At 41.8% G+C, this 576,716-nt stretch overlaps 1 protein-coding gene across 5 annotated transcripts; it reads right to left on the bottom strand.

The window, feature by feature from the left end:
* Window positions 1-94,866: 94,866 nt before the first annotated feature.
* On the bottom strand, window positions 94,867-468,616 carry TAFA5 (TAFA chemokine like family member 5). 5 transcript variants are annotated; one of them, XM_077338251.1, is made up of 5 exons: window positions 467,215-468,616; window positions 272,226-272,375; window positions 182,278-182,405; window positions 124,618-124,715; window positions 94,867-97,125 (listed from the first exon to the last, which is right to left on the bottom strand). In XM_077338251.1, the coding sequence occupies exons 1-5, from the start codon at window positions 467,462-467,464 to the stop codon at window positions 97,089-97,091; spliced, it is 663 nt and encodes a 220-aa protein (XP_077194366.1). In that variant the 5' UTR covers window positions 467,465-468,616; the 3' UTR covers window positions 94,867-97,088. The 5 variants fall into 5 exon arrangements, with proteins under 5 accessions (XP_077194366.1, XP_077194368.1, XP_077194370.1 ...); XM_077338253.1 differs by having other exon boundaries at window positions 124,618-124,719; window positions 467,215-468,615; XM_077338255.1 differs by lacking the exon at window positions 467,215-468,616 and adding an exon at window positions 357,103-358,969.
* Between the last annotated feature and the right edge of the window lie 108,100 nt (window positions 468,617-576,716).

Genomic DNA, 576,716 nt, shown 5'->3' with positions numbered 1-576,716 from the left:
ATAAGTATTAAATGGATTAGCTGGTTAGATCCCAAAGCTCTGATATGTTTCCTCACTTGGACAGAATGTAAAACGGCTTCAAAATCTAGGACATAATCAGTATGATATCTTATTTCTGCCAAGGGCAGCATTGATTGGTGTATCCATGTATTATTTTTCAAATATACCCCTTATCTGCAGACACTAAAAACCTCAGGTAGAGGGCACACTTACCCCAAACAAGGTGTGTGTGCATGCACACGCATTTGCAAACTTAGCTTACGTTCTCAAAAAACAGACACCCTGTGAGGTAGGTGAGGCTGAGAGAGCCCTGATATCACTGCTTCATAATATCAGTGCTGTGGTGAGCCCAAGGTCACCCAGCTGGTTGCACATGAGGGAGCGCGGAATCAAACCCAGCTCACCAGATTAGAAGTCCGCGCTCCTAACCACTACACCAAGCTGGTGAAAGTAAATTATCAAATTATTAAATAAGTAAACCAGCAGAAAGTAAATTAATAAATTATTAAATAAAATCATAATTCCAAATATGCAGTATGATAATTCTTTGCTAGAAAAGCCAATCAGTCCTTTGTGTTTAATTGTCATTCACAAAAACACTGAGCAATAAAAATGTAAAACTGGTTATTAATGGCAGACATTTTCCCAGTTGTGAAAAGAAGTAATTAAAAGTGACTTCTTGTTAGCCCCATCCATTTCCACTCAACTAGCAACAACAAGTAGCTTTTAATTACTTCCTTTCACAGCTGGGAAAGTGTCTCCTTGTACTGGGGCAGGGGGGGGGATGACACTAGTTGTGCTGTTTCCAAGAAAACCGAAATCTTCTTGTTTCTGGGTTTATGTAGCAAGTCCTCCAGAATATTACAATTTACATTCATTATTTGTTCTTGGAAATACAGACTTAATAACCTAGCTGCTTGCTTTGATAATATTTCTATTTTTTCCAGAACAAAGCTAGATTCAAAAGTATAAATAACTTTTATTTATAAACATAAATAAGAAACAACCTGCCTGTCCTATTTTTGTCCTGACATTAATCCAAAGAGCTCAGGGTCATGTACATTTTTCTTCCATTTCATCCTCACAAACCTGTGCAGTCATTTAGGATCAGTTGGGCTGATAGAGAGTGACCAACCTAAGGTCTCCTAGTGAATTTCATGTCTGAATGGGGATTTGAATCCAGGTCTTTCAAATCCTAGCCTGGCTAACTGCTAGCTCCAAATATTGCAAGCCTCCTTCCATTCATATTTATTTATCATATGGCATAGCCAGGAGATCCAAAAATTGTTTGGCATCCAGGCAAGGAGCATTTGGAGGTGGTTTGACATTGCCTGCCTCTCTTTCATGGCCCCTGGTGTTTCTTTGAGGAATTACCACTCAAAGTTTTGGAGGTTTCCCATCCAAATACTAACCAAGGTTTGCCCTGCTTAGCTTTTGAGATCTGATGGGATCGGATTTATCTAGGCTCTCCAGATCAGGGAATCTTTCCATTCTAATTGTTGGGTATGAATTTAGAGCAGTAAGGTCCCTTCTAAATTTTATATAATGAATGATACCAGTTAAAATTACTGTTTTATCTTATTGTATTTTTTTGGAACCAATGCAGTTTCTAAGGACCAAGTAAGGAATCCAAGCATTATATTACACTGGCTCTCTGACTTCCTTTGTGTACTCAAATGATGAATTCGATTTATACACACACACTTTGCGCTTCTCATGAATGGAAGTCCAAAGTGACTTATAACTTCATTCTTCCCCTCTTCTATGTTATCCTTATGAAAGAGGGGAGGGACTGAGGCTTAGTGGAAGAATCTCTGCTTTGCATATAGAAGGTCCCTCAAACCCCAGAATCTCCAGTAGTAAGTGATATGAAAGACTTCTGCCCGAGCCTCTGCTGCTGTCAGTCTGAACTGACTGATGAACCAAGGATCTCCTTCTTCATAAGGCAGATTCATGTGTGTTCATTTATGTTCAACATTTTGGCTGAGAAAGAGAGAGTAGCTGGCCCAAGGTGACCAAGTGAACTTCCGTGGGAGGTTGTGAACTTGCACCTGGGTTTCCAGATCCTAGTTCAACACACTAACCAGTAGACCATGCTGGATAAATCAAAATATCTCTGAAAGTCACCGATCTACTACATTCATCACCATTTTTTCTTTTTGTCAGAAATACTTATTTGGCTTTCCATGAGACACTTGCTGATGATAACAACTAACTGTGCCACACTGTGAGTAAGGAATGCCTTTGTCTCTTGGTCTTTTCTTTAGCATTAACAAATTTACAACATTAAATGTAAAAGTTTAAAGAAAGATCATGAATCCTGACAGCTTTGCCTTTGGCTACACACAATAATCACTCATCCTCAAATTGGTAGGAGAAGCCTATCAACTTCCCTTATTCTTTTGTAATATAAATGCTTTAATGGATCTAGTTGCACTTCAAAACCTGAACCACATGCAATTTGCCAGTCATGCGTTATCTGCAGCCACATTGCATATGCAAACACACAGCAATATATCAAACTTCTTGAGAGCATAAGCTGAGGGGGAAATCACACATTTGTATCCATGATCAGGGATAATTTGAGCAAGGGCCATGGTGTAGCTGCAATCCATGACCTTCTTTACAATCCTCTGGATTTTGTCACTTCCTGTTGTTTGTAACATTGCTTTCACTGTATAAATTTCCATGTATTTGGGGAGATTGGTCCTTTCTTCTGTGTTAACAACAAAAAAAGAGCTGTGTGTGAACAGTATTGAAATAAAGGGAAACTGCTAGAGCAGAATGCCTTACAAACCCCGCAAAACACTTTGAAGAAGGGGAAAAAAGAAGAAATAACTTTAATAAATTGGTCTTGTAACAGATTACACCAACGAGTAGATAAATTGATCCCAAAGCTGCCATGTTCTGAAACATTGGTTTACACTCTGCCATATTGTAATGTGTCATTTTTGGCAAGTTTCATACTTTATTTCCTCAGCATTTCAGATATGACGTGACATGGAATATGACTGATCTAACCTCCTAGGACCAAAAACGAGCTTGACGTTTCAGAAGAGCAATTGTTTCCCCAAAGAACTGTTGCTGTGACTTGCTTCAGAAATGTGGTTTGTGAGCTGACATTGCCTTCATCTTAATTCAAAACTGAGCCAAGCACAGGAAAAATTAAAAACACAACACCTACAAAAGGGGCCTCTCCTGAAGTAATGTATATAAAGCTATATATTACACAGAAATGAGTCAGTATGGTATAATATAGTCTCTGATTCAAATCCTTGTTTTGCTTTTTTTAAAAACCCTATCAAGGTGACCTAAGGCTGACTATCGCTTTTCACCTCCACCCTTTTAACCCATCTTCCCTCAGAGGAGCTCAAGGAGGCATCCCTGCATCTCCAGCCCTATGTGGTAAGCTTAAATGAGAATTATTGTCCCCAAATCACCGAGTCGGTTTCATAGCAAGAAGGGATTTGAACTTGGATTTGCCCAGTTCTAGTCAGCCATTCTGACAATAACACTGCGATGGCTGGCTGCCTAGGTTCCCTCTAAGGGCTTTCTGTGAGGATAAAATGGAGGAAAGAGAATCATGGATGCTGTTTTGAACTTCTTGAAGGAATGGTGGGCTGAAAGTATAGCACAGTAAATGAAAAGTATGCTGATTCTTGCTGCCTAGCTTTGTACCCATATGTTGAGATACATTCAGTAAGCATATAATACCCCAGGGTTTTTTTTTTTGGGGGGGGGGGTAAACTTATACATATTCCTCACCCATTTGTTTCAAGAGAGCAAATGCAGACTTGTCTTATACTGACTCAGGACATTGGTCTATCCATGTCTATCCATGTCTCCTGAGACTGGTAAAAGTTCTTCAGGATCTCAGTCTTTCATATCATTAATACTTGATCCCATTATTAAAAATCCCTGAAGATGAAAATGATTGAACCTGGGACCTATCACATGGAAAGCAGACATTCTAGCAACGTGCCATGTCCCCTCCCTGAAAGCTCTTTTATGCAAGGATATTCCATTTATTGCAATGAATGGATATGTTAATGAGAACAGGCACATATTTGGAACTCTGTGGGGGAGACAGCAACTTAAAGGAAACCCGGGGGAAGTAGAAGGCCAAGTGACCGTTCCTCTCCAAATTTCTCTTCTCCAAATTCTCCCCTCCTGACACTGCTTTTCTTTGAGCACAGGCATGGCATCAAGTGCTTGATTACATGCCTTTTAATGCATCATGCAGTTGGCCCTTTAGCAAAATTTACTGTGGTTGGAGGGCAGCTTTGCAGAACCATTGGGTCAAAGTTCCAGTTCCATTTTGTTTCATCCAAAAGGTAATAACATTTGGAAATAAAGAGTAGGGCATGCCATCCTGTCATATTGCATGATTGCCTTGGAGTCCCTGTGCAACAACAGTTGTAAATTGTAAATCTGAGAAACAGCTCAGCGGCTGGTACTCCTGAAAAAAGAAGGGGGAAAGCTGGAAATAGAGGGATTTGTGATATAAATTGCCTGTAAACCTGCCAGGTTTCTTTCCTTAAATTATACAACATGTGCAGCCCTCATATGGGTCAGAGGAACTCAAAATGAATTTTAAAAAGGAAGCATTCTTTGTCAATGCCACATCCTTGCTTTCAATACCTGACTTGGGATTTTTATATCCAAGCAGATATATTTTTAACTCCTTTACTGTAGACTGTCTAGTTAGATTATACTTATGTTGCTGAAACAGAAACATTTCTATCTGAAAGCAACCTTGTGCAAAGTAATATAAAGCAGCCACTTTATTTTCACCCTCCGTGGGTTCACATTGTCCCCAAGTCATTGTTTTGCATGCTGCATCCTGTGCTGGAATACTGAAAATTCAATCAGAGCTTTAATAGCAAAATACATGACTGAGGAATGCCAAGATAGTCTCCACTTAGTACATAACTTAATACACTCTTTTGGGTTGAGATGGGGGAAGAGATCTATTAATTAAAAACTAGGAATGGGCATGAATCGGCTCCTGAGCCTTCATGACAAACTTTGGCCAGTTCATGGTCCATGAAGCAATGCACAGGGAATTTCTACTGTCATGAATTTTCATGAAGTTTTAGTGTTGTTCATGGTGGTATGTGAACACAGACAGACTGGCACCAATCCCAAACTCTAAGACAACAGTGGGGGTGGAATTCTCCAGCTTCAGAAATACCAATAGGAGACTTCCAATGCTTAACAGGCATTGCTGGCTACCAACAACAGAGTTTCCGTTGTTGTCTATGGGCTCAGAAGGCTTCTCTCTAGGATGGTGAAGTGAGAGGCATGGAGCCAGAAGGGCTGATTCATTGCTTTGATTTTGGCTTCCTTGATCTGATATCTGTTGCTGAGATTTGGGATGAGGGTGCAGGGGGATCTGACTTTCAGCACAGGTGTTTAGCTCTTATGCCTTCCATCCATCACACCCCTCCTGCTAGTGATCTGCTCTGCTCTCTGCTTTGGGTGGTTGGGGAGTTTTCTGAGCACAAGGACTTAGCTACTGGATTCCTCCCCCCCCCCTCTCCTGCTAGTGAACTCATCTGCTGTCTGCTATTGGGATTTAGGTTGTTTCTGAAATCAGAGATCAGAATGGCATCAACACAGGCAAAATACAACCCCCCCCCCCGGAGTCCTGCCTCAGCAGGACATCAACAGGGGTGACAGTCTTCTTCCCCTGATCTGTCCATGAGGTTATACCAAGAGGGAACAGAGGTGTTAACAACATCCAGACACCAGTAGTTGCTAGAACTCTTTGAAGAGAAGTCCTCTGACAGCAGTGATTCAGAGACTTGGGTGGGGGCATCTTCCCCTCCCCGGTCTCAATTTCCTCCTGCTCCTGCTATCCCAAGAACACCCCTCATTGGCACCTCCCATGCTAGTGCAAGAAAGCAGCTGTGTCTATTTTTTCTTTCTTTTTTCTTTGTCAGTGGGAAGGCTGTCACCAATTCAAGGCATGGCTTTAATAGTCATAACAGCATATGAAGCAACAACTGTAAGACTCATAGGCAAACCGACATCAGAGACTCGAACTCCCTTCCAGGCTTTATGTGTAAAGGTACATTAGAATAAAAGAGAGGGACTGGTCCAAGGTCTCTTCCTGGGGATGTGAACCCAGCTCGGGCCCAAATCTTTAACTGCTATGCACTAATGGTTCTCTTCCTGGTGAGTCTTTGCTGCCAAAATTGCCCCAATCTGCCAAGCAGAGAGCCTATCAGAAGAACTCCGTGGGGACAGAGCAGCTACTTTCAGGGATTTGGAAGTGCTTTATCAGCACACAAGGACTTGCCTTAAGATACATAGATGAGCTGTCATTGAAATAAATGGGGCTACAGCCGCTTAAATCCATATACTTCAGCTGAACTGAAGTGGGTTATTAGTCTAGCAAAACAGTGCAAAGGAGACGATGGGAAGAGAAGCCGGTCTTTCAATGACTTTCTAACTTGGGCCCTAACAAATGAAATGATGCCAACTCAGAAAAAGCAACGCTGAGTGTGGAATAACAATTTCAAATCAGCATGTGAACAGAGAGCAGAGGCAATGCACCAAGAAAAGCATTTTGGGGACAATGTGATCAATAAATTGTCGCTTGTGTCAGGAGCCTGATTACCATATCCTAGATCCACTGAAAAGGACATATGTCGCATCATCAGAAAGGTCGCCGCGCAGGGTCGGTCTGTAATCAAGGCAAACGGCTGCCCTTGTAAGACACGCATATGGGATTTTGCATTAGTTTCAGAGGGAACATGATAATCACGGCTATCTTTCAAACCCTAAACAAGGATTTGAGCCAGGAAGCCTGGAATAATCCTGTCATGAGGAGAGATTACAAGTGAAACTACTAAAAGAAATACAAGTGATTCCGGGGTTTAGCTGGATTTGCTTCTCTTCATGACCTGACCTTGTCATTTGTTCAATAATGGACCTAATTCAGTCCTCTCCTACAAAAATGCCAGGCTCACACTTTACAGATTTTTGCATTCCCATTCAGAATAGTTCCTCAGTCTGAGATGGTGGGTATACTGCTCTCTGTGGATGGGACCTTACCCCAAAGGACCTGCAAAATATTTAGTACAAATCTTTGCAGGTGCTGGACATGTTCTTACCTAGAGTCCAGCTCTAGCAGGTGCTTCCCACTGTGGCTTGGCTGGCCAGAGGAGTCAGTGGGGGGCTGCAAATGGAGGAGGAATGTTGGCAGCATCCTGATGAACTGAGTGTCCAGTGGTGATGTCAGCCTGTCACTGGGGGCTGCTGGGGATGCTCTGTCATTTAGGTAATCAATAAAACTTTGCCCAAGTATCAGAATGCCCCCGTCAATGGGCTGACATCACGTCCAGCTGCTACTTCCAGTGAGGGGGAGCACACCACCACCTTAGGTAGTCGATTCCCTTGCTGAACTACTCTGTGAATTTTTTCCCTGATATCTAGCCGATATCATTCTCCACGTAGTTTAAACCCATTATTGCAGGTCCTATCCTCTGCTGCCAAGAACCTTTCTCTTCCCTCCACAAATGACACCTTTCAGATACTTAAAGATAGTGATCATGTCCCCTTTCAACCTCCTCTTCTCCAGGCTCAACATTCCCATGTCCTTCAGCCTTTCCTCATAGGGCTTGGTCCCCAGGCCCCAGACCATTCTCTTCCCTTTCTTCTGAACTCTCTCAATTTTGTCCATGTCCTTTTTGAAGTGAGGCCTCCAGAACTTCACACGTTACTCCAGATGGGTTCTGATCAAAGTGGCATACAGTGGATCTATGACAAGACTGCATTTGCCTTCTTTACCGCCGCACCGTACTGCCTGCTCATATTTAGCTTACAGTGCATAAGTACCCCAAGATCATGCTCACACACATTGCTACCCACAAATGTATCTCCCACCCTTCTAATTTTTGTGACCCAAATGTAGAACTCTACGTTTCGCCTTATCAAATTGCATCTTTTTTTCGCTTGCCAGTTTTTCCATCATATTCAGATCTCGTTGAACACTATCTCTGTCCTCTGGGGTGTTCACTACTCCTATTTTAAAATGCCCCTTGAGCTCAGTTTTAGTTGAGATCCACCCAGACTCAGAAAACAACATTACTTAAAACGCTAATTCTAAATTTAAGAAAATTGAAGGATGGATGTTTTGAGTTTTCTTTTTGTATTTTGGGGATCAGAACTAAAAAAAATGGGGAAGAAGAAATGTATTTGCAAATTTCCACTGGTCACACTACGTTAAATGAGGACACAGCACAGCTCTATTTCAAGGAACAAGGGACTCAATCAGAATTTCTTTTGTCCTCATCTCTTCACAATTAGAGCAAATTGTCCCTTTGTACAAGGAAAAGTGACAGTTTAGTGGACTGATGAGCTGAAATACATGCCTGGTTACAATAAGGGAAGCATTAATCAGCTTTCTAGAATGAGTTGCTCAATTTGCCGGTGTGCACCTTTTGCTAATTGTTGCAATAATATCAACATATCTTGTTACTGAAATAATGTAAAAATCATTCTTCTTTTGAATTCTGAAACACACTACTAGCTTAATAGCTAAGGTGATGCAAGCACCTGCTGGGGTTACTTTAAAGCAGTCTCAATATATGGGGAACTGAGTGAGTGAGGAAATAGATGGGGAAATAACTCAGTAACACAGAACAAGTGAGGGAGTAAGGGAACAGCCACAGAAAGTGACTCAGCCGAGAGCTAATCTGGGAGACAGAGACCAAGAGTTTCTAGTAGATCTGTTAATGAAAAACTTCATATTAATCCTTCCTGACTCTTAATTCATTACTACCTCCATTTGAAACAAAAGTCAGAGGGAAAGAAAATCTTACTACAAATTGATTGGTGAACCGAGTATGACTCTATCTACGTCAAGTGATACTGACAGAGTATAGGCAATGAGAATCTTTGAATGTAGAAAAACAAAGTCCACCTTTCAAAACATTTGACTTTTTATTTAAGAGAGCCAGTTTGGTGTAGTGGTTAGGAGTGTGGACTTATAATCTGGCCAGCTAGGTGGATTTGCAATAGGTTCCAATGAAGCATAACTTTCAACCAGGCCTGGATTTCGGTGTGCTGAGGCCCTAAACTATATCAAGTCTGAGACCATATAGCATTACTACAAATATTATCAATATTTGGGTAATGAGGTCTTTCACTTTCTGTACATTTACAATATACTGAAGTTCAATAGGGACAAATGTAAAGTTCTGCATTTAGGTAGGAAAAACCAAATACACCAATATAAGATGGGGGAGACTTGTCTTGGCAGTAGCATGTGCAAAAAGGATCTAGGAGTCTTAGTAGACCATACATTGAACATGAGTCAGCAGTGTGACTCAATGGCTTAAAAGGTAAATGGGATTTTGGGGTATATCAAACGGAGTATCGTGTCCAGATCATGGGGAGATGATGCTACCGCTTTACTTTGTTCTGGTTTGGCCTCACTTGGAGTACTGTGTTCAGTTTTGGGCACCCCAGTTGAAGAGGGATGTAGACAAACTGGAGCATGTCCAGAGGAGGGCAATAAAGATGGTGAGGGGTTTGGAGACCAAGACGTATGAAGAAAGGTTGGGGGAGCTTGGTCTGCTTAGCCTAGAGAGGAGATAACTGAGAAGGGATCTGATAACCATCTTCAAGTATTTAAAAAGGTGCCATATGGAGGATGGAGCAGAATTGTTCTCTCTTGCCCCAGAGGGACAGACCAGAGGCTGATTCTGTGAAGGCAAAGGGGTGGCAGGTGACAGTAGATGAGCGATTGGGATGTGAGTGTTCTGCATAGTGCAGGGGGTTGGACTAGATGACCCATGTGGTCCCTTCCAACTCTATTATTCTATGATTCTATTAGTCTAACTGCTGGATTTTAAAAAAATCTTTATTCTTGTCTCTCACCCTTCTTGGCAGCTCAGGGTAGGTGACAACATAGGCTAAACCTGGGGTAGTCAAACTGCGTCCCTCCAGATGTCCATGGACTACAATTCCCATGAGCCCCTGCCAGCATTTGCTGACAGGGTCTCATGGGAATTGTAGTCCATAGACATCTGGAGGGACGCAGTTTGACTATCCCTTGGCTAAACAATCAAATTATTTAAAACCAACAAATCCATAAAAACCTTGGATACATTATATCATCTCCATTCAGAAAAAAATGGGGGGGGGTTTGGAGATTCCAGTGCAACGGCAAGTAGTCAGTCAGTTAGGACTACCTGCGCTTCTCTCTTGCTCCGTTATAAACTGTTTCTTTCTACATCCCAAAGTTCTCTCATGTTTGGGTACTGCTTCTTCTCTTATTTCCTGCTAGTCACATAGCTGGAATTCTGAACCTTCTCTCTGCCCTTCCAGCAGCAACACTTCCCAAATATATAAATAATAATAAAGAGGTCCTCATGTGCTCTTCAACTGCAAAAACACTCCCAGAACATTTATTTATGAAACCATCTCAAATTTTGCCAGCATTAACAATCCGTCATTACCCATGAGGAACGTCAATTGATAATCAACTAATATTTCATCTGCTGCCATAGCTCCAGAATTACCCATGCAGCCATCAATGCAAGGCCATATTCATAGTATATATCCCAGAACAGTATCATTAGCAATGATTGAGGTTTGTTTTAAAAAACCCTGCAGTTGAAATGCTTCTGGACATACAAACGAGTCCAGCAGTAGACAAAATGTTTGAGGCCACCAACCTTCAATTAATTTTGTAAATACCGGAGAGTCTCCACAGTAGACAAAGAGACACAATTACCAGTCCTTAAAAAGAGTTTTGGAAGGACTTCATCCTAATAAAGGACAAGGTTGTATAATGAGCTCATTACTTCTAGTTAAAGAAACCATGGGATTTCTCAACTTAATCACAATCAAATTTTTAAAAATGAGCTATATATATTGTATTCATACAACGTCCAATATGTTTTCCCCTTAAATGCACCATGTTCATTTTTAGAAATCTCTCTTCCAATTAGTTGTTTGGATTTTGAAAAATTAAAATTATGTCCTTTGCACAATTTCAGTGGGCAATTTATATTTAACAGCATATTTACGTAGCTCATCTATGTTAAAGGAACTCTAATGAACCAATTTCAAGATGTGCTTGCCTAAACTGTACCCATAATTACATCCTAATATTTGCAATTGTTTTTTGCAGTTGGAGTAAGACTTAGCAGAACATTTAGGTAAATATAATATAGAAGTCCATATTTAGAAAGTGAGCAATGCAGATCTGCATTAAATATTGGCAGTCTTAAAACCAACAGATTATGTTAGACAATTTTACTTGTCAGTGAAATTGATCTACATGAATTTCTTCTGAAAAGAGTTTATTGCCACTTTATTTATGCATTTATCTATCCATTTAAACCCTGCTCTTTCCCCAGCAATCTTGGGTTAGAATACATAGATGTCCCCATAGCATTTCTCCAGTAATCTCAGGGCAGAATTCATGGATCTCTCCATGGCATTTCCACCTGCAGTAAAGGAGTTGTTCCTCTTTTTTTGTTGTTGTTGTTAGACTTTATGCTCTTTTGAAATGCAGAACACTACCACCTATTACACCCTTTGTGTAATACTCACGACTACTACTGAGGAAACTTCAAAATGCCAGTGGTGGAGCACATAGGCCTCCAATCACCTTAATTCATGGGCAATAGGATGAACTTTCAATGATATCCATTAGTAAACTATTCAGATCTCCTTACGATCATAGTCTCTCCACAATGACTGCTCATTAACAACTGTCTGCTACATCTTGGATCAATTATTTGACCGGGTCCGCACTTGCTGACATTCCATGGGCTTGTGGTTGAATGACTGGAAAACATATGGTGAAGAGGCTCTAGGGTCTCATATCCTTGACCAGCAAATCTGAGTCAGTTACTTAATTATTCATGGACTAGATATTAAGCCCGCTGTGGGCAAAATACAGCGGGCCCTAGCATGATGGGTGGGTGGAGGGATGGGGCGAAGGAAGGAGGAAAAGGAGAGAGACAGAAAGACAGAAAGAAAGGGAGGAAGATAGAGACAGAAGAAGAGGGAGAGAAACAGGTAGCCAGAAAGAGGCAGATGGAAGAGAGGGAGGAAGGGAAAAAGGGAAAAACAAAGTGAATGCTGGGAGGAAGGGAAGGAAAGGGCAAAGGGAATGCTGGGAGGAAGGGAGGAACAGAGGAAGGTAGGTGGCCTTGGAACCTTCTGCCGGGCCGAGGAGCAGTCTCGGCTGCCCCAGGGCCCGGCAGGAGGCTTGGGACGGGGGCGGCAGGCTTTGAGGCCTACTGCCGGGCCGAGGAGCAGTCTCGGCTGCTCCAGGGCCTGGCAGAAGGCTCGGGACGGGGGCAGTGGGTTCCGCGGCCTACTGCCAGGCCTAGGAGCAGGCTCGGCTGCTCCAGGGCCTGGCAGAAGGCTCGGGACAGGGGCGGTGGGCTCCGTGGCCTACTGCCAGGCCTAGGAGCAGCCGAGCCTGCTCCAGGGCCTGGCAGAAGGCGCGGGACTTCGGGAGTGGGCTTTATGGCCTTCTGGCGGGCCCACGGGCAGGCGAGCCTGCCCCAGGGCCCGGCAGAAGGCTCCCTGGGCGAGGGGAAGCCGGCCGGAGGACTTACCGCTGGGGAAGGCTTCTTCCTCTGAGCGGCAACTCCCCGGCCGGCCCAGGCAAGGCTGGGCCAACCAGCCAATGGGGAGCCGCGCTTTGCGCGGCTGCCCATTGGCTGCTTGGCCGTCGAGTGACACTTGGAGGGCCCAATCAAGAGCCGCGAAGCGGCTCCTGATTGGGCTTTTTGGGTTTTTATCCCGGACAGGGCCCGCCCTAACTCCTCCCCACTTGCCCTTACTCCTTTATTCCTCCCGCTCCTCCGAAGCGGGGGGAGGGTTAAAGATGTGTGAGAACTGTGGAAGCTTTAAACAAAAGGCCTTTAATCGGTGTGCTCCCTGGATCATGCCAGCTGTTGGGCCGCTCCCACATGAGAGTGTGATTCTTGTTAGCTTCTTGGCAGTTCCAGGGGTTCCTGCTCAAGTACCCAACTGGATGTTTTACACAGGCCTCTGTCAGCTAGGTCAGAGGATCTTTTGCAGTAAGCAAATGCTGGGATCCCTGTGGAGGCTGCCTCACAAGTAACAATAGTAAAGTTCTCTTTCATCTTAAGGGGACATTTTATAGGATTACTACATGAATCTTTAAAAATGCTGAACTTTGCTCTGTGAGAGGGGGAAAAAATGGTAACCCCCATTTCTCACATGAATAATTCACTCACTGTGTGGCTTTATGGGGAAAGCAATGCACTAAAATATTGAAGCTACTGCTGAAGTTCTTGACTGATCCATGTGCATTCATTGGAATGCAGATTCACTTGCAAAACAAGGCTTTCTTTTTTTCATCCTCATTCCTGTTGGATATGCCTGTTCTCAGCCTCCCACCTCCCACAAAATAATCAATCATTTGGATGTGGCAGTCCCCAGAAATGGGGGACCAATTAGGGATGAGCACAAGCCATGTGACAAGCCAAAATGTGGGCCAAATTATGGCTGAATCAGGGCTTGGGAGATGACATTTGTGTGCATGAGATCTCCAAAGAAATCTCTGAGCTTGGGGTGTGACTTGAGATGGTTCAGGGAATTAAACCTACCCAGAAACTCTGGTGTCCTAGACAATGGACATTGTGAGTGAGTGGGTGGGGTATGGGTTTCCAGCCCTAGAATCACAAAAACATACTCTGCAAAGCTTGATAATCACTGCTGCTTACCAAGAAAAGAGCTCCCAGTTCATTGCAACTGGACCCAGAGATGGATATAACTGTAGGACGTGCACATGTTCCCTTTGATTGCAGTGTGGTTTTGGATGTACTTGCAAAAGAGTTATGCTGCTGGATGTGGAGAGGGGGTTCCTTATCTAGCATAATCAGAGGCCAGGAAGCTTTGCTTTGCCCTGGGTTCTTCTGTGTTGTGATTCATTTTTTTGTTTGTTTGATGCAAAGAATGGAAAAATCAGGATTGAAGTCCTCTTTCACACAGCAAAATTTTTGTTTAGCTAGACTTTCCAGCTGTCTGCTTCCTTGATGGTTTTCTTTTCTTCTCGTTTCATTTCAATACCACCCCTCCACTTCAGATTGCAGTAACACAAGGGGCCATTTCGCACAAGGATCTGAACTATTGCAGGGTCCAGGCAGGATAGAAGGGTTGGTTGTGCCTTTCAAGACAGTCATGGTTAAATGGTGGGCCCAGGAAGACAAAACCATCTGCAACTCTCTCGCCACAGTCAGGGCAGGAGTGTTGGATTTGCTCAGTAATCACTGTGTCCATATGATGAGGGAGGGAGGGAGGGCCTGGTGAGACACAACCACCCACAACCACCCACAACCAAGAACCAAGCCTTGGGCAAGGTGGGAGGGTTGGCCCTGTCCAGCAATTGTCTTGATGACAGTGGGAGGCTCCTGAACCCAATGCAGAACAGTCACCTTTATGCCAGTGGGAGGATGGGAATGGGGAAACACTGCCACCCCATCTGCAGGTGGCTCTCCAGGTCCCAGCAAGGCAGAAGTACTGATACCACTTCCACCACCAGTCCAGGCAGGTAGAGAAGGACTAGCTGGAGATGCCCTGTGATTCTGGAGACTCTTGGGATCCAGGTGGCCTCTCCCTGGCATCCTAAACTTCCTAAACCCGCTCAGTTTGGCACAAGGTCTGGGTTAGGATCCATGAAATTTCCCAAACCTGAACCAGATTTTCCCATCCCTAATGGGGATATTTCTGTAAACTATGGAGACTCACCTACATTATCAAAAGTCACTTCATGTAAAATTTCCCTGGGTCCAACCTCAGTAAGCTCAACATTTTCTTTTTGACTCTCAAGTGGTGCTGTGTTGACATTCAGATAAAAAAAGAATCAGAAACTGAAAGCTTGCCTTGGATTGTTAAACAAACTGTGTACAATTAGCTCTCAACAGTGCTACTGCAAATGAGTCACCCATTTCTATATAAATGAATCATAGCAGTAATAGATACGGTTCACTCTATTCAATTACACCATTCTACCTCCTTGTTGGTAAAGCACCATTCAAAAGGCAGGCGGGGTCTTTTTCCTAGTGCTTCTCTTGGGCTTGAAACATTCACAGATATGATTCATTTCACGCAGAATGCTGAGTCCCACCAATCAATTGTGAAGCAGTAATTACTTGAAGCTGAAGGTTCTGCATTTTTGGGATAATTTATTTCAAAGAAAAGGCATTTTAAAAAAAACTTTAATCAGAAGTAGTCTGGCTTCCACTGCTTTTACACAGACTGAGAAGCAATAGGGCTTCTATTTAATTAAAGGTTTTTGGGTTTTTCTAAAGTCTATGAACTGACTTGCTTTTAGCTGATTAATAATTACTAATTTGTAAAACACACACACATCACACAATTACAATGTGGGCTGCATTCGAACATTGTTGAAGGTGAGTTTCTTTCAACTGAATAACATATAAGAATTTTGTTAAATGCATCACTAACAAATTGCCTTTTAACTGTGGTTAAAAGTTGAGGCTGATTATCTGATTTCAGATGTTCTGCAACTTAACAATCTTGCAGATAAAAAAGGAAGATCTTTTTCAGCATAAAACAAGCAGGAATACAAATTCAAAGAAATCCCTTCCATATGTCCATGAAGATAAACTGGTAGTGGAAAGGAGCATCATCACAGCTGATTTACAGTGACTCTGTAGGGTTTTTAAGGCAAGAGGCAAGCAGAGACAGTGTGAAATTTGTTGCTTCTGCATATTTACCCTGAATTTCCCTTGTGGTCCAAGTATCAGCCAGGCCCAACCCTGCTTAAATTCTGAGATCTGACAAGATTAGATTAGCTTGAGCCTTCCAGGTCAGGGCAAGATATACGGATATCATGGGAAAGGAGGGTGCTTGGCAAATACCACAGTGAAATTAGTATAAACTAGTAACACATCTCTACTAATAACACTTCCTTTCTTAAGCCCAATGTGTGTATTCATTCAGCTGGAGTATATAGTGGAGATCATGGCCTCAGGGATGAAACATACAGGCTCAGTTCAGATATCAGGTGAAATTTCCCCTTTCTTAACTACAGATTCAGGTGGGTAGCCATGTTGGCCTGAGTTTGTGTCCAGTAGCACCTTTAAAACCAACCAAGTTTCATTCTTTTTGAAATGAAAGTTATTAGCCCATACATATAGGTAGATGGTGAGCAGTAAACTAGCATACATCATAATAAAGCATAAATTAGCATATAGCATAATAAAGGTGTTTAACAGATGCAAGAACAAAATAGGAAGAACAAGTTTAGGTTATATGACCATCATTTTATGGGGGTTAATTCCAGGGGAAATATCAAAATCAGAGATGAATGGACAAATATGCCCTACTTAACTTGGGAAAACTGAGAGTAACTAACTGAAATCTTGCTACCATATCCTCTCAAGAATGGAGGCAACACTGCAGCATCCTCTTCTTTGAGGTGGTAAAATTAGCTCTGTGGTGCATTATTTTGTCCCCAGACCAGAGAGATACATTCCAGTCTACTATTATACATTATATTACATCTGATTTATTATTATTATTATCATCATCATCATCATCATCATTATCAGATTTATATTGTACCCAGTCTTTGGAAACTCATTACATTACAATATACTTTTCCAGTCTTCTGTTGTAAAAAAAAAAAGGGGGGGGGTAAGAAGAGGCTATATAGCCCTTCTGTGGGACTGGTGAAAATGCATGTAAAGAACAAAATGATATTTATTTATTTATTTATTTATTGACTTGTATACCACCACTCTTGGCCCAGCTGGGAAGTAGTGGTTTACACATAAAAATACATTTAAAAATCAATACCCCATTGAACCAACAGCAACTCTACAATAGATGGCAGCTACAAAAAATCTTATCTAGCATGATAAGAAACCAATATTTCTATTAAGTCCTGGAGGTTCCATTGTTCTGAGTGTTGTAACTCAGCAATTTTCCTTTCTAGTCTGTTCCTGAAGTCCCTTTGTAATAAAGAAGCTAGTCTGAGATCACCCATTGAATGTTCTGGAAGGCTGAAGTGTTCTATAAATTTCTCAGACTTGTGATTTTTGACATTATATTTGTGTCAATTTATTCTTTGCTCTTTTGCATTTTGGTACTGTCCATAGAGTTTTCATAGCAAAGATTCTGGAGTGGTTTGCCATTTCCTTCTCCAGTGGATCACCTTTTGTCAGAGCTCTCTGATTTGATCTGTCCATTTTGGGTGGCCCTGCACAGCATAGTTCATAGCTTCACTGAGCTACACAAACCCTTTCACCATGACAAGGTAACAATATGTGGACCAAGAACTTCCAGAAGTACAGGCAGGATTTTGAAGAGGCAGAGGAACTAGAGATCAAATTGCCAACATATGCTGGATCATGAAGAAAGCCAGGGAGTTCCAAAAAAACATCTACTTCTGCTTTATTGACTATGCTAAAGCCTTTGATTGTGTGGAGCACAACAAATTGTGGCAAGTTCTTAAAGAGATGGGAATACTAGAGCATCGTATCTGTTTCTTGAGAAATCTATATGCAGGTCAAGAAGCGACAGTAAGAACCAGGCATGGAATCACTAATTGGTTCAAAATTGAGAAAGGAGTTCGGCAAAACTGTATACTGTTGCCTTGTCTATTTAACTTGTATGTGAAGCACATCATAAAAAATGTGGGGTTAGATGAGTCATAAATTGGGATTAACAACCTCAGATATGCAGATAATACCACTCTAATGGCAGAAAGCAAAGAGGAACTAAAGAGCCTCTTGGTGCGGGTGAAGGAGGAGAGTGCAAATGTTGGCTTGAAACTCAACATCAAGAAAACAAAGATCATGGCATCCAGCCCTCTAAATTCCTGGCAAATAGATGGGGAAGAAATGGAGGTAGTGACAGATTTTATTTTCCTGGGCTCCAAGCTCACTGCAGATGGGGACTGCAGCAAAGAAATTAAAAGACGCTTGCTCCTGGGGAGGAAAGCTACGGCAAATCTAGACAGCACTCTACAATGCAGAGACATCACCCTGCCAACAAAAGTGCGTCTAGTCAAGGCTATGGTCTTCCAGTTGCAATGTATGGCTGTGAAAGTTGGACCATAAGGAAGGCTGAGCATCAAAGAATTGAGGCTTTTGAACTCTGCTGGTGGAGAAGACTCTTGCAAGTCCCTTGGACTGCAAGGCAAACAAACCGGTCAATCCTAGAGGAGATCAGCCCTGACTGCTCCTTAGAAGGCCAGATCCTGAAGATGAAACTCAAATACTTTAGCCACCTCATGAGAAGGAAGGACTCCCTGGAGAAGAGCCTAATGCTGGGAGCAATTGAGGGCAAAAGAAGAAGGGGACAACAGACAATGTGGTGGCTGGATGTAGTCACTGAAGCAGCCGGTGCGAGCTTAAATGGACTCCAGGGAATGACAGAGGATAGGAAGGCCTGGAGGATCATTGTCCATGGGGTTGTGATGGGTCAGACATGACTTCACAATTAACAACAACAATTATTTGCTGTATAGTTTGACCTGTTTGACCTATGTAGGGAACTGAAGGGCATTGTTGGTGTTTAATGGAATGTACAGTGTTAGAAGATAAGCAAATGAATGAATCTGAGATGATATAATTTATATTCTTAGGTCCATGACTGTATTGTCTGGGTATATGTGGCAACAAAATTGGTACCTGGGTATATTGCAAGTTTGGATTTCAGTGTCCATGTTCAAATTAAATGTTGTATCATTGTGGATGAGAAGTTGTTTAAGATTTGGGGGCTGTCTGTGTGCAAGAAAAGGTCTTCCCTCCAGTACTAGTAAAAGAGAACTGCCATCATTCAGTAGAGATCGCAAGCCAATGATGATGTTTTGAACTGTTTTGAGTTGGGAGCTGTATGTGACTGCTAGTGGTGTTCTATTGGTGACCTTTTGAGGCCTGTCATGTTGCAGGCTTTCTCTGGGTATTGTTCTAGCTTTGTTAATCTGCTTCTTGACTTCATCAGGTGGATATTTTATTTCCAAAATGATTTGTTGTAGATAAACCATGGATTCATATTAGTCTAAAAAAAGCCATTTGTTTCATGCATGTAGCTAGTTCTCTTCTAATTTTCTGGTATAATTCTGATTTTAGTTCTGTTGTAGCTGCTCAAACTACTCAGGCTTAGCAAATCTTATTACTAAAGAGGCATAGACCATTTATTGACTGGAGGTTTCATGCTATGCTGTAGGCTGAAGTTTTAGTCGTGGCAGGTTGCCCCACCTCTTCCTGCACCCACATGGGGGAGCATGTGGCCCCATGCACCTCATCCGCTCCTGATTTGTGCTCCTGCATGGGAGCCTAGACAGTGAAGTTCCCAGTGTATAAATGGTCATAGAGGGTTTTGGCTAGTTTTATTGCAGTAAGGGAACGGATAAACAGCATTCAAGCAATGGACAAAGATTAACACTGAGGTCACAGGACTCTAATACCATTTTTAATCTTTATTATTTATACCCATAGATTAAAGTTCTAATACCAGAGGCTAGCGATAATGAGTTCACAGATAAGGCTAAACCTTAGGCAGGTTATTGTAATAGGTAAAAAAAAGGGGGGAAACCGATAAACAAACAAAAGACATAACAAACTGCAGCTAGGGTTTTAAAAATAGGGGGGTCCAATTTTAAGATAAATTTTCAAAATTAAGCAAATGTAAAAGAAGGGGTTCCCCTATAAAAAACAAACAAATACCTCCTGAAACTGCTGAGGCTACTCAGCTAAAGTCTCCTTTAAGCCAAGCTAAACTAGCATGTGAAATTAAATTAGCATTTAAAGTAGGCAGCATGGAAGTAGGGTTGTGTGCTTCGGCTGCCAAAGCGGCTGTCAGAAGCAGCCAATGCTGGCTGGCCCATCAGCACTGATGGAGGATAGTCCTTCTGAAGGTACCCTTTCTACAGTTGCTATCCATTCACACTAAGGAACCATTCATGGGAAGGGAAGAAGGGGGTTTGGTAATTTGGTAGTTGGTGATTTGATCTTTAGCCATGTAGATAGATGGGTTATAAACCCATGTACAGACCACATGGTGACTTACTGGCCGGGTGCACAGGTAGTGAGCATTACACGTGGTCTGCATAGTCACCAATGATGTAAGGAACTATAGTCATGTGGTGATGGAGGAAAAATTTAGGCTGCTAATCCGAAGACTCAAGGCTGGGACCTCCAAGGTACCATTCTCAGAAGTGCTGCCTTTTCTATGCTCAGGGCACAAATTAAAAGTCTCAGTGTGTGTATGAGATGATAATGTAGGGAGGGTTTGTTAGGCACTGAAGTGCTTTTTTGAGACAAGCAGGACCAGTACAAAAGAGATGGTCTCCACCTGTCAGGCTGCTGGCACTAAAAATCAAAAAGGTAGCAGAGCAGTTTTAAAACTAGATCCTGGGGAAAACTTGACAGGAGATTAAATATTTCTCGCTCAGGATGTCTAATTTCTAAGAAAGATGAAGAGGTAGCTGCTACTGCTCTAGAGGTAAAGGGACTAGAACTGGCCGCTGAGAGGGTGTCAAATAATATTGACGGCCTGACAAGGTCTAGAGGCCACAGGAGGAAGGTTGTATGGCTAACATGTCTGTGAAATTATAGATGCTTATATGCAAATACTTGAAGTCTCAGAGGTAAAATAGGGAAGCTGGAATAGTAAGTGTCAAATGACAACACAGACAAGTTGAGCATCTCAAAAACAAGGTGGGATGAAGATCATTAGTGGGATACGTGTTGCCTGGATATCAATTATAATTGAATGATAGGGAAGATAAGAGGTATAGTGGCTCTGTATGTCAGAAGGCAATTCTGCACCAGCTGCACTGCTCTGGGCTGCTGCCAATGCACTGAGGTAGAGCTGCTTGCTCTGTCACTTTTTGTGCCCCCATGGGGGACACGTTTTGGTGGTGGACCCAGTCCGCTCCAGATTTGTGCATCCCACAGAGCTGACTGGGGCATATTTTTGATCCTATTGGCACAGTGAAGATGGGGAGGCCCCATTGAACCCCAGAGTGCCTAAGGGAACTTAGAAAATATCCACATTCCCTTAAAGCAGGGCAACAGGAGCCTAATGTGCATCAGGCCTGGGAGAGGCCTACCCTGGCAGTGACATCATGTGGAAGTGGGGACTAGCCCCACTGGCATGTGACCGCCCTTCCAGTCTTTTCCAACCATACTAAACCAGCGAGAGAGGGTATACAGTAAAATTGAGAATCCAAGAAAAATAGATTCACTTACAGAAATACTATGGGGAGGGAGTAGTGGGCCAAAAAGGAAACTTAATTCTTGGAAGCTGTTATCTCCCACCAAATCAAAGATTACAGATTGATTTAGAAACATAAAAAGAATTAAGGAAAACAGCTTGATGAAATAACCGTGTCATAACTGGTGATTTTAACTACCCACACATTGATTGGTCAATATGCATTCAAGTTAGGAGAAAGATATCAGATTTCTAGACATTCTCAATGACTGTAACATGGAGCAGATGGTCACAGAATCTACCAGGGGGAAGATGATCCTGGACTTGGTCCTAAGTAATGTTCAAGACTTAGTGAGAAATGTAAAGATGGTAACACCAGATGGGAACAGTCACCATAATGCTACTTACTTTAGCATTTATGTAAATAGGGAGTTGCCCCAAAAGATAAACACAACCATATTTCACTTTATAAGGGGTAACTTCTTTCAAATGAGGGGATCCGTGAAGAAGAAACTGAAAGGAAAGTTAAGAAGGGTCCCTTTGAGAAACTTGGAGGCTGTTTAAAACAAAAATACTGGAAGATAAAAATGTATACCACAGGCTCAGAAAGGTATTTTTAAAGGCCTACATAGTTAACAAAGTCATGGAAGCAATAAAAGGTAAGAAAGATTCCTTTAAGAATGGGAAGGTTATTCTGAGAGGGGTAAATAAAAAAGGAGCACAATCATTGATGAGCTCCAAACTGGTGGTAACTGACCAGAAGAAAGATCTGAGAGTCATGGTAGATAACTCACTGAAGATGTCGATTCAGTGTGCAATTAAAAAAGGCAAAAGCTGCTTTGAGACTCCTTTGGGTAGAGAAAAGCAGCATATAAGAACCAACTCTTCTTCGTCAATCAGGCTTGTGAGCTTTGCCATTCGGGCCAACTCTCCCAATTTCTCAAGCCAATCTGCAACTTTGGGTGTATCCTTTTAAGAAAATTTAAACAGGTTAGGGCTTTGTAGCTTGGACAAATGACAGCTGAAGGATGACATAATAGAGGTTTGCAAAATTATGTGTTGGATAGAGAAGGTAAAGAAAGAGGTACTTTTCTCCTTTTCTGACAATATAGGAACTCATGAGTACTCAATGAAATTAAATAGCAATATTCTTAGAACAATTAAAAAGAAATGCTTCTCCCAGAGAATAATTAATATGTGGATTTTAATGCTGCAGGTGGCAGCTACAAGAATAGACAGCTTTAAGAGGGGATTGGCTAAATATATGGAACAGAGATCCATCAGTGGCTGTTAGCCACAAGGTAACATTGGAAAGCTATGTGATGCTCTGTATTCTTGGTGCTTTGGGGGGGAGCAATAATGGGAGAGCTACATGGAGGTCCTCTGATGGCACCTGGGTTTTGGCCAGTGTTGGACCGAAAGTCCCATTGGCCTGATCCAACATGATGTCTCTTATGTTCTCTTATATTTTTATGTTCTTAAAGAACTCCATTTCAGTCTTTACCCTCTCTAACGAAAATGGAGCATATATTGCTTGTTTTAAAATATGACATTGGCTGCTGGTCTGTTTCCAATTTCAATTTATGATGTTTGTTTTGATTTTTAAAGTTCCTCATAACCTAGGACTCATATATTTGAAGGATAGTCTCCTTCTCTAAATCCCTGTGTACAAACTATGGTAATCAGACAGCCATCTTTCAGCTATATCACCATTTAGGATGGGTTATCTGGCATCAACCAAAGTTCAGGCCTTTTCCATTATGGCTCTATCTCTGTGAAATGGGCTCCTTGAAGAGGTGGAGAGTCTTCTTTGGAGGGTTCCCTGAGGTGCTGCAAGTCCTGTTGGTTTCTAGGATGGTTTGAATGGCAGACATCTTGGGAGCGGGAGGGGATTAAGGGCTTGTTATTTTCTGTTTTTTTCACTTAAGAGGTTTTAACTCAAATTGTAAACTTTCTTGTATGAAGAGAAAAGTTAGGATATAAATGTTTTAATAAACAAACCATGCTTCTGTCTTCCACATATATGAACCTAAAAGCCCTGTTCATTATTTTGGGGGGGATTTAAATGCTGAAACTTCAAACATTTTGAAGGAATTTATTCAAATCATAATAGAACAAATTCTATTGAAGATGGCAATGTGTCAGGATCAGAATGTATTCTACACGTTTTCCCTCTAAAATCAAATGTGTATGTGTGCATGTGTGTGAGAGAGAGAAAGTTGTAAAAGAATGGGACATGAATGACAATGACATAAATTACAACATGAATGCTGATGTGATTTAAAGTGAGAAGTAAAAATGGGTCTCCAAGATAAAAATGATTGAAAAGTTGATGTAAAACCAATGTGATTTACACCAGAAATTGAAGCAGAAAAGGAAAATAAAAGCAATTCAAACAAGTGATGCAGCCCTAAGTGAGCAATGGAAATGGTGAGCTCAAAGAAGATCGATGTAAAACTTGAATAGATTTAAAATAAGGATTGGAGACTGGGAGCTCAAATAAGTGCATCTAAAAATGTGATTTAAAAAAAGAATGACTGGAAACAAAGGTCCAAAGTTGAATTAACTCCAAAGTTCATATAGTTTCAACTGAAATATGGACGTTTTTAGAAGATGAAAGGCTTTCTCAGCCTAGCTTGCCATAAATATGAAAGCAGAGGGCAGGGTAATTTCAGAAGACTCAAGAATCTTTTCATGCTCTCCTCAATGGGTGATTTGGAGCAAGTTCTTATTTTTAAGAGTAGCCTACTTGGAATTAAAAAATGTGCTGGAACGTTCTATGCAGCCTGGAATTTCTTGGACAAAGGAATAAATAAATACATTTTTAAAATATCAAAGTAAGTTAAAAATCCTACCCCCATCCTTGTACTCTAATGTGTGAAGTTGGAAGGAAGGTTCCTTAGGCTAGAGAAAGTTTTCTTGTAGGATGGTTGGATCCATCCTTACTTTGTGTAATGGAACTGCTACTGAAATTATCTTATGCTAATAGTGCAGAGTGCATTCTGTAGTTATGGATACTCTCTTGACACTCCAACATTCCATCAATCCAAGAATTATTTAAGTTTGGGATGGCGGAAGGTCTATGAATGTGTGACATTCTGTTTTCAGTTCAAAATTCATGACTAGACATGCTGCGAACTTTACAGAGAAGTTGTTCCACAGGTAAACACATTGTGTTTGACATCTGTGATCACTCTTGAGCCAAGCCTTGCATCTCTTCACCTCACTGCCATTGGACTGGAACAGCAGATGAACAGCTGTGCAGTAGCTATGGGGGTGGAATTTCATTACCTTTTGCCTTGCAGCCATCTTTGCATCTGTGCAGTGGTTGAAATTGATTCTCCTCCTAGACAGCTGAGGCAGGTAACTAAATTATGTGTGGGAGCTATAACTTCCATAAGGCCAGGCAAAAAAATGTGCAAATGCAAAATCACATCAGCAGAATAGACTTAGACAAACCTCAAATGGCAAGATATGTTTAAAAACAATAACTGTAAACTCTACTAAAGAAACCATCATTGGATCAACGGGACACAGGCAGGTACAACCCAGTCTTGCATCTTGTGCTTTTGGCTAAGGTGGCTGAAAAGGCTGTTGCAGAACAACTCTTGGCATTCTTGGAGGAAACTTCAGCACTTGACCCATACCAGTTGTGGGCTTCCATTCTGGCCATGAGGTGTAGATGGTGTTGGTTGCCCTGGTGGATGATCTCCAATGCCAGCTGAATTGGGGTGGTTTGGCTATCCTCGTGATGTTAGATCTGTCAGCTGCATTTGATGTGGTTAACTATGAGTTGTTGGCCCACCACCTCACCATGTCAGGAATACAGGGGGACAACCCTTCAATGGCTGATCTCCTTACTACAGAACCAGACATAAAGCGTGTCAGTGGGGGATGAATTGTCGCACCCCTTTCGACTCCCTTGTGGGATCCCACAGGGAGCAGTGCTCTCCCTTACTCTATTCAACATCTTTATGCATCCTCTGGCTCAGCTGGTTCATAGCTTTGGGATGGGTTGTCATCAATATGCAGATGACACCCAGCTCTATCTCTTCATGGATGGCTACCCGAAGTCCGCCCCAAAACCATTCATCAGATGGTTGAAAGCTGTAGCTGGGTGACTAGGATGGAAGAGGGCACATCAGGAAGTGTGTTTACCCATTCTGACTGAGACACAACTAAACATCATGCCTTGGGCCAGAAATTTGGGGGTGATCCTGGATACCTCATTATCCATGGAGGCACAGGTCATGAGGGTAGCCTGCCAGGCATTTTACCGTCTTCACCAAGCAAGGTTACTAGCGCCCTACCATGTGATGGTCACCTCCATAATTGTCTTCTGTAACTTGCTCTACATGGCCCTGCCCTTGGATCTGACCTGGAAATTGCAGCTGGTCCAAAATGCAGCAGCTAGGGTCCTGACAGGAACATCTTGAAGGGCCCATATCCAGCCTGTGCTGAGGCAGCTGCATTGGTTACTGGTTGTGATCTGGATCAGGTTCAAGGTTCTGTTTTTAACCTTTAAGGCCCTTAGTGGTCTGGGTCCCACATATCTGAGGGACTGCCTTAGGGAAGCTTGCCTGACTTTGACCAGGACCAGTGCCTTCTTGATCCTGGTCCCAACCTGGTGGAATGAGCTTCCAGAAGACCTGAGAGCCCTGCAGGAACTCTTGGCATTCCACAGGCTTATAAATTAGAGCTCTTCTACTGGGTCTCTGGTTGAGGCCAGGGCATGGAAGATCAAGATGGGCCCAATCCAGGAGAAACTGTATCACTTTGTGAATCCCCCCCCCCATGGTGCACCGAGAGGGGGCTAGTTATTGTGGGGATGATAGGGGTTTTTTTGCCACCAGAGTTTGTATTTAAATTGGTTTTATTAACTGTGAGGTTTTATTGTGTAATGCACCACGAGATGGCTTGCTGATATATAATAATAATAATAATAATAATAATAATAATAATAATAATAATAATAATAATAATAATAATAATAATAATATGCTGTCAAGTTGTAAGTGACTCATTGTAACATCAAGTCAATCAAAGGTGACTTGGCTTCCAAGATTCCAAGATAGCTACCAAGATTTTCCATGGTGGCTTCCCTTCCAAGTACTAACCATGGCCAATCCTGCTTAGCTTCCATGCTTTGCCAAGCTTAAGCTAAAATGAACTAATCAGGTAGCTATATTTTTAATACAGAATTTCTTTTTAAAAAATCACTGATCGTGTTTCTATTCTGCATTTTTCCCCTTTGCTTCTGAACATAGCCTCGATTACTGAGGGCACAGCAAGACAGTCAAAGAGAAGAATGGTCCTCTTTGTGGTGAGGTCATTCTGGCCACATGTGAATATGAAATAAATTGCAATATCCAATTGTCTCTACAAACTGAGGCTTCTTGGGGATTCTGACAGATAATTAATTAACCAGAATTTAAATTCCACCCACCTTCTAGACACATCTGTATTCCTGCTTTGATTAAATGCTCTGGGTGGTCAAATGATGAGTGGCCTTTGATATATGTCCAAACATGACTTACGACTCATGAGTGACACAGGAGAAAAATTCAATTAGCATCCAACGTGCTGACTTACAGACCTAGTTCTAGTGGTGGTGCATTTTAATGGTACTTCAGGCTCATTTTTTATTGTTAATTAAACCCAAGTCATGATGCACCCTAACTGCTAAGCCTATCCAAACTCTCTGAAAATGCCATTTCTTATGGGAGTACAGGATTGGCTCCAGACCTGTGAGGGCAGTTAACAGGTTGATCTTCCAACTGGAAATGGACATGAACTGAAAAACAAACAAAAAAGTCATTATGAATTTTGCTCTGTTTGTGGTTTGTGAACACTGGTCATGAACTTCCATGGACTTTAAAACATTTCTTGGTGATTCATGAATGAAGCAGAGAGCACAGGGTTAAAAGGACTGCTTCCTGTTAAAGCTGCAAAAACAGCCGAATAGTGGGAAGGTACTTCCCACTGTTCAGAAGTTTCAGGACTGTCTTGTGCAGTCCTTTTAAACTTTAAAGGGACTGACAGCCTGAAAAACAGCTTGCGATGGTGCAGCACTTCCTGACATGCAGATGTTCTGCACTCCCTTTGAAGTTAAAAGAGAATGCACAAAACATCCTGAAACACCTGAATGGCGAGGAGCAAGCTGCTCCCTGCTGCTCAACTATTTTTTTCAGATTGGTTCCAGAACCTGCTTCAGCCAAACCATATTGTCCTGATTCACACCTATCCCTACTTCCAACTGTTCCTTTCACTAAATATACTTCCTCTCATGTGCATGGGTGCACATATATTTGATCTGTCTCCCCTGGAGGAAACAACAGAGAGAGCTGGATCCTTTGGAGTCTTTATCTGGGACCTGAAGTAAACATCATCAGGACCTCCTCTCCACCCGCCAGTAGTGGGAGGGGGGGAAGTTGAGTTGCCGATCTTCGCCATGGTGGCAATGTTGGTAATGTTATTGTTGTCTTTTAATGGGGTTTTAATGGGGATTTTAGGATGCTGTAACCCGCCACAAGCCGTAAGGGAGTGGCGGGAAATTATATAAATATAAATATAAATATAAATATAAATATAAATATAAATATAAATATAAATATAAATATAAATATAAATATAAATATAAATATAAATATAAATATAAATATAAATATAAATATAAATATAAATATAAATATAAATATAAATATAAATATAAATATAAATATAAATATCTGCTACCATTACTCATCCAGAAACAAAGGAGAGTAGCAATGTCTGCAGGCTGCTGCTCCACAGCAGCAGGTCTCTGAGGTCAGCCAGGAGCCTTCTTAGTTACCCCTGAACTCAGGCAGTTGCCCAGATGTGGTTACCCGTGAATGAAAAAGAGCTCGTTTTTATACCCTACTTTGCATTTCCATCAAGAGTCTCAAAGTGACTTATAAACACTTTTACCTTCCTCTCTCCACATCAGACACCCTCTGAGGTAGATGGTGCTGAGAGAGCTCTAATAGAACTGCTGTGCATGAAAAGCTCTAAGAAAACGGTTACTCACCCAATATCACCTAGCTTATTACCTGTGGAGGAGTGGGGAATGAAACCCAGTTCTCCAGATAAGAGTCTGCAGCTCCTTAACCACTACAACATGCTGACTCTCACATTCAAATGAGTAATTCTAATAGACATAATTGACCAGTTTATTACTAGGGAGAACATTAGAGATCAAAGAAGAGGAGTTAAAGTCTGCAAACTGTCACTCAGTTATACACAGTGGCTTAACATTTTTTAGAGTGGTGTAAGTAAATGCAGGAGAATTTGAATGCAAAATAGAACTCTGAAGGTTGCCTAGCACAATATTTCCAGAAAAACTGTTAAGTTGCATGTTGCCAGAGAAAGACCCAATCTCATACTTCAGGTGGAGCATAACTTCAGGCTTGTCTGATATTGTCATATATCAGAAGCTAAGCAGGCTTGGCCCTGGTTAGTGCTTAGATGGGAAAATATAAAGGAAGTCTAGGAATTTAACACTGAGGGAGGCAAAGGAAAACTACCTCTGAACATCTCTTGCCTTGAATCGCCTATGGGGTTGCCAGAAGTTGGCTGTAACTTGATGGCAAGAAAAAGCAAGCCGGCACAAACTATGGAAGTATAGAGCTCCATTTCTTTATCTACTCCTTGAGTTCTTTGAATAATAATGAAGCAATTTACGAAATTTAATGTCTGTCTTGTTCTGTCCTTCATGCTCATTGCTATAAAAGAAAAACAAAATCAGAAATAACACAACTGTCGGTGAAATGACTGATCACACAAATAAGTAAAGCAGAAGGTCTAGACCTCTATGGCTGTTCCTACCTTGCATTTACTCTCCAGCCATACATCAGTATCTTCAAGATCAGTTCAGTAGTATTAAGAACAAAATGTGCAGTCTAGTTTCCATTTTTATTTCACTCCTTCTAGAGGCAGAAACCTTGGTGGAACTCACTATCAATATGAATTCTAACTGCAGACAGTATTAGCTGTTTGACCAACATAATTTATTTTATTTATTCATTTGGTTTCTTAACCTCCACTCTCAGATCAGCCGGCTCACAGTGGTTTACAAGTTTAAACAATAAAATAAACGAAAATAATAAAACACCTCTGTTTCATCTCAGGTTAATCCCCATACAATTCCCAGCCTGAATCCACAGAGTGAAGGTGATAGGGGCAAAAAATCATCAGATTTTCTTGGCCTTTCAACTGAGGGGATTTCCACACCCTTTAAAAATAGTGAAATACCTTTCATTGTAGTTATATTCTGGCCCCTTCACCAACATGCAACGTCTGGGCAGTAACCGGCCAGCTACATCCTCTTATTTTAAAATGCTAGTTAGTGAATCCCAAAAAGTGGATTCACCAAAATATGTAGTGCTAGCTACAGGAGAGCAACCAGCAGGGCACCAGCAAAAACATTTATGGAGGCGAAGAAGTGTTACCTCTGCCTCTAATTTCCTACCCTTGCACATGCCTCCCTCTCCCTTCTTCCAGAAACAGGAGGGTAGGCAAAGTCAAAAACATTTTCCCCAAAAGTTGTAGCACAAAGCATGTCTCTCTAAGCTCCCCCCACCAATCAGGAACAAGATTCATGATTCCATAAGGAGTGGCAATACAGGAGCACTATGCATCTATCATTAGATGCATAGGCATTTCAACAGAGAAGTATTGAATTAAAAAAATTAGTGGGCATCATGGGCCCTTTAAAGCATGGAGAAAGAGGATTGGCTGCCTCGTTTGATTGACAGCCATGCTGCTCTCTTATTCCATTTCCAGCAGCAGTTGTGGAGGGGAAGAAGCGTGAAATGGCGGCAGAGAAGAGCGAGACATCAAAAAGGTGAGGAGGAGCTGGGAGACACAATTGTATTTAATGTTACACCATTCAGCTGGTAGTGTTAAGGAAGCTTTCATGGGGAGAAAACCATGTACCTCCACAAACTGTCTTAAAAGATCTTGGAGGTTCATGACCAGGCTGCAGTTTGCAAATCATGAATCAGTCAAACTTTGTCACAAACAAAGGTTGGTAAACCAGTTCATGCCCATCCCAAGTTCTGTATAAACAAACAGTTTAAGCCATGGAAAATAACATTCTGTGTTAGAAACATGACAAAATAGAACAGTCTATTAAGACAAGTGCAAGACAGAGACTTGTTGGAAGAATGCAGATAATTACATTTAAAAGGATGATAGCCCTAATGAACAAAGAAATTAGAATGAATGAGGAAGGGAGGAGGAGAATGGTTGCTGTGTAGCCAGTACAAACAGCAATATAAAAATTAGCTGGAAGCCGTAAGAGAGAAATTGCCTTTTAAACAGAGGAGGGAAGAGTACAAAATGGAACCAAGCTGAGGAAAGGCTGCAAATTCTAAGTGCTTTTTAAAGGCTTTCCTGGCGTCCTCATTATTGTTTCATCATTGGCACTCTCCTACCTAATATTTTGTTGCTCTTATCTGACAAATTGGTCCTTTTCACAAGACCACCTCGGCCTTCAGTTACAATTCTATTGAGCTCTCTGGTTTCCAGGAAAAGAAAAGTGATGTTTGACAAGTCTACTAATCATAAATTGCAACAGTTGGACCTTGCTCCAAGGAGATGTTTTCAGAAGGGACTTTGCATAATGGGGGGGGGGCAGTCCTAAAGGACTATTTTACACAGACCAAAGAAAGAGAGAAAGCCCTATTGATCCCACTAGTAAGTCATTTTTTATAAATTGAAATAGGTGGACACAGGGCATACAGGTGAGAGTATACTTTTTTCCCAGAGCATACAGGTGAGAGTATATTGTCCTTATTACCATGGTGATTCACAAAGCTTTACAAATACATTCCCCCCTTCACCTGAATTTCAACATGGAACAGGGACAAATCATTGGTATAGTTTTGCATATCTTGGAATGTGTGACATTAGACCTTCCAATCCTAATTTGTCCTCCACCATTTAAATCTAACAACTGACAGGTGGACATGCCAAGCTGCTAGGTTTGAATGGCTGGTAGCTATTTCAGTTCCAAAGGGAGGGAAGCAAAATGTAGAAAAATGCCTCCCAGCCATTTCAGCTTTACAGCAAGGTAAGTGCATCTTTGCAGCCATTTTGGTGCTCAATTTTGCTTCCTTCCTTTTGGAAGGGGTGGAAGCAAACTGAAGGTCTACGTGGCTTCTAAACAGGGGGAAGCAAAATGGACTGGCCAAGTGCGTTGGGTTAGTTTCGGGTTCTGGGTTGTTTGAGTTTGGGTTTTCCATTTGGGAACAACTCAAACCCTGAATCAAACTGGAATTTTCCAGTTCGTGCCCATCCCTAGCCATTACATTCCAGTTAAAACCTTGGCAACTGTATTTTGGAGATTCTAGCTCAGTTAACTAATGTTAATGCAACCAAGGCTTTCTCCCCAACATCAGTCCCATCCCACCCCACTCAAAAGAGCTTACTTATTTACCTGCTTCATTTATAGTCTGCCTTTCTCACTTAAAATATTGCTTCTAGTAAGCCATCTATAGCCTCTTGTGGCGCAGAGTGGTAAGGCAGCTGTCTGAAAGCTTTGCCCATGAGGCTGGGAGTTCAATCCCAGCAGCCGGCTCAAGGTTGACTCAGCCTTCCATCCTTCCGAGGTCGGTAAAATGAGTACCCAGCTTGCTGGGGGGGTAAACGGTAATGACTGGGGAAGGCACTGGCAAACCACCCCGTATTGAGTCTGCCATGAAAACGCTAGAGGGCGTCACCCCAAGGGTCAGACATGACTCGGTGCTTGCACAGGGGATACCTTTACCTTTACCTAAGCCATCTAATTTGGTTAAAAGCACCCAGGCCCAACTAACTTCTTAGGAAGGCAGAAGTACTGGGTAGTCAACATTTGGATGCCAATGTACTCCAAATGCTCTGCTGACTTCCCCCAGTAGTTTCATGTAGTTGGGGAGGGGGGGAAGCATGGAAGACCAAATGGATTTAATAGGCTCAGTCAGAGCAAGTACTGTTCTTAATCCATCTCTGTGCCCTTATTTTTGAGCCATCTGCCAGTTTGCCTGCATGACTGATAAGGACAATAGAAAGCCCAGAACAAAAGAAGCTATCTTATCCTTCTAAATCTACACAATCACTGTTGTCCACTCTGACTTGGAGAAGCTCTCCAAGACCTCAGATGCAGTTATGTAATAGTATCATCTATTATGTTATCCATTAACAGGAAGCACTATGGACCAAACCTGGGACCTTCTGGGTGCTCTCTCTCTAGGCTGTGGGCCTTTCTTGCAAATCAGAGATGCCCTTGCTTCAGGTAAGGGATGCACTATCTACCACTTGTACTATTTATACTTCCAGGGGAATTCGAAATAAATTTCCTTTTCTACGATGCTCCCAAAAGAGCATTAAGGTCATCTGAATAAAACCTACTCAGGAAAGGAAATTAAATTGGCCTTGGCTCTGATTGTGGTGAAATGTTCTGCCAAAAGAGATCAGGGCCCTGTGGGATCTTAAGCAGTTCTGCAGGGCCTATAAGACACATCTATTCCACAAGGCCTATCATTGAAGCCCAAATAGATCATCAGGACATGCTGGCCTCACTGCTAAACGTGAGGAATATCTGCCTGCTAAAGATCTCACCCTCCCCCCCCCCCAGCCCAATAGGGAGGAGCTGCTGTAATTTATTTAAAAAATGTTTTAAATGTTAATTTATTTATTATGAGATGAGTTGTTTTAGACCATGTTGTTACTTACCCTAAACAACCTAAGAAAGGCAGGATACAAAAATAAAGTTAGTATTATTAGTTAGTTCCTGCATTGTGCAGGGGGTTGGACTAGATGACCTAGGAGGTACCTGCCAACTCTATGATTCTATGATTAATCAAATATTTCTGAAGAAGAATCCAGATGAGATTATGAGTAAACTCCAATGAATTCAAAGAACAAATCACGGCTAACAAATTCGACTGCTGCCAATGGGATTCAGTCATGACAAGCTTTAACTGAATAGCAGAGTTTACACCTCTTCTAAATCCATTTACTTTTATGTATATTAAAAGGGTGTAACTGTGGTTAGGATTGCAAGGTTTGGACTGAATCCTAAAATATGACTGGTTGATGCACACTTGAAGTTACAATCATGCCCTTCACAAAAGATAATACTATCCAATCTAGAGCATGAAATTTATGATATTCAGTTGGCCTTTGATCATCTTGTACTTTATTATGCTACAAAATTTCTTTATATTCCAATCATCCTTGGGTTGGTGACTAATTTCATTATTGCAAATGATTGGATAATAGCACTGCTATAGTGGTATGCTATTATATATCTGTCTGTCTTTTTTGATTTAGAAGCAAGAGGGTGACCTCCCAATGCAGCTAATTTAATCGGCAAAAATAACCTTGCAAATTGACTTGCCAGACACTAATATTAGATGAAATCTTTCTTCTATTGAATTTGACTGTCATTAGCAAATCTCAGTGAAAGCCTTAATCTATGATAGTAAGAGAAAAAAAATCTCTACTAATGTTGTCAAATTTCATAATATATATATTTTATTAAAGAATTAGGGGTGCAGATTTGAACAGATTAAAAATATTCGTGACATAGCTGGATCCCAATTCAGATTTCAGCAACTTTTTGCATTAAATTTGGTAATATTCAGGAATGTTGTTTTAGCAAATGCAGCAAGATAGTGAGAGTGGACAATGAAGCAAATCATATACATTAATTCAGGTCAAAAGTGAAACAAATCATACATTAATATTTTGATGCTTTGAGGTCAAATAATAAATGGCAAGCAACAATCCCTTGGCATCTACTTATACATTCTTCTCAGGGTAGGAGACTTTTTGTCTTAGCAGGTTATTCTAACTTCCCAAAACTGTCCCCAAAGTAATTCTCAGAAGTATCATTTTTATTAATAATTCCTTTGAACAACACGCCCCTCCACATCCAGTGCCAGAATGGAAAAAAACAAGGTTAACAGCATATGATACAAACATATTCCTCCTTGTTCCATTTTATCCTTACAATAACAAAAAAAAAAATCTGTATGGTAGGTTAGTCTGAGAGAGGATGATTGGCTGGATCCAGGTTACCCAGTAAGTATGCTAGCTCAATACAATTTAACTTCTCTACCACATGGGTTTCCAAGTAGGAAAATAACATTCAAAGCAGTTTTTAGCATTGTCTAGAATCAATATTACTTTGTCAGTTGAAATATGCTCCCCCTTGATAACCACTGATCATGTGAATTGACCCTGAATCTGGGTGCAATATTCTCTTATTTTCCAGGTAAATATCCTAGGACACTTATCAAGCAGAAATCAGTATACAGCATAATAGTAGAGAATTAAAAGGCAATTTGAATAACAGACAACCTAAGACAAGGTATACTATAAACAGTACAGTAAGTAGAATTGCAATGGTAAAAGACAATGCATAGAAGTAGCATAATACCTATCATAACCACTGCGGTAGGCCACAAACAATTGTATTACATGGCCCTCCTGGACTGTTCTATTCTGTTACAGTTCTAATCCCTTCATTAAAAATTCCATCCTAAACATTATTATTTTGCCTAGTCTGATGAATGGCAGAAATGTGGCTGTTCCACAAGGTGGGAGCCACCACAGAAATTGTGCATGAATAGGCAGTTGTCCATCTTACTCATTTGTATGGTGGCTCTTTTAGAAGACTTTGCTGTAATAAGCAAACCAGTTGTGATAGAAGGTAGCAGGAAAGGCATTCCTGGAGGTGTGTGGGTCCAAGGCCATTGAGGGCTTCGTAGATGATAAGCCACACTTTGAAACAAACCCAGTAAATGAAAATGGAGTAACCAATGGAGTGACTGCAGAATAAGTATAATATGCACACTGCAGGATGTCACTGATAGTAACTGAGGTGCAATGTTCTGTCATTGTTTCTTGCTTGATTTTAAGGGCAGACTCATGTTGAGTGTACATTTAATATAACCTTGAGGTGACACTGGTCAAACAAGTCAAAGTAGGGAGCCATCTTCTGGGCTATATGAGGCTAGAAGAATGCTTTCTTTGGAGTTACATGGGGGCTTTACGCACCGGGATCTTTGTAGCAAATTGGTCACTGAATGAAAAATCGCCATTTAAAATAGTGGAATTCATCGTTATGCATGCCTGCCTTTGTAGTGGAATCCAGTTGCGTTTTGTAGCGTTTCCCACAGGCTTCCGGTCTCGGCAGAAATCGCTAGAAAGGAAGCGCTATTGCCGAGCTCGTCCCGCCCCTGGCCGTCAAGCAGCCAATGGGCAGCCGTTAGCATGCTCCCAAACAGCCCCTTTCCCTTTAAAAAAAACAGACCCATTGCAACGAATCTGTGTTAATTTGTTGCAACGGAGAGACCCATCCAGCTGCCTGGTGTGTTTGAGCTGTCGTTTGATCGTTGCCACGCTCCCTCCGAGTGAAAAAAAAATCCCCCCCCCCTCTCACGGGCCCGATTTTCGGCTGAATGAATGTGTAAAAAATAAAGGGAAAATACATCAGCAAACGGGCTTCTCTGTTCTTTGTGCTTAGTGACTGAAGGGGAGGGACTGAAGCCGGGGAAGCCTCTAAACTGAAAGAGGCTCGCTGGTGCGTTTATCCCCGCTCGCTCGGAGAAAAAAAAAATGGCGATCACTTCGCCGGAAGATCAGAGAAGAGAGCCAGGGGGAGAGACTTTGTAGAAACCGCAACAATGTTAACGCACAGGTCTTTTTCGCTAGTGTTGCAGATTGGTTGCAGGAGTGTATCGCTTTCCGGAGGGTGAATCCACTTTTGGGGATTTCCATGAAAGCGCTACAAGGAAGCGCTTTTTGCAGATTGGTTTCAGGTGTGTGGCAGATTGTCGACGATGTTGTGCAAAACAGCAAATCAGTAGCGTTTTCAATTGGCAACCATTGTGCTATTTTGAAGGCGTGCAAAAAGCCCCATGGAATTGTTTCTCCAGCAATAAAGCAGGAACCAGTATAACCCATAGGCTTTTACTTGAGTCAGTAACCATCAGCTAGACCCCATCAAAAGTAAGTATAATGTCCTTCAAGACTTCAGCCCACCCAACTGGCATTGCCTCTGTCTTATTCAGTTTTAGTTTATTCAGTTTTAATTTATTCACCTTTAGCCATTCAACCACAGCAGTAAGCACTATTTCTGCAGTGTTACCAGAGGATGTGGGAAAAAATATAGAGAGCAGAATGTCATCAGCATATTGATAACAGCTTACTCCAAAACTACAAATTATTATTTTTAAAATTTTACATAGAGCTTGAATAGCATAAAGGAGATGGCCAAACCTTGTGGAACCCAAAAGGCAGTTCCTACAACCAGTCTTTCTCTTATGTCCTCCATGGAAATCAGGACACCACAATAAGCCCATCTACTATTTTATCCCCTCAGTAACCTTATGTGGTGTGTTTAGTGGACAGAAAGAGTGGCTGTCCTCAGGTCTGACTGGGAATCTCAGCAAAGGTCATGCTGGTCATAGTGCTACACTGCAGCCTCTACACCCTTTTGGCAGTCTTCAGTGAGAAAAAATAAGGGGGGTATGCACATTGTGCCCTGAATTCATTGGCAGATAGGCAGGTCTAAAATCTATTAAATAATAAAGAGATTTTTACACAATAAGAATGTGTGGCTTTTTTGTACCAGAAAACATCATTTTAAAATTACCTTGGCTTTCCCACAGCTAGGGAAGAGACAGTGCAGTTCATGAACTGAAACAAGGCCTCTTGATACTTGCTTCTTATTTTGCTATCAAGTTGCTACCTTTAAAGAATGGTAAGACAGAAGTGTGGAGACAGTTGGGTTTTAGGAAAGAATAGGTTTCTACCATCAAAAACAAGGTTACCAGTTTGCCTGTTAATAATATGTGGCAACTTATTTCAAGGGGACATTCCAAGGATCCAGTTTCTCTTAGGTGAACAAATGGTCTCACACCATTTATATCACTTCAGCAGGTGAGATATCACTTGAGAATATCCAGGGAGGAGAAACTGCAGCAGAAAAAAGAGAGAAGCCAACCTAATTGCTGCTTCAGCTCTCATTGTACGACTGCCATTCCCTTTGCAGATAATGCTGAGAAATGAATACTGTATTTGAGATGAAAGAGAATCCAACAACAATTCAATAAATAGTTACAGGTATTCTGGTGAGCTGATATCTTTTGAACTAAAAAAAAACAGACTACAAGCCTTTCTATTTGTGGATGAGGAGGGATTCACAAACACTTTTACTGGGTCATGCTTGTAGCTGGATGGAAGGGTTGAAAAGTATTTTATGTTCCTCTCAACTACCACAGCACAAATCTGGAGAGAAAACCTCAGTTGAAACCACAGAAGGAAAAGACCACTCTTCACTCAAGTGCTCTGGTAAATAGCACTGACAAACTGTATCATTTCTGCTTCTATCTGCAACAAACAAAAAATAAAGGTTGAGTCCAGAGGCACCTTTATGAACAACACCATTTTATTCAAGGTTTAAGCTTTCATTTGCAGGTACCCTATGACTGCAGTGAAGTAGTTATTATTACTTCTCATTCCTTGCTGCATTATGCTGGCTTAGACAGCCAATACATTTATAATGGCCCTTCTTGTTGACCTGTATGCTGCTACACTAACGATGCCCTTGAAGTGTCTACACATCTCCATGGAAGATACATACTTTTTCTTACCATACCACATTTTTCAGACTTCCTGTCTCCTAAGGAAGCCTTCCCAAAGCCATATAGTTCTGGGTTTATGATGGCCTGACATGGTACAACAGGGAGTTAATCAGTGTCCTTATTTTAAGGTGACCAGATTGTCACACTTTTGGACAATTGTACTTATTGTCCAAATTGTACTTAGGTTGCAAGTAAATATCTTTAAATAGGACAGGGTCCTATTAAATAAAAGAGTAAGGCCACCTGGGGAGGAGTTAGGGCAGGCCCTGTCCAGGATAAAAACTCAGAGGGCCCAATCAGGAGCCGCGAAGCGGCTCCTGATTGGGCCCTCCGAGTGTCCATCCAGGGCCAAGCAGCCAATGGGGAGGCGCGCAAAGTGCCTTCCTATTGGCCCCTCACCAGGACAGACCAAAATTCCATTCACCCAGCCCAGTCTGGCTGCCAGTCTGCTCCTGACCACCGCAGGGAGAGGAGGTCAGCAGGGCTGCCAAGGGGGGTGAGAACAAAGGCTGTGCCAGCCCTTTTTGCCCCAAGGCTGTCCTAACTGCCATGTCCAACTGCAAATTGCCTCAGAACCCTGACAGAGCTGGCAGGAGGCTGCAGAGTGCTCCCCCTCCCCCCTTCAGGCCAGCTGCGAAGGAGCCTCTGACAGGCCCTGACTGAAGGGAGGGAGGCCTTTCCAAGAGCAACGCAGGGGAGCCTGAGGGCCTTCCTTTTGAGGGGGAGGGGGACTTTCCCCTTCTGCCAAACAGTTGCCTGACAGGGAGGCCACAGAAAAGCCCCTTCTCACTTAAAATACTGCTCTGGCCGGGGGTTAGACACAGCCAAGCCATGTGTATTTTTTCTTGCAACTCTCTGCAGATTTGAGGCCACTGCACAGCGTTATTCTGCAGAGGAAGCTGGCTCTTTTGTCTCCTGTTTCATCTGCACAACAACCCTGTGCAGTAGGCCTCAAGTCTTTCAATTCAACAACAACCTGTGTGGGAAGCCTTAAATGTTTCTTCTCTACCACAACCCTGTCCAAAGTAGCCCTTTCTGCCTGGGGAGCTGATCTTTATACTCTGCAGGTGAGCTGTAATTCCAGGAGCTCTCTAGGCCACACCTGTAGGTTGGCTACCCCTGGGTTGGAAATATTCCTGGAGGTTTGGAGGTGGGACTTCAAAATCGTACAATGCCTCAGAGTCCAGCCTTCAAATGAGCCATTTTTGCCTGCAGTTGGTAGGGAGTGATGCAGGAGTGTCCCTCCTGGCCTATGGGTTATGGCCAGCCCTTATCAGCAACTGTTTGTATTCTGGGGTGCAGACAGGCAGACCAGCATCAGTCCTGTGAGTCTGGAAAGTGCAGAAAGATCTAAATAAATATTTACAGCCTGAAACTAAATAGAGAACAAGTAAATGTCTGGAGACACATCGTCACTGAAATAGTAACTGGCAAATAACCTTGGCCTGGCAAATAAAAAAAACAGTATTAAAAACCTTACTAAGGTCAAGACTGCTGTGCACAGACAGTCTTCCTCTTAGGGTTCCCAGCTTCCCTGTGAGGCTCGCTACCCCACCTCCCTCATGGGGACTCTGCTATGGGGAGAGAAGGGGAAGACGATTGGAAAATGCTTTGAGACACCTGAGGCCTTCTGGGTCACTGCGGCCCATTCCCAGTTCTCTCAGATCTCTCACAACCCCGCATACCTCACAGGTTGACTATTGTGGAGAGACGAATGGAAAAGGTATTTGTAAACCACTTTGAGACTCCTTTGGGTAGTAAGCAATAGGGTACAAAAATCCGTTCTTCTAAGGAGCAACCATGAAAGAAGCATGTGGGCACATAACATTTTACCAACAGTGAAAACATGGGAGACAGAAGGAACAGGGTGGACACCTGTGTACTGTGACTACCCCATGTGTATTAGGGCAGAGGGGCATTTTGGTGAATGTGGCCTAATTCACACAAGAAGGGAAATGACGCAGAACTGGGGGGAATTGGTTGCCATGTAATCTTCCCCTAAGAAGAGTCTCCAGTCTGATTTTCCCTTCACATATCTGAGGACATGGCTCTGGAAAGCTCATCTGTAACCACTATGCCACAATTCCCAAAGGCCAGTCCTCTCCCACAATCAACAAACATTCCACACCACAGGTTCTTGACACCCATATTTCCACACCCATGCCCTCATTTGCCACCATGCCACCACAACCTCCCACACAACACACATGACAACCCCATGCCCTTACAGACTGGACAACTCCTCCCCTTCCTCTTCCCACTGCCATGCTCTAGCGCCCGTTGTATTCTTGGAGACAACGGGCTTTGCCCCTAGTATATATATACATGACAATACTATTTTTGCATTCTATGCGTTCTATGAAAATTTTTGTTGCTCCATATAGACCAAATTTTTAATCAAGAACCCCCCCGGTCAATGGTGTCCTGCTTTACCAATGTTAAAATCTGGTCACCTTACCTTATTTCACAGTTACCTTAATTTAACAGTCAGTGAAATCCAGCTGCTTCATGGAATTTGGAGTCATATATTGGCAAGGTTGCCTATGGTAAATTGTACACTTCCATGTGATCTGTGATTTTTAAAAGGTAGTTGATACACAGTTTATAATCTATGAATTAAAGCAAGTCACAGTGCATCCTGAAATCTGATGTGCAGTATCATGGCATATATGTCTGTAGGAAGTAGCTGATCATTCTCCAGAGAAAATCCTTTCAATGACCTCAAGCTTTATTTACTTGTATAGCATCAAATACCTCTGTCCTGATATCTAGCTATACATTTAATGTTCCATAAGGAAATAATCTAGCACTGGATTGGACAGCTCAATCAAATGATTCCCCCACATAAGAATATTTGGAGGAGATAACAAGTTGTATGGCCATATACGGTCATGTTGACCCATACCCCTCCCAAAATGGCCCATGTGAGCATGTACTTCCTATGCTTCTTAACCATATTCTGCATAGTTGTGCCACTACTGGTAAAAAAAAAGTTGAGACAGGCTGATTTAAGAAATGGTGCTAAAGGCATGTAAAATAAATTCACACACAATCAAAAGGAAGATTTTCAAACTGAGAGAATAGCTATGAGAAATCTGAAATACTTCTAATGTACCTGATGGCTCTCCTAACAGCTCAAACCGCACTACCCATCAACAACTCTTACAGTTATCTTGAAAGGCTGCATAGTTCTGGTTTTGGGGGGGTCTGAGCAGAAAGTTCCCAGGGCCTTCCTCCCGTGCCCTGCCCACTAGGCTCTACTAGCCCACCTCAGAAAGTATGCACACACGAAAACTCACACCTTGAATAAATCTTTGTTTTCTTAAAGGTTCTATTGGATTAAAAAATGTTGTCCTACTTACCTGTTTGTGTTCTTCCCCATCAGTTCACAAGCACTCTCACTGCTCTTGGTCATATTTGTCCGCAAACCTTCCCCCATTGGCACCAGCCAGTGTGAGTGGCTAGCAAGTAAGTGGGCCCTGCCAGAAACCTTGGCCCCAGCAGCTGCCCCATCTCATGACATGCTGATGCCAGCCCATATTATCCTTAAATTGAAGAGGGGATAGTGGGTCTAATCTGAGCAGGAATTCACTGTCCCATGAATTCAGGTGAGAATTGATACTTATTTCATGAACTTCATTCCTAGCTAGCTAATTCTCTTAACCAGTTCTTATTTATAGCTCATTTAAAATTTACCACGTTCCCCTTGTCCTTGGTCCATGTCCAAGTACCCTAACCTGTATACATACATTACACTCAAGAAAGTCAATATTAACTGAGTAACCACGTTAAGCCTTTTCCAATTCGTTCCTTCCTTTCTTATCAGAGGTCCTTTATCAGTATTTTTCAGTTAAAACCTCAACTCAGAATTCCTAATTACGAAGCTGTGAGAGCCATATCTCAGTTCTCAGAAAACCCACTGAGAATCTAATTAAAGACAGAATGATACAATACCTGGATACCTATAATCCCAGGGAGTACAACAGAGAAAAGGGGAATGATGTTTCTCTCTGACCATACTAATGATGTCCATCACGATAATGTGTGTATCATTCTGTTCAAGAACTGGTATCTCTCTGCTCTAATCAAAAATACTGACATCCTGTAAAAAAAATTTAAAGTAGTTTATCTGAAATGTAGGGCTTTCCATTCCAGAGACTGAAGCTGGCAGCAATAGTTTCAGACAAATATATGGAAAATAAATATATGCAGCAAAAGGGATAATTGGAAAATGTCAGCCATCAACTGACCTGCTATGCAGTTTAGGTGGATCCAGCTAACTTCTTCATTCAGTCTCACCTAATTTCCCTACATATTGTCATGCCAAACCCACATCCCTATTGTCACATTTCTAAACACAGATTTTTGGAAAGATCCAATAGGAAGTCTCCTTTCTTTCACATAGGCAGAAAGGCTGGTTTTAATCCAGTACAATTAATGCATGGAGCTTTCATTTATTTATTTGGGGGAGGGGGGAGAATTAACAATAGGGTTGTGCAGTTGGTTACTGTCACATAACATGTCACATGGTTACTGTCAATAACATATCACATTTTTCCATTAGGAGATAAGGTCCCATTATCCAGCACAGCACAGGTCTTCCTGTGTTGATAATATCCATCTGATAATTATCAACAAATCTGGAATTATGAGATTTATTTTGAGATTCCTATCTGCAGTTTGGCTTTGTGAGAGATATTGTGACAACATATTGAAGTGGGAAACATACACCGTGCATCTTATATAGACAGCTTGTCCATTCTCATATTACCAACTATCAATACATACATAGGTGCCCTATGCAAGGGGAAGCCTGCCTCACCAGCTTTTCAGAGTTCTTTGGGAAAGTGAACAAGTGTGTAGACAACTGACCCAGTAGATGCTGAAAAAAGGTGGCTGTGATATTAAATTTGGGGAGTGGATCAGCTAGAGGGCCCTTAAAGCCAGCCTCATGCTGTATCCATGCTGTATCCAAATGTTTTCCATTTATTTCAGTGCTGTTCTGGCTGCAACCACTAGGGGGCAAGGAAGTCTGAGCATAGTAAAAGGCATTCTAATATCAGTTAGATTTCCCTTTCTCCAAAACTGAAGCAAACTGGCCTAATAGATCATGCTAAACCTATAATCCAGCAATGTAGCATGGGAAGCAAACCCAGCCAATGGCTGCTTTAAATAACTTCCACCTTGCAACCTGCTAAACAAGATCATCATCATTTTCTATAATAGTCCAACCTTTCTCTATTCCTTTCTTGTATCCATATCAGCCATATCTTGTGAAGTAATAGATTTGGGGGGGGGGGCAGCTGGGTGTTGCAGCAAGACTACTGCAACTCTGATATGGTAACTTCAACTGGTCCAGAATGCAGCTGCCCAGGTTCTTACAAGAACCACATGAGGAGAGCACATTAGACCACTGCTCTCCTAGCTGCACCAGCTCCAGATTGAGGACCAAATCAGGTTCAAGTGGCTGGTAATTAGCTTAAGGCCCTAAACAGTCTTGGCTCTTCATATCTGTGAGACCACCTTCTCCTTATGCCCCCCCCCCCAATTGGCCTCAACCAGAGCCAGGGCTGATGTCAGCTTGGTGGAATGCTCTTCCAAGTGATGTTAGGAACCTGAGGGACCTAAAACAGTTCCCTATGGCCTGTAAGACAAAGCTGTTCCATTAGGCCTATAGTTGAGACCTACAGAATATCAGCAATCTGGCCTCCCTTCATAGGCCATAAAATCAGCATGACATTGTTAATGTGGAACACATCTTCTGGTGTTCCCCTAGGATGGAAATGGGTATGGACATGAGGTCCATAGTTCCACCCCTGGAAACATGCTAGAAGATGTGGGGAGGCTGGGAGCAGAGGAGGCAGAGGAGGCCAAGGCTGTGGCCAAGGCATTGGTGAAGCCAGCAGAGGTGGAAGCAAGGCCCCTCTGGAGGACACCCCACAACCTGTAGGACTGTTGTGGGGTGAGGTGCCACCCTGAAGCTGGCTGGGGCCACTGCAGGATCACAGTGGGGCAGGGTGCCACCCCTGAAGCCTGCTGGAGTGTCTGTGTGTCTTTGTCTGAGAGGAAGAGAGGAGGGACCAAGTTGGAGGTTGAGGAAACTAGAGGGTAGGAGGGAATAGGGAGGTGGAGATGGGGGGAGAAGTCTGTGTACATGTGTGTGTGCATGTGATGGTGGGAGTGTTGGGGGAGGGACCCAGAGCAGGTATGTGTTCCACATACCTGTGAGAGGCAGACTGTCACAACTATTTATTAATGACATCACAGCACTCTACTCCCCACACACACTGGAGAGAAGGGGGGAGCTTTTTGACTGAAAATGTATATTGGATTATAACATAAGGTTTATATTTTGTTTTGTGATTTTAATATGTTGTAAGCTTCCCTGAGCCCTCAGGCAGGGCTGGCGTAAAAAACATGAAAAAATATAAAACAACCATTCCTTCTCTTTCCCTAAAGTCCTCTTCCTCTTCTCCACAGATTTCTTATTAATTTCCCTCTCCTCCTAAATTTTGTGTTCCCCTGCCCTTTACGTTCACTTCTTCATCTCAAGACCTTCTCATCCTGTTGTACTTGGTAACAGAATCTGCTTAATAGTATAGTAGTGAACCTTTGTCCATATTATAAAAAGAAGGGGGAGAAGAATTAATATTTCCCTGTGATCTAACAAAGTAGTAAAAGGATGCTTTGCCCCCTCCTCCACCCTTTATGTGCATGGTAATAGAACATTAAACTGTTTTAATGGTTATACATGTGGAACAGAAGTTACAACTCCCAGTACAGGCACTGGATTGTTAATCATTATTGTCCTGGTGGAAAATCAAATAGCTCTTTGTAAAGGTTACTTTGCTATTTGACAAATGATTTTTAAAAAATCATTAAAATTAGATTCGTAACAAATATGATACTCAGTCTTTCTCTCCAATGGAGACCCAAAACTGCATTGTTCTCCTGTCTTCCGTTTTATCCTCACAACAACCTTGTGAGATAGGTCTGGCTGAGAGTGTCACCCAGCAGCCTTCAATGTTGTGAGGATACTGTAGAGGGCAGCAGTCATTGGGGATCTGACTATTAGAGACACCTGACAGATTGCTTAAAACTTCTCTTAATAATGTTGTCTGTCATGAAGATCACCTGGTTCAGGGTGTTCCAGTTCCCTCTGTTTTTGGCATGGTAACTCCCATCATCATCCTGGAGTTAGTGACCAGTTTTCAAACATGTAGCATTATGTTCTGTATTATGCTTGCCACAGAGACCAGTTGCAAATAGCGGTGTGTGTGTGTGTGTGGGGGGGGGGGGTCTCTCCTGGGCCAGGATTTCCTCATACCTTTCAGTCATGGAACTAGCCATTCAACCTGGAGATGGTGGCCAATTCTGAGTATCCTAGCTTTATTCTCTGAGGAGTTAAGCCTGCCAGTGTGGTGCAGTGGTTAAAGTACCAGACCAGGATCTGGGAAATCCAGGTACAAATTCCCATTCTTTCCGGAAACTCCGGCCACCCATTCTGTCCTGGAAGCTCCGGCTACCCAACAACAGGGTTGTTGTGTAGATAAAATGGAGGAGAGAATGATGTAAGGCATCATTGGGAGAAAGATAGTTAAATAAAGTTAATAAATAAACAAACATGGACAGAGAGGCCAGTTCTTTTATTACTATAGTTTCATAGTAATAGAAAGCCAAGTAATTTGTTCATTTTGTTATATTTGATTTGGATCAGGGTCATATCTGCCATATCAGGGGAGGGTATGGAATATAAATCCCTGTATAAATTAAACAAATACCAATATTTGGGGGGGTATTATTTAAGCCAATTAAGATTTATTTATCTTGACTGGCTACCAATATAGCTGACCCGAATAAAAGCTGGATTTTTCTGTTTTTATTTGGGCATATTCATCCATACTGATCAGTTGGGATGGTGGGAGCTCTCCTGGGGACAACTTTTGCTGTGTGGAGGTTTAAACCTGGCAGTAGAAGCAGTCCCAGCTGGTCCACGCGTGACAGGGAAATCTCTCCCAGCTTCATGCATATCCTGCAGACAGGTTCTGTCTCCAGGTATTTCAAACTGCCCAGCAACAGAAGCCCTTCTTGTCGGGTCTGCATGTGGCAGGGAGAAAATTCCCTGCAGCAATTAGGGACAACTTCTCCCGGAGTTTGGCTTCAACCTCCCCGCAGGAGAAGCCAAGCCAAACCATGGCTCAGGCTTCCTTTTAAAATCAGTTTTTTTCTTGGGTCTGTTGTACTTAGAAATATTTAGTATTTCTGGGAGGGGGGGGGGAATAACCAGATCAGAATACCATACTGGTATTTAAACCCAGAATTTTTTCGAAATACTGAATTTTTTTCCAGGTCCAATGGACCCAAACTGGGAAAACATGATACATTTTTGTGTACACCACTACATTACCATCTCGTGCCTTTCTGTTTTGGCCCAGCACTTCACATGCTTTGATCCCAATTTATAGGAAGGAATATTTTGACAAAAGACTGTTCATCTGAGCTCCCAGCCGCAACAGCATCATTTGGAGAGCTTGCCTAAGCAAGCATCTTGTTTTATTGATGCCTCCAAAAGTCAACACAACTCTCTGGTGTGAAGCATAAATAAACTGGTATTTCTTTCCCATTCTTAATCTTCCTTTGCTTCAAAGTTTATAAATGTTTGTTTTTGTCTCAATGGGTCAAAACAGCCTATCATCATTCCAAGCAAATTATGCATTGACATGCTAGGAACAGTTGAGAAAACTTCAGGAATGAACTCTTTCAAATTTCTCAGTAATCACACATCTGTCCTGCTGGTACTTTTTTCATCACATGATCCACTCTTGTAAGGCAAATATGTGAGGAGAAACACAAGCATAATACTCAGGCCTAATTGCCTTTCAAACTCTTTATTCATTTTTCAACATGCTTTTCCTTCACTCAACTATTCATTAAGTGATAGTTTGCTGCGCAGAGATAATATTTCTAATATGTAATGCACTTTATCAAGTATAAAAGTGCTTACAGGACAAAGCGCTTATATAGTTCAGTGACCTATATGGAAATTTATGAAGAAAGCTTCATCTTGTCAGCTTGCCAGAGACGAAGACGTGCAAACACTGCAGATTGGTCATGTTGATCAACACAAGTGTCCTTTAATTTTCAAAGTTCCCTGCAAAGACTGATGTTCTTAGATTGCCCTGTACTCAATAGGACATATACCTTTAAAATGAGTCAAATGTAACATTGTTTTTTCATTTGATATCTATCTTCTAACATGAAGATCTGAGAACCGCAACATTCATTTCTCTGACTACTACCCATAACACCATTTCAGATTCTAGCCTGCAAGGTATAATAGTTACTAAGATAGGGTTGGTCAAACTGTGGCTCTCCAGATGTCCACTGACTACAGTTACCATGAGCCTCTGCCAGCGTGGTAATTGTAGTTCATGGACACCACAGTTTGGTCAGCCCTGAACTAGGATGTGGAAGATACAGGCATTTCCCAGACTGCTTTAAAGTTCGATTTTCTTTCTTCAGTGCTGCTGCATTTCTTTTTTCTGTCCAGACCATTTAGTAGACATTCCAATGCTGTTCCTGTTCTTCCCCATTTCCCCCCATTCCTTTAAAAATTGGTTTATCCCATTAAAGCAATTAATTGTAAAAGGAATTCACAAGAAAACCTCTTCCTCTGAACACTTCCACCCGCCTTGAGGATTGCCACTCAAACCTGCCCACAAAGGACAGATTTATGCATCTTTAAAAAATGTGCATGCCAGTGGCAAAGTGTTTCTGCGCTGAAAGGTGCCTGCACTGAAACAAGCAGTCATCCCAGTTAGGGGTGCCAACACCAGCAGACAATCATTTGCTCAATCTCCCGAGCAAATTATTGCATATTCCTGGGCACCATTTTCAAGCATATTTTAGTATCACTCTTTAGTCTTTCTCAGCAAGACTGGGCAAATCTGACAGCGGATACATAGCACAGATGGCTTGGAGGTATAGGGTCACATTAAAAGTATGCCTGGCAAGGCCACTCAGTTCATTCTCACTGAAAACCTTGATATTCACAGATCATGCAAGGCTTACTCTAGTCCAGCCTTTCTTATCCTTTTTACTACTGAGAAAACCCTGAAACATTATTCAGGTTTTGAGAAACCACAGAAGTGATGTGAGCAGGCCACACTTCTCTGCCATCCCCCCCCCCCCAGAAGTCACATATCACCAGAAGTGACATCACCTAGTCTATCCGACTGGATGTGACATCATCCTCTGTTGCCCGACATCCCAACACCAGAAATGGCACAGCAAAGGGAACAGGACTGGGCAGGCATCTGCCACTCCATTGTCCCATGCCGCCCCCACCCTCCAACACAGGTAAGTTAAAATTAGAGTACTTACCTCTCTGGACTCTACTACCACATGTGACAAGCCTTGGCCAGCAAGAATTTTTATTACTGGTCCATCACTGGCGATTTTGGGAGGGGGGGATAGGTTGACATAACCATATATGGTCTTGTTCCCCAATCATTAAAAAAAATTAAAATATAATTTAAAATTAACTCCCACTCATTCGGAGAAAGCCTTCTGCAGCCACTGAGACACCTCAGGGTTTCACAAAACCCCTGTTGAGAAAGCCTGCTTTAGTCAATTACTGAACAGCCACCTGCTCATTCATTCTGCAGACATTCTTCTGCGAGCTGAGAGGGAAGGAGGAGGCAAGGCAGAGTGAAGGGCTTTTCCAAGTTCATAGCAGGGCAAAGCTGGTGCAGGTGGACACCACCCCTGGGGGTCAACTTTTAGTCTGTTTGTTCATATTAATGCCACCAGGAAGAAACAATAGCCCCATGTTACATCCTCCTCACCTGCCCATATCCACAAAACTCTTACGCTGATGGATTTTACCCACATCTCTGTCTATAGTAAGCACACTGATCAGGAAGTGATATATGACATACTTTAAAGCTATCTACCCAGAAAGGAATATATCTTGCCATGGTGATTACATCACAAACATGGTTTTTAGTGGCTGTCTTTGAATTAGAAAGAGGTGTTTTGTCACATTACAATATGTTTCACAAGCATTTAAATGATAGTCAGTTGAGACAACTCTGTTCCTTCAGATGGCTTGTAATGAGCACAGTAAACTACATCAGCCACAAAAAACAGTGACCACTCACACACTTATAAACCTCAGCATGTCAAATGCTCTATGCAGACATGAAAAAAAAATGCTCAATTGATAGCTGGAGTTTAAATACTCTGCTCTCTTTTACAACTCTGTTATTCTTTGCTGTGTGTAAAATTCAAAATGTTATGTACAATTTCAGGCAAATAAGTTATCACCTACTGTCTCCAGAAGGGATAACACCATTAAATCTTTTGGCAGCTCTGTAAGCAAGGAGGAACTGATTCGGATTGGACGACTGACTTCGGAATTCATGAATATTTCCTTCAATATTTGCTATTCCCATTCCTAATGGAAGCTGACAGAATGTAAATGAGTTTCTAAAGGAACCAGCAAAAGTGGCAATTTTTCTCATTTAATCTTCAGATGAGCTGTCTGTCTCCCAGATGCTGAGCTTCATTAGAATTCTGAAACTAATTTCACCTATCAACACATGATTATTGGTTTGAGTGAGAGTTTTTTTGGAATCCTCCAAATAACAATCACTCTAAAATGCAGGTTGGCTCAATAAAAGAAAAGAAGACCCCCCCCCTTTCAAAGAAAAAGGATGAACGAAAACAGACTGCAGAGCAATCTGCTTGCATACTTAAGAATATCTAAACATCTCCTTGAGCTTTGAGCCAGAAATATCCACAATAAGATATGGGGCTGCCAACTTCCAGGTGGGACCTGAAGCTTTCCTAGAATTACAACTGATCTCCAGATTACAGAAATCCTGTTCACGAGTCACACCAAATGGCCATTAGTTCCATGTACGCTGTACACTTACTTTTCTTTATATGTGCATTCAGTCAGTTTCATGTTATAATCAATGCAACATTTGATTTAAGCCACATATTTAGCCAGGTATTGGACCCCAGGTGGGTTGTATTGGACCCCAGGTGAATACACTTCTCTCCAACATGCAGGATGTATGTGCATTCACTGTAAAGTGAGAACAGCACTGGGGAATATGTGTTGGTAAATATATTAGTCAATATAGCAACATTGCAGAGTCATAGAAGTGTAGTGTCACATGCAGCAAATAAACTTCAAAGTGCTATATAGCAGAAAACGAAAACCTATATTTATTGAGGTGGATTCAGTTCTTGCAGCAGAAAGGAGGTAGAAGCCTAATCAAAAGAATGTAATTCCCTATACAAGTGGCCAGTTCATCCAGTATTCTTCTACACAAGAGACCTGCAAATGTATCATGAGCCTTGCAGATCCATAAGGAGACTGAGGGCCATTCTACACATTGAAGCACACAATGTTAAGCCAACACAATTACTTAACAGTATTAAAAATTGTCCACCACCATTTCTCACCTCCTCGCTCTCAGTTTCTTCTCCCGCTTTCTCCCGCTTCCTGGCACTCCACACAGCTGATTAAAACAGTGGAGAAGAGGGACTCCCTATACCCACGAGTCTCCCCCCTCCTTTTAATTATGGCAGGCAGCCAATCACTTTTCTCCCAGTTTTAAAGGGAAAGTGAGGCAAGCGGTCTCCCCCCCCCCAAAAAAAAGGAGAAATTCTCCATTGCTATGCTTTTGCATCTAATCATAGATGTATACTGTATATTTTAATGCCACTCCATTTTGGAATTGAGGCTTGAAGATCCACAAAGGTAATTTTTCCCAATTTGGGGGGGGGGGGTTGAGAGGCATGCTTTGTACGCCAACTAGTGGATGGAAAGTTGTTGTTGTTGTTTTTGCCTGGCTTCAGCAATGCGTATTTGTTGCTCGAGGCAGCTTGCTACAAAAAAAAGCCCTGTTCCAGGACAAAGGGAAAGGGAGGCAGGCACAAGGGCGGGTGCTGGAGACAGAGATCACACTACTTCTGGCCACTTTGGTTATGCACAGCTATTTTGCTAGTTTCTGGTTGCTCTCCACCCACTTGCGCAATATTGTTGGGGGAATCCAGTTTTGTGGATTCCCCTACTAACAATTTAAAATGGAGGAAGTAGCTGCTGGTTTGTTGCTGGTTTGTTGCTGGATGCTGACGACTGTTTAAAGCACTAAAAATGTGGTGTCTGCAGAAGGTAAGTATCTCGCTATATTTACTGGGTGCGGAACGGCCACAAAGATACATCAGTAACACAGTTAAAACAGCTCTACCTTTTCTAAGTGTTTTATTACAACTCATTTTTTTCACCAAATAATCTCATCCAGCTTCCTGATTGGCTTACTTGGAGACTTCCTGCTCATTTGATCATACTTCCTCCCTGTTTGCCTCCAGTGCAGATAGAATGAACAAAGAAGAACAGTTAAACAGTTTGGATTACTAGGACTCTCTCTCTTTCCCCTCTCTTTCTTTACAAATAAGACACTATAATAGCACACATTACATGAATTAGTAAACAAGCAATATGGAAATTGTTACATGGTAAGGAGTATTTTAGGGATCTGATGCAGAAATCCTAAAATAGCCCACTAATAACAATTGGGTTTTTGAGGGGTGCCATTTTATTCATCATGTTAGTTGTTGCTAGCTTTACAGTGAGATCTTAAATAGATTTACTCCAGAATAAGCCTACTGACTTCAATCGATTTAGACTGCAGGCAAGAGACACCCTGGGCTGCTTCTTAAGCTTTTCCTATCAGGTGTTTGCAGAATTATTACAGTGATCTAGTAAACAAACAGTTACACCTGCAATGCAAATGCTCATGAGAATCTCTTTGTATTCACAGCTGCCTTCCTGACTCAGCTGTTGCATTTGTAACATTGTCCTGTAGAACTGTATTCTCTGTGGATATCCTGGAGACTATGTTGATGAGTCCAATCATGACTCATCTCCAAATCCCATATAATGAAATTTGACATAATCAACACTGAATAAGTAAGGAAAATTAGAATATATAGTGATAGCCAATTGACTCTAATTTTGTGACCGAGGTTGAATTCCAAAAGGAATAGTCAATCATGCCCATTAAGTATACCTCTGTGATAAACATGGCCAACAAGATTATCCAGAAGCTTCACTCACTAGAGTAACAATAAAACAAAATCAAAGTCCAGTGGCACTTTTAAGATCAACAAAGATTTATTCAAGGCATGAGCTTTTGAGTGCAAGCACTCTCCCTCAGTCTGAGGAAGAGTTTTACTCATCTCAATCAGGCCTTCTGCTAGTGTCACCAATCAAACAGTATGGCCTGCCTGATAATGTCAAGGACTCCATCCCCTAGTTTCCCACCAACTATGCAAATCTTAATGATTCAGGAAGGGCATTTTACACACAGGTAATAATACTATACTATCATAATAACATCTTCAGAATGATGTTTTAGTAAATGACTAGGATTGTGATCTGTAGTAGAGTGTCTTGTATATACGACCTGTTGCTAGGAGAATGATCCTTCTATGTAACTCTTGCACCAATTCATGTGTTGTTTTAATGGTTGTGCTTTGTTTCAGTTTGGTTTCAGCTCTGTTTTCAGATGTCTGCTCATTTTCAGATTTCTGAAGTTTAACCCCCTACTGTTTATTCGATCTTCCATTCCTGTTGATTAAAATAATTCACCTTGAGTCACACCCAAATGACGTAATGGTCTCCAAATGACGTAATAAATCAGCACCGCTTTCCAGGCATTCCTTGCTGACATAAGACCACAGTGAGTATGTGGAGAATATGTGTCAGGTCCAAACCAGGAATCTTGTGTACCATGTGAAACAGGCTAATGGTGTGATTTTTGTCAGGAACCTCTCAGTGCTAAATTTGACTTGAGAAGTACCCATAAATCACCTGTGTCTAGTAAAACCAATTGAATTCAACAGCACTGTGGACATATAAGTTAGAGAAGAAATAGAAAAGAAGGAAAGTGACACTGAAGCAGCTAGAACAGCAAAAGAGCACCAAATGTAAACAAAAGGACAGGAATGTAAAATAAGAGGGTTTTAAAAATAATTCATTTAGATTGTACACTGCTTTTATCCCCAAGGAAGACCAAAATGACTTACATCACTCCCTCCTCCTTCATATTATTCTTCTCTTAATAGCTGTGTGAAGTAGGTTAGCCTGAGTGAGTGTGGCTGGCCCAAAGTTCTACAGATGAAGGAAGCTTTGAACTCAGTCTTCTAGTTCCTAATCAATATACAATATGAAATCTTTGTGTGATCAACTATGCAAACTTCTAAACAAATATTAAAATTAGAATTATTATTACTTTTGCACACCCATTCTTGAGCAACCAGGAGGCTGGAGTTCTCAAATGAGTTTTGAAGGTCAGGTTGCCAGAGATAAATCTAAAGCTGGTCTCATTGATGAGAATTCCCTTTGTCATACCAAACACAGGAGTAATCTGTTGCTTCTGATCAGCAGGTCCTCAGATATTTTTTCACTTCTACAGAACTTTGGCAAGACAGAGGTGGAAAGTAATAACAGTTTCTTACTAGTAGCGTTTTTCAAGAAGGGTTCAAAGTAGAAGATGAGAGTCATCAAGTGAACCATTTCATTATCAGTGCTCTGTACTGCCTATAACAGTTTAGTTCACACCTGGTTGTTGACAAGATCTCTCACTCCTCTCTCTTGCTCTGGCATGCTTTATTAGATGTCAGCCATAGTGCCACTTCTTCTCCTTTCATTTGTGATTGGCTGTTAAGGCCACAATGACACAGGTCAAAAATGAAACCGTGGCTACCCTGCCAGATTAGCAAAGCAAACAAAAGCATCAGTAGATCAGTCACATTTCAGAAGGATTCATAGACCTGAAACTGGCCAGAGTTCTTCAGACATGCTTGAGCAATTCATTTTAAGGGTGGTTATTTTGAAGCTTTCCACACAACAAATTTAAATTATCATTAAAAAAAATCATGAATGCCTTTTAGGTTAGCACATCCATAGAATGTAACAGGCATTCCCCCCCCCCCGAAACTGCCACTACACAAAAACTGACCCTTATTTCCAGTATTTTGAACTTAAAACCTCACTGTTACAGCATACAGCTCAATCACAATTGCCTCGTTTTCTGGGCTTAGTAAAGAGGCTGACCTCTGTCACCACTTCCCCTCTTCTCTATTACATCCTTCACTTTCTCAGATGCAAATGTGGACAATAGTCCAAGTCATCATGCAACACCTCCATGAATCAGAAGGAGGAACAAGGAAACATTCTTATGTCAACCATAATTCCTGGGACCCAAATCCAGTACTAGCAATATTTGCTACTTTTGCTTTAAACTTTGTTCTTTGAATATGAAAGCAGGAAAACTTTTTTCTTTAGGCATCTTAGCACACACACACAAAATCAAACCAGACAGGTTGCCTCCAGGAGTGAGCTTGTGAACAAGGCAAAAACATCAGTGAAAAGAAAGAACTTTGCTTCCGCCCAAGGATGGTGATTTGATTATATTAGACATCAGAGTCAGCAGCAAATCTTTTGGTTCTGCAAGTAAGAATTCTGAAACAAAAATATTTATTAGAAATACCATCGGTAACAGCGGGCTCGCTGTTATGTAATAACTTGCTAAGGGCTAAGTGGGTGGAGAGTGGGCATGACCTGTCAGAGGCAGGGCCCACCCACTCAGGACTTCGGCCCAATCACTGGGCCAAAGTTCTGATAGGGCCCGCCCACCCAGGGGCAATCTGGAGACATCACTGCCAGTCTGCCCCTGACCACCACAGGGAGAGGAGTTCAGTAGGGCTGCCGAAGGGGAAGAGAACAGAGGCTTGGACAGGCTGTGCCAGCCCTATCCGCACCAAAGCTGTCCTAACTGTTGCATCCAAATGTAACTTCCCTCACTTTGAACACTGACAGAGCTGGCAGGAGGCTGGTGAGTGCTCTCCCTTCTCCCTTCCCTTTAGGCCTGCTGCAAAGGAGCGTCTGACAACCCCTGACTGAGGGGGGGAGGCATTTCTGAGAGCAACACGGGGGAGTCTGAGGGCATAGGTGTGGGTATTCCTTTTGAGGGGGGCAGGCCCTCGTCCCTTGAAAAAGCTGGTTATTTTGGCTGTTGGCTGTCAGGGAGGTCACAGAAAAGCTCCTTTTCACTTAAAATACTGCTCTGGCCAGCCTAGCTGCTAGAGGGGAGACACAGCCAAGCCATGTGTATTTCTTCTTCACATTTCCTCTGCAGATTTGTGGCCTACTGCACACTGTTATTCTGCAGACAAAACTGGATGCTGTTGCGGAGGTTCTTTTGTCTCCTGTTTCATCTGCACAATAATCCTGTGCAGTAGGCCGCAATTCTTCCAATTCAACAACAACCTGTGTGGGAGGCCTTAAATGTTTCTTCTCAATCATAACCCTGTCCAAAGTAGCCCTTTCTACCTGGGGAACTGATCTTTATACTCTGCAGATGAGCTGTAATTCCAGGAGGATCTCCAGGCCCCACCTGGAGGTTGGCTACCCCTGGGTTGAAAATATTCGTGGCGGTTTGGAGGTGGGACTTCAAAATCGTACAATGCCTCAGAATCCAGCCTTCAAAGGCCATTTTTGCATGCAGAGCTGATCATTATAATCTAGAGATGACCAGCGATCTAGATACTCTGGTAGAGGCTTGCAGACTGCAGTTGGGAGAGAGTAGTGTGGGTGTGTCTCTCCTGGGCTATGGCCAGGGCTTACCAGCAACTGTTTGTATTCTGGGGTGCAGACAGACAGACCAGCATCAGTCTTGTGAGTCTGGAAAGTGCAGGAAGATCTAAATAAAGAATATTTACAGCCTGAAACTGTAAATAGTGAACAAGTAAATGGCTGGAGTCGAAGGGAAATGGTGTTTGTAAACTGCTTTGAGACTCCTTTGGGTAGTAAACAGCAGGATACAAAAAATCAGTTCTTCTTCTTCTAAGGAGGAACCATGAAAGACACATGTGGGCACATAACATTTTATCAACAGTGAAACAATGGAGAAGAAGGAACAGGGTGGGCACCTGTGTACTGTGACTACCCCATGTGTATTAGGGCAGGGGGGCATTTCGATGTCTGTGGCCTAATTCACACAAGAAGGGAAATGATGCAGAACTGGGAGGAATTGGTTGCCCTGTAATCTTCCCCTAAGAAGAGTCTCCAGTTTGATTCTCCCTTCACATATCTGAAGACATGGCTCTGGAAAGCTAGTCTGTAACCACTATGCCACAATTCCCAAAGGTCAGTCCTCTCCCACACTCAACGAACATTCCAAACCACAGGTTCTTGACACCCATATCTCCACACCCATGCCTTAATTTGTCACCACACCACCACAGCCTCCCACACAACACACACATTCAGCCCCATGCCCTTACAGACTGAACAATACCTCTCCTTTCTCTACCCACCGCCAAGCTCTAGCGCCCGTTGTATTCCTGGATACAATGGGCTTTGCCCCTAGTTTATGAAATAAAAAGCATCTGAGGCAAATGAAGTCCCATCTACACACCATCACAATGAAAAACAAATGCAGTGAAGGTTGGCTCAGCAAGGAACTGTTCCCCCACTCTTAACAAATATATGTATATATTCTTTAGAAATATTCTCCTCCCAAGCCACTTTGGGACTCTTATTAATATTGAACAGAGCTGAGATTTGCATTGCGGAAATATATATCCCTGAATTTACATGCAGACTTTTGTAAATTTTCTCTATTTCATATCCAGAAGGAGTTCAGGTTTATAAATGTGTAAACAAATCAGCATGAATGGTGTTTGCTGTGAAGTGCGGTTAGGATGCAAACGATACCATATAACTTACATTGATTCAGATGAGAAGGAAAGGACAAAAATGTGCACTCACATTACCCAGTATAATGAGCTATAAATAAACCATTTGGGCATATATATTCTAATTATTTTAAAGGGCATTAATTATACAGTTCAGATCTAATTAACAGGAGCTTTCACAGATCTGCTAACAGAGCTTGTCTACGTGGCCAATTAGAAACCGTGGTTTTACAATGAAGGAATCCAAATCAATTCAGACATAGTGGCTCCTCGGTGGAGGGCACGAAGCTGGAAATAACCAGCTTTTTCAAGGGAGGAGGGCCTGCCCTTTGACCCTCCCCCCCCCAAAAAAAAAAACTAGGCTATGGATCATGGAATCTGAATAGGCAAAGGGCCATGAAAGACAGAGTTTGCAGTAAGGAGGAGAATTAAGTGGGGTGGAGTGAAAAAGCTGGCTGGATCCAAACCATGGTTTGCACACAAAAAGTTTCAAGTTCGGGGCCAGACACCTGCAGGTAAAAGATCTCTGCCTGGGCACTCAGAGATCTCTGCCTGGGCAGTCAATCGTTGTCAGTGCAGAACTAGGTGGATTAATGATCTCACTTGGTATAGGACAGTTTTCTGTATTCATATTGTATGGTGTAAAAGCATACTGATTTCAGAAACACACTCTGTTCAGCTAGGGACCCTTATGAACAAACAAACGTTTCCATGTTCACAGGCTGCAGCAAAGAGGGGGAATCAAGTGAAATTGTCCCCTCTTGAAAGATTCTATCCATTTCTTCTGCAGAGGTGCTGGTCCTCCATTACTCCATTCTAGGAGAAACTTGGCAGCAACAACAACTCCCATGTCAACTTTAAGGGCCCAGCTCAGGCACAATATGCAAATAGATTCTTAACCTGCAAATGCTAGCAGTAGACGTCTGCCAAAGGATGATAACATCGGGCAGTTGATATAGAGGGAAAGCATCTCAGTCATGCAGTTGAACTAAGACCTGGGAGACAGCACTTCAAATCCCTACTTACTTATGTAGCTCACTGGGCAAGCCAGGTGTATTTCCATACCCTAAGACACTAACCATGAATGCTGCTTTAAGCTCCTTGGAGAATGGGTAGGATCAAAACCAGATAGGGTGAATCCTATTGTTTCTTCTATGTCTCTGGGAAATACAAAAGATGACACAGGCTTGAGGAGAACACACTGTGATAGATCTACCTCCAGAGCAATCCTCTCCCTGTTGAAACTATATTTCAGACTCCCTGAACTCTCTTCTACAGTCTGTGTTCTCTTCCCTAGCCTTCTCCCCAGTTCTTTCCTGACATAATGAACAGTCTTTGACCTTACAATGATATCACTCTGAAATAGTGGCTATTAGAGGTGCACCAGATGGAGGGTAGCAGAAACACAGGTTTCATACATCTATATAATCAGACTATTAAATTGTTCCAAATTAATTCCTAGCAACCCCTTGGTATGTTTGGCTTACACACAGTTAATGAACATCTCAAGTCTGGTTTAAAATGCAAGCCAACAAATCTCAACAAGCTGCCTAATATCATTGTGCACACCTTCTCACAAAACAAAAGTCCTGTGCTTGAAAGGATGTTTCTCTCTATGCCATGTCAGTCAGGAATACGGAGGTGTTTTTTTTTTTAATCTACAGTTTCAGACATTTATCTTTTCACATAATTCAGCTGAGAGACAGCCACAATGGTAGCTTCCACCTGAAAATTGTATGGGCAAACAGAGATTAGCTCTTTTGTGTGTGCATTCTCTATTGTGCTGACTTTGTATCAAAGAATTATTTGGGTTACTTGTATGGGTTTCTCTCCAAAGAGGGAGCCAAAGCCTAAGTAACAACAGTTAACCCATCCCCACCTCCAGTTTTCTATCACATGAGAAAGACAAAATGTTTTGCATGTGCTTCAAGATTTCATGGAAGAGAATGAGAGCCCTTGTAGCATGTCTTGTGCATGAAGGATCACTACCATAACTTCTTGTCCCAACCCCATTACACATTTCTTTTGTGTTCATCAAACATCTCTGATTTACTAACCAACATCAAATCCATTAATCCATTACCATACTAGAGCTCAAAATGCCTAAAGCAGCAGTACACAGCAATAGCTTGGCATGACCAAGTCATAGCATCCATCAACAGCTGCCCCCACCAACCACTTTGTTTTGTTGGACAGCCCACCTAGCCAGCAGATAAAGCACAGAGCAACGGTTTTAGCCAAGTCAGTAAACACAGACACCAAAACCTACACATGACAAAGTCCTTGTGTTTGTGGGAAGGACTTTGTATCACATGCAAGGTGAGAGCCTCGCAGGTGCACACCAGCTCTTTTCTGTTTGTGACCAGAGCACACAGCTTTTGTCTCCCACCTCAAGTCCTCAAACTCACTCTGAAGAGCTGAAATTAGTGTTGTGAGGCCACAAAACATGATTTTTGCCACAGAGTGACCAGTGGCTCTGGGGAGTGGTTTGAAGTTGTAAAAATAGCATGGAAGGGGGGGGGGGACAATCAACAACATTGTGTACTATGGTTGCAAAGAGAAAAGAGCTAGTATGCATTTTGTAATGTGTAGATGGACATTAAGGATGGAGCCCAAGTCCCATTCTTGGGAGTTGAGGGTTGAACCATAAAGCAGCAGAAAACACATTGGCCCCTCTCTAATTCAAGCAGTGAGTCACCCTCTGCACATGGCAACCTATGAAATTCTGACATAGGGCAAAACTACATGTTGATGGTTTAACCCCTATGGTAAAAGGTTGCTGAGAATGAGTGAGAGACAAGAAGAAAGGCAAGGTTTCTTTGCTTAGGAAACCTCTGTATTGTTTTCAAGGGCTCCTAACGCTGTGTCTAGCATAAGACTAATTGCTGATGGAGACTAAGAGGGAAAGGAGGCATGTAGTCAAAATCTTAAATGTTTAGGATTTATTCTTTACAGGGCTAAGAGGAGCTGATGACCAAGCCAAGTTAAGCTGATGGTAGAGCGGATTGCCAAGCTGATGGCTGAGCTGACTGATGAAAGAGTTCTACGGGAACGGATTCATCTGGGAGACTAGAGGCCAACGTGTCCAGTTGATGAATTCTTCTTCGAGCAACTAGCAAAAGGGAAAGATGTAGGCTTCATAATTTGTGTGCTGTGAGGGAAGGAAGTCTAACCATTAGACTTCAAGATAACATTGTTTGCTATACTGTTACATTTTGTGCTTGATTTTTACAAGAAAAGGAATTTTAAAAGTGTTTAATTGCTTTCTTGCAATTTCCAAGTTTTATCCCAAGCCTGCCCCACAGAAACCTCATGAGCTAGAGGTTATAATGGCACCCCTGGGACTGATCCATGGATTCTCCTGCCAATTTATGTTGGAATATGCAAGACCTGTAGTGTGCATGATTCAAAACAATATGAAGAACTTCCTCCAGGGGGCATTGGAGGAGATAATTAGCATATTTTGATAGGAACTTCCTAGTATTTTTCAGATAATCTCCTCTTGTACCCTCTCTCTCTGTTTTCAAAATTGTTCACAGAACAGCTGATAATGACAATCCCCTTTAGGGATTTAATGAGAACTGGTGGGCACCTGTCATTATCAGCTACTGCTCAGTGCCCTGGTCACTCCTTTTAAATGTTCACCCACCTTCCCAATCCAAGCTGCCTATGAACATGGGGTGAACATTTGGAGCCATTCCGCACGACTTAAATGTTGCCAAAGTTGCTATTAATGTTGCTATTAATTTAACATTCCACATGATATCATAAGCAAACCGCAAAACTCCCGCCGAACTCCTGCAATAATCGGAATTTTATAGCACTTAGGGGGAAATCCAGAAAAGTGGATTCCCTCTGAAAAAAACGCTACACTTCTGAGCACAAGCTGCAACACATCAGCAAAAGATATGTGTGTTCTCAAAATAGTGGTAGAAAGAAAGTCCTTCCCTCACTCTCGCCCCTGAGCTTCCAGAGACGCAATCGCCATTTTTTCCTCCTTAGACTGGTGAAAGCAATGAATGAGCGAGGCTTCTCCGGCTAAAGTCCCTCCACAGAAGTGCTTAACAGTAAAATAAAGCTCCCTACTGCAAGTGTCTTTAAAGTTTCCATGCACAATATGGCCCCCTGTTTGACACTGACCGTAATTTCAGCCACAAATCTTGCCATCAGAGGGGGGGGGGGATTTTATTTACTTGAAGAGCGTGTAAACGATTAAGCGCCAGCTCCTACACCAGCAAAAAAATGTCTTTCTGAGACAACGATTGAACAAATATTCATTGCGACATGTGTTTGGGTTTTTAAAAAACAGTTTTTAAAGGGAAAGGGGCTTTTCTGGAGCATGAACACAACAGTTCATTGGCTGTTCTGTTGGATTGATGGCCATGGGTGGGAAGGAGCGTGGAAAAATATAGCTTCCTTTGTTGCGATTCCAGCGAGACTGGAAATCTGTGGGGAATGAATAGATCGCTATTGGGACTTCAATATTCCACTTGAATTAAAGGTATGCAGAATGATGAAACTCCACTATTAAATATAGCGTTTCTACATACTGAAAACATTTAGCAACATTGGTCCTTGTGCGGAAAGGCCCTGGAAGTGAGCAGTCAGAGTGCCTAACAGCTGGTAATAACAGCTGAATGGCCACTCCTGTTAAATTCCTTACCAAGCTGGGGAGGAATTTAAGTTGTCATAAGTTGTTAGGCAGTCATCAGTTGTTAGGAAGCTCCTTTTAAGTGCTTTTAATATGCATGTGCAACCCCCTCAAAACTTTTCAGATTTGGTTAAATTGATTCAGCTGAATCCAAAATGGTACAAATTGAAGTTGTGTGTGTGTTCACATGCCTACTCTTTTCCCTTGCTTATTTAAATTCTGTCAAATAATTGTAAACCTAATAAAGCAACTTAAAAATTCTTCAAGGTATTGTTCCCCTCCCCTTCATGTTTATCAAGCACTGAAATGGCTTTATCATCCCATAACCCTTTCAGCACTTGAAAAGGCTTATGGGGAAGGGGGAGGCAATGCTTTATCTAGCCATACTGCAGGACCAATAAAGATCAGGTCCATGTGGAATTTTAAATTGCAACATAAAATGATCATGGCATCCCCAGGTAAGACCTTGGGATACATTCAAATCTCCATTGGCCCTTAGAATAAATATGCCTCCAATAAATATGCATTGCAATCCTAAGCATCATTTTACATTTTAAAGTCCACTGACGTTAATGGGCATACAGGAGAATCATTCTACTTTGGAATTAATGGTTAGCTTGTAGGGAGCCAAAGTATGTAGATAGTACATTAAGTCAAACAACACAAGTGTACAAGTCAGCACACCAGTAATATTAAATAGGGCATCTCCAAATCTATCCTTCTAATGCCAAATGAGTATACATTTGAAATAGTGTTTTACCAGGGTGAGGTACCAAAAAAAAGGTTTTCTCCACAGTAAATAAGGGCATGTCATATGATATTCACACACCCACACACCCTACATCTCTGTGCAGCTGTTCTTTCACTCTGCCGAAATATCTGATAACATGAATTGAGCTGACAGCCTTTGTCGGCTCAGCTATGAGCAAAGCACTGTCCTGGGTGTCTTTAAAAAGAAGCATTTAGGAAAAGATACAACTCAATAAAGGAGCTTCATAGGTCAATTTCTTACAAAGGTTTCACAAAGCTTCTTGAAGTGTTTTTTTTTTATTAGTTGAGAAATGTATTAAACACCTTTACTGCAGAGCTCTATGAATAATCCTTTGTTGTGTGAATAATCCCTTTGCAATTATATGGCCACTTATTAATAGACCGTATCGAATTCTTAATCCGGGTATTGTTAAATGAATACTGTGGGCACCTCATTGAAAATGAATGGCAATCAACAGGCCTGAATAGCTCCAGAAACCCTGAACTTTCATTGAATTCCAGGAGCTTAAAAGAAAATTTATACTGCTTAGAAAGTAAATCAGAGGCTCAGAGGTCTTTGTCGTGACACCAATGGCCTTCTTAAAGCAGTGCAAATTCTCCAAAAGCCAGTTAAAGCCTACGAGTCTTCCAAACAACCATTTTATTGTTTTTAATTTAGTCTTCAAAGAACAGTGTAACAAATTTTCAAGACTCTACTGTGCATCAATAAAAAGACTGCTTTTTGTGCGGTGATTTCAAAGACATAGATGATATTCTGAAGGGTATGCTTTCTAAGTCCAGTCAAATCCACATTAGGGGTTAACGAAAGTTAAAGACGTTGTTTGGGACTGGAGCTCCTAATGGATTGTAATGAGAGACTAGCATTGCAAAACAACCAGGTCAGTCCACAAGGGCATGTCACAGCTTACGTAGACCTAGTAGCTGACATCAATATGAAGACTTTTGAAAAGTCGAAGGGCAGGTTGAACCCTGAGATCTACATAGATCTGTCAGAATCAAGCAAAGATGGCCAGTTTAAGGGATGAGATGTGTCTGTAGTCTGGAAGCCAAGCCATAGTCAATGTTAGGAAAGTAGAAGCCATGGAAGAATAATGAGAAACAATTTTAAGCAAGCAGTGAAGAAAATCATCCACCTAAGTAGCCCTATATTTGGTTTTTTAAAATGCTGCTTCTGCCCATTTCTTCCCTATAACACACTGTTATTACATAAGAGTGTTATCTAAAAGGATATTAAGTCTGGTACCTACATTTTATGAAAGAGTGTCAGACTATCTCAATTGCTTGGTAACAGTTTTAAGACAGTGTGTGCAGAGTTGCCTGTCTGCCTGATACAAGATAAGCTGGTAGAAGCCATTGAGAAAAATCCTTCCAAACTGATTAAATTGTCAGAAAGGCTTGAGCTGAATGTCTGATTCTGATGGGAGAGCACCAGGGAGTTTAAAGACAGTAATAAAGGTGGTAAAACCTATTATGGGAACCAGGCCAAAGATCAGTCCAAGGCACATCCAGGCCTGAGGGGGCTTTTCAGGCCAAACCCGAGTCCAGCAACCTCCATGTATGCCTGTACCACTAAGGCTCTGTCCAAAATACAAATAAGTTTTGAAATACTCCTGTTTGAAATACACCAGAGGACCACATGTGTGCCAGCTGCTGTTACTGTCTAGACCCACCAAACTTGGCACGTGAACTGTGCTGTTCCATTCATAATCAACAAACAAGAAAAAAAAATTGTCTATTTTAAAAGGTAATATTTAATGAGTTGTAAAGTTATACAGTTAATATCAGGTGATTTTACTTCTGTGATGAAAGGCAGTGGTCCCCAACCTTTTTATCACCGGGGACCACTCAACGCCGGGGACCACTCACCGAGGACCACTCAACGCCTTTTACTGAGGCCGGGGGGGGGTAGTTTACTCCTCTGCTCTCAACCACTGCCCTAGCGCTCTCTGATCGCTATGGTAATGTTTAAACATCCCTTCAAAATAAGATACAGACATGCCACAACAATGAAGATAAGGAACATTTTATTTTCATGCAAATTTTAACTCATGACAATGACAAATCAATGGGACCCCTGAGCTTGTTTCTCTGCAACGAGATAGTCCCATCTGGGAGTGATGGGAGACAATGACATCCGAAGTGTGTTGTAAAGGGCCGGGGGGGGGGGAGAAGGCATCCTGACCTCCAATTAGTCGAAGGACCACATGTGGTCTGCGGCCCACAGGTTGGGGATTGCTAACAAAAGGAATACTACAATTATGCAGGACTCTGGAAACATGTAAAAAAAAAAAAAAAAGGATCCAGTGCCTAGTTTGTCTTCCAAATGAGAGGTTTCTCTCTCAAGATTTCAATGAGTCTCTCACATTTAGATGAGAAAGAAGATTTATGATTTGGTTAGTTTATGATTGGTTAGTTAGCTATAATCTATTTCATTGTTATACTAGCCATAAATCCCGTTGCACACAGGGATGCAACGGGCACTAGAGGGCCCCACCCCAAGGGCTGCTGCTATCCCTGTGGGCACCTGCACTGCCCCACCTGCTGTCTGCCATCACAAGCTAGGCTCCCTCTTGAAGTGTTTTTTTAATTAGTTGAGAAATGTATTAAACGCCGGAAAGGGCCAAGGGCTACGTCCTCCAGTGGCAGCAGCTTGGGCACACAGTGTGTCACGTGGGCAAGGCACAGAAGACGTGGCAGGCTGGTCCCAGTTGTAGCCTCTGTTGGCGGCAGCAGCTCCGCTGTCATGGGGCTGCTGCCTCCGGTACCACCACCTCAGCAGCACAGCTGCCACGCAGAGGACCAAGCAAGCAAGCAAAGGTCTATTGCCCTCCTGCATGTGGGCACGAGGGCAGGTGAGCAGTATGCGGCTGAGTGGTGGGAGCTGGCACGCTAGGCCTGGACAGACCCGGGCACGCTCCACCCTGGAGCCTGTTTCTCTTTTATTTATAGAACCAATGGTTAAAATTAATATGGAGTTATGAATTCTTGTGATATAAGAATTCCTGTATATTATACAAAGTATTATCCTGTAAACTGCTTGCAGTCCAGGCACATTCATACTAGGGTCCTCAGTTCCATACCTGAGTTGTGTCCTGTACTTTCAAAAACAAATCATCTTGGGTTCCTCAATCTTGACAGGTTTCACTGTAGCCACACAGAAGCTATAAGCAACATTGTTTTTGAAATCTATGGAACCCCCAATTTGTCTCAGGGCCATTCCGCACAAGGACCAATGTTGCCAATTGCTTTCACAAAGCGGAAGCACTATTTTAAATAGTGGGATCTTTATGTTCTACATACATTCATTTGTAGTGGAATCCAGTAGCGTTTCATTCGTTCCCCACAGGTTTCCGGTCTTGCAGGAATCGCTAGAAAGGAAGCATTTTTTTTCTGTGCTTGTTCCCGCCCCTGGCCGTCAATCAAATGGAACAGCCAATGGGCGGTTGTTATCATGCTCCCAAAAAGCCCCTTTCCCTCTAAGCGCAGGGTTTAAAAAAAAAACATGTTGCAACGAATATGCGTTGATTCGTTGCAACGGAGAGACCCATCTAGCTGGCATGTGAGCTGGTGATTCATTGTTACCACGCTCCCCTGAGTGGGAAACCCCCCCCCCCGCATAGGTGTGATTTTTGGCCGAAATTAAAGGGAAGTGGCGAACAGGGAGCTGTGTTGTGCTTGGGGACTTAGGGGAGCTTTAAAGCACTTCTGTGGAGAGACTGTAGCCGGAGAAGCCTCGCTGGGTGAATGAAGCCTCGCTGGTTCATTGCTTTCCCTCTCCGAGGAAAAAAATGGTGATCGCTTCGCCGGAAGTTTGGAGAAGAGAGCCAGGGGGAGGGACTTTGTTGCAACCGCTACATTGAGAATGCACATGTCTTTTTCGCAAGTGTTGCAGGTTGTTGGCAAGAGTGTAGCGATTTTCTGAGGGTGAATCCACTTTCCTCGATTCCCCGAAAATCGCTACAATGAAGCGATTTTGGCGCTAGTATTGCAGGAGTGTTGCAGATTGCTCACGACGTCATGCGGAACGTAGTTTTAGTGGCGAAAACAAAATGTAAGACTAGTGCTATATTAAAGTAATGCGGAATGGCCCTCAGTACCACAGAGTGGGGAGAAGAAGAGCTTCTGTCTTCTCTGTACTTCCTCCCACATTGTTTTCCTGAGCCCCTGACTCATTTTAAAACATTTTACACCATTTGTTCATAATGTGAAAGTTTTCAGCCAGTAACTGCCTGGTTCACAGAACAAACCCCAAGAGAGATCAGGAGATGCCGCCAGCTTTCCTTTCCAGTGGGCTTTCATTCTATAAGTGTATCCAATAAAAATCTAGTTAAAAGGTATAAGAAAGGGCACACTTTAACCATGCATTTCACTATCTGCTGATCAGACACAGTCACAATACTGAGTTTTATTACTTAGGTACTAAGAAAAGTTACTAAAACTTTCCCAAGTCCTCTGCTGGTCAGAAAAACAACCCTTTGATGTGGAGAGGGTGCATAATGATGAAACGCAGCTAATTTATACAGTCTATTTTAGATGTTAAATGAACCGTAAAGGCCAGATGACAGAGACAAATAAGCCTTTTCCCTGAAAGTGCAGTGATTTGGGGTTTGGGTCTCCTATTCATGTTGATGCATTGCCTGGTACTCCATAGGGGTTTGGCTATTGCTTTCTATAAATGGTTTAACCTTCAGCTCTATGTGGTCTGTCTACTACTGTATGCTGTCAATTAAGGAAAATCAATCTCTGGCACTTTTATGCCGAAAATGTGGAGTCCCCCCCTTGGGGAGTAAATAATTAGTTCAGAACGGCTTTGGGCAATAATTAACCAAACCAGACTTATTAAGAAACCTGCCTACAGCATTTTTCCTTCTCAGAGGTGTTTAATATGTATCAGGTTACTTCTAAGTGATTTTGATATAAGCATTTCAGGATTTTCTTTTTTAACAATTAAGGGATTCTATAAGTAATGTAAGCATTACCAAATCCCTTCCTATACAATAAATTATCTGAAGAAGTGTGAAGTGACTCACAAAAGCTCATGCCTTGTCACAGACTTGTTTGTCCTTAAGGCACTACTGGACTCTTGCTCTTTTCTAGTAACTTATGCTTCATTACAAGAGTTCTCCACTCATTTTGTATCTCTCCTTTACTTACCTGAGCATAGATATGAGTATGAATGAATCAGCTCAGAATTTATGAATGCGTATTCAATAATATGATGTTAGGTAGCTATTATTGTGTACTCCAGTGAGGAGAACAGTTCTGTAAGGATTTTCTGAGCAGCTCATACCGCTGAGTGACCTCAAGATGACATGCTCCCTTCTTTCATTAAGAGTCCTGAAAACTGTGACCACTTTGTGGTGAGAATAAGAAATAAATAATTTTGGCAGATAGGGTAAGGTTGATGATTCAGCAACTTAAGATGAAGAACAGCTGGGTTTTTGTACCTCACTTTTTACTACCAGAAGTAGTCTCAAAGTGGTCTAGAATTCCTCTCCCAACAACAGACACCCTGTGAGGTAGGTGAGGCTGAGAGAGCTCAGAGAACTGTGACTGGCCCAAGGTCACCCAGCTGCCTGCTTGTGGAGGAGTAGGCAATCAAACCCAGTTCTCCAGATTAGAGGCCACCGCTCTAACCACGAGTGGGTCTTGATGATAAGCCAGTAGAAATCTCAGCAGCAGTTGAATGGGAGACTACCATGAGTCCAATGATGAATGGAAGATGAGATACAAATGTAATATCTGAATACATAAAGCGGCCTTATACTGAGTCATTCCCTTTCAATGTAATGGGGGAGGGGGATCAGCTCAGGGAGCCAACTGACTTTGACACTGGTGCAACTTCAAGTTATGCTGGGATAAGTGCCAGTTAAATTGGCAGAAGACAGTAGTGGTGCTATGCCACTGTGCTTCACCAGTGTGGCTATACACCATCTGCGTGGCAGCACAGCTGAAACATAATCCTTTGCAGCAGTGTCCATATGAGTATTTCAGTGGGTGTTAGCTGCATTTAGCCACCTCTCTAGGTGCTTTCAGCATGGAAACACCCCCCAGAAACAAGCACAACATTGTTCCCGCAAAAATGGTATAGCACATAAATGGTTATTTTGTATTGAAAACCAATCACAAATTCTTAAAGCAGATTGATTCACAACCTGCAAGGTAGGGAGCGCAGCATGGGATGTTGTCTGACAATTCCCTGCTGTGCAGAATTAGAGGGAGTGCCAGCAGAAGATGTACAGGGAGAGCACTGAGCACTGCTGGGCAAGCACTTGGGGCAAACACCCAACAGGTAGACCAAAGTCTACATTTCGTGGCTGACCTCATTTACTCCAAACAGGCACCTCATCTCTGCTACCAGAAATCAATGGGGCAGCTGTACACTGTCAGGTAAACAAAGAATCCACCTCACTTTCCCTCCATGGCCACTACCATTGGCAACAAGCCACTCTGTCAAGGTCACTGTCAGGAGTCTGCTGACCCAACTATTGGAAAGGATCTCCCACTTGGAAGTCAGAGATTCCCAGTGACACCCTCCGCCCCTCACCCATCCTCAAGAGGCCTCAGTGGCAGCCTGGGGAACTGACAGAAGAGAGGACATGGCAGCCCATGTGAACATCATCCAGCAGGAACCCTACCAGAGAGCCTGAGGAAGGCAGTGAGGGGCCTTGACAGTCACCTCCCACTCTTGATCCTGACAGCCCAGGGGCTGGGGATTGAAGCTGCATACTGAACTGGCTGCCTTAACCTGGACAAAGTGCAGGGAGGGGGAAGCCCCATCATCCTGAGGGCAATGCTATTCCTTATGCTGCTGCCAGGGTGCTCCCTACATTTGCTGGTGGTTTGGACATGAGGGAGGGAGTTTCTGATAGCAAAAGTCAATGAGGGGGCATGGTTGCACCAATGATGTGCCTCAGAGGTTATACATTTTTTCACTGCTAGTAGCGCCCACCCCACCTCTTTTGTGCTGTTGCACACATTATAGACTCTCCAGCAGGGGCCTGTGAAAGTCATTTCCCCAATGTCAGGTTATGCTTATTTAAGTATAATTCAGGGATACAGACACAACACAACCTTTCTGAAAAGGGCCTTGGTGGAAAGGCAGGACAAACCACAGCAGATACTGTGACATCCCAGGGAGTTACAGAAGATGACACTGTGATTTGCTTATTCCATGTATTTTTATCATCACTAACATCATTGTCACATAAAAGTAATTAAAATCCAGATGCAAGTTAGCCAAGAGTTATTTGTAAGGGAAGATCCCCATAGCTGGAATGATTCCAGTGTACTGAGCCCTTGTGCGGCTGCCCTCTGCAAAGCTAGCTGCTCTACAGCAATAATCAGAATCTATTGTTTTCTATGTATGGGGAATGGTCTGTCAACAAGTTAATTACTCACAAAAATGAACCTGAGACAAGACCGTAGCATTCTATTTTATCTTGGCATATAAGGAGCCTTTTCACATTTAGCAGTGTCTAGTGAAGCATTAATTCATGTTTTCACTGTGGGAGCTGATTTGCACCAGCAATTAATCTGAATTGTGCACTTGGAAACATTTGGATCTTTCTCCCTTCCAAATCTGATGACCTGCAAACCACCCTTGGGAAGTGACATATATGTACTTGACCATGAACTCTTTATAAAGTGATATGGAAGAAATATCTATGTTTCATTTTATATGTTACTCAGGATCATGATGTCAAAAGAGTTGATAGGCAGGTCTTTAGCATCCAAATAGATCAACATGTCTTGAAATGGATGGACCCAAACCGTAATTGGATTGATGACTGGGAAATGGGAGAGCAATCCAAATGTTCAGTGCCTCAGTTCCACATTTTTTGTGTGACTACTGAATATACAAAACTATAGAACATTGCTGATTTCTGCCAACCTGAGAATGCTATATGAAGAGCTGGGTTTAAATGGTAAAGCTATGGGTTTAAATCCCACTTCTAATACAAACTTAGTGCTGTCTTGGGAAAGTTATTACTTTTCTTCCTCTTTCTTGTTGTGTATAGGAAGGAGTTTAACCTAATTCACAGGGTAGCTATAACTGCAGGCATGGCTTATATGTCTCCTCAAGTGCATCAGACATATTATACATTAGCATATTAAATATATGTCAGGACTTGTACAGTACAAAAGTTAGTGGTGGTCTAAGAGCTGGAAATAAAAGTATAACTCCCAGACAAGGCATGAAGCTCGCTTAGGGCAGTGATACTCTCTCAGACGTATCTCCCTCACAATGTTGTGAGGGGGAAAAATGGGTGAATAGAGAACCATATATACTACCCATAGAGTTGGATGAAAGAGTAGGATAACATGAGCAAAATAGATGATATGAAAATAATTTAATATGCATCAAAATATAAAGGATGAAAATATTTTTAAAATACCTCATATGATTGTTTTAAAGATCTCCTAAGCTTGCAAATGTTTGCAAATTAAAGGTGTGCTTTTAAGGAAATGGCCCCACTCCCAACAGTTCTGACCTTCATGATGGCACTTGTTAACAGCTGAAGAAGGAATGCATCTGGGAAAAGGTACAACACCCAGAGATTAAGTAAAAGTGGCTGTTCTAAAACTTTGCTGACAGCCACACAAGCTTCCATATAAGCTGCTTAAAGAGTTTTTTTTTATTGAAACTCAAGGTCAAAAGAAAATAAAGTCAAATGGTCCATTTTATTATTTCACATCAGTAACAATCTTGTGGGTTAATGGTAACCTTAACACAAAAGTATACCGATTAATTTCCCATCCAGTTGCAGCCTATTATACCCTTCCCATTGATCTTCACCTGAATTTTCTCCTTTGTCTTTCATGGACTGTTTACCACAGAAGCCTAAAGTAACAATTACTGGACATTTAACAATGGGACTGCTAGATGCCTTTGGGGAAAACCTGATAAGTTCTATCAATGAGTGACAACTGTCCACTATTAGTTGCACCCTCCACAATCAGAACAGAAATTTGCAGTGGGGTTTACTAGATGGAAAACTTAGGAACCCAGTGAAAGCTGTAATATTCAGTCAGTCACAGCCTTATCTGCATACACCACAGCTAGGCCCACTGTAAAACATTTTATGACATTTTTAATGTCTGCTCAGACCTGAGATCTGATATGCCACCAAGAGGCCCACAATGGTAGGACACTCACTGTTAATGTATAAAGGTAAAGGTAAAGGTATCCCCTGTGCAAGCACCGAGTCATGTCTGACCCTTGGGGTGACGCCCTCTAGCGTTTTCATGGCAGACTCAATACGGGGTGGTTTGCCAGTGCCTTCCCCAGTAATTACCGTTTACCCCCCAGCAAGCTGGGTACTCATTTTACCGACCTCGGAAGGATGGAAGGCTGAGTCAACCTTGAGCCGGCTGCTGGGATTGAACTCCCAGCCTTATGGGCAGAGCTTTCAGATGGCTGCCTTACCACTCTGCGCCACAAGAGGCTCTTAATGTATGGAATGCCATAAAACAGGGGTAGTCAACCTGTGGTCCTCCAGATGTCCATGGACTACAATTCCCATGAGCCCCTGCCAGCATTTCCCAATTCATAGGAATTGTAGTCCATGAACATCTGGAGGACCACAGGTTGACTACCCATGCCGTAAAATATTATTATTGGTAGCAGTCAGAATAGTCTAACAAGGATGGAGCATACATGTTTTCTTCTAAGAGTCACAGAATAGAAGGGCAGTTGAAAATCATCAGAAGGAAATAAAGAAAAGCTCCTGCTTGAGCCCCTAACAGTGCAGAACTCCTAGGCAGAATTACACTCTTCTAAAACTATTGACTTCAGAAGACTTAGAAGGGTATAACTCTATTTAGGACGACACTGTAAGACTTCATGGAGGGAAGTGATCCTAATTCCACAGCACCTAGTCTTGGATGTCACTTTTAATGGATATAATATATTTGATGCTGAAAAAGAGTCCTGAGACGTAGGGGGGAGACAATTAGGGCAAGTAAGTTTCTGCCTAATGATAGCCATTCCCAGAATTCTCTTTGCTTCAAATAGATCAGTCCTTGTAAAGTTTCCTCCAATACTTATTAATGACCTCTTTCCAAATGTAACAAAATTAAAATGTAATTGAATGAATGAATGAATGAATGAATGAATGAATGAATGAATGAATGAATGAATGAATGAATAGGAAATTCCCTTCCTCAAATTCTTCAAATGACATGGAATAAGGTAAAAGGTAAAGGTATCCCCTGTGCAAGTACTGGGTCATGTCTGACCCTTGGGGTGGCGCCCTCTAGCGTTTTCATGGCAGACTCAATACGGGATGGTTTGCCAGTGCCTTCCCCAGTAATTACCGTTTACCCCCCAGCAAGCTGGGTACTCATTTTATCAACCTCGGAAGGATGGAAGGCTGAGTCAACCTTGAGCCGGCTGCTGGGATTGAACTCCCAGCTTCATGGGCAGAGCTTTCAGACTGCATGTCTGCTGCCTTACCACTCTGCACCACAAGAGGCTCTTAACATGGAATAGTACACAGAAAAAAACAGAATTATGTATGTGTTTTAGGATGAAGGTCATACCCATCTAACCCTAATTCCCCCAAATTTGCAAATTCATTATAGAAAGAGGGAGTAATAATTCAAGGCACACTGTAGTGCTCTCAGCTGGAATTAGATGAGTCGTTTCCTTCTCATTTTGCTCTGATCCAGCAATTAGTACTTTAGCTACAGCACTGGAATGAAGACCTTCAGCAATAGGTTAACTGTAAAGAAACTTGCTCAAGGCCTGAAGCAAAGCAGTCTCATGAGATTATATTATTTTCTCCATGTTTCTTTCCAAGCCCTACTTGATTTTTATAGCAATTATAAACAATGGTAATATGGCCTGTCAAGTATTCAATGAACCCAGCAGCCCTTGATAATCATCTTATTAATTATTTTACATATCCTAATATTATTCCAAGTGCTTACCTCTCATGGTTTGAACTGGTGATACATGCATGACTCAACTTGGGGCAAAATGATAAAGTGTACTGCAAAGGCAATTCTCACAATGTCCCCTCTCAACCTCCTTTTCTCCAGGCTGAACATTCCCAAGTCCCTCAACCTATCTTCATAGGGCTTGGTCCCTTGGCCCCAGATCATCCTCGTCGCTCTCCTCTGTACCCTTTCAATTTTATCTACGTCGTTCTTGAAGTGAGGCCTCCAGAAATGCACACAGTACTCCAGGTGTGGTCTGACCAGTGCCGTATACAATGGGACTATGACATCTTGTGATTTTGATGTGATGCCCCTGTTGATACAGCCCCAAATGGCATTCGCTTTTTTTACCGCTGCATCACACTGCCTGTTCATGTTTAGCTTACAATCCAAAAGTACCCCAAGGTCTTGTTCACACACAGTGTTACCTAGAAGCATATCCCCCATCCAGTAGGCATGCACATTCTGATGCACTTGATTGACTGTGCTGACCTCAGTTGTAGGTAAATTCGAAGAAAGGCAGGCATACCCCATTGTAAGGGTATGATTTTATGGGGATTTTTTGATTTGCAACGAATGTTGAAATGTTGGAAATTTTATGGGATGTTTTTATATGATGTGTGAACCACCATGAACCAGATAGATAGACAGACAGACAGACGATGAAAGAAAGAAAGAAAGAAAGAAAGAAAGAAAGAAAGAAAGAAAGAAAGAAAGAAAGAAAGAAAGAAAGAAAGAAAGAAAGAAAGAAAGAAAGAAAGAAAGAAAGAAAGAAAGAAAGAAAGAAAGAATCTAAATGTGATGGAAATTGAAGCACATGTTCGTCTCCGTAAATACCTTGGAATTAAAATATGGCATGTTCAGAGCACTTCCACCACATTTTAGCATATTTATGTCTTCTCCTCCAGGAAAGCAGATATTTTTCCTAGGTTGTGTGATCTCTCTCAAAAAGAAACAAGGCCTTCTCATTTCACAAACTCAGTTTACCACAGATCTTCACAGGTCTCTCTAGGGTTGCAGAGAGGTAACTTGAGGTCAGGTGCAGCCAGTCATTTTGGGTTCCTGCTCCTGATCCCACCAAGTCCAAAGTTATCAGTAGAAAACATAGCACATTTAAGTGGAAAACATAGAACATGGAATATCGATGTAACAAATGTTTGATTTAATATATAGTGTTTAAAAAGTGACAAATTAATAATGGCTCATGCACTACATAGCCAAACGTGGCATGTCACTGCTCTAAAATAAATAATCAAATGAGTGAAACTCTGCCTGCCTGCTATGCTATATAAACCAATTCACTTCATTAGCTCAGATATATGGTTCTCCAGGGTAGTTCCCCTCCCCCTCTTCTGCTCACCTGATAAGTCATTCATTCATGACTCATGTTAAGCTAAGCATGAAAGACAATGTAACCAGAAAAGAAAACCATAATGCAGTACATGCTCATGAGGAAACAGGTAAAGAACATTATGGGATTCCCTATATTCCAGCTATAGGGCATCTGAAATGGTAATGTGACTTAGCCAAGGGAACTGAAGACACACACACACCCCTGCCACTGCCTCCAAGACCATGAAGAACAGCAGAGCCAGTTGTGATTCCTGTTCCTGTCTCCTGGGATTGATGAAAAATTTCACTTGATTTATTACAAGTTCAAATTAACAGAGAATTGTTTGGAAAAGCTACAGCTTTGAGATAGCTCTAGACTTGGAGGGGTGGGGAACACCACCCAACAATTATTTAGCCTGTGAACTGTTAAGGATCTTACAATAATCAGGTGATGGCCCCCTGGAAAAATCAAAGGTGGTGTTTCTGTTCAGAGACCCCTGTCGTTATCATTTGCTGTTCATTGATGTTCGCATTCAGGCTTCAATCCCACCGTCTGATAACCAGCTATTAATTGTAAAACATCTCAGGGATTTGCTGCTTCTTTTGTCACGACTGACCTTGTCTGAAAATGCAACAAAGCAAAAGGTATGAGTTCAAAATATTGGCATTTTCTTTGCCATGCTAGCAATGATGAGGAAAGCATCAGGGGGAGAAAAATATTAGATATTGATTTCCTTCTCATTCCTGAATACAACATAATTAGATTTAGACTGTAAACAATGCTAGAACTGTCTATGGTAACCATGGGTCAAAGGAGATGTAACAAGATGCATGGGTGTATTTTTTTTAAAAAAGATTTGAAATGAATTGTAATATGGATGGATGATGTATACCAGCAATTACCCTATGAAATTGCTTGATGTTCCCAGTCTATGCTTAAACTCCATAGCACTTATCATCTGAGCACACCGGCAAGAGAGATGCATCCTGCTGCTTTCTGTTCAACCTTAGGGATTTGGTGAAAGCTCTGTACCCAAGGGGAAACAGCAGTGAAGAACTCACTTGAGCAACTCCCTGTTATCATAAAAAGCACCTGAGACTGTGCCCAACTCCTTGATGTTTTGACACTAGAGACTTCCAGCTGTTTCATACAAAATTGGGAGAGAGAGCTCTGAATTTAACACCTCAGATTACACATGGGTGTTTTTATCTTCACTGCACTGTTGTAAAAATATCTCTTGGTATATAGGACAATAAAATATGAGGGGAGTGCTACATACAAACAGTGCAGTACTTAGGGAATCAAACTAAGATCAAGGAGACACAGGTTTAAATTTTCATTCTTCCACAGAAGCTTGCTGGGTGACCTTGGACCATCTCACTCTCTCAGGCTAACCTACCACATACTTTTGCTGTAAAGATGAAATGGAGGAGAGGGCAACTATGTAAGCTGCTTTGGGTCCCCAATGGGGAGAAAGGTGAAGTTGGCGCACAACATCTGTGGCCCTCCCCTACAAAACACTCCCATTGAGTAACATCCAGCCTGGAGATCTATGGGCGGTGAAGTGTCTGGATGCTTGTATTGTTAGTGCTGCCAATGTGTTACTTATGCTTGGTTTTGTCGTATTTAATATTAATGTATTGTGTGTTTTCCATTCACTGTTAATTTTAACCCATTTTGTACACCACCCTGAGCCATGTTGCGAGGATGGTATAAAATTTAAATTAATAATAATAATAATAAAGTAAATAAAATAATACTTTTAATTGGTACGCTAATATTGTTTGTACAGGACACTGTTAAAGACACGATTCCAACTGCAGCCAGTTGCAGAAGAATGCAGAAGTCTTCTTCTTTAGGCTAAAACAGATGTGACAGCAGAAGATCACTAGCTAGATCCATGCAGCATTTTTTTTAAAAAAGCTAACAGTTGCCATATGAAGCCCAAATTGTATTGGTGCTGCAGTGCAAGAGACAAGTAGAGAAACCATCCTATGTTCTTTTGTCAATGAAATCCAATACCTCCCTCCCAATGTTGTCCTTAGCTCTGAAAGAAGAGGAAAAGTCACACAGACTCTGGCTTTTTTATGCACTGTTGTTTTTTTTGCTATTACCATCCATTCCATCAGATATATTTTCCCCTCCTGTATGCCAACTCACTTTCACTTTGCAAATGCATTGTGCTTTCTTTTTTCTTCTGCATGGATATTGTTCCCTTCCGCACTCAATTAGTATTCTGTTCACTGTATCTCTGTTTTCTTAAGTGTGCTATTGCAATAGTTTTTCCCCCTTACGTCACTTCCATGGTGAAGGTGATTCAAAAGCATAATGATTCTGTCAGATCCCCACCCCCCTTTCCCACCTCTTGGAGGACACTCCTCCACTGCCCACATTATGCAATGTGGTAGAGCTTTCCTTATAGGTCAGTTTGAGGCAGACTATGTTTTTTGAAATTATAAGGGTTCTTCCAGCTGCGTGCTCTCGGGTAGCCATCTTGCTGAACATTTAGTGTATTTTCCCATCTTCAATACTGCAAGGCATTTAAAGTCACCATAGCAAATGGAGCTGGAAGAATCCTTACAATTACCCAAGAAGTGGTAACTCAGAGGGACCCAGGCTTCAGTTCTTGACAAAGAGATAAGGAAGTGTTGACTTTGAGAGAACCTCAGAAGAGTTGGTTCTTATATGCTGCTTTTCTCTACCCAAAGGAGTCTCAAAGCGGCTAACAATCGCCTTCCCTTTCCTCTCCCCACACCAGACACCCTGTGAGTTGGGTGAGGCTGAGAGAGCCCTGATATTCCTGCTCAGTCAGAGCAGTTTTCTCGGTGTTGTGGCGAGCCCAAGGTCATATATATATGATTAGATGTCAGAATGTCAGATATGATTAGATATCAGAAACCACACCCAGGTTTGGACCAACATTGGACCAAAAATAAACCACACCAACATTGGACCAAAAATAAACATACTACAGAGGATTTTGCCTTTTTGGGGATTTAATTGATTAAACCAGGACATTTGGTTCAAAATGGTACTCAAACACTCTTGAGTGTTTTTACATTTTTAATTTTGATACTTTGATTCCAAATGGTCTCAATTACATTTGGGACCTAAGCTGTCTTTTGTAAATGATTATAGTTGCAAAGCTATATATGTTCACTCACCATTTCCTTGGAGATATTATAAATGATACATATTTCATTATATTGCATGGATCTATATGTTTATAATGGGTTCTAATACTTAGGAGCTATAGCCAAGGTGATACCAATTACTGTGTTCTATACTAATTTGTAATGAATTGCACCTGTTACTTGGTGTCAATGTCATGTGGATTGAATTCATTTTGGGCAAGCTTGAGAGTGACTCCATCACTCAGGAGCAGTTGCCAAGGTGATAACTATTACTGTAAAAAAGAATCTCCATACTGAGGTATGCTTTAAATTGTTTACTGCTGATTATAATATTTTTATGCCTCAGAAAATTTTATAACATAAAACATATATATAATATCTTTGTATTCCAGAATAGCAAGCAATCACTGAAGATAATTCAGAAAAATGGGATTATTGAATACCTGGGATCCCGTTCCAATTGTTTAAGTATTTCAAAGTGACTTTAATTTTTAAAAAATTGAATTATATGTTTGACAGATTATTCGATATTTGGCCAGTTTTTTCCTTAATGTTCAAATTGGCTATTAATAAGGAAACGATGATTCTACTATTGAAGAATATTCCATCTGCCAAAGGGTTGTCCAAGGTTTCTGTATCATAAACTTCTCCATTCTTTTTAAAACTACGAACATACAATAGAACAGGGAGAACGCACAACAAAATAGGGAGCTGCTATAGAAACCATTCAATTGTATTTTTCACAAACTTCAGGATGATATTCAATTAAGGATAACTATTTTTATAGAAATTATTGAGTTTGCAGGTTGAGCCCTATTTAGTATCAACACTGGACCAAACATACACATCATAAATAATGTCAAATTTGCTGGACCCAGCCAAATATATAGAATTCCCACTAGGATTTCACTAGACAAAATAATCTAAATTTTACATTGATGCAAGATGCCTCCATAACGCCAAGAAAGATGAAGTTTGGTATACACGTTATACAAATGGATAGAGAAAATTGGACAAAATGGGGAAATTCACCTTACAACAGAGCAAAGATTCCTTGTACAGAGCAAAGTAAACCATATGGGTGATAGACTAAGGGGCTTTCCGCACCGGGATCCTTATAGCAAATTGTTTGCTGAACGAAAAATCGCCATTTAAAATAGTGGAATTCGTCATTATGCATACCTGACTTTGTAGTGGAATCCAGTTGCGTTTCTATCGTTTCCCAAAGGCTTCCGGTCTCAGCAAAAATCGCTAGAAAGGAAGCACTATTGCCAAGCTCGTCCCACCCCTGGCCGTCAAGCAGCCAATGGGCAGCCGTTAGCATGCTCCCAAACAGCCCCTTTCCCTTTAAGAAAGGTTTTTTTTTTTAAACACACCCATTGCAACGAATCTGTGTTGATTCGTTGCAACGGAGAGACCCATCCAGCTGGCAGGTGTGTTTGAGCTGTCATTTCATCGTTGCCACGCTCCTCCCGAGTAAACCCCCCCCCTCACGGGCCCGATTTTCGGCCGAAAACAGTGTAAAAAATAAAGGGAAAATACATCAGCAAATGGGCTTCTCTGTGCTTAGTGACTAAACAGCTCTGGGGAGGGACTGAAGCCGGGGAAGCCTCTAAACAGAGGCTCGCTGGTGGGTTGAGCCCCGCTCGCTCGGAGAAAAGAAAAATGGCTATCGCTTTGCCGGAAGATCAGAGGAGAGAGCCAGGGGGAGGGACTTTGTAGAAACCACAACAATGGTAACGGACAGAACTTTCCCGCTAGTGTTGTAGATTGGTTGCAGGAGTGTAGCGCTTTCTGGAGGGTGAATCCACTTTTGGGGATTTCCCTGAAAGCACTACAAGGAAAGCGGTTTCAGGTGTGTGGCAGATTGTCAACGACGTTGTGCATAATGGCAAATCAGTAGCGTTTTCAATTGGCAACCATTGTGCGATTTTGAAGGCGTGCGAAAAGCCCCTAAGATTCCACACCCTCTTTATGCATTTGATTAAAATATGGTTTGGTGGACAGGAGACTTTGGGTAGTAATCAGGAACATGTTTCTACATCTGAAGAATGCATCCTTTCTATACACTTTTCCAATTCAAATATCACACAAAACTAGGCTTGCCAGCTCTGGATAGGAATATACTTGGAGATTTGGGGGTTAAATTTAGGGAGGGGCCTCAGAAGACTATAATGCCATAAAATCCACTCACCAAAGCTGCCTGAAGAATTGATCTGTGTGGTCTGGAAATGAGCTGTGATTCCAGGAGCTCTCCAGGCCTCACCTGGAAGTTGGTAACCAAACCTCAAGCTATATTTTTTTGTGTGAGCATTCTAGTGTGGCTGTTCCATTAGCTATAGTTAGTTGGAAGCCATCAAACTGGGAGTATGAAACCATACTTTGAAGATGGTTTATTAAGCACAGTTAGTCTTAGCTTAAGACTTAGCTTAAGACACAATAACATCTTAGCTTAATCTTTATTTGTGGCCTGGCACTGCCCACTCCAGATACAGAGAAAAGTCAATGATACCAGCATTTGTCAAGGCAAATCAGGATCTGAGTAATCATCTACAAGTTAAATGCTGGTTTCAGAAGGTGACCACAATTAAAATAAACTATCGTTTTGTGTTCTGTCTGAACTGAGACAACTCCGATAAACATTTTGTTGTTGTCTAGAATGTTTTGCTTTGCATACCTACCCTATCTGGTGTTTGGGGCAGTGGGTATGTGGCTTGGTGACATGGGGCTTGGTGATGGGGAGGCCTCAAGACTCCCCCCCCCTCCTTTGCTGCTCTGCACCCCTACTTTCCTGCAGGAGACATCAATTTGTTTCCTGCTTCTTTCCTTCCCCACTCTATGCTGCTCAGGACAGTGAGAGGAGGAAGAGGGAAAGAGGAGGCCTGGACAGACTAATGGCTGGGCGAGCCTGCCTTTGCCTGCCAGATGAGGCATTCCCATCATGCTTATCCTCCTCTGCCTTTTCTGCTGGGGGACACAGGCCTGCCCTATAGGATTCAGCCACCCCAGAAAGTCAGGTACGCTCCTTGGGTGGATGGAGGATGTGGAAATGGGTAGTCCTGGCTGGGGAGAGAGGTGGTTGCCCCCACAACCAGGGATGGTGCCAGTAGAGCCCCCCACACACTACCCAGGGCACTGCCTTCTGCTCTCTCTCTCTCACTCTCTCCTTCCCCATCCCTGGGCCTGCTGCAACTGCCTCTGTGCCTGGCTCTGACCCAGGGGCTGGAATAGGAACAGTCGCACCCCCCTAATGTGGCACGAGCTCTGCTCACCACACACTCGATATGCTAACAATGTGTTTTCACTAGATCTGCTGTGCTGGTTGGTTGTCATCCCCTCCGCCCCCCATTCTCAGTTACCTCTGCTTGTAAACCTACCAACCTCCAAGTGATCTCCAAGTAAACTGCAGAGTTCAGTTTCCTCAAAGGAAATGGCAGGTTTAAGGACAGGGCCATAGAGTCTAGGAGAAACTCAAGTCCAGTACAGGGATAAGGGGTACAGCGTTGCGCTAGATACGCTCCTTCCTCCAAAACCGGACACAGAGGGTAGCTGTGGGAGAGGAATTATCGGGCCCTTACTGGCTCCCTTGTGGGGTCCCACAGGGCTCAGTGCTCTCTCCCACATTATTCAACATCTTTATGCGCCCTCTGGCTCAACTGGTGCGGAGTTATGGGCTGGGTTGCCATCAGTATGCTGATGACACTCAGCTCTTTCTCCTCATGGATGGCCGCCCAGACTCTCCCCCAGAAACATTAGCCAGCTGCCTGGAAGCAATGGCTGGATGGATCAAGCAGAGTCGCCTGAAACTCAACCCCTCCAAGACGGAGGTCCTGTGGTTGGGCCGTAGGGAAGCAGACCAGGAAGCGCACTTGCCCTCTCTGGCCGGGACGCAACTTAAGATCATGTCTCAGGCCAGAAACCTAGTGGGGGGACCATGGATGCCTCACTAACACTTGAGGCACAGGTAGATGGCCAGGCATTTTTCCATCTCCGCCAGGCTCGGCTCCTAGCGCCCTTTCTGTCCTCTGAACACTTGGCCCCAGTGATCCATGTGACGGTCACCTCCAGATTAGATTTCTGTAACTCGCTGTACACTGGCCTGCCTTTGGGCTTGATCAGGAAACTGCAACTGGTCCAAAATGCGGCTGCTAGAGTCCTCACGGCTACACCTTGGAGGGCACATATCCAGCCAGTGCTGAGGCAGCTGCATTGGCTACCAGTTATTCCAGATCAGGTTCAAAGTTTTGGTTTTGACCTTCAAGGCCATCCGTGGTCTGGGCCCAGTGTATATGAGGGACCACCTATTGCCCTATGCCCCCCGCAGGGCCTTACACTCTGAGGGGGCTTATTGGTCATTCCGGGTCCCAAGGAAGCTCGCCTGGCCTCGACCAGAGCCAGGGCCTTTTCGGTCCTGGTCCAACCTGGTGGAATGAGCTCCCGGAAGAGCTACGGGCCCTGCAGGAATTGTCATCATTCCGCAGGGCCTGCAAGACGGAACTCTTCCGCCAGGTTTTCGGTTGAGGCCAGGCAGCAAGAAGATCTAGCCCCCCTCACAAATGTGATGGTTGTGTCTGTCATCTGCCCCCTCCCTTTCCCTTCTTAGTGGGAGTGGAATTGGGTTAGTTATATTGAATTTTGCCACCATTCTTGTCTTAACTTTTGTATTAATTGTATTATGTTTTTTTTTGTATAATAACCTTAATAATGCTGTGAACACTCTAATATTTTTGTAGGGGAAGAAATATTGTGCTTGTGTTGATCTCTGGTTTTTAATGACTAATGTGTATTCTCATTGTCTTTATTTTATTTTCGGAAGCCATCTAACCAAACTGGAAGGACAGTTCAGAATCCACCTGCTGTTTTGTATTAGATCATTTAGTTGGTTCTGGTAGCTGCTTATTGCATTACTTGCCCTCTTTTAATTCTTACTCATTTATGCCTTGCTAATCAGATGATTCATGATAGGCAAACAGATTCTCCTTTTGATACTGGTGAAATCTCCATTAGTGTTAAAAAAAGTTAGGGAGTAGCAACAAGAGGACACTAAGATCCAAAGTCTATTAAGTAGCAATAGCAGCTTCTACAAAAACTGTTCTAAACAGCAATTTGGATGTCCTAAACCTCTTAAGTCATTCAGCATCAACACTCGATTCATCCATTCTCCCCCTAAGCGCCCACCAGAGACTTTTAGGCAAGGCTCTTTCTTTGTTCTAGTTAGTGAAAATGTCTTCAACTCTCAGACCTATTAACTTGTAACAATAGAAATGACGACAGCCAGGACAGGTACAAAAAGTTTAATTCTTTTCTTCTGAGCTTAGAAGTTGAAAAGGGGCTTTTCAAGGGAAAGATGTCAAGATAAAACAGGGGGAGGGTATTAAAATTTATGAATTCCTCTATAATATAATTATGATCTGAACAGTTTTTCAAAGACTATTATCAGCTTCTGTTCCACTCTTAGCCATCTTTAACGGCATATATGACATATACACTCACGAAATAGATTTACATAGGTTGCAAATACATATAGGTTAAATACCATCTGTCAGTGGAAATAAGAATTTATGCCGGACTTAGTTGCAATTAAAGAAAAATCAACTGACAAGGATTCTTGTCACTTATGTGGAACATCTACATAAGGGACGAGAATCCTTGTCCCCTGCCCACTCCCGCCTCCCCTCCACCCCCACTCCCTTTCCTTACTTGTGTGCGTGGCTCCTGGGTGTGGCAGCTGGCGCAACCTTGGTGGCTGGGGCCCGCACTGAGGTGCGCTTGCGGCCACGGCCCCTGCCAGTCTCCCGAGGCTTCTCCCACTCTCAGGAATGCGGAAGTAGCCTTGAAAACCTAGCAGAGGTGGCTCTAGCCCAGCAAGCCACAGTGCTGAGGCACACTTGCCACCGCTGCCAGGCTCCCAAGGCTTCTCCCAGTCTCTGGAACGCAGGAGTGGCCTCAAAAGCCTAGTGGAAGCAGCACCAGCCCAGCGAGCCACAGCGCTGAGGTGCACTTGCTGCTGCCACCATTGCCAATCTCCCACGGCTACTCCTGCTTCTCGTATGGTGGGAGTGGCCTTGGAAGACTGACAGCAGCAATAGCTCCAGAGCAACGAGTGCACCTCAGTACTAGGCCTCAGTGCTCTGGCACCACCACTGCTGCTGCTGGCCATCCACTGGCATGCTACCCTAAGGCGGGATAATAGATGTCATGTCTATCTACATTTCCATTTGAAGGAGCATGCCAGTAGATGTTCCACATCAATAAGAACCATAGAGTGCCCTCTCTCCCAAGCATACAGAATGAGGATTCAATTCCCTGCTTTGCCATGAAGGTCCCTGGCTTGTCTTGGTTCAGCCATGGCTTCTCAGCATAAAGTACCTCACAGGATTCTCTTCAGGAAGAAATGGAGAAGAGGAAAGAAAGAAAGAAAGAAAGAAAGAAAGAAAGAAAGAAAGAAAGAAAGAAAGAAAGAAAGAAAGAAAGAAAGAAAGAAAGAAATAATTCAGTTGATCTCTAATTTGCTTTGATCTCTGATTAACCCAAGGATCAAGAGTGCCAGTTTCAAAAAAAAACACTTACTTTAATTTTAAAAATATCATCTAGAGAGCTAGCAGCTCACCAAAAATCAACACCACTGTTGGTATTCATTTGACAAGCCAGAATCTGAGACCATAGTCTCAAGGCCAGAATCATACATCAGATATACTAGAGAAAGGCCATACAGAGGTGAACTCTCCCCCCCCCCCCCCATGTTTGATATCCATTCCTTGTGGTTATGGACAACTCTTCTCAACTTAGACTTCTACCACGGCATTATAACAACCTCTTATAATCAACTTTCCATTTAATTCTCTGTGACAATGGTATTCCATTTCTCCATCCCAGTCACTTCCTTCCAACTTTATCATTACATCCATGTTCCTTTCACTTAACTTGTTAGTGTATTGTTATTCTCATATATACAGTGATCTTCAAAATTCTGAAAAGGTTTTAAAAGTCTCAAAATCCAAATTTAATCTGCACAGAGGGATTAAATCAGGCCTGTGTCCTAGCAACTCCTCCTAGCATTGATAGTGTTGGAAGTGTTCTGGAAGTGGATAATTGTGGGGTTTTAAGCAGTGTAAACTTCACCTAGCTGTTATAATCTAGCACAGAAGACTTCTAATTTTCTATATCTGTGATCACAAACACTACGTAATCTATTATCTTAGATAACTTTAGGCTGATAAGAAGGAACTGGCTCATATAGAAAACAGTGCTGTGTTAGGGACAAATGCATACTAACAGAAATAAGCAGCAATAGCAATATATTATTATTCTGCAGTGTCATAATAAGTGCAGGTGACTCAAGGATAAAAAGAGGGATTGAAAACTCACAAACCTGAGATTCAATTAGCAGTCTAAGACTTTAATACCATAGCATTTCTCCTATAACTGGAGTTAAGGGCTGATTCCCTGCAGTTCTTCAAGCACTCTGTGATAATATACTAATGTCCATGTATGCAATTGGATGGCTTCCCTATAACCCATAATAGCTACAGGATTCCGTACGATCCACTGATAATGGATGGACAAGGGAAGCCATTTGAACACAGTAAAGATTAAAACTATTACATTGCAATGGGAAGCCAGGAAACAGCAATTCCATGGCTGGAATCTATTTTGTGTATCAGTTTAGCCTTCATCCTTGGATGAAAATATGTGGATGAACTCCTTTCACAGTCTCTACAGAAAACATCACAAAACACACTTATCTGATCACAGAATGGCAGTTCATTGCCTCTGCTTTGGAGGACATATGGCAGTCACTGGGATCTGGAACTGTCCTCTGATCAGTGATGGGCTGCGACCAGAACAAAGCTCTATATTGTCCATAATAGAATCCATTTAATTTCCCTATATTATGTAAGAAACATTTCTTATTGCTGGAATTTTAATCGAAAAAAAACAACAACATCACAGGTACAACCAGATGGACTGGATAGTAACAAAGCAGATGGTGTGGTGTTGATGGTGTGGTGTTATTTCTGGCATGAACCCAAAGTGTTGTCACATTATTCTGGGACACAGCAGAATCTCTAGTCTTACTGTATGACATACTATAGTAAGAGACCTGGAAGCCCTAAATTTAGTGAACAAAATTTCTAGCACACAGTGCCACAAATGACCTATATTCATCACTGTGTACCACAAAAGAAAAGGAAGGTGGACCCTCCTGGCAGGTGACAGGAGGCAGCAGCTGAGCTTCTAGAAACATGGTTGAAGCACTGGGCAGTTATACAGCTTCTGACTGGCTAGAGGAATTAGGTATGATTACAGAATGATGGCATCACTTGTGGGTACACACTCAAAAGCTGTGTACCCACATGGTACTGCACTAGTGGCTCCTGCAGCTCCATCACCACTAGGTGATGCACAAGATCCTAGATTCAATCCCAGCAATCCCAGTTAAAAGGAACAGGCAGTAGGTGATGTATAAGACCTCATCCTGAGACTCTGGAGACTTGCTTCCAGTCTGAGAAGACAATATTGACCTTGATGGAACAATGGTCTGATTCAATATAAAGCAACTTTGTGTGCCCCATTGTATATTGATAAGGCTGCTGCTTTCCTGTCACTTCTCAGCAGGACATGCTACTGAAGTATGAGATATTCCCTGTACCCTGCCTCAGGAACTTCTTCTGTACCCAGTTCCAACTACAAGTTCAGTGCAAGGAGTTTCCACACAGGCCACTTCGCTGAACTGAAATGGCCCAATGGACCTAATGTTTGGACCAAACATACAGGTAATCACATAAGAGCTCCTTGCCTTTGCCCACCCTTTATAGTAACCCCTCTTTTCATGCTATCCCCTTGTTAACTGCCTCCTCTTTTTCCTTCTCTCTTCATCCCATTCCTGTTATATACTCTTTGGAATATCTATGGAGCTTGCTTTCTGCTCATTCATTAAGAGCTGTCACCAATGGGCTTACTTCCAAGTTAATACCCAGTTAACTATCGTGTTAAAACTAATATTTAAAGCCAGCATTCCTCCTGTGCACATTTACCTTGGAGTATGATAATATTGTGAAATTTTCTCCTAATTTACCATGGACATGGGTTCCATTATCAACAGCTTTCTGGAATGAACAGGTGGTAAAAAGTAGCCAAAAGGTGCTGTGAGTTTGTGGGATGCCACACACCAATTAAGTGGGGTCAGTAGGCTGAGTTGCTGTCAGAACATCTAGTCAAATAAGGAATGCTGGGAAATTAAAAGAGCTGAAGAAGCCTCAGAGCTGCTTACAATTGCTTTCCCTACATCTCTGTATAACAGACACGCTGTGAGGTAGGTGAGGCTTAGAGAGCTCTGACAGGGCTGCTCTATGAGAACAGTTCTGACAGGACTGTGACCAGCCCAAGGTCACCCAAATGGCTCCATGTGGAGGAGTGGGGAATCAAACCCGGCTCCCCAGATCATTCTTACCCACTACCAAACAAGGATTTCTCCCTTTGAAGCTTGCTGAGTTTCCCTGGCAAACATGGCGAATTTACATGCCAAATCTTAAGAGTTTATTAAACGTGAAAGAGTCCTGAACAGAGTGAGAGGACCTTAGTAGGAGTTTCAAAATCTAAGCTGAGCAATCAATCGTTCCAATCAATCTTGTTCAAAGTTAGCCAAGTTCTTTCCCCCCCTGAGCGCAGGTAGTTCTTTGCTTAATTCAACAATATAACCTCACTTGGGAGAGAAGAAAAGGTTAATTCAGTACCAGAACATTAAAAAAACAATTGTTTTTTGTATATTACCCTGATGTTGACAAAGATGCAAAGAGAGAGAAGGAAAAGGTGCTAGTAAATAGGCTATTAAATGCTCAACATTCAAAGTAATGGGTTTGGCCTTGGGTGTCCCAGCTGGTGTTCCACTGGGGCAGCTGGGTTACAGATCTACATCCTTAGCCTGGAATTCTGGCTTTTTGGGTGCTAGTTCCTCTTAAACTAAGAAAATTGTCGCTCATAGAGTTAAAAGAGAGACAATATGCTGCATTCAGACTACATCAGCAAATTCCACAGATCCCCAAATTCCACTGCAGGCCACCCTCATGTCAATCCTGAGGTTCCCCTGTCCCCTAGAAGCAACATTTTATGAAGCTCAGTGAGCTGCACTGAGAGGGAGGGGGAAGACACCCAAGCTCTATAAGAAACATTTACATGACTATCCGATATAGAGCTACTCCAATCTAAACGTTTTAGACAAGAGTAACTCTATATAGGATTGCATTCTTAGTCTGGAGCCAATAGATTATAAGGAGAAAAGGTATTGCAGACACAGAAAAAGAACCATCAGTCACCTCCCTTCTGAACTGGGCTTCTGTATATGATCAACTGCTCTTCGTATTTGCTGCTGTTTCATGCCTGCCTTTACAAAACAGGAAAAAGGAACACAACAAGGGGGTTGATTGGCAATGGCAACCAATCATCTTTGAGTTAATTTCTTGCTGAGACAGGGTTTGGAAAAAAAGGCTCATCTGTCAGAGAAGAGAGAGAAATGCTATTTTGGAAGGGAAGACAAACATATGTATATTGTATATAGGGTAGGTCACATAATGTTTATTCTGGAGCACATGGCCTTGCTCTTTTGGTTGCAATGTATCGGTGATGCATGTTGAGCATTAAAGTGTGCATTCAGCATTAAAGTGAAGGCATTGGTTCTACTTACTTAATCTAGCATCAACGGGTACTCACTTTTTAATACAGACTGCCACAAATCTTATAAAGTGTTTCTGTGACAAGAAGTCTCTTTGCCATTGGCAATCTATTTCAAACTTTCTCATCCCCCGGCTAGAGCACCATCCTGTGGGACTTAAAATAACTGCAAGTGTTGAAGTTACAAAAAAGAATGTGTCAATTTCTTTTTAAAGAACATGCTCCTAAAACACAAAGTAAGAGCGTTACCAACTGGGTATTTGAAAGTAGGCAGTTATACTGGCTAATTTAGAAAGGGAACTAGATCTGAATCCAGCTCCTTGCTAAAAACAGACTTTCTTGCAAATCTGGGCTTTCCGCAGCCTCATATCTGATGTGTTACATGGAACTTTGACTCCTTGGTTGAAGAATGGCAAAGAGAATGAACTTTCCCATTGTTGCAAGAGACTAATTCACACTTTTTGCAAATGTGAATGGGAACTATCAGGTATGACGCAAAAGCACTATAGTGATTTTCCACACATATTCATCACTAAGCTTTGAATACCAGAAACAGTGTGCCAGTTCTCAGAAATACAACCACCAGAACGCTAAGGGGTGACATGAGAAAGGCTGACTGCTGGCCTATTAGTGCAAGATCATCACTAACATCACTAGACTTCTCCTACAGAAGATATAATGAGACTCATTCACAACTGGGGGAGGAAACCAAGACAACAAAGTGGACTGTTTCTGAGCCAGGGCTTATAGAATCCCAAAACAGACCAGAGGACTGGCTTGAAAGGCATAGCAGCAAACCAGGCAGCTGTTTGTTCTTTATTGTTTCTTACTCTTGCCTGGAAATAATATATCTAGGAGGGTACTAGGCAGACAACTGATATGGTGTACATAATTCTGAATCACACAAATCACAGTTAATATGAATAAATCATATGCTGGCATGAGTCTGGTGTAACACTGGTCCTAGTATTACCTTCAATAGCTGTTTAGATTCAGGGAAAGGATCCCTGTAGAAAAGGCTGTTTAGATCAGAAAGATATAGATGGGACGAATATCTCTCAATACACAAAGTTGCCTTCTTCTAAGCCGGACCATTGGTCTGTCATCTGCTTTGTCCTGATGGGTAGCTGTTCTCTGGAATCTCAGCTGGAGGACTTTCACATCATCTACTACCTTATTTTTTTTAAGTGTAGATACCAGGGACTGAGCCTGGGATCTTCTGCATGATCAGCCACTGAGCCATCACTTCTCCCCTTATTAACTTGGGTGAGAGCTTTGATGAGGATTTGATGGTCCATTACCCTTGTTTTTGGTAGACCAGGCAATTGTTAGAATTATTTTGAAGTGCCTCCTAAGCCTTTGAAGCTAAAATGCATTGATTAGGAGAGAAATAAAGTAAAAGCCTATTTGAAACTCTACTGGCTTGTTCTGTATTTTGTGGCACAATCTGCCCAAGTTTCTGAATCCATCATTGTAGCAACCATCAACTCATTTGCATGTATATATAGGCTAGCCATTTTTTGGTACTCACTGTGAGAATTGTCACAATCCCAGCCATTTGGACAAAGGATACTTTTGCATTTATATTCATCATTCTGTCACTAAGCATAAAACTAAGAATGGTCACTCACAACGGAGGTTCCTATAGGCAACAAAAATAACAACAGTGTGATGTGGAAGTGATCCATAAATTGCTGTTAAATGTAATCTCTATGTTGTAGAAGAGGTTAGAGTCAGTGAGGCAGCAACTGGAGAAGAGGGAAGCAACAGAATTCTACCTGCTTCCATCTGGCTTATAAAAAGTCTGCCGATATCTTTCAACATAGAATGAAAATATAAACACATTCCGTTATTTTATTTTAGTTTCTCACACAGAACGTAAGGAATACTTACCCGTGTACAGATGAAAATCTTGTGTTGATTATAAGTCAAGCCACAAATGAAGGCACATTCAAAGCATTTTGTATACATGCAACTCATATATATGTGTTTACATTTAAAATAGGCTGTGATATTGCAATATTAGCTTTTATCTTAAAGCCCTATTCTCATAACAGAAGAAGTCCTATTCTGATAACAATTCCACCATTTCCAATTCCTCCCGCCCAGTATAGATCCCCCGTTAGTCCCTTATGCTGTTGACCCCTAAGAACAGAATCTAAAGGGTCTCATTGGGCTGCAGCAGGTGGTGGTAAAACCCTGCTCTGTGAGCTCCACCAGTCTGGTAATATGAGAACAATTATTTTAAATAACATATCAACATTTACCAAAAGTAATCCAGACTATGACTTTCCAGAGGCATCTTGTTACTTGCTGATAGAACAACTAACTGACCTTCTCTCTGTTCCAGCAAGGTAAGCTTTGTGTTAAAGTTACAGGAACCAAGTGATAGGTTGGCTTCATTTTTAATTATAACTGCAGCATGATTTCATCTCTGCCTGTTGTTTGTAGCATAAAACCATTTCAAAACTACGATAGTGAGGTAGACAACCAAGTTGCCAGACAATAAAAGAATTAATGTCTTGTGGTCCATCTTTTAAATGTCTGTCATGTTTGAAAATAAAATCAGTAAACTTGATATCTTTTTGAATTTGCCCCTTGCAAGTTCAGAATACTAGAAGATGATAGATGGTAATACAAATACAGATATTTTAGCATCTGAAGCCAAAGTGAGTCAGTATAAAGGAAATAAATATTGTTTGCCCTGTTAATCTACTTCAGCGACTGCAGAGACACACATTTTAGTTTCTAAGGCCAAGCAAATCCTGGCTCTTCAGTCTGTATTGCATATGTTGGAAAGAGAGTTTGGAAGGAGCTGCTTTTGGGACTTGCCTGGGGCTGCTGTCATATAAACTAGGCTGAAATTCATCTCTAATTAAAGCATGTTGGAGTGCTTCTTAGGGCCAAAACAGATGTGACACTGGAAATACCATGATCAATATACTTCCAAACATTTTTCTTTTTAAATAGCAACCAAGCAAAGCCCTGATTTGGACTGGGTTTGTACAGCAAAAAAGTGAGACATAATACTTTCCCTTATGCTGTTTTTCTTGATCTAAAATGGTTCATTGGAACAGCTATTTTTGTACTTGGAGCAAACACAAGATATGCTGCATATTTTCTCTGCATATTTACAAGGTTGTTTCAGGAGGGGGTGGGAAAGAGTTATAGGCCCATCACACAAACATTTTACTGCAGATTTGTAGGGCAGTAGGCCTTTAATCTTGACTTCAGATTTTGTGCCTGCCTTATGCACCATTCTTTTTCCTCCGGTGTATTTATTCAACAGCTATAATTTTAAAAGCACTTTTTAAAAATCAGAGTGGATCATCACTTGCGATGTGGGGGGTGGTGACCAATGTTTTTAAAGAATTGCCCTATCAGAGATGTGCAATAGTGTTCAGCAATTGCCTTCCATTAAAATCATCGTGGTCCAGGTTATGCATATGCATTTTAGTTCTCTGAATGAAGGGAATAGAAAGGAATGCAAGCAAGGGGGCGGGGGGGGGGATCCAATATTGAAACTGACCAGTCTTTTCTTGAAACTGACAAGCCTCTGTGAAGCCCCATTTTCCATATTGTTGCACACTAGGGGGTTCTTTGCTGTGTTATCAGACACTGTGGTAAATGGGAAATAATTACACAATCACACATAATACAGGAAAATGTTGAATTTACAGAATGTATGGTAGAACCACTGGAAATGCAAGCTGTGATTACTGGCATCATGTATGTGTGTGTGTGTGTGTGTGCATGCATGCCTGTGCAAAGTTAGCTAGAACTCCACCACACTTTGCATAGGGTTACAATTTGTATGGGGGGGAGTTTTTGGGGCAGAAGCTCTAGAGAGCTTTTATTAGTCTTGTATCACTAAATTGAAAAAAAAGGAAATATTTCTGCTGATGCCTGAGTACATCTGCACAGTGATGCTAATTTCCTGCCCATACTTGCAAACTTGCATGGCTGTGTCTTTGTGATTCTCTAATTTGTTCTTGAACACTGGTCATGATCTTGGCAGTTCTTAAAAACCTATCCTATGTTGATTGCACTCTGTCCTCCAAATGGATCAATCCCAGGCAGTTCAACAGCTTGCAGAAGGTCCCTGTGGCTCAACCATCATTTTAATGTTAGGCTTCTAGACCACCAAAATTGCTCCCCCCAAACTTGGTTCACTAAAGCATTTAAGGGAAAATGTTTTCAAAGCTTTAGGCTTCCGACACTAGTGTATGTCTGTATGTCTTTACATCTCATTCCAAATTTATTCCACATTGATGATCCTCTCCCCTTAGTTTGTTGACATGCAGCACTAAACTGCTTAAAAAAATTGTACTGGGGATGCTGCCATTTGCTTCCTCTCCAATCTCCCGTTCAAGACCATAGCAGGGAATTAAACCTTGCACAGCTCCCTTTAAACATCCCCATCATTTACATTTTTTTTAAATTCAAAATTGGTCATAGAGGAGGAAATAAACCTCCCTTCCCCTGTGTTCCGAATCTCAAGTACCATTGTAAACATTTATTAAAAACAAACAAATGGGAGCTCCAATTAATTCCCAAAGTGATATCTGTTTGGACCCTTGACCTTGCTTGTTCTCACAATCTTTATATTATTATTAATCTTTATTGGGTCTCTTCTTAAGGTGCCAAATAACTACTGACTTACAGAGCAGGAAGAAACATAGAGTTGAAAGAGGCCTCAAAGGTTATATAGTCCAATGTTCACACAATGCAAGAAATTCACAACTACTTCCCCTGCTCGTCCAGTGACCTTTGCTCTATACCCAGAAGAAAGCAAAGCCCCTACATTATCCCTGGCCAATCTGGCCCAGAGGAAAATTCCTTCCTGAATGCAAAGAGATTATCAGTATTAACCTGGGCATGCAAGAAAGAGCTGAGCACTTGAATCATCTCTTCCTGCCCTCATTCTCATGATCTGCCTAAATTCCCAGGATCGGCACTTCTGTGAGACGGTCATTTAAGCTAATTAAAAACCTCCAAAGAAGACCACCAACTCCTTAGAGGAAGTCTGTTCCAGTGAGGAACTGCTCTAACTGGCAGAAAATTCATTCCAATGCTTAGCTGATATAATTTCAACCCTCTGGCTCCAATTTTCTGGGGCAACAGAAACTGTTCTGTCCACTATAGCGCAGCACTTCAGATACTTAAAGATGCATATCATATCAGTTCTCAGTCATCTTCCCTCCAAGCTAAACATACTCAGCTCCTTGTTTCCAGACCACCATCTTTTCATCCTCTGGGCATTTTCCAGCTTGTCAACATCCTTCTTACACTTGGTACCCCAAAGTGAACATAGTACTCCAAATGAGGTCTAGTCAGAGTAGAGTCTGAAGCTATTTAGGTCCATTCTTGGGATTGAAGATTCTCTATGCTTTCGTATCTCTGAGGAATGTGAACATCGCTCAGCTTAGAAAGTAATGTGAGAAAAAAATATTGGTTGCACACAAAAGCAGAGTTGCATGAGGAATTCAGTAATGCAAAACATGTAGTAGGAAACAGTAACCTTACTTTTAATAGGTTGTAATCAAAGGAACTATGAGGATTTAAGATGATTAAAGTCTTGATTCTTTGCTAATTTTGTGGATAGGGCCAGATCAATCACAGAAAAATTATGTTATCTTGTTTATTCTCAGAACAAACCACTTTTTACAAGTTAGGCCCAGAAAGCACCTTGACAATCCTTTTCTTTTAGGTGCAATATCCAAATGGTAATGACTGGGGAAGGCACTGGCAAACCACCCCGTATTGAGTCTGCCAAGAAAATGCTAGAGGGTGTCACCCCAAGAGTCAGACATGACCCAGTGCTTGCACAGGGGATACCTTTACCTATCCAAAGTCTGAAAACCTGATCGCTTCTTGGCCTTTTGGCTAAGATCAAGTATAGTCTGAAAACTTGAAATAGTGAAAGAACCAGTATGTTCAGTTAGATATTACTCATAGGATGGTGAATATTTATGTCCTGCAGTCATCTTTCAGAAGGAAACCCTGAACTATAATAACACAAGGGAAACAATTTATCATCACAGCTAATTTTGGAAACCTGCACACTCATCCCCTTGAAATTGTGGATATCAGTTTCAGTCCAGTTCATGGTGATTTAAATTTTTATTTCCTTTTCAATCAAAGGGATTTAAATACCCATAATTTCAATTAGAACTGATCCAATTAGCCAATCACTTTAATCTTTCAGAAATCAGATATCAACCTCATTTCCCAAACATCTTTGTGTGTTGAAAGGTATTTGGAGAAAGCTGTAGTCTCAAATTTAGACTCAACATAGAAAAAAAATCAGAAGCACATTTTCATTTTCATATATAAAATATAATTTGTTAACGTTGCAGAACCCTTTACCTTTCAATCTTTCCCAACCTTGTAAGAAATTCTGTTATGAGCAGTTAACAAAGGTCTCACTTATAAAATGATTTTCTTTATTTTTTCATAATTTAGCTGAATCAACACAAAACTGAATACTGTAAAGCAACAAAAAATGTTGAAACATTTTAATTTTGTTCAGTATTTACTAAATAAGGCTACTATACTCCCTTCCAAAATAAAACAAAACAAAATTCAGTGGTATGAGGGATCTGGCTCTCCAATTCTTGTAATACAGGTGAAGCATTTACCACAATTTATTGCATGACACTTTAAATCAGACATTGGTCATTTATAGTGCAGTCAGTTCATAACACTTTTCAAGTGGCTGGACTTTAATTGCTACTTGGACACTGATCAAAACCCTCACGATGAAATAAGACCATTTACGCACATGTTTTATTCATAGACACTGTCACCTATAATTCATGGTTTCTTCAATCTGTGCCTTAAAATAATCCTGAAAATCGGAAGAGGTCTTAAACAAATGTTTTTTTCTTCATACCTCTTATCTATGGTTTCTTGAACTGTCCCTATATATTTTTTTTCTTTAGTAGCATAGAACTAGCATAATACTAAAAGTTAATTAGAATATTTAGGTAGTATACTACAGTGGGCATTGGGAGAAAGTTTCATGGTGGCAAATAGTTGTGGGGAAGGAGGAAAGACCATTTGTTGACCTTATCATATAACTATGAGCCAGACTTATAGATAAAAAGTTACCACATTTGGATTTTTTTCCTGTTTCTATCTTTTAAGCTTTTTTGTTTCTTAAATAGCAATCTAAATTTTCTCTAGTCTAAAGTGTTGAAGAAGGGGGCTTTCTAAAAGATGAGGTAAAAAAAGAAAGAAACTATGTCTAGATCAGGGGTCCTCAACTTTTTTGAGCCTGCAGCCACCTTTTGAATTTTGATACAGCATGGTGGGTGCAACCACAAAATTGTCACAAACGTCAAATCAGCAACAGCCAATCAAATACCCAATGGCCAATCAGCCCCACCAGGCCATGCCCACTTTCTAAAATCACTTGATAGGTGCTGAAAAAGCTGCCTGCATGTGCTGTGGTGCCTGGGAACTGCTGATCTAGATAAAGGAAAAAAGCTGCACACTGGTTTTTAAAAGCAAACAAACCCAAGTTGGAAAAGGAGGGGAAGAACACAGAGAAAGAAAAATGTAACTCAATATAGAAAGCAACTGATTAAAGTATTTTTACACTGTTTTACTAGTATATAAAGACCCTTCTCAAAAAAAAGGGGGGGGAAGAAGAGAAAGAGAGAGAAAGCCTTCCAACAGTGCAATGGTTGAATGCATTTATGTAATATAAACAACATTATTCTTTGCTTTTTCTACAGAGTCCTCTCTGGTCATGCTTCACATCCGGAATGCCCCAATGGAAGAAAGCAAACTACACCAGTCACTTCAGAGACAACTGAAGTAATAAAACAACAACTTAACTCTGAACTGTTCTTTTTTTTTTCATGACTGTCAGAGTTGCCACGTTAATTGTTAAATAGGATTTTCTACAAATATACAACATATAAAAACTGTTAAATATATAACTTTAGGCTTTTCAAAATACATTTAAATGATCTCTTTCAAACAAGTGTTACTTCCCCCGCCCCTTGGATTTGCTTTCTGGTGCTAAATGGTGTATCAGATGAGACATAGGCCACAAATGACCAAACATGCTCTTTGCAAATACTGTATTATCCAACTTTTAACGATCAAAAAATGGAACCATAGAAGAGGCATGTTGAACTGGTTAAACTCAAAATGATTTTAGTACGAGAAGTCAATCTAAGCACAGAGGAGTAAAGGTGGTGCGTAGACAGTTTGTGTCATTTCTGATCAAAGTTCTGTTTCCTTGTTGAAGAATTATCATTTTCTCTCCATGTTCCATTGTGGGCTTTAGTGTAGTTTTCTCTGAGAGCAGTTCCAGCATTTTCTGCAGTGTTCCACAGAGATGGCTGCTGGGTAGTAACACTGCAGCACAGGGTGAGCTGTATTCGGGCAGGGCTGTCCCCATGCTGCTGAACCCAAATAACTCTGTCAACAGTACCATTTGTCCACTTTAAAATAGATTTTTGCTCTTTGGTCTATTGTATATACTGAAACATAAGAAAATAAAAGCAATTCAGGCAGTCTAGGGTGTAGGAAGAAGCTCTACACCTTAGTGTCCTCCTGTAGACAAAAGCAGTCTTCTCTAAGGCTGATTGGGATGAGTATTCTCCACCGTGGCTGACTCTTCAGATTAAAACTTGACAACACATCAAGTCCAGAAGTGGTGCAGAACGCAGATGAGACGTTAACCATGAACTGTTTTTGTGATTTTTTTGTTTTGTTTTTGTATTGCTAATGCCCAAGCATTTCTCTTATATCTCTATTCCTTAGTCCAGTGCTCTTTAGTATAGTAGAACAGACTTTAGCTCATAATGTAGAATTATGCTGTCTTTTATGAAATACAGAGAAACAGACAGTTGGACTGATGACAAAGAATGCATGATGATCCACAGCAGTGAAACTTGACTAGGGAATATAGCCCACATAGAGCCTAAAAACTCCTACAAGGCTTCTCTGTTGTTGCATTTGTCAGGAGACCTGTAAGTCAATAAGAACAAATGAGTCAACACCTTCATATTTTTCAAAATTGATGCAAAATAACTGTTTACTGATTACACTGCCATCATTTCCAAGTATACAAAAATGTTTCTTCCATCTGGCCTTATCTTTGCAAATGTTTCCATTTGCAATGTAAAAAAACACACACCAAAATTATAAAGGCAGACAGCATAAAATGCAAAATTGTTTGAGTAGATGGTTGGTACTCAAGGTTCTTACACTTTTTAAAGATGCAAGGTCATGCTCCTATTATTTAGCTCACTAATTTAATCAATGCTGCCCTCTAGTGATATCACCACTATAAGTATATTTATGAAGAATATAAAGATTGATTTTAATTACAGAAACACAATAGGCATCTTGCTGGAGAGATACAAACTGCAGAAACACTGGCAAAAGGAAACAGAAAGAGAAAAAGGAGTATATCTGAGGAAAGCAAAACAAAAAAACAAAAAAAACAACTGCTACTGATATTGGCAGAACAAATAAAACAAAAATATTAATAGGAACCAAAGAAAGCAATCTAGAAATGACAGAATAACACCTTAAATGTCAATTCATCAAATATACTTTGGTATTGGCAAAGATTACACATGTGTCATGCAAATGGGGTAACCCAAAACTAATTTTCTTTCTGATATTTTCACTTTTCCTAAATGCTCAGAATATTGCACATTGATGATTCTAAGATGTGGAATGGCAAGTACAATAAAGCTATACAGAGAATAGGAAACATGTCACATAGTTTAAATAGAGGACAAAAATTAAAATTAGATTTAAAAAATCTATTTGAGAGGTAAATGAAAAGAACATCTGCTCACAAATAACTCAATACAAATTTTCATATAAGGCACATGGTTTACTGGGCCGCATCCTTTGAGCCTCTCACCTTTTCCAGGAAAACACCCCCCAAGACTCTAGCAAACAGCTTTTCCTGCTTAAATTAGTGGTCAGAATCCAACCCTCATAGCCTCAGGCTCAAGGCAAAAAACCTGGTTACAGTAGTATTTCTCTACTTGATATATATTCATTTATCAAGAAGTTTGAAGTTTTCTCTCCAATAATCTTCCTTCTGTTTCATTCATTCTTTGCATACATTTTATTTCCAGTATGAGATTAAAACAACATTACCACACAGTCCCTGTAGCCTACAATCAAAGGCTTGTTAGCTTTGAAATCAATACCACTGTGTGAAAAATTTAGCCAACATATCTGTTTTGTGAATGGTCCACTGAGAATTGTGAATTCAGTTTTCTGTATAAAAATTAAAAGCTACACTCACAAGTACATACAAATATGAAGTTAACAGTCTTGAAAATGTTCCTTGTGTACTTAAATATGTTCTATTAGAAATGACTATTAAAGGCAACTTTCTATTCAGTACTCCTTGAATAGCACTCTCTTTAATCACAAACTGTGAACTTCTCACCCTTATCATTAATAAGGTAATATTTGAATCTGGACAATGGTCTTATCCTCTAGGCACTATTGATTATCAATATCAGCGTCCCCCATTATATCTTCCAGAATTTGATAAAATCCATACATTGTGATTCCTGTAAGACAGATAACTTTCAGCTAAATGATCTAAATTTCCCAGTTTCGTTTTTAAGACAATTTAAATATAACTAAAAGAACAAAACACAGATGTCTCAGAAGCTTCTCATCTAGTTCATCAAACTGATCTGAGATAAAACAGAGACATTCATCATTCCATCATCATTGTTTGAAAGATAGCCACTTTTTTTACAAAAGAAAATCCTTAACACTAACTTATTTACATTTGGAGGGGGGGGGGGTTCATTCCATTCTCAGAATATGAGCAAGTGTGGAACTCACACTATCTGTACGAGTTATTTCTTTTTCTCTGAAATCCCCTTCTCCACACTTTCTCTTCTTTCTCTGTTTTCCACCCAGCACTATTAATATTTATTTACTTAATTTACAACATACTGTTATCCCCAATGGGAACCCAAAACAACTTATGTCATTGTTCTCTTCTCCACTTTATCCTCACAGAGACCTTGGGAGGTAGACTAGGCTGAGAGATAGTTACTAGTCCAAGATTGCCCAACACACTTTCATGGAACAGTGGAGATTTGAACTCAGGTCTCACAGACTGCAGTCTGACACTCAAACCACACTATATTGGCTCTCAGCTTTCCTTTCTCGCCTCCCCTGGCAGCCATTCACTAGGAAAAGTCTGGACAAGTTGCAAAAGTCATCTGGTAGAAAGTCACTCAGGTGAGTTATGTGGTAGCTGCTGCTGGGCCTGGCCAAGTTGTGTGGAGGTTATCATTGAGTCCAGGTATTTATGTGGCATCAAGTCATAGCCTTTGCCATATACCAGGGTGAAATGTGCAAACTGCCAGGCAATTAAATAGTATGGTGATTGTTATTAGGCCTGAACCCATTATGCCCTCTCTCCAGAACAGAAGGGAGGGGAGCAGGAACAAACTTTCCTTTCTAGCTAAATCCCTTCATATCATATTGAACCATTCTCAGATTTTCAGGAGTAGGGAAGAGTTGCTGTGGTGGAGAAGGTTTGCCAGAAATTTATGTGCACATTATTAGACTCCCAGCCTTCGGATCCCGGAAGAGAGGAGCAGCTTCACACAGGACTTCACACAGGTCCTTCACACAGGACACAGAGGTCTCCTTTTCATAAATATGTACAGAATCACTTTATTTTACATGAGGATCACTATAGGTATGTGTGTGTGTGTGTGTGTGTATACATGAAAGCTGGGATGCAAACTTCCAGCAACACATGGCTTCCCTTTAGCATGGCTTGTCTGCTTGCATTACATCTGCTGCTCAGATAAAAGAGAGGACAATTTCCTTTTGGGAACAGTTAGCTGGCATACTAACAACAGGGCTTTTTGTAAACAGAGTTTTTCCTAATTATTTTCTTTAAAATCAATATTTTCTGCACAACCTAATTAATAAGGATTTTCTCTGACACTCTTTTTTTGCTGTATAAGAAAACAACTGGGTTTTTGTTTGTTTTAAATCTTTCCCTCGGGTTTTGTTTTGGCTCTGTTGAGACCATTTTTACACCAGTGTTTTTTCTGGGAGCTGAATATGAGTTGGCTTTTCTGTGTAATGTTTCTATTGTTTGTTTGTTTTTTGTCTCAGCCACCTCCAGCCCTCTTTCAATGAATGGATCATTTTCACTGTTAAACCACTCCCTCTCTCCTGCTCCCAAGACAGGTGGTTTCAATATATATTTTAAAAATGGTCCTAAAATTTCAATATAGCACTGTAGTGTTGTGCTGACAGTTCAAGCAGGTTCTCGAAATTTCCAATTTGCATTTTTTAAAGTAAAGCTCTGTTGACTTTCTTCCTGGAGATATAAGGAAAAGGGCACATCTCCTCAAGGGAAAGAGCTGGGAAGTCAACTCCTTTAATACTACAGCATTATACTGATATTTTAGGACTTTTTAAAATGAAGGGGGGCTTTAAAAACATAACATTTTAGGAGTGTTATTAACCTCTGGTGAGTGCCATACTGTCACAAAAGTAAACTGCGCCACTGATAACAGAAAATGCAACCTCAGATATTTCACAAAGTACTGAAATCTCACAGAAATTAAAGAAGCACATTTCTGCTGTTCACTTGCAGGAGGACATTCAGGCTGGAATAAGATGTGACACAACAATGTTGGGTATAAGCATGGACACAGTTTTATTACCTCCCCATGGGTGGTTTGGCAGAACATGGGAAAGGGAGCCTGACCTAGCAGTCAGCAGATTGCACAAAAAACATGCAGAGTCCAGAGGTGCCCTGGGGATCTACACCATTCCCAGCTGGGATAGCAGATCCCCTTGCCTTCTGAAATCTGCCCTATGGGAAGTGACCTATGTGGGGGAGCCAACGGATGCCCACCTCATTTGGCTATCCCCTGGCCACCTGGCAAATGAGCCCCTGGCTGCCCAGCAGGGTCATGCCGCCTCGCAGGGTGTCCGATCACTCACGGGACTCCCTGCCAACAGGCTCCATCCCATGCAAACCTGCAGCTGTGACAAATTATTGACCGTGAAACAACCCCTCAAGACACAGAACAAGGCTGTATTCACATTAACAGAGGGTGGGGGGGGGGAGCTGCTCTCCATGGCATCCTGGGCAAAAGACCCAGGACCTGCAGAATTTTTGCACCCCTGATTGGCTGGGATAAGGGATCGGTTTTTTTTCATCCCCTTCCCATTTGTTGTGGTGATGTTGGATTACATAAACCGGCCCGATCCTGAGGAGTTATTGAGGCCTTAAGTGGGGCTTGTTAGGTGCGAAGTCGTGTCCGACCCATCACGACACCATGGACAATGGTCCTCCAGGCCTTCCTGTCCTCTATCATTCCCCAGAGTCCATTTAAGTTCGCACCGACTGCTTCAGTGACTCCATCCAGCCACCTGGGACTAGCAAGATTTGTATGTTTATTTGTTGTTTCATTAGACTGGAAAGCACCCTGAGACATCCAAGGTTGGGGGGTACCACCCAAACCACCCACTGATGTCTGCATGGTCCCAGAGTGCTAAATCGGGTTAATCCTTCAGTGCTCTGTATTAAAGTTTGAACTTTTACACTGTAGTGTTTGGGAGGATGGAGTTGATGTGAATCTCTGCAGATGTTTAGTATAAGCAAGGAAAAGCAAAGTCGTGGCTTGTGAGCCATGTCAAGGCAGGGTAGCTTGCCCAGTGATAGCACCAATTGGGCAGCCACTCAGGGGAAACATAATAACATTGAACACCTCATATGAAAGTAAGACCTTCCAAAATCCAGGATAATTCTTCCCAAGTAATGGGTTTAGACTTAAGAGGGTAGGACATTTCAGTCCAGTATACATGCAGTGGCAAATAAATGTATATCACTGCACAGAACCACCATGGGAAAATGGATGAGTCTGAACACTGATGTTTCATTGCTTTGATTTTCTGTGTACCATGGGAATTCTGTGTTCACTGTTTTTCTGGAAAACATGAATTCTCTGGAAAACATGCTGAATAAGGACTATAGATACACAGTTCCCTGAAGCTACATGATTGTGTGCTTATACAATTTAGGCTCATTTTAATTAAATGCAATCAAAATTTAGCACCTCAGTGTGCTATTGCATAGATCATTGCTGGCAGCAGTTGATTAATAGACTGCCATATATCTCTCCTGAGAAGAACTAAAAGCTCATGTCACATGTGTGTCCAAACCAAAATACAGATTGTGTAGAGCACATATACTGATGTGTGTGTGTGTGTGTGTGTGTGTGTGTGTGACAGAGAGAGAGATAGAGAGAAGAAGAAGAAGAAGAAGAAGAAGAAGAAGAAGAAGAAGAAGAAGAAGAAGGTGTTTGAGGTGGTGTATAATGGGAGGAAGGATGTATTTGTGTTCATCAATGCAAATATTACTGCATTGTATAAATGGCAGTGAAACATAAAAAAGCTGCCATTTTGGCCTTACTTCTAGGAACAGACTACAATTCTCTAGCCACTAAAATAAGAACCAAAATGAAGAATGGAGAAAAGGCACAATTGTGCCTTTCTGCAGTGTTGTGACAGTGAGTGAACAGATCAATCTGGCAATAAGAATTTCATGAGGAACTCAAAACAGACATCTGCAAACAATCCCCTTTGCTGGTATGTGTACCAGGGTCCATGTTGAATATATACATCATAATTTTATATGTAAAAGATATAACTAAAACCTAGTTGTATTCTGCTGATGAAAGAGAAATGAGTGCATAGGATACCAACCCACACAACTCTTTGCCCCCCAACCCCAGCAGGGTCTTGTAGGCTCTGGGGAAAAGAAAAGACAGGAAAAGATCACCTTCTGCCAGTGGCATATCAAAACGTTCAAACCCAATGTGTGAAGCAGTCTTAATTCAAAGAGAAGTAGCATAGAGCAAGGGCAGTAACTCAGCTATACAGATGGGAAAAATGAGGGTCAGAGCCATATTGTCTAAAATGCTACATTTATTTCCATTAAGAAATCTGTATCACTGATGTTACTCATAGAAAAAAATAAAACACTGATTTCTTGACTAGATCAATATTGTTTAAAACCACATATACACTCTCAAAAGACAAATAACAAAATCCTCTTCCCATTTCTAAAGATCTTCACTAGAACAGCCTGTACCTCCCCCTCCCCATGCTGCTAATATGACATTTACCAGAGATCCCAATCCTAAAGTCTTCCTAGCTCTTGGAGTACTTTAACACAATGTTAAAAAGCAACAATGTTAATGCAAATTCTTGCGTACAGAAGCATCCATATCCATTATTATTTCTCTTGCATGAGAGAACAATAATGTCAAGCAGGTATTATCAGTTTCTCTTAAATAGATGTTACATACCCCACATATAATTTTTTTAAATTACAATTGCTAAAAAAATATTGTAAGGAGATTTCTTCCAAAGCTTATATTCACCCATGGACAGAGAACTTGTAGTTTTCCCCTGTTTTCAATGTGTATTACAAAACTATCACCTCTATGTCCCCATCCTACAAAAGAGAGGTTTCAAAATCACATTTCTTTTCAAAATCAGCCATATACAAATTGATGGCTTTCAAGCCTCTATGGTCCTCATATTCTTTTAATAAACTTGAAATAAAATATTTATTAAAATCGAAATCAATATTCTTACTTGATGTAATTTCCACAGGGGTTGCTAGATCATGTGTGGGAGGTTTTAAAGTATCTCTCTTATATATAAGTATTTCCTATTATGTGAAGTGAATCATGTTGCATATAAGTGATCTCATATGAAAGGTGACTAATATAACATTCAACTTCATTCTTGGAGCTGTTGAATACATCCTAGATAATCTATATATAGAAGCTTATTTGGGCACAAATGAGAAGAAGACAAATTTAGATAACTGTTCTAATATGGTCTCATTGGGGTGGACTATGGATCTCACTGATGGTGGTGAAAAGCCTATACATTTTCACTTAAATATATACTAGGCAACAGAACAAATCACATACATCTGAAGAAACAGAGGCTGAAGAAACATTAGATGCCTTGTGTTTATTGGGATATCAAAATCACAAGATGTCATATATCTCATGGGTCAGACCATACCTGGAGTTCTATATGCAGTTCTTGAGAATTCACTTCAAAAAGAATGTGGACAAAATTGAGAGGGTAAGAGGAGAGCAATAAAAATGATGTGGGGCCTCAGGACCAAACCCTATAAAGAAAAGCTGAGGGACCTGGGAATGGCTAGCCTGGAGAAGAAAAGGTTGAGAGGAGACATGATTGCTCTCTTGGAGGAGGGCAGGGAGCAGTTTCTGTTGGCAGTAGAAGATAGGACTTGCAATCATGAGCCGAAGCTACGTGTAAAACAGTACTGACTAGATATCAGGAACTTTTTTTCACAGTTGGAGTAGTTCTGCAGTGGAATTGGCTGCCTAAGCAAGTAGTGAGTTTCCCCTCACTGGCGGTCTTTAAGCAAGTGCTGGACAGGTACTTGTCATGGATAAGTTCTCTGCAGGGGGTTGGACTAGGTGAGAACCACAAAGGTTAGGGACATGTGCCCAATAGATAAGATATTTTTTTTATTATTTTTAAACATTTTTGAGCTCTAATCATAAATTATTTATATTTTTTCTATATATAGTTTTATCCCTAACATTTGTGGTTATCACCTGTTTTCCAGGTTGCATTTTTGTTTCCATTTATGTTACTGGATGGATGGACTAGAGGAACAGTATGGCCGCTTTCAACTCTATGATTCTATGCAGAAGTAGAGGTGATGAGTAGTGTCTAGCCATTACACCAGCTGATGTAATGAAATTTTAAGTGTGTGTGCATGTACACACTCAGCAACTAGAAAAGAAATTGGGTTAGCTGAGCCAAAGCAGCCTGAAGAATGAGGAAAGGTGAAATAAAACTGAATTACCTAAGGTGGTAATCCATTTCTTTTGCATAATCTTACTCACCCTTTGATTCTTCCCTTGGATTCAGTTTCCACGGCGCATAAAATCCCTGTCCATACAAGGAAATAATCCACAGACAGCTGCTATGGCCATTACATGAACTAAGATCCTTGGTCTGGAGCCTTAAGCAGGCCTGGGGTAAATTTTCCTGCTAAACTAAGCGAGGGTCCAGATCCTACAATTGGATTTCATATGGAATAGTAAAGACAAGAAGAGAAGGACTAACATAAAGAAGTGCCCTGATTCTTCTTAGCGGATGAGATATGTCTTCCTGCTAAGTGGTACCCTCCCTGCAGTTGGACTTTACTTGGAATGGTAAAGGCAGGAAGGGGAGTACTAACACTTCCCACAAGGCAGAATAATCTAGATTTTACTTGGGATGGTAAAGGCAGAAAGAGGAGAACTAACACTTACTACAAAAGAGAATAATCTGTATTAGCTACATATCACCAAGACAAAAGAGAGAGAAGCAAGGTGGCGGGTTCTCCTGCTTTGGAAGTTTTTAAGCAGAGGCTAGATAGCTATAGAATCATAGAGTTGGAAGGGGCCATACAGGCCATCTAGTCCAACCTCCTGCTCAATGCAGGATCAGCCCAGAGCATCCTAAAGCATCCAAGAAGAGTGTGTATCCAACCTTTGCTTGACGACTGCCAGTGAGGGGGAGCTCACCACCTTCTTAGGCAGCCTATCTGACAGAAATGCTGATTCTGTGAATTTAGGCAGATTGTGAGTGGGTGGGCAGAAGATATTGGGTCAGCGCTTGGCTCTTGTGGCCATTTCTTGCATGCTCAGGGAAATGCCGATAATCACTTTGGGGTTGGAAGGTGAATTTCCTTCAGGAAATTTTGGCCAGGGATTCTGTTTTTTTAATTTTTATTTTTTATTTTTTTTAGGGGAGCATGATCTGGGCATGGAATTGGGGTCACTGTGGGTGGGCAGGTAGTTGTGCATTTTGCAAGGGTTGAACTAGATGACCCTGGGGATCCCTTCCAACTCTATGATTCTATGCCTTAGGTTTCTGTGGAGTTTGCTCATTTAATGAAAAAGTACAGGAAGTGAGGAAAGGGGGGGGGGGGAAGAAAACATCACCATGAATTCACAGGATCCATGAGATTTCATATAACTTGTTCTCTCAAGCAGCTGCCTCCCCTACTGCATAATAAACTATTTTTGATACAGACCCATAAAACTTATTTGTTGTGGTATGACGTAGAACAAGGGTAGCCCAACTGTGGCTCTCCAAATGTCTATGGACTACAATTCCCATGGGAATTGTAGTCTATGGATATCTGGAAAACTACACTTGGACCATCCTTGGTATAGAAGTTTGCTGTTTTTAAAGGGGGGGGGGATTTCGCTCTCCTTCTCAATTAGTTTAAAAAGTTCTTTGCAGATATGGTAAATTATTATTGAATAAACAATACCCTTTACTGGTTATTGAGGGTCCACATTCAATCAGTGCTGAGGCAGATACATTGGTTACTGGCGGTGTTCTGGATCAAGTTTAAGGTTTTTATATTGACCTTCAAGGACCTTTGTGGTCTAGGCCCTACATACTTGAGGGACCACCTTATCTCCTTATGCTCCCCACAGATCACTCTGCTCTGCAGGTACTAATAGGCTGGTGGTTCCCAGCCCATGTGAAGTATATCTACCCTCAACCAGGGCCAGGGCCTTTTAAGTCCTGGCCCCTACTTTGTGGAATGATCTCTTAGATAAGTTGAGGGCCTGTAAAATGGAGCTCTTCCACCAGGTGCTTGATCAGGGCTAGGACTGGGAAGATCTTGGCTCCCCTTTCCCCCCTTTTCTTTATTTATGATTGTACATAGACTAGGACAATGGTCCCCAACCTTTTTATCACCAGGGACCGGTCAATATTTGACAATTTTACTGAGACCTGGGGGGGGGTAGTTTTTTTGCCAAGGAACGTTGCCACCTGAGCCCCTGCTCCACTTGCTTTCCCGCCAGAGCCCCTGACTTCCCGCCACCCGAGCCGCAGCCCAGTACCGGCTGATCCATGGACTGGTCCCAGTCCCGGGACCGGGGGTTGGGTACCACTGGGGACATCCTCAACTGCCTAACACAGGGGGTCTGATGGAGGATTGGATAGAAGAATGAAGAATGATGTCTGCCATTGTAGTTTATGGTTTTAAAACTGGGACTTTTAATATATTTTACTGTAGTTCTATCTTGAATTGTAAGTTGCCACCATAAAAGCCTGGCCTGAGAGTGGCACCGAATAAATCAAAGAATAAACAAAAGAAAATTAACTACTCAACTTGTTCTGGCTGATATATGTATACATTGGTGGCGGTAGAAAATGCTGTGAAATTACAGCTGATTTGTGGCAACTCCACAGAGTTTTCAAGGCAAGAGACATTCAGAGGTGGTTTGCCATTTTCTGCCTCTACATCATGACCCTAGTATTCCATGGAAATCTCTGATCCATATATGCACTAGCCATTGTCAACCATACTCAGCTTCTGAGATCTAATGAGATTGCACTCACCTGGACTATCCAGACCATGGCATATATATACATTACAAAACATGAAATAGAGAAATACCACTTATTCAAAAAATCTGACTGGTAATTTATAACATAACTAGCTTTAAGGGTCCTCCCCACGAGCTTCCCGGCTGCTTTCCAGGCCACCGGGAAACGCTGAGGGCGAGGGAGGAGAGGGGGTGCTTCCCGGGGGCCTGGCAAGCATACCCAGTGCCTCTGCAAAGCCCCGGGTGTGCTTGCCAGGCCCCCAGGAAGTGCTCCCTCTCCCCCACAGCCCCTGTGGCTGGATGACTTTCTGGGGGCCTGGCAAGCACACCCAGGGTCTCACAGAGGCACTGAGTGTACTTTCTAGACCTTTGGGAAGCACTCCCTCTGCTTCCCCCCCACCCCGCAACTGGATGGCTTCCCAGGGGCCTGGAAAATTTCTCACTGTGGGGGGGGGAGAGGCAGGCGCGGCCTTCACAGCCCGATACCGGGCGGCGGACCAGGGGTTGACGATCCCCACTGTTAAAGATCATGTAGGTGGGATGGCAAACAGCAACAATGGGGTGAACTGAACAAATTTCAACTTGTATGTAAATTACAAATCAAGGCACAATCCTCCACGGATCACAGCTGCTGCAAAGTTTTTATGTTTGAAATAATAGTTCCTGGTGTCCATTTTAATTGTTTCTATGGATGCTAAATAATTTATTTATTTTTATGCTACCACTCTCAACAACGACCTATTAAAACCCCCATTAAAGCTACATAACCCACAAAAGACAAGCAGCAGTATTCTTACGCACACCTCAGCCAACCTATCCAGGCAACCGTCCACCTTCGGGTAGGGCGTTTACTGATGTTATGGTGCTACCATACAGGCCATCTAGACCAACCCCCTGCTCAATGCCGGATCAGCCCAATGCATCCTAAAGCATCCAAGAAAAGTGTGTATCCAACCTTTGCTTGAAGACTGCCAGTGAGGCTCACCACCTCCTTAGGCAGCCTCTTCCACTGCTGAACTACTCTGACTGTGAACATTTTTTCCTGATATTTAGCCTATATCGTTGTACTCGTAGTTTAAATCCATTACTGCGCATTTCAGATACAACACCGACATTAAATCTCTATTCAGTGCTGCCTCCACTGCTGTCCTAATTTATTAGGCTGCACATACTGTTTCTTAGAGCCTCTTGTGGCGCAGAGTGGTAAGGCAGCCGTCTGAAAGCTTTGCCCATGAGGCTGGGAGTTCAATCCCAGCAGCTGGCTCAAGGTTGACTCAGCCTTCCATCCTTCCGAGGTCGGTAAAATGAGTACCCAGCTTACTGGGGGGTAAACGGTCATGACTGGGGAAGGCACTGGCAAACCACCCCGTATTGAGTCTGCCATGAAAACGCTGGAGGGCGTCACCCCAAGGGTCAGACATGACTCGGTGCTTGCACAGGGGATACCTTTACCTTTACCTTACTGTTTCTTGCTTGTACCTGTTGCTTTTGATTTCAAACTATATCGAATGTTTGATTCTCTTCCACAAATTGCAGCAATTCTCCAAAAGAGTGAATCAAGTTATTTGGTATACATAGTTATATATTGTTATATATTGTGCATCTCCTTGCACTACTTCTTGGCTTGTTTTTCTGAGAACTGTTTCCTGCTCTCTTAGCTTCTTCCTGGTGTGAATGTATTTTTTTCAATCAGCATCTCAATGATAAAGCATTTCAGTGATCGAAAAGTGCCAGAGTGAGCAAGGAGGCAGACTCTTTTAGTCTGGTGTGGTCACCTCTCTTTCCTATTGAAGGTGCCTGCATTGGGGCAGCTTCCTCTTTGCTCTGCTTTGCAAGTGAACATGGACATCTCTCTCTGCCTCTCTCTTAGTCTGGTCACTAGAGTTAGTTAGGATACTATCATGTAAAGAAGGTGGAGCGAATGAGGCTGCTGAAATGTTCCAACTCTACAGTGTATGTGTAAAAACAAAACAAAAGCAGCCCATAGCCCAGAACAGATGGAACTCTTGAGGGAAGTATAAACAGATCACACTTTTGACTCAAACATCTGGAATGGCACAATACATACAAAAATGTGAAAGGCGGCTGCAGTTTATGGGGGGGGGGCATGCATGCATTTCTGAGGTCTTGGATTGCAGTTTATGGTATCTAGTGCCAAACCGTTTGCCCTCTTATGAGCCTCTCAGCTGCCTTAATCTACAAACCGTTTGTGCAACATTTACAGATCTGGAAAATAAATTTACACTTGGGCAATGATGTTTTCCAGGAACAAAAAAGGTTGCATTTTTTTTTCTGTCAAGAAAGCTTTCAGCTATACATATACATGTATATACATGGCTTAAAGAAAAACAGGCCCATCCTGAAATATAGAATGTGGCCACATAATCTAGTAAACAGGAATGCTTGTACCAGGTTGTGCTCTGATAAAATGAAATGAAGAATTCCTTGGTTTGTAAAAGGTTCTGAGATATTTTGAAGGATTAAAACTGGCTTTTTCACTTCTTTCTTCTTCATTGGCTGCAAAAAGGGGGGGGGGCTTGTGGACCTCCTGGAAAAAACAGGACGTAACAAATGCAGAACAAAGAAATATAACTCACTCATTTCTCTATCAACCTAGAGAAAATGTTTTAGATTTAGGAAAGTTTAGGAAAAAGTGTTTATTCCCCGTATTACTTTCTCAAAAATTATTAATCAGTACTTGCCTACTAAAAGACATTGGCCAGCTGGTATATGTCCCTTCCCCCACTTAAAATCAAAGGATCTGTGAGGGCTGATTTATCATGCTGTCTCTAGTTAGAGCTTCAAGTCACCAATATAGTTAAAACTCTTCATATACTTTGCATTCCCTCTATGTTCTAATGTAAAACTTTTCTCTGTGTCATTCTCTCTCTTGTTTAATTTTATGTTTGACAAGCAAAAGCTGCATAAGTTTTTCATACCTTGTTTTGTCACCATACTTCTAGTTGGTATTATTAAAAGCATTAACTGCTTCAGATCCCTAAATACTCAGGAATACAGTTCTTTTTGTTTGCCTTCTTTTTCACAATAGTATGCTAGTTTCACGAAGATAACAAAACATTAGGATTGTATGCATTAGAAGTCTGTAGTGTCAAGGTATGTAAAGTAGCGATCCCCAACCTGTGGGCAGCGGACCACATGTGGTCTGTCGACTAACTGGAGGTGGGCCCTGAGGACGCCTTCTCCCCCCCCCCCCCCGACCCTTTACTTCATCCACGATCCGGCAGGTGCACGTGGGACTATCTCGTTGCAGAGAAACAAGCTCAGGGTTCCCATTGATTTGTCATTGTCATGAGTTAAAATTTCCATGAAAATAAAATGTTCCTTATGTTCATTGTTGTGGCATGTCTGTATCTTATTTTGAAGGGATGTTTAAACATTACCATAGCAACCAGAGTCAGAGAGCGTTAGGGCAGTGGGCCTCAGTAAAATTGTCAAGTGTTGAGTGGTCCCCGGTGATAAAAAGGTTGGGGACCACTGATGTAGAGCACCATAGAGATGTGCACTTCTTTATTTACTGGTATATTTTGGTTTGGGTCTACTGGGTCTGATTTTTTTTAAAGATTTCCAAAAACTCTTGGATCCTAATATCAATATTGTATTCATAGAATCATAGACTTGGAAATGACTTCATGGGTCATCTAGTCCAACCCCCTGCACTGTGAATGGCACTCACATCCCAATCGCTCATCCACTGTAACCTGCTACCCCCTTAAGCCTTCACAGAATCAGTCTCTCCGTCAGATGGCTATCTAGCCTCTGTTTAAACATTTCCAAAGATGGATAACCCACCACCTTCCGAGGAAGCCTGTTCCACTGAGAAACAGCTCTGTCAAGAATTTCTTCCTGATGTTTAGATGGAATTTCTTTTGAATTAATTTCATCCCATTGGTTCTGGTCCGTCCCTCTGGGGCAAGAAAGAACAACTCTGCTCCATCCTCTATGTGGCACCCTTTTAAATACTTGAAGATGGTTATGAAATCCCCTCTCAGTCATCTCCTCTCCAGGCTAAACAGGCCAAGCTCCCCCAACCTTTCTTCATACGTCTTGGTCTCCAAACCCCTCACCATCTTTGTTGCCCTCCTCTGGACACGCTCCAGTTTGTCTACATCCCTCTTCAACTGAACACAAAACTGAACACAGTACTCCAAGTGAGGCCAAACCAGAGCAGAGTACAGCTGTACCGTCACCTCCTGTGATCTGGACACAATACTCCGTTTGATACACCCCAAAATCCCATTTGCCTTTTTAGCCACTGAGTCACACTGCTGACTCATGTTCAATGTATGGTCTACTAAGATTCCTAGATCCTTTTCGCACATGCTACTGCCAAGACAAGTCTCCCACATCTTATATTGTTGTATTTCGTTTTTCCTACCTAAATGCAGAACTTTACATTTGTCCCTATTGAACTTCATTTTATTCAGTTTAGCCCACTTCTTGAGCCTATCAAGACCATCCTGTATTCTGTTGCTGTCTTCAGTTGTGTTTGCTACCCCTCCCAGTTTAGTATCATCTGCAAATTTAAAAAGTATCCCCTCTAATCCCTCATCAAAATCATTTATAAATATGTTGAACAACACAGGCCCCAGGACAGATCCTTGGGGTACCCCACTTGTCACTCTTTTCCAAGAAGATGCTGAACCATTAACAAGTACCCTCTGGGTACGATTTGTCAACCAGTTGTTGAGCCACTTGACAGAATTAGGATCCATACCGCATTTTACCAACTTTATTCAGATTCATATTTTTGAGAAATCCTGAATTTTTGACTGCAATGTGTTCCCACCGCTCCATCTTTACCATAAAGGTTTTGCCCATCCTATTTCACTACAATGACATCAGTTCTCTATGCCAGAAGTGATGTGGTTGCATTGTCAGCAACCAACAAAAGCAACCACCATTGACTTTAATGGGATTTTTGAGGTTTCCGCCTTTTCTGTGGCTTGGGGGAGGTTTAGGTTACAGCCTCCAGACTTTCAGGGAAGTTCCAGGAGGCTCTTCCCTGCCTTCCTATTGGCTAACTTCCCCCCAGCCTCTTCCCCCACCTATCTTTGTTGTTGTTGCAGCAAGCAAGCTTTTGCAAGTTCCAAGACATCAGCATTGTAATGCATTTACATTTGGGAGCCATTTGGGAATGGATGGAAATAAATCCAAATAACAATAACAATAACAATAACAATAATAATTTACAGAAGCAAATGCATTGCAATGATTGGCTGGTCTCCTGCAGGAAGGCCAGCCATTGGTCTCCCTCCCTCTCCTGCCCCTTTGCCCTGGATGGAAATGGAGCAATCTGTCTCTGAAGCGGGTCTACTTTGGAGCAATTCAGAGTGAATTGCACAACTCTATTCTTTACTGGTGTATAAACAATGACTACCTGCTAAAAAAAGAGCCTGCCAATTATTGTTATTATATAAGCTGAATATATGTTGGAGGGAGATGTTTATAAAAGGAATATTAGGGTGTTTTAAAAATCTAGAAACCTATAGTCAGATTCGATTGAAATTAGTAGGAAATCAACCCTACCTGCATTCTCAACTTTCTAATATACAACCCTATTGTCTTCTGACAACAGAAATTGCTAGTTATTCTGACAACACAAGAAATAGTAGTCTCTGAAAATACCAAATTATAAACACAAACAGCATGGAGACTGCAATTCACATAATTCCATATCGCTAGATCATTTTCTCCCCATGAAAAGTGAAATTTACATTAAAGAAAATTGGGATGTACTAATTTTGAAAGTCTGCTAAGAGAAATGTGTGGAAAAGAGGCTGGAATTAACTGATGCATCATTGTAAATCACTTTACCATATACCGTATCCCCGTGTGTGTAGGCGTGTGTAGTCTTTATATATTTCCTTGTCCATAATGCAAAATATAAATTGAAATCTCTCTGCTGTTTGCTTGTTCTTATAATTTGCTTGTTATTTGGAGCCAATATGCAAAACTCACTCCTTCCCCGCAAGTAAAATCGTACTGTCAAGTTACACACATAAACAATAGAAAAAATTAAAATATGGACAGTACAGGGCTAGAATGGATTTTTATGTTTGCTTTTAATCTGTCAAACGGATTGGTATGCTGTTGTTGATTTGTTGTTTGTATGATATTAAGGGATATGTGTGCAATCTTAAAACTGTTATTTTATACAATGTTGTCAGTATAAAGCAAGACTATTAGAGCAACCACTACTTAGCTCCTCTCCCCTTTAGGATGCTTCTGCTTCTCTTTGGCGGTTGGCAATGGCTAATTAACATTCCTGAAGAACTCCAGAGAACAGAGACCTTTTTGCCAACTAGCCTTATTTCTCAGTGACATTGGGTACTTTGATACAATATTGTCATATGTCTTATGGACTCCATGGAGCTATGTTGGTCAGGTTACAAGTTTTAGAATTTGGACACTTATTCAATTTGGGTGTGGCCAGTGCCATACCCAAATATTAGTGAGTATCTTTAAATAGGACAGGGTCCTATTAAATAAAAGAGTAAGGCCACCTGGGGAGGAGTTAGGGCGGGCCCTGTCCAGGATAAAAACTCAGAGGACCCAATTAGGAGCCGCGAAGCGGCTCCTGATTGGGCCCTCCGAGTGTCCATCCAGGGCCAAGCAGCCAATGGGGAGGCGCGAAAAGTGCCTTCCTATTGACCCCTCACCAGGACAGACCAAAATTCCATTCACCCAGCCAAGTATGGCTGCCAGTCTGCTCCTGACCACCAAAGGGAGAGGAGGTCAGCAGGGCTGCCAAGGGGGATGAGAACAGAGGCTTGGACAGGCTGCGTCAGCCCTTTTTGCCCCAAGTCTGTCCTAACTGTCATGTCCAACTGCAAATTGCCTCAGAACCCTGACAGAGCTGGCAGGAGGCTGCTGAGTGCTCCCCCTCCCCCCCTTCAGGCCTGCTGCGAAGGAGCCTCTGACAGGCCCTGAGGGGAGGAGGCCTTTCCAAGAGCAACGCAGGGGAGCCTGAGGGCCTTCCTTTTGAGGGGGGGAGGAATTTCCCCTTCTGCCAAACAGTTGCCTGACAGGGAGGTCACAGAAAAGCCCTTCTCACTTAAAATACTGCTCTGGCCGGGGGTTAGACACAGCCAAGCCGTGTGTCTTTCTTCTTTGCAACTCTCTGCAGATTTGAGGCCACTGCACAGCGCTATTCTGCAGATGAAACTGTTTTTTTGGCTCCTGTTTCATCTGTACAGCAACCCTGTGCAGTAGGCCTCAAGTCTTTCAATTCAACAACAACCTGTGTGGGACGCCTTAAATGTTTCTTCTCTACCACAACCCTGTCCAAAGTAGCCCTTTCTGCCTGGGGAGATGATCTTTATACTCTGCAGGTGAGCTGTAATTCCAGGAGCTCTCCAGGCCACACCTGTAAATTGGCTACCCCTGGGTTGGAAATCGTACAATGCCTCAGAGTCCAGCCTTCAAATGAGCCATTTTTGCCTGCAGTTGGTAGGGAGTGGTGCAGGAGTGTCCCTCCTGGCCTATGGGTTATGGCCAGCCCTTATCAGCAACTGTTTGTATTCTGGGGCACAGACAGGCATCAGTCCTGTGAGTCTGGAAAGTGCAGGAAGATCTAAATAAATATTTACAGCCTGAAACTAAATAGAGAACAAGTAAATGTCTGGAGACACATAGTAACTGAAATAGTAATTGGCAAATAACCTTGGCCTGGCAAATAAAAAAACAGTATTAAAAACCTTACTAAGGTCAAGACTGCTGTGCACAGACAGTCTTCCTCTTAGGGTTGCCAACTTCCCTGTGAGGCTCGCTACCCCACCTCCCTCATGGGGAGTCTGCTATGGGGAGAGAAGGGGAAGACGATTGGAAAATGCTTTGAGACACCTGAGGCCTGCTGGGTCACTGCGGCCCATTCCCAGTTCTCTCAGATCTCTCACAACCCTACATACCTCACAGGTTGACTATTGTGGAGAGACAAATGGAAAAGGTGTTTGTAAACCGCTTTGAGACTTCTTTGGGTAGTAAGCAATAGGGTACAAAAATCCGTTCTTCTAAGGAGCAACCATGAAAGAAGCATGTGGGCACATAACATTTTACCAACAGTGAAAATATGGGAGACAGAAGGAACAGGGTGGACACCTGTGTACTGTGACTACCCCATGTGTATTAGGGCAGAGGGGCATTTTGGTGAATGTGGCCTAATTCACACAAGAAGGGAAATGATGCAGAACTGGGGGGAATTGGTTGCCATGTAATCTTCCCCTAAGAAGAGTCTCCAGTCTGATTTTCCCTTCACATATCTGAGGACATGGCTCTGGAAAGCTCATCTGTAACCACTATGCCACAATTCCCAAAGGTCAGTCCTCTCCCACATTCAACGAACATTCCACACCACAGGTTCTTGACACCCATATCTCCACACCCATGGCCTCATTTGCCGCCACGCCACCACAACCTCCCACACAACACACATGACAACCCCATGCCCTTACAGACTGGACAACTCCTCCCCTTCCTCTTCCCACTGCCAAGCTCTAGCGCCCGTTGTATTCTTGGAGACAACGGGCTTTGCCCCTAGTTCAATTATAATTTAGAATGGAGGACAATTTTACTCCTTGCCTGGTGAAGAGGAATACATGAGCCAAGCAAAGAACTCCGGTGGATTGGAAACAAGGAGAAATTATGAAGGATTGCATTTATAAATTATCTACTTTATCTACATGTTCTATCAATGCAAAGAGGAGACTAGGACTCTTTCCAGATACTGACAGTTTATTTTATGATGGTTCAAGAATCTACTAATAGAGGTAAAGAGCCTGCACTTGAGGTCAAAAGTTATTTAGAATGTGAGAAATGTTCTGTGTGTGTGTGAGAGAGAGAATTGTTCTGAAGATTCCATTATTATTATTATTATTATTACTAGTTTCAAAGCCCATTTCTAAAAATGGGCCTTGAAAGGCGATAAGGGGGAAGGAGAAAGGAGAGAGGAGGGCCGCGGCAGCTTACCTGTTCGTCCGGCGGGCCGTTGGCCAGGTGCGCAGGCCGCTCCGTCAGGCAGTCGGGCAGGCTTGTAGCGGGGAAGCCCCTGCAGCCGCGCTCTGCGCGACTGCCAGGGGCTCGTTGGGGCGGCGGCCTGTTGCGGCTCCAACGCACCAGGCCAGCGCCTCCAACGCGCCAGGCCAGCGGCTAAGGGAGCAACTGCGCTGCGCGCGGCACACAGTTGCTGGAGCTGGGAATCAGAGGGACCAATCTGGTCCCTCCGATTGTCTGTTCGGAGGAAGGGTCTTGTGAGGACCATAGCAGCTGCATTTTGTACCAGCTGGAGTCTCTGGGTCAAGGACAAGTGTAGGCCCGACTAGAGTGAGTTACAGAACTCTATTCTGGAGGTGACTTTGCATGGAACACTGTGGCCAGGGGATAGGTAGGACACTAGTAGCTGAGCTTGGCAAAGATGGAAAAATGCCTGGCCAGCTACCTTCCTGATCTGTGCCTCCATGGTTAGTGAGGCATCAATGGTCACGCCCAAATTCCTGGCCTGGGGGACAGTTGTAAGTTGTGTTCCTGCTAGGATGGGTAAGTGTGCTTCCTAGCTTGACCCCTTACCTTCCAGACACAGGACCTTTGTCTTGGAGGAGTTGAGGTCATCCAACATGTTGACCAGCACTGTCTCCACCCTATGGCCAGGATAGAAGCCTGACAGATATGGATCAAGAGCCGAAGTTTCCTCGAGTCCTCCAGCAGGCCTCCATTTACTGTATTACCCGTGGTGGTAGGGTTGGGCGCTTTGGTGTCTGAAGTGGCTGTTCCTGCCTGAAGCAGCCAGTGCCATGGCATGGGGGGGGGGGGAGACATTGGTGATGGCTTGCCGGATGGCACACACTCCCTGAAGCACCCAACCCTATTTGGCGGAAAGGTTGTGGTGGAGCAACAAGACTTTATCCACATGTAGCTTGCTAATGCATCACAACCAAGTTCCAACTGACTAAAATTTTGATGCTCCTCCTCGAGGGTGCTAGGAGACTGAACTACCCTAAACAACTGGGATGAGTGAGAGCTTGCGGACGTGATTTCTGTGGCAAAAAGCTCACATTTTGCCACTTTCACTGCCATCTCATGTGACCTCATAAATGTGCAATAAGATGTTCTTGCTGCTTTGTCACAAGTTTTCTGTCACACCCGCTCTAGTCATCTCCCTTCCCTTTTCTTCTCCTGGAGCATGCCCATATACCAAGGGGATTGTTTGAGACATGGGAGGAGAGGACGTCAAGGGGCAATCTTGTCTATAGCGGCTGACAGGTGAGACTGCCAGTCCTCCATCAAGGCCATCAGTGAGACACCAGGAGGCATCGGGTCCTACAGAGCTTTCCAGAAACCAACTGGATCCATAAGTCTCTACAGGCGGACAAAAATCTGCCTGCCATCCAATAGGCGTTTCTCAATGTTCTCAGTGAAATGTTCTCAAGATCTTGGCTTAGATCTCTTAATTGGAATTTGAGTTTTGACACTTTCCTCACTACTACATGTCAGCACTGATCAGTCAGAGAAACCTTACTTGGTGAAAGCTGGCATGCTACAGAGCAGGTTTATAAGCTTACTCTTCTCTCATGTGGCAATATTTAAAAGGCAGTTAGGGTCAAGCAGTGCAAATTGCCCTCTTAAGGTTAGAGTCTGCTACTCTTTAACCACTTCACTACACTGTATCTCAAAATTGAGCATGGAGCAGGGGAAGGAAAGCCAGAATCCAGGAAAGTCACAGTGCAGGTGTATGTGCAAATACCTATTGTATTTCTGGGTGCAACAGGCTTTGCCCCTAATGTGTGTGTGTGTGTGTGTGTATGTAGTATGTATGTATGCATGCATATATGTGTTTCATGATGCTGATGAAGGTTTATTGAAACTGGCTGTTAACTGGAGGCCTGTCTGTATAGCAGAACTATGGTTGGATCACGGATGTTTCATGTTAGAATTCTTATGGACAGTAATAAAATAGGGTGTTTGTACGAATAATTATGGGTTATTGTTAACATGATGAATTTTGTATTTTCTTTCTCTTTTTTTGCTCATAATTTTGTGTGCTCCATACTGATCCCCTATTCCCTGCTGGCAGTGCCAATGGACTTAGCAATCCTAGATGAATGGCTTAGTAAAACACTGCAAAGAAAACATTCTTCATGTGCTTCTATGCATTGAATGCATGAAGATTTTGTTTTATTTTCTATCAATGCACACAAATTCAAATACCACACATGTACAGCCATATGAATTATATTGTCAAGATTCTTTCACTGTGTTGTCAACATAAATGTCTCTGTTATTAATGAAACAAATTTACAGTACAGTGACGCCTTTAAGACTACAAAGTTTTATTCAAAGTATATGAGCTTTTGTGTGTATGCATGCTTCCTCAGATACAATATCATGAGAATCTGTCATTAATGCACACGGAGGATAAAAAACATAAATGAACTGAAATCTGTAGCAAAATCATGCTAAACATAACATTTAGTAAATTCCTTGTTGTCTTTCCTCCAGCTGAATGATTTGGGATATTACTTTTATTCAGCATAGCATCACAGGTGGAGTGCAAAGGTCTACCCTTGAAGAAATTTTATCTGCTACATATCAATTCTATATCCATCATGGAATTCAATGTTGTTGTTTTTAAAATTTCTCAACACACATGCTCCTTAACTGTGAAGCTATGAATGATAGAGAGTGTCAATTTTTATTACAGAGCAAGAGAAGTCTAGCAAGGATATCAGTTGTCCAGACAAAACATGCTTGCTGTCTGGAAAATGGAATGGTTCCTGGGCATACAAATATTTGTTATCCATACTTCATTACTAATATTTCAAAATACTGACTTCCTACATTCTTCAAAACAAGAATTTTCGAAAGCTACTGAGACAGTCAGCATGCATTAATTAAGAATATGGTTTTCATTCTATTCATTGCTTGTTCTAATGGCAGGTATCTCACTGACCTTAGCAGGTCATAGAATAGCTACTCAGGTGAAATGTAATGAATTGGGAAGGCAAAAAAGCCTGAGGGGGAAGACAGAAACCAGGATACTGAAGTGGCACTATCATTAGTCAAATCCAGTGAGATTCACTGTCTGCTGTTTATCATGGCACATTTCTGAACTGATAATCAAATGCAACCAATCAATTGCAAGAACTTATTAGCATTTAGACTTGTTCTCTGTTTTATAACATTGTTTGCATAAAGCATTGAGAAGTAAAAGCTTGTTCCTTGTTCAGGCATTCAGAACTGCAGTCACTAGCTTGCTACTGGTGAATGAAGAGGAACATAATAAATCCTACATGGTTCTTAAAAAAAACTGAACAGAGCATGATCCTGCAGCTTTCAGTGTTCCCTTCTTCTGACACTGCTTTACCACAAGTCTTTCTTTGCAATTAAGACAGTCACATCAAATATCAGGCCTTACTATCCAACTGCATGGCTTTTTCATTGCATGGTAACTTTCACACACATAACATTCACACAAACAGATCATGAAGTGAAAAATACTTCTTGCCCAGCTGCATCTAGATAAGACATGGCTTACAAGCTGAACCCCTATTTGAAGATGACTGATATGGCCATGATGATCCATGCTTCAACAAAATTGAGACAACATTACAGTAACACACTGCAGTGTCCACTGAAGATGATGTAGAAACTACATTTGATGCAAAATATGACAGCTCATCATCCATTATCTGAGGCTAGATGAAGTTATTGTGTTATTCCCACATAGTTGAAGGACCTCCTCTCCTTGTGCATGTCTGTGAAAAAGAACACGAATTCCAGAAAGGGGGGGGGGATGCTGTATCGTTCTGGCATTTCTCCACAGCTGTGTGGCAATGTTGATTTCTATTAAAAAATACATAGCAATGTGGAAGTGCCTTTAAAAAAAAAAATTCAGGCCGGGGGGGGGGAGTTTTAGTGCATGAGACTATTACTGTGTTGTGATTGGTGGCTTGCTGTGATTGACAAGCCAAAAAGTGGAGGAAGAAGTTGCTTTCCCTTGCAGCCTCATCAGGAGGCAAAAAGTCACAATGGGGCAGAGGAAAAATGTGCGAGGAGTTGCCCCATGAGGAGACCTGCAAACGCGAGATTTATGATCCCACATTTGTAAGCAGGAAACCACTCTAATGTCTCATGTCTCTCTTGTAAAGTAACACAATTTGTGTTGGAGGACAAGAAAATCTGGATTAAAGTTGCACTTAATAACTGAGACATCTTCACAAAGAAGCTGCTAATTTGTTTTAATAAACCTTGATGTGTTTTTAACATTACAGCTTTGTTATTTGCTGTTCTTTGTCCATGTTTTATTTGTGTGTTTTATCTGCTCAGCTGTGATGGCCAAAACCAATAACATTTTGACTGACTGATATTTTTGCTGACTGATAACCTCAGTTATCACTAAGGTTGCCAGTTCCCCCCTCCCCCAATCACCAGTAGGGGGATGAAAGGTATGGTTGCCAGATCCAGGTTGGTAAATCTCTGGAGAATTGGAGATAAACTATAATTCCAAAGGAACTCTGGTCCCATCTAGGGGCTGGCATCCCTAGTTACTACAGGAAGGGGATGGACAGACATTCTTGAACTTGCAGAACCATCTAGTCTTGAACCTGCAGAACCATCTAGTCTGGCTCTAACCTATATATTTTCCCTACAACCCATTTTATAGTTTCTGGACAGAAACATATATGGTGGAGCACCTGGGTTGTAATTCACTGGTTGAAACTCTTTTGCTTTCAGGCCATCAAAGCTACCATGCGTTTGGTACTATTATCAATAATAGGGTTTTTGTTTGTATATAAAGCAATATATCATGCTAGCCAAAAAGTTGTGTATGTAAATGACGTACCTTTTTTCTCAAATGGATGCTAACCAAGAGAGTTTATATCTATTTTGTGTTCAAGCTGAGGGTGCCGTGCATAGAGATCCAGGAAGAAAGAAAGCTCCAGTATATTTATGAGTCTAACTGGCAGCACAGCAGGAACAAGAAAACACCACTCTTGGTGACACAGGGTGATATGTTAACAGCAGGGCACAAATAATGGGATTTGTTTGCAAAACTCCAGCACATAAAATGACCTAGGTAGGATATGATTGGAATCTCATTCATAAATTCAAATGGTGGTATTCTATCATGTTCTCATGCTGCAGAGCTGCTCCTCTATTAATGCTCTATTAATCTCTCTTGTATAACAACACACAAATATATGCTGAATCTGACAATATTAGGTTCTGACACACACGCACACACACAAACAAGCATACCTCAAAGTCTCCTGCAAAAGAAAAGACAGGACTGGATCAAGCTAGGCATCGTTGAATCTGACAGCCAGGACTACAGTCAGGCAAGAATATTCAACTACTTCAAACTTAATATTTCAAAAACTGTAATAATTAACAACACTATCAGCATTTGTGAGCCTCTTGTGGCACAGAGTGATAAGGCAGCAGTCATGAAAGCTTTGCCCATGAGGCTAAAACAAACAAATAGCACCCCCCCCAAAAAAAAAACCCAAATCCACTTGTCTTGTGTGGGGTTAATTAAAAAGTGGACTGGAGGTGGCTAGGGGTGGGTGGGGAAAAGAAATTTAACAGGCACATTATGCATGACGGGACTGTAAAAGTTATTTAAAAAGAAATGTCCCCATCCAGGAGGTGGAAGGAGGGGAGAAAGGTAAAGACACAAAAATGTGCGCAGAAATAAAATGGGGATAAAATGAAACTGTATGGGGCCAGAGAGAGCCTCTTGTGACGCAGAGTGGTAAGGCAGCAGACATGCAGTTTGAAAGCTCTGCCCATGAGGCTGGGAGTTTGATCCCAGCAGCTGGCTCAAGGTTGACTCAGCCTTCCATCCTTCCGAGGTTGGTAAAATGAGGACCCAGCTTGCTGGGGGGGGGGGGGGTTTAAAACGGTAATGACTGGGGAAGGCACTGGCAAACCAGTCCGTATTGAGTCTGCCATGAAAAAGCTGGAGGGCGTCACCCCAAGGGTCAGACATGACCCGGTGCTTGCACAGGGGATACCTTTACCTTTAACAGCATACATACTGTACGTTCAACCCTATTCTGTTCGGGAAGGATAATCAGTGAGCCCTTGCAACTACGATGAACTCCCCTGCACCTCAAATCATTACCCTTTTGATTACAATTTTTTTTCATAACACTTGGGGTTGGGGGGCTCTTACCTCCCATACCAGGAGAATGCAGTATGCAGGACCCTATCAAAGCATGTATTTGCTTGCCATGTTGAATGGGTACAGCAATTTGCCTGTTTTTTACATTTTCAGCCCACTTTCATTCATCACAGCAATTTGACTATATAAAATTATACTAAAATTATAAGGGTATGTGAGTGGTTAGGAATCAGTTTCTTTACAGCACCCCTCTAGTTTCAAACAAGATCTTCAACAAGAAATGCTAGGACAAACTTATCCTTCATTACTGTACCTGTCGGGCAGATTCACTCTCCATTAGGAAGAACACAGAAAAAAATTCTAAAGAGGAAATTTGTAGAACAGTCCCATGCAGAGTTAATGGTGGTCTAAACCAATTGAGATCAATGGGCTGTAGGCTCTGCACAGGACTGCGCTGTTGTTTGCTTCTTTTCTCAAGATTCAAGGGTACTTGGGCACTTTCCCCGCTCCCAGCATCTAGGCTGGCTGAAGCCTTGCTTCAAAAGATACCCATTCTAGTCAAAGAAAGCAATTTCCATTTCAATTTTGAACTTACTCTGCCGGAGGAGCTGTGCCTCTGGGGCAGAGCTGGGCAAAATGCCCACTGCAGTTATCTGTAAAGCCTCTCTCAGGGCTCCTTGTAGCTCTTTTAAACGTTATTAAAGAACAGCTCTATCAGGATCTCTATGCTCCATTATTAATTGAAGTGCCCTGCCTTCTCCCTTGCTGTTATTGTGCTAAACCTCATGTCATACTTATTTATTGAGCTTCCCCCAGTCTGTTGTGCTGCATATTGACACATGCTCGGGAAGAAAAGAGTGTGATCCAGTAGGAATTGGGGGGTGGGGTGGCAGTGCAGCATTCTCTGCTATAGCACAATGGCACATAGTATCCTCCCCCCTCTCCTGTACTTCAAATGAGATGCTCAGGGCCAAAGAAAATGTAATTGGAACAGATCCGACGTGCTTCAGTATGGAACTGCCTGGATCACGTACAGAGTGAGTGTTTGGAGGGGGGGGGGGATTCAGTTTTAAAAGCAAAGGGAAATTTGATTGAGAACAGCTGTACCCAGGTGACCAACTGTAATGTAGTGGTATGAGCCTCACTCTGCCACCAAACTCATTCAGTGACCTTAGCCAACATCACAGGGGGGTTGGTTCTGAATGGGGGAAGGACAGGAGAAAATAACTAATACATTTTTAAAAAATTAAACAAACAACTTCCTCCCTTTTCTGCTTTATAATCCAGAAGAAGAAGAAGAAGAAGAAGAAGAAGAAGAAGAAGAAGAGGAAGAAGAAGAAGAAGAGTTGGTTCTTATATGCCACTTTTCTCTACTCGAAGGAGTCTCAAAGCGGCTTACAGTCGCCTTCCCATTCCTCTCCCCACAACAGACACCCTGTGAGGTGGGTGAGGCTGAGAGAGCCCTGATATCACTGCCCGGTCAGAACAGTTTTATCAGTGCTGTGGCAAGCCCAAGGTCACCCAGCTGGCTGCATGTGGGGGAGCGCAGAATCGAACCTGGCATGCCAGATTAGAAGTCTGTACTCCTAACCACTACAGCAAGTTGGCTCTCTTCCCTAAGAATTTCTGAATGACAAAGAGGCTGGGGGAATGTACTGGGAGATAGGGATTGCAGGGTGGCGGATGGTATGGAGAGCTCTACACTGCCTGTTTGCACCAATCTACATAAGCAGGGAATTACAACTAGTACAGCCTCATCTTATCATATTGCATCTCATGCATTTGCCTCCTGAGATATTTGTTTTTAAAAGTTATATAGATTTCCTAGACAGATGCAACTTTGAGACCCAGAAAATAACCATTAAAGCAAATCCTCCAATCCACTTCAGGGCTTACCTCTGAGTAGCTTCTGTTGTATCATGTGTCAGTAAAGCTGACTGGATGTTGAATGAGACTAGGAACAATGTTGATGTCAACTGATTTCTTTCTGACATCTACCTGAGTGGAAACAAGTTCTTTGAATTGCTTCTAATGAACGACAATTCATGCATCAGAAAAGAAGTGAGAATTTCAGGAAAGGTTCAATTTGTGATATAAGGCCCCTAATGAGACACCCTACTTTTGATATTTAAAAAATATTGGATTTTTTATTCTTCTTACATGCACACAAAATACTTTTAGTCCATCCATGAACATACATGCAATCTATGTATATTGTATAGTGTACATTTGATTTTTATTTATGTTTGCTTTGAGTAATGAACATTGTGTTCAACACAGGTAAAGGTGAGCATGTGATTATATCCACTTAAACTGATTCTGCGCAGGTGAAAAGGGCCAGGCTGGCTCTTGTATGGCAGCGGGGCTTATCCCTGTTTCCACACAATGTCAGCGCCAACCCATCCTGGGCCTGGCACGCTTTAGGCCCATTGCCCTGTGGGAAGGGAACACAGCCCCTCCCCTTCCTATGGTGTCCCAGCAGGGACAAAAAAAAATGCCCTACTCAGTATTCTGGCACTTTTTGGCAGCACAGGGCCAAATGGAGAATTTAAAAAAATTTGTATGAAGGTGGGATTGTATTGTTTGTGCAAATAACATCCTCTCCCCTGCCTGCCTATGCAGTGGAACCATACCACCCTGGCTGCATTGTAGGGATGCAGAAATCTGGAGTGGATGGTGTGCACAGCTGTAAAAGGTCCCCCATAGGGACACAGGAAGCAGCAGATGGGATGGGGGTCTGCAGACCAAAGAGAATGGGAAGGCTGCATGGATGTAGGATTATGCTGTTTGACATGGCTGGGGGAGGGGGAGAATCTGCCACTGTTGCTAGGCATTGAATGGAGGGAGGAGGGCAGGGGCAGAGCATAGGCTAAAGTGTGTTTCCCCCTCCAAAACATCTTTCCTGCGGTTTGTGGCTGGGTTGTTTGCTGGGGGATCATGTTTTTCTGGGGAGTGAATCCACTTTTTGGGATTCCCCCTGTCATGGGTTAAAAATGGCGGGTATCGCGAGTTGACCACCGGAGGTAGGCGACGTCATCTGGAGGTGGCTGGCATGCTACATTCTCCATGTGCAAAAATGTTCAGAGTAAACAATCTAACAGACCTAGGGCCTTTTCGCACGGGGATCTTTGTTGCAAATTGTTTGCGGAATGAAAAATCGCCATTTAAAATAGTAGAATTCGTTGTTATGCATACCTGCCTTTGTAGTGGAATCAGTTGCGTTTTTTAGCGTTTCCCACAGGCTTCCGGTCTCGGCAGAAATCGCTAGAAAGGAAGCGCTATTGCCAAGCTCGTCCCGCCCCTGGCCGTCAAGCAGCCAATGGGCAGCCGTTAGCATGCTCCCAAACAGCCCCTTTCCCTTTAAGAAAGGTTTAAAAAAAAAAAACAGACCCATAGCAACGAATCTAGGTAGATTCGTTGCAACGGAGAGACCCATCCAGCTGCCTAATGTGAGCTGTCGTTTGATTGTATGATCGTTGGCACGCTGCCTCGAGTGATAAAAAAAAAATCCCCCCCCCTCTCACGGGCCCGATTTTCGGCTGAATTAATGTGTAAAAAATAAAGGGACTTTATTTCAGCAAACGGGCTTTTATGTGGTTTGTGCTTAGTGACTAAAGGTGAAGGACTGAAGCCAGGGAAGCCTCTAAACAGAAAGAGGCTCGCTGGTGCGTTTATCCCCGCTCGCTCGGAGAAAAAAAAATGGCGATCGCTTCGCCGGAAGTTTGGAGGACAGGCTCAGGAGGAGGGACTTTGAAGAACCCGCAACAATGGTAACGCACAGGTCTTTAGCGCTAGTGTTGCAGATTGGTTGCAGGAGTGTATCGCTATCCGGAGGGTGAATCCACTTTTCTGGATTCCCCTGAAAGCGCTACAACGAAGCGCTTTTTGCTGATTGGTTTCAGGAGTGTTGCAGATTGTCTGCGACGTCGTGCATTAAGGCAAATTAGTAGCGTTTTCAATTAGCAACCATTGTGCTATTTTGAAGCCGTGCGAAATGGCCCCTATGATTGGTCAAATCTGTCATATGGGTTCAAGGAAGGGAGGCTCGGTGGCCCAGTAGATGCTGTTTAATTTTGGTTGACCACAATAAAATGCCTGGTGGAGGAGCTCCCTTTTGCAGGCCCTGTGGAACTGTTTTCATTCCATTAGGGCTCTGATTTCCTCTGGGAGCTTGTTCCACCAGGTGGGGGCCAGGACAGAGAAGGCTCTGGCCCTGGTTGAGGTCAGGGATCACTAGCTGGTTGGAGGTGGTGGAGCGCAGAGTCCTTTGAGGGGCATAGGCAGAGAGGCAGTCTCTCAAATACACTGGGCCCAGATCATGTATGGCCTTGAAGGTAATTATCAAAACCTTAAGCCTGATTTGGAATTCGAATGGTAACCAATGCAGGTGTTGGAGAACAAGCCGGATATGGGATCTCCATGTTAATGCTGAGAGCTCAGCTGTTTTCTTTGTTCTCTCCCTTGCCAAGGAGATGAAAAAGCAAATACAGAAATAATCTCTGAGCCTTGCTCCTATTGATCGCCAGCAGGGCACAAGGTCAGTTTTTCAACAGAGTCTGTGGGGCCACAAATCACCAACTAGTACAGTTCGTGAACAAACTTATTGGGTTGATCCAGTTAATTCTTCAGCCACAAACCCAGTTAATGCTTCATGTCCATCCTTATCCTTAGCATAGATATAATCTCTGAGAAACTTGCATAACTCAATGCACAACTACTCATCATTTCCCATAACTCTAGAACTTGGGGCACACAATGAAGTTAATGGGCAACATATTGAGGTGAGACAAAAGGAAATACTTTCTCCAGTTCTTTGTATTGTGGCATTTACTGCAAGTGGACACAGCGATGGTCTTTAGCAGACTGCTGAATGTTGGTATTAGGAGGCAACATCAGAGAAAGCCTTGACCACCATCTTCTGGATGTTGGCCCTCCAATGCACCTGATTGGTTGCTGTCTACTAATCAGACTCAGAAGGACCTTTTTCTCATGCTATTATGAGCTAGAGCAATGACTTGTAGAAAAAAATATGAATATCTTCTATGCAATGGCTCTGGATGATCACACAGTTCATCCCATCAACTCCCTTTATATCCACATACTTTTGTCAAGGGTGAGAGTGAGCCTGGGCTTAGTGTCACCTTATAAAACTAGTTGTGGGGTTTCTATAGTTCAAAGCTGCAGGAGTCATTCTTCTAAAGACATACCTGAATGTGCTGCATTAAAGGGTGAATTAAGTAAATTAATGAGTGAAGCACTTAAAAAGTGTTAATATGTTATAATCCTTAGGTGTGATAATTTCACATTTTCTTAAATGGAAACAGTTCACCAGAGGGATGCTGGCATCAAGCCATCCTGAACTGGCATGTGTTTGCAGGGTACTTACAGATTTTTGTTTGCTACAAATGCCAGTCTCAGTAGCAATGATTTACAGCCGCTGCCAGTATCAGATCTAATCTTCCCTAAGCACAGGCAGGCTATAGCTGCAATAATATTATGAACACTAAATTACCTCAGTCTGGGCTGCAAAACGGACATAAATGCAAACTGACTGTTCCTAAACCTATCACTGTCCCACTTCATAGTAATGATATCCAGAAGCCTTCTAAATGATCTTCTTTTAAAAGTTTTTAAAGTTTGGCATGTTTACCATTTTGTTCACATAATTAACTGTGGCAACTCCCCTATGAATGTACTGTTGGTGTTTCATTTGCATTTGATGGAGGAGTAGAGATTTAACCTATTCAATTCTGTAGTGGAGAAAATAAATGGCATGGATGTTGGGGTGTGGAGAGGTGGTGGGATGGGAGCAACACACAACAATTAATGATGTTGGGGAAATATAAAAGGGATGGACCATTATGGACTGCCTATACCTAATATGGTCAAAAACACACTACACTACAATCAGACAAGGAAGAAGGAACAGTACACTCTCCTTCCATATACCACTGCTGTTACTGAAGTTCATCTAGCTCAAAATTTGGCTCTCTGTCCCTATATAAAGGGACCACAACTTCAATGACAGCCAACCTACTTCCCTTTTGGTTCTTGGGAGGGAAATTCTATTAAGATGACCTGAGTGGATAGAAGCATGTCATTAACTTCTCTGCTCCCTAATAATATATTTTCCTCAGTACAGTTATATAGTGCTTTTCATCTTTCAAGAGATTGCTCTTGAATCTTTGCTGGAAATGTTTCCCTCCTTTTTTGAAATCTGAAGTGGAATAGGTTTCACTAATCTTCAGATACAGAAACACAGGTTAAGAAGGAACAATGGTACAATTTTATTTTCTCAGTTTTGTCTTATTCACGCTGGGATAAGAGATCGCTATCATGTTTAGGACAGGACTCCTTGTTGACCTACTTAAAAATACTTCTTTTTAGCTTAGTTACATTGGTACGGGGTAATGGGAATGATCATCCACTGGAGATTTCTGTGTTTAATCTCTAAGGCATTAACACCCCCCCCCCCATTTTGCTTCAATTAAATTCACAGGACCATTACTTAAGAGATATTCAGAAATGGCATAATGAATGCTGGGGCCCAAGAGCCATTTACCTTGTTGCTTTATGGTCTGTGGTGTCTGTAAATGAGATCAAAGCACTGATTTTGTCAATCCCGTCTATTAAATCCCCTGGAGAAGATTGGATTCTGCCCAAATACTGTTAAGCTTTCTCTGAGTGGTGGGCCCCTGTGCTTTCCAGACTGTTCTCTCAAATCAGTGATACTGGCAACATTTCTCAGGGGTGGATGAGTGTTATTGTTCCCATCCAAAAAAACGGTGATAAAAATAACCCCGGTTAACTATATAATCAGCCTCTTGCCCAAATGTTATGGGTAATTCCTGAAACTTAAACTTGAGAAATGGGTGGAGGCAAACAACACATTATAGCTGTGTCAAATAGGCTTTTAAAGAGGGTACTCAACAACTGAACATTGCTAGACCCTGTACTGTCTCGCCTCATTGGCCATGGAAGGCCCCATGAGGGTGCTATATACAGAATTTCTTGATTTCACCACAACATTTGACTCCCTGGACAAGCAAAGTCTTTGTCAGAAACTCCTGAACATGGGGGCTAATCCTGTTTAGTATCCATCTAAAGATCATGGTAAGAGTCAAGGTAGGGAATTCCAGCTCAATGAAATAGCTGTCCAAAGGGACATGAAACAAGGTTGTGTGCTGGCCTCCTTATTGTTCAATCTGTATATAAATGAATTAGCATCCAAACTAGATAGTCCAGATTTCATGTCTCCATCTGTAGGCCACTCAAAGGTGTCTATATTGCTCTATGCAGTTGAAATGGTTGGACAAGCTGGGATTATTCTGCAAAGAGGAAAAATTAAATATAAATTATCCAAAAATCAAAGTGATGGTGTTCAGGATGTGCCAAAAAATCTGTATGGAATATTCTGGGTGCACCAATTGAATCTAGCTCTTACAAATACCTTGGAATAACTTTCACCAAAACACTTTTCTGGAAAGAAATTTATTTGCTATGCAAGCATCAACACTGAGAAGTTTGGGGGCCAAAGTTAAATTCTTTTTATCAAAGGAGGTCACTTGGTAGAGCCAGCCATCAAACTCTTTAATAGTAAGGTGATTTCCTGCCTGCTATATAGAGCAGAAATATGGGACTGGGGGGGGGGAGATATATTGGCCATCTAAGAATGGTTCCAAAACCTATTCCTGAAAGAATTTTGGCATTATCAGTGGGTCACCAGCAGCTCTTATGAGAGCTGAGTTAGGGCTACTTTCTCTGAGTGTTGGGTAAAAGTAATTACTGGATGAAACAACAATATAGATTCTTTCAGTAGATTTTCTGATTTTCTTGGAATGTGATAAAGCTTGCTCTACATTTTTATATCAAACTTGACCACAATATTTTATTCCTGATGATCTTTTGGGATCAAGAAATGATCAACATGATTGGATTTTTATATGGATGCAATAATTAACTGTGTTGCAATAGCTTAATCTAAAACAGCACCATTCAAATAATTTAAAAGTGACTAACACAGATCCCTATACCTAGCGACCATAACATTGTTAACGCTAAGAATGGTATTTGCTCATTTGAGGTTTCATGTCATATTAACTGCAGTTCACAGTGGTCGATTCCTCCATATCCCAATGTCTGATCAACTTTGTATTTGTGGAATAGAATGAACTGAGGACCTTATTCATTACATTCTTGACTGTCCTCCTCATGATGACCTGAGAACTAAATACATTAAGAAACTTTAGCCCACTGCTTGGGGGCAAAGCAAAATCTGAGCATTTAATCCTGTTGTTATCAGATACCGAGTCATTTATTTCCAACAAAGTTGCCTTATTTGCTCTTGCCAACAAGTATTAGGTCTAACTATGGAAACAAATTGTGCTGTCCTAAGAATTTTAATCCTGACTCTGTATGTATTAGTCAGTTTTAGTCTTGCTGTTTTCAGAATTTAAGTTTTATTTGATCTTATTTTTTATAGTCTGTAGATTTGACAGTATTGTGAGGGCCAGTGGCTAATACAATAAAACTTCTAAAATTCACAGTAGATTTAAAGTGGAATGTTACCTTCCACAAATGAAAAGATCATTCCCCAATCAAACTTAATAGACAAAAATATTCAGTGGTGATTAGAGATGTAGTAAAATATTTTTTACTACAATTCTTACCTGGATATAACCACACAGTCCTTTGAAGAAATTCTAGGACGGTGTTTACAGATCAATTACGGGCAAACTCATTTGTATTTAGCTTAGTTTATATTCACTACTTAAGTTGGTACTAGATTTAAAGCAACAACTTAAAAGCTTTGACTTTTGATAACTAACAGACACAGACTAGCTGCCAGTAGCCATAACTGTAAGTCTTAAATAAAAGCTCTACTGCCATAGAAACATGACTTACATGTCAACTAAATTTTGCCATGCTCTGGCAACCATGCCATGATATTTGCTCCATTTTGTAAGGGGCACACCTTCATACAGTTCTTGCTGTATTAAGAATATAAGAAGAGCCCTACTGGATCAAATTCAAATTTATTTGCAAGACAGCTCCAAGCCAGCTATAAAACCTACACAACTTAAGAACTTGTAATTCAGCTCTAAGAAAAATAGACTCTATGACCATTTATGCACTGGGAACTTCACTGCCCCAGCTCACGTGCAGGAGCAAAAATTGGGTTTGGATGAGGTGCACAGGGCCAAATGCTCCCCTGTGTTGGTGCAGGAAAAGGTGGGGCAACCTGCCATGACTAAATGACTAAACCCTCCAGTGCGTAAACAGTCTATGTGCTCAAACAAGGAAATGTCGCAAGCATAGGAAACAAGAAAGGTTCCATACAAAATCTGTGCAATTGTTTTTGCCTGGAATAGTCTGAGAGCAGCTGGGAAAAAATGGTCTCTTTGTTTGAATTTTTTTTTTACTATATAGTGGGAGGATCTCTTCCCCAGGAAAACAACTTGTCTACAATGTTCTAGACTGGATTACCCTACAGGATCAGATTGATGACTCATCTAGGACAGCATGATGACTGACACAATGCCAACAACAGGGCATTTCACCAGGCCAGACCAGCGTTCCATCCACCCAGCCCAGCTAGGGGCAATCTGGAGACATGGCTGCCAGTCTGCCCCTGACCACCGCAGAGAGAGGAGGTCAGTAGGGCTGCCAAGGGGGATGAGAACAGAGGCTTGGACAGGCTGTGCCAGCCCATTTCACCCCAAGGCTGTTATGTCCAACTGTAAATTGCCTCAGAACCCTGACAGAGCTGGCAGGAGGCTGGTGAGTGTGCTCCCTCCTCCCTCCCTTCAGGCCTGCTGTGAAGGAGCCTTTAACAGCCACTGACTGAGGGGAGGGAGGCATTTCCGAGAGCAATGCAGGGGAGCCCGAGGCCATTCCTTTTTTGGGGGGGGAACTTTCCCGTTTTGCCAAACAGTTGGCTGGCAAGGAGGCCACAGAAAAGCCCCTTCTCACTTAAAATACTGCTCTGCCCGGGGGTTAGACACAGCCAAGCCATGTGTATTTCTTCTTTGCAACTCTGCAGATTTGAGGCCACTGCACAGCGTTATTCTGCAGACAGAACTGGATGCTGTTGCAGAGGTTCTTTTGTCTCCTGTTTCATCCGTACAACAACCCTGTGCAGTAGGCCTCAAGTCTTTCAATTAAATAACAACCTGTGTGGGAGGCCTTAAATGCTTCTCCTGTAGCACAACCATGTACAAAGTAGCCCTATGCCTGGGGAGTTGATCTTTATACTCTGCAGGTGAGCTGTAATTCCAGGAGCTCTCTAGGCTCCATGTGGAGGTTGGCTACCCCTGGGTTGGAAATATTCCTAGAGGTTTGGTGGTAGGACTTCAGAATTGTACAATGCCTCAGAGTCCAGCCTTCAAAGGAGCCATTTTTGCTTGCAGTTGGGAGGGAGTGGTGCAGGTGTGTCCCTCCTGGGCTATGGGCGATGGCCAGCCCTTACCAGCAACTGTTTGTATTCTGACGCGCAGACAGGCAGACCAGCATCAGTCCTGTGAGTCTGGAAAGTGCATGAAGATCTAAATAAATATTTACAGCCTGAAACTGTAAATAGTAAACAAGTAAATGGCTGGAGAGACATGGGAACTGGAATGACTTTTTTCAGCCTTGGCCTGCCCCCCCCAAAAAAAACAGTATAAAAAACCTTACTAAGATCAAGACTACTGTGCACAGAGAGTCTTCCTGTTAGGGTTACCAGCTCCCATGTGAAGCTCTCTACCTCACCTCTCTCATGGAGAGTCTGCTATGGGGAGAGGAAGGGAAGATGATTGGAAAATGCTTTGAGACACCTGAGGCCTGCTGGGTCACTGCAGCCCATTCCCAGTTCTCTCAGATGTCTCACAGCCCCACATCCCTCACAGGTTGACTATTGTGGGGAGACAAAGGGAAAAGATGTTTGTAAACAGCTTTGGGACCCCTTTGGGTAGTAAACAACAGCGTACAAAAATCTGTTCTTCTTCTAAGGAGCAACCATGAAAGAAGCATGTGGGTACATAACAGTGAAAAAATGGAGAAGAAGGAACAACTGTGTACTGTGGCTATCCCATGTGTAATAGGGCAACAGGGCATTTCGGTGTCTGTGGCTAATTCACACAGGAAGGGAAATGACGCAGAACTGGGAGGAATTGGTTGCCATGTAATCTTCCCTTAAGAAGAGTCTCCAGTCTGATTTTCCCTTCACATATCTGAAGACATGGCTCTGGAAAGCTCATCTGTAGCCACTATACCACAATTCCCAAAGGTCAGTCCTCCCCCATACTCAACAAACATTCCAAACCACACGTTCTTGACACCCATATCTCCACACCCATGCCCTCCTTTGCCACCATGCCACCACAACCTCCCACACACATTCAACCCCATGCCCTTAGAGACTGGACAACTCCTCCCCTTCCTCTTCCCACTGCCAAGCTCTAGCGGCAGTTGTATTCTTGGATATAATGGGCTTTGCACCTAGTAAATATATAAATAAATAAAGATATGCAAACTGTTAAAAAAGACTTATATGGATTGGTAAATTTAGTCATGATCTATAAGATTACTGATAAAGTTTGCCCATAGTTATCAATTAATGGTGATTTCATGTATGCATTCTGTCTGCATAATAGGTGGCTCATATAGTTCTCTCATCCATTTTATGTAAGAGCTGGGTTAGGCTGAGAAATAATGACAGGCCCAAGGCTACTCACTAAATTTCAGACCATTTGAATGCAGGTCTCAGAGCTCCTGGGCTGATGCTTTGTAATGATTGCAGCATTTTGATTCGATTCTTTCACCTAAAGCAGGGGTAGTCAACCTGGGGTTCTCCAGATGTTCACAGACTACAATTCCCATGAGTCCCTGACAGCAAACGCTGGCAGGGGGTCATGGGAATTGTAGTCCATGGACATCTGGAGGACCACAGGTTGACTACCCCTGACCTAAAGCTCTAGTTTTCAATGTGCATGATAAGTCTAATATAGGGTAATTGCCAGAGGAAGTGATGACTTTTCAGTGGACCATAGGGATGGGCAATAGTTGTCTGAAACAGACTTTTCCTCCTTACTTTGTGAAGTTTTCCATGCTGTCCTGTTCTTAATGCCAATTTTATGGGAGAACATACTTTAGTAACCATTAGCGTTTTATGGCAAAAAGTCAAGAGAAGAAATCAGGCTTTCAGACTTTTTATGTGAAAATAATGAGCCATGCTAACCAATTAATGTTTTTGTACTGATTTCATGGCATCATCATTTTTGTCATTGTGATGCTTGCTAACTATATATATTTGCGGTTTGCATCAACATAACTGAGAGCAGACCATGGTCTTCCTTAATGTTTAAGACTGAGGAAAGAAAGTTGCACAAAACTGACCTTATTTGCTCCCCTTGTGAAATTGCTCACTTTGGTTCTGGGAGCCTGCAACAATGTACATTTTAATTACACTGTGTATTACATTTAATAGTTTTATTTCCCTTTCAGCCAGCAATAATTTATCAAATGCTTTAAAATGCATTTGTTTTGTTTTCCATTTGGCAAGCATTTTGTTTTCATTGGAGTCTGTTTCTAATGATGCTGGACATTACTGTTGCTTATATATATTTATTCTCTTGTTTTTGCACCTGCATACATCCTTATGTCAGCACAGCTCTGGAACTGTGCTTGCTTAGCTAAATAAATTCCCTGTGCTTGCTATGTAACTGTAGAATGTAGAATAGAGTTTTGCCCACACTCTGCAAAGACATCAGCTATCACTTGTTTAAATTATTTTCAAGAGACGGCACCACATGCAAGCCTAATGTAATCTTACTGACTTGCCATACAGATTACATTGCCTTCCATGCACAAATGGAAAACAAAATGACAACACAATTCTAAACTCACAGAGAACATGAAGCTAGGCAGATACAGGCAGAAAAGTTCCAAAAGGTTTAAAATTTTACCCTCATGGCAAAGAATAATTTTTAAAACAAGGATTCTGTTCTTACTGGAGGTCTGGCACTGTCATTTTAAAAAGGAACATGCCAATATCTGGGCAGCCTTGGTGTCAGACTGCTAAGCAGCCAATCAGAGCTGGTCTGGGGAAGACTTTAAAGCACCCTCCCACACTTTGGAGCCAGCCACTGCCTAGAACTAACCTTCCTTCCCTCCCTGTATAAAGCCAGGTGGGATTAGCTGGTTTCCTTGAGTCAGGTCATTTTGTTTGTTTGTTTGTTTCTTCCTCCTCAAACTAGCTTTGTTTCATTCTCAATGTACATGGCTGAACCACAAACCAAATTACAAATTGAACCGAATTAGGGGATTGATTTGTGAACCATACTGGTTCATAGCCCTGCAAAAACCATTGAAAGGTCTGGAGTTCCTTTAAACAGGGTTTACAGAAAGCATGTAAAACAGCTGAGCAGAGAGGAGCAGGATCCTCCCCACCACTCAGCTATTTTTGTGGCTTTCATAGGGAATAAAATACAGGGGTTTAAGCCCCTGCTTTCTGCTCTGTCTATGAATCACTTTGAACTGCTTTAAAAGTTCATGGAAATTCATACCTGTCATGAATCTTAGTTCATGAACCACAAAAAGGACAAAATCTGTCATTAATTTTGCTTTGTGGTTCAGTTTCTGCCCAACCCTACATACTCTACATTTCTAGGGCATGTGGTAGTTTTTGGTGAGGACCAACTAAAAAAAAAATTTGGTCCATCTCTGGCCTATATTCACTAGCCATTCTGAAATACATAAATCTAGGGGAAATTATTGATAAACATAAGATTACATGGAGTACATGCCTCTAAATTTAGTGTTGTCTTTCAGCACTAAATCAACTCTCCAGCATTTACAGTAATCTAAATCTTAACATTGCTTAACATTCCTTTCCTCCCCAAACCAACATCTTTGATTCTTCACAAGGTCTGCTTCATACTGACTGCATGTACATTTTAATATCATTTCAGTACATCCTATTCAGTTTTTGTATCTTTGCAAGTAATACAAATTAAATTTCCAATGTAAGAAAGACTCTCGACATTTACTACTGAGAGACTCCTTTGACGAGGGAAAAAGCCAAAGTGCACCACTTTTCCTTAGATCAAAATGGACTGTTATGACCCCCCTTTCCAGAAAAGCATCAGACTTGCTTTCACACTTTTGCTGTGGATCAATATCCTGAGGGTACAACTGCCACTTTGCATGCTAAAGTGATTCAGCTGACACCAACAAAATGACACAAGGAAGCAGCTGGGGGGACACAGTCCCGCTTGACATAATGATGCTTTCACTCTCTCGTTCTCTCTCAGCCTCTGCTGTTTTATTTGGTGTCAGATGTATATTGGTTTACAGGACATTTTAAGAACCCATGTCTTGCAGGTATAACTCAAGTTGGATTATTTTTTCTCACATATGCAAGTGGAACAAATACTGATGAAATTGATATGACTTGATGAGAGAACTAGTGTGGTATAGTGTACTAATCTCTAACTCTTTCAGGCCCAAGATACACGTTTCACACACAACAGACCCAGAACATGCAGTTCAGCCTCAACCCAGGACTCACATTTCAACCTGCAACTGTACCCACACAATTTTTTCATGTATATCATCTTTCTTTTATCTACCTCTGCATTCTATATTTTCTGACTGTTTCCATTTTCATGCCAGTTGTTTGCTCCTCTTAAAAAATTCATAATACAAGAAAAATTGAAGTGACACCAGACCCAGACAAAACTTTGTCACTCACCATCATTTTATATTCTCAGTGGTATGAGGGAGCAGTCTGTATTTTGGAGATTGCCCCATCCCTACCACTGGAGAGCTGGTTGTGTTACTTACCAGCATAACTTACCAGGTGGTTTACCTGACAAAATTTTGGATTAAGATTAGGCAGATCTTGAAGAATCTCTTCATTGCCAAAAAGGAGACTAGTTGGTCCTAGTGTGTCATTCATTTTCAGTCAAACAACTTCACAGGTATATTGTAAGTATAGAATGGAATATCCCTATGAATGCTCCCAAAGATCCTTGGTGGATAAATACATATATAATACAAAAAAGTAATCTATGTGATTATCTTATTCAGTCAAGTTTTTTTAAACTGATGAACTATCACATACAAAGAAAATGAAAACTGTATAATGCTGAACACAGCAACAAGAATGACATTTGGATTTGATGAGTTGACTACTCAGCTTCTATATTTCAGATTTGTTACAAAACAAACAAGAATTATTTGCTTCACTTCCTGGCTCAAAACAAGCCCTTCTTGGAGCTACTCTGAGAAGGAACGGGTCAGGCAATAAGCACTTGAGTAAAACCAATATGTCATTAGACACTACATAAAGAGAAAAGGAATTATAAGTAGGTGAGGAGGGCACAGTGTTCTCACTCCCCACATCCCCCAACCTTCCTCAACAGAGGGCTTTTGGATTTATGCATTATTCTTTTCAGGATTTTAACATATTTTAGCACTTCAGAATTAAAGAGAAGGCTGCCAACGCAACTCCCAACCAAAAATAATAGCTACTATAAAATGTACTTATAAACTAACCTAGAGTTGCCTTTGCCTACTCCTTGCTTATGAGTAAGCATGAGGGGGAAGGTAGGACCAGTAAAGAAACATAATCTTAACTTGACAACCTCAAAGAAGATTATAATGTGTGAATAATACACAAGTTCTCAAGAATAAAGCAAAGAAAGAATCTTAAGTTCTCTATGGAGTCAAGTGCCTTCAACATCTCATAAACAGCTTATGTTGGTGGAGTGGAAGTGTCAGTGACAGGAAGTGAACACAAATATTTTTTTACTATGAGGAAACTTTCAGAAAATATATGTCAGTATAAAGCCAAATTCAAGTGGGTAAGTCATGTAGACTTGAAACAGCAGAACAAAGCTTGAGTCCAATGGCACCTTTAAGACCAGGAAAGTTGTAACCTGAGTATAAGCTTTTGTGTGCACAAATACTTCTTCAGCATAAGATCAGGGAAAAATAACTACACAGAAAAAACAATGAGGCATTATATGTTTTTAAGAGAAAAGACTGCACAGCTGCCAGCCATGGTGGAAAAGAAGAGGTAAATTCAGCTGAGACACAAACCGAGAGTGGGTTGCAGAGACCCAGGAGGGTTGGAAAGTGCGCAGCCAGAAGCAGGGAGTGTAAAGGACATGGCAGGGAAGAAGAGGACTGCCAGAGGGAGGGGGGCAATGGAAAGATGAGGCACAAAAAAGAAATGCAGCACCCACAGAGAAGGTGCAGCGGGAAACTGAGGCTATAAAGGAAAAAAGTAGGGGAGTATGGATCTGATAAAGTGTCCCAAGAGGGTCCAGAAATCAGAGAGAAAAGTGGCAAGGCAAGGTAGGTAAAAAAGATAAACAAAATAGGTGAAAATGCAAGATGTGAGCTGCAAAGCATGCAGGGGAAGGGCCTTGATCAAGCAGGAGGGCCAGCTGAAGGCAGTGCAAGGCTGGAATGACTGCAAGCAACTTCAGCGGGCTCTTTTGCTCGCCTACTTTTGGAAGGGGGGAGGAAAGTGAAACAGAGGGATTAAAGGGATGCCAGCCATTTAAACCTAACAGCTGACATGTGTGCCCATCTACTGCCAGCCTGAAATGGCCGGCAGCCATTTTAGAGGTCAATTTAGCTTCCCCTGCTCATGCCCCACTGACACACTTTGAAGCCAGTCATAAATCCTTGCTTTTGCCGCATCAGAGTGCAATAAGTTTGGGATCCCCCCTTTTGATTCCCCCCCGACCAGGTTGGGTCTTCCTGAGTAGTCACCATTTTTTAAAAAAATTGTGGCTGTGGTCCTGCCTTTGGAGGGTATACATTCCACAGTGCTTCTTCCTTTCTACCTGCATGCTCGTTGCCCCTTATGACATTCTATAGTCTGACATCAAGTTTGGTCATAGGTGTCAAGGGGTAATTTGGGAGGGAAAAGATCTTGTTTGCCACTTTCCCCTCCGTTCCAGGATCATTTGTCTGAGCATTTGCACTTTTTGGTTTTCCCTTGCCTTGGAGCTTTCCCTTGTTTTACATCCAATGACAACTGAGGCATTGCAAGGATTGGTTGTGACTTGTAATAGGCACCCCACAGTTATTCCTCCCCCCCCCAAAAAAAAAGGTTTATAGGTCTCACACCAACTTCGACTTATCTGCCAGTTCTGAATTGAGAGCTCCACCCCATCCAGCCCCCTCCAAGCTTGTGAACGCTCATGGTCATATGTGTGGGCATCACTTGGCCCCCATGGGGGCTACTAATGCCCATTTCAGTCATCATCCATTAAGCTGCCCTGAGTGGGTGTTAAGCACTGAGTGTCACTTAAGGCATGAGACACGCTCCTCCTCAAAGGCCTTACCAGAAATATTAAGTGGAACAGAAAGTTCTAATAGCAGATTCAAGCAAGATTTCCTTTCTTGCAGAATATCATCCTTCTTCATTTACTGCATTAAGTTTGTTATCTGCACTGCTTTGTCCAGAAGCTTAATTTTCTTTTTAAAATGTCTATTGGTGAATTAACAGTCATGTAAAGTCTTCATTTGTTTCAATTATTTACTATTTATGCATTTAAAACAGTCCTATGAAATAGTGCTTTAAGGAAAATTGAGACTAATGCTGTGCAATTACAGCAAATAGCCTTTGGAATTGAAATGGCAATGTTCTTCTAGGACAGCATTATCCTCAATTGCTGCCAGAAATAATGTGAATTGGGTCCATCCAATTTTTGGTTTTCATTCGCGACTGAGAGGTAAACACATTATTTTCATACCGCTGAAATGTGCAATACATATGTTTTTATTGAAATATAGATGCAATTAACAGACACTGAGTTTGGAAAAGCGATTTTCCTCAATTTTCTTGCCGCTTCTGTCTGGCTGTTCACTTTTCAAAAATCAAGGATAAAGTCATCCAACAAGATTGATCAGCAGATCTTAATTATCAAAATACAAGTATGATTGAAAGGTACTACAGCAATATGTAATGGAAAATGCTGTCAAGTTTCAGCTGACTAATGTAGAGTTTTCAAGGCAAGAGACATTCAGAGGTGGTTATAGAGTTGCTAACCTCCAGGCTACAAATGATTTCCAGGTGACTGAGATCAGCTCCCCTGGAGAAAATGGCTCCTTTGGAGGATGGATTCAAAGGCATTATATCCTACTAAGGACCCTCCCTCGCAAGCCATACCCTTCCCAGGCATCAATCCCAAAATTTCCAAACCCAGAGCTGACAACCTTAGGTTGCCATTGTCTGCCTCTGCGTCATGGTCCAGGACTTCCTTGGTGGTCTCCCATCAAAATACTAACCAGGGTTGACCCTGCTTAGCTTTTAGTATCTGACAAAATCAGACTACCCTGGGCTATCCAGGCCAGTTACTACTGATTTAGTCGGTTTGTTGTTTCTTATGTATCTTAGTTTGACAATCAAACTGACATCTTGATGAAAACAACAAAAATATTTACTGTCTCAGCTAGTTTGGAAAACTAAAGGGATATTACTACATATGTAATTGTGAAATTTATTCAAAAATGTTTTTATAATACAGCAACAATGAGAACATCTTATTGCACCTATTTTTGATCAACAAAATATTCAGTCTTCATGAAGGGAAAGTGGGGGGGGGGGAGTGAAAACATTAGGCCCATCCATTAATGTCTAAACAAAGAATTTCAATTAGCCTAAGCAACAGTCTTAAAATAACACACCATAATAAAGATGGTTTGGGTTCATTAATTTTAATTCATTTTATATGCTGAAAAACAAAAAGCAAGGAGCCTTTCTTGCCTGCTTTCCTTAATCATACCATGGTAATACTGCATGTTCTAGAAGAATGCTTTTAGTCATGATAGCTATGTCCTTAAGTTACAATCAAATGAATAAGGGTATTTTCTGAAGAGAAGAATAGGCCAGATTAAAAAATAAACTCACCAAAATTTGGAATAATACAACTCCCCCAATACTGCCGTTGTTAATAGAAGAACATCTGGCAATAGTAGACGAATTCTGATAGAGTCCCACAGCACTAGTTTAATTAAACAGCTACTCGTTTCTTCTCACATTCCCTCTGAAAAGACTAGGAATGGGTAAAGGTAAAGGTATCCCCTGTGCAAGCACCGAGTCATGTCTGACCCTTGGGGTGACGCCCTCCAGCGTTTTCATGGCAGACTCAGTATGGGGTGGTTTGCCAGTGCCTTCCCCAGTCATTACCGTTTACCCCCCAGCAAGCTGGGTACTCATTTTACCTACCTCGGAAGGATGGAAGGCTGAGTCAACCTTGAGCCGGCTGCTGGGATCGAAATCCCAGCCTCATGGGCAAAGCTTTCAGACGGCTGCCTTACCACTCTGCGCCACAAGAGGCTCATCAGGAATGGGTACAATCTGGAAAAATGTGGTTTGTTTTGGTTCAAGGTTCATGGTTTCTCCAATCCATGATTCATGATCCCAGAACCATTACAAATGATTGACTGTCAAATGAACCAATTTAATTCATGAAGTTTGTGATGAAGTAGAATGCCCTCCCCAGCATGCAAGAGATGCCAAACTCACAGAGAATTTCTGGTTGACTGTCCTCTACCTGCCCTCCAGGTTTGATGAGTATTAGATTTACAGGGTCTGAATTATGGCATCTCTAAGAAGGTCCCCTAGGAAATTGCTGGGCACAGAAACAGGCTCAGGAGTATATAGAATGGATCTTGTGCAAGCTAGAATAATCAAACTTGCAGGGGATCTCCCTCTGTTACTCCTCTACATGCCTCCCAAATTCTATGCAAATTGAACTTAGGGGGTCCAGGTTATCATCCTCAAAAGATGACCCAGGAAGGTACTTTTGGGGAAAGTGCAGGTTCAAGAGTATATGGAATGCACCCCCTGCAAGCTACACACAGGGAACCTCATCCTGCTAACAGCTCCTCTACACTCTCTCCAAGGTGGGAGCAGATCGCTTTAATGTTTGGTAAACATTATGATTGACAGGAGACAGTCTGTCCAGAAATGTTTCCATTCACAAACTGTCACAAACCAGTATGAACCTCCTGAAAGTTCATTCAATGAATAAATCCTTTAATGGCATAAATCAGATTAAAATATACATCAAGTAAAATCTAAAAAAAGAGACATATGACTGAGGCAAATGACAGTTAATAGAATAATTTGGGAATAATAATATTTAAAAAATTCATGCCATAATCTTTGGTTAGCACAGCCTTATGGCACATTGCAAAAAAACACAAACAAACCTAAAAACTACAATGTTATCAACAGTGTCAGGAATACAGCTTGCACTGGCTTTTCCTGCTCCCACCAAGGGGAGCGTTTAGGCCAGTGAATCTTGTCCGTCCCAGATTTGTGGCACCAATTGAGGCAGCTGGAGCAGTGAGGTTCTGCCATTCAGGTGGGTGGTGAGGAACATTTTTCTTGCTTAGGAATGTGGTAGCAATACCATGTTCCTAACCTCCCCCCCAAAAAATGTGCCAGCTGGCTCTGCAGTGCTGTGCAGAACCATGGAGCTGCCTGGGACATATATTTTCCTTTCCAGGATGCCTGGACATCCCACCTCTTCCATGTCAGATGGGCCTGGCCTGACATAGGCTTCAATGGCATCTGCAGCAAGGAAGAGAATGTGGAAGAATCTGCATACCCTTGCTGTGGGGGCAATCAAGGGCCTAAGTTGGGCCCTGGGCTAGCACCGACATCATCTGGAAGCGGGCATTAGTCCTGCAAACAGACAAGTGCTGGTCTCAGCCTCACCTTCCTCACTGGATGTCTGTTGTGGGGAGAGGAAGGGAAGGTGATTGTAAGCTGCTTTGAGACTCCTTTGGGCAGTGAAAAGCAAGGTATAAAAACCAACTCTTCTCCTCACTGAGACCTTCTCCAAACTGAGAACATCAAAGTTACCTAGCAAAACCATGGGAACAACAATCCTACTTTGTTGTTTCAAGACAGTTCCCAAACCCAGAGAAAATTGGACTTATGGCCATGGGAGTTTAGGTTGCAATAATATAGAGAACAAGATATTCTGTAATTTACCTCTTAAAATATTGGACGGAAGTATTAGATTTAGTTGTAAACTGAAGATGAAAGATTTATGTTCAGTTGTTGCTATCCAGTGGCCCAGTTAGTCATTGTTGGGGAATATCATTGGGCATATTTGAGCTGATGGATGAAGTAGGCTGTTCCTTTTTCTAAGATGTAGCCTGGCTGAGGCCTTATGATGCACATCAGCAATAAATACAGTTATGCCCACTTTGCTTGGCTGTTTTGGACAGCTATATTACAGAGCCTGGGGGAGGGTGAAGTTTGGGGAGGGGACAACCTTCATGGAGCATAATGGCCTACAAAGCAGCCATTTTCTTCACAGGAATTGATCTCTAGAGCTGAACTGATCACAGGAGATTTCCAGGCCACACTTGGGAGATTAGCAACCCTCAGGGCCATTTCGTACGGCTTCAAAATAGCACAATGGTTGCTAATTGAAAACGCTACTAATTTGGAATAACCCACGACGTCGTAGACAATCTGCAACACTCCTGAAACCGACCCGCAAAAAGCGCTTCGTTGTAGCGCTTTCAGGGGAATCCCAAAAAGTGGATTCACCCTCCGGAAAGCGATACACTCCTGCAACCAATCTGCAACAATAGCGATAAAGACCTGTGCGTTAACATTGTTGCGGTTTCTTCAAAGTCCCTCCTCCTGAGCCTGTCCTCCAAACTTCCGGCGAAGCGATCGCCATTTTTTTTTCCCCCGAGCGAGTGGAGATCAACGCACCGGCGAGCCTCCGTTTAGCCAGTGAGGCTTCCCAGGCTGCAGTCCCTCCTCAGAGCTGTTTACAGCAAAAGAAGCCCGCAGAAGCCCGTTTGCTGATGTATTTTCCCTTTATTTTTCACACTGTTTCGGCTGAAAATCGCGCCCGTGGGGGGGGGAGAGGGGGGATTTTTTTTTTCCACTCGGAGGCAGCGTGGCCACGATCAAATGACAGCTCAAACAGAGGCTTCCCCGGCTTCAGTCCCTCCCCTTCAGTCACTAAGCACACACATTTCACACATTCCATTCAGCCGAAAATCGGGCCCGTGAGAGGGGGGGGGGATTTTTTTTTTTCACTCGGAGATAGCGTGTTAACGATCAAACGATCAAACGACAGCTCAAACACCCCAGGCAGCTGGATGGGTCTCTCCATTGCAACGAATCTACCCAGATTCGTTACAATGGGGGTGTTTTTTTTTTTTAAAAACCTTCCTTAAAGGGAAAGGGGCTGTTTGGGAGCATGCTAACGGCTGCCCATTGGCTGCTTGACGGCCAGGGGCGGGACGAGCTTGGCAATAGCGCTTCCTTTCTAGCGATTTCTGCCGAGACCGGAAGCCTGTGGGAAACGCTAAAAAACGCAACTGATTCCACTACAAAGCCAGGTATGCAAAACGACGAATTCCACTATTTTAAATGGCGATTTTTCATTCAGTGACCAATTTGCAACAAAGATCCCCGTGCGAAAAGTCATTCAGTCTTCCTGAACCCAGAAAGAACTTTGACGCTAGAAAAGGCTGATGTCTGGAAAGGCAGCTTTTGAGGGCTTCTGTTGGTGGAGGAAGAGGGAAGTCTTTCTCAATAATGTACTTTGATCCTCATTTCTTTCAGACCAAGAATTATGAACTGCACTTGCCATTTTTGTCAAGAAACAGTGCCATATTCCTCCTATAACTGATTTTACAAGGCTCATCAATGCCTTTTTTACATACATTTTTTCATCAGGCATGTTCATAGATTATTTTCTTAATCATTTTTTGTGATACTGGCATGACCAGGATTGTTTTCATGCATTCAAAAAAGAAGCAGCAGAGAGAGATTTGGATGGTATCCCACTCAGTTTGAGTGCTATTTCACAGCTCAAACACATTGCCTTTTAATGTTCCTTGCAAGGAAGACACATTTGACAGGGTTTGAAGCTTATGAACAGGGTACTTTATTACGTTGTCCTTTTCCTTTGCTTTTCTCCCTTTGTTCCCTTCTGCTCTTTTCTATACTGCACAGCCTTGTGGGAAATAAGTCTTGAGGGTCAAACTACAAAACCTCTCAGTGCAGAAACTTCTGAAGGCAATTAGGCAAAAAGATACAGCACCCTCCCTCACCACTGTCTAGTAAACATAAAGGATTACATTTTCCCATACAATGGGCCAGGCAATCCACATACAGCCTTTAATTGCTGACAAACTGCAGAATCTGCATAATGAATTTTGCCTTCATCCCAAGAAAGACACTTTTCTATGGATGGTAAAAAGAACCCTTGATATTTGCCTCGTGTAATGAAGGATGAGTTCCTTAATTTTATTGCTAAATAACTATATGCCTGTAATAAGAACAGGGGAAAATATACATTTTCTTCATAAAAATATAGTTCATTATATGTTGACTTTTTCCTTGATAATGAAATACATAAAGTTGTAATCCAAAAGCTGGATCTTTGATAGGTTATTTCACCTACTCTGAGCTGATAAGAAATCATCATTAACTATGGCTAGCTACCTTTTCTGCTGCTCCAGTGAAATGAGTTAATTGAAAAATGCTGAGAAAATAGTAACAAAAGGCAGTTATAGTGGCAACTAAATGTTAACATACAGTAGGAATATCTAGAGCATGAACCTTTTGGCAATGCGCAAGTCTATGATTTAGAATCATAGTTTGCAAAAGCCCATGGCAAACAATCTCTTTTCTGCTTAGCAGGCAGCTTCTTATGTTCTTGTTACTTATTTATATGCATAATTCCTTTCTCAATTGGGATTCTATGAATCTCTGTGTTTTCTTGATGGCCCTGAAAGGGTTTCCAGAATGGATGGGAGTTAATTAATTTTTAATATATTTTTAAATGTGTTCAACATTTATCCAGTGATATGACCTGCCCCCCCCCCAAAGGCCAATGATGGGCCTAAAGGGCATGGGAAGGGGAGCGGCCCCATGTGGCTGTGTCCACAGCTATGCTTCCCAACCATATTCTGCATAATTACATCACTTCAGGGGTTTCTCGAAGCCTGAAGGATGTTTCAGGAGTTTCTCAATGGTAAAAAAGTTGAGAAAGGCTGGTTTAAAGAAACTGATACCATATTATCTTCCAGGAAAAACAACATTTTGGGGATTCTGAGATATCACACAAGATAAAACTCCACTGCTGTCTTGGTTGGCATGCATCATTGTTGGATAAGAGAGAGGATGGGGAGGGGGGCTTTAGACAGCATAACCTTAGGAACAGCATTTTCTCCCTTTTCTATACAAGCAGAAGACTTTCTTCTTCACACTCTGTCCTGCTTCCATGTTCTTGGCTTCCTCACAAGATCACAAAATCAGTTTTCCCTTACGTCTTTAACACTTTTTCCTCCTTAATAATTTTGGAACTGTCCCCTGACAGGAAACTGTCCTGGCTATCAAAAACCTATCAGAAAGAGGCTGCAGAAAGGATGCAGGCTCCTGATTGGCCACCCAGACTAAGGCCTGCCCTACAGAGGCCTGTGGAGCCTGCTGGCTGCCATTTGGCCGCTAAACTTTGCCGAACACAGGTCCTAACTGTCATGTCCAACTGTAAATTGCCTCAGAGAGTGTGCTCCCTCCCCCTCCCTTCAGGCCACGATCAACACCGGCCCGGCGGACACCACCAACAGTAGGCCACGCCACGCCCATTGAACACGCAGCCGAGCCGCTCAGGGAGGCTCCCAGGCTGCCACATGCCCGGCCTCGCCTGCGGGAGGGCCGGCGGGAAGGCTGCCAGCCAGCCCGGGAAGGGTCTCACAGCCGCTAGCGCCCGCTGTACTTAGGAGACAGCGGGCTTATTTACTAGTATAATATAAAAGATAAAAACAAAATCACACAGGATTAAAAAAAAAAACTTCTACAGGAAGTCTTACTTCAGCGTGAAAATGCTGCAACTCCAAACTATGCTTAACAAGCAACTGCTTTTTCCATGTGGCAAGAGATCGATCAAACCCACTATGCAGCAAGCATAGCTGCCAACAGCTAGTTCGCAAGGGGAAAGAGATGAAAATGATAAATTCCCTACATGCCACACTCTGCAATAATAAAATGATGATAAGCTAAACACAAATACTGATATGCTAAGAAAATCCCAGAGAAGTCCAGTGTCCACTGGATTAAAAGAAAAAAGTTCCCATGCATGCATACTGGAGCGCCAAATATTCCTAAAATACACAGACATAACGCATGTATAATATTATAATAGGAAAAGGTATTTCTTTGACCCCTCATCAAACTCTGGGGGTTTTATTTCTGTCAATTTAATTTCACTTTTAATTTAGTCTATCGACTGCTATTGAAGATATGTCATCAACAGTGAATGAATGAACAAATGGTTTATTCCAGTCACATCAAAGTGCAATATAATACATTTGTAAAATATTACATCTATATCTGATCCCAGTAACAGGACAAAGGAACAACATAAAGACAAAACACAGGCAAAACATTTCCTCTCTAATCATTGGGGAGATGAGATTTGTAACAATGTGCTGAAAGAGTTTCATTTGGCACTTCTTGGCTCTCCTCTCCTATTTTCTTCTATTTTTAGAAGCCAGGAGAAAAATGAAAACAAATCCTTTACTAGTCCTTGAGTGACTGAAAGTTTTATCCAAGTAACATTTAAGGAGGACCTGGGGGACTGAAGCAAACCAGCAGTAGAAAGGAAAATGCATGTAACAGGAGGATTGGATTTTTCTTGATTTGGTCTCAAAGTACAGCTCAAGTCAAACAGGAAACTTACGTGCCTCTCTCTCTCTCTCTCTCTCTCAAAAAAAAAAAAACAAAAAACAAAAAACCAGTATCTAATTAACTGAAGAAATGTTTCACTAATATATGAACATTCTAAGGAGCACTACGAGCATGGATAGTCAGTTGAATCTTTTGTATTATTTCTTTAAAGTCTTACATTTTGGCATCAAACATATATAAGGGGATGTAGAGGTTTTGCCATCATGATTTTAGACAAATCTTGCTAGCTTTCAGTTATCCTGTTTGCTTGATTTCCAGTTATAATGACATTTATCCTAGAACAGGGATTCCAAACCAGGGGTCCCAGGCAGCTCCAGAGGGGGTCCATGGCCTTTCCCCTCCTACATTAATGGACTTGGCCACAAGCTACGGAATTGGCTGCCTCCACCTAGAGGGCTCAGTGGGTGGTCAGTGGGTGTACAAATCAAAGGGGGGAGAGTTGGTTGTGTTGTGGTGTGGGGAGTCTGGGCTGTCTTCTCAGCACCTGCCATTATTTCAAGAAAACATTAGACAGTGCCACCATAGTAGTTGTAAATATGTGTGTGTGTGGTGGGGGGGGGAGAATGAAAGGAGGGGAAAAGTGTGGATGGTGATGTCACTTCTGGTGGCATGTCATTTCCAGGGGGCATGACAGGAAGGCATGGCCAACTGACATCACTTCTGGGGGTCCTTGAAACTTGAACATTTATTTCAGGGGCTCCCCCACAGTCAAAAGTTTGAAAAACACTGCCTTAGAGATTTGTAGCTGAACAAATACTACTTTCTCCTGTCTAGTGTATGAAAGGAAAAAAGCGAGTGAAGTTATATTTATTACAAGCTACAAATGTCCAGAAAAGGGAATACACACAGATAGTATACCAACCAATGGATGTTTATCATGCATACAGCATGTTCCCATTAGGGTTCACTGTCTAACAATTTTGATATTAAAATAAGAGAGTGCTCAGAAGATCAGTTATTGCACATAATGTGAGTATTGATCATTCCCAGAAAAAATTATGAAATAATTATATCTGAAATTTTGTTTAAATAAAACAACAATCTGAAATCTGATTAATTTTAATCAAGACCAGTTAACCTGGAAATGGAACTTGGAAGATTTGGGGACAATCAGAATGTTAGTAGAACAGTAAAAAAAATTAGTCCAACTTGACCCAGCATCTATATTTCTTCAGGATCTGCTAATACTTCTCATACAGAACGAGGTTTTATTGATCAGAGCTTGAATAGATCACTTGGGATTGGGATTTTTCTGGAGATTTGGAGATAGAACTGGGGAGGGGGAATGTGTGGAACATGACAACACAGAGTTCAAAATCCAAAGCAGTCATTTTCGTCCAGGGAAACTCATCTCTGTAGGCTGCAGATCAGTTGTAATTCTGGGCAGACTCAAGACCCCAACTAGAGGTTGGGAACAGCAAGATGATTAAATATATACAAAGCTAAGAATAGCTGTCTCATGCCTAATGTGAATCCATCATGTATTTGGGGTCTTGCTGATTTAAAGAGTCTACAATGAAATATAAGTAATGGCAGTGGGAAAAGGTTATTAAAGAGAATGGACATGGGATACAGTTATGCCTGGACCCTTCTTAACCTTCATCCCATCCCAAGAGATGCAGGGGGAGGGGCTAAGGATTCTAACCTGACTGACACTGATGTTGTGTAATACCAGGTCTATAAGCAATAGCAACACTGTTCTCCACTCTTATTTTGCAGAGCACAAAGTAGACCTGGTGTGTGTGACTAGACCCAGATGTCCAAGGGGTCTGGAGTATATTATCCAGAAGGCTTTCTATTTCAGGACACTCCCTGCACCAACAATCTCAGGAGTTGAATGTGTGGGCCTAGTGTGGGGCTATCTGGCTAGTATACCATCTGCCTAACACTCTAGCTGATACTGTGTCAGGTCTCCTAGATGTGGCAGCAACCTAAGTGTTGCAGTACCCCAGGATGTGGGCTTAAGGGACCTTAGCATCCACACAGATGCACCTGCCTCTAGTCAGAACCCAGACTTGGTGTCAGCCATGGTGACACTAGGGCTCTTGCAATTTATTGCTCGCCCCACCCATAAAGCAGGCTACACCCTGGGCTTGATCTTTTGTGTTGGGTTGGATGCTGAACTACTAGCAGCTAACCCTTTTCCATGGTCATAGAATCATAGAATCATAGAATCATAGAGTTGGAAGGGGCCATACAGGCCATCTAGTCCAACCCCCTGCTCAACGCAGGATTAGCCCTAAGCATCCTAAAGCATCCAAGAAAAGTGTGTATCCAACCTTTGCTTGAAGACTTCCAGTGAGGGGGCGCTCACCACCTCCTTAGGCAGCCTATTCCACTGCTGAACGACTCTGACTGAGAAAAACCTTTTCCTGATATCTAGCCTATATCGTTGTACTTGAAGTTTAAACCCATTACTGCGTGTCCTTTCCTCTGCATCCAGCAGAAACAGCATCCTGCCCTCCTCCAAGTGACAACCTTTCAAATACTTAAATAGGGCTATCATGTCCCCTCTCAACCTCCTTTTCTCCAGGCAGATTAATGGTCAGATTAATGTGCCTTGAATGTCCATCTGGGTACCCCCACCCCTATTTAGGCAGAAGGCCTGCCCACGGAGACTGATGGATACAACTGGATTCCTGAATGCTCTGTGGGATCCAATGCCCCCCAGTGGTTCACTAGATAATGTAGTCAACAACTGGGACAACCAGTTGTCAGCAGCCATTGATGCAATCGTGCCCCAATGCCCTTTCTCCCCCCATCTCAAATTGGCCCCTTGGTACACTGGGGAGCTGAGAGATAAGAAAAGGGAGCTGAGATGGCTAGAGCGAGTTTGGAGGAAATCTTGCAATAAGGGTGAAAAACATCTTATAGGACATTTATGAGGGAATATGAGATGTAAGTGAAAGCTGCAAAGGGAGATGTCTATGCAGCTTCCATTGTGTCAAAGAGCTCTCGCCCAGCTCAATTGTTTAGGGTGATACAGTCTCTTTCTGCCTTCACAGAGGGGCCTCAAAACAATAGTCAATTGACATTAAGCTGTGAGGCCTTCGTGAGCTTTTTCACAGATAAAATCCTGTCACTTTGCTGCAATCTTCCCCCAACAATTAATACAGTAAGTGAACTGGAGACCCCTTGGCCATCTTTAGGTCAGCTTTTTATGAGTTTCAGAGAACTTTTGCAAACTGAGCTGGACACACTGCTGACTTCAATGAGGCTGTCCACCTGCCCCCTAGATCCCTGTCCCTTGTGGCTCTTTAAAATGGGTGGCAAGCAGATAGGGATCTCTCATATCTGGGATATTTCTGGGCAGGTTGCAAGAGGATGTAGTTCAGCCCCTATTGAAAAATATCATCTCTGGACTTGCAAGACCATGCCAACTACTGCCTCATCTTGCATCTTGCGTTTCTGGGGGAAATAGTTGAGCACGTCACTTTGGACCAACTGAAGGCACACCTGGATGATGCTTCAGTATTGGACCTTTTACAATCCAACTTCTGACCAGATCACAGGTTGGAGACAGAGCTGTTCACTCTGACAGTTAACCTCCATAGACAGCTGGACTGAGGCAGACTGCTGCTGTTGGTATTATTAGTTCTTACCACAGTGTTCAATGTGACCAATCATGAGCTGCCAGATTACTGCATCACCAACTTGGGGTTATGGGGATCAATCCTTCAGTGGCTGGTCTCTGTTCTCCAAGGTCAGATAAAGAGGGTTGCTATTGGGGAGGATCTATCACACCATTATGAACTCCAATGTGGGGTCCCACAAGATGTGATCCTCTCTCCAATATTCCTTAATATCTTTGTGCACCTTCTAGGCCAACTTCCCTGGAGGTTTGGGCTGGGTTGCCACCAGTACGCCACCAGTTTGAGCTTGGTTGCCATGAGCTCTATCTGCTAATGAGTGACTGACCAATCGCTCCCCCCAAATTGTTGGCCAGATGCATTGGAGCCATGATGGAGTAGCTCTAGCAAAGCCATCTGAAGCTGAATCCCCTGAAGATTGGCTGGGTAGGAAGGGATAAGATGAGGAAGTGCACCTCATGTGTCTTGTTGGGGTGCAGTTTCAGGCTGCACAGTTAGGAATTTGGGAGTGGTTCTGGATGCCTCCCAGAATATGGAGGCCCAGGTCACAAAGTTAGCTCACCTGGTATTTTTCCATCTTTGCCAGGCAAAGTTGCTACCATTCTATCTGGACCCAGAAGACCTAGCCACGGTGATTCATGCAACATTAACCTCCAAGTTCAACTTCTGTAACTCACTCTATGCAGGCCTGCCCTTATCCCTGACCTGCAGATTGCAATTGGTACAAAATGTAGCTGCCCAGGTCCTCATGAAGACCTCTTGGAGAACCCATATTTGAGAACCCATATTTTCCAGCAGCTGACTGAGTTCTGGATCAAGTTTATGGTGTTGGTCCTAACCTTCAAGGCCTTAAACAGTCTATGACCTGCTTACCTAAGAGACCACCTCTCCATATATGCCCCTTTGTTCAGGTGGCTCCAATCTGCTGATGATCTCCAGCCCTATGCACCTGGTCTAGACCAGAACCAGTGCCTTTTTTGCCCTGGCCTCAGCCTGGTGGAATGAGCTGCTGGAGGAGATACGAGCCCTCATGGAGTTATCAAAGTTTTGGAAGGCATACAAAATGGAGCTCTTTCACCAGGTAGTTGAGTCCAGGGTTGCACCTCTAATATCGATATTAAACGCCTGCCTACCCCATATCTGGGATTTCACCCAGATCACATGCTACCATCTTGAGCCAGGCTATACGATGTGTCATTATCATTGGTATTCCTGGCTTGGTAGGTAGCATTTAGATGGTGTTTGGGATGAAGCAACTATAGAAACACTAAAATGTTGTTTTGTATTAGCCTACTTTATATCTTGATGTAAGCCACCCCAAGACCATCTTGGAGAGATGGTCAGTCTAAAATCTCATAAATGAATAAGTAAATAAATATTTTTTTTCCACAAGAACATTTCTGCAAATAAACACTGAAATCCAGGGCAAAGAAAACTGAGGCCTTTAGCTACTTTATCTGTATGAAAAAAAATAATGGCTTTCTCTTTGTCAAAGATATAAAAAATCCTAACTAGCAGTATCCAGGGTATATTTTTTTACCAAATATTCCAGAGCAAAGTTATCATGCAGCTTTTGTATGGGGCTGAAATATGGGGATAGAAGGGGAAAAAACATTTGACCAGTTTGAAATCATTCAGAATAACTATTTTAAGGAAACTCCAGCTGCACATTTAAGGTTAGAAGTTGGACTGCCTTCTATTATAACAATAGACCCCTAGAATCTACTAAAATATTACAAGTAGTTTGACCATATTTCTAAAGACGATTTGGTTAAATATAGGTTTTGGTACTACAAGGAAGGGAATTGGCGATCCAATTTGCTGTTCCTTATTGTGCCGTGATACTTCTTGCCCTTGCTAGAGGCTGTAATTGGCATTTTGAAAAAAAGATGCCCTTCATGATATCAGTATGGCTGGCAAACTAAATTATTTCCATGGTATCCTCACATTAAAAAACAAACAATTTTTCCCCTCCCCATCAATTTTTTCCTCTTAGTTGACATTTATATTGCTACACAGTGACCAATTATGAAGGAGGTGGGAAGTCTGGGCAGGCAGTGGCAGGGCAGCAGGGCAAATCCCTGATTGTGCCCAATTCCAACGCCATCCTGGCCCCCTCCCAAACCTGGCCCAACTCAGGCCCATGGATTCTTCTGCATTCCCCGTGTTGTCACGGTCACCATCGGAGGCTAAGCCAGGCCAGCCGTGTGTATAATGGAAGAGTTCCTCCCCCAGCCTATGATGTCCCTGCTGGGATACCAAACGCCCCAGTCAGCTCTGTGGAGGCGTGGAGCTTAACAGGACATTGCCCCACTCCAACAATGGTAGGACTGCGGCATTCCACTCTCCTGACATTGTGTGGTGGGGCCTGCACAATGCTCCCCCCCTCTGCTACTGCTTCCTCTGCACAGTGCGGTGGGCTCTTCCAGCCCGTGTTGTGCATGTGTAGTCTGCGTGTGCCGGGGGATTTCTTCCCCCATGCATTTTCGGAAGTGGCTGGGCAATACTACCTCTCTGCAAGGAACCAGCCACAGCACAGCACAGCTGTTGCCATGCATAATCGGTCTAAGAAAGGCATTTACTAGTGCAGATTTTCAAATCATGCCATCTTACAGGGCAGATTTCAAAAAACAACTGTGGAACAATGCCTTTGTCTTTGTGGTCTTAATCAGGTGGAAGACACTGTATATTACATTCTACATTGCTCCTTCTATGGGTCCATTCAAACAAATTGCTAAATCAACTTTTAAATTTTTCCAGTTCAGATGAGGAATGTATTAATTTTTATTGGTTGAAGCTATCACTTCTGTTACCCTCAGCATAATTACTTTTATCAGTAAGTATATATTTATTTATTATTATATTTATATACTGCCCTCCCCGAAGGCTCAGGACGAAATCAGTATCTGCCAATTATGCAAGTATTCTAGCTAAATTATAATTCCATGTTATTTTATGGAATTACTTTTTGCCTTGCATTTAAGTCTTACCATTTTACTTTTAAATTGTTATAGTTTTATCTTGTTATGCAAAAATATTTTAACTCTTCTGTTATGGCATCACTGCTATATGTTGGTCTTTATGTAGTGATGTTATAGCCTATGGTTACAACAAACTAAACTAAACTATCCAGGATGTGGCTTCTTCTAAGCAGTACCAATACAGGACACATAAATCTGTTTTCAAGTTAGCGGTTTAGTGCTTCCATGGCTTTGGATGTCTTTTCTCATGATGACTGAAATAATAAGAGACATAAAAAATTGCATAGCCAAGATTGGCGAAGAGTACCTCCAGCCAGCGAATCTTGGCTCACCCTCAGATTTATGGCAGAATATGCTTCTGTTGCGACTTTAATATGAAACTCTTTAACACATGGCCTCTTGCCCTTGCAGGGATTTTATCTCGATTTTTCAATCTATAGGCATTTGTTCATGTATTTTTATCTGTCTAGTTTATTACAGTTTTAGAGATTCTGCATCTAGCTTTCATACCTCTTCAAACACAAACAAAAATAAAATGTGACAGAATAAAAACTGATTAGAATATTTTGGAATATCATTACCATATGCAATTTGCATGCCATAAATCTGCTAACATCTGCAGTAGCAAAAAAAAAACATTCTTCATGCTCAAAATGAAACAACTTGTTCCTTTCTGTGGAGCAACAAACACAAGAGTGGTTTGTCTTCTATTTTCCATCCAACAAGAATTCAATGAATGCCATTATAATTTGTTAATACAAAGTTAATAGAAAACATTAAAAGGGAGAAATTGTGGGGAATATGAAATTGGAAAGTTAAAGGTAGGTTTTAGCCAAGTGCTTAGGAGATCAAATTGATTCCAGTCAGGAGAGAATCTTTGATCTGATAAGCTTCAAGATAAATATCTCATGAATGGAAGCATGTATGCTTTGACTATCAGATGCAGAGGATAAATAATAAGGGGTTATTACTGACTTGTCTTCTTGCCTTTCTGGAGAGTTTTTCAGGTAATCTGGGTGGCCATTGTCGGAGATTATCCTGGGAAAGATGGATCTTTCCTATGCTCTGACAAGGCAATTCTTATGACCATGTAATGATAGAAAAACATCTTTTTTAAAAAAAATAGACACTCAAGACCAAACTAGATGTATTGCTGGCAGTTCTGTAAATGCCCCCCCCCCACTTAATAGCAGACTCATGTGATCTGATCAACATTGGGATATGGTACAAGAAGAAGAGGTGTTTTGTTAAGGCCTCCCATGTCATTTCCCTGGGCAGAAATGGTCCATCAAGCTGCTACCTGCCCCACTAGGGAAATATCCAGGTATTGACAGGGGCAGCTAGCTTGCCCTGCAAGGCTAACAGTGAGCTATATCAGGGCTTTTCTGCACATTTGACTCCTGACTTTCTTGTCAGTCAATCCACAAGCATTACAATTGATTTGGGCGCAGTTTCTGAACATCTGCCCTCTCTCTGGATTTTCTCAGTTGTGGAGACAAATGTATATGCCACTATAGCTCATACCCAGGGAAGCATCCCTTGGAATGCCAGAAGGGGCACACATCACCCCTGGGCCTATTGCAGAGCCACCCAAGCCTGCAAGCACCCTTGCCTTCCCGGCCAGGTCAGCACCATCTTGCAGACCACAGCCTCTTTATGGAGGCCCCTTTGCTGAGGAGTCGGCCACACAAGACGGACTGTCTTCCAAACCAGCTCTGTCCCCTGCCAACCCATAAGCTGTGACAATTCACCAAATACAACTTCACCATTAACCACCCCTTGTGGCCTTTGCAACTTCCGACTCATCCTTCCTTAGCCTAGAGGGTGGGAGGGTGAGTACTTCTTGGTGGTGTCACTTGACAAAAGAGGCTGACATGAGCACATGGCTCCGTCTAAAGGATGGCACCTGCTCCGTCACTCTCCGTAGTGGCCAGATGCACACTGTGCTTCACGCCTGTGCCCCAGCTTGCTCTCCGTGTGCCTTCTCCCACCTGCTCACTCACCACATCAATGGTGGTCCCAGGAAAGTCCGGGCTGCTCTATATTGAATATACTATTGAATTGATAGTTTAAGCTGGTTCTCTGCATGCCCAGCTTTCATGGATCTTTCATGTTTATTAATGTAAAATGTTGGAAACCAACCCAAACCGGCATGCTAGGAGGGGCAGTGTATAAACTGGAGGAAAAAATAATTAATTAAAAAAACAGGACAGCTTAAAACAAACAAATAGCACCCCCCCAAAAAAAAACACACACACACAACCAAATCCACTTGTCTTGTGTGGGGTTAATTAAAAAGTGGACTGGAGGTGCCTAGGGGTGGGTGGGGAAAAGAAATTTAACAGGCACATTATGCATGACTGGACTGTAAAAGTTATTTCAAAAGAATTGTCCCCATCCAGGAGGTGGAAGGAGGGGAGAAAAGTAAAGACACAAAAATATGCGCGGAAATAAAATGGGGATAAAATGAAGCTGTATAGGGCCAGAGAGAGCCTCTTGTGGCGCAGAGTGGTAAGGCAACAGACATGCAGTTTGAAAGCTCTGCCCATAAGGATGGGAGTTCAATCCCCGCAGCCGGCTCAAGGTTAACTCCCTTCCATCCTTCCGAGGTTGGTAAAATGAGTACCCAGCTTCCCGGGGGGTAAACGGTAATGACTGGGGAAGGCACTGGCAAACCACCCCGTATTGAGTCTGCCATGAAAATGCTAGAGATCGTCACTCCAATGGTCAGACATGACTCGGTCCTTTATGGGGCCAGACTGGGAAAATGGAGTATATGAAAAGGCTTTTTAATTGCTGCTAGGGGTAAGTAGAAAAGAGAAGCAGAAATGTGAGGGTTCACATGCAGCTCAGAAATATCTTTACAGACCTTTCCTGTTCCTCTGGAAGCAATTGGAGACATCTCTTCCTCCTAATCTAACCCTTCCTGAGGCAGTCACAACATTCTATGACAGCGAACTATAAACAAGTTTACAACTATAAATCATTTTTCAATGGAAGTTCATTTTGAATTCTATCCAGAGGTTTTTAAAAATGGGCTCCTCCTTTATCTTTGTTGAGTAAGCACTAAATAACAGTTGTAAAAGCCTCTGTCTTCAGGGAGATGCTTGTTAATATTAAGCTCTTCCTTCTGGACACAGATTTATGAGGCTGTTTATTAACTACTGCATAACAGAACCTGCAATGCAGCTTTGTTAATGTTAGGTGTCAGCTATTTGGAAACATGTCTGTATTATTCATATCCTGGATGTTGTTCACTAGATTATAATATTAATCTCTATCTTATTTACATATTGTAAATCTCTATCTTATTTACATATTCGGAAGAAATTAAAGTTAGCCACCAAATTATGAGTATTTAAACCAATTTATATGTCTCTGAGATTGCTTTGTTGCCCACTAATCACCAGATCTTATACATCAGTCCAGTTCACAACACTTATATTTTGCATTGGAGCACCATAGCCACTAGCAGAACTCTGTCCAACTAACCTGAATAAACCAGACTAACCTGAGGTGACCCCAACTCAGAATGTAAGCAGGGTCAGATCTGGCTAGTATCTGGATGGGATATCATCAAGGAAGACCAGGGATGTTATGCAGAGAAAGTCAATGACATGCCATCTCTGCTTTTCTCTTGCCTTGAAAATACCTTATGTGAGAGGTCATTATAAGTCAGTTGCAACTGAACAGCTCTTAATTATTATTAATCATGGTTAAGGGACTGGGAGAGGGATTGTGCACATCCCTCTTCCAGTGTTTTCCTTCTTGCACATGCATATTGGCGAATTCAATGCATGTGGACTAAGAATGAAATTCTATTTGATAATATGCAAAGGATTGCAGCTTTACTATTTAAAGGATGTAAAGCTGAATAGAACACTGACTGATTACCACGCATAACCCATAGATGATCTAGTTGGAAATGAATACTTCAGTTCTAGATAGAAATTACTACCGACTACATAACTATCTCATGGACAGGGAGTTAAACAGAAGCAGTTTGATCATGAAAGGGGACAGGAGATACAGCTATATAATATATTGACCATTCTTTAACCTCTTAAAATTTAGCAAGTTAAAACCTGTCCTGGGCCTCAGTGAGGTATTGTTCATACTAATGTATCCTACAGCCATTTGTAATCGTTTGTTGTTGCAGCTACCTGGGACAGTCAAGAACAGTATTTTATTATTATACTGGGGGTGAAGCCCACTTTAAAAGCAGGCGGGAGGCAGTGGCAGGCCCACCCCTCTGCCAGCTCTTGCCTCTTGCCTCTTCTCCACATCCCCATGGAGTAAGGAGCACTGCCAACCTCTGCCATGGGTGCCTGCTGTTCTGTCTGGCTTCCCCACCTCCATGTGGTGTGAGGAGGGCTGGCAGCATCCACTGCAGTCACCCATCATTCTGGCCAGCCTCCCCAAGGAGCACTACCAGGCTCCTTCATGGATGTCTGCCACTAGGGCCAGCTTGGTGTAGTGGTTAGGAGTGCGGACTTCTAATCTGGCTCCCCCACATGTAGCCAGCTGGGTGGCCTTGGGCTCGTCACGGCACTGATAAAACTGTTCTGACCGAGCAGTGATATCAGGGCTCTCTCAGCCTCTCTCACCCACCTTACAGGGTGTCTGTTGTGGGGAGAGGAAAGGGAAGGCGACTGTAAGCCGCTTTGAGCCTCCTTTGGGTAGAGAAAAGCGGCATATAAGAACCAACTCTTCTTCTTCTAGAGGTGGGAGATAACGGCAGCACCCCCCTTCCAACAGCTCTCGCTATGTGGGGCTGGGAGCCAACAGCAGCAGCTTGCCAGCAGCTCCATTGGTGGACATCCATGAAGGAGGCTGGTAGTGCTCCTTGGGGAGGCTGGCCAGAATGATGTGTGCCCGCAGTGGATGCTGCCAGCCCTCCTCACACCACATGGAGGTGGAGAAGCCAGACAGAACAGCAGGCACCCACGGCAGAGGTTGGCAGTGCTCCTTACTCCATGGGGATGTGGAAAAGAGCCTCAGTGAAGGCGAATCAGAGCCCCACCAGTGCTTCCTGATGGCACACCAGTCTCCGAGGGCCAATCAGAGGGCAGCATATTGTCGGAAGCACAGTCATGATTTTATACATTATGATTGTTGTAATTCTAGTCAGCTCTTCCCTGGAGGCCCAGGGCACATTACAACATTTAAAAGCATCATCACAAAAAACTTATTAAAAGCAGAAAGCAATATACAATGTTATAGTGCTATCATAACAACATTTATGAGCATTTATAGTTTCATTCATTATATCTTAACAAGTTAAATCTGAACATATTGGTTTGTGAAGAGTTTAAGTTTACATTTAAAAAACAGCTTCAATGTGGAACTATGGAACTATGATTTTCAAGGTTGTTGAACTGGTACCTACTTCTACATTTGTACTTTTCAGCAACCATTTGCAAAATGACTCTTTGTTGCTTTTCTCCTTCCAAACACATTGATCCCTCAACTGTTAACATTTCGATTTTCAGGTTTAATATTTATAAATAGGAGGGCATTGCTGAGCAACAGGTTGCAGCCCCATGGTCACTTTCCCCATGATGCAGGGACAAACCCTAAGCTGTCCTTAAGCTTTCTCAGCCAGCTCATTCTGTTTCTCCTCTTCCCTCCTGCCTTTTTGACCCACCTGTGAGAGACCTGTGATCCTTTGTTGGCTTGAGAACTGCTGTTTGAGGAGGAGGATATTCTTAACCAGTCTAGGGAACACATGGCTACTGTCAAACCATGACTTAGCATTTTGGGAACAATCTTCGAACTTGTGTGTTCCTTTTTCCCCTCTGCACATTGAAATTGGCTTTCTGTTTGAAAGGCAAATATGGCTTTGCTATTACACCCAGATCACAGATTCTGGTATGCTCCTTCAAAGAAAAACTGGAAACTACTTCTGTACCATGATTTCAAATTCTGGTTTGGAAGGCAACGGCAAGCCATAGTTTGGCTGTGACAATATGGCCCAAGACCTATTTCTGTAAATGTCAAATATGATTTGGCACTACATGTGAACTGAGGCAGTTAATTTGTATTGGTTACTGAACAAGACATGAATTCTTCTTACCCAGTTTTTGCTTCATTCCATATTTACTTGACATTACTATAAGTAATTAAAAGATGATGTACCACATCCTGAAATGTTTTGAAAGACAGTGTGATACAACAATCAATTTCACTAGGTTGATCAATTTCACACATGACTACTCAACACGTACTTTCCCTCTACATGGTACATATTTACATTTCGGAAAAGATAACATGAATGCAGTAGGTATAGTATATAGCACACACAGTGGGAAATAAATTATTCAAAGGCTTTCTGACTTTAGCTTTAATTTGACTGAAATGGCAAAGCATAAGAACAAGTTAAAATGCAAGACTAGGAGAATATAAATGACCAAAGGTTGGGGGATATGCTGAACTCACAAGGGGTGTCAGAGGAAGATTTATTGGTTGAAATACATCATTTAATGTATTCAGGAAAATATCATTAATGGGTCAATGGCGAGTATTAATAAATCAAGAACAAAATCAGTATACAAACAAAACCATTGTTTGAAACAGAACAGTTATAAAAACCCATAACACTACACCGTGGATAAAACAGCATCAATATATTATTCAGCATGCCTTTATAGCTGGAATCTCAGAATAACTTCTAAGGTAAAGGTACTTGGAGATTTGTTATACAATACATCATTATATTCACACAAAATGCAATATTGCCCGCTCATGTAAAACTAATATGATAGCAGACTAAGATCCAGAGAAGAGGCTGTTTGGAGATGGCTTTTTCTTCCCAGTTTGAAGTAAACACAAACACCAGTTTATACAAATTCAAGCCATGAGTTCTCCAGATCCACAAAAGAATATACTTCAGAATTTTCCTTCTGACAAGCAAGACTCCTAGGTTTTTATTTTATTTTAAATATTTTATTTAAAACATTTCCTGCCACTTTTCTACTTAATCAGGATCCACAATGCAGTGAATATAAAATTCTTAAAACAGTTAAGCAATTAATGACACAGTGAAAATTATAAAACTCAGTTAAAAATACATAAACAACACTAAAAGGAGGTCCAAATGAAGCAAAAAAAGTCTTCAGCAACTGGCAAGAAACAGAGGGAAAAAGAGAGATCTCAAACAGGCGGGAGTTCCATGATGGAGAAGCACCTTTATCAGGTTGTTATCTATCTAGCCTCAGATGACAGAGACAATCAAAGCAGGGCGTGAGGAGTAGGTTTGTATGGAAAAAGGTGGTCTTTAAGGTATGTTGGTCTCAGACTATAAAGAGGCTTTTAAAGATAAATTCCAGCACCCTGAGCCCAGAAGCCAATTAGAAGCTAGTGTAAATGGATCAAGACTGAAGTGACATGGGCCCTACAACCAACTCTACTCAACAGTCTGGCTGCAGCATTCTTTACCAAGTGTAACTTCCAGTCTTCAAGGGCAGTCCCACATTAAAAGCCTTGCAGTAACGTAGTCTAGATGTTACATTGATAGCAAGATCTTTTCTACAAAGGAAGGCCTGTAGCTGGCTCACCAGCTGAAGGACTACTATTCCATATCATAAAAGAGCTCCCTTTCCGTCAAGACACATATCCACACAAACACCACCACTCACATCTTGTCTCCTCACTGAAGCACACACAGCATCATCCATTCCTCCTTTAATGTAGTAATTATAATACGTATGTATATATAAAAACAACAGGATTGAGGAAGAAGTGTGGTGAAGTTTTAAAATGATGGGGGGGGGGGAGTGTGGGAATTCAAAGTGGATGGAAAGTGAAAACACTGACTGCTTCACACAGTTCAGTTTTATGTAATCCAAGCCCAACATGGGAAGAAGAGCAGGCAGGAGACTTCCCATACCTTTGAATTTTTTATACAAAATGTTAATAGCTCAAATTAATCAATCACTTCAATTAAGATTTAAAAGTGATAACAATGCTAAAATTACATTCTCTCCTTGCAGACCAATTCCATCATGTGACATATGCATATAATATAATTTTTAAAATGGGGGTTTCATGGGTGTTTTTGTATGAATACTATCTAAGAAATGTAAATGGCAGAAACTTTTAGATACCTGGCAGCTGTCTTCATTATCTCAGCCCATGCTAAGATGATCTGGCACAAATGTTTTTGTTTTTAGTAAAGAAAATATTTCTCAACATATTCCGTTATGATATACAGATTAAAAACAATAACAAAATTGCTTAAATACACCAGTGACAGCTTTTCAACAACTGTTAACACATATTATTTATCATATGGCAGGAATATAATAATATTAAATATATATGTAGCAAGCAGTGGCTGCACAGATACTTATCCTGGATGCTTTAAGATAATCCTGCATTGAGCAGGGGGTTGGACAAAATGGCGTGTATGGCCCCTTCCAACTCTATGATTCTATATAACAACCATCCACCCAAGCAACCTTGGCATTACTCTGAACAGGAACTTGAGCTGTAAACACCATCTTACCAATGTAGTAGTAAACATATGCACATGAAAAAATATTCTCCAAACATTATGTAGTACAACTTGGGGTGTGTCTGCTATAACACTTAAATGCTCAGCTTTGGAATTGGTGTATGGTTGTATAGTACAGTGAAACGTGGTGATCAGTGTGGCTCAACTGCCCCATCATCTGACACTGACTGCTTTACAAATATTTGCATAATTTGTAAAGAAGACTTTACAAGAATAAATTTAGATGCTGCATGCCATCACTAACACATTCAGTGTGCCTAGCTGGCATATAGTTTACCCCCTCTGGTCTTACAGAGAGACTGTTAAAATAGGTTTCCCATTTTTGTGGTGGATAAATTACCACACTCAACTCCAGTTCCTCATCCTTGAGAAAATGACTAGAAGAAAAAGAAGGTAGAAAAATGGCCTTCATAGTGCGTCTTTTTGTCTTTACCATAGCAATGAGGGGAAAGTCCTAGCAATGCTCAAAGGTTCCTGGCATTTGCTGAAGCAGTGCTGGATACCCTAGTGAAAAATCAACTCTGGTAATCTTGGATGTATGCATGCAAGTATGCAGATTAACTGGAGAGGAGTGAGAACTAAACCACAGTTGAGTCCAGTTAGAATCATAGAATTGAAAGGGGCCATACAGGTCATTTAGTTGAGATAAGGGCAATTAATTCTGCTTAACGTGTATACTTGTTTTCATTCATTTTTAAATTCAGAATTATTTTTTTTAAATACAGTTCTTCCACAATCAAATGGGAGGACAGTGACATGCAGATAAGAGCCCAGGAACAGGCAAGTTTTGTGAACATTTGTGTTCAACCATGGGTGAATATGATGTTTAAATATAGCAAAAGCAAAGGCATCCCACCAGCTGAATAAAATTATAAGACATGAAAGCTGTGGTACTATAAACGGAAACAACTTAACAATGCATTCATACCTTAGAAGAATGGGAGTTTTGATGCATTAGAAAACTTAAAATGGAGTAATAATCCTGATGTCACTAAATTAAATGGCTTGCGGTCAATTTAATAAAATGCAAAGTGATATCAGTATTGTGGGATTCATAAATTCTTCATGTTGTTTGAATGCAAATATATATTAAAAAACATTTTCCCATCCCCCCCTTTGTATAATGAACACTGGATCAAAGTACTCAAAAACTTCCCTGCAAAATGTTTGCTCTTTCATCTCATAAGTTATCAGACCAGGGCTAGGCATGCTTCATGTCAGGGGCATTGCACTATGCCATAGTGACCTCACTCTTCCATGTAAAGCTCATAGACTTGTATTTTTTTTAGGATTTTCACTGTAAGTCATGATGAACTGACTCATACAGGAAGAAAGGAAGTACTGAGCAACTGAACTAATAGAAAAAAGATGGTGGAGGTTAGGAATTCCCGATCCCCTCCACCCAAAATTATGGTATATTTTTTAAAACTAAGAAAAATGTAAAAATAAATGTCCCTGTGTTCCAATTAAGGTATTCAGGCAGTCATCTGTTGGCTCTCCCACCACTTAGAGTGGCCAGGCTGGCATCAACAAGGGACCAGGACTTCGATCATGGCTCTGGCTCTATAGAATGGACTTAGGATTGCTAGCTCTGGGCTGAGGAATACCTGGGGTAAAGCCTGAGGAGGGTGGGGTTTGGGAGGAGACAGGACTTCAGTGGACATAATGCTAAAGTCTGCCTTCCAAAGGGGGCATTTTCTCCAGGTGAACTGCTCTTTACCACCTGGAGGTTGGCTGAAATCCCAGGAGCTCTCCAGCCACCATGAAACCATATGTGGGCTCTCTGAAAAGGTGAGGGGAAGCCCCTCTTTGGAGATCCTCAGGGGGCACTGCAAGATCAGCTTGTTTGCTGGAAATTTTGATGGGGTGGATGGGGGGGGATGGCAGGTTTCTTTTAAGAGGGGAGAGATTCAAAATGTATTATTTTATTCTGGTTTTAAATGAAACATTTAACAGCTATTGTTGAATGCCACCAAGAGGAAAGGTGGAGTATAAATGTTTTACTTAATAAACTAATATATTTTTAAAGCATAATTGTTATTTTTTAAAATTTATGCTTCCTATTGCATTGGAATTCTGGTGATCTGGAACAGAAATGGAAACAAAATTACAGAAACATAAATACATATGAATACAGTATGTATTCTCTGGGGTTAATCTTTTTAATTAATTTATTTTACATACTTTAATTCTGTAATACAGTTTGGGAACATAAATGTAATTGGAAAGAATGCAAAAACTCAAAGAGACAAAATCTGCAGAGAGAAATAGTCTGTAAACCTCTGTTTTTGCACAAATAGCATCAGAACTGTACTGGGAATGTAGATAAGCAATGTAAGTTTCTAGAAAAATAGCAACAGAACAACATATCAATCAAGAGATTGTATAGTAGAAGCCCACAGGAACTGTCTGAAAAACTGATTCAATTAAAGCAACGTATTCCAAAATTATAATTTCAGTTATCAAACCCTGAAAAATAAGTATTAGCAAAAACTTATTGGACTTGCAGTCTTTTTACTCATATGGCTTAAATCTGGAATTTAGATATTTGTGAGATCAAAGTGAGGATGTCAGCCTCCAGGTGGAACCTGGAGATTCCAAAGCATTATAGCTCAATTCCAGACTACAGAGATCAATTTCTCTGAAGAAAATGGAAGCTTTGGAGAGCAGACTGTATGGCACAGTATCCCACCAATGTCTCTGTCCGCCCAGGCTACATCCCCATATCACCAGGAGTTTCCCAGTCTGGATCCTCCACTGGTGGCCAGGGGTAACCTGGCTACCCTAGATCTGAGGTCTGGATTTTCAGCAATAAAGCAAGTCATTTCTGTGATAGTAATAGCTGAAAAAAATGAGATTATAGCCAGTAAATTACAAGGGACAGAATGCAGAATCACTGGTCCAGAGAAATTACTTTAAGGCTTGATGCACTTTTCGCTGTAGTCATTAAACAGAACAATGTCTACCATTGATTGTTTTCAGTATGTTCGCTCTCTGCTACATCAGCCTCTTCAAAGACTTTTAAATCTTTTTCTCCACTTTTTAAAGATACCTTCTATTATTCTTAAATCCATTTTTTAGTTTCAACAAACCCATCTTAGAATGAAGTTTTCAACATGCACACACACTCCAGAGAACTTGCATAGCCCTTGTCCATCATCTTCGGAACCTCTTTAAGGACTGGAGATGTCCCGGAGGACTGGAAAAGAGCAAACGTTATTCCGATCTTCAAAAAAGGGAGGAAGGATGACCCAGGAAACTACAGACCAGTGAGTCTGACCTCTGTTGTGGGGAAGATAATGGAGCAGATATTAAAGGGAGCGATCTGCAAACATCTGGAGGACAATTTGGTGATCCAAGGAAGTCAGCATGGATTTGTCTCCAACAGGTCCTGCCAGACCAACCTAGTTTCCTTTTTTGACCAAGTAACAGGTTTGCTGGATCAGGGAAATTCGGTTGATGTCATTTACTTGGATTTTAGTAAAGCTTTTGACAAGGTTCCCTATGATGTTCTGATGGATAAGTTGAAGGACTGCAATCTGGATTTTCAGATAGTTAGGTGGATAGGGAATTGGTTAGAGAACCGCACTCAAAGAGTTGTTGTCAATGGTGTTTCATCAGACTGGAGAGAGGTGAGTAGCGGGGTACCTCAGGGCTCGGTGCTCGGCCCGGTACTTTTTAACATGTTTATTAATGATCTAGATGAGGGGGTGGAGGGACTACTCATCAAGTTTGCAGATGACACCAAATTGGGAGGACTGGCAAATACTCCGGAAGATAGAGACAGAGTTCAACGAGATCTGAACACAATGGAAAAATGGGCAAATGAGAACAAGATGCAATTTAATAAAGATAAGTGTAAAGTTCTGCATCTGGATCAGAAAAATGAAAAGCATGCCTACTGGATGGGGGATATGCTTCTAGGTAGCACTGTGTGTGAACGAGACCTTGGGGTACTTGTGGATTGTAAACTAAACATGAGCAGACAGTGTGATGCAGCGGTAAATAAGGCAAATGCCATTTTGGGCTGTATCAACAGGGGCATCACATCAAAATCACAAGATGTCATAGTCCCATTGTATACGGCACTGGTCAGACCACACCTGGAGTACTGTTTGCAGTTCTGGAGGCCTCACTTCAAGAAGGACGTCGATAAAATTGAAAGGGTACAGAGGAGAGCGACGAAGATGATCTGGGGCCAAGGGACCAAGCCCTATGAAGATAGGTTGAGGGACTTGGGAATGCTCAGCCTGGAGAAAAGGAGGTTGAGAGGGGACATGATAGCCCTATTTAAGTATTTGAAAGGTTGTCACTTGGAGGAGGGCAGGATGCTGTTTCTGCTGGCTGCAGAGGAGAGGACACGCAGTAATGGGTTTAAACTACAAGTACAATGATATAGGGTAGATATCAGGAAAAAAAATTTCACAGTCAGAGTAGTTCAGCAGTGGAATAGGCTGCCTAAGGAGGTGGTGAGCTCCCCCTTACTGGAAGTCTTCAAGCAAAGGTTGGATACACACATTTCTTGGATGCTTTAGGATGCTTAGGGCTGCGTTGAGCAGGGGGTTGGACTAGATGACCTGTATGGCCCCTTCCAACTCTATGATTCTATGATTCTAACCAACTCCTGCGTTAATAAATGACTCTTCTATTTCTTGGCATTCAGACCTGCTAACTAAAGGGTTTTTTTTTGTTTTTTTTGGGGGGGGGATTATAGGGAAAATAAAAGTAGTGACAGTCTGACTTTCACAGGTACAGAGCTCCTTCATCCCAGCTCTCCCTCCCTCTGTCTGATAGACACATACACACACTCACATGCACACACACACAGACTCTTCCCCCATTCCCCCTCCCTCTTCCCTGGTCCCTCCCCCTCCCCCCTCTCAGATACACACCCACAGAGAGACTCTTTCCCCCCACCCCCTCCTTATCTGTTGTGGCAGGAGGGCCACCTTCTTCTGTGGAGTCCTTCAGGTCTCCATGGCCATTGGCATCTTGGCCTTCCCTGCCAGCTAGGCTGCCTCCACCTTGCCACACCAATGGCATATCTGATTGTTAGCAGCCTTGCTCAGGTATTGTAAACTGCCAATCTTGGTTTAATTGATTGAGTCAATCTATTTTATGGTGGGTATTCCTCTTTTCTTGTTGCCTTTCTTGTTGCATTACTGTCTTTTCCAGTGGCTCTGGTCTTAGTGTGATGAAAATACAATAACCCCAGTTTAGTCACTGTAGTTTCCATGGAGAGTCCAGGCTTGATTTGATCTAGAACCCGCTTATTTGTCTTTTCGGTGGTTCATAGTATTCAAACAACTCTCCTCCAGCATCACATTTCAAAGGAATCAACTTTGTTCTTTGGCCAACTTTCATACCCGTTCAAAGTAATGTGGAATACTATTGTAGAAGATATCTTGATCTTAGTCACCAGTGACACATACTTATACTTAAGAATATCTTCTAGTACTTTCACGGCTTTCCCAATCCTAATCCTCTAATTTCTTGGTTTGCAGTCTCCCTTTTGGTTGTTTGAGTCAAGGAACAGAAAATCTCTAAGACCGTTTATGCACTGGGGACTTCGCTGCCCCAGCTCCCATGCAGGAGCACAAATTGGGGGCGGATGAGGTGCACCGGGCCAAATGCTCCACTGTGTGGATGCAGAAAGAGGTGGGGCAACCTGGAATGCCTAAAACTCCAGCCTGTAGCATGGCATTAAACCTCCAGTGCGTAAACAGTCTAACAATTTCAGTTTCTTATTCATGAACCTTAAAGCTGTATAATTCCTCAGCAGTGATTACTTTTGTGTTCTTGATGTTCAGCTGTAATCCCACTTTGGTGCTGTCTGTTTTGTCAGTGATAGCCTTTTCAAGTCTCCAATTCCCAAGATACTTTCTGTCTATTCCCGATTAAAACCTCTAGCAAATAAAATGACCCCACAGTTCCACTTAACATTTTCTAGAGATGGGGCTCCCTTAAATTCTTCAGGGAGTCCATTCTGAAAAACAGGGAAAAAATCCTGAAAAGGTATATACTCTGCCTTATGCCAGGTAGGAGACCCTAAGCAGGGAAGCAATTGGAGATGGTAATACAGATGGAGATGAGGACAGAAACTGGCACCCATGGATATACAAGATTTTTAGACTATATTTGATTCTGTTTTAAGAAATGGATGAGACTTTGACGTGTCTGGAAGTCTTTCATGGCAATGTCACATTTTGTGCTGTAAATGTGCTATATTAATATATTTAAAAAATGAAGTCAGCCAAATCTAAAGTAAAAAAGGTAAAGGTATCTCCTGTGCAAGCAACGGGTCATGTCTGACCCTTGGGGTGACGCCCTCTAGCGTTTTCATGGCAGACTCAATACGGGGTGGTTTGCCAGTGCCTTCCCCAGTCATTACCGTTTACCCCCCAGCAAGCTGGGTACTCATTTTACCGACCTCGGAAGGATGGAAGGCTGAGTCAACCTTGAGCCGGCTGCTGGGATTGAACTCCCAGCCTCATGGGCAAAGTTTTCAGACGGCTGCCTTACCACTCTGCACCACAAGAGGCTCTAGCCAAATCTGTGGATACTTAAATCCAGTAACTGAAGCTGGGATGGGACATTTCAACCTGAAAATCACCCCAGGTTTAGAAAAAAATCTGAAATAAAAACATTATATTGGGGGATTAAGAAAAAACCTCAAATGATAAAAGGAACTCCTGATGCTTTAAAAAATGGAAATTATCAGTGTCAGTCACTAAGTAACCATGGCATAAAGGCTGCCAAAAGGAGGTAGTGGACAAATAATATGAGAAGACATTACAAAATTTTGTATTGAGGGCATGTAGCATACACAAGCAGATGGTTAAGTCCTTAATCGAGGCTAGACTATAATGACACCTTTTACAATTTATTTGGTGATTTTTGTATTGTATGGGGCAAGCTGATTTTATATAGAAATAAACTGAAACTGAGAAGAGAGATACAGGGGGAAGTGATGTGTCCCTCCCATAAGTGCTTGGGTTTTTTTTTTACCATGCTGACAGCTGGGTGCTGAATTGAAATAGGCGATCCATAAATCAATAGGTATTGCGGAACCAAAATCATTCACTGCTCAGATTGCCTACTGGGAGGAATTCTTGTCATGATTTTGTTCTCTTCCTCTGTTTCCCAGCATCAGAAGAGGCAACCTTAATCACTCAAGTCCTAATTTGTACAGTCACGGCACCATGGTACTACCCTCCCTGCCCTCGTACTGCTTCATGCCATGAATATAGCAACTTTGCAGTCAACATCCAGGAAGAAATATCTCCCTCTTCCATCCCCCCCCCCACCTCCCTTAAGTATGCACCCTGGTTTCAACTGAGTATTAAAAACTCCAAGCTACTACTCTTAAATTAAAAATTTCTTCTTGGAAGCCACTTGCTGTCAGATCTTGCTAAATCATGGTGGTGCTATAATGCCAGTGATTTTTAAGTGACTGGAACTGTCACTTCATTGCTCAGTGGTAATAGGCTAAGAAGATGAAATGAAGGGTTGACCAAAAGAGGTAGGACAGACTATTGCACTTTTGTTCCACAACAATAGGATAAAGCAGTGAACTGGGGAAAAATCAGGAAGGCAATAAGGGAAGTTAGGAAAACAGAGTTGTTACTGACATCATGTGGAATTACCATCAGAATTTTGTATCCTGTTGATGGCATTGCACCACAACAACTAGTACATGTGCCCTTGGTGTCTGTTGGTAAAGCTCATCAGAACCTATCTTCATTAGCAGAACTCACCTCAAGAAAATGTAAAAAGGTCTTCTGACCATATGTAAACTGCCATTCCTACCAAGCAAACCTTTAATCAGCCCATATGTATTTGTTTTCTAATGCTAAATCATCAAAAGTCACACAAAAAAAACTCAGAAAGGGAAATCTTAGTCATAGTTAAATGAGTTTTGATACCTCCATTCCCTCCACAAATTAGCAAAAGCAAAAAATGAAAGAAAAGAGGTTCTCTTTTTCATCCAAACTTTTATCTACTGCAAGCTAAGGACAGTTTGCAAAGGAGATGCATAAGCAAAGGTGAGGATAACCCTTCTCCCCTGCTCCCTCCACAGCAAATCCAGATCAGGGCTTGTTAGATTCAGTTCCAGCTTGCCAAGAAAGGCTCAATCCCAAAATCTGAAGAAACAGGGCATCTGAGCACATGTACCTTTCCCCTGTCACACTATTTCTTACTTTGGTTCTGTATGCAACCAGGGAGAAGAAACTTTGCAAAGCCATAGAAATTAATTAAGGTCTAATGACGCGTGATAAACGTAACATAAAGCTGGTATCCAGGCTCCTCTTTGCTTTAACTCTTCCCCCACTTGACACAAACAAATTCTTCTTAAGTTAATACCAAACAACTAATTCACTTAGCCTGATCACTCAAGATATTTACCTCAGGGAAGGAAGGAGATCTTTTAACTGGAAAAAACTGTGTTCTAATAGTAGGTAGACTCAAATTGGAGACTAACTGCAAACAAACTCTATTGCTTGGAGTAATTTGTAGTCACTGATGTGATGAGGTGAATATTTATTTACAAACCAACATGAGTATTGGTTTGGTCCACTCTTTCTCTTATTGTAAAAATAATTTACAGTAACGAAGAGAGTTTTTATTTATTTTCTTCAGGTTCAAGCTGAAATTTTGAGTCACTCCTCCAGTGACTCAATTTTTTTTTCATCAAGCACTTTAATGATGTTAAATTACTCAGATCTAGCAAAATGCTCAAACTAAAACTTCAACCCTTGTTATTGATAGGAAAGCACCTTGTCTCCATACAGTGTGCTAGAATCTACATGTGGTCCTTCGACTAATTAGAGGTGGGCCCCGAAGGACGCCTTCTCTCCCACCGCCGGCCCTTTACTTCATCCCCCCTGGCCCTTTACAACACACTTCGGGTGTCATTGTCTCCCATCACTCCCAGATGGGACTATCTCGTTGCAGAGAAACAAGCTCAGGGTTCCCATTGATTTGTCATTGTCATGAGTTAAAATTTCCATGAAAATAAAATGTTCCTTATGTTCATTGTTGCGGCGTGTCTGTATCTTATTTTGAAGGGATGTTTAAACATTACCATAGTGATCAGAGAGCGTTAGGGCAGTGGTTTAGAGTAGAGGAGTAAACTACTCCCCCCCACTGGGCCTCAGTAAAAGGCATTGAGTAGTCCCCGGTGAGTGGTCCCCGGTGTTGAGTGGTCCCCGGTGATAAAAAGGTTGGGGACCACTGTGCTAGATGGCCAATTTCTGTAATAGTGGGTGCCCAAAGCTTTCTTTTTTTCTCTTTAAAATGAGTTAATAGACTCATATAGTAGCATTAAACCACTATATAATTATTATGCCATCACACATATGAAAAGTGTGCAGAATTAAAAATTCAAATTATCTCAAGACATTCACAGTGTGTTATTAGGAGAGGAACTGGAAGGCGTTTCAAGAAACATCAAATAAAATAAGTGGTTTCTATGTGCTGCATGGTTGAATTTCAGATGAGAAGCAACATAAATACCTGTGTGTCAGACTGAAGGTCCCATCCATGAATATTACAACAAGGCTACTTTGTTTTTAGCCAAGAGATTGATACATTCCTCTCAAGATACATGTCTTCTTTCCATCGAGTTACAGCTGACTTATGGCAACCCTATAGGGTTTCAAGGCAAGAAACACTCACAGGTACTTTGCCATTGTCTTCTTCTGTGTAGCATCCCTAGACTTCCTTGGCACTATTATAATATTTCAAAAATTTCTTCAAGATAATGATGACATGCTCTTTATACACACAGTCAACATACAGAGAGACAGGAAATATGAGAATATTTCTAAAGGACTTAATATAATTCAAAGAGGACGGCACTGTCTGAACTAGGATTATAATTTAGGACTCACTGACTCTCAGATAATTATTGGAAAGATATGACCAGTCAGATGGCCTTTAGTTCCATTAACAGTGGTCATTCTCAAATCAAGCCTAAATGTGTATTCATGTATTTTAAATCCTTTGAACAGGATAGTTCAAAAGAATACAACTGAAGAGGTAAAAATAGGGGTGGAAGAAATTCTATATGTTTGACCTAATTTTGCTTAGTGACAGATTGATATATGAAAAGAAAATATGAAGATATAAGGGAGGTGGTGGGGGACTTAAATTCCTGCTGGTACAAGCAAAACGGCAGTATAGTATCAGAGTATGGAACCTTACCAACTCAGCCGGCATGTCATTTATATTAATATAGTGGGGAATGCTAAGTTGTTCTCTGTGTAAGTAAACTCTATTAAGGAAGTCACATCCCTTGGTGAAACTAGATCCTTAGTAAATTTTACTAGCTAAGCACTGAGCTCTGTGTCAGAATAATTACACCCTTTATCCACTGTGAGCTCTCTCTTAGCTTCTTCATACTCCTTAATTTCCCACTTCAGCTAATTTAGCAGTAAAATTGCAGAAGTTTAAAAAGGTTAGCTGCTGAGGAACTGGAGCGTGAATGTTCTGTTAAGCTCCATGACTTGAAATCACATCATGTAAAAAGAAGGAATTAATTAAGTAACAATTAAGTAGTGATGGATCATTGACAACATATATACACTTTGGTGCTAAAATTAATCTCTTCTGTAACATCAACAGAATAGCGCTTTTTTGGTGTAGCTTTTATACACTGCCAAGTCATATTGACAAAACATGAAAAGGAGCCGCTGGCTTAGAAACTTAAATAACTTCAGTTGTAATATGCAAATTATTGGAAACTCCTCCCCCTCCCATTCCTTCTCTTCAGTATGACTGCATAATACGCAAAGTGGCAATATAAATCATAGAATTATAGAGTTGGAAGGGGCCATACAGGCCATCTAGTCCAACCCCCTGCTCAACGCAGGATTAGCCCTAAGCATCCTAAAGCATCTAAGAAAAGTGTGTATCCAACCTTTGCTTGAAGACTGCCTGTGAGGGAGAGCTCACCACCTCCTTAGGCAGCCTATTCCACTGCTGAACTACTCTGACTGTGAAATTATTTTCCTGATATCTAGCCTATATCATTGTACTTGTAGTTTAAACCCATTACTGCACATCCTTTCCTCTGCAGCCAACAGAAACAGCATCCTGCCCTCCTCTAAGTGACAACCTTTCAAATACTTAAAGAGGGTTATCATGTCCCCTCTCAACCTCCTTTTCTCCAGGCTGAGCATTCCCAAGTCCCTCAACCTATCTTCATAGGGCTTGGTCCCAAATCTGTGTTTGGAAAGCCCCATTGGCAATATTGCAGGCATAGATAGCTCAAACTATCTATGTCTGCAGCAGGGTCAGTCCAGCCCGAAAGGGGGGGGGGGGTGGAAGATAAAATATTTGCACACATGAATGGGAGAAATCATGCAATTTTTAAAATAAAAAATAATTACCTATTTTCCCCTGACAACATATAAAATGAAGGAGTGGAAAGATACAGATGCCTCACAATAATTGGCACTATCAAAGCATGAACAAGACTATCTCCCCCCCTTTCTTCCAAAGACAACTAAAAAATAGCCTATACCTTACAGATTCCTTCAAAGAGGATAATAATCATCCTACAATAGATATGCTCATGAGTATTTACATATCCCAAAGAAACAACAGAAAGCTTTTCGGTCAGTTAACGTTCCTCACTAAAATCAAATAAGAAGAGCAGACAGCAGGGCCTGATAGATATGGGATCAAATTCCTACACAGCCATGAAATCTGATAAGAGGATTTTAGGTCAGTTGCTCTCTCTAACCCCAGTCCAACATGAAGACAGGCCATCATCCTTTCCTTTGTGTTGTGTATACTGTGAAGTGGGCTTGCAGAGCCCAATTCCAAAAGCGGGGACATTTAATGCTATTGGTTGGTGTGCAGGATCTATTGTCTCTTGTGGCCCTTCCTTGCATACCCAGAGAATTGCTAATTGCTCCTGTGGGATGGTAGGTGAATTTCCTCCAGGCCAGGCTGGATTCTGGAGATTCTTGGAGGGGGATCACTTGGGCATAAAGTTGGGGTCATCGTGGGTGGGCAGGTAGTTGTGAGTTCCTGCACTGTGCAGAGGGTTGGACTAGATGACCCTGGGGATACCTTCCAACTCTATGATTCTATCCATCCTGCCACTGGATCATTCAAATAGTCCAATTAGTTTAAACCTGGGACCCTACACGAAGCTTTGGTGAGAACTCTGGGCTGTACATAAATTCAAGTGGTACGCTGTGTTTTCTAGTTCTCCTGTATGATCTAAATAAAGAGCTGATGAGTGACTCCATGAGTGACTCCACACTTTATTGAACCCACTATTCAATATTTTGTACCTACTTACCCCTCTATGATGACCCTGTCCATCTTCCTCCCCCCGAGGCAGATTTTCCCTCTAAAAAAAATCACTGACTAAGCTACCCAAGTAATGTGATTTCTTTATAGAGATTAATAAAGCTGGTTGTTCCACTTTGTATCTGAAAAATAATTTGGCCTTTAACTCAGCCCCAGAACATCATGGGAAGGTACAAGAGCCCTATTTACTGAAACCCTTTCAGAATGGCTCTTGGGACATAATAATTGTCAAACAGAATCAAAGATTTTATTCAACACATAGGGAAAGGTCATCTGGAATGAGGAGTTGAAATTCAATAGTTGTACATTATTTAGTTCTTAAATTTGGGGTACTAAGAGTTATTGAAGCTTATTTCCTTAGTTTCTACATTTTAATAGTGAGTGGCTTTTGTATCTGTGTTTTCCCAAAGACTACACATTCTACTTTGAGTTTCCTTAAACTTCTCTGGTTTTCTGAAGACTGATTCCTGCCCCAGTTTCCAAATTCTTCTCCCCAATACTTCCTCGGACTCCCACCTGTTTCTGGCATTTCCCTTAGGCTTGGGAGCGCTACCCCTCCCCTTGCTCTCAGCTTGCATTTCAAAGGCTTCCCCTTGCTTCCACAGTGCCTCGCTATCTTTCTTCTTCAAGGCTACCTTCCCCGGAGCCAAAAACAACAGATGGGGAAATTGCTTTAGCACTACTCCATATCAAAGGATGCTGTGATCTACTTTCCTGTGTGAATGCCCAATTCCCACCTAAGTTTATTTCTTACCTTGCCCCTTTCCCACTGCCCAGGTATATAGGTCATAGAATCATAGAATCATAGAGTTGGAAGGGGCCATACAGGCCATCTAGTCCAACCCCCTGCTCAACGCAGGATCAGCCCTAAGCATCCTAAAGCATCCAAGAAAAGTGTGTATCCAACCTTTGCTTGAAGACTGCCAGTGAGGGAGAGCTCACCACCTCCTTAGGCAGTCTATTCCACTGCTGAATTACTCTCACTGTGAAATTTTTCCCTCTGATATCTAGCCTATATCGTTGTACTTGAAGTTTAAACCCATTACTGCGTGTCCTCTCCTCTGTAGCATGCCCTCTCCTCTGCAGCCAGGGTGGTAGGTCCTACCACCCCCTAACACGGTGTCTCTGTCAAAGTTTGCTGTCTGTGAGCATATGCAACGTATGGACTTTACTTTGCTGACTTTTTCAAATAAAGACTTTCCACTTAAAGTTTTCTACTGAAGCCCGAGAGTGAGGTCTATGGAGTGAGTTTGCTGAGGTTCAACTGCTTGGTTCCTGACAACTGGTACCCTCTGTCAGTAGTCAATCCCACATTCTCTGAAATATCTGTTTTCCTCTAACTCTTGAGGTGTTTGAAGCACTATGTTTTCCTTACAGACCAAGGAAATTTTCAGAGCTAATTTCACTATTTAGAAGAAGCGTTGGTTCTTATATGCTGCTTTTCTCTACCCGAAGGAGTCTCAAAGCGGCTTACAATCTCCTTCCTTTTCCTCTCCCAACAACTGACACCCTGACCCATTATGCATAGGCCAGAATGCCTGTGCTGGCAGTGGCACGGCATCAGGGAAAATCCCCGATTATGCAAGTCCCTGCTGCCAGCGAGGGCATGGCCTGGCACAGGGCCACAGAAGGCCCATGTTATAGAAACGTGGGAACTTCCACAGCTTCCTGGATGCTGTGGGTGCCTGCAGGGACCACGGTGGGCCGGCACTGTGCATAATTGCCAGCGCGGGCCTTTCGGTCCATCCAGCCCCAACCTACGGTGTCCCTGTAAGGACACCGCATGCCCCTGCGGGCTCCGCGGAGCCACAGAGCCAACAGGGGCATCCCTCTGTGCCCACCAAAGCCCGTGGAGAGGGCCCACCCCCTCCCCCCAGCCCCTCCCCATCTTCCCCCCTGGCCACTGCCGCTTACCATGCTGGCCCCGGTGCAAAGCACATGTGGGCGCGCTACGCCGGGGCAACCCCAGACGCTACTCTCTGTTTGGAATAGCTGCTGCCATGCATAAAGGTACCTGTGAGATAGGTGAGGCTGAAAGAGCCCTGATATTACTGCTCGGTAAGAACAACTTTATCAGTGCTGTGGCGAGCCCAAGGTCACCCACCTGGTTGCATGTGGGGGAGCGTGGAATCAAACCTGGCTTGGCAGATTAGAAATCCACACTCCTAATTGCTACACCAATCTGGCTCTCTTTAACTGGCCAGGGATTTTTCTTATCTTCCTAGAAGATATATCTTTTTTCCTTTGGTCTGACATGGGCCCATTATGCACGGCCGCCGAAACGGCGATTTCGGGTCACGTGGAAAACGCGGAGGGGGAAGACGCGACGCATACTGGTTATGCACGGGGCGGGGCGCGACGGCGGCAAAACCCAGAGTAACCGATTATGCACGCGCCGATCCGGGCGCCGCTTCTGGTTGCGCCCCGCTCACCCGGAAGCTGCGCTTTCTTCCGCGTTTCACTGACGCGGCTTTTTCGGCGGCATGCACCGAAGCTGCAGCCGGTTGCAGCCGGCTCCGTGCGTTATCCGTGATTTTAGTCGCCGCCATTCCACCCCGAATGTGCGCTAAAACCCCCGTGCATAATGGGTCTAAGAGTCTCAGTCTACTATCCAAATCATCCCACAACTGCAACTTCTCCTGTCTTTTTTCGGCTTATGTTGAACCCAGACTCTCTTGTCAAAACAGGGTTTTCTGACTAAAATCTCAGTGTAGATATTCAACATTTAAGGTACAGAATGGTTTTCTCTTAGTGCAGCAGTCGCTGACCAGAGTGTTGGAAGCAGACCATCACTCAAGCTCTCTAGCAATGTGAAGGTTTAGCTCTTTGCCTTCTGATTCTCTGATACTTCAGCACTTTGAGGCTTGTTTTTAAAGCACTGTTCATCACATCCCAACTCATACTTTCTTATTTTACACTGTATTAACTTCTTTACTTAACTCCTTGAAGAAAGGCTGGGATTAAAACATACTAGACAGAAGGACAGATGCTTTGTCTTTGAAATACAAGACTTACACTGACTAGAATACACAGAGCTGCACTCTGCTACCTTGAGTGGTTTCTTATTATTAGTTTTCTTATTTATTTTTAATTTTTTATAATTTAAGTTATACCCCACCTCTCTTGACTAAGTCATCTCTTGCTTTGATTTATCAAGTGTTTTGTGAGCTGGTTGCCATTTTGTTAATAAGAGTGTTAGTTACCTGCACTTGTTGTTTTGGCTCTCTAAATTCTTCTAAAAACAAGATTGGAGAAAGTTGATGCTGATACAAATGCTGAAGTCTCTTTCCTTGAGAGATGGCTATAAAGTCTTGTTGGAGGAGGGGGAGTAATGCTGCCTTGTATAGGATACTTTTTTTCTTTGTATTCCTCTGCTATAAGAATCCAAAAAATAATTAATCTCCTCTTTTCAAGCTCTTAAGCTATAGCTTTGAAGTTTTAATTTATGTTTTTATGGCTGTTACCACACCCCCACAACTAGTTAAAAAGCTGGTTAATGATTTGCTAGGGCATTGTCTAGAGCAGGCTTCAAAACTCTTGAAAGCTGTGTGGGTCAGTGGTGTTAGTTTAGAACTGATGCCTTATCCTCAGGCTACTGCTGTGGTAGCTATTTTATAACAATTTTAACATATAGGACCAGATGAGTCAAGCCTGAGTCTTTGTTTTTTCCTTTCCAAAAATTAGTGCCACCATAATTCCTTTATGATTTTATTTAGTTTATATCTATATCTAGTTTATGTTGTTTATTGTTGTTGTTCTATATTTAAATCCAGCTAAATATTATATTCCCCTTTTAAGGCTGGGATGGGGATCAAATGTAGATACTGCCTTAAGAAGAAATAAAACACATAACAAAACAGAACAGGCTGGAGAATTTCTTTGCAATTTTTTGGACTCCTCTGAGGAGGAGCAAGATAGTGATAAAAAATGGGAGGAGAGCATAGAACCTAGGGAAGCAGCCAGGGGAAAAGTGAGTTGCCATTACAATATTCATAGGTGATACAGCTGTTATAACAAGGGAAGATAACTTTAGTTTACTGGCAGCTCGAACATATCTTATTGCAAAATATCTTGATAAAATGTATTAAAAAATTAGATGTACTAACTTCTTACATTGTTCACAGTAAGATGCAAGGGAAGGAAGCAGCCAATGGTCCCTTAGATTATAACCCATCAAAGTATTCGCAAGATGGAACTAGAGTGAGTCAATAAAAATTAGATTTTTAAACCAAGTGAACTTATTCATGAAATCTTCTTTTATCAAGGTAGAAATATAAGCTAGGAGAACAAGTGGCAAGCTAAAAGACACCTATAGCTATTTAATGGGTATACCATTAAGAGAGAGAGATTTATGACCGTGTAAACTTTATTTCCCATAACTATATATCTTGCTCTGAATTAACTACATAGGTGTGTGTGTGTGTATGTGTGTATGTTAAATGTCAAGTTGCTTCTGACATGTTTGATGGCATGTTGGTAAAGAAAATGATCGCAACCTTCTGATTGATCATACAGTTATTAGGGATTGGCTATAATTCCACATACCAGTCTGTCCTGGTTCAAGTCTTTGGTTCTTACCAGGAAGGGGAAACAGCCTGTTCCTCTCAGGAATGTAGTTTTTGATAAGCTCTCTCACAACATCAAAGTTTATGTTATATCTGAGATAGTCCTTATCTCAAGGCTAGAGAAATGGAAGAAGTGTGTGCCACTACTGTTCATATAAACAATTGGTTAGATGGGAAAGCATGTGAGCAGCTTTTTGGACCTGTCAACAGTTCCTGGAAGGCAGATATAACAGCTATAGGGTGTTCCCAGGAGGTGGAATGGGGAGGTAGAGACCCCAGCCTATTGGCTCATCCTGTAAGAGCGTCATCGTTCCCAACATCCAAGAACACTATGTAATCCTATTGTTCTCTGTGCAGATTTGGGAACTCCCCTGTGTCTATATTTTTTCTGCACTAAAAATATAGAAAAGGTTTTTCTCTCAATGTGATTAATTAGGGCTGGACAAAAGACTCCTAATTAGGTCATTTGGCTATCAGAGACCCATTATGCATGGCAGCAACCACTCCATGCTGCTGCTGGGTCCTTACACCAGGGTGGAATGCCCCACCACTTCCTGCATTCGCACAAGGGAGGGGATCTCCCAGCATACACAGACTGCCCTGTGTGCACAGACTGACACGTGTGCAAGCACAATGCTGGGGCTGGAAAGCCCAGTGCACTATCTGGCAATGGCAGCAGCAGCAGGGGGGGGAGTGGGGGTCATGGGCCCCCCACTGCAGGATGGCAGGGATTGGCATGCCACTCTCCCACCAAGGTATGCTTGGGGGAATGCCCCTGCATGTCTGCCACTCTGTGGAGCTGACAGGGGCATGTGGTGTCCCTGCAGGTACACTGTAGGTCAGTGAAGGAGCCAGGCCCAAAGGCCCAGCACTTCTGATTCTGCCCAGTGCTGGCCCAACCTAATCCCCAGTGGCACCCACAGTATCTCTGCGAGCACGGAAGTCTCTGTGTAGCCCCAACTCTGTATCTCCCTCTAGTGGACTCAGGGTTACATTTGCGTTCCCTTACCACGGGCCATCCAAGGGCCTGATTCGGGGCAGGGCTGGGTGGTGCCCAAGATGGAGGCAACATCAGGCAAAATCGGGAATTAGACCCAGAGCCCTGTTGCTGTCAGTCTGGTCATTCCAACATGTCCTACTATTAACAGCCTTGGAGTCACACTCACATTGTTGTAAGATGATACTCAAAATGGCTTTGAAATCCAACAACTACATATTATCAAACCATAACCACAATCATACAAACATTTCACAATAATACCAGAACAGAAAAACTTTTCAACAAAAAATCTAAATGTCCTAGTGATACAGACTAGTAGATGATTCTAATGAGGGATTTTTATCAATAAAGTGCCATCACCAAAAAGATCTATTTCTGGTTAACAGAATATCTCATGTTAAATAGTGCTGACAACACCTTCTAGGCTAATATGAAGGGGGACTGAATAAATGTACTTCCTAAGATATTAGAGCTATGAAATGTAGAGCTATGATAAGGTCAAAGCTAGCATCTTGATTTTAAAAGACCAAAAGTGCACCTGTGGCAGATATTTACAACTGATGTCATATACTTCCAGTTGCCTGCATCTGATAAAATCCAAACAGCATCACTGTAGATTGACTAAAGCTTCTGGGCAGTACACCACATTTAAATAGTCAAGCTTAATGGTCCTCAGAGAATGGATGATACTGTACAAACATAAGCTTGTACATTAATGGAAGATATAGGATTACAATGAAAATTAATTTGAGAGAATATTATTTGCTTTCTCAAAATTTACAGCTCAGTTGAAACAAACAAGCAAAAAAAGAATACAAAAGAACAGAAGAAACTTACCGTAGTTGTCTTTATCCGCCCACCCGGTTGTGTACAGGTCCAGCCTGATTTATTGATTAGCAAATCACAGCCTTCTCCTTCTAAACATGGAAGCATTTCACACCACTGTTTTGTTTTTATAATGCGGGCTGCAGAGAATAGGAGAGAGAGATGGAGAGAGAGAGAGAGAAAGAGAGAGAGAGAGAAATTGTGGAAACATCAACAACTATGCAAATACTTCTGTTCTTGTGGCATAAATTAAGTATTTTGGAGTGCCTTTTCAGACCAGTTAACAGCATCTATAGCTTTCTGTAGAGTTGGCCAGTTTTAGAACTCATTTTAAATAATATTACATCTCTTGATACTACATATTCTTTCTGCAACAAGACTTGTCTTTTTCTGTTACCATGAGCATGTAGCTCTTAAAGAACCTATGAACTATATCATTAAAGAGCAAACTAGAACAAAGATTCCTGAAATCTCAGGTTTCTCCCCAAGGGTTTTAAAAAGAGTGGTAAACAGATTAACCTCCCATGAAGAAGTTGATGGTTATAATACACAGAGGTCTCACTGAATATATGTGAGATCTATGCATCATGTGTACTGTATTTGCCGGCATATAAGACGACTGGGCGTATAAGACGACCCCCCAACATTTCCACTCAAAATATAGAGTTTGTTACATTACATTACAGTACTATGGGCCACTATGGGCAGCTATGTCTATCCCAACTGAAGTGTACCCGGCGTATAGGACGACCCCCCCCCCACTTGGAGGCATGTTTTTCAGGGGGAAAAGTAGTCTTATACGTCAGCAAATACTGTATTTGTTAAAAAACATACTTATATAATTAATGTTATTTGCAGCACCGTCCTCTTTATTATCATTTGAAGGAGACATTATTAGATTATAATGCTATAAAGTTAAAAACCACTGCATTAGGAGTAGGAATGGGTATGTACCAGAAAATTCTGGTTTGCTTTGGGGTTCGGGGTGTTCTCGAATTGAGCCCCTGAACCCAACTAAATTAAAAGACCCAAAATGAACTTGGCCAGTTTGGGCCACTACACTTAGTTTCTCCAGGCTTAGAATCAGGGGAAATTGAAACAGACTGCTGAAAGAGCTGTCAGCCATTTCAGCAACCCATTCAACTTTCCTGTTGTAAGGAGGGAAAGCAAAATTGATTACTGAAATGGCTGACAGCCATTTAAACCTAACAACTGATGGGTAAACCTGTGAGGCTGTTAGATTTAAATAGTTGGCAGGGATGTCAGCAATCCTTTTCAGTTCCCTCTTGCTGGCAGCCATTTTAGCCTTACAATGGAGCAGGTGCACTGTCTGCTGTTAGGGGTCTATTTTGCTTCCTTCCATTTGGAAATGGGGAAGCAATGTAGAGGCAGCTCACCTTCTATATTTAAATGGCCTGAACCCCAAATCCAACTGAATAAAAGTTCCAGGAAATGTCTGGAGGAGTCACCTCCCCCAGACCTCAGTCAAATTTACAGTTGTGAACCGGTTTGTACCCATCTCTAACTAAGAGATTTGTGACTTGCTTTTCCCAAAGCATTTTAAAAAGGAAATTGCAGCTGTGTATAACCATGGTTTGAATTAGGACAACATAGGAAGGCCTGGAGGATGATTGTATATGGGGTCGCGATGGGTCGGACATGACTTTGCACCTAAAAACAACAACAACAAGGAAAGGCAAAGGCTTTGATTCCTCACTCATCTACTGTCTTTACCTTAAGGCTAAAATGTGACTGGTTTAGCAGAAAGGCCGCAACAGAGAAGTCATACACACTCTTGATAAACTAAAATCACAAAAACTAAGAAAGAAAATAAGCATTACTACATTTCTAATGTTATTTAAAACAAAACAACTTTGTTGACTAAAATACTAAAAAAAATGTTAAAGCAGAAGAAACAACACAGATATACACATGTGCATGTTTTCCACATGATTGTTATTCTGTGATTCAGTCAACAATTAAACACAATTATCCTTTATGCTTCTCAACAGTCCCTTTGAGCATTCTATTGAATTCACTGCGGTCCATAGTTACAGCAGGATTTCTCAACTAGGGTTTCATGAAACCCTGGGGTTTCTTGACAGACCTGGGTATAGTATGCACGGAGCTTTCATTCCATTCTCAGGTCGATTCAGTCCCTGCCATCACCACTGAATGTGATTTCCATTTTGATTTTGTCTGATTTAAATTTTCTCTGTGCAGCAAGCATGATTGATCCAGAGTGATCCTACCTTTATCCTACAATATCCTAGAGTAGATATAACCCTCAATATTTGAAGAATTGGATTGAGAAAGCATGAGAAAGCATGCGGACCTCTGGCTGATTCAAATTTGTTCCTGAACTCCTTGGTAGAGAAGCCCTGATTGGTCAGTTCCTGGTGTCCAGGCTTAAAGGGGAAGCCCTAACTTTTATCAGCAGAAGCTCCAGAAGCCTAATCTTCTCTCGGTAGAGATTTGCCTCTTGGTTTTTTTCTCCCTCCTCTGCTGTCTCCAATCCTCTTCTACCCCCTCCCCCTCATTAAAGAAAAGAAAGAAAGAGGATCCTGCTGTGCTTGGATCCCTCCTCCCCTTCTGAGATCCCCTAACCATGTGCAGAACACTTTTCTGTTTCAATGGGGGGGGGGGGGAGGAAGACCCGAGTTCAAATAGATCTGGATTCAGCAGGTTCCACAACGGAATAAACAAAGTAAGTGCAGATTCAGCCCAGGAAGGGTTTACCAAATAGGTGGGAGTTAATTGATTTTAATGTATTTTTAAATGTATTAAAAATGTATCAGGTGATATGGACCATATATAGTCAGGTCAACTTGCCCTCCTCCCAAAATGGCCGATGAGCCTGGAGGGGGTGGAAAGGGGAGGGGGGCCCTAGGTGGGTGTGTACACAGCTATGCTTTCCAAGCCTATTCTGAACAATCAAACCACTTCTGGGGTTTCTCAAAGCCTGGAAAATGTTTCGGGGGTTTCTCAATGGTAAAAAGGTTGAGAAAGACTGAGTTAGAGTGTTAGACCAAGATATGAGAAACCTGATCAAGGTGAATCTAACTAGGGATAAGGTTCCCAGGTAGTTCCTGAAAAATAGTTAGAAGGTTGTACAGCTACTTGGAAATGCAAAAAAAAAAAAAATCAGTTCTAGGAACTGTCTATTGTAAAAATGTAAGTTCTTACCATAGTGCTTCTGGATATTCCTAAAGCTACATAAAGCTATTCTCTGTTTTTTGACTCCTACTTGTGGATATGACTCTGATAAATGGACTGGTTTTGATTCCTGACTTGGCTTTACTGATATCTCGACTCCTGCTGGCTCCTTTGACTCTCTCTTTTCAGCTCTCCCCTGGATGTTGGTTGCCTCAGCACGTGTTAAGACACGGACTGGACTTTGACTCTGTTAAACGGCTTCCCAGCATATTCCTCCTGGCTGCCGCTGGGTGCAGTCAGATAGGGCAGCACAATTTGCTTCCTGTTGGGAGACCCCTCCTGCTGCCTTATGACAGTTTTTTGCCTCCTGACAAGGTGGCAGAGAAGCAGGAAACATGGACAACCCAAACTCCTGCCCTGCTCCATGGATTGTCAATCAATGCAAGCCACCAATCAAACTTCCTTCTCCTCTGAGTCCTGTAATTAAGTGGTCCCCAAACTTTTTATCCCCCTTCAAGGATCGCTGCCTTGTGGCAAGGGGGCTTGCGTAGCTCAGTGAAGCTATGAGCTATACCGTGCAGGGCCACCCAAGACGGACAGGTCATAGCTGAGAGCTCTGACAAAAGGTGATCCACTGGAGAAGGAAATGGCAAACCACTCCAGTATCTTTGCCATGAAAACTCTATGGACAGTTCCAAAAGGCAAAACGTTATGACGCCGGAAGATGAGCCCCTCAGGTCGGATGGTGTTCAATATGCTACTGGGGATGAGCAGACGGCTAGTATGAGTAGCGCCAGAATGAATGAAGCGGCTGGGCCAAAGCCGAAAGGACGCTCAGCTGTGGAAGTAACTGGTGGCGAAAAGACAGTCCGATGCTGTAAAGATTTTTATTCCATAGGAACCTGGAACGTCAGATCCATGAATCAAGGCAAGCTGGACGTGGTTAAACAAGAAATGACAAGACTGAACATCGACATTTTAGGAATCAGTGAACTAAAATGGACAGGAATGGGTGAATTTAATTCAGATGACCATCAGGTATACTACTGTGGACAAGAATCTCACAGAAGAAATGGAGTAGCCTTCATAATCAATAAGAGAGTAGGAAAAGCAGTCTTCCTGTGATGGTCCATGAATTTTGTTAATGGTATTCTTTGAAAAAACCTGGTGGGCTCATTGTTCACTAGGCTATTTTGTACAAGGTGTGTTTATTTGTTTATTTAAGTTCACAACACAAACTGTCATGGCTCAATCTAGTTCTTTGGTGGTCTAAAAAGTACCTCAGGGGCTTTTTGCATACCTGTATGGAACGTTATGTGTTTCAAAATTGCTATTACAAGCGGAATAGAAGAAACATAAATGATCCAATCAGAATCACTTTGGGAAATGTACACAGAAATGAAAACATAAATTTAGCTATATCCCACTGAGAGACAGGCAGTCTATAAATGTGAAGGTTTAGTATTAAGCATCCTACTCATTGAGCTCCTGGCAAATAGATGGGGAAGAAATTGAGATAGTGACTGATTTTATTTTCCTGGGCTCCAAGATCACTGCAGATGGGGACTGCAGCAAAGAAATTAAAAGACGCTTGCTCCTGGGGAGGAAAGCTATGGCAAATCTAGACAGCATCCTAAAAAACAGAGACATCACCCTGCCAACAAAAGTGCGTTTAGTCAAGGCTATGGTATTCCCAGTTGCAATGTATAGTTGCGAAAGTTGGACCATAAGGAAGGCCGATTGTCAAAGAACTGAGGCTTTTGAACTCTGGTGCTGGAGAAGACTCTTGCGAGTCCCTTGGACTGCAAGGCGAACAAACCTGTCAGTCCTAGAGGAGATCAGCCCTGACTGCTCTTTAGAAGGCCAGAACCTGAAGATGAAACTCAAATACTTTGGCCACCTCATGAGAAGGAAGGACTCCCTGGAGAAGAGCCTAATGCTGGGAGCAATCGAGGGCAAAAGAAGAAGGGGGCGACAGAGAATGAGGTGGCTGGATGGAGTCATTGAAGCAGTAGGTGCAAACTTAAATGGACTCCGGGGAATGGTAGAGGACAGGAAGGCCTGGAGGATCATTGTCCATGGGGTCGCGATGGGTCGGACACGACTTCGCACGTAACAACAAACTTTTTATCACCAGGGACCGGTCAATGCTTGACAATTTTACTAAGGCCTGGGGGGGGGGGTAGTCTTTTGCCTAGGGACGTCGTCGCTGCCTGATCCCAATATTACTATGCATTCTGAAGAAAACATTTTACTTGAAGTCACTTTGTGACCGCATATCTATGTGGACCACACCATGAAAAAAAAATCAAGCAGGAAATAGAGATGTGAAGGTTGGTGCAAGGGCAGGCAAAATGCTACTGAGGCTATTGTGTGTTTCTCCCTCTAGACAGACTTGCCCCTGTTTGTGCCCCAGCTGAAAGCATGGCAAGAAGAGGGAAATCATGATTTTGCAATTTCCCTCATCACAAAGCAAATTTGACGAAAACTCACACCTCCCACTGGAGAGCTCCAGGTTGCTGTCAATGTCATGTGGAAGTAGCACTAAAACCTGTGAATAAAGAGAGGCTGTCCAGGGGCAAATTCCTCATGTGGAATCGGTCTCTGACATTGTAGTTGGCTTTGTTTCTTATGGGGGCTATTTTTCGGTTCTGCCTGCCATCTTTTGTCAGAATTACAAAGGTACCTGCAGGGTCAAAAATACTGGGGATCCCTGACCTGGATTATGCACAACTCTCATGTGTTCAGACCAGAAAACTTATGAAACTGTAGTTCTCAAAAGAGATAATATTTTCCTAAAGAATCCTAGTGCTGTATCTTTACAATTCCCAGGATGTTATAGTAGTTATGCTTTGCTTTAATTTTAGTGTGTATGGCTTCTACATTTTTTTAAAGAATGAAGTAGATTAAACACAAAAAAGTAGATTAAAAAAAAGCAGTCAGGGTGGGCCAGAAAGAAACAATAGCTCTTTCTATATAGGGAACACTACTGAGTATCTGGGGAAGACTGTTGAGTCAGCAGTAAAGAGCTAGAGCAGTGTAGTGGTTAGAACATTAAGAATAAACTCAGGAGCCCCACTCTGCCATGAAAGCTTGCTGGGTGACCTTGGGCCAGTCACATGTTCTCAGCCTATGTATAAAACCTTAAGCGGTATGTGTGTTTGTATGTAAATACACAAGATGGAATACAGCCTATACATCCCAGGGTGCATCTTAATCTAACAAGAGCAGATGAGGTAGGGGAATAGGATTGGTAGCCAAAGTGCTGGGAAAATGGGACATTAATGTTCCCCTTCATGGACCATATTTCTGACTGAAGCTGTTCTAATAGGGAAAAAATAAAGTCTTTGTCTACCTTCCCTATCAGAGCTAACTGAAGCCTAGGGAGGCAGTTATGGTGCAATAAATGTTTGACAATAATCTACATTTTGTGGAGAAGTTCAATGCATTGTTCAGGATATATAATGGCAAGACTGTAAGTGTTCATAGACACTGATTCTTACCTCTCATATGGAAGGAGAAGTAGCTTAAGAACTATTCCTTCCTCTACCCCCAGTACTGGAAGCAAAGTACTTAGCAATTATCCAGTAACCACCTGATAATTCAAACTAACCAGAAGCAGCTGATGAGTGAGGAAAAGAGTCAAGAATCAATGCCAACAGACTTCCAACACAAGCAAAATGGACAGCTCGGGTCAAATCATAAGGTTTGCCATTGGGCATATATTGAGGTTCATATTATAGCAACAGCTACCCAAGAACTGGTACCAGGTCTAAAAAATACACATTGACCAGTCAATACACTTCTTTTTCTTTGAGAGCATTTTATGCACAAATAAGCATATTTAATCTATGTCTCCAGAAGAACTTTCAAGAATCAAAATCATATATGATTTCAGCCATAAGATAATGGTCTCAAAAATCCCTGCAGGAATTTAAAATCAGCCAATTTCAGACCAATAATGACGTTTTCCCCAGCACAAATAAAAGTTGCCAGACTACAATTTTTCAGTGTGAAAACCTATCACACACACACACAATATGCTCTCCTGAAAAAGCAGCTGCTCCAGTAGCTACACTGGGGATTTTTAAAAACAATATTTATTTATTTATGATGATATTTCTTTGCTTCCTCTTCAGAGTCCTATTTAAGGTGGCCTGCAATTAAATGCAAAACTAGTAAACTAACTTTAAATGGATCTGAAATATGTTCTCTCAAATTCTACCACTGCTGTAGGGGTGCCTTCCACACATTATTGGAATTAGTGCTATTGGTAGAAATTGAAATTATCCTGTAAGGACAAGCCAACCAGTTGCACATAATTTCTGACATGCAATGGAAGGCTGTATCGACACATCACTGAATCTTCAGTAAGCTCAGTTAACTGCGACAGCCTCTAATTTGGAGAACTAGGTTTGATACCCCACTTTCCACATGCAGCCAGCTGGGTGACTTTGAGCTAGCCAGAGCTCTCAGAGCTCTCTCTCTCAGCCCCAGCTACCTCCCAGGATATCTGTTGTGCAGAGAGGAAGGGAAGGCAGTCGCAAGCCGCTTTGTGACTCCTTTGCGTAGTAAATTGCAGGGTACAAAAAAAAATTATAATAAAGTTTATGTCTTTCCGTGTCTAGAGTCAGTGTGGTGCTAGAATAAGATGTGAGAGAGCCATCCAAATTTGAACTTGATCATAAAGTTCTCTGGATGATGATGGTCCAGTCATAATCCTTCTGCCAAATCTATGCTATAGGATATTCCACAAATCATGCATGCCACTGAGTTCCTTATACGATGCAAAGATGGATAGCATATACCATTTAGTCTCAAGGCTGCTGTGGCATAATGGTTAGAGCGTCGGACTGGGATCTGGAACAACCATCTTCAATTCCCTTGCTCAACCATGGAAGTACCAGGTGATCTTTGGCACTTCACAATCTTTGAGCCAAATCTATGCTCAGAAGGTTTTTGTTGAAAGGATGGAGGAGAGAAGAATGATGCCGAAAGCTACTCTTGTCGCTGAGAGAGCCCCAATATCACTGCTCGGTCAGAACAGCTTTATCAGTGCTATGGCAAGCCCAAGGTCAGCTGGCTGCACATGGGGGAATGTAGAATCGAACCCAGCTCACCAGATTAGAAGTCCGCAATCCTAACCACTACACCAAACTGACAGAACTATATTTTCCCTTATATTCTCCAAAGAGCACTATGTTCTTCAGGATCCCCAGCCCGAAAAGAGGTGAAATTGACCTTGACCAAGCCCCAGCCTGGAGTGCGCTCCCAAGGGAGATCAGGGTCCTCCAGGACCTTGGTCAGTTCTGCAGGACTTACAAAATGGAGCTATTTCACCAGGCTTATAATCAGGGCTCAAAATAGCATCCACCAGACATGCTGGCCTTGCTGTTGGAGGGGGGAGTAGAAGGAGAGATGGCAAATCATTCCTGATCTTAATCCTCAGATTGGATTTTGAGGGGCATTATTGGATTACAAATGTTTTAAGAATTCTATAATTGCATTATGTCTTATACTGCTGTTACCCACCCTGAGTGATATGGAAGAGCTGTTTGACATGTTGCCTGCTCCCTTTGGGGAACGATTTAAAGGGAGCTGGAGGCGCACCTGTCACCTGTTCAGTATGCCAGCCACTTCCTTTAACTGCTCACCTCACCTTTGCAAGCAAAGCTGCCTGCAAAGGTAGAGTGATCATTTAAAGTGCAGCAAACAAGTGATAACAACCGGTGCACTGCCCACTAACTTTAAAATTTAAAGGGAGCAACCCACCTGTCATTATTAGCTACTTGTCAGGGACTCTCTTCCCCTGGTAGAGAGGAAAACATGTGCACCCCCTATATATATATATATATAAAGGTAAAGGTATCCCCTGTGCAAGCACCGAGTCATGTCTGACCCTTGGGGTGACGCCCTCCAGCGTTTTTCTTGGCAGACTCAATACGGGGTGGTTTGCCAGTGCCTTCCCCAGTCATTACCGTTTACCCCCCAGCAAGCTGGGTACTCATTTTACCGACCTCGGAAGGATGGAAGGCTGAGTCAACCTTGAGCCGGCTGCTGGGATTGAACTCCCAGCCTCATGGGCAAAGCTTTCAGGCGGCTGCCTTACCACTCTGCGCCACAAGAGGCTCTTATTATATATATATATTTGGCTGATCTGATTTGTCTGAATTTAAAAAGCTATTCATGTGATTCAGATTCAGCCCAAATTGTCTCTGGCTGATGTGTTTTCTGGTGGGATTTTTGTGTGTGTACATATCTAATCTCTACTTATACTTTCATATAACACCCCCAGTGTGAAACTGACCAATAAGGCACAACCTCCACCCCTCATAAAACCCTCAGTGCTGTGATTTTCTCATTGGTGTGCATTGGTGTGCATAGCCGGTTTTTCTCATTGGTGTGCAGAAAACCTATCCCATGATTCCCAAGAGAAAATAGAAGGAAAAAAGGATGTGGAGTGCAGGCACGGGAATTGTCTTCACTGAAAATTAGAAGGAAACTGCATGTGCAGAAAGGCCAAGTTCAGTCTTGTCTCCCTGACTGGTAGTGGCTTTCTGGGGTTTTAGGCAGAGGTCTTTCACAACACCTCCTAGATAATCCTTGCTTAACTGGAGATACCAGCGGTTGAATATTATGTCTTCTATTCACAAAGCAGATGCTCTGCCACTGAGCCATTGCCCCTTTCCAAGGCATCATATTTATAACCTGTTTCACGTAGGCATTTCCCATTTCAATCTAAATCAGCAGATTACCTACTGTGAGGCCACAATGGCTTCTGGAGCAAAGTATTTCCCAAAGTGTGGAAATCCTAGTTTTGAGGGACCGAACAAATAAAGAGTCCAATTGCTTCAGGGTATTTAGTTTTTGCTGTCTAACAAGGGATGTTAATTGAATGCTTGCCTCTAGAGGGAAATCTTTGTCAGGACTCACTGTGCTCGGTTTCCATCCCCTGCTGTTCCGCTCTGCTGTATTCAATTAGTTTACTGGATGCTAAAGTTAAAAAACAAAAACAAACCCCCCCTCCTGATCTTTTACAGGCCAGCAGAAACCACTACGGAGACCAGATTTTTATGATACTTCACACTGTCACCAATACAACGAGTATGCTGGAACTAATGGGAGCAGGCGGGGCTATCATGAAAGCACAAAGTAAATGTTAAGAAGCTCAAGAGGTAAAGGAACAACCTTTTGTACTAGCATGTCATTGTGTATTTAGTGCTTATCATTACTGTGTTCTTTCACTTCAAGTAGCTCCCTTGTGTTTTGCTGGGCATCTTTTTGCCAAATGTTAGGGAACAAAGGAAACAGAGATCCAAATCAGCCAGTAATGCTTTCAGAACCAGTAGGCTAATTATCTTACCACCCACCTCACCATTATCTGGTGATCTTGGAGAAACCTCTACAGGAGCTGGTTGGAGCTCCCATCCTTAGCACATTCTCTGTCACTGATCCTCACTCTTTTCTGAATATATGGAAAATGAAGAATATAAAATCCATAGTTATAAATCATAAAACAAGTACAGGTTTTTGATCTGTGCTAGCTACAGAAACAAAAAAAAAACCAGACAAATTTATTACAAGTCCATTCAATGTGGTGGAGCCTGATTTTAATGATTTATCATGCTCAATAAACAATTGTTTGCAGTTCAAAATTAGTTACAAATGAGTTCCTTTCAGGCTTGTTTAGCAATAGTTATTCAATAGAATTCCACTGTAGAAAATCAACTCCCCTTGCTGATGCTTATTGGCCTGCAGTGTACAGTTTTGCACATTGTTACAGCAATGAAATAGCAATAGAATAGTTGATGCTCTGAACAAGCAGGTTCTCCTATTAGGCATGCCAAACAAGGGGATACTAGCCTGCCTAAGACTGGAAAAGCATGCTCTCTGTAAGGTAAAGGTAAAGGTATCCCCTGTGCAAGCACCGAGTCATGTCTGACCCTTGGGGTGACGCCCTCTAGCGTTTTCTTGGCAGACTCAATACGGGGTGGTTTGCCAGTGCCTTCCCCAGTCATTACCATTTACCCCCCAGCAAGCTGGGTACTCATGCTCTCTGTAGCTTATATTAACTGCCACTTTCTATGCCAAGACAATTCTCCATTATTAGACCAATTTCAGTGGAATACCAGAATTTTAGGATTTCTTAAAATTATGCCAGTCCCTTTCTAGTTTCATGGCCAACTTTGATCCCCCCCCTTTAATCCCCTCCTACTACTGCAAGGGTATTCTACTGGGGGTGGGGGTATAAATCTTTTGAGATGAAAAAAGATGAGCTCTTCCCCTTATGCCCACCCATCTAATGTGAAAATGAAGTTCTCAGTACATGTGTATGATTAACCCAATGTCATCGATATGCATAGTGTTTTGTAGGCAGGGCAGCATTTCTTTAGAAAAAAGTATACAATTTAAATTACTCTAGTAGTAGTGGTATGATGGCAGGGATGAAGAATGGAAAAGGGAGAGGCAGTGATATGCCCATATACAGATACATATGCTGGGATTCTAGCTTACTTGAGAGTTTACTCAGCAGGTCTTCTGAATGCTTATGCACCAATAGGGTTTCAATACAGAAGAAGGCAATGGACACATTTCTTGTGTCAAATGAGTCAGTTGCAATATGTGATTTAGTTCAATTTATCTGGGGTGGGAGGGTTACTGAATCAATGCCGATTCAGTTTTTGCGGGGCGGGGTCCTCTAGGCCAAATCACACATCCCCATAGGAATTCAGTATCTGAATCACTGAAGCCTGAATCGATCCAGGTTTCAATTTGGATTTCCCAAATCAATTTGGCTCCATTATACTTTAGGGAGTAATTAAAGTTAATGAGAAATCTAGCCTCAGTGTATTCAGTGGCCTGGTGAGGAGAGAGTTTGAGGTAGAGGTACCAAATTCGTAACATGGCTGATAGATCCTCTCCTCAAAAATATTCCCCAGTTTCAAAAGATTGGTCCAGGGGATTAGATGCAATGGTCACCCAAAGAAGGTGCCCCCATCCTGCATTGTTTCCTAATGGGAAAAATAGCAAAACAACACAAGCCCAACAGTCTGTCCAGGAGAATAGGCCAGCCCAACAGCAGGACCAGTGCCACTCTGGCAGTGCCAAACCCAACAGAACTAAGTTCACATTCTCTGAAGTCGAAATTAAGGGAGAGGGAGCATTTCTTTAGGGACAGTGGAAACACTGCAATCAATGTACCAGAGCCCAACAGCAGAACCTCAGGGCCCCTCTCCAATGACTTTCTACTTTACAGATTCTCTGAGGTGAACTTAGCCCTTTTGCTTAAACCCGAATTGCCCAAACCAGAAAAAGCCAGTGATTCGGGTGATTCAGATTTGCTCAAATTGATTCCAGGCAAATCAACCTCAACATCTCTAGTTGCAGCTCGATAGCATATTCTTGTTCTTCACAGTGTTTACTTTAGTTGGAGGAAGGAACTGAAACAAATGCTTGATGTCTTGAATACAAACTTTAATAATAAAACAGCCTTTAAACTTGTTAGGCTTCCATTACGTTTTTAATTTGTTGACAATATTGGAATATGCAAGATCTGCAGTGTGCATGAATCAAAAGGATATGAAGAATATCCTACAGGGGACATCAGGGAGATGTACAGTAAATAAATTTTGATTAGGTATTTTTAAAAATAATATTTTCCTGTGTCCTGATTGGCTCAATAGGGGACTTCTCCTTTGAGCACATGTTCTCTCTACTTGCCTCCACAACAAACAGTATAAACTGAACAGACAGACTTTGGGCATTGATTCTCTCTCTCTCTCTCTCTCCTTTTGTTGTTACTTTTCATAATAAAATATTTTATTCTTTTAAACAGACATATGCGCTGCTCCTCTTTGCATATTGCAGCTCTGCCAACAGATAAGAGGGTTTTAATTGCATAAACCCACCCTGGTATATACCTTTCCCAGAGTTTCACTGAAACAGATCTTTGTGGGAGGGAGAGGATCTTTGAAGTGCGTTCTGTGAATATTCTCACAGTAGTGATTACTGAAAGTAGTGATGCATACTCTGTGTGTGGAATATTCCTGTGGTTTTAAAGTTTACAATTTTTGTCTATCAGCATTTCTTCAGTAGCAGGAACTGCCAAGAAGGGACAAAAACTACTCAAAAGTGGTAGCCTTCAGCTAATTAAATTTTATTTTAAAAGGTTCTCTTTTTTGCATCTTAATACAAGTTTTTCTCCCCAGGCAGCTCTTGTCATTGTCTCAATGTATTTAGTAAGAGAAGAGAGGCAATAAAATATGCTGCAAAGAATACTGCAATCTTGATTCCCCTTGTTTAGTTTCTGGGGGAGCTTTTACTTGTAACACACAATATTCAAAAGCCAGTATATGCTGAACTGAGGGGGCTGAGATGAGAATGCAGAGGCTGTGTTAAAGGAAGGGATGGAGGAATAGACAGACCCTTTCCTTAGGATCTTTGGAATGAAGCCTGTCATCAGCTGTTTCAAGGTAGGAACCATTTGCCAACCGCAACCCCTATGGGGCAATGGCATTGCTGAATTTCATGAAACACAGGCTAAGTTTCACATTAGGATACAATGGCCAGAAGAGCTACTGGTGGTATGTCAAACAGCTACACATGGCTCCCAACCTGCTGAATATCAATGTTTTAAACTATTTTAAACTTTAATAAATATTAAAAAATTCCATCTAATGAGGCACATTTAAACATTTCTTCTCCTGATAACCTGTAGTTATCATTTAATCTGTGGTTAAGGTAAAGGTATCCCCTGTGCAAGCACCGAGTCATGTCTGACCCTTGGGGTGACGCCCTCCAGCGTTTTCATGGCAGACTCAATACGGGGTGGTTTGCCAGTGCCTTCCTCATTCTGTGGGTAATAATTTTAAAAAGGCTTTTAACCATTACAACTGCCAGCCTTTATAATTAAGCCGAAATGTTTTGGTAAAGTCTGGCTATCTCTCTGTGAAGTACATCTTACCATTCTCTGCCTTTAAAAAATACTTGCCTACAGTTCCCAAGTCGTCCTCCTGACAACTGACTGTTTGGTTGTGGTGGTGGTGGAGGAGGGAATCAAGGATTGTTCTCATGTAGGGAAGATGCTTCCATAACTGAGCCTTATGGCCACTGCCCATATTCTCAAAGTGTTTTCATTTGTGCAAAACCTTCTGGCTTCCACTGTCTCATTTTCTTTAAACAAACGAGATCTGAACACAATAGAAAAATGGGCAAATGAGAACAAGATGCAATTTAATAAAGATAAGGGTAAAGTTCTGCATCTGGGTAAGAAAAATGAAAAGCATGCCTACTGGATGGGGGATACGCTTCTAGGAAACACTGTGTGTGAACGAGACCTTGGGGTACTTGTGGATTGTAAACAAAATATGAGCAGGCAGTGTGATGCAGCAGTAAAAAAGGTGAATGCCATTTGGGGCTGTATCAACAGGGGCATCACATCAAAATCACAAGATGTCATAGTCCCATTGTATACGGCATTGGTCAGACCACACCTGGAGTACTGTGTGCAGTTCTGGAGGCCTCACTTCAAGAAGGACGTAGATAAAATTGAAAGGGTACAGAGGAGAGCAACTAGGATGATCTGGGGCCTATGAAGATAGGTTGAGGGACTTGGGAATGTTCAGCCTGAAGAAAAGGAGGTTGAGAGGGGACATGATAGCCCTCTTTAAGTATTTGAAAGGTTGTCATTTGGAGGAGGGCAAGATGCTGTTCCCATTGGCTGCAGAGGAAAGGACACGCAGTAATGGGTTTAAACTAGAAGTACAATGATAGAGGCTAGATATCAGGAAAAAAAATTTCACAGTTCAGCAGTGGAAAAGGCTGCCTAAGGAGGTGGTGAGCTCCCCTTCACTGGCAGTCTTCAAGCAAAGGTTGGATACACACTTTTCTTGGATGTTTTAGGATGCTTCGGGCTGATCCTGCATTGAGCAGGGGGTTGGACTAGATGGCCTGTATGGGCCCTTCCAACCCTATGATTCTCTGTTCCTCCTTTTTTTTATTGTAATCATAACTAACCTTCCGAAGGTCAGTAGTGAGCAGGCAGGAGACTGAAAGAAAACAAGAACAGACACTTCAGAACAGAGGTTCCCAAAATTTTTCAGGCTGGTTCCCTCCTTGGCTCCCAAGCCGCATCTCTAGTATCACCCCCCCCACACACACACACACAAGCAGACTGCTACCCCGCTACTGCCTCAAAATTCCTCCGTTTCCCCCTATTGCCCCCAAATTCCTCACTGCACCTTGGATGCTTCCACCTCTCCCATGGTGAGAATACCATCCACTTTGGGAACCCCTACTCCCATAGCCTGGATACAGGCTATATGAGGGGTTGATGGGGGTACCAGTTCCTTGGCTGCACTGTGAGATTATCATCTTGTAATGTTTTCTTTAACTATGAAGAGGTGGTTTGTGGTCATGTTTGTTCTAAAGGTAGATATATGTGATTATTTATTTATTATTTAAACTTGTATACCGCCGTTCACCAAAAGGTCTCACGGCGGTTCACAATAAAACATTAAAATCACAATAAAAACCCATAGGTTCCCATGATATATTACACAATAACAACAAAGATGGCATTCTAATCCTATAACCCCCATCTGTTCAGTCAGAGGTCATAACGTTGGTTTCATGAGATAAGGAGCTGGCCGATGGATCTAAGGGATCCAAGATGGAACCCAGGCTCTGCCTTGGCCTCAACCGTACACCTGGCAGAAGAGCTCCTGGGGAAAGCAGGCCCTGGAGAAAGCTGGTAATTCCAGCAGGGCCCTTAGCTCCTCTGGGAGCTCATTCCACCAGTTGGGCCAGGACCAAAAAGGCCCTGGCCCAGGTCGGGGCTAGGCGAACATCCCGGGGGCCTGGGACAACCAGTAGATTCATAGCTGCAGAGTGAAGGCCCCTGCGGGGGGCATAAGCAACCAAGCAGTCCCGCAGGTTCACCCCTCCTAGTTAATCATGCCCATGCTGTGATTCTTTGGCAGGCTTCTGTTACCTGCTTGCAGTGCAACAAAAAAGATACATGAAATCAATCCATGTCTTCCAGGAAATATACCAGGAAAATAGTCAGGGCATATTCACTAGCTCCTCATGCCATGCTACAGAGTAGCAGACCACAACATGGTGCCCACGGGCATGATGACGGCTGCCAAAACCTTCCTTAGCATCCACTAAGGTGGGTGTGGCCAGGAGGGGTTTTGCCTAATAGTACTTCTGATTGGTTGTGCAGATTTTTAAAAAAGGTTTCAGCACAAGGATCTCCACATACAACTAAAAGCCCACTGTATATACGCCAGAATTTTCTAAAACAATATATTCACTTGAAAACACATCTTGTTAAGCAGAGCTATTAGAGTTATGCATAACCTCACTCCCTGACATTTTGTGATTGCTGCTACCTCCTGTGACATTTTGTGGTTGTACTCACCACCCTGTGTTCAAATTGCAGATTCGTCCACAGGCTCAAAAAGGGTTGGGGATTCCTTCTCTAGATTCTAGGATTGAAATTTCCTCTCCTTCCAATCCCCATCAATCAACAGAAAGTTAACACATAGCCTACACAGAAATCAAAGTTGCACAATAAATATCTCCATCCTACCAACATTCCCAAGCTCTTCAAGTGAGCACTCCATCCCCTCTGCAGAGAACACAAGAATATATTTTAAAAATGCTTACTGTAAAAACCATGGCAGGATTTTGATGCCAATATGAATCCTGACAGACATACAGGCAGACTGCACTGTAGAGTTGGTGGGGACAGAAGTTAAACTTCCTCCTTCTTGACCCCTAAACAGCATTTGTCATGCCATCTTCTCTCAATCAGTGATAGAAACATCAGAGAAAGTGAAATTATGGGACGGACTAGGAATGATTAATGATGAGTATATGACCTCTCTCAATATTTTCAACTTTCCTTCAAGTCAACTGCTATGAAGAATTCAGAGGAGTCAACACCTCCCCATTTCCCTTATAAAAAAGTCCTTAAATGAACTAACTTCTATGGAAGGGGGAATGTAGAGAGTCGATACATCAGGGGAATCCTACTGAAGTCTGTCTTTCCGCTGTAAATAAAGCAAGTGGTTTGTAACTGTTCATATCTTAATTGGTTGCAATATGTTCCTTTCAGTACTTTTTCTCTCAGACAGACTCAATTTCTGTGCTGAAACTAGTAGAGCACAAGTGGGTACCTGCAAGAAACTTGCACAGCAGCTATCATATCCCCCCTTCTCCTCCTACCTTGCTCATACCCCTTTCCTCCCTCCTGCCATCCCTTTACTAATTTTCTCTCTTCCATACATGCCACCCTCTCTATTTCTGCCTTGTCGTCCCTCTTTTTCTGCCTCCCCATCTCATTGCTTTTCCTCTTTCTTTTTGCCCCCATCACTCTCCCAGCATCTCACCAGTTTCTTCCCCCTGCAAAGCAGCAGCAGTTGCAGCAGTAGTGGCAGCACACCCAGTCATCCCTCTCCCCCCTCCCACAGCAGCTCTCTAGGAATCAAAATAGATATGCTACCTACATATATCAATTCCCCTTAAATTTCCCAGCTGCAGACTGGACAATTTCTGGATGTTTTGGGGGAGAACCTTGGGACGATGAGGCTTGGGGAGGGAAGCAATTTCAACAGGGCATACTGCAATCTCAACAGGGCAGAATTGTTGTACATCTGGTGATCTCTAGCTCTCACTGCTGTTGGTCAAGAAGGATTTCTGGCAGAAGGAAGCCAGAAAGCCCAAGACCCCAAAGGGCTAAACGTCATCCAAACCCACCAGATGTGAAGGGCTAACCCCAAAGGGGATCCTCCTCTGATCACCCCCTAGACCACCTCTAACAAGTTTGCCTGGGGCAAGACCCAAGATAGTTCCTCTGAAAACCACCCCAGGATAAAGACTATTGGTTGTGAAGGATTCCCAGCAAAGGCAAGTGCCAAACCCAAAACTGTAAGGGTAAAACCTCAGCCAAACTCCCCAGATGTGAGGGGACAGCAACAAAGTGGACTGTCCTCTGAACACCCCTTATATTACCTCTAACAACTGTGCCTGGTGTTGCCTTGTGACATCACCTTTGGAATTAAATGTATATTTTAACACACACACACTTCTATTAATAATAGTTTGACTATTTAAGCTGTACAAACATGCCTAGTATAGCCCTCTGCTTACCTGCTTTTTAAAAAAGTTCATTGTCTAAATTCTAGCCGAACAATGACAATTAGCAATACAGTCTTTAACACCATTTCACACCATTTATGTCAGGGAAGTCTACTGTTTCCTTTCTAATGTCAGTGGAACTGTTTGTATACTAACTATAAAGAACTCATTTTCCTCTCTGTCTCTAAAGGTGTTGCATGAGCCATTAATGCGCTAGCCATTAACGAAATGGAATCAAATGAATGTGTAAAACAGAGTAGAAGTTTGTAATTTGAGAACTGTAGCATTACCGGAAGTTCACAAATATGTGTAGTTGTGGTAGTTATGGTAATGGGAGCAGTTTGAGATAATACCCTTCGAAAGGAGATACTGAATGTTTGCTCATGCAATTTTGTGTGATCTTTTTCTTATTAAAAAGGGTCCCCCTCATTTTGCCTTCCTTCCACTTTACAGTACATGGCTATTTTTAGTACTCAACACTAGTCTTAAGTTAATTGACATTTAAAATGTGTTCATAGCACACTGTAGTGCTAGTTCTTGGACAAAAAATCTAGCAACTGTCACAGTGGTGAACTTGACATGAAGTCAAGATTGAATATGTATTACATAAATGGACTGTTCTATGAGGGAGTAGACTGGTTAACTTTGGGTAATTTCCTGGTGGGTCTCTGGCCTTGAGGGCTAGTCATAGCCATAAACAAGCATAACAGTCTCTACTAACTCTGCCAGACCCTCAAAGGCTACTTGGCTCAGACCCCTTATCAGCAATGGTAATTGGTATCAGTTCACCAACTGCTTCCTCCTGCACAGATGCCACTGAGCTGTGTGGCCCTGAAACACTGGCTTATCTACCACAAGGGATGTTCAACTTGTATCGTCAATCAATCCTGACCGAAAAACCTTTGACAATTAAAAAAAAGGGATCCGGAGGGGAATCAGCAAATCACAGGCCAGTTAGCCTAATGTCTGTCCCAGGCAAATCAGTAGAAACTATAATCAAAAACCGAATTCTTAAGCATATATAGGGACAAAGCTTACTGAGAGAAAATCAGCACGGCTTCTGCAATGGTAAGTCCTGCCTCACCAAATGACATGAATCAAAGTGTAGGAATCAATGTAAATTTTTCACAATGGTGGGAAATAAGCAGGGGGTGGGGCACAAGGATTGGTATTGGGGCTGGTATTATTTAATGTATTCATAAATTATCTGAAACTAACGGTGAGTAGTGAAGTGACCAGGTTTGCAGATGACACAAAATTATTTAGGCAGATGACAGCCAAGGCTGACTGTGAAGAGCTTCAAGAGGACCTTCACAATTGGATGAGTTGATGACAATGTTGGTAAGTGCAAGGTGATGCCCACTGGGACAAAAAAATTACAACAAGTATAGGCTAATGGGGTCTGAATTTGTTGAAACTGAGAGGGAAAGAAATCTTGGGGTTTTAATAGATAGGTCAATGAAAAGATCGACTGAATGTGCTGCAGCAGTGAAAAAGACAAACTCAGCATGAGAGATCATTAGGAAAGGGGTTGAGAATATTGTAATGTCCCTATGGTGAGGCCTGTGTACAGTTCTGCTCACCATATCTCTAAAAGGACATTGCAGAACTGACCACATTACTGAGGAGGGCAATTAAAATGATTAGACAGTGGAAGCACCTACCCTATGAGGAAAGGCTGAAGAGTCTGTGACTTTTCAGTTTAGAAAAGAGACGATTAAGGGATATGGCAGAGGTTTATAAAAGTTTGCATGGGGTCGAGAGAGTTGACAAAGAAAAAAAATTCTCCCTTTCTCAAAATGCTAGAACTCAAGGGCATCCAAACAAAACTGATGGGCAGGAGGTTCCATATAGACAAAAGGAAATGCTGAATTACAAAGAGAATCATTAAAATGCGGAATTCCTTGCCAGAGGATTTATTGATGGCCACAGGAATAAAAGGGGATGGCCACAGCTTTGAATGGGAATTGCATAGAATCATGGAGTAATTCTATCAATGCCTGATAACCCTGGTGCCCCAAAGGAGCTTCCATATTCAGAGGCAATAATTTTCTGAATTCTAGAGCAAGGAGGCAACATCAAGGGAATGTCTTGGTCTCTATGCCCTGTTGTTAACTGTTCTCACTGTGTGAGAAAGGATGCTGGACTTGATGGACCATTGGTCTGATGCAGCTGGGCTTTTGTTATGTTCTTATATGCCTAGTAATCCTACAGGGGTAGCAGGGTTAATCCATGGCAGCAAAAATAAACAGAGGTAATACAGCAACTTAAATACATTTTTATTCCACCACAAATTTATTAGCATAAGCTTTCAGTGTTTAAGTTTTGTGGGAATAATGTTTCTTTAAGCTACAGAATCTCTGTGTTGCTCTATTTGCTGCTATACCCCAGAATTAATTTGAAGTCATGAATTGCATTCAAAGTTCTAAAATAACTAAATTATAAAACAGGGTCAGCCAAATTTATCCTTTGTTTGTTCAACAGAGTAACTATGTACTTAGGAAACTGAAGAGAAAGGGTTTTTTTCCCTCTCTTTCTCCTCCACTCTAAACCTGACCAAGATGAAAGCGACCTATATTACTCCCACCACAGTACATCAAATAATCCATTATTTAACAAATCAGTGGAGCACCTCTACAGAATGAAAGCAACACATAGCTTTAATCCTGCTTCGATTAATTTTATTCTTTGTAGAGAGCAGACCTTAATCTATAACCATTTGCAGTAATTTTGGCAAGAAAATACTACTGCACTTACACATGCTGCTTGACAGAAAAATGAATTTGTCAGGCATGTGGATATTCTTTGAAAGACCCTAATACAAATAGCTCTTACTAACAATGAGCAAATTGAACACCTTCATTATGCTCAAGTGAGTGCTGCGGATAGATGATGGAAGTTTTAATGATGCATATTCTGTATTCCACTAAGAACCCCAATCTTTATTATAAAAAAGAGCTCAAGGACATCTTCCAAGCCACTTAATACTTCTCACTCTACCTACAGAAAGATACAATTTTCTAGATTTTTGTCCCCCAAAGCCATTTCATTAGGGATGTCTTTCGGCATACTAAGGCAAAATGGTCTGCTATTACCCACCACATGAAGATTATCAATAGAACAGGAAAGCTTTAAAAGAGAAATATCTACTCATTTTATAAAATCATAATTGAAGAATTCTTACTTATGCCAAATCCATTTGGCTGAAGGCACTGTTAGGCAAACATTCTTCATGGCTTTGAAAACATTAGATCAAGAATTAAATAATCTGATGCTTTTTGAGATAATAACATCCTGTATTTCCACACTGAACTTTCCAATTCTCAACCAAGATAACAGGAAAAACCATGGAAGGGAGGTCCATATGTGTGTTTTCTTGAAGGCCATACTCCAGTCCAATCACATACAAGTTGGCCTCACAGAGGTTTCTGTAGTCTTGTGAACCATGAAGGAATACATCTGGAGCATCACACAGGCTTGTGTGAGCAGTAAACCAGTATTTCTCTAGAGTTAGCAGTGTCTGACTACATCAAACAACTATTTAGGATTACGAGCACACACAAAAAAAACCAAATACATATTCCTTAGGCAGGTCTAGAGTTTTGCCTCTGACAGGCACCCTTTTGTAAGTCTGGAAGGTGGCTGAGTTGCTTAAATTTCAGCTTTGTTTTTGAAAGATACCTGTGCAGACATTCTATAGGAATACAATAAATTCATTGATGTGTGTATCAGTGTGTATGGGGGGGAGGTTCAACAGTAAGCACTGTTCCTCACTGTTGCATACTCATTAGAATGTACATATAGAGTTCACATATACATGGACCTATGGATCTTCCATGCAATCCGTAAACCAGCATTTCTAGGGTTCCCAACTGCACTGATACATAAGGTAAAGGTAAAGGTAAAGGTATCCCCTGTGCAAGCACCGAGTCATGTCTGACCCTTGGGGTGACGCCCTCTAGCGTTTTCATGGCAGACTCAATACGGGGTGGTTTGCCAGTGCCTTCCCCAGTCATGACCGTTTACCCCCCAGCAAGCTGGGTACTCATTTTACCGACCTCGGAAGGATGGAAGGCTGAGTCAACCCTGAGCCGGCTGCTGGGATCGAACTCCCAGCCTCATGGGCAAAGCTTTCAGACTGCATGACTGCTGCCTTACCACTCTGCGCCACAAGAGGCACTGATACATATGTTCCAATAAATCGTTGGAGCTTGCCACCACAATCACATATCACTATATGTGTTTAAAATAACTGAAGAGATCAAGTCAAGCTGTCCAGACACCTGGACTGGTACTGTAGTCATGAAAAACACCTCTGCAGCACTAAGCAAGCTCTGTAGAATAGCAAACACCAAAATCTGGCTAACAAGGTGCAGATCTGAATGCAATCCCAGTTTGCTCCATGGTTTATGAATCCTCAGAAAAGGTGATTTCTCTCCCTCCCCTTGGAGTTCTCCTTCACGCAGCTCACTCTCCACAGCCTGGAAAAAGTCTGGGGTGGGGGAGGCAGCCTGCCAAACAGCTGCTCTGAAGGACCTGGGGCTTGGTGGGCCTTGCTCTAGAGCCTTCCCAGGCTGCAAAGAGCTTGTTTATACCTTGCCACAAGACAGAGATCCTAGAGATTGGATGCAGCCTTAAACAGCTTGCTTGGGGGATGGGGTAGAAATCTAAGGTTGTAATCTCCCCAGGGGGGTAGTGGCTTCAATTCTTCCAGATTTCCAACTCTTCTCCAGAAGACAGAAATCAGTTTCATTTGAGGACATGGTTATTTTAGAAGGGTGAATTCTGTTGTATTATAATATTCTGAGGTTCTTGCCCTCCACTGGCTTCACCCCCAAATCACCAGGAATTTTCAAACACAAAATTAGCAACCCTATTCCCAGGCAAGGCTATAATGTGGTGTCCTTCTAACCATCTGTATGATCTCAGTACTGCAGGGCCTGTAGAATGGAACTTTTCTGCTAGGTATTTGGTTGAGGTTAGGACAGTTAAGATCTGTGCCAGCCAGGTAGTCAGGCTACCCCTGTTGTTGCACCCTGAGGCATTAGTTTAAAAGTCTGTAGAACTGCGGGAAGAGAGTCTATTTTATCATGGCCAGGGGAGGGTTTTTATCTGCTTTTATTATTGTTTCATGGGGATTTTATTGTGGGGTATGGATGTTACACTCTATAAGCCACTGTGTGGGAGTGGTGGGCTGAAAATTGAATAAATAAATAAACCACTCAACCAATCTCAGCTTTTCTATGGGACCTAATAACACGTCTTGCTTGCTCTGCTCCACAGTTGTGCAAGCCTCTTTTGCAGAAGTGGGTTCAGATTCTTTGTTCTGAAGCTGTCTGAGTGGCTTTGGGCCAGGTGCACTTTCTCTCTCTTTCCCTCTTTCAGCCTAACACTCTTAGGTGAGAGTTGGTTATGCAGGAAGGTAGAACCATGTATTCTGTTCTGAGATCCTTTGAGGTAGGGTGAGATAGAATTGTGCTACCTCATAGATTTTATATTTTACGAGTGATCCTGGGGGTATTTTAAAGCCACTTTTGGCATGATATATTTTTGGGGGGTGGGGGTGGAAATCGATATTAATTATCATTTTGTGACTAGTATCTATGCCTGTACCTGTATTCAGTATTATTTAATATGAAGGACACATTGTGTTTCTATATTTACACGTAATTCCTTTCAGTCATTTTTTTTTAAAAAAACAGGACACTAACTTTCCCTGTACAAGCATGGCATTCCAAATTGCACAGAAGTATGCCTTTAAGATATCACATTATCTTTTGTCTTTTATTAATTACAACATTTGTAGCCTATCTTTCCTCTTGGTTCAAAACAGCTTACATATGCTTGTAAGTGCATGGCTAGAGAAACCTAAGCACCAGCATGTGCACATTGCATCCACACAAAAAAGAAAACGGGGAGGGGGGAGAAGGTCAACAGAAGTATTATGTACAACAGAAGCATCATGGCTGAGTGAAAACATTGGCTTCACTGAGCATATTAGTTCTCATGTCTTTATGAATCACAAGCACTAGCTTTCAGCTACATGCCCCATTTCCTGTAACAGTGTGAGGGGAGACCGCATGGTTTCCATGCTCAAAGCCTATTCCAGGGCTGAAGTGTGTTGGCAGCTAAATTAGAGATGCACCCAAGCAAATTAAAGCTTTTCTGAAGGGGGGGGATGTGGGGGTAAGGAGCTGTGTTTAAAATTAGAAACTCTCTTCAAAGCTGATAATGGTTAAATATAAATGAGGAAATCTACCATATGACTTTCAAACAGTGCTTTTAGCTCTGAAAGCCTTTCTTAAAGCCAAGCAAATGCACAGTCCCCTCCAAATTATGAAAGGTGATGCTCAAGCAACTTTGAACCACTAAAAAAAGACCAGGGTGGGTAGGCAGATGGAGTAAGGAACAGTGCTCACTAAGTGTGCCAAGGCATTTTAACTAAATGATTTGATCTAATATTCTTTACGTAATGTGGAATTAGTTTGGTTGACTTCAACAGAAGCCCCTGAGGAGCTATTCCAGAGTCATTCCTCCTGTGTCTTGATAACTGTCAATTTTTCCCTTAAATGAACCTTACTAAATATGTTGTCCCATTCAGATTTAAGATCCAGCATGATGTCAAATTTAAAGAGGAAATAAAGAATGTCTGGTATTTCATTGCTTTCCAGCCTTTTCATTAACCCCTCTTTACAACATTCAAATTTGGCCTGTGGTTTCAACATATTCATGAATAGAGGTTATGGCTATACTAAATAGTGGCTGCATCCACCTATCATGGGATTTTCCAGTCATTGTACTCTAACAATCATTGGCAACTGGATTATCATGTGTGGACAATGTGATGCTGTTATGAATGACTACTATGGAACAACAGTGCAATAACCGATGATACCCTAGATCATGATGCAACAACTCTTAATCCAACTAGCTGATACCAATCTCGTTCTTATACCAAGATGTCGATATCAGAATGTGTTTTGTGAAGCCATACAACTACATGCAGATTTGTGTAAAACAATCATAGCAGAAATCCTGTAATATGGCTTCTGTTTCGGGATGGGTTTTTTTTTAAATGCTACTTAGATAGATTCCCTTACTTCCCTGCCCTTACTTGCACTTTTACTCACCTTCAGGAATATATTTATAATAAATTGGAGAAAATCTATTATCATTCCTAACTGCAAAAGAGATCCCAAGGATAATCCCAACAATTTTAGACCTATAAATCACTGACAATGTCACTTATAAGGAAGCTTTATAGGCTGAATCTCTGTCTATAATAAAGAGCAATCAGGATTTAGAATGGGGAGATCCACTATTGATAACTAATATATCCAACTTTCTTGTACATAAATATGCCAAAGGCCACTGTGGTAGTCTACACATGGTCTTTGTCTGGTTTCCAGGCTTTATTCAACAAGATGGCACATGAACAATTATGGTCTAAATTCCAAATGTTCAATAGATTTCATACTTTTAATTTTACTCACGTCATAATAATACAATAATACAAGTATGTTGTAATCAGCTTATCATACTTCAGGTATACCAGTACAAAAGGCAAACAAAGATAGGCAAATAACTCTCTGCACAGCTAAATTTTGCACTGCTGCCATGAAATTGCATACTATGTATGTGGATCAGAAAATTTCTCTCTGATCCAATTTCAAAAGTACAAAGAGCCAATTGTCACTGGCAACTTAACCTATTTTAAAAATATTGAATCAAACATCTTAAAGTTTTTATGTTGTCGGATCTTTTAACATTTTTATACTATTATTACTCTACCGCAGGTACAGATACATTGAAATACTTATTGATATAGACAAATTGCAAGACAAATTGATATAGGCAAATTCTAAATTACTGTATTGTTTCCAAATTGTAATTACTTTTGTCATTTCATGTTTGCAGACACGAGAACCAAATGTAATTTTTTAAAGTTAATATTTTACAGGATCCCAACTGACACACACAGTCTGCACTCATTCAATTTGAAGCACACCAAATGCAATCCTTGCATGATGAAATGCTAAGATAACTGAAGCGCATCCAGTGTTTCTTTGCCAGGTATAGTGCACATATCTGTTATTGCAAGGATTTGCATTAGGAGACTCAGATTGCAGGTGGGAAACATTTTGCACAATGATCTACTAAAGAAAGCATAAATTAAATTCTAGTTATAGGCTTTTTATTTTACATGTTTATTTCCCCATTTCTTCTGAGTGTCAGGATGCAGAATTTTCTGACAGCAGAATTACTGTGCAGAGCAGCAGCTACCACTGCTGTAGTATAGTGTTCACAAGTCTAACAGTAAAGTTTAAATCTGCAAAGTTACTGTAATTAATCTCAGCAATGCTACACAGTCCACCATGACCCCTCTCCATCGCCACCACTACAGCACCACAAATATTTTTCTGGATACTGGATTTTTAAAAATAAAATAAAATGTTGTGATTCCCTTAAAACATACACATATACACACAGTGCATACATGTTTGTGTTTCAAAACAAGGCCAAATAAGGGAACTGGCAACCAGATGAATGGCAAGCCTCATCATAATGAAATTATAGTAGGTTAGTAAATACAGTTGCTCGTGATCCAAATTTGTGCAATTACCATAATCATGAATTTCAGTCTTATCATTCAGTACATTTTACTCTTGTTGTTAAACACCAGGCATGCTTTCTAAAAACAAACAAAGAACCAGTACCATACAGCCTATGCCCTTCATGCACAGGTAACTACAGAACTATGAGCAGTATGGCATTTAGTCGGAAAAGCATGCAGGTATACACAATGTTTCAGAAATACAAAGATCAGACCAGAAACCAGCACACTGTACAAATGGGAAAGTATCCAAAAGGAGGTCTGCTGTTCATAATCATAAATATTTATCAACTAAAGCAAAATAATGCATCATTCCACTGTGGTAAGGAATTTGCTCATCAAATTTTTTAAATTAAAAAGTGGTGTGGGGGGAGAATGTTGCATTTCAGAAATCAAGCTGGGTTGTGGAAGAGAACCTCTGCCAGGAATCTGAACTAATCATGGTTACCCGTGGTTGTCAAGGAAAATGAAGCCACTTCCTGAACATCAGCTATCTCCGTGCCTAACTACCCACTGAGGAAAAACAACCAAAATGTCAAAAGTATCATCATAATACATGTAAGGCAGTCCTCATTTGCAAGGTGATGCATGGAATAAATGAAAGTCATCAGGTCATAAGCACATGTTCATCTTCTCAAAATTGTGCATGCCTTTTGCACCTTGCCTCCTCTTTTCTCTCACAGAAACAGAATCAGCTTAATTAGTTTCCTAATAAAGTATAATAGACAATCAAGAGAAGCATACGTTGCTTGGTGAAAATGCGGTGGGAAAACCACAGGCAGTCCATTAGTGGTAAACTTGCCTAATTCTTTAATTATCTCATTTAAATCAAAAGATCACTTGTAAAATAATGTAGGGGTAGGGGCAGGGGAGATAATGAGCCCTTCACTTTCAACAGACTGCATCAACTGCTTGGCATAATTGGAGGGAATAGTTGGTGATGAGGTATGAGAAATGATAGCACTGATTCGGTGCATGCCACTGAAGTTCACAATAATAAAGGGCTGCTTATGGCAATGGTGGCTGTCCTCTCAGGACATAGGTACTTCTGGGGAAAGTTCTGTGCACGTTAATTTTCTGTTCCACTGTGTCTAGAATTGTACAGATTTGTTAGAAAGACAGTCACAAATATCCAGCAAGATATTTCTTTTCTCTCCATACTCCAGGCCACTCATTTGTTGCTAACTTCATTTGCATTCAACTTAGGGTGCTGTTGTTTTCCCTTCTTTTTTCAGCATCAGAAAAATGCAGCCAAGTGTTCTTCTCATCCTTTTTATTTACTACGCCCATGCCCTGCCTTTGTCTCTAATGGGGACTCAAAGCACCTTCCATCTTTCTCTTTCCTGCCATTTTATCCCCACAACAACCCTAGATTAGGTTTAGTGAGTGTGACTAGTGCAAGGTTCCTAAAATGCATTATACCTAGCTTCCTAAAATGCATTATTATATCCCACACTCCCTCACTACAACTCCCTTCCTTCCTATGAGCCCTTTCTTCATATAAACCTATTTTAATATGCCCATTCAAAAATGGGTACCTAATTTTTTGTTTGTACATGCATCCCTCTTCTATTTACCTTGCTAAGCTGGTGATTAAATATGTTGGAAAAGGTGATCAATTTAAGCCATAAATTTAACATGGGGTTAAACCGTTGCAATTCCTATCATAATCTCCTCATCCTGCAGAGTAGGAAAGCTATTATCATCTATCTTAAAAGACTAAATAATACTAATGGTTGAAGCACCAACTTGTACTTTAAAAAATGCAGGTTCTTTTTCTTAGTTTTGCATGGCATGTCACTAGACTTTGACAAGTCATTTGAATTTCCATATACGATCACAACAGTATTAATTATCAGCATTAGTATCGTTATTAAGGAACTGCTGTAAGTGTTAATTACCATGTAGAGAAGATGCTACAGAAGAACAAAGTAGTTGTATCACTTGCTTTAAAATTACATATATGGAATTAATCCTTTTATCTAACTAAAAATAACTAGATCATCAGGGCAAGATTGAAAGCCCACAGGTGCAATGTAAAATCTGTTACAATGGGGATGCCACCAGAAGAGTGCAGATGATATGGCTGAAGTGTTTGATATTTCATACATGCTATTTTGACTAGTGCGTGCATGTATTTAAGTTTTTTGCTGTAATCTTAAAAGAATTCCCCTTTTTTAAAAAAAAATGGAGACTAGATGCTGTTTAGAAATGCAGTATGGAATTAAATGCAATGTTAAGGTACATTAGGAAAATTATTATGATTGTTGTTGTTGGATTTATTACCTGCTGCTCCCTGCAAGTTGACTCACAGTAGGTTACAACATTAAAAACCCCACAATATAATATAACCATCCCTAATTAAAACTATTCTGAGTACAATGAGCAACTAACCCTTTCCCCACCCCTCTGTTTGACACTATGCCTCAGGGGAAAAGATGTAATGGGACAAAAGCTTGATGTTCTGGCCAAACTGAGGGGTCCTTAATCTTATTGCCACCAAGCCTCAACCAATGCCCAGGAATATTCCAGGAAGTCAAGTTTGCTGGGAACTACCAGAGAATTTTAGTGGAAGGGCCTGCTTAAGCAATTATGAGATGGATCCGTTCCCTGACAAACTGCAGGATGCCACCAGCTTGGATGTAGGAAGAGGGAATATTTAATCCTTCCTAGCACTCAAGCCAGAGGGGCAGGCTTCTCTGATGACCAGCACCTGGAAAAAGGAGGGGTTGCTTCGACAGTCTGGTTAGAGATCTGGTTCAAATCCTTAGCTGATAAACGTCTCTGGAGAGAAACTCTATTGAGAGTACTGGGTTTTTGATTGACAGAGCTAATCCACAGTGTCTTGTTAACAAGGGCAGTGATTTGGCAAAGAGAACCAGGGCTGAAAAAGGCAGTGGTTTAGCCCCTACTGGAAAAAACAAACAAACACTGCTGGACCTGCGGGAGCCCACCAGCTACTGCCTGGTTTTACATCTTGCATTTCTGGGAAGGTAGTTGAGAGGGCCACCGCAGACCAGCTCCTGGCATTCTTGGAGAAAACTTTGGCCCTTGATCTGTACCAGTCAGGCTTCTATCCTGGCCATGGGGTGAATATCATAATGGCTGCCTTGATAAATGATATACAGTGCCAGCTGGATCAGGGCAGTTTGGCTATCCTCATGCTTTTAGACCCATCAGCTATGTTTGACTTGATTGACCACAAGTTGTTAGGCCACCACCTTGCTTGGACAGGAATTAGGGGGACAGCCCCATTATTCCTCTCTGCCAACAGTATTTTCTTTTTTGCAATATAATCTGTAATTAATTTGTTTGTATTTTTTTTTGGGGGGGTGGGCCTCAGTGCCATTCTGGCTCTACGCCTTCCCATAAGCTTCCAGGACTAAATAAAGCCCCCCCCCCAAAAAAAAAATAAAGCCCTCCAAAAGGTGGGACAGTGAGCATCATTCTGGAGGGAAAATTTGCCTTTCATATCCCTTTCGGAATAAATACATCCCAATGAAATCCTACCACTACTACCAACTATGATGGATACCTCTGTGCACCCTTCTCCACTTAGACTGATTATGCATGGGCAGGAAGATTCTGGTTGGCACCTGCATGACAGTGGGGCTAATCCCTGTTTATGCATGATGTCTGTGCTGGCTCACCCCCCTCCCAGCCTTGGCTTGCTTTAGGGCCCCTGATGGCCTGCAGCTAGGGAACACATTCTTTTTTTGCTATGGCCGCTATCAGTGGCCAGGCTGGGCAAGGCCTGTGCACAAAGGAACTTCCCATGCTACGGTAGCCGGGGGGGGGGGGACTGAAAATGCCCCACTTGGTTGTGCAGTACTTTGAAGAACCTGGAAGTCAAATGTTTATTATTTTTTGGTAGTTTGCAGGAAGGTGGGGTCCTGTAAGAACACAACCCCACCTTCCTGCAAAACTAAACTTCCTGCCACTCCCACATGGTGGAACCTTTCTGCCGCAGTTTCATTTCTAGAATCACTAAAAGCTTTATTCTAAAAAATAGAATAGCTAACACAGGATACATAACAAATAATTTCCAAATTTGTGCCTCAGCATTCATAGGTGAAAAAGCTAAGGAGGGAACATCAATTTAATAACTCTGAATGTCTAATTATTAATCAAGTAGAGGAACAGTTGTGCCATACAAAATAGAAGACTTAAGAAAATATTAAAGACAGACACTATTGCAGATAAAAAAGCTATTTAAAGCTAGTGATAATCAACATGTTTGAGCATGCAAAACAGTTTGCTCACTAAGCCAGTCAAGCCATGGCTTGGAACATCATGTGGTACAGAATCTGGGTGGCAGGGATGCGGAAAGAACTCAGACCATGGCAACTTATTCCTATGCATACGTGTTGACAGGAATGCATACCCATCTCCACTTTGTCCCCCTCCCCCAATCCCCATTATTGGAGTGCCAAGAGATAGATGCTGTCATGTGCTGACTGAAATGCAGATTCTCACTTCTAATTTATATGGTTAAAATTAGCTCCAAAGAAAAGTGGCAGCTAGTAAGACACTGCATGAGAGGAAGAAGGGTGAAGAGACAGTTAACAGACCTTCAAGCTAAGAAAGTGGCAACACTGGGTACTTCCAAACAGGTAGAAAGGCTACAGTTCTTGACAGATTTCCTTGAGCACAAGTCCTACAGAATTCAATGATAACTGCCTGATAGCAGAGGATCTGCTTACAAACGTATTTGGAAGAAAGATCCATCAAAATCAAGATTTCCTTTCAATTTCCCAAGTAAATAAAGTATATTTAATGGAAACATTTCTCATCCTGGTTTAAGGACTAGCAGCAATTTTTCCTCACTCACATGCAATGATGAAGCTGTATAGCAATTCCAACTGTGAACATATAAATCTACCTTTTACCAAGACTTACGGTTGCCAGCTGGACAATTTTGTCATGTCCCTTTAATAGAGGCTTAATGTGTAGAAATGAGCAGGTGAAGATTTTCATGGCCTGGGGGTAAATATGCCTATTTAGCCTCTCTTAAAGGGGAAGAGTATTTTTTTCGCCATACTTTACCTTACTCTTGGCACATCCAAGCAAGTATTGTCTACTCAGACTGGCAGTAGCTCTTTCACATCACCTACTTCTTGAACCTTTAAATGCAACCGCAGGGGATTGAGCCTGGGATCTTCTGCCTGCCAAACAGGTGCTCTACCACTAAGCCATGGCTCCTCCTCAATGCGTTTCCAATTCATAAGTAGAGTGAATTAAAAAGCGACTTCTTTTTGTACCTGGTAAATGGCGGTTTAAATACCCAACAAAATTAAGACAAACCCTTCATGGACAGAACCAACACAAAGAAGCAGTTGCATATGCAGATTTACATATTTACATATAAAGAACTTGATGGTGATCTCCATCTTTCTTTGAGGTGATCAGAGTAAAATCTAGCTGAAGAACTAGCATTTTCTAAGTCATACCATTACCATTGTATACTAACAATGCTCAGCAATTAGAGGCACTGAGAACTTTGTCACAAACATGACAACCAGATGCAAATACCTTATTTGCACATCTTCGGTAATACATGAGGTGAATGCCTGACAGGATCATTTCAGTGTTCCTTGTAAAGTTGTCTTGAGGATAGTACTGAGGTAAACAGCTTTGTACATGGAAGCAGGTCACAAACATAACTATTGCAAAGATGTACTATTCAACTCTCCTCCAAGATAATGGGCATTCAGGTCATTAGATTGACTGACTTGCGTAGAACCTGGAATCACTTCTCATTCATCCCCTCTTTATACACTCAGAGTCATTCTTTAAATGACCAGCATTAGGTAGATTACATTGCATGCTTTGTGCACATGTGCAGTCAGTGGATTTCATTCAAGCAATTATCAAAAAATTAAATTGAAGTATACAAATTGGTTAAGTAGTGCACATTTCAGTTCAAAATTTCAATTTCTTATTTTATTATGTGCCCTTTAAAAATCAAAGGTGGTATCAATGGCAGAGGGGAGTAGTGATTGTAGCAAGAAAGATGGATCATACAAGAAAACAGTCACAATCAAAGAGTAGAGAACTTTGATTTCATTTGGACAAATTCCAACTGCTACCCAAATGATCATTTCCCAGCTTCTGAGTGGTGAGCAGAACATGAACGGGACAGTGGGTGGTCAAATATAATTATCAACATTAGTAGCCTTAATTATCAACAAGCATGTTTTGAAAATTATGAATTCCTTTCTGGACCAACAAATTACTTTGCCAAAAACCTATACACATAAAGAAAACGGAGAGAGAAGAAGAAAAAAGAGGAAAAAAGAGAGGAAAATAGCATACTTTCCAATCTAACACATACAAACACTCATTTTTATCTGTCTTTGCAGATGGTCATGAAATGCCAAATGCCATCTTTATTCATTAAACTGAATGAGATACTACATTATTTGTCCTTGAAGCACACTGAGCCTTTCTAAAAAATAAGTCACCATAATTAAATATAACTATTAGCTAAGATAATTTTAAGGGAAATGAAATCATGTAACCTGTGGAGCCAACATACCTTTTTTTTTTTTTTTTTTTTTAGGAATTCCAGTATATTCAGCACTTTAAGAGCCTCTGTGTTAACCATGACAATATATGCAGAATCACATCCTTATAAGAGCATTAACTTTAATGGACTAATAGGAATATAAACTCTGTTTAGGATGGCATGGCAATCTGATAAGCTATTTTGCATTTTTCAAAGAAATTGTAAGGAACAACTCTTTCCAGACAACCATATTTTAAAACACCTATACATGCATGCAATAAAAGGAGCATTAATTCACTTTGAGATCTGGCTAACATTCAACTGGCATAAACCAAGAGTGGCCCTAATTTATACTTTAAAAATGGTCTCCGTGTTGGGGAAAAAGCACTTACTAATTTCCATCAAATTACAAATGCTTCATAGCACACCTCCTGATCATGTCGTACAAAACAACAGACTAAATATTCTAGAAAAAGAAGAAGAGTTGGTTCTTATATGCTGCTTTTCCCTACCCGAAGGAGGCTCAAAGCGGCTTACAGTCAGTCGCCTTCCCATTCCTCTTCCCACAACAGACACCCTGTGGGGTGGGTGAGGCTGAGAGAGCCCTGATATCACTGCTCGGTCAGAACAGCTTTATCAGTGCTGTAGTGAGCCCAAGGTCACCCAGCTTGTTGCATGTGGGGGAGTGCGGAATCGAACCCGGCATGCCAGATTAGAAGTCCGCACTCCTAACCACTACACCAAACTGGCTCTACATTTAACAATATATGTAGTACTAGAAATAAAGCCCGCTGTGAAAGGAAATACAGCGGGCGCTAGTGCGTGGGGAGGAAGAATGTCGCAAAGGAAGATAGAAGAGGGGAGGAGGAGTGGGAGGGAGAAAGGAGGGGAAGAGGATTTTGCAGGGATGGATAGAAGGGAGAAGAACAGGAAGGGATCAAGGAAGTAAGAGAGGAAGTGAGGGAGAGGGAGAGAGAGAGAAGAAGAAGATGGAGAAAGGGAGGAAGGAAGCAAGGGAAGAAGGCAGGCAGGGAGGTAGATAGAATGGGATGGGAGAGGGGTATATGTGAAGGGGCGGGTTGGCGGGGGGGAATTGGGAGGGAGATGGCAGTGTGTGGTGGCGGAGGGCAGGCAAGGCTTTTGCCGGGCCCAGGCGCTCCTTCGCGGCAGCAAGGGAGTGGCTGGGGCCGGCAGAAGGCTTGTGAGGAAGGGACCCAGGGCGGGAAAGGAGCAGGGACGCCGCGTCGAAGACTGCTCCTTTCCCTAGTGGGAGGAGGGCGGCTGGAGGACTCACCAGGCAGGTAGCGTCCGCGAAGGAGCTCCTGGGCCCGGCAGAAGTCGGGAAAATGCAGAGGAGGGCGGGCAAGGCTTCTGCCGGGCCTAGGCGCACATTCACAGCTGCGAAGGCGCGCCTGGGCCCGGCAGAAGCCGGGAAACGGCGGCGGAGGGCGGGCAAGGCTTTTGGAGCAACTGGGGCCAGCAGAAGGCTCATGAGGAAGGGACCCGGGCCGGGAAAGGAGCAGGGACGCCGCGTCTTCGATGCGCCGTCCCTGCTCCTTTCCCTACTGGGAGGAGGGCAGCTGGAGGATTCACCGGGCAGGCAGTGTCCTCTGTCTGTGCGGCGACTCCCCAGCCAGGCCAAGCGAGTCTTGGGCAAGCGGCCAATGGGGAGACGCGCTTTGCACGGCTCCCCATTGGCCGCTTGGCCTTGGATGGACACTCGGGGGGCCCAATCTGGATCCGCTTTGCGGCTCCTGATTGGGCCCCCTGAGTTTTTATCTTGGACAGGGCCCGCGCTAACCCCTCCCCACTTGCCCTTACTCTTTTATTCCTCCCGCTCCTCCGGAGCGGGGGGAGGGGTTTAAAGATTGGAACAATGCTTTTGATTCTCCCATTGTTGTTGTTGTTAGGTGTGAAGTCATGTCCAACCCATCGCGACCCCATGGACAATGATCCTCCAGGAGGATCATTGTCCATGGGGTTGCGATGAGTATATCACAATCCATTGAGTATATCACAATCTTTACATCTATTTCTTTACTTGATTTATACCTCACCTTTCTTCCCAGTAGGCTATAAATAAATAAACTTTGTTCAGTGAAGTGTTAGATCTTCTGAGTTGTCAAGGTAGCTTGGATATAAAATCTTTAATCTGCTCCTGTGGAGCAGATTAAATAAAGGAGTAAGGGCTGTTGGGGAGGAGTTAGGGCGGGACCTGTCCGGGATAAAAACTCGGAGAGGGCCAATCTCTGACTGCCACTTAGGGGCCAAGTGGTCTATTGGCCACTTGGCCCACCCCGGACTCCGTGCCCACACTCCTTCCCCATATGGTTCGCTGCCGGGAAAGGAGCAGGGCTGCCACATCGAAGACGCGGTCGCCCTGCTCCTTTCCCCCCAACGGACCATCTCCCTTCCCTTCCCATTACGACTCCCCGCAGCCTTGACAAAGAAAGACTGCCGCGGCCATGGCCGTGCCGCCTTGCTGCCTCGCCAAACGCCAGGCCCTCCAGGAAGACGCAGAACCACGTCCCCCCATCTCTGCGCCCTTCGCCGCCACCAGCAAGCCCAGGCCTCGCCGCGGCAAGACTGCCGCACCCATCGCCGCACGCATGCACACACCGCCACTGAAGGCCTCCACCCCGAACTCCGCGCCTGCACCGCCATGGCCGCGCCGTGCTACATCGACGGCCGTGACCAATGCCTCTGCCCAGAGCTCCGGCCCTCTACCGCCGTGGCCCCACGCTGTCCACGGCTACTCAGAAGCCTTTGGGAGTCGGGGGGTGGCAGGCCGAAGCCATCTAGCACCCGTTTTATGTAAATTTAAAATGGGCTTTAAATCTAGTAAATAAATAAATCTCAATAGGCTAAAGGTGGTATTTGAAAGGATAATAGCTGGCATTGAGAATGATAATATCATAGAAAAGAGAGGCAACAAGAAGGCCATTATATGGAGTGGTAGCCAGTTGGATAAATCACTCTATCTCCTCTGTGTTTCAGACAATGTGACAATTCTCTCTACTTGTTTGTTTGTTTTTTCTTTGCAAAAATGTCTATGTACTAGATGTGCACAGCAAGGACAAATATCTTTTCCAGTTCATTCAGAATGTGTTTGACAGTATTTAACACATATTGACTTTCCACCACCATATCAATATTTAAATGGTAATGCTGGACTAAGACACTATGAACATCTGAACAGATGGATAATGCACACAATAAAGTGCAGCACTGTATTCATTCCAATGGGAGTGGGGGAAACAGGGCTTGAAGAAAGAGGGAGTCCAAGGGATAAATAAATAAAGGCTTCACCTTCCTAATAAATGATAGCAATATTAAAGGTCATGGTGACATTTCACATACACTTTTAGATCTAATTGTATTACAATACAAAACACAATCCATACTAAAAATCTTATCTACATTTTCTTTGACATTTGCTTCAAGATGGGGGAAATAGGTATAAAGCATGTATAGGTATAAAGTATGTATAAACAAAATATTAACATAGTCGTAGAAAATATACAAACTACCCTTTAAATAGACTGAATTAAGTGATTATTACTACTAAAGTGATAACAGCCTGATCTCATGAGATCTCAGACGCTAAGCAAGATTGGCCTGATTAGTACTTAGATTGGAAATGAGAGTATGAAGTAAGCAGGATCAATGAAGTCTAGGGTCAATACACAAAGGTGTATTGCTCTTGCTTTGAAAACCCTATGGGATCACAACAAATCAACTGTGGCTTGATGGCACTTTTCACCACTACCACCACCACCAAAGTGGAACTCTGTTTATTCAGTGTATTTTACTCTCACAATGATCTTATGAGGTAGGTAAGGCTCAACATGTCTGAACAGTACAAAACCACCCAGCAAGCTTCATGGCAGAAAGGGAGTCTGAACTAGGGTTGGGTGCTTTTGGTGCAGGCAGTGCCGCGCTGCGGGGGGGGGGGGGGAGGCGCAGGCACTGGCTGCGTTGGGAGCGACCGGACGCTTCAGATGCCAAAGCACCCAAGCCTAATCTGAACCTGAGTCTCCCAGATTCTAGTCCAACATTCTAACCACTACACTCAAACATAGACCCTTCAGTGGTATGGTGAGCTATGGAGGTAATATATTGTGGACATCTTTTTTTTTTCATCTGAAATAACATTGATGAAGAAAGTACATTGCAGAATTACTTCATTAATCAATAATGGTATAACTTTCTCCTTATGATAAAGCTATGAATTATCTAATAGTTTTATTCATCATCATCATCATTATTATTATTATTATTATTATTCTGAACTGATCCATGGCAAACTATTATGAACTGATTTCTCACACCATAACTTGGAAAACACATTTAAAGAAGTTTATGAAACTACCTTATGGCTCCATGAATTTATCCTGATTATTACTAGACATTTAGTAAGAAGATTCAACAACATTTTGGCTTTGTGCTTTTTAGTCATCTACACAGCCATTTCAAATGCAAACTGTATGCAAAAAAACCCCCAAAACTCAGGCTAATTATTTTTCTGCAACAAAAAACACGTCATCTAAAAGTAAACAAAATCAAAAAGGAGGAAGACAAAACTTCAAATTCCACTTTGACCAGAAGTCCTGATGAAAGAACTTACAATGTTTGAAGAAATAAGTTACTAGTGTTTGAAGAGTTCTTCAAGTTATTGAAGAGTTCTTCAAGAAATCAGTTACCAGTGTTCTTCTTCTTCTTTTTTTAACAAGGACAAGGGATTGGTAATGTACTGTGAAACAGGGATGCTAATCATATAGGAAACAGAAGGGATATAAGAAAGAGGTAAGAAAATATAGGGAGAAGAATCCTATCATAGAGTAGGGTTTTTAAAAAAACAATTGAAGCAAAATTTGATATTGTTGAATGAAGATTTACCAAGAAAGCCCATTTTCAGAATTGGACCAATTGCTTCAAACACCAAGGAATGACATCGGGGAATTAAAAACAAAGTGTAGGGAAGCTAATACAGAAGATAATAAATAAGAATTGGAGGTTAGAATCACAGAATCATAGAGTTGGAAGGGGCCATCCAGGCCATCTAGTCCAACCCCCTGCTCAACGCAGGATCAGCACAAAGCATCCTAAAGCATCCAAGAAAAGTGTGTATCCAACTTTTGCTTGAAGACTGCCAGTGAGGTTATTAACAAATAATTGAAAGAAGTGGAACTTTAAGTGGTATCCTAGAAAGGTCTGGCCTGGATGGCCCAGGTCAGCTTGATCTCGTCAGATCTTGGAAGCTAAGCCGAATTAACCCTAGTTGACACTTGGATGAGTGGGCCATTATGGTTGCTATGCAGAGGCCAGCAATGACAAACCACTTTTGCTCGTCTCCTGTCCTGAAAACCCTATGGGGTCACAACAGGCTGGCTGCAACTCGATAGCACTTTCCACCACCATCCTGTAAGAAATAAAGAAAAGCAACTTGGCAAGCAAGATAAAGTTAAATTTCACACAAAATAGAGAATGTATCTAAACTATGCTGTCTACTACCCGGGAAGTGGGGCATGTGCACGTATACACCCACGCACACATACACACCTTTATGAATTCATCCAAATCCAAAAAAGTGAAGCATGCTTCAAGTATTTTGGATTCAGCTTGAATTAGTTTGGGTTGACTCCAAAAATGGTCTTTTTTCACCCTTTGTGCCTAGTCCTAAACAGAGAGATTTTCCTTTAAATGAATAATTTAAGATCTTCCAATATCCAAACTAGATGTGAAACTCCATTAAATTTCTATTCATCCAAAAGGGGCAGAAAGGGTAATAGAAAGTCATTGGATAAAACCTTACAAATAGGTTAAAAAAAAAAAGGCTTCCTCCTTCATTACTTTGACCCATTATGCACGGGGGAAATAACGCACATTCGGGGTGGAATGGCGGCGACTAAAATCACAGATAACGCACGATGCCGGCTGCAACCGGCCGCAGCTTCGGTGCATACCGCCAAAAAAGCCGCGTTTGCGAAATGCGGAAGAAAGCACAGCTTCCGGGTGACCGGGGCGCAACCAGAAGTGGCAGCCGGATCGCTGCGTGCATAATCGGTTACTCTGGGTTTTGCCACCGTCACGCCCCGTCCCGTGCATAACCGGTGTGCTTCGCGTCTTCCCCCTCCACGTTTTCCATGTGACCTGAAATCGCCAGTTCGGCAGCCGTGCATAATGGGCCTTTGGGAAAGTAATAATTAAAACCAACATGGAGGTGGGGGTAGATTCAGACTTCTTATGCTATCACTGCCCCCCCCTCATTACCACAGAAAGACTTAATATCCAGAATGGTGTACACACCATTGGTTATTTTTTTCCTGCTTGGACAAAGTGTACCTGTATGGAAAAAAAGGTGGGAATGATCAAATAGGAGAGAGCTATTCCTGGGAAACTGGAAAAGGGACTTGTTAGTATGGGAATTGCTCAAGGAGGCAGTGGTTCGCCCTCTTCTGAAAAAACCATCGCTGAATCCGCGGGACCCCGCCAGCTACCGCCCGGTATCGCATCTTGCATTCCTGGGCAAGGTGATTGAGAGGGCCGCCGCAGACCAGCTCCTAGCATTTTTGGAGGAAACTTCGGCCCTTGATCCATACCAGTCTGGCTTCCGTCCTGGCCATGGGGTGGAGACCGTGCTGGTCGCCCTGACAGATGATCTCCGGCGCCAGCTAGACCGGGGCGGGTCGGCCATTCTCGTGCTATTAGACCTGTCAGCCGCATTTGATGTGGTTGACCACGAGCTCTTGGTTCACCGCCTCGCTGATACTGGGATTGGAAGGGTGGCTCTTAAATGGCTATCCTCCTTTCTAGAGAACAGGTCACAGAGGGTCGCTGTGGGGGAGGAGTTATCCGACTCCTTTGCACTCCCATGTGGGGTGCCACAGGGAGCGGTGCTCTCCCCCACGTTATTTAACATCTATATGCGTCCCCTGGCTCAGCTGGTACGGAGTTATGGGCTTGGGTGTCATCAGTACGCTGATGATACCCAGCTCTATCTCTTGATGGATGGCCGGCCAGATCTCCCCCCAGAAAAATTCGCCAGTTGTTTGGAAGCAGTGGCTGGATGGATCAGGAGGAGCCGCCTGAGACTCAACCCCTCCAAGACGGAGGTCCTTTGGCTAGGCCGAAGGGAGCAGGAACAGGAAGCGCGTCTTCCCTGCCTGGACGGGGTACAATTGTCATCTGTGCCCCAAGCCAGGAATTTGGGAGTGATTCTGGATACCTCACTTTCCATGGAGGCCCAGGTCACTAAGGTAGCTCGGACGGCGTTTCTCCATCTACGCCAAGCTCGGCTACTAGCGCCCTACCTGCCCCCGGAACACCTGGCCACTGTGATCCATGCAACGGTTACTTCTAGATTAGACTTCTGTAACTCGCTCTACGCGGGCCTACCCTTGTCTCTAACCCGGAAGTTACAGCTGGTACAGAATGCAGCTGCACGGGTCCTCACTAAATCATCTTGGAGGTCCCATGTTCAGCCTCTGCTGAAGCAGCTGCACTGGTTGCCAGTTTGTTTCCGGATTAGGTTCAAGGTTTTGGTACTAACCTTCAAGACTATACGCGGCTTGGGTCCTGCATACTTGAGGGACCGCCTATCTCCTTATGCCCCCCGCAGGGTACTTCGCTCTGCGGGTAAGAATCTGCTGATGATCCCAGGACCCCGGGAGGCACGCCTGGCCTCGACAAGGGCCAGGGCCTTTTCGGTCCTGGCCCCTACCTGGTGGAACGAGCTCCCTGAAGAGCTGCGGGCCCTGTCGGAGCTCTCTGAGTTCCGCAGAGCCTGCAAAACGGAGCTCTTCCGCCAGGCGTTTGTCTAAGGCCGGGTGATGGCCTGGGGCTAAGATCGGACCCCTCTCCCCGGAGGGGGGAGGCCAGTACTAGACTGACCTGGTTCCCCAGATTGTTCCACCCTATGCCCAATTATCCATCCGTTCCCTTCTGCTCATCCAGTGGGCCTGTATGGGAATAGTTTTTTAATCGCCATCATTGTGACTCAGTCATTATTTTAATGGGGTTTTAATGGGGAATTTTAATGGTTAATATATTGTATTTGTTTTAAAACATTGTGAACCGCCGCGAGCCGGTTTCCGAGAGCGGCGGTCATACAAATCAAATAAATAATAATAATAATAATAATAATAATAATAATATGTCAACTAATGGATAAAGGAGGAAGAAGTAATGATGAAGAAGTGCTATCTATCCAATGAATCCAAGAGAAGAAACTTAGCTAGAATTGAGTAGTATAGCTAATGTATTGTACAAATTGCAAATGACAAATATTCTCATTAGAAAGCAATCAAATATTAACCAAATCAAATATACTACTGGAAATTTCCACTAACATTGGCCATTTTCGATTCTGCTTTAATAACTGGTTGCTAATGTATTTTTCTTCTTTCATTTCAGATAGACCCAAAATGGTAGCAGAATGTATTTACCTGTTCATGCAAACCTACTTGCATCAGGTTAGCAAAGTGTGGTTGAGCCGATTTTGTGGGAAACTGCTTTCTTCCTTTTTCTACCCCCTCCACTGTGTTTCTGAATTGCTGTGGTGTGATGTTTAAAATGTTCACAATGCTTCCTAAAATGTTGCTTTCCTCCTGCCTTTTTTCACCACATAGATGGAGTCAAGTCATCTCAGTGGTATTGCTATAGCAATGAACTAGCATATATACATAATGTAGACAAAACATATATTGGTTAAGTGCTATAGTGCTCAATTTAGAATGTAAAAAACAAACAAAAAAAGCGCACAACCCTGAAAAAGATTGCCTCCCAAAAATGTGTAGCAAAAAAGTGGAACTGTTTGAAAGGACCATAGCACTTCAAGGATGGCTCATTATTGGAAGAAAGTATGAAACCCTCATCCATGTATCACTTTACTAGAAATCAGCCCAACAACAAATAATATCTGGTCTAGAATGGAAAATCTCCATTAAAAAGTTGAATGCTAATGTCCCTGTACACAATCAGTCTTTTCCTGACTACAAATCTAGTGTTACAATTTTGGAACAATTCTTAAGGGAATTAATAATACTTGTTTACACTAGGATTTATTATGGAACCTGGAAGATCATATAAGGATAAATAGTGGCATGGCAGGAAACCAAATTAGAATACAGGAATTCCTCACTGGAAAACTGAGTTAATATCCAAACGGAGTTGGGGGGGGAGGATAATGGTAATGTAGGATTTGGGGATAAGGGGGTGTGAAATTTGAATCTACTTCTGGGGAGTTCAAATTTTGTGTGGAAATTTTACAATGATTGATTCTTTTAGGACAGCAATACAGGGGTCTGTTCTTGTGTGGAAATAGTATGAGTGGCTACAAGGCTGAGAGACAGAGATAAGTTTTCTACTCATGCCAAAATGGAATGAACAAACAAACATCCCTGTGAACAATCATTTCCGAGGCTACCACTGATAATCAAAAAATGAGTTGAAAAAGGTGTATTTGAGCATGCCTAATTTAGACCTAGAAGGCTATCTAAGTGGATTGTCTTACACTTGTAAACTAATTTTAGTACGGCATACAAAGGCATCAGACAGAGTTGCCTATGCAGATTTATATTGATTCTATTATTCATGAATTAGCCCCCTTAATTAAATTATGTTGGCTAGTCATTAAGCAGAAATTGAAAACATTAAAATGAATAGAGTTGTTCATCGCAAAAAATGTTTTAATATACCAGGCAGATTAATGCTATAAAAGAGACAGTCTATGGTGGTGACATGTATGAAATTTGTCATAGTAATAATTTAAGCAAATACATTAAGTACTCTTTGGAGGAGAGTTGTATGCCAATATTCTGTGCCATAGCATCTGGAAAGCAATTTTACAGTGAAAGTGTCAATACTATTTCTATCCTGGCAAAACAGAAAACATACGAGGCAACGTTATTAGCCAACACAGAAGTGGAGGGATTCTAAGTTAATATTAGAAACCATTTGTCCCTGCCATCGACCCTTATTCATTCATTCATTCATTCATTCATTCATTCATTCATTCATTCATTCATTCATTCATTCATTCATTCATTCATTCATTCATTCATACCTTTTGCAACAAATTCAGAAACACTGTGTAGGTACATAAAGACAGTTCTCTTCCTGAATACTCCATACTAGGAAGGGAGAACACAAACAGAACTGTTCTTGGACCTCTCAGAAATTGAATTAAAGTATTCTGGGATTGGAAGAAGCCAAGAGGCATGTTTTGTAATGTGCCATCACCAAAATGAAGAGAGAACTGTTTGGCAAACTTGGTTTTGCAGTGTAATTGTACTTATTTTTGTTTCACTCTTTTTGTTATGCCAATGAAGACTCTGTATGTGGGTATGTCGCCAAAATGAACTTTGAATTGGAATGTACAGAGAACTGTCTCTTGTGGTGGCTGCTATATTCCCCCAAGTGCCCATGACACTCTTGACATTGGTTTCAAATCTTCCCACACAAATAGTATGTCTGGATGAACTCCGACCTAGTTCATTTAGTGGCCTCTACCTCATCTGGACCTATTATGCACAGGGCAGAATGCCCGCGCTGGCAGCGGCAGGGCTGCAGGGAAAATCTACGATAATGCTCGCCGCCGCCACAGGTGTGTCCCGGCCCAGGGCTATGGAAGGCCCGTGTTATGCAAAACGGGAGCTTCCTGGATACAGCGGGCGGCGGCAGGGGCTGAAGTGGACCAGTGCTGTACATAATAGACAGCGCCAGGCCTTTTGACCCACTCAGCCTCAGCACGCCCCTGCAGACTCCGAAGAGGTGCAGAGCCGGCAGGGGCAACCCCCTGCCCCCACCATAGCATATGGAGGGGGCCCAGCCCCCCCACTTCCCCTTGGCCCCTCCCCACCTCCCCCCCAGCTGCTGCCGCTTACCATAGGTGGCGGCATCCCGGGCCTCCTGGCTCCGGCGCAACGCGCGTGGTATGCTAGGGCAGCCCTGCACGTCCCGCCCCCATGTGTACATGGAGAACGGCGGGGCATCCTGCCCCGCCACAATGGCATGGCAGCAGCGTGGAGTAGCTGCCACCGTGCATAAAGGGTCCTAGAGCAGCAAGCAGATTCCCAACAGAAGATTGCTGGAAATGTTTGGTAAAGAAACTGGTGAAGCTACAGTAGGCAAACAGGAGGTACAGTGGCTGTACATGTTTATCCAACCCTCTGCCCTCCAGCCCTTCCACTACATAGTCCAAGTGTACGTAACAGTCTTGCCCACCTGTTAAGTAAATATCTTCTAGTCATTATGAAAGATATTATCAGCTAAGTGAACAGCATTTTACATATTGCAGGAATTACACAAATATACTTGCTAGTAAGAACAGCTCCCACCTCACCACTTAATATTAATATCTGTTAACATAAGGGTAGTTAATTTATCATACTGCCAATAATCTCTGAAATCTTGGCAAATACATTAAGATAAGTTTGCAATGTCATCATACCTTCTTTGCCCATAATTCAGTTATATTTTCTGCCATATAATTTCATTAATATAGATTAACACATATGCCAGTGTTCAACCAAATGCAGAGATCCAAAATGTTTGTGTCAATAAATATGTCCTGGTAAACAGAAGGCAAAATCAAATACAAAAAGTACCCTGAACTGGGCTTGCTTTGTTGTTCAATACAAAAGCAAAATTAAATTTGTTGTCACAATCACCCCCCCTCTTCTGGCAGTACCTCTTTCATTTGTACAAACATGTACCATTGATTTCAACAGCTTCCCTCTCTGCAGTTGCATTTCTCCATTTAAATGGAGACATCTTTGACAGGACATGCAACAAATTCTCTGAGATGACAAAGGCAAAATGCAGTACTATGTAGGCTGAATTAAGTGAGGTGAAACTTACAAGTGGGCCAGCAGTCCATCACAACAAAGCAAAGAGTCAGCTGTCACATTCACAGCCAGGAAGAAAATGAGATCTGAGGGGAAGAGGGGAGAATACCTGTTTTGTGTACCTGATGAGAAATGATGCATCTAAAATTAGTACTGCTTTTGAAGTGTTTCCAGTATGATGTGTTTAATACCAAGATATCCAGTTAGTACCCAAATAGCAGTCTTTACTGTTTTTTTTTTTTATTATTAAGGTCTTATTTAAAGACTTTGACTGCTTTGGTCATGAGAAAAAGAGGGTTGGAATTTTTTTTCTCTCCTTGAAAACTTCATTAGAGCTTGACTGCTTCTTACTTAACACCAAACACACATTTTCACACAGGTAGGTACTTTCACTATTTCTTTTTCATAGTGGAGATGACAGAATGAAATGAAAAAAAATAACAATGTATACAACTCAATGTCTCCATTTACACCATATTGTCATAGCCCTCTGGCTAGCAGGATTGCCATAAACTGATCAAGCACAGGAAAAAGCTTTTGATTTAGAGTCTTTTAGTTTATTATTACAGGTAACGTCACGGCAATAAATAAAAAGGAAACTCATAAAAGCCACATAATATAAGATGAATCTTAGGTCCCCCAGAAAAGTAAATTGCAGCAACTAAGAGGTTCCCCCCTCCTTTTAACCTTGAAAAGTGTGTATGCTATGTATGCACAGTCACACACGTTTAAAGAGAGAACTTCGTGATATAGTTGGTAAGAAATTGAACCCTAATCTGAGAGTATGGGGACAGAATGACTTACTGATCCCCCAATGATATCTTTAATTTTCTATCCAGAATCAACTGGAGTAAAACACTTTATTCTCTTCTTTTCCTCAACCAACTGTACTTCCAGTGAATTTGGCAGATAGACTTTAAACAGTAGCATGAAAGGTTCAGGCAAGAACTTAAGAGCTCTGGTGACACTGCCTATTCTCCATGACACACCTTTTGCTGGGCACAATAAGGCTCTTCCGCATATATGAGAATGCTCCCAGCAGCATTGAACATGGTTGATGAAAACCTTTTAGTTCACTGCCTTGCTGTTGTGGGTATCTGGGAAACAATCTTGTCTTGGTTGACCTTGTTTCTCTATGATTGGGAACAGAGAATGGCAATGGGGGAGGAGACAATGCCTAAACATACATTGGTGTACAGTGTCCCACAGTGGTCTATGCTTTTCCCCATTTTGTTTAACATCTTTATGTGCCACCTTACACAGCTGGTTTGGAGTTTTGGGCTGGATTGTCACCAGTATTCTGATGACACACAACTGTATCTCTTCATGGGGGACAGACCAGAATCTATCCCAGATAAATTAGCCCAGCATCTGGAAGCTGTGACCAGATGGCTCTGAGAGAGTAGATTGAAACTGAATCCAGCAAGGACAGAGGTCCTTTGTCTGGGCCATGAGAGAGTGGTTGAGGCTGTTCAACTCCCAATGCGGGACAGAATACAATTGGTTTGGACCCCATCTTTTAAGAGCTTGGGAGGACTCCTGGATACTTTGTTATCTATAGAAGCCCAGATAGCTCAGGTTGTACAAATGTTTTGTTTGATTTCCAATTGTGCAAAATTAAACAACTGAAGCCATATCTGTACCTTTTGGACCTGGCCATAGTGATCCATGTAATGGTCACCTCCAGATTGGATGACTGTAATATGTTCTACGTGGGCCTGCCTTTGAATTTACTCCAGAAATTACAGCAGATCCAGAATGAAGCAGCATGGGTTCTGACGAGAACCCCTTGCTGTACACACACAGTGCTCTGCCACATGCACTGTCTACTAGTGGAGTGCTGGAGTACATTCAAGGTTTTGGTTTTGACTTTTAAGGCCTTGCACAGTCTGCAGTAATCGCATCTGTGAGACCGCATTCTCCCATACACCATGAAGAGAGGATGGATGAGGTAAAAATCTAAAGTATATATAAACATTTGCCTTGGCTGATACATAACCACAATTAGCTTGGGTTGACATCTTTTATTCCATTTTTTGACCCAATGACTTTCCTTTAAAAGGCACTGGATACAAATATACTACCATGGCATGTAACCACTCTATAAGAAACACAATCAATACGTAAAGTAGGCAATCCATATTTTATACATTATCAAAAACAAAGGATCGGTTAAGAGAGGATGGGGAAGATTGCTGATACACCAATGACATCTTAAACTGATACCAATGACATCTCCTGAAGTTTAAATTAAGAATCCATCCAGAAAAATGTTTTAGCTTATGTAGTTAACCCTTATCTCACACTGATGACTACTAAAAAGGGCATGATAAAAATAAAATATCCCCAAACAAATATTATGCTAAAATAGAAACACATCAAAATCTCCACAGCATTCTTATGTGTTTAAAATTGTCCCTTCTCCTACTACACATAACCTCTAATGACAGAGACTATATTTTTCTAAATTCTGTGGTCCCTTTCGTACAGACTTTTAACTCACTTTTGTTTCAGAAAGCAAAAGGGGCTTCTTAAAGGTTTCATCCACCTTGGCCCATTTTGCATAGCTGCAGCCATGCTACTGGCAGGGCATTGTTTTGGAGCTGCATGCTCCATAGCAATCTGTGTCCACATGAGGGATTCATTTCAGTGCCAAATCTGCTCCGGCACTGAAATGTGCCCCACAGGGGAAACATTTCAGCAGGACACCTGGTGTGGATGGTGGTGTGGCAGGTTTATTTTGCCGGAATGTAGGAATGCAAAATAAATGCCCTGGTCTCCCTGCAGCACTGCAAAGTGCTGCAAAGCCAACTAGAGCATATTTTGCCCCCTCTGGGCCACCATAGAACAGGCCATGTTGGCTCCCACAGTGGGTTAAGGGAACTTGAAAGAATCCACATTCCCTTAGCCCAGGCCTTCTGGAGCCTGATCAGCACCAGGCACAGGAGTGTGGCAGCCTGACGGCAATGCCATATAGAAGCAGGGATTTGCCCCACTTCCATATGACTGCCCTCTTGGCCTTTTCTGCCCACATGGAATTGGCCCTTCAGAATAAAACACTGCCCTCCCTAGTTTAATTTGCATTTTCCAATCCTGTTTTGATCCATTTGTTGTCACTGCACTTTCACCTTTAGGTCTGTGAAATCTTAACAAATCAAGTTTTCTTCAGAAGCCAAAACAGATTTAAAGAGCCTGTAGGGAAGGGAATTAAGAAACCTAAGGTAGTTAAAGGCAGGTCATTTCATTACTTTTGGTGCTGGAAATCATAAACCAAGAACATTGGGCAGCAGGCACAAAAAATGCTGATGTAGCTGATTTAGTTTCAAGGTCGTTCTTGTTTGTGTTATTATTCACAACACTAGCTACAAAGCCCATTCCCAAAAATGGGCCTTGAAAGGGCCCCCTCGCCTGGCCCCTGGCCAGGCAGCATAAGGTGGCTTTGGGTGGCAGCTCGCAGCCAGATCAAGTGGGATGGGTGGGGGCTGGGCAGCTCATTAGCAGGGCTGAGACAGAGCTCCTTAGCCGGCAGTCAGAAGGCCGGGAGGCCCTCGTCAGCAAGGCCAGCCTAGCAGGCCAAGAGGCCCTCATTAGCAAGCCCTCCACCACAACCCTTTGCCCAGGGCTCTCTCCCCTTACCTGCTGCTGGCTCCAGGCACTGAGGTGTCTGAGAGCAAAGAGGCTATAGTCCAGGGATGGATGGCGGGAGCTGCAGGGGCAGGGCCAATCAGGGCAATGCTGGCTGCACCCTGATTGGCCCTATTCCAACTTGGACAGCCGGACATATATAGAGGAACAACAATGGATAAGGATAACTTCCAGGTGTAATATTTATATTTTTAAAAACAATTATGTTCAAGGCAATTTACAAATGAATCATAAAGGAAACAACACATTATCATCAATATTAAAAATAATCCAAGGTCATAAAAATAGCACAAAACTGCCACTGCATACCTCAGAATATCCACGGGATAGCCTTTGGGCTTCAAGGACCACTATGCCTCCAACCCATTTAAGATCTTATAGAATCAACACTTTGAATTGTACAGGAAAACAGATGGAAAATCAGGATCACCTCCATACTGGCAACAGATAATATAATATACCCCATTAAAATAATCTATTGATATGGTCCTATGCTAACATATTCCTTTTGTTCTTTAAGTGGCTTCTAATTCCTTTCCTTAATAAATGTTTTTTTTTTCTGAAGATACACAACTGGGTTATTGGCTTTTCTGGGTAATTCACTGAAATGATAAATAGGGATTAAAGAGGCATTTTAAAGGTTAGCAAATGCCTTAACTGAGTTCACAGAAGAGAAATTATCAAGGGATGGGCCATGAACTCAATTAAGGATAATTTTCTGTACATAGGAAGGAGTAAGCTACAGTCACTATTAACGAAAGCAATGATGCCTTAATGAAAAGCAATAATGTATTTTCAGTTAAGTGATATGTGAACACACTTTCTAGTCTAGTGTAAGAACAATGTATTGAAGAATTTTCTTTAAAAAAAAGAAACTGGTCCAAGTTAATATTACAGTTTGTTTTCAAACTGTAATCATAACAAAATATATCTACAGATAGGAATAGTGAAAGCTGTAAAATAGCTTGGATATTGTCATGCTACTATACAACAAGGAGATCATGAATGTAGAAACACTGAAATATATGTTTTGTTTGTGATTTAAGCTAGGCTGAGAGAAGAGCTGAATGGGTCAAATCAGTGCATTGAAAATTAGTAAATTTTGTTCAAGAAGGATATTTATAAGTACAGCAGATTCTAAAGAAATTTAGAAATAAAATTGCTTGAAAAGAACACCTCCAGTAAATGTATATAAGAACAAAGATTAATTAATGTATTTATGTTTAGACTTATAGTTTGATTGAGAAGAACTGAAGGTAGTGTTCTCTGAAGGAAAAGCTTGTTTTACAAAGTGACAGAAAAGGGAGAGGTATCCTCCGTGGAAGAGCTACAGTAGCTGAGAGGAAGAGTGAGAACTGTTGACAGCTGAACTCTCCATTGGCTGCACTGAAATCAGCAACCATGGAGACTCATTCAACATCTTCACAGAAAGAGTTCCTGCTCTTTCAAGAAGTCGAACTTGACATCTGGGACTATGCTCCATGCTTAGCTGTAGAAAGAACACACAGTGCTGCTGTGTCTTCTAAAGGGTGGATTGTAGGACTCTGCTCTGGGACAATGGTTAGTAAACCAGTACTGATGTCTTTGGGGATAGTTTCTGCAGTTGCTTTCTGCTGTAGTTAAATAAACTGGAGCTGCATTTTGAGTTTATGAACATGACCCTAGACTTTCAATCTGCCCCTGGAACTCAAGGGGTTACATTTGGTTTAATCTTTGGTTTAACCCTTCTATGGCTGATCTCTTTTATTCGAGGTCATGGACAGAGGGTGGCAATTGGACAGAAACAATTTATTAAGAACACTTCATACTAGTACTTGTAGTCTAGGAACTACTGAAAAGACCTTGATAAAAATCTTCCCTAAGAGAAATTACTTTCTGCATGTTTCATCAATGAATCTAATTGAGTTTGAAAATGGTGCTTCATTTCATAATCTATCAATGTATTTTAAGAATCAATTGGTCATGGATTTTATGCACTGATAAATCTACAACTGCTCAGCTTTTGGTAGCATTCTAATTTTTAAATGTTCTGGAGATGAATCAATGCACATTTGGACAGATCAGCTTCTCCTTAACATTAATCCATTAAAGTTAATGCTTTAGACCTTCTCTGTTGCTGAATATCCTTGAAAAACACAGAATGGTGTGTTAATCATGCAGCCAAGGTGATATCACATGACAGCATATAATATAATGGCTCAGATTTGCCACTAAGGTTAATAAATGTGTCAAAAACAACAGCAACAGAGTTGCTACTTTACATTATACTTTGTTAGTGTTGCCAGCTCTTGGTTTGGAAATTCCTGGATACTTTGGGGGTAAAGCCAGGAGTGGGTGGGATATGGGTTGGAATGGGACCTCAATGGAGTATAATGCGATGGAGTCCACCCTCCAAAGCAGCAATTTTCTCAAAGGGAATTGATCTCTGTTGCCTGGAGATGAAGTGTAAAACCAGGAGATACCTAGGTATCCCTATACCTTGTCAGAAACAAAGTTGGAAGAAATAGAATTATACAAATCACAAATTCTGATGCAATGAAAGCATTGCTAGGAAATGTTTTCACTATGTGACATGACAAAGGGGAAAACTGAAGTATTTTCCTGAAATGTAACATAACAGGCATAACTGAAGCTTTAAGTCAAGCAGGATCATATTTTTGCTGCTCCTGGAAATGTTACCTGTGAGAGAGATTTCTTCATTGCCATCCATGCCTCACAGTGTAATCTGAAGTAGAGTTGCATCCATCTAAATCCATTGGGGTTAAAAGTATAAATGTTGCTTATGCTCACACAACTAGCAACCTATAAATCAGCTAATTTCAAAGTATATGGTTTCCTTTGATGTCTATTCAGTAAGTTCCATTTGTATACATGTCATAGTGATTTTCCCCTTCCTGGTATTAGCAATGAAACTGTATAGTAATCATAGTGTAGTATCCATCTGCTTTCCGGCTCCATTTAAGCTTATTCTTATTCAAAGTTTTAATTGGTCTGGGTCCTAAGTACAAAAAGAAGTATGTACTTCTCTGGGAACCTCTCTGTCTACTGCAAAATGAAAAGCCTGTATATACTGGAATTGGGCCATGTGCAACCATTGGATCCATATCTTTCCAAAAGACAACAAAAGCAATAATTTTAGAGTTTTAAACATGCAAACACACACAAGATACATGAACTAGTCCATCTAGTTGAGAGAAAACTTTTACAACTATGACTGTACTGTGGTGCTAAGCAACAAGTCATACTTTCTAGTGGTGTGGGGATGGGACATGAACTGAATTTCTTTTGCATCCATCACATATAATTTGCCATAAGCAAAGAGAAGATACAAAATATAAAATATATTAATTATATAAATACAGTCTTTACATCCCTTGTTTATGAACACTGTTCTAACCCAGAACAGCTTCTGACAAACTCACATGCCTGTACTGTCCCCATGTACTAGTTACTATTAGAGGACATAATATCAGTGATATCATCTTTGGTTCCACCACTGGATTCTCCAATACAATACATGTCTATACATGTCCTTCTATTCTGTCTCCTGAATGAACAGGCAACTCCCTACTCATTGATAATAAGAATCACAATATTCAGAAGTTAGTAGGAGAACATTATGACCTCTAAGAAGTACAACTTTGGTAGGGAGACTTACGATGACCCTGGAGGGTTTTCAGGGTAAGGGAGGAATAAAGGTGGTATGTCATTAGCTCATTACATGCACAAATCTTGCTGAAGACTTTCAGAGCAGTAGGCCTTTAATCTTGACTTCAAATTCTGTGTCTACCTTCTGTTTTTTTTTTAATTTACACAATTGCCCTATAGCATCCAGCAAACACCTTCAATTTAAATTATTGTGCATCATATTATACACATGCATTTAGTTCACTGAATGAAAGGGTACAAAAAGGAATAAAGGCAAAGGGCTGCAAAACCACCCTTTCCATATTGCTGAGACTAGGGAATTCTCTGACACTGTGAAAAATTGAAATCACGTGATCTCATAATATAGGGGAACACGTTAAGTGTACAGAATATATAGTATAACCCACTGGCATTACAAGCTGTGATTGTGGGCAACAAGTGTGTGAACATGCTTGTGCAAATTTGGCTGCAATTCCATCATAATTTGCATGAGGTTTCAATTCTGGCAAAACTTCTGGAGAGGATTTTTAGTCTTGTGCCATTAAATTGAAGAAATTTTGGGGGAAGTATTTGATTCAGCTGCAAAGTAATGCTAATTTCTATCCCTTCCATTCAAATTTGTGTGGTTTTATCTTTATGATTCTCTCATTTGATAATGCACACTGGTCATGATATTGGCAGTATTTAGAGTCTGTCCCGTGTGAATTGTTCTCTATCCTCCATATGGATCAATTCCAAGAAATTCTTAAGTTTGCAGTTTGCAGAAGATGCACATAGTTCAGCCGCCATTTCAAAATGTCCCCCCTCTCAAAATTTTCTTCACCAAAGTATTAAAGGGAAATATTTGTACAAAGCTTTAGCTTTTCCATCTCAGTCTCTCTCTTTACATATGTCAATTTAATTCCATGCTGATCATTCTCTCTTTATTTTATTTGAAAACAGAACTGAAATTGTTGTTTTTGCACTGGGGATGCTGTTGTTTGCCTCCTCTTTGACCCTTTTTTTCAAATCAATGGCAGCAGGGAACTAATCCACCAAGCAGCTACTTTTAAACTTCCCCCTGTTATTTTAACTTTTTTAATTAGTGATACAAGATAAGCAATAGACCTATGCTGCTTGTACCAAAAAATTAAAAACAAGGGGAGAATGAATCTTGTACATGATTAAGGGGAAGGATGGCAGAGGGTACATTCAGTAGACTGGTCTCAATGGAATGGCCTCTGATGGGCAGCAAAAGGGCAGGGGAGAAATCCAAGGGAATCTATGTTTTTGATTTCTTTTGGCTTGGAAGCAAAACAAGGGGAAAAGACTCAGAAAACCTAGGGAAACAACAACCAGAAAATGAACTGAGCACTGAAGAGAGGAAAATCAATGCAGAACAATGAAGAAAACCTGATGGCCATGCAAGGGAAAACACCCATTAACAATAGGCTGTTACCTGCTATCGGGCTATCATGTGCCATCCATATCAGTGCAATGTGGCATTAGTGTCTGCAAATTTCACAAATTTAAAATAAATTATGTTACAGCTGTTTGTTTTAAGTTGTAATATTCACTCAGTATTGCAAGAAAAAATGTTGCCCTCAACTGAAAGAAATTTAAGGAAATGTAGAGATTTTTATTTAAGTGTGATTGATTTTGCATCTTTGTAAAAAGCAATGTGCTAAACTTAAAATACATAGATAATCGTGTAAAGGGAACAGAGTGATATAGACTGTATTAATAAAGTTCCCCCTTTTGGTTATGCCACCTTCTTTATTTGTTTGCATCATTGTGTTTTTGTATTACAAAATAAATTCTCTTATAGAGAGATGTTTTATTTTAGTGACAAAATGCAGTATTATCAGCAGCGGATTTTCATTAATGAAGATGCTCTTTTTTCCCTCACACCTTTGTACACCATTTGTCAGTTAGGCTTTTCACCAGATGTTGTAGGTCAACAGAAATATGGACCACTTCTGTGGAACTAGTCTTTCAAACAGTCAGCCATCTGTTTCTTTGGGCTCTCAGATCTTCTGTTCTGTCAAGACCATCCCAGTAGAAAATGATGGCAGCAGTTAGACTGCCCTCTAATGAACACTTAATATATTTTCAGCTCTGATACATATTCAGCTAATACTTGACAAATATGTTCTTTAAGATCATTATAGTCTACCAGCTTTCTTGAAATGCTACAAAATGTCAAGGGTAGATAGATATCTGTACCTGTAACAATATACCTGTAACAATTTGAAAAAAATAGAAGTTTTAAGTAGCTACAGACACAGGGCTTTGCAATCTCAAAAATGTATTCAGTGAATATGGAACCTGATTTGGTGAACAGCTGCATTGATTTCTATATGATTTGTACATAATCATGCACTGGATCAAATCTAACCTTACCTTTGCTCAAAGAGGCTTACGATGCTAAATGCAATTTTAAAAAATCCTTCTTCATCATCAACAAAATAATGCAATGGGCTAAGTTGCAAGAGATGGAAAACAATGCAAGCAAATAATAACTAAAAGCTGTCTAAGGCAACCAAACTATCAATATAAGCAAAGAACTAACTAAGGCAAGGGGATCTAATGTTAGTCATATCACAATTAAGGTGAAGGTAAAGGTATCCCCTGTGCAAACACCGAGTCATGTCTGATCCTTGGGGTGACGCCCTCTAGCATTTTCATGGCAGACTCAATACGGGTGGTTTGCCAGTGCCTTCCCCAGTCATTACCGTTTACCCCCCAGCTGCAAGCTGGGTACTCATTTTACCAAACTCCTTACATCAGAGATTCCCAACCTCTATGAGCTTTCAAGAACCTCTTGAATTCAGACACAGGGTGGTGGGCACAATCACAAAATGATTGCTATGAGAGGCAGGGAGTGAAGTTATACATAACTCTTAATAGTAACTCTTCAACATTCCAGGCAGCTCTGCTTAACAGGATATCTTTCAAAAATGAACATATTGCTTAAAAATATTTTCTGGCATACACATAGCTTACTTTTACCATAAGTGAAGTGGTAGCAGCTGTTGTCAAAGCAACTTTTTAAAAATCTGCACAGTCAATCAGATCTCCAAAGGACACCCAGCAGTCCTGATGGGCAAAAGCCTCATCTGGCCCCATGCAGTTTCTGCAAACACTTGCTGGGCACAGAGAAAAGCGTTGGTGTGTGCCATGGTACACACAGGCACCATGCTGTGAACCCCAGCTTATACTATCCCTGACAGCAGCAGTCTCCTAAGCTGATCTTTTATGCTATAGTTACAATCTCTTTACCAGAATGCCCTTCAGAATATTTCTATTTTGCACATTTTGTGAAGTGACAGAAGCATGGGGGCCTTCGTGAGAGCCTCAGGCAGGCTGTTCCATAACGTGGGAGGCACCATAGAGTATGATTGTACTTGAATGTAGAATGGGACCTTCAAAAAGCTTTGCTCAGAAAAGTGCTACTCCTTTGGTAAGATATAGTAAGAGAGGTGTTCCTATGGGAATGGGATCCATTCCACACATTAATTCATTAATTAATTCATTCAATTTATACCCTGGGCTTCCCAGGGTGCAAGCATGGGGAGGTTTCCAACATTTAAAATCATAAGCATACATTATAAACTTGCAATTAAGCAATAATTTAAATCTATATATATTAAAAATATAAGAATTTAAAGATGAATTATACTAGGATTTTTTGTTCCAGGGTGTTTAAATCTCACCTCAGTTTTATAGTATTTCATAGTCCGCTCTTGCGAGGGGACGGGCGACTCATCCGCGGATCTGGACTAATAGGTATTAGGGGTGCCATTTTCCAAGTGGTTTGCAGTTTTCTACTCATATCATGTGGTCCGTTCATTTCAAGCCTTTAGGAGGTGGCTGAAGATCTCCCATTATTACAACTGACCATGTCATAGAGATTTGTTCACCTGGAGAAAATGGCTGCTTCGGAAGGTGAACTGTTTGGGCTGGACAGCCAATGAGCAGAAGGCACTATTCCAATGCCTCTCATACCATTTCTTCCAGCTGACTAAGGGTAACACATGGTTATTGACTGTGTATTTAGCCAGCTGACAATGCAGTTCTGATGCTTCCACCAAGCAGGGGCCAAGATGTTTACCCTGTGTGTCATGCTCCATAACATTGCCATGCGGCAATGGCTCATGCCTCCCCTGGACTGTGGTACAAGACACCAAGCTATCACCAGAGGTTTCAGCATGGCAGAACCTAAGGGGTCACTTTGAATGGCTGCAGGCACACATCCAAAGGCAAAGGCATGCCAGTGACCATGCTGGCAACTGGAGGTCAGCACAGGCAAGGAGTGACTGAACCACTGGTAATCCAGCATCTCCCTCTGTTCTGTGAGGGTACCACTGGCCCTGAATGTCTTTCCCACTCTCAAAACCTGAGGTACCCCTCCATAGCACATGCCTCCATTTGATTGTTGTGACACCTGGATCTCCCCTTGCCTCAAAGACAAGATTTTCCCTCAATTTTTCTTTTCTTATCTGACTAAGCCACCATAGGTATCGGTTTTCTTCTTTCCTGAAGCTCTCTAACTATCAAACCCTGTCACATTACATTTGGCTATTGGCTCAGGGAAACCTGAAGGAAGGATTGAGAGCCACTTTTATTCAAACTTATACTTATAGGTTTTGAAATTCCTATTTAGAGTGGGAACACCAGGTGAAATCGGGGTAATATTTCAGGTAACTCAGTATAGATCTCTGAAATAAATTAGTGTATGCACAAATTTTAGTTCTTATGTTTCAAGCTATTGAGATTTTTATAAGCTTTTCCCCATGACTTAGGATCTTTCAGTCCACTTATAGTCCACAATGAACATCAGCACCTGAGATATGCACACTGGTTGAGATTTACTGATACAATGTGTTTAGGGTAGGATCATGTCACTTCAATGTGCTATCCCACTTGGTCCTTTGCCATTCAAGACACCTTCCTAATGAGTATGGGGGAGGAAAGGCAGTGAGGTTGGTGTGCTTCTGAAGGCCGGTTTCTGCTGCAGAGAGAGGACATAATGGAGTTTTGGCTCCACAGTCTGGGTTATGGTTCTTTCTGTTAGATCAGTACAACTACTTCTTTATTTCATAAAATAAAAAATATATATATAATTAAAAACATCAAAATATGCAGACTGACTCAAGGAAAATTACAAAATGTCATTAAAATTATATAAGGGTATGATGATGAAGCCGATCACATGTATTATTTAAATACAACAGACATTCAAAGGCGTTATTTTATATTTTAACTAAGGGCAAAGCCTGATGCATTCAGGAATACAATGGGTGCTAGATTGGGGGGGGAGTAGAAGAACTCTGTGGTCGGCCTCCCCCCAGGACTTGGAAAGGCTGCAGGCAGCTGTTAGGGAACTCACTGACAGGGGCAGCTCTCACACAACAGGGATCTGCAGCCTCCAAGCCTCAGAGGGAAGTGGAAGGAGGAGAGGGTGCTTAGGGGTGGGGGACAGAAAGCAATTGGCTGGACGCTGGACAGAAGGCAAGCCAGTTTGAGAAGGAGGCACTTGGGTGGGACACCTGGGACAGCTGCTCTGAGTGGGTGTTAAGTACTGAGTGGCTTAAACCATGAGGCATGCTTAAACTAAGGCCTTACCAGAAATATTAAGTGGAACAGATAATGCTATATACAATTATTACAGTATTTAAAAAAACAGAGGAAAGAGATGATCATCTTCATAGTTCTCTGTTTTTTGTAAGAGGGAACAACTATAAGAATTTTCTTTCTGTTGAGGTACAGTCTCCAACCCACTCTCCACTGTGCCCAAAGATGGAAGCCTGCTGACCCATCTGTAGTTTGTTCAAAAATTATTATTTGTGACCCACTACTCCAACTCAGTTACTTTGCCCATATCACGAGATCCAATTCAATTGAGAAAGCCATTATGCTTGGATTGGTCAGTGAAAAAAGGAAACCAGCCCAACAAAGGGTGTGGTGGTTTGACACAATCTAAGTGGATACTGGGACAGAATATTGCACTGCTGTGGGAGGCAGTTTGGGATCAGGGATCTTGGTGGCAGCTGTGCTATGGGATCACCAAGAGTCCAACATGATAGAATGGCTGACAACAACAACTGAGAGTGATATTTCAACTCTCTACATTTTTAGGGAATAGTTAGTATATTGAGAACTAAAGCTGTTTTTTCAATTGACAATAGTTAGAAATAGGAATGCGGCAATGCTTCCAAAGAAGACATGAGGCAAAGGAAGAGGAGGAGGATAACAACAACAACAATTTTATTCCTTGGATTTTGAAGAAATCTGTGTAAAATAGAAATAGTCTGAGAGATACCTTGCTGTGTCAGAAAGTAATAACAGAACTTCTGAAACCTCACTTCACTTGATGATGTAAGGGGTGTCTACCTGCTTTGACTGCATTCCTGAAGAAGTGCTGTCCTAAGAAAAGTGACACCTTTCTAAATTCATTGAACTTAAAGAGCTTAGAGGGGTATAACTCTATTCCAGGCTTTTTCAACCAGGGTTTCATGAAACCCTGGGCGGGGGGGGGAGTTGATGGCCCTGGAGGGGTTTTCCAAGTGGGTGGGAGATAATGTTTATATTTTTTAAATTTTTCTTAAATATTTATCAAGTGATATGACCATATAGGGTCATGTTGACCTGCTTCCAAAATGGCCAGTGGTGGGGCTGGAGGGGGTGAGAAGGGGAGGGGCTCCGGACGGACATGTACACAGCTATGCTTCCCAACCATATTCTGCATGATTGCACCAGTTCTGGGGTTTCTTGAAGCCTGAAGAATGTTTCAGTGGTTTCTCAATGGTTGAGAAAGGCTGCTCTCATTTCCGGAAAAGTAATCTGGCTAGCTTATTTAGTAGTAACTGTGATGATTGCTTTAATTCTAGCAAGTGTTAACTGAGGAACACAACATTTTTAATGTGTCCCTAAAATAGAAATCAACTAATGACTGATACTTAGATTAGCTGTGCCAGCAAATATCTGCTTAAAATGTACCTACTGTTACACAACAAAGTGTCCTTTAAAAATATCATAAGTATTTAGAAACCCTTGGCAGCAGATGTTACAAAATATTCTTATTTGAATATATTCAAAAAGGTGACTTCTCTTATGGAAATTCATTTTCAAGGAAGGTAAGAGTTAAAATGCATATAGGTATTTTTAAATAATACAGCAGATTCCTCTGAGTGAAACACAGGCCAAGGAATATTTGTAACACCACAGATTTATAAATATTTTGAGAGACTGTCCTTATGTAAGGGTCAATCCACAGTTTGGTATTTATGTAACTGAGATTCAGGAGCTATACTCCTTTGTCCTTCCTCTCATGTCCTTCTACACTTCTGGTTGTGTGTGTGTGTGTGTGTGTGTGTGTGTGTGTGTGTGTGTGTGTGTGTGTGTGTGTATATATATATATATATATATATATATATATATATATATATATATGGTTTGCTGCCACATTTGAACCAATTCTTAGTATATCCAAAGCATTTCACATGATGACTTAATTGACAACAATAGTACTAAGATTTCATCTGTTTTGATAAGAGGTTGAAGAGGAAGCATGTTGACACATGCACATCTTCTTATCTTTTTGTACATGTTCAGAATGTAGTTTTTTTTTCCAAAGAAGTGAATGGATCCAAACTATGAGTATAGTAAAGTAAGCACATATATGTGTACACCACAACAGCTAGATAGGGGCGGGTCGGCCATGCTATTCCTTCTGGACCTGTCGGCCGCTTTTGACACCGTGGACCACGAACTGTTGGTCCACTGCCTCGCTGGCACGGGGATACAAGGCACAGCTCTACGCTGGATACGCTCCTTTCTCCAGGACCGGACCCAAGAGGGTAGCAGTGGGAGATGAGCTCTCGCGCTCTTACAGACTTCCTTGTGGAGTCCTCCAGGGCGCGGTCCTCTCCCCCACACTGTTTAATGTCTTCATGCGCCCTCTGGCCCAGCTGGTGCGGAGTTTTGGGCTGGGTTGCCACCAGTACACTGATGACACCCAGCTCTATCTCCTCATGGACGGCCGCCCGGACTCTCCCCCGGAACCATTTGCCAGATGTTTGGAAGCGGTGGCAGAATGGTTTGAGCAGAGTCGCCTGAAACTCAACCCCTCCAAGACAGAGGTCCTGTGGCTGGGACGTAGGGGGCGGGATCAGGAAGTGTGCTTACCCACCCTGGGAGGGACACAACTTACCATCGCGTCCCAGGCCAGGAACCTGGGTGTGATAATTGACGCCTCCCTGACTTTGGAGGCGCAGGTCAAAAAAGTAGCGGGTCAGGCATTTTTCCACCTCTGCCAGGCCCGACTACTAGCGCCCTACCTGTCCCCCGAACACTTAGCCACAGTGATCCATGCAACGGTCACCTCCAGAATAGATTTCTGTAACTCACTCTACACGGGCCTTCCCTTGTCCTTGATCTGGAAACTTCAGCTAGTGCAAAACGCAGCTGCTAGGGTCCTCACTGGTACACCTTGGAGGGCCCATATTCAGCCAGTGCTGAGGCAGCTGCACTGGTTGCCAATTGCTGCCCGGATCCGGTTCAAGGTTCTGGTTTTAACCTTCAAGGCTACACGCGAGTTGGGACCCACATACCTGAGGGACCGCCTATCGCCCTATGCCCCCCGCAGAGCCTTACGCTCTGCGGGTGAAAATCTGCTGGTCGTTCCCAGCCCTAGGGAAGCACTCCTGGCCTCGACCAGGGCCAGGGCCTTTTCGGTCCTGGCCCCTGCCTGGTGGAATAAGCTCCCGGGAGAGCTGCGGGCCCTGCGGGATCTTCCATTGTTCCACAGGGCTTGCAAGACGGAGCTTTTCCGACAGGTTTATGGTTGAGGCCAAGGCTATCACCTATGCCCCCCCCCGGAATCTGGGATTGGGATTGGGACTGGTACCATCAGGATCCCCTCTCCACCTGACAGTAGTAGGAAGGGAAAGTAGCCGATCTTGCCATGATAGTTAGCTAACTAATATTGTTGAAGTTATAGTGTTGTTTTAATGGATTTTATGGGGTTTTTAAGATGTTGTAACCCGCCACGAGCCACAAGGGAGTGGCGGGTAATAAATCTAATAATAATAATAATAATAATAATAATAATAATAATAATAATAATAATAATAATAATAATATATCCTCTCAACTTTTAAAGCTGCCTTTGATTATGTAGGATATTTCAGCCATGCTTAGCATGTCATTCATTCCCATTTTAATCAGCCAATGCTGATAGATGCCCATCTTTGTACTTATCACAATGACAAGGAACAAATCAACAAAAGAAAATTGATAAGAGTTAGCTATACAACCTTCCATATTGGGGGGGTTAAGTACTAATGACAGCTGAAGTTTGTGCTCCTTACTTAAAAGGAGTCTCGATCTTCATATATCCTGCAGGTATCTTCTATAACCATTATTCAGCAGCAGCAATATCGCCCCCCAGCAGATATGTTTAACACAAGGACCAGACCCTACAACAAATCCAGATGCCAACAGTTCTCTCATATTCACTCAGGTATTACACACAAGAGCCCAACATATGAGCCATACCAGGGGAGTGCTCACTTGTTCATTATCCAACGTAACATATGAAATCAACTGTCTACTATGTCCTTATAGTCTTGACACAGTATGGATGTCTCTAAAAAGAATGAGCCTCTTGTGGCGCAGGGTGGTAAGGCAGCAGAAATGCTGTCTGAAGCTGTCTGCCCATGAGGCTGGGAGTTCAATCCCAGCAGCTGGCTCAAGGTTGACTCAGCCTTCCATCCTTCCGAGGTCGGTAAAATGAGTACCCAGCTTGCTGCTGGGGGGTAAACGGTAATGACTGGGGAAGGCACTGGCAAACCACCCCGTATTGAGTCTGCCATGAAAACGCTAGAGGGTGTCACCCCAAGGGACAGACATGACCCGGTGCTTGCACAGGGGATACCTTTACCTCTGTGCTATCAATGCTTACAGCTGTTGAGAATAAACACTGTATTTAACTATATACTTCTTGATTTTGCATGGACATATCATGGAAAGTTCATCACCACCATTCTTTAATTTCTCTGCATAAATATCTAATTAATTACAGATACACCTCATCATGCATCTTATGAAATAGGCTCAAGCCCATGAAAATTGATTCTACAACAAAACCTGTTAATCTTTGAAGTGCTACAACACTTTTTCTTTTCTTTCTTTTCTCTTCTTTTCTTTTCTTTCTGTCCTTGCTACAAAAGGCTAAACATGTGTACCTTACTGAAAATAGTATACCTGCAAAACATTTCAGGTTGCCTGTTGGCAGGGATATGGCAAGTTTTCTTGCATAATTCATGATTGCTTTATGATGCTCAATGGTAATTAATGTCGAGGAAATACTAAAGATAATCCAGGAGAACCAGTGATAAAGAGACAATATGGATGTCAAAGGAAACAAAAGGAAAGAAGAGTGGACAACAGATGTTGACCAGATTGGTTTATACATAGCTGCTTAAGTTTTGGTTAACATATTTGTCTTTGATTCTGAAGCATATAACTGTTCCACTTCATATTTCTGATAAGGCCTTGGAGAAGGAGCATGTCTCATGGCTTAAGTGCCACCCAGCGCTTAACACCCACTTAGGGTGGCTGTCCCGCCTGAGTGCCTCCTCCTCCAACTGGCCTGTCTGTCCAGCATCCTGCCAATCACTTTCCATCTCCCACCCCTGACTACCCCGTCCTCCTTCCACTTCCCTCTGAGGCCCAGAGGCTGAGGATCCCTGCTGCATGAGAGCTGCCCTGCCAGTGAGTTCCATAACAGCTGCCTGTAGCCTTTCCAGGTCCTGGGGAGAGGGGGAGGCTGTCTGCTGAGTTCTTCCATGCCACCCCCCTAATCTAGCACCCATTGTATTCCTGAATGCAATGGGCTTGGCCCCTAGTGTGGAAATACAACTGATTCATTCACAACACACACACACTCTCTCAGAGAGCACCAAATATAAGTTTTCAGTTTATTTGTTGATTGAAGTGCCACATAATAGATGGGCCTGATGCATCAATCTGAACTTAACAAAACTGTATTCATTAAAGGAATAACAGATAACAGCTACAAACCTATTGATCTGAGAAAGGATAAGCAACCAACTTCAGTCTGTAACTATGTATTTACCTTAAAAATACTGATTTGATTTATATCTTTTTCCTCTATAGGGACCCACTTACATCATTCTCCTTTCCTACATTTTAGCCTCACAAAAACCACTCTGAGGTAGGTTAGACTGATAAACAATGACTATCTTAATGTAATGTACAACCGGAGGGGAATTCAAGTGCATGATCATTCTAGCTCAAATAAGAGCAAAGATTAACATGACAAGGGGTAGATTCAAGTGGGTAGCCATGTTGGTTTGAAGCAGCACAACAAAACAAAATCAGAGTCCGGTGGCACTTTTAAGACGAACAAAGATTTATTCAAGGTGTGAACTTTCAAGTGCAAGCACTCTTCCTCAGACAAGGGATATTAATGATAACTACCAATCACTTCTATTTGTATCAAATGGGCTGTGGGTCAACCCCCCCCCTTCAGGGTAAAAAGGTAAAGGTATCCCCTGTGCAAGCACCGAGTCATGTCTGACCCTTGGGGTGACGCCCTCTAGCGTTTTCATGGCAGACTCAATACGGGGTGGTTTGCCAGTGCCTTCCCCAGTCATTACCGTTTACCCCCCAGCAAGCTGGGTACTCATTTTACCGACCTCGGAAGGATGGAAGGCTGAGTCAACCTTGAGCCGGCTGCTGGGATTGAACTCCCAGCCTTATGGGCAAAGCTTTCAGACGGCTGCCTTACCACTCTGCGCCACAAGAGGCTCCTCCCTTCAGGGTAGACTTAGGTTAAAGTCTTTAACCCCCTTAGGTTATAGTGTTTAGTCTGTGCTGTTTCCCCAACTAGACCCTTCAAATTGCTGATGGCCCTTTCAAGCTTCCCTGGACTCCTCCCGCCCACTCTGGAAGACCGCCCGCTCTGGAAGACCGGACCATGCCCTGACCAGCTCACATGAGGTGGAGATTCCCACCTCATGAATGGTGAGGGACCTAGGGCAAGCCAGCCTGTCAGGAGAAACCACAACCATGGTCTCTAGAGGCAGCCAGCCTGGCAACCATCCCCAAGTCCCAGCTGAGGTGGTACCTGCTGACAGCCCTCACTGAAGAAAGGACCGGGGACATTGTGAGAGAGCACAAGAGCCAAGCAGGGAGCTCCCACTCATGGAAGAGGAATGAAAAGACCCGTAAGGTGTTACGCTAGTCTGGCAGTAGGGCTGGTGGGCGGAGCAGCTCCCCATAGTGAATGGAGCCACCCCAGTCTCTAGCCCTGTCCCGCACCTCAACAATCACCTGGGCCAGATCAAGGTGATTAAGAAATACAATTATTAATAAAAAATAAAAATAAAGGTCACAGCATCTCTTCACTCCTATTGTAAAATGGGGTGATTTTATCTTGATTGTATATATCTAACATAAAAAGAAGAGTTGGTTCTTATATCCTGCTTCTCACTACCTGAAAGAGTCTCGAAGCAGCTTGCAAACACCTATAATTCCTCATTTCATGCCAAATATTCTGTGAAGCAGGTCAGGCTGAGTTAGAACTGTGTCACCAGCTGTGACTAGACCAAGGTCACCGTGTTGGCTGCATGTGGAGGAGTGGAGAATAAAACCCGATTCTCCAGATTAATGCCACTTCTTTTAACTACTACACTTTACTAGAGGAGAAAGATTATTAACCTTTTCCAATATCAGTAGTGGTCAAGATCAGATTTAGTTGAATTAATATTTAGAACCATGCTAGAATACTAGCATGGTTTAAAATATTCAGGTAATGACTGGGGAAGGCACTGGCAAACCACCCTGTATTGAGTCTGCCATGAAAACACTGGAGGGCGTTACCCCAAGGGTAACCTGGTGCTTGCACAGGGGATACCTTTACCTTTAGAATACTTACAATTTTTATTTCTTTTTTGTCTAACAGTGATGTATATTAGTCAATTGCTTCAATCTTATAGGCACTTTCTTTCAACCAGTGAAAGCCAAAGGGAGCTAATAAAAAGGGATTTTTTCTTCTTAGTAGACAAGCAAAAGAAGAAAAACCTTCATCCTGCATCTGTTAATGCAAAAATCTTCCTTTGACTTCTGTTGAATTTATATGGTTGAATTAGTATATGGTTGAATTAAATACCTTTGCTTCTGGAGGAATAAAGGGGGTCAGGGAGAGGATCCCCTTTGCCTGCCTAAGGCTGTTCCGGGGATTATGGTATGGGCCACAGTAAGGAGGAGAATGTGGTGATACTAAGCGGAAAAGCAAATTGGATCTAATGGCTTGTTTTGTTCTCCTGATGCCTTCTCCCTGTGTCAGCCTTAGAGATCACTGTTATTGTACCTCCTGGAGGCATGACAAAGGTTATTCAAGTCCAGCAACACTAACTCAAGACATATGTTGAGAATTCAGAAGACATCCACAACCACCCATAACTGCAGCTGCCAACTGATAATTACACCGCAAGATATAGTCTTATGACCCCCCCCACCCCCAGTACAGTTTTGACATAAAATTACTCCACAGTTTTACAGAAGTAAGATAATTTATCAGATGCTGGCAGAATCTGTATGATCTTCTTACTGCAATTATCTGATTAAAATGCATTGTTGCAAAAAATGTAGCTGATTCTAGGGGCAATCTCTACTAACACAGCTCAAATGATAAACACTTCATTATATTCAGAAGCACAAATATAGACGGGACCAAGAAAATCAAATCATCTGATTAACATCTTGACACAAATTTCCACTTCAGTTTGCATGGCTTTGGATGTTGTGGCACTTGTTTCAAACCCTAATCATAGAAACTTCAACTTTAATGGCACAATGATTGAAACTAGCAGAGTAACTAGATTGTGAACTGCAAAACTTTGTGAAAGTTAGTTCATGTGGTCTGATATGGAATCAGATAGTACAGATATCAGACATATGCCTTGAACTAAATTAACCCTCATATTGAAATGAGCTAAGAAACGTACATTTCCCCCCAAATCCAATAACATTACTTATTTCTCCTTATAATGCACATTACATAATTCCAAAAGGAAAGTGTGTACAGGGCAGGGGACACCCAAAGAGTCATTAACATTCATGCCTTGTGGCAAACACCATCAATGCAATGCTAACAATAATACAATTTCAGCAGACTTCAGAAATAAATAGTTCATGTGGGATTTTGCCATTTCTTTACAATGCGTCTTTCATCACGTGGCCCCCCTCTGGCAAAGGCTAAATGAAACACAGATTTGATTAAATGGCTCCAAATGCCTCCCTGGTTGTGTTTGCATTATGCTTCTTAAAACTAGAACAACACAGTGCAAAGAAGAGTAATCAACGCCTTCAAGACCTGTTCAACTAGGCCATGCAAAATGCTGTATCCAAGAATGAAAACTCTGCTGCCTCTCATTCTTTTGATTCCTCTATAATGCACCTTATTGGCAATAGTGTAAAAAAGAAAATCAGTTCAATGCTTTTTCAGATGGACCCTTCAACCAGCTTCAGGACCTGATTGACTATAGGGAGTTAATAGGCGGAGGCAAATGTGAGGTATAAGCAATTACAAAGGAAGTTCATGGATTGTTTTGCATTTGAAAACCTTGCCCTAATTTGGAGAACCTTGGTATTACTTAACAGAAGCATGCTGTATGGTCACAGGAACTGCCATTATTTATTCATTCATTTATTTCATTTATATACACTGAAATGGACAATATAATAATCATATTACGTATTTCCATAATGTAGTAGGGCATATGAAGGGAAACTATTCTCGTCACAATAAGCGGAGTCAGAGTTCACATGGTTCTGACACACTCAAAGGCAGGTGTGCTAAGACTGCTCAATTGTATTGTTCTTGAGTGTGCTATAATTGCATTAAGGAGGTATAAATCTTAAAACAATTTGAGTAGGAATACAACAGAAGAGTGGAGGAATGAACTGAAAGTGCTACTTAAAAAAATCAATAGAAACCGTGAACATGGTATTTCGTTAAAATGTAACATAACACAGCATCTTTCCAATGGATTTTTATAACTAGTCAGCTCAAAATGCCTGCAGTGCCAATGAAATAGCTATGCATCTATCTGTTCCCTGGACCACTTTGCTCTTAGAAGTTTGAGAGTGGAATGTCTAACACTTGGCAGTTTTGCATTTGACTGCAGTACTCTTTCTTTAGAACAAAAAAACCCCTTCCATTTTTATCAGATCATAACTTTCATATCATAGCAGTACCACAATTTCCAAGCACAACCACATCTAATTCAAATAGCATATCTAATTCGAAATATACTCTGTTATGTCATAGCTGGCATTCCTCTCAGTGATGTATCCAGTTGGTTTAAAATCAAATGACTTGACCAACACTATTTAATCATTCCTAGAGTACCATAAAACCAAGGTTTACCTAGTCCCCAACTACTGAAACAGGTACTAGTTAGCACTCACACAAGAGAACACCAGCGATGACTCCAGAAACTGGAGAATTTTATTGTATTTCTCCCTGAACTCTGACTGCCACACCATCATAGTCATATGTATGTGATGTAGTTAACTGGGGCATTTGTTCAAAAGTGAACAGCATAACTACCCAAGAGGAAGTGGTAAATATAGAAAAAGCATGATCTCAGAGAAACCTCATGGAAGGCAGACACTATAAATGTGACAGAAAAAGACTGAACACACATTCTCTGCCCTGAAAACAGATTGCTCAGGATGCTGTTAATGTGCATCAAAATAATTTCTACCACATTATTTGTTGGACTTTCCTATTTTAAATGGCCACCATTCCAATCTGAAGCCCTATCTTCACTCTCTTCTTTGTCTGAGCCTAGATAGAACAAGGAAGCAAATAACAGGAAGTCAAGATTTGGTAAAAGAAAAGATTAATATAAAAATCTATGTCATAATTATATGAAAAGTAAGAGGAATAAGTGATAGAGATGAGTAAATGCTCTCCCTGTTGAGGCAGGAAAATAACCGAAGGGTGGATGACTCCAACAGCAGTGACTAGAAGGGGAAAAAAAGTTGTTCCTGTCTCCCTGAGTGGATGGTGGATATCACTCACCAAGATGTCCTCTATCTCAGAGAGAGAACTGTGATCTAGTAATAAAAATAGCCTATTGACCAAAGTAGAGTCCCTTCTTAATTGAAAAGGGTTAATAAGCTCTGTGCCCTGACTTGGATAGGCCAGGCTAGCCCAAACTCATCAGATCTTGGAACTAAACAGAGTTCACTCTGGTTAGTATTTGGATAGGAGTCCACCAAGGGACACCAGGATTGATACACGGAGACAGGCAATGACAAACCAACATTTTTGACCATGGTTTTTTACCATGAAAACCCTATGTAGAATGTTCCATCTTGCCAGCTTCTCTAGTGGAAGGATCTCAAGCAGCTAGTGCTGTGAAAGGTAAAAGAATCTTGATCTCTAAGATACTGTGGGTTTCTTTGGCAGCCTAGAAGTATGTAGATGTGGATATACGTTTTTAAAACAGATGGTTTATGGATGTTGAATATGTGTATTTTTCTTGCTGATAAATTCAAGTTGTATAATATCCATGATGTTTTGTAGACTTCTAGAAATCAGAAGCTGAATACATAATTATGAAGTGAAAGAAATCTCGTTCCATGGGTTATATATTCCTTCACAGAAAGGAAGAGTGATTCGGCCCTTGATACTGGTTTACTTTATCACTGAAATCTTACATTGAGGTTTACAATGTTATTAGCCTGGTGTATTTCTGTTGCTATTGATATAAAATGGTGGATTGTATATAAATCCATAAAACAGTAAAAAACAAAACAACCCCCCCCCCCTGCAGTCTACAATGGTGTATTGATTAGTTCCACATATATCAAAAACTGGTTAAAACTGTTTCAGAACTCCATCAGCTTTTCCCATTAACATGACAGTCATTTCACACATCACATTCTGTATGCTAACTTGAGTACCATATCTTGTGTAACAGTGATACAACTCTTTCAAATATTTAGTGTGGGAATGGCGGGTGACTGGATACTTTAGATGGTATCCTTCTAAGTACAAAATTGTAATGATATAAGACTTTGTCTTTCGCAACTGATACATAACTTATGTATTTGGTTCTTGGATACCAGTGCCAACATATGACCTGTCAAGCATTAAGCATCCCTGTGGTAAAGTATAAACAATGTGTCCCATAAAAGATGGAATGGTCTGTGCATTTTTCAGCAGCTAGCTCTATCACATTGCCATGATTATAGGTGTAGAACAATCAACTGATGCTCAGATTTGCTGATAATATTGATTGCTGCTGTCACTCTATGATAAAGCTATACTGCTTGAGAGGCTAAAGCAATCTATCAGTTATCAAAGTTCAGCAGCCAAAGTGAACAGAAGATGTTGATCTACATAGTAATATTCCCAATTTATACAGCCCAGTAGCTTCCTTTAAATGCTACCCAACCTCACTCATCATGTCCCTAGAACAGCACTGTATATACTTCCTCCTTTTTAATTTATAAAGAACATTTGCTTTGTGAAATGTTGGAGACACATTAATTGAAAAAAATTAAAGATACATGCCTAGCTTTAATAATGAGTGTAAATAAGCATTGCTCTGACTGTGTACTACCTTTGACTGTGTTTGCAGATAAACTTTTCCCTTCTGACACTGCACAAATCTTACAGCACTGATTAAGAATTTGAGTTAAGTAAGCACACTTACTCTTGTCTACTGTTTACTGGTAGCATTATATACAGAGAGTGTATAGGCAGCATCGTTTTTTTCAAATACTGGACTGTGTGCAAGCACAGAGATCTAACAGTTATAAAATAACTAGTGGCGAAAATGTTTTAGCCAATACATGTTTGCCAGACGTGTACTGTATTCCCAACTTGTAGGCACCATGATGCCCACCAAAGGCTTTCATTTGCTTCTTTACAAAAAATAATCTTGTCCAAAGCAAAGAACCAATCCTATCTTTCTTCTACCTGTGTGGAACAAGAGATGATCCAGAACTATTCATGGGTATATGTCTTTAGGGAGCACACATTCAGAAACAGTTGCCTCCACCACATGGTAATACTTGGTTTGTAGTATCACAACATTCTGTAGCTGGTTTACAGCACCTGATGTCCACCATTTTGTGGTAGTACCCACTCCCTATTTTCAAACTTCTGAGAGGGCCCACAGGCTTAACAGGATTGGCTGGCCCTAGTTTAGAGGGTGAAAAACTCTTAGTATCATCTTGTCTCTTATTAGCCATTAAGCAGTTTCATGTTGGAATCTTTTAACTTGACTGTCTATGGACAGTTCCCCAAAGTGCAAGTGGCATAAGAGATTGAGCTAATACAGCATGGTGCACGTGGTTAAATGGTTGAGCTAATGTAGTATGGTGCCTAAAGTTTTGGACTAGGATTAAGATTGGGATAGTTCATGCTGAAATCCCATCCATGATTATATTTGCTAAGTGATCTTATTGCTAACTCTCTAACCTACCCTAGCAGGAGTATCAGGATAAAACGGGAAAGAGGAGAATCATATTTGATACTCTGAGCTCTCGTTTGAAGGGTAGGCTAAATACGGAATTAATAAGTGAAGAAGTTTATTGTATATATAATCACAGACATCTAGTAACATTTTTTTAATTATTCATTTTGACTCATCAAACAATTTATGCTTGATGTCCATTAATGTTCAGTTTCTAGATAGGGTGGATAAATCAATGACATACTTTAAAATTCTACAACTCAGTTTACTGAAATCAGTTATTTAATTTTAAATTTAATATATTCTTTTCTTCTTGGATGTCTGCAGAAGCCCCTTCTCAAAAATGTGTGTGCTTGAAACTGCATTGATTTGATATTCTCCCCCCCCCCCATCAAAAAATTATACAGGTCTTCCTTTCACCAAAAATATAGACAAACAACATATATAATTATATTTTGAAAATATAGAACATATTTATTTATTTGTCACCTTCCAATTGTCCTTGCTGGTCTCCCAACCTAATACTAGTCAGGGATTACTCTACTTAGCTTCAAAGATCTAATAAGTTCAGGTAGCTTGAACTATCTAGGTCAGAGCTATCCAAGTCCTATGATGCCTACTGGAAATTCTTTATACTGTACATCATTCTTGCTATTCCCTTTTCAAATATCATTCATCTCCTCTCACCCAAGTGTTCATCATTTTACTTTGACAGTAAACTCTACAAAATACACTATGTTAGATTTGGTTGATTTAGCAATAGTGAAGAACTGTGGACAATTTGAAGGACTAAGCAAATCAAGGTTATCAACAGAGATTCACCCTAGCCTCAGTATTCTGATGCTATGAAATAGGATCAGTGGAAGTTGCTGCACAGATAAATGGCTCCACGTTCTATGGCAGTGAGTAAGCACTGACCTTCTCACTTGCTATCTAGCTAAAATGTGGACAAAGATTGACACTTCAGTAACTTCTACTGAATGAGCCTGCACAAAAATATATTCATGGATAGTGAAGTGTACTGAATGTATTAAGATTATTAACAATAAAGTAAACATAACTGAATATTTCCATTCCAAGAATCTCTAGAAGAAGAGGAGTTGGTTCTTATATCTCCTTTTCTCTACCCGAAGGAGTCTCAAAACGGCTTACATTCGCCTTCCCTTTCCTCTCCCCACAACAGACACCCTGTGAGGTAGGTGAGGCTGAGAGAGCCCTGATATCACTACTCAGTCAGAAGAGCTTTAACAGTGCTGTGGTGAGCCCAAGGTCACCCAGCTGGTTGCATGTGGGGGAGCGCAGAATCAAACCTAGCTTGCCAGATTAGAAGTCTACACTCCTAACTACTACACCAAGCTGACTCTCTCTAGGCAATACAGTTTTAATACAGTTTTAATTTTGCATTTATTATTGATGGCAATGAAATTTTGAGAAAATGTCCAAATATGCTCTAAGCCTCAGGGTCTCTAAAGGCAGAGAAATCATATTTGTTATAAAGTCAACTATGCCAACTCTTATAGCCAACAGCTGCTGTAAAAAAAAATGCCATGCTGCTAACAGAGGTGAAGATGAATTTAGATTTCATGTTTTTAAACATGGTGTTTGATATGCATTAGGACATTTATTTTTTGTTTTGTTTTCATTTGATAATGTCATAAAAATGACATAATTTTTATTTCAGCTAATTGGTATAGTGGCTGAGGATCATGGCAAAATGCTACACATTCATATTTTCTTTCAGAGAATTTGTAATGAATGGTCATACTGGGCCATTAAGTCAACGGTAAAGGCCCTCAGGTGCAGAAAATAATGTGAAAAATGAAAATGCCATAATATATCTGGAAATAACAGGATATGGGAACATCCTAATATTGGCATATTAGGATTTCCTCCCCTCTTTTGCACACTTTGTAATCAGAAAACCATTTGCAGCCCAGCCACAGAAATATCCAATATCAAATAATAAATTGTCTCCAAATACTGTGGAGTTACTAGTTATACCCAGAGCAAAATTATTCATTCATGTGCTCACCTGGGGCTAGTGGCAATTGTCCTTGGGCAAAAAGAAGAAACAACAGTCTCTCTCTCTCTCTCTCTCTCTCTCTCTCTCTCTCTCTCTCTCTCTCTCTCTCAGATTTTCTTTAGGCAATTTCAATAAGGATGCAAAGCTCTTTCCAGCCCAAGAAAAGAGTATTTCAGCAGCTAAGAGGAAAGGAAGACAGGCAGGAAAGGATAAAAAGGGAAGCAGAGGGATAGAGAGGGCAGGGGAATCAAGGCAAAGGAATCTTTGAAAACCTTTTGAAAAGCAAAGTTATATGGCAATGTTGATGTGCACTGACATTTACAGAAAATAAGAGACAGACCTCTGCACCAAGAAGATGGACACAGGCATGGTACATATTGGTATTTCCTGTCCTGAGTAGGCAAAATAAATGGGAAAGCATCAGCATGGAGAATGGGTTATTTCCACATAACAGCAGGTCATTTTGAGGTTGTAAAAACATTATATTTAGGCACTATTGGTGGCTGTCCCTGTGCAAAGATGTGGAAGCTGATGCCTCACAACAAAAAAGGCAGTGGGAAAACTGAAAGGTTTGCTTCATCCCCTGGGGATACTGTCAGTTCCCCGGAGGGACATCACCATGGACTTTAATACAGACTTTCCCCCAGCCAGGGAAAGACAGTCTTCTGGGGAGGGGGATGCATTATCGAAGCAAGCCCATTTTATTCCATGCTCAATGATACCCATTGCCCGGAAATTAGCCTCTCTGTTTTTACAACACATGTACAAACTCCATGGAATCCCAATGCATTGTTTGTCTGACAGACACTTATAGTTTCTTGCCAAGTTCTGGTGGGAACTCCTAAAGCTCTTGGGGGGGGGGGGAGCAAGTCAGGCTATCACCTCAATTGCAACATGACTGAAAGGGTCAATCAGCTCTTGGAGCAGTACTTGAGATGGTTTATTAACTTTCAGCAGATGGATTGGGTTGCACTACTTCCCCTAGCTGAATTTACATACAATAATGGGACCTATGCCAGTATGGGGGACTCCCCGTTTGAAGTGCCTTATGGCACTAATCTGTTGGCTACCCCCAACTGGACCCCAAAGCATGGGAGCCCTCCAAACCTCAAAAAACAGACAGCTCAAATGCAGGCTGCCTGGCCAGACATTGTCAAGTCCAGCTTTAGGATGCTTAGGGCTGCTCCTGCGTTGAGCAGGGGGTTGGACTAGATGGCCTGTATGGCCCGTTCCAACTCTATGATTCTATGATTCTATGAATCAGCCAAGGAGGATTATAAACACCAAGCTGATAAGCACCACAGTCTGGATCCCCCTTGGAAGGAAGGATGGTGTATTTGTCTACAAAGCATTTGTGCTGCCAGCATCCTTCATAAAAACAGAGTCCACATTTTGTGCATCCTTTTAAAATACCTAGATTGGTGAACGAGGTGGCTGTGGAATTGGGTTTGTCAAAGATTTATAAGAATGTTCACCCTGTCTTCCATTCCAGTTTGTTCCGGCAGGCCCTGACACCAGAACATGCCCTGCCCCAGACAATCCTATCCATGTGTTTGTAGATGAGAACGCCCATTATGAAGTGAATCAGATTCTGGACTCTAGACTGCAAGGAAAGCTTCAATACCTTGTTGACTGGAAAGAATTCCCCATAGGAACAAAGAGTGGGTAGAGGCCAAACATATACAGACCCCAAAACTGGTGTGCGTGTTCCAAGACGCTTATCCACAAGAGCCGGCCCCCCTGTCACTGGAGGGGGTTAGTTTTAGGGAAGGCCCTTGGGGTGGGGGTGGGGGTAGAATGTCAGAAACCCCTAGCCTGACCTTTGTGCCCTGATATAACTCAAATGCTTTAGCTTGACAACCCAAGGTTGATTTCCTGCCATTGTATTTTATGCATGCCATCTTCCCCAAACATTCCTCACCTCTTTCCTTAGTGTCCTGTAGTTTCCCACATGTTCCCGTCCCTTGAAACCCAAATGGTTCTCTTTTTTATGACTCCTTTGAACTGTTCCTGGTTCTAGTTCCCAGGGGAGGCAGAAGCCCCTATATTGCTTGTCTTGTGTTCTGTGAATCAGTTCTGACTATTTCTTCAATGTAGTAGGTACTTTCATTTTCTAATAAACTTTCTTCAAAAGGTTGACTTATTTAGAATTTGAAGTCTCTTACAACCTCCCCATGGCCCTGCAGCTGGCCATTGGAACATTCTTTGCTTTCCCCCACCCTCCATCATCTCAGAGTATCTGGGGGGATCCAGAAGCCTTCCCCACCCAGCCTGGCTTTTGGAAGATATGGGGTGGGTGGGAAGGAGGCAGCCCATTCCCCATGGTCTTTACCAAGAAGCTTGACCTTTGGGAGATGTGGGGGTGGGTGAGAAGGAGGCAGGCTACCACCACCCCAATGCTCTTCCCCTACTGGTCCCCACCAAACTTGGCCTTTGGGAGATTTGGGGTAGGGGTAGGAAGGAAAAAGCCCCCTGCAGCCTTCCCTTCCTGGTCCAGTCTTTTGGAGATATAGGGTGGGTGGGAAGAAGGCAGCCCATCCCTATGGCATCCCCCTCCCAGCCTGGCCTTTGGGAGATGTGGAAAAAGGGGCAGGAAGAAGGCAGCCCCACTGTGGCTTTCCTTACTTGGTCTGTACATTGAGACCTTCCCAGCCTAGCATTTGGAAGATGTAAGGGGTGGGAAGGTGGAAGCCCACCCATCCATGGCGTGCCTGGCCTAGTCTTTGGAAGATGTTGGGTTTGATGCGAAGGTGGGGACAGTGATGACTTGTGTAGATATTGATGTATGGATGTGGGGATAGGTGGACAAGTGCCCCTCCAAAACAGCTGTTTTCTCCATGAGAACCGATGCCTTTCTTTCTTCTTCCCCTCCCTCCCCCCGCTTCTCTGTCTCTCATCTTCCTGAAGGTTTCCTGGCCCCCACCTGAAAGTTGGGAACCCAGCTTGCTGCATATGGTGGAGTCAGGAATCAAGCCCAGGTTTTGAGAGTAGAATCTGGTACTCTTCAACCACTTCACCACACTGGATTTCAAGACTGAGTAGGGAGCGAGGAGCAGGGAAGACGAGGGCCAGAACCCAGGAAGGTCATAGAGCGGGTGTCTGTGGTAGCATTTTCTGTATTCCTGGTGTACCAGGCTTTGTCTCTAGTATCATTAGAAAGACATCAGCTAGTTATGAGTGACGTGTGAGGATGTTTAAAGCACTCAAAAATCATTAGTCAACTGTAAAAAGCATCAGACACTGATACATTCTAGTTCAGTTAAATGCAGAAGTTGATTCTCAGCCCACAACTATCAATGGATACTTTGTTAATGGGGTACAAGTTGAATTTCATTTTATTATATATTATCACAACCCTTTAATATTGGGGAATTAAACCTCCATCTGCATTAGTGAAGATGATCATATAACGTCAACAATGCTGCAATGCAACCTGAAAAGAAATCATTGGTATCACATTGTAGAACTGCACTTGAGGTTAATAAGCTCTAGGGTATAATTTAGAACTGTTATGAAAGCCATAAAGAACTGGATTCAGTAGTTATTGAATCTCTAAGAGAAAACAGTAAGGGTTTTTGAAGACAGAGTTGCTTTATTTTTCTTGACATGAGTATGGATGGCTATTCTTGATAGGACTTATAAGCAGGTAGTTATCTCTGTTTATTCTATTATTCATTCCCCATAGTACAACGAACTTCTACAGTAACTGTAGAAGAGACAGAATGTCTTACTAATGGAAGCATTGTGGCTAATAACTTCAAAAACTTTTCAATAGGCAGGATAACTTTTCCCCCTGATATTTCCATATGAAAGTATTTAACAAGGCTAGAGCACACAAAAGAAAATATGAATGCTTTCCCAATGTTTAATTAAACATAGCAAATAATATCAACCTCACAACACATACCTACTAAAGCCCTTGAAGGGCATATAGTTTAATTTCCTGTTTCTGATGTCTCTGACATGCCCAGAGCATGAAGACGATACTCTCTATAATCTGTCTACAGCAACTGGTAATAATATATAATAATAATATATGGCCTCTGAACACTGGTAGATACATAAAATCTTCATGTTCAGGGATAGTATGTCTCTGGATGCCAGCAAGAACAAAAAACTGGGTGGGCAGATTTTCAAAGCCCTTGTTTCTCGCCCAGACCTGCCCTACAGCTTTTAGGAGACACTGAGGAATTAGGGCTGTAAAGGGAACAACATCTTCCCTCTTGTTCACAGTGGTTCTGAGGATCTCACTTTGAAGACTGCTCTCCACAGAGCAGGGAATGATCTACAGCTCAGGGTGAAGATGCTGCCTTGAATCCAATGAGAAAGCAGGCTCAGTCATCCCTTAATAGCCTGAGTTAGGACTCCTGCACCTCTGTCACATCCTGGCCAGAATTTCAGCAGAGGGATTGTGTCAGCGACAACTTCAGCACCACAATCCCGTATATTTTAAGCTGCAGCCGGGCAAATTCTTTTTCTCATTGTTTCTGGTAGACATCTACTGAAGGCATACTTTGCCCTACAATTTCCTCCTTGCTCACAAACTGATCACCTGGTTAAAGAACACCTGCTGACTCCAAGAATGCTTCTTTGTCCTGCTGTCCTCTGTAGACATTAATTTAGTACCAAGGGTACTAAAACAACTTTCAGATGTAATCTCTGAACCTCTATCCATTATTTTTGACGCTTCTTGGAGAACAGGAGATGTGCCAGATGATTGGTGGCGGGCGAATGTTGTCCCCATCTTCAAGCAAGGAAAAAAGGAGGATATGGGTAACTACCAACCCATCAGCTTGACAATTGTAGCTGGCAACACTTTGGAACAAATCATCAAACACTCGTCCCTTGAGCAGCTAGAACAGAGAGCTGTAATTTCTAAGACTCAGCACGGGTTTTGCAAGAACAAGTCATGTCAGACCAACTTTATCTCTTTTTTCGAGAAACTGACTACTCTTGCTGGATCAGGGGAATCCTGTGGACATAGTTTATCTGGATTTCAGTAAAATGTTTGATAAGGTTCCACATTATATTCTTGTTGACAAATTGGTAAAATGTGGTATGGATCCTAATTCTGTCAGGTGAATCAATAACTAGTTGACAGATCATATGCAAAGGGTACTTATTAATGGTTCAGTATCCTCTTGGAGAAGAGTGATGAGTGCCCCAGGGATCTGTCCTGGAGCCTATGTTCTTCAACATATTTATGAATGATTTGTATGAGGGATTAGAGGGGGTACTTATTAAACTTGCAGACGATACTAAACTGGAAGGGGTAGCAAACACAACAAAAGACAGAATCAGAATACAGGATGATCTTGATATGCTTGAGAAGTGGGCTAAACTGAATAAAATGAAATTCAATAGGGACAAATCTAAAGTTCTGCATTTAGGTAGGAAAAACCATATATACCATTATAGGATGGGGGAGACTTGTCTTGGCAGTACTATGTGTGAAAAGGATCTAGGAGTCTTAGTAGACCATACATTGAACATGAGTCAGTGGTGTGACTCTGTAGCTAAAAAGGCAAATGGGATTTTCTGCTGTATCAAACGGACTATCATGTTAAGATCACGGGAGGTGATGGTACCACTTTATTCTGCTCTGGTTTGGTCTCACTTGGAGTACTGAGTTCAGTTTTCAGCACCACAGTTGAAGAGGGATGTAGAGAAACTGGAGCGTGTCCAGAGGAGGGCAACAAAGATGATGAAGGATTTGGAGAGCAAGACGTATAAGGAAAGGTTGGGGGAGCTTGGTCTGTTCAGCCTGGAGAGAAGGCAACTGAGAGGGAATCTGATAACCATCTTCAAGTATTTAAAAGGCTGCCATATAGAGGATGGAGCAGAGTTGTTCTTTCTTGCCCCAGAGGGATGGACCAGAATCAATGGGATAAAATTAATTCAAAAGAAATTATGTTTAAACATCTGGAAGACGTTCCTGACAGAATGGTTTCTCAGTAGAACACGCTTCCTCGGGAGGTGGTGGGTTCTCCATCTTTGGAAATTTTTAAACAGAGGCTGTATAGCCACCTGATGGAGAGGCTGATTCTCTGAAGATTCAAGGTGGTGGCAGGCTACAGTGGATGAGTTATACGGTTTTGAGTGTCCTGCATAGAGCAGGGTGTTAGACTAGATGACCCATGAGACCCCTTCCAATTCTATTATACCGTGATTCTATGACCTGCAGCATGCAGACAGTTATCAGTGTGCAACCCACATGTGACCCTTCCTGTCCTCCTTCCATTCATGGGGGTGATGTTTCCACTGATTACTTCCCATTGTTCGGGACTGAACATTCATATCTGAGCTCATGAATTAAGCCTTTGCAACCACTCTGTTCACAAATGTCTTATCCATCAACTTTTGGCAAATGAACATGGAAACCACAGGGAGGTGCAATCACATGCAAATCTAATTAAACTAGTGGCACACAGCTACCACAACTTCATAAACATATGCAACGTATAAATGCAATATGAACAACATAAAAAAATATAGCCTGTAGCTGGAATGTTCAAGTGCAGTCTTTACCAACAAATCCAAATTTGATCTGTTTCCCTATTCAGCTTGTCTATGTGATTATGGATCAAGCTAAGGCAGAAGAATGAAATGGAAACTGATGAATTTGTATATGTATATGTGTTTGTGTGAGTGTATGCTCACAGACATGCATGTATTGGCACAGTTATAATTGGCAGTGGTATTTTCAGGGGAAACAGGAATAACTTTAGAGGTGAAGAAGCTGGGTTACAACAGCAGGAATATCTGAAACAGTCTTGTCTATGGATTTTTACAGATAACCCAGTGCATGTGAAGGCAAAATGAATACCATGGAAATAAAAGAACAGCTTTTGTGCATCCCTGGTGATCACTAAGAAGAAATTACCTGGGAACTATGTGGAATACAAATAGCAGAATTATTTATGCATTGAACAAACATCCCTGACTGATGAACTGTGCTTCTGAACGTGTCATCTTTCCAGTATAATAAAACACGTATTTGATGTAATTAAAGATCCCAAGGCAGTGTTTGTATGCATGAGGGAGTTAAACCCTGCATCCTGGCTGAGTTCCAATTTAAATAATTAAATCTTAAAGTTTCCCAGCACTCTCAGTTTTTATTTCCCAGCCTCAGCTGCCACGTTGTTGCCAGGTTAGACCCCAAAGGAGACCACATTAAAGTGAGAGATGAAGTAATTTGTGCTTACAGTTAAATCTCAAAGTCTTTTGGGATGCAGCAGATGAAATATAATTTCCAGGGAAGCAAGAGAAGCTAGCTATATCATTAATAGCTATCCATCACCTATAATTTTTTTCTTCATGCTTTGGTGACATTATTTTCATTTCTAATAATGTTTCCTATGCCATAGTATGAATTAGCTCTAGAGCCAAATGGGTTTCAGGGAAAAGGTGGAAAGGAATAGAGTCTGGTGGGAGCGGGGGGAAAGAAGGGAAATAGAAAAAAAGCTGACAGGCACTGGAAGGAATGAGATGAGCCAGGGATACTGGAGGCCAGAGGGAATAAACTCTAGATAAATCTTTTCATGGTGCATCCAAATTGTTTCTACCACAATTCAAGAGACTGGGACAGGCTTTCTCAGCCACGGTTTCATGAAACCTGGGGTTTTGTGATGGCTCGAAAAGAGTTTTGCCAATTAGGTTGGAGTTTATATAAAAAATTTTTAAAAGACGTATGGGGTGATATGTTCATATATGGTCATGCCAACAACTACCTCCCCAAAATGGCCAATGGCAGACCTAGATGGGGTGGGAAGGGGAGGGGCTCTGGTCATACAAATCCTTGCTGGCTAAGGCTCATCACATGTGGTAATGACTGGAGTCCGGAGAGGCAAGTACTCTCATTTTATCTTAACTGCAGAGGGAGGGAATAGAGTGACATAGGTCTGCTCCAGCCATGTTTCTGCCACTGGAGGCAATGGAGGCAATGGAGTGGAATAGGCCTGCTCTAACCCTGTTTCTGCAGGCTCCCACTACAGGTTCTCTTAGGTGAAGAAGAGCAAACTGGCAGCCCGCCCAGAGTGCAGGTATGGTGCAGGTTCATAGATCATCTGAAAATATTTCTGTGCTGTCTATTTCTGTGATGTGGGATTGGTCTGGTGATGACACTTCTGGTGACAGGTGACCTCTGGGTCATAGCCTGCTGATATCACTTCTGGGGATTCTCAAAGCCTGGTGAATGTTTCAGGGATTTCTCAATGGTAAAAACTCCTGAGATGCCAGGAATTTGTTATGTGCATTCCATTTTTAGGCAAACTGGAAGTACACACTGATTTCAAAGTCACTCAGTCTCCACAGGGAGTACACCTGCATTGTATTATAAACAGAATTTAATTGGCCTGAATATGAATGCCTGCTGCCTTTTTATAAGGTGAAAAGTGCCCCAGGATTTCACTACCATCTCCAAAGCACTACAAAAGCTCAGTAACATGTTCTTCCTTCAGTTGATACCAAAAGCACTCAATATTGATGCAGAGATCCTTCAAAAGATGAGCTGGGTATGGACAGGGTTAAAGGTAAAGGTAAAGGTATCCCCTGTGCAAGCACCGAGTCATGTCTGACCCTTGGGGTGACGCCCTCCAGCGTTTTCATGGCAGACTCAATACGGGGTGGTTTGCCAGTGCCTTCCCCAGTCATTACCGTTTACCCCCCAGCAAGCTGGGTACTCATTTTACCGACCTCGGAAGGATGGAAGGCTGAGTCAACCTTGAGCCGGCTGCTGGGATCGAACTCCCAGCCTCAATGGGCAAAGCTTTCAGACGGCTGCCTTACCACTCTGCGCCACAAGAGGCTCATGGACAGGGTTACGGACAATCATATCAAGAAGCTGCAACAAAAGTGTGGTCTACAAATTCTTTTATAGGAGTGGTAACAAGTAGACCAGCACCATGTAACAATATTCTAATATATATTTTAACAATACTCCTGCCAAATAACACACTATACCATAGCTCTGATATGTGAAATAAAAATACTAAAATCTGTATCAAAGCAGTACCTTTATTTCAGAGCAGTCAATCTTCTTATTTCGAGGCAACCAAGACTTTTGGTGTTACTGTAAGCGTTATACTGGACATATTGCTATTTTTTCAAAAACAGAAGATTTACTGACTTAACCCAATTAATTGTCTCTTAACTATATTTTGACAGCACTTGCTACTGAATAGTGCTTAAGATCTTCTGTCCCAAAACACATTATTCAAGCCTATATACCTGGTCAAGAACACAGAATGCCTCCATGAATCAGAAGCTTCTTTATAAAGAAAGGTATTGAAATGTGGAATTTGCTTGCTATAAGATGGCCACGGGAATAAACAGCTTTAAAAGGGGAGTCATGGAGGTCTATCAGTGGCTTCTCTAGCCATGGTGACTGAGTGGAATCTCCACATTCAGGGGCACTAAACTGCCAAATCCCAGAACTCGGAGGAAACATCAGGTGAAGGTCTTGCCTCTATGTCCTGCTGCTGGCCCTCCAGAGGAATGGGTTGGCCACTGTGCATGGAGTGGAAGGTCTGCATGGAGTGGAAGGTCTGCATTTGGGGTGGAATGGCAGCAGCTAAAATAACCAATTATGCACGCTGCAGGCGGCAACCGGGTGCAGAGTCAACTTATGCCGCCGAAAAGCCACATTAGCGAGATGCGGAAGAAAGTGGAGCTTCCTGGGACCAGGGTGCAATCAGAAGCAGCTCTGGAGTATCTGCATGCATAATCGGATACTCTGGGTTTTGCTGTGTTATGTTCTGTCCCGTGCTTACTTGGTTTGCTTCGCTTCTTCCTCCTCCTTGTTCTCCATGCCACCGTTTCAGTGGCCATGCATAGTAGGTCAAAGAGGAGCTTCCTGGGACCAGGGCACAACTAGAAGCGGCTCCGGAGTAGCCGTGTGCATAATCAGATACTCTGGGTTTTGCCGCCATTGCGTTCCGTCCCGTCCCGTGCGTAAGCGGTTTGCTTCACTTCTTTCTCCTCTGCATTCTCCATACCGCCGTTTCAGCAGCCGTGCATAATAGGCCTGTGTGAGACAGAATGCTGGGCTACATGGACTATTGGTCTGATGCAGCAGGATTCTTTTTATATTCTTAAGCAAACTCCAGGTTTCATAATCGTTGCCTTTTATCCCCAGCATCATGGGAGTGACAAATCCATCATATAATTTTAAAAAGACATCAGAGTTAGATCTATCAAAATAGTAATGCACTATAAAATTGGTATTTATAAACTTCTATCCTAAACAGGATGATATTTAAAGGCTCAGGTCTACTATGGTACAGTCAGAACATTTTCAGGAATTTAATGATATCTATCCATTTAGTGATATCTATCAAACGGGCCTTAAGAAGTCTGAGCAACCATAAAGCTAGTGGAGGTGACAACATTCCAGTTGAACTATTCAAAATCTTAAAAGACGATGCAGTAAAAGTGCTACACTCAATATGCCAGAAAATTTGGAAAACTCAACAGTAGCCACAGAATTGGAAAAGGTCAGTTTACATTCCAATCCCAAAGAAGGGCAATGCCAAAGAATGTTCAAACTACCGCACCATTGCACTCATTTTTCATGCTAGCAAAGTTATGCTCAAAATCCTACAAGCTAGACTCCAGCAATATGTGGACCGAGAACTTCCAGAAGTACTGGCAGGATTTCGAAGAGGCAGAGGTACCAGAGATCAAATTGCCAACATACGCTGGATCATGGAGAAAGCTAGGGAGTTCCAGAAAAACATCTACTTCTGCTTCATTGACTATGCTAAAGCCTTTGATTGTGTGGAACACAATAAATTGTGGCAAGTTCTTGAAGAGATGGGAATACCAGAGCATCTTATCTGTCTCTTGAGAATCCTATATGCAGGTCAAGAAGCAACAGTGAGAACCGGGCATGGAATCACTGATTGGTTCAAAATTGAGAAACAAGTTAGGGAAGGCTGTATACCAGGGGTCCTCAAACTTTTTAAACAGGGGGGCAGTTCATTGTCCCTCAGACCATTGGAGGGCCGGAGTATAGTTTAAAAAAAAAAAAAACTATGAACAAATTCCAACTCTGTGCTCCAGAGGAGCTATGTGTCTACTATCCCAGTGCCAGCTAGTGACAAGACCTCCTCAACTTGCCAGCTCTGACAAAATGTGAGCTCCTCCACCCCCCAATGCACTGCCTGCTACACTGTCAGGCAGTGAGCTAAATTTGGGAGATCTGCCTGCAATGATTAGTCCTGTCATGGACTTGCAAACTGCTCTGAATGCAAAAAGCTGTTGCAGAGGAGTTGGTTCATATATGCTGCTTTTCTCTACCAGAAGGGGTCTCAAAGCAGCTTCCAATTGCCTTCCCTTTCCTCTACCCACAGCAAACACCCTGTCAGATAGGTAAGGCTGAGAGAGCCCCGATGGCGTTGCAGAGGAACAGCTTACAGTGCTATGGAAAGCAAAGGGGACCCAGACCGCTGTATGCGTAGAAGAGTAGGGAGGGATCCCCAGATCGCCAAGTAGCTGTCGGGCCACCTGATCCCCCCCCCAAATCCTGGCTCAAGAGAAGCCCTTGGAAAGCATGCCTGCAAAAGCTCATGCAGCTGCCCTCCCAAAATGCTTCTTCCTGCTCCCCATATTGAATGTCCTGGCTCTTGAGAACGTGGGGGGTTGGGGAAGTCCAGCTTCCCTGCATCCAACATTTGCCCCAAAGGATCCAGCAAAAAAAAAGAAGAAAGAAAAACAGAAATAAAAATAAAAATGAAAAGGGAGTGGGTGCCCAGTGGTTGCTGGATCCTGCTCTTAGCAGCTGTGCCAAACTTCCAATCCCCCTTCCCTTGCGGCTACAAAGTGGGGGGGTGGGGAATCCAGCCCACCCCTACAGTCACCCCTATGGAGCAGCCCCTCAATGTCCCCAGAAGCGGGGGGGGGGGAGATTTCCATGAGCCTAATTTTCATGGATCCGAGCCACACACATGGTGCCTTATATAGGCTCCTGGCTCACCCTGATGGGTCTGGCTCACCCTGATGCCGTGTGTGCTGCGAAAGTCATCCACTGCAAAGCAGGACAGGCAGCAGCAGCAAAAACACCCGGCGGGCTGATAAATGTCCTCGGCGGCCGTATGTGGCCCCCGGGCCGTAGTTTGAGGACCCCTGCTGTATACTGTCGCCTTGCCTATTTAACTTGTATGCAGAGCACATCATGAGAAAGGTGGGGTTAGATGAGTCACAAAGTGGGATCAAGATTGCAGGGAGAAATATCAACAGCCTCAGATATGCAGATGATACCACTCTAATGGCAGAAAACGAAATGGAACTAAAGAGCCTCTTGATGCAGGTGAAGGAGGAGAGTACAAAAGTTGGCTTGAAACTCAACATCAAGAAAACGAAGATCATGGCATCTGGCCCTCTCAATTCCTGGCAAATAGATGGGGAAGAAATTGAGGTAGTGATAGATTTTATTTTCCTGGGCTCCAAGATCACTGCAGATGGGGACTGCAGCAAAGAAATTAAAAGACACTTGCTCCTGGGGAGGAAAGCTATGGCAAATCTAGAAAGCATCCTAAAAAGCAGAGACATCACCCTGCCAAGAAATGTGCATCTAGTCAAGGATATGGTCCTCCAAGTTGAAATGTGTGGCTGTGAAAGTTGGACCATAAGGAAGGCCGAGTATCAAAGAATTGAGGCTTTTGAACTCTGGTGCTGGAGAAGACTCTTGTGAGTCCCTTGGACTGCAAGGTGAACAAACCGGTCAGTCCTAGAGGAGATCAGCCCGGACTGCTCCTTAGACGGACTCCAGGGAATGGTAGAAGACAGGAAGGCCTGGAGGATCATTGTCCATGGGGTTGCGATGGGTCGGACACGACTTTGCACGTAACAACAACAACAATCCATAAAACTTACATTTGTGGAAAAAAACATATTTTGCCTGGCTCATGAATACACTAAGGCAGAGTATTTGGAGCAGAGCCATTTTAGTTTCATTGATGACAAACCATTTAAGACATGGTACTTTAATTTAAAACAATTTAGACCTACTGAAGTCTACACAATTAAAATGGCTCAAATCCAAAGACTAACTACAACTATTTTATGGATCACAGCCACAGTGCATTAATTTAATTATATATCACTCTTATTTTCTATATTTAGAATGTGCCTCATTTTGCATTCTTCCTTGCAAGGGCAGAAGTATTGTTTAAAAATAGAGCATTGTAAGAGCCTGATAAATAAGGATTCAAGTAATTCTCAATTTTGACCCTCACATCTGTCTACATTTTCCCCAAAGGTGACATACACTGAAGTAAAGGAAATCACTGAGTGTAACTGATGTGGTTCCTACTTTGTTCTAATACGACAGGGCCCCAGACTTATCAAGAGTCCTGCTGTGGGCCCATGGTATGGAAAGAAGAGAAAGAAAATGGCAGCCAGGCATTTGTTGGCTGGCAATATCCAGCAATGTAGGGCTCAACTGTGTAGTAAGCAGGGGAGCAGGCAGATGCGGCACTGGAGGAACATTAGCTAGCCACTCCCCAGGGTCAGGCCAAGCAGGTCAGTTGAGAGGGCCAAGGAAGAGAACAGGGGTTTATTTATCTAAGGTTCTCATTTGCAAGTATTAAAACTCAAAAAAATAGTCTGCAACAACAAACAGGTAACAAAACAACGAATGATAAAACATAACATTGAAATAATATCCTTATCCATGGTTCCTCTATATATTTGTGAAACAGCCTGGGGGGGGGGACGTGTCCAAGTTGGAATAGGGCCAATCTGATTGGCCCTGCCCCTGCAGCTCCTGCCTTCCATCCCTGGACTCTAGCCTCTTTGCTCTCAGTGCCTGGAGCCAGCAGCAGGTAATGGGAGAAGGCCCTGGGTCATGGTGGAGGGCCTGCTAACGAGGATCTCAGAGCCTGGAGGACCTCAATAATGGAAATTGTTAATTATTTATTGTCCTAAACAGTCTGAGGTTGGGGGTATATAAAGAGCCATCTGCTCCCCATAATGTGTTTCCATGAAGATCTTCTAGAAGTATGATGGATAGTAATTCTATATAAGGCCTTCTCTAGTTTTCTCTGGGCTGTCCCACCCACAGAGACCTGCTTGGTGCCAGGTCTACTTCATTTCATGTTCCATACTAAGGTTTCCCTTTAGATTGCTTAAATCTTTTGCCCTAGTTCTAGGTTCCAGGTTAACAGTTATTTCTTAGTCCATAAATACATGTATCTTTCCCCCCCTCAAGTTTTTATCACAAATTGCCTACTCAGTTTATCACTATAATTTATCACTATTATCACTATAATTGGCACTCTGGATCCAGACATTAAGAATACAAGTATGACTTTGCATTGAAAAGGAAATACAATGCCAAATAACATATTATGGAATTTTAAAACAGACTACAATTAATGTATAAGCCATAAAATTATAAGGAAATAGCCATTAAAAGGTAAAGGTATCCCCTGTGCAAGCACCGAATCATGTCTGACCCTTGGGGTAACACCCTCTAGCATTTTCATGGCAGACTCAATACGGGGTGGTTTGCCAGTGCCTTCCCCAGTCATTACCGTTTACCTCCCAGCAAGCTGGGTACTCATTTTACCAACCTCGGAAGGATGGAAGGCTGAGTCAACCTTGAGCCGGCTGCTGGGATTGAACTCCCAACCTCATGGACAGACAGCTTCAGCATTTCTGCTGCTTACCACTCTTGCGGCACTAGAGGCTCTAAATAGCCATTACAGTATCCTAATAGTTAGATGCTTAAATAAAGTAGAATTAGTCAGATAGACACTCCACTGTAATTTTAGTAAGGGGTATGAGAACTCCCAGAATGTCTCTCTTTTTCCAAATCTTAGTCACACTTGAAACAATTACTCTTCTAAAATGTGTTTATTTACATTCACTAAATTTAAAAAGCGTTTATCCAACAATTGAATCTCATTATACATTCCATGTATACATGTGGTTTTCCTCTATCCAAGGATATGAAATTCCTAAGATTAATTCTGCTAATTTAATGGATAATCCTATCCATTAAAAAAAATCTATTCGCAAACCTTTTATAAATACAGATTATCAGTTCAGCAGTCTTATGATGGATTTCTATAAACCATATGCCTCAATATTTTAAAATTAATCTAATTGAATTATTCTGGCCAACTATATTACTGTTATTGCTAATTATAATTTATAGAATAGGCATACGCATAACATCTTTTATATATGATGGACTATTGTTTTCCAAGAAAAATTATAGTACTTTAATTCTTACTAGTGCCCTGCTGAGGAAAGCTTTAATTTTAGAACCAACTCTTCTTCTTCTTCTTGTGGGCCCATGGCCTGAAGATTCAGCATATCCTGAAATTCCACAGGTAAATTATGAATGAGTTGCATAAATCTAGAATAAAGTTTAATTGAACACTTATTGTTTCTACAACACTTGACCAAAAATCTTAAGTGCATTATGAATTTACACAAAGCTAATACCCATATTGCCAGCTTAGTGTACACCCGATCAAATGGTGTTTCAAATTTTAGGATCCCTATTGCGAATCTATGACTTAGACCTACGGTGAACCAAAATTATTTGATCTAGCCAAACATAAAGGAAAAAAATGCACTAACTGTGGCAACTACAAGGGAGGAAAATTAAACAGTGAACAGATTTTAAAGTACCAAAAAGAAGAGAAGGCAAAACACAAAAGTAGAATGGATGTGATGCTTTATATTTAGCTTAGTCGGTAGGCAGTGAAATCCCCTTTGTGCTGTCTTCTTTGATAGTCAGTGGGGGAGATCAAATTCTGATGAAATGGAAGTGAAGTCTCAGCAATTTCTTTTAATGGCCTGAAGTATGAGTCATTTTTTTCCAAAAGAAATCTTAATTTACCGTCCTTTTACAGAAGCATCCATTTTTTGTTGTTCTCTGCAAAGCTTAAATCAAAAATTGCCATCTTTAAAGTCATCTATTTATAACCAGAGCCCCATTTTATTTTTGTTAATTGCAGTAAGAATGTTTGCTACCAAGTTTCTATCAGAAGGCTTATACTGACTGTGCTGCTACTGTCTTGGTTGGAACAGAGTAGTTCGTTTGAGACATAAAAATGATTTCAAAGTGAAATATTTTCATCCTTCTTCTACATCAGCATTTTTGCAAGCTGCAGGCAACACACTGCATCTGCAGTGAATCATACAGGATGACGGTTTTAATGAGAGAAGGGACAGCAGAAATATAAGGTGTAACACAACAGCTCCATTCTAATAACATCACCGGAGCGGTTGCGTTTTTCCTTCCCTCAACGACATTAACTTTCATGCAGTTGTGGTAACAACTGGCTAAAATCCAAAGGAAAATGTAAAGTATTACTTCATCAATACCCATAAGGCTTTACTCAAACAGCTAAATCCTAATGCTTGGGGGGGGGGATAAGAAAGATTCCAAGACAAAATATAAAACTTAAAACAAAAAGACAGCACGCCAGAAAATCTCACTTCTTAAATTGCTGCTGATACAGTGAAGATTCTGGCAGGGCAAACATGCATCAGGGTTCCAATATGCCATCTGGATGCCACAATGTCCATTGGTATGGCACTGACACACCAACCATCCTGCAAGCATGCAACCATGCCGAAACAATCAAACATATTTTCAACCATTACCTTTCGTAAAATAAAACTTTCAAACCAGAAAACAAGGTGGGTGGATTTACCCAGAAACATACAGTTTTTCAGATGATAATGATTGCAAAAATTTCAACAATAATCCTTGTATCAACACATTGTCTTGGCTGGTGCATATATAAAAATTTGATTCACCACCTCTACCATGTGAACAAACAATGTGCTTGATAATCAGTTCTACGTTGGTGGATATTGAGTTAAATGATCTTTCATCTCTTACCATCGACACAGGCTGGCCTTGCTCTCGTCGTACCAGCAATCTGTCCTTTTTTACATGCACAACGAGCTGTTTGTCGGGCTATAGTCCTTCGAGGCTGACTACTGTCTCTGTCCAAAGTAACAATTTCACATGTACCTGCAGCCAATTGACCTGGAAAAAAGAACCAGCAACAGGTACCATAGTCACTGAATGCACTACCAATGATCTATTTCAGCAAGTCATGATATAGTAAACAATCTACAACAACTGGAAAGTCAGATGAATAATTTAAAAAACCCCAGAAATTACACACATCTTTCCTTATGATTGATAAGTGAAAATCTGAAGAAAGAAAGAAAACTGCTGCTATTCTATAAATGGTGTCATAAAATAAATTACTATTGCCTTTTAGAAGAACATAATTTAGACATTGTTAAATGAAACACATTGCTAGTATCTTTCACATGAGTGCAAATGTACAATACAGAAAGAACAAACTAAAGATATAAGACAGTGGTCCAAAGGATATCAATCCTTTTGCAAAAGACCTAATTTGTGAGGTGCTACCTCCAAGGCTTTTGGTGAATTCGTTTCAAAAATAACTAAAATGTAATTCAGAGTCTGACATAATGTTTTGCATATTTACTTACATTTCTAAACTTCAGAAGACAGTATATGATTACCTTTACAGGCCCTGCGGAAAGCTGGTAAATCCCGCAGTGCCCGCAGCTCTTCCTGGAGCTCATTCCACCAGGTGGGGGCCAGAACTGAAAAGGCCCTGGCCCTGGTTGAGGCCAAGTGCGCCTCCCGGGGGCCGGGTATGACCAACAAATTTGTACCCGCAGAGCGTAAAACCCTGCAGGGGGGCATAGGGCATAAGGTGGTCCCTCATGAATGTGGGTCCCAGACTGCGGAGGGCATTTAAAGAAAATGCAGAAAGCTACACAGTGCATTATTATTTAAGGTTGAAGATCTTTTACACAGCACCTGGATTTCACCAGTTAAGACAAGATCGGTGTCAATAAGTGCACATGTGTTTTGCAAGTAAGATCCCATGTGATCTATCTAAAGTGTATGATTTATTTATTTATGAGATGAGATTTTTAATGAAATTTTTAGTCCACCTCTCATAAAAGTGGTCTTGGGTGTATAAATGTCTTCTAGTTGAGTTGGTGGTTTTCTATGGCCCATTATGCACGGCCGCTGAAATGGCGATTTCGGGTCACATGGAAAACGCGGAGGGGGAAGACGCGACACACACCAGTTATGCACAGGACGGGGCGCAACGGCAGCAAAACCCAGAGTAACCGATTATACACGCGGAGATTCCGGCGCCGCTTCTGGTTGCGCCCCGGTCACCCGGAAGCTGCGCTTTCTTCCGCATTTCGCTAACGCGGCTTTTTTGGCGGCATGCACCGAAGCTGCGGCCGGTTGCAGCCAGCACCGTGCATTATCTGTGATTTTAGTCGCCACCATTCCACCCTGAATGTGCATTATTCCCCCCGTGCATAATGGGTCTATCTGTCTCCCAGAGACACTAGAATTATTGGCTGCTGAGACATAAAATACACCAAGGAGGATCCTACAGTTATACTGAATGTATAACTGTATGCACAGCAAAAATTTAAATATGCAAAACAACCTGAGGGAACAGTTAGAATATTTGTGGCATTTACAAGAATTACAGAAACTGAAAAAAATTCTTGCATACAAAAAACTAAGTTGAGTTCAATAGTGGAGTCACATTCCACTTAACAATTTCTTCTTTACATATTACATGTCTCACTTCAAATTTTTGTCATTGATAATCCTTAGTAAATGATGGCTAACATGAACATAAAAGAACAGACTGGCAATATAACAAAATATACTTTGTTGACTCATTTGATTTAGCTTGACATGGCAAATGCTATGGTATGTTAAGGATGAACCAAGGATGTAATCAAATTCTAATCTACAATAGTGAGGGGCGTGAAATACCAAGGCTTCTTGGACAAAAGATTAAGTCAAGAAAGACTACTGAAACATTTATTCTAGTCTCCCCCAACAGCTCAGGGTGTCTTACATTCAGATCAAAACAACATAAATATGATCATCCAAAGAAACCCATCCATCAAAGGGAGACAAGTGATAATATTCTTCCAATTGGGGACCCAACACTGCTTATTGTTCCATTTTTCTCCTTTTATCCTCATACAACCGTATTACTAGGGTTGCCAGCTCTACATTGGGAAATATTTTGGGGGAAGAGTCTGAGAAAAGCAGGGTTTGGGAAGGGTCTTCAGTGGGGTATGGAGTCCACCCTCCAAAGCAGCAATTTTCTCCAGGTGAATTGTTTCTTCGAGAACAATTGTAATAAAGATCTCCAGCCACCACTTGGAAGCTGGAAACCTTATCTATGGGATAGGTTAAGTTGTGTGTGTGATTGACTAAAAATCACCCAGCGAACTTCAATGGCAAATTCAGGATTTAAACCCAGTTTTTCCAGATCCCAGTAATATAGAACAAAAACACCACAAACTTCCATCAGAGAAAGTCTCCTTTGCTGGAAGTGTATAGACATGCACCACTACATCTTTACAAAATAGTGCAGAAGAAACACAGAAAAAATATTATTGTTCTCCAGAATAGTTTCTTTCATTAAACTAAGCATGGTGACATTTTATCACCAACAGCTCTTGTTCTCCTTGGCCCTTGAAATGACTTCTTCCCACTCAGCCCTTCAGCAGAACTTACACCAGTCAGGTCTCAGTCTTTCAATAATCAGCCTGGTGAATCAGATGACAGGCTATCATGTGTGCTTTGGGCAGGCTCTTTGCCTTTGCCCCCAACATTCAGGCCTTGTCTCTCAATTTGAACAATACCTAAATCACCGAACAGACCTTTGTTGTGTCATACTACAGCTGCCAGAGGGTCCTATCAGTCATCATTAGTCATTAATCTTTCATTCTTCATCTATTCTAAAGAACTAACCATGATTCATATTTCATGACTAGACCTCTGAAGAATACCATTCAACTTACTTCTACTCTTCAGGCTCCCAAAGGGTAACAAGGAATCAGCTTTGCAGACTTAACTATGGAAGACACAAGGTTCAAGTTCCCTAGGTAAGCTGAAGGACAGCCAGTTTTTTGTTTGTTTGCTTGCTTCAATATGGAACTCTTGTGCTGCCCAAGAGTTCCTCCCCAAATAAATCCACAGTGAATTTTATTCTGGCATCCACACATATTGATTCCTTTGCCAGACAACTGTTTTTTGGACCTGAACAAACTACTCTCTTTGATGCCCATGTGACATCCCATTATTTAAATAGACAGAAGGACAGCCAAATAATATTACAATCTAGCTTCTCTATGTTTAGAACATAGAATCAGAACCAAACAAAGATGGGACATGCTAGGTCAAGCAGTTTCATCCTGACACTAAGATATCACAAGGCTGTCACATAATCCCCTGTGCAACACATCTGCATTAATAGGATATAAAAATAGGTAACTACTTGATCTTTCCTTCCTGCCAGAAAACTCACTCATCCCCCTTTTCAAAACCTTGGATCTATTAGCATACACAAGCATGCAGCCACACCATTTCATAACTATTTGACAACTTAACAAGTATTGTCTTCTGGGAAAGTGCCTGTCCTCAGGTAGTTAACCCAAAGAGCTATTGTTGGAGTTTCCAGCACCTAGTCACAGGCAACATTTTTGCTATAATGCTATATATTAAGCCTTTTAGCCACATTTTATAATCAGTACCCATGGTACTTGCTGACTCCAATGGCGTCTTCTGCCACTGTTTTTACTGATCAAGTGACAGTCCCCACTGATCCTCAGTTCTCCTGGAATAGATAAATATCACCTGACTCTACTCTGAATCTTCCATTTTTCTGTTTTATTTCTTAGGAACTTGTATGTTTTGCTCTTGTGTGTGTGTTGAATGTACGCCAGTATTTTCCCCAAATAAATTTCCTTGAGTGGAAGTTGTCATCTATATTTAAAAGGGTTTCTACCTGAAAAAGGATTGAGAATGAAACTGTTCACCTCCTTTGGAGTTTCCCCCTCCCAAGCCATGAAGTCTATAGACCTGCAAGGGCTTCAGAAACTGTTGTTTCCATCTCTTTAGCCATTTCTCCCCTGGTCTCAGAGAGGAGTTTTACCTTGCACATCCTTGCCCATGGTATCTGGCGGGCAGGCTCTGTCTTCCTTATTGCCACTCAGAAGGATAGTAGGGTAGATGGGATCCATGACCTTAGTGGATTACAACTGTTGGAAGGAAGGGGTAGCCAATCCTGACCTAGGCACTATCTTGGTACCTCCCAGGCACACTTTTCTTGCCAAAAACATTTCTGCAGTGACTCATGTAGGCCCTCTATGGGTCTGAAAGTTGGGGAAAAGGCAACAGATGTTCACAGCTTGAGGTGCACTGCAGCCAGTTGTTACTGTTGGCCTTCCTGCTACTTTTGCCCAAGCGGCTCTTCTCATCTGATAAAAGTGGGGTTTAGGTACAGCCAAGAAAAGGCTAGTGATTGAGATTTGGCTTCTGATGCCAGAATCTTTGATACAATGGCTGGTCTCTAGGGTCGAGTAGAACTGCTGCCACCATCATAGCCAAATGTCAGGAGTCAGCTGATTCATTCTGTCAGTCCCTGCTGAATCAGCCTTTAGAGACTCTGAGGTAGAGCAGGCCACCTCTGATGGAGCTGGGCCACTGCCTGTAGCACCCACTCCCAAGAGAGATACTAGGGAGGGGAGAAGAATGATGAAGGATATCAAGAACTGCAAGAATAACAAAGTTCTGAGTTGAAAAGAGACAACTGTTGTGGAGATGATCAGTAAAATAGGCTCACAGCCTAGTCTGCTTGCCAGAAAGGGCTGAACAGGGAATAAAAGAAGAAGCTTTTCCAATTGGAGATCGAGTAAAAAGCTCATAAACCTGCCTGCATCCAGAAGGAGGCACTTCTCCCAGAAATCTAGGGGTGCAGCCCACACCCCAGAACCACAGGTGAGTGATTCTCTACCCTGCAGGATAATTTGATGTTAAAATCATTTGAAATAGAGATTTGGTCTAAACCTAGCTCAGGAGATGCAGGTGATGGCATCTCACCTCTCTCTAAGCAGCGAGATGCAATGGTTTAGTGGAAGAGCCTTTGCTTTGCACATAGAAGGTTCCAGGTTCAATCCCTGGCATCTCCAGCTAATGGAGATCAACTAGAAGAAGAAGAAGAAGAGTTGGTTCTTATATGCCGCTTTTCCCTACCCGAAGGAGGCTCAAAGTGGCTTACAGTCGCCTTCCCATTCCTCTACCCACAACAGACACCCTGTGGGGTGGGTGAGGCTGAGAGAGCCCCGATATTACTGCTCGGTCAGAACAGCTTTATCAGTGCTGTAGTGAGCCCAAGGTCACTCAGCTGATTGCATGTGGGGGAGCGCAGAATTGAACCTGGCATGCCATATTAGAAGTCCGCACTCCTAACCACTACACCAAACTGGCTCTCTGGCTAAGATATGCAAGATATACAGAGAGACAATTTACATTTATGTATGTATGTATGTATGTATGTATGTATGTATGTATGTATGTATGTATGTATGTATAGCAAATTAATTAACCCTCCTCCATTTGGGAAATCCTTCCAGCCCTGTCAAGAAACCCCAAGGTTTCCCATAGCCCTGGCTGAGAAATTATGCTCCAGGGCAGGGGTTTCTTGAAGCTTCAAGAACATTTCACAGGTTTCTTAATAGTAAAAAAGTTGAGAAAGACTTTAGAGGGCAGTATGAAAGCCCTCTGCCTAAGACTAGTGTTGTGCACACTGATGTCCGAATTGGCCATTCCAGGCCGACAGTCAGTGCCGTACTGTGGGGGGTGGGAGGGGAGGCACAGGAGCCGGTGCGTAACTCGATGCACACATGCACCTGCCTGCTTGTGTGCGCCGAGTTACACACCGGTGCCCATGCCTCCCCACCATGGTGCAGCGCTGGCTGCGTCGGCCTGGAATGGCCAATTCAGACATCGCTGCGCACAACCCTACGTAAGTCACTACCAGTCAGAGTAGACAATACCAACCTTACAGACCAAAGATCCATCTCAGGATAACATGTTCATTAGGACAGGGATGCTGAAAAGTTCACTTCCACCTACATGTGAATTTACCTTGCTCACAAAGTCCATTTTGGATTCGGTTAACTATTGCATGTAAATACTTCTATAGTTTTCTCACAATGAAAGTGAACAGGCTGTGCAACTTGTAAAATCAACTATAATTGAATATATGTGATATATGTGATACATTATTTTAACCTACATGACATTACATTTTTACCAGAGAACCAGCACAAAAGTACAACAAAGTATTGGCTCCTCCTAAACCAAGCAGAACAGTCTAATCATGTTGTGGATTATCTGTTCCCTCTTAATAAAACAGTAAGGGGTGTTGGAGTGGGCTGTGTCCGTGATCAAAACTCCTGGATTGGCCCCTTGGCCCCTGACTGACGCAAAGCGCCTTCCAATTGGGCCCTCACCAGGACAGACCAGAATTCCAGGGCAATCTGGAGACATGGCTGCCAGTCTGCTCCTGACCACCGCAGGGAGAGGAGGTCAGCAGGGCTGCTATGTATTAGAGCAATGGGGCATTTTGGTGTCTGTGGCCTAATTCACACAAGAAGGGAAATGACGCAGAACTGGGGGGAATTGGTTGCCATGTAATCTTCCCCTATGAAGAGTTTCCAGTCTGATTTTCCCTTCACATATCTGAAGACATGGCTCTGGAAAGCTCATCTGTAACCATTATGCCACAATTCCCAGAGGTCAGTCCTTTCCCATACTCAATGAACATTCCACACCACAGGTTCTTGACACCCATATCTCCACATCCATGCCCTCATTTGCCACCACACCACCACAACCTCCCACACAACACACACATTCAACCCCATGCCCTTACAGACTGGACAACTCCTCCCCTTCCTCTTCCCACTGCCAAGCTCTAGCGCCCATTGTTGGATACAACAGGCTTTACCCCTAGTTTAATATAAAAGTTATATCTCACCTGCCTTTGTAGTTCAAGGGTTTTTACAATAGTAATTGTAACGAGCCGCAAGGGAGTGGCGGGTAATAAATTCAATAATAATAATAATAATAATAATAATAATAAAGATTTCCAGTTTAAAACAAACAAAAAACAATCCCCAAATTTCTTCCCCCTTTAAAAGATGTCTTCCAATTTCGACTCCCTAAAAAGTCCAGGCAATCAGGCAGGCCTTACAGTACCTCCTGAAGATCTCAACTGACTTCCCCCACCCTCTTCAGGGAGCCCATTCCACAGACCTAGGCTGCACTTACTTTGGTTATTCCATTGTGGATTCTTCTGAATCCAGATTGATTTGAACTCGGGTCTTCGTCTTCCCCCCCTCCCCATTGAAACACTGAAATTTCCTGCAAATGGTTAGGGAAGCTCAGAAGGGGAGGGGGAAGCCAAGCACAGCAGGAGCCTCTTTCTTTCTTTTCTTGAAGGGGGGGGTGAGGAGAGGATTGGAGACAACAGAGGGGGGGAGTAGCCAAGAGGCAAATCTCTACTGAGAGAAGTTAGGGCTTCTGGAGCCTCTGCTGAGAGAAGTTAGGGCTTTCCCTTTGAGGCAAGCTTGCAGCCTGGGAACTGAAGCTTGGCCAATCAGGGCTTCTCTACCAGAGAGCTCAGCAGCAAATTCGGAACAGGCAGAGCTCTGCATGCTTTCTCACACAGATTTTTCAAATATTGAGGATTATATCAACTCTAGGATATTACAAGGATCAACTCTGGATCAATCATGTTTGTTGCAGAGGAAAAATTTAAATCAGACCAAATCAAAATGGAAACTGCATTCAGTGGAGATGGCAAGGACACGACACCCTAAGTGCTGCCATGGCACAAACAAAAGATGGCCACTTGATAACATAGTTGACACGCTGGAGATAATGTTCTATGGAGTGTTCTCCAACCTGAGGATCCTGACTTAAATTTAGGTCATGAAGCCTGTGTGAGTGGGTACCCCCTTTTCTTTTCTTTTCTTTCTTTCTTTCTTTCTTTCTTTCTTTCTTTCTTTCTTTCTTTCTTTCTTTCTTTCTTTCTTTCTTTCTTTCTTTTTTTTTTTTTGCAGTTTAAATGGTTTGTCCATGCTCTTATTTTTTTTAAAGGTAGGACACTATATCAAGTAAATTTGGAGTTATTTATCCTACCACAAAATAATATGGAACCACTGTTCAGCCGGAAAACTTTGAATGAACCAAGAGCTTTCATATTCATCCCAAAATGTTATTCTGAACTGCACATACAGTCTTAGTTCATACACAGTATTTTTCCCTATGTGCCATCATTTGGATGCCTAGCAACACAAGCTCTTTTTATAACTCAACATGCACAAAGGTTCATTTGACTAATTCCCCTCTAACAATTTTTACCTGCAGATATTCCATCTGGTATGAAGACAGAAGTCTCAGTAGCCATGGTAGTTAGCATTTCTGCAGAAGCTGTTCAAGTTATATATATAAAAAAAAACATGCATGCTACCAATAGTGCTGCCAATTACTCAGAAACAACTCTGGATTTATACAAAGATTGCAGGGGATAGCTTAGGGCCAGCTCAATTTTATCACATAACAGTTCTTTCCAGTGCATCAGTAAGAGAATAGGGAATTGCCATTGAGTTCAGATTCCACAGCTCATATTTGAAATTCCATTGAATCAGGCCAGCATGCCAACTTTCTGAGGATTTCTTTGTTCAGATGTACAGATATCATTCAACAGGAGATGCCAAAGGTTTAATCTGGGTCGGTTCAGTTCTTTGCAGAGTTACGCCAGACTAAACCCACTGAAGTGAATAGGCTTACACTACAGGTTCTCTGTTTATGACTGCATTGTTAATACTGACATGGGAATTACATAAACTGTTGGTCTGAGTAACCTCTCAAATTTAGCTCATCATATCTTAGGTCCAAGGTCTTAGGCAAATGCATTTCCAAGTCTTGCTTCCTAAGATCCCTTAACTGGATCATTTCAGATAATTCATGGCGCTATCCAAACAATGGAAATCTAGTCTGGAAAAGGACAACTATATTGATATGCCTTGGGACTGTTCATAATATTGGGGCTGTATTTGTTCATATTTAGTATTTTAACAACTGAATTTTGCTAATAAAGTATTCTGACTGATCAGGGAATTTGGACATCTGTATGAAACTATGCCCTGTGAGTGTCTCAAGGTAGCTGCAAGTTTCCAACACAGGGAAACTGAATGGGAGTGGGAATTGAATCCAGATTCCTATATGTGCAACAAACTAAGAGCAATTATTAGTAGTATATTGCTATGGAACACAAATTTATATTAAATAATTCAATGGTGGATAGGCTGACAACTGGGAGTTGGGTTTCATTCCAATGTTTGAAAGGTTGTATCAAACTATGGCTAGAAAGAACAAAGCCAAAAAAACAGAGCCATGAATAAGGAAGTCCCGGAGACAAATTTTGCCATTGCAATGAGCTCACTAGATGTTCTTAGGTAAGCCATGCTGTCTCAGCCTCTGTTCTCTCACCTGTAATACAATGATAACCATACTGGCTTACATTACAGCATTATAGCATTACAACAACACAAGTTAAACTATTTTAATTACTAAACTATTTATAACTGGCTTCCTTCCACAGCACATAAGGGTTCAAGGTGACTCACACAAAACATATTTGGAAAAAAGTATTAAAATGAATTATACAAATCCTTTGACTCATTAAAAAATAAAAACACAACCATAACTCCTAGACAAACCCACCAATTTAAGTTTTAACACAGAATGCTAATATAAACACTAATTATTCTTAATATAAGTGCCTATGTAACATGAAACAACAATTATCAGTAAATGCTGAGAGATCTTAAGCTCTATTAAAGTAACTAATATGGGATATGTAGCAGTAGTAATATTAAGTTTATTACATAATTAAAAATGACAATACAATAAATAAATAAACAATACAATAATAAAACAATAAAAATAAAATACAAAATATACCTGTTTACTCAAAAAAATCACAGTAGCACCTTTAAGACCAACAAAGATTTATTCAAGGTGTGAGCTTTCGAGTGCAAGCACTCTTCGTCAGACTATGATCTTCTTACATCACAGGGAATACACAAAAGTAATACAGAAGAAGTAGGATACAATGAATACCTGGTATAACTTACTACATAATACAAAGGCCCAGTATATGTTGTTGGTTCAGTCAACCTCAAACAAATGCCTGGCAAAAGAGCTCCATTTTGCAGGCCCTAAAGAATTGTGCTAGCTCTGGCAGGACTATTTCTTCTGGGAGTTCATTCCACCAGGTGGAGGCCAGGATGGAGAAAACTCCAGCCCTGGATGAGGTCAGATGTGCTTCCTTGGGGCCAGGGATCACCAACCAGTTGGAAGTGGTGGACTGTAGAGCTCTTTAGGGGTATAGACAGTGAGGCAATCCCTCAAATACACTGGGCCCAGACTGCTTTTGGCCTTAAAGGTGATTACCAAAGCCTTAAGTCAAATGTTAACCACTATACCATGCTGGCTCTCAAAGGAATTCTCCAAGAAAATCTTAAATTTAAACATCAAAGCTGCAATATTAACAATTATGTTCAATAGGAACTTGTGATAATTCTGTTAACAAACAATGTGTACCCCATGACATCCAAGGTAAAAGCCATCCAGCAAACCCCGCTGCCTCAGTTGAGGCATGACCTACAATCCTTCTTGGGTCTGCTTAACTTCTACCATTAGTTCCTTCCCAACAAGGCAGCTATCACCAACCTGTTACACTCCCTATTGGACAAAAAAGCCCCATGGACTTGGGGCCAAGTTCAGCAGATAGCATTTGATACAGTCAAGAGCCTCGTCCTCTTTCAGCGTTTTGGTGCACTTTGATGAGTCTCAGTGGGTTGTCCTCACCAGCAATGTTTCCCCATACATTGGACTGGTCCACTACTAGGTCCAATTGCCAGACATTCACACCTCCTGTTGCTACTTGGACCAGATGAGATGCCATCTGCCCAGTATGACTGACATTACAACAGAACCAGAAGCCAATCCAGCCATCCATGACTAAAACTGATGATGCTCAGGAAGATTTATTGGCTCGGGACAGTATAGAGACAGCCAAACCAGTGGCAGTGACTGAGGTCACCCATAGCCCAGCAGCAAACACCCTGTCAGCACACCACTGATCGCAGTACGTACTTGCTAAACCTCAGCACTTTCAGGACTTTATTTGACAACTAATATGTGCAAGGGCTGAAGGGTTTTGTGTCTTTGACACTCAGAGACTGGACCCCCAGGAGCTAATCCAAAACATTTGCTAGGGATTTGCCAGTTCCCAGTTTATAGCCAATCGGGGAGCAGACAAGAAGCAATCACAGGCATCCCTTAATAACCAATTATGTGTTTTGGTGGGAGTCATGAATGTGTACATAAGTTCCCCAATTCTGATTGTTGTTGTTCAGTATTTCTGGTTTCAGTTGCTGGAGCTGGTTTTGGTTGCTGGAGCTGAGTGTTCATGTCTTACTGACTCCACAGCCTTAATACCACCAACCACACATAATTAGTATACTACCCATGATCCTCCTAATATATGTGGTCCCCAGGTTACACAAACAACATGCATATTTACCTAAGAACATATGTACAGAACCCCTGAAAAAAGCCAGTGGTCAGTTCATACATACAAAAGCTGTACATACATGGGAAATACATGCCACCCCTGTTCACATAACATAAAAATTACATATCTTGGGAAGATAATGTGTAGTGTCCATTCACTATTGTTCAGCTCTCAGTATGTTTTACCTTAAATTCTGAATTTTTTTTACCTTTAACATTAAAGATTGCTACACCAAGATCAGTAGTGGCTATACAGCACCCAGTATTATAAACATTTACTTTTCAATTTGAAGCACAGCAGTAGGATGTTTAGTTACTTGTTTACTTTTATTGATGAAGGATTTTCCAACTCATTTATGCTTGCTTCTCCTTTTTGCAATTTTGGTCTAGACAGCTTTGGTTTACTGCTGTCATCAGATTTCATATATTAATGTCACTTTGCTGCAACAGACTAGCTCCACTGATAGTAGATAAGCTTATTCTATTACTGTTCCATTTAAAAACTGAATGCAGCTATCTTTAATCAAATGAGTCCGATGACTGCTGGAATTATAGGAAGCAAATGCAGGCCTACATACACCCTAGAATTTAGCAGAAAGGAACTGCAGTTTTGCACATCTCATAGATCCATGCATTATGCATTCTGTTCAGGCATTTTTTTTATACTGCAAATACATTTTTAACATAACTGAGATACTGAAATACACTTGTTCAACTGCACCTAATCAAAGGATACATGAGAATGGGAGAAAAATGAAGGGAGATGCATTTCAGACACAAAAGCAGACACCACAATGACTAGAGCAGTGAGATTTTTTTTATGAAGTCTTCACTGGAGTAACATTCACTCTGAGAACAATTTACAACAAAAGTGAACAAAGGTAAATCAAAGGGGATAATATGCTTGTACTTTCATCACCAAGGTTTGCAAATGCATAGTTTGAACACATAACTTACCAGTTATTGTTTCCATTCCTCTTCCCTCTACATTTTAAGCTCCGTTGATCCAGCGATCTTGAGCAGCAGATAAGGAGTCTTTATTTATTTAAGGAAAATATGGCAGGGAGATATTTGGCCACTGCCAGCACAGAACATGGATAATTCTGTGCCAACAGGGGCCTTTATTGTCCTTTAATACAGCAGGGGATTATAAAATGGGGGCACGCCATTGTTTACAATAAAAGTTGTAATAAGGGAATTCCAACAGCATATGGGTCAGGGAGTCAACCTTTATCAGAGCCTATCTGGATAAGGAAAATTACAAAGCTCCCATGCAGAACTGCTAAAGAGGACACATTTAAATGTGCAAGCATGAGTGAGAAAGGGCAAACTTTCTCAATGTTTTTACCTATGAGCAACCCCTGAAACATTTGTTAGGCTTCAAGAAACCCCAGAAAAGGTGTGATCATGCAGAATATGGTTGGGATCATGCAGAATATAGTTGTATAGACACCCACCTGGAGTCCGTCCCCTTCAGACCCATCATTGGCCATTTTGGAAGGGGCTGGATGTGTGTGCAAGCAGATAGGTAGGTAGGTAGGTAGGTAGGTAGGTAGGTAGGTAGGTAGATAGATAGATAGATAGATAGATAGATAGATAGATAGATAGATAGATAGATAGATAGATAGATAGATAGATAGATAGATAGATAGATAGATAGATAGATAGATAGATAGATAGAGTTGGTTCTTATATGCCGCTTTTCCCTACCCGAAGGAGGCTCAAAGCGGCTTACAGTTGCGTTCCCATTCCTCTCCCCACAACAGACACCCTGTGGGGTGGGTGAGGCTGAGAGAGCGCTGATATCACTGCTCGGTCAGAACAGTTCTATCAGTGCCATGGCGAGCCAAAGGTCACCCAGCTGGTTGCATGTGGGGGAGCGCAGAATTGAACCTGGCATGCCAGATTAGAAGTCCGCACTCCTAACCACTACACCAAACTGGCTCTCTGGCTAAGATATGCAAGATATATAGAGAGACAATTTACATTTATGTATGTATGTATGTATGTATGTATGTATGTATGTATGTATGTATGTATGTATGTATGTATGTATGTATGTATGTATGTGTGTATAGCAAATTCATTAACTCCCCTCCATTTGGGAAACTCTTCCAGTCCTGTCAAGAAACCCCAAGGTTTCACATAGCCCTGGCTGAAAAAGTATGCTCCAGGGCAGAGGTTTCTTGAAGCTTCAAGAATATTTCACAGGTTTCTTAACAGTAAAAAAGTTGAGAAAGACCTCTCTATGGTAATGAGGAACTGTTAGGTATTTGGTATGGGCTGGGATGGTTGAAGATGGAAGGGTGCTAAAAAACTGGGTGGAACATATTCTCCAAGCTCACATAATTTAGTCTTAGAGCTATCCCAGATACACATCTTATGGTTACTGTAATACATCACAAGAAGAGGCTGAAAGGCTGATCTGGACTCTCTGGCTCAAATTGAGGATCTATAAAGGAGTTGCCAAATGATTTTCATAATAAACATGTACAACCCTCCTGGAATGTATTTGCCTCCCCTGGAAAAGAAGAAGTGTTTGATTGATGTCACACAGGGTTTAATCTTGTTTATTATAAATGTAGAATTGGATTGCCAGTTAAGATGAGAATCAAAATCTACACCCTATTATGAGAATTTGTTGATTTGTTCTAATTGAGCACTGTCAGTTCTCGAGACAGTAGAGGTAATTTTCTTGGCTTTTGACAAGACCATAACATTTAATTTTGAATAGGTAATCTTAAATTATTCAGATTTATAATATTTGTAAAGGCAGTTTAGGAGACTTAATCCAATTTGGGTATGAGACATAAGGACAGGGCTCTCTCAGCAGTGATATCAGGGCTCTCTCAGCCTCACCCACCTCACAGGGTGTCATGGGGAGAGGAAAGAGAAGGCAACTGTAAGCCGCTTTGAGACTCCTTCGGGTAGAGAAAAGCAGCATATAAGAACCAACTCTTCTTCTATGCTGTGAAGTGTCTGAATGAATTGCTAAAAGTCAGGAGTAAATCATAAGCAAGAACACAGTACTGTTCTGGTTTAGAAGGCTAAATGGAAATTGTATTATCTTCCTCCTTTCAGTGGGTCAATCCCTGGGATGATATACATACGCTGATTATTAAGAAGTTTGTTCCTATACCTGAGTACATGTTTGCTCCTCCAACAACACACACATAAGCTCAAATATGAAATAAGATCTGGAAACAATTAGTCACAGGATTCCCCTACAGCTCCTTTTCAGTATGTATATTCTCGCGGATAGACTATTCCTGGACATCAGCAGACACTTAGCAACTTTGGCAACAAGAAAGACTTGTGTTCAGCTTTTTAGACAAAATAGATTGAAGTACTATAATATATTTTTTAAATCAAGTAAAATGTAGTCATTGGGTAAACATGTTACTTCATGTTTAGCACAATGCAAGTGCTAAATGAGCTTAATTAGCACTGACAAAACATTCTTCAGTTTTTCGGATTGTCAAAGGCTGTCAAGCCTGACTGTTACCCCTGTTGTGCCTGAACTCTATTTTGAGGGATGCAATGCAGAGTAGATTATCATGGAACTTATCTCTGACATCAGTTTCACTCATTCCTTTTGCCCTCTTGTGGAGAACAAACACAGAAATCACTGGAAAGGTGGTTAATTCACACTGAAATTGCATTGCTTGGGGTGGACTGGGGCAGAATTTGTTGAATGCTTTGGAAGGCCTCCAGTTTCAACAATTTCTGTATTTTCGTCCCCCATTGTTTGGCTATTGCCTTGCTATTTGATGTTTAACTATTCCAGCTTCAGTGAAGTTTATATCTAATACAAGTCATAGAAGAAAAAAAAAACTTTAAAAGTTGCAATTAAAAGAGATATGTTCCCATATCTTCATGGGGAAAGTAAAGTTTTCATATACTGTCTTCACACAAACACTAGCGGCAAAACCTTCAATATCACCAGTTACAGTGACTTATGATAAAGGAACATTAAGCTTGAACTACATAAGCAAATAAAGCAATTATTTATACAAGCAAATCTTTGGCTTCTTGAACCCCTACGTCTTATGTTATTGTTGGCTGTTTGGGAAACCATGAATCTATATTATCTTTCCTATGTAATTTTTACTTCTGTAAGAAACATGCATTCAGGAGTTAGCAGTCCCTTAAGAGATAAGATGAGGCCTTCTGTTGCTAAGCAAGGCTCTGCCATTTATCTCAAGCTATAGCTGAATACAAGCAATAATCACTACTGCCTGAAATATATTAGAATGAGAGTACATGGGACTATTCATGACACTTCATCAGCATTCCGGAGGCAAACGGCATGACTGCAGTGATTGAATACAGGTTCAGACTACTGGCTTCAATCTCCATTTCATTCATTCTGCCTTTACTTTTGGCACAGCTGTATGATAAACACTTACACACAGCAGTCATGGGATTCCACAGGAGGGTGAGCAAGCAAGAATGCAAGTTAAAAAAAATGGATTTAACTATGTGTTATGTGGGATAAACAGGATGGTAAAGGAATGTGTCACAAACACAGCATACAAATGTTTGGGAACAGTCCAAATCTCTCATTGGAGATACAGTAGGAATAATGAAAGGACATGTTATTATACATAGTGCCTTTCATTTTTCATCTGTAGACATCTTACAGAAAAAGGCAAATATATGGCCACCACTAAGCCTTGCTTCACATTCAAGGTATGCAAAGTTCCTAAGAGACTCGTGTAAATTGGAAAAGGTACAGCCTGTGTTTCAAGTTTGAGTGGGTATGCTTTTTAACATACTGGAAGGAAAACTGTAAATTTGCCAATGGTAAAATAATACTTTGTAGGAAGAGGTGACCCTGAAACTGTACAAGGTTGACATAGTAGAGGAGAGTGTTGTGGCTCAAAGTTTGATCACCTGCATAACAGAGTCCAAGTTCAAATCCCAGCAGCCCAAGATAAAATAGGGAAGATTTTAGCCCAAAATCTGGTTAAGCTGCTGACTGAGAGAGACAATGCTGGACTAGATGGAACAGTTTTCCAACTCAGCTTGCAGCTTAACTGAAAAGTTAAAGTCTCAGACATCCCAAACAATATATACATTAATATAAAGTAATCTATTCAAGGAGAAAAATAATCCCTTACATTCACAACTATTTAAATGAAACTATTTTATTTATGTGTTTTTTTGAAGGAGAAATCAAGGAAGAAATTAGGAAGCAGCAACTTGTTAATCAGAAACTATTGCAATTCTGTACACATGTTATGATATCTCATCTGTTTTCTCTCTTCTGTTAGGGTAATTAAATGCATACATTTACATTTCTTAGTGTGGTCATGTGAAGTTTCACTATATAGATACTAATACAAATCAGGCAAATTCAATCAAGGCACAAGAAACAGAATTTGTCAGGGTCAATTTACCAAATCTGAACACCTGTGCAAATATTGTACATGAAACAGTTCCTTGGATTTCACAGGTGAGCAACAGTAGACAATATTTGCTGACTCCCTCATCTTGCTACACACCTAAAATTCCCACAATACTGTTCTTTGAGGTGCCCTAACCTCAGGAGCAGCATTTCTGGAGGAATTTCAGGCTGCTGCAGGAGAGGGGAGGTCAGAAACTTGCACGCCTGGAAATGCCTTGTATTTGTAGAAATCATCTATTTGATCTAAACTAGCTATAACATGATAATATTTCTGCAGATCACCTACTAACTAAAGGTTTGTCAAACTAAAATATGAAACTATGGTTTGAAGTTTGTTTAGTAACCATAATTAACCTTTTCTCTGATATATCAGCAAAAGACATCCTGCTTTAATCTTGTCTTGTTTCCCAGAATAGTTTTCATTACAGTAAAGGCAAGGATATCAGATGGATCTGCACTGAAGAAGCAGGGGAAATAACAAAGATAATGGAACCAGTATTTCTTATGGGTAACTGGGATTTGAATGATTACCTGCAAGCCAAATCCTGATATAATTAAAGTATAACCTGGTTTTGTGTTATCATTGAACAAAGTTTTTGTGTGATGGGTTCTGGATTCCTCATTGAGAGATGAAATACCAGAGAGGAACAGCTGTCAGGAGCCTGGACAAGTTGAGAGAGATTCACAGATGCTATTGGTCTGACTACTAGTTGATCAATGGAAGTGGGCACAAGGTTTCCAGAACCTAGATTTGCAGCCAAGAGATTAATCACTCACCATACCCCTACAAAAGTTGAATCCAACAGCACCTTTAAGACCAACCAAGATTTATTCAAGGTGTGAGCTGTTGTGTGCAGGCACTCTTCCTCACTATACCTCTTTCACACAGAAGTTACAATTCAGTACCTCTTGATTTTAAGTTGATTTTATATTCTGTGAAGTTTCTTCAGAATTTGTTCTCTGATTTATTTGTTCTCTGAGTTATTAAAATTTGCTGCCATAGGATGTTGTTATGGCCAGAGGTGTAGCCAGTTTAAAAAAGGAATTAGATTCAGAATAAGTCTATCAGTGTCTTCTAGCCATGGTGACTAAGGGGAGCATTCATGTTCAGAGGCAGTCAGCCTCTCAGTCCCAGTGCCAGGAGGCCTCAGTCTTAGTGCCCTATTAAAGGTAAAGGTATCCCCTGTGCAAGCACCGAGTCATGTCTGACCCTTGGGGTGACGCCCTCTAGTGTTTTCCTCTGCCCTTTTATTAAAAATCTATCTACTCAATATTCAGACTCCAGCTTGGTGCAATGGTTAAGAGCAATGGCCTATAATCTGGTGATCTGTGTACCCCACTCCTCCACAAGAAGACAGTTGGGTGACAATGGGTCAGTTACAGTTCTCTCCAAGCTCTTTCTGTTGCAGGAAGGGGAAAGGAAAGACTCCTTTAGGTAGTGAAAAGTGAGGTACAAAAAACAGCTCATCTTCCCCTTTTTCAGGCCTTGTATCCTTTTTTAAACCTTTCTGGACTTGGGTTTTCTGCCCATTAATTTCCCTATGTCAAATGACTTCTCCATAGTCCTTTACCCATTTTCCATGTGCCCATGTGTTTTATTCTCATTCAAATGGACAGTGGGTTCCTTCCTTCGGAGAATATGAGCTGCAAACTTCTTCAGCTGAAGTAGTGTGATGGCATGTTTGGCTGCTTAGGAAGCAATCAATGCCATCAGTTTCCCCAATACAAGCCCAGTTTAGTACATATATTAATTCCGGAACACTGGATTTATAGAAGCCTTGTCCATTTCATCATCTTTGACTCTTTCTGTAATCTCTCACTTTCACAACTGTCTAACTATGCTAAGGTATTATGGGGCCTCACAAAAGTGATGAATAGACCTATTCGGCTATGCAATCTATCTTATCCTTGTATTAAGCCAGTAGCCTTGACAAAGTGTTCTGTAGTTGAGTTTTCTACAGCCAAACAACCATACTCATTATTTGGTGCTCACTGAATCTATTCCACATAGTGTGAGTTTTGACTGGAAATGTTCTTATGATTGGAGCTGTAGAGAAGGGTGGGTTGGGCAGGAGGTTCTGAACCATATGTATCTTCTGGCTAAAAGGTCAGATTACTACATAATGCAAGACTGCAAAATTCATCAAAAGGAATTTGGGCAAAGATTTTTAATTTATTTTCAGATTCTTGAATTGAGCAGAACACCTTCAAAGGGGGGAATTAACAATTTTAATAAATCTTGATAGCATATGAAAAGGGTTTTTTTCATCGGTTTATAAAGCCAGAATAAGGACTCCCCTTTCATCAAATAGATTGGTCTTTTTGACAGTGCAAATTGTTCCTATGAAAATAAGTGTATGTGGGGGAGGATGCTTAAAGGGTTCCTTTTGAAGACTCTGATTCTGGAAATTCAGTGCTCGATGATAACAAGGCCTAACTAGAACAGAACAATGTCCTAAGGCCAACAAGAAAGGCAGATTCAGTCCTGGATATGCTACTTATTTAGGCATTACTGCAATGTGATTCAACAGCCTTGGCTTGGTATATTGTATTGTTATTGCATTTAAATTAATAGGCTTTTCTGAGGAGAGCTTGGGAAAGCATGAACAACAAATGACCCTTCTGCTCCTGAAAGTCAGAAAGATTATTAAAGTCAAGCGATGGTTCGCTGACATGACAACAAGTAGAATACAGCTTACACAGGAGTGTTCCTTCATATAAAAATGGCCTGCTCAGGTGTGACAATGACAATGCTGTGACCTAAACAGTTGATGCATCAATTAATCATAATGCAAGATGACAACATACAAACAATACTTTGGCAAAAAAAGTTTTAGAGGAACTGCTAATTCATCAATGCAGTTCTTTAGATATTACAGACTTCAATTATCACTACGTTTCTCCAAAGGAAATTTATGCAAGCTTTTACACAAGTATGATGTTCTGGATTAGCAATTACAGACAGAAATTGACTCTACTGGCATATAGGTCTTATCTAGCCACGTATTATTTCTTTCAGGTGCACACACATTTGGATGTGTTCACCATGCAGTTGAACTAGCATACACAATAGATTGGGGATGTACTTTTTAAGCACAGCCATTTAAGAAGCCACAAATGATAACATTATTGTAAGAAACATAACTAGGCCTTTGAGAATATTGGCACTACTGAAAGTAGTGTTTCCCCTGGACAAAGAGCAGCCTGGTCCCAGCCAGGCTGATGCCTATGTGCCAGTCTACATAAAGCCCTAAAACAAGACTCCATCCAGCACTGAGAACTCACCAGAGCAGGGTTGGCAGCACCAACAGACCAACTTGACAGCTGTCAGACGATCAGCAGGGCTGTCAGCACACTGTCAGTCTAGATGGAGTCCAGATGCAGCTCCTTCCTCAGATACGAATTAGGTCCAGTTGCAAGTACTCTGCCTGAAGACCACTCCACCCAGCCTTGGCGTACTTAAGAAGAGACTTGAGGCAAACCTCCTTGTGGGTGCTACATGTGTGTTCCTTGCCCGTCTTCCCAGATGCTCAGTGTTCCAGTTCACTAGTGAAGCTCTGCTTGACTGCATATCTGGCTTCTGACTTCGGCTTGGCTTGATTTCATTCACAGCTCCTGACCTCGGCTAGTTTCTTGGCTCCACTACCAGCTCTTGACTCCTGTCTGTCTTTCAATTTTGCTCCCAGCTGCTTGACCATGGTACAGCTTCGGCACTCTCCCTGCCCCACCCTCCTTGGTGAACTGTCTACCTTGACTCTAGACTCTTGGACTGGACTTTGACTCTGAACTTGTCTACTTATTATGTCTTGGCTTTCTAGCCAAGGGAGTAATTAACCAGTAATTGGTGTGCTACCCAGTAGGGTAGCACAGTTAATAAGAAATTAACAAAAACTTGATGATGAATAGCAGTGAATAGCATGGACAAGAGTATACTGTTTGGGGAGTTAAATAAAAAACACATGTGACTATGACTGTCAACATAACCATAATCAGCCTACACCAGTATTACATGATTTATTACATCACATGCACATGCACCTGGGGCATATTAGGTTTTGCTCACATTTCCTCTCATACATCCCTATAACACTTCTTAATTTTTAGTTTTATTTGTTTTAGCATCCTCACGTTTCTTGCATTTATTTCCACAGCAGCCCCTTTAGTCAATATTAGTGTCTTGACTTCTCATACATTAGATCAGAATACCACTACAAAAAAGGCTATTTTAATTGAAAGCTTATTAAAAGGAAGTATTCTTACTGTATTCTTTAACTAATGCATTAAACCCCAAGAAACTTTCTCATTGCCCTGTTTCTCCCACTGATTGGGTAAATCACTTTTCTAGCATTTTTAAATCCCTTTCCCCTCAGTATCTTCAAAACCACCCAGACCACTATTCCAACCTGCCCCTATGGTCTCCTGCGGAACCTGAGGAGGTCAAAAAACTAATTGCTACATTAAAAATTCACAAGGGTCCGGGTTCTGATGGCATTCCAGCTGAGCTTTTAATACAACATGTAGACTGGTGGGCCCCTCTCCTAGTGGAACTGTTCACTCAGATAAATTACTCTGGCCAGCTACAGGATCCTGGCTAAATGCCATTATCTGGCCAATCTATAAAAAAGCTAAAAGATAGATCATCCCTCAAACTATCACCCCATCAGCTTACTTTGTGTTTGGGGTAAACTCTATGCCAATTTGCTGGCTTTAAAATTTACCAGAAAACAAGGTAATTTAATCTCCATCTAGCATGCAGATTAAAAAGGAAACAAGAAAATGTTATCCAAGTAGTAAAAGCTTGTCACAACAAGGATGTGCTGCAGGGCAACAGGGGCTTTTAACATGGAAGGTCCCAGGGCACACTAGCAGTATTCTGTTCTTTAAAGGAAAGAATTCTGAACATATTATTGCTTCCCTACTTTCCAAGAGCAGGATGGCTACCTGACTCAAAATTGCCTGATTCTAAATGGAAGCAGTTAGTTATAAAATAACAGGAGTTGAAGTAACATGGGATTCCATTTCCTCCTTCTGGAAAACTAAAGTTTCTTGCTTTTCAGGGATACTTATGGGTCCTCTTTGGAAGGAAAATAGTTCTCTATATTTTACTCAACAATACATAGACAGGCTGCTTCCTATTATTGACACTGCAGTTCCATTAGATTTTGGCATCTGTGTACTGATATTTTCCTTCCTTATATAGAAAAACAATCTAATTGACATCTTGCAGTTTTCTCTAATCTAGTGAAGAGCAATACACATACTGGTATTTAACCTGAAAGTCAACATTACTATGAAGTCAAACCTTAGTAAAGAAAGAAAGAAAGAAAGAAAGAAAGAAAGAAAGAAAGAAAGAAAGAAAGAAAGAAAGAAAGAAAGAAAGAAAGAAAGAAAGAAAGAAAGAAAGAAAGAATCGTCAACTGGAGGAAATATTTGGAAAATCTTTGACCACAGAATGAGAAGCATTAATCAGAGACCTGTCTATGATAATGCAGACCCGTGGTGAATGATCTCACCAGACTTTTAAAAGAATCAATCACAGATGTGAAACATAGCCTGCAGGGCAATCTCTAATCCCTGTGAGGTACAGCATTATCCAGGGAAATGTGCAAGCCTCTTGTCAAGAAGACAAACAGTACAATAAAAAGACAAGTTGCTTTTGTGCACTTGCCTTACTCCTTTCTGCCAAAAGGTTTAGTTTCAGCTTTCTTCTTAAAAGTTACATATGTCTGTGCAGTAAATATCGTATTTAGTACTAGTAAATATCATATTTACTAGTACTCAAGTTACAGCGAATTATCAGCTTCTATCACTTCACAGTAAGAGTAGCAAAATAAATTCCACCTACAAAATGTTTTGTGGTATAATTTTATACATTTGACCACTCAAAAACCACTCAATTATTAATAGAGACTAGAAAGAAAGCCCATTTATAAAAATGGGCAGAGGTCGGGCTTCAGGTGAGAGCCCCGTACTTGGGAGGCTGTTGGGGGCAGGTGGTGAAGTGGCGCAGCGTGGAGTTCGGACGGTGCAGGCGACGGGGAAGGGAAGGACGGCTACTGTGGAGTCCGGGCATGCGTGGTGTAGCTGAGGGGCGGGGCATCGGGCTGAGCAACAAGGCATGCACGTGAGTCCGCGCATGCCTGGTTCATTTGCATGCTGTGCCGGCCGGCGAGCAAGCCACGCTGGCTGGCGATGTGGCTGGCAGGCCGAAGGGAAGAGAGGGACAGGGATCAGGAGAACCAGCAGAAGGTGAGGGCGGAGCAGGGAGCAGGGAGCAGCCGGGGGAAGGGTCAGTTGGTGTGGGGGTTGGAAGCGCGGGGATTCGCCCCTGAGAGAGTTTTTATCATGGACAGAGCCCGCCTTAACTCCTCCCCAATAGCCCTTAGGGCTTTATTTAATCCGCTCCTCAGGAGCGTTTAAAGATTTGAGGTTTGTTGTATTCTGGTTTTAACTGGATTTTTTTTTTAGCTTTTATTTTAAGTCTCCTTGAACCACAATGAAAGGTGAGGTACACATGTTTTAATAAACAAACAAACTATTTTTAGCAGTACAGGAAACAAAACAGATAATACAGCACAACCCTAATTTCTTGGCCATTTCCTAAGTGCACTTCCCAAAAGGACATGTCCAAATATATCCTACAAATATAATGTTGAGTTTAGGCAGCTATAATTCTAAACTTTCCCCTCTGATGGAATTTTAAGTCACTGTTGTTAGAGGTTACTAGAAAACAAAAACAAACATAAAGAAAGAAAAATCTAAAGCTTATTCACTATTTTATAGCAGTAGCTTACTGTCTCTAAAAATCTGTATTTCTTTCATAACATTCTTGCACTTGACTCACTGCATGTGCCTATTGTGATACATGTACTCAACTGAAGAATATTTAGTTGCATAGTTAATTTGAAAATGGAAGGGAAAAGTAAAGGAATACAATAGTGTTTATCAGTCCACAAATCTAGCTATTTGGAATCAGTTACCAATAAAAACAATAAAGTGATCAGTCCTCCACTAGAACAAAATCTAGTGGTTTATCCCAAATGTTAGACATAAAACAATTCCAATCCTTCAATCCAAAATCAGCTGGTCTTGGTCATGGAGCAAACTAATTATCCTCATACCTACCCACCTATGGCTCACGCTGTAAACAATTACCCTCCTTCCTGTTTGTGTTCCTTAATATTTATTTCTTATTAGGATCCCCACAGCAGAAATATCTGCTGGTTTGGCCATCACGTATATTCTCGCTGCAATCCTACTGTAATCAAAACCCACAAGTATTTTTAAAATGCATACTGATAATCTATTTCTAACCCATTACGTTATGACCTCACAACCACCACTATCACCGCCATTGAGTTAACATTTTTATAGCATTTCTAAGTGTTTTATACATTTGCTCTAATCCTTGGAACAGCTCTCTGGGGAAATTATCCCCACATCACAGATAATGGATCAAGGCTACTCGCCTTCTTGTGAAGTTGAGGAAGATTCACACCATAACTTTGAGTGCAATCCCAGCATCAAACCCACAGTGCAATTTACTTGGCACATTTCAGTTTACGAGTAGTCTATATTCTCACAAATGTATTAATTTTCCTTGGACTTAGATGGGGGTAACTCTGTTTAAGATTGCACTGGTAGTCTCCTACCAATGAGAGGTGTCAGATCTTACATGGAAGGAAATTAAAGATGCATGGTTGAGTTGTGATTTCTGTACACCCTCCTCCCACTCTCTTTGTCATGAATCCCCCCACCCATTCTCTGTTCTAAATTAAACAGGCAAACTATTACATTTAAATTAGTGTTAAAAAATTCCTAATAGAAACCATATTTCCTCTACATCTAGTTTTAGACTCTAGTTGGATACATACTCAAAAGCACAACCATGAAAATATGGATGTGCTATGCCTGAGTTACATCCACCTCACCTTTCATAGTTTGCTTTAAGCCCACTAGCATACAACATCCTTCCATCTTGAAAAGGGGGTGGGGAGCATAGCTGACTGAAGCCTGAAAGTGAAAATGGCTATTAAGCATCATTTAATACAACAGAAAAGGCCTTTTTGGCTCTTGAGTTGATACAAGTATGAGAAAGTACGTGGGATGTCTGATGGATTACACATGAATGGATGGATTTAGGCCTATATTTAATGACACTCTCTCGAGTCTAATGAATTATTTGCTCTCTATTAAACAACATGCTGTAGAACTGGACGGGTATAGCAATGCATTTTCATGGTTGGTTCACAAAAGCATTGCAATATAGTCTGAGCATTTCAATTTGTGATGTTCCCTTTTCACAAACATTAATTTTACTTTGGCTGAAAGAGTTCTGCACAAACAACAGCCTTTAGTAATTCTCACAGGAATGATGGATCCTTCCCTCTAAACCTGGCATTTATGGGCAGATACAATGGTGTGGTAAAGAAAGTATACAAGGGCCTGATAACAGAGTAAGCCATGGCAATCTAATTATATCAGAATGTCAGTTCTGACAAAGTAGAGAAAAAACTTCTGTGTGCTGACATATAAAAATCAGTAGCAATTCATCAATGTCACTAATCTCAACTAGATTTAAAACACAAGAGACTGACAAGAATGCATGAAAAGAGAGAGAGCAACAGCAATCTTCAAAACAAATAAAGAAATAACCAGAGTAGCTCCATTTGTTTACTGAAGCATTCCCAAATAATCTTGCTTGACAGCTATCAAGCACTATGTACTTTCAAGGGTAACTTGTTGGCCACTTTTGAGATGCTAGATTAGAAGGTTGTTTGTTTGTTTTTGAGAGCACACTGGGAGCAATTAAACAGAGCTACTTTTTTTTTAGCATTTTCCTTAGCATCTTCAGCTTGAACTCCCTCCCCCCTCCCCCTTTCCAGGAGAGCAGAAGCAGTCTAAATACAAACACATTACAAGGTTCAGTCATCATTGGCATAACTTGCAAAGTGCACACGTGCAGAACAAGCTGGCTGCACAGCATAATATGCATGCATACCTCCACAATCACAAACAAATCAATCAGTACAATTGTAAACAGGGTTACCTCATTCTGAGCCTTCAATGGCTGGGCCTCTATTACGATTGCACTCATTCTGTTCTCCAGTAACTAATAAAGATAATATCTTCTGCATTAGTCTACATGTGCCAAACAATATCACAACAATTAAGATTACAAGACGATGCCAATCAAGAAACTTAGGGAAATGCTTTGTAATAATCTCATTGGTGGTTTTAACGTTTGGTGGTTTTAACTAAATATACTTAATATATGCTCTTCTTAAAACAAAACTTTCTTCTGGCTAGCAGTGTCTTCCCAATGTCTCAAGAAGCCCTTTACTGGAGATGTCTGGTACTAACCATCAAGGACATTCTGTATATTTTAAGAAACTTAGTTATGTTGGGTAGAATCCTAGTGAGAAAATATACTTAATATATGCTCTTCTTAAAACAAAACTTTCTTCTGGCTAGCAGTGTCTTCCCAATGTCTCAAGAAGCCCTTTACTGGAGATGTCTGGTACTAACCATCAAGGACATTCTGTATATTTTAAGAAACTTAGTTATGTTGGGTAGAATCCTAGTGAGAAAAAGGTTAGGGAGATGTATGTCCAAGAAGGTTGGGAGTTTCTCAAAAGTGAAATACTGAAGGAACAATTGCAGACAATTGCCCTGAGAAGGAAAACTGGGAAGAAGCTAAAGAAACCAGGATGGCTCCATAAACTGCTCTCAAAGGAATCACCATCACTAAACATTATAAAGTTAAACTTGCGTGCAGCCAACTCACTCCCTTCCTGATTGGTCCCTCCTTGAGGTATGCCACCAATAAGGAAAGAGCAGTCTGATAATGAGGGTCAATCAGTTCAAATTGCTTGCAGGCAGCCAGTCAGGAAAAGTTTCTACTCTGGAAATGTTTACTTATAAGTAAGTCATTGGTTTCAGCCAGAAAAGCATAATGTCTTCTCTCCACCTCCAACTTCTTGCCAGTGTCAGAATTTTGCTGGGGGGAAGAGTTCATCCCACTGGATAGAATGGAGTGGATAGGGGCACCCTCTTTATGAAGCAATGGACATGGACCCCATGGTCCAATTGTTGTGAAATTCAGAGGGGGGGGGGTTAAGGACGAACCTCCTGAGTTACCCCAAATGTTTGGAGGCTATAACTGGGGGGGAAAAAACATGCCCTGAGAAAGGTGGGAATGCTGGACTTCCTATTAAAGTAAATGGCACCATTGATTTTAATAGGTGTCAAAGCTGAAATGGTCTGGATCGGGCTCATGGTTCACAAGCCTAATGCCAGGCTCCAAGTGGGAAACAAAGAGAAATGCTGGGTTGCAGTAATTGCTAATAATAATAAATGTCCAGTGATTTATAAACGTGTCACAATTTCTTCTTTCAATGAAAGTATTTAATTGCTTAATGTTTGCTTAAAGAACTGAGAACCTTTAATTCAGTACATTCTTCAGTTCAGTATCAGAGTAAATCAAAAACAGTTGTATGTTACAATCAAACATGAGAATGTAGATAGGCAAAAAACTTACAGAGGGTTCTTCAATTACTGCCACTGTCAGCTTTTCCCAACTTTTTTACCATTGAGAAACCACTGAAATATTCTTCAGGCTTTAAGAAACCCCAGAAGTTGGATCTCCAGATCCCAGCTGGAGCCTAGCATCCCCACTATTGGTCAGAGTGCCAGCCTCCAGGTGGGACCTGGAGAACCCACAGAATGAAAGCTCTTCTGTGGACTGAAGAGAACAGTTTCCCTGGAGTTTCCCTTGCACATCTATGGGATCCAAAGTCAGAGCTTTTCTCCAGGGGACTGATCTCTGTTGTCTGGCAATGATCTGCCATTCCAGCAAATCCCCAGGTCTCAACCTCTCACATTCTGCAACCTCTCTGCCACAGTTACCCCCTCCCAAGCAAGCCCTTTCATCAGGAGCTTGGAGATGTGTTGTCATTGTAGAGTTCCCACTCCACAACAGCCATTTTTCCCTGGGGAGCTCATACCTATAGTCCAGTTCCAGGAGATTTCCAGGCTGCAGCTGGAGGTTGGTGACCTCTGGGTCAGGAATGTTTCCTGAGGTTTTGATGCAGGGCCTCAAGAGTCCAAGGGTGGGCAGGAGCTATTGCCATGTACCCAGCCTCCAGGAAGGCCACAGTGCAGGTGTGCATCATGGTGCCCATTGTATTACTGGGCTTTGTCTCTAGTTCTTCAATAATACTGCAAAAGAACTGGGTTGGTTTCCTTGTGAAGCTGCCTTATACTGAATCATTCTGGAGGCCTCACTTCAAGAAGGACGTAGATAAAATTGAAAGGGTACAGAGGAGAGCGACGAAGATGATCTGGGGCCAAGGGACCAAGCCCTATGAAGATAGGTTGAGGGACTTGGGAATGTTCAGCCTGGAGAAAAGGAGGTTGAGAGGGAACATGAGAGCCCTCTTTAAGTATTTGAAAGGTTGTCACTTGGAGGAGGGCAGGATGCTGTTTCTGCTGGCTGCAGAGGAGAGGACACACAGTAATGGGTTTAAACTTCAAGTACAACGATATAGGCTAGATATCAGGAAAAAAATTTTCACAGTCAGAGTAGTTCAGCAGTGGAATAGGCTGCCTAAGGAGGTGGTGAGCGCCCCCTCACTGGCAGTCTTCAAGCAAAGGCTGGATACACACTTTTCTTGGATGCTTTAGGATGCTTAGGGCTAATCCTGCGTTGAGCAGGGGGTTGGACTAGATGGCCTGTATGGCCCCTTCCAACTCTATGATTCTATGATTGTCCATCAAGGTCAGTATAGTTACTTGGACAAGTGGTGGCTTTACAGGGTCTCAGGCAGAGGTCTTTCACATCATCCATAGCCTGTTCTTTTTAAATGGAGATGTCTGGGACTGAACCTGGGATCTTTTGCATATGCCTGACCATTGTGCCATTCTTTACACACTCCACGTCTCTTCCAGCTAACAGTGAAAGTGTGGGGTTGTTCCTGTCAAGCCTTTTTCATAATCCAACTCTTGCCCAAAATTCAATCAAGTGGTAGCAAAATTCAAGGCTACAACTTGCACATTCTTCTTAGTCTACTTGTTTAAGCTAATCGATGCTTCCTGAGCATGACCAAAATCATCCATAGCAATCACTGAACATGGGAAATAGATTATATCTCAGCCTCTCAGTGAAATTATGTAAACTGAGAGGAAATAAGAAACTGCATACTCTATACATTCTGATAACAGTGGTTACTGAACTTGAGGGACTTATTAGCACCTGAATTACCTAGGTTCCAAATTTTGTCAGTAAGAAAAATTATAGCCATCATGATAAAATTATCTCATCTCCCTTGGTAAAGTCTTGCATTTAAGCAATTTCTGGCTTAGCTGATTTGAAGAAATGAAATCTTCAAAGACCTTAAACAGCACTATCATTTTGCTTGCTAATAAGCCAACATTTTATTGAAGGACATTAAAGGATATGTGGATGCTTTTATTGTTCTCCTTGAGGCAGCAAATATTACATTGAAGAGGTTCATTATTAAGTATTTTGCCACTGTCCATCTGGCTTCTAGTCAATTATGTTCCGTTAATGTGCATATTAATGAAGATCTTGACATCCATTAGAAATCTAAAACTGCCTACTCCAATGTCACTCTTTAACATATGATTAGTACTTTGTTGGCATAATATAGTAAATACTTTATCATTATGCTAGAATTCATTACTATTCAAGATGACTTCAGTACAAAATAACTCAATGTCTTACTTTAGCAACCCTTCAATGAAATTACTGAGAAATACTAATAGTCTTTCAAGGAACCATCAGGGTTCACTGGAAGACAATTTGAAAATTATTCCCTATAGCTATAGTTGCTAGAATCACCATGTCATTCCACAATATGTGCCTTTTCCTTTGTTATATCAGCCTTGCAATATAATAGGCTCAAAATGTTTTTTTTAATTCACTTGCCTTTGCATAAGATTAAACAGCATATCAATAGTATGGAAAAATGTCATTATTATTGCCTTTCCAAACAATTAAACAAACAGTTACAAGCTTACTTGCAAAAGACAAATAGCATTTTACAAGACAAAATGGACATTTTTAAATGACTAGCAAAATCTATTTATTGATTAGATTTATATACTGCCCTTCCCATTTTACAAAACGGCTCTGGGCAGTTCACAAAATGTGCACATGCAGGCAGAAATCTGTTTCCTTTTGGTGGAGACTAAGACACAGTATTGGCAGACATCATTTTCTCCTCACAGAGCTGAATAGTAACCATACCCAGGATAAGGCTCCAGCTTCTACTCTAGGCAAATCTAGTCACTGAAGCAAAAGATTGATCTAGCCCTCTCCCAAGAGTGTCCCATATTGCCACGATCGGCAATACAGAATTCAGTTGCATAGAATCATAGAGTTGGAAGGGATCTCCAGAATCAGCTAGTCCAACCCCTGGCACAATGCAGGAACTCACAACTACCTGCCTACCCACACTGACCCCAATTTCATGCCCAAGTGATCTCCCCCTACCATAAATCTGTAGAATCCAGCTTGCCTAGATGAGTTCTTTTGGAAAAAAGCAGCTCTTTCTGCATGATCAATCAAAAACCCTGAGATGGGACCACCGGAGGTACTACTTATGCCTTTTTTCTTCACTTGTATGAAGGGGTCTGTTTCCATAATATATGACCTGGAAGCTCACAGACTTAAAATACAACTACTTAGTAAGAATACATTTTGATCTTTGCAGACAGATCCTTAACTACACTGGACTAAACATAATGTAAGCTATAATCAAGATAACAGGAACATGTTAAGTTAAAACTGCATTTTCTAATATGCCTTTTTTCCCTATCTTTAACCGCTCCTAGCGGAGCGGATAAAATAATTCATTAAGGGCCCCAAAGGTGGGCCCTGTCTGTGATGAGGAAGGGTGCCCATAGGCCCCTTCCCCCGGACTGACAATCGGAGGGCCCAATCGGCAGGCGCTGGGCCCTCCAATTGTCAGTCCAGCGGCAAGGGACCAATTGCTAGCCGTGCAGCTCGCAATTGGTCCCTTGCCACTGGACTGACTAATTGGGAGGCGCAAAGCGCCTCCCAATCCAGCCCCCTTCCTCTTTGCCTGCAGCCGCCCACCCGCCGCCATAACTTGCCTCGCCTCCACCTTCCTCCACGCCACACCATGCCACACCCACATCGGCTCCGCTGACTCTCGGGGCCCGGACGAGTCAAGCTGCACCACGCCACCCCATGCCCGCACCAGACCCGCCGACTCCCAGGCCCTGCTGGCGCCCCGCCCCACGGCTGCACCGGCCTCGCCGACTCCGGAGCCCCGCTAGCGCCCGCTGCATTCAGACTGCAGCAGGCTTATTTACTAGTGCTGAAGATCCACAAAACATAGACATGTCTTTCAGAATACATTCTGAGGGGGAAGTGAGTGAAATAGCATGAAATGTACAAAAAACCTAAAAGTTTCTTTTGAAAAACATTTAAATACCTACTAAATATTTTAAAATGTATTTGTGCGTTCTTATTACAATCTTCTTGTAGGTGAAAAAAGCAGACAAGCATTTATGCCAATTAAAAGTGATTAACTAGCCTTTGGCTTAAAAACACCACCACTACAGTAGCTTGCTTTGTTATTTATTTGCATATATGCATTTATAATCTCCAAATCTGAACTGTGCAACCAATTCTAATTCTGACTCCAGATTCTGGTATATTTTTTTAAATGCTAGGATCTAGCCAACAAACAAAATGACATCGATGAAATGCCACAATTAAAGTTTTTCCAGATCAAAGGAAGCAGATATATGGATAGCAGAATACCTCAACATCATAACCATCACTTTGTGGATAATTCAGCACCACTAAGATCAACTGGACACTGACCTAGATCTCATCAAATCCTAGAAGCTAAGCAGCATCAGCCTTTGTTAGTACTTTTCCCTCACCTTCCAGGACCTTCACCACCTTCCCTTGTTTTTCCTTGGCCTACTTCTCATCTTTCCAAATATTAAACTGTTCCCTATATCCCAAGTACACCCACTGCTGCCCATCTGTCCTTTCCTCTATTATTATTAGGGTTCTAAAAGTCAGCATGGCTTTCTCAAAAACAAGTCACATCAGACTAATTTTATCTCCTTTTTTTGAGAAAGTTAGTATCTTGTTAGATAAAGAGAATGCTGTGGACAGTTTAGCATTAATTCAATAAGGCTATCAATAAGGTTCCACATGTTATTCTTACTGACAAGTTGGAAAAATATGGTATGGATCCTATGACTGTTAGGTGGATTGAGAACTGGTTGACAGATCGCATCCAAAGTGTGATTGTAAATAGTTCGTCATCATCTTGGAGAGGAGTGATAAATGAAATGCCTCTGAGATCTGTCCTGTCCTGTGTTGTTCAACATATTCATAAATGATTTGGATGAAGGAATACAGGGATTGCCTGGTTGGTGGCTGCCATGGCGATGGTGGGTGACTGCGGTGGGCAGCAGGTGGTGGCAGGTGGAGGCAGGCGGACAACAGGCAGTATAGCTGCAGCAACTGCTTGCAGGAGAAGGTCTCAGCGCAGTGGGGCTCCAGGCATGAGTAGATGGTGGTGGTGGAGCGAGACTGGCCACCCCCTGCAATCGTAGGCACAGAGGGCTCTGTGGCAGTGCGGAGGGGCTGGGGCAGCACAGGGCCATCAAGGCTGTTCTAGAAGTGCATCAGCAGGTTCTGTTTGTTGACGGTGTGCATACTTGAGAAGGACGAGCCACCACCACCCAAGTCCTCCTGTGGGGGCTACTGCTGGTACCTGCCCACCTCCTGAGGGTCCAACAAGGGTGCCTTGCTCCCCCCTCCCGGCTGCCACCACCTCCACGTCACCTCGGAAATTGTTGTGCGTGTCCGCTACCCCTGCCGTTGGAGTTGCAGCATTACGGCAGTTGAGAACCACTGGTCTACAACTTTTTATAATGCTCATTTCAGATTTCTTTTGTTTGTTTGTTTTAAAAAATAGTAGTTGTATTATTTAAGATTAAATCTACATTTGTTAGACAGGTATTAGAAAACAGCCCTGGGGTTCATTATTGCACCAACATTTTCTTCTAGTTCAGAAAATATCTCAAATATATTTGAGGGTGAGTAATGTTCCCCAATCCCTCATGCCCATTTCTGATTTGTTTTCTTTAATAAAACTGTAAGCAATAAACAATTACTGTTAGTTGTTCCACAGATTTTTCAAGCTACCAAATTAGTTGTCACTTACTGTTTCATAGACAAAATTATTAGATATGATGACTATTAAAGCTTTTGACAGGCCATTGCAACTGTGATGAATAGCCCTGGCATCTCAAATATCTTGTAGCATTTTGTGATCCTGAGAAGTACATTTAACTAATGCAACATACTACAGAGTAATTCCTAGTCACACACTCTCTTCAAAAAGAGAGAGAAAATACAAACCTGAGAGTAAAAGAAGTACTGGAAGTAATTGTCTCTCATAGCCTTTTGTAAAAAGCCATATTTGGATCACATCTGAACCCTCAGAGCCATGTGTGAATACAGGATAAAATAACATTTGAGAAGCAGGCCTAAAACAGTTAGACAATAAGAAAGAAGGACGAGTATCTCTTGATCTGGTTCGGCTGCTTTTATAATAAAATGGCTCAGATTTGCCACAGATTACATGCCTCTCAGTTGCTGAGTTTCATTTTTTTAAGCTGTGATGCTACTTGATTTTTATTCATATTTTGGCAGTTAGTCATTTAGGTTAGTGCAAACACTCTTTCGTCAGTATTGCTAAAATGTGGGAAGATTGCAAATGGAAATTAACACTTTTGTCTTAGTGCCTAGAGAATACCAAAGCATTGTTCTTTAAGCATTAGTTTTAAGATCTTCTCTTCTTTTAATTTAATCGGTCAGATATGAACAGCTATTTGGTAATTACTGAAAATGAGAAAGCTTGCCAGATGTACTATGAGATTGCATACAAAGCTACTGCATTAACACAATTAAGATAATGTTACATTAGCTTGCTCTCTCTGTCTCACTGGCATTCTATCTCTCACATGCACACACATACAAATGTAAAGGCATGTGAAATGTGATCTTGTAAATATATGAAACTGACTGTTCCACCCAATTATCCAATGTGTTAAGTGGGCATTAGGCAAATCTGCTGTGAATGTGTTTTTTTTTCTCATTTAATCTGCATTTAGTTAAGTATGAAAAGGGCAAAGAAAAATCACTTTGAAGAATCAGAGTTGCAAAGTAAGTGTGTGGAAATACTCTGCATGTTTTTAAGCAGCAGCATGTTACAAAATACAGGCTTGTTGTACATTTTCAAAAGCTTCAGCCTCTGTGCTCTGGGATATCACTAAAAAATCTCCAAGTAGTCAACCAATCATTGGGTTAATTAGTGGATAGAGTGAATTGAAACTGAAAAGGAAAAAATATCACCAGTTAAAAGTATTTTCCATCTTTGACATCTTGTTTCAATATAATAAACACTGGAAAATATCTCCTTTTATAACATGACTAAAATTAAAGCCTGTTGTAGCTGATACAACGGGTGCTAGAAGGGGGAGAGAGAAAAATAGCAAAGCGAGATGGAGGTAGAAAGAGAGTGATTAAGATAGAGAGAGCTTGGAACTGGGAAGAGGAAGGGGAGGGGTTGTCCAGTTTGTAAGGGCATGGGGTTGAATATGTGTATTCTGTGGGGGAGGGGAGGTTGTGGTGGCAAATGAGGGTGTGGGTGTGGAGAGATGGGTGTCAAGAACCTGTGGTTTGGAATGTTTGTTGATTGTGGGAAAGACCTTTGGAAATAGTGGCATAGTGGTTACAGATGAGCTTTACAGAGTTATATCTTCAGATATGTGAAGGGAAAATCAGACTGGAGACTCTTCTTAGGGGGAGATTACATGGCAACCAATTCCTCCCAGTTCTGCATTCAACCTCATTTCTCTTCTTGTGTGAATTAGGTCACAAAAACCTAAATGTCCCCCTGCCCTAATCCACATGGGGCAGTCACAGTACACAGATGTCTACCCTGCTCTTTCGGTCTCCATTTTTTTTTACTATTTATATAATGATATGTACCCACATGCTTCTTTCACCGTTACCCCTTAGAAGAGCTGGATTTTTGTAACCTGCTGTTTACCATCCAAAGGAGTCTCAAAGCAGTTTACAAGTAGCTTTTCCCTTCTCTCCCCACAAAAGACAACGTGTGAGGGATGTGGTGCTGTGAGAGGTGGGAGAGAACTGGGAATAGGCTGCAACTAACCAGCAGGCCTCAGGTGTCTCAAAGCAGTTTCCTATTGCCTTCCCTTCCTCTCCCCATAACAGATTCAGGGATGTGGGGTAGAGAGAGCACTAGCTCATGGTTTGGTGTAGGTTTAGTGCCTCACTTTGAAGCTGGCAACCCTAAGAGGAGGTATCTTGGTGCATAGCAGTCTTGACAGTAGTCAGGCTTATGCATACCTAGGTAGTGTGGAATTCCAGAACATGAGCCTACACCAATCTGGCAACCTTAACTCCTCTCTGCAATGTTTTCTTGACCTGAAAAAGGTTAGGGGGTGCTAGGTGGCTGCGGGGGCATTACACACTTTTGAGGCCCCACTTTCAGACTTAAGGGAAAATGTTCATATTAGGGTTGGGCACTTTGGCGTCTGAAGCATCTGTTCGCACCTGAAGCAGCCAGCAGCGCAGGGGGAGGGAGGCATGGGTGTCGGCATGCCAGCGGGCGCACACACACAGGTGCAGAGCTCTGCGCCTGCATGTGTGTGCCTGACAGCGCATCAGCACCCATGCCTTCCCTTCTACCCCCCCCACACCACGCCACTTGCTGCTTTGGGCGCGAACGGATGCTTTGGACACCGAAGTGCCCAACCCTAGTTCAGACCAGGGACAGCCAACCTCCAGGTGGATCCTGGAGATCTCTTGGAATTGCTGAGCATTTCCAGACTATAAAGATCAGCTCCCCAGCATAGTGCTAAATATTATCATGCCTCCCAGCCCCTCCTCATCTTTTTGCTGTCTAGCTCTTGTCTGCCGCCTTTTTGCGCTTCTCACCCTCCACAACTGCTGCTGGGAATAGCGGAAGAGAGCAACATACTTCATATGTGACTCTCTTCTGCCTGTCAATCAATCCAAGCAACCAATCCCCTTCCTCCATATTTTAATGGTCCCACAATGCCCACTAATCTTTTTTTAAAATCATACTTCTCTGTTTAAATGCCTATGCATCTATTCATAGATGCAGCATAATGCTTTTGGAATGCCACCCCTTATGGAATCATGAGTCTTGATACTTTAAAAATTTAATCTCGTTCCTGATTTTTGGGAAGGGGCATGCTTTGTGTTACAACTTTGGGAAAAAAATATTTCTAGCATCAGCTACATGCTTGTCTACCTATTTGTTGCTCCAGGATGTTAGCCATTTTTTAAAAGACATTCTCATCCCCAGGATCAAGGGAGAGGGAGGCGGATGTAAGGGTGGGACAAAGAAGGCGCCTTTAGCACGGTTGAGGCTCTATACCTTCCCTTTGCTGGTTGCTCTCCCTTAGTTAGTGCTAAATAGGTTGGGGAATCCCCAACAAGCACTTTAAAGATCCCTGGATCTGGTTGAGGCCAATTTTATTTCTCTGGGGCAAGTTCTAAGAGCTCGATCGTAACCATCTTATGTATAGTACATCCAGCTAATGATAGTTTTCTCCTATCCTGCCAGATGCACATTTCATGCAATAGTGATAAGGGTAGTCCATAACAGGTATTTACAACAATGCAGTTACAATATACACATCAGAAATATAAGATGGTGAACTAATATGAAATCATTAGTCATTTCAAAATTAAATTACATAAGTGCAGTATGAATTTTGAATATCAATTATGGCTGTCTCCTAATAACCAGAAATCAGTGTGCTCCTGGGGAACAATCACTTGTCTTAGTGAGGAGGAAGTACCTTTGCAAATCCAGGAAAAATGCATTAACCTTTGAGATTACTGATTTTGACATACTGTCGTAACATTAACATGGTGGTACACAGATACGTATTAGGACTATTGGAGTTGTCAAGCCACTACAGTTAGTTTCCATCAGTATTGTAATTTTGAGCTGTCCTCTTTTCTGTGGTTTGGAGTCTGTTTTTGACTGTATGCAGTATTTATAAAGGGTAATGTCTGATTTTTAGTTTACGTTTTGCTGCAGATTCAATCCGATGGGAAGATGGGAGCCCCTGACACTTTCTTTCAACTCTTCTGAGCTGTGGGGGCAGTGGCAGAGACTTACGAGTGGAGGAAAAGTACACAGAGTTGACCTTTACATTTTCCCATTTACTGTGGCTTGAACATTTCCCTTTGGCTCAGTCAGGGTAGGATCACAGTCATTTGTTTATATGAGGGGAGGAGTGTTTTTAATTTTACATAGCTGGATGCTGCAGTGAGAGGATTTGGTATGAGAAAATCCAGTAAAAAACGGAACAATGTTTGAGTTCAGTGGCACCCTTAAGACCAACAAAAATGTTGTTCTTAAAGGTGCCACTAGACATGCTTAGTTCTGCTGCTTCAGACTAACATCTTTTTACTGGAGGAGCTATATTGCTGGTTTTTCCCATCCAGCTATACCTGGATGCACTCACCTTCTAGCTGGCACCACCAAACATAGGCCTGTAAAAGTCCCTGGTGGTATAAGTGTCAGGAGCTCAGAGTCAGTTCTCTTTTGTTTTTCCTGTGCCACTGTGTTCCACCTGTATGCCATAGCATTTAACTGGTCAATTGGAGCATTTAAGTTCAGTTCTGACTCTGCTGAGAGACAGTAGAATAGAAGTTTAAATAATACAATAAATGGGGGTGGGGGTTACATCCCCATATTTTTCTATTTATCACTTAGTAAACTGCGGTGACTGAGCCTAGAATGTTGTCTTTCATAGACCGATTATGCACAGGCCACTGTTGGTTTCCAGCATCAGGTCAACATGTCCCGCTGCTTCCCATGTCCTAATGAGGAAAGAATTCCCCTGAGGCACACAGTTTGCTCCAGGGCAGAAAAGTTCCACCGTGGCAGTGACAGCAGAGCGGCAGTGGCATTCCCCACACAATGGTGGAATAGCAGCATGCCACTATCCCATATGGGGGGCAATGCCCCATTTGGCTCTACAGCATTGTGAAGCACCATGGAGTCAAATGGGGCACTTTGTTTCCCTACTGGGACACGATAGGTGGCAGAGAAGAGCCGGGCCTATGCATGGGCCTGGCCTCGCATAGGTGCCGATGGCACCACCGGGCCATTGGAGACCCTAAATCAGGCCAGGGCCAGGAGGAAGCCAGGCTGATGGTGACATCACGCATCAGTGGGGATTTGCCCTGCTGCTGTGCGAACATTGCCCCATGCATAATTGGTCATAGAGTAGCAAGCAGCCAGGCTTAGGTGAGTCATTCAATTCAGATGCTATCAAGGTATCACTGAAGGCTTCCATTTCTTAAAGCCACAGATGTTATTTTATTGTTTTAACTCCAGTGTACCAATTGACTGATTCATTCTTTCATTTAGTTTATGTTGCAGATTTTTCTACATACTTGGGTATTTTGTCAGCCTTGCAGAAAGTGCTATCTTGTCCATTCACATCTTCAATCACTGGATTTAAGTATCCTTGGAAGCCAAGCAGCCTAATTAGGGTTCTTTTGCCCAGCATAATGGTGCCAATTAATCACACTGAGAGAAAAACCTTTTTTATATTTTTATTGCAGAAGAAATATAGACACAGAAAAGTTCTCAAATCTGTGCAGAGAACAATAGGATTGCATAGTGTTAAATACCTTTTCCTTGGACACTGGGAAATATGATGACCCTTTCAGGATGAGCCAATAGCCTGGGGTCTCTACCTCCCCGGAAAACCCTATAGCCATTATGCCAACCTTCCAAGAACTGCTGACAGGGATCTTCGCCTGACATCTTTGCCTGACATCAATCTCAGCTCCCAAGGTTTACATATTATAATGGCTTACTCATGCCTTCTGGCCTTGGAGCACAAGATAAGACCAGCTTGAACCTGCTCAAACTATTCCGTCCTATGACTCATGGAGAAGCTACATTCTGGAGAGGAACATACTGCTCTCTTGATAAGAACCAAGGGTTAAAACATTCAAACCAATATGCAGAACTATAGTCAGTTTCTAATAACTGTAAACATTCAGTAGGTTGCAAACATTTTCTTTACCACCATGCCATCATCCTGAGAACTGGCCAACTTCACTATTTGAATCTTTGATATTTGGAGAAATTTACTTCCCCAAACAATTGCTGTCCATGTGCTTTTGCTGCTGGGGGACAACAGTATGCAAGAAAAGCATAGAGAATGCAAAGTTTCGTTAGCAAATTTTTAAAAACTTTCTCAGTCAAACTTCTGATTTACTAGTATGGCTTAATTGAAATTAAACCAGGAGTTCCTCGAAATTCAACCATGTCTAGAAAACACAACAGCAGAAAGCAAATTCAAAGTTATATTATTATTAGTCTAATAAGAATGGATCATAGTCAATATTTTAATCCCCTTGAATATTCAAATTCTTTAGCAACATACAGTCTATGTTTGCTGAGGCACTGTCCTTTTAAGGTGTGACTACTTATCAAAACTGTAGATAATTTGTTTGGATGGTACACTTTTTAAGTTCTGAAAAGCCTGAATCAAGGGCAAAGCGTCACATTGGGTAAGTGCTGCATAAGGAGGAGTAACTGAGAAGGAACAAGTGGCGAAACTGGAAGAATTCAAACCATTCTCTTCCAGATCAGACATTATTCCAAGGATAGAAGGACAGATTTACATGGGTCTATTCGGGAGCAAACTGTATACAAGCCACATACATAAACTACTTCATGCATTCCATGTACTCTCAAAGTGATCTAGAGTAGTGGTCCCCAACCTTTTTATCACCGGGGACCACTCAATGCCGGGGACCACTCACCGGGGACCACTCAACGCCTTTTACTGAAGCCTGGTGGGGGGGGTAGTTTACTCCTCTACTCTCAACCACTGCCCTAACGCTCTCTGATCGCTATGGTAATGTTTAAACATCCCTTCAAAATAAGATACAGACACGCCACAACAATGAACATAAGGAACATTTTATTTTCATGGAAATTTTAACTCATGACAATGACAAATCAATGGGAACCCTGAGCTTGTTTCTCTGCAATGAGATAGTCCCATCTGGGAGTGATGGGAGACAATGACACCTGAAGTGTGTTGTAAAGGGCCAGGGGGGATGAAGTAAAGGGCCAATGGGGGGGGGGAGAAGGCGTCCTTCGGGCCTCACCTCCAATTAGTCGAAGGACCACATGTGGTCCGCAGCCCGCAGGTTGGGGATCGCTAATCTAGAGGATCAGCCTGTCTGGAAAACGTATTATTCAGCATTTAGATTTTTTTTAAATCGAATCACAGAAAACCCAACAATTTTCATTTTAAGGAAATGAATGCATGTGCATTTAATGAAGGGTACAAACGTGAAATGATATTTTTAATATCATACATGATTACATTTCAAGTAAATTCACAACTATGATTTGCCAGTTAAAAAGTAGTTATTATAGATGTTCTATAATTTTCACAACACTTGTTAGGATATTTTTTTCAAAGAACAAATGTAATTTTCAGTACCTAAAAGCATCATCTTGAACAACAAAATGCTTGATGTACAAGAAAACTAATATATGTTTAGAAAGACAATGTTCTGTATGTAGCACATTGGGAACAAAATGTGTAAGACTAAAAGAAAAAACAACAACACTTTAATATACAACATTAGAAGACTGCAAAAGCCACAGTTCATTCATTGGAAATTATTAATGTATTATACCAGCATTCTTCACTACCTTTTCCTTTGCTAATGTACTTCAGGGCAAATTTAAATACTGAAATCTTTCCTTCAAAGTCAATGAGAAGCCATGGCCACCAACTTACCAGTGGCTACTTTTGCTGTAAGGTCTGGGATCTAGTTGAGGAAGGAGGCCACAGACCTGTACCACTGAGGCTGGCTCCAGTCGATCTGCAGTGGTTTTGGAGCCTCTGGGTGCTGTGGGCAGTTTCCCCAGCTGCTGGCCAATCTCCAGCATTGTGGTTGGTTCCTCCACTTGGGCTTAATGAGGGCATGTTTGGGAGGGTGTTTGTCCTGCTTGGCCCCATTACTTAGCTTATTTAAAGCCCTGCATCTGGGTAATCATCCTCTTCTTGCCACCTTGAACATTTCTCACCTCAACCTTCACAATCTTCTTTTTACCTTGCTGCTTCAGACATGATCTCTGCCTCATACACTCTCTCACTTTGCTACCTCACTCAATCTGTGGTGGGTCAGGTGATGTTTCTACTTAGACTTGAGTTTAATTAAAGAGAGAGAAATAGAGCTCCTTTTATAGCTGTATAATATCATGGAAGGGAATTTCTCTTGTTTACCTCGCACATACCAGGCTAGTTGCTCAATGAATTTTTGTTGGAAAATAAATAAATAAATAAATAAATAAATAAATAAATAAATAAATAAATAAATAAATAAATAAATAAATAAATAAATAAATAAATGAGCAATTCTGCTCAGAGGATTAAATCAACCTCAAGGGCAAGTAACAGTTAAAGTTGTTATTTAAGTGAGTTCCGTATATTACATATTTAGGCTGTGATTCTTACTGGGAACACAAAGTTTGGGGTTTTGAGGTTGTGTAACACGTTTTCTTTTTTTCTTTTGGTGGCTTTAGACATTGGGATGGGCCCTTTTTTGTGGGGAGGTACATGCACACCTTCTCACATTGAAGTCATTTAGTGGCATGTCCACCTTGGGGTGGTTGCCTGGCTCCACTCCAAGATGGCATAGTTTCTACAAAGGGACTTGGTGCCTTTGTAGGACCATCTTCTTGTAGTTCCTGGTTCACTCCAGCATGCAAGTTGGGATGGATTCATCAGTTGACAGGTGGGTCACTTGATGCTTGAATCCTGCCTGATGCTGCACCAAAAACTCTGAATCCCATGATAAAGAAAATGTATGGCCTGATTTGTCCAGTTATGGTTTGTGATGTTCTCTTGCTGTAGTCTGCCTCCTTCCTTATATGTTGTTCACTCTGCCCTTAGGAATGCAATTTAATCTTCCCCAGCAGCTAAAGGAAACAAGGTTTCCTTGGTCGTTAACAAAACAAAAATTTCATTTTCCGCAAAATGGGCACCAAAAACGCCATACTAAGTTGCCTGCTCTTCAGTATAAGACCAGAAGTAAATAGTGTTAGTATTGGCCAGGAAACCGCATCTTTGCATTTAACTTTTTCATAGAGCATAGAAGAAAGTAGTATTCCAGAAATTAGGTGACTTTTATACTGGGGATACGGTATGCTACAATAGTTCCTTCTCTGCCAAAATTATAATTTTAATCAGATGGTATATACTCTACCAATTAAGAATCCATATCTTTTTGGTGCCAGTTTAGTGTAGTGGTTAGGAGTGCGGACTTCTAATCTGGCATGCCAGGTTCGATTCTGCACTCCTCCACATCCAGCCAACTGGGTGACCTTGGGCTCGCCACAGCACTGATAAAACTGTTCTGACTGAGCAGGAATATCAGGACCCTCTCAGCCGCACTCACCTCACAGGGTGTCTGTTGTGGGGAGAAGAAAACTAAGCCGCTTTGAGCCTCCTTCGGGTAGAGAAAAGTGGCATATAAGAACCAGCTCTTCTTCTTCTTCTTTATATGGCTTCAGGAAGCAGAATAGGAGAGGAAGTTAACAGGAAGACATGCTGCCTGATTCATGGCACAAATCCTTATCCATTGTTCCTCTTAATATTTGTGAAACTGCCCTGGGTGTGGAGAGTGTCCGGGCTGTCCTGCAAAGCTGGCCACACCCTGATTGGCCCTGCACCTACAGCTCCCTCCCTGGACACTAGCCACTTTGCTCTCAGACACTGCAAGAGCCAGTGTGTGTGTGTGTGTGAGAGAGAGACAGAGACAGAGACAGAGACAGAGACAGAGATCTGTGCATGCCTGTGTCCACTGGGTCCTAGCGCCCATTGCATTCCAGGTTGCAATGGGCTTTCTTGCTAGTTAAATATAACTGAGCTTTTCTTTCTTTTTTGTTGGGAACTGATTCTGGTAACTCATGCCTGTTTTCTCTCACTTATTTTGTTGCCTGTTTTATCTAAGCTCCAGTGTAAATCTACTCAGTAATAGTAATCACTTCATCCAAATGTGGGACATAAGATACATGCCTTATCCAGTTCTTACGCTTTGTATCAAAACTCTTTTGGGAGTGAATTCTTCCTTTATTGCCACATTCAAACAAAGGTAAATTTAATTAGGTGTGGTGGCAGTAATTTATAATATGGAGATTCTAATTAACAACTCTACTCACTGTTTCAATCTTCTCTCATCACACCACTATCATCTGCAGAGACACCATAAGCCTACTGGTTCTTTACAGCCATTTTTTCTTTATTTAAAAGAGAAAGAAACTTGTGAACTTAAAAGAATGTCTAAGGCAATCTCATATACATCCAAATGTAACTTAAAAAGATGAACTATCAAGTAAATATTGATACAACAACATGATGTTTTTAAAAAGATAAACAATCAGAACTCTGTGATAAATTACTGTTACAAATTTATTCCTAGGAATAGTAGTTTGGAAAGAATGGTGAGTTGACAACCCATGTTGAGGAAGTAGTACTAATTCAGACTTTCCTGGAAACAGAGTTAAATTGAGCAAGTAAGCTTAATGATTAAGGAAGGAGGATGATATAAGCAGCTGAATGACAAATCTATGGATATTTTTATTTATTTACTTACTTACCGTATATACTCGCATATAAGCCGACCCGCATATAAACTGAGGAACCTAATTTCACCACAAAATGCTGGAAAACTTATTGACTCACATATAAGCTGAGGGTAGTGTTTGGATAATGACTTCCCCCCCTCCTTCTCTTCCCTATCCTTTTGGGCAGGATCTTATTTTTCCTTTTCTTCCCACCCTCTTCCTTCCTCTTTCCCTCTGATCCCTCTTGCCTTTCTATATCCAATCCTGTGCTCCTTCTGTTCCCTCCACTTTTAATTCCTTTCCCCCTTCTGCTCTCTGCTTTCCCTCTGAGACAGAGGCTTCAGAACGTCCTGCAGAGCTTTCTGCAACATGTGCTAGCCTCGTTAAGGCAGTGACGGGGGAGGCAGAAACTGCTCTTCCCTTTCCTCCCGCTGTCCCGCCCAGGCTTCCTGCTTTGTTTCTGCTTCTGTTCTTCAGGCAAGTATACTTGTCACCCCCACCCTCCTTTCTGGCAGCTTTAAAAAAAAATACTCGCATATAAGCCAAGGGGGACTTTTTCAGCTAACAAAAGGGTTGAAAAACTCGGCTTATATGCGAGTATAAACGGTACTTATAACTTATTTATGTTTAAAATTGTATCCTGCCAGTCCCACGAGGCTAGAGGTAAATGCAGTACAATTTGTTAATAGGATTATTGTCGACACTCAAAATTGCAGGCTATTCATATTTTAAGTGATATTATGCTAAATTTGTCATTTGGAAAAATAGCCAGATCTTAATATTTAAGTACTTGGCCAGCAAGATGCCAGATGAATGGGCATGTGCAAACAGAATTACTTATATTATAGTTTTGATTCAGCCAAATTGATTTGGATATGGTTTGAACAATTTGGCACAATTGCAACCCATTGTGCTATTCAAGATATTCCCCTTTCTGTCTTTTCTGGGCTCTGGGAATGATGGGGGTTTGAGGTAGAGGCACCAAACCTGCAGCATAGCTGCAGGAGTCTCTCCTCAAGAGAACCTCCAAGTTATAAAAGGTTGCAGCTATGCTGCAAATTTGATGCCTCTACCTCAGACCTCTACCCTAGAGCCCAGAAAAGACAAAAAGAAGACACCCCCTTTCTCTTTCCCTTTAACATTTGAACAGCCACTTGCTCAAATTGCATTGTACAGCAATTCAGCTATTCAAGCAAGGTTGATTTGGTTATTTAAGCTTATTGGAAAATGGACTGGATTCAGCTGATTAGCGCTGGAATCAAGACTGATGGGGGGGGGGGGGGGTCCCAGATCGGATCAAATTGAAGAGGCCTCCAGATGATGCCAATGGAACCTGTGTAGAATATTAAAGTACAATGGTTGATGATTGGCTACTTCCTACATTAGGTAATATTAATAATATTAACAATGACAATGACTCAAATTGCTTTCAGTGACTAGTTCTACAGCATGCATTGCCCATATACTAGGCTATAAATCAATTGTGCAACATATAATTCTAATTTTAGCAAGAGGAGAGAAGCAAAGACTATAAGCTATAGGTGGGGAAAGTTTTATGTATGAGTACATAATTCCTGAGTCTCTTGTGGCGCAGAGTGGTAAGGCAGCAGACATGCAGTCTGAAAGCTCTGCCCATGAGGCTGGGAGTTCAATCCCAGCAGCTGGCTCAAGGTTGACTCAGCCTTCCATCCTTCCGAGGTCGGTAAAATGAGTACCCAGCTTGCTGTGGGGTAAACGGTAATTACTGGGGAAGGCACTGGCAAACCACCCCGTATTGAGTCTGCCATGAAAACGCTAGAGGGCATCACCCCAAGGGTCAGACATGACCCGGTGCTTGCACAGGGGATACCTTTACCTTTACATAATTCCTGTTGACAACAGACCCTTAATGATACAACTACCAATAACAAACTTCCTAGAAAGCAATGCCAACTTTTTCGGTACTTCTGTTAAGTCTGATGTGAAGAGAGCCCAGGAAGTTACGAGTTCTTTCACCATCTTTGTTCCAAGTGTTGATCCTGAATAGCATCATTGGACTCCATGTCAATTATGAATGAGATAAATTCCATATAAATTCCATATAACACAAGGATTACCCACTTTTGGAGGGACATCTGGGGATACCTGGCAAATTGTACTTATATTAAAATTAAATCTGTAACTGCTCCTGCGGAGCGGTAGTAATTAAAGAGCAAGGGCAATGTGGGATGAGAAAGGGCGGGCTCTGTCCAGGATAAAAACTGATTAGGCCCTCCAAGTGTCACTCTGGGGCTGAGCGGCCAATTGGGAAGCGCGGCTCTCCATTGGCTGGTTGGCCCGGCCTCGCCTGTGCCAGCCAGGGAGTTGCTGCTCCGAGGAAGAAGCCTTCCCCAGAGGTAAGTCGCCCGGCTGGCATCCCCTTGCCCTCGGGAAAGGAGCAGATGCAGCGTCCCTGCTCCTTTCTCAGCCCAGGTTCCTTCAAGCTGGGGAAAGGAACGGGGACGGGACTGCTCCTTTCCCAGCAACAGCTGCAGCTGCTGCCGCAAAAGGCTTTGTTCTGGGGAAAGGAGGCATTTCCCTGGAATGAAGCCTTTTCACCCCCCCCCCCCCACCCGAGCTTGGTTCCAGCCAAAGGAGCAGGCTCAGAATGAAGCTGCGGCCTTGGCTGGAGCCTCCGCCCCAAAAAGCTTCATTCCGGGGAAAGGAGGCCTTTCCTTGGAACGAAGCCTTTTCGCCCCCCCCCCACCCGAGGCCGCGGCTTTGTTCCAGCCAAAGGAGCCGGCCCGGAATGAAGCCATGGCCTCAGCTGGAGTTGCTGCCCCAAAAGGCTTCGTTCCAGGGAAAGAAACCTTTCCTCTCCCTTGAATGAACCAGCGGCCTTGGGGGGGGGGGCAAGGGTTCGTCCCAGGGAAAGGAGCACGCCCGCCGCATCACCAACCCCCCGAACCCTTTTTTCCTAAGAGGCCTACACCCGCTATATTGGGACTACAACAGGCTTTAAATCTAATATATATATATATATATATATTGTATATATATATACAATACTATTTTTGCATTCTATGCGTTCTATGAAACTTTTTGTTGCTCCATATAGACCAAATTTTTAATCAAGAACCCTCCCGGTCAAAGGTGTCCCACTTAGAAGCAGGTGGAAATCTAAAGACACAGGGGAAAAAACCCAAAACATTCGGTGGGGGGATCTCCATTTGCCTAAAAGACCTGAAGAGCAATATCTATGAAATTTTGTCTTTTAGAAGGAATAAAAGTCTGAGTACTTCCTACTAACTCCCATTTCTCAATTGTTCAACTAGGAAATTTGAGGCAACATATTGTTCAAAAAAATCCTGTGAAATATTTTCCTTTGCAGTAAAACAGAAAAATCCCTGTTTCATTCCATTCATTTTAAATGTCTAGCACTGAAAAGTTTGAGGACCTAACATTTCTTCCAGTGGAAAAAAGTGGGAAATTTGGGAGAACATGTGAGGGGAGGGGCTGACTTCCTAAACTACACCATATATAGATTTATTTTTGTTTTAAATATAAATAGTTCTAGCAACAATCAATATGCTAGAACTTTTTAAAAGTATAATAAATTATTAAATAGTTCATTTTCCCAATATTATAAGATATGTCTTAATGTCCATACATGCTGGTAGTCCTATCTATCGTGAATCTATGAGAGTTTCTGGAATCAAAAGAGAAAGGCAGGACAGAATTATTTTTAACAAATAAGGTAGTGCCTTTTTACATCACAGAGCTGGTACATGTCAGCCTCATTTTTCTGCAATGGGAGTTATTTCCCCACAAGATATTTCTAACAGCATCTCATCCATTGTGTTTTACAGCTCACCAAGACTGGACCTCTCTCTTATTAAGTATTCTGACCCATGTGTAGCACCATGGTGTGTAACTGCTGTACCTTTATCACTGTGGCCTCATTATAATGCATGCCATACTGAGTGAACACAGAAGCAATAAAGCAAGCTTCACACAGTGATTCCTTGTCCCTTATGATGCCCTGTACTAGTTCGAAAAGAGACATTAGCATTGATTGAATTAATTGGCCACAATCAGTCACTTACTCTTGCCTAATTCTTGTTTATAAATCTTCTTCTAATTAATAACACAACATCTCTCTGAAGAAAACAGAGGTGATGGAGTAAAGAGTCAAGAGTTTAGCTGCATTCAGTCTCTTTAAACAAAGAAATAGAAGTTATATTGATTATCATCTTATACAACATATGCAAGTAGTTCAACCAACTTTGGTGCAATTAATTTATCAATATTTTTATACCAACACTCAAAAGATAAAGAGATAGACTTACAATGGAATCTTATGCTGATATATTCTACCTTTTGTCTATTGTCTTCAGCAATTAGAATGGAGCAGCTTCACAGGATTGCACTGTTGATATTCATGGAGGTGACATATAAATCTGTCCTTTTAAATTACTCCACAAGATAGATATATCCAAATACATCCCTTCTCCAAATGTTAAAGACCCATGAAGGAAAGAATCTATTATTTTACTTTCCCACATTTTATACAGAATGGCAGAGCCATGGCGAAAATTATGGTTTGTCAATTCAGGAAGCATACCAAGCCATAGTGAGTACAAACCATGAATGTGAAACTATAGCTCCCAATGCTTGCTTGGTTTGTCAGTTTAACAGCTGGTAAACCATAGCTAAGTTGGATGGAGAATGATTTCCCACAATGTCTGAAACAACCTAGAAATAGATGTAGGAACACTATCTATTTACTAATACCTTCAAGCATATGTTTCAAAATATGGAAGATACAGGACAACACAAATACTGACTGCTAAGTATTGAAAGATAGATACATCATTCAAATTAGATAACAAACCATTTTTGAATGAGCCTACGGCATCAGTCTTCAGCTTTCCCAGATCCAGGAAGCAACGAGCATGGGAGCCACTGAGCTGTAAGCACATGATGGGAAGTCACAATGTTACAGTAGCATAAGAAGAAAACAGGGAACCTCACCTCACCAGGACAAACAAAGCATAAGAAAATTAACCCTAGTGAGGAAAAAGCCAGTGGTCAGAGCTCTAGGAATCCTCTCTGTTACCAGAGTGATGTTGCCTTGCTGCTTTTCTCAGCAAGTATAAAAAGAAAGGCAGGATATATAGTACCCTGGCTTTCTATTTATATGCAGGAGCAGAATGTCCTTCCAAAAGACAGACCCCCAAATAGAGGGGGGTAGGAGAAGGATGAGGAGGAGAAGGAAGAAGAAAAGAGGAGAAGAAGCAGTATTAACCACAGGAGAAAAGAAGGAGGAGGAGAAGAAGCAGTATTAACCTCCGTGATTCACATCAAGATCCCAATCTATGAGTTAAGACAACTGGCCTAGGATCTTCCTTCTACCTCCTTTCATACACAGCTCAATACTCAAATACCACAACTTGTGTAGGAAAGACTAGCTTGCAGATTGAACAAGAGCACTATTAATTGTTCTGTTCACCAGAAACCAGGATTCCAAATCATGGTTTAATTCTGGTTTGTAGGGGACCAGTGGTTTATACAAATTAAACTCTCACACAAAAGAAGTTTGTCTCAAGTGTTAGCCAGTAAAGACAAATTATAACCTAAGCTTCCAAAAGAATGTTATAGTACTTAAGGTGATTTTACCCTAAGGGATAATATATATGAACTAGCTGCAAAATCTGTTACTAAGAACAGGCTTTGAAAGGGACCCCCCGCCCCCCCGCTCCCATGCTACTTACGGTGGCTTTGGGCCACTCAGACTCTGGAGCAGCTTGCACCTGGATCAGGCGGTGCAGGCGGGGGCTGGCCAGCTCATCAGCAGGCACAGGACAGAGCTTGTTAGGAGGGCGGGATGGGAGGGAGCTCGTTAGCAAGGAATACAGAGCTCATTAGCAGCCCATGATGGAGCTTGTTAGCAGCCTGGAGGGCTCGCCCCCTCCACCACCACCCTTCACCCAGGGCCCTCTCCCCTGACCTGCTGCTGGTTCCACTAGTGAGGCGCATCTGAGAGCAAAGTGGTTAGCGTTCAGGAACGGAGGGCAGGACCTGTAGGGACAGGGCCAATCAGGGTGCGGCCAGCCCTGATTGGCCTTATTCCACCTCGGACACCCCAGACACATTCCACCCCCTAGGCTGTTTCACAAATATTAAAAGGAACAATGGATAAGGATAATATGAAACAAAGCAAGAAGCATCTACTCTATTGTGCAAAACCAGGCCACTGCTATGAAGTAGTGTGCTATATTTTAATATATTTTAATCCAATATCATTTAGCTCACAGTCAACATTATTTAAAGCAAGTATATATTAGCTGCTCAGTTTTCAACTGAGAAGCCAACCATTACCAGTTATGCCACTCCCCCCCCCAGATATTATTGTGTGAGGTTATAAAATGTATGCTTGATTATTAGGGTCTAGTTTGCCTTGCAGGTTTATTTCCAATACAAGACAGAAATACAGGCTATCATCATGGCAATGTTCTTTACAATCTATCTCCAAACATTACCATAAAGACTTAACAAATACAAACGCTTGCTGAAAGACTAGTGTTCACTTGTCAACAGGATGAGATAACTGACAAGGCATTTGATACAAAGAAACATCTTAGAGGAGTGTATTTATCAATGCTGCAAGCAACCACCAACAAGGCCTTCTTCCTGTTGAATGTCAATCTTGATATCTTAGGCAGCCTCACCGACACTGACAGTGTTCAGTTTTGGGCACCCCAGTTGAAGAGGGATGTAGCCAAACTGGATCATGTCCAGAGGAAAGCAACAAAGATGGTGAGGGGTTTAGAGACCAAGACATATGAAGAAAGGTTGGGGGAGCTTGGTCTGTTTAGCCTAGAGAAGAGACAACTGAGAGGGGATCTGATAACCATTTTCAAGTATTTAAAAGGGTGCCATATGGAGGATGGAGCAGAGTTGTTCTCTCTTGCCCCAGAGGGGTAACCAATGGGATGAAATTAATTCAAAAGAAATTCCATCTAAACATCAGGAAGTAGTTCCTGACAGTTAGAGCAGTTTCTCAGTGGAACAGGCTTCCCCGGGACGTAGTGGACTCTCTGGAAATTTTTAAACAGAGGCTAGTAGCCATCTGACGGAGAGGCTGATTCTGTGATGGCTCAATGGGGTGGCAGTGGATGAGTGATAGGATGTGAGTGTCCTGCATAGTGCAGGGGGTTGGACTAGATGACCCATGAGATCCCTTCCAACTCTATTATTCTATGATTCTATTATTCTAGCTCATAGAAAGTTGATCATTTAGTACAGAAGGATACATCTTCCCAGAACCCATAGGTACAACACATTTAGGGGCTTAAAGGTCAAAATCAGTACTTTGAATTTTCCTTAGAAACACAGATAAAGACAACACAATTCTTGGAGCACACATGTAAAGTACTTCCATGGGTTTTTACATAACAAACAAGAACAGTCTTCACAAGTAGGCACATTAAGTCTACATCATAGTCTGGTCTCCGTTGGACAGACCTTGGCATCCTCATTGGCCAGGACCTCAGTGGCTCATCTCTTTTTCTCCCTGGTCTGTGCCTGCCCAAAGCCCTTCACAGCACTGAGCCTGTGTCAAGCAGGAGAGGGGAGAAGATATTCCTCTGTGCAAAACTCACCATGGGGCCTGATGTGCAGGTATTCTTTTAGTGGTGGGATTGTGACACATTCCCAGGCAGGTGCAGGAAGGTCTCTTTGGAGACAGTTGTAGGACTCACAGGGAAAGTCTCTGACCTTTCCCAAAGCAATGCTGTACTTCTCCTGGGGCCTCCCCTTCCAGCCCAGCACTTCCTGCCTGATATGATCTCGAATGTGCAGCAGCAGCAGCAAGCTGGAATGCTTTGGCCAGCCATCAAGAGAGCAGCTTCCCTCCCACTGCCACTACCACATTGACTTTTTGCCAGGCCTTTCTTCTCTGGGCAGCACCATCTTGAATTGGGAGAAGGCAGACACTCCTGTCTGGGCAGGCTGGATAAGTCAGGCAAAACTACCCATTTTGGTAGTGGGATGGGGAGGGCATTCATGTTGTCCCTTCACTGGATCCCATGGGTGCACTGGCAAGGATATCTAGTTCCTCAGATGAGCTCTTATGCCCTGACTGCTGGAAGACTTCCCTAAAAGCTCTAGGTTGTTTCCGCTCAGCAGCAAAAAGAGGTGCTGTGATGGAGGAGTACACAGAGTGTGTAGCGTTGCAGTCATCTGCTGAGATATCTCTGTCAACAGAACAGGTAGCAGCTGATCAGTCCACTCTGTTGCACTGTTTGCATATTTAGGATTAGTCTCTTGGTTGTTGCTGACAGTCTTTCGTGAGCTCTCTGGAACATATCTGGCCACAGGTGAGAGCCAGCTTGGTGTAGTGGTTAAGAGTGGCAGCTTCTAATTGGCAAGCTGCATTTGATCCCTCGTTCTTTCACACGCAGGCAACTGGGTGAGCTTAGGCTACTCACAGCCCTGATAGTGCTGTTCTCTCAGAGCTGTCTCAGCCCCACCTACCTCACAGGGTGTCTGTTGTGGAAGATGAAGAAAAGGTGATTGTAAGCTACTTTGAGACTCCTTCTGATAGAGAAAAGTGAGGTATAAAGCTCAACTCTTCTTCTTCTTATGCTTCCTCTGAGCTTTCATTAGCCATCCAGCAAGTAGAAGTCTCCTGATAGTTTTCCCTTGGAAACTACAGTTTATCTGAGTTAAGGGGCAGAAATGAAACTCATTGGGCAGCCCTGAGCTTTGCCACTTTCCCTCTATCTGACCTCTCTCATAGGATATAGGGAGAGAAAGACAGGAACACAGGGCAGGAAGGAGACCCCAAGGGTCTAGTCCATACCTTTGCACAATGCAAGATCTTCCCCTCACTCTCCTAGTAGCCCTTGCTCGAAACTCAGAAAAAGGCCAAAAACCTCCAGGATCCTTGGGCAAAATAGCATGGAAGAAAATTCCTTCTTGATCCCAAAGGTGATGGGAATGAGAGAACCATGTTGGTTGCCTTGAACTCTTGGAAGCAATAGCTAGATACAAACAAATTAAGTACAGATCTTGAAAGAACATTCACAGGTGCCTTTTCAAGACGCAAGAGCAGTGGAACCATTTTCAAGTGTTGGAGGAGAATCTCCTTCTAGGAGCATCCCTTATCATCATTCACTCTACCGGAAGGCTTGTGTAGATTGAATTGGATTGTGCTTTTGAGGAATGGAAGGTGGTCGTGCCCAGTTCAAGCCCTGCTTTCAACAGAGTTTTGTAGCTTCTTTCTGTTCTGGAAAAAAGGTTTTATTGATTGTTCTATGCAACTTAATATCAGCTATTAGACTGGCACTAGCCAAATTCTGGAAACAAAAAAAAAAATCCCAAGAAGAAAAATCCTTTTTGAAAAAGAAAAAGAGTTGGTTCGTTTATGCTGCTTTTCTCTACCCAAAGGAGGCTCAAAGCATCTTACAGTTGCCTTCCCTTTTCTCTCCCCACAACAGACACCCTGTGAGGTGGATGAGGCTGAGAGAGCCATGATATCACTGCTTGGTCAGAACAGTTTTATCAGTGCCGTGGCGAGCCCAAGGTCACCCCGCTGGCTGCATGTGGGGGAGTGCAGAATCGAATCCAGCATGCCAGATTAGAAGTCCGCACTCCTAACCACTACACCAAACTGGCTCTCTGGCTAAGATATGCAAGATATATAGAGAGACAATTTACATTTATGTATGTATGTATGTATGTATGTATGTATAGCAAATTAATTAACCGTCCTCCATTTGGGAAATCCTTCCAGCCCTGTCAAGAAACCCCAAGGTTTATATAAGTTACCAACCTTCTTCCCTCACCCGAAATGAAAACTTTACAAGATTTGATTTAACTTGGCAACAAGTACTGAACTGCACAGAGTAAACAATTGCATTATACACATACATATAAATACACATACACACACATGTATCATTTGGACATGGAACTGGAGTCATGGTGGGTGGGCATGTAGTTGTGAATTCCCTGCATTCTACAGTAGGTTGGACTAGATGACCTTGGAGGTACCTTCCAATTCTATGATTCTCTGAATTCATGCCATTGTGTTTGTTCCCCAGCACCTTGAGTGGACAATGAAGTTGGCAACAGAAAAAAAGTAGATTGTGAAGTTGGGGGGGGGGGGGTCTTAGGGACCACCAAGAGTTGCTGTAAGGATGGGGGAGGGGAGACCACATGCCCTACCATGTGCTCTTTAAAGGGAGGAAGGGATAATACTTTTAATGAGAAGAAAGGTTCCTGTTTACCTTTGCCATACATTAAGATGTAATTCAAAGCAAGAGAGATATTGGACACTGGTTTCCCCATTAAGCTTCTTGCTGGCTCAGATAGAAAAAATATATAACCTCAATGCATAATATTCATGTTTACTTTATCCAATATCATCCATTCTATTGCTTTATTCAGACACAAGAACTTGATAGGTTTCAGGTAAAAAGAAGAACAAGAACTACATGTCATCAGCATATTGATTACAGCACACCACATTATCTCTTCCAGGAGCTTCATACTATTAAACAAGTCAGACAAAATGAATCTCCAAGGAACTCCTCACAATTTTTTTCTCTAGAAGAATAATAGCCTTATAGGCATTATCTTGAATTAAAGATCTCACCCCAACATAAGCTTACAAGATAAGATACTATCTGTAGAGAATGTTTACATTTTTTCCTTAACTATTGTACAGTATGAGCAGTTCAGTAGACATTAACCTCCCTTCACACTATTAGAGGAAGTTATGCAACTCCATATGAGCCTCTTGTGGCGCAGAGTGGTAAGGCAGCCGCCTGAAAGCTTTGCCCATGAGGTTGGGAGTTCAATCCCAGCAGCCGGCTCAAGGTTGACTCAGCCTTCCATCCTTCCGAGGTCGGTAAAATGAGTACCCAGCTTGCTGGGGGGTAAACGGTAATGACTGGGGAAGGCACTGGCAAACCACCCCGTATTGAGTCTGCCATGAAAACGCTAGAGGGCGTCACCCCAAGGGTCAGACATGACTCGGTGCTTGCACAGGGGATACCTTTACCTTTACCTTTTATGCAACTCCATAGAAAAGCAGTGTGGTGGAGTGCTGTTCTTGGACCAAAAAGACATTGGTTCGAATCCCCGTTTGGATCATGAAATTCACTAAGTGATCTTAGGCCAGTGACTCTCCATGTCAGGCTAACCTATCTCTCAAGATTTTTTTAGTCCAATGGCACCCTTAAGACCAACAAAGATCTATTCAAGGTGTACGCTTCCATGTGTATGCACACCTCCTTAGACATGCACATGAAGCTCACACATTCAATAAATCTTTGTTGGTCTTAAAAGTGCCACTGGACTCAAATCTTGTGTTATTTCAGACCAACATGGCTATCTACTGGAATCTATCTCAGGATTGTTGCAACCAAAATTAATGGGATAAACCATCAAGGTGTACATAAGTGTAATGAATGACCTCGTGAAAATCCAGGATTTTACTAATGCCAATGATAGCAGTCTCCCCCCCTGCCCGCCCCCGTCCCCGTCCCAACCCGCCCACTCCACACCTGGGCTGATTCTGCATTTTTTTCAGTTGTCGATCCTGCTTAATTCAGATCGATTTGAACCTGGGTCTTCCTCCTTTATCCCCCTCCCCCAATTTGGAGCAGAAAGGTTTCTGCACTTGATTGGGGAAGCTCAAAATGGGGAGGGGAGCCAAGGCTCTTTCTTTTCCTGAACGAGGTGGGGGGGAGGATGAGAATTGGAGAAAACAGCCTCACAGAGAACAAGGAAGGGGAAATAAATTCAAGAGGCAAATCTCTGCTGAGAGAAATGTGGGCTTCTGGAGATCCCAAAATGAGGGCAAAAATAAGTCTTGGGAGGGAAGTCTTGCAACCAGAAATCAGGAAGTCTTTGAACTGACACGCTGGCCAATCAGGGAAGACTGCTTTGTTACGTCAGCCTTGCAGGCACAGACAGGAAGTTAATCCGCAAAATGCAGAACATCTATATTGGGTGCTTTGATAGCCAGTTCTTCAAATATAGCAACTTATATCTGCGCCTTGATATCATAGGGGAAATGTAGGGTCACCACAAATCAATCATGGATGTTGCAGAGGGAATATTTAAAGTGCCCAAAATCAAAATGGAAATCAAATTCAGTGCAGGGGGGAAGGGCTTATTTGTACTGGGATAGGATAAAAAACAACGTTCAAACTCAGCCCAAGATTAAGCATGCAGCTTTAGAGAGCGGGAGCAGATCAAGCTGAACTGGATCCCTGCAGGAAGAAAAGGCAATGAGGTTCAGCTGTGCCACCCCCCTGAAACTGCTGCAGGCATAAGTGGTAGCAGGATGGGACAGAAAGAGAAGTGTTAGTAAACAGATCCCACCAGGCAACTTCAGCTTTCACTGTGTGATTATATCTCAGAATGTTTTACAGGCTGCTCCCTTTTAGCAGCAAAAGCAGCAGACTGCAGTACTTAATTTTTTCATATTTAAAAGACCCATAGTAGTGTGAAGTAGTGGTTAACTGTGTTGGGCTAGTATCTCAGAGACCCAGGATCAAATCACCACTTAGCCATGGAAGCTTGCAGGATGACCTTGAACCATTCACACTATCTCAGCCTAACCTACCTCACAAGGTTGTTGTTAAAAATCAGCTAAAATGGAGAATGATATAAGCCACTTTGGATATAAATAAATCCACACAATTGTCTTTGTGTCTCCAGCTGCTCAAAAAAGGCCGCTAGAGAAAATGGGAATAAACAAGTGAACATTTATGAATAGTTCCATGCCCAGATTCTTGAACAGGATTTGGAAGTAAAGGAATCACCCAAGGCTTCTGCTATCTCTGGAATACTGGCATGTAAGTTTTTCTCAATTTACTTAGTGTGATGATTTGTCTGCTTCTGTGTTACTAATGGCAGGACATACACTGGAGAGAAGATGCTGGCTCAGTCAAAAAAATGCCTCCATCTCTTCCCACTTTCCTCCAAGCCTGCAGCACTGCCTCAGGTCAAAGATGAACAGACATAGCATCTGCCATTTGCCAAGCACCCATTCTGCCTGGCTTCCAGGAGACACAAGCCTCTGTCTTCCACCTCCCTTAGGCCTCACACTAAGTTAAATAGCAAAGGATTAGAAATAAAACCTGTAGTCTGAAAGATAACACCATAACTCAGCCAAATAGGAGTCACTGCTTATATGGACTCAATAAAGCCCTCCTCACTGTTAACTGAGCCAGAAATGATTTGTAGAAACACTGTAAAAAGATAGTCCCACCTGTGCAAATCTCTTATGTTCAAAGTCTGTTTTTCCTCCATTCCCTGGAATGTTCTACATTAATTATAAACTTGATCACACTATTGCTTAACATCCTGAACTGTAAAACAAACACTACAGCAAGGACATAATCATACAATTAAATTCTGCTATACTTCAGTAAAGTTTTAACAAAATAAATAAAATGGCCTTTTTATTTATTATCAGTTAATAAATAAATGTATACCAGTTAAAAAAATCAGTGCTAAAGGATTCTGATAAATTCTTTAGCATTGATAGTTTCTTTTAAAAAAAACACCTAGATTTGTTAAAAAACCCACATAATTTCCAAACAATCCATCTGCTTGCAAAGCTTCATTAAAAAAAAAAGCAGAATGGGAAAAAAAGAAACTTTATGCAATAAAATCTTCATACTGTGTTTTCTAAAATTTAAACCGCATCCTTGAATACACATGCATATTTTATTGGGGCACTTGCAGTGATTTGTTATTACTTCACAGTTGCAAAATCTACAGCAGATTTATGTTGTAGAGGATGATTCATGGACTATGTAAATGACAAACATTAAAAAGATTTCATTTGCCATGCCTAAAAATAATTGCAAATGTGCTTCAAGATTTATTCCAAATAGGACATCATACTTTTTTAAAAATTAAAAGTCAAAAAGGTAAAGACTAAACCATCTCACTCAAATCAACTAACATTTGACAAGTTATTTTGCATACACTCTTGAAGTCAGGCTGGTTGAAGGTTTTGACCAGCTCTGCTGCAGCTGGAATAAATTAGTGATGGTTAATTCAGGCCAAGTTCAACATATGCGTAGCCAGATGTTTGGAAGCCATGACTGGATGGCTCGAGCTGAGCTGCTTGAGACTCAACCCCTCCGAGACAGAAGTCCTGTGGCTGGGATTGGATCAGGCAGCATGTTTACCCCCGCTGGCAGGGATGCAACTGTCCATCACATTGCAAGAAAGGAACTTGGGGGTTACCTTAGATGCCTTGCTAACTATGGAGGCACAAGTTAAGAAGGTAGCTAGCCAGGCTCGGCAACTAGTGCCCTACCTCTTCTCTGAAGACCTAACCACGGTGATCAATGCAATGGTCACTTCCAGAATTGATTTATGTAACTTGCTCTATGTGGGCCTGTCCTTGACCCTGACCCAGAAATTACAGCTGGCACAGAATACGGCTGCTAGGGTCCTCACAGGAACATTGGAGGGCCATATTCAACCAGTGCTGAGGCCACTGCATTGGCTACCAGTAGTGGCCTGGATCAGATTCAAGGTCTTGGTGTTGACCTTTAAGGCCCTTTGTGGTCTGGGACCCACATATTTTAGGGATCACCTCATGCCCAATGTCCCTGGCAAGGCTTTATGCTCACCAGATTCCAACTTATTGACCATTCCCGGCCCTAGGGAGGCTCACCTGGCCTCGACCAGGGCCAGGGCCTTTTTGATCCTGGCCTTTACCTGGTGGAATGAGCTCCTGGAGGAGCTGCAGGCCCTTGGAGAGCTTTCTGCTTTCTGAAGAGCATGCAAAATGGAGTTCTGCCACCAGGTTTATGGTTGAGGCCAGTGGTAAAGCCGATGCTATGCCCCCCCCCCCAAGTTGGAGTTATTACATCTGACTCCAAACATCCGGCCCCCATGTTGCCTCTGTAAGTTCCATGGAAAGAAAGTTCCATGACCACGAGCTGGTTCCAGGAGCGGTGGGCTAAAAATAGAATAAATAAAAATATTAAACAGCATGCACAGTGTGTGTTTCACATACATCTGCTGCGTCTTACTGCACTGATGCTCAGGTGTAATTAATTTCTCCGCAACTACATTTTAATCTACCACAAATATCGTCTAAAACAAGCTCATTTTAAAGTAGATCCTACTTTTCAGCTGTCCTGTTAATTATTTCTGGCTATAGCCAACTGCCATGATTTTCCTGTGTGTAGGCAGTCTTGCAAAGGAGTCCAGGGGGTTCCCATAAAAAGAGGAATGGATCAGGAAGAACAAAATTATGAATACAGCCTTTGCAAGCAGTATCATGCTGAGGACTTTTGTCTTATGTAAATCTGCTTAAGAGTAGACTGGGAGCCCAAAACAACCCTAGAATGTGCCATCCACATAACAGGCTTGTGGGGTAGATCAAGATAGAGTGTTTGTCTTTCTGGAGCAGCAGAAAAGAGCGGGATCAGCATGGTGGGATAAGAGGCAGAACTGAACTGAGAAACCCCGGAAAAAGCCAATTTATATACAATCATGAACAATGGAACTTCATGTCATTGGTCAGATTCAGTTTAATTTCTGTGAAAGAACACTTGCATAATTTTATGACTGGGGGTCATCACAACATGAGGAAATGTATTAAAGGGTCATGGCATTAGGAAGAACCACTGCACTATTACCACCCATAACAAAGTTTGAGTACAGTGGCACCTTTAAGACCACATGCACATTTCTTCAGATATAATGAGCCCCTTGTGGTGCAGAGTGGTAAGGCAGCAGACATGCAGTCTGAAAGCTCTGCCCATGAGGCTGGGAGTTCAACCCCAGCAGCCGGCTCAAGCTTGACTCAGCCTTCCATCCTTCCGAGGTCGGTAAAATGAGTACCCAGCTTGCTGGAGGGTAAACGGTAATGACTGGGGAAGGCACTGGCAAACCACCCCGTATTGAGTCTGCCATGAAAATGCTAGAGGGCGTCACCCCAAGGGTCAGACATGACCCAGTGCTTGCACAGGGGATACCTTTACCTTTAATGAAACAAAATGTCCTTAACATATAGGAGTGGTATGTGTGTGTGGGGGGTGGGTTAATTGCCAGAAAGGACTGGGTCATAAGAAACTGAGTGTACTTAGGACTGTACATAAGAAACTGAGTGATTATAGCTGAGATTGGATTAAGGCAGTTAAGATATGTGAATGGCACTAAATTACTACACAGATCTGTGAATTAGCATACATTTTACAGTAAATTAGCATACAGAGCTGTGAATGGCAATAATTAGCATACAGATACAAGTAAATGGCAGTAAATTAGCATACAGATACAACTACACCATGCTGGCTCTAGCAGAGAAACATAATAACTACCTGTACACATGTAATCCTTTAGTCAAAAGATCCATAACACAAATAGACATCAAGGTATATGATGCCAGGGTGAAGAAATATCAAAAGAAGCTGTAGGAGAAACTTCAATATCATGGGACTATGTTATTTTATTCTGGTCTTTCATGTGTTTTTATAAGTGTCATTCATAATGATTTATTGTATTTTTAAAACTGTTTTATTTATATCGTAAGCTGTTTTGAGTTTCTCAAGGAAAAATGGTGGCTAAGTAATAATAATAATCATAATAATTGTTAGTACTGCAAGTTGACAGCACTCTAAATGAACTGCTGAACAAATCCAGCTTTTTGTTTTTGGCCGATGGGGCTGTGCTTATTTCTTACACAGAATTTTCTATACTTTCTTGAATGTATCTTTCATTGTCATGGCAGTAGCAAAGGGAAAAGATGATTTTTTAAATGTTTCATAGAAAATATAGCTGTGATAAATTGTGAGACAGGCTCAACTTTATTAATAGGTTTAATTTGAACATAAGGTCTGTGCAATTACAAGTCAGATAATCATGTTGCATCCACAGTACCATTCTAAACTTTTATTTATTATATAATAACACAGCATCAAGCACATAACCATGCATCATACTAATAGATGTGTTTAACGCTCTCCATTCACATCAGCAATGCATTCTTCTGAACAAAACATTTGCGTTACTCTATTGGTGTCCAACTGTGCACTCCACTAACTTTCAATTTAGCATTATTCAACACAACAACTTGAAGTGCCACTGTCTGCTATTGGGCAAAACAAAAGAAATTGGAGTAATAAAAATATGTAATACAAACAGCTGTATGCCCCTGTTGCTCAGAGGAGTTGGGGTGAGACAGAAGATTAATCAGGCACATCCAAGCTGTTGGGAAACACAAAAAATGTTGATTTTCCCCATGTTGGTTTTAGCACCACAAAGCAAAAATCAATAGAGGTCAGTGGAACTGTGTCAGAGGGCCAGAAGCATATTGGGATCTGACCTACAATAAAGGGACTGTTTTGTGGCCCACTTAACATTTGCTTAACATTTTGCAGATGAAACCTCTTTCCTCCATTTCAACTTGCACTCTACATTAGCTAAACTTATCCAGCTGTTTGGAACATTTTTCAGTTTATTCAATCAGAGTTCCTTGGAGGTTTGAGACCTACCACCAGTTTATATAACACTCCTGAATACTTATATTCATTAAAGGAGTTCACTGAAAAGGTCTAAGAGGTAGTTGATACCTACTTGAAAGTTGAGGTGGTTACCCAGCCTTGAAACAAGCTATGGGGGATCCACCTCTAAAGAAGCCTACCCCTATATATCTAAATTAAATAAGTACCAAACGTCTTCAAATGTTTCCTTTTCAAGCAAGGTGTTTAAACAGGTGGTGGCTGAACAAGACTAGGGGGAAAGGCCTGGATGTTCTAGAGCACAGCAAGTTAGAACTGGGATTAGACATCCCAATGCTTATAAATACTACACAGTATCAAATAATGCACTATATTGCAAGTGTACTCTGATATTGGTTTAGCATTCAATTGAGTTCTTAAGATTAACTGCATAATGAAGTTTCTGGCTTTGTCCCTTGCTAAACCTGCTTAATTCAAACGGGGAAATCTTTCCAAAGTGTATTATACAAGCTGTGCAGTTGTTTTCATGAAAAAAGTATTATACATAAGACAGTGTAAAATTTACTACTAATAATTTTAATGTGAATTTTCATGTGTAAAAATGAAAGGTGATATATTTAAGGTAATGCAAACTGCAATTTTTCATACTAACTAATTTTAGTGTAATCATCATACTATATAAAATAAAATATAGCATTTTAATTTATGCAACATATAATTTAATTTTGTAGTTATAGTTTGACACAATTTGACTGCTTAAACTATTACACCAGCATAGTACTTGAATGTTATATCACAAAGATTTAAGTAAATGTGGATGGGCCTTTTTCCAGAGTGAATAGAATAGTATGAGAATTTGTACTTAGCTGCATTTATCCACCATAATCTGCAAGGCAGATATAGACAGAAGGAACTCTTGTCACTGCTGACACCTGATTATCCAACAGGAAACCTAGGTCTAGCAGTACCCACAGACTGCTTATTTATTTTATTTTATTTATTTAAATATCTATTTTTTTTCTTCTTAGTTGGGGTTATGGAAATTGGGTTAGTTGTATAAAACTGGCCGCTATTCTTGTCTTGTTGTGATTAATGTACTATGTTTTAATGTTCTTATTACTGTTTTTAGGGGGTTGATTTTATGTGACCCGCCTCGAGCCTCCGAGGGGAGGCGGGATATAAATTAAAGGATAATTATAATTATTATAATATCATTCCCGGTCCTAGAGAAGTGCGCCTAGCCTCAACCAGGGCCTTCTCTGTGGAATGAGCTCCCGGGTGAGCTGCGGGCCCTGCAGAAGCTGTCAGCGTTCCGCAGGGCCTGTAAAATGGAGCTCTTCCACCAGGTCTATGGTTGAGGCTGGGATTGGCAAGGAAGAACATTGCCCCCCTGGGGGGTTTGAAGTAGTCATCATCACCCTCCATCCCCCAGTGTCCTGGTTCGGGTAGGGGAGAGTGGTGTTTTCCGCCATGTTGGGTATTTTTATAGTCTTTTTCCTGTTATGCTTCTGACTATTTTTTTATGGTTAATTTGAAATTCTGACAGTTCCTATGATGCTGTTTATAATTGTACTGTATAGCTTATGTTTTGCGAGCCACCTGAAGCAGACCTTTCGACAGATGCCATATATATTTTCACAAATAATTGCAAATATGTGAAAAATATATTACTATCAGAAGGAAAGAAAAGCATCAGATGTCAAGTGTAACTCTTCCACAGAATCTTTTGGAGATCAACAAGAATACCAATATATGGAAGGAATGCACTAGTCATTTCATCTGACAAAACAGCTTCATGATTGACTACAAAGATTTGCTATACAGTATGGAAGGTGGGTCATAAAATATATCATGGGATATACTTTATTTTCTTTCTTGGTATAGTTTCACATCCACCTAGTGTGAATTTTAGGTTTTTAAAACAGCAAAAACAAACGTAGATCAAATATATGGTATACAAATATATGTTGTAGTTGATACAACAGGTGCTAGAATGGGGGGAGGGGTGGCATGAGGCAGCTGGAGGCAGCTTACCAGCCCAAGGGGGAAGGGAAAGCTTTCCCCCCTCCCCTGGGCTTCCCCTTCCCCTAGGGCACCCCACCATCATCAAAGGCCTCGCATGGCCCATCGAACCCTCTCCCCCCTCCCCCCTCTGTGAAAGGTTTTGTTGGGTGGTAGGAGGCAAGCCTGTCTCCTCATCATTAAAGGCCTCACCCAGCCTGGCAAAGTCTCAGGGTCTGCTTGTGTGGCCCTCTGAGGGGTCACTGAGCCATGGCAGGGAAACCCCTCTCCCCCCTCCCCCCCACTGTGAAAGCCCTCACACGGCCTGGCTAAAGCTGCAGGAGGCAAGCCCCCCTCCTCCTACCTTCAAAGGCCTCATGCAGCCCAGTGAAGCCTCGGGGGCTGCTTGTCTGGCCCTCCAGGGCTTCGCCGGACGATGAAAGGCAAGCCCCTCTACCTTCTTTCCACCACCACCACACAAAAGGCCTGCCGTGGGCCAGCAAACACTCAGGGATTGCTTATGCATCCCTCCAAGGCTTTGCCAGGCCACAGCAGGCAAACTCCTCTCCTCTTACCTGTGGCTCCATCGGTGGCCAGGGGCAAACTGGCCGCAATGCCACCAGATTGCCCCTGACTTGGCTGGGGGTGTGGGCCCAAAGTCTAAGGGTTGTTACTGTCCAGACTATGGCCCAATCGGGAAGTTCTGTGTAGCTCCCGATTGGCCCAAAGTCTGGACAGGCTCCGCCCACTCTCCACCCACCTAGCCCTTACCCTTTTATTTATGCAGGGAAAGCTGTATAAAGATTTGAAAAGCATGAAGACATTTCTTCATAACTCAGAGTTTGAAAGTAATGAAATTAGCCAATCTAATGTGACAGATCAAAGCAGATAATTAACTATAGAATCTTTTTTGGGGGGAGGGGCATCTACTTAAATCCTTAACATTGTTAACCTAATACAGAGTTAGGCATACAGAAATGTTCTTACTGCTTTTCACTTAACAGTAGTTATCATACATTATTTCCCAAAATGTCTCTAATGTTATCCCACATTACCAAGTGCCTTTGACTTTCAGCACAGAGTGAGACAAGAACTGCGCATGAATAGGTGACAGGGTCTGAATTGTTGAATTTTAAAAATGTAGAAGAAAGCCATGATTTTCTTCCTTACTCTTTTTGTTCAGATTATTTGTTCATTTTTATGAAAGCTTCCTTATACAATGAGCAAAGAGTCTGAAATTACTTTCAGTTTTCCTCAATAGCAGATTTCATCCATTTTAAAATGATGGATTGGAGCTAAGTCTTTTTAAGAAGTCCATCTTTTTAGACTTTTTAAAACTGAAGACAACTGAAGGCTCAACTGCTCAAAACCCCTCTTACCTTCCTACGAGTTAATTTCGTTTACAAGGGTAGGAGAAAGGAACCTCCCTGTGGGCACAAGCTTCAAAGCATCAACAAGAATTAACAGTGTCAACTGCTAGTTTTTAAAAAACAATTCCAAGCAGTTGGAATAACAGATATAATTCAATGTATTATTTACAGCAGAAGCAAAGTCTGATCAATCCTTGAGACACTTTGGTTCTTGGGCCATAGATGGCTTGTGTTGTTTATGGATACAGGAGTCTAAAATAGGCAGGTAAAAAAAAATGACAGTTTGTATAGATCACTGCATAACCATTAAGGTTTCAGAATACGTAACTGTAGAATAAGAATGGGCCTCATGTACCATTCAACACCCCCCTCTTGGAGATAACAGTTTGTATATTATAAATGTATATTAGTAATTACATACTTCAGAACTATTAATCAGAGGAAAGAGACAGTAGTTTAGGGCATTTTCTTTTTTTGAAAAAAGATTTATATTCCACAGGATAGTGCAGGATGAATTCTGCAACAGTACTAATAAAAACAGATATTTGTGCTGAAAAATGTAATACTAGCCTTTAAAGTATATGTGTGTGGGGGAGGAAGGGATCTCCCCTACTCTGTTTCTTCACTGTTCTTCAGGCTTACTCCTTCCAACTCTTCCTCCATTCACATTTTAAAATTAGTCTTGCAATTGGAGCATGAACATAAAATAAAAAAATACAGATATGGTAATATGGATGACATCCTTGAGATTGCTTTTTTGAATCATTTATCAATAAAAGTATATACACCAGCATTATGGGGAGGGGAATACAACTGAACTGAACAACTGAAAGAATGTATTGGTTCCCTTGAGACAAGTCATTTGGATCTCTACACATAAATTATTGTAGAGACTTCCAAAGAACCTTCCTTACTTGTGATGTATATGGAAATATTCATGAATAAAGTCAGTGCACAATTCTCAAAAAACTAAAGTTGCTTACATCAGCAAATACATTGTTTACTGTCAACCCAGCATTTATTTCAACTATTGGATTTACTGAAGAATTAACAGAATTATCTGTCCGGAAGTCAGACAACAGGAGTGGGAGAGAACATTGGAAACAGAACCACAAGCTAGGAGCATTAAAATTAAAGACGTCCCAGAAGAACTTGGGAAAACAGATCTAAGGAAGGAAATCACAAAAAGCCCGGAACACTACATACAGGAGGAAGAGATTCGGATTGATAAAGTATACAGAGCCTATTCAAAGAATCAACCAAGAGACATTTTTGGCCCTGACAGCAAGGCTGCTAGAAATACTCTATACAGAAACCATCAGGTGATACCGCTGAGTTGGGTGGATCAAGAAACACAAATACTTCAAGACCCGCAAGCAGATACATCATGGAAAAGAACACAATTTCATTTTCAGCGACCACCTGAAGAATGTGATGAACAGTGGAGCATTTACTTGGCTTCTTGTGGGAAAGACAGCAGTAATTCTTAGGTTAGGGCCAATATATGAAGGGAATTGACTTTATATTACCTAAGATAATAATAGAATATACTCTCATAACAGATTATACTCTCATATGTATCAACAATTACTTTGCTAAGAAAGATGGTAATAACTTCTAGATTAGGACTAATATGTGATGGGAACTGAATATGTATGTTAAAAGAGGATTATTGATACATACTTTCATATGTATCAATAATTATTTGGTTAGTTGATTGTCTCTTTTTCTCTATAACTTAAGCGATGGGAATTGAGTACGTACTTTTCAAGATAAGAATGGATTGTGTTTTTATATGGATTAATGATTACTCTGCCAGCTGGCTGTCTCTATTTTTCTGTAAACTTAACATGTATAGACGAAGTACAGACTATGTATTAATAATTACTTATTAGCTGGTCGCTTTTTTTTTCTCTTTTACTTTTCTGTAAATGCTCTATATAACAATAAACAATAAAATCTCAAAAAAACCCAACAGAATTATCTGTCTTCACATGCAGCTATTTTACAATATGATTGGGCAGATGCAAAACAAATATAAGCTGTATTATTAAATGCGTACAAGTTACTACATTCTTACTCATGGGAAAAATGCATGCATTTTTAGCAAATTACATAGCATTTCACACAAATTTGGGAATAATGTATATATTCAAATGCCTTAATTTTACAGATATGCAAGTCTAGTGTACTGTTGTTATTTGGGGAGGGGGAGATGACAACTGGGGAGTTTCTGTTTGTGAACCCATCTTTAACTGCTCCTAGCGGAGCGGATAAAATAAAGCAATAAGGGCTCGCATGCAACACACCTCGCCCACTGACACGTGCGGCCGCCAGTGCGTCGTCTGCTAGCCGTGCCCGCGGCCCCACTCAAGCCCGTCGCAATCAGCGACCCCAGAGCGTACTTCAACCTCACACCCCCGAGTTCGACCTGGTGCCACCGGGCCCGGCCGCTGCACCGCCGCCCCCACCGCATGCTCCAGACTCGCCTCGCCAGCTGCCTCCTGCCCTCCAGGCCGCCCGCTCGCACTGGCAGCCGCCACAACGAGGATCCATGTTGGAAGGTCCAGGTAGGCTGCGAACCGCAGGCCCCCGTCGCCCACTCACGCCACCTCACAGGTTGCCCCGTGGCCGGCCTTGGGTCCGGGGCCTGGCCCCAGAGAGCTGTGCTGCACAACTCCCCAGCCTTGTTAGCGCCCGCTGCATTTACGGACAGCGGGCTTATTTACTAGTAAGAATAATAAAGCCCGCAGTTATTCAGATGCTAGTTCACACATTATTAATTTATTTATTACAAAAAAGTAAAACCCCACAATAAAGCAGTAAAACCAATCCCCACCTTAAAACTCTCCCAGACCGCAACACTAAAATCTCACCTTTTCCCACCTGGTATCTCAGGAGGACGTTAATGATGTTAACAGTGTTCTGTCCTGGCTAAGATGAAGAGGGGCCCCTAATATTAACTGCTCTGACCTCAACAATATGCCTCGTGGAAGAGCTCAATCTTGCAGGCTCTGCAGAACTGTGAAAGCTCCATCAGGGCCCTCAGCTCTTCCAGGAACTCATTCAACCAAGTTGGGGCCAGGACCGAAAAGGCCCTGGCCCTGGTTGAAGCAGGCATACTTCTTGTGGGCCAGGGACCACCAAAAGGTTTGCATCCGCAGAGTACAAAGTCCTGCAGGGAGGATGAGGCGATAGGTGGTCCCTCAGATATTTTTATTTTATTTATTTATCATTGCATTTCTATCCTGCCACTCCCACAAGGGCCCTTTAAAATCCTCAAATCGGCGGCAAAAACATCATGTGGGGTCCAGACCTCAGATGGCCTTAAAGATTAACACCAGAACCTTGAACTTGATCCCGAACAGAGCTGGCAACCTATAAAGCTGCCTCAGCATAGGCTGGATATGGACCCTCCAAGGTATTACAGTGAGGGCCCTTGCAACTGCATTCTGCACCAGCTGCAATTTCTGGGTCAAGGGACAAACAAGACTCATGTAGGATGTTACAGAAGTCAGTCCTGAAGGTGACCTTTGCATGGTGCTCTGAGGACAGATAGGGCACTAGTAGCCTCGCTTGGCTTAGGTAGAAAAATACCAGACGGCTACTCTCATGACCTGCACCTCCATCAATAGAGAGGCATCAAGGATAATCCCCAGATTCCTGGCAGAAGGTGCAATGTTAAGCTGCACCCCAGCCAGGCTGGATAAGTGCACTTCCTTTCCTGACCCCCCTCCTACTTGTCACAGGACCTCCTTCTTGGAGGGGCTGAGTTTCAGGTGAGTCTGCTCAAGCCATACAGGTACAGCTTTCAAACATCTGGTGAATGTCTCCAGCAGGGAGTCCAGGTGGCCATCCATCAGGAGACAGAGCTGGGTGTCATCCACATATTGATGACAACCCAGCCCAAAGCTCCAGACAAGTTTAGTTGGAAAAATGTTTGCCAAATTGCATCTCAGTTTCCTTGGGGCATGATATTAACTGATTTTATTTTCTTTTTTAACAACAACAAAAAAAGGAGAATGGGACGAGGAAAAAAATAATTTCAGTGACATCACTTAAACAGGTAGCACCTATGTGTTTTCCTCCCAGAGCCTCTGTTCTGTACTGTTATAGCTACACAAAACAAAATCGCATTCTGGGTACTGAGGTGCAAATGAGATGACATGAAAGCCTATTTCACTTCTTGAATATATGCAAAATATTTTCTACAAATAATGTTTCCCACACACACACGGCAAGCAAACTGAATTTTTTCCCCCAACAGGAAATAAATTTAGGCTTCCTACTAACTTCTGATGTGCATTGAAATTTGTTAAGCATCAAAATTCTACATAAGCTCAAAGTACCTTTCATATATCTGGGACTGGAAACCAAACAGAATGAAGCTTTCATATATGAAAATGAAAGACTAAAAATATCAATTGCCACTTCCCCAAAAATCATCACATCTATGCAGAGAGAGCTACTCACATAATTAGAAGCAGTAATAACTAAAAACAAATTGAACACCACTGATTTATACAAGCAAATCACTGTAGTGTTAAAAATATTCTGCAACGTTTATCAAATAAGTTGAAGACATCTGTGAAATCACTTCATAACAGTATAAAAACTGTCCTTCCGGATCAGACCAGTTGCCCAGCTAGTCAACCATCCCTATTTCACATAGTGATTGATCAGCTCCTGTTCCCCCCATGGTCCTCTCCTCATGCTGTCTCTTAGCACAGCTAATCCAGTGATATCCAGATGTGTTAGAACAGCTCTGTCATTCAATGCATATTCTAGCATCTGATCAAAATAACCAGATTGCACTTTACTGCAACTCCAAACTTCCAAGCAGCAACATGCTGAAGTTTTTATGCAACAGAACAAAATGAGAGGCGGCCTAGAAAACACACACAGAGAGACACATAAAGATGTTACATTTTCTTTGCAACCCCCTTAGGCCTATTATGCATGGCCACTGAAACGGCGGCATGGAGAACGTGGAGGAGGAAGAAGCAAAGCAAACCGCTTACTCACAGGACGGAACACAATGGCGGCAAACCCCAGAGTATTCGATTATGCACGCGGCTACTCCAGAGCCGCTTCTGGTTGCGCCCTGGTCCCAGGAAGCTCCACTTTCTTCCGCATCTTGCTAACGCGGCTTTTTTGGCAGCATACGTTGACTCTGCACCCGGTTGCCACCCGCAGTATGCATAATTGGTGATTTTAGCTGCTGCCATTCCACCCCAAATGCGGACCTTCCACTCCGTGCATAATGGGCCTTAGTGACAAAAACATACCCCATCATTGTATATGTCGGAGGGAAAGAAAATTGGCCCACCGATACCTATAGACAAACATGTCCTTTAAGCAACTTTTTGTATTCTTCTCTACACTTTAAGCAATGAACGTGGACTAAGCCCTGGTTTCTCATGAAAAGTAGTTCTATCACCCAGTAGTTCATGAGACCAGTCAGATTAGAGAATATGGAATAAGTACAAACATAAATTGTGTCCAAAAACACCTTTGTGGATATCAATACAAGAAGCATTTTTAGATGAAAAATGATAATTAAACCTAAGTGATTAATATATTGTGACATGTTAGATTTCTCCCAAGGCAAATGTAAAATGAAATTAGAGAAGAGTTGATAACAGAAAGATCTGTCAATGATTCATTTATGCACAGCCATTATGGTTTTGAACAATCAAAGTCTGAATTTGAAACAAATGAACAAATGTGTACAAATGTGTTAGAGGAAGGATATAGATTGACTACAAAGATATGGAAGATACATGAACATGATATAATTAAGGCCTGCATTTCGCAACCTTTTTACCATTGAGAATCCCCTGAAATATTCTTCAGGCTTCAAGAACCCCCAGAAGTGATGTCTGCAGGCCATATCTCCCTGCAACATCCCTGAAAGTCACACATCCCCATAAGTGACATGACCCAGACACTTCTACTGGGTGTGAAATCACACTCCATTTCCCCCTGATCCTCCCCAGTGCTAGAAATGGCCCAGCCACCTATTCTGCTGGGCTGGGAACAGAACTGGGGCAGGCATCTGCCACTCCATAAGCCCCTGCTAGCATCCCCCTCCATATTGTTAAGATAAAATGAGAGTACTGACCTCCCCGGACTCCTGCCATTACTATGTGTAATGAGCCTCAGCAAGGAAAGATTTTTATGACTAGAGGCCATCCCCTTTCCACCACCTCCGGGCCTATCATTGGCCATTGGGTAGGGGGCAGGTTGACACAATCATATAAAATTAATTAACTCCCACCCAATTAGAGAAAGCCTTCTGGGGTTGCTGAGAAACCCCAGGGTTTCACAAAAGCCCTATTGAGAAACCTGAGTCAACCTGTTCTATGTTTGCTTTGTTATTGCTATAAAGCACACAGTTGCTGAAATAAGACTTCTAGACTCTCTGTTCCTCAGTGCAGCGGTCTGCAAGCTTACACTCGCTGCGGACTGCTGCTCCAGAGTCCGGGGAGAGGGCGGCCCGGGGGCCCACGCACACGCGGCAGCCCCAGTGCAAATGCGCATGCGCGGACTGCCGCAAACGCGCATGCGCGGCAGTCCACACAGGCGCGTTTGCGCCGCCGCCATGCTGGCGGCCGCGGCTCCCCTTCCTGGCCCCTCCGGGCCGCGAGCAAATCGCTAAATCGGCCGATTAGCTTGCGGCTCGGCAAGCTTCTCTTCCCTCCCCTCCCGAAGCGAGAAGCCCGCGGGTTGGGGACCACTGCCTCAGGGAACTTGAGATACTAGTGCCTACTTGCTGTGGTAATGTTATTACTCTATTCCCAACATTTATTTTCCATCAACCTTTACTCAGATGCAATACACATGCATGTATTTGCTAAAGTATGTATATTCCACATTTCCTTGGTTCAAGGATATCTCAATGAATGAAATACATCTATAATTCTTGTTGCTTGTAAATCACTATTAGATGCTGGCAACCAAATCCCAATTAAGTAGCTGCCTAGCTCATTTCACATTGGGCTCCCTACAGGAAGGAAAAGTACATTGTATGTTTGTGTATGCACACGCACATACACAAGCATTCACATGTTAAGAACAATGTACTAAACCAAGAGTTTGGTCATCAGAATCAGACCTGTAAAAATTAAATAGCCATCAACACTTTTATAATTCCTCCCTCAATCTTCAAAGAGAAAATATGGTAACTCAAAAGCTTTTAAATGAACTTGCTAGTTATGTTTACTGCCTCAAGAACTATGCTGATGAGTGTATGGTATAAAATAAATATATTTATGTTATCTTCAACTTTAAGACTACAGAATATTTGATAGTAAGAAATGATTGTTTGCCCAAATTATGTCCCTGGGTAAAAAAAATCAAAATCTAGTTCTTCACTTTCAACACCATTTACAAAAACTATACAGTATATGCATTACAGTATATGCAGTGTAAGTTTTGTTGGACCATTAACACATGGTAATCTGGGTTAATAACTCCAGAGGAAACAAAATGTATACACTGCTGTCCAAGTAGCTAAATATGCTTTTGGGAGCCTGTATAATATTAGATAACTTAATTTGCCAAGGGGTCTAGCTAGCTTCTTAAAAATGTATTCATGATTGTAACTCCCATTACAGTTAATGGACATTACATGTGCATGGAGGTGACATAACAGACACCTTAGGCACAATGTTAGTAAGTAATAGTATTGAAATTAATCTTCGAGAGATGATACATTTCTAATTTGACTTTCATCATCTCTGGAAGTACTGGAGAAGCAGCTTACAAACCTCATCCAATCGTGAAACAAAATTCATTGTTCAAATGACTGGTTAATGTAACTGTACTGAGTACTGATTTCTTCATTATTTTACACATCACATTCAAATTATTAAATATACATAGTTCTTAGGCATTACAATTTATGTGAGTTATGATCAGTCAGCCTTTATTGTCTCTCAAATCTTGGAATAACATAGTTCATAAGGCAACCAACGCCAATAAAAATGTGTATCATTATCAGCAACAACAATAATAAAATTAAATGGAAACTATGATGCATTAAGAGTCAGGACCACATTTGGCTTCATACGGAAAAGAAATGAAACAATTAAATAGTGCAGAGTATTATCTTGAGCTCTTGTGAAAAAGACAAGCATGGGATGCGCTGTTGCATCTTTCTTATATTGTAAACCTGTAGGAGGAAAACAGACAATGTTTGTGGATAATTAGCTGTGGATAATTAAATGCAAAGACTGGAACCAGGAACATACAATATATAATCTTACTACAAATTTTTAAAAGTCTCAGAAAAACAAATCTTTTAAAAAGGGATGAAAAAGAATTCATCTGGGCCAGGTTGGCAGCAACCTTTTAAAGAATGAAATACAATACAGGGGCATTGGTCAAATGTTTTAGATTACCAATTCACCATGAATACTTCATAGAGGAAGTATAACATGCCCAGCAAATGTGCTTTGCAAATAACATCAATAAATAGCTGAAGTTTTTATATTAGCAGCTTTATGCATCACCATGTTTCTCCTTCTCCAAGAGATGGAAAGCTAAGGTGACTTTACATGCTACTTTTACATTAAAGGAGAGCAGGAAGCTTTTGAGAAATCTCAAAGCCGAGAAACAGTCAAGAGCACATTGGTTCCAACATGAAATTCGTGGTAGTCACAGGGCTGCATCTCATAAAACTATGTTAAAATATGACCCCGTTACTTGAAAAAGTTCTTTGTTTTTCCTATAAACTAGTTAGTATGGAAAGAAGGATAGACATGTTATTATCAAGAAAGACATATAATTCATAGGAGCACACGAATCTCCTACATGAGATCCATGAATCCTCCTCCCCCTTGCACAATACAAGAAACGATAAAAGAGGATGTGCCATTTTCTGGCACTGGCCATCTTCAATTATGAGGCCCTAGTAACGCAGTAAAATACATCTCAAAATGTTGCTGGGATTATTGGTATTGATTTTGTTGTTCTACATCAACCTAGTGTTGCATCTGAAAGCTATCTTGAGTCTTAAGAGGAGGAGATATAAACATTGTAACTAATAATGGTGCATATACACAGACACAAGAATTTTTTCTTTACCTCGCCTAAGAACCAAAGATTGTCAGTGACAGGATTTTATGTTATATTTCTTTCTCCCAGATTTCTTTAAAAATGGTGAGGGGTGAAAAGGCATACATAGACCAATTGTGCATATCCAAAAATGTCCCCACCAGTACTCACAGTAAAGCAGCAAGGCTAATCCTCACTTACACCTGATGTCGCCACAGGCTCAGCCCCCCTCCCAGCCCTGGCCTGTTTTAGTCCTCCAATGCCCTGTGGCAAAGAAATGCTAATTTTTTCAGCTTCCTTTTCCTTCCACGGGCACCATCAGCACCCATGCCAGGCCAGGCCCATTCCAGGCCTGGCTCCTTTCCTGCCTACAGTGTCCTGGCAGGGACAAAAAATTCCCAGTTGGCTCAACAATGTTGAATATGGCTTTTGTGTGCTAACACAATCCTACCTTCATGCAAAGAACGGGGGGGGGGGGGGAACACCGCACCTCCATGTGGTGGAGCCTTTCCATCCTAGCTGCATCTGTGGGGATGCAGTAATCAGGGGCAGACAGGGTCTACTACAGTAAAAGGTCCCCCATGGGAACAAGGGAAGCAGTGGAGCATGTTGCTCCACCAGAAACCGGTGGCAGCTGGGTGTGGCTGACACTGTGCATAATTAGCCATAGATGAGTAAAGCTGAATTCTTTACAAACTTCTCAGTATATCCTGCTCTGCCAACCTGCCTACTTATCTATCTTGGACCTAGTTCATTTTCTGTATCAAAGCCTAAAAACTAATTTGGAAAATGGAGAGAGATATCCTAAATGGATACAATGAACTTTGTTCTCCCATGCACTCTTTTAAATGTTAAAAACAGAATCACAGAATCATAGAGTTGGAAGGGACCTCCTGGGTCAATTAGATTAGATCTTCATTCCCAACTTCCTTTGTTCACAGGTCTGTTGCTAAATAAATAAGCTGAGCTGAAGTCAACTGAATGTTCCACGCAATATATCAGTCAGTCCCTGAGCAATTAACATAAAAGGAACAACTCCTTAGCATGCCGAGGATCACACTAGTGATGTACAAGGAATTCTGATACCCGTTTTAACCATACCATATGCTTCTTGGGATTCAAAACTGATGGCAGTGTTCAGATCTTGTCCAGTATATACAGCATCATTGCCTGGTTTTTCAGGCCTCTGTGAGAGGTGTATTGCCTAGTTACTTCCTGTTCTCTTCCTGCATCTGGAAAAGCGCAAGTTGTTAATTAGGTTTTGAGGAGAAGGCTAGGGTACTTTGAAATGTGACCCAAAACCACCACTCCTTTTTCATTTTTAAATTATCATTAATTTATAACCATATTAGTACAGTAATAACCTGTTTGTTTTTTCAAACACCAGGAAGCTAGTGACTTAGCTTTTTTTGGGGGGGGGGGGGGGAAGCTGAGATGATTCTAAAGCTCCTTTTCCAACAAGAGCTGGTATTTGTATATATGTGAGTGCTAACAGCTGGCAGACAACAGGAAGCAACTAATTAGGCTACAAGGAGAAGACTTTTAAAGAGACAGAAGATCTAGGAAGTCCCAACAGCAGACTGAGTGATCACATGGGACAGCCTGGCCCTATCATTACATTTTAAGTCTAATCAGGCCTGGAGAAACACAGAATCCACAGAAAATGCTGGAAGGGAGGAGGTTGACTTTAATTGAATCTAGATTGGGGGGGGAATAAGTGAACTATGACAATTCTACATAAAATAGCTAGTGAGGAGCCAGCCTAAATATATAACTTCATATTTCAATTAGGTAAATAGCAACACAGAAATGAAATGTGTGCCTATGTATCCTACAGTGAGTTTTCTGAAAGTAAAGCATAGTCTTTAGACAGGGGGAAAGAGAAGGGTGATTTCCCTGTTTTCTCATGTAGCTACTTCCCCTACAGGTTGCTATAAGTGATGAAACTTACTAGACCATCTATTCTGATGGTTTTCTGCCAAAAGAAAGCATGGTAGAAGTCAAACATGCTGAAAATGTATATTAGGAAGAAAATGGGAGAACACAGCACTGAAAGTAATTATTTCCCCAAAACAAACTATCTTGGGGACTATGGCTTCTGGAAGTCCATCTTTGGCACAAAGAAAGTCTACAGTATCTCTTACTGCCCTGAAAGCATCAGAAGGAATTTTACTGCAGTAGCTTTCATGATGCTAGATGGGGTCTCTCTCTCTGACCATTTATGCACTGGGAACTTCACTGCCCCAGCTTCTGTGCAGGAGCACAAATTGGGGGCGGATGAGGTACACCAGGCCAAATGCTCCCCCATGTGGATGCAGGAAGAGATGGGGCTACCTGCTATGACTAAAACTCTAGCCTGCAGCCTGGCATGAAACCTCCAGTGCATAAATGGTCTCTCTCTGGAAATGACCATCTGTACAAAAAATATAAATAGGTGTATTATGAAGCACCCATAAATAGTGCCTTAACTTACTAGTCAGTTTTTATTACCTACTTCCTTCCTCCCCTCAAATCCTCTAGCAGGTAAAGTTTTCTGGGGGAAAATTTATTCTAACTTCATTGGGGACAGAAAATATAGAAACCAGCAAGACAAATCCGTACTGCTCCTTACCTTTTTTCAAACTGCAGAGCAACATTTTCTGATAGTAACTGCATTAGACATGTACAGTGAATTTAATTCTAAAACGTATTTCATCCAGAGACTGCTGATTCAATAAAATAATATAATTATGATGAAAATAATAACATGAAAAAATAAAGAATGAAACAGCCAACCAGATGGTCAGTGGCGGCAGTAAAATTGCTCAAACTGTGTACAAAGAATGTCACAATGGAGGTCCAGTTATGTTGCACTGATATCTTGGTAGGAAGTATGGCTTACCATCAGCCAGTAATTCATGGGAGCACAAACCAGACAAGATCATGGAGAATGATGATAAACCAAGATTTTTGGGAACTTCCAATTACAAACAGATAAACGCCGGGAGCATAGCACCCTTAACATCACAATTGTAGTGGGAAAAATGAGAACCAGAGTTTAGATCATTGACACTACAATCCCAATACAGAATAGGAAAGAAAAATAAAATATCAAGATCTAGAAACAGATCTGGGATAGGAAAGCTACCATCAGGCATGTTGTCATAGGAGCCCTTAGAACACTGCCTAGAAGTTTCATAAACACCTGAACATGTGGGGGCATAGTGCAAATCACCAGCTCAGCTCCAGAAGATAGAGTTGTTTGACACAGCTAGAATTCTGCAAAGATAGCTCTGCTATTCACAAGAACTCGATAAGATCTTGAATTGCAGAACACCCGGTGCAGAAGAGAACTCTAAGTGATTGTAAGTGGTTTTTTTTTAACTTTCTGAATAATCCACTTGCATGCCCCACCATGAAAGGAAAAGTTCATGGCTCAGTGACGGAGCATCTGCTTTGCACAAAAGAGGTTTGAGTCCTGATATCTCCAGCTAAAAGGATACTGTTGATGACCGTTTATGCACTGGAGGTTTCATGCCAGGCTGCAGGCTGGAGTTTTAGCCATAGCAAGTTGCCCCAACTCTTCCTGCACCCACACGGGGGAGCATTTGGCCTGGTGCACCTCAACCGCCTCTTTGTGCTCCTGTACAAGAGCTGGGGCAGTGACGTTCCCAGTGCATAAATGGTCGATGTGATGGCATTCCTGAGTCTTTCTGACCCAGCATAGCTGTTGTCAGTCAGAGCAGACAATCCAACCCTTGATAGAACAAGTATTCCTTGCAATCCCTTTCCACTAGGGATGGGCGATTCAGGTTCGGAAACACCCGAATCGGGGCCGATTCGGACGTTTCTGAGCCAGAAACGGTCTTAATTGGCCCTCTAGCTCCCCCTAGCAGTCCGAATCGCCGATTGGGTGAATACAACTATGTATGATTAAAAACTGAGGATATGCAGATTGGTTTGCATTGGCCTCTTTTCTAGGGTTGTGCACTTCGGCGCCCAAAACAGCCATTTCAGGCCGAAGCTGGGGGGGGGGGGTGCATGCAGGCCTGCGTGCAGGTGCTCTTTTGCATGCCACCACCGGTGCTTCCCCTCCCGTGCCGTGGTGCTGGCTGCTTTGGCCTGGAACAGCCACTTCAGACATCGAAGCACACAACTCTTTATAGCACACAAAGTACACAACATCTTTATAGATACCTTAAAAACATGAATTAAAGGACATCACTTGGTTGTACAGCAAAAGACCCACATATTGGAGCATGAGTAAAATGGGCATAGTTGAGTTCCAGTAAAATTATATGGAAGGGGCGGGGGCTTTGTAGGCTTGTCTGAATGCCAGCAATGAGAGCAGGGCAGACACCAACCTGTTATAACCCTACTCTAAGCATAGGATGAGCATGAGGCCCTTTTTTCATGCCTGGCCTGTATAGAAAGAAAGTCTCCCACTAAAAGTGTTTGGAAACTCAGGCTCTCATATTTTCTTATTTTTCTTCTTATTTTTAGCCCAAATAAGTTCTCTGCAGCTATATCCTAGCACCCTAAATAGTCAAGTGAAGGCTCATATATGCACCTGATCCCTATCATTGATACAGGAATGAGAGGCTTAGGGAGACATTGCTTACTGACACAGAGATGAAGGGTACCAATATGCAAGCTACAGCCATGTGGCCCAATGTCAGGTTCATCATAGCTGAAATGGTTTCTGGAGACTCCTACTTACCACTTTCATCACTTCAAATAAGTATTCTGTAGGTAAATGAGAAGAATTCTCAGTTGATAGTAACATAAAAACAATATATTATGGCAACTTGGTTCCCATCCTACAAGCAACAGAAGATCATATTTAGTAAGGCTGAAAAATGGAGGAGAGACTGTTGTGTGGTAAACCTCCAGTTTTTAATGCAGAATCCACACCATCTACGGCTAAGAGAACATCAATCAGAAAAGAGCCCAACCCTAAGGCTTTGGAGAAATGTCAGAGAAGACAATACTGGTAGATGGACCAATGGTCAATCACTTAAGGCACTTTCACACATGCTAAATAATGCAGTTTCAATTGCCTTCAATGACGGTTTGCAATTGTATTTATGAAGGTGAGTATTTTCCACTCTGAGTGGCAGTAGTTCCCCAGGGTTTTTGAGGTAGTCCATATCACCTGATTACTAATTATTTTAATTAGGTATGCTGAAGATTTAATCTGGGACCTTCTGCATACAAAGCAGATACTCTACAAAAAGGAAAAAAACCCTACGGAGGGGAGAGACTCAGAATTAGTTTTTCAGTGAGTTATGGTCAGGTCTTCTTATGCAGCAAATACCCATTACAAAAGTTGTAACTCAAGGAGATATTTTGTGAATGTGTTTTTTTAAGTTTAGCCGATTAGATGTTGAAGTCAACCCTTTCCAGAAAGCAAAATGACCTGGACATGCAAGTTCAAGAAGAGAGAGCTAGAATAACTGGAATATATATATGTGTGTGTGTGTGTGTGTGTGTGTGTGTGTGTGTCATTTATAGCCTGACTTTGTCACTGAGACTCGAGGTAGATTAATAAATGAGATATTTACTTATTTAGCATATTTTCAGTATACATTCAGAATGTCTTTCAGTATAGGGCAGTTTGTGTGTTCATTTATATCTTATTTTTCCTTCCTAACAGGGATTCAGAGCAGCTTCTAAAAAACATATTCATAATGAAAGTTATTAATTATTATTAATTCTATTAAACAACATCCACAAATGCTATAATCTAAAACCATGTGGGTAGGCTAAAACTGGAAGCACCAAAGACTGGCACCTTCTGCTCTGACACATTTTGAAGACTTGGGTAACTCACACATGGTTAAGTAGCTGGCATATATACCACGTATGTCAAGACCTGTCCGTCATTTATGCATCTAATTCTTTCAATTAGGTACAGACATCAGTTAAATTACAGGATATTTATGGAAGAAAGGAGCTAATGCACATTTCACACAATCTTGTTATCAATTTCTCCTTCTGGAATAACTCACTGATAACAAAAAAGGATTCTTTCAACAAGTACCAACCAAAAATAAGCAGCTTGAACTGAAGCAAGAGCAATCTGGGTCTGTATAACATGTCACACAATGGTTTTCTAAACATTCATTGGACTGTATAGCACCCTACTCCATTTCCTGCACATATCAGTAAACTGCAACCCTCTTGGCACAACATTTTATGCTGTGGTAGGGTACAAGCAAAAGCTACAACTAGCTCTCCAACAGGTTCACTGGCTATCGATTGAATCCTGGATCAGGCTTAAGGTCTTGGTAACTACCTTGAAGGCCAGACACAGTCTGGGCCCAATATAACTGAGGAACCACCTCTCGGCCTATGTCCAGAGAACACTACGCTCAACTAATTCCAGTGTTAGTGATCCCTGGGCCCAAGGAAGCACATCTGGCCTGGCCCCCACTTGGTGGCATGAGCTCCCAAAGGATATTAGGGTCCTGCGGGAGCTAGCACAGTTCCACAGGGCTTACAAAATAGAGCTTTTCCACCAAGCTTTTGGTTGGGACCAATGAGCTAATATAATTGACTAAGACCCCCTAGTATTCTCCCCTACTGGAAGTCCACTGAAAGTTGTGCAGGAATCACAATGAGATTATTCTATAAACCGCCTCGAGACGACACTTTCAGGAGAAACTGTCAGGTGGGATATAAATCAAATTATAAATATAAATAAAATAAAGATAATAGTTTAAATGGTTTCTTGATGGAGAGAACTACATTCTTCTGCACATTGCAACAGCTTATTGTTAAGACGCCACATGCCATTCACCAGAGGGCAATTAGCATTCATTCAAAGGCTTGTTTCTACCATTTTAATTGCTAACAAGTTCTTTAGCTATAATTACAGTTAATACATCTTGAGAACAACCAGTATATTGCTTGCAATGGTTGTCCAATATGACTGCACTTTGGGGCCACATAATAATTTGCAAGGTTTCAGTGGCACAACTACTGGCATAGTCCATTCACACTCCAGCTTATGTGCAACAGGAAAATGGGAAACGGGTAAGCTTAGGATTGCTGGGCTACTGAAATCAAAACACAGAGTTTACCAAAACGGCCACTGAAGTGAACCAAATCTTTAAAAAGGACAAGAGATATAAAACCAGTCTGAAGAGGCAGCCTCATTTATTGCCAACAAGGACAATGATCAACTAAAATATACTTTACATACTTTCAGTCTAATCATAACCTGCTAATAAGAGATTTGGCTACAATTCTTCATTTCCTGTAGCTTTGGTTAAGCTTTTTGAATACTGTCATCTTTTCTTAGAATTGTCCCAGTTCTACATAATCAGTCACCAACACAGTATTCAAAATCCTTATGAATAGAGGGAGGGTGGACTGTTCTTCCACATAATTATTAAAGGGTATGGAAGAATGCAATGAAAACTCAAAATCTTAATTAAAAACTAGATATTGCAAAAGTATACAAAATCACAAGATAAAGAATGGAGTGGGTTGCACAATATGCTTTGTATACAGAAGTTCTTTCTCCCTTGCTAATTAAGTTATTTAAAAACCTTACACATATTCAAAATGTATATTCTGCCACATTTTCATCAGTAAATTTGTACTATTGAATAAGTACAAAGGAGGGGGGCAGGAAATTAACAGCACACAAAAAAACAGACTTTTCACCTCTATCTCCAACAGAAAGTAGAACTATGTAAATACTAGAGTGTCACAATGGAGATTAAACCATCTTGAATTTGGAAGAGCCAATTAATATATTATGTCTCTTTTTAATTTTCTAAAGCAACTGCTATATTTTTTTAAGTTTTAACACCTCTTCAGACTGACAGAAAGCAACTGGAATATGCTAAACTGCTTTGTTTAGCACATCAGACAGGCATGGGACTGCAATTATAGATCACAATAGCCTTTTTGTGGTTCACAGGTCTATTCGTCTTTTTGAAATGCTGAAAGATATATTGGACATGGGGGAATGGATTAGCCACAGGATGACCTGCATTTCCACACAAAGCCCCAAGTGGAGGGAAATGGCACACTCTGTCATCCTTTCTTCACTTCTTGGACAAAAGAAAACATATTAATGAAAAATAAGCATGTCGACAGTTTGTTCCCGCTCATCTCAGAACAAGTACTTTCCATTTCTTTACCACCTGTGAGAAATACAATATTGTAATAATGGGATTGGTGTGATTTTATTGTGTATTTTGTATTAAGAACAGATCACTCCACAACAACAATATATTATAAATTGGACTACTGTGCATGGAAAGCCTACCCAGAAAGTTTATCACATGCAAAAGTTATTCTGGAGAATCGTAAAACCCTGAAAATCGGAGTGACATTCTTAAGAGAGTAACTACTGACTTTATTGTATCTTTTCCATAATTAAGTCAGAAACATACAATAGCTGCTATTTATGACTACAAAAATTCTCACAAGATACATATTTATTCTGCAAACATAACATTTTATTGAGGAGACTGCTGAGGAATACTGATAGATTATCAAGTTTAGTTAATGGATTAGTGACAATTAATATATATATATATATAATTATTCATAATATATATAATTATATATATATATATATATATATATATATATATATATATATATATATATATATATATATATATAAATCATATTATATCATATCATATCATATTATATATATATATATATATATTATGAAGAAGAGGCCAGAAACTACTTGGCATAACATAATGAGATAACTCCAGAGTAAGTATCTGAGAACTACATCTGCAGACTAAACCAGAAGTCAGATAGATACTTTGCTAAAGGGTACTGGAGTAAGCATTGCTTGAAGTGGGGAGCACATCTTGTGACAGTTCTGGCAAGTCAGTTTGGCCAAGTAGACCAAACTCTAAGTCACTCAGTAAATACAATGGTGATATAAATGCTCTGTCCTAGGAGAGATTTTTAAAAGTAAATTGTAATGTGAATTAAATACCAGGAATGAAACACCGCCGAGCATGAGACAAAAATGTTTCATCCTCAGTTTTATGTGAAAATTAATAATTTTATTAACAAATTGGGAACCAGCATTCTAACGCTACAAGAGTATTAGGCCCTAATATATTGTCACAATAAAAATGGTTATCTTCTACTTTCATTCCACTGATTTATGTTCAGTGCAGTTACTGAATACCTGGAGATTAATTCTATCAGTTTCTTACATTTAAAATGAGATAGCACTGGATAAATGAAAAGATGCAAATTAATTTACCACTAACCCAAATGAGCACAGAATGTTTATACTGCAAAAGAAGTGTTTTATATTAAGTTAAAATAGCAATACTAGTACACAATCATCTATGAAGGCAAAAATGATGTACTTAATGCTGGGAAAATGTATGACATGGAATTCTCTCCAAAATCTATTTAATTGTGTGGTGCTGCACTAGAATCTAAAGCTCAACACTGCTTATGAATGTTGAAAATATATCAGAATCCTCAAATTAACAAATGGACCAAGCTGCAATATGTACATCATGCCTACAAGAAATTACATTCAACCAGCATGTAACCACATGGGTAGGAAAATATGCACCTATTACTAGGAAGGTATCCTGATTGGTAGGACGTTCCTCTCTTGTTTTCAAAAATGTAACAGCTGAGATTGAATCTATCCTTTGGTAAACTAACACGACTCATTAGGGAAGTGTAAATATCAAATCAATCATCAAAACTATTAATAAAAGGCAGTTAAAAACATATTGAATCGTGTTTAAATGCTTTTTAAGAAAAATATATTCCTTACAGTGCCTTCCCCTTAGGAAAAAATATCACCTTAAGTAATGAGGCAAGAAAAATGCATCTCATGATGCTAAATTTCTTTTTATTAAGAACCATAAAATTAATTAGTTCTTGGAAGACATTAGACAAGGCATTCCATTCATTTGTAAACAAAAGGAAAATAATTGTCATAGAACTAAATGCTTCACTCTGCAAGGTTATGCCAATGAAATATGTTACTAGAATTAGCTTATAGAGAGAGCTGTATAGCTAAAAATATGCTTCAAGGACTGACATGTGTCAAATTAAACCATCAAAAACCCTACACTGGCTAACTGGGAGATACTTTGCCCAAGACACCCTAGAAGTTCTTCATATTCCTAGAGTCAGCAATCTGCACTTCTTTTAATGTTCTCAAAGATGGGTGTTGAGGCATCTGCATATCCACTTTTATAATTCAGTCATTGTTGTGAAAAGTATCATTTTAAAAGTCTGCTTAATATTGTTTTTTTTAAAAACATGCAGCATTATCTCATCCCACACATACATCTAAATATTTTTTCTCCATAAAAACACTAACATTTCATTACAAGATATATTATAAAACAAATAACTAATTAAACCATCATTCTAGAATCCAGATCCCCAGTAAGGTGGTGCGGGAGAGGAATCTCAGTAAAAGATACTGTCTTCAAAATGAAAATAACCTTATGTTCAGCATAAGAAACAACTCATATTTCTCTCATTCCCCAACATAAAACAATAATCTCTTTTTCTCATGTGTTTTCCCTTATTTTTGAGGCCATATGTATTTGCACATTTCACAGAAAAATCCTAAAAACCAGAGGCAGAAGGCCTCTTCTAGTTTTAGGAGAAAAGGGGTGAGGAAAAAGCCTTCTGCCCAAGCGTTGCTCTTCTATGCCTTACCATAGAACTTTAGTGCCATCTATTGAAAGTGTACTGGATTTTCCCCCCAAAAAAGAGAGACAGAGACAGAGGATGACTATTCAATTGTTATCAAAAATAAGATTTTGTTTTTTTTAGTTTTAGTAGGTTATTATGGTGCATTAATCTCTTAAAAGTAACTTGCTCTAGACAGTAGGAAAGTTTGTCATCCATCAGAAAACATGAGTTACAAAATGAATGGCAATTCCAGCATTTTACCCAGATATAAGCATAGAATGCACTCATTAAGAATATTAGCCTTCCTATGACTATCCTGTAAATGAAATAAATATTATCTGCTTGGAGAATAACATACCAATGGAGATGCAGAGAGAGAGAGAGAGAGAGAGAGAGAGAGATCTGTGAAACTAGAACATTAGAAAATGTAATAACATATGATTAGGCTATACCAACTACAGACCTGTGCATTCGAAAGGGGAGGGGGAAATAGTGTGTATGCAGGCATGCAGATATAATTACCTTCTTTAAGAAACTGGGAGTGGATGACAAATATAAGAAAACAGCAGATAGCTGCTCCTGCTAATGCCCATAAAGCTTTCAAGAGCTGCATCTCGGGTTGAAACTCAGCAAATACCCAGAAAGTCACACAATGAATTTCCAGAGCGATGCATCAATGTTTCCCGGGTTGAAGCCAGCCAGTAACCACACTTCCAAAATAGAGAAAAAGCTTGGGATCGGGGAGAGCTATTTTTCCCCCTCCTGTGGGGGGGGGGAGGAGGGGGGAGAAAGGGGGCTAACACAAAGTCTCGAGCAGCAGCATGATCTTCAAAGGAGACCAGCGCAGAGGAAGCAGAGTCTGGGCTCCATGAATCAGCTTTCTGTTTCCTCGGGAGTTGAGCAGCATTTGGGGAGGGAAGGGGGGGGGGGGGGAGAGGGAGGGAAGACAATCTGGGCAGAATTGCGCAATCGCTCCCAATGCTCCGACGAGGTTGTTTGCGTGTGCGAGTGTGTGTGTGCTGCCGCCGCTTCTCTTCCTCCTCCTTCCCCAGTAACTGCTTCAGTTCAGCAACGAGGGGAACGCGGGAGACAAGACGAGCTTCACGGCGCTGTTCAGGGGAAGAAGACGCCTGGCGATCGGGAACAACGCCGCTGTTATTGCTGCTTGCTTGTCTTGGGTAGCACTCTCCGGGCAGGAGGAGGAGAAATGGGTGGGCGGCAGGGATTCCCCCCTCCCGGTTTTCTTTCTGTAACGAGGCAGCTCGCTTTTGCCCTCAACTTCCCCAAGCTGATCGCGGTTCGCTTCTCTTGACAGCCTTTCAAGGGTTCGCTCTCTCTGTTGTTAATTCCCCTCCCCGGCTCAAAGCGATTCAGTTTCTCCTTTCATCCTAGGACATCGCGGAGGCCAACCGGCCATGGTGGGGCATCTCTTGCGCCGCTTTGCGATGCCTCGCGGGCGAGGGGAGAGCCCTCCTCCCCCTGCTAGCTGCCACCTTTCAGCCTCCCTGCCCGGCGGGGGCGGGGGGGGAAGCCGGGGGTCCTCTTTTCCTCGCACCCTTCTGCGCGCCCCCCCCTTCCTCTGCTGCACCCGCAAAGCGTCTCCTGGCAAACAAGCAGCTGCCGCCGCTTCCTGAGAAAGAGAAGGCAAAATGCAGCCCACAGGTTGATCCCTTCAACGCAGTGCCATTCCCTGCCACATTGCACAAAGGCCGGAGCTGGCTGGGCGCAGCGCAGTCCGGGTCGAAGGATCGCTTCTGGAACCGACCCCGCACAGGCGCTTTCCCGCCTTCAGACGACCGAAGGGTAGCGAGCTTGTGTCCGATGGGCGAGGGAAAGGCGACGGCGGCGGACTCGGCTGCCCCCGCCGCTCCCGCTCTCTTCTCGACGGGAATCTTCCACCTGCAGCTTCGTCCCCCGCGCCAAGCTCGGGCTCCGAGGTGCCTACGCTGCAGAGGCGGCCCAACTAAGTAGCCGCCGGCTGGGCAGAAGCAGCTCGCCGGAGATCTGCTCTTCCCTCTCTGGGGCCGCCGCTGAGCCTTCGCTTTCTCTTGCGGCGAAGAAGGCACGCCGGCTGGCGGTCTGGCTGTTCCAAGAGCGCGCTTCTGCCCGCGAGAAACCGGCAACGGGCTCGCCCTCCCGGCTCCTGGTCTCTTATTTAAAGACGGCGAGCGCCATCGAGCAACTTTCCCCAATTCGTGCTCTTCAGCGTCTGGGTTCCCTCGGCGTTAATGAGCATGCCCGAGAGGCGAGCCTGCGCGCTGGGCGCAAGCAAAACCCCCTCGGCTCGAGCGCTGGTGCTCAGACTCCATCAGCCATCGCCTCAGCAAAGCAGCGCAGACCTGGAACTTGGCCGCGGGAAACAAAGCTTGCGTGGGGAGAGACACCCGGGGGGGGGGGGAGGGGAGGAAAAAATGACCAAAGCAACAGGAGAAGCAGGAGCGGATTCCAGCTGCGCGGAGGGCGCAAGCACGAGGCAAGAAGCACTCTCCCCGCTGCCTTCCGAGTATAAATGCAGGTTTCCTGAGGGTGAGGGTTAGTCACATACAGGACGGCTTGAATGCTTCTGTTCAGCCACAGGCCAGAATGCCAAGCTGTTGCTCGAAGGCCAACAGTACCAGCAATTTTGGGAGAAAACACTGAAGTGTAATGAGGAAAAGGGGAGCCCTGTGTGACTTTTGACAATAATAGAGGGCAGCACAGGAGGTTTAAGAGCCACAACATGGAAGAAGAATGCCGCTTAGAAAACAGTGAAGATAGGCACACCCGAGACTCCCCCCACGTACTGGGTTTTTTGTTGGGTTTGTTTTTTGCATCTGGTTTCTCTACACTCCACTCCCCTGGTATCTCAGTTCTGCCCAAAGAGCCTTGTGCTACCTGCAGCTTTACTGGTGGTTTCCATGTCACAATTGTATAAAGATACCCCAACAGCCCCCCTTCTCCATTCCTATTGTGTCTCCTTATCATATTGTGTCTCCTTATCATGGTCCAACTTATCTATATGAGAGTGTCACAGAGATCAATGGGGCTTGCTTCACTGAAACCAATGGGATCTACCAACCATTTCTGTTCCGTTGCTTGCACCATTGCCCCTGTTCTCAAAATTCAAAGAACACTGGATGCTAATAAATGAAAACAAAGTGAGAATTATTTTACTATTTTTCCTTCAGCCAGAAGCTCTCCAGTCTTTCCCTTTCTTTTTATGTAAAGCATGTTCAGTTTGGCTAATTAGAGACTTTTAGCAGCCATAATAGCCCAGACTAGTGGCATTTCATGTTGTACCCCCAGATTCAAATTTCTACTGAACTACAAAGCTGTGTGACCTTGGATCAGTAACCCTCTCTCAACCTAGCAATAGCAATATTGTGGGACCAAAACTGTAAGAAGAGAGAGCCGTTTATGCCAACACAAAGTCCTTAACAGAAGGGTGAGATAAAAATGTATGTAAGAAATAGTGACAAGTAATTCTGAGCACACTTACTTGTGCTCTATTGTATCAGATCTAAAATTGACCTACAGCTTATTTTATAATAGATACAAAGTTAACAGGTACAATGACTTTGCATAAGAACAATATGAGCCACTTGGAAAACAGAGATGGACTGGGGGGAGGGAGAACTGGGAATAATCATTTTTGAATAGCACAAACTTATTAATTATTATTAGATTTATTCCCCAGTGCTATTGGCAAACAGTCTTGTGGCAGGTTACATAGTAAAACCCCCACTTAACATAGAACATTTATAGTACCCCATTAAAATTACATACCCTGGGGGCATCAGTATTATTTCTCCGGTGATACTAATTCAGTACCTCAAGCATAGTTTCAGCTTCTGCTGAGGAAATCAGTAATTATATGATCACAACAAAATCTTTTGCTGCAGCTCCTTCATCAACAGCAAATTTGGTCATGTGTCTTGTAGCTCTCTTAGACTGTGCTCATGTAACTATATATTGTTTTTACTAATGCACCTTCATAAATATTAGAAATCAGTGAAGGACTGGTGACCACCATCTCAGTAGGAAACATATGTTATGCCTGCCAAGAATTGCTATGGTGATTTAAAGTTCCATTATTTCTTCAACAAAATATAACTAATTCATTGCTACATATAAATCTAAAATATGGCCTCTACTACTAGAAGGAAGAATACATTTGCAATGTACTTTTCTATATCAATTCCCTGTTGATCTAGATCTTTCTGTTTTTCTGATGTCCCTTCAAATGGAACAGAGTTTAGTTATAATTGCAAGAGTGAAGAAACGCCAGTCATTAATTACCCCCTGCAACAGCAACTAAAATAATGAAAAACTAGATAGGACTGGTGTGATTAGCTAGTTGTGATTAGCATTATCTGCTGATACAAAGGACAGGGCAAGCAGCTTATGAAGTAAACATTATACAAGGTGTGAAAAATATGGAATGGAATTTAATCTTAATTTCCTGCCAAACCCACCTCCACAGGGGGGGCCTGTTTGCTTCTTCCTTGAGCTCCATGTGTCCATCCCAGGTCCTGTGGAGCCCAGCAGTTTCCACTGGTGAAAACAGTGTGAGGGTGGAGGAAGTCTGAAGCCTCTCCTTGACCTGTACAGTGTTTGTAGCCATACCCTGTGACAGAGTGTTTTTAAAAAGTTATTTCCCACATGAATGTGTGACTGAGATGGGTCAAGAACCCATTCGTTCTTGCCTGCTTTGTCCTAACAGTAAAAGAAAGTAAAATCTTAGCTAGCCAGGAACTGGGGTTCAAGAGGATGGCAAACTTTCTGAAGTGTCTTCAGAAATTATTGTCTGTACATTAGGAAAGAAAATTAATAAATGTACTCCACAGAGTGAGACTTTGTGGTAGCTGTCATGAGCATGAACATCCAGTGATAATATGTTTGCAACACGTAAATGACACCGAGCAGGAGAGTAGACATATTTCTGCATCACAGTGATGCACCTATACCACTGCCTTCAGCTTCCCACAAACAAATCTCTCCTCTTGCTAGAAGAGAGGCAAAAATGAGTTGAGTGAAAGGATGAATGCAGTTTAAATATTATAACATCTGATGTCAAGAGTAACCAAACTGCTTTCAATAAACATGCTACTAGAATCTATTTATTGCAATTACAGCATAAAACTAGAAATCAGTACTGTGTTTATCTCATTCTGTTTCAGACTGCAGACAAAAGGAGCAACTGTTGTTTTCCCGAATACAAATGTATGTATGGAATGTAGTTCAGTAGCTTTGAGCTACCTTTTCCTTTTTAAAAGAAGTTAAATCCAGTGTTTGACTGACTAGGAATTATGGTGTAAATCCAGTGTTTGACTGACTAGGAATTATGGCTTCTTTTGTCCAATAGGATAGAATGGATTATTAGCCACTAATCTGGGGATCATTTCAATACTCTAGGCTCAAATGAATGATATTAAGACCATTAAGTACACATTCATAGCAGAGTAATATAAAGATTAGGGATCTTTACTGATCCTCTACTGTGACCCTCCAGCACCATTTTTGCCCTTGGTGTATAGTACATGCATCACCACAACTGGTAAGTTTATACAAGAAGCCACATGACTGAGTTTTTCTAGTATTTTAGCTAATTAATACTATCATCTCCCTGAGATCTAAAAAGTTAGATTGTATATGACTAGCCCTGCAAACATTATGTACCCTAAAGACCTCTTTTCTGAAATTACAAATAAGTCCCTCTGACATCCCAGGTAGTATGTTCAAAGTGTAAAAATTACATGACCCTAAATACTCAGGATTATAGAGCACATTTGCATTTAAGCTTCAGCCAGAAGACTGAAAATAAGCTTAGACTGAAAACTACAGAGAGGATAGCTCCTGACTGAAGTCTCAGCCTTCATTTGGGCTCTTTCCATTTAAAAATATAATCGCATCAACATAATATGCCATTAATTTCCACAAAGTGCGATCCCACTTTTGAACCCAGTCCACTTGTCTTATTTCTGCTGAAGTGCAAATTTATATTACCCACAAGTTTGTTTCAAGAAAAAAAAATACAGTCTGAACCATTGTAGACTTTATTGGCCTTTCAGTTTTACCAGCATATGCTTGCCTCAGGAATTGTCCTTTTTTAAAGCAGGAAAATACATCTTATGTGAACCCAGCACTATATTACCAAATCAAACCCAGCTCTGAGCAACACAAGAGATGCAACATGGCATATTTTGCAAGTATATAAAGCTTTCAGAAATGGTTGGCATTTTTAACAGTCTTTCAAAATGTAATGTGTTATATTATGATAAATCAATCTTAACTCATTGCAAAAATTAAATTCACCCCATATCTAGAAGCTCAGGATTGTACTTTCATGGACTTCCAAGTTTCTCAACGAGATTCAATTTGATCTTGAAGATTATAGCAACATTTCAGAGGTCCTCCTTTCCTAGAAGCCTCAAAATGCAAGTGCATGCTGTGTCAATATGTAACAGCTGATACAGTTCCCTGATAAGGCTTAGTGAAATATCCAGTTCCAAAGGGAACCTCTGAAATCAGATCCAACAGGTTTCAGTAAGACATATCCCAAACTGCTGCTGTTCCTGCCTGACTGGAAGCCTATCCAGTGTATATTTTAACTTTGATGGGACTGACTGGCATCCTAAATTTTACCGCTACATAATCCCAGTCACACTCTACAGGCTTTAATACATGTCCTACCAAAAAAAAATCATTTTATTTTCATAACTGCATAAAAAGGCAGTGCATTTGGTTTATAACATCAGTTGTATCACCAAACATAAAGACCCAAACAATTACAATGACTTCTACTCCACCAAAAGGATTAGTTACTGCCTGCTGTCAATGATCCACAGAAGAAGAGTTGGTTTTTATACCCCACTTTTCATTACCCAATGGTGTCTTAAAGCAGCTTACAATCGCCTTCCCTTCCTCTTCCCACAACCACCACCCTGTGAGGTAGGTGGGCTGAGAGAGTTCTGACAGAATTACTCTTGTGAGAACAGCTCTTACAAGACTGTAAGCCCAATGTCACCTAGCTGGCTGCATGTGGAGGAATGGGGAATCAGATTAGAGGCTACTGAACAACTACATTCAAGCTGGCTGTCAGGTAATGGCTCACTAGGCTATTTTGTTGCAGTTATGGCATTGTTGATTTCTTGTATGGTGACTCTTTGGTTTAAAATCTTCCTGTGATGGTCCATGAATTTTGTTAATGGTATTCTTTGAAAAAACCTGGTGGGCTCATTGTTCACTAGGCTATTTTGTACAAAGTTTGTTTATTTGTTTATTTAAGTTCACAACACAAACTGTCATGGCTCAATCTAGATCTTTGGTGGTCTAAAATGTACCTCAGGGGCTTTTTGCATACCTGTATGGAACGTTATGTGTTTCAAAATTGCTATTACAAGCGGAATAGAAGAAACATAAATGATCCAATCAGAATCACTTTGGGAAATGTACACAGAAATGAAAACATAAATTTAGCTATATCCCACTGAGAGACAGGCAGTCTATAAATGTGAAGGTTTAGTATTAAGCATCCTACTCATTGAGCTCCTGGCAAATAGATGGGGAAGAAATGGAGATAGTGACAGATTTTATTTTCCTGGGCTCCAAGATCACTGCAGATGGGGACTGCAGCAAAGAAATTAAAAGACGCTTGCTCCTGGGGAGGAAAGCTATGGCAAATCTAGACAGCATCCTAAAAAGCAGAGACATCACCCTGCCAACAAAAGTGCGTTTAGTCAAGGCTATGGTATTCCCAGTTACAATGTATGGTTGCGAAAGTTGGACCATAAGGAAGGCCGAGCGTCAAAGAATTGAGGCTTTTGAACTCTGGTGCTGGAGAAGACTCTTGCGAGTCCCTTGGACTGCAAGGCGAACAAACCTGTCAGTCCTAGAGGAGATCAGCCCTGACTGCTCTTTAGAAGGCCAGAACCTGAAGATGAAACTCAAATACTTTGGCCACCTCATGAGAAGGAAGGACTCCCTGGAGAAGAGCCTAATGCTGGGAGCAATTGAGGGCAAAAGAAGAAGGGGACGACAGAGAATGAGGTGGCTGGATGGAGTCACTGAAGCAGTCGGTGCAAACTTAAATGGACTCCGGGGAATGGTAGAGGACAGGAAGGCCTGGAGGATCATTGTCCATGGTGTTGCGATGGGTCGGACATGACTTCGTACCTAACAACAACATACAACAACTCATTGAGCACTTATATTTCCTTGATGTAAGTACTTTGTTGGATCATAATAGCATATATGCATGTGAACCTGTATTACAATGTTGTAACAATACACAATTGCTGCCACCTTCACTTAATTACTGTGTAACTTTGGCCAAATCCCACTTACTAAGAATGCAAGTTATATAAAAGTTGCACTTGGCGAAGGATGTTCGTGTTTTATTTACCTTGCAGCCTTTAGGTATGATTTAATAAATATATGCTCACTGTTGCATTTATAACAACATAAGCTAGAATTCTCCTATCCTAAAATTTATTTATTTATTGAATTTCTATACTGCCCCTTCCCTCATGGGCTCAGGGCACTTTACAACATATACCTGAAATTATTTTATTCTTATGCCTGCTTTATTATTTATTAATTTAGATATTTATATCCCCATTTTTGCCCCCACGAGGAAGCGAAGTGTCTCTGAACATCATGGGCTACTCCTCACATCAAGTGAGGTAGCTTAAAATAAGAGAAACTGACTGGCCCAAGATTATCCAGGTTTCTAGTCCATGATTCTAGACACTATACACATAATACACAGGCTGACATCTGGGAGCTTTTCTAGAAGTTAAAGTCCGAATCCCTTCTGGCACCTTAGGCTAGCTGACACAGCCTTTGTCCTACTCCAAACAAAACAATTAAAGGAATATGTTCTTTATGAAAATAACAATAACTACTTTCTACCACACAAACTCTAGAGGGCGTCACCCCAAGGGTCAGACATGACCCAGTGCCTGCACAGCAGATACCTTTACCTTTACCACACAAACTACTGTCATAGTATGTCAACATTATTTTAGAAGATTTGAAGGTCTTGTAAGAGTTTGTAATTATTCTTCACAAATTAGAATAAAGACTTTCTAATTTGACTATGGACTTTTGTGATATGCCCTTCCATGGAAGCAAATCTGTTGTTTCAAGCCTACCTTTTGGGAATCCAGGAAAATGTCAGGCAGTAAATTGAAGCATCAGATAGTATTGGCAAAGCTGTGATTAACTGGCTATTGAAGGATAGTGCCTGTGGCATAAAGGTTAGCGGAGAGATCAGCAATGAAGAGGCTATTATGTTGATGTAAGCATACACAACTAGCATCAATCCTTGAGAGATGCAAAAAGTACCAGGTTGTTTATCAATAATATTATCCTATCATAGTAAGTGGATGAGATTAGTATCTCAACTCCTGACCCTCCCACTATAAGAAATTATAGCAATTTACCTTACTGTTTTCACCTTAACTTTAAGGCATCTAATGCACTTTCTCAGTCACTCTTTAGTAGTAATGTAGTAATGTAGAATTAAGAAGGCTATTATTTGTTTTATTTTAAAATATTTGTGAATTCAGTATATCTGAGTCAAAAATATAGCCAAAAAATACCTCATCAGTATTTTCTAGATATTCTTTTTCTGTTGGATATTACCTGAGATATTTATTTGGCTATCAGATATGGCTGAGCCTGAAAAAATCCCCCAAAATATTTTAACTTTGGCTACCATTATGACTTCAGCTATCCAGCAGCCCCAAAGTATTTGCTGATTTTCAGGGCTGCAAGACAACTGGAGTTAAAATGTGTTTAAACGGTTTTACAGTCTCTTTAAACACATTAAGGACGTGCAGTAATGGGTTTAAACCAGTGGTCCCCAACCTGCGGGCTGCGGCCCAGTGGCGGGCCGCGAAGGTCATGGCGCCGGGCCGCGGTTGCCTCTCCCCGCCCCCCCGCAGTAAAAAACTTCCCAGGCTGCAAGCTTACTGCGCATGCACGATTTCGGCCATGCATGGCGCATGGGTGCGGGCACGCATGTACGATGCGCGGGCGGGCGGGGCAGTTGCCCTGCTGGTCCCTGGCCTAAAAAAGGTTGGGGACCACTGGTTTAAATTACAAGTCCAATGATATAGGCTAGATATCAGGACAAAATTTTTCACAGAGTAGTTCAGCAGTGGAATAGGCTGCCTAAGGAGGTGATGAGCTCCTCCTCACTGGCAGTCTTCAAACAAAGGTTGGATACACACTTTTCTTCGATCCTTTAGGATGCTTTGGGCTGATCCTGTGTTGAGCAGGGGTTTGGACTAGATGGCCTGTGTGGCCCCTTCCAACTCTATGATTCTATGATTACCTGTGCCTTAGAGCAGGGGTAGTCAACCTGTGGTCCTCCAGATGTCCATGGACTGCAATTCCCAGCGTTTGCTGGCAGGGGCTCATGGGAATTGAGGTCCATGGACATCTGGAGGACCACAGGTTGACTACCCCTGCCTTAGAGAAGATGTTTAAAGGGACCACAAGCCCTTTAAATATCTTCCAGGAGAATAATTTAAACATCTTCAGAGATACCATATCATTTGCAGAAGGCATTTAAAGAGACCAAAATCTTTTAAAATGCCTTTTCCCCTTCCACTTAAAGCAATTGAGGATAGAGGCACCTTCTTTGGGGGCCCACTGAATTGGGCCAATCTTTTTTGAAACTTGGGGAAACTTTTTGGTGGTGTGGTGGTGGTGGTGTTGGGGAAAGGCATCAGCAGCTATTTTGCAAATTTGGAACCTTTTGCAAATTTGGAGCTGCTGGGATTGAACTCCCAACCTCACGGTCAGAGCTTTCAGACAGCCTTTCAGCCGCTTACCACTCTGCGGCACAAGAGGCTCTTAAGACATTATAACAGTATTTAAAAGAACATATCTGAAATGTTTAAACATTTAAACACAGAGATGCACATAATACCACAACCTGGGGGAGGGGAAATAGTTATGGTGGGTACACAAAACATATCTAAAATCTTCACCTGCTAGTGAAAAGGAGTTCTCCAAAGATGACATGAGTGGACAAGTATGTCCATATAGGAAAAGGAGGTCCTTAAATTATGCTGGCCCCAAGTCATACAGGCCTTTAACATTCAATACCAGCACTTTGATCTAAACCTGGAAGCAAATTGCTTCAGTGCAGATTTAACAAAGCTGGAGTGATATCATCTATTAGGCTCTATTCCAGTTAACGTTCTGACCACTACATTCTGTATCAAGTTCCTTTTTCAGACAGTATTCAAGAGTAGTCCCATGTAAAGCTTATTGTAGTAATCTAATCTAGATGTTACCAAAGGCATACATCACAGCGACAAGAAGCACCCTTGGCCATTGCTACTGCTGAGGATAACTAGGAGGCCCAGGTCCAACACCACCACCAAGCTACATACTTGTTATGTGAAGCACCCTGAGGATTTAAGGAAACCTGGTATTATGTGATAGTAGCTGAGCAGTAGTAGTAGCCAACAGGGATAATCAAACTATTTGTATTTTGTCCATGTAGGCTCAGTGGTTGGAACTTGTGTTCTTGTAATTGAGATATTTTATCTAGAAGTCTGGCAACAGTCATTTAAATATGGAAAAATGTCAGCCTGTATATTTAATAAAATGATTTTATTCTGAAAATCAGTTTTGCTTGCATCTAACTAAGATGACAGCGTAGAATGACTATAACTTGATGACCATGACAGACTAATCATATCATGATAAATAGAAATAGTGATTTTTGCCTGCCAAGCCACACGCTGGTGCTTTAGCTTAATCAAGCCATCTTCAAGCATTCTGATTTGAACATTAGGGAAAAACTTGTAAGACTACTGAAGAATCTTAGGTGCAATTGTATGCAGACTTATTTCAGAACTAGGGGCAAAGCCTGTTGTATCCAAGAATACAACGGGCACTAGAGCTTGGCAGTGGGAAGAGGAAGGGGAGGAGTTGTCCAGCCTGTAAGGGCATGGAGTTGAATTTGTGTGTTGTGTGGGAGCTTGTGGTGGCAAATGAGGGCATGGGTGTGGAGATATGGGTGTCAAGAACCTGTGGTTTGGAATGTTCGTTGAGTGTGGGAAAGGACTGATCTTTGGGAATTGTGGCATAGTGGTTACATATGAGCTTTCTAGAGCCATGTCTTCAGATATGCGAAGGAAAAATCAGACTGGAGACTCTTCTTAGGGAAAGATTACATGGCAACCAATTCCCCCCAGTTCTGCGTCATTTCCCTTCTTGTATGAATTAGGCCACAGACACCGAAATGCCCCTCTGCCCTAATACACATGGGGTAGACACAGTACACAGGTTTCCACCCTGTTACTTCTGTCTCCATTTTTTCACTGTTGATAAAATGTTATGTGCCCACATGCTTCTTTCATGGTTGCTCCTTAGAAGAAGAATGGATTTTTGTACCCTGCTGTTTACTACCCAAAGGAGTATCAAAGCGGTTTACAAACACTTTTCCCATTCTTCTCCCCACAATAGTCAACCTGTGAGGTATGTGGGGCTGTGAGAGGTCTGAGAGAACTGGGACTGGGCAGCAGTGATCCAGCAAGCCTCAGGTGTCTCAAAGCATTTTCCAATTGTCTTCCCTTTCTCTCCCCATAGCAGACACCCTATGAGGGAGGTGGGGTAGAGAGCCTCACAGGGAAGCTGGCAAGTTTTTAGGTTTCAAATTTCATAACTAATCTGTTTTGTGACTGCATTATTGATTTCATCATTACTACATATTCAATATTATATATTTTCACTACTACATTTTTATCATAACTTTAACACATAAGTAATATAAAAGTAAAGGTAAAGGTATCCCCTGTGCAAGCACCGAGTCATGTCTGACTCTTGGGGTGACGCCCTCCAGCGTTTTCATGGCAGACTCAATACGGGGTAGTTTGCCAGTGCCTTCCCCAGTCATTACCGTTTATCTCCCAGCAAGCTGGGTACTCATTTTACCGACCTCGGAAGGATGGAAGGCTGAGTCAACCTTGAGCCGGCTGCTGGGATTGAACTCCCAGCCTCATGGGCAAAGCTTTCAGACGGCTGCCTTACCACTCTGCGCCACAAGAGGCTCTTGTATAAGTAATATAGGTAAAGGTAAAAGTAAAGGTATCCCCTGTGCAAGCACCAAGTCATGTCTGACCCCTGGGGTGATGCTCTATAGCATTTTCTTGGCAGACTCAATACAGGGTGGTTTGCCATTCCCTTCCCCAGTCATTACCCAGTCATAGCTGCCCAAGTAACTCTGCCCATGCCCTGGCCTGTGCATCACCTGATATCCTGCCAACTTTCCCGTGGGCTACAGCAGAGGAACGAGACAGATATCTCTGGCTGTGAGTCCCCCATCCCTGCCATGGGGAAATGTTATCTGGACAAGCATCATGTGCTGTTGTATACACCCACTGGGGCAAGAGCCTCCATCTTCTGACTGCAACGGCAGGCATCGGGGATGCAGCTGAAGGGCACCTAACAACCTGTATGCTGCCAATCTCCAACCATGGGGTGGGCACTGTCATTCACCCACAGGGGCAGGCATTGGTGATGCAGGTGGGGGGTACCCAGAGCTTCACACATGTGGCAGGCAGGGCACGGTTCACTCCCTCTCACATCCCCAATGTGGTACGTAGGGCATGTGCCCTGGCTGCCACCCCCTAGATATGCCTCTTCTTATACAATTATATTCAAGATGTTGCATTTAAAACTTATTAATTTTTACTTGTGCATTGCAGCACATTTATATATAATTTTAGATTGTTTCTCATTCTAAATTTTTCTCCTTATTGCATAGTACACACTCCATCTCTCTTCAAGGTTCATAATTGATCTGTTTCACAAATAAGTTGACTTGATGAACTGCATAATCACTATTGATTTTTACAGGTATATAATCTAACAAAAATACAGTAGGAAGGCCTACTATATATGTCATAAGAAAATTAAGAAAAATATGTTATCTCCAGAGTCCATTTTGTTACATACATTTTTTTTGAATGATACATTTAAAACAAATCCTTATTCTGTTTCTATTTCATTACTATACTTTTATGTACAATGCTTTGGACTTCTCCTCATTCTCAACAGAACTAAATAAGAGTTTATACAATATTGATAAGGTTTATGCAATGCTTTAAAACAGTGGTTCTCAACATTGGGGTTGCCTGGCCTCTTCTGGGGGGTCGCCAAGTTGGTTGTTGCCAAGATGGCAGCAGGTGGTCACAAGTAGCAGTGAGCAGCTGCGTGGGCACCAAACAGCAGTGAGTGTCAGAAGGCAACAGTAGAGACAGTGGCACGTGGCAAGCAGTGGCGGCAGGTGGTGGTGGCTGGTGGAGGAGGAGCCATGGCAATGGCCACCTCCACTCCACACCAACTGTTATGCGCCTGCACACACACGCATCTGAACAACAGGTAGAGTGGCATGGAGGCGTCCATTGCCATGACTCCTCCGCCGCCGCTGCTGCCGCCGCCTGCCGCCTGCTGCCCTCGCCTGCCTCGAGATAACAGTGGCTGGAAGCAGCGGTGGGCAGTGGCTGGTGGTGGCGGCAGAGGAGCTATGGCAATGGCTGCATCCACACTGCCTGGTTTGTTGTGCGCCTGCGCACGTGTTGCACAGGCGCACAACAGATGGGGTGGCGTGGAGGCGGCCATTGCCATGGCTCCTCCGCTGCTGCCCGCTGCCATCGCCTGCCGCTGCCCACCGCCACTTCCAGTTGCTGTCACCTCAAGTTAGGTGAGCAGGCAGAGGTGGGAGGCGGTGGCGGAGCCATGGCAATGGCCGCCTCTATGCCGCTCTGCCTGTTATGCACCTGCACGCGCGCACACACACTCACATGTGCCAACCCCACTGCCGCCACTGTTGGGGTCGTGGAGTTAGAGCAGTAGAGAACTGCTGCTTTAAAAGAACAAACATAACACTGCAATTCTACAAAGGTGTATCTGTAGGAATGTGTTTTGCTTGTGACTGCTTCCTCAGTGAACCCCAACCAAAAACTTTATAGTACATGTGCCTAGAAGCCTCTAAATAACATTCATGTCACAGTGATTATCATCATGGTTTTATTGCCGAGTAACGACTCCTACATATACCTCTTTTGTACAGCATAAATAATTCTAGCTGCTGTCATCATCATCTATTCGAATATTTCTTCCAATATTTTGGTAAAGTATTAGATAATACCTAGTAGCATGTTCCTAGCTTCCATAGGGAATTTATACTTCAATATGTTCTGCATTTTTCCATGTATTTTCTTGCAATATCTTTTTTTTAATTTTTACATGTCCATCATATATGAAAAAAGGTTCCATGCATATCTTCACATTTCCATCATTTTCCTTTGTAGTAGGGGGAAGATTGTTTCAATAATTTTAAAACGTGATGTTATGCTTTAATTTGTTAGCTGCCTTGGTAACCCCTGTGAGAGCAAAAAGATGGGATATACATTCAGAATAAAAACTATTTCAAAACACAAATGCTTTCTTTCTACCATGAAACTCATTAGAAATTATCTTCTGGTAAAATCTATGTGAGTGGTGCTCTTGTGAAATATATGCTGAATCTACTTCTTCATAGCTATTGGCAAGCCTGCCTTTTAAAGCTTGCATGACAGAGATATAAGGACATAGTCCTTACAATTGGCATGTAAGTGTGCAAAATTAAGCAAAAGAGACATAACAATTTTTAATCTATATCATAAGAACACTGAACATCTCTCTCTTTGTGTATAAATGGTTAAATGGCAACAGCTATCTTTATTATTTATAATCTTCCAACTCATCCCCTGCCCTGATTTGTATTTCCTGAAATTGCCTTATCACTGAAATCCTTCATTCCTATGAAAAAGAGTGCCGTGTTACTAATACAGAGGTTGAATAATATATACAGCCAATTCCTAGAGGTTGCTTTGAATTCCTAGGGAAAGACAGGAGATAACTGATATGCCTTTCTTTCTGCAGAAATTTCTGCTTTTGTACCCCCATTGTCTCTGGCATCAGCAGAAACTCTACCACCTATTTCAGATATTCTTGCTGTTAAAGAAAAGTCAGTTTAAATCCAATACACTTTGAACATTTATTTAAATGAAGACACATTTAAATACCTGTCTCTGTCCTTATATTGGTCAGTTTTTAGAGGACTTTGAATATTAAGCTTCTGATAGTTCCCAAATAAGTTAATTGGGTATAGCCTAAGAAAATATACACTCAAGAATTTCCAACACCAGCAGAACCAAAAATTATGCTTCAGAAATCAAACCTACCAGTGGCATTCCTACCAGCCTTAGACTCAGGTAATAATTTCAGCTCAGTGGAACAGTAATATCAGCCCTGAAGCGACTGTTTCTCCAGGGTGTTTTTTTCTTCTTCATCTGACCAGTTACATGAGGTCATAATCTATTCAGAAAGCACATATAGCTATTTGCTTCCCTTTTAAAATGCTGTTTCATGCTACTCTGTGCATACAAGTTTGGGGGAATGAAGAGATGTCACAGCCAATTTTTACAAAGGCAGTAAATGAACCACCTAAATGGCTTCTCTTTGACAGAATCAGTAAGTATCTTGCTCTTCCTAAGGCAATATGTTTAGATTGGGCACAAATTGGGTACACTGAACAGTTAATGAGAGATCCTTGTTGCGGTGACCAAAGCATGAATCCTGAAATAGTAGCACTCTGCTTTTTTTTTTTGAGGTTAGGATTACTAAAAGGGAGGGGGATAACTTCACAGTTCAGCACTCATATCTGGACATCTAGATACATAATATTTCATATTATTGTAGTGTATGTTTTGTAGCTACTTTAAGGAATTTTTCTTAGTTCTTATCCATATGAACTGGCCCACTGATACTTTGAAATTACTATTTAGGTGCTTACAGTCATGTGCATGCACACACACAAACACACACACATACACCCAACTGATGCAGCCTCAGCCTGTCTCATCAGAACTAGTAGCAGCTCCATCTACACATCACTGGATATTGTGCAGTATAGCAAGCATTCACAACTGGATTGTTAAACAGTTATGAATAATGGTATAGGGCAATATATAATGATGTATGGATGACGTATGAATTCATATCCCATTTAACATGACTTCATGTCAACTGCTCCTACCACACAAGAGGGCTTAATTATGAGTAATCAGATGTTAGATCTTACTAGCCACCCAAATTTATGTGATGTAATTACAAAAATGCTAACTGATCTAAATATGCCAACTACCCAAATCTGGAACAGCTTCGCTGTATGATGTAAAAAGCTAAGGCCTAGGTGGGTGGAGAGTGGGTGGGGCCAGTCTTATATTTGGACCAATCAGAAGGCATGAAGCGCCTTCCTATTGGTCCAAAGATCAGACTGGACCTGCCCCCTAGACTTTGGACCGATAGGGAGGTGATACAAGCTACCCGCAGCCCGGCCAGGGGCAATCTGACAAGCTCGCAGTGTCCCTGGCTGATGACAGGGACACAGTAAGTGGCCTAGGAGGGTAGCCCCCTTTCTCCCTTAGGCTAGGAAGCCTTCACAGAGCTGGCAGGTGGCTGGTGAATGTGTTCCCTCCCCACTCGCTTCAAGCCTGCAGTGAAAGAGCCTCTAACAGCCCCTGACTGAGGCAAGGGAGAGCAATGCAGAGGAGTCTGTAGGCATGGGTGTGCTTTCCTTTTGAGGGGGAGAGCTTTCTCCTTCTGCCTAACAGTTGGCTTACATACAGGCCACAGAAAACTTCCTTCTCACTTAAAATACTGCTCTGGCCAGCCTCACTGCTGGAGGGAAGAGGCAGCCAAGCAACTCTCTGTAGATTTGTGGCCTACCACACAGGGTTGTTGTACAGATGAAACTGGAAGCTGTTGCAGAGATTCTTTTATCTCCTGTTTCATCTGCACAACAACCTTGTGCAGTATGCCTCAAATCTGCAGGGAGTAGCACAGAAGAAATACACATAGCTTGCCTGTTTCTTCACTCCATGAGTCCAGCCAGAGCAGTATTTTAAGTGAAAAGGGGCTTTTCTGTCAGCCAACTGTTTGGCAGAAGGGGAAAGCCTCCCCCCTCAAAAGGAAAGCACAAGTGCCCCCACAGTATCCACTGTGTTGCTCTCAGAGGGAAGCAACACCCTCATCTCAGTCAGGGGCTGTTAGAGGCTCCTTCACAGCAGGCTTGAAGGGAGGGGGGAGAGAGCGCACTCATCAGCCACCTTCCAGATACATCAGCGGTCTGAGGCAAAGTGAGGGAAGTTGTTGGGCATTACAGTTAGGCCTGTGCAGTAGGCCTCAAGTGTTTCAACTCAACAATAACCTCCATGGCCCATTATGCACAGCTGCCAAAACGGCGATTTTGGGTCACATGGAAAATGCGGAGGGGGAAGAAGCAAAGCAAACCGCTTATGCACGGGATGGGACACAACGACGGCAAAACCCAGAGTAACCGATTATGCACGAGGTGACCCCAGCGCCACTTCTAGTTGCGCCCTGGTCACCCGGAAGCTGTGCTTTCTTCCGCGTTTCACTAACGCGGCTTTTTCAGCGGCATGCACCAAATCTGCATCTGGTTGCAGCCGGCACCGTGCGTTATCAGTGATTTTAGTCACCGCCATTCCACCCAGAATGTGCGTTATTCCCCCCATGCATAATGGGTCCATGGTAGGCCTTAAATTTTTCTTCTCCACAAAAGCCCTGTCCAAACTCCAAAGCAGCCCTTTTTTCCTGGGGAGTTGATCTTTATACTCTGCAGATGATCTGTAATTCAAGGAGCTCTCCAGGCCCTACCTGGAGGTTGGCTACCCATGGAGGTGGGACTTCAAAATTGTACAATGTTTCAGAGTCTAGCCTTCAAAGTAGCTATTTTTGCCTGCAAAGCTGATCATTATAATCTAGAGATGAGCAGTAATCATCTGGGGCACAGACAGACAGACTGGGAAGTGCAGGAAGATCTAAAATAAATAATATTTTCAGTCTGAAACTCTAAATAGTGAACAAGGAAATGGCTGGAAAGACATGGGAACTGAAGTGACTTTTTTGCAATCTTGGCCTGGTAAATTAAAAAAAAATAGTACTTGCCAGGAAGGTTCTCTAAACTCAAAGGCATAAGTGGCCCAGAATTTCAAGTGCAGTTAGCTTTACAGGAGAGTAGACAGTGAGACATTGGGGAAAACTAGGTGATCCACTTTTATTAAGCAAGGACTTGGCCTTGCAGACAACAAGAGGGACTCTTGCCAGCAGTAGTCCTCAGGCTTCAGAAGGGCAGCCAAGCAACCAAGGGGTGTCAGGGCAGAAAGCTTTCCCTTCATCCTACCTGCCTGGACATGAGCTGTACTTCCAAGGAATTCTCAGACCCCCACCCAAAGGCTGACATCCCTAAACCTCAGTGGGATACAACGATACAGAGTCACCCCTTCAAAGCAGCCATTCTTGCCTGGAGAGCTGATCTTTATAGTCTGGAGATGAGCAACAATTCCAGGAGATCTTCAGGCCACACCTGGAGGTGTGCTGTCCCTGGTCTGAACATATTTCTTGAAGTCTGAAAGTGGGGCCTCAAAGGTGTGTGATGCCCCCACAGCCACCTAGAACCTCCTGATCTATTTCAGGTCAAGAAAACATTGCAGAGAGGAGGTAAGGTTGCCAGATTGGTGTAGGTTCATGTTCTGGAATTTGTCATAGACCTGACTAAGGTCAAGACTGCTGGGAACAGAGAGACCTCCTCTTACGGTTGCCATCTTCCAAGTGAGGCTCTCTACCCCCATCCCTCACAGGGAGTCTGCTATGGGGAGACGAAGGGAAGGCGATTGGAAACTGCTTTGAGACACCTGAGGCCTGCTGGATGACTGAACCATTCCCAGTTCTCTCAGACCTCTCACAGTCCCACATCCCTCACAGGTTGTCTATTGCAGTGGTCCCCAACCTTTTTATCACCGGGGACTGGTCAACGCTTGACAATTTTACTGAGGCCCTGGGGAGGGTAGTCTTTTGCCAAGGGACATCGCCGCCGCATGAGCCCCTGCTCCACTTGCTCTCCTGCCAGCGCCCCTGACTTCCACCACCCACTGGGGGATTTACCAGCAGCAGCTGTGCAGTGCCACGCCGAGGGGGAAAACCAACCATGGCGGCCGCTGGAAAGCACCAAAGGTGAGCCAGCAGCAGAGTGGCAAGGCAGCCTCTGAGGCAGCAGCCGGGGAGGAGAACGAGGAGGAATCATGGCCTGGTATCAACTGATCCACAGACCAGTACCGGTCCCCAGACTTGTCTATTGTGTTTGTAAGGTGTTTGTAAACCACTTTGAGACTCCTTTGAGTAGTAAACAACAGGGTATAAAAATCCAGCTCTTCTTCTTCTAAGGAGCAACCATGAAAGAAGCATGTGGGTCCATAACAGTTTATCAACTGTTTTTACAGAACATGGAGACAGAAGGAGCAGTGTGGACACCTGTGTACTATGACTACCCCATGTGTATTAGGGCAGGGGGACATTTCTGTGTCTGTGGCCTAATTCACACAAGAAGGGAAATGACGTTGATTGCTGAACTGGGAGGAATTGGTTGCCATATAATCTCCCCCTAAGAAGAGTCTCCAGTCTGATTTTTCCTTCACATATCTGAAGACATGACTCTGGAAAGCTCATCTGTAGCCACTATGCCACAATTCCCAATAATCAGTCCTCTCCCACACTCAATGAACATTCCAAACCACAGGTTTTTGACATCCATATCTCCACACCTATGCCCTCATTTGTCACCACGTCACCACAAACTCCCACACCCATATCTCCACACCCATGCCCTCATTTGCCACCACAAGCTCCCACACAACACACACATTCAACTCCATGCCCTTACAGACTGGACAACTCCTCCCCTTCATCTTCCCACTGCCAAGCTCTAGCATCCGTTGTATTCCTAGATACAATGGGCTTTGCCCCTAGTTCTATATAATATGATTACTGGCCCAAGTATGTCTGTTCTGGGAAACCACTGCTTATTGTTAGTATTAGTCCTTTTTCATTATTTACCATTTTATTCATGTTCTTTATAGAATGTAATTACTGCTTTTGTTAATCATAATATTCATGAATAATAATAACTAAATAGTAGGGGAAATATTGTAACTTTTTGTCCATGACATTATATTTTGTGATGTATTTTCTTAGTATTTTTGGTTTCTTTTCCATAAATCAGTAGCGGTCCTGATAGTCTAGACAAGAAAATATACTTTGGTCATCATTGAAAATGGAAACTCTGATTCAAATCAGTATTTATGGCATACAATGCACAAATACATTGGCACGGCTTATTTCCATGAAAATAACATATGTTTCAATATAATTACAGTTTCTCTAACATAAACACCTCCTGGTTTGGTTGAATGTATATGTGGGGAGAAAGAACTGTGAGAAAAATTTGGGATTTTGAGTGAGCATAAATTAAAATATATCAACTTAACCAAGTAGTAAATTAATCTTGTAATGTAAAAGCATTGCATTTCCAGTATAACTATCCCTGCTTGCCAACCACAAACCACATACATCCAGACTTTAAAATGTATTTTTTCAATATGTAGTAAAGGAATTTTCAAGGAAATTTAAAGGGTGAAATCAATGAATGTATTCACAGGAAAGTAAATGTCAATTACTGCATGGGTAGCTATTAAGTCAACAATAAGAACCAGGAAACAGTGAAAGGTGAACCCATATGTAACATAATGAGGGAAGATCTGTATCTAACATTCAAATCTTTTCTACACTGTTAAATGAAATTAAAGTTTCTTTAATTTCCCCAAATTGTTTTCCAACATGATTTTAAACCTAAAATTGATTGCATAAAATCTGTTAAGACTTTTACTCAATGACAGAACTAAAGGTAACATTCTGGCTCAAGATATAGTTACTGTGAGAATAATCAAGGTGATGCCACCAATGCCAGATGCAAAGGTTACTGTAACAGGTGTACAGAAATTTTAGTAACACAAGTCAAAATCCGTCTCTCACAAACCACTGTAAAGGTAGAGCAACAGCTCTCAGATAAGTGGCGCCATATCCAATTTAAGAGAAAGTGTTTTATGAAGGTAAACAGCACACTCCAGCTAGCCTGCCTAATGAGAATGACGATATCTGTTATACAATATGAAATTCCTCCAGCTGAAATTCAACCCTTTGGAAGACACTGAAGATGTACTTGAAAGGGCAATATCATGGAAGCTCACAAGTTACGTGAAGTATCCTTTTGTGTAGGTGTCATTCCAGACTAGCATGTGCTATTTTTCTAACTTTAAACTGAATACCTTAAGGGCTACATGAACCACTTGTCATTCAAGAAAGTCAATACTTCGAGATAACATGTCTGCTTCACTACTGTCTCATAAATTTGGAGTCCATGATGCAGTTAGACATAAGATAAGTGACCTAGGTATCTTCCAAGACACTGAACTTCTATGTTCCAGCTTGCAGAGGTCATTTCTAGAAATAGAACAAAGGCTATGAATATCTTCTACAGGCCACAGTCATTCCCAAAAACCTAGGCAGATATAGGGAGTTCTATCCCTTTGTCCTTGTATCCAGCTTTATCAATACCAACAGCCTGCCATCAGAGATGGTCTTGATTGATCTCTGAAACTCAGAGAAGTTTGATTACCAAATCTGATTACCAAGTCTGACTTTGCTCTCTTAGAGCTCCGGCACCTCACTTATTGCAGAGACGGAGACAATGAAGAGAGAGGGCAGTTTATATGTATGTTGGTAGCAGAAACCCCAATGAAGAACATGACAGAACACTAAGAGCCTTTCTTACACCTACTCTATGGCAATGATAGGGGATAACTAGTTTATTTCACCTTGATCACTAAATCTGCCCCAACCCTGATATTTACAGTACTCAGATTTTCGAATCAGGCACTTGATAACAGACCAGAACCATTCTGTACTTTGATACAGCATGTTTACAAGGCATTTCATATAATCAATTGCACTTGCAAACATACTACTCTGTACTCAGTATATACTAATCTGGCAGTATCATTACAGATTTTTACCAGAGTTCCATAAAATCTGGTGGAATCCTTTTGATTCTTCTGACCCCCGAAGTAGCCTTTGATACCATCCATCTCTGCTGTTTTACAGATGATAGCTAGGGGCATTGTGCTGTGATAACTGCAGACACATCTGGCTGATTGATAGCAGAAGGTGGTGCTGGGAAATAGTTGCTCAAAACAATGCTGCAGAGTCCATGCTTTTTAGTATCTACATGCAGTCACTAAATGAGATAATCTAGGGATTTGGGATAAAGTGTTACTAATATAGACCAGCTCTATTTCTGTTACTTCTGAATCAAGAGAGGTTGCTGATGTTCTGAGCCTTTCCTAAGGTAGGCCAAATAAACTGATTGATCCAAATAAGATGGAGATGGGGCAAATAATAGCATCATGTATCAACATCTGACTAATCAATCTGTTCTGAATGGGATTGCAGGGTGGTTTTATATCTGGATGCATAGTTGCATATCATCTTTGGAATTGTAGTTCTGTTCACCAGCTGTGGATGATACACCAGTTATAGCCTTATCTTGGACACAATGATTTGGTTTCAGTTGGAAATGTACTGATTACAGACACAGTAAGTGTAGCTGCGTCTGCAAATAGTTCAGAAGCTACAATTCATGCAGAACACTGCAGCTAGACTAGATGTTTCTGCTGTAGTTTGTGAGGGGAACAAGATGTTGCTATTTATTGTACTTTTATATGGTTGTAAGCTACTCCAAAAAAAGCTTTAGATCGAGGGGATGGGATAAGTTGAATTGACATGTCCAGAAGGACCCTGTTGTGCTAAAGCTTCTTCATCATCCCCCAGTTTTACTGGGAAACTGGCTCTACAGTGACCTCCACCTCAGGGTCAGCTGCTGTAGAAAAGCAGTATTAAAGAAAGACATTGTATGAAATGCAAAGTCAGCACAAAGCTGAGTGCCCAATCAAATAAAAGTTTCCATTAGTTATTCTGCTGTCAACACAACCTAAAATCACCATTCACTGTGAAGAACATTCAAGCTGATCCCCCTCCGCCCAGACTCAGTCATCAACTTGCCCAGGTATATAAGGCATTTCAAGATGTTTGGCCTCTAAAAGGCAACTACTGAGGAAGAAAATATTATATGTACACAAGATGACTTGAAGTCAGGTAAGGTAATAAAATGCTAGTACTGGATGTACCAGAGTACCATTAGGAAAGGGCCTGGGGCTCAGGGATAGAGGATATACTTTGTATACAGAAGGACCCAGATTAAATCCCAGGCCCATCCAAATGGTTGATATGACAGATCACTGTGTTAGACTCTGGAAAGTTGCTTCCAGGCAGACTATGCATATCAAGGGTCTGCTCTGAGAGAGTGTGTCAGAATTTTGAGCTTTATCTATAGTCAGTAAAAAGCATAAGTTGATTTAATCAGACAATGATTCAACTGCTTTGTGAATTGTTTGCACCAGTTACGATGAAAATTTTCAGGAATTGAGGTTACGTGCCAGAGAGGTCATATTTGCAAAGCTGAAGTGCTGCTGCTTTTACAGATGTGTGGAAGTTGAAATCTTGGGAAATCCCTTACACATACCCACAGCAGGTGACATGTGTAGCCTAGTACAGCCTCTAGATCAGTAGTCCCCAACCCCCGGTCCGCAAACCGGTACTGGTCCATAGATCAGTTGGTACCGGGCTGCAGCTCCTCCTTGTCCTCCTCCCTGGCTCCTGCCTCAGGGGCTGCCCTGCCACTCTGCCGCCGGCTCACCTTTGGTGCTCTCCAGAGGCCGCCATGGCTGGGGCTCCCCCTCAGCATGGCACTGTGGGAAGTCAGGGGTGCCGGTGGGAAAGCAAGTGGAGCAGGGGCTCAGCTGCCGCCGGCGACATCCCTCAGCAAAAGACTATCTCCCCCCCCCCCCGGGCCTCAGTAAAATTGTCAAGCATTGAGCAGTCCCTGGTGATAAAAAGGTTGGGGACCACTGCTCTATATCCCCTTACTCATTGAACATAGCACAAAAGTAGACAACGTATAAAACAAACATTTTACTCCCAAGATTTACAGTTTCATCTGATTTCTTTATATACAGAAGAAACTTGGCACAGATACTGAAAACTGCAGCAAGAGTTTTAGCAATTATGTTACCTTCAAATGCTAAAAAATGCAAGTGTATTTCCTAATGTCAAAATAAAAATGCATTTATGAGAATATTTGCAGAGAATTAGACAATTCCTTTCTCTGCTGTCATTCAGAGAGGAAAACTATGCATTGAAGGCCTTGGGATTCCTCTTTGATGGATTATACATAGCAGTGGCCACATTGGGCAGCCACCGATTCCTAGCAGTGGGGCAGCATGTCCTTCCACTTCCTGTTTATGCACAGTGGATAAAATCTCCCGGTGCTCACATTCCACCCTGGAGCTGTGTGTACACACAACTCCAGGGTGATTGGTTTGCTACGCCTTGCAGCAGTGGTGGTAGCAGGGGGGGCTGGAGCATGGGGGTCCCACTGCATGATGGTGGGAGAGTGGCATGCTGCTATCCCACCATCACGGTGTGTGTGTGAAAATTTTAGGTCTGCAGCACTGCAAAGCTGAGTGGGGCGTTTTGTATCCCTGCAAGGGAACCAGGCCTCTGATGCCTGGATGGCACCGGCATCGTGTGTATATGGGGATTAGCCTCACTGGCATGCAGGTGCTGGCTCACCTTTCCCAGCCCATACATAATCGGTCTTTGACTACTAATCAAAAAACATTATTACTTTTTTTCTTCTCTTTAAAGCCAGCACAATCTGTTCTACAGGTTTGAGTGCTCAAGTATTTCCTCACATGCACGCACACTCACAAAATAATCTGGCCAGATCTTCTTTGAATGTTTTAAAAATATCTCACCCAATTTATAACATAATAATAATTTATCCAGACAATTTTCCAGTGAAGTTACCTGCATGCCAATTATTTATCATGTGCCCAAGCAGGCTTTTAGATGGAACTCTTCAGTTTTTCTTTTACAGATCAACACACAGACAGATAACCACAAACAACAAACCACAACACAAACAGGTGTTGACATAAACCACCAGATGTCAATTATTAGAGATAAGTGAGGAATACATACAGAGAGAGAAAGAAAAGGGACATACAAAAGTGGGAAGCTCCGCAAAATGAACTGCCACAGATTTCAGGCCGTAAGGGCACACCTCTCTCTCAGGCCTCTCTAAAATGGGGGATGGTTCTAATTCCAGGGACTTTAAGGGCACACCATCCTCTTGGGCCTGACTGGAATAGGGTCTTAACCCTGAGGGCACACCATCCTCTCAGACCTCTCTAAAATGGGGGGGGGGGTAGTTATTAGGGTATCTCTGCTTCTCAAAGACTCCCCTGGGGCCTGAGGCACATCATCCTCTCAGATCCCCCCAAAATGAACCCAACATTTTTAACTAAGGATAAAATTGTAATGTCTAGGTTCTCAAATGGGGCTGCTAGCAACTACAAAAGAAGGAGCTGCTGGGAGTCCAGGTAAAGATTTTATTATTGTATTTAATTATTGTATTCCTGGAGTCCTGTTTTGTTTTTTGTGCGCCCTCTCTTCAAGTGGCTGGGGAGACCACACAGTAGCTTCCACCCAAGTGAATCCCCAAAAAACTGCCATTCCATGGTATCGTCCAGCAGGTGGGCTGGAGGTAGTCTGCTCACTGGCTGGCAGGCAAGTCGGCCAAATCCCTGGATCTGTTTGCCTCATACTGTACCTAGGCTCTCAGCTGTAAGCTATAAATTACGGCCAGTTATAAGCCAAACATGGGTATGGTTGTTTTATTTGCTTTAGGGCAGAGGATCTGCCTTGCTGCCACCTCCGTCACTTAAATCTGGGTCTGCAATTGTATTTCATTTCACAAAACTAGCCTTGTGTCTGCAGAAATATATCTAGGTGTTACAAAACTCCATCTATAGCTGATGACACACCAGCAACTACTGAAATTGTCAGATATCCTTGCTTGTACCCACATGTATAAAAATTAGAACATGATGATAGAAAGAAAATCCTGAAATCATTTCTATACATGTATTTAATTATGTCTACAATCCAGAAATGTACTGTGTCAGGTAGACTGTGTGTGGGGGGGGGGGGTAAAGAAGTGAAAGAATTATTTTTAAAAAATCCAACTTAATTGTTTCACAATTCTGACTTTGTATTGCTTATTTTGCATTTCTCTCAAATGTTTGTGTTTTACTTTCCTATTTGACAAATTTCTTTTACAACTGGATGGATACCAGTCATATATTGTTCCCTAAAATAGCATAAAAATATGCTTTTTAGGAGTGGGAGAAATACAGAAACACAAACTCTGACTTGCTGATCCTCCCTAGGCTGCACAACCTGAGGGGTTTTGTGCATTTTGGAAATACATTGTATGAGGATATAAGTTTAAGGATTGGGTTTAAGCAATCATTTGTAAAAAAAAAATCTCATCCCAAGCATGGCTTGAATTTTCTCCAACCCCAAAAGAGAAACCATCTATCATCATCTAGCTCTAGTTGCTTTCATGGTCACAATAGTGATTTTGACTTCCAGTGCCATGTGATTGCAGAAAGTGGCTGATATAATCCGATGCTCTGTTTATTAAAGCATTTGAAACTGGAGATACTTGTTCTGAATAGCCCAACATTTTAAATCACTGATTACATTTTACAAGACAAAAAATACTCTACACAAGCAAATGACTTCACTGTTGCAAACTTAAATGTTTAGATCCTATGTGCAAGATCAGATGCTATTCTGGGACATATCTGCATGAAGGAATAAAATCTCTATAGGGAAATCTTGCTTTTGTGTGCATGTAAATAATAAAGAACAATTCAAATTGTTGTGATTAAGCTTTTAATTTTTGGCAAAATACTGAAGGAATTTATTATCGTGAGGTATTCCTTAACTACAATATTCTGAACAACTCCTGTAAATCAAATCCCATTTCCAATGCACAGTAGTCCTCTATACTGGCCTTAAAAATATGTGAAAGTATTTTATAGTCAATTTAAATGTTTTTTTCCTCTGAATTTGAAAAGCTGTTCGTTTTAATGTTACTTTTAAAATGCCAGATAAGCCAAAGAGTACAATAGTGATTAATTGGTTAACTTTTTAAGGTGTCAGTTCCGGTAATAAACTGAACCTGAGAAACATTCAATAAACCAGCTAATATCCGTTAATTTGTGGGAGAACATTTGGCAAAAAGGCCAAAAGTGTTTTAAAATTACTGACCCAATTAAGAAAGGATTTCATGTGCTTCGTAATATGCAAGGGTGATGGGAAAGAATAGTGAAGAAATATGGCCCATACAAGGGAAAATGTGCATTCAGAAGGACGATATTTAGCTACAGCAATAAAATGAGTACAATGGTGTTATTAAAATAATAACCTTTCTCAATTGTTTTATGTAATTCCTAAGCAACAATTAGGAAAGGGGAGAGGAGTTTAGATTATGAACTCCTATACAAATAAGAAAAAAAGAGAAAGGAATGCAACACAATGCCCTCAGGCAATAGCTGATACCAGCCCTGGTTTAGAAGAAGAAGAGGAAGAAGAGTAGTTGGTTCTTATATGTCACTTTTCCCTACTTGAAGGTGGCTCAAAGCGGCTTACAGTCATCTTCCCATTCCTCTCCCATTCCTTTAAGGATCTGTGGGGCCCATAGCACTAGAGCCAGGTTATGGATTCAAAGGGTTTTTCTGGGATGCATAAGCACAATGCCCCAATATCTAACCGGACCTTTATATGCATATCACCCTTTTTTCATTCCTCTAGTCTAAGTATGAAGACCCCCCTAACAACCGCAGTGTGAAGGCTCCCTAACCGTACAGCACTGTGGAACCCCTGGAACCATGGGGCCCATGGCAGGTGCTACATTTGCTACTAGGATAAACTGCCTCTGGCTGACACCATCCAGAATATTCTGTCTTTGAAGTCCTCTCCCCAGGGTAGGTTACCAAGATAGGAGTACTGTTAGGATTGTTAATTCCAGATTGGGAAATACTTAGATATTTGGATAGGCAGAGCCTGGGAAGGAAAGTTTGGAGAGGAAGTTCAGTAGGGAAGTGATAAGATAAAACCTAGGGCTGCCCTTTGTCTCCCACCACTGCTCAGATTAACAAAAAAGGAGGCAAGAACAGCATTGCTCAAAACTGTGCCATTTTTAGGTTGAAAACCTAGAGATGACATAACGCGTGATGCTCTAGAAATTGTCCAGATCTCCATGATTTTCAACTGGAAATGATATTTCCAGGATCATGCAGTACCAATCATGCCAGTCTGTACTCCCCTGCCACTTGCCAGCCCAACAAGTGGCATCTGACCTGCTCTTCATGTACCAGATATGTGCCAGAGTTAGTGGAGTGGATCCAATCATCTTCCAAATAACTTACCTCCAATGGAAAAGCCACTAGTTGGAGGAAGGCTTCACATTTGGTTCAGTTGGGTGGGAGGACAGAGGTGAGATTTACTGCAGTGGCTACACTTTCCCTCTGTGTTTATTAGACACTACAAAACACTCCTCCTTGTGCTAAAGGAGAATTTGCCCCTGACATGCAGAAAAAGCAGGAGGAGGAATACTGGTTATAGCTTTCCCCTAGCAGTCCACAAAAACTGACAACAGAATGGAAATTTTGATTACAGTAAATGGTACCAGCAGTACACAATATGAGGACAAGAGGGAGGAGGTTAAGGTTTGTTCCTTGGTGAAAAGCATCCTGCTTGATCATACACAGGCAGATTACCTCCCGACATCACCAGTTGGAGATCCCAAGAAAGGCATGTGTGTCATTCACATGCCAGTTCACATCATTCCACGTGAATAATATTTTAAAATTTTCTCCACAAATAGGTATACTTCCTTGTATTTGCTTGAAATTTGGAAGAAAGGGTCCCATAGGTGATAAGTATAATTTTTGAACATTTACTTCATGTTTGGCAAAGGGGGAGTTAATCCTGGATGATGCATTTCCTACTGAAATGTTTCCTAACATATCTTTAATTTCAGTATTAAAAAATCAAACTCAAGTTCTGAAAAGACTTTTAAAAAATTGAATCTCCCTGGTGACTAATACACAAATAATGTTTTTTTCTAGATACTTTCCTAGATACTTTTTTTCTAGATACTTAGGCAACACTCTGAATGCACATGAAAGATAGACTGATACCATCTATTGGTGGTTTTATTAGTTATAACTTATCCATAGTTTCCTTTCATATTTTGGCTTAGATTCAACTGAAAACTGCTACTGATTAAAAGATTTCCATTAGTGGAACATGACTATCATCTCCTCCTTCCTGGTACAGTCACGAATTCCCCCTCCCCCCAAGGCCGCTCTTTGGGGGGAAGATGCAGAATCACAGAAATAGCAGAAGTGGGGAATTGGAAAGCTCCAATGGGAAGTATGAATGTGTAAAACTTGTTTGCCTTTCCATTTGGTTGGGGTCAATGATTCATGAAATGACAACAAACTGGCCTCCTCCTACAAGTGCCCCAAAGGGCCCTCCCCCATGGAATAAAAGGAACAGGAGGAATAATAATAGGTATATAATTTAACATCTGCAAGTAAGCTTATACTCACACTCTCAGAATCCTATGCACTTTATAATTTTAAACTGTTTTAGCTGTTTTAATTATTAAGGTTTTAATGTAATTTATATACTGTAAACTCTCCCGAGCCAGTATCTGGGAAGGTGGATATATAAGTACAAATATAAATACAAACATACGTATGTGGAAATAGTAGGCACTATAGCACCTTGACTATTGTATTGAGACCACCAATCACCTGGCCAAGGCTTTTAAGAAAAAGTCAATATAAATGGTTTCAAGAGTAGGAGTAGTAAATAAATATCAGGAAACATTTTTTCACAGTCAGAGTAGTTCAGCAGTGGAATAGGCTGCCTAAGGAGGTGGTGAGCTCCCCCTCACTGGCAGTCTTCAAGCAAAGGCTGGATACACACTTTTCTTGGATGCTTTAGGATGCTTTGGCTGATCCTGCATTGAGCAGGGGGTTGGACTAGATGGCCTGTATGGCCCCTTCCAACTCTATGATTCTATAATTCTATGATATTTTCTAGATCACTCTTTCTGTGCAGCTCAGGGCAGGTAACAACACTATTAAAACAATCAGTTAAAATTACAACATTCTACATTTTCTATAATCAGCCTACAATTAAAACCGACAAGGGTTCAAAGTATGAAGCAGTTTCCAGTGGCAAGGCCAGCATTTCTTGGTGGTCCTGCTTGGCCTTGACCATAGGCCTACTATACTAATAGTAGCACATTCATACCCCACCCTTCCCCAAAGGCTCAGGGTGGCTTGCAAAGATTAAAATCTAATAATTAATATTTCTTTTAAAATGTAATTTAATAAAACAGTTAATGACCCAACACACTATTTCCTTGACTCTCTAAAAACACCATGGTGGGAAAATAGTGGGATACACATTTGCCTAGGTCTACAATCTCAATAGTTATTAAACTCCTTATAATTATCTCACCAGTGGTTAACTGGTGAATCAACATCAGCTAGTTGATTATTAAAGAGAATTGTGGACTAGATAGACTTGGATTGAATTCAAAAAAGCTTTCAGCAAGAAAGCGTATTCAGAGTAGCTTATGTGTGTCATAAGGCATTATTCTACACAATTCTAGCTTTTGCAGTCTCACTTTAGTTGATGATGATTCTAGTAGTAAAGAAAATTAAGCTATTCCAGCAACAAGCTAGCTCTTCCTACAGTACTCTGTGAACTTCTGCTTTTAGTAAAAGGTGAAAGGTTGTTTTTACCTTAAAATGCTACATGAAATTGGAAATAGGCCCTTGAGGCAAGGTCGCCCACCCCTCTCTTCCATCCAGATTGAAGTTCCATAGGCCTCAGCATCAGAGAATGCAGGATATCAGTTGAGCACTTCAGGTCTCTCCTTGCCTCTCATGGAACAGTATTCTGTCTATCTCTCCTATCTGTTTGTGAATCTTGACAAAAGTCCCTCTCTTGTCTTACTCCCACCTCCTCTGTCCTTATAGAGCCAGTCATCCACTCCTTTCCATTCACCAAACAGCCCTTAAAACTAGGGCAGGTGCAACCTCACCTGTTTCCTTGGCCAAGGTGTTCATCTTCAACCATCTGGAGAGCCAGTTTGGTGTAGTGGTTAGGAGTGCGGACTTCTAATCTGGCATGCCGGGTTCGATTCTGCACTCCTCCACATGCATCCAGCTGGGTGACCTTGGGCTTGCCACGACACTGATAAAACTGTTCTGACCAAGCAGTGATATCAGGGCTCTCTCAGCCTCACCCACCCTACAGGGTGTCTGTTGTGGGGAGAGGAATGGGAAGGCGACTGTAAGCCGCTTTGAGCCTCCTTCGGGTAGGGAAAAGCGGCATATAAGAACCAACTCCTCCTCCCCCTCCCCCTCCCCCTCCCCCTCCCCCTCCCCCTCCGCCTCCCCCTCCCCCTCCCCCTCCCCCTCCCCCTCCCCCTCCTCCTCCTCCTCCTCCTCCTCCTCCTCCTCCTCCTCCTCCTCCTCCTCCTCCTCCTCCTCCTGGTGGCTGTCTCTCCAACAATATGGAAATGGCTTTCGCTGGCTGGAGAAGTCTTGGCCGATCAGAGAAATAACAGTTGTCACTTCTCGGGGGCATGCAAGGTATCAACATGTCCCTGGGAGGGTGGGGAGAGGGGAGGGCTGGTGTGCTCCAGAGTAGCTAAAATGATGGCTGAGGCTTCTCCAGGAATGTGGTTAACCTTTGAACAAGAAAGAAAAGAAATAATTACCAAAAGAAGCTGGGGGAATTGAGAGAGAAGGTTTTCACTGAGAGAAAAGTGTGGCATGAAATGTAGCAGTGGGATGAGGTGGGAAAAGATAAGGGATTCAAGATACAGTCATGCTCAAGCCCCTTCCAACCTATGTCCCATCCCTCAAGGCACTATGGTGGAGGCAAAGATGATACTGATACTGATGTTGTGCAATTCCAGATCAATCTACAACAAAGCCATTACTCTACAAGCCTACATTGCAGAGCACAGAGTGGACCTGGCGTGAGTGATGGAAACCTGAGTCAGTGAGGGTGAAACAGTCACACTTAGAGCTAGGCCCTGCTGGGTTTTCCATCCAATAGCAGTCGTGAACTGCGGGGTGGGGAGGAAGGGTGGCAACCCTAATCTGTGAGGATTTCTGATTCAGAGCACTTCCTGCACTGTCAATCTCATGAATTAAATGTGTTGGCCTCGGATGGGGCACAACCATCTGGTTGGTATACTGCATGCCCAATGAAGCACTAGATGCCCTGCCTGACCTGCTGGAGACGGTGGTGGCCTGGACACCTGGACGGTGGTGGCCTACACTTCCCTAGACTAATAATTCTGAGGAATTTTAACATTCATGCTGAGCTGCCATACTCTGGAAATGGGCTGGACCTGGTGTCAGCCATGGTGATGCCAGAGCTCTTACAAATTTTTGTTGGCCATACCCATCAGGAAGGCCACACCCTGGGCATCATTTTCACACAGAGATGAGCATGGATCAGGTCATGGTAAATGCTGTGTCATGGTCAGACCATTATGCTCTGAAAGCTCAGCTAAGACCTCCTCCTCAGTTAGGCACTGAGCAGATTCTAGCTCACCTGTGGAGACTTATGGATCCAACTGGATTCCTGATCTGCCAGACTCAATGCCTCCTGGCACTTTTCTAAATGGACTGGTCAGTGAGTGGCAAGATAGAATGCTGGCAGCAATTGATGAGATAACTTCACAACATCCTTTCCACCTCAGTCTCAAGCGGGCCCCGATATACTGAGGAGCTCTGTGAGAAGAAATGGGAACTGAGATGACTAGAGTGAGTTTGGAGGAAGACTCACAATGAAGCATCAAGAACATCTTATTGAACCTATATGAAAGCCTGTGAGATGGCGGTGAAGTCAGCAAAACACAACTTTTACTCAAATTCCATCACATCTGCTAACTCATGCTCAGCACAACTGTTTACAAGAAAAAGAAGAGTTGGTTCTTATATGCCACTTTTCTATACCAGAAGGCATCTCAAAGCAACATATAATCATCTTTCCTTTCTTCTCCCCATGACACACATATCAACATTCCTGGAAGAAACTTCAGTCCTAGACCCATCCCAGTCAGCTTTCTGGCCTCACCATGGGGTAGAAATGGTACTAACCCTGATGGACTACCTCCACCGCCAGCTGGACTGAGGTGGGTCAGTGCTGCTTGTGCTACTAGACCTCTCAGCAGCGTTTGACACAGTTGACCATGAGCTTTTAGCTCACCACCTTTTAGCTCACCACCTTGCTGATGCTGGGATATGAGGGACAGCCCTCCAATGGCTGACCTCCTTTCTCTGGGGTCACAGACAGAGAGTAGCAATACAGAAGAGATTATCAAGCTGCCACCAGCTCACATGTCGAGTCCCACAGAGAGCTGTCCTCTCTCCAATCTTATTTAACATCTTCATGCACCCTCTTGCTCAACTGGTGCAATGTTCAGTCATCAATATGCAGATGGCACACAGCTCTTCTTCCTGATGGATGGCCGCCCTGATTCTCCTCCAGAAACATTAGCCAGATGCCTGGCAGCAGTGACAAGGTAGCTCAAGCAGAGTTGTCAGAAGCTCAACCCTTCAAAGACAGAGGACCTATGGCTGGGCAGGAAGGGTTCAAGCGAGGAAACGTGTTTGCCCAACCTGGATGGTGTACAGTTATCAATGGCACACTCTCCAAGAACCTGGGCATGATCCTCAATGCCTCCCTCACTATGGAGTCTCAGGTCACAATAGTAGCATGGCTGGCATTCTACCACCTATGCCAAGTCAAACTCTTGGCACCCTACTTGGCCCCACCTCTAGACTGGACTTCTGCAACTCACTCAATACAGGCCTACCCTTAACCTTGATCTGGAAAGTACAGCTGGTCCAGAATACAGCAGCAAGAGTCCTCACAGCAACACCATGGAGGTCATTCAGCCCATTCTCCAACACTGGCTACCAGTTGAATTCCAGATGAGACTTAAGGTTTTGGCAATCACCTTTAAAGCCATACGTGGTCTGGGCCTAGTGTACCTGAGGGACCACCTCTCTGTTCACATCCCTCAAAGAGCTTTACGTTCTGCCACCTCCAACTGGTTGGTGATCCCTGGCCCCAAAGAAGCTCATCTGGCCTCAACCAGGACCAGAACTTTCTCTGTCCTGGCCCCACCTGCCAGAGCTAGATCAATTCCACAAGGCCTGCAAAATGGAGCTCTTCCACCTAGCATTTGGTTAAGGTCAACCGAACTGACATCTACTGGGCCCCATGAAGCAAACATCCTGAACTGACCAGCCATGAGACGTTTAATATGATGTTATTAAACACTATTATCTCAGTTATCACTGTTGTTATTGTTGTTCATTTGACATGATTCCATGTTCTCCCCATGTTCCACGCAAACCACCCTGAGCCGCAGGGGAGGGTGGTGTATAATATAAATATAAGAAATAAGAAATACACTGGAATCAGTTGCCAAGAAGGATGTCTGAAAAATGAATCAAATTGAGTTGTTGAGAGATGAAGTTCTAGGACTGTTAGGTCAACTGAACACCAACAAGTGTCTGAGGGTCCTTAAGAACTCAAATGTGTAATTGTTGAACTATTTACCAGTATATGTAAGCTGTGCCAAAGGACTGAGAAATAGCAACTGTCAGACCAATCTTCTAACAGGGTGCAAAAGGAGTCCAGGGAATTACAGGCCGGACAGCCTAGCATCTGTTCCAGGTAAATTAGTAGAAACTATTATTAAATATAGAATAATTAAGCAAATTGAGGAACAAATCCTACTGAAGAATCCTGCCCTGCTAGTCTTTTGGAGTTATTTGAGCAGTTTAACAAGCATGTGAATAAGACCAATCCAGTAGATATTATATGCTTGGACTTCCGAAAGGCTTTTGACAAGATACTTGATCAAAGACCCCTAAGTAAGCTTAGCAGTCGTGAGATAAAAGGCTGAGAGTCCTTTTGTGGTTTAAAAACTTTTTAAATTACATGAAGCAGTGTTGAAATAAATGGACTGATCTCACAATGGAGGGAAGTAAGCATGTGTCCTAGGCATCAGTTGATTAGGTGGGAGCAGTCCAAGCCACACACTGGGAGATGAGCCACAGGGGTCACAGAAACAGCAGGTAGGCTCCCAGTGCCAGAATCAACTAGTCATGGTGTCCCTGATGGCAGAAAACCAGCAAAATCCAAGTTCACACATGGTGCAGGACCAGGTATACTTGGTCAGGTGCCCCCTACACCCCAAGCAGTGCAGCCAGAGACTATGGTTCTGTCACAAGCTAACTAGGCATTCTCACCTGCAGTGAGGTGGTGAGCCTTACCGACCATGAGGGTCCTAGGCTGCTGCCACTGCCACTAGTGGACTTGCAGAGAGTGAGGGCATTCCCCCAAGGCCAGGAGCTTGCTTTCCATCTCTTTTACTTTGAGGCCACTCTGCCCGGGGATCATTCCATGGGGAGGCAGATACATCTGTGCCAAGGCAGAAAGGCTAGTGAGGGGGGGCATTGTGGCCTTGACTAGCTGCTTCCAGAGTCAAATGTCTACAAGAACAGTATTCTAAGAATGTAAATTATTTTCTATTTTCATTCATTACTGCATAAGGAAATCTTGGTGGTGCTTGCAAAACACAAACCAGCATGAAGAAAAAATATTCATGTGAAAAACCCAAGCCACACCTATCTTCCCTTGAAGACAACAAGCTGCCAATTAATAGTAAATAGAATGTAATACTGTGGTTAGTTTATCACATACTTGAATTTTTAAGCACACTTTTTGATCAATTTGTGGTTGTTCATTTGCTACTTAATTGGGGATATTATATTAATTCTTCAATGTCAGCATTAGCTGTCAATAGTTTCTAATGCATGATATCACTTTTAATGCATAAAGGATTTTTGAACATTCTTAACAGGTCACTCTTGTATCTATTTCAGACTCTAAGATTAACCATTACTCATGTGCACCTGTTAGATATCACCACAATGTTTGCCTGCAACAATGATATTTTATTTTGAAGAACAGTTACAAAAAGTTTTATACGTTGGATGTTTTCTGTGCTTCTAAGGTATCTTCTCATTTTGCTGTTATCCATGGTTTCAGAAGAACATTTGGCAACAGTTTTCCTTTTCTGTTTCAGAGATTTTAAGATTGCTTCAAAACAAACTCCCCTCTAAGGAAAAAATGAGGAAATTGAACTTGAACAATCAAAGACAGAGAGTTGACCTACAGGCGTATGCTTTTGCCCCAGCCTAAAGCATCACAAGAGAAAAAGCAGGAGCTTTAAGATTCCAAGAAAGGGAGCATAAGACTTAAAAATATTGTGTGACCCATTTGATCTTTATCACTGTTGCCATCAGCACCAAATACTTGAATAACATTTTCATGAAAGGATAGGCACTCATGGCCCAAACAAGATATACTAGGACAAGTGGGGCACTTAGCACAATCACATATACACTATCTTCTACCAGAAATTATTTTGCACAGAGTATTACTACAGTTTTGTCACAGGCTGTCTCCAGGAAGATTTTCAGACCATGTGGTTCCTTACAATTGACCTTTAAAAGTTTTCTCCAGATTGAATTTTCTTTTTGCACTAAATGGAAGTGTCTAGATTGAGAAATATGTTTAGACCTGTAAATCATGCTTATCACATTATAAGTTCAGGCGAGAGATGATCGAAGATATTTGTTTCTTCAAATACCCTGACTGGATAAGATGCCTTCAATGGCATTTTCCTTGTTCCCTGTGTTAAAGACACTGGCTGAAGTATCCCATAAGTTTCACAGTCAGGAGGAAGTTTCTGTAGGTTAGGAATACTTTTGCCATGAAATACTGCAATGGGCAGAATTCTTAAAAGGAAAACTGGCATTAGATATAATAGAAAATGTTGTATATTGGCCTCCCAAATGCAACCTTCTAAAAGTACTTTCCAGTTGTTTGGCTCTTACTAATATCCAATATCATTCACAGAATCCTCCTGGTATTTGGTCTGTGGTTTAATGACAAGGGTATAACTATGGGACAATGACAAGGATATAACTGTTCCTGGAAAACTCCATGAGGTATTTTCAACAATGTATGTTCTGTGGTAGCAACTTCCCATAGATGTTCCCCCTAAGACTCCTAATAATGATACTTTTACTCATCTTTATGAAGAGCCCTGAGTCTGCCTTGGTGTCTGCATGGGCATGTGTCCCATGACACAAGTTTGGAGGTTGTTGTTGTTATGTGCGAAGTCGTGTCCGACCCATCGCGACCCCATGGACAATGATCCTCCAGGCCTTCCTGTCCTCTACCATTCCCTGGAGTCCATTTAGGTTCACACCGACTGCTTCAGTGACTCCATCCAGCCACCTCATTCTCTGTCGTCCCCTTCTTCTTTTGCCCTCGATCGCTCCCAGCATTAGGCTCTTCTCCAGGGAGTTCTTCCTTCTCATGGGGTGGCCAAAGTATTTGAATTTCATCTTCAGGATCTGGCCTTCTAAAGAGCAGTCAGGGTTGATCTCCTCTAGGACTGACCTGTTTGTTCGCCTTGCAGTCCAAGGGACTCGCAAGAGTCTTATCCAGCACCAGAGTTCAAAAGCCTCAATTCTTTGACGCTCGGCCTTCCTTATGGTCCAACTTTTGTAGCCATACATTGCAACTGGGAATACCATAGCCTTGACTAAATGCACTTTTGTTGGCAGGGTGATGTCTCTGCTTTTTAGGATGCTGTCTAGATTTGCCATAGCTTTCCTCCCCAGGAGCAAGCGTCTTTTAATTCCTTTGCTGCAGTCCCCATCTGCAGTGATCTTGGAGCCCAGGAAAATAAAATCTGTCACTATCTCCATTTCTTCCCCATCTATTTGCCATGAATTGAGAGGGCCGGATGCCATGATCTTTGTTTTCTTGATGTTGAGTTTCAAGCCAACTTTTGCACTCTCCTCCTTCACCCGCATCAACAGGCTCTTTAGTTCCTCTTCACTTTCTGCCATTAGAGTGGTATCATCTGCATATCTGAGGTTGTTGATATTTCTCCCTGCAATCTTGATCCCAATTTGAGACTCCTCTAATCCCGCATTTCTCATGATGTGCTCTGCATACAAGTTAAATAGGCAAGGCGACAGTATACAGCCTTGCCGAACTCCTTTCTCAATTTTGAACCAGTCAGTGATTCCATGTTCAGTTCTCACTGTTGCTTCTTGACCTGCATATAAATTTCTCAAGAGACAAATAAGATGCTCTGGTATTCCCATCTCTTTAAGAACTTGCCACAATTTGTTGTGCTCCACACAATCAAAGGCTTTAGCATAGTCAATGAAGCAGAAGTAGACGTTCTTCTGGTACTCCCTAGCTTTCTCCATGATCCAGCGTATGTTGGCAATTTGATCTCTAGTTCCTCTGCCTCTTCGAAATCCTGCCTGTACTTCTGAAAGTTCTCGGTCCACATATTGCTAGAGCCTAGCTTGTAGGATTTTGAGCATAACTTTGCTAGCATGAGAAATTAGTGCAATGGTGCGGTAGTTTGAACATTCTTTGGTATTGCCCTTCTTTGGGACTGGAATGTAAACTGACCTTTTCCAATCCTGTGGCCATTGTTGAGTTTTCCAAATTTGCTGGCATATTGAGTGTAGCACTTTTACTGCATCGTCCTTTAAGATTTTGAATAGTTCAACTGGAATGCTGTCACCACCACTAGCTTTATTGTTGCTCAGACTTCCTAAGGCCCATTTGACTTCACATTCCAGGATGTCTGGCTCCAAGTCAGTAACTACCCCACTGTGGTCATCAGGGATGTTAAGCTCGCTCTTGTATAGTTGTTCTGTATAATTTTGCCACCTTTGTTTAATCTCTTCTGCTTCTGTGAGGTCCCTACCATTTTAGTCCCTTATCATACCCAACTTTGCATGAAACGTTCTCTTCATATCTCCAATTTTCTTGAAAAGATCTCTGGTCCTCCCCATTCTATTGTTTTCTTCTATTTGTTAGCACTGTTCATTTAAGAAGGCATTCTTATCTCTTCTAGCTTTTCTCTGGAATTCTGCATTCAATTGGGTGTATCTTTCTCTTTCTCCCTTGCCTTTCACTTCCCTTCTCTCCTTAGCTATTTGTAAAGCTTCCTCAGACAGCCATTTTGATTTCTTGCATTTCTTTTTCTTTGGGATGGTTTTAGTTGCTACCTCTTGTACAATGTCACGAACCTCCGTCCATAGTTCTTCAGGCACTCTGTCTATCAGATCTAATTCCTGAAATCTATTTGTCACCTCTACTGTGTATTTGTCGGGGATATGATTTAGTTCATACCTGAGTGGTCTAGTTCTTTTCTCTACTTTCTTCAATTTAAGCCTAAATTTTGCAACAAGAAGCTCATGATCTGAACCACAATCAGCTCCTGGTCTTGTTTTTATTGACTGGATAGAACTTTTCCATCTTTGGCTGCAGAGCACATAGTCAATCTGATTTCTGTGTTGACCGTCTGGTGATGTCCATGTGTAGAGTCGTCTCTTGGGTTGTTGGAAAAGAGTGTTTGCTATGACCATTGTATTCTCTTGACAAAATTCTACCAGCCTGTGCCCTGCTTCATTTTGTACTCCAAGGCCAAACTTGCCTGTTATCCCGGTTATCTTTTGGCTTCCTACTTTAGCATTCCAATCCCCCATGATGATAAGCACATCATTTTTTGGTGTTGCTTCTAGAAGGTGTTGTAGGGCTTCATAGAACTGATCAACTTCATCCTCTTCAGCAGCAGTGGTTGGGGCATAGACCTGGATCACTGTGATGTAATGGCTTGCCTTGGATTCGAACTGAGATCATTCTGTCATTTTGGGGATTGTATCCCAAGACTGCTTTTCCTACTCTCTTATTGATTATGAAGGCTACTCCATTTCTTCTGTGAGATTCTTGTCCACAGTAGTATACCTGATGGTCATCTGAATTAAATTCACCCATTCCTGTCCATTTTAGTTCACTGATTCCTAAAATGTCGATGTTCAGTCTTGTCATTTCTTGTTTGACCATGTCCAGCTTACCTTGATTCATGGATCTGACGTTCCAGGTTCCTATGGAATAAAAATCTTTACAGCATCGGACTGTCTTTTCGCCACCAGTTACTTCCACAACTGAGCGTCCTTTCGGCTTTGGCCCAGTCGCTTCATTCATTCTGGCACTACTCATACTAGCCATCTGCTCATCCCCAGTAGCATATTGGACATCTTCCGACCTGAGGGGCTCATCTTCCGGCGTCATATTGTTATGCCTATTGGAACTGTCCATAGAGTTTTCATGGCAAAGATACTGGAGTGGTTTGCCATTTCCTTCTCCAGTGGATCACCTTTTGTCAGAGCTCTCAGCTATGACCTGTCCGTCTTGGGTGGCCCTGCATGGTATAGCTCATAGCTTCACTGAACTACGCAAGCCCCCTTGCCACAACAAGGCAGCGATCCTTGAAGGGGGAAGTTTGGAGGTGGCAGGGTTTAAAACTAACCCGAAGAAGAGCTGAAGGTGTTTTAGAGAGATTAAGTACCTGAACTATCTCAGCTAAGGCCAGCTAAGACCTTGCCAAAGAAAAGATACACCCTGGATCAGATCCCAAATCCAACAACCAAGAAGCAAATGAGTTGATTCTTAAGACTAGTGGGCTATTACAGTAAGCTTATCCCATACTTTTCCAGCCATGCAAGCCTCCTGTCAGATTGCCTAAGGAAGGATCAGCACAATGATTCAATTGACTCCTGACTAGGTGCAGGCCCTTAAGAACAAATGAAAGGCCCTGCCCAAGCCTCTGCTCTTAGGAACCCAGACTTTCACAAGCCCTTCATGGTTCAGGCTGATGCCTCAGATCATGATGTTGTCTTATTCCAACCTAATTGTACCTGAGCAAACTTATCCCTATAACAGAAGTGCAATGCGTACAAATGGGTGTGTAAAGATTTTCATGGAGCTTCAACTGTCCATTTCTACCCATTAAGTCTCTATTAAATGGACAGTTTCTTTGGAGGCCTGTTGACACCCCTAATTACATCTACACTAAGCCCATGAAATAAGATTAAGGAAATTACAAGTTTATTAACAATGTGAGGCAAAGGGCTCTCTTTCCCCCCCCCCCTCTCAGCCATGTGCATTTTTAAAAACATAGGAAATCATATGCTGGGGCTTTAAACAGTGCTATTTAAGTATCTTATTTATCTTGTCCATATGTACTATTTAATTATACCTCTATAAGTAACTAACAAAGACAACTTAAAACATTCTATGTTCCCTAATAACAAAAAGGACAGAAGTACAGGCACATGCTGTCTACCAATTCTCATCATACTCAAACCTCCCATCTTCCTCTCTTCAGCCAACTTCAGAATGTGAGCTGCAGAAATAAGATTTATTTAGTACAACCCAGGCATTCACCATCATCACATATAGCTGAATTGCTGGTACCCAGAGGCTCTGGAAAACCTCAGTCATCAACTCTTTGCAACACCATTGTACTATGCACTGAAATACACAATGAACTTCTGATTCTTCCTTGGCCCCGGGCAAGGCTCCTTACAAAGGTTGTTCTTTCTCTGCCCTACTTTCAGTTTGTTTTATCATGCAGAGCTTTAAAGCTCTTCTTCTAATTTATTTATTGGTCTGAACACCAAGGAAGTTTCTATTGTGATCTGCCGCCATAGCAGCTTTTGAAATCATGATTAATCTTAATATCCTGCTGAATCTAGTAGAAATAATACTTTGGTGTATTCAAAATGCACTGTCCTATCTGGAGTGTTTTTATGGTTTATTTTAGAAATTAAATGGAAATAAAATAGTAATTTTAATTGTTATGCTGTATTTGAATACTGAATTTTGTATTTTATTTCTTTTATTTGCAATCAATTCAGATAATTAATAATAAATCACTTCAAAATCCTTAGGGCAATGGAGGGAAAGAACATTTTCTATATAATCCCATGATTAACATCAGATATAAATGCCAAATTGCACCTACAAGCATACTATTACTTGCACAGATCTTGTAAACCATTGCCACTTAGAGCTGTCTACTACTAAGGGGAGGGGGCACACAAAGAATCAGCTTTCAAGAATGGAAACATTCAACATTCTTTTATGTGTGGGCACAAACACAAAAATGTGCAAAGTTGCAACTGACTTATGACGACCCCAGAGGGTTTTCAAAGCAAGAGACAAACAGAAGCAGTTGTCTGCCTTTGTGGAACAAACTTTTGCAGCAAAAAAGGGTTTATTACTACAGTCAGTATAAGAACTATCAGGCGAGTTGTAGACTGAGTAAAACACAATATTTTCATCCAGATCATAATGCACAGAATGTCATATTAAGTGTGAATTAAACATACTACATAACCCAGAGCTCAGTGTTCATTATATTAAGAACAGCTAGATTTCAGTCCAATAAACCAACAAGATTTTGCTTTGGCAAAGGGAACTTGATTACGAAAACTTTCCCTGGATGAAGGGAGCTTTAACTCTTGAAAGCTTGTTGTTGTTAGGTGCGAGGTCGTGTCCAACCCATCGCGACCCCATGGACGATGATCCTCCAGACCTTCCTGTCCTCTACCATTCCCCGGAGTCCATTTAAGTTTGCACCGACTGCTTCAGTGACTCCATCCAGCCACCTCATTCTCTGTCGTCCCCTTCTTCTTTTGCCCTCAATCGCTCCCAGCATTAGGCTCTTCTCCAGGGAGTTCTTCCTTCTCATGAGGCCGCCAAAGTATTTGACTCTTGAAAGCTTATACCCTGAAAATCTTGTTGGTCTAAAGTGCTACTGGACTTGAATTTAGCTGCTCTACGAAAGACCAACACAGCTACTCTCTGAAATGATATAAAGTAATTGCAAGGAGATCACGTGTTTCTAGCACATGCACTTTTACCTGTATTGAGCCAAAAAATCATCTTGCACAATACCATCATTGCCATGAAGGCAAGCCTAACGAGAGGACAAAACTTGACATTAAAGTGCCCAGCATTATCTGTCTGAAGACCTCCTTGAGAACACTGTGAACTCAATCAGGGTATTGGTGAAAAAGCCAGGTATTCAGTACATCAAGCACAGTCGTAAATGTTCCTTAAATGCAACACAAGACCAAATCAAGTGAAAACACTACCTGCACTGTGTATGAGTGAGGGATTATAGTTATACCCTCCCCCCAATCTGAGTCTAATAATAGACTAGAACATTTTGTCAGGTCCTGAGGCCTCTGGGTTCAAGCTTGGTGAAGCAGGAACATCCAGAGTGGGACTTTTAGCAGACTGGCTCATCTCTAGCCTAAGATAGCAATGGTGTGTATGTGTGTTTGGAGGGGGGGGGGTTACAAGCACCCTGTTCCTTCTCTGTCTCTTGTTTGCTATAGCCCAGTTGCTCTGCACACTTCCTTCCTTTGACCAAATGCTTTATTTCAAGGAAGATGATATCCCAAAATGCTTCCATGCTTGAGAAGACAAGCAGGGGGCAGAAGAGCAAAGACTCAGCTAACTGCTGTCAGCAATTGATTATCTATTTGCCCATTATTCTCTTAACGCAGACACATTTATTGCATGCCAAATGTTTCCCATGCAATTCAATCTCAAGTGAATACAAACAAATCCAAATTGCCATTTTCTCCTATTTATCTCTGGAATCTGTTAACCATTTTCATTATGCTATATGTTAATTTATTCTCACATTCTACCTTTAAGTTTGAACTGATAAATTTCATTCCATGACATTGTATTCAAGGAAGTGTGCATGAATGCGAAAGCTCATACCTTGAATAAAACTATGTTGGTCTTAAAGGTGCTACTGGACTCTAAATTTGTTCTTCTGGGGACTAGTAGAGTATACCAAACATGCTGGTCAGAATGCCTACCAAAGTCTTCCATTCAGGCCACCAACAGTCTTGGATCTACATGTGGCTTTTCTCCCACCAATGCATTGTCATTCATGGCAACTCTTCTCCATTAAGGCTAAACATGGCCAGGGTGCAATCAACTGGGGTGCACTCATGCCATTGCTTTAGGTGATTCACATGTAAGTGCCAGCAGTCTCAAGGGCAGGGTTCACACTGGACATTGTACATCAAAGGTCCCACTTCTAGCTCTTATTGGCATCAGGATGAAACAGGTGACCAAACTCAGAAGTTTCCATCTTTAGACAAATCCAGAACAGTGGCAGCTGTGGGCTTGTAGACACGTCAACTAAGTTCACTAATCAGTACAATAAAATGCTTTAGGGATGTGCTATTGGAAATGAACTAATACAATAATAAGGGTTCAGACTCAAGTCTTGCCCCCACCAAAAAGTACGTAAGTCCCAATCCTGATTTTCAAATGATCCAATACTTACTTATTTCTTACTATGCTTATCCCAGGCTCTGGTAGCCCTGTGTGGAGACCCGTGTCCATTAAAAGCAGCTTCAAAAGGTAAAAAGTACTGCCACCAGTATGTGCACCCTGTCTCTAACCTCGACCAATAAATATGAAGCCCAGTCATAACATATCCTGCAGCTGTTGGTATCCAATATCATTAAGGCCTGACTACAGGTGAAGAAATAGGTGAAGCCTATTTCTGCTTAAACTGTGTAGAGAGTCCAGCCAGCTAGGAAAGAGTGTAGTCAGAGACCCCTACAGCATCCATTAGAGGGGTTATTTCTTGCCTGGTGAAAAAAAGCGGGAAATGCTGGGTATTTGAGTTGAGGCCAATTCTGATGAAAACAATATTGTACAGCTACCATTGTACCAGACCTTGTCACACAATGAAGCCTGGTTAAAAGATGGTAATATAATTACCATAGTAGTGGGACTGGTGGTCAATGAAAAATGCTTTGCTAACACTAGGATTTTGCTTTATTCACTCAGTCACAATAGTGTGCTATATCTGCAGTGAACACCATAACTTCATTTGTTGTATATTTATCCTTATAATCTTTAAAAAAAATGAGCAAAGCAATTTTACTTTCACCTTGCTATTTTACAGAAATCCTGTATAATTCACTAAGGGAAAAAAGGAGGTGAGAAAATGTAAATTACCTTTTTAAAATAATCACATTAGTATGCAGATGTGTTCCCATGGCTCCTTCATGTCAGCTGCCAATGACAGGACAAGCACAAGGGCTAAACGGAAATGAGGAGCCCATCTGTGGTGCTTTAAGCCTCAGTCATCGGCCAGCAACTATGATCCAATCCTTGCCAAGCTTCTTCCTCCCGGAAAATCTAATTTGAGAAGGAGAAGAACAATGGTGCTCTCTGACTGTCATCTGAGCTAACAATGTGTCAGTTGCAGCATAGTTTACAATCTGAGGGCAGGAAACACTGCCATCCCATTGCCACAGCAGCGCTGCCAAGAACACATTTTTGTCAGGGCCGACTGTAGTGGAGAATGCAGCTTGACAAGCAAGCACCAATGTCATCCTCCTGGTGAAAATCAGATGCCAGTTGCATGGCATCTATCAAGGGAAATATTCAAATTATACAAATTAATTGGTAAGAGCCTGCAGGGTAAAAGAAAATGCTAACACATTTCTACTGCATTTGTATTGTGGTTTGACCAATTCAGCCACTTCACTTTCTGACAATCACTAGTTATATACAGAGGTCTAGTGTAGCTTAGTAACTTAAAATTTATACTCTGCTACAGAAATTATTCCTTGGAGTCAGCTCAGTTGTTGCAACTTCACCCATATTGCAGTGCTTCTGTCATCAATGATAGAACAATACATCAGCAAAACAAAATATGGCATAGCCTACTAGTGACCACGCAAGCCAAAAACTCAAGTGTCCTTCCCACTACTGGGGCCATGTACAAAAGGCCTGGAGAATCACAGGATGCCAACTACAAATGTAACCAATCACTTCTTTCCCCTGCAGTGGAAACCCCCCACTTCAAAATCCAATTGCTGCTCTTTAGCCCTACAAAACCTCTAGCCTAAGGTGACCAGATTTTAACATTGGTAAAGCGGGACACCACTGACCGGGGTGGAGGATGGGGGTTCTTGATTTAAAATTTGGTCTATATGGAGCAACAAAAAGTTTCATAGAATGCAAAAACAGTATTGTAATATGTATTTTTTTTAATTTCAACATAAGTACAATTTGCCAGGTGCCCCCATATGTCCCTTCAAAAGTGGGACAACTGGTCACCTTCCTTCTAGCCAGGATGCTCCAGAACTCATTAGGCAGTGTATGTGGCACTAAACTCTGTTTCAGATGAGTCAACCATGCAGACTTCAGAGACTAGAATGGCACTTTGGTGGTGGAAAAAGCACAGAAAAGGCACTTAATACTACTGGGTAGGCATTTAGCACCAACATGTCTCATTGCACAATCTCTAACAGCTATCTCATCTCCAGAGGCTCAACCCAAAGGGGTGACCATTTGGTGACAGGTAAGCAAGGGCCAGGAACCCATACCTGCTTCTCTCTTCCTCTTGCATGAAGCCGGATGCCACCCTGATAATGCTGCTACACAAACTCAGGTCCAGTTTTGTGTTCAAACAGGGGCAGCATAAACCTTGGACTCCTAGTACTATGGCCCTGTCATGCAATGGGGAAAAAATCCCAGGTAGTTCAAGGGGTCAGCTACACCCATGCAGTCATTCTCTTGCAAGATCAGAGCCTTGAGCAGCAAACACAATTTCAGCGAGTCACAGAAATTCTTGTTTGAAATTCTTCTGTGCATGGGCAAACAGCATAAAAGCAAGAGTCTGGATCACTTGCTGCTGAGAAAGGTTTGGAGAGTATGTACTGAATTTGGTCTCAGCTGCTGCTCTGAGCCTGACCTCTGCTGCCTGAGAGATACTCTGTTGTGAACTTCAGAAAATCTTCCATCTGTCTGCAGAGGACTCAAGACAGCAGTTGATTTAACTGAAGAACATCTTTTAAAAGTTTATTTATTTTATTGTCAGGAACCAAGCGGTTGAGACCCAGCAGACCAAGCGGTTGAGACCCAACAGACATCACTCTCAGGCTTCAGGATAAAGCTTTAAGTAAAAGTCATTATTTAGAGAATCGGGACAAATATCATCACATAGCATAAGCTCTTAGAAAGGAATCTTGACAGAGACGCTGGGCAAGGGGTTTGCAAAGCATATATACCTTAGCTAGGCGAGAGGGGCATAGGGACACCATTTTGCAAGAACATTGATTCACACAGAAAGAGCAATGCAGTTTCCTCTGATCTACAAGGTGCCAAAACAGCCCAATCAGCCATCTGGTGAGAACAGCCTTGAGATAAGAGAGTGAGAGCAGGATGAGCCTTTGAAATGCATTCGGGGATGGGAGCGGTGCTCTCAAGCGAGCCTGGAAAGGTGCCACAGCTCAGCGGGAGATCCGGGAGCATAAGGCAATCAAACAAATCACAAAAGGGGGTGAGAACTCCGGGTCAGAACTAGGGGTTCAAGACAACTATTAGTTGTTCTTTGGGTATTGGTAGGTGGTAGGTAGTATGTGTTGAGGGTGTGAGAACAAGGGTCTCAACCTTTTTATTGTTGTTTGGTGTAGTGGTTAGGAGTGCAGACTTCTAATCTGGCATGCCGGGTTCGATTCTGCACTCCCCCACATGCAACCAGCTGGGTGACCTTGGGCTCGCCATGGCACTGATAAAACTGTTCTGACCAAGCAGTGATATCAGGGCTCTCTCAGCCTCACCCACCTCACAGGGTGTCCTGTTGTGGGGAGAGGAAAGGGAAGGTGACTGTAAGTCGCTCTGAGCCTCCTTTGGGTAGAGAAAAGCAGCATATAAGAACCAACTCCTTCTCCCCCCCCCCTTTTTTTTTTTGTTTGATTCTTAAGTTTTACATCTTTCTGGTTTTGTGGCTTTATTTTTTGTGGAGTTTTATAGTTGTTTAGGCATGTGCAGAAGCCAAGAATTCATTCCTTGTGTTTTGGTTCTTGGTGTTGGTTCACTGGAGTTACATCAAAACTTACTTAACATTTATTTTTTGTTTGGGAGGGTGGTCTTGTGTGTATGTAGGATATGATTGGTTTTATAAATATCTATAATTTTACTGGAATTTCCTCTTTCTCTCTTCTTCACCATTCTTTGTTTCCCTCCCCTCTCTTGGGGGAGCATGGGAGGGATGTGAAGTTTTGTTGCTCATTTTCTCTGCTTTCCTTCACTTTTCTTTCTCCTTTTTCTTTTTGTCTGGTATATGTGTGGAGATGCTCTTAGTTTAGGTTCTTCTTGCTTTCTCTACTATCTTTAATCATTTTCACCACCAATCCCACCAGTAAATTTCCCCGCTTATATTTCTGCACTAATTTCTAGAAGGTTGGTTTGGGGTGGGGGAGTGACGGGTGTTGAGAAATGCCCACTCACCCTCAGTTTCTACTTTAGAGATTCTCAAATGTGAACTTAGTCCTGTTGGGTTTGCCACTAGACCAGTGGCACTGGTCCTGCTGCTGGCCTGGCCTCGCAACTCCCCCCCCCAAAAAAAATTTTTTGTTTGCACTGCAGAGATTCTTTGGGACATTTTGCTTGGCTGGTACTGCTGCTTACCTAGTGGCAGCAATGGAGGATAGGATCCAATCTTTTTAAAAATTTCATGGTTCCATTAAAGAGAGGCTCCAGAAACTACTTTGCAAATTTGGTGCCTCTACCTCAAACTCCACCCTCATCAGAGCAGTGAATAGGCTCAGACTAGCTTTATCATTGACTTTAATGGGTTTTTCTGGTACTGACTCTATTAATGCTGAATGCAAATTAGACAATCTGTATTTGGAATAGAAAATACTCAAAAATACTGGGAAAGGCATTTTCAGTATTTTTCTCAGGTTTACATAAATAAATACACATACCTAGTAGAAACCCCTATAGATGAAATCACTGTCTGGGGTTCAACTGGAGTAGAGTATTATCAATGACTTTGGGAGGCTCTAAATATTACCAGGGCAGCAAACCTAACTCTGAATAAAGAGAAATATGTTTTTGTAGAATATGTTGTTTCTGCTGAAGGAGTGAAACCAGATAAAGAGAAGGTACTTGATATGGTGCCATGTTCACAGTCCAAGAAAGATGCTCAGCAGTTCATGAGGATGGTGAATTACCTTGGAAAACTCATACCTCATCTACCTATTGAGGCAGTATCTCTTTGGAAGGAGAAGAACAGTTGGTTCTTATATGCTCCTTTTCTCTACAAGAAGGAAGTGGCTTACATTTGCCTTCCCTTTCCTCTCCCCACAACAGACACTCTGCCAGCGCCCACACCTCCCTCTCCCCCCCGGTTCCTCCTCTCCCCCCACCCAGCCTGAAAAAGGTTGGCGGCCACTGCCCTAGAGGATTAAATATCTCTTTGGAAATATCTTGCTTTCTGTAAGTTTTGACTTAGGAGAGCCTCTTTATAATAGTAATGTATCTTTAAGAATGTTTCTGTGTATAAGTGGAGTCTGGTAGGATATTGATTTATATTCAGGTAGTAGCTGTTAAGTTTTAGGAATGGTCTTTAACTAACATTCCCCGGTACCTTTGAGCAAATGGCCTATTGATATTAAAACACTAATATAAGGTTAGACTTTAATATTCAGTGTTGTTAACAATATGGATTTAAATATCAACAACTTCAGATATGCAGATGATACCACTCTAATGGCAGAAAGTGAAGAGGAACCAAAGAGCCTGTTGATGCGGGTGAAGGAGGAGAGTGCAAAAGTTGGCTTCAAACTCAATATCAAGATAACAAAGATCATGGCATCCGGCCCTCTCAATTCATGGCAACTAGATGGGGAAAAAATGGAGATAGTGACAGATTTTATTTTCCTGGGCTCCAAGATCACTGCAGATGGGGACTGCAGCAAAGAAATTAAAAGACGCTTGCTCCTGGGGAGGAAAGCTACGGCAAATCTAGACAGCATCCTAAAAAGCAGAGACATCACCCTGGCATCAAAAGTGTGTTTAGTTAAGGCTATGGTATTCCCAGTTGCAATGTATGGCTGTGAAAGTTGGACCATAAGGAAGGCCGAGCGTCAAAGAATTGAGGCTTTTGAACTCTGGTGCTGGAGAAGACTCTTGCGAGTCCCTTGGATCTACAAGGCGAACAAACTGGTCAGTTCTAGAGGAGATCAGCCCTGCCTGCTCCTTAGAAGGCCAGATCCTGAAGATGAAACTCAAATACTTTGGCCACCTCATGCGAAGGAAGGACTCCCTGGAGAACACTGGTTGCCAATTGCTGCCCGGATCCAGTTCAAGGTTCTGGTTCTAACCTTCAAAGTTTTACGCGAGTTGGGACCCACATACCTGAGGGACCGCCTATCACCCTATGCCCCCCGCAGGGCCTTGCGCTCTGCGGGTGAAAATCTGTTGGTCGTTCCCGGCCCTAGGGAAGCACACCTGGCCTCAACCAGGGCCAGGGCCTTTTCGGTCCTGGCCCCGACCTGGTGGAATGAGCTCCCAGGAGAGCTGCGGGCCCTGCGGGATCTTTCAACATTCCGCAGGGCCTTCAAGACGGAGCTCTTCCGCCAGGTTTATGGTTGAGGCCGGGGCTGATAATAGATCTATGTCCCCCCCGGGGACTTGGGTTCTGGACCCGAAGCAAAACATCATCAGGACCTCCTCTCCACCCACTAGTAGTGGGAGGGAGGGGGGGAAGTTGAGCTGCCGTTCTTGCCATGCCGACAATATTGGCAATGTTATTATTGTTTTTATGGGGTTTTAATGGGGATTTGTGATATTGTTACCCGCCACGAGCCGCAAGGGAGTGGCGGGATATAAATCTAAGAAGAAGAAGGAGCCTAATGCTGGGAGCGATTGAGGGCAAAAGAAGAAGGGACGACAGAGAATGAGGTGGCTGGATGGAGTCACTGAAGCAGTAGGTGCAAAATTAAATGGACTCTGGGGAATGGTAGAGGACAGAAAGGTCTGGAGGATCATTGTCCATGGGGTCGTGATGGATCGGACACGACTTTGCACCTAACACTAACAACAAAATTGCCTTGGAAAGGTTCTTTGAGTTTCTGTAGATATTCTATTACCTACCCATAATCAAGGAAGGATTTACAGCACAAACAATGAATCCTAAGAAAGAAATTACATCCTTTTCACAAGCTAGACTGGTCCAACTTTTTATTTAAAATTAAATGTTACTAAATGGATCTAATACAGCCAAATGATACTGAGTATCTATACCAGCTATGTGTTTGTTTTACATATTTGTTCATGGATTTCCACCAATCCCCCTTCCTCTGCAGATCCCCACTAGGCTGTTCTAGAGAGGCTATTCTTGCATTCTCTGTGAGTGGGGAAGGATTGAGAGCACCCCCCCACACACTTAAAAAAAAAAAACCAGTAGTCAGTACTGGTGAGTTGCAACAGAAAAAAATCCTCATGGTTTATATATCCAATAAAAAGGAACATAAATTATGTGGTTTTCATATTTTAGGAGAGATTTATTCATTTTTATATAGACCACTATGAGGCTTCCCCCCTCCACTTGCTTGTTGAACATTTTATCAGCCTACCCATTTTTATTCTTTTTATGTTCATATCATCCTATCATAAATATCTAGATTAGCTTAAAAGAGTTTAACATTGAATCCCCTTTCGCTTATTCAACTTTTTAAAAATAGGGATTCAGTTCCAGTTTTGAAAGCAGTTCCTGAAAATCTGAATGAGTGGACCACCTTAAAGGTCAAACACAATACCTTACATAATATTAGGGGGGGAAATTGCTTAATATGAAACACTGAACCTTAATTAGAAGCATTAAATCTTTACTGATTTGTTAATTGTTGACACAGCAAAATGTCAGCAATAGCTGATTATAATTTAAGTATGCTGATTACATCAAAACACACACACTGAAGTCAGCACATATATTACTTCAGGACATTTGGTGTCTAATACAATTCATGCAAGTCAGTCATTGTGATTGAAAGGTATTTTTACAATGCAGATAAGGTGGGGAAAGGATTCACTAATAGCAAGCATACCTTTAAACACAGCAAACAGAAGAAGAACAATTCTAAATATAAACTTAGATAAGCAACCTATTGAGAAGGAATATTAGCAGATAAACAAGAACAAAATGTCAGATTCTGAATGCTGAGCTCCAACCTAGTAAAATGTTTGGCAAAATAAATTCCTGCATGAATTTTTGACAACTCATCACTTTCAATAATTGAACAGAACCAGAAGCCTAAAATGTATCAAGCAGGAGTTCACAACTGAACATCCATGCCGAGAACTATAAGCTATAACTATCAGCTATAACAGGTCCATTTTGAGCCTGTGGGCACCTTTACTTTTCTGGCTATCACAGGAGGTGGATAAAAGCATGTGTGAACTTGCACACAAACACTACAGAAGGGAAAGGAGAATAACAGAGAGAGAGAGTCAGGGGTAACAACAAACAAGCACAGAAGATCACTAAGGCCCTTTTATTTGCATGTAGGCAGCCAGTCACAAGCCTTGCCTTCACACTGTCTTCACCAGCTTCCTTGAAATACATGATGGGTGCCAGAGAAGTCGCAGCAGGCAGCATAGAATCCACAGGCACTCAGCTTGGAGATACAGAGTCACAAGACACTCATTTGGGATCTTTTTATTGTTGTTGCTAATGAGAGAAAGAGCCCTCTCCATTTTTTAAAGAAACACATTTCCTTGGAATGTCAACTCCTACAATGAACTCCTACTTTGCATGCAGAGTAAATAACCATTATTAACATTTGGCAAGCTAAAGATCTTAGCAATACAACTTTGTGCTATGTGCCATATTTAACAAGCGATGATTGCATGTTTTTGAGGCCTTGACTAATTGGGAAGAAACAAAGCATTCCATCACCTACACATCAGAATGTACTAGCACTTAGGAATTTTTCAAGATGGAAATAAAAAAGATTTGATCTTTCCCAGAGAACTCCAAACAATTTGTCTGCACTGTTAACTTCTTTTGTTCCATTGCCTTACCTTTTAATGACTCTCCTAATGTAATTCTCACCAATGCAATCACATCTAACCAATTTCAAACTATTCAGACATTTCAAGAGCCTAAATTCGGAACAGTTTTTGGTGCCTCGAGAAGCCTACTGTGTCTGGAAACATTCTACTCTACTTATTTTTTCTTCCCTCAGTTTATTCATATTGCACACTTCCTATTCAGGGTTAAATACCACTTGACATACTCTATATGTTATTTAGCCACCTATTCACTGTATTTACTTCTTGAATAGCTCGAAAAGAAGGCTAAATCCAAGACAACAATACAGCCTTTCCCCCCCTTGTTCCAGTAGAGGTGTTTGCTTCTGTTGCTGCTGCTGAAAGGGGGAACTGGTAGGTTTACATAACAGAACCACTAGCAAACACTACAAGTGGGTACTGCACCACTTCTTCAATGGATTCCCATGAACTTCTTGTGTACAATGTACAGCATAATTGTGGCTGCTTCTCTTCTGTTCTTTTATTTCAGAACAACTTAGCTACAAATAAGTATTCAGTTTTATCTTTCTTCCTTAGTTTTCACATGAGCTGAAAGCTTATTATTTATTTATTTATTATATAGTTTATTTCCTGCCACTCACAAGACCAACTTGTGGTGGAGTTAAAAATGTCCAATAAAAACCCCAATTAAACCCAATTAAAAACAAGTCAAAATCATAGACCAAACCTGGCACAAACATGGCGGAATTCCTCAATCATCTAACCCCCAACCAACCTCTAGTGAGGGGTGGAAAGAGGGGCCAAGATGGTTATGGCCAACTAATGCCTAACATCGGAGGGGGGACCCCAAACTGATCTTCCTCAATACCCTGGCCTCAATAACAGACCTGGTGGAAGAGCTCCATTTTACAGGCACTGTGGAATGCCAAAAGCTCCCGCAGGACCTGCAGGTCTCCCGGGAGTTCATTCCACTAGGTGGGGTCCAGGACCAAGAAGGCCCTGGCCCTAGTCGAGGCCAGGTATGCTTCCCTGGGGCCAAGAATGACCAGTAGGTTTGAACCCTCAGTGTGTAAGTGTCTGCGGGGGGGCATAGGGCAGCAGGCAGTTCCTAAGATATGTGGATCCCAGACTGTGAAGGGCCTTAAAGATCAAAAACAGAACCTTGAACCAAATCTGGGTGGCAACTGTCAACCAATGCAGCTGCCTCAGCACAGGCTATATATGGGCCCTCCACGGTGTTCCTGTGAGGACCCTAGCAGATGCATTTTGTACCAGCTGCAATTTCCGGATCAAGGATAACGCATATGAAGTTATAGTGGTGCTAGGAGTTCCTCCCTCCAAGAGATGAGAGTTTACCATGGTGTAAATAAAAAATTATTCTACCCCAGTTTAGTCACTGGCAAAATATGTTTTGGAAGAAGTACAAAATTTGTTAAAAGGAACCAGACAGAAAGAAAATTATTAAATACATCATGACAGTAACAAGTCTATCATACCACTTTAAACTCTTTAAAGGGAACGCACCTGCCCAAACCACTCTATTGTCAACTATCTTCAGCCTTATAGGTATCCTGCTCTTGTTGTCTCAAATCAGTCAAGTAATGTATAGAATTTTCATTACTAATGAAAACGAATAGCTAAAAATACAACCCCAAGAAACTTGTTCCCTGGACTTGGAAGCAACTTTAAAACAATTAACACATGTGTGCAGAATGTTAGTATAACAGAAACTTAAACTAAATATTTGCAGTATAAGGTCAATACGATGGGCCAAATTTGTAAACCTTACATTTTAACAACTTAAAATTGTTTTAACTTCTATAACAAGGATTGAAGCTTCATATTCTCAGATCCTGTTAAATATAATATAAAGCTCTATGTTGTGAATAATGGAAGATAATTTAAAGAACTAATCATGAGTATCAATATACTGATTTCAGACAAACAAGGTTGTATGGTATGGTGATCTAAAATTACAGTATGGCCATAAGTGAAATATGGATTTATATACAGAGAGAACAGTTAGAAAATTCAGCACCTTCATGAAGAAATCCAGTATTGCAAGCTGTAATCAGTTAGCAGATAATAATAATGATAATACATTTATTTGTATAACCTGTCTTGTTTGCTTGACACAGGGTGAGTAATATCCAATATAAAAACAATACAATTACAATATGCATATTATGATTTAACAATTAATTCCATTTAAAAATTATTAAAATAGTTAAATAATTTATAATTGGTTTGGTTTATTTGCCATCAACAACAACAAGCCTTTAATAGCATATAAATTTAAAATTGTAACTATTTACAATTTATAATTGTAACTATTAAAGGGCTGGTTGAGTTTAATTGGTGGAGGTAGGTTGGAAAGGCCAGAATCTTCATGATGTTTCCCTGGCTTCAATTATAACCCTGGTGGAACAGCTCTGTTTTACAGACCTTCCAGAACTGTTTTTGTAGAGAGCCCTGATCTCAAGAGAGCATTCCACCAGGCCAGGGCCAAAGATAAAAATTCCTTGTCCTAGTCAAGGCCAGCATTACTTGTTTGGGCCGAGGCAATGAGCACATTTCGGTCACATAATCTTAACGGTCTTTGGGGGGGGGGTATTGTGAAAGAGATGAAGTGGTGAAAAGCAATACCAGCTCTTCTTATAACTAAGTACATAGATTCCACAAGGGTTCTCCATCCTAGTCTTTAAGCAGTGGCCAGACAGATACATATCACGGATGCTTTAGGCTGATCCTGCATGGAGCAGGGTGTAGGACTAGATGGCTTATATAGCCCGTTCCAACTCTATGATTCCTCTAGGGTCCCAATCCTAATCAGGACCTGAATTCATATGTGTTTGTCAAGATGGGAACCCATATCCAACCAATGAACTAGGGTTGTGTGTAGCAGCATCCGAATTGGCCGTTCCAGGCTGATGCAGCCAGCGCATGCCACAGGGGGGGGAGGCATGGGCGCTGGTGTATCAGTCAGCACACATGTGCAGGTGCAGAGCTCCATACCTGCGTGTGTGCACCGAGTTGTGTACTGGCGCCTGTGCCTCCCCTCCCCCCCCCCCGCGGCGCTGTCTGCGTCAGCCTGGAACAGCCAATTCAGATGGTGCCGCACACAACCCTACTTCTAAACTGTATGATGTATGAAGAAGGAAGCCAAGATTCAAATCCCCAGTCTTCCATGCAAACCACTGTGCCTGGTCACACACACAAAAGCTAACAGACTTGTTAGAAATGGGAAGTGGACAATGTATGCCATCACAAATACTTTGAAAGATAGGACAAAAATCCTTAAAGTATAGTGTGTAGGAAAATTTATTAAGAATCTTCTCCCTCTAGGAACTGTGTAGTTCTAATGTTTGATTGGTTTAGAATGCTTTTCATTATTTCGCTACAGCTCTTTTAACCTGCTCCGAGCCTATGGGATAAATGTTCATATAAAATCTAAATAGACTAGCTGATCCCAACATTTCTGTTTCCTAAGGAAATATTTCTAATCAAATGAGTGTGTGCAAGAAAGCAAACAAGGAAGCAAGCAAGGAAGGAAATGGAATAAGAGAGTAAGGATGCCTTCATTGAAATCTGTCTGGTAAATTTGCATCAGAAATATTACCCTTGAAAATTTCCTTATCCTCTTAGTGTCTTTTTGAGGCTTTTTTCTGTAGCCCTATTATATTCCTTAGATGTTTATACCCTACAAATATAATAGAACCTGAGAAACAAATTAATCCTTTTTCTCGTGCAAGAAAATTATAGATACGATCAGCAAGCAAAAGAATTGGCAGATACTCTTACCCTAGACAAAGATATGCAACAAACACAACAACGACTAGCAAAACAAAAGTATAAACAGTAGTGAGATCTTTGGGGGGTAGTAGATCATTGAATAGGATAAAATTTGTTCTTAAATATGGAAACATTGAAACTTATTTCTGTTAATGTCAATGGCTTGAATAGTCCAAATAAAAGACAGAAAATCTTTAACCAACTTAAAAGATTAAAACCAGATATAATATGCTTACAAGAGTCGTATGTGAATATTAAATATCAACACTTATTAAAATCAAAAAATTAGGTCAAGAATTTACGGTCTCAGCAAATGAAAAGAAAAGAGGAGTAGTAACATACTTTGCAAATTCGAATTTGAAAGCAGAAATTTTCTGTCAAGACACAGAGTGCTGTTTTATATCACTAAAGATTATTCTACCAGACGGACAAAAGTTGCTTCTTGCCAACATATATGCTCCAAATAACAAAAAAGATAAGTTCTATGAGGATTTCTTTTCACGACACTCAGAGATAGTTGAGAACAACCTGCTTATTATTGGAGATTTTAATGCAATTCTGAATCTAGATAAATCTGAGAAGAAAGCTGGTTCAAAATTTCCAAAAACAGCTATAAGTAATTTTTCACAATTTGGACTAGTACATGTTTGGAGAGTACGACATCCAAAGAAACAGGAATATACATTCTTCTCTCATAGACACTCCACATACTCCAGGATAGACCAATGTTGGTCTTCGACACATTTACTACCAAAAATATCTGGAATAGAAATATTAGCTAATACGTTTGCCGATCACAATCCCATATGGATGGAGTTCACATACAAAAGGATTGGGATAAGGAGATGGAAAATGAATAATTTTATTTTAGAAGACCCTAAGATTCTGGGAAAATGATCTTTTCCCTCAGCAATTCAAGTGTTCATGTGAGAGCTAGAAACTCAGCTATTAGTACTGATAATGGGCATGGGCTTCCACAGTGTCATTAGAAGTTACAGTAGCATACCCAGTTCTTCTAGTTCCTCCCACAATTTTGCTTGATCCATCCAAATAATACGCAAGTTCAGCATTTGGGATATGAACATCTTTGAGATCTGCCTTTACCAGTGTAATATTGTCAACCACCTGGATATGTGTGAATCATCTCAGACTCTTCCTCAAAATGAAACAAAGATGCTGGGTTCAAGTGAGTACAGCTCTCAAATGTTGCTTTTTCATTTTCAAACAGTGGAGCTCATAACAATTGAGAATTGTCTAGCTAGGGGACTCTTCTCTGTTGTAGCAGAGGGTCTATACAATAAGGACACAATACATGTAGGGGTTGTCCCAAAATAAATGTTCTAGCTTTCTTTACAGCTATGGCTTTTGCTGCTGTTGCTCTTGCATTCAAGCTGGTAATCCTTTACTTGGAAATGTAAGTGACTGGTGTGTGTGTGTGGGGCGGGTATGATTAATTAGGAGTCCTTTGACTTTAACAGAGTTGATTCTCATTGAGAGCCAGTTTGGTATAGTGGTTAGGAGCCCAGACTTCTAATCTGGTATGCCGGGTTCGATTATGCACTCCCCCACATGCAGCCAGCTGGGTGACCTTGGGCTCGCCACAGCACTGATAAAACTGTTCTGACTGAGCAGTGATATCAGGGCTCTCTCATCCTCACCCACCTCACAAGGTTTCTGTTGTGGGGAGAGGAAAGGGAAGGTGACTGTAAGCCACTTTGAACCTCCTTCGGGTAGAGAAAAGCAGCATATAAGAACCAACTCTTCTTCTTCTATATACTTCCCTTGTCCACTAGCTGGCATTTGAATCACTCTTTGTTCTTATAATTAAAATTCAATAGGACTTTAAAACATTAGCTATTAATATCTAGTATCAAAGAGTCCAGTTTGCAGAAGACATGCATATGTTTTCTTCTTTTTTTGGAAAAGATAATTTCCTCCACTATCATTTCATTTATCTTCCATCTTTTCCCCTCTCTCTTTTTCTTCATATATACCTTCGCTCAAAAGCTTTCCTGCAACATACTTTGTGTTCTTTCGCTGGATCCTGCCTCAGGCTAGGAGTAGTCGCTTTCAACCTTAACAAGTCTATGGGTATAGAATTTATCCTATTTAGTAGCATTTCAAAGAGACTGGAGAAGCTTGTTCAGGCTCTGGGGTCAATGCCCAAGTCAAATGTCTGTACTATAGGCAGTTACAGAAGAAGAATTATGTTTGCTTGTCTCTGACTCCATTTAACCAGAACGTGGGAACTCAATGAGAGTGCATCCAAATCAAGACCAAAATTTCTGATCATCATACAGGACAGAAAACATCTGGAATAGATCAGGCATGAGAGGATGTGAGCTCTGAGACCATGGTTGCTCTGGATCCATGGTGGCAGAAGGAAAAAAAAGAGGTAGCCATACAGTGGAACAGAGTTGGTTCTCATTAGCACTGTGTTAAAACAAACCTCCCTTTGAACAGGGGAAGCTGATGAAAAATCTGCATCAAGAAAAGAGGCTGGCTGCAGCACAGGGGGAAAAGAAAGTTGGGAAGCCCAAAGAGTGTGAAGTCTTCTAGGGCAGTGGCCCCCAACCTTTTTTGGGCCAGGGACTGGTACGTGAGGGGGGGAGAGGGAGGCCTGGGCGCCAGCGCACCGGAGGCTGCAAACGTGCATGCGCAGACCTGCCAACCTGTGCATTTGTACCCCCTGGCAAGATGGTGCCGGCGCCTCCCTCCCCCCCACAGCATGGCGCTCACTGTGCCGGGAGCAATCGGCCGACGAAGCGGCCGACACCCTCCGACGCAGCAAGTGCCATACTGCTAGGGGGAGGCGTGGGTGCAGGTGCGCCAGCAGGCGCAAATGCGCAGGCGTGCCAGCAGGCACAAATACACAGGTGCGGAGCTGCCACACCTGCGTGTTTATACCCATGCCTCCCTACCGGCACTCGCGGCCTACACGTTTGCACTTGCCGTGCCTAGGCTTGAGTGAATCGCTTGAGTGAATCGGCCACTTCAGCGCAGTGTGTGCTATGCTGCGGGGGAGGAGAGGGAGGCACCTCCCTCCCCCCCCCGCCACTGCCTGGTACCGAGGGTTTCACGGCCTGGCACTAGTCCACAGTCCGGTTGGGGACCCCTGTTCTAGGGAGTTGGAGATGAGGCTGGCAAGCCTGAAGGTTGAGGAAAGTGAGGATACTCTCTCCTCATCCCAGTACTACCGCAAGCAGTAGACATATGTTAATGCTTTGATTACATAAGTTTTGCACAAGACATATGTTTTCTATTTTAGCTGCTATATCAATTTGTATCAACATCATCTTATGATTATCCTTTCTTTACAAGCCCCCCCCCCAACTTTCCTTTTCTTCTGGCTTTTTTTTATCCCCCAGCCTTCTGTCTCAACCACAGCCCCCTCTCTGCCTTAATCAAAATGTATTTCTCCATTCTGCTTATTGAGCATGAGTTAACATGAGCCAGAAATATTGTTGTCGATGTCATAGGGAGATAGATGCATTGTTTTTTTAATATATAGTCTCAGCCAGATTAGCTTTAGCTCTTACTGCAATTGATTATTGTATTAGCTTCAAGAACTGAACCTTAAGAATCACTGAATGTCTGTCTTCTTGGTTAGATTAAAATGGGTTGCCATGTTGGTATGAAGTAGCACAATAAAATCAGAGTCCAACAAAGATTTATTCAGGGTGTGAGCTTTTGAGTGCAAGCACTCTTCATCAGACTTTATATGACAGGAGTTCATAGTCTGATGAAGAGTGCTTGCACTTGAAAGTCACGCCCTGAATAAATCTTTGTTGGTCTTAAAGGTGCTACTGGACTCTGGTTTTATTGTCTTCTTGGTCGATGAGCTCAATGCGTATATAATGATGAGCTCGACTCTACAATAAAACCCCAGAAAATCCTGAAATCCAACCATCTATTTCTTTTTAGGAATTTTATATTTATTTCTTCTCAATTCCATTTTGTTCAAAGATAATATCAAAGAGAGGAAACACAGGAAGGAAAAGTTCTACAAAATTTCAAAATTTCACTCTGTAGGCTGTTCAAGGGCTCGCAGAGTGTTCCCAAACCTTCCAATCCTTCTGCTAAAGTGTGGTGTGTAATTTAAAACAACTGCAAGGGCTTAAGTTCCAAAAGAGTACACAGATTTCCCAACAAAGAGAAATGAAAGTGAAATCCCTCCTTCTAAAGGAGAAAAAAGAGAACAAAAGGAATCAATATCTATAGCTATGAAAGTGAGGCTCTGTCATAAATTAGCTCAATCTTGTCGGATCCCAGAAGCTAAACAGAGTTGGCTATGCAGAGTACTTGAATGGGAGACCACAAAGGAAGTGCCGGGTCACTATGCAGAGGCAGACAATGACAAAACCCCCCTGAACATCTCTTCCCTTGAAAAACCTATAGAGTTGCCATAAGTCAGGTGAGAATCGACAGTACTTTCTATCACCAAGAAAATAAATTTTGCAAAAGAAAAAAAAATATTCCCTCCTCACAAGAATGTCATCCAAAGAAGAGGGGGAAAGTCATCCTAGCCATATCTTAGTTCCTATTTTCTCTCATATCTCCAGCCCTTTTCGGAGTACTACCGCAAGCAGGAGAAAGTATAAATAGTAGTGACTCACTAGAAGAACATTTGAGTCCTGTCACCTATGGAGAATACAGCAATCTACCTCAAGCTTGAATCTGGGTGTACACATTTTTATTCCTGATATATCTAAATAGTAAAGCCGTATAAAATAGTCTGCTATCTCTAGCTTAAATACTAAATTTGAAAGTTGAGATTTGTTTCAAAAGAAACAAACTGTAGGTCAAATTAAACCAAGAAGTGTTCGTTTCTTAGATAATAATTATGAGCCTGAATTATATAATGAAACAAACTGAAGAACTTCATTTATGCTGTAGTGTTATGACCAGCCTACCAAGGTTTATTCACTCTTCAGTTCTCCTAGGATGTCCTATAAACACTTCTCTATAATCACTTCTTATTTGAATCCAGTAAATTGTTCTTCTAAGGAAGCTGTTTAATCTGAATATTCATGTTTTTCAGCATTAAAAACCTCCTTGACTTCTCCAGCAGATAACTTTGTCTACTGTTTTATATTTATTTTCCCCTACAAAGAATCAATTATACTGATCTTTATCAACACAGGACAAACCACTGAAAAAAAGTAGAACTTAAAAAAAACATCATGCAACACTCACTGGGAACACTTCAAGTATTATTTTCCATTTCTTCCTTTTTTGATATTCCTACAGCAAACTGTAACAGACTATAAAAATAAATATGATCAGAGTGACAAATGTGTCTAGCTCTGTTACAGAACTGCTGTGCAGGAAACTTCGTTTCATTCTTAAACTGGAGCACTGATATCTGCTTTTAGTGGAAACCTGAAGTGCAGAAATTAATCTGGAGTGACTGGCTACAAGAAAGAATATTCAAAAGGCATCAAGTGCTGTTCATGATGCCTTTAAGCTCTGCTGTTTTTAAAAGAACAGGAGGATACCATCACCTATACGACACTGTCAACATCCATTCCACATGGGGAGCACAAGCATGGCTGAATTCTACACTGAAAGGTTTTTGAGCAGACTCTGTACAAAAACATTCAGACAGTAAGGATTTCAGAACATCACAGGAAGGAAAAAATAGTGGAAGTACAAATGTTAACACAGGAAGCAGATTTTAAAAGTTTCTCTGTGGAAATCCTCTTTGCTGGGTCAGGAGGCAATAATTTCAATTATGATAAAAAGATAAAATAAACCTCCACAGTGAGAGATGGGAAGGCTAGAAAACCAGGCATGGATCTAAAACTTTTAGATAACAAGTGTTCCTGTATAAATTTACTATCTTGACATTGAAAATTTCTTTATAGGCTATTATCAGGAGGACTCTTCCACCAGGTTAATTTATATGCCAATGTGAACATGACCTGAACCCAAGGGGTCCTATAATAAGAATTCTCCTGTTATCAGTGACCGTATGCCATTGGGCAGAACAGAACATGTAGAATTTTAATGGCTCTTAGAAAGAATCAAACCTTCATAACCATAATAAAAAGTTACAGACTTAAAAAAAAAGGAAAAGCACAATAGATTGGTGGGAAGCACCAGGCTCATTCCAGGAGAAGAGGGAGAAACATCAAGGTCAAATGGAGATTAAAATCTAGACATTTGTTGATTTTGGGTATTTCATAAGGGTTGCAATGTATTTATACACATTGTATATTCTCATATTTTATTGTTGTTACTAGAAATTAAGCCCGCTGTAAAAAAAATACAGCTGGAGCTAGCAGGGGAAGGTCCCCCCAGGCTCGAGCATCTCTGTGCCACCCAGGCAGCTGGGAAGGGCTTCCTCCTGGGCTTCAGTGTTTCCGCGGCAGCCGTGCTGGCCAGGCGGCAGGGAAGGGCGCTCCCCGAGTCTCTCCCCCCCTCTGCGAAGCTGGGGCTTTGACGCGCCAGCCCTGCTTCTTTCCTGGCACCAAAGCCCCCCACCTCCTCCTCCCAGGCTTGTTGGCAGGCCAGCGGCCAATGTTGGCGGTGGGCCGGCGGGTAGTGGGCGGGTTGGGAGGCGCTTCACGCCTCCCAACTCATTAGGTCGAGACCCAGTGGCCAATCACCAGCCGCACATCCCATGTCAGCGGACTGACACGTGCGCCTGCTGATTGGGCACCCCGCTTGTCAGTCCGGGGGGAAGGGGCCAATGGGCACCCTTCCCCATCCCGGACAGGGCCCTCCTCAAGGGCCCTTACTGTTTTATTTATACCGCTACAGATTATTATATATAACTATATAAATAGAACTATATATAACTACATATACACATATATACATGCATGCATGCATGCATATGTACATACACACACATATACATGTACATATTCATATACATGTATATGAAATTAAGTGCATCAAAAGCTGGAACTGGGTCACTCTGAGAGAGCCTGAAATACAGAAACATGAAGAGACAATACTGAACTCAGGCATTTGGTCAATTTTCATTCAGAGTCCCCCATTTTGTTAAGTAAAGTTAGAACCCTGGATCACACTCATATAATCTATTTCTACTCGATTGCCTCTTCACTTCAATGTACTGTAAAAAGCTTATTAAGCTACTATGCATATATCATGAATAAACCAACAAGAGGAATGACTAATAACTGCATTAGCAAAAGCTTAGCTGAGAAACAATTACCAGTAAATATTTTGTGAATTCCATGGCATTATGCAAATCCACATTAAGAAATCTAAAATAACTAGTATGTATTGAGGGCAGGTTCTTATGCAATGTTTTATACCCATGCAAGTATAAAATGCATGTGTAACATACCAGTGAAGCATTTGTCCCCACTAGACTACTGACAATCCACCCCCCTTTTTTGTGTTTTAAGTGGTATGAACATTGAGTGATTTTGAACCAGTTAATGTCACCAAATGGTGTACATATCATGGCTTCTTGGTTTGAACAGAGTGACTGTATCAGTTTGATCAAATGCATTGGCATCCCCCAATTTTGGAGGGCTTCCCACAATTTGTTGTGATCCACACAATCAAAAGCTTTCTTGTAGCCAGTAAAGCAGATTTAAACATCCTTCTGATATTCCTGTGACTTTTCCAAAATCCAGTGCAGGTTTATCATAGAATCATAGAGTTGGAAGGGGCCATACAGGCCATCAAGTCCAACCCCCTGCTCAACGCAGGATCAGCCCTAAGCATCCTAAAGCATACAATAAATGTGTGTATCCAACCTTTTCTTGAAGACTGCCAGGTTTGCTAAGTAATCACGAGTGCTATGCCCCTGTTGACATCCTGCTTGAACGTCTGGTAATTCTCGTTGTTGCTATGTCTTGTTGTATGGACTGGTTAGGCTATAACTAAGCATGGCAGAATAGACTGCGTATGATAGAATGGCAAAGTTATAAGTAACCTCAGTCATCATGCAGATAGTCATTCGAACAACAGTGTTATAATCCCTCCAACCAGCTGAGTGACTCAGACTTGCAGGCCTCAAGGGAAGAGCTTGATGAGGCAAGATCACTTATCAAGGAAGAAATGAGACCAGGAAGAAACTAACATGGCAAAACATCACCCAACTTTGCCTGAGCCTGAAAATAAACTCTCAATGAAATACCCAACAGGCTTCCATGGAGCAAGTCTTGTAGTCTCCTGCAGTCTCCCAGGACCCATGCCCACCCTGCAAAAAGGCCGGGGCCAAAGGTAATCAAAACGAGGTGAAATACCATAACTCCATCCCAGAACCATGTAGTTGGAGTGATACTTCTTCACAGGATCTAGGCTAAAGTACACAACGAACACTTCAGTACATGCCAACAGTGGAGCAGAGCCTCATTACCTCCTTGTGTATTCAGGCTGAGGCTTGGGAAGGCTGCCTTCCTGGATCAACAAGTCTACTTAGCACAAGCCTCCTGTTGATGTTTTCAAGCTACACTACTAAGACCTGATGGCCCTGCTCCTGAGATCTGCATGATCCTACCTGCAGAGTGAATGACAGTTGATTCAGCCCTGCAGATGGAGAATCTGGCTACTGAAAATGAAGCACTAAGAGCTCAAATTAGTCTTCTGAGCTATCAAACCACAACTCTACAGAAACACGTTATTTAAACAGGGCTGCAGGAAAAGCCAGCTTTAATTTCAGCTTAGCTGTTGGGAAGCACATTGGGTCAGCTTTGGGTTGACTTCATCAGCAGCCTCTTTTAAATGGGGCAGCAGGAAAAGCCAACCTGAAGGCCAGTTGAGCCAGTGGGAAGCAGAGCGCTTCAACCTAGGTCACTTTGGCTTGGCTTCACCTGCTACCACTAGCCAGTGCTAGTGTTATATAGCATTTTGGGCCAATGTGACATTGATGGCCCTCCTTCTACCGTGCCCCCCCCCTGCTATTAGGCATATTGGATATAGTGGATGATGGGTGTTGTGTTATATTGTATTTCTGAAGTCCTGTTTTAATGGGGGTTTTATTGGGTTTTTATGAAGGATCATTGTACCCCACCATGAGCTGGCTTTGGGAGTGGTGGGGAATATATAAATACTAATACTAAAACTAAATAAAAAACAGGGCTGCAGGAGAAGCCAACCCAAAGATCATGTGAGTTAACAAGACTAGTGCTCCGCAGCTGTTTGTTGGGCTGACTTCTGCAGTCCCTTAAAACACCCCCTGTTTAAAAAGAATGTAGTAGAAAGCCAGAAAAACAAATGCCCAGGAAGCAATCTGCTCTACCTGTTAGATTTTTGGAGCCACTACCCCCACCCTCAATCATTTATTTTTTCTTCTCAGGTCTATTGTTCCAAAAATAATTGGTATTTCCAAAATAAAACCAAATTTGAATACAATACAGTTATTGGGATCTGATTTTTTTTACAAATCCCAGGGCTCTTTCTTTCTTTCTTTCTTTCTTTCTTTCTTTCTTTCTTTCTTTCTTTCTTTCTTTCTTTCTTTCTTTCTTTCTTTCTTTCTTTCTTTCTTTCTTTCTTTCTTTCTTTCTTTCCCCTTAGTCATCTGTGTGGCCACGTCCTTTTGCCACTCTATGCAGAAAATACTACAACACACTCTACATGATGCTACCTTTGAATATAACCCAGAAACTACAACTGGTCCAGAATGCAGAAACCTGACTACTATCAGGGGCTAGCTGCCAGGAACTTATTTTGCTAATTTTCAAACAGCTTCACTGGCTGCCATTCTGTTTCCAAGTTCAATTCAAGGTTCTCGCTATGACCTTTAAAGCTCTACATGACCTATGACCCACATTTTTGAAGGACCATCTTCCAGTTGTCCCCATGAGCCAACTATCATAATCAGGTAGCCATCTGTTGGCTATCTCACCACTCAGAGTGGTCAGCCTGGCATCAATCAGAACCTGGGCCTTTTCCATCATGCCTCTGGCTCTGTGGAACTGACTTCCTGGAAAGGTGAAAAGGTCCCTTCCGAGATCGTCAGGAAGTGCTGCCTGTTTGCAGGGCTTATCTGGAGGGGAGCAGTGTTGAACAACAAGCATTTTTGGGGAAAGGGATTTGGGGCTTGCTATTTTATATTCAGTTTTAGTTAGGGATGTTTTCACTATTATTGTATGCCAGGTTGAACTAAAAGGAAAGACGGGGTAAAATGTTTTAATTTAAATCAGATAAGACTGCACAGAAAAACTGCCTGGATCCAAGCCCTGTTTACCTGAAAGGAAGATTTGTTTGTTTTCCCACATGTGCTATAAAGAAAAGGAGAGATCTATCTGAAGTTTCCTTATAAGTTATAGGTATGTACAGTAATTTGAAAAACCTTTAGTGTACAAGTTTTTTTAGGAAGATAATCTTATATTCAGGGTCATCTTTCTTTCAGGTAAATATAGTTGTTATTTAAGACACAGAGAAAACTGCTCTACTCTAGACATTAGAACTTGAAATGCTGTCTAGATAAAGGTGATTCACTGTTTTTCTTACCTTCCATGGCTGCCAAACGCTTTTGCAGTGCAGTAGAGCAAACTACTACAAAGAGAAAGAATCCATTACACTCAAAGGCAGATGGTGAACTGCTATTAAGTGCCTCTGCTGACCAACACTGTGCCCTGTTCCCCACAGTCATCTGCACACATCTCAGACTACTGAGTAGACATTCTCTCTCTTTTTTTTAAATGAATTTGTCCCATATTTCTTAGCATCAAAAATGACTCTGAAACTTAGTGGAAACTGGAATATTCACAAGGATTTTTTAAAGAAGCATTTTTTAAAGAAGTCCCTGATGAACTATTTCCTAATTTTTGATTCCTACAGCTATAAGCTGAGCCCTGTCTCCTTCACTGAAATACTTCCATCAGGGAACACAAAAAATCTCTTCAGCTTACATAAAGCATGAGGCTGACCTGGCTTGCGTGACGGAAAGCTGGGTGCGCGAAGGCGAGACCGTCGCCTTGAAAGATCTGGCACCGCCTGGGTTTTCCGTCCTGCATCAACCCCGACTCCATGGGAGGGGAGGGGGGTGGCAATTCTGGTCAGAGAGACCTTCTCCTTCAGGGCTCTCCCTGCACCAACAATTGCGGGGATTGAGTGTGTCGGTCTTGGGTGGGAATCGGTCGAGAACGTGGCGATCTGGTTGGTGTATCGATCACCCACTGCCCCGCCAGATTCCCTGCCAGGCCTGCTGGAGGCGGTGGCTACCTGGACGTTGCAGTACCCCAAACTTTTAGTTTTGGGGGACTTCAATGTTCATGCGGATGCGCTGTCTTCAGGACTTGGCCTGGATCTAGTGTCAGCCATGGAGACACTAGGGTTCTCGCAGATTGTTGCTGGTCCCACCCATCAGGCTGGTCACACCCTCGATTTGATCTTTGGTGCAGGTGTAGCGGTAGATCTGGTGGCGAATAACATCGTTCCATGGTCAGACCACCATGCCCTGAAGGCTCGACCGAGGATACCACCCCCTCTCCGTTTGGGTGACGGACGTATTCTAGTCCGCCCGCGGAGACTCATGGAATCTGAGAGATTCCTGAATGCCCTGCGGGACCCGATGCCTTCCGGCACCTCGTTGACGGCCTTGGTGGAGGACTGGCAGTCCCGCCTTATGGCCGCCATTGACAAGATTGCTCCTAGGTGCCCTCTCCGCCTTCGCCTCAAACAGGCTCCATGGTATTCCCAGGAGCTTCAGGAGAGGAAGAAGAAAGTGAGATGGCTTGAGCGAGTGTGGAGGAAGACTCGTGACGAAGCTACAAGGACATCTCATTGCACGCTTATGAAGGCGAATGAGAATGCGGTGAAAGCGGCGTAACGAGACTTCTACACCGCAGAAATCGCGTCTGCAAGCTCTCGCCCAGCACAATTATTTAAGGTAATTAGATCACTTACCGCCCTCGAATAAGGGCGACAAACGATAAGGGAATTGGAATTGAGCTGTGTGGCATTATCGAGCTATTTTGCAGACAAAGTCCTGTCGCTCTGCCGTGACCTACCTGCCACGATTGATACAGTTAGTGAACTGGAAGCTCCGTGGTCGTCAAGGGGGTTAGTGTTTGATGGCTTCAGGCGGCTCTCTGTAACCGAAGTGGACAAGTTACTGGGTTCAGCGAGGGCGACCACTTGCCCCTTGGATCCCTGTCCATCCTGGTTGCTCAAATCGGGTGACCAGCGGATAGGAGGCCCCTTGAGGTAGATTGTCAACCTCTCCTTAACATCTGGAGAGTTTACCAAGGGGCTCAAGGAAGCAGTGGTACGCCCCTTACTGAAAAAGCCATCATTGGACCTGCGGAACCCCGCCAGTTACCGCCCAGTTTCGCACTTGGCGTTTCTGGGTAAGGTGATAGAGCGGGCCGCAGCGGACCAACTCCTAGGTTTCTTGGATGGAACTTCGGCCCTCGACCCATACCAGTCTGGCTTCCGCCCTGGCCACAGGGTGGAGACCGTGCTGGTCGCCCTCGTGGATGATATCCGGCGCCAGCTGGATCGGGGCGGCTCCGCCATTCTCGTGCTTCTAGACCTGTCGGCCGCATTTGATGTAGTCGACCACGAGTTATTGGTACACCGCCTCGCCGGAGCTGGAATAAGGAGGACTGTGCTTCAATGGCTGGTCTCCTTCCTCCAGAACAGGACGCAGAGGGTTGCGATGGGGGAGAATATGTCGCTCCCTTGTAGGGTTCCGCACGGGGCAATACTCTCTCCCACACTTTTTAACATCTATATGCACCCTCTAGCCCAGCTGGTCCGGGGCTATAGGCTGGGTTGCCACCAATAGGCGGATGACACCCAGCTCTACTTCCTAATGGACGGCCGGCCGGACTCCACCCCGGATACATTTGCCAGCTGTTTGGAAGCGGTAGATGGATGGCTCAGGCAGAGTCGCCTGAAACTCAACCCCTCCAAGACGGAGGTCCTGTGGCTGGGCAGAAGAGGGCAGGACCAGGAAGCGCGCCTCCCATGCCTGAACGGGGTACAATTAACACCTACACCAGTTGCCAGGAATTTGGGAGTGACATTTGATGCCTCCCTCTATATGGAGGCTCAGGTCACCAATGTAGCTCGGATGGCATTTTTCCATCTTCGCCAAGCCCGGCTACTAGCGCCCTACCTGTCCTCGGAACACCTGGCCACAGTGATCCATGCAACGGTCACTTCCAGATTAGACTTCTGTAACTCGCTCTACACGGGCCTTCCCTTGTCTTTGATTCGGAAGTTACAGCTGGTCCAAAATGCGGCTGCCATGGTCCTCACTAGAACACCTTTGAGGGCCCACATTCAGCCGGTGCTTCGTCATCTGCACTGGTTACCAGTCTGTTTCAGAATCAGATTCAAGGTATTGGTATTGAACTTTAAGGCTATATGCGGCCTGGGTCCCGTCTACCTGCGGGACCGCTTGGTTGCTTATGCCCCCCGCAGGGAACTCTGCTCTGCGGGTATGAATTTACTGGTTGTCCCGGGCCCACGGGATGTTCGCCTGGCCTCGACCCAGGCCAGGGCCTTTTCAGTCCTGGCCCCAACCTGGTGGAATGAGCTCCCAGAAGAGCTAAGGGCCCTGCAGGATCTACCAGCTTTCCGCAGGGCCTGTAAGACGGAGCTCTTCCACCAGGCATATGGTTGAGGCCAGGGCAGCTCTCCCACTAATCCATCAGAGGAACCCCTCCAATATTGAGATTTCTAACATCGAGATCATGGTTAGATCTATTGTATTGGTGCCACCCTCTTCTGAACATTATTCTCTCCACCAGGCTGATCTATGATCAGAATTGTGACCACCGCCACTATATGTTATATGTAACTTTTAATTGGGGTTTTTATGGGGATTTTATTGTGTTTTAACTATTTATGTTGTAAACCGCCCTGAGACCTATTGGGAGAAGGGCGGTCTAAAAATTAAATAATAATAATAATAATAATAATAATAATAATAATAATAATAATAATAATAAATTTTGGTTATTTGTGTTCCTATACTTATGAGACATGCAAAGGCTTTTAAAAACATCAATCATCATTTTGAACCGTCTACAAAATTGTCTGCCACCCCTTCTTATTTAAAGGCCTTTTTTATTAATTAATTACATTTGTATACCACCTTCCTCTGTGGCTCATGGCGGTTCACATGGAACGTAAAGGAACAATACATCAAACTCAGTTTTTTGTATCAAATAGAAACACAGTAATGGTAATAATAACAATAACAACAACAACAGAGAATAACAATTTAACAGGATAGCAAACATGTCCATAGTTGTTCAGTTCAGATACATGGATTCCTAGGAGGGAGGTTCAAGGGCCCATGGAAGGAATGACAGTGTGCCCCAAGAATGACAGTGTGCATCCACTGTGTAATATAGGGATGTTGCACAATTTCATAATGTGGCTTCATCAGACTATAGAATCATAGAATCATAGAGTTGGAAGGGGCCATACAGGCCATCTAGTCCAACCCCCTGCTCAACGCAGGATCAGCCCAAAGCATCATAAAGCATCCAAGAAAAGTGTGTATCCAAACTTTGCTTGAAGATTGCCAATGAGGGGGAGCTCACCACCTCCTTAGGCAGCCTATTCCACTGCTGAACTACTCTGTGAAAAATTTTTTCCTGATATCTAGCCTATATCGTTGTACTTGTAGTTTAAACCCATTACTGCGTGTCCTTTCCTCTGCAGCCAATGGGGACAGCATCCTGCCCTCCTCCAAATGACAACCTTTCAAATACTTAAAGAGGGCTATCATGTCCCCTCTCAACCTCCTTTTCTCCAGGCTGAACATTTTTCTGACCCAGATGCAGAACTTTACACTTATCCTTATTAAATTGCATCTTGTTCTCATTTGCCCATTTTTCCATTGTGTTCAGATCTCGTTGAACTCTGTCTATATCTTCTGGAGTATTTGCCAGTCCTCCCAATTTGGTGTCATCTGCAAACTCGATGAGTAGTCCCTCCACCCCCTCATCTAGATCATTAATAAATATGTTAAAAGGTACCGGACTGAGCACCGAGCCCTGAGGTACCCCGCTACTCATCTTCCTCCAGTCTGATGAAACACAGCAACTCTTTGAGTGCAGTTCTCTAACCAATTTCCTATCCACCTATCTGAAAATCATGGGGAACCTTATCAAAAGCTTTACTAAAATCCAAGTAAACGACATCAACCGAATTTCCACGATCCAGCAAACCTGCTACTTGGTCAAAAAAGGAAACCAGGTTGGTCTGACAGGGCCTGTTAGAGACAAATCCATGCTGACTTCCTTGGATCAACAAACATCTGTCCTCCAGTTGTTTGCAAATCGCTCCCTTTAATATCTTCTCCATTATCCCACAACAGAGGTCAGACTCACTGGTCTGTAGTTTCCCGGGTCATCCTTCCTCCCTTTTTTGAAGATTGGGATAATGTTTGCTCTCTTCCAGTCCTCCGGAACATCTTCAGTCCTTAAAGAGGTCCCGAAGATGATGGACAAGGGTTCTGCAAGTTCTCTGGAAAGTTCTTTGAGCACTCTCAGGTGCATTTCATCCGGCCCAGGGGATTTGAGCTCATCCAGTTCAGCTAAATGCCTCTTGACAACCTCTCTGTCCATGTCAACCTGCCACCCAGACACCATCTCTTGGCTACTGCCATCTCTAGATGTGCCTAAACCCTTTGACCTATGGGAAAAAACAGATGCAAAATAGGCGCTAAGCCTTTCTGCTTTGTCTGCATCTTCTGTTAGAGTTTGTCCATCCGCACCCAACAGTGGGCCTATTGCCTCCTTTACTTTACGTTTGCTCCTCGTATAACTGAAAAATCTTTTCTTGTTACAGTGGGCTTCCCTGGCCAATCTTAGCTCACTCTCAGCTTTGGCCTTTCTGGTGATTGATCTACAGTGCCTAGTAACCTGTAAGTACTCTTCTTTAGAGCTCTGTCCTGCCCTCCATTTCCTGAACATTTCCCTTTTCTTTCTTAGTTCCTCTTGAAGTTCTCTGAAGTTCCTCTTGAAGTTGTGATAAGTGAAACCATTTTGCTGTTTCTCACCAACTATTCCCCATAAATTTTACACAACTTGCAATGATAAATTGGTTATGTATTACATTGGCGCAGAGTGATAAGGCAGCGACATGCTATCTGAAGCTCTGCCCATGAGGCTGGGAGTTCGATCCCAGCAGCTGGCTCAAGGTTGACTCAGCCTTCCATCCTTCCGAGGTCGGTAAAATGAGTACCCAGCTTGCTGGGGGGTAAACGGTAATGACTGGGGAAGGCACTGGCAAACCACCCCGTATTGAGTCTGCCATGAAAACGCTAGAGGGCGTCACCCCAAGGGTCAGACATGACTCGGTGCTTGCACAGGGGATACCTTTACCTTTACCTTTACATTATACATCATATTAAAATGCATACCTTCCTCTGGGTGTATTTATGGCTCCATCTCCCATGGCAGTCAATTTGGAGTTGCACCCATCACTCTATGTCAGAATTCCAAATGTGCCCACAGGATCAAAAAGGCTGGTGACCCCTACTATTGAGGAAATGGCACTTTCAGACAACCTACTCCCTCAGGTACTACCCTCAGTCTCCATGAATTTCACAAGCCAGAGTTTGTAACCTTAACAATGTTGAAACTTTACTGAACATTGGATGCAAACAGGCTTAATTCCTCACCCTAAAATGTCTCTCATGCATCGCCATAAAAACTCAAAGCGTGGGGGACAATATTCAGGACACAGTTTAAATTCACTTCCACTGTGAAGATACAAGTCATTTTTCTACTACTTCACAGCAATACCTGAATTCCATATACAGCTATTGTAATGATTATTGAAGATTATTAGGAGCATTTGAAATTTCTCTTTGAATATTATTAGTATGAATATCAAAAGCCAGTAACAATGAGGGGAGTGGGAATCTTTCATCATTTCCAGATGATACTCAAGCAGTGGAAAACATTCAGTGACCCTAGATAAATAGAAAATGCCTTGCTACATTTCACTGGTAAATTTCAACACTTGGAAACCAGGTTATATTTCTTTCTTTTTATAAATCTTGTGGACCAGTTATATTTCATTTACCTGAGCAAGCAAAGATGCACTCTGTAAGGAAAGGGGTAAGCTATCAGAATTGCTGTTAGCAAACCGAATTCTGAAAACCATCATTCATTACATATACCGAAGTTTGCATTCTCTTTCTGATCTAGCTGTACTTTGTGAAAGGGCATAACTATGAAAGGTTCATTGTAATAGATCAATTATATTTTTCCTGTAAGTCTTTAATGCAATAAAATGTTGTGAGTTTCTACCAAGTCCTGGGATAATAAAATATTTATTAATTCAATAAGTATTAAAGATATTCCTAATTTAAACTGTTATGCTTTATCAAAATGCTTTCTAAAGCAGAAATCTGCAAACAATATTTTGCAAATCATATTTCCCGCCCAACACTTAAAACTCTTTAAGTCAAGTATGGCATGAACCACATTTTTGCAGTTTAGTTTGTGACTGAAGCTCAAACTGAACAACAAACCCATATGAACCAGGAGGTTGTTTCACAAACTGACTAGGTTTGTTTTCGATTTGTGAGCCACTTAAAAGTGTAAATCCATGCTTTCTGTCCCTGTATATGCCAAAAGGGAGCAGAAAGCAGCAGTTTGAACAGCTCCAAGCCATTTCACCCCTGCTTTCTGCTCCCTGCTGTTTTTTTTTTTTTTGACGCTACAAACTGCATCAAAATTCAATAAATATTCATTTGATTTGTATTTATAAAGAACTTTTAAAATCCACTTATGGTTGCTACTCTGAAGGTCCTCATTTAAATTGGCTAGTATAATTAAAGTTTGGGATATGCCAACAATAGAATGCAATAATCATGATTAGGGGGGTTTGTTGTTGGTGAAGCAGAATGTAAAATAGTGTCTAATCATTATTCTGTAATCTTTATAGAGCCATATTTAGAGAAAATGTTGAGGGACCAATGCTTCACTGATTTTTATACCTTAACAGCTCTACGAACACACCTAAAAAGGCTATATTGTAAAGCATCAAGATGGACAGTTGTGAAAATGCCTATTTAAACCATTTCTTCATGCCACACTACCTCAACACATAAAAATTGTAAATACGAAGAGAAATGTAATCAGGCACTGCTTAAGTTGTGTGACTCCCATCTTCTATTCACCCTTCTGAAGGCAGCCTTCTGGTTGCTCAAGCCAGTTGTTATAGGGGAAACAATTCCATAAGAAGATTAGATATTAGTTTAAGCTTCTGTGGAGCAACTGAATAAGCTTGTGCCTGCAGATATACAAATGCTAAATCCACTTGCATTATCATTTAATAAGCAATGAGAAACCTCAGAGCTTTCCAGAGAAGTTAAGGCTTTCCACTACACATAAGACTATTCATAGATATACCAAATCTGTTTATTTCTGAATAAAAGCAACCAAGCTTATTTTAAGTCCCAGCCTAATACATACATTAGGGGCATTAAACATTAGAATTATTAGAAGAGCATGTGAAATTAAAGAGGAATACTGAAGCCTCCCTTCTCTATCATCAAATATATAATAATGCAATCTAATACAAAATCATTAAGGTTTGGCATAGTGTGCATAAGCATACTCAGAATTGGTTCAGAATACAGATGACTATTCAAGCTGAATGAAAAATTACTCTGTCTCTTTTGATTAAATAATGATTTTCACATTTTAAGAATGTAACCTATAGTTGTTTTATTTAGGATATATACCAGCTTCAAAGCCCGTTCCTAAGAATGGGCCTTGAAAGAGTCCCCTCCCCTGGCTCCTGGCCAGGCAGCTTAAGGTGGCTTTGGGCCGCAGCTTGCAGCCGGATCAAGTCGGGCGGAGGCTGGCCAGAAACGGAGCTTCTTAGCAAGCAGTCAGCAAGCCGGGAGGCCCTTGTTAGCAGGCCCTCCACCAGGACCCTGTGCCCAAGGCCCTCTCCTCTTACCAGCTGCTGGCTCTAGGCACTGAGGTGTGTCTGAGAGTAAAGAGGCTAGAGTCCAGGGACAGAGGGCGGGAGCTGCAGGGGCCCTATTCCAACTTGGACAGCTGGACATGTTCCACCCCCCAGGCTGTTTGACAAATATATAGAGGAACCATGGATAAGGATTATGGTAAACTGCACTTTATACCATCACAACTCAGGTTACATTTTGTAAGCAGGATTGCACGCTCTAGCACAGTTTGGTTGCTTCAGCAAGCACCGAAGCCAGAGGCGGACAGCACGCAGCATGGAGGGGTGGTGGTGTGCCAACCAGCGCCCGCACACAAGTGCAGAGCTCTGTGCCTGCATACGGGCACTGGCTGGCATGCTGCTGCCCCTCCGCACCATGGCACTGTCTGCCTCGGGCTTCAGTGCTTGCTGAAGCAGCTGGAGCATGCAACCCTAATTTGTAGTATTTTTAATTTGCTTTTTCTGTATCGGATCACATATAATTTCCACTAAATCCTCTGATATCTTGAGGAATTATTTTAATTTACCCTGAAAATTTTTGAAATTTATCTCTGTGACGCAAGTTTCTATGAAATTTCACATCTTTTAAAATCTCTTTGGAGACAAGACAAAAAAGAATGTCATATAATCTTTTCCCTTAAGTTCCTTTCTAGTGATCAGTTCACTCCTTTGGAGTCAGAGGATGATATTTTATATAGCAAGCTCTGCAAAATTAAATGTCAACACCATTAAGGATAAACTTGGAACACATAACTGACTACACATGTTTATATGGCACTAATTCTGGTCTCCCTACATATTTTTCTCATCTGTATGAACGACAGAGAAGCCAAATACAGAAAGTAGCCAATTAATATATTAAAAATTCTTGTATGGTTAGCCTCTATTACTTTATTAACAGTGTAACCTATATCAACTGCTATAATGGATCGTGGAAATTTGGTTGATGTCATTTACTTGGGTTTTAGTAAAGCTTTTAATTTTAATAAATTTAATAAAGATAAGTGTAAAGTTCTGCATCTGGGTCAGAAAAATGAAAAGCATGCCTACTGGATGGGGGATACGCTTCTAGGTAACACTGTGTGTGAACGAGACCTTGGGGTACTTGTGGATTGTAAACTAAACATGAACAGGCAGTGTGATGCAGCGGTAAAAAAGGTGAATGCCATTTTGGGCTGTATCAACAGGGGCATCACATCAAAATCACAAGATGTCATAGTCCCATTGTATACGGCACTGGTCAGACCACACCTGGAGTACTGTGTGCAGTTCTGGAGGCCTCACTTAAAGAACGACGTAGATAAAATTGAAAGGGTACAGAGGAGAGCGACAAAGATGATCTGAGGCCAAGGGACCAAGCCCTATGAAGATAGGTTGATAGGTTCAGCCTGGAGAAAAGGAGGTTGAGAGGGGACATGATAGCCCTCTTTAAGTATTTGAAAGGTTGTCACTTGGAGGAGGGCAGAATGCTGTTTCTGTTGGCTGCAGAGGAGAGGACACGTAGTAATGGGTTTAAACTTCAAGTACAACGATATAGGCTAGATATCAGGAAAAAAATTTCACAGTCAGAGTAGTTCAGCAGTGGAATAGGCTGCCTAAGGAGGTGGTGAACTCCCCCTCACTGGCAGTCTTCAAGCAAAGGCTGGATACACACTTTTCTTGGATGCTTTAGGATGGTTAGGGCTGATCCTGCGTTGAGCAGGGGGTTGGACTAGATGGCCTGTATAGCCCCTTCCAACTCTATGATTCTATGATTCTATTATTCCCATGGGGCCCCGGGAAAGCACGCACATATGTCCATTTTCACGTACATTCCAACACTTGGCCTTTTTGGCCCTGAGCCTTTGTACACGCAGATTGCTGATTGGTACAGAATTTTCCCCTAAAAAGAGTTGACTTTTAGGAAATACAAAGGGATAGATTAAAAGCAAGATAGAAAGGAAATTTAGAAAGCAGACAGCAATAAAAACATTTGGCAAAGTAGAACACTTCTAATATCTACTTTGTTAAATCCTACATTGGTAATTCCTGTTACTAACATCTTTGATAACTAATATGCCTGATTATGCCTCATTGATGATGGTTAACACGTGAAAGAGTTGTGTGGATGTGGGCATGACCCTGACAAACATGAAAAAATGAAGCCTAATTGGGAGAGGGAAAGAGAATCAATTATAATGAAAAGAAGAGGTTTGGGTATCTGAAAGGGATTTATGCTGGGGAAACAAATGGGGGTGGGATTGGGCAGCAGCCAAGAACCCAGGGTATCTGGAGATAGGTATTAGAAGAGAGAAAGTGAGGCTCTACTACAGAAACAGGAACTATGCCAGTGTAAAGGATGAGTGTGAGGATCATGGGCCCTGCTTAAAGAAAAAGGAAGAGACTGAGAAAAATGGATAAATTAGATCATAATTAGATCTTGGAGTGTATGAGTTGTCTTCATAGACTGATTATTATTGAGGTGGGTAATCTTGGGTGGCAGCAGTAGGGCAGCCCCGATTGTGCATGACACTGCCGTCATCCAAACCCTGGCCCAGCGCAGCACCCCAGAAGGCCCGCGGTATGTGAATGCAGGAACTCCCACATTCCCTGCGATACTGTGGGCACCATCTGCAGCTCTCCAGCACCAGCCTCATCCCCGACCTCTGGGGTCCCTGCAGGGACACTGCAAGCCTGTCAGCTCCACAGAGCCACAGAGATAGACAGGGCATCCCCCAACCCCCACCTTGGTGGGAGAGTGGCATGTCACTCCCCTGCCATTGTGCAGTGGGAGCCCCCTGCCTCCCCACTCCTCCCCCCACTGCCACCATGCCGTGCAGAAAACAATGCTCTAACAGGCCCAGTGTAGTGCACATTTGTGTGCTACACCAGGGCAGTCTGTGTACACCCTTCCCCATGTGAATGCATGCCACCCTGGCGTAAGGACCTGGCAGCAGTCCAGCATGGCTGCTGCTATGCATAATGTGTCATAGTGGTGCAGACAGGCTGAAATGAAAGAGCCTGACTTGTTTTATGGCCACAATCTAATTCTCAATTAACATATTTGCTAGTTTTAGGCTTCAAGAAACTTATTTCCTTGGTTAACATTTGTTTGGAGCTACTGCCAACTTGATATTGTGCTGATATCCTGACTAACTCAAAAACAATGACAGAATGCTAGCTTGCGTATATGTTGATTCTCAAGAGATATGTATTTATTCTCATAATTAACACAGGAAGGAGGCCAGTTTGCTTTTTGTGTTATATTTAGTTTAAAGAATTTCAGAAGTCTAGAAGCAATTTTTGACTTTTTTTGTCACGTACACCAATCATTATTATATGGCCAGAATTTGAAATTATCTTAGTGAATTTACCATTTTAATGTTTTGTTTGTTTTCATGATTGTTAGGGCTTTGGCTTCAACAATAAATTCAAATTCATTCATTTATAATGAGTCAGGGTTGTTTGTTATTTGGATGAACTTTCTAGCAAACAGTACATGAAAGCCTTCACCCTCCCCCTTTATTCTTTCTTAAAACAAGTTACAGCAATTATTTCTCCTGAGACTGAACAAACTCCTGCTTTCTCTTGGGCTTTTGGCATCTTTCTCTGTGTATAAAATTGAGGTTATGAAGATCCCCCCCTTTTCCCTCCCTCACAAACATAGAATCATAGAATAATAGAGTTGGAAGGGACCTCATGGGTCATCTAGTCCAACCCCCTGCACTAACCAGGACACTCACATCCCAATCGCTCATCTACTGTAACCTGCCACCCCCTTTGCCTTCACAGAATCAGCCTCTCCGTCAGATGGTTATCTAGCCTTTGCTTAAAAATTTCCAAAGATGGAGAACCCCCACCTCCCAAGGAAGCCTGTTCCACTGAGAAACCGCTCTAGCTGTCAGGAACTTCTTCCGGATGTTTAGATGGAAGTTCTTTTGAATTAATTTCATCCCATTCATTCTGGTCTTTGTTTCTTCTTTCTTGCTGAGCAGTCCCTATGTCTATTTTCATCTTTGTTGTTGGTCTATGGCCCACCCTTTCATTTTATGTATTTGTATATGCTGATTTGAGGGAAACGACACAATCACCTGCTTCTATTCTACTTCTGTAATGGCACACAAGAAGCATTTGAAACTTGAAAAATAAACAAAATATGTTATTTTACTTGGAGGGGAAAAGATCAGCTGGATTTAGGAGTAGGATGTATGAAGTGAACAAATGATAATAACTTTGTAATTAGACTACATTCAATATAATTTGTTGCCAACAAGTCTGGATTTCTGCTTTTCTGAAAGTTCTTTGAAACTTGGAAGGAAATTTCTTTTCATTGTCTGTTTAAACACTCAAGTATACGTTCCTGTGTTTCAGTGACTCTAAAGGTATTGAAGGCACATGGCCAAGTTCCCAAACTCTTGACACTGACCAAGGGATTACTCTTTTCTAAAGAAATATCTCACTTTTTACTGGGCAGGGCTTACTTCTCTAGACTAGAAACTCTGTTCTTTTTTCAGCTTGAATGGGGATCTTTCATGATCCTTCCACTCCCCTTTTAGCCTCCTTCTCCAGTCCCCAATCAGTACTAAAAGGACCCTCCACCACTGTCAGTTCCTATCATTTCTTAACTGATGCTCTCAACAGAATTCCATTTGAATAGCCTGTCACTCAAAAGTTTCTCAGACACTGTGAGGAGGCATTAACTCTGAACAGTCCATCAGAGAGGACCTCTAGCTTTTTCTGTTTTCTGAAGTGGTCTGAAACTCTAGACAATTATAGGAGTATTTACATAATAAAGACATGTAGTATTGGTTGGGAGCCAACAGATAGTTGTATGCATGAAAAACTTATAGTCATCCTTTTAAAAAATGCAGTAACAAACATATAGAACATATATGAATCTACACAACTTGTTATAGTGTATGAAATTATAAAACAGTTAGCTAAGAATGTGCGTCCCATCATCTGGAGCAGTCTGCTATTGTTAGAAAATAATTTTGAAAATCTCTTAAGGATGGCAATCTGAATTGGTTATCTGCTTTTGGAGGAATCTCCTGGTATCTTGCTAACTTTTATTAAGACATTTTAAACTCATTTAACTGCTATTTTCAGAGAAAGAAGAAGAGTTGAAAAAGTGGAACATGTGATAGTGAGCACATATTCTCCAGAAAGGCAAATAGTATCACGCTTCCAGAAGATTCTCCCATCCCTCATTAATATTGGGCCCATCTCAACTATTAATACTTCTACTTTAGCAGTTAAAGAGAGATTGGAAAAGCATTATCCTGAAAACCAGTATAAATTCAAAATTCAAAATTCTTAAGAAGTCTACTGGCCCTCATATGTCTCATATAATTTCTGTCAATTTACACAGACAGCAATCCACTTTTATTAGGCAAAGCAGCCTCTAATCCACAGCAGTTTATGTTGAAATAAACTTGTGTTAATCTTTTTAAATGTCACTAGACTCCTGATTATTTCTGCTGCATGATACAAACACAGCAACTCCTCAGAAACTGAACTCAATATGAATGCACAATATGTTTTAAGGAAAAATCATACGAGGATCTCTCCTAAATATTTTTCAAAAGAAATTAATTTTTTTAAAAGAGTTTTCTTGACATAGAACAAAGTTCTGTAATTTAAATCAGCTTGTGACAATACTATTCCTTTTAATGGCAACATTCCAGAATTTGATGTCCATTTAGAAAGATAAACAGAGGAAGTAAACATTAGTTACTCCTCACTTTTGTTTACTAGTGTTAGTGCTCCTCACTTTTGTTTTTGTTTGCATGCTTCAAGCTGAGAATAGGAAAAGCAACTAATTGACTGATGTTAACTAACCTATTTGAGCCTCTTGTGGCGCAGAGTGGTAAGGCAGCCGTCTGAAAGCTTTGCCCATGAGGCTGGGAGTTCGATTCCAGCAGCCGGCTCAAGGTTGACTCAGCCTTCCATCCTTCAGAGGTCGGTAAAATGAGTACCCAGCTAGCTGGGGGGTAAACGGTAATGACTGGGGAAGGCACTGGCAAACCACCCCGTATTGAGTCTGCCATGAAAACGCTGGAGGGCGTCACCCCAAGGGTCAGACATGACCCAGTGCTTGCACAGGGGATACCTTTACCTTTACCTTTAACTAACCTATTTGCTTTGTTTGTATGAGTAACACTTGATTCCCCTTGCCATTTGAGAGCATATTTCTCCATTCCAGAATTTCTGACTTCTATATCACTTAATAAGGTGGCTTCTCAAATCATCATGTCTACCTAGAAAAAAAACACACTAAGTAAAGCATATGGGCTCTAATTTAGCTACATGCCCTCTTTTTCAGTCAGAGAGAATGCACTTAAAGTATAATTAAAAACACAGTATGGCATGGTATTGTATTACTGCACTACTTAAAGAAATGGCGACAAGTCTTGGGTAACAGGAAACAGGACGTTTGTTATGCCCTTTTAAACATCTATTGCCTAAAACATATTTTGCTCACTTATGCATACTGTATGTTCTGTGAGTTAATTAAAATTATTTTTGAATGTAAATGACTCCAATATTTCCTAAACTGGATTGTTCAAACATTTCTCCCTATCAAATAGCTCTGATGAGCACCAGCATATTGATGCCTGAAACAGCATCCAGTGAAGAGCAGTTCAGTAGTACATGTTACCAGAATGGGAAGATTAAGAAAAAATAGAGCATGTGCATGATCACCAGAAAGAATATTAAAAGAAGTAGTTAATACGTAGTTAAAAGTATATGAATGCACAAGAACATCTGCGGTTTTACCTAATTTTGATCAACTTAAAAGTAAAAATGCCTATATGCTTTCAACTAAGTTTAGCACACCATCTGGTTTAATTATTCCTTAGGTACAATGCTATAAAGTTAATAGCAATGTTACTGGTAAGCCATTGGATTAATGTTCTATTGTAATATTTGACTTGGGGGGGGGCAATTGCATTGACTGTGGGGTCAATGTAATAATCTTTGGTCTATGCTGAATTGCAGCTATTGTTCAGCAGATGTTACCTCCAAACAGTCATCCATAAAATGAACTTTCTCTACACAAATTTAAGTCAATATATTATTTAATCTTTGTAAGCTAAAACAAACAAAAACCAAACACCGATGCAAGTGGGGGCAGTTAACTGTGTGTTTCAATGGATTAAGTTAAATAAAATAAAGCATTTAGCACAAACTAAAAAGGTATGTATACTCAATGCAACAAAATACTATAAGGACAACTGTCCACAATTTTGATTTGATTTTTAAACTGATTTGTATTTGAGTTTGCTATACACTCCCTGAAACTCTGGCATACATTGAAAAGGGAAATAAAAGATCTGTTCTCACTCCACATGGAGTCTGAAGCAGTATCAAAAGGCCCTCTTGCAGTTTATATAAACACATGAAACTGCCCTATACTTGCATCAGACTCTTGGTCCATCAAAATCAGTATTGTCTACCCCAGGCTTTCTCAGCCAAGGTTTCGTGAAATGCTAGAGTTTCTTCATGGACATGGAAGGGTTTCCTAAATGGGTGGAATATGACACCTATCCATGGAGGCTCTACTTATGGTTAAGCAATACTCCTTACTTAGGAAGGGAATCTTAATTTTCCATGTGTATTTCACGAGGACTTGGTATTTTAAGTTCAGGGGTAAGGGGTTGGAGTTTTGCACAATAATTTCATAGTCATATCTTCCCCATCTAGAAATTAGTAAACATGTGTTTGTTTAAATGGCACCTGAGATCCTATGTAAAGAGTGTAGAAAAAGTAAAAGGGCATGTCATTTCATGTAGTTTAGGTAAAGCTTTGTACAGTTTAAGCAAGCATTGTTTCAATTTGAGGAATAACTACATTTGCTAATAAGGGTGCTATAATACTGTTAGTAATACTCAGATTTTAAAATTAAACAATTTCCAAATGCATACCTTAATTGACTAAACAGTTGTGTTGTTAGTTATCTTCCACATGCCAGGAGGCAACATCAGGGGAAGGCCTTTCCCTTTATTCCCTGCTGTTGAATCTCCATGGGAACTGGTGGACCAGCGTATGAGACAGAAAGCTAGACTAGATGAACCACTGATCTGATCCATCAGGGCTATTCATATTTTCTTATATTTAAAAGACAGAAAATATGCTCTGGCAAGATGAGGTCACTAAATTGCCAAGTTTTACAAGCCCAGAAAGAAATGAGAGAAAGCTTACAAAACTGTATATGTATTTATAAGACATGGAATAAAGATTTAGAAGGGAAATACAGAATGGTAAGAGTTCCAAAGAAGAAACTATCTGTCAGTCCTATCTGTTCTCAGCCTAAAGGAAGTAGAAACCTGCATCCACCTAAAACTGAAACAGAAAGCAAGTGACAAGAAATTAAGGTTTCTGAAGTACTCATTAGCCACTGTTCTTTTACTGAATGAGTGAGTTAGGGGGTAGAGAATGTGGAGAAAGACAATCCAAAATGCAGATCTTGGCACAAAGAAGTGTGGGCTTTTGGACAACAGCACAGTCACTTGAAAATGAGCTATCTGCCTTTCTGCTATTTATGAAGCTCATTGCTGGATTTAACATAACAATATGGGAGCAGTTTTTTCTTAGCCAAATGGGGCCACAGCTCAATGACAGTATACTCTTCATTATAGGAGGTTCCAAGTTCAATCTCCAGTATCTCCAATTAAAAGGATTAGGTAACAAGTGATAGGAAAGACCTCTACTTGGGATCCTGTGCAGTAGCCATAAAATAGACTATACCAGCCATGACAGATAGGGAAAAAATTTCACTTCAATGACCTTTGAGATTATTGCTTTATACAGAGAAAAGGATATCAAAACCAAGCAAGTGGATTACATATTGCCTTAGTTTAACTGTTGGACAAACATGATCACAGATATGCACTTCATTCTGGAAAATGTATCAAGCAAAACCATAAAAGGTACAGAGGTTAGGAAGTATAAAGGGTTGGGACCAGGGACTCAAACTGCATAACAGACAGGAAATAGGTCAGGATGAGTCAGGTCTAAGAAAAGATGAAGAGGCAAAGAGGTCACAGCCCAATTAAAATAGATAGCACAGATCTTGCCCACTGTGTGGCCTATCAAAGTCTATTGAGTGAACCATTATTACACAGAAAGCTCCGCTTTACTGAAGTGCAAGGATTTAAGCTACATGCTGGTTTACCAAGCTCACAAAAATTGCCTTTCTGTAGCTAACTGGAGCGAGTCAAGCAGAGCATAAGAAAAGAGCCCATTATGCACCCATGATAGGACAGAAACCCTGGTTATCATGATTTAAACATTTCCTTTAAAAAAAAAGATTTTCTACTTTCACCTTCCTATTTTCAAGTTGATATACAATTGTAATCCCCAATGTGATGTCCATGGCGCCCATTTCCTTTTTCCTCCAAAACAGCGATGATGCTGTCTTGGCTTTCCTCCATCTCACTGGAGCAAGAGATACTTCAGAAGTTCCCAGAAGCCATGATCTTTGCAGGGAGCATCATCTGAAAATAGCTACCTCCCATCATTAAAAGATGGAACCTCAAAACCTTTTGAAATTGCCCTCAATGGCAACCAACTTAATACTGGTCATGTTTTCCCCAACATCCATTTAGTAGGAGTGTTCATTATTCTTTCTCAAAATTCCAAGCATGCTCACTTTTAAGTAATTCATAGAGCCTAATATTTCCACTCATATTCTTTCTGTTTATACTCCTAATGTTTTCTAACTTATTTGTTTCAGTGCCCTCTTTTATGTACAACACAACACGTTGCGAGCCAGTGTGGGGTAGTCATTAAGAGCAGTGTACTTTAATCTGGAGAACCAGGTTTAATTCCCCACTCCTCCACATGAAGCTGGGTCATTAACACTTTTCTCTGAACTTTCTCAGCCCCAACAACTTCACAGGGCGCATGTTGCAATGAGGAAGAAGAAGAGTCTGTTCTTATATGCTGCTTTTCTCAACTCGAAGTAGTCTCAAAGTAGCTTACAGTCACCTTCCCTTTCCTCTCTCCACAACAGAAACCCTGTGAGGTAGATGAGGCTGAGAGAGCCCTGATATAACTGCTTGGTCAGAACAGCTTTATCAGTGCTGTAGGGAGCCCAAGGTAGCTGCATGTGGCGGAGCACAGAATTAAACTCAGCTTGCCAGATTAGAAGTCTGCACTCCTAACCACTGCACCAAGCTGGCTTTTCATGCCAAGCTGGTTTTCCACACCAAGCTGGAGAGGAAGGGAAGGTGGTTATAAGCTCCTTTAGTTAGTGCAGAGTGGAGTATGAACTCTTCTTCTTTCCCCAATCCCTCCCACTCTGTAGAGCTTATACACAGGAATGTCTGTATCCCATAAATGTTCCTCATCCCCACCATGTTTGTGAGATACCCATTTTTTATATATAAAACTGTAATTCAGCATGGAGCAGTCCAGTTTCCCCATCTTTGCTCAGAGAAATCTAGCATTGGCATTATCACAGGCTATCTCAACCAGGGTTTCATGAAGGCCCTCCCTGAATGGGTGGGTGTTAAATGTATGTATGTATGTATGTATGTATGTATGTATGTATGTATGTATGTATGTATGTATGTATATGTGTGTGTGTGTGTGTGTATGTGTATAATTTGTTAGACATTTATGGCCAATGCTGGGTCTAGAGGCCGTGGGAAGAGGAGGGGTCCTAGATGGGTTTGTACACAGTTATGCTTCCCAACCATATTCTGCATAATAGCATCACTTCTGGGTTTTCTTGAAAGCTAAAGAATATTTCAGGGGCTTCTCAATGGTAGAAAAGTTGAGAAAGGCTGGCATATAGTCACATATGTTTCTCTTTCCAGAAATCCTTGCCTCCTTGCCCCCTTTGTCACCACACATGGCCCTCTGTTACCATTATATCTTTGTTATCCTCATTTAATTCTGTTTCCACTATAATTAAACAGACCAAGAGTTGCCAGTGAAATATCCCGGGTATGCTAAAAAACTAAACTCTCTTCACTTTCAGGTTTTGACATGACAGGCTGAGGTACACTGCATTCTGATTGTTAGCCAGAATTCATAATCAATTTACCAGAAGTAAATGGCAACTTCAGAGAGCAGACTTTATGGAATCACATCCAGGCTAAGCTCCTTTCTTTCTCCAGAATCCATCCCCTTGGGCTCTTTCCTCAAATCTACAAGCTGGATCGAACAACACTATTGGTTTTCACTCTATAGCTTGCAGAGAGCCATATTTGCAATTACCATTAATCAAAAGAGCCAAATGACTACTGTCCTGTATATATCAGGTGCCATTCCAAACACACAGTAGCTTAGCCAGAATGAATTTGCCAAAGAACAATGTGGCCACAAAGAAGAGTAAAAAAAATTCTAGCTACCTGGAAAAAGAGCAAGATGGCCATAGTGATGTGGTGCTTATTTTACTCCCCTTTCTCCACTACCTGGTTGCTCTCCCCAAAGAGTTTTGGCAAACTCCTGATAGCCAACATATGCTGGAATGATACTACAGAGGCTTTTGAGAAGGATTACTTCCATCCCTGGACTGAGACATGCAGGTGAGAGCCACGTGCTAATTACTCAGCCTACAGACCTTACTTTCCTGGAATAGGGTAGTTTTCACATGTAACAATACCCAGAAGAGACACTATGGCCTATTATGCACGGAGGGGAAGGTCCGCATTCGAGGTGGAATGGCAGTGGCTAAAATCACCAATAATGCATGCCAGTGGTGGCAGCCGGGTGCAGAGTCAACGTATGCCGCCGAAAAAGCTGCGTTAGCAAAACGCGCAAGAAAGTGGAGCTTCCCGGGCGACCAGGGCGCAACCAGAAGTGGCGCCGGAGTGACCGCATGAATAATCAGGGAGGACCGTGGCATACAAGGCTTCTGGGTGTGCTTGCTCTCTCCCCTTCCATGCCCTTCAGTTCCACCAGCAGGGCCTGCGCATGCTGTGGCCGCCCTGCTTGGTGGCCCAGCCTCAGTTAGCACCGCGCTCGCCTCCCTTCCTGTTTGCTCCGCATCGCCACCTCGATGGCCACAGCCGGCGGCTGCTCTGGGTTCTGCCGTTGTTGCGTTCCGTCCCGTGCATTTGCGGTTTGCCTCGCTTCTTCCTCCTCTGCGTTTTGTCAACTGCCATTATGGCGTCCATGCATAATAGGCCTATGGCATGAGAAAGAACCACATGTGGTTTCTGAGCCACTTATGATCTAGGAATTTGTTTTCAATGCATTAACAAGTTCATGTCTTTCCCTCTTGTGAAATGCAGGGTTTCATACTATAATAATGGCCTCTTACTCACGTAGTAGTACAAAGAAGAGAAACATTTATCAGTCCCTCATTGATAATAAGCCAGTTTTTCAAAATCTGTGGAAATAAGCCCATTTTCTAGCTGCAAAACTAGATATTAGAAACTGTATTCTCTTACCCTTTGCCATTAAATTGACATAGAACTGAGATGAGAAATTATAAAATTTAACTGAAGTGTAAGACAATTCTGGAGTTGTTTTTATCTCTGTGGGGTAAAAGTAATGTCCACAAAATTTTCTCTAATACAAGGGAAGCAGCTGGGATGGGGAGATTATTTAAAAATCACACATAGGGAAGATATAGCCTTTCTTCACTCCCCATTCCTGGCTATGTTCTCTCTTCAAATCATAGTCCCTTTTGTAAAAACTAAAAATGTCCAATGAAAGCTATACAATTATATGTAATGTGTAGTACCACTCTAGTACACAATTCAGCATTGTTGGCTATATAATTAACAGGGATGGACATGAGCTTAAAAATTCTGGTACCGTTTCTCCCAACCATGGCTTGATATGGCTGTGCGAAAGGGGGAAACACCCAGGAAGGGCTAAATGGGTTTGAAGCTGATGGAGTGAAACAGATGTGTTTAATGGCTCACAGCCATTTCACCAATTGGTGAAATTTCACCAAATAGGAGGAAGCAGAACTGAGCCATTTCACTGGTCTATTTCACTTCCCTTGCTAGGAAGCAGCGGTGTGCATGCACGAAATGGAGAGCTTTAATGGTTTACAGCTATTTAAACCCAACAGCTGATGGGTTGGAGTTGTCCTGCTTAGCATCTAAACCAATCTAGACAAAGCTCCAGTAAATGGTCAGGACAGTGCCTTCCTCAATCATTAATTTAACTGGAACAAGTTTGTATTGAATTTTAGCTCATGAACAAGTTTGTGTCTATCCCTAATAATTAACTTATGTGCTTATTCAATATTGTTACAATAATGATGTAGTTATGCTATATGTTAGCTGCAGATCTTTCTGCCTGTTGTGAAGATAACTAGGGCATGGCTGAGATAGCAGGAACCACACAAGATTTTTGTCCTCCCATTAAGAAGAATTAAAGTACATATATTTATTTATTTATTATTTATTTATTATATTTATTATATTTTATAAATATATATTTATTCATATAAAGAGGAAATTTAAAATTATAATACAGAGTTTTTCCTGTAACATTTATCAGACAGAATATGAACTGCTATAGAAATAAAAGGGTTAAAGGTAAAGGTAAAGGTATCCCCTGTGCAAGCACCGAGTCATGTCTGACCCTTGGGGTGACGCCCTCTAGCGTTTTCTTGGCAGACTCAATACGGGGTGGTTTGCCAGTGCCTTCCCCAGTCATCACCGTTTACCCCCCAGCAAGCTGGGTACTCATTTTACCGACCTCGGAAGGATGGAAGGCTGAGTCAACCTTGAGCCGGCTGCTGGGATTGAACTCCCAACCTCATGGGCAGACAGATTCAGACAGCATATCGCTGCCTTACCACTCTGCGCCACAAGAGGCTGCATAAAAGGGTTAGAATATGTAAATTATTCAATAGAATTGGAAAACAAAGCTTGATTGAATGAAACAATTAGCAGGCATATAAGAAACTTGGGAGGGGGATGATAGACACTAGTAATCAAAAGCAAAAATTAGGTAATCAATAAATTGACAGAGATTGCCAAAAATTTTAAAGCAGTTCCTCCTTTGTTATTTTTGAAATAGCAGCAGCTCTGAATAACATGTAATATACTCTTGATGTGTGGCTTCACCATTAGTCACCATATATCAGAAGAAATTGAATGTATTCTGTCTTCACCATGAAATCTCTCATTATCTGTAACTGAATTAAAGGGAGTCTATTCAACTGTGTACAAACCATGTATCATGCTTCATCTTGGAGATTAACTTTTAAAAAATCCTACAAAGGTATTCTTTCTAAGTACATGTTCAAAATTTATATCTAAAAGATCAAGGTTTTATACCAGCTTTCAGCAGATTATTGTGCCAAGGAACATGACTGCCCACATACAACTACCCTCCCTGCATGTGGCTGACATTCAGATCCAAAGGATTCTAACATACATTGTCAAAAATCTTTCTAGACCACCTGATTTCAGATTTTGTTGCCTGTTGCTGGACAGAAACTACTTAAGCATTTTGCACTTCTATATCAGAGAATGAACTATTACTAATTATTAGAAATCCTTTATACCAAAGTAGTATATATGTCATAAATGCAGATAAAAGAAAGGTAGCTTAAAAATTAAAAGGTGGAATTCTTAGAATCTGGAACATCAGTTTCCATGGAAGCAAGAATGAGCTTGATCACATAATGAGCTAAATTATCAGCCCTAGATGTTTGGCTTATTATAAGTGGGGGCGGGAATGATTAACTCATATATGGTGTTATTCATGCACACAACCCCAAATGCCATCTGGTACAATGGCTTAGTTTCTCATCACATCCCTAAATATAAAAAAAAAATTGTACGGCTGTCTATATAATTTTCTCCTCTGTGTGTGTCATAAGGATAAGTTATTTATAGGACCCATAATCAATGTAGCAAAGTTTTAAAAGAACATTGTCAAATCTTAATTTTTAAAATGTGATTTTCAAAAAAACAACAACAAATAACCCACAGTAGTCTAAAGGCTGGTATACACACACACACACACACACACACATTATCTAATAAAATGCACTGGGTACAACCCAACGAAATGTCAGCTCTCTGATTGGCCCCCAGTTTGGTGTAGAGATAGTTTGCTGTAGAAAGCCAGCTTGGTGTAGTGGTTAGGAGCGCCTGTTTGACTCCCTGCTTCTCCACATGCAGCCAGCTGGGTGTGCTTGTGCTTGCCACAGCACTGACAGAAAAGTTCAGACCAAGCAGTAATATCAAGGCTCTCTCAGCCTCACCAACCTCACAGGGTGTCTGTTGTGGGGAGAGGAAAGGGAAGGGAATTGTAAGCCAATTTGAGACTCCTTCTAGTAGAGAAAAGCAGAATATAAGAACCAATTGTTCTTCAGTCAGAGGGCCCTCCCCCACTGAGGGCCAAGCAGAGGCTGCACCACTCTCCCCAACTTCCTCACTGCTGAGGCAACATGAGGAATAACGACTACATGCTCCATGTTAGTCCTGCCACTCTGCTCAGCCTCCTTGTCACTGAGGGATGCTGAAGAAGGCCAACTGCATGCACCATGGTGACCTTGCCACTTTCCCTGGCCTCATCACCACTAGGGGAGGGTGGGAAAACCCTCTACCTGTGCTCCGTGGCAGACCCACCACTTTCTAAGACCTTCTGAACACTGGAATTGCTGGGAGAAGCACCCATTTTTAAAATAGGCTTCTCTACTCGTATATATATATAAAATAATGCAGCCCTAAACAGAGTCACACTTTTGTAATCCCTTTGACTTCACTGGATTTAGAAACTATGTCTGTTTAGGATTGCACTGAAAAGAATGAACAAAAGTATACAGGAGTGCAGAGGTACAACACTAACACTGCAATTTAGACAGTTACTCTAGTCTAAATCCATTAAAGTCAATGAGTTTAGATTGGTGTAACTCTGCATAGGTTTATAGAGTTAGTCATGCTGAAGTTTTTACAAATCTTAGAGAAGTCAGAACAATTAATTGTTGCATTCCACAATGACAACAGAAAACATACAGTAAAAGACTGGCAAGATACTACAAAATACTAAAAACAGTCATTAGAGATACCTGAAGAGAATATCTATAATATTTGAAAACTGAACCAAGTGATATAGTTCAATTCAGACAAAAACAAAAACATATATTTAAATGACCTACAGTTAGTGTACTTAGAGTCCATCAAACTAGGATCTAAATCCATGGTTTGAAATTAGTAGGCTTATTCTTCTGAAGTGTGGTTCCATGTGATGCACAAATATGAACATCTGGGCTTTTTCTCTCTTGGTGTTATTGCACAGCCCTGGCTACAGAAAAGCTGCCTTGAGAAAAGGTGATGCCACCAGCATTTGTTGAGGCAAAACAAGATTTGAGCTATCATCTCAGAGTCAAATCTTACATTTACAAACAGGCAGTTAAAATAAACCTTTATTTCCTGCTGTGTCTCAATTGAGCAAGGGTATATTATGATATTCATAGCTTTTGTAACAGACAAGCAAGCTATCAAAACATTGCCACCATACATGCAACCATCTGTGTTTATGGTTCAAACCATTCTGAAAAGCTCTTCTATTTTCACCATAGATGTATATGATCAACACATGATACTATATTCTGACTTTTATCTAGTCCAGAAACACAATGAAAATGTATGATTACATTATCTGATACATAACTGTGGACTTTTAAAATTGTACTTGCATTTCATGTAAAAGAACTAAAGGAGGATGGAGCAAAAAGAGAATTTATTACTTCTAAGTATAATGGTCCAATATGCAGTCTCAGTTTTTTTTAAATAAAATAACAATCACTTCACCACATTGTTCATAACTAACTAGCAGTAAAGAAAGAACTAGACTTTGACCTAAAGTATTAAGCTAAATCCTTAAAGTAGTATCACTGTAAGAATGTTTTATAAGGATTAGCCTCTCCATCAAGCCTCTTGAGCAACTATAAGTACCTTTATAAGCTATGTGAGAGGACTTCAGTAAATAGACTGAAGTTCTTATCTAACACACATATTTACCTGCAAGACAAGGAATTGAATAAACTTCATTAAGTGTGGTTTGGAACCGTTATATGTCACTTTTAAAAGACTCACTCTGCAGCTCAGATTTGCTATATAACTATCATTAAGGACTCATGACAGAGCATCATCATCATACCGTATAAAATGTTCCCTTTCCCTCCTTTTAAGAGGGAAAATGTAACCCACATGAAACAAGAGCCTACATATCCTCAAAAAAATTACTAAAGAGACTATGTAGAGATCAGGAAACTGTACCACCCATCCTGCTGCCTAACCTGAGCTGACAGCTATCAGGGTAATACTGAAAGCCCCTAAGCTGGTTGTCCTAGGAACTTCAACACTCACGCTGAGGCTGTCTTGTCAGAAGCAGCTCAGTATTCTGTGGCCTCCATGACAACAACACCTATCTCAGTTAATAACTGATCCTACATATTGTGCAAGTCACATTCTTGATCTGGTATTTGTTTCTGGGCGGGAGGAGTGTGATTTCTGGGTGGAGGAATTGATTACGGTTCCTTTGTCACAGACATATCACTGCCTCCTTGGATTTAGATTTACAGGGGCATCAAAAGACTGTAGGGGTAGGGGATCTAACATGGAACACCAGAAACCAGATGAATTCAAATGCTTTCTGATGGCTTTGGGGCATACTCTTGTTGATATGGTTGGAGATACTGTCAGTGCGTTGGCTAACCTCTTGAATGACCCAAGAAGTTGGTAAGATCACTGCCTCACCCTCTCTCAGCTGTTAAAGACCAGAAAGCCTTTTGATTTAGTGAGAGGCTGCAAGCCATGAAAAGAAAAGGGGAACAACTAGCACAACAATGAAAGACAACTCAGGCTGAATCTGACAGTGCATGAGTAAGCCATTTTAAACCATGCTCTATGGCCCTGATGGTGGTAAAGAAACAACACTTTTCTACCACCATTGCTTCTGCCCAATGTCAATGGAACTGTTCTGGGTGGTCAGAGGCCTGCTATGATCTGGCTTGCAAGAGGAGGTGGACTGCTTGGTGGACTACTGTGATAAACTGCTCAGCAGTTTGCAGATAAAATCTCTTTCATCTGTTCCAGCATGGATGCTACATTAGCAGTGACTGTGTTGGACACTGCCAGGGTGTTTTCTTGTTCAATTATCTGAGATACTTTTCTGTTTATTCAGTTCTAGGGTAGACAGGATCTTTGGAAACTTGGGGACTACCACCTGTTTGGATGACCCTTGCCCTTCCTGGCTACTTAAATCGTTGAGGGGAAAGGGGCTGACTCGGTTTCAGAGGTAGTTAAAGTTTCTTTGAGAGGCGGTTGTTATCCCAGCTACTTTGTAAAGTCTATCCTTGACACAGGTGGACTCAGTGATGACTGACCAATCTCAAATGTTCCACTCTTGAGCAAGAAGACTGAATAGCTGGTGGCTGGATAACTCCAAGCCTTCCAAGATAAAGCAGATTGTTTAGGTAATGGTTAGAGACTTTTTCAGCACCTTGTCTTTGGCCTATGGGGTTCCACAAGGTTCCTTCCAGTTCCCTATGCTCTTTAACATTTACTTGAAGCCATTTAGTAAGGTGATTCAGAGATTTTGGGTGGGTTTTCACCAATAAGCAAATGGTGAAAACATAGCCCTATGGCACACTTCTTACTGATGTCAGAGATGCTAGAAAAACCTTGAAACAATGCTCGGGGACACATTTGGCACAAATGCACTAATAAATTGAAGCTTCATCCTGACAAAGTGGAAGTGTTACTGGGGGTGGAAGGCTTGATACAGGATTTAAGATGTCACCTGTTCTGGATGGGGTTGCATTACCTTTGAAAGAATATGTTCATAGTCTAAAGGTTGTCTTAACCACAGGCTTGCTGCTGAGTAAGCAGGTGGCTCCTGTGGCCAGAAGTATCTTTTACCAGTTTTGCCCAGCTAGCCAGTTGAGGCCTTTCCTCAATAGAAAAAGATCTCGCTACTGTGGGACATACCCTGGTAACATATAGGTTAGATTTTACTGTTAATATTGTTAATCTGGTTCTATTGTTATTATTAACTGTATTGTTTTATAGTTTTTAACTTTGTGTAATTTATCTTATATTGTTAACTGGCCCAAGCTGGTTTTCAGAAGGAGCAATATATAAATTTAATAATAAAATTAAAATAAATAAGATTACTGCAATGAGTTCTATGTATGGTAATTCTATGCAGTGTTTGGAAACATCAACTGATACATGACTGATGTCACCAGGATATTGACTGGAGAGGGTTGTATAGCCAATATCACTCTAGTCTTAGCTTATGTACACTGGCTTCTGATTTGTTTCTGGGCACAATTCAAGATGCCAGTCTCAACCTTCAAAGTCCAGTACCGATTGGAAGCAACATACCTGGAAAACCATTACAGTCACTTTCAGAGGCCCTTTTTGAGGGGTACCCTACCTTCTAAGATTAGGCAGAGGGCAACAGAAGTCCAGTAGCACCTTTAAGACCAACAAAGATTTATCCAATGCGTGAGCTTTCGAGTGCAAGCACTCTTCCTGATCTAAGATTAGTTCCTAGGGTTTTACCACTTTGTTTGGTTCTATTGCTTTGCACCAATTTAATTTAGCTTAATAAAAGGTGACACACACGTGAGTTTTTTGGGAGGGAGGGTGTACAGACAAATATGGACAGATTTGACCATGCTAAAATATATATTGATATAGACAACCTGGGTATATAATAATTTTCCATTTTTGTTTCTTCTGGCTAAACAGAAGTTCTGAAATAATTTGTAATACAATCCAAAACAAAATTACACTTTTTTAAAGACACTGCCTTCATTGAGCTTAGGCAAGTGGTAACTGCTTAAGAATGCATTCATGACCAGTCATATATGAACTAAACTGATAAGAGCATCTTGCAAATACAGCTGGTTTAATGAAATTATCCATAATAGTTCAGTGAATACTTGACATTGAACAATATTTGAAACACATGAAGAACACTTTAGCCATAAAAAGTACCATTCAAAGCAAAAAGGAACTTATTGTTAATAACACTCCAACGCATTGACTTTTTATATTAAATTATAATAATTATAAAGTTATAATATGAATACAATATAATTGAAGACATTAAACTGGATTAAAATGTAAAGGAAATAAAATGAGAAAGGTGGACATTTTAAAAAGCAGCACAAATGTTGCCAATCTGTAACCATACATAACTGTAAATTCAAAGGGTTCAAGCTCACTGCAGTATCTCTAACTCATGTATATGAAGCACAGAGAGATAGGAAGGCAGTGATATATTTATCATGATCGGATACAAACTTTGTTTTACAAGTGAGTCAATTATTTCCAACATGAATAGTGGTTAAAAAGCATTTTTTGATATTGATATTATTGCCCAATGTCATTTTCCATGGCAGAAAGAGGGTCGATTAGAAGATTGAGAGCAAATATGTTCCTGGCAAGGAAGACATCCAACCAATAATGGTGGTCCATTTTCCTACCAAATAGGGTAATCTTCTCTAATAGGAAGAGAAGACAAAGTGGACAGAAATGGCCAGATCACTGGGTTGGATCCAGCCAGATTTTAATTCACTCTGACTCAATTTCTTTCCATACTAAAGATTCATCCTGCATGGCTTTAGAATGTGATTCTCAGTCTTTTCTTGGTGGCCAAAGAGGACTCCTTTTTCATCATTAGTAAAGTCAACTTAGTCCAACCCACTGTATCATTTCATTTGACTTTGGATTAGGCTTCTGATTCTATATAAGCACAATTCCTGTTTATGTGAGCTATTTGTTTTGGGGGACTTTCTCAGCTCTCTTGGTATACGGTGTGCATAAGAATCTAAGGTTCAGGCAAATGTAGCCTACCTGAAGCAGGGGAAAGATGCAGCCAGTGGCAAACAGGGTCATAGAATCCAGTGCAGGAGCAAAGACTTCCCATCCTCTATGATACTTCACATACCCACCATATTAGATGTATAGAAATAAAAGCTTAAAGCTCCTTTCCTTGAGATAGTAGTGAGCAGCTTCCCGCTCCCTGCCCCCAGGGTCTTGGTACAAGACAGAGAAAATAGTGAAAGGTGAGATCATCTCTATATACAAGAACTGCTGTTTAAAGATACAAAAATGTGTCAATCAATATTTATTTACGGTCATTCAGACCAAAATTCAAATACACGCAAAAAATGTGTCTATTGGATGTCTTGATCATATTTAAAAACACTGTGGTTGGAGATATAATACTAGTATGCACAAGTACAGTCATCCATTTACAAAGCAGGGTTTCTCTCTTTTTTTCCCCATGCATTAATGTTTTCAACACATTTTCTCCAGGCTGCTTTCTAATACATGAAGTCAACGTAGCTACAAAGAAGAAGAAGAAGAAGAAGAAGAAGAAGAAGAAGAAGAAGAAGAAGACAGGAGAGAGATAAGGAACAGGTAGGTCAGGGTTTAGTTTCTCTTACCTATACTTACCTATTCTACTTTATTTAATAAAACTCAGCTCCCTTATCCTATGGATCCCAGAAAATAGGAAATGTTCACTCACAAGCCAGTTCATGCTTTCTGCTTCAAGTGACAACTTTAATGGTCTCTAAAACCAGAAGCTTTCTTCTGTCAGCTTAAAATATGTATGTTTTTGAAATTTCATCTCAATTGGGAAGTGTTATTTCCTATTGATAGGACTATCAGATTATATCTCTAATAAAAGTAACTTTAATTCTTATATTGAAAAAGATCACACTCCAATTTTTACAAATAAGACATCTAAAAGACAGTCAAGGATTGTTTTTTTTCCCCCAGACTCTGATTGAGAAATACTTCTAGTGATTTAGTGGTGGACAAGAGATTGGAACATATACTCAATTACTCTTCCTGATAACTAGTGTGCAGATTCCATTCAAGATTAATTCTGGATTTAAATACTGAACTGCTCCCATACAAATTAAGTTCTGGGCTTCATACTATACATTACCACATAATCAGCTACATTGCCTTTTATCGAAACATCTTCCACTGTTGGTTTGGATTCAGAAGCTGGCAGGTGGTATTTTGTTGAGGTCATTAATTCTGAAGTACCTTTTTTAATTCAAAAGTATGCCCTCCTTTTAAAAAGGAGCAGCTGGGATGCCATATAAAAGATATGGCAATTTTTATGCTTTGCTTTTCTAATATGATAAAGTGATCATCATAACATTTTAAAATATCTATAATAAACGTCACTGAGAAACAGAATGAATATAGAAAGCTGGTCTGAATGTTGAAGGAAATATGAAATATATAGGGTTTTTTTTAAAGAAATGTAATCTAATATTTCTCAGAGATGTAAAGGCACAAAATAAGAGCCTTATTGAAAGGTTGAAATAAAACTGAATGACAAAAGACTGTATAAAGACAATTTTTTCTCCCCAGAACACCTGTTTACATTTGGCTCAAGACAACCATGACCTTATATATTTCTGACAGACTTTCAGCAGAACACATGAAGCAAGCTAGCAATGTCTGTGCAATTTTCTGCTCCAGGCTAATGCTTGTCTTCCATCAGGTACTTTCAAAGGGCCTGTCAGTGACAAGTTTCTGTGCCCCAATACCTTGCCGCAGGGCTCCTTTAGCAAGACAAAAACCCACCACCCACTGCTGACAGACACATGTGAGTTCTCCTTTAGTGCCCCTATAATTAATGAATTGGAATATCATGTGGTTGTCTGGTACTGTATGATGCCAAGAATCCATAAGGTGGTACATTTCCATTTCAGTGCCACCTGAGATTCCAAAACAGGTAAAACTGATTGGGGGAGGAGCGACCATCAGCATGATGTGAAGCTTTACTGTACAAGTTTGTAACCCCACCATCTTTCTAGTAGAGGAAATTTTCCAGGGAAACTCACAACTTTTTACCTATTGATCTTTGCAGCCATTGTGTGAGGGATTAAAACCTTTAACAACATAAGAAGAGCCCTGCTGGATCAGATCAATGACCCATCTATCTCACACAGGGGCCAATTAATTCCTCTGGACAGCCAACAACAGAGCATATAGGCCAGGGCTTTCCTCTGATGTTGTCTATTAGCTCTGAGATTCAGAGGATTTGTTCCTGTGAATGTGGAGGTTCCCCTAAATCACCAGGGCTAGTAGCCATTGATAGACTTTTCTGTGAATGTATCTAATCCCCTTTGAAAACTGTTTATTCCTGTGGCATGTGGCCATCCTCTGGAAACAAATTCCATGTTTTAATCACTCTGTGTAAAGCAGAATTTCCTTTTGTCTGTCCTGAACTTGCTGCCCATCAGTTTTATTGTATGTTCTTGATTTCTAGTATTTTGGAAGAGGGAGAAAAAGTGCTCTTTATTAACTCTATTCAGCCCATGAATCCTTATCCATCGTTCCTCTATATACTTGTGTAAAAGCCTGGGGGGTGGAACATGTCCAGCTGTCTGAGTTGGAATAGGGCCAATCAGCAACACTGGCTGTACCCTGATTGGCCCTGCCCCTACAGCTCTCGCTCTCCCTGGATGCTAGCCACATTCCTCTCAGACACACCACAGACAGAGAGAGACACACAGAGCCCTGCCAGACTGAACACAAGCCCTCATTCCCACCTATCACTCCTGCTGCAAGGGAGGCAGAGAGAGAGACAGAGAAAGCTGCCCCAAGCTGCTGACCAGCCCTGCTTCCCTCCTAAGAAGGAACCCTAATTACCTGTTATGCCTCCTACTACCACGGAGAGAGAGACACAGAGAGAACCGCCCCTGCTGTGACAGAGGGAGAAACAGAAACACAGAGCTGCCCCAAACTGCACACCAGCCCTGATTCCCTCCTACAAACCAGCCCCTGATTACCTGCTATGCCTCCTGCTGCGATGTACACCAAGAGACACGCAGTGAGAAGGAGAGGGGAGAAAGACACAGAGAGAGAGATCTGTACCTCCCAGTGTCCCCTGGATCCTAGCGCCCATTGCATTCCTGGTTGCAATGGGCTTTCTTGCTAGTAATTTTATAAAACTCTTACCATGTTCCCATCATCCCTTTTCTAAATTAAATGTCCCAGACTCTTCAGTCTTTCCTTACACAGAAGATGTCTGAACCCCCTAATGATCTACTTTTTCCAGCTCCAAGATCACTGCAGATGGGGACTGCAGCAAAGAAATTAAAAGACACTTGCTCCTGGGGAGGAAAGCTATGGCAAATCTAGACAGCATCCTAAAAAGCAGAGACATCACCCTGCCAACAAAAGTGCGTTTAATCAAGGCTATGGTATTCCCAGTTGCAATGTATGGCTGCGAAAGTTGGACCATAAGGAAGGCCGAGCGTCAAAGAATTGAGGCTTTTGAACTCTGGTGCTGGAGAAGACTCTTGCGAGTCCCTTGGACTGCAAAGCGAACAAACCGGTCAGTCCTAGAGGAGATCAGCCAGATCCTGAAGATGAAACTCAAATACTTTGGCCACCTCATGAGAAGGAGGGACTCCCTGGAGAAGAGCCTAATGCTGGGAGCGATCGAGGGCAAAAGAAGAAGGGGGCGACAGAGAATGAGGTGGCTGGATGGAGTCACTGAAGCAGTAGGTGCAAACTTAAATGGACTCCGGGGAATGGTAGAGGACAGGAAGGCCTGGAGGATCATTGTCCATGGGGTCGCGATGGGTCGGACACGACTTCGCACATAACAACAACAAATAATGTCCTTCCAAGTGACACTTTTGGTGAGCTATCCACTATGACCCCAAGATCTTTTCCTTCTCAGTTTCAGCATGTTCAGACCCCATCAGGCTATACTTGAAGCTGAGATTTTTTGTTCCCGTGTGCATGGCCTTATACATGCCAACATTGAATTTCATTTGCAACATTGTCACACATTCCCCCTGTTCATGGAGGTCCTCTTGGAAGTCTTCACAATCAGCTGTAAGCTGTGGGGTCCCACAAGTTTGAAAGTAGTATAGTGATCAAGTCTGCAGATGACACCACTATACTATTCACCCCTATTTCCAGATCATTTATAGCACTGGCATCAATATTGGAACTTGTGGGACCCCACAGCTTACTTTTTTCCATTGTGAGATTGTCCACTGATTCCCTTCCTTTGCTTCTTGTCATTTAACCAGTTTTAAATCCATAACAGAACTTGTCTCCCTATCCTAGTTCTTTTTAAAAAATTGTAATTATATGCCACCACTACCAGGGCTACTGGCTTGTGGTGGCTTCCAACTTCAGTACAAATACAATAAAATATCAACACAATCTACTTAAACATTATAAAATACAGAATAAATCCTGTTAATAATGAGCAGCAAACCAAGAACCACTACAGCTCAGGCCCATTCTGTACAGTGATGGCCACACCAGACTGCTGCAAGTTCTTTGCAAGTTCTGCAATGGGGTAGTTTGCCCTGCTGCTTCTTGTGTCCCAATGGGGGACCATTTTCACTGGTGTACCCTGTCTGCCCCGTATTTCTGCCTCCAGATGAGGCAGCCAGGGTGCAAAGGTTTTGGTGCATAGTGTGTGTAGCAGGGGCCATTTTTTTCTGTTTAGGAATGCAGTGGCATCACAGAGCCATCTAGGGCATTTTGTGTCCTTCCTGAGACACTGTAGTCAGCCCAGAGTGGCGGGAGGAGCTGGGCCAGGGAGGTCCAGCTCTCCCCTGCCAGATGAGCCAGGAGGGAAGGGAATTCCAGAAAATCCATGTTTCTTTGCTGCAGTGCAACCTTTGGCCCTATTTGGGTCAGGGCCAGGCCGACGCCAACATCTTCTGGAAGTGCGGATTAGCCCTGATGCCAGGTGGGCACCCGCCCAGCCCTTTTCACTTGTGGTAAAGGCGAGGTATCTTCTCAAAAGCCTTTTGAAAGTCTAAGTATATAATGTCTGCTGGGTCAACATTGTCTACATGGCTGTTCACTATCTCACAGAACTCTAAAATGTTGCTGAAGCAGGACTTTCATTTACAGATACCTTGCTGATTTTCTCTCAGCAGGCTTAGTCCCACTATGTGCCTAAGAACTGTATCTTTGATTACAGTTTCTATTAATTTGCCTGGGACGGATGTTAATCTGGCTGGTCTGTAATTTTCTGGTTCCCCTATGGATCCCTTTTTAAAAACTCATGTCACATTTGCTACTCTCCCATCTTATGGTAGTATGTATGAATTTAGTTCATCCACTAAGATGGGGGAGAAATGGAGGTAGTGACAGATTTTATTTTCCTGGGCTCCAAGATCACTGCGGATGGGAACTGCAGCAAAGAAATTAAAAGACGCTTGCTCCTGGGGAGGAAAGCTATGGTAAATCTAGACAGCATCCTAAAAAGCAGAGATATCAACCTGCCAACAAAAGTGCATCTAGTCAAGGCTATGGTCTTCCCAGTTGCAATGTATGGCTGTGAAAGTTGGACCATAAAGAAGGCTGAGCAGCAAAGAATTGAGGCTTTTGAACTCTGGTGCTGGAGAAGACATCTGCGAGTCCCTTGGACTGCAAGGCGAACAAACCGGTCAGTCCTAGAGGAGATCAGCCCGGACTGCTCCTTAGAAGGCCAGATCCTGAAGATGAAACTGAAATACTTTGGCCACCTCATGAAAAGGAAGGACTCCCTGTAAAAGAGCCTAATGCTGGGAGCGATTGAGGGCAAAAGAAGAAGGGGACGACAGAGAATGAGGTGGCTGGATGGAGTCACTGAAGCAGTCGGGGCAAACTTAAATGGACTTCAAGGAATGGTAGAGGACAGGAAGGCCTGGAGGATCATTTTCCATGGGGTTGCGATGGGTCAGACATGACTTCGCACATAACAACAACAATTAACTTGTATATGTAACCTGTCTCACATCTGAGTTCCTAAAGAACTCTTGCATGTATGCCACCAGGACCTGGAGACTTACTGGTTTTTAATTTCCCTACTAGGTCTAAAATTTTCATCTCTGGTCACCTCACTTTGGCTCAGTTCTTCAGGCTCTCTCCCTGAAAATGGTTGCTGGGCATAAACACATACCCCACACTTTTCACAGTGCGCACTGGAGCAAAATACTCATTGAATGTCTCTGCCATCTCTCCATCTTCCTTTAGGAATACCTTTATTCCTTTGTCATCCAAAGGCCCCACTGCTTCTCCAGCTGGTTTCCTGCTCCAGATATATTTTTTAAATGTTTATTGTTTCTCTTGATGCTTTTCGTAGATTGCTCATGATTTTTTTTTGCATGCCTAATAATTGGATTACATTTCTTTTGACAGAGTTTGTGGTCTCTGCTTTTCAAATTATCAAGGTAGACATTCTACTTATTAAAAAAAAATCTCTTTACTTTTTTAAAAAATCAAATGTGACAGCTTTGGACTTCAAGGGTAACTTTCCATTGACCAGAAAGTTGAATGTAATAGCATTGTGGTCACTGTTCCCAACTGGCATAACAACCTCTACCTCTTTCACCAGGTCTTGAGACTTGCTCAGATCCAAGACCAAGACCATTACCTCTCTGGGTTGTTCTTTGACCAACTGTTCCAGAGCACAGTCACATTTGGTGTCTAGGAATCTCATATTTACAGCATGACTTGAGCACACATTTACCCAGTCACTGTGAGGGTAATTGAAGTTTTCTAGTATAATAATAATACCTGATTTAGTCACCTCCCTTATTTCCTTCTTCATTTCATGATCAGCCTCGATGGTCTGATCAGGTGGGCAATAGTACCCCTCCCCTTTTAGGTAACCCTTAGGGGCTCAGTATTTTCACCCATATAGTTTCTGATGGGGATATAAATTTTCCTGATGTTTTAACTCGTTTAATTCTATATGCTCTATGAAGCAAAGTGTTGTTTGATCCACAGTTCTTCACCACTCCCCTATTTCTTCCTGTTTCCTGTTGTGTTATTGCTTGGAATGTGAAATGGCACTAGCTGCAGATGGTAGATGAGTATTTTCCTGTGGCTGGGTCCCACACCTCTTCAAGGCCTTTCTTGTTAATTGCTTGTAGGTAGAACCTGTGAATTCAGTATGGGAGAAGGATGTGTAAGGTTATGTGAATTCTGGCTTTTTCCATAAAAGTGGTAACTGGATATGGTCCTGAGGGAGCACCTGACTATCCTGGGTTGTAGGGTTAAATGTGAGCCTAGGCAAGAGAACTTAGGAACTAGCAAGATTTTCAAGTGCTCAACATCTTATGACTATGTAGATTCATCGAGAATGTTTTAAGAGGAATTTGCTTTCTCAGATGTAAGAAAAAAGGAGCCACTTACTGTTTTCTGTTGTGTAACTTTCACTGCTGTGTTGCATCTAATCAAGCTATTGCTATTCGTTTTTCTAAATGAACTTTCCTTTAATTATAACAAGCATTTGATTGCATGCACACACCACCCGCGTGGAACTCAAGGAACTTGGTGGCCAGCTCCATGATACCGTCTTTAACACATATATATAACAACAACAACAACAACAACAACAACAACAACAACAACCCAGCCCTCCCTGTCCTGCCCTAAGAGCTTATACCAAGGAATGGCTGTTATCTCATAGATGTTCCCCATTCTACCATACCCTCTATATATCTAAACTGTAATCCAGCATCTAGCAGTCCAGCTCCCCCATTTTAGCTGAGAAACTTATACACATATAATATGTTTCTCTCTCCAGCAGTCCTCACCTCCCCTGCCCGCTTCGTTACCACGCATGGCTCTCAGTAGCCATCATGCATCATGACTCCTCCCCCGTCTACAGTGAATGCTGTCTGCAATCTTTGCACCAGGCAGGCATGTCACCATGAGGTTAAAACACCCATCATAGAAACCCACTCTCTATATTCCTAATGATTGAATCACCTGCTGCCAGATGTCCACCTTGTCCCAGCACCCCAAGAGTCTCTGTGGAGTGCAAAAAAGGGGGTCCTTTCTAAAGGATCCCATCCCTCCTACTCAGACTGACACCCTGTGACTTCAAGACCCTCACTCTCCACAACAGCAGGAGAGCTGTCAGCTCAGGAGCCAGACTTTTCTGGACGCTCAGCCAGGAACTTGGGCATGATCACACTCCCTTACCAGGGAGATGCAGATCACAAGAGTAGCGCGGCTGGCATTCTTCTATCTTCACTAAGCCAAACTGCTAGCACTTTACTTGGCCCTAAAGCACCTAGCCATGGTGATCCATGCAACTGTTGCCTATAGGTTGGACTTTTGTAACTCGCTCTACTTGGGCCTTCATTTATCCCTGACAAAAAAAAAAAACTATAATTGGTACAGAATGCAGCTGTCTGGGTCCTCACTGGAACATCTTGGAAGGCCCACATCCACACTGTGCTTTGGCAGATGCACTGGTTTAAGGTTCTGGTACATGTCTTTAAGGCCATTCGCAGTTTGGGCCCACTGTACCTGTGCTTATGTCACCCAGAGAGCATGCCACTCGACAAATACCAATGGGTTGGCTGTCCCTGCTTCCAGAGAGAAGTCTGTTTTGCTTCAACCATGGTCAGGACATTCAGTCTTGGTCCCTACTTGGTAGAATGAGCTCACATGGGAGATCAGGACCCTGTCAGAACTGGTACAGTTCCACTGGTCTTGTAAAACAGCACTTCCACCAAGCTTTTGGTTGGGACAAATGATCTGGTAACCTCTATGCCCTCCTGACAAAAAATTTCACCCCCTTTAGTAATATCTAGCCTGTGGTAAACTTATTGACAGGGATGAAACTTTTGGCTGACAATGATGCTTCTAACTTATTAATTGATTTTAATTATTAATGTATTGTTAATATTCAATGTTTTTGTTTTAATTACATACACTATCCTGAGCCTGTCTCAGAAGGGCGGTATAGAAATTTAATACTTAATTAATAATAATAAATAAGTCCCTGAGAGTCTCTTCCCCAAAACTCTCTCTGTTCAGCTTCTCAAGGTCAGCAACCCTAGACTCAAGAGAATTAACCTTTTCCCTGAGAGCCATAAGCTTCATGCAGCAAGCACATTGCCATGATTTCTACCCAGTGCATAGATAACCATACATATGACACTCTCTAGAAAACACAGGAGAGCCCTTGTTTGCCTGCAGGCTTTCTATCTTTATAACTCGTGTGCGGTTTAAAGGTAGAGTCCCTAGACTAAGAACCACAGGCAGATAGCCTTTGACTTGTGCCTCTGTGTAGGAGGAGCTTTACAGTTCAGAGGCCCACAAACACCACCTCTCAGCAGCAACAGTAAAGGGTGGGCCTGTAATCAGCCGCAGGCAAACAGTCTGGTCAATGAGCAACAGACAGAAGACCCAAACTGACAAGACAAAAACACCACTCTCCAAGCACACATTCTCCAATCTTCAAGCACCCACTCACCCTCAGACTCTTCCTCACAAAGCAGTTAATGCTCCCTTGTAATTTAGCCATTTAGCAAAGGCAAAACAAACAAACATTCACCTTTCCAGCAACTGTCTCCTAGGTTCTTTCTTCCAACCCAGCTGGTTCAGTTCTGCCTCTGCCTAGGAAGAGCCTTACAGTCCAGAGGACTACAGCTTCTCCCTCCCAGCAGGAACAATCCTTCTCCATACATTCACACTAGTCCTCTAAGAAAGGTTTAGATATTGCCCCCATCAGTCCCAACTCTTTGTAAATTTGTATTTGATTGTTTAAGCAGATCCTACACAAGCATTTCCCTCATACGTACTTGGATCTCCAAAACAGGAAACAAAGTAACAGAGACTGAACAATATGACATCGCTTAGTGAAAACCTATGCTTGTTCTTACGATACATATTATAAATTTCCACTCTTTTAAACATCATTTTTATACTTCTATGCAACATCATTGCTAAAGAAACAGAACTAATCAATGAATACTAGGAACTGTAATGAAGAACTGTACAAGGCAACTTCATTCAAACAAATGTGCAAGGAGTCTGAATTCTACATATGCACCTTTGCTCTAAGTGTACCACCAGCACCTAGAAGTCTCTGCCCAAACGTTTCCATAGGGGGAGAAATACAATTTAACTGCTTTTTAGTTTTTCGTAGTCCACCTGTACCTTGGGATTCAAGACTTAGCCTAAGAACTCTATCACTAATATATCATTGTTCCAAAAATAGTTTTATGTTACACTACTGACCTAAAGTGTTTCACACACACACAGAGCATTACACTGCCATATAATTACATTTTCACATGTAACAGTCCTCTACTATGAAGGCTCTAAAATGATCGCCCAAATGATCTCCCTTGTTACCAGAATAGTCGCCTTGTTCAATTATCTAGTTTAGTATGAATTTATCTAGGTATTCTGGATAGAGTGATAAATGAGGTATGTGTTTTGCTTGCAGGCATATGTTTTACCACTCTACTAACATCTCAGATGCACTGAGCTTAAAGAAAATTTCTTTCCCATCTACAGCGTTTAGTGAGTTTACAAATCTAGATTATACTACAGATCAGGTGCCAATAGTTTTCCATTCTGTTGTGCAACTGGATGTTCTATACGAACTGCTCAAAACGCCCAAACCCGACTAAGGTTTTAAGGGCCTTATTGAAATTTATTTTACTACTCTATAAACAGAGGCACTTCCTCCTAGTCTTTCCACTGCCTCTATAAAAGCCTTCATAACCCTGGAGATATTCCTCCAGAGGAAATGCCTGTTAAAGCTTTATCACTATAGCAACTAACCTAATTGGTCTAGTACAGGTCTCTCCTTCAACCATTGGGTGGAGCCACTATCCCTAAGTATAAACCAAGCATTTAAGGAAAGAAAGCTGTCAGATTGCCATCTTTTGGGGACATGCCAAGCAACTATTACTTAAAGCAACTAAAAATACAGTTATAATTACACAATGCTAATCTGAATTTTTAAAGATTTTGTAACATTGTGGGTTACAATCTTTATCAGCATCATTTTTCATACACACCCAAATATTCATATTGAGTTTTTAAAAAACAAAACAGAAACAAAAGACCAAAGAAAACAATATTTCAATTAAGTTGATATTCCCCAGAGATGAATAAAGTCAAAAAATTGCAGTAACTGTAACAACTTATATTCTTTCAACTCAGGATGCTAAATTTAATGCATGCATGGGTTTCTTTTTCAAAATACACAATATGTGTGTGTGTTGTGGTGGTGTCTGATTATAATGATCAAGAAATTAAAAGAGTTATGAACATGTAAGAAATAGTCATTATTTGTTAATTGTTAAATGGCCTCAATAAAAGGCATTTTCAACACATCGATTCCATGTCTCCAGTCTGGAAAGGGAACATAAAATGTTTTAATGTTCATCTTACTAAAAATAAGCCAAAGAAAAGCATATCAGAAACTGTATGCAACAGCTCTTCTCACAACTCAGCACTTTTACTGTTCTTCCAGGGAAGATAGGTTAAATAACAATTTTCAAATATTATAGTGGTCAGGTGCTATGTAAATGATACTTTATTCATATTTGCATTACTCAGTCATGAGCAGTGAAATCCTAAACTCTTCTAAATCCACTGAAGAAAGGTTTAATTCTGCTTATGATTCACTGAAAGACTAATGATAGTATATCTTGACACGATGTATATTCTGCTGTCTGGCAGTTGCTCAGAGTTGCATGATATACAATAGTTATAGCATACTGAACAATAACTAAGCCAGGATTTATATGTTTTAAAAAGTTAAGGTTCTCTCTAGCTAACAGTGGAATGTCCAAGTAGACCAAACAGAAACTCTTCCCTTCAATAGCTTGAAAAAAACAATACAATACTGATATAAACATATACAACGTGATAAGAAATACCTTTGTCAAAGTCACTGGAATGACTTTAGTCCATCTTGCCATCCTCCAATGAATGTTTAACTACTGCAGACTACACAATATATGTATGTATTGATCATTGCACATCAAACACATATTGCAAGTTATTACTTAAAAATGGACTACTAAATAAAAACATGTGTTTAACATATTGCAGTTCAAATATGAAGTATTCCAACAAATGTTTACGGGGTTTTATTTTGAAAGTATGCAAGTCTGTTATTTACAAAAGTTAATGTCCAAGACTGTAAATGGAGTGTAGATTTCAAGCATGGCAAAACACATAATAAGATTAACTGTTTCATAATTCACTACAATTTCCCACAACATTGGCTGAGGAATGGTAAACCTAGTACTGTTCGAGAGAAGGAGCAGAAGAATATGGATGATAAATTGTTATGATTTTATTATTGTTATTAACCATGTTGTCACCCGCCTACACTACACAGGAAAGGCAGGTTATAAAAATAAATCTTTAACTTACTAATATGTCTGATTCTCATTGTGAGCTCAATGTATTACTGAATTAATTCCTTAATATTGAAAAAAAAGATTTCAGTGACATGTTGTCAGGTACTGAACACCACAAAAATAAAGTCAGAATCCCCCTCCCCTTGAACTCAGACTTACATGAGAATTCAATTGAACCATTTTATTTTATGAAGCCTCAAAACTGTAATTTTTTTGTTGCTGATCAAATGGCAGCCTGTCCCCCTCCACATTCAAGAACATAACCAAACACATGTCTGCTCAAGAACTGCCACTGATCCACATTACAAAATGGAATGCTTCAAACAAGGAACATTTTATCATATTGCCTTTATAGTTAAATTTTTAGCTGAACCAAGCAGGAGTCTGAAATGCACCATATAGAAAATAAATTAAAATCAGGTAGTCTTTCAATTTGGAAACTGACAGCAATCTGTCTTATGGTGCAGAAATAATGCTAAGGGTACGCTAAGGATATGACCATACTGCCATTGTCATACTATCAAGTCGACAGAAGACACTACAAATCTAGCTAAGTAATTGAAAGTGATGTCAATGACATCAAGACATCTGTCACCAGGACAAGTTTCCCTCTCGCTAAAGAAATTAATGCCAACCTCTCTGCATGAAGCCTTGGGGAACTAGAAACCTTGGGCTGGATAAGGAGACACCAAGGGAAGTATGCTTCAAATTAGAGACATAAATAGGGTCTCAGAGAATTTACAATACTAAAGTCTGCTCCGTAAGTAACAGCTTGTGTATTTCTTTCCATAGCGGAATAAAACATTCAGCTTGCATTTCATGACATTTTATAGGGCCCTTCCATTTCTTTACAGCAGTTTTTAGAACCCTGAGAAATGCTGTTTGTCACCCTAACCCGATGCATCGGGATGTTCTGATAGGTTGGCCTAGACTTCAGACCACTTGCCCCCAAGGAAGAGGACCTGGGCCTCTAACCCCCCACATGTGGCTACAGCGAGACTTACTGCAGTAGGCGATCAGGAGGCCAACCAAGATCATAACTGCCCAGAAAGTTGAGGAGGCGCTTGGCAGAGCGTTGGCATCTGTCCTGCTGCTTCTCCTGGGAGATGGAGCCATCGAAGCCAACGACGTGCCCAGAGCAAACAGCGCGTCAGGTAGAGTCTCACCAGCCCGCTCTGCCTCGGAGCGACCGCCTTTCGCCACGTGTAATCCCAAAGAGAACCATCTTCCAAAAGCAGCGCCGAGGCCGGGCATCAACAACCCGGGGCAGCCGCTGGCAGCAGCTTCGGGCCAGCCAAGCCAACAGGCGTCGGGAACTGGGCTTCCTTCTTCGGGAACCGCTTCATTAGAGCCCGGGGAGGACTCCCGAACTTTCCTTCCGAAAGAACACCCGGCCGTCGAGCGGAACGCTAAGCTTCGGCGGAGGTGCGAACTGGCGTCCAATCTGTAATTCGAACGCACGGCCGTGCAACTTCCCCGGTGTCAGAGTTCGCCTTCCCCCCCGCCTTTCGCGGCAGTTCGGCCCACGGCTTCGCCAAATATCAAACGGGCCGGCACGGAACTGCCCTCCCCGCCAAGTCTCCCTCAGCGACGCGCAGCTCCCGTGAAACTCCCGTCGAAAAGCAGCCGATGAGCGAGGGCGCCCTGCAAACCTGCCTGGGGGCGGGCAAAGGGAGGTCCCGACAAAGCGGCCAGCACCTCTCCGCTATCGCCGAAGCCGCTATTTCGCGCCTCGCCGCACCCCGCTGCCGCTCTGCCTCTTACTGGCGGCCAAAGGCTCCACGAGAAACCCGCGCGCCCGCCCTCGCCGGCGGCAAACTTCTCGCTCAGCACTGGCCAAGTTGCCCCCCGCCCACCACCAAAAAAGGGAGCGTGACCCGGGGCTGCGGCTCTCGAAAGCGGGAAGGCGGCCCCGCCCACAGGTGCAAGCTCGCCCAGGGGTGCCCAAGGGTGCTGCGCAGACGTCTTGCCTTGCCTTGCTCTTCGGGTCAAGCCAGGGCGCGCACGGGCGCCTTTCCCTTGCGGCAAGAGGAGCCAGCCCCGGCCAGCCGCCTCGTGCTCTTGCAGTCCATCGCGGGGCCGGCTCCCGCTGCCTTGGGTCACGCCTCAGTGCAAGCCCGACGCTCTTTCCTCTTGGCTGCAGCGGCCGGCGTCGCCGTTGCCGCTTCCGTTGGCTGAGCTCTCCTGCTCGGGGCGACTGGCCAGCGTCTCCTTAACCCTTTCCTGAAACTCCCAAGGGTCTGGGCAGAGGTGGGGAACGAGGCAGCGCGGCCTCCCGGAGCCTCCCCGGAAAAGCGAGCCGAGAGTAGTGTGCGCGTTTCTGTGTCTGTGTCTCTGTGTGCGCGCGCTCTGAATTCAGACGGCCGCTTCGGAGGGCGGCACGCGGCTGTCTCCAAGCTTGTCTCGTGGCGCTTTCTCGCCCTCCCCCCTCCGCGCTGCGGCTGTTGGAGGGGATGTGTGCGCGCTGCAAAAAAAAAAAAAAAAAGGAGGGGAGGGGGAAATCCCAACCAAGCCAAAGACAGAAAAACCGGTTGTTCGGTGGCCTTCGTGGACACATCTAGAAATGATGGGAGAGAAATTGGAGTGGCTGCGAACGTGAACCGGTGCGGGTATACTCGAGAGTAAACCCCCCCTTCCCAATTGATCGGCACTTCTTCCCAAGTAAACGCGCAAAGAACCCCAGCTTTATCCCTGTCGGACTCGCTTTGCAAATGAGCAAAACGAAAGCGGGTTAAAATGACAACTGGCCAAGGGAGATGAGGTTCGGACTCGACGTGATGAGAGACATCGTTTTGCTTACCATCCCAAGTCCCAAATCGATTGCTTTGCAACCGGAAACTGGCATCCGTCTAAATTGCCCCTTGAAGCTTTATTAGATCCGTGGGCGTACACCGGTCTTTATACTGCCAGAGTTATGCAAAACTGCCAGCATCCAATGCACACTTGCCTGGAGTCTGTCTCCCTGAATTCCCTGTCTTTACAGCTGAGGAAGCCTGCATAGGGTTAGGCTGCAAACCCTTCAGTAAGGTTCAAGCTGGGGCATTTTTAAACTAACCAGTACAGTTCATGTTATAGTATCTATTACCTTCGTCTATGAGTTTGTGAATTAGCTGCCTTGTGGGCGGACCTTCTGTTCTTGAAGATTTTTCTTGAGAGGGTGATTCTCAGACCCAGTATTCACTTCCTCCAAAATGTTATTTCAAATTTCCACTTTTCTCAAGAGATTATCTTGCCAGTGTACTTCCCCTTACTAAGTACAAAGAATGAGAGATCCTTATACTATTTAGACGTAAGATGTTTTACCTGAAAATAACACTGTGTTTTGAAGGAATAAGGCATGGTGTAATGGTTAAAAGAAGTAGACTGATCTGAAGAACTGGGTTTGATTACCCACTCCTCCACATGCAGACAGCTGGGTGGGCTATCCAACGATTTAGCTGACACCTGAGAGCGAAGCAAGAAGCATGAGTTGGCAAGGCTGTTCATTCCTTGTTCAAGTGAGGAGAGCATTGCATACCTCCTGTTGAGTAGTTTGTTAGAATCCCCATGTGGGACTGCACAGAAGATCAATGATAAAAACATGGTTGCACTCATTGAAGATCTTCTGTGTATATATATATCCTCTCTATGGCCTTGTTGCATTCTCTTTTGATAGTGCTAGAGGTACTGAGGGTGGGAGAGTTGGAGCTCTGAAGCTTACGATGGTTTGTGCAGGAAAAAGCTCTTCCAGCTTTGATACACAGTGTCCCTGCAGGTTTTAACTCTATGGCAGGCCTGCTGAAGCCAATCCCCACGTGTGCCCATACAGAAGATCCTCAGTGAACAACAGTTGCACCCCTGTTTTCCTGAGCTTGGCAGGGATGTTCTAGAATGGGTAGCTTGTACTAGATCCAACTTCTTTGTCCTATATTCTTTGTCCTATATTATCTCCATGATGTGAAGAATGTCCTGTGACTTCATAGCCTAGCAGCTGGCGTACATCTCAAGATACTTCTGTTGGATATAGGTAGCATTGTGGAATATACTGGTTAAAAAAATCAGTGAAATACTTTATCAGTCTACATTCTTCTTATCATTTATTTATTTATTTTTCAATTTATACTCTGCCCCTCCCAACATGCTGGCTTAGGGCAGCATCTAACATATAAATCACAAACATACATGGTAAAATTACAGTTTATCAATAACTTAAATTAAATTAGTATAATAAAATCATAAAATTATAAAAATAAATCCCAACTTGGGGGGGATTCCCAAGTGATGGCCAATCAGAGGCTTGGCACTTTGTTGGAAAGATGGTAAGCTTTTTATGTATAAAGATTCTCATTTATTCCTTATATCTTACTCCATTTATCTGTGAAAATGTAAAAATATGGTTTGCTCTGGGAGCTTGATAGTTATTTACTCTGGAACAGACAGACACTGAATCCATGGGATAACAAGAAACAAAATATGCAGGTACACCTTGTTGATTTGTTTAGCATTATTGAAAACAAGGTGTGTGGCAATATTCATGCTACTTCTCTTCCCTAATTGAACTCAAAAAGCTAGTTTTCCTTACTTAAGCTTTCATGCCAGGTTAGAACTTAAAGAGTTCTGCTTCCTTTTCTGTGAAATGTTCTTTATCATTAGGCTCTTCCTTGGCTATTCTATATAACAAAGAATGGCACTACTTTATACTAATTTCTTGTTGGTCAGAAATGCTCTCTAAGTATATTAGAATTGGAAAACCAAATTCCTTGAAAAAGAACAATTTCAACTTTAAAAGCACTGGAATAAGCCGACCACATTCTGCACCATATTAAAGATTTTTGCACCTTTGTGATTTCCCTTGCCTGTTGATACAAGCCCTTCTTTTTCCAACTACTGTTGATACAGAAGCATATACCTATAAAGTACCATAAAATGTCAGTCAAATAAAATGGCACATATGGCTTCTTAAATTATGAAGATTTGTTGTAGTGAATCCAAGGATTCTCATTTTAGCTCCCATATTTTAACACTAAGAAAATGGCCCTAATTGAATAGCCCTTACACATATAGATCATCAATTAACCAGATTGCTTGCTGGATATGCAAGCAGTTTGAATAATCCAAGATTTGGTTAACAGGAGGACTGTTTGAATTGGTTTTATGCTAATATTCACAGAAGGATCATACATAGAATTTGAATTACTAGGAATTTTGCATAATTGATGTTGGTTTATTTTGTTTATAAAACTTCTAGGCTGCTTTTCAATCACAAAAGGCGCTGGAAGCAGTTAGCAAATGGAAATAGATTTAAAAAACATTATAAAACATAATTCCATGAGGCTAAAAGAAACTAAACAAGTATCAGCAAGACTGCTAAAGCTTCTTAAACAGCCATGCAAAGCTATCAATCTAGAGAACTAAAAGGATTTGGGAAATGGGGGATATCACAAGTGCTTCCATGTACCAGAAAAGCCATAATATGCCCCACTGGAGGACATCAGCAGTGTGACTGGCACATTTGATCTGCCCTGTGCATGAATAGTTCGTGCTTTTTTATATGCTACATACATGCTCTTTAAATAGTTAGCCCAGAACATGGGAACTCCAGATTTGTCCCAAATATTTACAGTATTGGACCAGTTCCAATACAAAGGGTGATAACCAGTAGAGAAGAGGATCAGTTGTTCATTTACCTTGATTCCAGCAGAGCTCACTGGATAACAACCTTTGAGAGAATTGGACTCACCTGGCATTCAGGATTACAGGTTGTTAACCAGTCTGGCTCTGCAATTAAAATGTACCATTGACAAAATCAAGTAACTAATTCTGAACTATGCTTCAAAGTACAGTTCAATAAATCTGTAAAACAGGGCCATGTCTGAATAGAAACAATAATTCTACAGAGCTAGGACAAGCTACCCTTTTCAAAGTTTGAAAAAAAATTAAAAGGTGGGAACGAAATGCAAAAGTTTTCAGATGATGAGATCTTGTAAAACCGCCTCATGATATTTTGGCAGACATTATTTACTGGCTAGGCAATTGCTGACAACATGACCAATGTGGTTGGAAGTTGCCTAGGTAATCCAAAATGGCTGCTGAAGTTTTATTTGGTTTTTTTTTTGAAGTTTTATTTTCATTTATCAAATGGTAGATGAACCCATAAGAGGTTCAGCCATACTGAACTTAATACTGACCAACAGGCAAGAGTTGGTGGATGAGGTGAAGGAAGTGGGGACCCTAGGGGGAAGTGACCATGTCCTCATAGAATTCCTTTTGAGATGGGGAGGCAAGGAAGCTTATAGCCAGATGCGGATGTTGGATTTTCGTAGGGCAAACTTTAATAAACTCAGAGACATGATGAGTGTCATACCATGGATGAGAGTGCTGGAAGGTAAGGGAGCATGTGAAGGGTGGGCGCTACTCAAACAAGAGCTATTGCATGCTCAATCAATGACTATCCCAGAAAGACGAAAACACTGCAGGAGCTCTAAGAAGCCTACTTGGATGAACAGAGAACTTCAAGAGGAACTAAGAAAGAAAGGGGAAATGTTCAGGAAATGGAGGGAAGGACAGAGCTCTAAAGAAGAGTACCTACAGGTTACTAGGCACTGTAGATCAATCATCAGAAAGGCCAAACCTGAGAGTGAGTTAAGATTGGCCAGGGAAGCCCACTGTAAAAAGAAAAGATTTTTCAGTTATGTGAGGAGCAAACGTAAAGTAAAGGAGGCAATAGGCCCACTGTTGGGTGCAGATGGACAAACTCTAACGGAGGATGCAGAGAAAGCAGAAGGGCTCAGCACCTATTTTACATCTGTTTTTCCCACAGGTCAAAGAGTTTAGGCATATATAGAGATGGCAGTAGCTAAGAGATAGAGTCTGGGTGGCAGGTTGACATGGACAGGGAGGTTGTCAAGAGGCATTTAGCTGCACTGGATGAGTTCAAATCCCCTGGGCCGGATTAAATGCACGCAAGAGTGCTCAAAGAACTTTCCGGAGAACTTGCACAACCCTTGTCCATTATCTTCGGGACCTCTTTAAGGACTGGAGATGTCCCGGAGGACTGGAAGAGAGCAAACGTTATCCCGATCTTCAAAAAAGGGAGGAAGGATGACCCGGGAAACTACAGACCAGTGAGTCTGACCTCTGTTGTGGGTAAGATAATGGAGCAGATATTAAAGGGAGCGATCTGCAAACATCTGGAGGACAATTTGGTGATCCAAGGAAGTCAGCATGGATTTGTCTCCAACAGGTCCTGTCAGACCAACCTGGTTTTCTTTTTTGACCAAGTAACAGGTTTGCTGGATCGTGGAAATTCGGTTGATGTCATATTCTTGGATTTTAGTAAAGCTTTCCCCATGATGTTCTGATGGATAAATTGAAGGACTGCAATCTGGATTTTCAGATAGTTATGTGGATAGGGAATTAGTTAGGGAACCACACTCAAAGAGTTGTTGTCAATGGTGTTTCATCAGACTGTAGGGAGCTGAGTAACGGGGTACCTCAGGGCTCGATGCTCGGCCCGGTACTTTTTAACATATTTATTAATGATCTAGATGAGGTGGTGGAGGGACTACTCATCAAGTTTGCAGATGACACCAAATTGGGAGGACTGGCAAATACTCCAGATGATAGAGACAGAGTTCAACAATGGAAAAATGGGCAAATGAGAACAAGATGCAATTTAATAAAGATAAGTGTAAAGTTCTGCATCTGGGTCAAAAAAATGAAAAGCATACCTACTGGATGGGGGATACGCTTCTAAGTAACACTGTGTGTGAACAAGACCTTGGGGTACTTGTGGATTGTAAACTAAACATGAGCAGGCAGTGTGATGCAGCGGTAAAAAAGGCAAATGCCATTTTGGGCTGTATCAACATGGGCATCACATCAAAATCACAAAATGTCATAGTCCCATTGTATACGGCACTGGTCAGACCACACCTGGAGTACTGTGTGCAGTTCTGGAGGCCTCACTTCTAGAAGGACGTAGATAAAATTGAAAGGGTACTGAGGAGACTGACAGGGATGATCTGGGGCCAAGGGACCAAGCCCTATGAAGATAGGTTGAGGGACTTGGGAATGTTCAGCCTGGAGAAAAGGAGGTTGAGAGGGGACATGATAGCCCTCTTTAAGTATTTGAAAGGTTGTCATTTGGAGGAGGGCAGGATGCTGTTCTCGTTGGCTGCAGAGGAAAGGACATACAGTAATGGGTTTAAAGTACAAGTACAATGATATAGGTTAGATATCAGGAAAAAGTTTTTCACAGTCAGAGTAATTTAGCAGTAGAATAGGCTGCCTAAGGAGGTGGTGAGCTTCCCCTCACTGGCAGTCTTCAAGCAAAGATTGGATACACACTTTTCTTGGATGCTTTAGGATGCTTTGGGCTGATCCTGCGTTGAGCAGGGGGTTGGACTAGATGGCCTGTATGGCCCCTTCCAACTCAATGATTCTATGATTCTATTTTGAAACTGGGGGTCAGTTGGAGGAAGAAGGAATCACCAGAAAGAAGGAACAGAGTTAGTGAGAGGTGATCAAGAGAAAAGAAAACAATAATTAAAATGTGGATAGAGAAGAAAACAAGAAAAGAGGCTAAGCCCTGAATGTTCCCAGTAAGGGGGCGGGGACAACAGAACAGAAAGGGTCAAATGAGGGGGGGGGGAATCAAAGATGTGTCAGTAGAAGGGGAGAAGAAATTAGAGCAATGGAATAAGTTGTGGGAAATGCCAACTGGAAGGACAACCATGTGGAGAACTTGGGGGCATGATGTCTCATAGTTTTTTCATATATACCCTACTTATTATCACTCCCAGTTTTAAAAATTCCTGTGAACATCAGCAACTCCATTAAAATGTTTTCCTTACATGACCGGATAGACCACATTGTTTGAGGAAGCCAAATTTGTTTGCAACATGCTTCTGAGTCTACTTTTCCTTAGTTCCCTTTTAATTAGTTAGTTAATAATAGAGTTGGAAGGGACCTCCTGGGTCATCTAGTCCAATCCCCTGCACTATACAGGACACTCACAACCCTATTGCTAATCCAGTGTAACCTGCCACCCTCTTGAAACTTCACAGAATCAGCCTCTCCATCAGATGGCTATCCAGCCTCTGTTTAAAAATGCCCCAAAATGGAAAACCCAACACCTCCCGAGGAAGCCTGTTCCACTGAGAACCTGCTCTAACTATCAGGAACTTCTTCCAGATGTTTAGACAGAATTTCTTTTGAATTAATTTCATCCCATTGGTTCTGGTCCATCCCTCCAGGGCAAGAGAGAACAACTCTGCTCCATCCTATACATGGCAGCCTTTTAAATACTTGAAGATGGTTATCAGATCCCCTTTCAGTGTCTCCTCTCCAGGCTAAACAGACCAAGCTCCCCCAACCTTTCCTCATATGTCTTGGTCTCCAAACCCCTCACCATGTTTGTTGACCTCCCCTGTACACATTCCAGTTTGTCAACATCCCTCTTCAACTGGGGTGCCCAAAACTGAACTCAGTACTCCAAGTGAGGCCGAGCCAGAGCAGAGTAAAACGGTACCATCAGCTCCCGTAATCTGGGCATGATAATCAGCTTTACTGAAATCCAGATAAACTTTGTCCACAGCATTCCCCTGATCCAGCAAGGTAGTCACTTTCTCGACTTGTTCTTGCAAAACCTGTGCTGGGTCTTAGAAATCATGGCTCTCAGTTCCAGTTGCTCAAAGACTGTTTGATGATTTGTTCCAAAATGTTGCCAGCTACAGATGTCAAGCTGATAGGTCAGTAGTTACCCATATCCTCCTTTCCCCCTTTCTAGAAGAGGGGGACAACATTCACCTGCCTCCAATCATTTGGCACCTCATCTGTTCTCCTGGAAGTGTCAAAAATAATGAACAGCAGTTCAGAGTTGATATTGGAAAGTTCTTTTGGTACCCTTGGATGCAATTTATCTGGCCCAGAAAACTTTGTTTCATTTAAATAAACTAGATGTTTATAGACTGCCCCCCACAATGATCCTAAGCTTCCATCCCCATCCCCCCCCCCGTTGTGAGATATTGCAACATTGAGCACGATTTCCCTTACAAGAGAAGACTGAGGGGTAATAGGAGTTAAACAGTTCAGCCCTCTCTTCATCATCATCTGTTATAATTTCACTTTCTTTTCCTCACAGTGGTCTTTCAGAGTTCCTACTCTTTTTCTTACTTGAAATATAACTAAAGAAACTTTTTAGCACTTCTTGCTAGCCTAAGCTCATATTGAGCTTAGCGTTTCTAACACTCTCCCTACAATAATTGATTATTTGGTTTATACTCATCCTTAGTGATAAGACCCTCCTTCCAGTTCCTAAATGACTCTTTTTATTCCTCAAATCATTTGACAGCTGCTTATGGAGCAAACTTGGCTTCCTTAGGCTCCTTCCATCTTTTGTTCTCAATAGATTTGTGATTGAGCCTTCAGTATTTCACATTTAAGAAACTCCCATGCCTCCTGGACTCCCATCTCTAAGTCCTTCTGACCACTTTCACTCAGTGCATTCATTTTACTTTCCAGCATTCTGCATTCTATTCAAGCCAGAATCCTTCCCAAGCCGTGCCTGATGGTGCTGTATGCTCTGAATTTGCCCCACCCCCACCCGCTGTGCTCAGTCCTGCTTTGAGTGCCAGTCTCCATGTGCCTTCTCTCTGTCTCCTTCCTCTGCTTGGATTTTGGTTTGATCTCTACCTCTGACTAAAGAAAGTACCCTTCTGTCCAGCTCCAAACCTTCCCAATTTGTACAGTTAGAACTGACCTGTCCCTTAGTAACTTCTGCTGTATTTTAAAATTCAGTTAAAACACACACACACACACACCCCTGGCATTCCATTATAAAATGCCTTTAGAGTTTAGCAAATTACCAGCTCATTTTGAAATGAGTCACTGCTTCAGTTTGGATCTGACATGTGAACAGAAATAAGTGGCTAAGATATAACCTGTTACTTTGTTAGACCATGACAAAGAGTTTTAGTTACAGACAATGTAAATGTAATAATGACTGAAAGAAAGCCAAATACATTAAATTGCCTTTGTTTCAATGAATGCTTAGAGACTATTGAGGATATTCAATCCTACATAAAAAAGAAGCAAAATGTCTCTTCTGGAAATCTGTGTAAACAAACTGGGCTCTCTAGTCAGCCTTAAGTGTGCACTGTTTATCTCTCAGCAGCAAACTAATATCTGCATGTGATTTACCATACTGTGTTATTTTAACCCTAGTAACCTTTATCTATGAATTGCTTTGAAAGTGCAAAACGAACCAAAAACCCACAGGATGTGATCAGAGATCAAAATACATCTCAGCATCCCTAATGGGAGAAATGTGTACTACATAGTGCTTTACTATTCATACACATTAAATGTGTGTACCCTGGAGTCCAGACTTATCCTTTTTGGCTTGACTTCTAGATATTGCAGAAAGAAGCTGCCCCGTGACGAAGGAAAGTGTTTAATAAACCACTGGAGCAACATTAACACTGTATTCCTCAAGTGCCTCCCCACCCCATTAACAAGATTTATCAAGGCAAAACAGTGCACATTCTGGTAAGTAGGGGTGGTAGGCGAGCATGTGCCCCATCCCTACAATGGCAGGAGAAGGGTGAGAAGAGAGCAGCCACCTTCCCTACCTGAGTCTCAAGTGTCTGCTCCTCAGCCTGAAGAGGCAGCATGTGGTTCTACCTCCCCCCTCACCTGTTTTTCCCCTCAACCGTCTGCATGGAGTGTACAGGAATGAGGGCGGAAGTACTCCAGATCCTGTTCAGTTATTTATTTCTGTATTCAGTGGCAGAGGAGAAGCAGCAGCAGCCAGTAAAAGGTTTCCGAGCTGACTTCAAGCTCCCCACAGTGCCTGTGCTTCGGTCATACCCCCACCCACCGAGTTTCTGCAGCACACATCCCCAAAGTGTATTTCAGACTTGAAGCGGCAGCCCACCCAGGGAGAAAAGCCAGAGAAGGCAGAGGAGAGACTGGCAAGAATACAAGATAGCTGCTCTGTTGCTGCTGGTGGCTTGTGTGTGCCCTGCACTGGCGCAGCCAAGCTTAGCCCAGGAGACTGGAGTGGAAGGAAGGAGCCAGACGGGGGAGCTGAGGCAGTGCTGCATTTAGCCTTGCATTTTGACCACATGGGACAATAAGAGCAATGTTCTGTACAATGTTCAGAAGCCATAGCTGGGAGCCTTCTGCTTCCAAGAGGCACTGACCATGGTGAATACATTTTTCCCTCCCTTTGGTTCCGGGGTACAACAATGCACCCCCCTCGTTTCCTGCCCACATTGCCCTGCCCTTGGTACTCCTCTATTTTAACCTTTCAGAAGATCCCATGGATGCTGAGGAAACCATGAACAGCTGCCTGGAGTCAGTTTTGGGATGGATGAGGGCTAAGAAGCAGAAAATTCCAGAAGGGGAAGGTTTGACCAGAAATTTGTATATCCTCTGTTCTGCACAGGGTTGTACTCCCAAAGAAGCAGGTTCATAGCTTGAGGTACTGCTGGACCCCAGTCTTCTGTTGGATAAACAATTGCAGGGGTAGCCAAGGGTGCCTTTATCATCTTCAGCTGGCAGGAAAGATATTGCCACTGTGGTGCATGCATTGGTAAATCTAGATTGCTGCAGGGCATTTTATAGGCTGCACTGGAAGCCTGTCCAGGAGCTACAGCTGGTATGGAAGACTGCAGCCAGAATGCTTATTGGAGTGGATCATAGGAATCATGTCACTGCACTCTTCTTAAATCTACACTGACTCCCAGTTGGCTTCCAGGCTCAATTCAAGGTGTTGGTATTGAGACTTAAAGTGTATATGTCTTCAGGACGTCATACCTGAAGAACCTCTTTCTCCCATATCAACATATCCATTCACTCAGATCATCAGAGGCCCTGTTTAGAATGTATCAGCGAAGGCTGGTGTGGCCATTCATGGTACCAAAACTTTGGAAATCCCCAAGAAAATTAATATTTCTTCCTTTATTGTTGTCTACCAACAGGTGAAGACTTTGTTTTGTTTGGCATAACCCCAATAACTGTTCTTGGCCCTCCTCCCTGATTGAATTCTTTGTATTTATGTGTTTTTACTGAATTTCTTATAATGTTGATTTTTTTATTTGTCACCTTGGGGACTCTATTTAGGTTAAATAGAAATGTGTTAAAGAAAGATTTTCTTACTTTCCAGCCCTGTATATCTGCAAAATAGTTCCATCCCCATACTTGAGACTCAGCTTTCAGAGATGGAGTAGGATCTAGAAAACATGAGTTCAAATCCCCACCTTGCTGTAGAAACACACCGGGCCAATCACTCACTGAGCCTAACTTACCTCACAGGAGGCGACTTGAATTATATATATTACTCAGTGGTTATGATTCTGTGGATAGTTTGCAGCCACGAGGCATATTCCTTCTCGTAGGTGACTCAACAACATTGTGGACAGGCAGTCATGACTCATGTCTCTACACCCGCATATTCTGTTTTGGAAGGAAGGATAGGGCAGGTTCTGTTAGCCTTCCAGCCAACAAATGAGGCCAGGATGATGTTTGTTTCACTAGGAGAAAAGGAAGCCTTTTTCATGTAGTTCTTCCTGTAGCTTGGAACTGAAGCTGAACAGTTCTTCCTTTAACCTTTGTAGCCATAATGCAGTATCCATGTCTTTAAGTGATGAGAGAATTTAGACAAGGAAAAACCCTAGATCATCACACTTATACATCTTGAACTTGCATCAGCTCTGTTGTCACAGAATAAAGAGGCACATCTGCAGCTATTTCTTGGTTGCTCTCCTACATGTTTTGAATGTAGGTAAAAGTCATGAAGACCCCCTTGAGGCTGAAAAAGTACAGCATCCATTATCCTATCTCAAATTAAGTTTTATGGCCATTAATTTATATTATGGTCTCGTATAACATTAATTATTTAGTTTTTGTGTTCAAAAGTGCCAGGGAAATGAATACTAATAAACTTGAAAGCCCGGATGATTTTGACAATTTGATATCACATATTGCATATAAAATGTTTACAGTTGGCAGTAAATGTGTCAGGGCCAGTGTGGTGCCATAGTTAGAGTGCAGGAATAGGACCTGCGGGACCCAGATTCAAATACCCACTCTTCCATGGAGGCTCACAGGGTAACCTTGAGCCAGTCATACTCAGCTAAAGCTGCTTGATTGTGGGTGTAAAATGAAGGAAAAATCAGCATGTTAAACCATTTTGGTCTCCATTCGTGTAAAAAGTGGAATCTGTTCCACTTAATATTTCTGGTAAGGCCTTGGAGGAGGAGTGTGTCTCATGGTTTAAGTACCACTCGGTGCTTAACACCCACTCAGGGCAGCTGTCCCACCCCTGAGTGCCTCATCCTCCAACTAGCTTACCTGTCTGTCCAGCAGCCAGCCAATTGCCTTCTGTCCCCCACCCCTGACCCCCCTCCTCCTTCCACTTTCCTCTGAGGCTGCAGAGTCCTGCCATGTGTGAGCTGTCCCTGCTGGTGAGTTCCCTGCCCTGGGGGGCTCCAGCCTGCAGGCTTTCCAGGTCCCCAATCTAGCACCTGTTGTATTCCTGAATGCAAAAGGCTTGGCCCCTAGTAACAACAATAATACTGGAATGAAAAAAAAACATTTCCATTAATAATATCTGAAAGACACATATAACTAAGTTGATAGTGGGAATACCTGGAAGTGGTCCCAAACTAGGTATTTGAAGGAGGAAATGGAAGGACTCATTCTGTCTGTACAAGAGCAGATCTAAGGCAAGATACAGAAAACCAATGATAACTGCACATATCAACTTTGCAAGACATAGGATGACAGTCAACTACATGGATTAGTGCCTGCAGTAAAATTGCTCAAATTGACTATTCAAAAGTCATGATACAGTTGCAGATATGTTGGACTGGAATGTTTGCAAGAAGTATAGCTTACCATCAGCTAGAAATTCATGGGAGCACAAACCAGACAAGATCATGGAGAATAATGAAACAAAGATTCTTTTGACTGCAAGCAGGTAAATGCCTAGAGCATAATACATATATCACAAGTGTACAGAAAGATGAGAACTAGGGTTTAGATAACTGACATTGCAGTTCCAGGAAACAGCAGAACAGAAAAGAACAGGAGAAGACCAAGAAATACCAGGGCCTACAAATAGAACCAGAGCACCTCTGGCAGATGAAGGTTACCATGGAGCCAGTTGTCACTGGAGCACTAGGAGCAGTATCTAGAATTCTGAAGAAACATCTGGATATTCTAGACATCAAACAACACCAGCTCAGCTCCAGCATTGTTTGGAATAGCAAGAATCCTGTGAATATGCATTTCCTAAGAGAATCTCAAATTCAGAGCACCATTTACCAGTCAAATATCTGACTGTGATGATTAATAATTATAATAATAGTAGTAGTAGTAGTAGTAGTAGTAGTAGTAGGAGGAGTAATAGTAGTACATAATAATATTAATAATGTTTTATCAAATTTCAATGGATCAATGGCAAGGCCAGAAATGAACAGAGGTGGTTAGTCATTGCCTTCATCTGCATAATAACCCCAGCCTTCATTAGTGACATGTTTATTAATGATCTGAATGAATCTGTCTTATCAGTTTTGAAACAGATTTAGTGATTCCCTGATTTCAAACTAGCATTGAGAAGATACATAACTTATTTGAATTTACAGATTCAGGCATACTCCATGATCTGCTATTGCCCTGATTTCTAGTATGTTTACTCACTGCCAGATGCACAACATGAACTTATTCCTTTCATTTAAAAATGTCCAATATGAGAATTATAATAAAGAACCTAACATGAGTATGATTAATTGCATGCATTGAAAACATAAAAGATGGTCTGCTGCTGAATCACAGTAATGGGATTTATTAATGGTCTGGTCAGCTGCTGGTATCAAATTACAGTAAGTTTCACCATTCTTCCCAATAATCAAAGCTGAGAGAAGAGACAAGATACAAAGTCATATCAGTCCAAGGTTCAGGATTCCAGAGGTCTTGTCTACATGGTCTTGTCCAAGAAATCAAGACTTTCAGGATTCAAGCAAGGTATAAGTTTGTCAGCATAGTTTATGTTGCATCTACATCCCACAATGTCCCTCAAGAGACTTTATAGTTAAACTAGAAGCAAAGTCCATTACATCCAGGGAAACAATGGGCACTAGGATATACACCTGCACTGTGGCCTTCCTGGGGGCCAGCTACATGGCAAAAGCTCCTGCTCATTCTTGGCCTCTTGAGGCCCTGCTTACAAACCTAAAGGAACATTCCTGACCCAAGGGTTACCAACCTCCAAGTACGTCCTGAAAATCTGGAATTGGAGGTCATCTACAGACTATAGAGATCAGCTCCCCAGTGAAAAATGGCAGTTTTGGAGGGGGGACTCTGCAATGACAACTCATCACCAGTAGCCTGGATAATGCAACAAAGATTCAGGGGATGCTTGGGAGGGAGGAACTCTGTAGCACTGTGCCCCAGAGAGGTTGCAGGATGCCAATCTCCAGTTGGGTCCTGGGGATTTGTTGAAATGGTTGGTCATTTCCAGGCAACAGGGATCAGGCCCTCCTGGAGAAAAGGACTACATGGGAGGGGGGACTCTCTGGCTTTAGATCACATGGAGGTGCAGGGATGCCAGGCTCCAGGTGGGAAACAAAAATAAATACTGGGTGGCAGAAATTGCTAATAACAATAAACATCAAATAATTCATAAACTAGTCACAGTTTCTTCCTTCAATGAAAACACTTAATTGATAGCAAAACTTGCTTGAAGAACTAAAAAACTAAAAAAAAGCTCTTCTCCAGACTTCACAGATCAGTTTTCCTGGAGAAAAGTGCTGCTTGGGATGGGGACTGGAGGGGGTGTGTGTGTAGCACTCCCCAAAACCATCACACACACTCATGCATTTCTTCCTTCTCAAATAGCAAACTTTATTAACCACAAGATCTCCTCTTAATGTAGGAAATACCTGAGTGTATCCCTCCTTGAATTGATCTGAGGAGCCATTGGCCAGAAGGTCCAAATATAAAGGAAGAGAATCCGTTAACAGTCAATGAGCAAGTAAAAAAAGATGTACACCAGCCTCCTGCTGCTCCTCCACACACTGGGTAAACTTGGGCTAGTCACAGGCCTGTTAGAAACCGTTCTCACAGAGCAGTTTCTCTCAGAGTCTCACCTACTTTACAGGATGTGTGTTGTGGGGAGAGGAAGGAAAGCTATTATAAGCAACTTTGAGACTTCTTTGGGTAATGAAAAACAGGGTATAAAAACCAACTCTTCAACTGGGAAGGTGCTGCTGGGAAACAGGGTCTCCCCCCTCCACATGTCGCCATGGCCTCATAGTGCTTCTGTGTGCTGTCTACACATTCCCCGTCTTCCATGCCATTGGTTTCAAATTTGCTTTGTTGTGATGGTCCTGGAAAAACTGCAGCAAGACCAAGGTGGTATCCTTATGGAAAGGGAAAGTTTACATCTTCTCAGTTCCACCCACATCAGCATTTTTTTCTGTTACAAGTCCCTGTGATGGTAACAATCAAAACCTTCCTTCTCAGGTTGCAAATTGCAAACCATGCATGACTTACTCATGAGTAAACATTCCCAAGGCAGAGGTGTTCCCTGGCTTCCTTGGATCTCAGAGGGCCAGCAAGTGGCTGTTACTTGGCATCCTACAGCCCCTCCCCTCCAGAAAGCATACATGGGCTGCACCAGGAAGCAGCTTGCTCCTCCCCTCCCCCATGTCCATTGAATTGAAAACAGCCAGGAGACCAGGGCAACTTACTGGCAGCAGGGGATGCTCTGAGGCCAGCTCCTCTTTCACTCAGCAGACTTTTGAAACTGGCTTGAAGTTGGAGGTAGAGAGATGATCCCTTATTAGCCTTTGCTAGCTGAGAACTCCCCCCTCGTTGAGGTTAAACTACCTGGGCACACCACTCCTGGCTGAGGGCTATGACTTATTCATGAGTAAATATTCCCAGAGCAGGGGACATGACTTACTCATGACCTGGGTCCCAGTGGGCCAGCAGGGGGCCATTTCTGGGCCTCCTACAGCCCCCCCCCTCTAGAAGGGGACATGCAGGCTTCCCCAGAAGGCAGCACACTTCTATGTTGAAAGAGGCTCAGAAGCCAAGGCAAGTTACTGGAAGCAAGGAATGCTCTGAGGCTACCACATTTTCCACACACCAAACTTCTGAAACTGGGAGAGGGGGAGAGGGGGAGAGGGAGAGGGAGAGGGAGAGGGAGAGGGAGAGGGAGAGGGAGAGGGAGAGGGAGAGGGAGAGAGACCTGCTCCCTTATTAGCCCCCTCTAGATTGGGGCTAAACTACCAGGGCTGGCCATTCCTGGCTGAGGGGGGCAATCAGGTAGGGAGTGAACTACATACAATTTGAGCTGATTGGCCCTCATTGGCACAGTGGAATTTGAACTAACTGGTCCTCAGCAGAATGCAGTTTGAACTTATTGTCCCTCATTGGCAGAGTGTTCTCTCCCTGTTAGCAGAACAACCCCAGGAAGTTTTCTGGAGTTTTCTATATTCAGTTAGACCTGATTGGCACAGTGCTGTCTACTTGAGCTTTATTATTATTAAACATCACTAAACAAAACATTATAAAGTTGAAGTGTGCAGCCAACTTACATCCTACCTCATTGGTCCTGGGAGTGTGCCGCCAATAGGGAGAAACTACTCTGCCAGTAAGAGCCGATCAGTTCAAATTGCACTCTGCCAATAGGGTCAAGCAGTTCAAATTGCAACCTGCCAATGAGGGCCAATCAGTTTAAATTGCATGCAGACAACTCCATCCCTATCTGATTGGCCCTCCCTGGGAGAGTGCAGCCAGTAGGGAAACATCTGTCTACCAGTGAAGGCCAATCAGTTCAAATTGCATACTAACAACTAAATCCCCACCTGATAGGCCCTCCCTGCGAGTGTGCAGCCAATAAAGAGAGAACTCTGTGCCAATGAGGGACAATCAGTTCAAATTGCAAGCAGACAACTCAGTCCCCACCTGATTGGCCCTCCGTGGGAGTGTGTTACCAATAGGGAGAGAACTTTCTGCCAATGATTACCAATCAGTTCAATCAGAGAAAGAGAGAGATCCTGGCTTGTCTGAAAGGCCCTGCTGCTGCTAAGTTGCTCCATTCTCTTCGCCCTCTCCAAGGCAAAGATAAACAGAATGCAATGGATGCCTTAACAGAATCCAGTGAATCAAGGGTTCTTTCAGGTAGTACAATGCAGCAGAAGCAAGTCATAACCCAGGCCTACAGGCCTCAAGTTAATATAAACTGTCAGCAGCCTCTCAGTCTTCTGCAGTCAGCAGCTATCTTGTGAACATGGTGTAATCCCTTTTAGACTGGAGCCAATTCTGCATAGGCAGAGAAAATCAGGCTGGCACGCATATGGCAGTGGGGCCACAGCCATGCAACATTGGCATCTGCCCGGTCTGCCCATGGGCCTAGCACACATTAGGTGGTCCATTGCTCTGTAGCATGGAAATGCGGAAATATCTGCATTCCCTGGTCTGCCGCAAGGGCCAATGGGGCCTGTCCCACTGCAGGCTTCTGTGGATGGGGGAAGAGCCAGGCCTTCTAGGCCCAGCTCTGACCCCTCCTACAGTGGCCTAGAGCAGGGGTAGTCAAACTGCGGCCCTCCAGATGTCCATGGACTACAATTCCCAGGAGCCCCCTGCCAGCATTCGCTGGCAGGGGGCTCCTGGGAATTGTAGTCCATGGACATCTGGAGGGCCGCAGTTTGACTACCCCTGGCCTAGAGGGACAGAAAATGCCCCACTTGGCTTCACAGCACTTTGCGATGCTGTGGGGCTGAATGGGGCATTTTAAATTTTGCACAAAGGTGAGATTATCATCCCAACTTTGGATAAATTAACAAAAACTCCACCACCACCCTGGGAGATGACACTGTTCCACCCTAACTGCCTCCATGAGGAGGCAGTAATCAGGGATGGACCTGGTCCACCACTAAGAAACATCCCTGTGAGGATGCAGAAAGTGGCAGAGCATGTTGCTCTGCTGCAACACACTGCTGGCAGCCTGGGGGAGCCACTGCTGTGCAGAATAGGTAGAAGAGATATGCCAAAGTTTTCCAAAAAGGAAATAATTGAGCAATTGTGGGTGATATTCAAACTTTATTTTACAACCACCATTTGTAGCTGGAGGTTGCATATTGCATTGATATGCATATGGAAATATGAACAAAAGCCCTCATGCTTCTTCCCATCCTCATTAATTTTTTTCAAACATTTTCTAAGGTCCAAAGCAAGCTTCAGTTAAATAGACTCTGACCCAGACTAATTTTTTCCACTTCTCATTTGATTCAATTGGTAGTAGTATCAAGCTACATTCTTAAAATTAATGGATAAAATAGGTCTGAGATTTGTGGACTATGAAACACTGATTCAGGATTTTGACCCAATGGGTCCAGAGGTATTCTGATTGTTTGGTTAAAGCTGATCTAGGCATAATATGGTATGCAACATCATGATTGCTGCACAGTTCAGCAGAGGGCAAGTTCTTCAGTTACGAGTGAATCTCTTAGCAATCATTCATAATCTCTTTGCCAGACCATTTCGGTGGAGGTGAAGGGGGTTGTAAAATGACATGCTTCAAATCATCCTCTCAGAAGATTAAAATTCAGACCTGACAATCACAGATAGTGGGGCATGGCTTATTTTTATTTGCTTGAAGGCAAAGATCATAGATGATGTGTTTTACCTTTTGATATAATTAGAAGTCAAAGAGGTCACAGATGGAGTTTGCTGAAATTTAAGCAGCAGCTTCAAAAAAAAAGAACATTGTAAGTTTATTTGATTACCATGGATTTGTGAATATCTAAGAGTTGGTCTAAAGATGTGATGTATAGGAATGAAGGCCATTGACAAAAGAATATTCTTGTTTAGGGATGGGCACGAATTAATCACAAATTTGGGGTAGTTTGTGATTTCCAAAACAATGTTCATGGTGGGGCGACCAGCATGAACATTCCACAAAACATTCATGGTGTTCAAGGCAGTTTGTGGTAGTTCAAGAATGGATATTTTTTCAGACAGTCTCCACTCAATTATATTCGTCACAAAACTTCAAAGCAATGGGGGACTGGAATTGTCCAGCCTTGGAAACATGAGCAGAAAGCCTCCAAAGCTTAACAAGCACTGCTGCCTGCCAAGAACAGAGTTCCCATTCTGCTCTATGAAATAAGAATATTATATGTACCCTCAGTTCAACACCATACCCTCTCTTCATTTGGCTATTGGCAGTTAGACAGAAAGGCAGGAAACTTGTTGAAAGCAGAGCACATTCATTTATTCCTGATTGTGAACTCCTCTCCCCATCAGAGGATGAGCGTTAAGTATATTCAGGGCTCTGAGCTACCTAGTCTCTCTGCTTATGCAGGTACCTTGACTGAGGACCCACATTTTATAAACTCCTGATTGGGGATCCTGGGGTGTGTTATCGTGCCCTCCCCCAACCCCACTCCGGCTTCTGTACAAAGTGTTGGAATGCACAAGGAGCCCCATTCCATTCTTAACTGTCAGTCACAGTTATCATGTGAACCAATACCAATGTCCCAAAGTGTGGGGAGAGGTTTCTTAGGTCAAACTGTATACTGCCACTTTGTATGATGCTGGGAATTGTTTTAGGATGACTATTAATATTATATTATTTTATTGGATATCACTTGTATTTTCTTTTTTATGAACCACTGTGAGCCAGCTTCCTGGGAGCAGCAGTATACAAGTGTAAACATAAATAAATAAATAAATAAATAAATAGTGAACTCTAATCCCTTACTGGTGTTTGGGTGTCAAGTGGACTCAGGCTCATGGTCATGCAGAAGATGCAGCTTTACATAACCAATACTCCAGGGGATCAGTGTTGGCAGGCTCAGGGAACTTGGCAAGGTACTCCCCATCTTCTTTGCCAGATCCTCTGCCATTACATATCCCTACTGCTGCTGACCTCCCAGATCACTACTGACAACCAGTAGTGGGGCATTTCCCTTGTGGGGTGCTATGGGCCATGGCTCCTCATCCTTCCCAGATGCTTCTGCCTGCTGTTCTCTCCGGCCATGTTCATGGGTTTGTTGCCTCTGCATTTTTTTGCAGAGCTCCTGCTTCTATTGTAAGAGCTCTGTATTCAGGAGAGCAATGCTGCCTTTTATCTGTGGGTCACAGATACAGGCCAGCCATTATTTCAGAGGGGATGCAACCTGGTGATGATGCCTCATGCAACCTCTCTGCCAAGGCCCTGACCCATGGGAGAACTGCTGGCCTCAATGCCAAGTCCAGCACCCAGTCCAGTCTTCAAATCATGGGGATAACTTGCCCCAGGAGGGACAAATGGGCACAGAGCATGTTGGTTGTATCCTAGAAGGGCTCCAGGACACACACCATTTAGGAGAGGGTTGACCAGTCACTGGAGCTAATGTTAAGCTTCTCTCCCCAGTACAGGATGGTCATGGAGGAGATGACATTCTATATTGTATTCTTCTGCTCCACAAAATTCACAATCATGGTGTGATGCTGCACAAGAGGTCGATGGCCACGTACTGGCAGGTCTCAATATGCATGCCATATATCACATTTCTATAGCACATATTTAACTACTTTCCCCTTTTAACACAAGTGATTTGAAAAAGATTACATCATCTGATGCATTTTAAAGAGACACGCAGCTGAAAGGTAAAATGCAGTTCAAATATGGTCTCTTAGCTATCCTATTAAAGTTTATAAACATATAAAATAGCCTGTTTTGTAGAAAGAAAGGCAAGGTGTAAATATTTTAAATGCATTTTCAAAGCTTTTTCACAGCCTCTGGACTGAAATTGTTGTCTTGTAATTCTGAGATGTGTACAGGTTGACTGTAGGCACTCAGTTCAGAAGCAAAACAACTCTTCATATCTCAGAAGCACAACAAGTTTCCAATTCAGCGACCTGGCAAAATAGCCTCCAGTTTTATTTGTTAATGGTATAAGAATAGGTCAGAATATTTAAGAAAGACCTTTATCCAAATCAAACAACTTATAGATATGCTGAGCACCTTGAACACATTCAGAAAATGAACTTGCTATTTTCCACTGTTATGAGAACTCATGAAGCACGTCTCAGATTGACTGGTCTCACCTTCTATACACCAGTTGCCCAACTTGAGCACAATGCTAACCAGCTCTGTAGATGCACTGAATCTTTTTCATTTCCTTCTACTATGTGTGTCAAGGTCTGAAACTAGCAACAAGACTGATTTCCAAGAGCAGGGACTTGCTGTGTGTGTGAGTGGGGATAATCTGTGACATAGACAAGTCCAATTCTAAGATTCTCAACAGTGCTTTGGAAAATGCCAGAAGGGTGGGTGCAAGGGAAGTTGAAGCTTCTCCTGATGCCATGTTGTGCTTGGGAGCCAGTTTGCTCCCACGTACTACTTGTAAGGTGAGTTCCCAGACACATATTAAACTTGCATTTGATGTATCATTTAGGAACCATACTCCTGGGCCCATTCTACACACGTTGGATAATGCAGTTTCAGTGCACTTTTGCAGCTGGATTTTCCTGTGCAGAACAGGATAATCCATTTCTACAGTGCACTGAAAATGCATTATCCAACATGTGCGGAATGGGCCCTGCTCTTACCTGAATAGCTCAGCAAGCCTGATTTCAGGGTCTACTCTGATTAGTATTTTGATGGTCAGTAGCCTAAAAGTTTGAGCAGCAGCAGAATAGGTATAAGTATAAAAAATTAGAATGCAAATATTTATTACAATACAAGTGCACATGTAAAACTTAAAAACCTTAATGTATATCATGCTCTATTGCACAAACCCCAAACACTAATGAAAAGTATCCAACTATATCTCTTGGAGCCCTCTAATTAAGTTATTTATTCTTCAAAATGCCACCCTTGTTGAGCCCTCTCTGTGCCGGAGTGTATTCTCATGTCTCTCATGGAATATGTTTTGAAGAATAAATATTTTAATTGGAGGGCTCCAAGAGTTATATTTGGGAACTGTGGGAGTCTCTCCATTCATATTGTTTACCTCCTTATAGGTCCCATTACATCACAGGAGGGCATTTAAATATTATGTGAGTGAAGAAGACCCCGAGGGGGATTGAAATGTGTTTGGTGATTTGGTAATTTAGCCATATGTCAAAATGTTTTTGATTTGTGCAATACAGCATAATATACATTGATGTGTTTAAGTTTTAGATGTGTACATGTATTGTAATAAATATTTGCATTTTAATTTTTTATACTTATATGTATTCTGATGCTGTTCAACCTTTTAGATTCCTAATTTGTGCAAACAGGTTGGGTTACTTTGTTCCCCTTTTTGTTGTTTCATAGCATTTTGATGGGAGACCATGCTATATGAGAAATATATGATTTTATACCGCTGCTCCCATAACTGGCTTGCGGCGGTTAACAAAATAGAAACATCCATACAATTTAAAATCCCCATAAAACAATTAAAACCGTTTACAAGATATAGCAAATATAACAAATGTAGCAGATGGCGGCAACCTAATATGACCATCCCCCCTATTCCAGGCATCGGACAGTGTAGATGAACAGTGAAAGCATAACCTAAGGTAGGATAAACCTGGCTCGAGGATGAGATTAGGGGGAAATAATAGAATACCACTATCTGGAAAACATTTTTCTCTTCTTAATTTGCTTGGGGACAAACAATTCAGGATGGAAAGGGAGGGTAAATCAGAGGGCTATTCTTGTTCCATCCTGCTTATTATTTTATTATAATATATACTAGGGGTCAATCCCAGTGCATTCAGGAATACAACCGGTGCTAGATGGGAGAGGGGGGTAGAATGTGGATGGCCTCTCCCTTCCCAGGCCTGGAAAGGCTGGAGGCCCTAGGGCAGGGAACTCACTGGCAGGGGCAGCTTTTATGCAGCAGGGATCTGCAGCCTCTGAGCCTTGGATGGAAGTGGAAGGAGGAGGGGATGGTCAGGGGTGGGGGACAGAAGATGATTGGCTGGCCACTGGACAGACAGGCAAGCTGGTTGGAGGAGGAGGCACTCATGGGTGGGACAGCTGCCCTGAGTGGGTGTTAAGAACTGAGTGGCACTTAAGCCATGAGACATGCTCTTTCTCCAAGGCCTTACCAGAAATATATTATGTGGAACAGATATTATTGGGCAAACATCATATGATTTTTCAGTAACAAATATTAGAAAGGTTAATACAAAGTAGGTACAGATGGGTCTTGATTAATTGAGAAGATTCAGGCATTTTCTGGAAAACTGTGTAGTCACAATTCTTTTGTTTTATCATGATTTCTTTTAGTGGTTTTACAATACCATCCTGACCACAACTATACTTTTCTAAGACCATTCACGTCAGTAGGGTAGACTATTAAAGCCTCAGCCAGTAGGCCAGTCTGAATATCACTATTGAGGGGGAAAATTTGCAGCAAATCCAACTGGTAACTTTTCAGAAGACTGACAGCGCTGTCCTAAGCTTTGGATGTCACCGTAACATCTCTACATTTTGTATGTATATACCTGAATTGTTATCCACTTATATAATTAGTTTATTTGAATGTTGTTTAAATATGGTAAGAAAGGATGCAGGTGAAAAATAGTTTTCAAAACAGTCTATAGGAAAATTGTCAGCCAACTCTCATTAGAATATATTTTAATAGGTTTCCGACCTTACTTTGACCTGCAATTTGCATTCATTTACACTTCACCTGCTGTAAAAATTGCAGTTGAGTTTGTAATAATAACTCTTCAATTAACTGTATTCTCATAGCCTTGCATGCCTCCAGAACTTATTTAACCTTTAATTGTACCCTTTTGTTAAATGTCCCATAAAGTGAGGTGTTAACAACATGAACTGCAAGTCCCTCTAGGCCTTGCAAAACCACAGTTTTGTTAGGAAGCAGGAAGGTGATAAAATAATTTGTTAACTTTACAAAATAAACTACATCTTGCCACAGTGTTAGTTGCTGTTTTTTCAATAAGCTGCAGATTCTGTTTGGTAAAAAATGGTACATTTCTATATAAAAGTCTCTCAAGTAAGAAGCAAATAGATCCCCTGTTATCTAATTTTCAATAAAATATTCTTGAAATGGTGCAGAACAATATTACTTCTGGAAGGAATATATTCTGTGTCTGAGTTCTGCACAGAAACACACATTGTTTAGAACCAGCATGGTGAAGTGGTTGGACTGAAGCAGCTTTTCTCACCTTTTTTACCATTGAGAAACCCCTGAAACATTCTTCAGGCTTCAAGAAACCCCAGAGGTGCTGTAATAATGTAGAATATGGTTGGAAAGCATCAGCGGGGCTCCCTTTCCCCTTTCTTCCAGGCCCATCATTGGCCATTTTGGGGCAGGTAGACATGAACTTATATGGTCATATCAATCAAATATTTTAACACATTTTAAAATATATAAAACATTAAGTCCCACCCATTCAGGAACCCTTCCAGGGCCATCACGAAACCCTAGAGTTTCATGAAACCCCAGTTGAGAAAGTCTAGACTGGAGTGCCAGACTAAGATCTGGACAACCCAAGTTTGAATCTCCACTTTACCATGGAAGATTACTGGATGACTTTGGAGCAGTCACCTGCTCTTGCAGGGTTGGTGATATGCAGACAAAATGGAGGAGAGGAGACTTATGTTGTATACTACTTTTGGTCCCTATTAAAAGAAAGACAAGGTATAAATAAAGATTAAAGAAAAAGAATTTAACATCTTAAGAGTATTCATGTTGGATCTGACTATTCTAGTACATAATTTTATTTCATGCAGTACCTCACAATTGGGTCTCAGAGGCCTAAGCCTGCCTCCGCAGTTGCCCCCATGTATTTCATATTTAGGGGATTACTGCCTATACTCATCAGTTAAATGTAGGATCCAGAGTGGGAGAGAGACACACAGACAGCCCTGCCAAACAGCGAACTAGGCCTGATTACCTCCTATGGCTCCTGCTGCAATGGAGAGGAGGAGGGGCTTCGCCTGCCGTGTCCCCTGGGTCCTAGCGCCCACTGCATTTCTTGTTGCAATGGGCTTTCTTGCTAGTAAAATGAATAAAATATAAATGGACTGTTCTAGTGACATACCAGTTTTGTCAAAAGTTAAATCCAGACTGAATCAAACCTATAGCCATATACATAAATTAAATTACCAGATTCTGCACGACATGTTTATGCTTGTGAGAGTATAAGAAATATATGCACTCCTGACTTTACAACTATATAGGCAAATCATATCGAATATTTCTTCTGGTTTTTCTCAACCTTATAGAAGAGCGATGTGAATTGGATTTTGTTCTAGGTGACTGTGGCTTATTGTCAAAACATCTGCTCTGCATGCAGAAAGCCAGCATGCAGCCCATGGCATTCCCTGCTAAATGGATCAAGAGACAAGAAAGACCTCTGTCTGCATCTCTGGAGAACCACTATCAGGCAGTTCTGACCTAACTGACCAATGGATTTATTTGTTTATAGTTAGATTTATATACCGCCGTTGGCCACAAGGTCTCACGACAGTTCACAGTAAAATAATAAATCACATAAAACCCCATAATACCCATTATTACACTAAAAAGATGGCATTCTATTCTGTTACTCTCCCTGCTTGTTCAGAAAGAGGTCAAACATTGGTTCCGTAAGAGAGAGAAGAGAGAAAAGCTGGCCGATGGAACCCGGGCTCTGCCTATTGACTTGATCTAAGGAAGCTTTTGTGCTCAAATTCATCCCACCCTTGAATCCACTGGCCATCCTTGAATAAATCACTATTTCACACCCTATTTATCATGGTCTACCTCACAGGAACTGGTGTATACATGAATTAAATGAGGAACTTAATAATACAAAGCTCTTAGCAAAAATAACAAACGTTTTATTGCAGGTATAATAACAAAAGAAGTAGGAATACACCATGCAGAAAGCTCATATAAAAAGAAATTGTACTGTGTAAAGTACAATTAAAAAGTAACAAATAATTGTTGACTTAATATTTTTCTTTATCAGTGAAATATTTATTTTTCAAGATGAAATTGCTTGTGGAATATATTGAAAATGTTTTGGGGGGAAAACCTTCCTCAGTTCAAATCAAGTTTTGATATAAAAATGAGAAATAAAGCATAGAAGTAAGAACATGTTCACTTACTAATAGAGAACCATAAGGAGATCTAATGGTGAATTCTTGTGTGTAAGAAACACTAGACTCCATTTCTGTAATATGCACAACAAAGGACGTACCAGATTAATAGGGGGGGGGGTTTTAAGGAAAAAAAATTGGCAAAAAGCCAATTAAAAGAGAAAGAATACTTCTATCTCTCTCTCTCTCTCTGTGTGTCTGTGTAAATGACAGCAGCAATGGCTGAAATGGGGGGAAGAGGCAGAAATAGAGAGAAGGAATGACAATAACAAGGGGGGGAACAAAAGAGAGAGGGGGAGAGGAATTATGTGTGTGTGGGGGGGGGGAGAAAGCAAGGTGAATGGGATGAATCCCCCCCCCCAACACACACAGGTTCTTTGCATGTCCCTACTTGTGTTTTAAAACATTTATTCCAAACAAGGAAGAAAAACTTAGTGCTTCATGGAGAGCATAGATTTGGCTATGGTTTCATTAGCATGCTGCATATCCAAGTTGCAGGTAATAAGCCAGAGTTATTCAATGCAAATATCTGCAGCCTATTGTGTTGGCTTTGATACTGGCTCTCAAATTAAACCAAAAAGCCTTTAAAGTATTTTCCGGATGTATCTAACTATTGTAGTGAGGGATGGCAGTTTAGGAATCTTTTAATTAATAAATAAGTCTTACTCCTTTTGAGAATCTAGTCCAAATGTTAAATTGATAACTGTTTGGTGCCAAGACGCATCAGTGTGAACACAGCCCTTAAAATGGTCCAGTGATGCATGAAACCCTTTGAGAATTTTTAGAATAAATTTCTCTTACCTGCTTGCCTGCTGAGATTTTCCTCTGAAACTCAGAAGGCTCCAGTGGAATGTTGTCTCATTCCTTGCGGTATGATTAAAATAGTCTTAGCTTGATTTTTTTTTAAGGGAAACACTCTCCACTGATGCAGTTCAGCTATAAAAATATTTGTATACCACAGGATATAAAATACACAGAGGAAAAAAGAACCCATAAACAGATTATTCAAACCAAACAATTGCTCCAAATTAAACATTATCTTAAATTGTGCAGCAGTTAAAAGTTTTAATATTTAATGCACTGTATGGGTCTGCCCTTAAGATCACTTCAGGTATTCCAATTGTTAAATGTGTCACACTTTGGTTGGAAGCTAAGTAGAACATATCATTACTAGATGCCTTATGCTGTTTGATTGAATTGCTTTATGTATTTTGTAATCTGCCTTGAATCTCAGCAAGAAAGGTGGTCTATAAATGAAATAAAGAAATGGATAAATAAAATAAAATGACTGCAAAGCCCATTGTGGCATTCTAAAGTTCCATAGGCAAAAATACTGTTGTGGATGCACAGTTAAAAAGACTGATGTAAAAGGTAAAGGTATCCCCTGTGCAAGCACCGAGTCATGTCTGACCCTTGGGGTGACGCCCTCTAGCGTTTTCATGGCAGACTCAATACGGGGTGGTTTGCCAGTGCCTTCCCCAGTCATGACCGTTTACCCCCCAGCAAGCTGGGTACTCATTTTACCGACCTCGGAAGGATGGAAGACTGAGTCAACCTTGAGCCGGCTGCTGGGATTGAACTCCCAGCCTCATGGGCAAAGCTTTCAGACGGCTGCCTTACCACTCTGCACCACAAGAGGCTCTTAAAAAAAAAAAGACTGATGATAATTGCTCAATTGTTCATTGCTAGTATTCAGATACAAGTTGAAATAGGCGCTCCAGACAAAGTGCTATAGTCCCCATGAAATTCCATCGCTACAGTATATATCTGCTGGAAGTAAATCCCATTCAGCAAAAGTCCCACTTCTCCTTGAAGTTTGCTTTTTCTTAATTTCCTCCCAGATTGCTTAATTGGTTTGTTTTCTCAGCTCTTGCTGGATCTCTCCTGCTGTAAGGGACAGAGAAGTCTCCCCACAAGCTGATAATTAAGCATTTGTTAACTGCACTAGCCCCAGGAAAACAGAAAATAATTCATGAGATGGGAAGAAGATGATTTTTTGAAATGCCAGGTCAGATACAGGTAGAGTGGTAATCATTCATGATTTACTTCTGGGTGAGAAACTGACCTAGATGTATCATTGAGACCTGGTTGGGAGAGGTGTTAACCTCCCCCAGGTTGCCCATTGATGCATTGGCATGGGCTTGGTCATTTTGAAAGAAAATGGTAGGATGGCAACCATCACTCATAACCATCTAGTAGTTTGTAGTGTTCCAGTGATGGATCTTCCATGTTCCACCACTGCAGAATTATGAATGAATCAGAGTTTGTTTCTCTCTCCTTTTTTCATCCTTGCTCATTAGTAGTGAAATGTATTTGGGGCTGGATGGGCTTCACTTGCTTTGTTATTTGTTGTTCACACTAGAGATGCTGAATGATTTTTTCCCCAGCAATTATATTAGCCTATATTTCAATTACCAGTATTGAAAATGACTATCATATAGCCCATTACTAGGTTCATTATGTTTTGAACTCATTTATAACCATTAGCATCCCTTTGTGTAGGACCTGGCATGAGCTTCATGGCTCTGTTTGTGTCAAGAAGGGCAACATATGCAAGATTTTAAGAACATGTGTCTTGTAACTGCAAAGTTTATTATATTAAACCATTTAGATTTAGTACCTTGTCATTACTGACTTCCGAATTTCTTATTTGCCATTCTAGGAGATTCCCTGAACTACATATTACATATGATTCTATAATTTTTTCCAAGGTGTTTTTTTTTCCTTTTTAAGAAACAGAATATCTCCATGTGGCTACTACTTTAAAAGGCAAGACCAAAACAGGGAGAGGGAAGGGGGGGGGAAAGGGGGAGCTATTTAGCTCTTTCATCTTATGCTCTTTTTCAGGTGGGGCACCCTCTCTACCACCTAGGTGCTTCCCCTTCCATTGTCAGTGAAAATTCTACAATCTAGTTGTGCATGTCTTGTCTTGCTTTGTGTCATAATTTTGATTTTGCTAGTATCAAAGACAGACAAAACTGCACAAAGTGTTCAAACAACTTCTGGATCACAGGGAAAGTTTTGGGTTGTGTTCCCTTCCTCACATCCTGATATTTTACTATTTTAGATTTAACTTTGTGATCTAGAAACATGTATTTTTTAATGAAATTCTTAGAGTACTGACACTTGTGCCTGTTAAATATTTCTGTACAGAAAACACAGTATACAGTACCCTTTTTAATTGAGGGGGGGGGGGGAGAGCTCATTTCATACCAGAATTGCACAATATGACCTGGACACAATCATTTAATGGACCAGGTGGTGCCACCAATAATCATTGTAGTCAATAGAGCATGCTTAGCATATGGCCTCTGAGTCTTATTCTATCATTGACTTTTGAGATCTGAGAAAGCATTCTAACATGACTAAAACTTGCCTTGATGCCTTGCAGAAACACACAGACTGATCACTGCAGGGATTTCACTTTTCCAGCAGTCTTTGCTGATCTAATAGGATGTTCACTTCATGCTACTTGTGTCATGCCTTGAAAACACAGTTTCTGCCTTTGACTTGGTATATGACACCAAGGGTGCTAACAAACAGCCCTACTGCTGTTATAGACTCAATTGCCTAAGAAGCTGCAGGGTGTTGACATGCCACAGATGGTGTCAATGCTGACAAAGAAACAACAGGCACCAGAAGCTGTCTTAAAAAGCAAACAAATGACCTAGAGATGCAACATCCTTAAATTAGAAATAGAATCTCGACTATAAGGCATATATTTTGCAGTAGCAAGCAAATTAATAAAACTGTTCCATTGAAATATATTTTAAAAGTGTAAGACTTGGGGGAAACTAGTGAAAACAGTCTTCATTTTGTTTACATGACACTGTGGACTCCTCAGTTTTTCAATTAGCATGTGTTGACTTCAAGTTGCGCTGCCACCAGCTGAGTTGGTTTCTGATGCCACTTGCTGAGTTCTCCACAGAGCAGCATTTACAGATGTCCATCAAAATGTGATTTGGGTTCTGATTCAGCTCATTTTGTTCAATAAGTATTGCTGTGCTTTCCTGAGACTACAACCCATTAAATAAAATGTGGCATTCTTCTGCGTCAAACCCTGCCTGTGTGCAGGATTCTTAATGTACTTAATGTACAGGTGGAGCTTAATGGAGCTGAGCTGCTATTAATAGTTTAGTTATATTTTATATCAATGAATGCAATAAGGAGTTTGATTGCCCTATTTTGCCAAAATTATAGGATATGGGCCTAAACTATCTACTTGTTGTTTCTATGGACCTCAAGCTGTAACTTATTCAGCAAAATAAATGGACAAAAATCAAATAAAATATGTAGTGCTTACTGGACACCATGACACCATTTAGTAAAGGACTAAGTGTCTAACTGCTGGTGTTGCCATTTACAGGATGCATATGTTTTGGATCTGTTCAGTTATTCAATATTTTTGGGAGGAAATAATTACCCATATCAACTTTGTGTTAAAATGGACCTTCTGAGGTTTCTCAAAGCCTTAAGAATGTTTCATGTGTTTCTAAACAGTAATACAGTTGAGAAAAACTGCTTTAGACAAATACATTCTGCTTTCACATGTGCTTGCTTAAACTGTTCACAGCCATCTAAAATGGTGTTTAAATAAAATGGATTTAAAATGGCTCCACGCAAACTGCAGCAAAGGGCATCTAATCAGGAAGGGAGGCAGGACACCCCTGAATATATAAATACTCAATTCCCATAATCCAGTGGGTTGAGGATCTTTTCAAGATCTGAACATGTGACATACAGATGACAAATGCATATGAACATATTTTAGGATGTTCAGAAACCTTTTATAGATGCTTATCTGTAGACTTGCTACCACTTTGTTATATTGTTATATTTTTATTGATTTTGTTTGAACATTGAAATTTAAATATTTTAAATATCTATCTAAAAATTTAACAGAAAACAGAATGGCAGGACTCCTGCTATTATTAATATTTTTAACAAAGTCTGGCAAGTTAAAATGTTTCTGTGCTAGTTAGATACATTGGGAAATGTTAGGTAAGTGTATTTAATTAAAGAAGACATTCCTAAAGGTTTGACATTTCATGAGGAGGCAAAGCTTTTTCGCTTTTCACTAGTTGCCATAGATGGTCTTGAGAGTGGTGGGATATAAATTGAATTATTAATATAATTTTTTTAAAGTAAAGATCAGCATTTAAGGTTCTGAAAAAGCATGTGTACACACACACACACACACACACACACACACACACACCATTAACGATAAAGCTAATAAAAAAGAATAGGAAGTCTGTCATGTGAAGTTGGTGAAACTGGGAACATTTGATAAAGAAAGCTTTGTTGTTGTTTTAACATCCAGTCTTCAAAGAAAACTTTTAAAAAGAATATGTTGCTACAGATTGAATACTGTATAGCTTTAACTGTATTCCACTACTAAAACAACTCTATTGTGATACCTTAGCAAGGTACTTCTGACTGAAATCCTGTATTCTGGGACTACTCTGGAATCTGTATCTAGTTTTCTGTGTTGGCCTATCCTGCATATCACTCCCATCAGCAGTTCTGGGGTTATTGCTTACAGAAAGCTTGCACATAAAATGAATAATAAGGTATGTCCTCTTGTGTCTCTTCTGCTCCAGTACTATATATCCCAAGCTTTTGCAAATTATGGAGGGACTTCAGAGAATGACATGGGTTTACAGTATATATAAATTTGAAAATGGGACTCTTGTAGTATGTTTCTTGCAGCCTGATACATAATTCTGTTATCCTTGGTGTTCCACCGTATTGCTATTCACTATGAACAATGGATTATGATAGTATAGGCACAGTTCCCCAAAGCCTTCTAAAGAACAACAGTCCATGATCTGCAAGTCTGTATATATTACTCTAGTTGACACTGGTTTTTGATCAGTTTGTAATTCCTGATAGAAAGAATATGTATCAATAAATATGTACATTAAAACTAATAATTTATATATGTTTTTCCAACCTCACTCATTCCTTATTAACTAATAATAACCAGCAAAAACTTGTACACTGCATTTCATTTTACTCTCTCCATTGTTTTGTCTTTCCCTTTCCTGAAAGTCCCCTTTCCCTGTTTCCTTCTCTCCTAGGACAGCCAAAATCCAAGTGGGGTCTGGAGATCTCTTGGAATCAGAACAACTACAGAGATAAGTTCCCCCTTTGGGTTGCCAGCTCCAAGTTGGGAAATATCTGTGGATTTGGGGGCAGAGCCTTGGGAGGCCAAGGCTTGGGAAGTGACCTCAGCAAGATATATACCAGAGAGTCTACCCTTGAATGCCATAGAGTCTACTCCAGGGGAACTTATCTCTGTCATTAAGAGAGCAGTTGTAATTCCAAGTGATCTCCACCACCCATCTAAAGATTTGTATCCCTAGTTTCCTTTTCCTCTTTGCCTCCTTCTGGTAACCTCCATATCCACTTCCCTTTCCATGCCTGTCCTCTTTCAGCAATATATTTTTATCTGCCTCCCATCTTTTGCTATATTTATTACCTTTAAACCTCAACTTTCTCCACATTGGGGACAAGAGCAGCTTACATTATTCTCCTCTCCTCCTTTTATTCACACAACAACCCTGTGAAGAAGGTTAGGCTGATAGTATGTAACTGCTCCAAAATTACCATCATCTAGTAAATTTCCACAACTTTCACAGGGTGGTGGCTGTTGAGCGTAGCAAATAACTGGGCCTAGCTCAGTTATGCATGCAGGGTAGTATAAAGTCTCCCAGAAGTTGCTTCCATGCCTAGGGTTGCTAACCTGGAAGTCCCCCAGAATTACCATGGATCTCCAGACAACATAGATCTGTCCTCTGGAGAAAACGACTGCTTTGGACAATGGATTCCAAGGCATTGTATTCAGCTGAGACCTCTCCCCTCTGCACTCCACAGACTTCATTGCAAAATCTCCAGGAATTTCCTAGCTTGTAGCTGGCAACCCTAGTCAGGTCTGTTCTCCATAAGTCCTCCCTCAAAGACCCAAAATAGGCCTGGGAGAGGCCCTGCTCCATTCCTTTGCTTTTTACTGGCATAGCTAAGCTTGGGATACTATGGGTAACAATCAACAACCACTGAGAATATTCACTGCTTAAAGCTATAGGTGCTCTTTTTATCATTTTCAGATTTTTTAAAGAACCTAATGTATTCTTTTTTAGATTCCACAGTTTTATGCTAATTTGGGGCCCTTTCAGGTTTTGAGAAAAATCTGCCTCATCTGTTCACAGCTTCAGTTTCCAGACTGAAATATCCAAAGATTTGGCTGAGTCCACCATTAAAATATAAGGTAATGTCTTGTAATGTTTATGAAGAAGATGTGTGTACAGTGATTTCTTAAATTGGTAGCACTCCAGAAAACTTTTAGCAGCATTGTAGCTCAAAACAGTCAATGTTTAACAAATTTATACCCCATGTTTCTGGCCTCTTAAGGGTCAGCATACTGTCAATGGGATGTCCATGCCTACTGCCTTGGCCACCACCCATGAACTCAGAAGTTTGGGATGTGTACAAATTGGAATTGATCCTAGAGGCAGAATAACTCACATAACTCTAGTTTAATTTGGAAAATCTATGAATCTTTGTCTGATCTTCCAGCAAAAACAGGTACAATATGGTGAGTAGGTACATTTGGTAGCCCACTGCCATGTATTGTTGACCTAAATCTACTATAACTACAAAGCGGAGATAGTAAACAATGAAAAACCGACCTTATAATCAAGTGCAGTGTGAAGACTATGCAGACTGGAGGTTAAAGTCTGATCTGAGTCCTATAGATTAGACTCCCCCCCCCCATCCAGTCTGCATGGTCTTCATGTGGTTGGTGAGCTTTTGAGCAAAAGAGGAGCCAAATCCATTGCTTTCATTCAGAATATCAGCTATCAGCTGGTATTATTGTTGTACTATCATTAGGCTAGGATTTACTAGTGAAGCATCATTTTGTACTACATTTTAATTGATATTTATCTGAGTACTACTTATGGTTAAAATGTGGGGTAAAACAGAAATCTAAATAAAAATAGACAGGCAAGTAATAGGGTGAGAGGGTTGTGTGCAGAGGTGTCTGAATCAGCTGATTCAGGCCGACACAGCCAGCACTGTGCTGCGGTGGGGGAGGGAGGTGAGGCGCAGGCGCCGTTGCATAACTCAGCACACATGCGCAGGTGAGGAGCTCCACACCGCAGAGTTACACACCAGCGCCTGTGCCTCACCTCCCCCCCTCCACAGTGCAGCGCTGGCTGTGTCAGCCTGGAATGGCCAATTCAGATGCCACCGCACACAACCCTAGTTGTGATAGCTGTTTTTTTTTTAAATAGCCATATTTTTGGATGTTGGTCTTTTGTAGCATTGAGCTGAATGGATGAGCCAGGGTCTTGAAAATCTGAATCACCCATTAACATTTCAGATGCATCAGCCAAGGTGACCTCTAGACTATGAAAGTTTACGCTACAATAAAAAGTTTATCTTTATGATGCCATAAGATTCCTGTTTACCATTAACAGCAAAATATCCTGGGGTCTTTTATTCTTATGCTGTTCTTATAACATAATAGAGAAATGAGGGGGAAAGACTGTGTACTTTGTGTCGTATATTTTAACTCACAAAATCAAGCTATACAGAAGATGTGATTACTATGTAAGTTGTATATGTGACAGTTTTCCCCCTGTCCTGCTCTCATTCCAGAATCTTTCTTTGTGACTTAAACTGCATTGCCTTTTGAATATTTGGTCTTTGATTTCCTGCTTCACAAGTGTCCATTTACCATTTGTGGGTTAATACAAGGAAATGAGAATATGGCTGAAACATCCACATAGTATTTTATAGCAGTTTTTGAGCAGGTGACATTTCACATAAAACACAGCTCCTAAAACCTTTTTAGATTTCCAGGAACTTTTGAGAGTTGCAAAATGGAGCTGTTTCAGGTCTATGGTTGAGGCCCAAAATGACATCTGAATTATGCTGGCCTACCTGCCAAAGCCCTAATCTATATATCAGCAATATGACCCTCTCACCCCCTCATTCCTTCTCTTCAAGAAACAAGAACACTTAGAAAATGGTTGTAATGTGTTTTTAGATTTTAATGCCATAAATTTAAGATTTGTATGTTTTATCTGTATAATTTTATATGTGATTTTATTAAGATGTAATTCACCCCAAGTCTCAGGAGATGTGGCAGAAAATAAATATACGGTCTAGGACCTTCGTACCTATGGGACTGCCGTCCTCTTTTATGTCCCTCGGACCATTTCTGCATTGGGAGACACATCTTGTTTTAGCCTTGCTTTGGATTTCCTTTGGATGCTGTGAGTTCACTCTAGCATTTCTGCATTTGGGCTTTCGTCCCCTTATTTCCCAGGCTGAAATTCACAACAAATTTTCCGCACTGAGTCTGACAGAGGCAGCCTCCTATTATGCTTTGTTCCCTCTCCCTTTTTCAAAAATTATGGGTTTTATTTGCAAAATGGTGCCTGCTTGCACCTTTATTTTCATTGTGCCCCTTAATCCCACCATTCTGAACCCTTGATGAAGAAGAAGAAGAAGAAGAGTTGGTTCTTATATGCCGCTTTTCCCTACCCGAAGGAGGCTCAAAGCGGCTTACAGTCGCCTTCCTATTCCTCTCCCCACAACAGACACCCTGTGGGGTGCGTGAGGCTGAGAGAGCACTGATATCACTGCCCAGTCTGAACAGTTTTAACAGTGCTGTGGCGAGTCCAAGGTCACCCAGCTGGTTGTATGTGGGGGAGCGCAGAATCGAACCTGGCATGCCAGATTAGAAGTTCGCACTCCTAACCACTACACCAAACTGGCTCTCAGTTTGTATCTGATCACCTCCCCCCTCCTCTGCAAATGTCCTCAGTGTTTTTTTTTAAACTGAGTTATAATACTACAATGCTGCTTTATAAGAGTGCAAGACTATCTTTTAAAAAACTTAGAATTTTAATGTGATCACCCCTTTTTAAAAAAATAAAAGGCAAATTTTGGGGGAAGGAGAAAGGGAGGGGAAGGGAGGATGGTGACAAGAAAAAAGGCATTCCCAAATAGCAGGCATGGTGGAATATCTGATTGAATGCATTTCCGCATTAGGTCGCCTCGAATTAGAGCCCGTTAGTACTCACTTGAAAAGAGCAAGTGAGGGGCAAGTGAGGGGACAATTTGGGACTGCCCCGTAGTCCCAGCTGGCTGCAAACCCCTAATGATCCCTGAGGTCAACTGGAGGGACTTTGGCTGACCCAATGTCCCTTAGTACTTCAGTCTAAAATTGTAAGCACTACAATATGCTGGCCTTTTTTATCATTCTGAACAAGCTTTTAATAGGAGGTGTTAATGTGATCTTCAGCTCTTTCTAAGGTCTGAGTGCTAAAATGGCCAGCTCTCTGTGCCTTGAAAGAAAGTACTCTTAATTAATTGCTGAAAGGTTCTGATTACCGATCTGAAGGCTAGAGAAAAAGAGAGGTTTGTTTCTCTTTGAAGCTGCTATTGTTCCCAGGAGATACGGTCTGGGACCTTCTAGTTTTATTGATTGTACACATTTTTATATTATTATCTTAGGGTTTTATAATGGCCTTAATGTACCCTATGTTGTATTTTAACTATGTTTGTTAGCTGCCCCAAGATGCTGAGTGAGGAGCAGGACACAAATGAATAATAATAATAATAGTAATAATAATAATAAAAATGATAATGATAATAAAATGATAATGATAATAAAATTTACTATGAAGGGTTATACTTGATTCAGTTCTCATTGTGCTAGCTATCAGCCTTTTTGGAGATGGCTGAAACTTACCTTTTGGCCCTCATGTCACTGCAAGAATGAAACTGGTTTTAACAAGATGAAGGGGGGGGGGGAGAAGGACCAACAAAACTGCAGCTTGAGGCACATGTCTCACCCTCAAAGAAAAATCTCTACTTGTGTAAAAATACTTATGAATTAAAAAAAATCTTGAGGAGGCAGCTTTCTGTGACATTTTTTGTAAACCTATTCAACTTTTCCAGTACATGAAGTTGTAGAGGGCAAAATCTGATTTGGAAGACACCATCTGCATAGAGAGGGAGGTTTAACAACATATCCATCGCATCACAGCAGCAACAAGCGTGATGAAAATAGGTGGGAAATGTATTCCCCCCATTCCTGTTCTGCTCTGTGTTGCTGCCCCTAGACTTTTCCTACATTGCACCTATGCTGCATAGCATGATTTGATTGTGCATGGCCACCATGCAACTCAGAAACTCCATTTCTCCTCCCTTTCCCAGCTCAGCCAAATTGTAGCAATGTAACATGGTAGGACTGAGAAATGGAGGTATGCTGCCCTAGCTGGCCACACCCAGGAGCAGGAGGTGCCTGGACTGCAGAGCCAAGCAAAGTCCACACCAGAGTAAAATCAAAGTCCAGTCCAAGTCGTTAGGAATCAAAGCAAGCAGAGTTAAGGGCAAGGCAAAGAGTAGTCAAGGGAAAGCCAAGGTCAAAGTCCAGATAAGCACACATTCAACAAAGCCAGTCCAATTACCAGGTGCATAGTCAAAAGCCGTTTGCCAGGAGTCTGGGAAGCCGATGGGAGTCAGAAGTTCACAGACCAAGAAACCCAAGCCTATCAGGACGGCTTCTGCATAGATTGTACCCACACCGAAGAACTACTGCCGTCTCACCTAAAAGCAGCCCAGCTAATTGGCTGCACCTGGGAGAGGACTCACTCATCCTCCCCAGGAGCTATCCCAGCTGGGCCTCATCTACTTTGACAGTGTGCCTGCAGTCTCTGGCTCCTTCGGTGTTCAGCAAATACCACCCTTCTGCTTCGCCTATGTAGCTCAAGTGACCTGTCAGGGCTCGAATGTATCTCCGGATGCACCAAAGATGCCTCTTGGGAAGATCCAGGCTGACTTGTGCTCCCTTCCCCTGCTGCACATTCAGAGGCCCCTCTCTCTTCTGCCAGAGCTGGCTCAGCTGCAGGCCCTGGTTGCTGTGGCAACTCCTGGGAGATGGGAGGTAGCAGCGGGGGCATTACAGAAGGTGCCCTTTAAAGGTTTAAAGGGTGGAGGAATGGCTATGCCATTTTGAAAGCACAGCTTTAGCTCCACTTCCCTTCTCATGGCACCTGTGGCCATGTGGACCTGCAATCACCCCACAGTTCTTCCTTCAAAAGTGGGCTCAGTTATGGCAAGAGCCATGGCTTTGGCTGTGTATTCAAACAAGGCATCCACTGTATCCAGGATCAGTCAAGGAATGGAAGATAGCTTATTTTCTTTATTGTTTTCTTTATATTGTAAAGGTTTTTTTTGGGGGGGGGAGGGGACATGTGGAAAATAAATCTTATAATCCAGTTTAAAGAGGAGCTCACAAGCCACATTCTAAATGAATATGACATTTGATCATTCCATTTACATGAAGGAGCTTTCTGCTTTCTATGCAGGGAAAAATTCCTCTGAGGAAACAGTCATCATGGTATTATTTCAGGAGGGTCCAGAAAAATAGCCAGTTTGTCCCCTTTTTGTTAATTTATTAGCAAGATTAATTAATTTCAATGCTCCATTTGAGACACAAATATGAATCAGAAAACCCACACATTTGAACCACTCAAATAAAATTAGATACAAATTTATTGCTATAAAGTGCCTCCAAGAACAGATAAATTTAACTTGTGATTTGTGCAATAAAGGAATCTTACTTAATAAGAAATTATATATCTTTGGAATTTAATTGCAAAAGGGCTGTCACTAAAAAGATTAATGATGAGCAGTTTTTCATTTCAAATGATTGCAATTGAATTAAGATATTGTCATTATTCTTCTGGAGATAAAGACAACCAAATGAAGGAAAAGAGCAGGAATCAGAACTCTGTTGGAACTGGAGAACTTTTCTCTATATAAAATGCAAGTCTTCGTGTTCATAATCATTAAAGTCATTTCAAAAGTGCCATGTAAGAAAATTAAAAGGAGATTATGGTGTATTCATCTTTTTTGTGTTAAAATATCTGCAGATCTTGATAGTTTTCCATGAACGTGCAGATGGAAGCCTCCATATATGTGGAGGGATTGCAATTCAGTGGTAGTGCAACTCTTTGACCGTTTATGCACTGGAAGTTTCATGCCAGGCTGCAGGCTGGAGTTTTAGTTGTGGCAGGGTGCCCCACCACTTCCTGCACCCAGATGGCGGAGCACGTGGCCTGGTGCACCTCATCTGCTTCTGATTTGTGCTCCCGTATGGAAGCTGGGGCAGTGAAGTTCTCAGTGCATAAATGGTCTTTGGCATGCAGAAGGTACCAGGTTCAGTTCCTCTGTCAGATAATATGTGATGTGAAAGACCTCTTCTTCAAGCCTTGGAGAGCTGCTGCCAGTTTGAGTTGACAATTCTGAATTTGATGGACCAAGGGTTAGATTCGGTATAAGGTAACTTTATGAATATGTGTTCATATATTCTGTCATTTTTATGGAAATATGATCATTTAGCTCTCACTATTTGCTTCATGAAGGCACTGGCAAACCACCCCGTATTGAGTCTGCCATGAAAACGCTAGAGGGCGTCACCTGAAGAATCAGACATGACTCGGTGCTTGCACAGGGGATACCTTTACCTTTATTTGCTTTATAGAAGACTGACCATAAGATGAAATAAGACGTTTCTCAAAAATCCACAAACCACTATTGCTGTTATTCTACCAAATATACTGCTGCTTCTATTTCCTATGAATTATGTTTTAATCCTTTCCTTATTCCAAGAGGTTGAGGAGCTTAAGACAGAGTTCTTGGTTCTCTGTCCTGCCATTTTACTTTTACAAACACTCCTGTAAGGTTACTGAGGTTAAAAGGAAGCAGCTGGCCTCATTCAGAGAGCTTAACGGTATTTGAATGACGGTGTCCCTACATCTAGTTCAATATATCAGCCACCACATTATTACAATGGCTCACATCCTCTTCCTGAATTAACCCCCTCCCACATCCTCCTTAGCCCCCAAATCCATATATTGATTCTGGTTACTTCACTGCTGAACATTGGTATCCAGAATGGGAACTTGATGTTTCTCAACAGAGTTTCTCCCTACAGCTATGTTTCTGATCTTGCCAGTGTACCTGGATGCTTAGCATAAGAGATATTTAAGAGACAATGCCATGTTGAAGGATCTATTTGCCTCTAGGCAGCTGTTTTGAGTTCTACTCTTACTTTGATCAGTCTGCAAAAGATGATCCAAATAATTGGTTCAGACTAGCCATCTACAATTTAAATTATTATCTCCAGATGTTTCCTTTTTTCAGGGCAAACATAATATCATTTTCATTTTTTAATTTCTTAAAACACAATAAAAAATAAACTTGAAGCCTGCAATTAATCCATCCCACAAAGAGGCATCTCCTGTGCATTTGCAAACTGTAAAAGTTTTTTTCTGAAGAAATTGCAGCAACCAAAATTGCAAATGAAGAGACAAAGGAAAATGTTATCAAATAATGTATTTAATAGACAATTCTACAGAGGCAGTAAAACTAATTCCCAAAGTAATGGCAGTATAAACATAACAGGAGGGAAACTCAATTTAGTCTTCATCATATTTTATATTAGTCCATATATTTAATAGTCAAAGTCCTGTCCCCAGGTGGTTAGACAAATCTGTATAATGGAGCCAGAATCCTACAAAACAGGGGAAAACCAAAAGTGGGCAGAATTATTCTTTTAAAAAAAAAAACTGATGGAGGGGTATAAAATATCTCAAAATTTAATTGCATCATCTGTGTCACATATATAAAATCCATGATAAAGTTTACCACACAGAAATGTGGCAGGAGTACCTACCTGGAGTAGGTGAGGAACAAAAAAGAAAGCCAGGCATAACTGGCCTCACCCTCCCACCAGCATCTCCCTCCTTTCCTCACACACTGTGATTATAATAAAAATTGAGTCCAATAGCACCTTTAAGACCAACAAAGATTTATTCAAGGCATGAGCTTTCGAGTGTATGCACTCTTCCTTAGACAAAATGGAACAAAGATCATAAAAGTACAGATATAAAGGAAAATTATAGTGGCAAATTAGTAAACTCTGTTGTAACATCCAAATTATGCAGTCCGGTAATTCTTTGCTAAAACAGCTAATCATTCCTTTTGAGTTCAATTCTAGTTCACAAAAACACTGGATAAATAAAAATATCAAGGTTAGTAATTAATGGCAGACACTTTCCCAGTTGTAAAACAGAAATAATTAAAAGAGGCTAGTTGCTTGCCCTGTCCATCTCCACCCAAGCATGGAAGCATCCCCAGAAGTGACAAGTTGCTCAGTTTGTTATTTTGTCCTGAGTCCAGAGAGTTAGATTCTGAATTACATTACATACCACTTACATCACATTACAGTCACGTTGTCCTAAATAAAATGAAAGGTAGTAAGGAATGTGGATATAAGAGATGAATGAGATTAGCATATGATGTGATATTAAAAAAAACTCTATGTCTGTGTTGAGCCAAGGGTGTTCCATTGTTCGGAATGTTTCCATAGCTTGCATTTCTGGTTTGTTCTTGACGTTCCTTTGCAATAAAATAGCTACTTTGAGGTCCCATATTGAATGTCCCCCTTCAAGGATCACTGCCTTGTCATGGGAAAGGGGCTTGCATAGCTCAGTGAAGCTATGAGTTATGCCATGCAGGGCCACCCAAGACGGACAGGTGGTAGCTGAGAGCTCTGACAAAAGGTGATCCACCAGAGAAGGAAATGGCAAACCACTCCAGTTTCTTTGCCATGAAAACCCAATGGACAAGTTCAAAAGGCAAAACGATATGACGCCGGAAGATGAGCCCCTCAGGTCAGAAGGTGTCCAATATGCTACTGGGGATGAGCAGATGGCTAGTACGAGTAGTGCCAGAATGAATGAAGCGGCTGGGCCAAAGCCGAAAGGACGCTCAGTTGTGGAAGTAACTGGTGGCGAAAAGATAGTCTGATGCTGTAAAGATTTTTATTCCATAGGAACCTGGAACGTCAGATCCATGAATCAAGGCAAGCTGGACGTGGTTAAATAAGAAATGACAAGACTGAATATCGACATTTTAGGAATCAGTGAACTAAAATAGACAGGAATGGGTGAATTTAATTCAGATGACCATCAAGTATACTACTGCGGACAAGAATCTTGCAGAACAAATGGAGTAGCCTTCATAATCAATAAGAGAGTAGGAAAAGCAGTCTTAGGATACAATCCCCAAAATGACAGAATGATCTCAGTTCGAATCCAAGGCAAACCATTCAACATCACAGTAATCCAGGTCTATGCCCCAACCACTGCTGCTGAAAAGGATGAAGTTGACCAGTTCTATGAAGCCCTACAACACCTTCTAGAAGCAACGCCAAAAAATGATGTGCTTATCATCATGGGGGATTGGAATGCTAAAGTAGGAAGCCAAAAGATAACCGAGATAACAGGCAAGTTTAGCCTTGGAGTACAAAATGAAGCAGGGCACAGGCTGGTAGAATTTTGTCAAGAGAATACAATGGTCATAGCAAACACTCTTTTCCAACAACCCAAGAGACGACTCTACACATGGACATCACCAGACTGTCAACACAGAAATCAGATTGACTATGTGCTCTGCAGCCAAAGATGGAGAACTTCTATACAGTCAGTAAAAACAAGACCAGGAGCTGATTGTGGTTCAGATCATCAGCAGTTGCAAAATTTAGGCTTAAATTGAAGAAAGTAGGGAAAAGCACTAGGCCACTTAGGTATGAACTAAATAATATCCCCGACGAATATACAGTAGAGGTGATAAATAGATATAAGGAATTAGATCTGATAGACAGAGTGCCTACTTTGAATGTCCCCCTTCAAGGATCACTGCCTTGTCGTGGGAACGGGGCTTGCATAGCTCAGTGAAGCTATGAGCTATGCCATGCAGGGCCACCCAAGACGGACAGGTCATAGCTGAGAGCTCTGACAAAAGGTGATCCACCAGAGAAGGAAATGGCAAACCACTCCAGTATGGACGGAGGTTCACAACATTGTACAAGAGGTAGCAACTAAAACCATCCCAAAGAAAAAGAAATGCAAGAAAGTAGAAAGGCTGTCTGAAGAAGCTTTACAAATAGCTGAGGAGAGAAGGGAAGTGAAAGGCAAGGTAGAAAGAGAATGATACACCCAATTGAATGCTGAATTCCAGAGAATACCTAGAAGAGATGCCTTCTTAAATGAAATGCCTTCTTAAATGAACAGTACAAACAAATAGAAGAAAACAATAGAATAGGGAAGACCAGAGATCAGTTCAAAAAAAATTGGAGATATGAAGAGAAAATATCATGCAAAGATGGGTATGATAAAGGACCAAAATGGTAGGGACCTAACAGAAGCAGAAGAGATTTTTAAAAGGTGGCAAAATTATACAGAAGAACTATACAAGAGCGATACAAATGGGTCTGAAGTAGCACAATAAAATCAGAATCCAGTAGCAACTTTAAGACCAACATAGATTTATACTGGGCATGAGCTTTCGAGTGCAAGCACTCTTCATCAGACTATGATCTTCTTACATGACATAGCATATATGAATTGATTTTTCCTATACATTACCTGTCATGTAAGAAGATCATAGTCTGACGAATAGTGCTTGCACTTGAAAGCTCATGCCCTGAATAAATCTTTGTATACAAACATTCCTGATAACCACGAGGGGGTAGTCACTGACCTGGAGCCAGATATCCTGGAATGTGAAGTCAAATGAAAAGCATTCCTACTGGATGGGGGATACGCTTCTAGGTAACACTGTGTGTGAATGAGACCTTGGGGTACTTCTGGATTGTAAGCTAAACATGAACAGGCAGTGTGATACAGTGGTAAAAAAGGCAAATGCCATTTTGGGCTGTATCAACAGGGGCATCACATCAAAATCACAAGATGCCATAGTCCCATTGTATACGGCACTGGTTAGATCACACTTGGAGTACTGTGTGCAGTTCTGGAGGCCTCACTTCAAGAAGGACGTGGATAAAATTGAAAGGGTACAGAGGAGAGTGACAAGGATGATCTGGGGCCAAGGGACCAAGCCCTATGAAGATAGGTTGAGGGACTTGGGAATGTTCAGCCTGGAGAAAAGGAGGTTGAGAGGGGACATGATAGCCCTCTTTAAGTATTTGAAAGGTTGTCATTTGGAGGAGGGCAGGATGCTGTTTCCTTGGGCTGCAGAGGAAAGGACGCACAGTAATGGGTTTAAACTACAATTATAACGATATAGGCTAGATACCAGGAAAAAAATGTTCAGCAGTGGAATAGGCTGCCTAAGGAGGTGGTGAGCTCCCCCTCACTGGCAGTCTTCAAACAAAGGTTGGATATACACTTTTCTTTGATGTTTTTTGATGCATGGGAATTGTAGTCCACAGACACCTGGAGGGCCGCAATTTGACTACCCCTGGTTAAGGTGATATTGTTAGATCCAGTGATTGTGTTAATAGAGTGTATGTGGCAGCAAAGTTGGCATCTGGGTTTGTTGCAAACTCTGGTAAATAACGGAACTGGTGGCCGAATTCTTGGCTACTGTGATACAAAAGGACAGTCAGCTAGGCAAGAATCAGGTCTAGACCAGGGGCATCTACAACTGGTGGAAATTACTGATTGCTGGGCATTCTGGAGGAATCTACTGTTGGTTACTGCTTATTTTATTTTCTTTTATTTGTTTATCTAGACTATGTAATTTTTATCAATTAATTATAATTATGAATTACCCTTTTTCTCAAGATGTTTTATATGCCATTAAAGGTTTTTTTGAATTTGAATTTGAATTCTGGTACCTGTGTACATCGGATATTATGACAGTTTACTAATTTGTCACTACATTACCTTTGCCTTATATGATCCTTGTTTCATTTTGTTTGAGGAAGTGTTCATGCACTCAAAAGGTCGTGCCTTGAATAAATTGTTGGTCTTAAAAGTGCTATTGGACTCAAATTTTGTTTTGCTACTTTAGACCAACATGACTACCCACTTGAATCTCTGTGGTTATGTATGTATGCCTTCTCCATCTTCCTGCATGTTGAACCCGATTTATTTGATACTAAAAATAAATGGAAAGCTAAGGAGTCTGGCTCCTTTGCAGTCAATGTTGATGCTACTGACACATTCTGCACACCTTGGATTATGTACTTTCCATGCACTTTAGAAGTGGATTAGCCTGTTCTGCACAGGAAAATCCATCTTCAAAAGCACATTGAAAGTGCTTTAACCAACATGTGTTGAATGGGCCCAGGAGACACTTTGCTTACAGTTGCTAACCAGCATGTCACTGCTTTGACTTATATGGAAGGCTGTATAGTAGCGGTCCCCAACCTTCTTCTGGTCGGGGACCGCCTCCGGGGGTGGGGGAGAGCCAGCGGCCCGGCTGCCGCAGTGGCTCATAAACGCGCATGCCCAATTGCCGCACCTGTGCGTTTTGGCCACCAGGGGGCGCAAACGCGCACATGCGGCAGTTCCGCATGTGCGCGTTTGCGTGGCTGCCATGCCAGCTGCTGCGCCGGCTGCCGCGCTGGCCTCTTCCCCCCCTCTCGCTGCAGGGGGGGAGGCAGGTGCGGCTCCTGGCGGCCCGGTATGATGGCCTTTGCGGCCCAGAATTGGGCCGTGGACCGGGGGTTGGGGACCCCTGCTGTATAGGGTCAAGGTGAGGTTATATTTACATAACTCATATACATAAGCTAGAAATTGGTTTTCTTCATTGTTCTATTGGCTTTTGCCACCTTTCTACCTTAGGATGAACTCGAGAGCTCAGGAAATCTATGCTCAAACTTGGCTCTAATTATAACCACAAACAAGCATATGTCATGAAATATTAACATTCTGTTCCTTGCATTCTTGGCTATAAACTGATCCAGTCCATGTCCTTAACTTGGCTTAACCTATGAGCTCAAGAAGCCATTCAATCATCCTGACTGATGACAGCATAAATTAATTACACACATTTGATTTTAGGTCTTAATTAAGTTAATACGATTTGGTGTAATCACTTTGAAAACAATATGGGTCGTTTTCCACCTCAGTTCCTACATAAATTACTTTGCTTCCAAAGGAGTGTTTATTTTGAACTCTTTGGAATGTGAATCTCTAGAACAGACAACTCAGTATAGACTCCTGTTTCAAATTCTCATTACCTGGGAATAGCTGTTGTTATTATTGTTCGACATAACACACAGAGATCCCTTCCTACAGGCATCTACATATCAGGAGAATACAAACAAGTCTTCCATGATAGTCTGTTTAATCTGGCAGAACAAACCTCCCGTATCCATCCTCAAGCATTATAAGGAATCAAAACACATTTTCCCTTATGTAAACCCTGTTCATTAAGAGATAAGTGGTGCACTTTGCTTTTATAAAAAAACAATTGTTATGCCTTTCCTCTGCAGGAATAGTTCTGCAGTATTTGCACGTTCCTTATCCTAACTAATATAGCAACAATGGCAAAATGATCAGCAGAACTATTCCAAATTGGAGTTTCTCTTAGTGCTAAAGGTGTATATTTGGGGAAATGGAGAATAGGAGAGAGGAAAAGTGAAAGCAGTCAGTGGAACAGAGGTGTCCAGTCTTTCAGATGTGAAGGCCTCAATAACAGAGAGGAGCAAAATGCCTGCTTTCTGCATGGTACAAATGTAGTTTTGAAGAAATGGGGGGGGGGGTAGAGCAAGAGGGAGAGCAAAGATTACCTATACTATTCTGCAAAGAAATCAGAAGAAAGACATAAAGTGTGTCTTTGGAGTCTCTGGTGCAATTCAGTAGGTATCCAGGATCAGAGTCCAATTATTCCACTTAGCATAAATTGAGTTCTTTTCAAGAAAAAAAAGACAAAGGATAAAGTACTATTTGAGAGTTGGGTAGCTTATCAAGAGAAAACTATAGATCTGACTATATGGCATCAGGGAAGGACAACAGGAAAATAAGTTTTTGATTGAATTGTAATTCAGTACTGACATGAAACTGAGTCATATATTCAGCAAGAACTTTGGGGACAAGGCTTCGACGCAGCCAGAAGACCAAGCTTGCTGTCTCTCCGATGCGTCAGGCCTGCTCTTGTGGCCGCGCTGAAGCTGGGACCTCGAGGGGGAGGAGGGCGGAAAAGGCCTCAGCACAGCGCGAAGACCAGGCCCAACGCATCAGGGACACATCGACCCTGCTCCTTTCACTGCGATGAGACTGGGGGGGGGGGTGGAAGGAAGGGAGGGGCGGAAAGCCTTCACTGTGGCTAGTACAGCAGGCCTGGCGGGTCGGAGACGTGCCGGGCCTGCTCCTGTCGCCGCGCTGAGCACGGGACATTGGGGGAGGGGGTTGAGGACGGGGGGGCCACCGGGATGATGCCCCGGCTGGTACCTCCAGCAGCCTGGCAAGTCCCCCCCCCAGTGCCCATCCTAGCACCCATTGTATTTTTAAATACAATGGGCTTTACTTACTACTAATAATAGATAAACAAATAGATTCTTATCCCCCCACGTCCTCTTTCTTCATTAGCAACTTTCTTCATTAGCAACTTACATTGAAAGTGCTTTAACCAACATGTGTTGAATGGGCCCAGGAGCCACTTTGCTTACAGTTGCTAACCAGCATGTCACTGCTTTGACTTATATGGAAGGCTGTATAGTAGCGGTCCCCAACCTTCTTCTGGTCGGGGACCGCCTCCGGGGGTGGGGGAGAGCCAGCGGCCCGGCTGCCACAGTGGCTCATAAATGCGCATGCCCAATTGCTGCACCTGTGCATTTTCACCACCAGGGGGCACAAACGTGGGGGGGGGCACCGGGATGCTGCCCCGGCTGGTACCTCCAGCAGCCTGGCAAGTCCCCCCCCAGTGCCCATCCTAGCACCCATTGTATTTTTAAATACAATGGGCTTTACTTACTACTAGTAATAGATAAACAAATAGATTCTTATCCCCCCACGTCCTCTTTCTTCATTAGCAACTTACAAGGTATGAAAACACTGTTTCCATGAATATTGTAGTTCCACTTCATTATTTGTAATTAACAATAAAACTTTTATTTTCAACTTCATTGTTTGAATATGACAGGCAACCAAAGCATGGGATAAAGGTTGCATTAATCACAGTGCCTTGAAAGAAGAAAAAGATGCAGAAGTATATTGCCTATAAATCAGGAAGACTTGTTTGGTAATTTATAGTGAAGTTCTTCCCCCCCTCCCACCAATACATTGCACCACTAATGTGTAGGAACTATGTGTTTCCTTTGTATGGGATACTGTAAAAAACTCTGATGGTGATAAATCTCTGTGTATATATTCAGGTAGTGGTATTCTCTTTGGCCCATAAATTTAGAAAACAGCAGACTTTCTGAAAATATATAAAGCAGAAATAGGACTCCCTCTAGACAGAAGGGCAATGCAGTAAAAATGAAGTTCTCTTTTTGCACTGGTCCTTTTATAGGAAAGTATAAGGCTCTTCTGCTTCAATATAGTCAAAATTCTATCCAAGGCTCTGAATTATTTGCAGTAAGAAGACCAATATGAATTATATTATTTTGATGTTGTATTCAATAAATGCAAAACATGTGATAATCATGGTTTTAATGTCATTTAGGGACTGTGGTCTGGCAAAGATATTTCAAAAACTGAGGTCCTACATGAACACCTATGTCAACTGTTTAAAGGATAATGCTAAAAGAAAAAAAAACCAACATAAAGTAATACAATTCAGATCAAAGTGTACTTTAAAATGTAGTTTACAGTGATATGGAAACAGATGTATACAGACTATATAATACATATAATATGTACTCACAATACAGCGCTGTGTTGTATCTAAGAATATTATTTATATTCTTGCCTTTATCAAAACCTGTATGGGCATCCAAACCCCAAATATGTTTTAGCATATGTGTGTTGCTTGAAATTCAAATGAGTTACATAGCTTTCTTACAGCACATTCCTCTTTGTTCCCTATTGAGTTTAGTTGCTGTTGTGAAACAATATTCTTCTCTTTCTGCACATACTTGCAAAGCATTATATATTCTGTCGATACAATAAGTCAGTTTTCTAATTTAACATGCTAAGGACTGATCCAAGGTATTTGATGTTGCTCTATATCTATTACCTGTGGTCATTTTTCTCTACCTAATAATAGGACTAATCTTGAATACATATATAATCTGATTTCTTGGTATTTCATGGGGGGGGGGAGTAAGATAATTATAAAGATCGATTTTCCCCAATCTTTTGTACATTACAGATATTTCTTCTTGCCTGACACTTCAAGAACAGCAAGAAGTGTTGCTGTCAGATTACTTGCAATGGCCACTACATGGCTAGTGGACAGCAACTGGTTATGTAGGTCAGTTAGGGTTGTCAACTCAGTCCTGAAAAATTCCTGGAGATTTGGGGATGATGCCTATGGAGGGAGGGATTCAGAGATGGATCTCACCAGGAATCTATTGTATGCCATAATTTTGCCTTTGGATACAGCCATTTTTAAGTAGGGGAACTTATTGTTGTACTCCAAGGAACAATTGTAATTCTGGGAATACACCCAGCCCTTTCTGGTTGTGGAAAGTGCCATCAAGGCACAGCTAACTTACAGTGAGCCTGAGAGTTTTTCAAGGCAAGAGATGCTCATTGCCTGTATTGGTGTCACGGCCTTGGTATTCCTTTGTGGTCTCCTATTCAAATACTAGCCAGGACCTACCCCACTTAGCTTACGAAATCCAACACGATTAGGTTAGCCTGGGTTATCCAGATTAGAGCAAACGCCTTATGCAGAGTTTAGCAACCCAAGCAGGCCTGATGTAGACCTCCTGAAATAAAAAGACCAGATCAAAGCTAGGACACTGCAGACTTTTAGCATAGACATCTAGAAGCACATGATATTCAAATGATTAAGAATTTTAATACTATCTGATTTTATGTAACAAGTACAGCTTTGCTTAGCCTTCAAATATATTCTATGGATTTTTGCATGTCTCCTTCCTCCTTCCTCCTTCCCCATCTCCCAACTTTTTACTCCTTTTCATGTTTGTTTCTGAAACAGAGGGCACTGAGGGTATAAAGGTTTTTTTAAAATAATCTTATTTGACTAATGGATGGACTAATAAATAGGGGGAGATGTGAAACAGCAAAGGAGCATGAAGTTTATTTCTGGTTGAAATCAGGGGAGCATTGTATCTCCTGTAGTTTGGGGAGAAAAAATGTGGTTAGTATAACTATGTACAAATCCTCCTGTCAATCCACTGTACTGGACCCAGACTAAATTTTCCAGTGGCAGAATGGAATGTTCCTGCCTCCTCCCTCCTAATACAGCCCACTGATTTCACAAATCCTGTTCCTGGGAAAGGACATGAGAGGTCTATAGCAGGAAGCAGGGCTGGGCAAAATTGACAATATTTGCTGGAAGAACAACAACAGTTCTTCAGAATTCTCTTGCCCTTATCACCAGATTTGACTCCTTATAATTTTTGGCAAGACCACTATCTTCTTTGCTATAAGCTTTTCATCCTTCTTTTTTATGTTCACTGAAGCGCTGTCCTTGACTGTCTTGCATGCTTCTTCTTCACACATAAATAAGAAAGCCTTCATTTGAACCACTGCCATGAATCATAGTTCTTGTCCCACTGATATCTGTGGTATCCATTACGTTTTTGACCTCATTATTTTTTCTGAAGAATGCAAATGCTCCTCTACCTGTTCATTTCAACACAAAATCCATCTTCATTGTGATTACAGAATTACATTTGTAATGTTGAAAAAAGTCAGTATTGTTGGCATCACATCACTCACAATGCAATTCTAAGCAGAGTTGCATGCTTCTAAATGAAATGTATCAATGTCTCTAAAAGGATATAATTTTGTTCAGTTTTATCTGTCAGCTAAGGAAAAACAATTTCAATTTAGACTGAGGACTGTTAAGTCCAAGGAGAAACTTTGTATTCCATTTTAAACAACATTATAAATTGGGGCTTGGTTCTTAGCTAACAGTTCTGCTGATTGAAGGGAGAATTGTTGTCAGTCGCCCCTTCCTGTGGAAGACCTCTGGCCCCTCCTAAGCTATTCATGGGAGGTTGCCATCTTTCAGGTGCAAAACTCAAGAAGTATAAGAAGAATTGTTTTTTATACCCTGCTTTCCACTCAAAGCAGCTTACAATCACCTTCCCTTCCACTCCCAATAACAACACCCATGAGGTAGGTGGAGCTAAGAGAACTGCTCTGTGAGATCAGTTCTAATAGAAGTTGTGCTCTAAATTTTGCCATCTGTAGAAATGTTAGGCGGGATGCCAGCCTGTGCTTCCAGTAATTACTTTTTAAAAAAATGGCTAATGAAAGTAGCTGGCTTATAAAATGGCAAAGAACAGAGATTCACTCTAAGGGTTACAGCTTCAAAAACAAGAACAGTAACATGTTATACACATGGAAGAGATGGGACTATGTGTTGCTCACAAGCCATAAAATAGGAGGAAGTATTTTTAAAAAGTGATGCTGACAAAGAAAGAAGATGCAGATTTCCCCCCCCCCATGACCTATTCAAATACTAGCCAGGGCCAACCCCACTTAGCTTACGAAATCCAACAAGATTAGGTTAGCTTTGCAAAAAGACAATAATTGAAAAAACGAATTTGTCACTAATCATGGCAAAGCAACAGGAGAAAGAACTAAAATAGAAAGCCTTTTTGTGGAAAGCTTATGAGTAAAATTCTAAACTGCAAAAGAAGATTGGTTGATGGTTGAATCATAGAATTTAACTAGAACAAGGAGATCACATGTAAGGAATAGGGAGGCCATGGTTCAGTGGTAGAGCATCTGCTTTGCATGTATTGTAGTGCTGTGTTCATGTGTTCAAGCAACAGAATGCTGCTTTTACAACAACAGAGATAGGCAATCATTTAGGAAGCTCTGCTGCATTCATGTTCAATCTTTTGGGACACTTTTCCACGTGCAGAAACAACACAGTGAACATCAAATGAAATTACTCCATTGAGTATAGCAATAAAATAGTCTGTGGGACATAATAAATTGTCTGCAGATGTTATGTATCCCCTTCACAATGTTGTTGAGAAGAAATGGACCAAGTTATTTGAGGCTTTCTGTGGACTAAAGTGAGAGCATATACTCTCACAAAGTTCTTTAGGGAGGTAATCCTATCTCTCCTTATATTACTATGGAGCCATAGGTCACTAAGGTAGCATGCCAGGCTTTTCTCCCCATCTGTGCTAGGTGAAGCTACTAGTGCCATACCTGAACCCTGGAACACCTAGCCACAGTGATCCATGCAACAGTCACCTCCAGGATGGATAACTGTAACTTGCTGCACGCAGGGCTTCATTATCCCTGACCTGGAAGCTACAGTTGGTCCAAAATGCAGAAGCATAGGTCCTATCTCATACAACCACTTCCATTCACAGTTTCACTAGTTGCTGATTGAGTTCTGGATCAGGTTTAAGGTGTTAATTTTGACTTTCAAGGTTTTATGTAGTCTGGAACCTGCATACCTGAGGGACCACCTCTCCAGAGAGCTCTTCACTCAGCAAATTCCAACCTGCTGGTGATCTCTGGCCCCAGAGAGGTGTTCCTGGCTTTGACCAGAGTCAGGATCTTTATGACCCTGGCTCCAGCCTGGTGAAATGAGTTTGAACCCTCAAGGAGATTCCAAAGTTCTTGAGGGCTTGCAAGACAGCACTCTTCCACCAGGCATTTGGTTGAGGCCAAGGACCACCACTACCAACAGAGTTGCCCTCTCCCCCCTCCCCCCGTAGTCAGTCTCCCACCACTCTCCACTTTGTGCCTGGCTAACAATTTGCAAATACCTTCAATTTCCAGGGACAACCTGGAGGGATGATTATTGATAGGATTTAACGTAATTATAATTTTAATTTGTACTGTTTTTTAATCCATTGTTGTGAGTTACCCTGAGACATGGAGAGGTGTAGCCTATAAATCAAAATATAAATAAAGGAAGGAAGGAAGGAAGGAAGGAAGGAAGGAAGGAAGGAAGGAAGGAAGGAAGGAAGGAAGGAAGGAAGGAAGGAAGGAAGGAAGGAAGAAAGAAAGAAAGAAAGAAAGAATCGAATTAGATTGCTCAACAGACATTTACTCTCCCTAGCCCAGAATTCTTGGGAGTCAAGAAGCTTGATTGCTGCCTCTTCAGTGTGTAAATGGCTGCTGGTCAATTAGACGGAACAAATGCTTATGGTGCAGGTGGATGTCTACAGAGATACAGAAGCTAAACAAGATTGGAAGATGTTCCTATCCATCTACTCTTCCATGCTGACTTTCTTGCCTAGATCAAAATAATCTGCTGCAATGATGAAATTATCAAATGCCCCCCCTTATGAATAAAAAGGTAAAGCCACAATTTTCTTCAGTTCCTTTTTTTCCCATTTAAAATGACTAACTCTCTTTGCACTGAAAAATCAAATAGTTTAAGGCCTGCAGCATTAATTGTCTTATCTTTTGTAAACCTATTATACAGACAGAGGGAAAGAATTTTGGTTCACAGCCTAATCATTTTTAACTAGACACTCATCATCTTGACTGATTCTACCATTATGGTCACTTGTAAGAAGGACTGGACAGTTAGAGAACCGGTGAATCAAGTTATCACAGGGTTTCAAAAGGAAGGACCAATAGGAGGTGAACACTATTTTGCATTGAAGTGATATAGGTTGATATTATTGCTATAAGGAAAAAACAGTAAATTGTATCAGAACATCCAAGATCAGACCGGATGAGGCCACCATTTACAGTCCAGAAATATTAAGGGCAGATGATATTCTCTTGCTTTTGAAAACTGCAAAACAGCTGCAGTGTGCTGCCAGTTTTAGCATCTGAGAAGTAGACAACCATGGAAGGACAATTTAGCTTTCACTTCCTCGTTATTCTGCTGCAAATCTCGGTCCTTAAGCTGTATACAGGAACTCAGATATGCACCCTTGCAGGTGGGAAAGCAGGCAAGGTAATATATTGTTTGGGGCATCAAAATGGCAAGCAAAGAAAGAGTTAAGCAGTCCCAGTTGTTTATGTTAGTTTTCCATTACTAAGCTTCCAAAGAGCAAAAAACTTATCTGATACATAATGTTAATGAGCTAGTTTGTTATACCCATTAAAAGTCATGTGAATTTTATGCTCAATATAACAAAACTCAAAATGATTAAAATGTGTCTTCCCACATATATTTTTTAAAATATACACACAGTTTTATTTTAATTATTATTTCAATAGATTCTTGATTACCTGTGCTTCCAAGGTGACACCAATCCTTTTCCTCTGTAACTGGTTGTATATACTAATCAAACATCAGCAATAGTTAATTGTGTAAAAATCAGTTCATCATTTGTCTTTTGCATCTTTTGACATTATAAAATGCACCAACTATTCAAGGTTGGCCGTCTGATTCAGTTATCTCTTGAGAGCAGCAGTTCCACCATGGAGGAAGCAACTCAGAATGTAAGTTTTGGTGATGCTCCGATGGAAATTAAATTGGACCATGGACTAGCATTGCTGTAAGCAGCATGTTAATCTATTTTTGCCTGTGTTGCTGCTTCAGCCATCCTAAACAATGGCAAATCTTTTGGACATGCATGTCTTATAAATACATGACACACGAAGCTGCCTTATACTGCCTTTTAACCTTTGTCCCTCAGGATCAGTATTGCCCACTCAGACTGGCAACAGCTCCCTGTGGTCTCAGGCTATGGTCTTTCACATTGCTTATTGCCTTATCCTTTTAACTGGACATGGGAACTGAACTTGGGACCTTTTGTATGCCAAACAGATGCTTTGTCACTGAACTACAGCTCTTCCCCAGTTGTCTCCCTTATACTGAGTCAGGCCATTGATCTGTCAAGGTCAGTATTGCCTGTTGACTCAGAGGTCTTTCTTGTGGGTTTTATAATTTTGTTACCTGCCACAAGCCGGTTATGGAAGTGGCAGCCTAGCAAACAAATAAATAAAAATTGTCTTCTGGCTAATGGTATGTATGCACTTCAATAATGTAAATTTTGAAATGAGTTGAATTGATAGTCTTGAGTTGAGAGCTATATATGATTACTTATTGTTGTTGTTAGTTGTGAAGTCATGACCCATCATGACTCTATGGATAATGATCCTCCAGACCTTCCTGTCCTCTACCATTCTCCGGAGTCCATTTAAGCTCGCATCGACTGTTTCAGTGACTCCATCAATTCACCTCATTCTCTGTCGTCCCCATCTTCAGGATCTGGCCTTCTAAAGAGCAGTCAGGGCTGATCTCCTCTAGGACTGATTGGTGGGCCTGCTGATTGCCTGCTAATGAGCTCTGTCTCGGCCCTGCTAACGAGCTGCGGCCCAAAGCCACCTAGGAATGGGCTTTGAAGCTAGTGAATGGATAAAATGCATTGAAAGTCAGAAAGTCTGGGACCTGCATATCTGAGGGACCACCTGTTGCCCTATGCCCCCCACAGGGCTTTATGCTCTGCAGGCACTAATTTGTTGGCCATTCCCAGCCCCAGGGAAGCATGCCTTTTTGGTTCTGGCCCCTACCTGATAGAACGAGCTCCTGGAGCAGCTGCAGGCCCTGGAGGAGCTTTTGGTGTTCTGCAGGGCCTGTAAAATGGAGCTCTTCCACCAGTTCTTTGGTTGATGCCGGTGCGGCAAGGAAGATCTGTATGGCCCTTCTCCCAGGATACAGCAGTATGAGTGGCGGCTTGTGGGTTCAATCTGCACCCCTCTTCCCACCACCCTCTAAGAGATTTTTATTGGGGGAATGATAATTGAAAGTCGAGTTAGAGTTTTTCCGCCGTATCTTTTTTTTGTTATTGTGATTGGTTGAGTTTGTGTTATGTTTTTATGTCTGGAGGGTTTAATGGGGGGGGGGGGTTTACTGGGATTTTGCTCAGACAATTGTAACCCACCACAAGCTGTTTGGGAGTGGCATGTAATAAATTGAATTAATAATAATAATAATAATAATACAACATAGCTTTAAAAATAAATGAATATATGCTAAAGCAGCCTTTCTTCAACTTTTTTATTGTTGAAACTTTCTTCTCAAAATCCTAGAAGTGATGTCAGCAGGCCACACATCCCTATGACATTCCTGGAAGTCACATCACCAGAAGTGATATCACCCAGACACTCCCACTGGATATGACATCACACTCCACTGTTCCTCCCCCAAATGCCAGAAATGGCCCAGTGACCTATTCCATCACCCCCTGCAACCTCCCTAACTCAATGAAGTTAAACTGAGAGTACTTTCCTCTCTGGATACCATATGCAATGAACTTTGGTAAGCAAAGATTTTTATGACCAGGGCCCCTCCTCTTTCCACTCCCTCCAGGCCCATCATTTTGGGAGGGGGGGGCAGGTTAACAACCTTATATGGTCATATCAACCAATAGTATTTTTTTTATTAAAAATTACCTCCCACCCAATCAGCAAAACTCTTCCTGGATCATTGAGAAACCCCATCATGAAACCTCTTTTTAGCCTGTGCTATAAACAATAGCATTAATACCTGCAACTTAGCCATCAAATCCTTGAACTTTGGGGAAGGAGATGATGCTAGAAAGGAAAACTGAAGAGAAAATGTGTGCATGGCTCATGCATATATGCATAGACTTTGGGATGATGGTGAATCCAAATCATTTATTAGAATCATAGATTCATAGAATCATAGAGTTGGAAGGTACCTCCAGGATCACCTAGTCTAACCCCCTGCACAATGCAAATTCATAACTACCTGCCTACCCATAGTTACCCGAATTTCATGCCCAAATGATCTCCTCACTAATTCACCTACCATTCCAATGTGGCAATCAGCATTTTCCTGGGTATGCAAGCAAGGGTCACAAGGGCCACTGGCACATTCCTTCCTGTCCAGTCACTCACAATCTGCCTAAGGTCATAAAATCAGCCTCTGCTTTAAAACTTCCAAAGAAGGAGACCCCTGCCCCCCCCCCCCACATACACATATCCCAAGAAAGCCTGTTCCACTTAGGAACCACTCTGTCAGAAACTTTTCCTGGATGTTTAGCCAAAAATTATTTTGAATTTATTACCCTAGAAATGAAGATTTCAGTTGGACACAAGGTGACCATTAGGTAAATAAATCCCCTGCATGCTTGGTAGCTATATCACAGAGGGAACAACTGTACTCCCTTCCTTTCACAGCTGGTTCTTGCAATTACCATTCTACCTTTATCTTGAGAGCCAGTTTGGTGTAGTGGTTAGGAGTGCGGACTTCTAATCTGGCATGCCGGGTTCGATTCTGCGCTCCCTCACATGCAACCAGCTGGGTGACCTTGGGCTCGCCATGGTACTGATAAAACTGTTTGGATGGAGCAGTGATATCAGGGCTCTGTCAGCCTCACCCACCCCACAGGGTGTCTGTTGTGGGGAGAGGAATGGGAAGGTGACTGTAAGCCACTTTGAGCCTCCTTTGGGTAGGGAAAAGCGGGTAGGGAAAAGCGGCATATAAGAACCAACTTTTCTTCTTCTTCTTACCCTAACCCTCCTCCTCCTCCTCCTCCTCCTCCTCCTCCTCCTCCTCCCCCTCCTCCCCCTCCTCCCCCTCCTTCCTCTTCTTCCTCTTCTTCTATCTACTAGGGACAAAGCCCATTGTACCCAGGAATACAACAGGTGCTAGCACATACACATGCATTGTGACCTTCCTGGGTTCTGGCCCTCCCCCGCACTCAATCACAGAATCACAGAATCATAGAGTTGGAAGGGGCCATACAGGCCATCTAGTCCAACCCCCTGCTCAGCACAGGATCAACCCAAAGCACTCTAAAGCATCCAAGAAAAGTGTGCATCCAACCTTTGCTTGAAGACTGACAGTGAGGGGGAACTCACCACCTCCTTAGGCAGCCTATTCCACTGCTGAACTACTCTGACTGTGAAAATGTTTTCCCTGATATCTAGCCAATATCGTTGTAGTTTAAACTCATTACTGCGCATTCTTTCCTCTGCAGCCAATGGGAACAGCATCCTGCCCTTCTCCAAGTGACAACCTTTCAAATACTTAAAGAGGGCTATCATGTCCCTTCTCAATATTGAGATCCAGTGTAGTGAAGTGGTTAAAGCGTAGCAGATCCCAAGAGTAGGGTTTGATTCCTAACTCATCTTCCATATGCAGCCAGCTGGGTTGCCAAATTTTAGGTGGGGGCCTGGAAACCTTCAGGAGGATAAAAGAGAGAGAAAGATACAGAGAGAGAAAGAGACAAATAAAGAGTGGGGAGGAAAGGAAGGCATCAGTTCTCCTGAAGAAAACAGCCGATCAGGATGAGCACTGGCTCTCCTACCCTCCTACCCCCACCCCCATATAACAGTGTCAATATAGGTCTCTACTGTTCCTATGTTCCCATCCAACCCCACATCTTCCAAAGGCCATCCAGGCAGGCCATGGAGAGGCGGGCTGCCATGTTCTCACCCCCATATCTTCCAAAGAATGTTGTGGGAGGGACTGCCACCCCGCTGCCATTTCCCAAAGGCTGGGTCAGGCAGGAAAGTCTGCAGGCGGGTTGCCTCCTTCCTGCTCCTTCCTGTACTTCTCCCAAAGGTCAGACTGGATGGGCAAGGCTATGGGAAGGTTGCCTCTTTCCCACTGACCCCCACCTCTCCCAAAGGCCAGGTTGTTCTGAGAAGACCATAGGGAAAGAGCTGCCTCCTTCCCGTCCACCCCACATCTCCCAAAGGCTGGGCTGGGCCAGGTAGAGAAGGCTGTGGGGGTGGGCTTCCTCATTCCCATCCCCCCACATCTCCCAAGGGCCAGGCTGGGTAGAGAAGGCTGCTGGATCCCTCCAGCCCCTCTAAGAAGGCAGAGGTTGGGTGAAAGCAAAGAGCGCTCCAATTTGCCAGCTGCAGAGCCATGAGGAAGTGTTGTCCTGTTGGGAGAACTCTCAGAAGAAAAGCCTTTCCAGGAGCCCCCAGATTCACCCAGGGCTCAGATGGATGAGATCTTAGCCCAGCCAGATGTTCAATAAGCAGAGAGCTCTGACCAGCAGGAGGGAAGAACTGCAGACAAACCAGAGCTTAGATTCCAAAGCTGTTGCAAGAGCTCCTCATTCATCTGCCCATCCTCCAGCTGTACCTGTCTGTCTTATCAACCCACTTGACTCACCTGAGCTAGTTAAGCAATGCCAGCTATGTACTGGAACAGAGCTTCAGTCTAAAAGGCACAACAACATGTTAACTGTTGCTGACTGTAGAAGACTGTGAGTCATCATAGAGTGAGGGCTGAGAGATTGCTAACATCTTCTATTAACTTGAGGCTTGGAGGCCTGGATTGTGAGTAAAACCTGTGACCTGATTCTTCTACTGATGACCTCGGACTGCTTGAATAAACCCTTGACTCATTGGACTTTGAGACATTAATTGCATTCTGTCTGTCCCTTGAAATTCTGTTTTTGAAATACTGATTATCTCTGCCTGCCTTACAGCTCATTTGTGCTTCCTTCCAGCAAAGAGCTGAAATCTGAGACCAACACAGGAGGCAAACAAAGCAGCTGGCTTTCCTTACTTGCCTTGAGGAGATAGAGAATGGGAAGAGGCTGAGCATGGAGAAACTTACCAGCAGCAGGGTCTTTCAGAGAGGCCAGCACCTCTTCCACCCACCAAGCACCAGGACAAGGAAGGACTGATAAGCCCCACAATTGGCCATCATTGGAAAAGTGCTCTCTCCCTACTGGTGGCACACCCCCAGGAAGTGCCAATCAGGTAGGTAGTGCATTGTCTGCATTTAAACTAATTGGTCCTCATTGGCAGAGTGCTTAGAGTGCTTAGCCCTCATTGGAAGAATGCAATTTGAACTGATTGGCCCTCATTGGCAGAATGGTATCTCCCTACTGGCAGCACAACCCCAGGATCAATCAAGTAGGGAGTGAGTTGGCTGTACACAACTTCAACTTTATAATGTTTAGTGATGTTATATTTATGTACTGCCTTTTAAATGGTAAGCCTCTATGATACAGCCTTGGCAAGAGAAGCACCTGATAAATCAATCAAACAAATAAATAGCCCCTAAGCTGGGTACGATGCTATAGGCCTCTATCACAAGACCCCTCAAGGGAGTTCCCAATTATGGGAGGCTGGCATGCAGCCCAATGCCTTCAACAAGCAATACACCAAAGGCATAATTGCACAGCAGTCCTTCTAGTCCAGCATCCTGTTTTACATAATGGCCAACCAATTGCCCAGATGAGCCAAGAAACAGGATATAGAAGCCAAGACTTTCTTCTGATGTTGTCTCCTCCTTGCACCAGTATTCAGAGGTTTGCTGCCTCTGGTCAAAGAAGTTCCTTTAAGTCAACTTGGCTAGAACCCACTGATCATTCCTGAATCACTTTCAGCTAACATTTCTGCATGTGTGACTGAAGCATAGCTGTGAATGCAGCCATTAGTCAGCGCTATTACCTCCCCTCCTACAGGGGAATAAGTACCTGCCATGTGATTGCCAACTAGCCATAGAAGAGAGGAAGTTGCACTGTTTTTGGCATTTGGGATTAGAACTACGTCAGAAAGAGTCATGGAGAAGTGAGCCATTGGCTGTATCATAAAGAGCATTTGATGCATTGCTAAGCTACACCCACACATGCCTTAAAGATGAGTTCAGGGCAGTCACTGCTGTGTGAGCCTCTTCTCTGATATATGTTCTGCATAAAGTCTTAAGGTACAGAAGTCATGTACTGTTTTGTATCTGGTCATCCTAGCTGGATGAATAACAATACTGAAAACTTATATGACAAGTCCTTCTGATTTTTTAAATCTGTTGTAACATGAGCACTAATGTCATTTTTATTTCCCATCCTATTACATCAGTATAATTAGACATGGCTGTTATGAACTGGATCAAAAGAATTGTGTGACTATGTTCACATGTCCAAGAGATTTCACAATTAACAGAAGTGTATGATATGACCTATGGGGACCTGTTCTTCACTGATGATGGTGGGGGAAAGCTTTTAAAAGGCTCACAATGTGTTTCTAAGGCATTTGGGCAACCAAAAGTACATTTTGCTCTAATCTGGATGGTCCAAGATAGCCGAAGCTCATCAGATCTTGGAAGCTAAGCAGAATTGCCTCTGATAGTACTTGAGGAGAAAACCTGCAAGTTAAATTTAGAGACCCATTGCAGGGAATGGCAAACAACTTTTGTCCACCTCTTCAAAACCCCATGATGTCACCATAATTACAACACTTTCCACTCTCAAAGTAGGAATTTAGATTTTGGTCTCTAAATGTAATTAATTTACATTTTGATTGATGTGTTGATCCAGTCTTTATTTAGGTAGATATGAAAATGTCCATTGATTTTGTTAAAAGTTCTAGTGAGCTGGAAATAGAGCACTGCAACTGAAAAAGAGCAATATTTTAAAATGAAAAGACCATGTGTCACAAATAATTTCCTAGGCAGAAACAAGTTGTACACTGTGTTGCAATATTATCAGCCCAGCTGGGCTTTAATCACAATTTGTCTGTGAATGTGGTCAGTACAGGCACTATAGAATTTACAGTTAGATATTTATTTATGATATTTGTCCACATGAATACCATCAATTCCTTTCCTGATAAATGCATTGTGCACTTTAAAATATGTACCTTTTTATATTTTAAGAAAAAAATTGTTCCTATAGCCATGAAAAAAAAATCTTATCCATTAATATATTTGACTGTCCACTTTTGTTCAGTAAGTGAAACCAAATATCACAATGTTACAACTGAAAACCATTGTCATTTAATTAAATATACAATAGAACAACATGAACAAACTTAGTGAGGATTTTCAGTTGCATCAACTTTGAGGCAGTCAAACTGATCCTTTAGTGGTTCCAAATAAGTCACATTATATCCCCCAAAGAAAGTAGCTGTTATGATTTTGCCCCTTGCAAAACATTTTGGGGACAGGTAGAATTAGGCCTGCCAGTACCCTGTTGGGGTGGGAGAACTCCTGCTTTTCAGTTCTCACAACCAATCATGATTGGGCTGGTGGTGTGACTTCCCTTTAGGGGAACCAAGAATAAAAAACCATACCGTTTTTGATGATTTCTGGATAGGTTTCCCCCCCGAAATAATTATTCTAAAAAAAAATGCCTAGAGAGTTTCCTAGAGGTGGTCGAAAGGGCCACGGCAGACCAGCTCCTGGCATTCTTGGAAGAAAATTCTGCACTCGATCCATATCAGTCTGGCTTCCGACCTGGCCACGGGGTGGAGACGGTGCTGGTCGCCCTGCTGGATGATCTCCGTCGCCAGCTGGATAGAGGCGGGTCGGCAGTGCTGGATCTGCTGGACCTGTCGGCCGCTTTTGACACCGTGGACCACGAATTGTTGGTCCACCGCCTCTCCGAAACGGGGATACGGGGCACAGCTTTACGCTGGATACGCTCCTTTCTCCAGGACCGGACCCAGAGGGTAGCAGTGGGGGATGAGCTCTCGCGCTCCTACAGACTTCCATGTGGAGTCCCACAGGGCGCGGTCCTCTCCCCCACATTATTTAACGTCTTTATGCGCCCTCTGGCCCAGCTGGTGCGGAGTTTTGGACTGGGTTGCCACCAGTACGCTGATGACACCCAGCTTTATCTCCTCATGGACGGCCGCCCGGACTCTCCCCCGGAACCATTTGCCAGATGTTTGGAAGCGGTGACAGAATGGTTCGAGCAGAGTCGTCTGAAACTCAACCCCTCCAAGACGGAGGTCCTGTGGCTGGGACGCAGGGGGCAGGATCAGGAAGCGCGCTTGCCCACCCTGGGAGGGGCGCATCTTACCATCGCGTCCCAGGCCAGGAATTTGGGCGTGATCATTGATGCCTCCCTAACTTTGGAGGCGCAGATCAAAAGAGTAGCAGGCCAGGCATTCTTCCAACTTCGCCAGGCCCGACTACTAGCGCCCTACCTGTCCCCCGAACACCTGGCCACGGTGATCCATGCAACGGTCACCTCCAGAATAGATTTCTGTAACTCGCTCTACGCGGGCCTTCCCTTGTCCTTCATCCGGAAACTTCAGCTAGTGCAGAACGCAGCTGCCAGGGTCCTCACTGGCACACCCATATCCAGGCCCATATCCAGCCAGTGCTGAGGCAGCTGCACTGGTTGCCAATTGCTGCCCGGATCCGGTTCAAGGTTTTGGTTTTAACCTTCAAGGCTTTACGTGAGTTGGGACCCACATACCTGAGGGACCGCTTATCGCCCTATGCCCCCCGTAGAGCTTTACGTTCTGCGGGAGAAAATCTATTGGTCGTCCCCGGCCCTAGGGAAGCACGCCTGGCCTCGACCAGGGCCAGGGCCTTCTCGGTCCTGGCCCCTGCCTGGTGGAATGAGCTCCCGGGAGAGCTATGGGCCCTGCGGGACCTTCCATCGTTCCGCAGGGCCTGCAAGACGGAGCTCTTCCGCCAGGTTTACGGTTGGGACCAGGCTTAACATCTACGCCCCCCTGGGACCTGAGGATTGGGATTAGACACGAGTACCATCAGTATCCCCTCTCCACTTGCTAGGGGGGGAATGGGTAGTTGATTAGCCGCTCTTGCCAGGTAGTCATTAACTATTGACATGTTAATTGGTTTTAATGTATTTTATGGGGTTTTATACTGTTGTAACCCGCCACGAGCCGCAAGGGAGTGGCGGGAAATAAATTAAATAAATTCAATAATAATAATAATAATAATAATAATAATAATAATAATAATAATAATAATAATAATAATAATAATAATGAGAGTATGATGTCACACTGATGTCTCCACCCTGCCAGGCCCTACCAGGCCAGCCCATCATGTCTCCGCCCCACCAGTTGTCAGACTGGACCTGGCAACCCCAATGTGGAACTAATATAACTGCGGAATCTGAAAGATATGGCAAGCCGCTCAGCTGTTCAAAAATAACTGTCTTCATTCCATTAAGTTTTAAAATTTACTTCAGTTACTTATCTTTTGTGTGGATAAAGTGCTATTAATTGCATTTATATGGTTTAAATGAAGTACGTCTGATGCTTTTAGCTGATGACTTGCCACCCAATTTGCATTATAATGAACAAAATCCTACAGATCTCAAATATGGTGTAGAACTAATGTGGTCAATATGCAAATACCCGTGTGAACTCTTAGGGTCTTAGATATTGTATAATTGCACTTTAAAAGACAGACAGTGTGGGGGGGGGGGCTGTGAAACTTAATTAAAATTAACATTTTATCACCCTGAATTTTAGCCAATTGCATGACAATTAAAATACTTTGCACAGTATGAAGTTTACTTTTCCTGGCATGTTGAATTAGAGCATTTAAATTGTATGAAGTCCAGATAGGGTATATTGCAGCTCATTTGCATTCTCATTTTAATCTATAAACAGCTGTTAAATATCCAGAAGCAGCATTTCTGCCTTCAGTACATCATCACCCACTATCTGGTACGTATTCAAACCCCATTCAAACTTCAAATAACCCTTAAGTATATTCAGCTATCCATGGACTGTAGATATTGTATTTATTTGTACATTTTTAAAAAATTCCACATTCCAAGAATGGTTTTGGGAAGTGAACCTTTTTTACAAGTTCAATCAAGGACCGCTGTGTACTATTATAGTAACCGGAACTTTGTGGGCATCAGCCATCAAAGCTAAACACTTAGAAGTTCGGTTGAAGAGTTAATAGAGATTAACTTCTAAGAGAGACTTGCTTAAATCTGTTCTTGCAAAATCAGTGGGATTTTAAAGTTCTTGATTTAGGTTGAATTACAGTTAGGGATTGCAGAAGTTAATGCAAGCATACGTATATAGGGAGATTCATATTTCAAAATGATACCTTCTCCTATATTGTTGGTTATATTAGCTACCACCAAACTCTGTATTTCCCATGACCAAAATGAAATAGCGAAAGAAGAGCAGTGCAGAATTGCCAGTTGATTTCACTTTTTTTTTGAAGAGCAGATGTTAGTGGGAACAGTTATTATATCAAGACTCATTAATTAAATATTGACAGAACATCCTCAGAAGATGGATTTATTAAAGCAGCATGGGGGCTGATTAGCAATTAGCAGATTGAGATAGTTGTGATTTTTCACATATGACAGAGACAAATCAGACCTTGTTTATTTAGACCAAGCAGTTCTCATGGAATTAGCAAATAAGGCTGGTGCCTCAAACAGCTTGCATTGTTTAGATTTCCACTAAATTAAAGCAACTAGTGCAGTTTTTCCCCCCAACGACCATCTTAGGCTCTTTGTTTGGATCCTGGAAGAATAAATGCACCCAAAATGCACTCTGGAAGAATAAATGCACCAGAAAGAATAGGGGATAACTGAAAATGGATTAGCTTTGGTTCATAACACTAAATGCAAACACACAAACAAACACACATACACTGGCAGCTACTTGCCAAAGTTATTGGGAGAGCCAGGTAATTAGTTCACACACTTCATCTATGAATCTGGCATGGTAGAGGGGAGCTTACTATCATTCCAGAAAATTCCATAGAGACAGTCCGGAGATTGGTTGGGAAGGTCAGGAGGTTATGGCTGGCAATGTCTATATGATGAAGAGTATTCAAGATTATTCTTACATTTTTTCAATAAGGTGTGGGGTTTTTTGCCTCAATGATTCCAGTTTTTCAGTCTCCAGCTTGATGTAGCAGTTCAGAGCAGTGGCTTCTACTCTGGCGAACCAGGTTTGATTCCCCACTCCTCCACATGCAGACTTTGGGTGACTTTGGTCTCATCGCAGTCCTGATAGAGCTATTCTCACAGAGCAGTAATGTCAGGGTTCTTTCAACATCACCTCCCTCACAGGGTGTCTGTTGTGGGGAGAGGAAGGGAAGGCAATTGTAAGCTGTTTTGAGACTCTTTTGGGTAGTGAAGAGGGGTATAAAAAACAACTCTTCTTTGATGGCATCACATTACAAGATATTTTCTGTTGTTTCAGACTACATTCCAAAAAGGCTTTGTGCTAATTTATATACTTAATTTATACCCCACATTCCTCTGTAATGGGGACTCAAACCAGCTTATATTATTATCTTCACAACAACCCTGTAAGGAGGGTTAGGGTAAGAAGAAGAAGAAGAGTTAGTTCTTATATGCCGCTTTTCTCTACCTGAAAGAGCCTCAAAGCGGCTTACAGTCGCCTTCCCTTTCCTCTTCCAACAACAGACACCCTGTGAGGTGGGTGAAGCTGAGAGAGCTCTGATATCCCTGCTCAAACAGTTTTATCAGTGCCGTGGCGAGCCCAAGGTCACCCAGCTGGCTGCATGTGGGGGAGTGTAGAATCGAACCCAGCTCATTAGATTAGAAGTCTGCACTCCTAACCACTACACCAAACTGGCTCTCTAGAGTAGCGATCCCCAACCTGTGGGCCGCGGACCACATGTGGTCCGTCGACTAATTGGAGGTGGGCTGCGAAGGACGCCTCCCCCCCGGCCCTTTACAACGCACTTCGGGTGCCATTGTCTCCCATCAGTCCCAGATGGGACTACCTCGTTGCAGAGAAACAAGCTCAGGGTTCCCATTGATTTGTCATTGTCATGTGTTAAAATTTCCATGAAAATAAAATGCTCCTTATGTTCATTGTTGTGGCGTGTCTGTATCTTATTTTGAAGGGATGTTTAAACATTAACATAGTGATCAGAGAGCGTTAGGGCAGTGGTCACGAGTAGAGGAGTAAACTACCCCCCCCCCCACCGGGCCTCAGTAAAATTGTCAAGTGTTGAGTGGTCCCCGGTGATAAAAAGGTTGGGGACCACTGCTCTACAGTAAGAGTATGTGACTGGCTCAAGGTCACCCAGCAAGTTTCCTGGCAGTAGGGGGGAGGGGGATTCCAAACTGGGTCTCCTGAATCTGAGACCAATGCATTGACCATTATGCTACACTGTAAAAGTCAAGTGGGATGGGGATGGAACTGGAGAATGCTTGTAGCTACTTTCTACCCAGAATTTCAATATTAAATAAAGGTATTAAACTACAAAAGAAGATGAGAAAGAAAAAGAAGCATGCAGATGCTTAATGAATGACATGAACCAGAGGGGGGACTTACATCAGCCTGTTATTCTCCTCCCCCCTTTTTTTGCAGTGGGGAAAAAAGTGTTTTCAGGGGATTCAGCCTCTTTTGCACTAGGAAATGATGCATGGAGATTGTGAAAAATGTTAACATTTGAAGACGGATAATAAAGGATTGAGGCATAGGAAAATAAAAATATCAGAAACATTTCTTGTCAAATAGTCCTTGGTCAGTTCAACATGTTATGAAGTAAGTAGAGATGCTTACTTGAAATATAGTGTGGAGCTTTCTAGGGGTGGGCATGAACTGGAAAAATGTGATTTGTGTTTTATGGCTGGACTACAAACTAAACCATGAACTGAAACAATGCAGAAGGTTCATTTAGGAATTCAACTAGTTTGTGGTTCATTGCCCTGAAAACACCCTACTCAGCTGTTTTGGACTCCCTTGTGCAATCCCTCTTAACTTTAAAGGGCCTGCAGAAGAACTCCTGAAAAACAGCTGTTTTTGCAGCTATCACAAGATGTGGTTTTTGCTGAAAACAGATAGCAGGAGTTTAAAGGAACTTGGAACCCTTTTAAATCCTTGCTTTCTGCTTTATCCATGAAAGTGCTTTAAAAGTTTGTGGGAGTAGACCTGTCATGAACTTCAGTCTGCAAGCCATGAACTGAGCAAAAATTGTGATGCATTTTGCTTCATGTATGGTTTGTGCCCACCTCTAGTGCTTTCTGTTGAAAGAATTACTTAATCAAGGAACTTTTTGAGACCCATTCTTCATTTTGCTTCTTTTTAGTGACTCTTGCACTTCACAAGAAAACCAAGAAGATGCCAGCTAACTTCATAATGGAAATGATTAGAAATAAAGTGGAACAGATTTTTAGTTAGGCTCAGTGTGGAATTTATTTGATATGAACTTTTCCTCTTTGATTTAAAATGATTTTCTAAAACACAAAATCTTTCCTCTGTATTTTATTTGTAATAGTTTAATATATTTAATTGTCACAACTGGGTCATTTTTAAATATGGCACAAGCCTGCCACTTCATTGGTAGAGGAAACATTGAACTAACTTATGTGATTATTTGTGTAATAGGTTGAGAGTATGTCTGCACAGAAGTTTATCTCCCCCAAAACACTTAGTCTGCTTTTTAGAACTTCCTGGATAACCTACTGCAAACCTTTCAGCTAGAAGAAGGCCCACTGTTTTTCTGAGGAATATCTCTTTTAACCCTTCTTTCCCTTTGATGGATTTGAAACAAAGTTTAATGAGTCAATTAATATTTCATTAAGGATCTTAACCAAAGCCATCTTCATTTAGAGGGGAAGGAGAACAAGCAAGGACTTAATGTTGAATTGTTCTGTTGGAATGAAGCTAAGGTCTCGGCCCAGGTTCTTTAGAACAGATAAAAGCCATGCTTCCATTGCAATTGATCTTAATTGCTTTTCTTCTGTTGACATATGGTTCACATATATTTTATACTAAATGAGATCATCTCCCTTTTACACAGTTTTCTCTTGTATTGTCAGGGAATGTCATCCCACAAGAGGAGAAGAGCAGACCAAACCATTCCATAATCTTTGAAACTTGACTGATTTTTCTTGAACATTAGAATCAAGTTCTTGATTCTTTCAGCTTTATTTCCAGCTGACATTGTATGGGAGGATACTTCGCTGGGTGAAGTTTATTAACCAAAGTTAGATGAAAAATAATTTGTGTTTGTGTGGAAAAACTCTACATACCTTTGCTCAAAATATTCCCATATACAAAGAAGACTGGCCACTGGAAGAGCAATAGAGTTCTTAATTAGACTGATAAAGGAATAACCTATGCAATATTTACATTTTAAAAGAATGATGAGCAGGCAGTGTGATGCAGCGGTAAAAAAGGCAAATGCCATTTTGGGCTGTATCAACAGAGGCATCGCATCAAAATCACAAGATGTCATAGTCCCATTGTATACGGCACTGGTCAGACCACACTTGGAGTACTGTGTGCAGTTCTGGAGGCCTCACTTCAAGAAGGACGTAGATAAAATTGAAAGGGTACAGAGGAGAGCGACGAGGATGATCTGGGGCCAAGGGACCAAGCCCTATGAAGATAGGTTGAGGGACTTGGGAATGTTCAGCCTGGAGAAAAGGAGGTTGAGAGGGGACATGATAGCCCTCTTTAAGTATTTGAAAGGTTGTCACTTGGAGGAGGGCAGGATGCTGTTTCTGTTGGCTGCAGAGGAGAGGACACGCAGTAATGGGTTTAAACTTCAAGTACAACGATATAGGCTAGATATCAGGAAAAAAAATTTCACAGTCAGAGTAGTTCAGCAGTGGAATAGGCTGCCTAAGGAGGTGGTGAACTTCCCCTCACTGGCAGTCTTCAAGCAAAGGTTGGATACACACTTTTCTTGCATGCTTTAGGATGCTTAGGGCTAATCCTGCGTTGAGCAGGGAGTTGGACTAGATGGCCTGTATGGCCCCTTCCAACTCTATGATTCTATGATTCTATGATTCTATGATTTGTAGCCTTGCCTCTATAGCCTTGAGAAATTCACTTTTTGTGACATGTTAAAACTACTTGGTGAGGAGTCAGAATGGAGGTGAACCTTTTACTCAGAGAGTACAATCTAAGAAAATATAGCTCCCCAGATTGCCTAGATTATTCTTACATAGCCCTTCTCTCATTGTCTTCTATTAGTAGGTGGGGACTTTCTGTTTTGATTGATATTCCCTCAATGATTCTCACTGACAATGATTTCTGTTCATATGCCTAGGTATTCATGTGTTTTGTTTAATGTTTTTTTAAATATTTAAAAAGCCTGTGTTAATGTTGGGGACACTGATTTAGAGAAACAGGCAGCCTAAGAATGCTTTAAATAAATAAGGAATGCGCTGAAATCAGAACAATAGAAACTGAAACATGCAATTGTCATACAGCCAAACACATTAAGTAACAATAAATTATCAGTTTTGCAGTTGAGACTCAATGTATCAAAACCATCCAAATAGATTTGTCCTTTATGGTGGGTTTCCAGTTCTAAGAGGAGTTGCAATCCCATTAAATTTATTATAAGCACTGAAGTACTGTGCATTATGGTTAAACTGTGACCCTTACTTATTAGTATACTCAGTTTTGATTTTTCCACTTATTCACATCCCATTAATATTTTGGACTAAGTCCAACTATATAGACATCAATGGAAACATGAAGTTCACCTTGTGAGCACAATAGCACAAGGCAAATGGTTAGTTTGATTGTTGTGAGAGGGACACTGGAATAGATCTTACCTGCTCTCCCTTCTCTGATGGGTGCTATAGCCAATTAGATGATTTCTGGTGTGAAAGATCAGCAGATTTTGTTTTGTTTTGTGTCTTTGTATTTCCAGAAGTTCACTTTGTGCTGCATTCCATTCTTTAACCCTAGTTTGCTTACAAAATGTCTCAAATGAATCACAGGGCATTTCCACAACAGTTAAATGTAGTGAAATGCTTAACTAATGTAGTTGTTATATTCCACCCCTCCATATGACACTGCCAACATCCAGCATCTGGGCAGTAACTTGCTTGCTACATCCTCCATTTTAAAGTGTGAGTTAGGAGTTGCATCAAGTGGATTCAACAACCCATTTAGTGATAGCAACCGGAGAGCAACCAGCAAGCAACAAGCAGAGGGAAGGTATGGAGACTCAAACGCACTAATGGTGCCTGCCCCGTCCTGCCCTTGTACCCCCCTCCCTATCCCTTATTCCTGGGGATGGGAATTTCTTATTAAAAATGGCTAACTTACTGGAGCAGTGAATAGGTGGACAAGCGTGCAGGCGATGCCAGAAATAAAAGAATTTTTTTCAAAGTTGTAACACAAATTGTGCATCTCTAAAGTTTTCTCTCCCCCCCCCCCGCAAAAAAAAAATCAGGAACTAGATTAATTTTTAAAAGTATCAAAGCACTCATGATCCCATAAGGGGTGGTGTTCAAAAACCACTATGCAACTATGATTCTATGCATAGGCATTTCAACAGAGAAGTATGATTAAAAAAAATAGTGGGCACCACAGGACCTTTAAAACATGGAGAAAGGGGAAAGAAGCAAGTTACGTATAAGGCCATTTCCGCCATTTCCAGCAACATATGTGGAGTATAAGACCCGTGAAAAAAAGGCAGACAAAGGTGCGACAGCAAAAAGGTGAGGAGGGGCTGGGAGGCACAATATGATTTAGCGCTATGCCATTCTGCTGGCGTAATGCTATTTTTACTGATGTGTGGATATTGCCCCAGATTTAGAACCTGACTAGATGGCTGCAGCTTTTCAGAACACTTATTCTGCATCTTTCTTCTCTTCTAGATTACCAAAACATAACCCTACCAAATCCAAACTTTGTTATACTGTTCTATACAAACATTCAGAAATTTAGAAAAGAATGAAACAATGTAAGATTCCTATTGCAGCAATCATTGTTTATCAATGAGAGTAGGTTATCTGGAACTCCATAATCCAGGGTAGATTTGGGGTGAAGACAATTTTGGAAGAAGAGGAGGAAGAGCTGGGTTTTTATATCCTGCTTTTCATTACTCAAATGAGTTCCCAAGTGACTTACAAACACTTTCCCCATCCTCTTCCCACAACAGATACCCTGTGAAGTAGGTGGAGCTGAGAGCTCTGAAAGAACAGCTCTGTGACTAGGCCAAGGTCACCCAGCTGGCTGCACATGGAGGCATGGGGAATCAAACCTGGATCTGCAGATCAGAGGCCACCACTCTTTAACCATTACACCATGCTGGTGTTCCAGCTCCTGCGTCTTCCTTTTCAAACTCAGGAAACCTTGGTATCCAGTTAGTCATCTGCTTCTGCATGGTACTAGGTTATTTTACATTAACAATGTGTTATTTTTTTCTGTAGAAAATCATTAAAATATCATACAGTTCTGAGAAACATCAAGACTGGTGGTCAGTGTGGTAGACTAGGAATTCAAAGTGAGATGAGTAGCAACTGCAGCCTTAAGGCTTTAGCCTTAAGACCTCCTTTCACCATCCTCTTTCCCATGGCTGCCATAGTTTTCAGCCAACAGCACTGATTTTTGGATGTGCTGCCGCAGGCTGAGCCTGCCATGTAATTACATCAAGATAAGCTGAATTTGGCTTCTGGCACACGACTTCTTAGTCATGTTTGGAGGGGAGGAGGCTGTGCTAATTGTGAGAACCCACCTGAACACGTCTTCATCTTTCAGAAGTACTAATGATTTAATGAGGATAAAGTTCCTAAATCAGAATGCCTTTAGCAAAGGTGACTCCTGGTGATTGCTAATCAGGGCCTCATCTTACCTGTCTAAAATCCAGCTCGTATGAATGTGCGTTAATCACCAAACCTAAAAAAAGGAGTGTGTACTTCATCAGCAATGCAATATCCTAGATTCGATATGCAGGGCAGGGATGGTCTCCCCCTTCCAAGGCTTCCATGGAAATGTTTTATAGAACATTAGACTCTAAATAATAATAATGCCAAAGCTGCTTTCATCAAGCAGGTATGCTCTCCAGTTTTACCAGTTCAAATCTTGTCTTGCAGCCACACCTTTATTTGTATTTGCACAAAGGATGTGGGTAATAGTTTCAGGAGAAGGAGGAAGAAATTTGAGTATTTGTTCCAGAGACACACAAAGCAGTCATATCCTTGGTCTACCTATTCCAGCACTGTTGAACTGGTATTGGCTGTTATTCATATCATGTACTACCAGATCATTTTGACTAGGGATTGAATGTGAGCTCTTCCGCATTCAGAGCTCTATCATGAACTATGGTCCCTTCCCAAATGGTATAAGTGGTTGAAGCTCTGTATCCCGGTTCATCTACCATGACCTTTTGACAGTCATTGCCAGTCATCAGCTGTTCTTTTGATTTGATGCAAGTCATCTGTACAATTCTGTTGAAGTTTTGATTATGTAATGTACATAATGCCTCTATAATGGTAACCCTAATTCTTGCCAGTTGGGCTTGCCCTTAATTTATGGTTCATGCTATTTATGCATTTTGGTCCAAAAGTGGGAACTTGTGATTTGTTTTGGTAGTTTGTTGCTCTTCATAGTATCAGAAATCGCTGTGGAGAACAGTCTTCCTTCACCTACCTTTGCATAGGCAGAATTTGGGGCCAAAAAGCATATTGAAGGATTCCATTTTGTCAAGGGACTATAACTTTTTCTCTCCTCCTACTACAATCCCTTCCACATTGCTCCTGAGTGCCTCTCAATAGCAGCATTTTAGGAGGGGAGGGGGTATTTTGAGTTATAGTGGTGGTCTGGAGAGGAAAGAAAGTCACATTCCATGGAGAGAAACCCTTCTGTCTTCAGAAAGGCTGCACTGGATCCAAGCCAGCAAATGGTCTTTGAGACCATTCCCTTCCTCCTGTAGTCATTTGAAGTGGATGATATGACAATTGAAGAACTGATTTGATGTTCTTTCTGTTCATTGAAGAACATGAGACTTTTTGGAAAAAAAGGAACATTACGCTTATTTAGAAATGACTGTATTTTTCTACAAGAGCTTTACCATTAATGCAGGCCTAATCCCACCCTCAAGTCTCTCAGCATGCCTGAACATAAAACCAATGTATTCTACTCTGTATGCATATTTGTAAAGTGTCTGTGTGGGTATCTGCACAAGAGACAATTTTGAATTATGGGTGTCAACCTCCACAACAGACCTGGAGATCTCTTGGAATTAAAACTGCTCTCCAGACTACAGAGATCAGTTCCACGGGAGAAAATGATTGCTTTGGAAGGTAGACTCTATGACATTAGTTCCCACTGAGGTCCCTTCCCACCCCAAACCCTCCCCTCCACAGGTCCCCTGCTCAGATCTCCAGGAATTCCCTAACCCAGTGTTGTCAACCCTATCTTGAATCCAATGGAGGATTTCTTCAGAAGGAAGGAGGTGATTTTCACTGATTTTCTGCTGTAATCTCTGGATTCCTCCTCGCTCTGTTCCTGGGGGGTCCCTTGGTCCTCAGGAGCAGCAGTTCAAGAAACCCCTTCCATTTGTAGAAATGTTCTGCAGAATCTAATATGTATTGGGGGTGGGGGGTGGGGTTGTTTTGTTCTTTATTTTGAAAAAAATACCTGAAAATCAGACTGGGAACACATTACCATAACCCTTATTCTGTGAGATCTTTTTTATTAAGTTCCATGAGAAAAGTTAAAACTAGTCCTTAACTTGAGCAATTCATCCTGAATAAATGCATGGAGTGGATGTAATAAATACCTGTCAGTAATTAGAGCCAAGGGCACATTATTCATCGCAAACAGTGGCAGGCAAGGGAATCTTTCAAGAGCATAATAATATTTTATTGTCATTTAAGTTACAATTCTACCAGAACAGAAATTGACTCATGCAGATGCTTCATTGAAAGGTACTGTAACCAGTTTCCCATTCCTTCCTCTTCGTGATCGCTTTAGGTCTCGGATGGCATCTATAGATTGTAGAAGTTGCAGAAGGAAGTTAAGGAGAAACACTAAGATGGAATATGGTGGGTGTATGTTTCTGTGCCTATCCTTGTATTGGGGCAATAAGGATTGCTACTGCTATAGATAATGTTCTGACCTCATATTTCAGCTGGCCTTCCCAAAATTCATGACTTTCCCTCCATGGTGATTACTGAGTTAGATCTTGGCTACTGGAGGAGGTTTGGAGGACACAAGCTGTGGAGCCAAAGGAAACAGGCAAGAGTTGTGTCTCCACAAAACAATTGATCCAGTAAGGCTGATTTTCCAAAGATAGCTTAAGAAGACTAGGATGTAACTGAACCCAGCTGTATTGCTGATAGGTGCTCGAGTTTGTGAGATGGTTCAGCACACTGGCCAGGATCCTACAAGGGCTCATCCTAGGTGCACAACTCTACTCTTGTGTTGTATACAGCTGGGCCCTCAACTTCTAGCATTCTTGCAGATGGGAAGAAGATCATAGGGGTGGAGTGGGAGCTACAGGGATGGACTTGACTCTTTCATGGCATGCTTGAGCATAATGACTCCAACCTGACAATGATACAGTGGGAGTGGCATCTGGACAAAGCTCTCCCATATCTGTGAGCTGAAGGCCGGCATTATATGCATAGAATTTTAATTACAACTTTGAGTTGGTAAGATGACTTTTCAAGAGCTATACAAATTTAAATAACCTTAAATATGTTTTCTAGCTAGCAAACCTTTATATTATATTTCATTATAGGTTGGAATATTGAAAACTTCTAGGATAAGTTTCATAATCATAGGAGGTATGCTTCTTTTGCAAACTGGGTTTGTTAATTTATGTTCCAGGATGGAATTTACACTGATTGTAATTTTTCTGTGACTTTCTGTACATAGGAAACAACCACCGATTAAAGGTCTACTTTGAAAACGGAACAAAATCTAGAGTCCGTTCTGGTTGTTTCATTTATCATTAAAATAGAGATTGTATAAACATATTGTTAACTGATTTTGATAGCCTGGGACATGTTCTCTCTTTTTCTGTTATGATCTTTCATGGCAGAGGCCTGGAGATTCTCTGAGACTAATGGAGAGATTTTTTGTGTAGGCTTTGCTAAAGTGGCTGCTGATACTGAGGAGGAATTGTCTGAAGATAGCTGCAATGTGGTGCCTTTAGGTCCTCCTCAGTCTCTAAATTTGGTTCTTCTTCTAGGGATTCCAGGTCAAGATCACTGAGTCTTGACAGGTAGCTGGCTAACAGTGAACCAGAACTTTTTTGAGAAGGTTTTAAAGAAGGATCTTACTGTAGATCATGGTGAACTCTAAAGGGGTTTCCAAGGGAAGATATGAACGGAAGGGGTTTGTCATTGCACATAGCAGCCCCAAGCCTCCTTGGTGGTCTTCCATCCAAGTACTAACTAGAGACTACTCTGCGTAGCTTCTAATATCTGATAAGATCAGGCGAACTTGGGCTATCCAGGTCAGGATAAAATTGGCCTATATGTTTAAAATAAACATCTGCAGGAGTTTGATCTTCATCCTGCAATGGAATCTCAGTGGGCAATACATTGATACCATCAAAGATCTCTTAAAATATGGAAGTCTATTTACATATCTCTGTTCTACAATAAACATGAAATCAGGCATTTATATACAGGGTATGTTGGACAGAGCCACAGGATTCTGTTTCTTCATTTGACTCAAAAGACCATTGTTCTTTTCAGGATAGAATGTTATTTAGGGATGGGTGTGAACTGGCTCATGCCATGATGAATTTTGGCTGATTCATGGTTCCTAAAGTGAAGTTCATGGAAGGTCAACTGGCACATGAACTTCCATGAACATTTAAGCTGTTCTTGGTGGTTTGTGAATGGCAGGCAGATTTTCTCTGCTTAATCTAAATGTTTACCAAACTTCAAAGCAACCAGGGAAGGGGACTGAGAACTTGGAGGGTATTTAGAGAAAAATCCAGAGGAGTCCCCTGTGACTTTAATGTCTCTAGTTTGCACAGGATCAATTCTGTATACCCCTGAACTGCACATGTAATTACCCCATGTTAATAGAGAATTCCTTTCAATTTCCCTTGAAACATTATACAAAACCACGTTGAACAGAATCATGGCATTGTGTTCTCAAATATTTTCATATGCAGAAAGTCCATCCACCTTCATCTCTTGCTGTAGCTGCTACAGTTTTCTCCACAGCTTATTTTGCCCAATTGGTTAGGGGGTTGCTTGTTTATTTCTTCTTAAGGAGTTCAAACAGAATTTTGCTGGAGGTACAGAACTTCCTATTCAAATGACAAATATCCCCCACTCACAGCTTAAAAAAAATCTCTTATTGACTCTTTCATCTTCTGTAAACAAATCATCAACCCTTTTCAACCATGGAGTAAGGCTGGTGAAGGGGAGGGATAGGAAAATGTAGGGTTGGAGGAGGGACAGAAAATGTTTTTCTTCAGAGGGCTGCCAAATATTGCATTAGTCAGATTGAAAAACAACATGTTTACTGTTAATATTGCCATTATACATAGACATCATAGACAGCAAAGCTGTGAAGAACAAAGAAAAACCTACAAAGATTCCATAATAGCATCTAGTGCTATCGCACATCAGAGGAAATAAGCCGGTGTTTCCTCTACCCTCTCCTGAATGACAGCAGTGAAGTTTTGATATTTCATGGTCTCTTTGTGCATGTTTGCGCAAGAGAGAGGAGGAGAGCTATTTAAGGGCTTTTCAAAAACTGATTTCAAGTCTTCAAAGAGTTTAAATATAGCCTACCTTTTACACTCTATCCTTTTGTGCTCCTTGTATCATATATATACATATGGAAGCATTCTCAGTTAATGGGCAAGTAATGTAAAAGGGTGCAGTTGAGAATTCAGGTTTTGCTCAGTGAGAAACAAAACTATTGTGCGAGGGTGTTCTTTGACATTGTCACAGCAGCCACTAATACTGCAGAAGAACGAGACCATATTTTAATCAAAACCATGGCTTGTCACTTTGGGCAGTATTTGTGGCTGACACTGCCAGGGAAAGTTCAGAGCAAAGTACACCAGCCGTGCTGTATAAAACTGTAGCCCTGCTGTTAGCCCCTACACAATCTGTATAAAATGGCACATCGTGGTGGCAAAGTTAGTCATGGTGTGCTCACAGACAGCATTCCTGATGACTTGTCATTCATCTTTGTGGGGGATGTTGGTATATAAAGACTCAGCATCCACAGGTGCCAAAATAGGATTTTCTCGAAGATTGTCAATGGATTCTATTTTGCTCAAAAAGTCTGTGGTGCCAGACACATACATGGGTGCCTTGATGGCATCAGGTTTAAGAATGAACCCCGTGTATGTACACATTTCCCTTGGTGTGGTTGAAATGATGTTATAAGTGATGTTTGCTCATCACATCAAGTTAGGGTTCAAAAACATTCTCCTTAGAGATCTAATGTGACATTGTAAACACTGGTGTTTTTTTCTGTAGAGATCCTTTCTCTGTAGAGTTGGGTGGATGGCAGTTAGTGGTCAGTATGTTCTTCACTAGCTGGAGAGATGAAAACTCATTCAGCAGTGTATTGTGACTTGCTCAGTTGTGAAAATGGTGTTTGCCCATTCACACCTTGCCCAAAGGCACAGTGAAAGTACTCCTTCAGTCACAGATGGCAAAAAAAGTCCCCCAGGGGTCATCCAGATGGAATTAGTGGGCAGAAGGATGGTGTTAATGAAATAATGAATAATGACTCTTTTTTTTTTTACTAGGCCGATAGTCTCTTGGGAAAAATTGCCAATATTAACTGACAATATTGTGTGAGAACATGTCTCTATAGCCTGAGGCAGACAAAAGGGTTAAAAAAAATCTTTTGTCTTCCCATTTCTTCAGGGAGGTAAGTTTTGAGTTATAGAAGGCCTGTCTTGTTTAGAGAACAAGGTGCTTAAGCAGGCTTCTTTGAGAATATATGGCACAAATTATCCTCATAGTTCACCACATAAGTGGATTGTAGTGGATTTTTAAAAAAAATTCTCCATCCTTTACATATAAGATCCAGTCTTCTGCATTTAGTAAGAAAGATAATATCAGTTTGTGCCTGTGAAAATTTATTCATGAGGTTGATGGACTTCTACACAGTGTGCTGAATGTAGTGCTTTCTGTGCAAGGAGTATCAGGTAGGGAGCTGTAGTAGTATATAGCAATAAAACTGAATTTTAGTCCAGTAGCAATTTTCCAAGGCATAAGCTTTCATGCGATGCAGTTCACTTGTCAGATACAAATGAGAATGATATCTACATTAGGAAATGGGAGGGGTGTTAATAGGTAAGCAACTAATAAACTCACAACACTCAGTCTTTCTCATGCCTCGGTCTTAGATGACTCTTCCATTCACTGAAAACTTTGGCTATCATCTACAGATTACTCTTGACCTTTGGTTGCCTGGGGGATCCCTTCAGCCCATGTTTCTGCTCTTCCTGATTGACTCCAACTTCTTTTTCCTTCTTCAAAGAAATCAATGGGAACCTTGAAGAGTCTGTAGCTCTCTTTCACTCCTTTCCTGCTGCTAGTGAGAAAATAAAAGTCATTATAGAAGCAGAGGGGAAATTAAAAGTAGAAAGTGGTAGTATACAAAATTGAATCCTTGGCATAGGAATGTTTTTCCCAAGCATGTGGGACCCAATGAGAAGACAATTAATATAATAAAAGTCTTTTAGAGTGCTATTTAGACTCTCATCATGCTTATAAATACTGGTAATGGTTATATAACAATAATTTTCTGATTAAAATCTTCCTATGAAGAAATGACATTGTCTTAAAGAGGTATTTTATCCATCAATCCCTTGATCATTGCCTTTCTTAGTTTTTTCTGCAACAGGATGGTGTTTCGAAGAACAGAACATACATAATGTAAGTCTGTATTATTATATCACACAAATGCAAGAAATTAAATAAATGGTCCAAATATCTTAGATGAAAGATCCTAAATGCTGCATCCAAAGAGCATATATGAAGAGATATCACTGAATTTTAATTTCAGAGGTATGTAAGACTGGACAGGAAGAGCAATTGATCAGAATGAAAAGTAGGAACAGAAATTAAAAATGACTATCAATTTCTCATATATAAGAAATATATGGTTGATTATGTCACATGTATTAATTTAATGTATATCGCAAGTTATAAGAGATAACTGTTGGCTAGCAGTAATTAACTCAGCTGTACAGAAATAAATTAGGATGGCTGAAGTAGAGCAGGAGAAACTTGTGGTCGTAGAGGTGTGCACACACATAAAAATCAGGATTTTTTTGGATTTGGGTTTATTGGACTCCACCCCCCCCCCCTCCAAATTCATGATGTCTCCAAAACCCAAATTTCAGGACAGGTATGGTATTTGAATTTGCAGTTTTTCAAAGATCTTGAATTTTTTTTGGCTCATTTTTGGCTCATTATAACCTATGGGACCATTATAGTCAATGGGGAATGTGGATATCCAGGAATCTGGGGGGCTATATTTTAGTTAGAGGCACCAAGATTTCAGTGTAGCCTGTGCTCAAATGACTTCTTAAGCTTCAAAAAGATTGGACTAGGGATCCAATTCTTTGTTGTTGTTAGGTGCGAAGTCGTGTCCATCCCATTGCGACCCCATGGACAATGATCCTCCAGGCCTTCCTGTCCTCTACCATTCCTCGAAGTCCATTTAAGTTTGCATCAACTGCTTCAGTGACTCCATCCAGCCACCTCATTCTCTGTCGTCCCCTTCTTCTTTTGCCCTCAATCACTCCAAGCATTAGGCTCTTCTCCAGGGAGTTCTTCCGTCTCATAAGGTGGCCAAAGTATTTCAGTTTCATCTTCAGGATCTGGCCTTCTAAGGAGCAGTCAGGGCTGATCTCCTCTAGAACTGACCGGTTTGTTCACCTTGACTAGACGCATATTCATTGTCATGGTGATGTCTCTGCTTTTTAGGATGCTGTCTAGATTTGCCATAGCTTTCCTCCCCAGGAGCAAGCGTCTTTTAATTTCTTTGCTGCAGTCCCCATCTGCAGTGATCTTGGAGCCAGAAAAATAAAATCTGTCACCACCTCCATTTCTTCACCATCTATTTGCCAGGAATTGAGAGGGCCGGATGCCATGATGTTCATTTTCTTGATGTTCAGTTTCAAGCCAACTTTTGCACTCTCCTCCTTCACCCACATCAAGAGGCTCTTTAGTTCCTCTTCACTTTCTGCCATTAGAGTGGCATCATCTGCATATCTGAGGCTGTTGATATTTCTCCCTGTAATCTTGATCCCAATTTGTGACTCATCTAACCCTGCCTTTCTCATGATGTGCTCCACATACAGGTTAAATAGGCAAGGCAACAATATACAGCCTTGCCATACTCCTTTTTCTATTTTGAACCAATCAGTGATTCCATGCCTGGTTTTCACTGTTGCTTCTTGACCTGCACATAGGTTTCTCAAGAGTCAGATAAGATGCTCTGGTATCTCTTTAAGAGCTTGCCACAGTTTGTTGTGCTCCAAACAATCAAAGGCTTTAGCATAGTCAATGAAGCAGAAGTAGATGTTCTTCTGGAACTCCCTAACTTTCTCCATGATCCAGCATATGTTGGCAATTTGATCTCTAGTTCCTCTGCCTCTTTGAAATCCTGCCTGTACTTCTGGAAATTCTTGGTCCACATATTGCTGGAGCCTAGCTTGTAGGATTTTGAGCATAACTTTGCTAGCATGAGAAATGAGTGCAATGATGTGGTAGTTTGAATATTCTTTGGCATTGCCATTCTTAGGGCTTGGAATATAAACTGATCTTTTCCAATCCTGTGGCCACTGTTGAGTTTTCCAAATTTGCTGGCATATATTCTTCTATTTGTTTGCACTGTTCATTTAAGAAGGCATTCTTATCTTTTCTAGCTATTCTCTGGAATTCTGAATTCAATTGGGTGTATCTTTCTCTTTCTCCCTTGCCTTTCACTTCCCTTCTCTCCTCAGCTTTTTGTAAAGCTTCCTCAGACAGCCATTTTGCTTTCTTGCATTTCTTTTTCTTTGGGATGGTTTTAGTAGCTACCACTTGTACAATGTTGCGAACCTCTGTCCATAGTTCTTCAGGCACTCTGTCTATCAAATCTAATTCCTTAAATCCATTTGTCACCTCTACTGTATATTTGTCAGGGATATGATTTAGTTCATACCTGAGTGGCCTAGTGCTTTTCTCTACTTTCTTCCATTTGAGCCTAAATGGAAGGGATCCAATTCTATGCCCCATCTGGTAGGAGAAAAGAACAGCAAAAAAACAAGGATTAATGTCTAACCAAAGATTCTCTGCAGTAGAAACTGAACCTGTGCATATGCAGAGAACCCAGCAGAACCAGTGCCATCATGGCAATGTCAGTTCAACAGATCTAAGTGGTGCGGGGAGGGTGCACGCACAGCACAGACAGTGCATGTGCAGAGTGCCCAACAAAACTTGTGCATGTACAGAGTACCCAGGTCAACATATCAAAGGAAAGGGGGTTCCATCCCTAACACAGCCAACACTTGTACAATTTGCCCAGTAGAACCAGTGCATGTACAGAGAGTCTAAACAAGGCTCCCAGATTTTCCATACTTTTCAATAGAGGGGAAAAAAGAAAGCATTTAAGGGAAGCCACTGGGTTTTTCATGACACTGGTAGATTGCACAGGTACTGCTTGGCACTCTTATGTGCACTGGCTGTGCTGGGCTTGGAACCATCCCATTGCTTGGATTTGTTGTGCTGGAATTGACATCGTGGTGTTGGTTTTGTTGGGCACTCTCTACATGCACTGGCTGTGCCAGGCTTGCAACCTTCCTTGGAATAGTTGGGCTGGCATTGCACAGTGGCACTGGCGCTATCAAACTGCTCCCTCTTCAGTTTCTACTGCAGAGACTCTGTAATTTGATGTCAGTCTCAGCTTGTTTCCTGTTTTTCTCCCTCCAATGGCAAGAATGGAGGATGGGGGCACTTCTTGGAGCCAATAGAATTATACCTCCTAATCCAATCTTTTTGAAACTTGAGGGCTTTTTTGAGTGGAGGCACCAAAAGCTACACATTGTGTGCAAAAATACACTATAACCATCTGAAAGCATAGCTGATAAATACCAATAAGGTATTTTCCAGCTTGTTTTGTTTTGATTGACTAGAGCTAAATCCATGCCCCTACATTCCAGTGGCAGACTGACAATAGCTCAGACAGGGAATTGGGCACAAGATTACTCTACCAAACATTTAATCTCATAATCTCCTAGAATTATGAGAATTCTGAACATCATTTTTGAGTGGGTTAGTACAACTGTTCTATCTTATTTGCCTTGCAATATGTAAAGGTAAAGGTATCCCCTGTGCAAGCACCGAGTCATGTCTGACCCTTGGGGTGACGCCCTCCAGCGTTTTCATGGCAGACTCAATACGGGGTGGTTTGCCAGTGCCTTCCCCAGTCATTACCGTTTACCCCCCAGCAAGCTGGGTACTCATTTTACCGACCTCGGAAGGATGGAAGGCTGAGTCGACCTTGAGCCGGCTGCTGGGATTGAACTCCCAACCTCATGGGCAAAGCTTTCAGGCGGCTGCCTTACCACTCTGCGCCACAAGAGGCTCTTCTTGCAATATGTATCATGTGACTAAAAAGGGCTTTCTACTGATTGCCACACCTCTCTGTAAAGGCACAAGATGGCATGAACTGGGGAAATGTGATTTGATTAATAGTGGACACATGAACTGAACCACAAACCGTCATAAAGTAAAAGGCTTCATACAAACTGAACTAGTTTGTGATGCAATCAGACCCCCCCCATATGTTAGAGATACCAACATCTCCAGAGATCTTTGGCTGACTGTCCTCTACCTGGCTTCCACATTTGGTGATGACTGGATTGATGGATTCTGTGTTACAGCCCCCCAAAGAAGTTCCCCCAGGAAAGCACTCATTCTATTTCTGGGGACTGACATTCCACTCTGGGGTCTGTTATCCCAGTCAGTTAGTAGGTGATGTGAATCAGTTAGTAGGTGATGTGAAAGACCTCTACTTCAGACTCTGGAGAGCCCCTGGTAGTCTGGACCAATGGTCTAGCTCAGTATAAGGCAGCTTCAGGGTTCAGCATTCTGTAATTAACAGTGCAACCCTAAACAGAGTTCCGTATTTCTAAGCAACTTCAGTTAACTTAAAAGAGTGTAGCTTATCTTAGGATCACACTGCAAATTGCCTAAGAACATGCTACACCAGCCTTTATGCAGACTTCTGTAATTTACTCTACACAGGCCTGCCCTTAGCCTTCAAAGCTCCGTATACCTGAGGGACCACCTTTCTCCCTATGCCCCTCAGAAAGCCTTGTGCTCTGCCACTGCTGACTGGCTAGTAATCCCTGGCCCTAAAGAAGCTCGCCTAGCCTCAACCAGGGCCAGAGTCTACTTTGTCCTGGCCACCACCTGGTGGGATGAGTTTCTGTAGGCCCTGATTTCCCTAAAGCAGTTCCGCAGGGCCTGCAAAAAGCTCTTCTGCCAGGCATTTGGTTGAGATCAGCCAGAATCAACAACACCAACTGGGCCCCTGAACCTCCCTCCCTAGAATCCGTGTATCTATACCATGGACTGTGTATCTATACCATGGACCTGTTTGATCACTATTTTGTTATATTCTGTTACTGTTATTATTGTTACAATTGTTATATTCTACTTTATTGGCAAAACTGAGTTCAGTGTATAATTCTTTGCATTCCATGTAAACACCCCTGAGCCTTAGGGGAAGGCAGTATATAAATGTAATAAACAAACAAACAAGTAAACAAAAAACAAATATGTTTCAAATTCCATAAATTTGACATTTTGTGCACAGATCAGCTTCTCTCTTAGACAGAGGCATATGGGAGAGCAAGGCACAGTGCACAACTGCAGTGAAAAAGGAACTCAGTCCTTCCTTTGGAATGGAATGGGTTTTTACATTTGCAAAAATTGGCAATAAGTATTTGGTTAGATGGTGGGATTTCAAAATGGATTTCTACTATATGTAAATGACATAAGTAAAATAGGACACAAAAACATGAATCCATAAGTGGGTATGATTACTGCATCAGCACAAGCCCATTACATGTTTATTTGCAGGCTATGGCAGAGGAATGTTTGCAGGCTAGGACTCATCATGGTGCTAGTTGCTCTATATTGAAAATTCATTTTTCATATCTGCATAAGAAGCACTCAGGCAAAGTTGCCTGCATATTTAAGCAGCAGGGAAACCTGTCGACTCATACGCCACGAATATGAGAAATCTCTCTTGGTAAAGTAACTCAATACAAGCATCCTAGCAATGTGAAAAATGTACATAACTGAAGCTGTATGGAGAGCTGAATCCAGTGTTCACAGAAGAGCAAACGTCTCTACCCAGCTTCTGCATTAAAGTTAAGAATAATGACAGAATGGTCTGTAGTATCCTTTTGGAATATCATCATTTAAATGTAGATTTTTTACTTTGACTTCATGGCTCAAGAGGAATACTAATTAACCTACATCTAGGATTAATTTTACACCATGGTTTGCAGAAGGTATTTTCTAGTCCTTGTTAATAAACTCATTTATTTTCCTCTAATGGTTTTGACTTTCATAAAAGAAAATCTTAAATCCTGCTGCCCCACCCACAAGTCTTCCCCCCCCCCTTTGTAATATGGCCTTTTCTTTCTATTGTGTTTTTCACTATGTATTCTCATCAGTTGGCAAATGGGAAATATAAATATAACTCAATAACTAATGAATTGGGAAAATTCCATCTTACAGAGCAGGCTGTCATCAAATTAACAAACAAAATCCACTGAGAAAAAACAGATGCTTTCTGTTAATAGCTTATTTGAGTTTAGTGAGTGAGAATTTGCCATTAGTTTACATGGTGATTATGGACACAGCCATGGTGATTATGAACACAGGTCCATGGTATAGAACATGCTACACCAGCCTTGCCAAAGCTAAGCTCTTCTTTCCCACTAATTTCAGTGAAAGTTAAATGTACTTAATTAGGTGCCACTGGAATCTATGGAACCTGCAACATTAAGGCTCCTCCACTGAGACAGTGACAATGGTTATTATTTATTTATCATGCTAGAGGCAAATCCCGTTGTATCCAGGAATGCAATGGGTGCTAGGATGCACACCTGCACTGTGGCCTTCCTGGGGGCTTGGCTACATGGCAAAGTTCCTGCCCACTCTTGGACTCTTGAGGCCCTGCCTCTAAACCAGGGGTCACCAGCCTCTCCCTGCAGCCTGGAAATCTCCTGGAATTTGACTGTAGATCTCAGCTCCCCAAGGAAAAGTGGCTGTTTCAGAGAGGGGACTCTACAAGGACAACTTATGTCCAGGCTCCTGATTATGGTGATTTGCTGGAACAGCAGGTCTTTTCCAGACAACAGAGATCAGTCCCCCTGGAGAAGAGCCCTGGCTTTGGATCCCATGGAGGTTCAGGAATACCAGGCTCCAGGTGGGAAACAGAGAAATGCTGGGTGACAGTAATTTCGGGGAGGGCGGTATATAAATCTAAATAAATAAATAAATAAATAAATAAATAAATAAATAAAAATAAACATCCAATAAATCATATACTTGTCACAGTTTCTTCCTTCAATGAAAATATTTAATTGATAGCAAAATTTGATTAAAGAACTGAAAATCTTTCAGTCAGTATATTCTTCAGTTCAATTCAATATCAGAGTAAATTAATAACAATTATATGTTACAATCAGACATGAAAACATTGGTAGGCAAAAAACTTTCAGAGGGTTTCCCAATTCCTCTATGTCAGCTTTTCTCAACTTCTTTACCATTGAGAACCCCCTGAAACATTCTCCAGGCTTTGAGAAACCTCAGAAGTGTTATCTCCAGGACCCAGATGGAGGCTAGCATCCTCACCACTGGTCAGGAGTGCCAGCCTCCAGGGGTGCCAGGTGGGACCTGGAGAAACCACAGAATGAAAGCTCCTGACTGCAGAGATCAGTTCCCCTGGAAGAAAGTGCTGCTTGGGATGGGGACAAAGGACTGTGTTGCACTCCCCTCTACACACACACACACACACACACACACAGAGCACAGTTTAGTATAGTGATTAAGAGAAGCAGCTATTGATGTGTGAGCTGGATTTTATTCCCTGCTCCTGCACATGCTGGGTGACCTTGGGCTAGTCACAGTCACAGAGCAGTTTCTCTCAGAGCTCTCTCAACCTCACCTACCTCATAGGGTGTCTGTTGTGGGGAGAAGAAGGGAAAACTGTTATAAGCCACTCTGAGACTCCTTTGGGCAGTGAAAAGCAGGGTATAAAAACCAACCTTCTACTAGGAAGGTCCTACTAGGAAACAGTGCCTCCCCTCCACATGTCCTCATGGATCTTCTGTGCTCTGTCTACACTTTCTCAATATTCCATTCCATTGGTATCAAATTTGTTTTGTTGTTATGGTCTTGTAAAGTCCCACCCACATCAGCATTATTCTCCCAACTGCAGTTGCCTTTGATGATTACACCCAAAGCATTCTTCCCTTTTCAGATTGCAAATCTCTCATGACTTACTCATGAGTAAACATTACCAGGGCAGAGGCTTTTCCTGGATTTCCTGAGTCCTAAAGGGCTGGCAGGGGGCATTTCTGGGGCCTCCACAACCCCCACTCCAGATGGTGCACAGAGGGTACCTCAGGAGTCAACCCATGTCCTCCAAGTTGAAAGAGGCCAAGGCAACTTACTGGTAGCAAGGCAGCTCCTCTTCTACCCAACAAACTTCTGAACCTGGCAGGAAGTTGGAATTGGAGGGCTGACACCATGCTAGCCTTTCCTGGCTAAGAGCTCCCTCCTGATTGGGGCTAAACTACCAAGGCTGAGGGCCTTCCTGATTGGGACTATTCTTTATTATCCCCCTTCATACTTATCAGTGATCAATAAACAAAATCTGAAAAAAGCCACCATTTGAGTGCATAAGGCTTATTTCACACTTCTCAGCTTTCCATCCATAACTGTTTAATAGGTATAATGGTTTTAAAACTGTTTGTAGTAGCTGTTGGTGTCTATTGACAGTTTAATCAATGTGTTTACAGGGGGAAAAATCCAGTTCTCACCCTTGTTGTAACCTAGCAACTCTATAAGTAATTATTGAGACTGTGATCCAGCACATCGCATGTGCAGCTGGGTCCTAGATTGCATGCACACTTGTATCCTATTGTACATAACAGGAGGCAAAGATCTATGAACACAAGCCATTCTTGATCTAAGAATGAGAATGCCATCACTTTGGGGACACATTCACTAGATTGCAGCTTGAGCTTCTCAGTTCTAAATATTGCACAATGAGAAATGTATAGATCATCTATAACTTATATAAATTCAGCCAGAATAACCAAGTTTAGCCTAGGCTGTCCAGAAGTTAGGAACTAAGCAGGATTTGCTGTAGTCAGCACATGGATGGGAGATGACCATTGAAGGCTACATGGAAGAAGGCAATGTTCATTGCTTGCTTGGAATGCCCTGTGGATGGGGCCACCATGAGTTACTTGAGACCTGAAGGTGCATTCTTCAATATAAAATTGGTATTTTCTGAACTCCATTGACACATGCTGCAAAACATGGAGGATGGAGCAGAATTGTTTTCTCTTGCCCCAGAGGGATGGACCAGAACCAATGGGATAAAATTAATTCAAAAGAAATTCCATCTAAACATCCGGAATTAGTTCCTGACAGTTAGAGCAGTTTCTCAGTGGAACAGGCATCTTGAGGAGGTGGTGGGTTCTCCATCTTTGGAAATTTTAAAACAGAGGCTAGATAGAGATCTGACGGAGAGGCTGATTCTGTGAAGGCAAAGGGGTGGCAGGTTACAGTAGATGAGTGATTGGGATGTGAGTGTCCTGCATAGTGCAGGGGGTTGGACTAGATGACCCATGAGGTCCCTTCAAATTCTATTATTCTATGATTCTATTATATGAAAACAAAGCTTTTTCATGCAGTTTGTCATGTATGTAACTCTATATAAAGATCCTTGATTCACAGGACCTTGATTCCCAGAGAATTCTCCATAGAATGCATAAATACATGCATAAATAAATATACCTTAAATGATGCATTCTGAAATGTAGTTAGTGTCAAGTATTCTGTCTCAAATCCTATGGAAAATACAAGTGACATGCATGCAAAGTAACAGCTTAGAAGAAGACCATTCAAGAACTATTTACAGTTAAAGGGGATGATTCACTGGCTAAATATCCAGTCCCCTGTGCTGCCGATTGACCTCTGGAAATACTGCCCTACTTTGTTTTGGGTAGGGCCATAACAAAGGCAAGGCAACTGAAGCACCTGCCTCAGCATAAAGCTGAGGAGCACAGAAGAAAACAAATCTCTTTAAATTCAAATTGAACCAACCAAATATGGGCAGCTGGCCTATCATGTCATAAAGGCTGAGTGCCCTGCTGATTGCCTCCTTTACAGAAAACGTAAGGTAAAACAAACCCTTTACAGAACTTAGATGTTACTCTTTAAGATACTAGACTCTTACTCTTTTCTAATGCTATAGACAAACTATCATGGCTCCCCATCTTGAAACATCTGAGAGTTTTTATGGAAATCAAATGTGAGATAGTTGATATACTAACATATATATGGAACTTATCAGCTGCTGTACCCTTAGACTTGAGAGCAGTAAATGTTTCATTGATGTTCTAAAGGAGCACAGAAGGAGAATTACGGGCCACTAGCCTAACATCTGTCCAAAGCAAAGATAGAATTATTATGCTCAAAGAGGAACAAAGCCTGCTAAGGGAAAATCAACATGGCTTCTGCAAAAGGAAGTGTAGCCTCCCCAACCTTTTTGAGCTCCTTGTGAAAGTGAACACATGTGGATAACAGTGACTGTAGACATTATATACTTGAACTTTGGTCAAGGTACCTCACTAAAGTCTCCTGAGAAAGCTAAGTAATGATGTGATAAAAGAATGGGTCATTTTAAAGTGTTTAAATGAAAGGAAGCAAACAGTAGGAGTAAATGGACAGTTCTCACAGGGAAGCAAGCAGTGGGGCACAAAAGGATCATTTTGGTGCTGTTCAACTTGTCCATCGATGATCTGGATCTGGAAGTGAGTAGCATAGTGTTCAGTTTTGTAAATGACAACATTAGTCAAGATAGTAAAAACTGATGCCGACTGTGAAGAGTTCCAAGAAGATTTCCACAAACTGGGTGAATGGGGAAAATGTGGCGAATGAAGTTTAAGATAGGTAAGTGTACAGTGAATGCACACTGAAACAAAACAATCTCCCATCTCCCAGTAGTATAATAATTACAACACATTTAAAGTATGTACATTGGCAGGGTAGTTTACTTGGGTATCATTTTGGGATGTATCTGTGCTAATGTCAAACACAAAGAGCCACTTTAAATCAAACAGGAACAAAACCAAAATGGTTCAGTTTTTTATTTATTTTTTATAGGGAGCCAATGTCTGTACTAATTGCATTTTCTTCTTCAATGTTTAATGTGTTGGCATCATGCTGTTCTGTTTTTGTTTTTGTTTTTTTAAATCCTGGTTGCAAATTATCTGAACAATCAAAGGTGTGAATTATTTCCTCCAAACAGAAATTGTCAACAGGTATCCTATGTTTTTGACAAGAGGTTTGTTATAAATTAATTGGATAGTAGCAATGGGATGCTTTTGAAAATGGGTGTGCAGAAATTTAGCCATTCTTGAGGAGACCTGGCAATGAAAATAAACAAGCTATTTTAAGTCAAATCAGTGTGTTGTGTACATGACAGAGTGGGGAAATGGTTTGCTTATCCAGAGGAGGAAAAAAACCTTTTGCTTTCCAAGAGTTCTATAGAAAAACAGGCTGTGCAACAGAGCTGTCACACAAATGTATCAGAAGTTCCCATTCACATAGGATTCTTCATGCTGAAGACTAATGGCCAGATCCCAAGCCTAGGTATGAAGAGACATTTCTCAGATTTTCAATATATGTCAGGTATTTTTCTAAATTCTTGTTGAGAGAAATGCTTTCTTTCTTTCTTTCTTTCTTTCTTTCTTTCTTTCTTTCTTTCTTTCTTTCTTTCTTTCTTTCTTTCTTTCTTTCTTCCTTCCTTCCTTCCTTCCTTCCTTCCTTCCTTCCTTCCTTCCTTCCTTCCTTCCTTCCTTCCTTTCGTTGAGGGGGGAGAAATAACTGTTATTAGGACCAAAAAAGAAAAAAAAATCACAGAACTACAGAGAAGAAAAGAAAGAAAGAAAGAAAGAAAGAAAGAAAGAAAGAAAGAAAGAAAGAAAGAAAGAAAGAAAATCACAGAACTACATGCAACTTATAGCATTCTTGGCAGGCTGAACTTTCAGTATGAAAAAACAAAATGTGGGGTGGAGAGAAGAAATTAGGAGACTCTGGTGGCAGCCCTCTCCCCCAAGTCAGCAGCTGTAGTCTTAATATTGAATAATACAGGACATGCTGGAGGTTAAATTGAATTAGATGAATTAGATATTTTTGCGTGGTAAAGGGCATAAAAGACTGCCACTTGATAAAGAAAATGACATTCTCCCTCTGCAAACATAAAAAGGTCTTTCTGATACTGAAAGAGAAGCAAAGGTCCCTTGTCTTTATTTACACATCTATAGCACTCCTTTCCTCTTGGTGTAGTGGTTAGGAGTGTGGACTTCTAATCTGGTGAGCTGGGTTTGATTCCGCATTCCTCCTCCATATGCAACCAGCTGGGTTGCCTTGGGCTTGCCACAGCACTGATAAAGCTGTTCTGACTGAGGAGTAATATCAGGGCTCTCTCAGCCTCACCTACCTCATAGGGTGTCCTTTGTGGGGAGAGGAAAGGGAAGGCGACTGTAAGCCACTTTGAGACTTCTTCAGGTAGAGAAAAGTGGCATATAAGAACCAACTCTTCTGAATACTTTTTGCACTGTCCCTGTTCTTTTAATTTCAGCTTGTTTGCTAAAATAAATAACATTTTAAGTCTATTCCTAAGCAGATTTACTCAGAAGTAGGTAGTTTTGTCTTCAGTGGGACTTTATTTCAACTGAACAAACAAAATATCACTGTCTTTGGTTTCCCTGAGCACAGGATTGACCCCTAACTTGCTAAACCCCTCTAAGAATGTTTGTCTGGTATATCTAATGGGAAGGCATTAAAGCTTTCTGATTTCTACTGTGAATACCACCACAAGCTTTCTTTTCTTTGCTGTTGGGTCATTTAATCAACTATTCTTTGTATAAGTTTGATTATCTGGGAGTCTCAAAGTGTAATGCATAATGGATTATGGGCTTTAGCATGCTTGGATGCAGGCTAAACTCAGTCTTTGTATACTGACTTTACAGAGAATTATTATCACAGCTTTGCGGAACTTTATAATAATTTTGATATTAAACATTTTCCTTCCAATACAGGTATGATCATGAAGTCAAGAATGTTTTTCAAAAGTGACTGTGAATGAGTACCCTAACCTCACAATTTGACATATGCATGATGCCAGAGTATAGTGTCTGCGTGTCTGCAAAGTGCATTTACATTTGAAATCCAAGATTGAAGCATACTCAACAGAAATGCTGCATAGATCTTGCCATCAGCTGAAAACATACTAATGGATTGAAAAGTTCTTAGGACTGTCTTTTTTTCCAGCCCTATGGATTGAGACATTTATACTAGAATGCCATTCAGGAGGAATCACCCCAGCTGATTTCACTCTAGTAAAAAGATTAGCTAAAAGAGGCACCCGCTAGTTCATGGTATTAATAATAAATTCTGCTGGAACTCCATCAGGGCCCGAGGCCTTCAGAGTATGAAGCCCTTTTAGTAAGGTTCATTCTCTCTGAACATAGGACCAGCTGCCATTCTGGAAAATCAAGACACTGTGGCATCTAGGTTGTCATCACTGACCTAGAATACATGGCAAATGCAATATTCAAGTCTAAGCAGTAACAACACCAGAGAGATTAACTCTAGGCTTTTTTTTTTCAGAAGAGGAAACAATCAGCCAGAATCTATAGGACTCATTATACTGAGCAGCCTTGAATAGCATCTGCCAGGATCTCATACTGGCAGCAGCTTTCTTTTCCTTCACAATTTGCTTATAAGCTCCATTAGCAGCCAGGAAATCTTTCACTGAACTGTCGGTCCAAAGCTGTCTCATAAGTTGCAATTTATGGGATACTAGACTAGATGTTTAGCACCTTACAAGCTCTGTCAAACCAATTATTTCTTGGGATTGCTTTACAAATAAGTGATGTCGATATTCAGGAAAATTACCTGATTTCCAGTTCCAACATGATAGGATACTACAAGGCTGTGTGCCATCCTTGGGGCATTTTACTTTTATTCTATTTAAGTTTTTCATCTTTGTTTGTCTTTTGTTCTCTGTTTAATTTAGCCTTGTTTTACTAGAGCCCATTCTACACATGCTGGATAATATACTTCCAGTGTGCTTTTGCAGCTGGATTTTCCTCTGAAAAACAGGAAAATCTACTTGTAAAGTGCATTGAAAGTGCATTATCCAACGTGTGGAATCCGCCTTAGTTTTAGCCTTTACCTTGCTCTCTCACTCCTTTTTTGTTTTATATACCCAGTACCAAAATCTCCGCTTTCTCCCTTGTTTGGGTGGGTTTGGATCTGTGTGAAAGTTGAATACATGAAAAGGCTTGGAGGGATGTTGATCGCTAATAGTTTTGGTTAGTATGTAATGTCTAGTTTTTACCCACCTTTATAACAGTTATTTAGAGTTATCACTTCATTATTATAATGTTGGCATGGTCCAGAGACTGATGTCTTCACTCATCTATATAGTGTGAGTGATGTTCACTGCCTGTACCAGGTCCATGATATATATAGGATGTAGAGATAGGCATGATCTAAAGTTGATGATGAATTTTGGCCAGGTTGTGGTTTGTAAAGTGAAGTTAATGGAGGCACAGGTCAAGAAGGTAGCCTGCCAGGCATTCCATCTTTGCCAGGCCAGGCTACTAGCACCCTATCTGTCCACCGAGCACCTGGCCATGGTGATCCATGCAATGGTCACCTCCAGGATTGACTTCTGTAACTCACTTTACGTTGGCCTGCCCTTGTCTCTGACCCCCGGAAATTGCAGCTGGTGCAAAATGCAGCTGCTAAGGTCCTCACAGGAACATCTTGGTGGTCCCATATCCAGCCTGTGCTGAGGCAGCTGCATTGGTTGCCAGTTGTGGCCTGGATCAGGTTCAAAGTTTTGGTACTGACCTTCAAGGCATTATGCGGTCTGGGACCCATGTATCTGTGAGACTGCCTGTTACCCTATGCCCCCGCAGGGCTTTGCACTCTGCGGGTTCCAACTTATTAGTTATTCCCAGCCCCCTCATGAACTTGATTAGGACCAGGGCCTTTTTGGTCCTGGCCACTACCTGGTGGAATGAGCTCTCAGAAAAACTGTGAGCCTTGCAGGAGCTTTCTGCTTTTCACAGGGCCTATAAAATGGAGCTCTTCTAGGTTTATGGTTGAGGCCAGAGTGTAGAGAAGATATGTGCCCCCCCCCAAAGGAGGACAAAGGAGTTGTAAGGAGGAGAACGAAGGAGTTTCCTCCTATGTTGATGTTCAGTGGTCCCCCGGATTCCCAGCATGGGTGGGTGGAGGGTTGGTCACCACTGTCTTTGTTTGGGTTGCGCTGAATTGTTATGTTTTAATGTGGCTTTTAGGGGATTGTTTTATTCATTCATTTGTAACCCACCACGAGCCGGCTCTACCGGGAGTGGCGGGCAATAAATCATCATCATCATCATCATCATCATCATCATCATCATCATCTTTCCATGAACTTTCAAGCTTTTCATTGTGGTTCATGAATTGTTGTAGTTCCATACAGACTGCCTCTGCTCAGTCTAAATGTTTCTCAAACTTCAAAGAAACAGGGCAGCCCTGTGGGGCAGGTAGCAGAATTTCCACAGGAGTTCCTCTCTTCTTTTATGACTCGAGCTTGCACAGGATCTATTCTATACACACCTGAGCCTCCAGAACCTGTGCATGTCATTTTCCTAGAAAGCTCTTTCCTCGGGGCACCTTTGTTGGGGAGCTGTAACTTGGTCCCCAAAAATCTGATTCCCACCTCATTTGGAGGGTGGGTAGAGGAGAATCAGTTAGAGATTATCTGTAAGTTTGGTGCTTCTAGTGTGTCAGGGGGGGGCTCTTACCACATCACAAATCTCACAAATGGGACCAGTTCATTTGGCATCTAAAATTTTGTAATGGTTTGTGGTTTGTGAACCAGGCAAGCCACAAACATGATGGAATTGCGTTTCTTGGGTTAGTGCCTATCCCTGATAGGATGATATATATAGGATGGAGTATACATTTCTAAATGCATGATAGCCAAGATGTAAGTAGTAAGATGTATAAGATGGAGAAAATAGTGAGCCTCTTGTTCGTTGTGATACAGAAAGTGAAAACTGTCTGCACATTTTCTTATAAGTCTAATTTATTCTGGTTTGAAAGTTATAGCTGCAGATGTGATCATATGTCACTTTTTTCCTTCTCTTTGCCCTCTAACAATTTTCCCTCCTGGTATTCCCAGGAGAGATAACAACACTTGCCTTCCTTCAATCAAGCATGATCCAAAATTCAAACCATGTTCATCATGCATGCGGAATTTGTGGCTCATACAGCAGCTTTGTAAGTCCCTTTTCTGGGCCCCATGTGGGCCTTGAACAGAATGTTGTCAGGACAGAGAAAACGTCTACATAATGTGGGTTGCCAACAGTATAGAAGAAACAACCTGGACTTTATATTTTTGCTTTAGGGTCAGCTGCTAGAAAACTAAATGGAAGCACCATTCTTTCCCCCTCAGCCCTGTTTCAAATGCACACATTACATAAACATGCATTTAATAGCATATATTATGCAAATAGACTGTTTTGCAATGGGATCAGCCCTCAACCACTATGAACTATTGATCTTTGAATTCAGTTGAACCATTGATCTATCTAATCAAACTGTCCTGAACCACAAGGAAGGGCAGTATACCGATAGATGATTAATTAATTGATTGATCAATAAAAATCCTATTCTTTCACGAAGAAGCTAAGAGACAGCCTCCATGGCTCTCCTTCCAAGTTTGTACTATATTATACTGAAAGTTATTGGCTTGGGGCCATTTAGCAAATTTCAGTGCTACATGGAATGTAAACATGGGTTTCCCAGTCCTAAAAGATATCGAGATGTTACCACACTGCCCCTTCACTGCTTTTTTCAGAATACTTGACATGAGCCATTGGGACCCGGCCATAGGGTCACAAAAATCACTGTTGTCTGTGTGACAGATGAACTCCAGTTCTGGCCTCTATGCATCTCAGCAAATTCCTGCCTATAATGGGGACTAGGCAGATACATCAACAGGAAAAGGCTGTGCAACCTCTGGCAGTTAAATGGAGGTAAAATCCTCATCACCTTAGATAGGGCTGAGAGAAGCAACTGGGAAAACTACCAGGAGAACAGTTAAGTAGTTAGATTTCAGTTGGTAACAGAAAAGAACACAGACATCTATAGTTTAGGTACATAGGGTTCTGTGGGCTGTGAAGAAAGAGGAATGGAACATGTAACCTGTATAGTATGTTAGTATTGTGATGGGATTCAAAGAGATATCCCAAGAGACAAGTAAACCCTGTTTCAATATGCTCAGAATCTTGGGTTTAAACAGCAGTTCCAGGTGAAAACATTTTCTTTGATAGAAACAGCCTGTCCCTTCAGGAAAGTTGTGTGTGTTTGGAACTGGAACTGTTTTAAAGCAGAGTTCTACAATGTCTTGCTGTAAATAACCCCAAACCCAGTATATCTCTTGCCTGATTCACCAAGCCACAAAGCACTGTGCCCTTCCAAAGATGAAAGAATAGATTTAATTTACCCGTGTGTAAATGGTGTGAAAGAAATGTGTTAGTGTCCATTATTCCAGGACAGGGGGAGAAGGACATAGTAGAAATTATTTCAGATTATTGTTCCACCTCCTCAATTTCTTCTGTAACAGCAGCATGTAGTCCAGCACAGTGATTTGTTAACATTACCTTACTGACCACTTAGATAATTAAAATCAGATTGGTCAGTGCTCCTGTATGTGTAATGAGGAGAAGAGAGAACACTTAACTCTCACAGTATGCCTCTTCTACAACAAGCAAAAGTATTTGATTCTACCCTTAGATCCATGCTCTCTGCCAAACGGCTCAGGTCCAAACATTTGTATTGAAACTATTAGACATCCTACTCAATAGGTAAATATTTGCAAAAAAATCCACCAAACCCAGGTGACAGCAAAGCTGCAGTTGATGGCATTTGCATAAGAGTTTGGAGGAACTGAACAGCCAATTAAAAGATTAATTTAGGCAGCGACTAGAAAGCCTATTTGATTATTTTCCTTCTTTCTTTTCTATACTGCCATGAAATGGCACTGACAGGAACAATGGAGGACACTTTAAAACCTGCCATCCTTAGTCTGCTCTTCTGATAAATTTGTCCAGACAAATACGTTAGCCTATAAAAAAATAGATATTTTACACCAGGTCTATCTGGTAAAAGTAATTTTTTCCCTTTCCCTATAGCTCACTGTCAGAACATTTTATTATCTTGACTAGAAAACAAATGCTATTGAGTTTGATATAATCAAAGGCCTTTTCTCTGATTTCTTATGAGGTACGTATAACACACATCAAGATTTTTCTTTGCATCTGTTTACCTAAAAATGCCCAGGAAAATGATGCATTATCATATGTTAGTAAGTATAATATTGGCATGCAACGCAATCTGCCAAATAATTTTTGTTGAAAGGCATGACACCCCCAACTCATTTCCTTCTCTCAGAGGCAAGATTTTCTCTCAGTTTCTTTCCTTTTGTGATTGGGCCACACTAGTTACCTGTTTTCTTCTTTCCTGAAGAACTCTAGCTGTCTCACCCTGCCACACTATAATATTTTGGCTGTTGGCTCAAGCATTACAGTATACATACCTGGCTTAATACTAATTATACACTGTTTCTTTCCTTTTTGGCAAACTGTCCATGCATTTCTGGAAAAACAGAGGGAATACACCTTGACTAGCTTTTGGTCTTTATTTGATTTGGTATATCCTAAGTTGCATAGCCTTGTAATGATCAGTAACAGAGTCATGGGATAGTAACCAAATAGCATTTTTGCTACTTTATCCATGTTTTCATTATGAAGAATCAAGAGCCAATAACAGTTGCCTTTATTCATTTAATTACATGTTAGATTTCTATCCTGCTTTTTCAATAATCATCTCCCAAAGTGATTCTGTCAACAAAGTGGCAGTCATACAATCTCAGAAGATGAGGCACTCAAGGGAAAAGGAATGAGAAAGAAGGGAGATCAGCTGAGCACTTAGAAAATTTATATACTGTTCACCTTGCTTAGTTGAACACTGGGGGCCCCTCCTGTGATTCTTCTGTCCAGAGAAATATGTCCTTTCCTCTCTTCTTCAGTGTCAGGACAACTGGCACTTAAAGTCATTATTTTTTGACAGGGAGAGAAGAAGCAAGCTCTATGTGCCTGCTCTGGTCAATGGCTGTGGCCAAGATGGTCTTCCTCTTACCAAGATGTTTTTTTTTATTAGAGAGTGAAGGTGCAACCACCCAGTGGCCATAAGATTTACCCCTAGAAAGTCAGAAAATCAAGTGGTGGTGTAACCCCCTCTGATTTAGAGTTCCAGACAAGACTATGTAGAATGATCTAACTCTTCTTACATCAGTGAATACATTGGTTATTTGAAAATGGAGCTATAGCATCTTGGGATAAATTCCAAAGAACATTATCAAAGTTCAAATGTGCAAGTTTGAGCAAGAGAGTAGTCACTGCTGTTTGCCAGTCTTCTATCTGCTCCATATTCTCATCCCATTTTGCTGCTGAGTTCCCATTGATCTTGCTGAGGACACTTCAGCAAGCATATAAATATTGATTTCTAGGGGTGAGTAATTCATGGATAAGGGTTGTTAGCAACAGACTTCTTGGATGCAAACTGAAAAGAAATTGCAGGCCTTGTGTTTTACCTTTCATCTAAGCTGGAACCAGACAAAGAATTGATTCCTAAGAAACAAACAGACAGAATGGGATTGGGTATAGTGGCAAAATAATTAAATTGTGTTGAGCTCTATGCTTCATTGTCCAGGACAATATTTATGGCTAAACTACATGCAAAGTGAACATTCTGTGATGAAAAATCTCAAGTAATCTCTTCTTCTACTTTATTAAAAAACCTAGTAACTGTCATTTTCTTTCCATGGAACTAACTCACATTTCAGATGCATTATTTAAATTGTGAAAAGGGAATAGAGGAAAGATTTAAATGCTTCATATCCCTATTATTATTATTATTATTATTATTATTATTATTATTATTATTATTATTATTATTATTTGGATTTCTATCCTGTCACCCCCAGTGGCTCATGGCAGGTTACAACAATACAACTTACAATAAAAACCCCAATAAAATTACAAACAGAATTCCACACAGTTCCCATGATGTTCAAGATGGAGAACTAATACCAGACTCACCCACTCTCTACCAGGGGGGCAGGGGTCATTGATCAATTATCTGCCTGAGATTAGTCAATCATTTATGTCTGTCTGTCTGTCTGTCTGTCTGTCTGTCTGTCTGTCTGTCTGTCTGTCTGTCTGTCTGTCTGTCTATCTATCTATCTATCTATCTATCTATCTATCTATCTATCTATCTATCTATCTATCTATCTATCTATCTATCTATCTATCTATCTGGCTGTCCTTCCTTCCTTCCTTCCTTCCTTCCTCCCTCCCTCCCTCCCTCCCTCCCTCCCTCCTCCCTCCCTTCCTCCCTTCCTTCCTTCCTTCCCCCCTCCCCCCCTACTAGGTAATTTCACTAAACAAATAAATGTCTTGATAGTGAATGAAGATGCTTTGGGATGATAGGTGGGTAGTTATAGTATTTGTTATGTCTCCATAGTGGAACTGATCTCTGTAGTCTGGAGATCTTATGATTCCCAGATATGCCCAGGGCCCACCTAGAGGCTGGCAACACTATCTGCTCGTCTGTTTTAAGTTAAACCTTTAGATAGCCTCTAAGAATCTAACAAAGGGCTGGCTGAGATATCCACATAAGTAACAGCTGGCTAAGTACAGCCCTAGAAACTACATCCATGTTATAGACTTTCATCATTCTTATTCCAGCAGTAGATATTTAATATAAGAATAATAGTTTAAATATAAGTACTGCTGAAAAGCAAAATTCCCTGATCAAACTCTGCCTTTTTTTCTGAACATCCAATAGCCATCTGAAATGTATGACAATGTACAAGAATTTAAAGAGATCAGCTGGGCATGAGAATCTAAGCTAGTGCTGGGAGAAAAATAAATAAATTAATGAATCGTGATTCTAGGAAATTAAAGTCATTTGAATCATAGAGCAATACTGTGTATTCAATAAATGTTTCAAAATTAAACTGATAAATGTAACATTTTATACCATATCATTTTCCAGAGATTTAATTAAAAGTTAAACGTGAGCTTCACAGTCAGAGTAAAAGAGCAAATGCAAAAATTGACTTTGCTAGTGATTTGTACTTTGTAGATTTACATTGGTCTGGTGCATCTATCTACGGTAGAAGGGAAAGTCATATGTTTAAAGAGATTCCCCAAGCTAGAGAATCAATTCTCACTCTCACTCTCTCCTTTAACAGTCAGAAGAAAAAATTACATCAGTAACATACTGTTGAGCCCTCCACATCTTTTATTTTTCACAGTGTACCATTCTTGAACAAGAGGATTCATTCCAAGCTTGTTTCACTGAGATGTTAATATGAATTGTTATATGGAAAGAGAGTGTGAAATACAACACATCCAAATCTTTATCCATAATAAAGTTCAGGTTGTGTGCAGACTACTCACTCCCTATCTGATTGGCCCTCCCTGGGGGTGCACCACCAATAAGGAAAGAGCAGTCTCCCAATGAGGGCCAATTGACAGACAACCCACTCCCTACCAGATTGGCCCTCTCTTGGGGTTTGCAACCAATGAGGGCCAATTTGCAGACAAATCATTCCCTACCTGATTGGCCTGCCATGGGGGTTGCCACCAATAGGGAGAGAGCACTCTCTCAATAAGGGCCAATTTGCAGACAACTCACTCCCTACCTGATTGGCGTTCCCTGGGGGTGTGCCATCAATAGGGAGACAGCACTCTTCCAGTGGAACTTAGGTGTCCTTCTCTTTTCTTACTGCTTGCTGGGTGGAAGAGAAGCTGGCCTCTCTGCAAGGCCATGCTGCTGGTAAACTGCCCCATCCTCAACCTCTTCCCACCCTCCACCTCCCCTAGGCAAGGGAGGGAAGCCAGCTGCTTCTTTTGCCTCCTTTGATGGTCTCAGGTTTCAGCTCTCTGCTGGAAGGAAGCACAGATCCTGGCAGAGAAAACCATTATTCAAAAAGAGAATGTGAAGGGACAGACAGAATGCAAGGAATGTATTGGCTCAGTCCTAGGGGAGGAGGTCCAGAACCCAGGAAGGTCACAGTGCAGGTGTATGTGTTAGTGCCCATTGTATTCCTGGGGGTAACAAGCTTTGCCTCTAGTGTTTGCTGAATCTCAATTTTCAAGGTCACTTTATTGAAAAGCTCTATAATGACTGGTTGAGAAAACAGATTGTTGTCTACTGGTGGACCACTAGCTAATGTCTGGTGGAAAAGGTTTTGGACTAGGTGGATCACGGTCCATTTCATTACTACAATCCCAGGAAAATTTAGGATTATCTGTTCCTTAAGGAAGATGAGATCCATAACAAACTGTCTTTAAAATTTATCCATGGACCAAAGCGTTCTTACCAGACAGCATCTGGCATCCCCTGTCCAGTTGCAAATTGATGCATGGTGGTCTGGACAGCTGCCAACTGATGTATGGAAGAGATTATTCTCAGACTTGTTAATGTTCCACTTTGTGAAAGTCTACTTCTATTTTGATTTTAAAGTAGCTTTTCAGTGCTGAGAATTTAATAGACTGGTGAGTTTTCAGGTTATTTACTGAAAACAGCATTAAGCAACCTAACATGATATTTATAAAACAGCCCTTGGGCTAAAAGCAAACCATTTTTTAAAAAGCCTAAAATGAAGGTACATTTCAAGTAAAAGCCTGAGAAATGTTTTAGACTGGTTCTTAAAGAGAATGCCTGATGAGCTTTAGGAGGAGGGCATTCGAAAGGAGGGATACCACCACTGAAACAGTTCTGTCTGGTTGCCATCCACCTCCAAGCAAGAGAACAAAGGGAGGAGGATCTTAACTGGTGGTCATGATGCTCACTTGATACGTCATGTTTACCTGATAACCGTATTGCTCTGAATCATCATCTAGTAATGAGACCCAATAAAAGAAGTGACCACCCCCTTCCAGGATTCTTGTACCTTAGCCACCCACTCCTCCAGTGCTGGAGGCACAGCATCTCCCTCCTCCATTGGGGGTGAGAGAGTAGGGAATGGCCATGGCATGAGGCCATAGACTACCTCGAAGGAGGAGACCCCCTGATGCTCAAGAGGAAGGCATTGTATGCATATTCAGTCAGGGGGAGCATCAGGGCCCAATCATCCTGCTAATAGTTAATGAAGCAGCAAAGAACACACATATTTGATCTGACCACTGCTGGCAGGATGATAAGTGGAACTGAAACCTTGGACAAGCCCCACCATTATACCATACCCAAAGTCCTAGGGTCCTGGCCCTAGACATCTGGATTTTAGATTTTCTAAACGTAACATGATTTAAATGTGATCAAATGTATTATAGCATATATGTTGTTAGCCACCCTAAGTTCACCTTTGGTGGAGAGGGTGGATTATAAATTTAAATAAATAAACATCACATACTGGACATTATAAATATAACACTGACTAGAATGCTCTCAGCAGGACATTATAGTTCACCCTTTTTAGTTTCTGACTCTCATTATACTTATATTTATGGAAGACCACCCCAACACAGGTGTTGCATATAAACAGGAAGGATGGCAAGGATGCACTGAAATACTTTGGGAGCCCCTTGCATTTCCTTTCTGTATTCCAGTGTTTATCTCAATTTCAATGGAAAACAGATATCTAGCTCCTGCCTCCCCAATTAAGATTCAAGGAAGTTTGCAGGGACTGTACCCATCACCTGATTTCAAGCTGGTAAAAAAAAGTGTCCTTAGGATTCCTACTGAACTTTGATCTAGGGGTTGCATTGCTTACTTCAATTAAACTCCTCAAGTTAGATGACTTGTACTACTTAGATTAAAGGCCAGATATTTAGGCCAGATATTGATCAGTTATAATCCCAAACCATATCCCTAATCAAATGGCAGGATTAGTGTAATTCAGACAGACTTTTGATTCTCTCATACAAAGCACTGACTTTTATATTGGTGTTTCGTACAGGTAACAGAAAATAAAAGTGCACTGGGGTCCCCTTTGGGTATAGTTTGTCCTACTCTTAGTGAGAGTGAGTCCTGCCATTTATCTATCAATAGCACCTTTGAAGTTACAAATGCAGCTGATAGTGGATTTTTTTTTAAGCCCTCAGCACTCTTAATGTTCCATTGGTTCTCGTTCATTATCTGTTCAATTCCACACAGACTCTGCAACATCTCAACCAGCAGGAGCTCATAAACTGCAGAGACTTGAGGCCAAATCAAAACAGTGAAGGAATCACTCCTGCTCAACTTTTGCAGCAGCACATGTCACTATTGATACGACATGCTGTAGCCAGAATATGCGTTGCAGATTTAAAGATATGCCCCTCTCCTTTGGAATCTAGTATGACTAAGAGGTTTAAATAGATATTGATCTAGATCTAGATATATTGATATCAAAAATAAATATGTATAATACTTTAATAATACTGTAGTCATTTATTGTTTCTGAGAGAGCAGAATAATAGTAATAGTTGGACTATTGCGGGACCTAATTGACTTCTGAACTCAGCAAAATAAGCAACAGCACAGTAATTCTATCTTTGTAGAGTGAAGAAGTCTGCTGAGTATAACCATCACACAAATGTGCAAAATAAATAAAAGCCTACAAGCAAAGCAAGGGTGTGCATGAAGGTTTTCCCATTGTTGGGAACATTTTTTAAAGTGTTTCTAATCACAGGGATGGAGACTACACTGAGAGGTTTTGTAGATGCATAGTCTCTGTGATCATATGTTAGTGATGGCATATAAGTAGGGGGGGGGGAGAGCCTATACTTCTGCCTATACATACTAGCTAAATAAGTAAGTAAGAAAGTAAGTTAGTCAGTAAACGAACAAACAATAAATACATAGATATTTTATTTGTATACCACCTTATCCTGGTTAGCTCAGGATAGTTGATAGTCTGTGAACCTGAACAAAGCAACTTCAGAATGTATCCTTCAATGAAGCAAGTAGGGATACTTAAGAATTAGATCACACCTAACAGTGTGTGTATGACTTAAAATAATGACATCAAATATTTAATGTAGGAAATGAAAGATAAGGCACAATAAGTGCTTTGGAAGAGAAGTGAGGACACAACATCCACAAGATGGATGGATTTGGAAAGTGAATCACTGGGATGGATCCAACCCGCATTTCCATTAAGAATTCCTATTTCTCTCTTCATCTGTACACTTGCACTAGAAGAAAAGGAAAGCTTCAGTCTCCTCTTAGCTGCCAAGGAATCTTCCTGAGAAGGAATTTGCTGGCTGAAGGAGATGAAGAGAATTGGCAGTTCTCATTCTCTGCTCAGGACTCACATCAAAACACTATCATATACTGCTAGGGAGTCCACACCCAAGGATGGAGTTATGCATACACTGGCCACTAGTGGAGATGCTTTTCATTATTGGATGGAGAGAGGAAGAGAGCAAGCTTGGTGTAGTGATTAGGGTTGTGCGCCTGACCGTCCGAATCAGCCACTCCCTGCTGCTGCAGCCAGCGTCTCCCCCCCGCCCCCCACCCGCGGTGAGGCACTGGCTGCAGCGGCACAGAGCAGCCGATTTGGACAGCCGAGCGCACAACCCTAGTACTAAGAGTGGTCTGATTCTCTACTACTCCACATGCAGCCAGCAGGGTGACCTTGGGTTAGTCATGGAGCAGTTCTGTCAGGGCTCTCTCAGCCCCACCTACTTCACAAGGTGTCTGTTGTGGGAAAAAGATGGGAAGGCTATTGTAAGCTTCTTTGAGTCTCCTTAGGGTTGTGTTAGTGGGATATAAAAAATAACTCTTCCTCTTCTTCTTGTGGCCCCCAATATTTTACTGCAAGCACAAAAGATTTCTAATATTGACTAAGGCATCTCTAAACCAGTTTCTTCATCATTCTGGTCTTCTAATATATGACATGCCAGGACCTACTTTCCTAGAAAAATATGGATGCACTGGGAAACCAATATGGAAATAAAATATCCAAATATGACTTATATAAATTCTTCTCTCTTCAGTAATTCTTTATTCTTATTATTTCACACAAGTCCTGACGCGTTTCATCTTACAGCTTTCTCAAGGGACAATGATTTTTACATTTAAGGACCAACTTCAATTTATTAAAGAATCTCTTGATAGAGTATAAGGTCATGCTAACAATAGCTAAACTTAGCTTATGGCGCTCTAGACGCTCTATATAAGTCCTATTTGGATATTTTATTTCCATATTGGTTTCCCAGTGCATCTATATTTTTCTATATTTGTTTCTTCACTGGGACCCACCCAGTTCATTATTTCTGCTTCTGCATATTTGAGTAAGGACCTACTGTCCAGCTAGAGTGACAGGTGGATGGACAGACATGGATATATAACCAATGAATCGACTAAGCATATAGGAAACTGGGGGCAGGGGGTGGGGAGAATGAACATTCATGAAATACTCTGGCAAAGCTCGCCACTCACTGATTGAGCACATGCTTGGCATGCATAGAGTGAATCCTAAATACAATGTCATCTGTTTCCAGTTAAAGGATCTCAGCAGGGCTAGGGAAAGCAGTCTTTAAGGGTTATGCTGGTATTGAGAAGAGCTGATTGCCAAGCAGTATGATTCATTAAAAGGCAGCTGAATATGTGATATGGGTCTCCCTGTGGGGTATCAGGGAGTCTGGTCCACCTAACTGGCTAACTGCATTTTCCTCAGCTTTTGATGGGGCACCAGCTGTGCTCCCTGCTGAAGGAGAAAGACCTGGACACTTTCATTTGTGTCTCGGTCACCTCCAGATGAACCTGTTGTCTTGATGAAACCATTGTGATGATCTTCACGTAGAGTTGCCATAAGATTGAAGGTCATGAACTTCAGCTGCTGTCTAATTATGCTGCTAAGCTGGTGTCAAATGTAAATGAGCAGGATCGTGCATGCAGAAAGGAGGAGGCAATTCTGGCCCAGTTGAAGATGTTGGCTCAGACTTAAAACCCTTCTATCAAGATCTTATGCCAGTAGGTGAAGACTTCTGTTTTGTTTCATCTGGCATTCCCTTGATGACCCCTTGCTTCCTTCTTTAGGTTTTAATTTATGTCTCTTTAATGCACATGTTTGAATTTCTGTTTTAACTGGTTTTGTGATGTAATTTTATAATGCTCTGTTCTAAATTGTTAGCTGCCTTGGTGTCCCAGAATGGTAGAAAGGCAGGATACAAATTTTGTAATCAATAGAAATTTAATTCTTTATTTAGAACATGTATTAAGTGTTCCTCTCAAGTTGTCTAACAAAAACAAGAAAAGCAAATACAATGAATAATGAACATTACAACAAGGCATCAAAAATCTATTCAACAAAATTGTTGTGGGAATGCGACAGAGTACTTGCTCCCCTACAAACCTTCCTACAGGAACCACTTTCTTAAGGGCTAGATCTCTGAAACATCTTTCCAGGGCTTGTTCATGTAGCTCCCTCTCTGCAAGAAGATTTTTATAATACTATACTTTGGCTACCCTGACCCATATGACCCAGGCTAGCCCAATCATGTCAGATCTCAGAAGGTTAAAAAGGGTATAGGTTCCTGGTTTAACTATGCTAAATACATGACTCCTCTGATGCCCCCTTTAGGACACTCTTCATATTCTTTTCAATCATCCACACTGCAGATCTTGCATATTACAACAGAAAAGACTTTAAATCCTATTCACTTAATAAAAATTTTCTCCATTCATTAACATTATAAAATTGTATTTGTAGTTAATGTTTTACTGTTACACTTAACCATGTTATCAGAATATGGCAACTGCAGATTCTAGCACAAAATCCATGAATCTACAAGAGAACAATATGGAAAATTCTAAATAATCATGGCGAAGAATATCTTCAGCAAAAATGTCTTTGTAATACAATAATAAATGGCATGCAGTGACTTCCTTCCTGTCTTGAATGCCACCTACAATCACTGTTAAAAACAGATGTATGGATAGACAGGCTGATAGATATAGCCATAATGCTAATAGATGTTCCTGAGTAGCACACATGAGAAAAAAGGTGCTATATGTTAATTCCCTTTTCTGTTTATTTCTTTCTTTTGCTCATGTGCTAATAATACACTCAGAAACTTAAAAAAACTGCTGTACATCCATCATCACAAAAGAAAATGCCACATTTCTCCAATGGCGGAGACAGTAATTACAGGTTAGGACTCATAATTGGAGCATTGATGAACATGCCCAATGCTGCAGCAAATCTAAAGTAATTTTTGAGCAGACCACGTGAGTGCCTATAGAGCTAAAACACAGAGTTCTTGCAGAAAGCAGGAAATACAATGACATTGGTCTGCTCAGTTCTTAGTTGTCACATGTGTGGGACATGGGAATGCTAAGAATCTGTACACAAATGTTGGACATGAGTATGCTAACAGATTGCACAAAAATTCAAAGCACCAGATTTTTCTGTTTTCACTTGTAAGCAATCCCCAGTACTCACTCGTTCCTAGGACTGCATTACAGTCCTATTACAAAGCCAATGTTGAATCAGTATTAATCCCCGGAGTGGGGAGGGAAGACTGGAAAATTTCTAGACTGTTCTTTGATTTGAACATCTATCAGAGATCATTTTGTTCCTGAAGTAATGGGAAGTATTTAAGGCATTTTTAGCTATGGTATTGTTGGAAGATAATTTTCTGCAGTACACATATAAAGTTAATGGAGGAGTATAAATATGCAGATAAAATGTGAGATAGACAATAAAGTAGATATCATCCCAACAAGCACACTTTGTAAATAGTTTTATTGCTAACGCTTTGAAAATAAGGAGGTGCTTAAATATGAAAATTATTTTCCATGGACAGTCATGGAGCATCTTTAGTCAATTTTTTCCATTAGCTCTTTTTGTTTCAGTGATACTGTTTGAAAATGAGAACTGAATTGGGTCAATTTCTCAAATATTTGTTTTTAATTTGTAACTCAACTGGAGGGATAAGTCAGTTTTTTCAATGGGAGAAAGTTGTGAGAAGTTGTAGAAAGATTATCAGCTTAATAAAAGTAACAATAAAAGTCTTCCTTCCATGAAAATCCCATGCAGTATTTATGACAAGTGAAACTTGCTATGTTTGAATACCTGTGAGAAAAGTGGAAACAAATAAACACATGTTTGGGTTCTACAAGAAGAAATAAAACACCTGTTTTCTATCTGCAGAAGACACAAGGACAAGGTAGTTGTGTTTTCTCCTCAATGACCAAAGTAGCTCAGGTCATGGAAAGATCTCTATCACAGTATATCTGTATGCGGTTAGTAGTATGAGGCCCTAATCTGCAGATAACTAAATCTTTGGTTTGGGGCCACATGGATGCAAAAATATTTTCAGCAAACTTGGGGAACTCCCCAGGTATGCAGAATAATCTGAAATGTTTAAATGGCCAATGTGAAAGAGATGGGAGCCTGCTTGAATTCTATTCTTATGCAGAGACTGAGGAGACCTGTTGGTCCTCATTGGAAGCTCTTTTTCTTGAAGTTTCATTTCACCACCTCTTCCCCAAGAATCAACTCTGAATCCAGGCCTGTCAACTGCTAATCATAGTTTTCTCATTAGGTATTTCAGCTGATTTGAATGTTATTTCTTTACTAATGACAAAGCCCATTGAATCCTGAAAGGCAATGGGCCCTAGCTTACAGGATACTGTGAGTTTTGCAGAGCAGGGTCTGGTAACGTGTCAGGGGGGATAGCATTCTAAGGACTGTGATCCTTCCTGGG

This window comes from Paroedura picta, chromosome 5, assembly GCF_049243985.1.
Source record: "Paroedura picta isolate Pp20150507F chromosome 5, Ppicta_v3.0, whole genome shotgun sequence".
In the NCBI taxonomy this organism is placed as follows: Eukaryota; Metazoa; Chordata; class Lepidosauria; order Squamata; family Gekkonidae; genus Paroedura; species Paroedura picta.
The sequence above is the reverse complement of the archived record's forward strand: the minus strand, read 5'-3'. Positions and strand labels throughout refer to the sequence as shown.

Bases quoted from the DNA above. Each gene is read 5' to 3' on its own strand.
- TAFA5 (XM_077338251.1), bottom strand. From the start codon at position 467,464: ATGCCCGGCCTCGGCGCTGCTTTTGGAAGATGGTTCTCTTTGGGATTA. The intron at 124,716-182,277 runs GTAAGTTTCTTC...CCACTCAGGTAG, and splicing joins GGCGGATAAAGACAACTACG to ATGTCAGAAAGAAATCAGTT. The intron at 97,126-124,617 runs GTAAGCCCTGAA...ATTGACTTACAG, and splicing joins ACAACAGAAGCTACTCAGAG to GTCTCCTGACAAATGCAACA.